The following is a 432,892-nucleotide window of genomic DNA, read 5'->3' on the forward strand; positions in this document are numbered from 1 at the left end:
TGATGGGGAGGCCTTTCAGTTCATCTAGCCCATTCGGTAGGCTTTCTTCCAGCTGTTTCTTGAAAGAAGCTAGGATTTTTAACTTCAACATCAAGGCTGGATGGCTTGTTGCATACTCCCACGTCTTTTTGTGACACCTCAGAGTTCTCAGATTTCAATGCACCAGCACTACGTTTCCACTTGGTCTGTCCTCTGGCACATGTTTCTTTGTTGATCCCAAAGAACATCACTGGGTAGTCTTTTTTTTAAGTCTGTCAAGGCCGTAGAGGATTTCGAATTCCTGGATCAGGTCCCCTCTCATTCATCTCCGTTCGACAGTAAAAGGCTCTAAATGCCATTTTTGTCTTTAGGTCCATTTTTCAACGTTGATCCTTAGGTTTTCCTCTGGGCTGACTTTGTCTGTGTCTTTCGAGATGCTTGTCCCCTCATGTGCATCTCTAAAGAGATTAGTTCCTCTAACCTGTCTTTGTATGGTATGCCTTTCACAATCAGCCATTAACCTCATTCTCTTCTTGGAACTGTTTCAAGAGAAGAGTTACAGGGGATGGTCAACAAGCTGGCAGCACAATGGACAAGAGTGTGATAGCATGGCTGCGCTCTGTTTTTTTAAAAAAAAACACAAAAAGCCCAAAAGAAATCCCTCGGATTTGGATCCTTCTTTTCCTGCCAGCCTCTTGGGCAGCTTCAGTACGTCTGATTTCCTTTGGCTGCTTTGTCCCTTCTGTTTTCCACTGTCAGCCCTGCAGGCTGCCTCCCTAAGCAGCTTTTCTCTGGCTCGTTCATCCGGTTTCTCTTTCTCTCTTTTAATGGGGAATGTGTAATCGTCCTGGTCCATTTCTGCCTCCCTAACCTATTGTATAGATGAGGACATTGACAAGTCTAAACAAACACCTGCATCATTTGCTTGATTAGCTTCCTGAAGTGCAGCCCACACTGTAATAGCTGCAGTCCATCAATGCTTGCTTAGCTTTATCTGTACAGTTTCTGTTCAATGTGTTCATCTTCTACCCTCCTTGAGCAGACCTGAAGAAACGTGTCACCTGTTTGACTTGAATAGGCCTGTCTTGCTTCAAATCCAAATTAAGATACTTTACGTTCCTATGCTTACATTGATGAAAAAGCCATTGCACAATTTTATATACTGTGTAAATGGTTATAAATGGTTAACTTACATTTTGAATGATTAACTACTGAGAACCATGTGCCAAGTCCCGTTGCCTAACATTTTAAATAAATACATAAATTTAGAATCAACAAGCATTTTTGTTACACCTGTCCAATTTTGGAATTGTGTTTTTATTTTTATTTTATAACATCTGGCTTACAGTTATGAATCCTGGATAGAGAAGAATGAGAAGGTGAAGGCAGAGATTGGAGGAGAGGCAACAACACCATCTGCAAGGACCAGGGAGGCTGCAGTGGTCACAGTATCGCTGAGAGCCAAAAAAAGCCTTGTATTCCTACCCCACACCTGGCAGCAACAAATCAATTGTGCTCCATCTATTGGGCAATCCTTGTGACAGTCAGCCAGTACCATCACCCAGACTCAAACCTCTGCCACCTGGATCCAGTACCATCACCCAGACTCAAACCTCTGACACCTGGATCAGACAGCTCAATGCTAATCCACTTGGGAGGTAATATACAATAACGTGCACACATTCAATTTCTGAATATGTGGCTTTTCAAAAATTTCAAATACTGTATATTGGCATTAATATTTAAACTGACTGAGAAAATCCACATTTATTACTTATTTCATTGTATTTTAAAAGTACTGGATATTGTTTTTTAACTTTCAACAGTAAATCAAAAGTATGTAACAGTATATTACAAGATAATGTAATATTTTCCCAGGAGTGTACGACAATGTATTGTTTCATTTAAAAAAAAATATACTGCGTTTACCTAAACATCTTTAAAATTATCTTCAGCTTACTTTTTTCTTGCCACATGGAAAGGACATTTACAGGTTAAAATCTTGACCAGTCAGCAGGAGACCGACACTACAGGTGTCTGCAAAGTGTTCTATTAGAACTCTCCGCTGGTGGTGCAATTAGAAATAACCCTGCATAAATCTGGCTGACAGGTCTCGTTAACCAGACTGTGCTGGAATGATGATTGGCTTTCACTTGCGGCTCCCCAAAAGCATTAATTGACCAGCACCATGTGGGGCACAGCAAGCATTTAAAAAATAGTCAGTAAATCTGACATATGACCTGTAAGATCAAGAATGGTTATAAACTGCCATTGTTCTATGGTACTCCATGTACGACTTCATGTTGGGTATCCTGCAAGGAACCCAGCCTAAAGTGAAATAAATGTCTGAAAAATCTAGGTTATGGAGCATTCCCGGTGGCATTTTCAACAGTGTTTTATTTACTCAGTTTTCAGCAACAAAGAAAAAGTAATGACAGAAGAATAAGAAAAGTAAGTAACAAAAGTGCTACTCAGTATCTTAAGTCTAATACTTTCTGAAAAACTTGCAGTTATCTACTATACCTTGCAAAAAGATTCAGACCCTTGTACAGTTCTCACATTGTGTTGCTTTGATGCTTGCAGTCATGACATTGCTTAACATTTTTTGTTAAGCAAATAACTCTACAATTTCAAAGGAAAAAGAAAGAAAATAAATTGATAATAAAAATCCAAATGTTATGATTGCTTAAATATTCAAACCCTTCACTGTGACAAATCTAAATTAATTTAGGTGCACACAATTACCTTTAATGAGTCAACAATTTGCTCAGTGGTGTGTGTATGTGTGCAGTAACAATGGCTCTCGTTATTTCAAAATAGAAACTACTGGACTATAAGATCCAACAGCCAGGTAATGCATTTTAAGAAGAGATTCAACCATGAGGACCAAGTAACTTTCAAAACAACTAAGAGAATGAAGTTGAATGAAGTTACAGATCAGGGAAAAAAGTTCATAAACATTTCAAAGAACCTAATACAGTAAATCTGAGCATTGCGAAGTTGATAATAACAAGTGGAAAGCACCCAGGCATTACCTGTTCAAGAGTTCAGTGTCTGAGATGGGAGAAACTGTCAATGGGCCAAAAATATCTGTCACTCCAAGACTTGGGTTTTCACTCCAAGACTTGGGGAACTTTTGACTTTTCACTCCATCCCCACTGACAAACAGAGGCGACATTCAATCAACAATTTTCAGTTAATTCTGAAAAATGTTGTACTGTATGTAGAAGTCTTTACATACAGTTTAGGTTTGGAATAAAAATATCCAATAAGTTAAAAAAATGAACATGTATTATTTTGTAATTTCACAATTTGGGACACTATAGGAAGGGTTTGAATTCTTTTGAATTCAATAAATTATTTTCTTTTTGACTAGAGGTATACACAAAGAAAGACAGAGAAAGCTGAGAGATTGTCAAAGTACTCCTTCATGACATTTACGATACATGGAACACTAGATTTGATTATAGCATGGACTTCATTGCCGCATAATTTGGTTTGACTGGAAATGGTAGTGGAGAGAAGGAAATGATCTCAGTCAACCAGACCATTGATCTCAGAAATGGTACTGTAGGCCACTGGTGCAAGAAAATGACAGGATTTGCAGGAAAATAAATGAATTGGAAATGTTTATACATGTTATAGAAAAGCGTTACTATCAGTATCATGTGTTTACTTGATCACCATTATTTCCATCCATCCATTTACTAAACACTTCTTCCAATTCAGGACTGAGTGGGAGCCAGAGCAATTGCAGGGCAGAGAGTCTCAAACACAGACAAGCATACACTCCCACTAGGACCAGTTTTCTAAGAAGTCTATTAACCTTCAGTACCAGTATATTTGTGGATTGCTTCTGGACAACTTTCCTCCTGTAGTGGAAAAGCCACACTGGTAACAGCTGAGAGGGTGGTAATGTGTCAAAACCCAAGCACAAGCGACCGGAGAGTGGCAGAACATCCCAGGAGGCCTGACTAATTTAGAGCTGGGATGCTCTGGGAGAAAGAAAGTGAAAACAGAAAGGTGATGATAGAATAATTAATTACTGGCCGGCAGGGCCTAAATCAGCCCAGGCCAGACAGTAATGGAAAGGGAAAGGAAAAAACAGGACACCAGCCGGTCAGCAAGAAAACATGCCAAGTGAAGCACAACGGTCTGGGGATGCCATCTGTCTGCATCCCTGACGACCAAGGAGAGATGCTGACACGGCAAAGTGCCAGCCTCAGATTAGACCTCCTGTACCATCCCAGCCAGAGTCCCTGGGACCCTTGACTCTGGGACGGACCCCGCAGCTGCGGCCCTTGAAAGAAAGGGGACCACACAGATCTGGGAGGCAGCCCTCCAGGCAGCCAGGGGTTGCAGGACAACAAACCCACAGGCCGATACACAGGACAGGAAAGGGATTGTCCTCCAGGTCCAGACCAACTTCAGAGTCCAGGGTGAGATGACCACCCAGAGAGGATGCTGAAACACCCCTGGGAACCGGAGACAAAAACAGGACGTGGAAAAAATAAAAACAGAACATAGAAAAAAAAAGTGCGGATATGAAAAGGGAATGTCAATGACAGAGCGCCCTTGAAGCAAGGCTCCGGCTTTAGAGAGAGAAATGAATTAATGAGTAGGGAATGTATTATTGGTAATTGAAGGCAGATCACATGAAGGGTGTCTGGTCAGAGCAGCAAGCCCTGGGAAACCTGTGAGCCTCGGGAGAATGTGATGGTCTCCCAGGGCAACCGCTAGCTGAGAGATGCTGTATGAGACAACCATAACAGGGAGACCATACAAACTCCACACAGATTACCGTTATTTCTGTGGTGCGGGAAAATGAGGAGAGCATGTTGCTCTTCCAGGTAGTATTTGGCACCTTTTCCAGTTAAATTGTGCCAATATAAATACGGAATTTGCAAATATGTGTCTTGGGCTTTCTGGAACTCTTAAGATCTGTAAAAATAAATGAATGATAAAGGAGGCATCTATTACAATTCAACATCTAGGCAGCTTTTGGATGCATTAAGGGTGTTTTATTTGTTGGATAGTTGATACAAGGGATAAAATTCATACAGTAAAGCAGCTGTGGAGCCCTAATGAGGTTTACTACTGTAGTTCACCATTGAACAGCAGTTTTGTACTTTGGTCTCTAAAAAAAACCTTGCACACACAATCAGATTTTTTTTTCCAGTTAAACTTAATTAGATTAATTCACATTGCCATGAGGAGGCACACTGCTACACACGATTGAAGACTGACTTGTATCCGGTTAACAAAAATTGATGAAGATTTAAAATTAATCCCTACCCAAAAAAAAATAGCCAGCTGTGATCAGCAGATCAAGCACAACAGACATGCGTTGCCAAGGGAAACTGCCAGGGAGCAAACAAGACTCTAAAGACTGTTTTCACTTGTTTATTCAACCTCGGCTTTTTGGCAAGTCAAGTGTGCTTATGGGATAAAAATCTAAAGCAAACAAAAAATTCACTTGAAAGAGAAGAAATATTAGTGATTTGACTTTGGATAATCAAAGTCAAAAGATAAAAGCTAAGACCATGTCCATGACTTTACTTTATTAATGACAAGGAGGTATCTTCTTCAATGGTTTGTGAATTATTTTCTCCTTCTTAGCACTTGATGCATTGACTGGAAATGCATCTGCATTCCACTTTATGATTTGTAAGTCAATAAGGCTACATTTTGATTAAATTTTATATGCAACCCAGAGAGATGTTTTTAGAGCAAGTGAAGTGTCTCTGTAGTTTTCATCAACACCACTTTGCACCACAAATTGCCAGGGTAGGGACCTGTATTAGCAGTCCACTTACAGCATCTGCAGTCACACCCCATGGATGAATCACCTCAGGACTACACACTCACTTAATACAATCTGACAGGAATGAGCCAGAGGGAGGAGATGCTGTGTTGCAGGAGAACTGATGCCCAAGGCCTAATGTAGTTGCTGATGAGTAACTCTGTGAAATTTCAGCTAGTTACATCTGAAACATTTTGACACTCTGAGAATTCATAAGAAAGAAATAGCAGAGATGGGTTTCTCCAGTTCTCAAGGATGACATCGTAATTTGTTTTTCAGTCCACCTCTGTTTTTAATCATTTAAATGAGCTAAGTAATTTGCTAAAAGTTAAATTAGTTTTTTTAGACGTTAATCATTAGCAAACTGAAAAGTATATCTGCGAAACCTACAGGTCTATGTCCATTGTTATTGCACAGTTTCAGCAATGTTCCTCTTTCTCCACTACTGAAAAGTTTTGTGAAATTCTAGCTAACATTTTCTCTTAGAATTAGAAATGACATTACGTAGCATGCTAATCAATAGAAAGGTAAAAATTATATTAACCCGCGAGTCATAGTAATTTAAGCAATCCAAGAAGTTTAACTCGTATTATTATAAACTGGCTGCTTCATTGGAGATACTACATGGTTTTAAAGCACTTTCATTTGTTCCAAGTACAAAACATTTGATGATGTCAGGTGACATTAAACCTGTAGGGGAGGTCCAAGTCCATGTTTGGGCAGGTCATACTGTACATCTACAATTAATACCTCTAAGCAGAGGATTGCACTACTGAAGTCCCTTAGTGTCCTGCTTCAATCTGAAAGACTCCAACTTTCAAGTTTTTTTTTTCTCTGCTCACTCGCCACCCAAATATTCATTAAAATCTAATCCTCAAAATGACTAGAAAATGTATTTATGTACAGTATATGCAGTTCCATAATCAGTTGTTCATTCTTTAGAGAGGAGAGAGACACCAAGACACTATTCTATTGGGAAGGTCATTGATACATGTCATGTTTGAGTAAGATGTGATATATTATGCTATATTCAGTCAGCTGTGGGCAGGGTCAAAGCCACTATTTCCCATAGGCAAGTAATGAATAAACTAGCATGGTTGTCATGGGAAGCAGATATTAAATGCCAGGGGTTCGGACAACTGACAGAAACCAAGCAAATCCAAAATATATTCTTTCAGAGGAGGGAGAAAACTGGTACCTGGAGAAAACCCATGATGATGTTCAGATTCCACACAGATTGTGACACCAGCACTGAAACCAGGACCCTGGGTCTGTATTAAACCGCCATGCACCCATTAGCAGGCAATGAAAAGAAGGGTGTAAAACTCCTTCAATGGGAGCTAACACTAGAGTCCATCTCCTACATGCTGCATAAAATGTTAAATACACTGCATATTAAATATTCCTCAATGACACCAGACTTTAATTTTCAATCAGGTTCATTTGAGAAGATTAATCACCCCATTGTTTGATGAATGGAGGATAGTTAGCGATCTATCTGCCATTCTATCTGTGTATCATCCATCTTTCCTTGTCATTTGGGGTAAATGAAATTTCCTGCCAGTTTTGAATGTCATTAGAAGTCTATTTAAGACAAATGTTAAAAAGACAAGTTAATTAATTGGTGCCTAGGATAAATGATGTAAAGATTGCTGCTGTTGTCCTAATCAAATTTCCAGGTCCACTGATACAGTACATCATCTCTAACTTTGTGGGAACAGACAAGCATCTGTGACAACTGATACACAATTCAGTCTGTGCAGCTGTTCACAAGAATATGATATGAAATACATTTTGAAATATGGATCTCAGGCAACCACCTTGGTTGACCTCACTGTTGTTTGTTACAAACATACTGCTTTTGCCCCCTTTTAGAAAAATCTTTTTAAAGCTGCAAACACAGTTTGAAGGCTAAAGGCTTCTAAGCTTCAATACCCGCTTAGTTTAGCAGTGTCAGTAAACAATGGGTGAACTAGAATGATACCTACCACATTTGGAGCTTATATGATAAGCAGTTTTTGATGAAGAGCAGTAAGAGATAGAGGGCGACACCTGAAGAAGGCTCCATAGCTGAAACATTGTGTTTCTTTTCTTCTTTTCAACATGGAATAAACCTTTATTTTTTCCTTATTAAACAAACGATCCAACAGCTAATGTCCTCGTTTGAATACTCATCATAATCATCATCTCTTGTGGAAATTAGGTGTTCACTTACACTAATTCTTAATTATTCCTTTCTTCTACTTCGTACAGCAATGAATTTAAAAAATGTATTGGTAAATATAAAGCCTTTTGTTATTTTAGCCAAAAACTAAGGTTTAAATTAAACTTGTAAATCACAGCAAGAATGTTCCATAGTTGGGTATTACCCATAGTTGGGGATTCACAAATTTTCTCAGCAATGTACAGTATAAGGTGTAGAGTCAAGTCAGTCACTTTTTCCCACTCTCAAACTTACAGACACAAGAAATTGGACCCTACAGTATGAGATTCCACTTTTCTGAAGATCCAAGGCACCAGCTACTGTGTTCTCTTACTTTTTCATCTTATGTTTGCAGGGGTATCACCCTTCAGGTCACAACTGAACCCACTCAAGCTAAGCAACCGTGAGCCTAGTCAGTACCTGGATGGGAGACATCCTGGAAAAAACTAACATTGCTGCTGGATTTAGAGAGGTCAGTAGGGGGCACTCACCCTGTGGTCTGTGTGGGTCCTTATGCCCCAGTATAGTGACAGGGACTTTATACTGTAAAAAAAAAAGGCACCATCCTTCGGATGAGACATAAAACCAAAGTCCTGCCTCTCTGTGTTCATTAAAAATCCCAGGCCATTTCTCAAAAAGAGTAGGTGTGTTACCCTGGTGACCTGCTCAAATTTCCCATTGGCCTTTATCAATCACGGCCTCCTTATAATCCCTTTCTACGAATTGACTTCATCACTCTATTATAGCTGATGTGTGATGAGCATGCTGGTGCATATAGCTGCTGTCGCATCATACAGGTGGATGCTGCGCATTGGTAGTGTTGGAGTTGAGAGTCCCCATTACCTGTAAAGCATTTTGAGTGGAGTGTCCAGAAATGCTAAGTGTAAGCAATTATAATTACCTTTTTGGGGGAATTAAACACTAAAGATATTCCCGATAGCTGAATGAAACATACTAAATTTAGGGGCAATAGGTCTATTTATTTTTATAGATGAGGACCGATTTATTTTAGGATCCATCCAGCTGCTTGTATTTCTGGAATGCACTGTTTGGATCTGATTAACTGTGGTCATCTATGAGCATCAATCTATGTAGTTCCCTGTCTCTTGTGGGTTGCTCTCCGTTTCTGTCTGGTCCATCTTTGAAGGACCAGGAAAGAGTAGCTTTAGCCTATAGAAAGCCAGAGAAGCTCAAGAATTCAACATCTTTATAAAATATGGAACAAGTAATACGTTTATTCCATGCTGAAAAGAGAAGAAAAAAGACAACGTCTTTGTAATTTACAAATAGTAGATTTTGTGTGTGCATTGCGAATATTTGCAAGAACAAAATGGAGGGGGCTTCAAAGTGTCCACAGACACCCCATTTCCCTGTTAGTTTTAGAATTATTCCCATAAAGACTAGATTTTTGATAGAGTATATAAAAAATCAATACAGTTCATGACCTTTTGCAGACATAAAAATACTCATAGCAAATATGCAAGAGCAAACTTTACAAAACCACAATTCTTGACAATTATAACTACTGTAGGCTGTGTGCAGTCATTTAACATGAGGAGTTTCAACACTCATAAAAAAGTCCTCATGGTCAGTATAGATGTCCATTTCTTTGAAACCTAAAAACAAACTTATACTATAACTAGGGAAATGAAAAATGAGATACTATACTTGTTCCCCGTCTTAAGGGAAAGATGGAGTGAAAGTACGATTGTTTTAACTGTTTGGTCTTCTGATGCCTGAAAAAGCAGATTGATAGCTTCTGAGGATGAATCTTCAGCTGCAACTAATATTTTAAAAAGGCACCAATGATATGATCTCGTAACCTCTATTTTATACATGTATACATTTTTTTCTCTTACTGCACATAATTCCCCAGCTCTATTGAAGCCGTAAAAATATTTAACTTCTCCCCTTTTATATTTCACAGAATCCATGAGGAACAGGAGGCTAGAGAGAGCACATTAAGCAAAAAAGAGATCCACCGCCAGTTTGAGAAAAAGCATTTAAAATAGGGTCATTTATATTCATTAAGCTTTCACAACATCATTAAATCACTGTTCCCAGTTGCATGATGACATCTGTCCAAGGGATTGCTTTAACTGCAGTTCTTACATCTGTCCTCTCCATGCATTGTATTTTCATAGGGATGAACTATTGTCTTAGTTGGAATGGGTCTGTTAAAGTGGTTAATTTATTATTAAAAATATTACAGTTTCTGTAAATAATGTAATACCTGGCTCACTGCTGGACTGTAACAGAGTTGCAATAGTATAAAATATTACATTTTGTGGAAGTTCAACTTAGTAGCTCATTTTCAGCAGGTCCCTGGCTGTGTCCCTGACACTTTCTATCCCTCGGGAAGTTACTGATACCCCTTGTGTTTTATGGCTCACCCACTTTGGTTGGATTTTTGAACTCACCTCCCAGAGTCTTTAAACCACGATTGGACAAGCCATAAATTTCGAAAGATTTTTCACCTTTTTCAGAAATATGAATTGCTCATTGGAACAGTTACCACAGATGTACTGGCATGACAGTTATCTTTTCCTAAGACTGAGATTGCTCCATTCATTTAAAAACTCAATTACTGTAACATTTAACATGTGTAGGACACCTAATTTTTGTTATCTATTCTCTTTATGCGAGAGCTATAATATTAATAAACCTTATTTAATGTAGTTACTTTAAAGTGTAAAAACAGTTCTAAGGACAGCAAATTACAAAGTGAGCATATAAGAAAAATACGTGGTTAGAGGTACAGCAGAAGATACATGGTCATAAGGAAATGGTGCAGACAGACAATAATTAAGTAAAAGCCTTTCAGAAAAGAAAGTTTTTCTAGATTTAAATGAATTCAGGGTAGGTAACTACCTTGTGTCACCCACACAATATAACCAAACTTGGGGGACATATACAGATGAAGCCAAGTGGAATGCACATCAAAACCTGTGTTAGAAAAAAGCAAACTGTGGTATACTACAGTTTGTTCCAGCACAGTGAATTTAGTCCTTCAATCCTCAAAGAAGATAAATACCGTAGGTGGCACTTGTTTTGCAGTAGATATTAGTGAAACTGTAGCATCATTTTGTCTTTTTTTTTCTTAGTTTAACAATCATATTTCTTGAAAATATAACTTATTGTTTATATTTTATAAACATATAAAATACATAGCCTAGCTACTGTTTTAAAATATAACCTGGATATGTTATTATGGATTTGACTTCTGTTCTTTATTGTGCCTGGTTTCATGGAAATGCTCAGAAAATTAATTTCATGGAGTGACTAATCTACTTAAACAACTGAAATTGATAATGCAGTTTGCAGTACAGAGAATTCTTAAAGTACCACATCTGCAATTTACAGTATGTGACAAATGTATTCAAATCAAGACTCAAATGTTTTACTTTCATCTGGTGTCTTTTTTGTTTTTACCTGTTCATTTGTTTTTAAATGTTTGTTGCAAAGCCACAATGTAAAATATATTGTTATTATAAAAATCTAAAACAAACTTATGGGTTTATATACAATTATTAATAAATCTGTATACTGTATGTAATTAAAAAACAATAACTATGAGTTTTATAAAGTATTGTAATGTCCAGTATCTTATTTGGAGTTGTGGTAGCAATGTGGTAACATCCTGTCTCAACAATGAAGTCATTGTATTTAATGCAATTGTTTGTTGCTAGTACAGTATGCACGCAGTATGATAAAGAAATGCACTAATGAATTAATAAACTGCACTGATTTGTCTGGCCACAAATTTGCGGCACATTAAGGAGTCGTTGTACCACGTGGTTGTTTTACATAGTACTGCATCAGACGATTCAAAAAATAAAAACACTAAAAAAAGCATACAAATGTGATGCCTACAGTGGTAAACTGAATGACACCTTGCACATTTTAGATGGCAACATCTGTAGAAGACCATAGTCTGAACAATGGAGGTTGTGAGATCAGGAGGAGAAAGAAAAGACAAGTCATAACAGAAACCTGATAGGACGCCAGTGCAAGGACTCCAAGACAGGATGCTCAAATTTCAGCTTTCTTCTACAGTCAAAGAAAACTTTGAACATAGTCTGGTGATATTTCTGAAATGGAAGAATGATGTTTTAATAACATGTTGCACATGATGGTCAAGAGTCAAACCAGGATTAAATATCACCCCTAAGGTCTTCAATTTTAGGTTATTGCATTTACTTTACATAAATGACGGGAGATCTTGGTCAGTTGCAGTTTAAATGAAAAAAAAGTCATCCTGGTTTAGTATAGACATACAGTGTATTTGAGTATCATCCACATAGAAATGACAATTTAGAGTATGTGATTTTAATATCTAACCAAGTGGTAAAATAAATATATTTTATTAATAAATAAATGCTGAAAGGACCCAGTATTGAGCCCTTGGGAACACCAGATTTAACAAATGTAAACTAAAACCCCCCAAGAGAAAGCAATCAATAAGATAAGAGTTGAACCCTTTAAGATAACAAAAATTCCAAACACAGACTCAAGGCAAGAAAGTCAGATATCATGATTAACAGCATTTTGATCTAGGAAAATGATAGAGAATTAGAATCAGCTGCCATTGGGAGATCATAAGTAACTAACAAAGGCAGTTTCTGTGCTGTGTAGTTATTTAAAATCAGATTGTAAAGGTTCAAAAAGGTTATTTGAAATGAGGTTAAAATGTATTGCAACAACACATTCTAAAATTTGCAGAAAAAGGTACAGTACGTTACACCGTATATAGAATAAAAATTGTAAAGTTTGTCCAGGGACACATTTGATTGATTCATTTATTATGTTGAGGACAGTAGGGAAACGGGATTGAAATACAACTGAAGGAATGGAATCTAGTAGATATGTAATGGGTTTCATATGCAAAACCAACTTACTAAGGCATGCACTGTCAACTTGAGAGAAAAACGAACAAGGAGAACTATCTAAAACAGACATGCAGGGAGGAGGTGGAGACAATGTGATGTCCAATAATGACAATATAGGTTGTAAAAAATTCTAAAAAGGTGTTGCAAAGCTGGGATGTACAGTACATGTAGTAGGGCAGTTAGGCTTTAGGAATTGATTGATGGTGGAGAGCTTGCATCTACAGTAGGTTATTTTGATTATTCTCAATGACATGGGAGAAGTAGCTGGATCTAGTAGACTCCATTGCATCTTTGTATTCATTCATACAGTATACTCCTTTCAAGATTACAGATGTAGTTTCAAGACAGAAAGAGGCCACCCTCTTCTAGTTTGTAGGAACGCATTGAATGCAACTCGCCAGTACTGTATATCATAGGCCACAACAAGTATAGAACATGGATTATTTTAAGTGGAGCTATTAAAGGTAAGTTATTAAGGGTAATTTAAAGAAAGCTATTAAATATACTGTAGCTCTCTTTAAATACATAGTTGCTTTTTCTAGTCCAAAAGCCATTCTGCCTGTTTCTGAATCATGGAAATTAGTGTCTGTCTCATTTACCTAAATACTCAAGCCAAAATAGTCCATCTCAAGCCAAAGATTTGTTTCTGCTTTTTGTTTTGTATCTTAGCAAATGAGGGGTAAAAGAACAACATACTGTACACTCTATAGCATGTTCATTTAAAAAAATCCCATAAAAATTAAACATTTCATTTTGTTTCTTGATACATGTTCGCTGTGCTTAACTCAGCCATCCACTGTAAAATAACATGGGCTTTCCTAACAAGCTGCATGTCCTTGAAAGTATTTTATCATAAATCTCCAGTCAGAGTAAAAAAAATAAAACAATGAGCCTCATTCTGCAAGTTAATTATTTTCCATGTTTACCCTTACATTTTATAAAAGTACATTGTTCAGTGGCTAGTGACTTAGAGTAGTGTGAAGTGTTTTAATAATCAACATAAAATTCACTTGGTGAAAACAATCCCATGGCCCTTCATACACAATTGCCTTGGGTATATTTCTAAAAGGCAAGTTTACTCAGTCTAAAGGAATAGCAAAGAGATTATATTTGTATCATCTTGTCTGTCTACTTGTAGGTCTGTCTAATCCAGTCTTTTATTAAGAGACAATTTACATTTTTACAGTACTTTAAAATATTAGAGGTAGTCTTCACAGTTAGTTTTATTGGAATGATAATTGTTTTTTCTGTTTCTCTAAAATTGCATTACTGGCTGGGCTTATTGACAGAAATTGTAATTAAACAAATTAATTAAACCTTAAAATATACTCTTGTAACAATATTGAGTTTTAAAAACAAATGTGGACTTAACTGAGGTGGCTGCCTGTTTTCCCCTGAGGAAGCCCTGACTTTTTTATTTGAAATGTTTGTGACATTTTTGGCTCTGGGATCTCATGTTGTAAACGTTGAACACATACCGCTTGTGAAGGCAGAAGGCCTGTCTGTCATAAAACCTGTAAAGCATAGAGTGCAGTGTAACACATCTTAATCCTCTGACAGAAGCTTAAACTGAGAGAAATATGACTTTACACTTTAGTTAAAAAGTCTTCTGTTGGGTTCATATTAAACATACCATCTACAAGTGACCCTGCTTTTTGTTGCTGTTTTCATATTCTTTTCCGCCAACAGCACATAATGCTATTGGAAATCCAATTAACAATGCTATTCGTACCAATACTTATTTCTTTTTTAAAAAATCTCTCAGTATATATGTAAATATTAGATACATATACTGTAAATTAGAGTAAAAATGTTTGATTCTGTGTTGTGATGCATAACTCATTTGCTGTATTGTCTGAACAGGTAATGACAATTCAGTGACACTACGGAGATGAGCACACAGAGGAGAAGCAATGTCAAAGCATTTGTCACAGATAATGTAGGAACGTTTCTGATTACAAGTCAGGACATTAATAAATGCATTCAAACCCAAAAGGTTTTGAGCTCTCACTGCTAATCAAATATGTTCGTAAGCTGGCTACTGCTACACTGGAATAAGTCACTAGAGATGAGGAAAAAAACTAATCTGTCATCCTGGGTCACAGAAACCTCTGGTTTTAATGCCAAATCAAACTGAGTTCTAAACAATGAACCAAAATTAAAGCCTTATGTGTTGCTACAGAAGTCATGTTCCAATACCCTTTCTTGAGCACATTTTCAAGATGACAGTGGCATGGAGTACCAGTTAGGTAGGTAAGATCTCAACTAACTTGAAAACTTTACATCACTCGCAACTGCAAGAGGAGTGTATTTTTCCAAACCTTAATGCTATTTTTATCATCATGATCACCATTGTCATAAAAATTATTAATTATGTGAGACTTGAAGCAAGCTGAAAATCTGTGACATCACTCACAGTGGCTAGAGAACATTCTTTCTCTGAACCTAGTAATACTATCATTTTGGGTTTCAGTTTGAGCCATTTGATTTATGGAATATTACCCATTTCCTCAGTAACAGTGACTACAATATATCATAAGTACCAGTTTCAAATGGCATGCGATTGAATGGCCTGTTTTTATTTGGCCCCTGGTTGTTGGAATAGGCATCTATGTCTGTTTCTCCAACAGAGCTGCCAGAGACATCAGGCAGGACATCTGCCTTGAGCACCTAGCCCTGCCCTGAGAGGCAGCTCCCAGCAATAGCAAAACATTTACTTCAACCAGATATACTTAATTTTAAAGGATCCTGAAAAGCAGAATATTAAAAGATGTGCTTAAAGTGCAGTATCTGTGACATTTTGAGCCTGCAAAAAGTAGACTGTGTGTTTGATCAAACAACTGGGACAGTTTAGAAGTGTGAGCTCAAGTGAAACGAAAATCAGATGACACTGGCTTCCTCTGGGATGTGAGTTTGACAACACTCTCAAAGTTGCACAAGGGAAGTATGGTATTTATTATTATGATTTAAAGCATCTTTGTTAACATTTTTTCCATTACAATAAAATGAGAAATTGTATCTTTTGCCAGTGTATACCGAGGAAAAAACCACACCATGAGAGACCTATGCAAAAAGCAACAGAACAACCAATCATTCTAGAGTTATTTCATCTTCCCTTAATCAGCAGAAAATGATATTAATAACTGCATAGCTACTGTTTCTTACCCCAAGGCTTATTTAGTAAATCATTTAAATTAAAGCATCTCAAGTAGTGTCTCTGGTTGATGCACCAACGAAAATGTGATTCAAGCTTCACTTACTGAAAGTTTCTGTGGTATCTGGGATGTTAATACTGTATGTAGTGAGTATGCCGTTGTTAATGTAATGCCTGTTGCTCGTGATGGAGTTAAGCAATGGTCCACAAGAGTATGGAAGAGGAGAGGCAAACAATGAAATGAAGTGGCGGAAACAAGGCAAGCTGACTTAAACAGGCAGCATAGTGCCCAAGCAAAGGAACTGGTGAGCAAATCACACATGCAGGCAAACAGTTCAAGGGCGAAAACATGAACAAACACAGGAGTAAGGCACAGAGGAAAATCCTAAACGAAAAGTCGAAAATATAGAGAAGCGATAGGCTAGGAAGACTTAAAGTAACCTGAACCACCTGAGGCCTCAGGTGATACAGGTCGCTGTTTGATTAGGAATTCCTGGCATAATTTCAGGGGATATCTGAGAGGTGTGGATGAGGACAAAAGGTAAGTAAATCTGTGGAATCAAGCAAGCAAGAAAGAAATGCAGAAACTTGAGAAATAAATCGATGACTGAGCAAGCGATGTTACTTCTGGTCTTAAATTCCCAACGGGTTGAGGTAATTACCAGCTAACCAACCTGCTTTCATTACCAGGGCGTCTGGTGAATTAGCAGACCAGCCAATCACCAACTTAAGATTGCTGCATGAAGGTAACCCTCCACAATGGGTGACCTCTGGGCTCAGGGTGTGAAGTTGCCTAGCAATAACCCAGGAACACTCTTTAGGGTAATGAGACCTCTAGTATATCAGTATAAACAGTACTCTGGATTTGAAAGTAATCCAGGATACACTGGGGCACTGATTCCTGAAATTTAATGGCCCAGTTGGGGCAGGTGCGACGGAGCTGATCCTGACTAGCTTCACGAGGGAGATATTGGAAGGAAGGCTGAGGAGATGCAAGATGATGGGGAAGCACCAGCCAGTATGTTGCTCTGTTAATTTGCTCCATGACATGGAAGGGACCAATAAACCAATAAACCAGGGAGTCACCTTCCTAAATGGAACCTACAGGAGGAGATTCCTGGTGGACAGTCACACTCTTTGGTCTTTATTGCTTCTCACGGGCCACCAGAGTGCCTTGGAATTAATTCAGAGGTTTGTTGAACAGCAGGATAGTCTGCAAGTCTGGAGTCATGCCTCTACTGTAACACCTTTGACCAGACCATTGAGAGAACAAATAGTCTGACAGGGTCCCGGAAGCTGAGGGAACTGACACCAGGGCCACCCTCACAACAACTGCTCCTCAACTTATAATGCAAGTGTAGGCTCCATAATGTGAGTTGAAGGGATGATGGGCCCTGGGTCTGAGGTTTACTCTTCCAGAAAGTATAATTTGGACAGTGCATCTACTTTCCAATTCTTAGATTGACATGAAATGGTGAAGTCCAAACAAGAAAAGAACAGGGTAAATCTTGCCTACCTGGGATGTAGCCTCTTGGCCTTCTAAATATAGACTTAGCTTTTTTGATAGGTACTACCTGCAAAGAAGGGTGAAAATGGGGAAATTAGGGACAGGGGAACTCAGTGGCCTAAGGTCTCCTATTATTCAGTACCAAAAACCTGAGCAGAGATGTAAGAAAAATGCTGGATGTTGAGTACGGGCAGGCAGTAACATGCAGCAGGAGATTTCAACAGTTTTTCTCAAAGATGGGAAGGGGGATTCAAGGGAGATGAGGACACATTTTCATTTGGCTTTATAACATCAATAATCTTAAATCTTTGCTGTTTATGGTCCTTATTATGTCACTTTTGAGATGTAATGGAAAATGAAAATAATTATAAAAAAATGACCACTAGGCCAACTAAAGAGAAACAATCGAAAAGCTCTTATAAAACACAGACATGTCCTGTCCCTATGTGACTACAGTATGTGAAGCTTATATATTCTGCCTGTTCTCCCTCCCACCTCCTTGCCCTCAGTATGAGTGTGTATGTGATGTACATTGAACTTTATTGTAGATATCTGATTAATTTTAATACAGTTTAAAATTTAATATCTGATATGTCCACAATACAAATGGTTATGCACAACAGTATGAAACACTTCCATGAGCTGGGCAGCCACTAATTGATAGCAATGCATCTTGTTTCATTTTTGGTAGCAGCTAGTGACAAGAACATTTGTTTCCTAAATTTCAGAAATTATGACAATGTTTCACACTGACATGCTAATCTACCTTCAATCATGCCATCCTGCAGACCTGTCAAGGTCTTATATATTTTGATTACTAGCTTTGACATGTGGGGATAAAGACAAGAGAATTTACAATAATGAATGGTACTTACTAAGTTTACATTTCTAAAATAATCTTTCTTTAATTTTTAAAGGGTCTCTTTAAAACAGAACAGGAAGTTTTTCCCTCACCAATCACAGTATGTAGCTCAATTTGGCAAGTGAGCCTAATACTTGGAAAAACTACATTTCCCATCGTCCCACACATGTACAATTTCACATAGTAGTACCATAGTAGGATAGTATCAGTTAGATCATGCAAATTAATGCCAAAATGAGTAAAAGAAAATTATACAATTACAAAATTCCATGACATACTGGAATATCCACAGATATCCATACTGCAAGTGCAATTATTTACAACACTGTTTTGCAAGCAATCATTAAAATTATATTATAAATTATATCATTAAACCAGTGTATGCCTCAACAATGTACTGTAATAGAAAATTGCTCCTTCTACACAGAAAATTTTCTCCTTCTATAGAGCCTTGTATTCTTTTGAGTTGTCACATTAATTGAGTCCTGTGGCATGTTTCCACTCACAGTATTCATTAACAGTGAAAAGAACATGATCAAAAAATTTTAACGTAGGGAGCAAAGCACAGCTTCTACTTTCGCAGATTATTCTAACCAATCTCTTCTGTTGTACCATAATTTTGCAAATGACTGTTTTGTCTCTGTACACAGACGGATTGGATACTGTCAACTATCTCCTGGTTGGGTCTGTCCACACTAGGTTGTTTTTGGTCCTGCTGGAAGGCTTGTCTGCAGTGCAAGCTAAGCCAGATTTTCATCGCTGTTAGCAGTGGGCACAGACGCAGGGCAAACTCCTGCTCCTGTATTGTCTTCAACTGTTGCACTTGTTGATAATGCCACTCATTTCCAATGTCTATGCATTTTCATGCCTAGCTGAGAAGGTAGCACCAGCTGCTTCTCAGTCATATTTTATCCTTATAATAATATATTATTGGTAATTTGAATTGTATTATCATCAACCATTTACATAAGAAATTCACACAATATTAGAAATGTCATGCAATTAATGAGACATGCATTTAAGGTCTCTTGGTAAAGCCAGGCCTGTGGTTAAGTTTGCAGCCTTAATTTTCAGCATTAGTGAGTCTGCTGTACAATGCATTAAAAAATGAAGAAAAAAAATAAGGGTAATGCTTTAAATATAGTTCCAGTGAATGACATTTAGATGAGTTTTGCATTATCGCACAATACTACATATTATTGTTTATTGCTATATCAGTATAGTCTTTATACTGAAATTGTGATTGATTTTGGGTTGGTTACAAGTCCTCCTTTGCTCAAAGGTCTGTATTGTGGGTTCACACAGTAATTCTGTAATACGGAAATTAACATTCATGGGAATCTTTATAATAACACTTGAATAGCAAGGGGACTTCTGTATTGTAATACAAAAGCTTAGGATTTATAATGAAGTGTGTAATGATGGAACCCTGCCAATGAACATATTCTAATAGATATGATAATGCTGATTTGAAACATACTGTATACTTAGAAACAAACAAGAACAGACATAAGTGTGCTGATTAGAGGGAGACATTAGGCCATCTAACTTGTTTGTTTTTGTGTTTTGGAGCTAATTGATCTGAGGGTCTAATTTAGTCACACAGTATTTTGAAAAGAGCAGAAAGATCTGCTATGACAGCTTGGATGGGTTGCTTGTTCCGTATTCCCACTACGCTTCATAAAGGGCCTTTTAGATTCACTTCCTTTTAGTTTTGATTCATGCCGTTTGGCTCGTGTCACTGTTGAATATGAAAAATCCATTGGGTTGATGTACTCAGTATCTTTAAGGATTTTGAATACTTCAATCAGGTCCCCTTGTAGTCTTCTCTGCCGAGGACTATGGATATTCAGTTCCTCTGTCACTGTAAGACGATTCTTTAAGTTTCTTAGTTGATATTATTCAGATCAATATTTTTGTGGTGACCACCATGATTTTACACAGCATTCTAAATGAGATCTTACATAAGACTATGTTTAATTATTAACATTTTACACTTTTAACTATACATCCTATTTATCTACACATTCAGATTAGGTTTAGAAACACTATGTTCCAGCAGCTGTTATTTAGTCCGAGAAATACAGTAAATACACAAAATACAGTAAATGCTGAGGAGTGCAGAGAACTCTATGTCATTTCAAGAGTTTAATTAGAATTTTATGATAAAGTGGAATATTATAAACAGCAACTCTTCTTTTCTGACATTTCCTGCAAGCAAAGCGCTTCCCAATCTGTTAAAAAAAACAATCTAAATAAGATGAGTATACAGTATGCAGGTAAGACAAAAGACTGTACCATATTTATTGTACATGGTTAAAGACGTCTGTCAGAGAAATGCATTTGTATTGCAGTGTTTTACAAGTAGCTTGAAAGATAAAAACAAATGGGTATCATACAGCAGGTTTAAAATGGTACTAGGTCCCCTACTGTGTAATTAATGTCTTACCCCACGAACATTGTTAAATTATTCAATTGTATTAAAATCATATGCCTGCAGGCTTTTCAGCTTTATGCTTTTTAAATTGACTTCAGTGAGGCTTGTCATTTCATGGGAGCTTACCAGTACTAAAAAAAGAAAGCAAATTTTAACCCCTGAAAGGTGTATTGACGTAGCTGTCACTGCAGTTTTTACAGCATCCTTAATGAAGCTGACTTAGAGTGTGCTGTGGGAGACACTTCCAAGATGAACACATTGGCTGTGCAGCAAAGGTGTCATTTTTGTCCTCTGATGCTGTCTTTGTATTTTGAGCACTGCTACTTAGCTCCCCTGAAGTTGCATATTTTTTTGTAATGCAATGCTACTTGATCAGGAAATCAGAATTTGTAGGGTAGAGGGCAAGAGAGCTGCTCATATGGTAGCCAGGCTATATTTTACTGTAAACCCGTCACATCATAGCTTCTTACAGAGATGAGGCTCTGACCTCGGACCTCTGTGGCCGATGTTTTGCATACTTCTGGTACTGTACTGATGACATCCATCTGGGACATGCATGTCTAGACTGGAGAGGACATAGCTCAGAGATGTAATGACCATCTCCTGTCCATTGTACAGTAATTCCATGATACACCTCATTTGCTATAATAGCTCTTTTGGCTAGTTGGACATTCGACTGTTTCCCTGCCTGCTTTTTCATTTCAGACCATGTCTAAAAAGTTGTTTAAATGTTTAAAATTAGCATCTAGTACTTCTACAGCAAACAATTACAGAAATATGCCTTTTCAATCTTATCTCACACTCTACCATAGTCTGGGTATTATCAAGGACATGTGAGATCTCTTGACAGGAGATAGTTAAAAGACTACTGGAAAAAGAATAAGTCAAAGATTTTTCAGGAAGTTTACTTGAGGGTTATGAGAGATTATGAAGGCATGTACAGAATTTAATGTGAAATGTAATTCTGCATTCACTGCTGAGAGGAATTGAAGGAGGTCTGTAGCAGGTGTGTGTTGACAGTTAAGATCACGGCACTGTCACTTGTAGTGAATTTATCTCAGTATGGGTGTTCCAGTCAGGCATTCAAAATATACTGTAGGATTGTTTACAAAGCGTTTTACAAACTTTTTACTTTGTAAAAGTGCCTTTGAAATTTAAAAGGGAGGCAGTAAATAAGGACTTTTCAAGTCCTAAACACAAATAAAAAACATCACAACAAGAAAAGGGTGGGTAGAGCACTGCATTGCAACAAAAGCCAAAAACACTCTGCAGCCCTCAAGAACTTTAGTGTGACCCTATTCCTGTAGTTTGAGATATAATTTTGGGTAATGCAGAGACTTTTCATATTAAAACAATCTACCAAACTCATTCAAAATGTCTATTTTTCAGCAAAACATTTTGCCAAGTTGTTGTTAAATTATTTCCATCTATGACGTAGGAGAGGCAACAATTTCTTGAAGACTGTACACTTTCCAACACAGGAAAGGCGAAATCTTTCTCTACATACTGTAAAAGACGCCACTGTGCATGTATACAAGTCTGTGCATAGTACCCACTACATTTATTAATACCCCCTGTGAAACATGAACAAGGAAGATTGAAGTTTTCACCTAAATATTCTCGTAATGTTATATTTATTACACTTATGTATTAAGACACTCCTTGTATGCAAGGATGTCTTAATTGACAAAATTGTATGCAAAAGTGGCATCTCTTCTAGAAATAGGATGCAAATGCATCTTGCCACTGTAGACTATGAAATGTGTGTCAAATTTGGAGGGCACTATGCTGTATATACTCTTCATTTTGCGTTTTGTCTTTTTTGAGATGGGCATATTTGAACTCTGTAGGGCTGTATAGAAATCATTAGAAAACCAAAGTAAAGCTTTTTTTCTTCATCTTGGAATTGGAGAAAACAATTCCTAGTTAACCGCCTGGAATGATTTAAACACAGGAAATGCTATCATATTCTTATGATGGTCTGTGAAGTCTAAAAATGTCTCATCAATTACAACTGCATATGTACCTTTGTCAATGCAAGTAACATTGGATTACTTTATTTAAATTCCATTTTTATGAAAAAGGATTGAGCCTATGCATTAATATACATATTTTATATATCTGGAGGGAGAAAATGGGAAGCAAATTGAGTTTAAAACCAACTTTAAGAATTTGAATTTATCTTGATGTTTTCTTATTTCACAAATATATCAGTAATATTTAAGGGAGAATACCATTTAATTGTGTTAAATTGAGCTTTAAACAATACAGTGTGTGCTTGCTAGAAGCAACATTCTGCAGGTGTTTTTTGGTTGCAAATATTTCACAATATTAAAGTCAGTATCTATTCCTCTTATTTGAAATGTTACCTGGGGTCTAAAACTGCAATTCGTTTTTGCATTGCATTTATAGATCTGTTATCTCCGCACAGAGGTTGATTGGCTCCGTCCTTAAAAGTAAATGCAAGCAATTTAAACTTGTGCCTGCAGGGGGAGTTGCAGCTACATACAGATAACTGCATAATCCGTCTTCCTGCAGTACAGTTACTTTAGAACATGGATTTCACTTCATTCTATTTAGAGGAGAAGTTACAAGATTAAGTCTGAAGTTAGACCTCACAGAATCATTCAGATCTCAATCCAGTCATGTACACTAGACCTGTCATCTCCTTTAAACCAATCTGGACATTATTCTGTTATAGAAAAAAGAACATCAATTTAAGTCAGAAATTTAATATACAGTACATTCTACACTAAATCACAGTGGATGTGTTGAATGTGGGTCCTAATGCATAACATGTTTCACCTATTAGCAGTCAAGAAGAGCTGTAAATCTGTAATCACCATGCCTACATGAACCCAAATGGAAACTTGTAATATTGTTCTGGAAATTAAAATTGTTATGTGACATGATGGACATTTTATATACTGTAGGCATGTAAATGTAATGTGTTCTAGTGCAGTTTAATTGCAAGCAATCTAGAGGAGTTCTAGATGTGTTATAAGTTAGGTTTCTCATTTCTGTATTTAATATTCTACATCATAAGATGTTGTGTATACTGTAGCTGTAACCTTGAGGACTACATCACAGTGTGTAAGTCATGTACCCAACAATGTTAAAAATTAACAGTAAATTGCAGTACAATAATATATAAAATAAAATGCCAATTCAATACAGGAACTGTAATTCCTTTTTTTAACACAACACATTAATGGAAATTTAAGCCTAAAATGCATTGAATGTTTCTCCATGGAAAACACAAACCTGTCAAAGTGTCAAAGCCTTTTTAAACTGGCATCTAATCACTACTCTTTAGACCACATCCGAGAGCCCTGTTTGCCAGCTTTCCTTTAGCAGCACTGAATAAAATAAAAAAAGCAGACCTAACAACAAGCTGATGGGTCTTTGTAGGGATGCCATATACTTGTGTCACACAGCACTGTTAGAGCATACAATCTGAAGGGTTGAGGACAAGGTGGATTAAAAGAGAGGTTGCAAAATTGTATGCAAATGTGAGGCATTCCAATTACAGATCTAAAGCTCAGTGTCACTTCTGATCGGATCACATAAGGATTCTGGATATCTAGCAGACAAATGTTTTAGCAAACAATCTCCCTTTGATGAATGGCAATGATGAGTTTCGAAGTGTTTTTTAATTGCTTTGTGTTTTTCTAATTATTACTAAAAGAATGGAATTATTTCTGCCCATCGGGATGTTATGGTTACATTATTTATGTGATCAAGAACAACTCATACTGCAATAGCTTTCTCACATTGTAGGATAGCAGGTGCCTCTCAGATTCGTATACAGTAGCTATCTGCCAGTTCCTACAGTTCTTGGCCATAGGCTACGGCTTTACGGCTGTTTGAAGACTCTGTGGGATTTTCAGTTAAGTTTGCAGCGTCTATATTGGCCAAAAATACAAAAACATCAATCAGCTCAGTCTGCTCGATCATGAGCTTCCGAACATATAAAGTACAATCAGAACATCTCACTTTGTCCTTTTAACCCTAAACACATTTGGAACTCTATCTGTAATTCCCAAGTTACACAGAGTTCAGCAGCTTTTATATGAACTGACAACCTTCCTTTGCTATCAGTTTACCTTAAGGCTGAGGAGGGGAGCTGGTAATGGCTAACAGAAAAGCTTCCTAAGTCCTCAGTGAGAATTTGTATGAATTCCAGCACAACACTGGTAGCCAAAACAATTTGGAAGCAACAAACTGTACCTTATATATTTTTAGGGTTATATCTAACATTTTGGGAGGTATGGAAGGAATTATTCTTACTATACTATTGGGGCAGGAGTCAATATTTAGAGCAGATTTAAAAAAAGAGCATAAACATTCTGAAACAAATTACACAGTGATGAAACAACTAGTTGCTGTATAGCTTTCTGCTGTTTGGTACTTTGTTTCAGGGTTAAAGACCACAGTCTACAAACCACTGGACAAGGCAGGCATTTATTCCAATGGGTTGAGTGCTACCATCTGAACATTGTTTTTTCGTTTAACACCAATACAGGTACTACAATTCCTTGTAGGTCAAGACCTATTCAGTAGATGTAAACATGTTCTTTGCTTGAAGCAATCTTTGTCCCATACAATCAAAATGTCCTGCATCTCTTATTCCTAACTGAAGAAGATATCACCTCTGTTATCAATGTTATGCTGTAGCCAGTTTTGAGCAGTACTGCAACATGTTGACAGGTCGGGACCCAAGCACAAGACTTTGGAGATCTTGAGGAGATCACAGAGGGACAAGATGGAGGGGATGCAGAGAGTAGAGAGCAAAGAGAGAGATGTGCAGGCAAACTAAGGTTAGAGCAAAGGCTGCTGTTTGCAGATTGTGAACTTTCTGTGGAGAGGAAGGCGGGGAGACCAGCGTTACAGGAGCTGTCTGGAAAGCAGGCAGCAGAGTTTCTGGGGAGAGTCCGAGAGGCATACACAGCTAGTGGAAAAGTAGATTTTGCAGCGGGGCGAACGGAGGTTTGATATCCCAGATTGCTGGCAAGAGAATTTCCAGGAAACAATGGATCTCCACTGAATCAGTGCTTGCTGAATGTTAAGGAAAAAGCCATCGTTTTCAAGAGGCATGTAAGCAGTAGCCTAATCACGGTTAGAGCTCCAATGTCAGAGCACTAGTCTAGCGGAGAGTCCTACTTCAAATAGCCCTCTTAATGGGATGACTGACTGGTGAATTGACTGCCCGATTGATAAGGAACTCTTCTAATTGAGAGGAGTCCCAATCTCATTTGCACAGGGTTGGTGGAAGGCTGTATCCCATGTGAATGTGCTGGTCACCCCTGGTAACAGCTGGATGAGAGCTGCTTCCAGTCCAGGCGTGACAATCAAGGCATGGAAATCAAATGCTTACTGCACCAGCCTTTAACAGATCTAAGACACCTTTGCATGAAAAACCCCTACTTTCGCTGCTGGCCTAGACACAATTTACTTATAAAAAATGTCAGCATGAATATTTAAATCATTTCTGCATTGTAACAACTCAGAGGTCTGGTGCTGATCAGATTGAGTGAAATCAGAGGTTCTGTCCTGGTGCTAGTTACATTCTCTATAGATTCTTTGTAACACTAACTGAGGCATGAGACATCTGAACACTGTCCAGTGATATACTGTACCTGCACATGTATAATTGCTTTAGTTACCATGACTGTCTAATACTGTAATGACCAATAATCTCACAAGTTTGATGATGCAGTCTCAGTTCTCCTCTCCCAGTTTACTGTTTTTTATTGAAAGCTCTTGTTTCTGGTTTGCCTTAAAGACTTGTTTTAAAGTGTTATTCCTCTGGACAGAAAAATACCGCAGATGTTTATAGGCTCAGCTCTTTGCTGACACAATAACTGAGATATTTTCTACAGATCACATGTTTACAGGCAACATAGTAGTACATATTAAATTACATTTCAGGGCTTCAACATTAGTTGCTGTTTTCAAGATGTTTATGGTGGTTTAGTTCTATGTGTAGTCAAAGTTACCCCCATAGGTAATGGGGGATGATTCCAATTATTCTTACTGCTGAACTATAAGAACATTAAAAGAAGCTACAGCTAGAAATGCTAAAGATTAGACACTATTCAGTCCAGCTTGGACAGTGTTATGTGCTCATTGCCAAGTTCATTGAATTACCTGAATAAAACACCAAGGATATGGTATATGGAGAGTAATATACATTTTTTTAACCTTACCTATAGTTGTACAGTATGTTTAAGTATCAGTGTGGAGTAGTTGTTATGGACCCTGGATTCCCTCAGCTGGACCTTTTAGCCGAGCCAAGGCAATCATACCAGAGGTGTTTAGCAGAAGCACTTCAAAGATATGCACAGAAGTAAGTATGAGGGCTCCTGGTAGATTATGGCCCTCGATGAAAATAGCTGGAGGGAAAGAAACGGGGAAGGAGCCAAGCACTTTGAGCCTCAAAGATGTCAGAATGATGAAATGTTGAAGAGAGCTCACCATGCACAGAAACTGATTAGATATCCAAGGACTACAACTGGAGCTCAACCTGCCAGAGAGTATGGAGATGCTGTATTGATCTTATCAGGTACCTTCTGGTTCGTAAAAGTCATCGTCAAAGGCAAGGGACAGCCAGCCACTGAAGGGCTGAGAAAAGACAATTGGAGGGGGGTTGTTCATTGTTCATGATGATTTTATTACTTCTAAAGACCAGTAATACGTGTGGGAAAAAATGCTTTGAAATGTTCATCTAAAATCATGCTAAAAAGGATTGATTAATAGCTTTGGAGCTATATGAATTAAAAAATGCTGACTGTAGTACAAAGTCTCAAAATGGCAGAAATGGCATTAATGATATCATCAACAGGAAGATATAGAGGCATAGCTAACACCTCCTATAGAAAGAAGGAAAACTGCAAGAAATTGATTCAAAAATTAAACATCTAAAATCACTTTCCTTCTCCATCTCTTTCTGAGCAAAACTGTTTTTCTTTCATTCATCTAAAAGAATGCAATTTTAAAATCTGAAAATAGCCCAGGTATGTCTGAAGTCATTAAATATATCATGAATACTGTGTTGCTATGCCTTCAATATTCAATATCGAAGTAATTTTGTCATTTTGCTTTTTGATTGAAGGGCCACAATAGCTTTTTTTTCTGGTGTCTGAGAATCAATTTGAAGTTCTGATATACTGTTTATGATTTATGAGTCCACCCCCATACCTCATTTTATTTTATTCCTGCTGGAATTCTGCACCCATTTCTTATCCTTGCAACAGATAGACATAGTAATCCAGATTTTTGAATTTGCCATTGAATCATTAAATGAACAATAATTATAAGTGGGTGAAACCAATCTCTTTATTTAATTGCCTGAGCTTAGAGACAATTACTACTTTTCCAACATGACTTGGTCCAGGGCTTCCCTACTACCCTTCCAATCCACTCCACTCTGATTCAGTATTTTGAAATAGATCTTTAATTGCTACATTGATTTGGCCGTTATCAATTAATTAATTATGGAGATGATTGTTGCACAATTGTATAATTGGAGTGTCTATAGTTTGAGTAGCTCTGCCTTAGACTTTTTCCACTCATTGGACCTTTGCAACTAGCTATTTTTTCTAACTCATTCTTTAACAGCATTACCACTTAGTAGCCTGACTTATCAGATTTCAGAAACTACGCTGGAACTTATCCGTACTAGTATGCAAGATTTCTCAAGTTCTTGCTATAAGTGGTGTTGGTGGACCAGTTAAAGCTACTATTCTCTCTGTACCAGACGTTCCAAACCTATATCCCAATTTGGTCCTCATGGACATACTGTACTGTATATAGGTAAAACACTTTGGGATCCTTTGCAATAAAAAGTTATACATACAGTTCAAGAAATAATGCTATTCAAATAATTGCTACAATAAAGTCTGAACTGTGATTTTCACTATAAATTCTAGGAATAATAATTTCTAAAGCTTTTCTACAGATTATCCAAAATATTTTGTTTTTACTGAAGTCACAGTCCTACCCTCTCAGGTCATCTAAACAAACTGATCATTTTTAAAAATGAAGGACCATAGGTTTTAGGAGAATTGGCTGAAACGTGTCTCATTCCGTTTTGTTAGGTACTGTAATTACGTTCATAAAAGTGCTGTGAAAATTCTTGCACTCTATCATGCATTTTTTAATCACAAGTCAAAATTAAAACCAAACCAATTTATTTTAAAGAATGAATGGGGGAGTTTTGAAGCTTAAAAAAGAAACAATTGATCAAAAGTATATTAAAGAAATTGGGCATAATCTATCAACAATATCCAGTACCAACAATATAATGTACCCAGCATACAGGAATATATCAAAGAAAAAATACACATACATAATTACAAATTATCCAGAACAATACATCCTGTACAACAAAAAAGCTGATGCCGGTATAAGGATCGGAGCTATCAAGACAAAAAAAAACACAATTACTGAAATCCCCAAAAACTTCCAGAGTGAAGGTTTCATAAACCACAATTCACAGAAGACTGAAACTGTTGAGTTACAAAGGCTATATCACAAGATGTAAACGTCTCATCTAGAAAAAATAAATAATCAACATTACAATTTAATCAGACTCACACCTGAAGGAGGCTCCATGGCTGAAACATTGTGTTTTCTCTCTTCTCTTTTCAGCATGGAATACACCTATTACTTGCTCCTTTGCAGCCTATGCATGCTGAAGCAGCTACCCACCAGAACATTACAATTTTTACAGAGCTTTGTAACTGTCTTATAGACAGATGACTCCAGGATAAAGCTTGATGATGATGAAATGTAATGGCAACAGCACAATATATTTTGATGTTTACAGAATTATCTTAGGTCCGCTTAGGTAGAAAAAATGCACTTATTGTGCAGCTCTTTGCTATGCTGCATGACAGTGACCCAAAGGATTGTACAAGTATTGCAACCAAGGAGGTTACGAGGAGAAAAAAAATGTGGAGAATCTTAATATGGCCAAGTCAATATCCAAATGAATATGCGTTTTACACATGAAGCCAGAAACCCCAAGAATAGGCACTAACTCCAAGTGTACAGTATGCAGCAAAGTATTGGCAAAGCATTCCAAATGATGGCACAAAGTGTTTGATGAGTTTAGTGGGTCACAGACTTCATGCAGTTATTGGCTTAAAATTATATTAAATGAAATATTGACTTTTACTCTCTGTATTGTACTTAAACTGAATTTGAATACTTAAAATCACTGGGTTTTTCTTCTAAAATGATGAAATTGCCCAAAAGCAAATAAACTAATAATAGTATGGACATAAATACAAAGTGTTTGATTGTAAACCACAGATAACAGTTTTGACTGCTGTCCATATAATTTTGGAGGGATTCTTTCTTTCATTTCTAAACAGTGCTCCTTTAATTCAAGCATGCTGGTTCATGGTTCATTCAGCATGTTACTTGGTAACAAGAGTGTATATCATTCATTTGAATAATTAAAGTAAAGAACTTCAGCAAAAAGGAGATTTTCTTTAATGTACCTTATTTTTTTGCTGCTGTTATACGTTTTGTTAGTTAACAAATGAAGGAGTTTGCAATAGCATATTAGCATTTTTAGTCCTAATTGACTTCCGAAGCCACATCAGCTCCAGGTTGAATTGAAAACAGCATGCAAAACTCTGGCAGCACTACATTTTAAACTGTAACTGGGTACAATACCATTGGATATGCTTTAAATCCCAATTTCTAGATGAACACTTTTGCTGAGAAAAAAAAGGAATAACTTTTTTGTGAGAGAAGATCACTACATCTTTACAGTTATACAATGCAATTTGATCCTTTTCAAGTCTTACTATACAGTTTTCTACAAAAGCCTCATATAACTTGTCTTTTTTATTACTTACTAATTTTTAAGTTTACTAAGTTTTATTGAAATTTATTCACCATGTCGGAAGCTTGTAAAACCAAAAATAGTTCAAATGGCAATGCAATGGGAATACTTTTGTTTCATTGCTTTAACAATTCAAGAAAATAAACGCCTTCAGAAGAACGTTTGATTCATTATGCAATTTTCCCCTCAACTCATTGTAACTTCTTCAATGAGCCTGATACAAACTGTATCCTCTATTACCGTGGGGCATGTTAAGAAATTTTACTAATGTATAATCCATTCGTGGCCCAGGTTTGAACTTCTCTTTACATACTTCCATTGCTTCCTACAGTACATAATTACTTTTTTTTAGGAAAAAATAAGCTTTTTCTGGTAACTACAAAAAAAATCTTTTGGTTGTCTTTGAGATGTACTAAAAAAAGGCCTACAACGACGACCTTATTGCTGGAGGTGCAATTGGTCCAGTGGTAGAATTCATGCCACACAGAATAGGAATGGAGATTCCTGAATGTTATTGTTATTCCTCACCAGGGATTAGACATGGGTACCACTAGGAGGCTGCAGAATGACTCCTAGATGTATTTAGTTAAATCATTTAATTTTCAGTTATGTAAATAATTTAATGAAATACATATAAAATAAAATGTTCACTGAGGAGTGATGCAACTTGTCTTTAGATCCCTGAGCCTGCGACACCGCTCAAATCATGGAATAGCTTAGGGAGGGTCTGATAAACCGTAAATGGAGATGAACCTAAGGTGATACTTTCCTTAAGGGTGGCTCAGCCAGAAGGAATGAGTTTAAGACTGCTCTCCTCAATATGTAGGTGGAACAAATTTGGTTATGAAGTCTTCCCTCATTGTTGATTGGTCACCTCGAGTCCCAGACTCAGCAGATCACTGAGAGTTTTCCCCAAGTAGGGTATCAAAAACAATACTGTAGAAGGGGAGTACATTGGGAAAACCCTTTACTCAAGTGTCACCAAGGACACTGTAGGGGAAGCCAGGAAAGGCACATGCTCTGGATTAGGGGGTTAGGGACTCTGGAATAAACTATCATCAGCGCTGTGCTGTGACATGACCATGAAAATGAAACTCAAATTCCTATTGGATGGTTCCAACACTGCTAACGGTATGAAAAACAGCATAGTTTCTGTGATCTTTCCTTGTCTTTTGGCATCCCCTCCCAGGGAAAATGTCGCCTTCCTTTCAGTCGCATGTCACTTGGTTCTATTCACATACAGTAAGTCACTATTTTCTCTTCAATCCATTATTCTTGAGTCAGGCAGAAGAGAAATTCACATCAACCATTTGCAATATTCACTAAATTCTCACTCATTCAAATAGATATTAGTACATTGATCTCAGCATAACCCTTAATGCCCAGTTTCCAATTTTCACTTTTATAAGAACCATAAATATCTCACCAAACACCAGAACTCAATTAGCAACCACTAAATCCCTTCATACCTGTTTCTAATCACAGATTCTTTTGGCCAGAGGAAGTACTCTAAGGAAAAGATGAATCTTTGGCTGCAGTACCTTATATGACATTTATTCCTTAATTTACACACAGTAGCACATTTCTGGAAACCAGTCAAAATGTTGTACAGGGACTCCCCTCCACCACCACCAATGTGTAGGCCCCATCTGAATGATGTAACAGCAGCCAAAATGCACACAGTACACACCCAGTACACCCCACATCAACTGTCACTGGGAAGGAAAGCAGAGCGATGAAACCAGCTCATAGATTAAGATTATTAGGAACCATGACTGGTAAAGGCCAGGAGGAAATTTGACCAGAACACTACGGTTAACACCCCTACCGTTTTCAAGAAGTGCCCTGGGATTTTTAAATGACCACAGAGAATCAGGACTTTAGTTTTACGTCACATCTTTTTTTCAGTATAGTATCCCCATTGCTATACTAAAGCATTAGGACCCACACAGACCACATGGTGAGCACTTCCTATGGGTCCCACTAACAATTTTCCCAGCAGAAACCTTAGCTTTCCCAGGAAGTCTCCTCCATCCAGGTACTGACCAGGCTCACACCTACTTAGCTTCAGTGGTCTGCCAGTTTTACATTACAGGGTAATCCCATTAATTGCACTCCAAGACCCAGTGCCTACTGATTTTATAGCAAACATGTACTTTGCACTCCACCTGTGCTGTCTAGATCTTGACCTTTTTCATTCAAAAGGGGAGATTTTGCTGTTGTACTGACCAGTATAACATTATCACCCCCAATCAGCCCTTGCTCAGCTGGCCCACTCTCATCCACTGCAGCACAATATAACTACATTTAGAATAGCAAACAGAACTACCCAACAGCTGCTTGTCCAACACCTTTGAAGTACCTCAGTATTAAAATACAGACCAAGGCTTTAGTTTTCATCTACCTTGTACTCATAGGTTTGTATTTCCACCCAAACAAAAACTACAAGCATTTCCATCCCGTCCTCACCTTTCAGGCTAGAGGCTAGACAGACTCCTCTGTCAGTCTAGATGAGTGACCAATTCTACACAGAGCCTGTCCCACCACCTCCTTTCCCTCTTGTGGAATTTCACTCCTTCTGAGTGCTAATTAGTCATTAAGAGCACTTGTGACTCATTCAACAAGTTCTTTTAATGAGTAGTCAGTCTTCCTGACAGTAATATAATACACTAGAAATGTCAAAATATATTTTTAATACAACTTGTGATTTGTTTAAATAACAGACCTACTGTATGCTATATGTCACTTGAATAAGTCATAGGTTTGTGATATTTCACAAGCTATGTACTGGTAACAGTCAAAGAGCTAGACAGATTATGACAAAAACATGTTAATTGGATTCTAAAGGTATTAGAATAATTACAAGTCAATCTTTTATTTGGTATATCAACTTCTCAACACTTTTCCACCAAGGTTTACAGAATTATATAGTAGTTTACAATATAGTAGAAACATGATACGTGAACAATGAGGAGAGAAAAACAAAATTAAATAAGAAAGCTATTAAAATGGTCAAGTTCATAATATGTAATCAAGAATGAAAATAAGACTAGTTTTCTGGTCTGTAGACGCTTATCTTGTAACACTATTTCTGTTTTCCAAACAGAAATAAAACACTCTACATATTTTAGAAGCTTTTGGTACTGTACCTTGTCTTATCCATACAACTACAAGCACTTAACAAGAGATAGCCATCCCTTCATTTGATCCTGGTTTTCTGTACATGCCAACCCAGAAAATGTCTTAATTGAACAAACTAAGGGATAAAAGATCAAATCAACTATGTTTTCCTAGTCTTAATTAAGAATTAATGAAAAGGTGTCTTTAAATTTTAAAACCCGTTGGAACCTAGAACCTGAGGACATGGGCTAGCAACACAGGTGCAGCCCTTCAGAATGTGCAGGGTGCCATGTGGCTTATTGCAAAGAACATAACGTGGTACGCAGAATTGTACCACCCAACACCTTTTTAGGCCATGGCATTTTTATTTTTTCAAATAATATGATGCAGGACAATACTATGTAAAACTACCAGGTGGTGTAATTAATCCTTACAGTACAGTACCATTTGTCTAACATAAATCTTATTTTAGTAATAAATAATAAATGGGTATTAACCCATTAGTGCTTTCCTGTGCTAGCCATACTGTATCTTAAACTTACAGATTTTTTTTAAATGCAGTATACAGAATTATTAGTATTTATGTACAAATAGTAATTAGAAAACTAGTTTATTTAGATTTTGATTGTGAAATGTACTGTACATAGTGGATTTGAAAGCATATTGTATTTAAAAGCAAATGAACACTTCAAAAATAAAAAAAAATCAGTAGTTTTGAATGACTCAAAGAATGACGGATGGTTGTGTATTGTAACCTCATCAGTGTTTACTCGTTAAACTATTTTTTATAGTACTGTACAGTATATCAACCAGATATATAAAAATAGTTTATTGTTATAGACTGTTATGTGTTTATCAAGTTTACATACACATTAAAATACACATATTGTCTTAATGTTAATTTAACTCTAACATTAGTCATTGAGTGAATGCTTTTAATCAAAGCAGATCGTTTCATAAATATATTGTATTACACTTGTTGTTTGATATGCATGTGTCAGTGTTATAAATTGTATATTTAGAATTTGTGCGAGACTGAATTATTGTGATTGATTGATTGATTCCTAACAGCTGTCAAAGCTGTTACTTTACTTGCAGTTTACTGTTCTCATTTCTATTATTTTCAGTAAATTAAAAGCCCTCACATCACTACACCACTTTGGATGATATTCTGGAATTTTGTATTAACCTGCTGCCAACTCCTCTTGGCTGCCATTGTGGTACAGCTAAATGCATAAATCACTTCAATTACTGCTGCATGAAAACAATATTGTACAAGTACACAGCGGCTTAAATAGAAGCTCTACGTCCATGCCATAACGATTAAGACAATATATGTGAGCTCACCCAATTTAGATAGTGTTGACATATCTGGAGGTATTTCATTTCATTGCATAATTAACATGTGTATTCACCTTATTGGTGATTCTCTGTCAGGTGTCTTCTCTGTCCATGATTCCTGAATTAAGTCGCACATCCATTTGTTGTGGTTTTGCATGTGTGGATGAAGGACTCATTATTCTACCCTCCTGCCTTTTGAAGTGCAGCATGTGGTGTTGATAGATTGTGTAAACTTGACAAATGAAGCCACATTTTGCCATTGTGACACCAAGCAACCCTGAAGCCAGTTACTGGGTTATTTCAATCAAGCTACATTCAGAAAAATTTAAAGCAGTTAAAACTGGTTTGTTGAAATACCCCCAAGATGAGGCTTTTGATGGCTTAGAAAATCCACATACACAGGGAAGTGTGACATTTTCTCGATCTCTGATGGTGTTATCAGATCTCCAAACAAAGACTGGGTGGAGCTGAAAATATTTGGGCTCTGAAAGGACAAGAATGAATTTCATTACTTCAGGCTGAGATGGAAATACCATTCAGGATGCAATCTGGGCTGCAGTTTCATCTTCTTCACCTTCTGCACTAACAACATTTCCAAGCTCTTATTCCACGTTCAAAGGTAACAAATGTTCATACTGTATATTAAATATACACCAGTTCATAATGAGTGTTCCATTTTATTTATTTAAAGTTTGATGTCTTTCATACTGTATGTGTTTTACAAATGTGTTTATGCAAATACAGGGAGCACATACAAACTCCACACATACTGTACATAAGATTCAAAGTCAGAAGCTATGTTGTCAAAGCCAATACCATTGTTTCTATCAAGGAATGGATGAAAAAGATTCTAAAATCAGAACAAAACAAGCTTGAAGCAATGAACTTGTTTTTTGTTCCCCTAATGATAACAGTGAAACATGTGTACACATTTTATACAGGCAGGCCTACCGATCATGTTAATGTTTTTGTAGTATTGTGGTGTGTTTTAAGTAAAACCAGAAATTGATGTCTCTGAAGGTACATTAATATTCCCTCATCTTAAAATTGAGACATTATCATTCCACATAATTGTACCATCCTGCCACAACTATAATTTAATGACTATACAGTATTTATAAAATTTCTGACATCAAAGGTGAGGAGCAAAACTATCTGAGAGATCTATCAGAGCTTTAAAATGTAACATTTGGGAAGGATCAAATCAGATAACCTTAATGCATTTGGAATTAAAGGTTATTAACAAATAGGTTCCTCCCCAGCCATATATTAATTTTTTCTTAAAGAATAATCCCATTTGTACTTTCATGACATGCCCTTTTACTTTAAATTCAATATTCTCAATTTAATCAGAAAATAAATTGCATTATCATACGCTCAATACCTGGCTGTATTTATCTGGCTTCAAGATGCTGGCTGTCTTAGCCAGGAAATAATGTTAATGGTTTTTGGCTCCAATGAGGAGATTACATTGTCTAATCCTTTTTTTATTTCAAAGTTTATGAGCAACGGCGCATAATCCATTTGTGTCAAAACAAGAGCTTATCCTTCGCCTTCTTGCAACAGCTAAATTTGGCTCTCATTACACTTATTCAGTTTGGAGTGTCAATTACCAGCCTTAATCTGGAGATGTGCTTGAACGGTATCTTAAAAGAGAAGCACGTGCTTCAGCAATATCCTCACTCTTGGGGATGGAAATGACCTTCTGATTTCTTTAATATGCAGATATTAAAAATGTCCATACAATTCTGCATAAAACACGTTGAGCGGTTCCTCAATCTACTTAACTACTGAAGGTTATTTTCCACAGCACAAAAGCAGCAAAAAAAGCTAAAAAAATTTATTGATGGGCTGACGTGAATTTGTCTGTCAACTGGGCAGTGTTTTGTTATTGTTTCAATATGTAATATGAATGAAGACAAAATGTACATACAGTACGTAGCCCCTTTCTTTAATTTTCTAATTATCAATGCTTTGAATAGAAATGTAAATGCAACTCAACATACAGTAAATTCATTGTTATTAAGTAGATACTGAACATTCAAAGTCAGGAACCTGGTGTTCAACAAAAATGTTCTTGAAGCTTTAAAATGTTTACAATTTGGATGTGAAAACATTTCAGATCTGTACAATATCTACTTGAAAACCTTATGGCAGGCTTGTTTCAATAAACATGTGTTATACATTATAACAATGTATACAATGTGTTGTGGATATTTCATTATAACGACTTCTGTTATCTGTGGGATGTTAAACAAAAAGTTGTTGTAAGGCAAATAGGTCATAAGAATGTGGCAAATTTAACCTGTACAATGACTCCCTCAAAACTCAGATGACAGCAGAATGAGAAAACTGGTGCCAAACAAACATTATTGAGAGGAGCACTGTGGATACAATCAAGTAAAAAATTATGTTTCTTAAAGATGTTTCGACAGTTAATTGCATTAATACTAAGTTTTAGTATTCTTAAAATACTAAAACTTAGAGTTGTCATTTTTGAGAGCTTAGTAATGCAGTTCTTTTCCTATAAGATAAGCTGGCAGTGTAAAGAAATCTCATTTGTCACATTTGTAAGCAGACCGGTCCATTATTACAGTGGGGATTGATTGATCTATAATCAACAAACATGGATGAGACGATTTAATTTTTACATTATATTCACCTGCTGATATCCGTATTTTTAAAATATTTAAATCCAGTCTCATTTTCAAGCATTAGCCCATTCTGTGGCTGTGATAAGGAAAATGGTGTGTGAGACTGAACTGACTCTCTCACTGGTTCAATGTGTCTCAGTAGGATTGGGATGTGGGCATTATTCTGTTCAGTGAAGGTTAAGGCAAACCGTCTCCTAATTTTCCAAAGCAAATACACTCTGCCTGACACTAAGACAGGTTATCCATCTGACTAGTGGCTCCAAATATTTTGTCCAGATATTTTGGCCAGTAATTGTGATATAAAATAAAAAAATCATATTGTTTCTAAGTGGTTTATACTGCACAGTATATGCCCTATTTCTTCATAATTAACTGCTTTCAAATGCAGTATTGTAATGGAATTGAACTTCATTCCAACTCCAAATTATAATTATATTATTCTAATAAACATTATTGCTTGGAATGACAGCAAGGTCTACTTGTATCATCTGGAAACCAGAAAAAAGTAACACAGGATAGGTGCTATATTGTTAAAGGAAAATAAAAATAAAATCCACCATAGATATCAATTTCAAATATATTACTTTTCCCATAATGCAAGAAAAGAAAAATATAACAAAGTTGATCATATGGTTTCTGATCAAGTGGTCTTGGAAACGGCATGAAGCTAAATGACAAATGAATATTTACAACATATACAGTACATACAAGCTAACAAATGCACAGTTATGTAGAAGTTATTTACAAAGAGACACCAAACCCAGCCTTTCTAAAGTTTGAAGCTACTGTCACTCAGCCCCTCACAGATGGACCAACTTTTGAGCAAGCTGGCATTAATATGACAGCTTATGGAGGTTATTTAATATTAAAATAACTGAACACCCAAAATCTATGCATAGCTCCAAAAAACATTTCGCTAAACCAGATAATGCATCCCAGAGATACTAGCTTTTTCTGGCAGGTACTGAAAGGAAATCCATTTGTCTTCAAGTATATTGTACATCCTTATAACCCCAACTTCAACATCTGGTTCCTCTCATAGTCAGAAATACCCTTGAAGTTCCCGTCCCCAAGAGAAGGCAGAGATGTTGGTGCTTTGAATCTGTAGGCAGGTGGAATTCCTTCTCAGGTTACTACAGCTTTTTCCTCTGGAGGGTGAGGAACTCAATTTACATGACTCTGATTCTTGAATACATAATCTGGTATTTCTACAACAAACAATGACCTAATAGACCAACACAAACCCAGGTCTGTCCTGGCACCAGACCTTTTATTTGTGAAGAAGCAGAGGAGACACTTTAAGACACCCATCAACTTGACTTGGGAGCAACTGCAAAGCCCTCTTGTTACATCAGAGCCACTGAACAGATGGCCTCGACATTTGAGCGCCTCATCATTGTTTTCTGTCCTATTCTTGCTAGGTTCTACAGAGTGTAAAATGACAGTTTCACAATCTGTATGACCACTATGCTCCCAACACGCAATGTTCACATCTGTGATTGTTATTGTTGTTGGTCTCATAAGCGTTTGGTCATTTTCTGGAAAGTTCCAGTTTGACTCGTGGTCCAACCGCTGTCTTCTCAGATTACGCTTAAACTGTGAGATTGTCACAAGATCACACAGCAGCTGTGCAAACACCTTCATGCTGTGTGAGCATATGTGAGGATGTTTAAGACTCCCCCCACTACTCAAACTTTATTTTCCTGAACATCACCAGGGTTATGTGCTGGTCACTGTCAACTTATCTTGGCATTCATAATAATAAACAGTCAAAGATTTATAGTTTTACATTTTATTTTATGGCGGTGAGAGGTTTTTTTGCACAACAGAAAAAAAATAATATATTGCTTTCAAACAGAGAGGAACATTTTCTGTCAAAAATAGGAAAAGTTTAGGTTTGGTTTTACAGCCTCATGAATATGCGTGAAAAGTGATGACACAGCTGTTTAACAGATAAGTTAGATCTCTTTCTCAAGCCTTCTGACAGACATACAGGCTTGTGGGTTTCATCTTAAGCATTGTTTACCCATTGGAAGCAGGATAAAAGTGTAGAAAGGAACTCTAGAAAGTCTGCCTCATCATATAGTGAACACTTCAAGTAATTCTCAGGTAGAATTGATAAAAATAATAAAAATGAATTCCTAAGTCTGCTTTGAAGGTCACTAGTGGCATCCAGAACACAGTTACCATTTTCTATTACTATTCTTTTATGGCAGGGATTGACCTTTAAATAAGAAGTAGTTCAAGGATTCCCATTAAAATTTAATTCTCTTCAACAGTATTAAAACCTCCATTGCTGGAGGCCTTGTGTTTCAGCACAAGCATGTATTTTAAATTGATTTCCACACAGAAGAGATGACATCCTTAAACTGTAAACTTAACTGGAAAGCTAGTTATAAGGATCTGTGTCTTGACCAGAACTCTGTGCCTGAGCCTGGCTCACTTTACTGTGTATATATTCATCTCACAGTATGTACAATTTTGTTTTGGCTTCTGTAAATATTGTGTTATCATTCCAAAATGTAAATACCATATCACATTCCATAAATATAAAATCTTCAAATGCTGTTCTGTTGTGTGGGTTTATCTTAAATCTTAAAAAAGATGTATGAAATTGTTTTGCTCCCTTTCTGAAATGACTTTCTGATTCAAATCTAAAATGAGCCAAAGAAGGGCAAAACACCTACAGTTATATACTGATCTTTTATAAGTTATGCTGGAAAGATATTTTTTTGCATTTTTACTGATCAGCAGCCCTCACAGAGGTAAGCAACACCAAGCACAAAAATGAACACATAGAACAATAGTGTCTAGAAGTATTGAGTGAACAAAACTATGTTTCCACAACATTTGGTGTGGTACCACTTTTTAAGTAACGGCAACGTCCTGTACTGACAGAAAATCATTGATTATCTCATCAGTTCTCTTACTCTGTTGGTGTTCATCTTTTTTAGCCCTATTACCTTGGAGTTCAGTGGTAATTACTCTGAATCATAGCTCTCTCCTTCTCAAGGACTAATGGTTACCATACGGTAGGTAAAACAGGCAATACCTCTTCTTCAAACATTGCTTAGGGGACCAGGCTGAAAGCTGATTATGAAACTGGTATAAGTAGGCCTCAACAGGAAGGTTTAATCTCCAAACTTAAAAGTTTGAAAATAAAAGCTGAACTTCTGATACTCTAAATCCTTTTTTCTAAAAGAATAAGGAAGACCAGAGAGAAGTAGAGCTTTGTAACGAGCTTAAGGGACTCTTCATCTCTATCATTTTCATGCCTGAATTGAGAGACAAACAAGTATCCCCTGGGTTTTTGCAAAACCTTTCTTCAAGTTGTGATGTTGGAATCTGTTCTTCACCGGATTTCAAGAACAGGTCTCCTGTTGAAAGCGAAACAAAAGCCCCACCAATCATATGTAGACACATGCTTTCTTTTCTTTGTGTCTTATCTTAGAATGGTTAAGCACCCTACAGAGAGTCGTCATTTCAAAAATAAAATTACATTTTCAGTGTAAGGCCTTTCTTAAGAAGACAATTCATAATTAAGACCCCTTGAACAATATCCTACAGTTTTTGCTTTTCAAAAATTATTAAAGCTATAGGAAATTGTATACGCTGATATGTATATATGTATATATTTTAATGCCTCTTGTTTTCCAGTGTCCAGTACTGTATGCTTTTCTTCCAAAGTATGTCCTTAATTAGGGAAGTGCTGAAATTAGTTATTTGAGATCTGCCTTTGAAGTTCTTGTGAAATGCATGCTTGGATTACCAAGAAAGGATTCGTTTGGTGTGTTGTTTTATCAGTTTATTGTCTCTAAGACTCAGAGAAAACATGCCGTAGATGGGGAATACTTAAAAGGGAGCACACAGTGTCATCTTTTGTCATGCTCATCAATTTCCAGTCACTACTTATTACCCAAGGAGCTGCTAAAATTTCACAGCAAGGCAGAGCTAACAGAGGGCCAGATTGCTCAGGCAAAGACAAAGTATAACCCACACCAGCATTTTCCAGTTAAAAGAAAGGCTTATTATTTTGTTTTTGGCTGAAAAAACAGCAGCCTTGCTTCCGCTGCTGCCCAGTATTATTTATGTCCATGGAGGTTGTATTCAAAATGGCTCCACTGTCCAAAAAAAATCAGGTTGTGTGTGGAGATGATAAGGGTGATCCCTTTTGTTTGACTTCCAAGGTGGCTGTCAATAGCACCCAGATAAAAGCCCTAGTCTCCTTCTTAATTATGAAATTAAATTGCCGAAGAGGCAAGAGCAGGCCTTTAAGGCATCCTCCAGTGAAAAAGAGATGAATATATCCAAGTCAATCAATAAGGAAAGAAAGGACACCTAAGGTGAAATCCAGCGAGGTTCTGCTGTAGTTTCTCCTTCGCCCTTAATTCTCATGGTCTTGTGTTTTTATTCTGAGATTATATTTCAACTTTACCTTTGGATCACTTGCTTAACTGCTCTAGTCAAACCAACCTAGTCCAATACCATCAAATGCTTCATTCAAGCCAAGACAATGGCTTGAAAATGTAATTTCTCAGAAGAAAAGTCACACTTAAAATCAACAAGGGGGATACAGACTCCTATTAATATGGAGAAGTCTTCATCTCTTTTGCTTCACTTGTCAGGATTTCAATTGAGAAATTATTTTTAAAGATGATCTGACTATGATTCTCTAATGCAAAACTGAAGTTTTACCCTTCACAATGGCATAGAGGAATTGTGCTTCTCTTGCTGTTGTTTGTCAAAATACAAACTTTGCTCATTCCAGTGCAGGAAACATGAGTTAGTAATGCACTAATGTTCGCTGGATACCATACATTTTGACATGTGTATTCTCTCAGATATGAAATGCAGTGATTTGTATGCCAATATACATGTAAGGACCAGAATATTCTTGCCACAAAAGGGCAATAATTCAGTCAGTTTTCTTTAGTTTCTTTCAAATTGCCAACAGCCGATGTCTTCTGAAAAGTGTTAAAGTTCTTCAGTTAAGTTAATGATTAACTCAATAATAATTTAAGAGTAAAAGCAGAATCAAAAACCTCCAGATAATGTGACCTCCTGTACTACAGTTCTGCACCGCTGCTTTACATACAGTATATGAGTAAAAACAATACTCTTATCACAAACTGTATACTATATTTGTAGTGCAGTTTACACTAATATGCAGTTATGTCAAACCATACGAATACAGAATATTTTGATGGTTGTTATGAAAACATTACAATACAGTATGGTGCTGTATACAAAATATTTTCTTAACTCTGCTTTTTAACTTTGGTTTTTGAAAAACATCGGTTATTTAAGCCATATATTTGTTTTAAATTATGAAATGAACAACATAACTTGCACTTTATTGGGTTTAAAGCAATGCATGATTAAATCTGTGATGTAAAAATAACTTTTTAATAAGTCATTTTATTGTAAATTACTTTACACTTTCTGAACTCTATTCAAAAGGGAAGCGAAATGCACTTTAAAGATTTTATTTTTCTTAATCTGGCCAGTGACTCTATACCCTTGATTTGAACACTAGGCACTAGGCTCTCCTGATCGATGAAAACCCATTCTCAAAGCAAGGTTGCAGATTATCAGATCATTGATCTAATTGCCCCATTCAAACTCCATAAGTGCTGATGGTTTCAGTTATAATCTCTAGAAAGTGTCTGGTTCAACTCTGATAAGGGCAAATAGGGGCTGTGATCTCAATTACTGTTTTCCATTCATTTTTATAACTTTGTAATCCTCTAATCATACTATACATGACTAATGCTTTAGAACAAAGGGGGGAGGTCTCCAACTTCTAAACCTGAACAGTTGCTTTAACGTTCCATGGTGATTATGCAAGTAAGGAGAATGAACATTGTCTTTGTGAAGTCTTTGTCTTTTGGATTTACTGTTAGTCATAATCACAGTGATGCTTTTTTTTAAAGTTTCTAAAATGCTAATACTTTCTTTAATTCCTTCCAGAATTTAACTTTAATTTGCCAGTGTAACATTTGTATAGGCCAGGAAATGAGAGGTCATAGAGAGGAAATAAAGAAAGGTCTTGGTCTACAGATAGTCCAATAGCTTCAAAACAAGGAGCATAAAGTTAAACTAGGGAAAAACACAGCATTGTCCACTGCATTCTTCCTTTTGCATATATTAATGCTGGAGGTCACACAGAAACTTCTGTGTGAACAACAAAACAGAGGGGGTGACAAGCATTATAAAAATAGCAATGGAAAACCACAGGGCAAAGGCACTGTCCAGGACAGGTCAGACACCTGGCAAATGAAATTTAATATTGTAGATTTAATTGTAATTTTACATGCAATATGTAAAATGGGATAAATGTAAAATAATACATCTAGACAGTAAAAATGTTCCCCATAAATATGAAGTGGGATGCTCTGAACTAGCAGGAATAACATATGGAAGGGACTTACTGTAGGAGTTTGTGGTGACAGTGGTAAAGGTCTTAGTAAAGCCTGTTGTGGGGGGTTTCTGTGTCTCATGGAACAGAAATGCAGAGTGTTAGAAAAGATGCACACAGAGTTGCGGGCAGCCAGTGAGTACAGCGTATTTATGTAGAGGAGAGTTCTGGCCTGCTATAGAACATCTTTACAAATAACCCCATTACTATGTTCAAAACTCTCCCTTTGAGACAATATATACGCTTTGTGAAACAGCAGCTCAACCACAGAGCTTGCTCAAGAGTTTTGAGTAAGAAAGGGTTCAGTATACTGTAGGTTGTTTGCACAAGACTTTTCTTGATCTGTTATACAGTGTAATCTAATAGGAGCACTGTGATTGAGACAGAGACAGGGAACCAAAAGGATCTTGCATTTTCAAACTTGGTTCAGTAACATTTTAATTTCTTGGAACTTATCACAAAAAAAACCTGGATAGAACTATAGCTTTCCTCAACTGCAAAACTTCCAAACGAGCAAGACGTGCTACATGACCACCTCACTTGTGCATCTATTGTCACTTTATGTTGTCCATGTGGTAAATTAAATTATAGTTCTGCGTTTGTCATCCCAGCGTAAGAATTTAAGTACTTTAACGAACTTATTTAAAGAACTGGCTTTAGACTATTAAACGTGCACTTTCTATAATTTTGAATACAAGATTTTCTCTGAAGATTTGATTTCTATCCACATCACTTTTCAAAAAATGTTTTATTCTAGGGGAAATCGTTAAAGCCAACAGTTGACAATGGCTACTCAATACATCTGAGTGATTTTTGTCTTATACACGTTGGCAGCTCTCTGCTTATTGATTCTACACTCATCACTAGCGAGCTTAATGTTTCACTGACATGACAGCCTAACATTTCAATAAACTGCCAAAGAGTGGTTTCATCTGGGATCAGATGAACTACTTTTGACAGAGCTGGGGAAAATACTTTTTTTCTAAAAAAGGTAGCTGGGTTTCTAACAGTTGTTTAGTTCACATGAGACCAAAGTTCAGGATTAAATGCCTTTGGATATGGAATATTTGTTTCCATTCTTTTAACCCCAGTTCCTGCTGTATCCAAGGAAACTACTGTTCTGTAGACATGTCAGTTTTGAGCCACAAGCATTCTAAAGCCATTATAGGATATTTTGTTGCATTCAACCTAAAAAAAAATCCAGATTGTTGTGTTTCCAAATTCAACCTGCATGTGTTAGTTTGGGGGAAAAAAATGGTTTTGAAATTATTTTCCCTATTATTCTTGAGTAAGTGAAGACTGACTTTCTTGTTATTTTGTTATGAGCGATGTGGAGAGCAGCTGAGTTACAACCAAGGATAAACATTTGCACTACAGAGCTTATCTTACTGGAAGGTTTGGGATAGTGGGTATTGTTTTGCAATAACGAATAATGAAATAAACAATAATGAACATGTAGTTTTCATTTTTACCCCTGTAGATCAGCAGTGTATTACCTCAGACATCAGAGAACTTAGCTGACAATAAATGTGTCCTTTGGCAGCATCACAGCAACCAACTGCCTTTTATAAAATAATGTGATCAATTGATGTAAAAAGCTGCCATCAGCTGCTTCTGTACAACTGTACAATAACCAACGGTTCCTTCCTAATTCTAAGCTTAACAGATGAAAATGCCCATATTGTGCACAGGACTAAGTACTTGTTGAGCAGTTGAATCAGTCATAGAACATTTCTTGTTCCCATCTGTTTAATTAACAAAGAAGGTGCAAATTATTTATTGCTTGGTAGCATCTGCAATGCTTAGAGATAAAACTAATTTAAATGTTATTTCTTAATAATACAGGCATTCAAAGAGAAGTGCTGCCCCACACACACTCGTTGTTTCCTGACAAGGCTATCCAGACACCTTCCAGCAGCTGCTGAAGACAGTGTTGCATGTAAATGAAAATAAACTGTAAGAAAACTTTGCAGTGAGATCATTTACAGTAACAGTGTCCCACTGAGAATACAAACTGGGAAAAATAAAGTACAATATGGTACTATCAAACACTTATCGAAATATCTGGTTTAACAAAAAAAAAAGATACATCTAATACATATCTTGTATGACTTCTAGCCATGGCTGGCTTCTTGCATGTGTAAATGAATGAAAGAAAACTACAAATAAATAAAAAAGGTAGAAAACTTTGCACCATACCCCAGAAGCATGAAACAGTTTCATTTTCCAAAGTACTGCCCACTGTCAAGAGACAATGCAACCATCAAGTTGGTAAACACCCCTGAATTCAGAAAAGTTACACTGAAATGAGCATTGCCAGGAAAGCACTTAACACCTTTGGTGAAGCCAAATTATTATAAAAACTATTGTATTATATATATATATAATCTGCATAATCTGCAGGTCCTGCCTAGCTTGAGTAGTTTATAAGTACTTACTGTATACAGGTTATGTTTTTTCAAGTACAGTATATGTTGTTTACTGTTTTTATTTTGAAAATAACAAGGTAACTACAAGGGAAGTTTATTAAAGCAGACCCATTAAATCTTTCCAAAATAATGACATCAAGTGTTCATGAGAAATGTAGTTAAAATGAGCAGTCAAAACTTTTCCAAAAAAAACATGGGACCAAGTGACCAGGATTTTGATACAGAAAATGTTTATAAATAAGGACAAATATTGTTTCACGCCATATTTATTTAATTTTCAGCTTCCACTACCAGCTATATAAATATATGCATATCTGTAAATTAATATTTTAATAGCACTCTACTGCACTCTATCACCTAACATTTCCCTTTAGTTACATGGTTCCATATTAATATTCCATATTAAGTGGATTTAAAGTACAGTAGTAAAACAGTTTAAATGGCATCACCATTTGACTAAAATCTAATCCACTGCGTGTTCTATACATCAATCTTCTTTGAGCAGTGACACCACAGTATATCGCAGTCAGCTTACTGCTAATGCTATTACATGTGCATTCTAGATGGCAGCATCTGTAAGTGAGGCACACCAAGTACTCAATACATATTTCATCCCTCTATAGCATTCATTAGGATCACACCAAAATACTGCATTAATAATAGAAAAAAATAAATATAACCAACAAATGTGTTCACTTTCGTTTACAAATTCAGGAATAAGCATTATTTTGTTAAAGAGTGTGACAAGACCGGGGGGGGGTTTGGGAGTGCTGTATCTTGCTCGCCTCCTGCTATGGGCTTTTTTTGTACTGTATGAAAACTGCAGCTCAACTCGAAACAAAAAAAACTTGGAAAGCTACCTGCATGAAGAGATTCTTTGATCACCTGGTGTGCAATGTGAGAAAACCCATAACGAGGGACGAGGGAAAATAGTGTTTGTCATCAAGAAAGCCATCTAAAAGGTTTTTTGGCAAAATGTAAAAGCATTTTGCACAAACTTCCCGAAAGTCTTGTTGCTTCAGAAGGACATTTGTAAAAAAAATAAAATCAAAGGACTAGATTTACAATATGCGCTTAAAATACATTTCATTATTGCCATCACCACATTAAATTCTGAACACTGTAAAGTAACTGCTTTGCTGAGATTGTCTGGGTTATATTTCTCCCTTCATAAGTGCATTTATCATAAATGTCCAATTCAGTTTTGTCATTATGTCGCACTGTACCTTAGTCCCCCAGTGTTAAGTCAGGATAACACGGAATGGGATCTAAAACTTCAAGCAATACGTACTTTCAAGACCAAACCCAATAATGGAAATGTTGAAACAATCAACACCTAATGTTTTTTTTGCATTAAAGGCAAAACTTAAGAAAACACTATCTTTTTGGTCTACAGAACAGGGCAACAAACACAAAATAAGTCCATGATTAAGAAAATATAAAAGTATGATCAATTACTCTACTGATTACAGCACTCTAGGCAGGCAGGCTGGTCAAAGACGTCAAAGGTATTAGTCTGTGTCCAAGAAGAGATACTTTTATACTAGAACTTACAGCATCTGACCCATCCACCTCCATTGCAATAACATACTGCAACTAGAGTCTTATTTGTTAATAATCAATCTTATTGATCTTGCTAATGAGTACTACAGTAATTAGCAATGAACAAAATAAGGATTTTCTTAACTGAAAAAAAACTCTTGGTCCTCCAGATTGGTCCACACACATTCCATCTCTTTTTCCAGTCAAACATTTTTCTACCAAGGCAAATAATTTGCTTAATTTATCAGCTCTGATAATGTTGTAAAATTCCATCTATGAAAACATACCCAGCAACTTATTCTAAGAAGTAATTGGAGACGTTACGTTTGAAAGCTCTATATTAATAAAGTTTATTAAAATCTACAGGTTTTAGATGCTGAAAACAAAACAAAAAAGGTCTAATTAGCCACTTAATAGTTTGATTAATGGTTCAATTAAGTAAATGAGAGGTCAGCTGAAACACCTACTGTTTAGATCCCATTTACATAGAATGAGCAGGGCTCATATCTTTTCTATAGGTATGGTACACAGCCCCTTTACACAAGTAGAGCATGACAGGGCAAACCCACAGAGAAATTAAAGGCAGCTGGACAAGCAGCAGATGTGCAACAGTGGCTCAAAACTCAGAGAACAGACTAGATGTGAACTCTGGCAGCTGAGCATTAGGGGTGCCAGACTACCAGTCTGCTCTTTTTACAGTCAGCTAGTATAGATATAATACTTTTGGAATCACATGGCACCCAAGAGGCATGTTACACAAGGACTTGGGTGGGATAGCAGAGAGTATGCCATCTTTCTATGGCGCTTATTACATGAAGAGGTCTTGCTTGGCCGTGTAAGATGCAGACATTAGCAGTTTGTATGCTGTATCAACACGGAGAAAACACAGCCTGGCTCTGTACAAGATAATTGCTTTGACACCATCAATACAGAGTAAAAGGAGTTCCTGGCACCTTGGAATGCCTGGAGTCTTCAAGGATCATTTCCCTGCAGATCACAAAGAATAAAACAGGAAAACAATCCCTGACAGTTCCTGGCTAGTTTCTCTTTTTGCGTATGGTGCCCTGCCATAAAAATTAAAAGAAGAAACTGCTGTCTGGTTATCATGAGCCAAAGGGGGGGAAAAAACAGCAGCTGTTCAGGGACTAATGTGGAGCTCTCTGTTTGCATGCGTGAAGGAGAGAGTCAGTTAGGTAGTGGGTGTTTCATGCAGGTATCACAATGTGCTGTCCATCGCGAACTGAGGGAAATTGTCCAGCAGTTTCGCTGATTGCTTTGATGGTTAGAAATCTATAGGAGGTTTATAAATCACTGCATATCCTTTTCTATAGCCAGTGCTGTACACAGGTGGGCTCTTGAGTGGGTTAAAAAATACAGGCCTTTGTTCATACAGTAACACAGGGTGAGCATTACAGTCCAGGCATTGAGGCTTTGTTCAGAACATATTGGTAGACAGCAGCCAGGATTTCCCAAGTGATACTTGGTCACTAGTGTCAATCATTAAGGAGAAATTATCGTATGTGTATGGTTCTGGCATTTTGAGGGGGAATACAGAATGGGCACCACAGAGGGAGGTCTTGATCTAGAAATCTTCACATTAGGTTCGTTAAAGAGGTCACAAAGTACTGACACATGGAGTGCTCTTAAAATTGAATGGATTTCCATAAAGAAGCTGACAAGATTCCTTACAAGCAGCATATTTTCAAATCTTTAGTAGTATGAGTTAATGGTGCATCACCTAGATGGATTCTAAACTGGCTTTGGACACAAATCAACAGTAAGCTTTCTTAACACTTAACACATGCAAAAATTGTATACTTTGTAAGTCACCCTGGACAATAAAAAGAATATGATGGGCATTGTACAAAGCTGAGTCACACGGGATAAGGCAAAGAACTCTCTCATACTATAGTATATATATATGTTGTATCACACAGTAGGGAAAAAAGACTATACAAGTAGATTAATTGCATAACCATCTAGGAAAGTCACTGAAGTAATCAAAAAGAAAACAAAGACAAAGAAAAGCAGAAATACAAGTCAAGAGACACTATACTGAAAATGTTTGAAATAGCAGACCTCTAGAGTACTGCAGTTGCACGCTGGTATGGCAAGTTTACACAAATTTACAAAAGACACAAGAAGCCAAGGAGAGAGTCCAGCGAAGAGATACATGACTCACTTTGGAGCTCATGGGAATGAGAACAGGCTGAAGGAGGCTTCTTTATTATTCTCTCATAAAACAGATCAATTACACCTAGACATGCTGAACATGTCATTGTCATCTGTTTGAAATTGATATTTCTACTCTGGGGAGTGGAAATGTTAAGAAAAGTAAGAATAAATAAATTATATTAATAAATAGGAAAAATAGGAAAATAAAAAAATAAATTGTAACTACAGTATAATTGAAATGACAATGGTCTATAAATGTATGAGGTATCTCAGCTAGTGTATGAGTATTCTGAATGTACTGTATGTGGAACTGACATGATAGAGTGTTAAGTATTTCTGAGGGGTATTGTGCGAGTGCACGTGTGTTTTTATGTCAGATACTGTAAGTGGCATTAGCTCATCAGCAATTTTAGGGATTTGTAATTGGAATGCTTGAGGAGGAGTAGGTATTTCATTAAACTTATTTTATTTTTTTAGAGAAGCTGTGTTTTTAGGGATACAGTATGTTGTGTGTTTAATAAAATTGTGAAATGGAAAGTTGAAAAGGATTGTTTTCTTGATCAAACAATACGTATGGGGGTGGCGCTATTATTTGACTGATCATATTTTGTAAAATCTTCAAGTAAGCATAGAGATGGGAATAGAGAGGTGCTGCACCCCAAAAGGTGATGTTCGGTGACAACTTCTTGCCAGAACTGTTGAGTTTGTGGGCAAAGCCAAACGGCATGAAAGTATACATTTGCAGTGCTGAGTGTACAGTGTGTTAATGTATCTGAGTCAATATACATCTGTGATAATTAAGATTTGTACTGTATACAGAAGTCAGTATCTTTATTTATACTGTAGACCTGTTTCACATTAATTGATTGGAAGGGAGATACAATTTTATATTGTTTGGAGACAAAACATTTTTGAATTTACCGTTTTATTAATATACATTATATAAGCATCTCATTGCACTTGTGCATATGATGTTTTATTAATATACATTATATAAGTATCTCATTGCACTTGTGCATATGATAAACTGAACTGATATATTCCATAAGCAGAAGCAGTTGAAGGGTATCATTCATTTTATTTTGGTGCTTTCATTGCATGTTAATGTTGAAAATATCATAGGTACTGCTTTTCAATGCCATATTTTTGACCAACTCTTATTTTATTTTAGACTTATTTTTTAATAGATGGTGTAGAAGTGAGATAGCTTTGTTTCCAAGTGGTGAAGATGAATAGCTTTTTGTTAATTACAAAGTCCCTAATAAACCATTATGTTGTATACATATGTAATAATTGTAAACTTTTTTTGCTTAAAATATTAATACATAATAATATTAATATACAGGTATACAGATTTAGTCCAGATGTACACAACATTACTATAACAAAGCAGCTTTAATTTATATACTGTTATGTATCAGAACTCAGCAGTATTTACTTCTCTCCTTATTGCATGATTCCCAAGCCTAATCCAACATTAATTCATTGATAACCAGTCATACACAAATACAATGCCAACATATACCAACAAAAGGACAATATACAGAAGTCACAGAACCTACGGTAGGACAGGTCTAATAGTACTGCACTTGTTTTGATCAATTGTACTGTACAGCACTTTCTCTTTTCCCCAATATTGTTTCATGATTGCAGCAGGCTTTTCCTTTATATCTTGTATTTCATGCTGCTTTCCTAACTACAGCAATTGCCTGTTTTCAATGTTCATATTTCTCAACAATGAGTCTGAGAACATTCCATTATGTGACAGAGGAGCCTGTCATGAGATACAAGGAGCACAGGAAACACTATTCATACACCTTCCCTTAAACAGTTGCTAGAAACATTCCTGAGGATGCACACTTGACTAGTAGCTGCTATTACTTCATTTCACATACTTAAAACATACAGGTATGAGTGAGCACTGTGGCATGAATTGAGAGTGCTCTCAAAATGAATGATACTCACTGTTTGGTGTCAGAACTTCCAAGATGGGTCAACCTATGGTGGCCTTAGAAGGCCAAACCTAACCCTACTTCTAAAGGTGTATTTATGGAGATGGTTAAAACCACATGCATGTGAGGAGGGGGAAATTTGATTGTTTTTGTTGATGTTTATTGAACCAGGATAAAGGGAAATGTAAACTGTGTTATTAAGATATATTTGATTCTGTTCTTTTGTAAGAAATCAAATGAATTTATTTATTAATTGTGAAATTATGATTTTGAAAGGATAAATGGTTTGTTCCAAATGGGGGAGGGGCTTACATACTACTGTATATAAGCTGGCTCCTCAGACTAATAGTGGAGTCAGTTGGTGAGTTAGGTAGTTGTGGCTGAAATCAGAGCATAAGTCATAAGTCATAAGTCATAAGTCATAAGTCATAAGTCATAAGTCATAAGTCATAAGTCATAAGTCATAAGTCATAAGTCATAAGTCATAAGTCATAAGTCATAAGTCATAAGTCATAAGTCATAAGAGTAATTGCAGAAGATTATTTTTGTTCTTGTGGGGGAAATGGGAAGCAGTGTAAATAAACTGCACTTACTTCACTTGAGTACTTTGTGGTAGATTATTTTATAAAATGGACCTGCAGTACTTTGGCCTACCTTAGTCCATTGTGTGACGCATTGTGTCTTGATTTTTGCACCAAGTGGAAATTATTTTGTTTAGAGTTTCTGATGAAAGTTTCAAAGCTGATTTAATTAATTTGTGTTGCATTTTCTGAGTTGTCAGGTATGTTCAGATTTTATGGTGAAATCAAGTTGTCGCTTGTGCTGTGGCACTGAAAGTCTAAAATTTTCTTTCATTGCTTTATTTTCATAGTCAATAGTTTTGACTTGGGCGGTGAGTGTTTTGACAGCCTCATGCAATTTATTGTTCTCTTTTTGGAGTGTTTCAATTGATCTTTTCTTCTGTCATGGCACTTCAAAGAAACATCAGTCAATAAAACTTTCCAGGTTGCTACAATTTAAAGTGAAAGTATCAAACAGTTAACAGCCAGAAATGTAACTTAATTTGTAGAATTTGACAGTAATAGCACTCAATAGTCTAACTGTGGGATGCCACCATCTTGTATCTTGAACACCCTGCATTCTCAAACCCTGCACACTAAAACAAAAGGCACAACAGGGTAAAGGAGCTTAATCTTTTCAATCTATGTAAGATATGTTATATAAAAAAAGTTTGAGTTTGATAGTTTGAGGTCTTCAAAATTTTTAAAACTTTGATCTAAACAGTTATTTCAGGTGTTGTTGGATCCTCAGAACATACAGTAAATGGAAACATTCTAAAACAATTTGTACCAACACCCCTGTTTACATAAGAGTTATTGACACATGGAACATTTTGGCAGTTTTCACACCTAGGAATTCTGTGGTAAAGGAATCAGGGTATATAAAATATATGAGCACTGATGGGCTAACACGCTTGTTCTCATTATCATATTTTCTTAATTTCACATTTCTGAGGACTGCTCAGACTGAGTGGGCAGAATATTCTATGCAACACACCATCCCTGTGCCTGGGCAATTTGTAATGATGGTGTGAGGGAAGAATCACTCCGCCAATCCATTCGAACTGCCATTAGCACTGGGGGATCCAGTTTGAGGCACTCTGACAGTGTACAGTATGTGCTGGAGAAGACCACACCTGGTCCTCACCACTTTCATAAAAGCATGAGGATCATACAGTAAGTGGTGGTCAACTGCAGATTCCATAAAATAAAAATAATTAGCTACAGTATTTCAAATATGAAAAAAAAAAGTTTTGTTCAGAGAAATTCTTACATATCTGAAAATCTAAACAGCAGAGTACAAAAATATACTGACTAGTCACAATATTAGGAACCCCAATGAATAACTTGAGAAAAAAAAAACAAAGGTAAAAAAGCAGGGTAGATTTAAAAGGACAGGGCAAGGTTCTGAAATACATGCATATTTCATCCCATTCTTCCAGCAGGATCATAATCAGCTGTGTTGTGATGAGAGTAATGGTGTGTGGGATTGGACTGCATGGTCCATCGGGTTCACTGGTTCCCAAAACGTTTGAGATCCAGAGTTTGTTCAGACCAGGGAACGTGATGGAGGTTTTGTCTCAGCTCCTTGAGCTATCCATGCAGTGCCTGCCACTGAGAGAGACAATTCATCAGAGGATCCTCTGATTCTGGTGAGTATAATTCATGCTTCCAAATTAAAAAAGAACACACAAGAAAACCTCTGCATATGATATAAGCGGATCTTTTTTAAACGACCCTTGAATTATTTGCTTAGTCACAACCTTCTTTATACCGGCCCTCCTTCCTGGTACCATAATAGTATGAGATTTTAAGTTATCTGTAAAATTTCACGAATTGAAATTAAATGACAAATTTCGTAGTTCAGGTGGGTAGCTGCGTCAGCATGGTTTAGGCTGCAAAGGAACAAGTAATTGGTTTCTTCCATGCTGAAAAAAGAAGAAAACACAACGTTTCGGCCGTGGAGCCTTCTTCAGGTGTGTGTTCTTCTTTTTTTATTTAGCATGGAATAAACCTATTACTTGTTCCTTAAATGAAAAATGATTTCTAAAAGGTTTGGTTAAGGTAATGGCTTCCCTTTCCTAACAGAGCAGAATGGGAGACAGGGAAAAGAAACAATGAATCAAGAATAAACAAGAAAACATTTGAGGTATTTATTTTTAGGCAAACAGAATTTTCTGAAAGTTTAGGGATGAAACGCTAATGTTTTAGAGTATTTAGCAGAGTACAGGAAATGTTATTCATTACTTGTATAGTGGCAAAGCATGCTATTGCATTAAGAGCTGTTAAAGGTTTCTAATAATTTTTCTGTTGCCTTGACAAAGCAGTTTGGACCTGCAGAGGAGCAGAGGAATGGAATTAGAAGGGGCCCAGTAATAAGACACAGCTTCCAAGATGCCTATAGACTAGAATGTCCTAAAGCTGTCTCCATTGTGAAACATCTTAATGGTACTGTACTGTACATGGCACAGATGGGCTCCTTTAAGTCTAGCAAGTCTCTTTCTGCTACGATCACTGGCCCAAGGTCACTGTACATTACCCAAAGGACATCCGCTAATGAGGGACCTGTAGGGTGTGTACCAGGATTATACCTGATAACATCCTAAACCAATCACCAGCTGTAATGTTGCACCTTAAAAGCTACAGTACCTCATAACTCATTTTTGCTGGTTAAGTCACTGCTTATCCTCTCTCTCCAAGTGAACTGGCAATCTGACATTTCCAACCGTGTGACTGCAAGCAGTCTGTCAGGACTTAACTTTTCTTCCAAGACTCCAGGCAGAGAGATTCCCTTCACTTTAATTAAAAGGTCCTGAATTTTTTTTTCAGTTTTCTGAAGCATAAGCAAATATTAAGTATAAGTCCTGAAAAGAATTAACGAAGACAACGCACAAGGCTGTTTCAGCATAGATGTACTTTTGACTCACTGTGTGTAAAGGACAGCGAGTAAAATTAATAAAATATATGTTCAGGTTTAGCTAGAAGGCATGTCTTCAGGGTAGCTGAGTAAAGTGGGAAGAATATTATCTTAAACTCCCTTACAGTATGTCCTTGTACTCTTTAAGCCTTCCCTGGAAGATATCTGTAAAAACAGTGTACCAGAGACAGCTAAACAAGAGATGAATTTTGCAGTGTTGTTTTCTGGTAGTTCATTCAGGTATTTAGAATTAACTATTAATACTGTATATGCTCTCAACCAGAAATGTTTAAAGAAGCAAATAAAACAAGAATGGTATTTTTGTATTTTTTTAATAACACTTCTTATATATTAACAGGAAACTGAGTTCTAATAAGTATAAATTATCAAAAAAATAACAAAACTTGCTTTTTTATTCTAAAACACTCAGAAACTCTCTCAACTACTGTATATTCCTAACCCAAACAATAAAATTGTTACACAGTGGGAAGATATTTGAATACACTTGTTCAAACAACTTATAAAAATAGATTGCATTTTCAAATACATATTTACATTATTTCACATTTTGACCATGGACATATATAAAAAAGCCAGATTAAGCAGCAAGTGAGTGAAGACGTTTTCTAAACTGAATAAAAATGCTTTAGTGGTATAAAGGGAAGGTCAACACATTACTGTCAGACTATTCCAGATACTACCAGACTCTTCTCTTGTTAAAGGATATGGCTTAGAAAATTTAACCAGCTTTGTCTGTAGAAAAATGCTCAAAAATGATTTTGTTACAACAGAAACTTTCATTTACAAAATATTTATCCTACATAATGGAGACCTAAAGCAGGGAACTCAGCTTATTTTTAATTATTGGCATTATTTTGGACTAACAATCTTAAATATAAACATGCTCTCATACAAATAGTATACAAGCTATGTTTGGCTGAGGGTTGTAGGATTACTGTACCTGTAGGTTTCAATTAATTTAGACTTGCTGACGTGGTGAAACATCATTGTAATACATGCATACAAAATTAACATTTTTCAAGTACAGGAGAAGAATCCCTAGTGTATACACAGTGTAAATAAGAAATTTTAACACGAGTAAATCAATTGCTGTATTATTTCTTATGCAATATTTGCAAACCATTAAAGATAAAATGTATAGTTGCTATGGGTAAATATGAAGGTGTTTCCATAAATAAGGTGACAGGAACTCCCATGCTACAAGTGTGCTTGTAAATAGTGTGATTGGAACTGGAGTGGTTGATAACGTTTCAGTGTAGCACACATTCTCATTCGTGGAGGAAGTGCTTGGATGCCCATGTAGCTGTTCATGTTGAACATCTGTCTTGCTTTTATCAATTTCATTGATCATTTCGCCCTCACACCTGTTTCTGTGGTACGATATGAGGTCTTTGCACATCCATAGGTTGGCAATAAATCCCAGTGGTGTTCTGCGCCCAGAAATCAAATCTCTCTCCAAACTACTGTGTTTGATGACGTCCTTAGCTGATTCTTGTCTTTATGATGAACAGGTGGCATGCTTGTGTGGGCTCATGGTGAAGCAGACGATGGTAATACTGTGTCGAACATATTGCTATACCTGCTGGGAATGTCATTTTTAACTATGAGAGATCTTGTTACCTTAATTATTGAAATGCCTCATATGTGCAAAATGTAAAAAGCTTCTCTGAGCCAAGCTGATTCTAATTTCAGTTGATCCAGTCACTGTTGGGTTGGGGATAATAAACTAAACACAATGGATCTTAGGATCAGGACCCTTTGTGACACTTACAGTACAATTTTTTCAGTGCAGGGCAGTGTAAAACATATTTATAGCTCACAATAAAAACAAAGACATTAATTACAAGGTGGTTTTCAAGGTATTGTTTCATGAATTTGTTCAGCTTCAAATGACAACAATCATTTTAACCTCTATCACAAAGCACCTTTATCGTAATGTCAAGTCATGTTTTTTTTAAATCAAAAGTGCCGCTCTTAAATTATATTAGAACAAAATTGGAAAAAGAAATTGTGGAATCTGTTGCCCTGAGTTCCACCAAAATGCTGCCGACATTGCCGTAATGATCTTGGGTTTATCTGCAGAACTTTCTCTGTAGAAAAACACCTGACCAAAATAAAATAAAATAAATAAATAAAGCAATAACAGTCTAACCATGCAAAGCTAATAAGCTAATGCAAATTGAGTTTACAATCTAATGGATGGCAGCCATGTTTACTGTCACTGTCTCAGCCGCCACAAACGTTAAGCATTCCTAACACCACTTTCTAAACAAACAAAACTAAAGATACTAAATGTAAGTATTTTCTTCTTTGCATTAATATTCCTCCACCCATCTCCAGCTGTGTAGCTGCCCCTTGGTTAACTCCTCACTCTAAATGGTGTTAACTCTAAACTTCCCTGCCTCCTTGTCCTGCAGCCAGGGAAATGGTCTACGATACCCAATAATTAAAAAACTCAATAAACATTTCCCATACATTTTCATTCTTGGGTGTTGTTATTTCTTATGAAGTAAAATTACACCCTCAAAGTTTTTTTCTCCACATGGACTGGCTCTTTAGCTAATAATTATAGCCAAATATAAAACTGTGTAGATCTAGAATCTTGTTTTTTCAGCCAATGGATTCTCTCGCAGCTTTGCAGAGGCTCTAAAAGACAGATTAATAGCTCTATTAAAACAAGCTGGAGCAGTTTTCTGCATTGACAATTACTGTAGAGGTTTACAGCAACGTTTTAGCACAGGTAAGCTTATCTAAATTGTATATTGAATTAAAAAAATTCTGTAGATTAAATGTGGAATTAAGGTGCACGTCTGGAGGGTATCAACTATTTATGCAGCTTCTTCGATATAAAGGAAGTCATTAAAAATGAATTCTATGAATACTATGATTTTTAACTTGGAGGTTGTTTTTAGCGTTATTGGGTTTTAAAGATAAATATTTTCAGTACAAAACAAAACAGTATCACATCCCAGCCTTTCCGTGATACATATTGCATTTCTGTGGGATTGTACCCAGAATTAATGCTTCATTACTTCTATCGCCAATTTCTTCCATCTAGACCCACATGAGTAATGGTTTGCAAATTTTACCCTTTTGTGCTCAAGCCTTCTCATTATCATGGGCATTTGTCAGGAAGTGAAATCCTTCATGATTAACACTTGCACTGCATGGTGGCAAGGGCTTGCATTTGCAAATAAAAAGCCAAATGGAGACAACTTCACTCCGGTTTCAGCTTTCAAGAGAATCTGAAATGCTAATGTAGAGACTGTTGGCTTAAATGAGTGCAAAAATAAAGCTTGCAGTCAATATAAAGTTTTTTTTTTCACTTTTTTTCTAAGAAATTAGATTTTAATAAAACTACACTCACACCATAAAAAACTTACCATCATGACCAAACATAAACATCTGGTTCAGTGCCTGTGCATATCTACTGTAACGGCTGCCAGAAGTTTTTATCTTTATTATCCATCTTGCTATGTTCGGCTTATAAATGCAAAATCAGGTTGTGTGGTTTACACAAACGGTTAACTGTCTCTTGGGACAGAACTGGTGATGGATTGGGAGGACATTTAAAAACACCAACTTGCAAATTCAGAAGCTACAGTGTGTTTATTATGTGTGCAGACACAGCAGTATCCCTTTTGATTTAGGTAATGCTTGTATGTAATCAGTTAGGAAAAGAAAAAAAATAGTGTAAGTGAGAACAAAATCCACTTACATATGTTGATGTTTGGTATTCCTTTATCCAAGATGCCACAAAAACAAATAGCATATGGATACTAAAGAAATACTGTGTTTTTCTGGTCTACATGTACCAAAAAAATATTTAAAAATGGCCCAGAGAATGGTACAATTAATAAACAATCATTAATCTTGCCATCAAATGTCTGTAGAGACATGTATGTGCAATTCTGTAACATAGAAACAAAAATATCAAATAATTAACTACTCTCTTTTCACTCCACTAGAAAGTTTTCCACCTTTTCTCATGCTTAAAATGTGTTGCATCTTTCCAGATATTCAGATCAGGTACAGGACAGTGATCATGATCTCTGCTCTCTGGGCCTCTCACAGTGAGTGCTTTTTTGACAAAAGTTTAGGACCCTGTTAAAATTTGACGTTCCTAGGTTAGTCCTGGAAGTCATCACAGACACAGTATGACAGACAGTATAGTAATCGAATCACATTAAAGCATTTTCAGAGGTGGAAACAGAACCTGTTATCTGTACCGATGCAGAACCGGCATGTGCCAAAGAAGAACAGCACCTCTTGTTACAAAGGGACTATTAGACTAGCACTGCAAGCTCAGCTGAATCCACTCCTCCCAGATTCTTTCCACAGGACCTCCCGCTGGACTCTTCCATTTGTAAAATGCATGTTGTCAGCGGCCCTTGGCAGTCTTTCTTCCTTTAACTTTAAAAGTACATCAAGCGTGTGTCCTTTAGGGCTACACCTGTACCCCGCGGCCATGCATCTGTATGACCTGTGCTCTCAGTGTCTGGATAGCAGTCAGGATCTGCTTCTGGTGATCGAGTGATGTAATCCCCAAACTCATCACATCCCTGCAGAGCAGAGCAAACAAAAAAGAGAGAGGCATCACCAAACTTCACTCCTGCATTTTTTCCATCAATAATGGCAACACATGCTGGACACTGAGTCTCTGTAATGCCAGCTTATCAGTAATGATGTGAGTCACCAGTGTTTTTGTGTCATGGGTTTATGTTCATCATTTTTCTTTTTTAACCTGCTTTTTCCTGTCAAGAAGCTTGTGTTACAGTAAATGTATAATCTTCATAATACGATAGCTGACTATGTGGTGTTTTAAGGGTACTCCAAAGCCGTATGTACAGTAAGCCTGTGAGAATAACAACCTCTTGTGTCAAAGGGAATAACACTACAACTTAACAAATGACAGATTTATAGCAGAATGCTTGAAAAATAAATTTTGAATTTTGGATTAGTCAAGTCAGGGTACTGAACTAACCACCACTGAAGTGTTATACCAGCACCTGAGGTGAGCTGTTCATGTGTCACCAATCTGAAGCAGCATGTTAGGAGGAATAAGCCAGAATTTATAAAAGCTGATGTGCTTTCAGAAGCAGGTATTAGAAATGTCTTACAAGTAACTGAATCTTCGGGTTCACATAGATATTAACACTGAGATATTTACTGTTGGATAATTTTATTAGTAATCCGAATATATTATTTAGTATAGTATGTTTCAGGTCTAAAAGATTCTGTACAAGAATACAGCCTACTTTTTCTTGACACTAATAGCAACAGAAGAGCAATGTTTGCTCCAGATTAAAAAGATTTAAAAAATGTGTGAAGTTTGAAGAGGAAGAAAGACTCTTTTCTCCACACACTATTTCAAAGTTTTCAACTTCTGTCAGAAAACCAAAACCAGATTTCTCTCACACAAAGTCATTTTGTCTTGTTAACTGATTGTTGGATTTCTTGTGATAATGTACAGTAAGTGCAGCACTATTCACACTGCTACTCTAGACACTTACTGGACTGTCATCCGTGCTACTGACTCCAGGTAGCAGTAGCCAGCTGCTGTGAAGTTATCCTTGTATCTGCCCATCTCAAAGGCCTCCAGCCACTCTCCCACAGAGCTGAAACTGGGAAAGGAGCTGAAGGTGCGCTCAGTCAAAGGAATGGAGGTACTGAGAGTTCTGCAACACAATGACATTACAGTGAGTGAGTGTTGTTTGGTACCCTTAAGGCGTTTAGCATGAAACTCTAATAATGTCATTAACCAGAAATATTGCTTGTAATAGTTATGTTATGCTGTATATTTTAATATAATACCATTGTTCAGAGTTGCTAATTCTTATTTGTTGTGTCTATATATTCAGATGACTATATATTCATATGACTATACAGTATATCCCTCCAACCATTTTTAAGATACTTCGTATTTTCTTTTATAGAACACCTTTCTTAATTCAGACATCTGTGTCTGATGGGCAGCAAAACTAATAGATACTGTATTTAATAATTCTTTAAGTTACTACTTGTTATTTTTTATTTCAACTGCCTTAATTTGATATTTAATCAATTATACAGTATGATTGTACAGCCACACAGGAACTTAATACTGTTCCCCACAAGAATTAAGGGTTCAATGAAGAAAATGAGTTGATTTGAAATAAACAAAATATCCCTCTAGGATCTGGGTAAAAAATTATACATTATATTGTTACCTCAACAAATAGTGTTATTTACAAAAGTTCGAAATGAAGTTACATTCTAACATTGCACTTCTGCTTCCCTATGTATAAATGCTTCCTGACTGTACACTTGTTTCTAGCACAGCTCCACCATCCCGTTTCACCATTGCAGCACCCTCCCTGGCTCATTCCTCATAAGTGAGGGGGGTTGTGACAGGTTAGTGCTGTTATTTCCTCATCCAGGTGAGTTAACGAGTTAACAGTTAACGGCTTAAGTACTCTATGCTTTGTTTTATTGCCTGGCTTTGTCATCATTAGAATTTGACCAAACCATGGAAACATTGTAACAAAATTAAACTCCCCCAGTAAAACATCTACAGTACATCAAAAATATCTAGATCAAAAATGCAAATGCAAAACACAAAACACTATTACATATCAATTCATTAGAACACATCAATTAATCAGAAATTAGTGATTTAATACTAATTTCTCTATGTTACAGCTATGAGGGACAAAATGGAAGAATGTTAGGCTACTGAAAAGCTAGTATTGGGTACAACTACTGTATAAACCACCCAATACAGTCATGTGCACCCATACTGTACTTTAGCTTACTGTTTGATGAGCTCATGAAAGTACTATATGTAGCAACAGTAATATGGTATGTACTGTACAGTATAAGGGGTTCAAATGCTCCAAAATAAATTTGGATTTATATAAAATTTGGGATAATCTGATGGAAAATGTTATGCTGAAATTGATATAGTGAAAATGGTAAGTAATTGTTTCTTAACCCAGTTTGTAAAGGCACCACTAGAGATGCCTTTATTGACCGGATCTTCCCAAGCAACCAGGATATAAAGAAATACACAGGGTAGAACCAATGGGAAATTGTGGACACAGTATGGTAACCCTAGAGGTAAACTTGAAATCTCTGAAATAATTCTGAAAATGTTTTAATACTGAAACAACATAATTGTAAAGGTTTTAGTTCTCAAGATAATATCAGATCGGTACTAACAAATAGTCATGGTGCTAAATAAATATTTTAAATCTGGTTTATCATTCTGAATTAAAAAAAAGATTTTGACTGTGTTCCCTGGTTATAAAAGGACCTACATAAGTACCGAGTAATTTGTAATCTGAGTAAAATATAACAGATACTAAGGCATTACGGGAGCCAGGGTGGTATTTTCCTAGTTGTACTAAAGGACAGGAGAAATACTATTTATAGAACTTTATCCAGGATGTTTCAAATGGAACTAAGGAAGGGAGCTGCATCGACAGACTGGAAAACTTAAAAAATAACCCCAGTTCATAAGAGAAAGAAAAATCAGAAGGTCATTACAATTTTTTTCAGTTCTGTTATGGGTAAGTTTCTGCAAATGAGAGTTAAACAAGAAAAATATTTTTAAAAAGATGTAGTTTTGAGTGACATTATACATGGACAAGGAGCAAGAAAATGTAAAGCAAATAACATAAAATGATCCTTCCAGGAAGGGAATACAAATATATTTTTCAGACACAGGCTGTGAGACAAGTGATATATAAGGCAAATACAAATCAAAAGTCAGCTATTGAAGATCTCTAATAAACGCTGGAATCTTCAGGATACAAGTTGTTAAAAACCCATTTGATGTTGCCTGCATGAATGTGGAATTAATGGCAGGGTTGAAAAGGTGAACAACAACAACAAAAACAAAAAATCAGACTATCCAAAGTATATCTCAATCACAATTGTGACCATGTTCATGGTCCAGGTGTAATTGAATGTACTCAATGTACCCTAAAGTACAGGAATGTACTTTAATGTGCCCATGTACTCAAATGAACCAGAATGTACCTGATGTATCCAAGTGTACCCAAAAGCACCCAATGTACCTGACTGTACCCAATGTACCAGAATATACCTGAATGTGCCCAATGTACCAGAATGTACCTGAATGCACTCAATGTACCAGAATATACCTGAATATACCTGAATATGCCCAATGTACCAGAATGTACCCTATGTGCCCAAATGTAACCGATTCACCTGAATGTACCCAAATGTACCTCAATGTACACGAAGATGCCCGAACGTACCCGAATGAACCCCCAAACGTACCCAAATGTACCAGAATGTGTCTGAATGTACCCAATGTACTCGATTGTACCCGAATGCACCAAATGTTACCGAATACCTGAATAGGCAAGCAATGGCTGTAAAGCAGGATACAATCTGGACAGGACACCAGTCCATCTCAGGGCAGATGCCCAGAGAGAAACATGCATACACTCACACCGGGGGTACAGTTAGAAAACTGCTCATTTGGAGCCCCGTTATCCACCAGAATGTCTTTGTACAGTGGGAGCAAGCTGCTGCCCCCATTCACTCATAATACCCTGCAATATCAGTAAATGTGCAGTGCTAGGGAAATAGACAAAAATAAATACCTTGTACGGGCAAGTGTGGATGTTTTTACACTATCAGGATTGCGCACAGTTTTGTTGAGGATACTGTGGATTTGTGTGAATTTGGGTCTCTCATTGCGATCCTTCTGCCAGCAGTCCAACATTAGCTGATGGAGAGGTGTAGGGCAGTTAATAGGAGCAGGCAAACGAAAACCATCCTCAATAGCTTTAATGACCTGCAAAAACAAGTTCAGGAGACACTTAGTGCTTTAGTAGTAGGTCCCCAAAGCTAATCATGGCAGATAACACAATTACACAAGTCGAATAAACAGTGACCTACAAAGTATTAATACTGCACAAATACTCCAAATACGTAATGCAAACTGGTATACATCAAAGAAATCCGTAAATATATTCATCACAGAGTAAAAGAGTCAAAGCAAAAACAATATCATGACCAAAAATTGTAGTGCACTGTAGCTGAACAAAAATCAAATATAGAGATGATGTCAGATATGGTAAGTTTATGATATCTCACATGAGTGTAGGTAAGCTCAAGAGTATTCAACTGAACCCAAACAGACACAGGTAGCCAGAAGAGGGGGTGTCAGGGAGAAGTGAGCTAGAGAATATCTGAAGTGAGCTGAGGCTGCTCTAAGAGAGAGCTGCAATATTCCAATGCAGAGAGACGAAGGTCTTAGACCAGGAGATTAGTGAAATGTTTCGATCAAACTGAAAGTCTGTAGATGTTCTTTATCAAAATAATTATTGTATTACAAGTCATCGGCCACACATGAGAAAAGGCAGCCTGACAGGAGTAATCCACATAAAAACAGACAGGTAAGGCTAGTTAAGATTTAGGGATCGTCTTCTCTATGGCACTTTTCACTGTAAAATCAGCTAGGGAGTTAGCTAGATATATGTCCTCTGACCACCATTTGGATGTATGTCCTCTGACCACCATTTGTTTCACTGTGTTTTACTTGCAGCAGAACTTTTTTAAAGTCCACACCTTGTCTATTACGGATAAAGGATTACCAAACACCAGTCTAGGACAGCCAGGTTCAGCTGGGTTTTGTTGCATTTGAGCTCTGAATGACCTAACAGGAGTGTCTGCATAATGTTATACCACTAGGATCTGTTGGATTGGCTACAGGAATTGAAAAGGATATACTATACGATTATGCATGAGAGAAGGTCTGCAGTTTGGTTGGTTAGCTACTGTAGCTGCTGGCAGCCAAAGTATCATTTAGTTTATTTAAACCTGTCCTAAAGGGGAGTACGGCTGTACTATTGGAGACAGTAATACTATTTTTAGGTGTTTAAATCAAATATTTGTTGGGGAAGAACCTAGAGGCTCTCGAGATGTGTTTATAATTTACTATAGACTCTGCCTAGTTATGTTAAGTTTTATATGGAACAATGGTGCATTTATTAGTGGACATTTTCTAAATGTTTAAATGGCAAAGAATATTATGCAGCTATAACAGAGTTTAATGTTATACTGTAGGTTTACAGGTACCTGAACTCTTTCAGCTTTTTCATCTTCACTAAAAATACAGTAAATGAAATTTTTGATTGGATTTTTGATCGAATGTCATCATAAAATGCCCAAAGTTGCCAAGAGTAATTCATTTTTTTAGACCATTAAAGGAAAAAACATAGGATAGCTTTTTTTTCATTTTCTGAACCTCAAATGATTACCACAGTTTCATCTTCCATCGTTCTTATTTATTTCTCTCTGTTTAGCATTAGAACGACTTCTTCATAAGTTCAAGTTTTAAAAACAAGGGAAGTTTCATCATTTATGATTTGATGGGATATACAGTATTATATTAAACAGATTAAGACTCCCAAGTCACTTCATCCCCCTTCATCATTTTTAAAAAGGTTTGGTCAACAAAATTAAATGATAAAGTGGATTAAATCTATTTTATATGTTGTGCAGGCTGTTTTGAAAAAAAAAAACATTTCATATTGAATAAGGAGCAAGTAATAGGTTTATTCCATGCTGAAAGGGAAGAGAGAAAACACAACGTTTCGGCTGTGAAGCCTTCTTCAGGTGTGAGCGAATCAGTGCACAGGTAGGTCTGGAATATTAAACCCTGTGAGAATCTTCTGTCACATCTGTCAGATCTTCAGATGCTCATACCTGAGCATTTTAAGACCTTTTCACACTGATGTTCATTATAACGTCATTTTATGACACTGGTGTTATGAAGGCTTCACGTTTAACGTTTGACATTAAGCTGAAACGTTGTTTTTCCCTCTTCTCTTTTCAGCATGGAATAAACCTATGACTTGTTCCTTTGCAGACTATGTATGCTGATGCAGCTACCCACCTGAACTACAGTACTTCATATTGAATAATATGTACATGTTTTTTTTACAGCGGTGTACATTTTAAGACTTTTTCACACCGATGTTCATTATAACTTCATTTTATGACACTGGTGTTCTTTTTAATGGTATATTTACTAATGGCCTTTTCTAAATGTCAAGCTTAAATGGAAAAAAAATCTGAAGATTCTAACAGGGTTTAATATTCCAGGATTAACTGTGCACTGATTAGGCTTTTTATTCATCACTAAAGATACAGGAAATATTTTAATTTTATCAACCACATACAATGAAAAAACACGGTAGTTTTCACAGCTGGAACTAAAGTTGATCCCTCCTAAAGAACTGTGTAATGCCCCCAGCAAAAGCAGCACGAAGAGCTCTTAAAATGACACTTGTATCATATATTGTAAGCAGCTACAATTTGTTTGATAATTTTTGGTTTACGTTAATACATTTATCTGAATGGTTAATATGCGTTATTAGAGGGAAAAAAATCCCATCACTGAACATATTTAAAGCCCATGGCAAGCCATTTGAAAATGACATTAAGCACTCAGAATGCCAACCTGAAAGACAATAATTTGTACATCACCTGCAGCGATCTGATATTATTCCAAAACAACCTGTTCCTATTAGAGGCAACAATAATGACAACTTGTAATCTCTGCAATTACAACATGATAAATGGTTGATCATTCTCGAGCTAAAACTAATTTTTATATTCTAGCCATTTACATATACAATACAGTACATAAACTGAACTCACATCTTGATTGGACATGTCCCAGTAAGGTCTCTCTCCGTAAGACATAACTTCCCACATGATGATGCCAAAGCTCCACACATCTGAGGCTGAGCTGTATCGGTGGTATTGGATGGCCTCTGGAGCCGTCCACAAAACCATATTCTTTCCTCCATGCTAGGGAACACACACCAGGTATTATACACATAAGAAATAGTTGTGAATAAAGAAATCCACACATCATCTAATCAGTAGGCAGCCAACTGGACTTCAGAAGTGCTCAATGACGGTGTTATATTTTCAAAGGGGCAGCAAAGGTAAAAAAGTTGACATCCCAGTGAATCAAACCCTATGATTTCATCTCTTACACCTATCTGGATTTATTCCTGAAAGTTGTGTTAGGATTTCAATTGAAGTTTTTTTGCATATACACTTTGAAAATTTGATACATTTACTGACTATATGAAATCCTAGATCACTAGATAGTTGATATCATGTTTCACCCATGTGGTACAAAGGTGCTCATTCATAATTTTTTCCTTGAAAACTGGTGAACCAACAGATTGGAAATCTGGCATATACTGGCAATAGCACTGAATATCACAGCACAAGTTACATGTAAGTTTGTTATCAAAATATAAACCTTAAAATGTATTTATACAGAAAAAAAATCAAACTTCATTCTAAAGAATGTTTACACAACTTCTAGGCATCATCCAGAAAACTACAGTATATGGAAAAAACAGGAAGAGGTGTTAGTGGGGCCAGCAGGGGGCGCTCACCCTGCGGTCCATGTGGGTCCTAATGCCCCAGTATAGTGATGGGGACTGTAAACTGTATTACTGTAAACAGGCAGTGCCTTCGGATGAGACGTTAAACCGAGGTCCTGACTCTCTGTGGTCATTAAAAATCCCAGGGTGTTTCTCGAAAAAATAGAGTAGGGGTGTAACCCTGGCGTCCTGGCCAAATTTCCCATTGGCCCTTACCAATCACGGCCTCCTAATAATCCCCATCCATGAATTGGCTACATTACTCTGCTCTCTTCCCCACTGATAGCTGATGTGTGGTGAGTGTTCTGGCGCACTATGGCTGCTGTCGCATCATCCAGGTGGGTGCTGCACATTGGTGGTCCCCATTACCTGTAAAGCGCTTTGAGTGGAGTGTCCAGAAAAGCGCTATATAAGTGTAAGCAATTATTATTATTATTATTATTATTTTCATGTGTAACATGGCTGGTCCCACACACTGTTCAATTTTCCAAACACTTTGAAAATTGATTAAAAATAATCAACTTGAAAGGCATTAGTCCTCAGGCAACACAAACCGAGCTCCGAAATGTTGCACCTATGTGAAACAAAATGCTTATCTGACATTTCTCCCAACATTTAAAGCCACCTGTGTTTTAAACCAGGATGGACACATGAAGTACAGTTTTCTCAAATTCAAGTTCCACTGATTCTTTTTCTGTGAAAAACAAAATGACAATCTGGCAGTCATTTCTCCTTTGCTTTAAGAGAACTAAATGGCAGTATTTCTGACACATTATTTTTTACAGAGATTAACAGCAATGGTACTAGTCTGGAAAGCAAAAAAAAATGCTTGTAGTTGTATTTCTGCAGAGAATAATTGCCCGTGATGTTAGAAGGAAGAATCTGAGCTGTAGCTAAAGTGATAGATAACAGACTACAGTAATAACTGCACATAAAGAAGCTCATATAAACTGGATGCAGTTACTGTATGAGTTTATATGCAGTTCAAGCATTGCTAGTGATATTAGGATCTCATACTAACACTTGCACAAAATGCAAGGGGACAGGTCACAGAGAAAGTATGCAAATAAAATAAATTATTAGAGTCTTCGTGAGTCCTAGTACACAGCACAAAAAAAGGACAGGGAAGGAACAGAAGGAAGACAGAGAGAAGCAGTACCATCACGTGTCTCTTGCATCCAAGTTTGTACTTCTAAAAAAAAATCTTATACTTGCATAGCGCTTTTTTGGAAACTCCAATCAAAGCACTTTATAAGTAATAGGGTCCACCACCAGCACCAATGTGCAGCATCCACCTGGTTGATGAAACAGCAGCCAAAGTGCACACACTACGCTCACCACACATTAGCTATCAGTGGGGAGGAGAACACAGAGATGAATCCAATTCATATATGGGGATATTAGGAGGCCAAGAATGGTAAAGGCCAATGGGAAACACTCTGGGTTTCTGGGTCTGTGGAACATACTGTAGGCCTCTGAGATGCCTTGTTTTGTGAATAATTTAACTAGTATCTATGTTTTTCCTTAATGTTGTATGTTGTCTAACGTTTTGTGTCATTTACTTTGAGATGTTGTCATTGTTAATAAATATTTGTTCTAGTCTGCCTGTGATTTATTCCTCTTTTACCAGAGAATTAGAAAATTAAGTGCCTTAAATTATACCTACAGTACTGTTCGGGTAAATCTGTGATATTCAGATTTATGTTAATTGTTTTTTTTTATTTCCCACTCTCTACTTACCTGTCCCCTTATGTGTGATATTATGTTGTTTGGATAACAAATATTCACTATTTAACACTGGCCTAAAGCGTTCAAATATATAGTATACAAGTGGAAATAATAAGCAGTTGGGAAACGCTTCCATAATAACATCTTCTTTCTAACATTATGTGCCTATTAAGACTCTAGTAGCAAATTAAAGGTTTTATAAAATTTAAATAATTAGTATGTGAATAACATCTTTAGTAAGAAATGTCTCCAGAACTCTGGAAAACTGATGTTTTCATGTGCAATTACTGTGATACTGTGATTCACACAAATGTTTAACTGGCAAAGAGTTGGTCAATTAAGAAACCTCTAAAGCTGTCAGGACAGACATGCTTTATTAAACACAGTAGTTTAACACTCATCTGTAAAAAACCTTCTAAAGAAATGTCAGTACGTACCAGCGTTGTATACACAGACTCTATTTTCTCCTCCTGTAATGGTCTGAATCCTGATACTTTGCACACCAGGTTGCTGTTGACTAGGACCTTGTGAGCTGCAAGACTTTTATGAACATATCCCATCTCAGTGAGATACTTCATTCCAGAAGCAATTCCACACAGCATCCCAATCAGCTGGATCACAGTGAACTGGCTCTCGTGTTTCTGCAACACAACAAACTGTGATTTGCTCTGCATCACATTTTGCAGTACACTATCATATAAGCTTTGTGTAGCTATCATATTAGCTGCACAGCCACAAAAGGAATTGAGCATCCCTAACACACAGGCTGCCTCTGCACAAAAAAAAGATTTAGATACTACGTGGAATTGGACTGTAATTTTTAAAGTCCACATTTACTACATCTTAGCAGAAATTTGAAGTACCTTTATGTGATAAAAACAGATGCAACAACTGGCAAGCTTAACAAAACAGGTAGATTATGATAGGTAGTTTCGTGTATTTTTCAAAGGTGTAGAACGCTGCTGAAGTGCTGAAGAGCATGTTAAATTTCATACAGATTTTTAACACTCACCCTCAGAAAAGAGTCCAATACTCCATTTGTCATACACTCCACCACAATCATCATGGTATTTCCTATAAAGAAAAAACATTAATCAAGATACAGATTAATCCAAAGGAATTGAAACCAGTAGTTAAGTATTTTGTGAGAAAAGATTACATTTCTAAATCTAGACAATGGAAAACATATATAAATATATAATATAATAAATAATATATAAAACGTATAATTAAAGGAGAAGCAACATACTGTATCTGAACTATATATTTTTAACTCAAAGTACTTCACAAAGATTCCTTAATGCGCTTATGCATTAAGGGATACATCTTAGTTGCCTTATTTAACTCGTTTCTTGTTTGAACTGACTAAAGTAAAACTCTTTTCCAGGTTTGAAATGGATGAAAATATAAAGATGTCCTTTAAAACCTGGTGGAGTTTGCTCTTAAGGACACAAATTAATTAACCCTGGCATTGTGATTGTTATGAACTCAAAAGATCAGTTTGATTTGAGAAAACTGGAACTGACAATTATTTTCTTCCTATGGTCTCTAAAAATACCTGAAATATTTTAACTTGCACTACTAACTGTGCTCTACAAAAGCACAGAACACAGCTAAAGTTACACTTCGCACAAAAATGCTCCAATCGTTAGCAAAATGTTGCTTATGTCTTTATAGAGAAGCTTATTTAAACTTCCTGTGTCACCTTCTATCAGTATTAATGACTTTAATGTCTCCTTCATAATCCATTGCATTACTTTAGAAAAAAAAATTGTGAGAATTATGTGTTTGCACTCAGCACGATGTAGAGACTCAACAATAGTGGAAAATAATGTAAGCAGATAATTTGTCTTTCTAATTATCACAGTAGGATCCGTTAATTTCCACAGTGTCATAAAACGGGGTGTAATTGTGGAAGATGCGTTTACGAAGAAAGATCTGGATTACTCAGACAGAAAATGGCACAATAAAAATTCTTCCTAATAGCTGCCGCTAATTATCCCTGCAATCTCTTTACTGACACAGATTGAAGAGGAATGTGTGCAAGTCATCTTTATTGATAGAACAGGTGCAACTAATCCCTTGAGATTGGAAAGGAAGTGGGTACTGAAAACTATTAATATCTCACCACAGCTCCTGCAGTATACTGATGCAAAGCACTTAAAGTCAATACATTTTCACACATAAACAGAAATTTTAGATGTTCAACCATAGATTTAAGTTATCAGTATAAAAATTAGATAGAGACTTGACTGGGATTCAAAATCCTGAAACTCATCTCAAGAGACAAGCTTGTTTGGTTGTTAGTAGTTGAAAGATCTTCTCTAACTATTTCTACAAAATTGACAGCAATACAAAGATGACCCAGTGACACAAGGAACATTTATGTTTAGGATCACTCAAGGTAGAAAACATGAGATAATTATTAAAACCCAGGATTATGGAAAATAATAACTGAACTCCTATGGCATGGTTGAAGCCAGTCTTTTAAAAAACTTAAATACAATTCTTAAATCATAAAGCTACTAGAAACGAAATAAACTAAATGGGTTAAATCATTTATTCTCAGTTGTAAGCTTTCTTAATTATGCTTAAACAAGAAAACAAAACATAAATATTTAAGAATGCATAGAACCACTTGTTAAATAGTTTTTTAAATCCATTGTTTCACTTTAATGTTAAAATTAAAAACAACTCAGAAACAAGATTCTGAGTAGAAAGTTGAGATATCAAAGGTGGTATTAGGAGTCGCATGGTTAATTCAGACACCTCTAAGTGATCAGTATGAGGTGTTTTTTGCTCAAACACAAGCATGCAAAGTGTATGCACAGACTTGTAAAGACATGCAAAGATGCTCCTATATTTACCCAGTGAATTCCAGAGTGAGTTCATTGACTGTGTTGAAATCTGGACAAAAAGCAGGCTGTCCCACACTGAAGCAAAAAAGTTTGGAGTGGGTTTTGCTGTGTGTATACAAGCTCTATCATGTTTAAAGGCAAGAAGATAAGACCAACGTTTGTGTGGCAGTCAATACAGATGGCGACAATTCTCAAAATACTATTACCATAATTGTGCAGTTATGATTACCACTGAGTATCCAAAATGGCGCACACCCTGCTGCTACGGGTTTGATTATGGAGGTGTGTTACAGCTTATGAAAACAGTAAGCCATTATAAAAACAGCAAGCCATCTCCTAAAGTTTGCTTTAAGGCCCCTCACACTATAATGCTATCTCAGTGAAAAGTCATTATTCTTGCTCATAGACATCAGCAAACCTCATATGACGTCCTCTTTATTCACCCATAAGGACCTAGTGACTTAATATTGCACTATTCTTGGCAACACTCCCAAAGAACTTTACTTTCGTCTTCTCCTCAGCGGTCGTGTTTGTTGCAGTACAGTACTTTTTAAACAGGCAAAATCTTCTATTTCTGTAAACATCAGCTCAGTACATGAACACTCATAAGTGTGTGTCTCAGTTTGTTTCGTCTCACATTTAGTAATTTCATGCTGAAAGGGTAATAAGAAAGAAGAAAGTGTGAACTGTGAGTGAGTGGATGTTACAATAGCAGGAGTAATGCAGGCTGCAGTCATAAATTTGTTATACTGTATGCGGTATACAGATGTGAGGCTCACCCCAATTTCCCATTTACTGTTGGTTCAACAACAACAACAATTTATCTTTAATGATTTGCTGTACATACTGGTACTGGAGACTTCACTCGAGTGCAGACACCAAACTGCATCAAGTGTTCCACTTTCACAGAGTGTCCAAAATGGCACACATCCTACTGCTAAGGGTTTGATCATGGAGGTGTATTACTGCTTCCTGCTGCAAAACCACTCTTTATACGGAATTGCTTCCCCTGTAATTGGCTTCTGTAGCAAAACTGGTGGGACCAGTTAGGGAGAAAACTGGACCTAGATGTTCCCATTCCTTATGAAGATAATGAACACACTTGCACAGTTAATGCAGTGAAATCTGCATTGCTGCCTATTAGTATTTGGACATGCTGAGCATGTATCCCGCTGTAGCCACAATTACCCAGTTCTACAGATTCTTGATGTGCCACTGCACAGCACTGTTAGTTTTCAGCCTTCACCTCCTGTCAGTTAAACAGATTCCACTCTTTCTCTGCTCTTCTAAACGTAATTAACCTAACACAGAGACAAAGCAGTTTAACTTGCTATGTTTACATAATGAATTAATAGTTCTAATCTCCTTCAGAGGTATGGGAAATGTGACCTACTGTGTTTTTCCTGTCTGCTCACATTTCACTCACTTACTATTATTCATCTGCATAATGAGGGCAAATAGTGGTGGAATGTTACACACAGGGAGCATGCATAGAAAAAACAGAACTTCTAAAATCTCCATTCAGCAGAACGGACCAGATGTAGTAACAGCTCCTCTAGGTCAGCTGACTGATAAGGGAGAATCCATTGTGAAAAAACATTCTTTGCATAGATTTTATTTATGGAAAAGGAGCCTCTTTCACCTCTTGTAATCACCCCTTCCAGGCGTATGATGTTGGGATGGTCAAACTGCCCCAGGATCCCGGCTTCTGTCAGAAAGACCCTCTTCTGTTTCTCTGAGCAGCCAGCTCGCAGGGTCTTTATGACCACTGGAAGGTCCCTCTTGCTAGGAAGCTTCAGGCATCCCCTGCACACCTCTCCAAATTCACCTACAGTAGATACCAAATGTCAGTCTACATGTTAATGTATTTTTATTTACAGCAGTTCTCCATGCAATTCCTAACATACACAAGAGACTATAGAAGAAATCTGTGCTTTGCATTGATGGTTTAGTTACCATACATTTTGTTTTCTCCATTTTACTTGAGCAATAGGAGATTGCACTCTGTGTTTCTACAGATTGCCCACTCCGTCAGGCTCCGTCAGGCCCAGGCTCACTTGAGCAATAGGAGATTGCACTCTGTGTTTCTACAGATTGCCCACTCCGTCAGACTCCGTCAGGCCCAGGCTCACATGAAGGAGAAGATGAGGTTTGGTATGGGAATTAGCCATGCTTAGGGAGAGCTAATATAGGAAATATTTACAGTACAAGATATTTAAGTCACATATAAAGGACAGCATTAAATATATTAATGCTGTGATCTACATGTCTGTTTAAGTATTTACACCAAACTGATTTTTAAAACACATACATTTCACAACTGCTCTATATACCTGCTGTGCCTGCCTAGACATCTAGAAGTGAATTCTAGGATTATTATTTGAAGGCTTTGATAACTAGTTTCAATGGAGAGCAAAAGAACACTTTGAGTTACAATTCCTATTCAATGACATCTTGGCAGATCGGTGCGTAAATAATAATTCACTTTCATTGTTGTCTATCGGTTTATCCATAAATCACTGTATTTGCTTAAATAAACATTTAAAAAAAGATGGAACATACAGGACTGCGTAGTGGCACAGTAGTTAGCATTGCTGCCTCAAAGCTGTGGAGCCCTGGGTTCAGTTCTCTCCTGGTGTGCTATCAGTGTAAGAGTGTGTTTGTGGCTGTGTGTGCACTGTGATGGATGGGCATCCTGTCCAGAGAAATTCAAGTAGGGAGCTGTGTCAGCATGCATAGGCTGCAAAGGAACAAGTAAAGGTGTATTCCATACTGAAAAGAGAAGAAAAACTTATTCAGGTGTGAAGAAGGCAACCTACTGTACACATGGTGACGCAGCCACCTACTTGAACTAATAAAAGCAATGTTACAGACACTTAAACATAAAATGTGGAAATGCATGATGCAATATTTCAAAACTTTAATTTACTTTCCCTTTACTGTTCATGGTTGATGTAGATTGTTTTCTCCATTGAACAACCTGTGTAAAACACAAACAACACTAACCTGTATTTATGATTCTCTCTATTTTAATGCTGGAGTTGTCCAGTTCTTTCGCAAAGACATGGACAGCCTGGATCAGGTCTTCACAGGTATCAGGGTCAATGTATGTTCGTCTGGTTGGAATCTTAACTGTGAACAAAAAAGCAGTTTGGGGAAACTGAGGGTTGGCATTGAATAGATTATAATTTGTGAATGTAAATTGGTATACTTACACACAAAAAATACAATTAGAATTCACAAAGGCATAGTAACAGTAAAAGAGATTATGCTGTTATGCTTTAAGATGCACCTCCAACTGAACATTGCCTTTATACTGTGGGATTTAGTTGAGTGTGTCTTTTTCAAATTTCTCACCATTATGCTCCAGTGCAAAATTAACTTTTTAATCTCAAAAACATTTTTGCTTAAACTGTGCTTTAAACATTTGTGTCTAGCTTTGTAATACCTTTTAACAACCACACCCCACTAGGTGACCTCATTGTGGGCCCATCTGTACATGATTTTTCACACTCTCAGTTTACCCTCACTTGCCAACAGTTTTTCCCCTTTTTAACCCATTGTCTCCAACAGTATTGCTGGGGAATTTTAGCTCCAGTGTCATGAGAGCAGTTTTTCTTCTCTGTTTCTCTGGGTCTCTTTGAAGTCTGAAACTGCCTGTGGTGTCTCTCAAGAGTCAGACAAACAGTAGCTTATAAAGATATCCCACAACTGTAGCTTATCGAGACATCAAGTTCTCTGATAGTCACATTTCTTAGTTGTAAATTGGTCCTTACTCTGTTTTGGACCCTGAGATAGGGAAGCAATCCATAATCAGAAGTCAACTGGGATACACATCTATCTTGGCTAATCCTGTTTGGCCAGGGACGTCATGAAAACAGCCACACTAATGCACCTGATACAGCAGCTGCTGTCTTGCATGTCCCCTCATTCCATCATTAATGACACAAACACTCTCTCTTCCTTAAAGCAACAGCACCAAATCGGTATGCCCAGGTTTCACAGGTTTTTATGGCCTAACTCCCAGGTTTAATACTCAAAGATCCCATGTGTGCTACAGTATATGACTACCAGACATGTGCAAACCTGGGTGCACACATGGCTGAGTCCCCATACTGTATGTAACAGAGTGGCCCCCACCCACATCCCTGGAGAACACAAGCACTTTAATATCTTAAATTATCTCACACACTTCAGATTTGGGAAGGTGCTCCATTGATATGCACTGCTATTTTTTTTTTAAATGAATGGTTTTCCTTTCTCTTTTTAGGACAGCTAGTGCTTTCTATTAGTGGTTCAAGAGAGCTAGTGCAGAATCTTGGACAACCAACAGCTGCAGCTTATCAAGACAAATTCCCTACAGCTGCAGCTTCTCAAATGTACACCAGTTGACAGCTTGTTAGACACCTTTATATTTAATGCTCTGTAGCAAATTAGCTTTGAAAATCCTCCTGTAAATGGAGGATTCATAGGAAAAGTGTGTCCATCACTGAGTATATACAGTACAGTATATATACTGTGAATACTGGATATAATCTCACATGGCCAGCCATGTACCTGATCTCCTATCCAGCCAGTAATATACTGTAAAAGAAAACATTAAGAAAACACATCAACAATAACAATATATCACCCTAATACAGAAATATTTTATAGCTGGAATTCAACATATTTGTTTTTTAAAGATGATTAGAAAAAATCAGGTGTATTCCCGGGTGGTTTCATAGGAGATCAAAATTTAAATATTTTTTTTTGTCTGGAAATGTTAAAAGCAATAAAATAATAAATCTCATATTGGTGCTTACCTACAGCAAATAGTAGCCACATTCCAGTTCATCAAATCTATGGATTCCTACTGTATCTGTTATTAAATTTCTCACAGCCTTTTCCAAGTTGTGATATTCTACCCAAAATAGCAGGACCCAATTCACTTGCTCTTAAAGTCTATCGATTAAAGGCTGACACACAAATAAAACTTGAAACTTCTAAAGCAAAAGTGCAATTTTAAATCTGAATTAAAACTGGAAAAACTATTGAAAATGTCACTAACAAATCAGTGGCTTAATCGAAAATCGTACTTTCTGGAATGAGTTCTAGCAAGAAAGCATTAATAAGGCTGTGCTGAAATGATTATTTACTGGTTCATTAAAACTGTTTTTCATTCTCGCACTAGCCAAAAAGGTACCTTGAACATGCAGTGCAAGTGAAATGATTTTTTTTTTAAACGAAGTAAACAAATTGTGTTTTTCCATAATGAATGAACATATAAGAAGCTTATCTCATCAGCCCTGTGGGTTACCTACAGTACACACTGTTTTTGTACAGGGGCATTAATATGTATATGTGAAAATATAATGTGTAATACTGTATGTGCAAGACATCCTATGTATGCAGAGAAAATGTAATAATGCAACTTTTAGATCAAAAGTATTACTTGTACACTTCTTCCACTGTACTTTGATATGAATCAGGTAATCCAGTCTGGATTAGCAAATGTTCACATTTAGTTACTGTTTAAAATTTCACTGACTGTTGAATGTTTTTTTCACTCTAAGATTTGTTACTAACATTCATGATGTGTCTACTTCATTGCTGTGGGAGATACAGGTATAATGCTTAATAAAGATACTGTATTCATAAAATTTGCTGATATAATTATACAGTATCTCTAAAAAAGACTAATGTATTAGCACTTGGACATGGAATTTGTAAGAAGATAACTTTAAAAGCTATTCTTTAATTAATACAATTAGCAAATGTCCCCTCTAATGTTACAAGAAATGAGGTTTGAGCAACCTTTGTGTTAAGAAGGATAACAAGATTTAGAATATTTCACTCTGTCAGATAAAACTGACAGATACACCAATCACACTGCCTTATAAACCAATCAATCCTTTACACAGACTTGTAATTTATTGTAAGTCCTCAGTCAGCAGAGAAACCATGACCTCAGAAATAATCATATTTCACTATCTGCGCTGTTCTACTGGGAATTCAGTGCAGATCTAACTGGCAGATGACAGACACCAAATGAAGATATTTACCCTGACATTTGAAGACATCTTGCCAAGAGTTGCCTGTGATGTCATTCATACTTCATGGTTTGCACTAGGTTTTCAGTATAGAAGCCTTTTATATCTGGGTATTAAACTCAAAGAAATTGCTTCTAGGACAGCAGGTCATTCAGACACTTGCACAGTTATATATATGGTATACACACAATGAAGAAATACCTCTTGGGACTAACTGTTCTATTGTTGAACACCCATTGGCATCTCAATTCTATCTCGTTCCCAAGAATTTCAAAGCCTCTCCAGGATGCCTGATTGTGTTGGCCTGCCTAACTACTCACCACTCTGCTTTTGCCACTTGTTGTCTTTTATACCTTAATGACACTAAAGTCACACTACAGCTATCTGACATTTTTCAGTTTCAGGATCAAGAATGCTTCACCTTTACTACAGACATACATTACATTTCTACACACCGTCATCTCCTACGACGACTGTCACGCTCGTTAACCTCTCCTTTTAAGGACGCTCCAGACCTTACTATCTCCTGCACCTGCCACCGGTTCCTGCCCCCGTCCTATAAAAGCCAGACGTTCCTGCCAGTCTGGGCTCAGCTTTGGAAGATGGACGCCCTGAAGCCCGCCTAACCGCGAGTCCAGGAGCGACTCGGCGGCATCGGCTTCAATGGCGTCCTGACCTTCTGAGTCCAGGACTAAGAAGCGTCTGGTCCTGTGACCCCCGTTTTATTTCCCTGACACTCCTCAGGATCCCACTCCGGCTTTTAACTCTGTTCGTCTTTGTCAGGATGGATCACCCGGTCTTGGACACTGCATTGTTCTCGGATTTGCCTCGGACTCCTTTGGATTGTTTGCCGTGGACACCCCCCCCTGAACACCAGCGCACCTTGGGCATGCCCCCTGTTTTTCTTCCAGCCCCTTTGTATGCTATTTTCCCTGTGTTTTCCTCACTCCCCCCTGGATTGTGCTGTCTGCATAGGGTCCTGAAAGAGCACTACGTGACAACGACAGTCTTATACAGTAACTCTCTCAACACTTTCTCAGCTTTTTGATTGCTGGGTATAAGTCTATATTAACAACACAAGTCTGAAAGCCTCCGGATAATACAACATATGCTAAAAAGACACTTTGAACATTGAAAATTGGAATGCAAATCAAATCACAAAATCACTTTCATTCCCAAACATACAATGAACTTTCTTCCTTTCGATTCATTTTCTCATTATCATTGTTTTCTCAATCTGCCCACCCCTTTGTCTTATATTACAAGCAGGACTGAGTTATGAGAGTCCATCATTATACTTCCAACCTTATACCAGCTATTTGTAACGCTGACCACTTTAATGCCTTCAGAAGTAGACATAAACCTTACAAGTAAACAGGGCTATTTCCCTTATCTAATCAATCCTCGAGAGGTGAGCCTGCCCTTTAATATAATGTTAAAAAGACTAATAGACAAGAGTGAAAAATTCAGAATGGAAGATTTAAAAATTAAGCTTCAATATTTCAAACTATATGAAAATATAGGTAAGTTCCCCAAATTTAAAATCCCTTCAGTTCTCAATACGTGATAGATTGATAGACCTTGTGGGTCAAGGAGTATTTGGGGCAAGACAGGCAGTAGACTGTGTCTTGCTCATTCTTTCTCTCTTGTCTTCTCCTGTTCTCCCTATGTAGTATGCATCAGTAAGCTGAATCATGACCCAGTCTTGTGTTTATAGTTAGATAAGAGTAAGAATTCAGTTATATCACAGAACGTTTCAAAACCATTCATACTCACTTTATCTAGCGACCTCAGACACAGAGGAACCCTTTTCTAGAATAGGAGGCATTGACTAGTATTGACATTTTAAATATCCCCCTCCTCACACATTAATATGCACCCACCAAGGAACATAGAAATACATCTTATGGAAACAGTGATCTCACATAAAATCTGTTCAAGCCCGGCTAATCAAAAACCAGACAAAATAATTCATGTCCTACTGTATATAGTGTGCCCATAGCCTCAAACACCCTTTGACAAGCTCAAACTATGCCTGTGATTGCCTGGTGTTCTGTGCTCAGTGAGCATGGCCACAGGGCTATGAAGTTGTCAAGTCTTGCTGTCTGTAGGGAGGTTTATTACACCAATACTGAACTTGGTGAGATCAAATGGTATGATAATGTGCTTCAGAAGATGCACTGTTAAGACACATAAATAATTTAGAAGTTTTGGCACCAGATGGAGGCTGAGATTTACTCTAGCAGGTGCTACCTAAGACACGAAAGAGCTGTTTTTCTTTTCTTGTTTATGGTTTGACCTGTCTCACTTGGTATATGCAGAAAAAATGCTATTTTTCACAGGTATTCAGCCCAATTTCATGTCCCAAATGCTACTGCTCTAAGGGAAAGCAAGAGACTAGACACTTGTCTTCAGTCTGCAGAGCATGTCTGTGTAAATGGGAGGATGGAGGATAAATGTGTAAACAATCTCCCACAGCATTGAGGCTGATTATTAGTGTCATACATCCTACAGGGGATGAAAGACCATTTTAACTGACCGTAAAAACCAGACTGAGATACAGTGAGTATTTATACAGTTTATTCAGTTTATTTATTACTAAATTGTGTTTATTATTACTAAAATAAATATTTAAGTGACAGCTTGTTCATTTTGTTTTATAAATGCTGAGAAATTCACCTTCAAATGAGTTCCTCATGACACAAAGGTAAAAATCTCATTGAAGTGTGGCCCTGAATGATGAGGAAATAAGTTCAAGTATAGCTGATGTCAGATATAAAGTGTTTTCGTAAACTGGAACTACTGTATAGTTAAGGTCACTATGGAATGTGTAGATAAAATATTTTAACATTTTATCTCTTATAATATGACAAATCAGGGAATCATCATGAATACTAAAAGCATAGTATTACTTAAAGGAAAACTGGAATTAATCAATTACTGTATTTTCTCTCATATAATATCTCGCACATTCTTCTCTATATTCCAGCTTAATATTTTGATCAACATGGCTTCACAGCAAATAGGTGAGCATAAGAGAAAACACACATGTTCCCTCGCTCGATGAAGCACAGTCAGGGACTCTTTGCTTCCTGCTACAAAGCAAGGTTATAGTGCCAACAGCAGGAATATACTGTAACAACATAACATCACTTTATTAGCCCTGTACAATTTCTTGCATTAGGATTTCATCTTTTCACATACCCCAGCTTGCTCTCCATGAGACACAGACAGGGAGAGAGAAGCTAGGGGTCAGAGCGCAGGGTCAGCCATTGTACAGCGCCCCTGGAGCAGTTGGGGTTAAGGGAGTGGAAGGGAGTCACACCTCTTACTGATTACACCCCCTACACATGTGTACACAAACAGCCATATGGGCTCTGCCATAAAGCCAAGCACAATATCCTGAAAATGTTTTCTAATCTTACCTTGTTGGTCAACTGTGACAGTCACAGCAGGCTAGCAGGAATGTTTTAACTTCAGGAACAGATCACTGTATTTCTTTAAGGACTCCCTTTCATGATGTTTTTCACAGTTTATCTGCCTAAAGAGCAACTGATGATTTTGAGTACTACTACTGTATACTGAAATTCTCCATACTTACATTGAAAATACAGTTCTTCATCTCCATCTTGACTGGCCTTACTGTAACCACATTGCCTGAAATAAACACAAGAACACATAAAATGAATAGAGCACAAGAAACCTTTCAGATTATACTGATATACCTGTATAGTGCCCTGCTGTGCCAGAGTCTGGGCAGAAAGAGAATTCAATAAAGATGTTCATTGAAACTATTTAAAGAAAAATCCTGTTAAAATAGTTCAACCTTGTAGACATGTATTTTGTAGCACGACAAGATACCTTTGCATAATGGATTTATAGAAATGAACAAATTATGCTAATGAATAATATATTTTAATGATTATCTGGCCATGAATAAATTCAAAAACAACCATGTTTCTAAATAACCTGATTGGTATGAATTGAAGATTGCTAAATGATAAGCTTGTTTTCTTCACACCTTAATGAATCATTATTAAGTGATATTATTATTAAGTCATATTAAGTGACTTTACATTGGTGTATCCATTTTGGTTCACTACCTGTATTCTCAGTAGGAAGTTAGTAATAATGGCTTTTTTGTCCAAGACAAACATCTTATTTCCTATTCATATTTATTAATATAAAAATATGTTTCCTAAAATGAACTTTTTAGACATCTACTGTATGGACTGAACACTAATGGTAAGAAACACGGATCTGTGCAATTTCCATTCTGAATGGTTTCTTTTTCTTTGAAAATTGAGAAAATTTAGAAATATCTTTGTTTGTCAAAATATCTTTCTCGCATTGCAGTTGATGGCAATGAACCCTGCGCATCTACACACAGGGGAGAAGGGGAACTACATTATTTCTGATTGCTTTGTCTAATTTTGATTTGGAAAAGTGTTCCTGTTATTCCACAGTGTTTAACATTTCTAATCAAATGTGTAAAGTCAATGTTCAAAATGGGATCTCAAGACATGACCAAACAATAAAAGAGAGGTTTCTGTGTGCAAGCATTGCATATGACTGTTCATGGAAGGCTGCAGTAGGGCTACAGTGGGGAGAACAAGCACACTCTAATTGTAAATGACTTCCATATCCGACTGTCATTGTTTCAAACACAAAACTGGCATTTTAATAATAATATTTAATATGCAGACAGGCCTGCGGAAGATAATTGGCCATATTAAATCAAATGCCAGTAAAGCTGATAAGGAATTACAGAGCACAGATAAACGAGGGAATTTCACTGGAGTCACTGCAGTGCAACTGACAGCACTGGAATAGGAGAAAATTCATTGAAATGCAATTCTGTAAAGAAGACGGAATTATAAAGGGCTTATCAGATTAGCACAATAATAAAAAAAAATACAAAGAGATTAGACAAAAATGCTGCATCTCCTTTGTGTTTTTAAGTATTCAGTCCATGCTACAAAAATAGTTCACAGCACAAGATACAATACAATGAGACTCTGCTCTTTCGTCTCCTGTGGGTTTTTTTTTTCATCAGCTGGAAGGATTTCTATCTTTCTCTGACTCTCTCTCTTATGGAAGAAAAAAAAACACTGCAATATTTTTCTCCAGCGATAGAAATAGTAGATTTTTTCATTTCCGTATCATGGGATGAAAGTCTAACAAAGTTTTAAAGAATGAATTGTATTGACGGTCATTGACGTGTAGCACTAACAATGGGATGTGCGACAAAGCCAGAGGAAAGGAGCTGGATCAGACTAAGAGATGATCGGGGTCAGCTTAAAAGCACCGTGTTTGTCGAATCCTGTGAAGCACTGTATACCAAGCAACATTTCCGTATCCCTCGGAATATCTGCCCTGTAAGCAGCTTTGTAGCTTTTGTTCCTTTGCTTTAAAGCCCTGAGTGTTGCTTTCAATTATTCTACTTGCACCCTTAATGAATAAAATGGATAGCCCACTAAAGCTAAAGGTCATCATTCAAAATGCGTTACAGAAAAATAAAGAGCACTCTATTTCCACATCAAGAATGGTACGGTGAGCCAGCAGAGCAGAGACATTCAGAAGAGGTGATCACATTTCATTACAAGGTTAAAATTGATTCTAAAGATGCAGAAGTACAAAGCCTCATCAAATCATAGATGCAAAAAATTACACATCTTTTCTCCTGCTTTGGAGCAGAGTGTGTTCCTACAAAATAGCCCGAAACTTCATAGAGAGAAACGACTTCCCGGATCCCGCAGGGAGATAAATGTCTCAGGAGGATTATGGCGGAAAAGAAAAAAAAATTGGGAGATGCAGTAGATGCCAGAAGAAATAAAAGTACTGAAGTGTGAAAAGGTTGGACTTCAGGAAGGGTAGCACACCATGCAGGAAATTAGTTAGAACACACAGGCAATCGCATACAAGGGATCTAGGTAAGTACCAGCTACCACTCAATAAATAAAAGATCCATTTCTTGGTTTGAAAAATAACCACTAAATAATAACTAGAAAACATAAATGTATTTGAGTTACAGGAATCCTGTGCTCATGACTTCTGCAAGGTCTGCAGTCTTTATAACTGTCACTGCTCGATATCATTGAGAGGAGAAATGATTCTTCACTAGCTAGAAAAATACATTACCACTTCGTGCAATGAATGCTTTCTCTTTCACTGCAAGCACAGGATAGCCTAAATGCTTCAAGGTTAGAAAACCTCTCCACTAAGGAATTAAGAATTTAAACTGTACTGGTCAAGGAGAGCTTTGGTGATACTAAATTTGATGGATAAATAAAATTAATCCTGCACTTCCAAATACGATTATTTTCTTATTTGAAAGTGAAAACACCAGGCACAAAAAAGAGCACATGCAAACCTTGATACAGTATGTGATAGCTTGACCTTGTGCATCATGCATCATACTGTACCTTGCGTACCATAGGGCTGATACAATACAGAACATGTGAGTGGGAAGGGGTATAACATACAAATAGTAGAGTTCTCCTGTCTTGGTGAGCTCTTTGTTAGATGTCTGTGATCATAACCTATGTGTAGGAATGGGCTATTATAAAGGAGTAAAAGACATTTTCCTTCCTCTTACAGCAAGCTTAATACAGTACCTGTGTAGATCTAGCCGTGTAGCATTATGAGATCTACAGTATTATCATTAAAAAGTGTCCTTTAACACTTAGAAATGGAAGTTCTTAACTGAAGTTCGGGAAGAATAATGACAGACAAGCCAGTCTCAGTCTCATCCAGCTGTTTTAAATCACAATCATTATCTAGTTAAGTCAAAGCTTATTGTATTAAATAGTCAATAAACATTAGTAAAGAATCTGATTCTTGGATGTCGTTATTCCTCATGAATTGTGAGTTGTAACTGTAATCATTTTAGGAGAACAAAGGCTGTGGTTCAAGCATATCAATTAAATAACAACTCTAGTTGGTACTACCCATAAAAACGCAACAGTGGATAAGAGCCCAGGCAAAGGATCTTGTGGATGACGATTCATATTCGAAGCACACAAATTATTCCAAACACTGGGAGAAACCACTGGTAAAATGCACAGGGCATGTTAGTCATTTGGTATTGACCAAAAGTCACGGAACATAATTTTAAACACTTCCATATTTTAGCCCAGCATGGGCTCTTTCTGGGTAGAATCCATCTAGGCAGAATTCATATTACACGGTGCTGTCCCAACAGTAAATGTTCTCCCAAAGTACAATAATGTATTTCTTCCTGAAAATATTTATTTAATTTGGACTCTTTTTGTATTAAAAAAAAACTATAGACCAGCAATCTCAAGGTTCTGACATACTGTAACTTGCAATCCTAGACATGCATTCAGCATTTGCTCTGTAAGAACTGCAAAGACACATAGGGCATGCAGAGGGCCGGGCACAGAGAGGGGAGCAGAATGGCAGAAAGGGTTAGAAAGGCGTCCAAGGCTTGAGCTGGCAGAGCAGGCAGGGGATGGAGATGAGGCAAGAGTGCAGAAATTCATGTACCTCTGAGGCTGAATGGAGGCAGAAGGAGGTGGTGAGAAGGAGGTGGAGAGCAGGACCACGCTAGTTGGAGCTATATTGGAAGGACTGCAGATACTGCTGAGGAAGAAAAGGCATGTCACCTACCACGTAGAAGGCAGGGTGAAACAAGGCATGCCGTCAGAGAAACCCATCCCTGCCAAACCCCTGATGAAATTGTGGGAAAAGTAGTGTTTTGAAAAGGGGTGTTTGAAAATCTGAATAATAAATGCTGATGACTCATTTACCACTCAGTGAAGACCATGTGGATTTTTTTTCCCACTGTGGTAAATTTGATATCTTCATCTTAACCTCATTGCTCTGACAATATGCCAGACAGCAGACTGGCAACGAATGTATTCGTTTCTATTAACAGGCACTGCAGGATTGTTGTTAAAATGTATATTATTCCCAACAAAGGCAATTAACGTTTGATGTTTGTAAATGTTTCCTGACAATCACCTGTAACCTACAGTGTGAAGATTCATCATCATCATCATAAGACACAATACTGATGAGAGCTTTTTAAGAAATAAAAAACACTGTACAACACAATATATTACAGTACAGTATTTATATGTACAAAGAATAGTGGTGGGAAACAGTATGCCGACTTACTGAAAACAAGCATAAAACTAAGTCAAACCTCAAAACATTAAGTCTTTAAACAAGTTTTGAAAATATCAATATTCAAAGAGTCTCTAATTGATTTGGGCAACATGTTTCAAAGATATGGTCCTGCACATAAGAAAGCTGGCTCTACTGAGCATTTTGTCAAGCTTGGTCTTTATCAGAGCTGGAAAACGTCTGTATCATCAGATCAAGACCAAAGGCACGCATATGATAAATCCTTAAAATAATCTGGACGTATGACCTACCTACACTATAAAGGACAAAGAACAAAGAAGCAAGTTTTGAGTAGGGGAGAAGGAATAGGGTCTAGGACACAGATAGTTGTCTTATTTTACATATCATCACAGTTATATTGGAAGCATCAACAGCAATAAAAAAAAGGAAAATTCAAACTTGTGAAATCAGAACCGAACATGGTTGCCATGGCTGCAGGAGTTCAGAAACCGTTTATTAATACTATGGATTTTGTTGTGAAATAATTGCACAAATGCACTACATTGCTCAGCTGAGGGAGGGAAAGCATACTGCCAGTGCAAGCAAATTATTTATATTGGAGAGGATGACAGAAGAATTCATGTAATTTCATGAGACTCGAAAATAAACGAGAGCCGACTTCCTAATCTGGATTGTCTTCCCCAACAGTTACTCACAATATTGTCCAACTACTTTCACAGACAGCAGCTCACTTGTGTCCCAGGGAAAGAGCAACCACAAGAAACACATTCTTTGCGGCAGTTACTTTATCATAATGTGTGTTTCATAAAGAGCAACAGAAACCTCCACCAAACTGACTGAATTACATTAAGTGGACCTTAGAAATTCATGGGACTATTTGATAAAGTGACTGATTTAATTTCTGCCGAGAGCATGGGAAAATGTGAACTTGCTGTGAATACGCCCATGTCCTTGCCCATCGACTGTAAATTTCAATTTAACAAATTACTCTACCAACTGTGCAAGCCTAAATATGCTGTCTAGCATTCTGCAAGGATTACCAAATGCAGCTTCGGTGGTCTGCTTAGTATTAAATGGGTTCTTGGTTTTATATTGCACATTGTCTGGTTTTACATTGCAAGTTGGAAAGTTTTTATGTTATCAAAGCGTTATTAAACCAACAAAAACCCTTTAAACCAAATCTAGTCTAGTGGAATGAAAAAAGAAAGGTAATTAACTGAGAGAGGACAGGGGGTTGTTGGAACCATGGGGCTACATTGATTTAGCTGTAAATATACAGTATGTCAACATACCGTATAGTACATCATTCCCTGATAGAAAGTTCAAATATTGTATTTATTCTTACATGTCATAGCCTGTGTCTTATGTGCTGTGTTGCTTTTTATAATATTTGACTTGAGAATGCAGTTTTGAAGGGTTTACCAAATATTTCTAATAAGCCTGTCTTAAGAGGTGAAATGAAGAAAGCAAGAAGGTAGCATCACCTCTGCTCCGCCCCCCAGTCATTTGTGTTAATACTGACCTTTAACAGGGACCTTTGGTCCCTGTTTTCACAATTGAGGTTTAAGGACTTTTGCATATTTTCAAATTCCTTCCAAATTTCAAACAAAATACCACTATTTTGTGAATGTGGCATGGAATATACACCAGAAAACTGATATTAAAAGTAGTACCATTGCACCGTACACTAACTGCATAACCAGTGGTTACAAAGTCAGCCCATTATTGTAACAACGCGCTCCTTCGGGACCCTATGCAGACGACACAATCCCGGAATGAGTGAGGAAAACACAGGGGAAAAAGCATGCAGGTGTCGGGAATTAAAACAGATAGTGCGCAGGTGTTCTGGGGGGTGGGGCAAACAATCCAAAACAGTTTCCAATGGGAAATACCAAGATGAAGGCAAAAAGTCCAAAGTCGGGCGGTCCATCTGAGATGAGGACAAACAGGATTAAAAACCAGAACAGGATCCGGTGGAGGGTCGGGGGGGAAAATGGGGGAACGGGACCAGACGCTCAGATCCCGGACTCGCTTGGTACGGGAACCAATGCAGAGCCCGGAACTGAATGGGCATCTGGCTTTTAAGGTGGGCTGGAAGGAAGCTGGAACAGGGGGCAGGTGCACAAAATCAAGTCCGAAGTGAAAGAGCCGGAGCGCCCTTAAGGGGGAGGGACTGCAACTGTGACAATTATTAGTACAGTAGTCAGCCTGAATATGTCTTACATTTCATGAATTTATTTTTGTAATATTGTATTTTGTGTTATTTTTTTTTACTTAGAGCACCGCACAGTGGCACAGTGGTTAGCCTTACTGCCTTGCAGCACTTGGGCCCTGTGTTCAACTGGGGTGTTATCTGCATGGAGGTGTGCTCTGGTTTCCAAAGACATGCTGGTAGGTTAAATGGGTTCTGGGAAAACTCCCTGAAGTGCGTGTGCCTGTGTCTGTGTGTGCCCTGTGATGGACTGGCATCCTGTCTAACGTTTATCCTGCCAGGACGGGCTCCAGCTCCCCCCGTGATCCCATATTGGTAAAGTGGTTTAGAAAATGGATGGATGGATTATTACTTAAATGTATTTGTGTTTCTTGCATCACATCTAATCTGCACAATACTCTTAGTGAAAAACAAAATACATTAAATAAAGCAGCACAAAAGGGGCATGCTGTGTGCTTATTTTGTTCAAATTCCTTCACAATGTAATCTGGATGTGCAGCAATGGCCATTTATGACAATAGCCAAACTTAAGCATTATATGTTATTTGCACATGCAAATACATATTCATATTTAAATAAACTGATGACTCCAGTTAACTGTCTTTCTCATTATGATACAGTGTTAGTTTGGGTCCTGCATGCAGAAACATTTTTTTTTCTGTATCATATCCTAGATGGAAAATTAGGTTCAGTCCCCAATTGCCTTTTGACCGATGGATGTGTAAATAATTTTGAGAATAATTATGCTGCAAGGCAGAATGTAGAAATACTGACAGAACAGCATGTGACACATTTTGTTGTAAACACAGCACGGCATTCTACTGGAAGAGAGAAATGACCATATTTATTAATGCTGCAAGAAAACAATGGTTGATCTACAGGAGACTGATAAAAATGGGTAAAAGATGTTTTAGAAGTTTTTATTTATAATTCTATAATGAAGTATAGTATAATTATGTGATTAAATATAATAATTTAAATAAGAAAGACAATAAAGCATTATAAGGCTTGCTGCTTTGTGTGAGTAAATTATGCACATACTGTATGCTGACAAGAAGTTTGGATGTGTGCAGACAATGGTTAATTAACTCATGGGAATTTGGTTCCTGAAGCAGAGCCTTTCCGGAGTTGACCTCTCTGCCTAATGTATTCTGCTGCCATTTTATTCCAGGGACCTGGGATACAGAGAATGAACAATATTGCAGAGATACAATAACTGGAATACAATGAAAAAGGAAAGTGACAATAATTAACTTCTCTCATTCCACATTGTGACACGTCATGTGGTATTCCATTCGGTTCTGCATACAATCACATAACAGATTCAGGGTTTTCCATACTGTATATTTTGTGATTTAAAATTTAAATAAACACTCTGTATGGAGAACCATGGAAGTAAGGGGGCATAGTTAAGTATTACTGTGACTATTTCAATATCTAACACTCTTTTACATCAATTAAATCACAAAATCTCAGATGAACTAATGACAAGTCTTTGACCCTGTCTCCATAGTGGCCTGTAGTAACTACTGTCATTATTCCTGCTACCATTCACAGGCAACCTGCGTCAATTCCTCTACTCCTCCATCTCAGACGAATGCAGTGAGTTTCAGCACCATCTCACCACTGCTTTGTCCTACTTTCAGAAGGCCTTAAGCTCTGAGCAAGGAATCCCTCTGGAATTTAAACAGTTTAAATCTGTAATAAAGTTCTCCATATGGGCTCAGAGCTCATGTAAATAGATAAGCAAATTAAAGTTCAGTTCTCTCCACAATGGTGTGTTTGAGTTTTTCAATTACCTCACAATACGATATCTTTGAGGCTTTACAATAACTACTAGCAATTCCATTGTCCCTGCATCCCTTCACAGGAAACCTGCCACTGGCACAAAATGAGCAAATTTATGAGCTGTACTGTACTGTAGGTCCCAACCCACACTCTGGGCACACTATTTATCAATTGAGTTAAACAGCAAGTATAAAGTTCTTGGGACAAGCAACAGCCATAGTGGATACATACACATTACATGATATTCTATGTCTAGATTTTCATTAAGCAGAATATTTGTATATAATCTCAAGATACTGTACATACAGTAGGAATATTTTAACTTTCAGAATGTTTGATAGAGTTACTCATGGTCAACCAAAACAAAAAGTGCTGATAAGAGATGAATCTTCAGATTAGGGTGATATAATAAGTGAAGTGGAAAAAAGATTAATGTTATTGCCTCTTCCTTATTTGTATTCTAAATTATGGTAGCTAACAGACAACTAACTTTATAAACTTGTCAAGTTTGCAGATAATACATGGACAACACAGATGGATTAGAAAAAACTGTAGAAGAGCTAATTAAATTAAAAAAGATTTAGATACACTTCAAAATTGGGCCAACACCTACTGTACACAGTATGAAGTTTAATGTACACAAATGCAGTACAGTATATTACTGTACATGCAGGTAGCAATAAAAACTAAACTATATACAAAAAGGAAAACAATATAACTAGTCATGAAAAAGAGTAAGATGTTTATGTTGATTCATCATTTACTGTACATCTGCTAAACTGCATACAGTTTTGGTCAACGTTATATGCAAAAGATATTGCTGCTAGAGAATCAGTTCACAGAAGAGCAGCAGATTCATTTTTTTCATATTTCATTGAGAAATATCCTGGAACAAGTATTCATCCAAGTTTCTCATCCCGCTGTTATGAAAGAAATCAGGATATCAGCTTCAGAACATGACTGGGAAGCAGGTTCCATAGTCTAGTTCCACTAGAAATCCTCTTTCACACAGTTGCCACTTGTGTCCTCTACTTTGTGTTTCACTGTTCATTCTGAAGAAGTTAACTGGACTGACACTGTTAATCCCTCGGAATACCTGTATCTGTTTCTCTTGCAGTCTTTGTTCCAGATTAAAAAGAGTTTCTGTTTCTTCAGTCTGTTAGTGTCAGACACTTGCTTACGTCAGAATGTAAGTGGTTGCTCTTCTCTGGACTGATTCAAGAGCACAATAAACATGGTAACCAAAATAGTACACAATATTCTATTGCTTCGAAAAATGCAATTTTAACCTAACACATTTAACTAAATAACCAAACATTTACCTTTTTATTGCTTTCCCCACACAGCAGGACCTTATTAAACAATCCACCGTCTTCACAGTCATTAACAAAATCATCTCAATGGATTTCTTTATTTTCATTTTTCAGATTTTCATTTTTTCCGACACAACCAAGTAACAATACAACAATTAAAATAAGTATTCCTCACTTCACACCCACCCTCTTCAGTGGTATTCACCTTCATGTTTCTTCCAAATGATCCCTAAAATACGATCCAATGGCTACAAGAAGAGACCTGTTTTGAGAAATCAACCACTTCTGGAAAGTGGAAAGTCCCAAAAATGTCATAAGATACCTGCAATTACATACAGTACAGTATGTAGTCATACACATAATATGGTTAAGATAACAAATATTAATAGAAGTCAAACTCCCTCTAATAAACCCTGTCTATGAATGTATGAACTTATTCGGATTTATGAACCTCTTGCTGGTGTATATTTATTTTTTCAATAATAGTGATATGATGGTGATATTAAAATCCATCCACAAAAAGCCTTCCTTCGATGGCTATACTTATCACGTCAAGCAAAATAATTGGGGCCAAAAAGTCAGATAATATCCAGGGGGTGCTCAAAGCCACTGCTTTTACCTGCCTCCTTGAGTTCAGACAAGGATATACAGTAGGTGCCTCATCACAGCTGCTTCTGCAGGAGAAAGCCTGAGTAAATGAAGAAACTAGAGTAACCTCATACACCTCATACCTCATACCCTCATCAAACTATACTTTCGAGTAAAAAATGTAAAATGCATAGTTTCTCTATATGAGGTCTGCCAATAATTCTGTGCCAATCTGACTGCAGGGATATCTGCAACTGCAGGAATATCTGCAAAAAGTTCAATAACCTAAAGGCTCAAGACTAGTAAGTGGCTGTGTCAACAGCCATTCATTTGTTTTTACTACAACTACATAGATGATCGCTAACAATCTTCCAATAGCTTCTGATGCTGGTTCTCTCTCTATCCTCTCTATCTCTCTCTATTTCTTGATCTCAGTACTGCTTTCAACACTGTTAAGCATGAGACTTTCTCCTCTTGAGACTGTTTTGAGTTTTTGACACTGCTCTTAAATGGTTCTTACCTCACTGATCGCTGTCACTTTGTCTCTCTTGGCAGATTTAGATCTAAAATTGGACTCTAATTGCATCTCTGACATAAAAACATGGATGACTCAAAATTTCCTTCATCTAAACTGTGAAAAGACTGAAGTCATGCTTATTGGCACCCTTTTAAAAGTGGCCCTTTTAGCCAATTTCAGTGTCTGACTCTTTCAGCTTTTTGCTTGGGGTGGAAGCAAACATAAAAGTAACATTATAAAAAAAATACAAATGAGTCCAGTGACTACAGCTCTAGGCTCAGACTTGCATTCCAGCATCTCGATCATGTGTTCTTTAGAATCAACAGTAAAGACAGGATACAAGTGAAAACTAAGAAAGAGTGCATTTAAAATGGAGCACAGGAGGCTGTAATGTACACAAAGTGTTGTGGGAATATGGATACCCAGCTATGCTGTTGAAGATGATACCCTGGTTTCTTTTAAGAAAGAACAAGACGAGATCCTTGCAGTGAAATGAGCTAGATGGTTACTGGCCTTTTAATAGTAACTGTTCTGACAGTTACCTCTCTAAACGCCTTCAAATCTAGACTCAAAACTTTCTGTTTTAGAAGGGCCTTTACTTAACTGGTTCTGTTCTTTACCCCCTCTGCTCCTAGTGTATTCAGTATTAGTATTCATCTACTGTCTCCTCTGTATCTTATGAATTTTCTATTGTTGTCGTTGTTGTTCTGTGAAGCACTTTGAGAAGCCACCTTTAAGGGCACCATATAAAATAAAGTTTATTATTACAGAAGATACACAACACAATGTCTAAGCAATGAATTTAATTCTTCACTATTTGTTCTCGTTTCCAACACAGTGGCCTGAGAAAAAGAAATATCGAGAAAAGCCAACTCTCTGAATTCAGCTTGAATTCAGTAAGTTTCCCAAGGCAAGATTGTTGCATTTGTGAGGCAAACACAGTATAATGGGGCCTTTGACTGTGTCTTTAGAATGCAGCGTTCATCTACAAAAGCCACAATTGAGGTTTTAAAATACCTCTATTTCAGCTTGAAAATACACCCAAAACATCTCATTTTGTAGCAACAGAGTGTTAAAATGTCTGCAGGGACTTACACTACAATGATTTATCAGTTGGTACAACAATACAAAAATGTTACCACTGCGTCCTCTGTTTTCACAATTTGCGTTTGCAGACAACAGACAGCTATAATGGAGTGGTCCTTTTAGCCAATTTCAGTGTCTGACTCTTTCAGCTTCTTGCTTGGGGTGGAAGCAAAAACATAAAAGTAACATTAAAAAACATAAAAATGAGTCCAGTGACTACAGCTCTAGGCTCAGACTTGCATTCCAGCATCTCGATCATGTGTTCTTTAGAATCAACAGTAAAGAGAGGATCCAAGTGAAAACTAAGAAAGAGTGCATTTAAAATGGAGCAGAGGAGGCTGTAATTTGCACAAAGTGTTGTGGGAATATGCATACCCAGCTATGCTGTTGAAGATGATACCCTGGTTTCTTTTAAGAAAAAGCAAGACGAGATCCTTACAGTGAAATGAGCTAGATGGTTACTGGCCTTTTAATAGTAACTGTTCTGATGTTCCTTCCTTCCACCCAGAAAATAAAACAATTAAACAATTAAACATGTTCTTGAATACATAAAATATCATTTTGTTTTAATATAGCAGCTAATTGAAGGTTTACCAACCAGGAATAAGGAATAATGGAAAATGTGTTTTTAAAAGAAAAACTCAATGTTTTGTAAAGCAGTAGGTATACATTTTTTTTTATTTCAGAGTGACTGCAGAGTTTTGTTAAATAATTAATTTCAAATGTTTATTTTTGGTGAGGATCGAGTATCATAGGGTGTTTTTAATTCCTGGACTTATTTTCCATTGTGCTAAAACCAGTTTTAGGTTAATACCCAGTCAAAGATTGCAAAAATGGAAAATGCAAAGATTTTTCCCTGACATAAATTGTTTTTACCATGTAAGTAATGGTTTCTAGTAGGATGAGGGTTTATACAGATTGTAAGAGAATCTTCCTGTGTTTACAATACCTAGGCATAACGACTTGCACACACGGCACCAGAAGTCTGATACTGTCTGCCAGTCACCTTGATTTTCCATGTTTAAGTGGTCCCTCAATGTCATCCTTCTGGGATCAAAGATGTTGGTTCCCTTCCATGGAAGATTGTGCATGCCTTCATTTCACTTTATTTGTCTCCAATAACACAACCCACAGCTAACACTAACACTTTTATATCCTCTCCACTACAGCCAGTTTATTATACTTTTTAATAGGCACTACATACTACAGAATTCATATTCACTCCATATACTTGTCACTGTCTTAAATAGCAGGCACTGGAAAATGCAACTCCACATCATCTATTTCTCAATATTCACTTCGTTAATCATCTTACGCGACAAAACACTGGAACACTGACTAAATCTTTAACACCCAGTCCTCTATCTGGATGTTATCTCTTCCTTGATGTTAGAACAGCTACCCTTATGCTTCACATACAACCACTAACTTTTTTGATCACTAACTTTCCTAGCTGATCCTATTTGGCCACAGACGCCACTGTACAGTCAAAACGTGCATCTCTGACAAAGTAACAGATGGTTTGCTGTATTCCCTCTCTTATCTCCCGCACTGAGAGTGCCTGTCTTTCTGCTGATGGTAAGTCACAGGGGATATTCAGGACTTAACCTGTGTCATCTTGACTCCCATCTCTCTTGCCTCTGAGAGCAACGTACGCTTCTACAAGTGGTGCACAAGTCCTTCAAATCTTAACACCTCCTATCAGCCCTGATTCGGTTGGCCTGCCCTGTTCCTCCAGAGCACATGATACCCCGATTTAGCCTGGATAACCGACTGTCGAACAGCCGCCTGTCCTGTGCCTGTGACATCCCTCAGTGCAGAGCTAAAAAAAAAATTCTTAAGTATCCCTAACTCGTAGCATCCCACAGGCCAGGAATCCAGCTCAATGTGCCCCTAAGAACTCCCCTCCTCCCAGGCTAAACCCCAGACACAGACTCTTCATTAGCCCAGAGGAGTGACCAATTTCACTCCCTCAATTTCCAATTTCACTCGCTCTGAGTGGAAATTATTTAGACAGCTTTGAGTAATTTTGCAGCCTTAAAAGCCAACCATCCTGACTCTACGTCAGGATTTTGTAACAACACTATGTTACTCGCTGTCCTGTAAAAGGCTGCACTCAATGTTCTAAATGTGCGATGGTGATGAGATATTAAAGTGCTACAGTGCAGCATACTCATTATAACACGTTGCTGTGGTAGTGTGGTCGTGTCACTGTGCCACTGCCACAGCAGTGATTCAAGTTTCACTGGGCTGGAAAAAAAAAAACTGTGCACAGGCCAAAGGTGCAAAAACAAACAGAAGTGGAAGCTCTTTCACATCTCTTCTAAAAATAGGCGTTTGATTTTCTTTATAACAAAAATAAACATTTGATTTTATTAATGAATCGCTTGACTGCTAAATGTTTACATCCATTAACTATTGAGTGAATTAGTGTAATGGAAAGCAAAATTAATAACCTTACTAGATTTTTATCACTGTATATGTACTGTATACATGCCTGTTTTAATTTGTTGGCATTTATACTGTATTTGTCACACTGTATTCATGAATGGAAATAGCAATGTAGTGCTATGAACTACAATATTAGTAGTTGCCTAGTCAATGTCTAATGTTTAAACTGCAAATTGCAATATTAACATTAATACAATCGTGAGAACACATGTGGCTATTATTAATTTTTTGCCCAGGTTCATTGAACCTGCTCATTTTGCACCCTGTCATAATTCCAGATTAGTAACAGCCATTTACCTTAATGAAAAGTACAGCTAGTGAAGCTGATGGAAGTTTTAACAAAGCAGCAACAAAGCAGCAAGATCTACAAAGACATTAAGAAATCTAAATAAATAAAATGCCACTTCTGACATTAACACCAAAACAGCACAAAGTATCTACTGTACAGTATGTGCTGTGCGCTGATGACTTCTCTTGTCCCTGTGTAAAATGAATAATGACATACAGTACAGTATGTAAAGAGAGAAAACGTAGTACCAACATTTACAATGTCCCTACATGCCACAATTGTCTTAATGTCATGCTGATTGTAAATGCTGTTTAATGTGCTGAAAATCTGCTACATGACCATTTTAAGCAAATGTAAATTGGGCACATTTAAATGGGTTTTCAGGAGGCTCTCACTCTTTCCCAAGAGAGAAAGAATATTTTTTAGATTAAAGAATAATTTCATGTTCTAAGAAAACATGAAGAAGGGGCTAAATCTGAGTGCATACTCTTTAATTTTATCCAACAGATGACTGATCTGATTGGATGTGCAGATTACAACCATCTCTCCTGGCCTTTCCAGATTCATTTGGCATATTTCACTTCATTATTAAAGTAAACAGGAATGTGCACTTCCCAATATCTCAGCAAGTACAGTATGAAGAAGCCACAAGCCACAAATTAAATACTGAGATTGTTTAATAGCAAATACTTCAGAAAAACATCAACCTTACAGTGAAATTATCCTCACTAAATTTTTTTTATGTTCGAGAGCTAAAAAGTATTCTTCCGCTACCTTCTTCACTATCGGATTTATCATTTAAAACAGTCTATACCATATATAACCAATCAGTTTAGCTTTAAATTATTAAATGTAGTGTTGAGAAAAAAAACTGTCTGTAATCACAAACATTTAAAACATGAAACCATTTTTGAACATGTGCTGAAACTATTGCTTTTTTGTAGTAATGTACATGTTGAGACACACCTTTCCCCCAAATTCACAAGACACATATTTAGGGGGTACAAAGGCCCCCATGATAACATTTTCAAGGTAATCAAGTCATAGAAGCACCCTGTGACTTTACTCATTTTTATTATTTACTGTTCATTTTATTTTGTGTTCAATTACTGAAAAGCAGTCACATGTGTAGAGCAATGAAATATACCGTGTTTACAAATTCATTAAAAGGCAATTCTCTCGAATTTTCTGTATTTCTGTTATTGGAATTGCTTTTTTAAACAATTTTTTTTTTCATTTATTGTCATATCATTTCTCTCCCCCTATTAGTCACTTCTCTTTGGCTCTCTACCCCCTCTGTGATCAGCACACACTCCTGTTAAGCACTGAAGGGTAATGAACCCTGGAGTTCTCTCCTCCAGTCCCTACATCCTTCTGCAGTATAATGAATGGAAATTCTCCACATGCTGTATATTCAGAGAACAGCTAAGACAGGTTGCTTCTGACTTACATAACCAAAACCCTTACATAACCAGGGGAGTGGATGTACTGTATATTATTATGTTGTACTGTATGTTTCAGATTTATTGTCAAGAATGAGTCCTAGCACAACGCCCTTATGGTACCTCCTCCTCTAACTTTCTTCTTGCTGCAGTTTAATGAAAACATGCTCACAAGCCTACTTGCAGCAGCGCAAAAGGAATCCTTTAACTTGTTGAAGGTTTAACCTTATAGAAAGTTTAATGACAGTAATATTACCAACTTGTAGCTTGATGTCTTTAGATCTTAGAGACTAACAAAGGATGGTTGAGTCTGTTCTGAGATGGAAGACTTTTAAGGAGAATCAGATTTGTGCCGCACGGGGTATTGGTGAAGAAGTAGGTGGTGCTCTTCTCTCAGGACCAGAATTTCTGAACCAATACTACAATGTGGTAACAGGGGAAACTGAGCTGTAGGGAGTGCTATTATTTAGATGAAACATCAAATCAAAATCCTGATTCCTTAGGCATGAAAGAGTTTTTTGAAAAAGCAGAGATGGAGTGTACTAGCAAAATTCCACATAAGCATTGTATGATCTGTGCTCTAAAAGTTTCACTTCTCTACCTGATCTGCTGTGTCGGGGGCCTACTGGCTGATGGGTGCTGTACTTTAGTAGTTCAATATGGATGAACAGTCTTAGGGATCTGTACCAGGACCAATGCACTACTTAATTTACTGTATACCAAATGATCTAGATTCCAGAAGAGTTAATAAACCTGTCAAGTTTGCAGATTATACTTACAGTAATATTATACTAAAGCAGGTGGACTAGTAAACTCTCTAGAAAAAGCAAATGAAATTTAAAAAGATTTAGCTAAAATTAATTACTGCAAACACAGGCAGATGACTTTTAATGTAGACGGGAGCTGGGTATTGCATGCAGGTAGTAAAAAACATAATCTATAAATACAAAATAGGAAACACTAAGCTAAAAGAGTGACTTATATAAAACGATTTAGGCCTAATTGCTGCTTTGGAATCAGTCCAGAATACAGCAACCAGACACATTCCGGGACTTAAGGGACTGTTTTACACTGACAGGCTCAAAAAACTGAACCTTTTTAGTCCTGAACAAAGACTATAAAGAGACCTACAGTACTACAAGTATTGAAAACCCCCAAAGACAACTCAGCAGATTTCTTCCAAACAAACAGTGAAACAAAAGACAAACCACAGCGTATTAAAAACAGGGGACACTTACAGTTCTTACATTACCCGACAGGCTGTGAGAGTGCAGCGGGACCTAGCCAGCCATGATGTTAAAGCTAATTACATTATTTTTTCCACAAAATGGCTGTATAAGATCCTGTCAATTAACTATCAAACAGGCTGGGTGGGCTGAACGGCTGCTTTCCATTTTTCAACATTTCTTATGTTCTTACATTCTAACAGTAAGTAGGGCCTTTCCTGTGTGTAACACTCATTTGGAATGAAAAGGGCAATATACTGTAACATAAGGGACTTAATTTAACCATTTTGCTAACTACATATGATTCCAAACTGAGAGGTATAAATGGCTGATATAAGTCTGAAAAATCAATGGGTTCCAAATGGGTCCCTGTGGCACACCCTGTTGCTTATGTTAACTTGTCTTGTTTGTTTAACCAATTCCATATACAGTATATAATTACTATATTCCTATATATAAAAAGATCTCCATGTATCCATTTTCTAGCTGCTTCTTTTAATTCAGGGTTGCAGAGGAGCCAGAGCCTATGTCAGCAAGCAACAGGTACATGGCAGGGTTCACCCTGGACAGGATGCCTGTTCGTCACACACAGACACAAACATACCAGGGTCAATTTTCTCAACAGCCAATCAACCTACCAATATGCACCAGCAGGAAACCCATGTGAACATGGGGAGAATATAAAAACTCCACATAGACAGCACCCCAGCAGTAGTGCTTACCACAGCACCACCATACCACCCCTCAAAAGACTTTACTCATTTACAGTATATACTGTATAGTGTATGATGGTTCTCAAAATTAACAAAATTGTGTAAATATTCTAGCCTTACTTTACTGTCATGTCTATACATTTAACAGTACCAAACGTACGATGAATTGGTCTAAGTTGTCCGGGTTAAGTTTTGACCCCCTGAATACTAAAAGCTCTCTTCCTTTCTGACAGTAGAAATATCCTGGCTAGGGGTCTATAAATAACCGATCATAACCTTAATCAGAACACCATCAGGACTCAGCAACATATTATTCTTAAGCAATGTATTAGTCTAAAATACTTAGTGGACTAGGATGTCTAAGCAACATATTAGTCTTAGACATCCTAGTACCCTGAGTATTTAAGTGCCAGTTTCAATAAAATTACACAACATTGATGGAGCTTTTTGTATTATCTAGAGCACGTTGTTGAATTCTTCATTGATAAAAATCTACGTAAACATTTTGGACAGTCACTATCTCTGCAATATTATTTTTTGTAGTGGGTACTGTAGCTGCGTCAGCATTTGTAGGCTGCAAAGGAACAAGTAAAGGTGTATTCCATGCTGAAAACAGAGAACCCTAAGAAGGCTCCACAGCTGAAACATTGTGTTTCTTTTCTTCTCTTTTCAGCGTGGAATATTATTTTTGTCTTTTTTTCTTAATTGACACAATTTTCCTTTAAGCAATTCACTTAAATTATTTGAAAAATCTGAGGGAATCTGAGAGCTTCAATATTACAATACACTATTATTAGTATTACACTAGTATAACACTAGTATTACAATACACTAGGCATAGAAAAACATCAATGTACACCGCTACTGACATACAACAAAATGTAAAAAAAAACAGCTGCAATAATTTATCAAAATGTTATATTCCAGCACAAAGACCTATTGAATATTTTATATTTCTTTCTGAGATGTGATTATGATTGCTTGGAAAAGTCATTTGTATCCAGTCTTTTTTCCAACCAAACTACAATATTTTAACTGCATGACAGACAGAAGGGCTGAGTTCCAAAGCTGTAGTGGACCTGGTCTGGAAGTGTCTTGTGTGAGCTGACCTGAATAGAAGGTAGTTAGTCTTTCCTCTGACGGTCAGATCCATCAGGCACTGTGACAATGTTTCCTCAATGATGGACGGTGTTCCCTGAAAAGTACTGTATATTCTTAGATCAGAATTAATGAAAACCATTTCACACTGGCCAGGATTAATCAATTTTTATCAGAAAGATTAATGTGAAGGTGGGATTGTATTTTCTCATTGGGAAGAGTTTGATAGACTTCTTTTCTGCTTGTCTTAGTCATCTGAGCCCCATGCGCTGTTGAGCTCTGATTGTGGTCCACTAAATATGAGGCTAGTTTCTTCAAGGTCATGTATAAACAAAAAATCAAACTTTCAATGCAGCAAAATATCAAATGCAGTAAAAAATATTATGAATCACATGGACCTCACTTATTCTACAGTCCTTGGAATGTGAGCAGCTCCACAGAGTGCAGGGTATAGATGCACAGATCTAGTGAAGAGATATTAGAATATTAGCTGACACTAAAATTCATTTATTAGGCAAAATGACATGTCTACTTAAGTAATTTCTAATAAAGTCTGCATTGGGAAAAGACGATTAATCCAAGGCCCGTAATGCATAAGACTGGACATTCCATCCTTATTTAACAACAGAATTGCAGTAATACTGTATGTACTGTGTTGGTATTTTTAATGCTAAAATCATATGGGTAAGACCTCAAATAGAATGCTGTACTGAATTCTGCTCACCTCATCACAAGAAAGATATCACTGTGTAGAAAAGGGTTTGCAGAAAAGTAACTGCAATAACACTTGGTTTCAAAGGAATGCCATACAAAGAGGACTTAAAGGAATTGTCCCTCTTTAGTCTTTCACAAAAGAGATTATGAGGGGATTAATTCAAGTATTAAAATCCTCAAAGGTGCCAACAAAGTCAAGCCATGGGATTTTGTGAGATTCAAAGTTAAAGCAAAGTGCAGAGGTCACAAGAGGAAATTCAGAGCAGGTACATTCTGGTTGTAGGGATGTGGAACAAACCTCTTAGACAATTTAGTACAGAGGGACATGAGAAAGGTTACAAGCAAAAGGAAGCTTATTGATCCAAGGTTCTCTTCTAACCACTTCTTGAAGGAATATAGAGATTTAACAAAATGACTGAGCAGTTTGTTCCAGACACTCACAACCCTTTGTGTAAAGAATTGCCTCCCACTTTCAGTAAAACTGTATGCCCTGTATGCCCTAGGGTAATTCTTTCACTGTTTATCCTCATTTAGTGCATTAGTGTGTTGAAGATCATATGTGGGATGGCATTAGCTCATCGAGACCAAACAAAGAATATGAAATTCCTGCTCTGATATGTATCTTTACTTGTGCTAAAGTATCCCTCTTGTAATTTATAGTGCACTGGCATTCTTTAAATGATCCCCACCCTTAAGATGACCCTGTCTAACCTAGTTCTACAACTTAGATTCTGAGTGCTGTTTAGAAGTTACATGATAACTTTTATTTCAATTTCCATACGCTACAAAACAGAAGCCTTATGAAATTAAACTAGCAATGAAGCAGGTGGTCCCAATGAAAAATGTAATGACAATGGGTCTTTCACTAGAGGTTATAAAATACAGCCTCAAAAATGTGTGTAAATATATTTTTTTCTGGTAAACACTGTCATCTGTATTCATTGATTGGTTTGTTTGAAAGGCGTGCATTTAAACCCATGTGTAGCAGGATCCCCAACTTGCACACTTGAATAGTTCAATACCTTACAACATTATACAGTAGTTACAGTACAAGTCACTTTGTTTGCGTGCAATGATTTAACAGATTTCACAATGCTCTTTTTTCATGTACTGTACATCTACCTCTTCCACTTTTCCAGTCTTTCCAGACCTATTGTATGTGTTTCCACTAATGTTTCTTCCCTGCCATTCTCTGATTCCAGTGTCAACTTACCTGTACACTATGCAGTAGCTTCTTTCTGTTGCATTTTGTTGCTTATATTCCTGGCATTTAGATTTAGGCACTTAATCACCTTTTGACCTTTTAGCTTTCCCTGAGGTATTTCTTTTTTTCTAATCCCTGTGTATCCCTGGCAGATTTTCCATGGATTTTGCAAGAGATACACCAGCAGTAGAGTAATTAATAAAATAATCAATACAACTGCATTTATTATAATTCGTTAAGTGAAATCACACAATGCATTCTTCTGCTCAGGTTCTGTTAAAGGGAAAGTTAGGGTTTGGAACCAGAAAATTATAAATATAGAACTTAAATAATTCATATACTTCACTGTGCACTGTCATCACATCATTGAAATTGCGTACAATCCTATACTTTGTTGTTGCTTCAGCTGTACTGTTCACTGCAATGTGGCACTATACATTAGCTTGCACACATCAATTTTCTAAGTTACAGTATTTTTAACACAAAGGGTAGCATACAGTTGCCTGGATGTTTTTTTAATTATTCATCTTAGCTTTACATTAGCAAAGTATTCAAATTTTACAAGACAAAAACAGCTTCTAACAACGGAGAACAAGCGACTCTATTAATTAATGAGTTGACGTACTGCTTATTAATCGCAGTCCCAATAAAAGTCATGGAAAACTAGACAAGATAGCAAGTGCAAATACTGTACTTGTTTTGCTTGCTATAATTGTGTGATCTGCTACTGAAGATATAGTATACTGGGTTTAGTTTTTACACTAGCATTCTTACTAGAATGCTTTCTAGTGTTTCCAGATACGTACTAGATCTGCTTTCAGTAAAAAATCTCCTTCTGTAGATAATCAAGCTAGAAACAGCTTTTCTTCAGTTTATTTGTGGTTAAAGTATCTGGGAAATCTATATACATCAGTTTTGAGTTTCAATCATATTTCCCCTCTCCCAGAGGATTACTATTCCAATATAGGAATGGAGAGGGCAAGAAAATATGATTTCAAACATTTCAAATGAGACAGATACAGAAACACACAACAGCATCAAAGCAACCCTGAAAGAAAAAGTGTAGTAACACACACTGACATGTAAATAATTTACAGTAGTTAAAAAAATATTCTTGCTCCTTTTGCTTTAGGCATTCATTTTTTTTTCTACAAAGAACCTTTTCATAATCATGGTATTCATAGTATGGGCTCCATACTCAAAAATGAAAAGGGGACAGATTGTTGTCTTTATATGGAATGAAGTTCCCAAAAAACACAGCACAAGTAAAACAAAATCTGTCATTGCAGCCCTATGCTTCAGATGTGGTGGGCATGCGATGGATTGTGGCTCACTAATAACAAAGTATTGATCAAATAAAATCAAGGAGGGAAGTGCAGTGTTTAAAGGCAGAGGTGCCGAGCCCCAGATTTCCAGCTCTGTTTCAAGTTATTTACATCTGTGCATCTGTGTTCTGAAGTGAGCTGTCAATGATCATTCTTATTTAAGTGTCCCCCTTGCTCTCAGATCTTGATGTTAGCACAACACTCTTACAAGAAATTGAAAGGGCAGAGAGCTTGAATGCCTTGAAAAAAAGCCTAGCTTCTTGAGGAAGGCTTTTTCCTATTAGTATTATTCTTATTGTGTGGGTTAATGTACAAACGTCTCTGGTTCCTAGTTGCATAATAATCAATATGTAGCTGGATTGTACTGCTGTACTGATTCATTTGGATGTATTTTAATTGCAATTCCTAGGCATCACAGAAAATTTTAAATCACCTATTTGTCACATTTTGTATAGTGGTAATTTAATGTGGTTGCAGTATGTAAAAAGAATAAGAGAGAAAGAAAGAAGACAAGAAAGAGAGAAAGAAAAACTTAAGGCAAAGTCCTCAGACTGCAACACCGCTTAATAGAACTGTGATAGCAAGATTGGCATTTTCTTACCTTCTCCAGATCATCAGACCAACGCCCATGGACAGCAGCATGATAAGCGCAGCTACAGACACCACCACAATGATGACTACAGGGTTCTGTTCACTGGAGGCCAGAGCCACTGCACACAGAAAGCAAAACACATTCACACTGCTGTCCATCTCAAGTGCGTACCACATATAACTCTGCAAGCTTTTGATGCTTATTAAAACCAGAACTGTGTGCTTTAAAATGTCTATTCTGCTGGCAAATCAGTTACCATCGACTGACTTCACAGAACTCAATGTACTGACAAAACACTGCTGTGCTCACTGATTTCAGTGCTGAAGCAGGTAACCTGTCTTGTCTCGTACAGTAAACAACGGAGTCAGTACAGACAGCATTTCTATCTAAATAAACCAAAAGTGTGTATTGATTATATGTTTCCTACAGCACACATATACAATATTAAAGGTGCTATACGATTATTTTGCGTCTTCAAAGATGTTTTGTTAGAAAATCATTTGATCTTGCTTGCTCTTAATTAGGTCCCTGTGATTCAATACTGTACGCAAACAGGTGCAGATTAATAATTACAGTTTTTAAAGTCAGGTACTCTACAGAGGTAGTGCATGTTGATGGCTGGTACAAAATTATATACAGTCTTTCAACCATGTAACACTGAACTTGAAGAAGAAATCAATAAGAATGACTTATGCTGATCATCACTTTACAAAATAGAAATGTGTTCTCTTGAAATATTTCAAAAGAAGTGATAATAAACGATCCTCTTTCTGAGTTACCATACACAGTCATTTCAACGTAGATCATGTTAGATACGAATGGAGTACAGTACATACAGTATACTGTATGTAGATTAAAGGAAATACATCTACAGTATAGTATTTAGTTACAATACAATTACATGGGAACTTTACTCAGTTATGCATAATACTGAAAAGCATTGATCATGTTAATTCAAGGAACCTCTAAAATGCCAGCAACAATGGAATAATCCACAGACACAAGATGAAATTAAGTTTTAGAGCATTCAGGACCTTAAATGGGACATCTTTCTTTACACAAAGAATTAAGAGTCAGAAACTCCCTAGGCACAATGTGAAAGCGACTAGTGTCAGGTCCTTCAGCCTGAAGTATCATTCGGGTAACAAAAAGATATATAATGGGCTAAATGCCTCCTGTTATTTGAATTGTTTTTCTTTTTAAAGGGCACGAGTCTCTTAATTTTCAACAGGGAAGACATGAAGGGGACCTGACTCAAGTTTTAAAAATTTTGAAAAAAAATCAACAACATGTAGCAGAACAATTAACTGAGGAAGGAACACAAGTGTACACATATTTAAGACTGGACTAACTGCCTAGCCAAGCTTTTTGAAGGTCATTCTCTGAGATTGATCAGAAAATGGCTGGATATTAATGCAGCAAGCATTGGTCAAATATAGATATAAACTGCAAACTCACCCCACCTAAGAAAGAGAAAAAAGAACTGTTTGACATGCAATTTTACGTGCAGTAAATCAAATGCATCAGGTGGTCACAGAAGGTTTCACTGATGAGGTGTTATTAGATCCGAAGCAGTTCTTTCTTTATGATTTCCTGGAATTTTTAAATAAAAAAATAAGTTGTCTTTGAGAAAAATAAGAATTTTAAGAATGTATTTCAGTTCATTTTTACTAATCATATCATCATTAATTCTTCAACAGCTGCATTCTGTCTGCCAAAAAGCTTCTACTAAAACGAATGAGTAGAAAAGACAGAAAAAAGAATTCTAGTTTTTTGAAAATAATAATTTATACAATGATGTTGTATTCATCCTATCTCCATGTTCTCTATGCCAAGAGAACTTATAAGCATCTTCAATCTTTAATGTGTAAAAATATATTATTTGGTGTATGTGTACCTGACCAAGTAAGAGAGACAATAAAGTCCAGAACCACTTTACCGAGACCAATTAACATGGAGCATACACTGGTTTAACCTAACTTGGGTAAGCTATTGAAATTTTTTGCGCACTCCAAATAAAAGATGATTGCTCTAGACCTCCATTGCTACAGTGCCTTGCGAAAGTATTCGGCCCCCTTGAACTTTTCAACCTTTTGCCACATTTCAGGCTTCAAACATAAAGATATAATTTTTTTATTTTATGTGAAGAATCACCAACAAGTGGGACACAATTGTGAAGTGGAACGAAATCTATTGGATTTTTGAAACTTTTTTAACTAATAAAAAAATGAAAAGTGGGGCGTGCAAAATTATTCGGCCCCTTTACTTTCAGTGCAGCAAACTCACTCCAGAAGTTCAGCGAGGATCTCTGAATGATCCAATGTTGTCCTAAATGACTGATGGTGATAAATAGAATCCACCTGTGTGTAATCAAGTCTCTGTATAAATGCACCTGCTCTGTGATAGTCTCAAGGTTCTGTTGAAAGCGCAGAGAGCATCATGAAGACCAAGGAACACACCAGGCAGGTCCGTAATACTGTTGTGGAGAAGTTTAAAGCCGGATTCGGATACAAAAAGATTTCCCAAGCTTCAAACATCCCAAGGAGCACTGTGCAAGCGATCATCTTGAAATGGAAGGAGTATCAGACCACTGCAAATCTACCAAGACCTGGCCGTCCCTCTAAACTTTCAGCTCAGACAAGGAGAAGACTGATCAGAGATGCAGCCAAGAGGCCCATGATCACTCTGGATGAACTGCAGAGAACTACAGCTGAGGTGGGAGAGTCTGTCCATAGGACAACAATCAGTCTTACACTGCACAAATCTGGCCTTTATGGAAGAGTGGCAAGAAGAAAGCCATTTCTCAAAGATATCCATAAAAAGTCTCGTCTAAAGTTTGCCACAAGCCACCTGGGAGACACCCCAAACATGTGGAAGAAGGTGCTCTGGTCAGATGAAACCAAAATCGAACTTTTTGGCCACAATGCAAAACGATATGTTTGGCGTAAAAGCAACACAGCTCATCACCCTCAACACACCATCCCCACTGTCAAACATGGTGGTGGCAGCATCATGGTTTGGGCCTGCTTTTCTTCAGCAGGGACAGGGAAGATGGTTAAAATTGAGGGGAAGATGGATGCAGCCAAATACAGGACCATTCTGGATGAAAACCTGTTGGAGTCTGCAAAAGACCTGAAACTGGGACGGAGATTTATCTTCCAACAAGACAATGATCCCAAACATACAGCAAAATCTACAAAGGAATGGTTCACAAATAAACGTATCCAGGTGTTTGAATGGCCAAGTCAAAGTCCAGACCTGAATCCAATCGAGAATCTGTGGAAAGAGCTGAAAACTGCTGTTCACAAACGCTCTCCATCCAACCTCACTGAGCTCGAGCTGTTTTGCAAGGAAGAATGGGCAAGAATTTCAGTCTCTCGATGTGCAAAACTGATAGAGACATACCCCAAGCGACTTGCAGCTGTAATCGCAGCAAAAGGTGGCTCTACAAAGTATTAACGCAAGGGGGCCGAATAATTTTGCACGCCCCACTTTTCATTTTTTTATTAGTTAAAAAAGTTTCAAAAATCCAATAGATTTCGTTCCACTTCACAATTGTGTCCCACTTGTTGGTGATTCTTCACATAAAATAAAAAATGTATATCTTTATGTTTGAAGCCTGAAATGTGGCAAAAGGTTGAAAAGTTCAAGGGGGCCGAATACTTTCGCAAGGCACTGTAACTATTTCAATATGTAGTACTTTAAATTTTAAATTGAATGAATATAGATGTATTCAGACCTAACAGATAACGTATTTATATATATATGCACTGAATTTTGTCATCACCTATAGCCGGAGATGACACCCTTCAGACAGTTTTACTGTAAGCCTGTATGACACTATTAAGCTGCATTGCAAATAAATGTCACTGGTTTTTATTATTAAAATACATTCCCTGCTCCTGAAACTTGGTGTATTTGAGTCTGCTACACTTTTTTATGGAATAATATTGGATTCATTTCATTTTTGAAAATGTCTCCAGTGTGGTAAACTGAGGCAATTTAAAGCCCTGTTAAACTCAATCTTTAAAAGTCATACTCTGGAAGATTTCCTTCAGACTTTTTTTTTGCACAATTTACAACGGCCTGTGAAATGTCACTTTCCTTGATTCTGATTCTAGGCAAAAAATTTGCCATACTGAAACGATTAATAGAAATATATAGGGAAGCTGAATTTAAAGCTGCACAAAGGCTTAAAAAAGATGACATTTAAACTTCCCAACTATTCCAGGGACAGCAAAGTGTCTCTGTATTATAAAAAGAGGTCTCCAGCAGCTGGTGTGAATTATATGCTTCCAGTAGTGGCTCAGCTTCTTATAATAACAAGTTAGACTCAGAAGATTGCAGGGTATAGGTGTATTATGAGGACAGCATGGATAAGTAATCCTATACTGGTGAAAAAAAAACATTTTGAAAAGAAAAATCTCACCAAAGTAAATTCAGGTTTGCATTTGAAGGTCTCCGTGTAATTTTAATATACAATATCTTCAATTAACCCTTAACCTCATAACCAAATGGACTAAGCAGAAGAAAACAAATCCATTTCTTATCATTCCCAACAAAAAAGAGGGTGTGGCAGTTAGATTTTGTCTCCTTTTTCAGTTTTGGAAATGGTAGAAAACACTATTTCGTAACCTTTTTAGAGTTTGAAGGTAAACTTCGGGTGAAGTTAAAATTCTTTAAATATGCATTATTCAATTATTCAATTATAGACTGGAGAGATTTGTGATGTGTTCTCCTATCACTTATTAATGTTAGGTTTGTTCAAATTGAAGGTCTGACAGTCGCACAAGTATCCAGAGCTGAATTCAATTAACAAAGTTCTTGTTCAATACTAAATTTTCACTTCTTGAGTGGTGTTAGAACAGTGCTTGAACACTGTTTCTTGAGCAGTGCTTGAGCAGTGATTTCCTAGAAATTAAGTTGTGGATCAAAAGATAGCAGCAGCAGTGTCTGACTTAAAATATTAATTTACACCAAGATAAATTGAAATGAGATTATGGGACAATTTAAGAGATAAAGAGCATATGAATAAGTAACTTTTGTAAAAGCAATATCCACATGAGAACAACAAGGCAGCTTCTCACACTATCTCCTAATATTTTGTAAAACCTCTCCACTAAAAAAGGCATCTACTGTAGTAAACAAAGGCTCCTCATCTTATGTCTTCTGAAACAAGAAACATGTTAGTTCATTTGGAACCTGAAGGGTTGTGTAGGTTTGGTACAAAATACCCAGCCATGTTTTTGAAGCTTATACTCTGGGTTCTTTCAAGAAATTGCTGGATGGGATCTTCATAAATTAGTATCTAACAACCAAGCAGGCTAAATGGGCTGAAGGACATCCTCTTGGTTGTATTCTTATGTAACTGAATCTTATGTAATGTGCAAACTATAATGCCTCAAATGTTCCCAATTAATTAAAAACAAACTTTTAAAAATGAGTGGAACTAGATTATTGTCTACTTGAAGCTGTAGCGGATCTGCGGAGACTATAAAAATAGAAATTATAAAACTATAACTATATATTATAAATCCAGCATGTTCAAAATTTCAAGAATCTCACCAACAGCATTGTAGTGCAAAGACAAATTTGAAAATGAGGTAGCACAGCTGGTAATGGCAAAGGAACGTCTACACTATATAAATCTCAATTGTAAAGTGATTGAAAAGAACACTCATCAAGTTTGGAGCGAATTGGTCAAACAGATTATGCAAAGTAGTTTGTGCAATAGGAAGTGTATCAACAAAAGAGCAAACTGGCAGTCAGCCCGACATGTTGGTTGAAGTGTCACAGAGTGAAAAAATGGGTGTGGGCCAGAAGAGGTCTTGGGCTGTATTGATCTTAAGTTACTATACATTGAATGGCCAGTCACCCTAAATGATGATAGACCTCACGCCTTGTTCCCAGTGCTTCCTTCCACTGATCAAAGGGCCTTTTAGCACCAATGCTGGGCTATTACCACACAGTTCCGAGGTGATGTGGGGTTTAAAGTTCAGAGTTCAGGATTGCAATGCAGGTTTAACTGTGAACGGAAAGGGGCCATTAGAACAGGGTGCAAATATACAATGCATCATTACACCTGGCCATCTGTATATACAGTAGCTAGTTCCTCAAGGAGCCCTGTGCAGTTAGCTCTGTCCACACCGAAGACACACTCAAGACATCAAAGGGACACTTCCACCTTGCTGAGACTGAGTTAAGAGGCCTTCAAAATGCCTCAGTTAAGAGAATTCAAGGAAATATGGAGAAGGATGACTGTGAGACAAAATACAGCATTGGACCCAGACTCTATGAAGAGCAGCTGAGGAAGGCTTTGACATCACGTTCTACCCTGATGTTGGACTCAAAATCAAGAAGAAATCAAGAGATTCAGAGAATCCCTTGCGAAATCAAGGGATTGGTGGAACATGAATGACCACATTGTTTGGCACAGCCCAGACCGAAGAGGTGTCTAAGAATCACCACAGGAAGTACATGGAGAAAATGGCTGCTGGACTGTTCCTCTGGGACATTCGGTTAGGTACAGTAACTCCATGGGTTGTTGTGCTGTTATGATATGTGTGTCCTTTGGAGATATTTGAGTGTTGGGCAGTGTTAATTGTGGTAATTACTAGAGAATAAAAATGGTACTTAAGCAATACCGACTGTCTTATCTGGTCTGTGGATGCACTGGTGGTTCTGGGAGAAAATAAGAACCAATAGAAAAGAAAAAGAACCCTTTATAATTGCTAGGTAGTGAAATCAGCTACAAAGCAAAAACAGTTCCTGCATTTACTGTATGGTTCATCTATCTGTGACATAAGCAAGAAACCCATTTTAACTTTTGACTTGTTTGAAGAGATCATTCTGAAAACCATGAAAATAACCAACAATGAAAGATAACCAAGAAATTTACTGCCTCCAGTTAGTGGCCTTCAATGATTCTAACAAGCAAGGTGACCTACACCAGAATCAGCACCATTAAGATTAGGGGCAAAGGAAGACAAAGAGCATTTGTTTTAGTGAAAGACAACATCATTACCAACACAAATCTCAACCAGACCACGTGATCCTGGATGGAGGTTACCTTCTGTGACCAAACAGGAACAATGAGTATCCATCATAGCCTGGAGTGACCTTTGACTATGCACTCAGATTCAAGGAATATCTAACACAGACATCAACTGGACAAATGCTAAGCCCTGAAATAACCTCATCAACATACTATTAGGGGTGACTGGGGATGTTGGAGACTCTCTGAACGGCTGCACTTTCCCTTCTTTAGTTCACCGCAGACTAATACTCCCTGGAAAGGTAGTACACAAAAACAAGAAAAGAACAGAGAACAGTGAACCGAAGAACAGTGTTGGGTTCCAGTTTAGTAGTGTAACAGACTTACGTTCTCCAAGAGTTTCCACTTCTATGGCAGGACTGTAGGCTCCATAATCCGTGGAGGAGAAGGTTCGGATGTGGAAAACATAAGCTGTCCCAGGCTTCAGGTTATTGATGGTTGTAGTTGTGGAAGCCGTTTTAACTGTAGAGTAACTCTGATCCTTCTGGTCCTTAAAAATAAAAACTCATCTGTATATATTCCTGAAAGAATGTGTGTCAATAACAAACTGCTGACTTGCTATTAGAGGACTCTTGAATCGAATACCACCTCTCAAAATAAAACTCTTCTATTGTGTCACGGCAGAGTTGCCATTTTGCAGAGTTTACAGCTTTCATTCTGTCTTAGCTCTTTGAGTTAATTAAATCAAATGTTCATTAATTTTAATTAATTATACTACATTTTCAATGATTTTAGTCAGCTCAAAATCCTCAATGGCTCAAAGCCAGCAAAGTCTATTTATGGCTGTGGGTCTGTAAGACCAGGACTGAGGTAGTGCTGCTATAACTGCATTAAGTACAAACCCACATTTTTGGTACTAAAACTCGCATCTTCCCCTACTCAACCTAAACCTTAAGACCGCAGAAACATGGAACACAAGGCATCTGGCGTCAGTGGTGACTTCAGGACTGACAGAAGTGGAGCACAAATGTATGGATTAAGAAGGCAAAAAAGCAGTTTTGTGTTTAGACAATTTAATATTTGATTATCCCCTAAGAGAGCATGCAAATGCAATGGCAATTATCCCAAGCGCTGCCTTAAATTATTAGTAGTATAACAATTATAATAATACAATTATATTTATGAATGCTTTATGAAACTCCACCTGCTGATTTTACCTTAGGTTTTGATTATGGCCCATATTAATCATAAATAAATATTATTTTAAATATAAATAATTAATGTCAAGTAGTGAAAGTGGGGTATTTGTTAGGGTGATGACCAACATTACCTACAGCTGTGTCCACAGTGTGTTATTCTTACACCACCCTGCCATTTTTGATCTAAGAAGACCACCGTCATGTCAGAATTAGCTTCCACTGTCTCAAATCAGTAAAACTGAAGCTGAAAGGTTTCACATTTATTTTTGCAAACCTAATGGATTCTCTCATCACGCTTGAGTGGTTCAACGTGATAGGTTCGGCTCAACTGACATTGTGGGTGAATTGTTGGCAGCTTGTCTGAACCTGAAGTATGCTTATAGTGGTTGGGTGATCTTGAAATTAAAGAGCTGTAGTGAGAAATGCCTTTTCTGCTGAAAAGAGAGTGTTCTAGGAATTATAGGTCATCAAAAGGAAGTGCCTTACATTTTGACACTTTGAAAACATGAGGCTTGAAAGTAGCTGAGGTTCCATCAAGCAGTAACCTCTATCCCTGGCTTTCTTCACTTTAGGAAAGTCTGGAGTCTGCTCCAAAGATTATGGGCACTCTTTTAGATCACTGGCATTGATCATGGATTTCTAAATTTGAGAAATGTTTTTTAAAGGTTTAGTTAGTAAGCTGTTCTTTAAGTGACCCAGTTTGCCGAGTTACAATGTTGTTTTCACACTTGGAAAGTGGATCTATTCCAAATACTGCTTACGCCTGTGCAGCTTTGTGACAAAACCATTATTATTATAAAAATAACACCTGCTGCACAAACAAAAGAACAGGTGGTTGTTACATCTGTTTGATTTAACTAACTGTTTGCATACTATTGTATTAAATTGCTGGATATTATCATTAAACAGGGCTAGTTTTTTTCTCTATATACAGGCTACATGTATTAGTGGTTGAGCTGTAGGTTTCCTTGATATTTGAAAACTGAGTGTCTTGAGCTAAACAAATCCAATTCAAAGCAAAATTCACTTTCTGCCATTTTTACAAATCAGTAACTAGATTTTCAGAGAAGGAATCTTTCACATGTCTGTAGAAAACCAAAGCACAATCTGCAGAATAAATTGGTTCTAATGTGTAAAATGCTATTCTGTGTTTAATATAAATGATGAAGTGGTAACTTATTTTAACCATGCTTCTTGGATATTACAGAAGAAAAAAATGCTATAAGAATACAGGTAGTTTTGACTTTAAAACGTCCTGAGACAAGTTTTGTTAGCATGGAAATCAATGTGATTTGATGGTCCGATTGAAAAATAACGTCACCTCATTTAACAGGTTGAAGTCCTGCAGTACATCATACAGTAGCATGAGCATTGGCTCATCATCACATGCACATTATTGCCAAAGAAATGCAGAAATACTTTATCGCCTGTACATACTGTTTACAAAATACTTCCAAATGAAGGGATTCAGAACTATATACTGTACTGTACTTTGATAACAGAATGGAAATAAAATATTTCTGGCTAATATCCTTCCATGAAGGATATGAAGATGTTTACATCTACAGTATATGTATTTTTATAGAGCAGCATGGTGGCACAGTGATTCATATTGCTGCTTCACAGCACTTTGACCCTGGGTTCAATTCCCAGACTGCCATCTGTGTGGTGTCTTCCCTTGTTTGTGTGGGGTTTCCTCCAGGTGCCTCAGTTTCCTTCCACAGTACAAAGACATGCTGGCAGGCTAATTGGCCCTGTTTATGAAAGTGTGCGTGTGTGCCTGTGTGCCCTGTGATGAACTGGTGTCTCGTCCAGGGTGTATCCTTGTGCCAGTTGCCTGCTGGGATAGGCTCTGGCTATCTCTTGCAAATCTTTTATTGTATAAAGCAGTTAGAAGATGGGCGGATGTTTGTGAGCTCGCAGAAAAAGACATTTCATTGCCAGCAACTACTGCTGCACGCCGTATTGTTGTGCATTTGATAAATAAACTTTGACTGGACTATGTATTTGTATAATGTCAATAAAATATCTGCCTTAATTAATTGAACACATACTGTATATATACCCACATTTATAAGTAAGATTTTCTGAATATTTTCATTAACTTTTGTAATAATGACAATTACAGTATTAAACCCTTAACAACACCTTTATTTAATGTCACTCAGTCTAAGTCCTGCAGAGCCACCGGGTCAATTTAAGTTTTATTTGACTTTGATACATATCAAATAGTCAAGTTTGATCTTCCACATAAACTTTTTTCATAAAAAATAGTCATTTAAATTCCTCCGGCTATAGCCTACATCTAGCATACATTTTAAAATTATAATACATTTTCCCTGCTTGGAGCAGAAGGATGAGAGCAATGATATCTCTAAAAGAAATGCACCATGTGTCTTCAGCAATACAGTAAATTGCTGTTTGCATTTGCATGAAAAAAATGTAGAATGTACTGAACTGCTAAGGAGAAGCAAAGAAAATTTCTGCAGGTTTCTTTTTCAGTTCACTGATTTCAGAATGATAGATAAGGAAATACCTTTTCATAATATTTAATTTCATATTCAGTTTTGTTGTTGCTGGAATAGCTGGGCTCTCTCCACACAAGCGTGATACTCTTTTGTTCGATTTTGTCGGCGCGGATGTCGCTGATGAGGGAAGGGGCTGGAAAATAAGAGAGAAAGCATGTGAGAAATCAAAACTTTAGCACTGAACCAGAAAAAAAACTCACTAGTTAGCTGAATAAATGATACCAAAATATAAATATATGATTACACAAAACGTTACAAGCCATGGTTGGACACCATGACCATGTACTGTAGCATAAATACACACAGGGAATTCTAATCTGTCAGTCACGAAAAAATGACAACATGAATAAAGCCATCCAGTTCAAATGGGCTTTGATAGAATTTCAACTATGTACTGTAGCTAGGCAGAAGTTTGTTCTTTCATAAATATTGAAGCAAATTCCTTTAACATTTTTTTACAAGTTTTCTCTTGGGTTTATGTTAAAAGAGTGCCTCGTTAGAGTTTAACTTTATTTTCCAAAATTTCATTCTGAAGTGTCTTTAAGATTCTCCATGCAATGGCTAGTGTCTGGCTTGTGTCAACATTTCCAGCTTCAAAGCAACGGGATGTTTGCTGAGATGTACAGTACAGTAAGTGTCCCAGTTTCAGTGATCAAAGCAATCGTAAAGTTTACCTTGTTTTACCTTAGTTAATTACACTCTGGATATACAGTATGATCCAGAATCAATCAACAGTCCCGGAACAGTACATAAAACAGGGAGTCAGAAGAGAAAGAAATATAAGAAAGGAGATAACTAGAGGAAAGGAGGAAAAGGAAGACAAGAGAAGAGGGAAAGTGAGAGCTCCTCATTTCAGATCACCTGGAAAAATCAGACTGGGGCTAAATATTTGAACTTTGTTAAGAGAGCTTGCTATTCTGCGATTTTTAAGGAACTCTGATTTCCCGTGTAAAGCATCCCTCGGTTAAAAACGGCCTCTCCTGGTTTGCATTCTAGAATAGAGAGATAGGTTCCTATTCATTTCGCAGCATCTGGGTTTGCAGAGATTTAACCCAGATTTTTGTTTAGCCTTTGTAGGCATAGAAATACTTGATATCAATCTAGGTTTTCCTCTGGGTGGATAGGATATTAGGCCTCTAAAATGCCTTACAAAAAAGTTTGTACATAGTGTGACTTGTGTGTTGTATGTTTATGTTGTGTGTAGTTTAATGTGTGTATTGTCACTGTTAATATCTGTTTAATGCAGTGTGCCTGAATCATTACTCTTTTTATCATGGCTAAAGTAAAGAACTCAGGCATCTCTAATTATACCAATCGCTCAGGTACGGTATATCATTGGCAAGAGCTTTAGAAAAAGGGACTTAAGATTATTTAATTTACATATTGATTAATAAGCTTGGTTGTTTCATGTTACTGTCTAGTTTCATAATTACCTATTTGTAACAGTACATTTAAAGCACTAAAGCTAAGCACTGTAAATTTAGGGAATTTATGGCAACTTTATGGTATAGTGCACTGGACAGGGATAAAATGACAGGCCCACTGCTCATTTTTTGTTGTCTCTAATAATTATACATTATGCACTATAGAGCCAGTCTATATAGTCATATTTGTTAACTCAATATCTTGTACCCTGCATTTAAATACACATTTACATTTAATAACCAGTTCATAAAACATAAACCACCCATGCTAAGATTACAACCTTTTTGAAACTTTGTATTAACACAACACATTTAAGCTGTAAGATTTTATATAAATCTGTGCAAGTCCTCATTTAAGAGGCCCTATAGGCAGTTTCAATATTTCTTTTTAATTTTGAACACTAGGTCATTTTTAAAAAGCGAAGCAGACTTTCTGTGACAGAGGAAACAATATAAGTATGCCCCTTAGTCACACTATATCAGAAACCACATGTAGTATTCTTGAATTAAGTGTGTGAAAGAACATTACATGTGAGGGTGCCATTTGGAATATGGTTAATTCAAAATGGCACATATGGTCTGTAGCAGATGGATGGTAAATACCAAATTCACATTCTATATGCACTGTGCTTTGGTTGTCATCTGTACAGAGCTATGATTGGCTTCCTGGGGTTTTAACATTTTATCATTTTTCATGTTGCAAACTTTAGAACACTATATTAAAAATTATGAATATACAAATGCCAATTTCTTCTATGGCTTTTACATGTTTTAGACACCTCTCTTCCTATACCCAGATCTCTTGCTATCCTCTAAGTTGTATGCACGTTGGGTATGATGATTGAGTCACAAGAATTAAAATCTGATGCAGCAAGTTTAAAAATAAAAGTCACTTTGTGCCTTTTATGCAATTAATTCTTTCTGGGGATTCAATGACTGGAGCATGGGTTAATGTACAAAATAATTAATTACATCTAGAATTAAAAAAAGTATTCTGTCATGTAGACAAATCAATAAAGGAAAATAGATTCAAATAAGAGTGACTTATTCTAATGTTTCTACACAAAAATGTAAATGTTAGCACATTTTTCGAATAAATAGTATAGAGAAAAAATCAGAAGGATTGCAATTACATTCCTTTATAATTGTATACATTTACTTTTATAGATATTTTTCTCTTGTACAATGGTGAAAGCACAGTAAAGTGTAGGTACTGTAAACACAGCAAGAATAACCCACAGCAAAAGACATTTGATTTTTGGGAGAATCTCTAGACACTTAACTAAAAACAGAAGAATAGTGTTCATATCACTTGGGAAAACCTTAAGAGAAATATCCCAGAGGCTTGTAAGGAGCCATTTGGACTGTATTAAAGGAAATACTAGAATCATTTTGTTTAAAATGACCATGCTCAGTGTTAACTAATTGATTAAATGTGTGAGGCTTTCTGTGCATGGAAACTCTAAAAACATACACAATATCTATTGCTGTTTTACTGTCAGAAGGACTGCTTACAGCTAGAAAAGAATAGGTAAGAATAGTCAATGATTAGCCCCTTTCAAATCTAAGGAAATGGAAGAGCTGTTCAAGCAAAGGCAGAATGTCAAAAGCTCCCATTATCAGGGTCATTTTAAAGATTTGTTCACAAATCACAAATACCTAAACAGTATATCCAATTCCATTCGACAGCATCAATTAAGATGACTTTGGGATACTAACAATACTTAAAGAGGCGATAAAAAAAACTTTATGCAAATAAAACACAACAAAACAGCTAGATTTTTTTTGCTGATTTTTCTTAATCATAGTGGGAAAAACAAAGCAAAAAAGTTGAAGAGATGACCATGACCAAACAGCATATCGAAACAGCCACCTTCTGATACAGTGAAAGTCATTCTCGCCCACAACAGACAGACATTGAACGACCAGATATCTCAGTATTAATCTTATTTTTATCCAAGTAATCCAAGTAATTGTGTTATAACACAAACATAAAATGTCACTGTTTTTCTACATTATGTGGCTCACCTGAGTTTGGAATGTGTAGGTGGCAAGTAATATCACTCTTTAAACAGTGAGTTCAAGAAAGTGTTTAAAGTCTTTAAGGTTCACTGTTTGAGTAGTTTCAACTACTCAAATGAAGTTTTCTTTATAAATAACTAAAATGTTTTTCACAGTGTTAGCCCCAAAAAGTTCCTCTTCAGAGTTCCCTGCACTTGACCACCCTAACAATGTTAAGACCAAACTCCCTCCCTGTCAAACAGACTATTAACTACAAATTAACTACTGTATAAAAGACCAGACTTTACATCAGGGGTAGTCACATTTCACACTTCCATTCCATGCCATCAGGACGTTGAACCTTCCAATATATTAATTATTGAACTAATCCTTAATTGCTTAATTAACCCCTGTACTGAAGATCCCTTTGGTAATTAAGGATTAAGAGGATCAAGTATTTGAAGTTTAATGGTAGTGCCAAGGCTGACCTCCCCTACTGAACTCAGTGAATGATAAAGCATGTAGAGATTTTGCAACTGTCCACATTCTTAAACTGCACTTTGAAACACTCCTTTTCATTGCATCTTTTAATACATAATGTCAGTAAAATGAAATCCAGGAATATCAGATGTAATTGAGAATATCATCTTTCTGGTGATAATGTGGTCATATTAATTCATATTAGCTCATTTTGTCTCCATAGTGATTTGAACACCTTTCAGTTTGAATTGCATTGTATAGTACTTTTACATAAAAAAATAATTCAATGTAAAATACACCGAACTATAGCCGTAGTATAATGAAAAGTTCAACAGAAGATGCATGCAATCTGATCTGCAAGAGAATAGAGATTGCTTTGGAGTGGCAAAATTATTCAGAAGTATTAAACTAAGCATGACAAAACCAATTTTGGACTCAGATCTGGGTATGCAGTAGTTAAGCACTGAAACTGTAAGTGAACAAACCTTTACCTACATTCCAGTGTAGTCAATAGCCTGTGTCTAATAGTCACAGTGAGACTAAGAGCTCTGCGGATGTTAAAATATCTTATGCAGTGCAGCTATGAAAATGATATTGTAGCTTCACTACAATTCACAGATGATATTACTACAATGTAATTACTTTTCCTTAATAAGTAAATGAAAAATAAAGCCCTGTTCAGGATGTTACATTTCCATTTGTAATTTGTTTCTACTGTATATCTGTGTAGAGAAAAAGGGTGAAGCACAAATTTTGCAAAACCTGAAAGGTTTGTGTCTTTATCTTCTCTGAAATAATGTAGCTAATTCCTACATAATAAAGGATAATTTGTACATACAAAGAATTTATATACAGCATATGAGTATCCTTCTATAAACAGACAAAATATTTTGCTAAACGAAGATCATTGCAACCCTGAGCTGATACTATATCCAAAGAGTTTTCACTTTGAATTGAAAAAGATTAACAGATACCTCATAAAAGTCAAATGTAACCAATCACTTCCAATCTCTTTTTTCAATTATACATTCTGTATATTAATACAAACTGAAAGGCCATACAGTATTAACATTGGGGAGTTACAAACAATAATAATAAATGTGTATTAACTCAGCACTGCTCAAGTAAAATGGGATTTGAAGTACTTCACACAAAGTTAAGAAAAAACTGAAAGTAACCCTGAAGTAAAATACACATAAAAGCTAAAACATTTCAAAAACTTTACTACCCTAATTAAAAAAGACAAAATCACACTACACAAACAGACAAGAAATGAAGCAATACTAACATTAGCATTAATAAAACATGAAATTAGATAGTAATGCTTTGTTGTAATCCTATTGTGATGGTACTGTATATCTAAAATAAGCATTGCTCCGGTTAATACCTCAAAGTACCATGGCCATTCCAGTAAGACACGTCTGGAAAATTGGAATATGAAACAAAAACACGCACAGTATGCCCACCCTCTCTATAGTATAGCTTTGGGGGTATTTCCTCCTACTGTATGTAGTCTGTGCCTCAACACACTTGTTGGCTTTTAATCTATGTTAGCACACCACTTGACAAACATACTGTAAATGAATGTAGTCTTGACCACTATCACCTACAATTTTTGTCCAAATTCAAGGGGTAATCTGACTAAAGTTTATATTACTAACATTTGGTGAAAACAAAAATCTTACACCTTTGAGAGAAACTGTCAATGTGAACTTCTGTGATAGTGTTAGATTTTGTAGGTTGGGTGTTTGGTCACTGTGTTGTTCTTACAGAGCTGTAAAGTGTGGGCTGGGTGGTTGGGTGACTGGTCACTGTCCTGAAGAAAAACAAACAAGTAGACAAGTCCATTAAAGAAATGTGTGTCATGAACAACGAATTATTATTTTACAAGAGATCATCAAAAAGTACCTTAAACAGGGTTGAAGATAAGGTTCTACACCTTAAGATTTAATACAGTATGTATCCCTTTTCCCTAACTGGGCTGGGACTCCATTGTGTTCAACTGCATTGTGAAACACCCTTAAACTCAAAGGAGATTTATGAGGAAAACTATGGAAACATTTCCCTAAAGATAATTTAGGCAAACTGCAAGTCAAAGTAGAAAATCTTAAAGAGAAACTGCAATGCTATTTTTATATTTTGGCATCAGAAAGAATCGGTATCGATGAGTGTACAGTATGTCAAACCAGAATGAAAGTAAAATGTACAAAGTAGCATGTAAAACCGCCAATTTACATACAATTTACAGATTACGCAGCACCATGTTGCAATCACTGTCTGCAATTCAGAACAACGCAACAAAACTGGTGACATGAACTGGCCCTATTACATTGTAAACAAGCAGGCTTGTGAATACATCTCTTTTAATTCAATAGAAATGTTACTCTCGACCTCAAGGCAGTTTTGCACAGGTGCATTTTAGCTCATAGCAGATAACAGTGCTTCTGCCAATTTTTTGCACTGAAAACTTGTAACAGGAATGTATTACTGTTACTGACATGAACACCTGCATTGCTTTTCATCTCCTTTGTACCATTACTGCCTCCTTATGTGTTCAGATAAGGACAGACTGTTCATCTGGATTAGTATTGGTGAGTGCAAATACAGTAAGACCCTTAAAACAATATTTAAGTGTTCAAGACAGAGTCTTCTGAATTGAGATGCAGCACTTGCTTGTAAAATTAAAACAAGATTCAGGATTAATGATGCTGATAATTACCTATATTGGGCTTTGAATTCATTTTTTATGAAAGGGTAAGAGGGTGAGACCAAATATAATGCAAATCTGGCAATTTTTAAACAAAAGAGAAAAAAAGTCTAGCTTTGTGTCTGCCTCAGGGCCTGTTCTGTCTCAGAATATTAATGAGAAAGCACTTAAATAGAAATCTGCAAGATAAAGAAATTTTATATTGCCTTTTTTATTAATCATACTGTACATACATACTCTCTTCAATGGAAGATGCCTCCATGTAACTAAAATTCTGAAATGCACTACCTCAATTCTTCAATATTATTCTATGCAGCAATGTAAGATCAAGAAGACCACCCTCAAACGTACTGAAACCTTTCCATCATCACATAATATTCCTGCAGCCACAGCCCAGAAATCATGACCATCGGCCTATGCATTTATACTATAAATGAAATCTTTCTCTGCTATTTAATTTGAACAAAGAAAAACATCAGTAGTTATGCTTGGAGTTCTGCGCGTTAAGAGAAAATCCCCAAATTGTACAATTCACCAAATGAATAATGTTCAAGTACCGTGAATTTATTGGACTTTTATAATGAAAGTTCAAGAGAAAGAAAGACATCCTCTACATCCATGGTGTTTGTTTAAACCACAGCTCCCATCAGACCACCACTGCTGCTCCCACCTGCTGCTTACCAAGAATCTTCACTCTGAGCAATTCTGTTCTCCTTTGCCTTGTGTGTTCGATGGCAGGATACACACCATTTCAGTTTCACTGCCATGAAATGAATGCAATTGCATTTCACCGCCACCTACTGTGTAGGACTAAAAAGTGTGAAGCCGTGACAACCCAAGTTCAGGAACCACACACTGGCATGTCAAGTTAAAGCAGATAGCGGTAGTCTGCCATTTTATTATTTTTTTGCTTGAGACAGCAGCTTATACGGAAAGAAGAAGAACAAAGGTATGACTTTAACAAAGCTTCAACACACTAAAATCAATAACCCAAACAACAAAGTAGCCTAAAACCCATCAATGGGGAAAACTCTCATTTGTAGTCTTCTCCAATCTTTGCCTTACTAGTATCTTCTGTTGCCTGGAGGTTATCTTCCATTGCTCTCACCCTTTCCTATCACTACGGCCCACCTCAGCAGCACCTCACCCAGGCTGACACCCACAAGCACAGTTCTGATTTCACTTCTAGCATTTACAGTAGGCCAGTGCGTTCACGTGGAAAACCAGGATTCGATTCTCCAGCAGCGAGCTGTGTTTTCTTCTCTTTTTGGAGCTTTCTTTTTACAGATTCTCAAGTACAGTTTTTTTTCTTCTTCAATGCTTTCTTTTAGGGTAGCAATATAACCAACTGCTCTTGTTACTGCATCACACACTACTTCATCAACTATATCCCCGTGAGTCTGATCTACAGTATCATTAAAAGTGACAGAACTCAGCCTGTTAAAAACTTCCCAGTTCGCTTTATTGAAGAAACTCTGAGGATTTCCATTATCTTTTCAGGAGCGTAATCAAACCTCACGTCTACCCAATCTAAGATAATGATGACTTTCAATGGCAGATACATCTAAACATTTCATACACTTTTACTTTCTGATGTAGCAGAAATCAACATCAGTTATCATTTCTGATACGATGTGTTAACATTTAAGCTAGTGCCTATTCTATAATTTAAACACATCAGGTTAGATTGCTCTTTTATTTGACCACACTCTAACTTTTATTCAAAAACCCAGTAGTAGCACTACCACATTATACACAAATCACCTTTTTTATTGCTTTTATCTGCATTTCTAATGTCTGAAGAATTTGTTCCTTAGATGTATTATAGAAAATTACCAAAATAATCAAAATAAAGCTACTATGATATAAGGTCCTCAATAACACCTCAATAACATAACTATCTACTCCAATAAAACACTGAAAATGATTGCATTTCTAGCGATACCACACCCATCTCCATCGCCCTTCCACCTGTTATTATAAACTAGCTCATACAGTAGCTATAAATGAATAAAAGTCTCTAAAAAGGTTCATCCAAGTCTCTTGCATGCATGTATAGTGTATATTTAGTTTAGAGAGATGAGATGTAGAACTCAAGATCACTCCACTCATTTTTTCAATTAACATATCACCTTCTTTCACCTACATTTTTAAATTAACATATCACAATTTCTCCTGCTTTAATAATATTCTATCTTCCTCAGTTTCACTATTAGTTTGTGAAGAACAATTTACTTCTTAAAGGTAAAAAAAAAAAAAATTCCTTTTTACTAACCAGCAGTGTTACAGATATAAATACAATTCCACTTTCAATCCCCTTTGAGGCTCCAGACACATCTCCCACACCACAAAGACTCACACTATTAGCCTTTTTACCCAGATTTCCTTCCCTTGGAGGCCACTGGGACTAAAATGAAGAAAATGCTTCATGAATGAATGAAGAAAGTCCTATTCAGCACTCGCATCCACCATTAACTTCACTATGTTTACCCCCAGAATTGCAACACTTCACCTCCACTCCTGCCTCACCTTTCCCATAGTCCTGTTCTCTTCCACTTCTCCCACGTTACCCACCTCTGCCGACTGCAGCTACTCTTCACACCCAGTCCTTTGATGATTGAAACTCCACAGAGGAGGAAGAATGGAGGCACCACCCCATAAACCCAAGTATCCTACAGAAAAACTTGGTACAGTAGCTTCTCCAACAATGTCCCCTCGAAGCTCAATAAACAGATATACAGTACTCTCATTTCTTCTCACTCTTCATCCTATGAATATATTTCTCCCCCCACCCTGCTGTTTTTCCACACTGAAAATTGCTCTTCTCTTTCATACTAAGACCAACACACGAGCCACTGATTGATTTCTCAAGCTTTCAAAATTCAGAGCTCTGTTGGTCTAAATTGTCACCGTGAGGCAAAAGCTGCTTTAAAGGAATTTCAAGTATTTCTGACTTTGGACACTTTTTAATTTGTACTGTACATTTTCAATTAGAATGGAAAAAAAACCCTAAGACCTGTTGATTACAAGGTTAGGTCTACCGACTTTACGTTGTTTGAAATCTTAATTTCTTAATGCAAGCAATCACTGATGGGTGAAAAGTGTCTTCAGACAATCAGAAACTGAACTCATCACAGAAGGCTATCACCACTCTTTTCTACCAATTCGTGAGGGTGTGCTAAGATATAAATGTAGACATAAATAAATGTACTGTATGCTACAATAGAAAAAAAATGCCAATTGGAAACAATTAGCAGTGAAATGAGCCTGTAAAAATATTCTCTTCATTTGTTTGAGTCAAGGAATATAATGTCAATTAACCCATTTGCATTGTTACTACATCATTTTAATAAACTGCCACATTTAAATTGGTTAAAATAAAATAACAATACTATCCTTAAATTAGTGTGCTGTGTGTGCCACAGTTTGGGAGACATTTACATTTCTTTTCCCAAGAAAGAAAGGACACAAAACACTATATTTGAATGCTCCCTTCCAGAAATCTCAAAGATCACTGGTTCTGGAATCTACATACTGAAATATTTTTCACTTTTTGCTTTTATTGAAGTTTAATATTTAGATTTTTCATATATTCCTCTGGTAATTTAAGTAAATTGCAACTGGGACTAAATCCTTATTAACTGGGAACTGCAGGGCACAGAGCTTAAAAACAGGACAATTCTGGTAGGATCAGAAAAGCTCTGGGCTACACAAAGAACTAACTCAAAACAAACAACTAATCCATTCTTAAGTGTTTATAGCTCAGTGCTGGAAGCACGAAGAATAAAATACAAGAACTTGAGGCTACTGTACTAATTTATAACTATGACATTATAAGAGTAACCAAACCATGTTTTGGTTGTTGAGGATATTGGGGATAAATATAAAATGGGTATAGACTTTTTTTCAGAAAGATGGGACAGAATAAGGTGGTGGTGTGAGGCTATACAGTCTATAAAAGATAAGGTGCAAGCTAGAGAACTGAAATAAGAATGTACAGGTGTTCTAGAATCTACTGCATAAGTGTTAATCGGTAAAATAGAAATTCAACATGACTATCAATAGGTGTATGCTACAAACCACCTAATACAGATATGGCACAAGTAGCCTTCTATATAATGGGGATATTGTGATGGTAAACAGAGAAGCTGAAAATTACTGATGGTTGAAATGGTTTATGATCGCTTCTTAACACAGTCTGCAAAAGCAACTAGGGAAGATGCTATTACTGACTTAATCTTTTCAAACAACCAGGATACAATTAAGGGAACAGCTGTGATAGATCCACTTGGAAATTGTGATCATAATATGGTATCTTTGAGTCTAAATTGAATGTTTTTAATTTTAGAAAAACAGACTTTAAGGAATGAGGTAGAGCTTACAGGCAGTGAACTGGGAACAGATGGAAGTAGAGTCAAGAGAACAGATGTTTATGCTTAAATAAACATAAAGATAAACTTTCAAAATGAAACAGTGAAGTCTAAGTCCACAAATTCAGAAGGAAGAGAACACTACATGGACTGCACAGAAGAGTCCATGACATAGAGAAAGAAAAATAATATTTAGAACTACAGGCATAGTTAAACAAAAATATAAGAATTGTCAAGAGGGAGGCAGAAAAGAAAATAGCAGTAAAAGCAAAATCCTGTTTAAGATGAAAGACTTATTCCAGTACTACAACAACAAAAGAACAGTACATATGGGAGTGAACATTTTGGAAGACAATATGAGTTCAATGATAGAAGACAATAAAGATGTAATTAACATACAAAATGAATATTTCACACGGGTGAGTAGGAGACATCAATAACATGCCACATTTTTTCAATCCAGTTCCTGCAGTACTGGAACAGATATTGAAGTTCTAGAGGAGCTAGGATAGTAAAAAAATATATTTTTAGATCTGGGGTCTGACAATATTTTGCCAGTCATCCTTAAGGAAATGAGGGGTGTTATTCACAGACTCCTAAGAAGAATATTTCACCACTTACTTAGAATGAGAGCATTACCAACAGACTGGAAAATCAGAAATGTAACACCAAGCCACTAAAACAGAACTTGTATAATCATAGGATCTATTGATCAACCAACAAGGACATTATATAACATTATAAGGGGGAACTGAAAAGGGGCTGGAACAGGGAGCAGGTGCTGGAGATGAGGCAAACAAGGAAGGGCTGGAACGCCCTTAAGAGGAGGGCTCCATCTTCCTATGATTACATGGTTGGGTTTACACACTACATTGTAGTAAATTTTATCCTTTCAATAAATATGTAATTTAAATGCTAAAAGTTGTGATCAGGTTTAGTCCATCAGTGTGTGAGGGGCTTGTCCGGTTGATTCAGCCTCTCAGCCTGGTCACTGTGCCTCTAAACCAAGCAGGTTAAAGCTATCTTACCAATAAATGTTGTTTTAATGATTCCTGCACCTAAATTGGAGTTTGACTGCCCTTAAAGATATTTGAAAACTTATTGCAAGGGTTCACAGAAAAGGGCGGGTATAGTTAATGGTTCTTTCAATATCTCTAAATCCCAAATAAAGTAACATTAGCACTCAAAGATTTTTAATAAAATCTTTGAGCACAAGGCAATACAAATGGCTACTCAGAATATGGCCAGTCAGTTCCAATTTATCATAAAGGCAAGTGAAAAAGTTGTAATGAATATTAACTTTGCAAGCTTCAGGACTTCTTATAATGTCTTCTAAACTATTTCCTGGGAAAGAAATTGGTAAATGACTGTGAATTTAAAACAATACATACAATAATTTGGGAATAAACAGAAGAAATAATAATAATTGGATTTTTCATGTCAACTTATCTTAAAAGGCTTTAAATGGACCCCCTTTATCTGCTATTAAAGACCAGATTATAGAAGCCTGGGGCAGAATATAGCCAGCTAACACTCCTACACTTCTGAAAAGGTATGGGATCTTAATGATGGAGTATTGGTTTAATGTGTCATCTGAAGTCTTCTATCACTATTTTGGGACAATGGTTTGCAGGCTTTGGACCCAAGGGAAGAGTAACCTTTACTGTACCAGCCCACCACCATCACTTGTAGCAGAAATCTGGTTTTCCTTGGAGGTTTCAGATCGTAGTCCTGATCTGGGGAGATTAAACTATGTGGAGATCAGGCAAATTTATATCTGCAAGACGCTTGACCAATTTTAAGAAATAAACAAAGTAAGGATATGAAAGATAAATAAAATTAAGAAATGACAAATAAAAATGATTAAGTAGTTAAAGGTTCATGTTTATCACAAAAATAATAATTTGTAGAAATATTGTTTAAAAGCATAAAATTGAAAATAAATAACATATAAAACTTCTACTAATCCTACTAATTGCTTACACGTATATAGCGCTTTTCTGGACACTCCACTCAAAGCACTTTACAGGTAATGGGGATCCCCTTCACCACCAACACACTGTAAATGCATGGTGGTGAAATGCTTGCACTTGGATGATGCAACGGCAGCCACAGTGAATCAGTACACTCACCACACACCATCTATCAGAGGGGAGGAGAACAGAGTGATGAAGCCAGTTCATAGATGGGGATTATTAGGAAGCCATGACTGGTAAATTCAAGTGGAAAATTTGGCCAGAACACCAGGATTAGCATACACACAAACCATTTAATCTATTTTTTTTATTCTATAATAACTAATATATAATACAGTATGTACAGTATACTGTATATATACTGAGCATCAAAAGAAGTCTACCACTTAAAACTGCAACAAATTCACAAAGTTATTCGGAAAAAAGTCAAATATTTTTGGGTGCACTCTTATTTTATTGAACAGACAGAACTTAGTTGCATTCCTTATGCCAATAAATCTTTGTCATTTGTTAGCATAATGGTAATTTTAGCACTAGTCAACAATGGCATACTGTGAAGACCACAGGCTGGTCATGTGTGTGGCCATTTTGTATTGGTAGCAATCCAAACTGTATCTGTGACACATGCTTTGTCCTACAGTAGGTTGTAAGAGCTCTGTGGGACTCACAATTCTATTAAGCACGAGCAAGCATTTCCTGATCAAGCATGACCGCTTACTGGGCTTTGAGTGCTAAATATCACACGTTGCCCCTGCTCAGCCCTTAGATTTTCAATGGAGCTCAAGTGAAATGAACAGGACAATCACAACATCCAGTAACTTTTACATTTTCTACTAGCAAGAAAACCACTGTTTTAGGATCAGCATGAGGACATGTGCTGTTCTGCTGCAAATGTAGTTACATCAGGAGGAAAGACAGCAAGTAAGGTCTTAGGGTCTGTAGTGCAGAGCAATCAGCATTGCCGTCAATCACTTGCTGTGTCCAGATAGGTTTTAATGTAGTGGAGGAGGCAGTGTAAGAACAATCACAGAGATGGAACATGATGATGTGTCAATCTTGGTGTGCTGACATGACTCTTGACCCCTCAAACCATGCCCTGCCATTAACAGAATGTGTTTTGTTGGAATGGTGTGGCAGGTTAGCATTTGCTAGCTGTGAACACCCCAGACAGTGAGTGACAGTGCCCTGACTTAATCCAGCCTCCATCATGCCAACTGCACAAAGGTGTTGTTCTGCTGATAAGGTGAGCATATTGGTTTCTCTTTCTTGATTTTCACCAAGCTTGACATTTAACAGGTAAAATCAGTTCATTGCTTTTTCCCAGTCAACTCTCCTACTAATAAGGTGACATAGTGCTCATGGCATAGTCAAGGTGACTTGTGTGTATCAGAGTAATAAATGATGAATTCATCAAAATGATTCCAAAATATGTAATATCTGTAAACATTATTTATTACATTTCTTTTGATGCTCAGTACATAAACAAATTGGTCATCAATGCTACAGTACCTCTTTGTCAAGATTACCAGTTTGTTTTCCTTCCAGAAAAGCATATTACCAAGACTGAGCTGAATTAAACCAAGCATGAATTAAAGATTACTGACACATTACAAAGAGAGAGGTATGCCACAATAAATTATAAACAGCAGCAATATGACCCAATGACCCATCATTGCAATTAAGATTCAATTAATAATGCAGAACATCTGTGTGCACTTGCAGATAATATTCATGAACTCTTCATTAATATAATGTCAGATGCAGACAGCTGTATTAGTAGATTGATCTTCAGGAACTGCAATGTGGTTTAACTGACTCTCCAAATGAATGAAAAAAAATCTTAAATGCAGGTACTCGTTATACACCAAAGGAATTTTAACCCTCATCAATAAGTAGTTCTTGCAAACAGGAAGATAAAATTGGTTTAAAATGGAATAGCTTACTCACAAATGCACTCATCATTGCCGTTAACATATTCCAATGAAATGTTCATTGTTTTTATTTCCACTAACATCTAAACATTTGTCACAACTCTTAATGGTTACTTCAGTAAATACCCAAATAGAGGGAACCAAAACTGGTCCACATCAAAGTAAAAACACCCCCAAAACATTTAGCATATAGATATACAGGAAATACAAGCCTTCTTTTATCTCCTTCCTAACAGTAAAAGCTAAATTTCTTACAGTCCTATACAATACTTGTGGTTTTTCCATCTTTGATGTGATTATTTATGTTAATAGGTCTACACTTGTTCTGAAATATTTGACAACTTAAATCCATCCATTAACGTTTTAACCACTTATTGGAATTCAGGGTCACGGGAGTGCTGGAGTATACAGTATCCCAGCAAACTCCATACTGTAGGTAGCACCCCAGATCCAGAAATGAACCCAAGGCCCGGCACTGTGAAGCAACAATGGTTATCATTGCACTACCATGCCGCCTAAGACATTTAATGTAAGCTGTAAACTATTTCTAATGTTTTCATTTTATAGCCCATCCCAGCTTTTTTGTGCTAAGGTCCTAAGGAGGGATTACTGTTGAACAAAAGCCTTGTGCCATTGAATTTTCTTTTCCAAAGACCATCATACAGTACTTGTTAAAACTGTGTCTTACAGTATATTAAGGCAGCGTGACAGCAGCAGTGAGGTTTTTTTAAACCCATACAGTACCCTGCACCTTTCCTTAAAGGGAGAAAGATTTTTTTTTTGTCAGGCCGGGCTATTGTTGTGTCTAAGTAATGTTCAGATTTGCCTCAGTTCTTCTAATGGGCTACTCTACAATGTCACGTGCAGCTGTGTCTACCAGGGGAGTCTGGGACAGAAAACATGGCAGATTGTGTGCTGTGAGATCCTGTCAGCTCACGCCTGTGCACCTACCGTTAGCACTTGGCTAAACAGTGTGGTATCTGGCTCCTGTACGTAGTGTTTACAGAAGGCAGCAACTAACCCCATACAGTACATGTTGAGATCAGTGACAATGCCAGAAAGCAGCAAGATCCAAAGTGTTGTTTATGCTCTTAGTAAACTGCTGATATACACTCTCACATGCCTTAGCGTTACAAGGTAATACAGTTTTTATCACCCCTGACAGATTGATAAGCTCAGTAAGATATGTACTAAACTTGGTCATTGTATTGACTTAATTCGCGGTTGCAAGTCTGACCACTTTATAATTTCAGATTGGGTACACAGCTCGCCACTGATCTCACAGCAAGCATAACCTCTGGGAGTTACACTTAAAGCTAATAATTTACTCAGTCCCGAAAATAATCAAATCATGTGTAACTGAAAGGCAAAAATATTAACAGAAATATTTCCTTAGCTAAGTGCAAAGCATATTCAATTATTTGCTCAGGGACACTGCAAAAAAAAAAAGAAATTGTGACTGGAAGTTTATACTTCTTGTATTAATAGCAGTGTAGTTGAGCTGACACAGGAAAACATAATGTTCGTGGTGAAGCAGCATTTTTAAAGACTTATTGGTGTCATATACACAGTTTTTACTTTGACAAATATGTTGAAATGATTCTCCGAGTTACTCTGCACCTGCCTAAATGGCTTGACTATTTCAGTGCAGCAAGCTTCCCGCTCAGAGAAAACACAAATGGAATTTCATGCCTTTTATTTTATTCTTTAAAAAAAAACAAGCCTCAGTTGGAGACTGGCAGATAATATTTAAAGATAGAGACATTTATTTCAGCACTGTACAGCAGAAAACGCAGACAGCTTTTGGAGAGACGCCAGAACACTTAAATTAAATGCAGGCATAGTGTACACAGAGACAGCCCAGGCAATTTCTGCAGTATTTATTTGTTTTTATCTGAACTGTATAATAATACAGTACTACTCTCACACCATACTGTATATTGAAAATGTAGAGGATGTTGCTTCCATTTGTTTCTCAGTTTCTAACGAGGAATCCCCAGGAAATCACAGAGTTTTAAGACTGACCCTCCACCCCGGGATGCAGAGTTTCCAAGTAGAACCTGGGCCGTCTGTCAAATTATTCCACTGCAGGGAAATAGACTAACAAGCCACTAATGTATTTCTGTTTGTGTGTTGTAGGAAATGCCATTTAAGTCACCTCAGATTGATACTCTGACAAGCAGATATTTCTGGAGCATTAACTATTACTCCCAGAGGTCTCATCTTTTTCAGGAACTGACAGGAATTTGAGAGAAATCCCTCTTATTGGACAATGGATATTTGGACAGATTATCTGTAATGTAATGCTCTCTAGCTGATGCGTCAGGGTATGGTATTTTGGAAAAGTCTCACCTGAGAAAAATAAATGAAATGTATATATTTCTTCAAGATATGGCCTTGCCTGTACCACTTTATGTTCACACAAATGAGTTTGGAATACCCAGTCTCGATACCTGCTTTGGATGCACTGTTTTTTATCAGAGTCTAGCAGCGGAGGCATGGCTGGTACTGTATGTCACTATCCAACTAAACAGATAAGGTGGAGCTCAGCCTGCAGTGGCTCTGCAGGAAGGTCAGGGAAATCTGCATGAAATACAGATCAGTTTAAGTTCATATAAAATGTGCAGCAAGATTCTCGGCCATAATCAAAACACTCTCTTCATCCATGACTTAAAATAAACTGAGAAAAAACAGGTAGTACTGTATAGTAAGCCTTTCAACTTTGATTTGGCTATTTATTCTATACGTCAGAGATGTTGAGTTAAAAGGGGTCAACATTTTAGGTTGGCGGAATGTAATGGATCAGAATAGATATTTTGATCGTTGAAATCTGTGTTCCTGTGTCTGTGTGTTTATGTAAAATGAGTTATTGTTATTTTTGTAAATGTGTTATTAACTCCCTAACTCCTGATTTACAGTAGATGACGATCATAAAATGGTGAACAGAAAATGAAATACAGTAGCTGTGTTACCTTGCACACATTGGTGCAAATGGATGCAGGGTTTTCAAAGAAGGAGATTTCAATTTTCTGGTGAAGCCAAGTCAAACAAAGTTTTACCAAACTTTTTAGTAATCATTTTGTTTCTTAGATTCTTAAATCGTTTACAGAACCAAACTACAAATGAAAAAAGCACTAAATAAATTCAGCCCATTGCCTTGAGAATTGGGATTTGGAAAAGGTAATCAAGCTCATTCTAAAACTTTCCAATGCATTTTAATGAACCTTTTAAGAAGTCAATCTCATAAAACCGGTTTCAGCAACTCATTCTGTTTCTGCAAATGTTTGTTTTTTGAAGTTTATTATGTGTTTATCTGCAAATTCTGGTTACACAAAAGACACTGCAGCCTGTTTGCAAATACCCATAACCCACCATAAAACACAATTATCTCTAAAGGTTATTATTAGCTGAGCAAAGGTCCAGAAATACAGTACATCATAAAACCAAAGGGAGCTAAAATTTATTTTTCTTTCTATGCATATTCACCGTGATGCATTCGTTTTGGATTTGTGCCTTTTTGCAGGCATGAGTTACAAGCAGTTTAAAAATCCTTATCTTCAGTATAAGAAGAACAATGTTTCACAGCATTTCTAATCTGTTTAAGTTTACATCAATATACAAAGAAGACAGGCAAAGGGGGATGATATCTGTAGTCTTGTACTTCTCATTAGGGGTTCTTTGGACTGTAAAATAATTGAGAGAGCACGATAGACAAAAGCCTTAGGCTATAGTTCACAAGGTAACTTTTATTAATTAGCTTTCATTGATATATTTCAGCATGACTTCAGGTACAGCATTTAAATATTGAGCCTTGAAAATTCATACACCTCTGAAATGTTTAACTTTCTTAGCAACACAGAAAATTGCTAAGATTTTAGTGAATTCTGTGGTGGCATACATATTAGATGAGGTCTGAGACCCCCCTTTTTAGCTTTCAAGAAACAGCTGAATGGGATCATTGGACCGGTCCTGTAACCTTTGTTTTTAATGTGATTTTATTAATACATTTGTCACTTCAGTTTATTTAACTTAGCTTCCTGTCATGTAACTGAATAAGTACTAAGTGTGTAAATTTTAAATATTGTCTACATTGTTGATAATAAAGTCTGGCCATTGGAGTGTGTAGTATAGACAAGGAAGACAGAGTAGAAACAAACAAAATTGTTTTTATTTTTTAGTTAATACAGGGTTGATGTACTATACTGTAAGACTTTACAGTTTTAGACAGGCATATAGTTCATTAGTAGAATCTGCAAATATAACTGTAACAAATTCATTAATTAAACTAATTATTAGAAGAATGACAATATCTTTATTCTAGAAGGTACACAGATATGGCATTGCGCAGAAACTCATATGTTAAATTCAATATGCTGACTAACATTTGTCACCAACAGGATTGATCCAGGGGGTTATTATTGTGAAAATGACAGACTGGTAGCATGTGTGGTTATCATTGTTGTAGTATACAATGTGCATTTGCATTGCATTGCATTTAGAATGTGGAATACTGCCTAGACAGACATGATCCTATTCATTTTTCTCCTCTCTAGATGGCATCCTTGCTAATTCCACTAATGAATGAAAAGGTTAAATGACCTTATTATGTGTGTCCAATAAACTATCTCACTCTCGCTTAAACACTCAAGTGTATCACGGTCAAGTCATACTTGATCAATTAGTCACAGTGATACCAAAACACTTAATCAATTCTACAAATTGATACCTGTAGAAGGCTCCACATTTGAAAAGTTATGTTTCTTTCCTTTATCTTTCAGGATGGGATTTACTTTCATCTGTTCCTTTGCAGCCTACACCCCTGCTTGAACTAATACCACAAACACTCAATGCGACTTGAGTGTGATCAGTCCAGCATCCTTAACACAACTGTGACATCTTTATCTTTATATCATAAGAAATCATGAGGCCATCTATTGTCTTGTTGGCATATACTGTAGTTAACTTAAGACGGGCCTGCATAAAAAGGACTTGATTAATGTACAGTAGTAGTCAGGTTGCCTTTAATCACAAGAAGTTGTGATCAGTTTCGAAAAAATACTCCTGCCCTGTTCATCCCAGTAGGATGCTAACAACTATCTCAAAGAGGTTTTGTGACTCACTGTCTGGCAGATCATGGACTATCAGTTTGTTTGGCTCAAATGTCTCGCCAGGTTAGAAATTGTTAACTGTGAACTTCACAGATGGTGAGTGACAGTGAGCTAATGTCACCCACCCTCAAAAATACCAGGGGCATGAAGGCATTGTTCTCTTGATAAGCATTTTGGTTTCTTTCTGTGGTTAAATTACCTCTATGTGTCCAATCAACTCTATCACTGAAGTAGTGATTCATGGTTATACAACAAAGTCACTTATGTGTATCACAGTCAAGTAATATTTGATCAAAATTAGACCAACACTTAATAAATATACAGTAGATTTCTAAAAATATAGTATTTCTTGTGATTATTAGTATACAGTAATAACTAGATATCAATTTTTTAATGAATGTCAATTATTATTTTCTGAGAAAAATTTAATCCTTATATAATACTGGGCTTCCTCCTTATTTCATAGAATCTTACAGATTGTAAAGTGAGGATTACCATGCTCACGTATACAGTACGTCAGTTGCACAAAAACCAATATTAACAGTGTTCCCGTTTTGAAATTACTCGATCACTACAATGAAAAGATAATACATGTGTAATTAACCTTTTTTAGAATGTTTTCAGAAGATTGGATTTAAAGAGTATCACTTTGTCAGAATTACAAAAGAATCTTTAGTACTGCTGCATCAGTGGCATCAGTCTCTTAAATGGGCAAATTAATAGGCACTGTATGAATGGGTTTGGATTAGATTAACCTTACGCAGACTGAATTAGCCACATTACATCAAAAAGGCATTAAAATATATACTGTAAGAACATGTGTACAATATTCTCCATTTATTCTTTATTCTTATGTCACTTTTGATACTATTATGGACAGGTGGTTGTCTTTTGTTGCAATATACCCCAATATAATCCTTTTAAAAAATACAGTTGTTCTTAAAAGCTTCAGAGGTATGTACTTATTTTATCTATTAAAAGGTTAACACTTTCTTCTGGAATTTGCAATTACTAAAATGCTTTATATATACTGTATATATCTTATTTCTTCCATATGCCAATTTAGGAAGCTTGTTAACAACTGTTATTAATCACAGATCTCCAGTGCAAACAGTAGAGCTGAGGGTGCGAGACAGTGGACTGCATGAAATTCTTCTGTTGTACTGTATGTGCTGAGTGAGGACAGTCATGACACAGATCTGCACCTTGCTCATTCCACACATTTCAGGCAAGTACTAAACCCACTGTGCTTAAAGACAGCTCATTTACTTTAAGGAGCCTAAATTCCCTTGATAATCTGAGGGTGAGACATCACTATAATAGCCCCACTGTCTGGAAGTGCTCCATCCTAATATTCAACTGGAGCTGACTTTCACTTTTTCAGTGTACTGTACTCTTATTGAATGCACAATATGCAAAGTGAAAGCATTCTAGAAATTAAAGGAATGATCTACTGTACACTGTCAGGCTAAAATAACTTAAAATTTGTTTAGTTTTGAACAGACAAAACACTTAAAATAAACTGGATAAGATCCTTGGATCAAATTACTATTAACTACTAAACAAGCTAGATGGACCAATTGGCCTACTTTTGTTTTTATCCTGTATTCCTTCTATCCTTACAAATGCCACATATATGTACATGTACAGTAGGTGAGCACATCATGCTAACTTTGAGAACACCCAACACCAGTAAAGCTTGGACAATGGAGAATCACATGCTGATCAACTTCTTCAAAGAAAAACGTAACTTTAAAAAAAGATTTTATCCAGACTCATTGGTATTGGTCTTCAATATGGAAATATACAGCTGGGTTAATATCTAACAGTTTCTTCTCAAGCTACCACAGGAATGTTTAGCATAATATAAAATCGTCTGGTTCTATTTAATCTCAGCAATCAGTCTGCTTCCTGTTGGACAGAGTCCAGATAAATCTGAGCTGGGATTGAAAATTAATGCAATTCTAGCTGCTATTATGCTGTAAATTATTGCAGGTCAAACATACAAAATGAATATTGCACTGGATATTTTCACAGCCAGAGGCGTTTGATACAGAATCAGGTATTATCATTTATATTATCGCTGAAATTGAAAAAGTGCCTTGCGTTTTGGAAATAAAAGGTCCCCCAGGATCAAATCTCCACCACACTGGGTGTTTGCATTTCTGAGAAAGACATATTGCAATCGAGATTCAATAAAATACAGAGCAGCAACAAATAAATTTACATCTAAAGTGCACAATTATGTTACTTGCAGCTGCACCTCGCCTGACAGACTGCACTCCATCTGTGTGCATGTTTTTTTTAATGACATGCTTCCCTTCCCTCTAAAAGAAGCCAATCCTGAAACATTTTCAATATATCAACCTCTACAGATTTTTTTTTACATTTCTCTTGTATCTTCTATATGTTCAAAATGAAATTTGATTACTGTACAACAGCTGTTTGACACCTGGACATCCTGAACATACTGTACAGTACTTGCTTTTAACATTCATGAAACCTTCACTTTTCAGGAACAATTCTGACAGTGCAACCATGGGCATTTTTGAGTAGACACTTAAGTTTAGTTAGTTTAGTTAAGAGGATAATTAATAATTCAGAGGTTTATATAGGATTTGGTGTGAGGACCCATCCATGGTCTAGAGTTGGGCTAATTTTAATTCAAAAAGGGCATTTGAACAAATTCTGAAACCAACTTGACCTTTGCATTGAACAGACTCAAGAAAACTCGGGAGAGCACAATTTGAACACAGGGTTCGGAATTCGAGACAAGCCAGATGGAATGAAGCTATAATGTAATAAGTAGTCATTTCTTAGAAGCTTTTATCCAAACAAATTGTAGAATGAGACCCCCACTTGCCCCTTGTGAGCTAGTCTATACGGTACAAAGACATTGTCTATAGTACAAACCCACTGATGTGAAACTTCCTGTGATTAATTTGTGTTGGAACTCGTATGCACTCTGGATCCTCTAAGCATGTTACAGGCACCTGTTCATGACAAAAAACATTTAACGTGTGTGTATTTATATTTTGAAAATACCTTAAGAACAGACAGGAAGTGTAAAAATCAGAACTGGCAGGACGTGTAGCCTCACACTATGCTGTGCTGTCAACAGACTGTGCATGCTGCCAGTACACACTGCAGAACTGGCTAATAGGTTTATTTTTCTTAACTTTTGTACAGGAATAAATGTAAATTAGACAAAAAACAGTTTTAATTTAATCAAACTTAGTACAGAGAAAAGATTAAAAAGACATGCAACTTTGCATTGCAATGTTCCATGCTCAAACATTCAACAACACATTTCCTCAGAAATGAAGAGAAACTTACAGTATTCGACACAACCATACTGTACATTGGGCTCCTAAAGTTTGCCCTGTGCTAGATGAACCCATAGTTTGAACAAAAATATGCCTTCATCATGTTAAAACATTCTTGTACCTTTGTTTCACCAAACATTAAGAAAATAAGGTTTTAAGAAAATAATGATAATGATAAGAATGTTCATTAAATAAAATAAACGGACATAATGTTGTCTTAAAGTAATTGATAAACAGTATTCTGCCCCCTGCCAGTATTGAATCATGGTCACTTGAGTGCTCAAAGTTAGTCTCTGCTGTACCAAAGACTGCACATGACTCTTACATTGCATGTGCCACTTAAAATTAATTTGTGTGCTTATAATGGCATGTGTACTGTACCATAGGTTGCCAATGTCTAGTCTACACTCCATGGGTGACAGAGGCATTTGTTGCTTTTTCATAAAGGCTTTTTGTGACTGTTCTATTATTTGTTCTTAGAAGATGCTATTAGGTTGACACACAGTACACACTTAAAAAAATCTGAATGAGAAGTGAGGCAGGCTCAGAGGAAGTCTAATGCATGTGCAGAACACAGAGCAGACTGAAAACAGTGTCCACTGATTGGTAAACAACACATACAGAAGACATTTATTTTCCAGCTTTTAACTTTTAGCACTTCACCAATTACAGTAGCTCTGGTACCCAAGTCAACTATTCCAGAACAATAGCTTGATGACTTTTATGCTGTCTAATCTTTTGTGTTAAATTATAAAGCTCAAACAGACTGTTGATAAAGTAGAACACTGGAATTTTAAGAAGGAACAACTCAAACATAATAAGAGAATGTTTTAAGTACATTTTGATGTTCCAAACAACTTATATACTGTTATACTGTACATATTACTAGATCACTTTCACTGAAACATTTTTTCAATAATCTTTTAGACAAATGTAATTGTAGATACCTAAGAACTGCTATGTAATTTTCATATGTTTTTAAATAGGCTGTAGCTGAAGCTTTTCACCCTCTGTATTCTACTGAATGAAACAACACACAGTACATACACTTAACATTTCAATTCAATTAGAGTAGAAGCAGGAAAACTGAGTGCTTTGCATCCACAAATGGGCCACTGTACACAATATCATAAATCTGTTTTTAACAGTTTGGGTGGTTCTGGTGTTTTTTTAAGATACATTTTCCAGTAATGTACAGGAATTAAGCAACACAAAAATAGCAGCACTTTCCCTTGCTACACCCAATAATAGAAAGTTTTATAGAATTATAGGAAGTTGAGCATAATTCTTGAGTCAAAATAATAATATTTGAGTTAAGCGCGACATTACTCACAGTCTCAGAGCAAGTTATACATTAGTTGAATGCTGTATCATTATTTAATACGTTCAGTATAAAATACTGCGTGATTTAACATGTAATATTCTGTAATCTAGTGCTAATCCTTAGAGGACCATCATCTGGGTTTAATTTACTCTCACAGAATACATTAATTCAGGCTTACAAATAAATTAATACATTAAGTAGCAGCTCTAAAACACTTCTAAAAAGCCATCTTTGGCTAATAAAAAAACAGTTAAATGATCTAAAGAAAGATGGAAATTCAGATGATACTGGGGACTTCCAGAGCTTGAGTCTGGCACCCCTTTAGGCAAAAACAGGTATTACTTATGGGTTTTCAAATTCTCAATCAATCATCATTACTTTATGATGTTTGCTCACACCTGAAGAAGGCTCCACGGCCGAAACGTTGTGTTCTCTTTCTTCTTTTTTTCAGCATGGAATAAACCTATTACTTGTTCCTTTGCAGCCTACGCATGCTGACGCAGCTACCCACCTGAACTATCATTACTTTATTACTACTTACCATTCAAACACGGAACACTGCACTTGTTTCTCAATCTGGCCTGTTCCTTCAGCCTTTAAATAACACAGTTTTCCACTCGGAGCAACAGATGTCACTCTGCTCCTGAAAGGCCATCTGAATAAACTATAGAGGCTAAATACCAAAACAATAAGAATTATATATACTGTATACTGTAGTTATCCATTTGCTTAGCAAACTGGATAAGCGGAAACAGATTGAATACACGAAAATCGAAAATACAGAAAAGTACTTCTAGTAAAAAAAAAGAAGAAATACAAATTATATTGCTGTATACACACATAAGAGGTGCAATTATGTTGTGTGAAAATGGTATCCATTGAGTAGTGAACACGTCTAGGTAAGGACTTATGATTACAGCAAGGAAGGAATGACATCTAGCAGAGTGCAGGATCATCTGGTGTTAAAGAGATCACAGGGGCTGTCTAAATAGAATTAGAGCTGTCTCTTGAGATGCCAAGAGGTGGTCGGGAATGAGCTTTTTGATTTCAATGGTACAGTAGTTTATACCATCACTGCAGAGCCATAGAGAAGAATAAATGGGTCTGGGTGGAACAAACAGTCTGATGGAGGAGAAATGAAGTGGTAGGGAGGGGAGACGGACACAGAATGTGAAGAGTATGTACTGGGACAGTGAAGTGAGTGTGTAATTTTTTCTGTATACTAATGAAATTTGAATTGCAGGTCAAAAGAATAATATGAGGCAAACATATAATACAGTATTTGTACTGTGGACAAATTAAAGTACATTAAGCTAGTGTAAAGGTAGCTGGTGTAATGTTAGCATTTGGTCATGTCTGCAACTTGTTATGTTCCTTTGATGAACTTTGCCATGCCTTAACTGAAGTCATGGGCACCAGGAGCTGAATGAGAAGCTGTATAGAGAAGTTAGGGAGGAAGGGGCAACTTTTCAGCATGGAATGAACCTTTACCAGTGCCTTTACGGCCCACACATGCTGACACAGCTACCTAGCAGAAAGAGATGTAGACGTAGACAGGTGAGGAAGAAAAGGAGATCAGATTTTAAAAAGGTCCCTTTTGAGATGATGGCAGTGTATCTAGGTGGACTTGACTTGGGGAGAGGAATTAATATGAGTTGAGAGGAGGTGTAGCAGATCCTCCTTACCAGGTAGTGAGGTGTGGAAGACTTACTGTATGTGCACCTGAGCTCCCTCTGTTAAAATGGGGAGGAATGGAAGTAGGCTGGAGCCCTGTTGTTTAATCTTTCCCAACATATTATGGTCCATCACCCATCGGCCTTTCCATTTTTCCTATTTACCGAAGGCCGGTTCGTACTGGCTGATCCTATTTGGTTAATGACATCTATTATATCTGTGATAGTAGTGTCCTTGGCACAATAGCAATTGGTCAGCTATTGTATTTTATCATTCCAAACCTTCTCTTATTTCAGTCCCAGACCCAAGACTGAACGTTTTAATAAATGCATTCATTGGCGTGCCATGGGACTTTACCAGTCTGTTCTGAATTCAGAGCAAATAACTTCTGTTGTACAGTATTCCTCAACCTCTTTTAGAGGGAGAAATCAGCCTGCGGACAGTTGCGGCTGATTTCTCTAATAGTCTTGTGAAGAATGCCAAACCTTATTTAATTATTTTTCCCTCCGGCATAACCCAGTATTTACACTTCAGATCCAGCTGCTGCATTACAGAGGTGTATCAGCGGGAGGAAAGGAGAAAAGAAAATATCTGAGTATCCCCTGCAGAGATCCAGGAAGTGGATGGAAAGAGAGTCTCCAGGAGAGTCTTGGGGGATACCAGTGGAGTGTGTGAGGTACAGAGAGCCAGCCGCACCATTAGACCTAATAAGTATATTTGGCAAGTTAGGAGGAGAAACCCAGGAGAAACCTGGCCAGAGATCCCCAGGTCAGCAAGTTTTGACATAAGGAAAGTGTGATTCACAGTATCAGAGGCAGCAAAGACATCAAGGAGGATTAAGACAGATGAGAGGGATCAGCACAAGACGATTATAGGGCATTGGTCATTGAAAGAGGAGCGTGTTGTGTGTGTGTGTGCTGAGTGCGTTGGTGAAAGCCAGAGGGGTGGGAGTTAAGTAGAGAGTACGAAAAGAGATAAGAGGAAAGTGGCACAGCCACATCTTAGAGAGAAAGGTACAGTTACAACGCAAACTCTGTGCAAGATAAAGCAGCCTGGAAGAGGTGATGGATAGAGAGTCCTGAATGAGGGTTTTAAGTTTCCAGCCCGGCATCAAGGAGGAGGTGTAAGTGTCAGAAAGAAATGTGATGGAGGAAAAAGATGGAGGGTTAATCAGAGGACCAAGAGGGGTTGGGGAGTGAGTAGGTCGAGTTGGGGGAGAAGTGAGAATGAGGTGAAGCAGTGAGGAACCTCCAGATGTCAGTGGTTTAGAGGAGAAGAAACAAAATCGGGGCTCAAAGAGAGGACAGGGAAAGAAAGCCAAAAAGGCATTAGAAGTGGATAAAAGCTTTTGCAGTTTGCCAGAAAAAGAGTGAATGATTTATTTGTAATAGTTTGTAGTAGAAGCATTGGCAGAGGTAATATCTGAGGAAAAGCGTGAGAGAAAGTAGCGACAGAGGTTTAAATTGGAGGTCAGTTTAGATCTCCTCTATGTATTCTCAGCTGAGCACAGCCTGGATCTAGAACGGACCCCATTACCTTTGTTCTAGTCCAAACCTTGTCCAGCCCCATCCTTCAGATGAGCTGTAAAAAACAAAGCCTAGTAAATGACACTGCAAGAGCAGCTGTTAATACACGGTTCACCACACAAACTGTATTAATCACTTAAGATGAAGGTGTACAGTAAATTAGGTGTAATAATTATTTACATCATTGAACAGTAAGAACATTAGCTCCTTTAAGCACAGATGAAGGCCAGTTTATTGGAAACACTCTCTAAAATAATGTTCTGTTTTCTTTAAGAATAGCACCCATGAACAAGTGGGATACTGCCACCCACAAGGCTGGAGGCATTGAACTTTTATAAAAGTGCATGTTAACAAGCCAGTAAAGAGTGTTAGGCCATATCTCTGTTTCTACTCTGTGGAGGTATAGAGGTCAATTCAACCGCTTCCTCTTTTGTTTCTCACAAGGTTAAGTGCTGAGCTATCTGTCTTGTCTACCTTGAGTGTGTGTGTGGCCTCTGCTCCTTCCCTAGATTGATCTACACTCCATGCTGTTTCTCTTTTGAGAACACTTTTACAAAGCTCTCTTTAGACTTACGTTTTGTAAGAACATGGTGGGGATTTGGTCTCATTTTGCTGCCCTCTTGCCTCAAATGAGGAGAAACAAATCTTTTTTCTTTTTCACTTCAACATTTTTTTTAAAAAAGAGTCTCACTCCACCCCCGCTACTTTTTTGACCTTCTCTTGCTGAGTGTTGGCACCAAGTTCATTTGCTTCTTCTCAGTTTCCCAGTGCTACAGACTATCTTCCTTAAGCGAAACAGAAAATATTTTCCTTTATTCTGTTCTCTTTCTCTGAGGGCAAGCCTCTGGGTTCCCCTCCTTTCAGTTTTGACTGTCTCTACCGTACCTGCTCAGCCACCAGCCTTTCTTTACTCCTATCTTCCTCAGGTTTTTTGAAGTTGAAAGAAGACAGAGAACGAGACAAATAAAGAGGAAACCACTCCACTTTCAGCCTGTTTGCAGTTCAGTCTACACAACTGTTTTAGGTTGACTGCTGCCTTGGACAAACAATTCTTATTTAATGAAGTTCAAGTAGGTAGCTGTGTCAGCATGTGAAGTCTGCAAAAGAACAGGTAAAAGTTTATTCCCTGCTGAGGAAAAGAAAAGAGACACAACATTTTGACTATAGGAAATAAACCTTTACCTATTCTTATTTGATGCCCTTGTGCACACCCATGTGCCAGTGTTTCTACTCCATGCCTCTATTCACCCAATGTGTTCTCTGATCCGCTGCTGCCATATTCCCATGCCCTCCAAAAGCCTACATATTCTCTGCTTTTCTGTAACCCCAGTATTTCCTCCTATTTGCTACTCTACATACACTTAATTGCATTAATTAATTTAAAAGCCCTATGGCACCTTCTTCCTTGCACACTCTGCACCCTACTGGTATGTGGTGCATTCATGAGACCTGGCCATGCCACCTACATCTTTGAGGACAACATTATGTGTGCTATTTGTGACACTGTCTTGCATCATATTCTTGTGTGCAGAGCTTGTCAAGTGAAATGATAGGGAACCTAAGGCACCCCTTACACCGATAGTTACCAGAGTATGATCACCCATTTCTCATGCCTGATGTGCTATCTGGAGCTCACTTCTAGCCTGACTTCACCTCTCATACAGCCCACGTCCCAACCTTAATACTTCTACCTGAGTGTTCAAGACCATCCAGTTAAGGTACTGTACTGTATGCCCTGCAATTTATATCCCCCTTTTAAGAAAGCTGTGGCTACAATAGTTCATACCCTGTATCACAGCTCCTCTCTTACCCTAGAAATAGATGTGCTAAACATCTATTTGATAAGACATTCAATCCTCTTATCTGTTGAAGTCACCCTCAAAATTGTTCCGGTGCCAGAAAAGGAATGGGGACTCTGAGACACCTCATCAAGTCAGTCAGGACTGTATGCTTCACGGTGCATAATCACATTGTGCACATTGTGTGGGGAAATTATTCTCTGAAATGGATTTAAAAAAGTACAAAACTTGTGCATTCCCCTACAGTCAGGTTCTCTCTTCACATGTATTTTACAAAGGCATGGATGTAGTCCTCCCCACAACTGTGGCTGCAGGACATGAAGGACAATTGTATGACTTGCACTGTAGCTGTGTCTCACAAAGTTCTTGTCACAGGCCATCTCCATGGTCACGGTCTCACAGTCAATTAGGAGACATGCAGTCTCGTGCAAAGGCACTTCAATTTATTTCTTCATACGTACTAGTTAAAGTGATGAGGGCCTCGGTGTCTCTTGACATGTGTCTCTCTCACTTCAGGATGAGGAGGCAGTTACTGTTGCAGTGTGTCAAAGGCTCCTGGGACTGATGACAGCTGCTATCTTGGCCTTGCTCATAGGCCTGCTCCATGCTTAGCCACTGCAGACATACTGTAGCTTCACTTTTTTACTTTTTATTCTTAAGTTGTCTTTTCCTTCCTTTGCTAGTGTTCAGGCATATACTTGAACATGTTAAGTTTCTAAGTTGGATGCAAACTACTCCACAGTCTAAAAAACACTGACTCAATGACTATGCAGAGTATAACACAAAAACATCACAGCTCTACCTAAAGCATGTTCAGCAGGAAAGGCAGTGTGCAGTAGCGCTGGACAATACACTGAACAAACTGTTCTCAGGTAATTGAAGGACTTTTGTGTGCTAATAATTTGGATTTGTTTGCCTCTTAGTTATATTTTGGTATGGCTTAGTTATATTATAAATATTACAAATTTTACATGTGTTTAAAAATGCATAAATAGCACTACTTAAAAAGCACAACAAAAGTATACAACCCAAAAATGTCTTTTTTTTTAATCTTTTGCCACTTTTGCCTCTTGGTGGTCAGTCATTACCTTTTATGCTTTTTTTCTTCGTATTGCAGTTTGTAAACAAACATACGAAAACTGAGCCAAGTATGCTCCAAACCTAGATGGGAGGCCAGGGTTATTATGCTGCTGTTGGTCATTGCCGTTAGTGACCCAGGACCTGGCACTCCTCCCTTTGGATCCAACTTCCTACACTAGCGTCTGGTATAAAGGCATACTGTACACAGTCGAGGAAGTGTTATCATTGGAAGATTTGAGATAAAATGGTAATGTTAATTGTTAATCCTGTGGTTCTCCGAACTTTCAAGTGATGAATCATTTTCACACTCTGGTCTAGTTTAATCCAGTGGCTAATTCTTCACTTCCCCCCATATGTCCAATACAGAGAACTGCCAGGGAGAGAAGTCTGTGAGTCAGCCAGTTCAGGGTGAGCTACACTATAGTGGCGGGAGAATGACTCCTCCTTATTACCTGTGCAGAGGTGAATTTAAGGCGGTATTATTTCTCAGGACCTTTCCTTGATCTTTTTCCAAGCCGTCACTGCATAGCAGGAAATCAAACAAGGCTTTCAGGCCAGCTCAGACCCGCATCTTCTTTGTTAGCAAGAGCTATGAAAAGGGGTATAAAGTGGAGAGAAGCACAGAGAAGAAGCTGCGCAGCTGGGGTATGAAGTGCAATTCCTTTCTTCTTCTTTCTGTGCATGTGTGAAAACAGGAAAATTACTTGCATTCTGCGCCCTGTTGAAGTGCTTCTCAAGAAGATTAAAGGCATCTTGAAGAAACAACAGGTTTTTTGTCCTTATTCTTTAAACATGAAAATATATTAAATTGACAGGTTGAAAAATGAGCAATTAATTCGTCATTGTAAAGGAAACAATGTACAATGGTGGCAAATGAAAATTTACAACCGAAGCCTAAAGACATCAGGAAGACACCTAAACATTTTTTGGAAGAACAACAGACAGGAAATTTCCTTCCAACCTATGATTCTGAAGAAGGAGCTGAGTCTTCACTAGTTTTCATGAACTACTTTGAATCCCTGGAGCCTACACATCATGCTGATTAGTACCAGGGGAGGATCATTAAACACTGGGCCTATTTCTCCCTCTGTAGCACAAAACCTGCGTTTTTCTGATCTACTCTAATCATTTGAAGGCAGACAATGAAGCAAAAGACGATTCCAAGATGTAACTGTAAAGGTCAAGCAAAACATTGTGGTTTAGGTCGCATTAATTTGAAATGTCTACAACAGCAGTTTATTCGTTATTATTAGAGCAATTAGTCCCACCAGCATTCTTATTCACTGCCGCACTTCCTCCAGAAAAGCAGTTATACAACAGAAGAAAACCTTTAACATGATTTAGTTTCAAAGGAGAAATATCAATTTATGTTTTTCTTGCTCAATCATCACTGAATATTTACACATTATTTTAGAGAAAAGGGAATCCATCAATGACTAAAATGTACATTTAGAGGTTACAGGAGTTATGTGATACATCTGGGAGTTATAGAGCTACAGTATGTGATATATTACATTGAGCTGCCACATCTACAGTTGTGAGAATGGCAACAAGATTGATTTCTTTCATTGTGTGATCTGTCGAAGTTGAGAATTTGGATTCCAATTGTGTAACACAGATTGTGTAGCACAGCACTGACCTGTGGTGTGAGGCAACACACATATTTTCCTTCTTTTTCCAAGTTGAACATGTTGAAAGAATAAAAAATAACACTACTTTTTGCTTAATCTCCTTAATCCCATGGCCTCTGGTTATTTTCAGGTGTAGAAAGTTTACTTTGTTCTCAAGGCACAAAAGATCATAGTTGATACAGTATGTGTGATGTTATGCTGATGATATCAATGATCATTATGGGTCTATACTGTATTTGTAATACTATTCATGCATGAACCTGTTTATTTGTTTAGTTCAAATTACTTACAATAAGAAGGAGAAAAAGAACACATCCCCATGGATTACAGAATTGATGTTCAGTTAAAAATCCCCAAAACTACACTAGCAGAATTAACTGAGCACACACTACTTCAATTCAATAATAATTTAAACCGAGTTTCTAACAGAAGTTCAGGAGGAAGGTTAGATCCTAATCTCATTCACTTCAACTCACCTACCTCTATGTATATAAAATACATGCCTAGGTATCTTGCATCCAGGGCTTTCCTTTCACTTATCTCTCACATCCACCCCCCTCACCCCATCTACACTCTTGCAGCAAGAGGGGATTGAGTAGCTTATCCTCATAGGTAGGCTGCATATTTCATACAGCATTCATAAGAATGAATGGCTGAATTAAAACTTATCAGGACAAATATCTTTGATCAGACAGGGATCGAACAAGAGACAATCATGGAACTCATGGCCAGATCCATCTGCCCATACAATTAATTATTTTAGCATTTTATATTGAAGGGTTCAGTAAATATAAATCCATAAACTTTCAAGAATATAACTCGATTAACATAAGAAAAGACCATTGTGTATTTTTTTTATTTTCAAACTATTTAACTACCATGTGTTTTATAGATGATGTTGCCATGACTATATACTGCATGTACAGTATATACTGTAGATTGTGCAGAGGTTTGGGATTCTTTTCCGGTGAAGGTTTTTGCCACTGTTACAGTTTGTACACATAAGACTGCAGTGCTAATAGAAGATGATCACAAGGGTCTGTAATCATAACTTAGCAGTGTCTTTGTGAACTGCTCCCTGCTCCCACTGCATGTCACATCTATTCTGTGGCATTCAGATTCCACCCAACTGGTGTTTAAGTAAATGATAATATCCCGCTGCCCACTCTCTCCTCAGGCCCCATGCTCGTAGCAATATGCTGTGCTGAGCACAACCCATAGCCAGATCTCCACTACTGCTCACAGGAACAACACCAGCTGCCTTGATGACAACTCCAGCACAACTCCATATGTCCAGGCAAGTGTGAACACTCTGCGCTTCACACAGATAAGACAGGTATTCACAGCCAGAACAGACAGATGTCAATGCATTATTGATTATAGCCGAGAAATTCCATATCTCACATTCCTGACGTACGGAGCTGTCTGTAACAAATACACCATTGACAGGGATGTTGCCAAACCAGAGTAGCTATACCACACTGTGTCTTGTAAAAACATAGTTAAACACTGAGCACTGAACAAAGTGAAAACATTTTTGGAATCTCAAAGGAACATGGGGTTTGTACAAGGTGATACTAAGATAGATATGAACTATGTTTAGAAAGCTAGAACAACTTTGATCTCTTTACTTCATTAATAATGGCACATGGACAACTGTGTCAAATCTTTATTATATACAGTACAGGAAAAACACTTTTCCTGCAAACAGTCAAATGTTCTAGATATATATCTTTCCTACCAAAGATCTTGCTTTCTGCTGTATACATGATTAAATGCACAAATTGGAGTACCTATTCTAGCCATACATTTTTATTTCAGATGGAGAAACAATAGGTTTCTAAGGCTGTAAGTTCTGTAAATACATTACTTGTGCAAATAGGTTTGATCACTAAATCCAAGGCTAATTTATAAATACATCAAATCACAAAGAAAAAACACCAGTATATACGTATTATACCTAAATTACAATCTGTGAATGTCACAAACTATGTCTGAAGGGTCATGTTCACCTTGAAACAACATATAGTAATATCCAGAGATGATATATGTATACACTGTAGACATCTGGCAGCAGAAAAGTGTTCAGTTAAAACTAAAACTGCACACCATTAACAATACACAATTAAAAACTAGCACCGAAACACTCTTTGAATTATGAAACAAATTATGAAACAAATTATTGTTAATAGACAAGAACGTTTTTAGTTGGCTTGTAACTGGGACATGAAATTCAACTTCATGAAAATACAAAAGCTGATAATAGCTGATAATGATACAGTATACAGTACACTGAGTAAAACCCTGGTTTAGAGGGATTGTCTGTTGCTTGCTGTGAATTTCAATGAAGCTCATCCATTATCAGCTCTACAAAATCAATGGGGGCAGCCTTTCCAAAATTTAAACTGTACTGTATGTCTAGTTTCAGCATCAATTTGCTTATTACATACATTGTAGGGCTAAATCCAACCTAGCTTTTGCTGCACACATTTCAAACTATACTGGGCAGTTTAAATGACACCTTCAAAAACTGATACTGTAGTGCCAGTTACAAAACAACCTCAGTTTAAAACATCATCCAATGACAGAGACCAGGTAGGTTTAACAATTCATCTAGAATTTTCATCTTTTTTTTGGTCTCTGTATCATGTGACATACCTGTACTGACTGCCTTCTACATTGTATTTTATCACTTTTTAATTAGTTAAATTAAAAGTCCATTGACTAGTCTGAAGTCAGTATGACAAAAATGATAAATAACAAAAAAGCTTTGCTTGGCCAATGGGCCACCCAGACACATTCTATTATTTTTTCATTGTGCACCTGTATCCAAGGTGACTCAAATCACTGGCTGTAAAGCATGAATGGTGCAGAAATACACATTACAAACTCAGAGCAAAAAAGAAATAAATTAACATTATACTTTAACAGTATAGTCCGACAATAAATAAAAAAAAAGTCAATACAGAGCAAAGAATTTAAAATGATAAATCACACAATCGAATGGCAGATTCAACAGATGTGGCCTGTGGGAGCACTGGAAGGTCGTCTGAGACAGTAACAGAATGCAGGACTGTGCACTCCACATGTACAGACCTTTGGAGCAATGGCACTGAACTGAAATAAGTTTGTTATGTATGGTGGGTGAGCCTTCAATAAACCATAGCTTGTGCAAAAACTGTTTTGTTCTACACCATTCAAAAGCCTTTGAATATAAATGTTTAATTGTATTACTTTTTGAAAACAACTCTAAACAATACAAATACATAAAGGTAATATTTTCCCTCACGTCCTCCTCAGCCTTCTCCCATCACCTGTGGTGGCCTGAGTGCCTCCCTGCAATGGATCCCGACAGGCCCAGTCCACAGGGCTTGAACACTGACACCTCAGGACTCTAAGAGTCCACCATTCCCTCAGCTGCATGATGGATCTGATTAGCAGCACGACAGGCAAGGTTAGGGAAATTTTAGGCTCCCACGGCACTGCCAGACCCTTTTAGGTGCTGTCTGACCAGAGAGACCCATTTCTGTGATGGGCACAGAAAAAAGTAACCATCTGGAGTGCTGAGTAGGTACTGTGATAATACTTCATGAAATTAACAAAGATTGAAAAGCAAATATGGATTTCACGACAGTGATAGTACAGACCTTTATTGTAGGCTCAGTATACTATGAGACTCTGAAAATTCCTTCCAAACGGATCCAATACAGTATTTTAAGTCCTTAAATTTCTCAAATCTACCAATGGTTCCTTTCCAAACATAATGAATGCTTTCAAAATTTAGTCAAATTTAATATCATTTGAGCCATTATTGAAAAGTGGGGTTTCTCTCTTTACACAATAGGAAACTGCTAAATCTCCATGTTAAAAGTTTTCGGATTGATTTTCAATATAGCAGTGCAGTTAACAGAGAGATTTATCTGAGTCAGTCAAGAGCAGTGACAATTAATAACAAATGCACTGTTGCACTGCTGTTAATCTTCGATCCAATGACCTCCTGCGCTGAAGACAATGACTTTACTTAGTCAGTCAAAAGAACCAGCTACAGCTGGCCAGAATTGTTGTGCTAATACATGGGACTGTGGGGGAACAAATCAATTTGTCTGTATAGATTGCTGTTACTTGTTCAGTTAAACATAATTATTAACAGTTGCCTAAAACTAAAACCAATTACTGAAATACATGTCATACAGTAAATAACTTATAAACTAAATTTGTGAAACAGGAAAAGAACCATATCTTGTACTTTTATTTTTTTTCTTCTACTAGTGTCTAAGAAAGGAAAAACTTGCACATAAATACAAACTGCATCTGCACAGTCAATGAAAGCAACAAAAAAGGAAAAATAATGAAGACCTTCAACTGATTGGGATTAACTTGTTAACTTAATTGTTATTTGACATAACTACTGTACTGTATTTTTAGTACACAGTACAGTAAGGAGAGGAATATCCAAATTTTACCACAGGGTTTTGCCTGAGGGTATGGGGGCCCTGGGTTCAATTCTGGACCTGCTACAGAATCTGTGTGGAGCTTGAAAGTTCTACCTGTGTTTCCCAGTGTTTCCTGTGTTCTACCTGTGTTTCCCAGTCCAAAGACATACTGGTAGGTTAATTAATGTTGGCTACCGGAAAAATTGGCCCTGGAGTGAGTTTGTGCATGTTTGTGTCTGTCTGTGTCCTGCGATGGACTGTCATTCAAACCAGGGTGTGTTCTGCCTTGTTCCTGCTCCAGCTCCCGAGACAATGAATAGGATGAAGCAGTTAATAATGGATGGATGGATTTTACGTAAGTTGATTACAAAATGTAATCGACAACTAAGTAGCCACACACATCTGTAACACTGGGATCTATAACTTCAGCAGTCTTTTCAGGTAGAACCTACAGTATGTGCACACTGTAGAGATAAGGGTCACATTGAGTGCCTACAGTATAATAATACAGCGATCCATGAGTATGGATAGTATGGATGTCACAATTTCCACTACAAGTGGACAGCCACACCACTTGTCTACACAAGGACTGCTGTACTTTCTAAAGTTTTGGTGAGATAATAAAGAAAGCTTTCCAGAAATACAGTATGTTTTCCAGCAAGAAATCTAGCAGAAACTGGGAACAGCAGGGTTTTTCTGCTTCCAAATCTCCAGACATAATCAGCAGCATTAATGTAGTACATTATTATCCCTGTGCAGAAATCAGACCTTAAAAGAATTGCAGTTTGCCTTAATTAGTCTTTATCACAGTAACATAAAATAATGAATCACCTTTCTACATTTGCTTTGTTTTTATTGCGCATCTGTGTCAAATCGAATAAAGCTCCGGCTTCACTTTGTATGCATGATTTCCTCTAACAAATGGCTTGCTTAACCCCTATGTAGTGCTCACCATCTGACTCACAGTTCAGGCAGTCTCTTCCAAATACAGTTCCTGTGTGCACCACCTAACTTTCACACGTGCAATTTAGTTTTAAACTGTATCTCATACCAAACTAGTCAGTGCTCAGAAATTTTCTAGGTAAGAAAAAAACAGCACAAATAATATATTTTTCTTCCCATTCAAAATAGAGGTGTGTCAATATGACCAACCCATGTTCTGTGGTAATTGTAACCCTAACCCTGATTTTAGTCTTAGCCTACTGTACCACTGGAGCTGCTCTTAGAAAAATGCTGAAAAACAAATGAAGCAGAACTTTCTTGAAGAATTGATCAGAAATCTCTTTGGATGCATGTTTCTAAGATAATGTTCATACATTAAATTAATTTTAGAAGACCTCGTTTGAATTTTCACAATTTCATGTCTATTTCAATCAATGTGAAAAATGCACAGAATCTTAAGTCACTAGAAATGCTTGGTTAGGGATAGGGTTGGAAAAACTATAAAGCTGTCAGCTGAATCACGATAGTATTTGTTATCCTCCTGGCTTTAATAAATTAGTGAGATAAAAGACTTCAACTTATCCCAACATTATAAAAGTACCTGAATATAGGGTGTTGCCTATGGGCAATCCTTAAGCGACATAGTACTCGAAGTAGCCATTTTTCAGAAATTTGAAGCTAAAAACAACACACTACTAATGATATATATTAAGTGTAACCATAACCTTAATTTTAGGTTTAGCCTACCACTGATGCTGCAATTAGTAATCACTGAAATTCTGAACTGAAATTCGAATCACACAAACAGTTCTTGATAAAATATCTCTTAGGATGCATGTTTCCTAGAAAATGTGCATACATTACATGGATTTTAAAAGAATTTCTTTGACTTTTGCTGAATTCTTGGGAGACTGTTTCAATCAGTGTAAAACGAGCACAAGATCTAGGGTTGTAAAACGTGCGTGGTTAGGGTTAGGGTTAGAAAAACTGTGCAACGTTGAGTTTAAGCAGGGTTGTGGTTGTATTCCTTTTGGATTAAAAAGGTTAGTGTGAAAGTAGTTCAATTTACCTCAACATTTTTAAACTATATAGGGAATATAGGGTTTCATCAATGGGAAACACATATGCTACATCATATCCAAACTAAGAACAACAAACCACTAATAATATACAATATGAGTGGGAAACAATCAAGACCAGTGATTAAAGCTCATGGAAATGAATTTGATTAAAAAATGCTCGTTGACAACTTTTGATCCCACCGACACAGTTTAGGGATACAATTACCGGGCAGTGGACAGCGCTACCCAGGCCGCAGAGAGATTCTGAAAAAAAAATTCAGATAGGACTACGAAACCATCTGTCCTAAACCTAACTTGTGCCCCAGACTCCAGTGCTGATCTTAAAAATGTACGAATGCTAACCCTAACCTTACCTGGGGAGTCAACTGAGCATTTCCACAATCTATATCTGAACCTCTCTGGGCATCAGATTTTGACATGTTCCCCAAACCTAAAGGTATGAGTTGGAAACAGTCAGACCAGTGATTAAAGCTATTTTAAATGAACAAGATTCAATAATGCTCGGTGAAAACTATTGATCCCACGACTCAGTTTAGGGATACAAGTACCGTGCCGTGCATCGTGCCACCCAGGCCCCAGAGAGTTTCTGAAAAAAAAAAGTCAGTTAAGACTACGAAACCATCTGTCCTAATCCTGATTTCGGCCCCAAAATCCAGAGCTGATCTTAAAATTTGTCCAAGTAGTCTGTGAATGCTAACCCTAACCCTACCTGGGGAGTCAACTGAGCATTTCCGTGATCTGTATCTGAGCCTCTCTGGGCAACAGATTTTGACATGTTCCCCAAATCTAAAGGTATGAGTGGGAAACCATCAAGACCGGTCATCAAAGCTCTTGCAATTAAATGAGATTCAATAACTTTTGGTGACTACATTTGATCCCATCGACTCAGATTAGGGAAACAACTACCATGCGGTGCATCGCGCCATCCAGGCCCAAGAGAGTTTATTAAAAAAATTAGATATGACTAGGAAACCACCTGTCCTAAACCTGAACTGGGACCCAAAATTCAGCGCTGAGCTTATAAACTGTCTAAGTAGTATGTAAATGCTAACCCTAACCCTACCTGGGGAGTCAACTGAGCATTTCCGTGATCTATATCTGAGCCTCTCTGGGCAACAGATTTTGACATGTTCCCCAAACCTAAAGGTACTGTATGAGTAGAAAACAATCAAGACCAGTGATCAATGCTATTGCAATTAAATGGGATTCAATAATGCTGCGTGAAAATTTTTCATCCCACCGACTCAGTTTAGGGATACAACTATCGTGTCACCGTGGCATCATGCCATCCAGGCCCCAGAGAGTTTCTGAAAAAAAAATGTAAATTAAGACTACGAAACCATCTGTCCTAATCCTGATTTCGGCCCCAAAACCCAGCGCTGATCTTAAAATTTCTCCAAGAAGTCTGTGAATGCACCCACTGTAACCCTACTGTAATTCACACCTACTGTATATGTTAGATCACAGTGTGCCCAGTGGGTGTTTTATATTGATTATATAAAGGCATAACATGAAAGGTGCACAACAGATACTTTTTGAGAAGTCATGTACTGCTTGCAAAGTACAATAGGTGTTTTTGACAGACTTAACAGCTAATTTTGCTCCAATACTTTAGAATCCATCTCCCTTTCATTGAGCAATACGCTCAATTGCTCAAGCAGCTGTGTTAGCAGATTAGTTTATTTTATCACACAAGAGTGTGTTACTACTTCTGGTAAAACCTCCTTTCAGACAAATTGTAAAAAACCCAACAGTTTTGACACCTACTGTGATATCCCATCTGAATTTAAGGTGTGCATCTGGTCTTGGTCTTGTTATGCAAAATGTTTTATACCCATGTGATCAGTTATTTAACTCCAAGATCCTGCCTGATTTGACTTTCTATTTGTCTGATTTAGTTGAAACAGAAAAATAAATTAGTTCTGTAGCTAGTCTTATTGGAATATAATTTATCATAAAACCTCTAAAACTGACACAGGAGCAGGACTAACTTTATGGCTGCTGCAGTTCATAGCCTCTCATTAACTTACAAATGCGCAGAATTCTGAATTCTGTGACACTGCACCCTTTGTAACATTCTGGTGTAATATCAAACTCTAAATACTGTATACTCTGAAACTGTGTCAAGTGAAATAGAATATATTCCTTTAAATTCTTAATAGTGTAGAAGTTATTCTGGAATATTTGATCTTTCAGCCATCCTTACTGGCAGAAATCTTGAGGCACACCAGATGGCTTTAGTGGCCAAGCCACTCCTTTGTTATGGATGTACAGTATATTTGAAAGAACTCTAGTGTCAAACATTTCAAGCTGAAAGTTGTCAGTGCATCACAAACCTCAAACCCTTAATGAAAGCTTCTTTGCACAGTCACAGCTGAATCTCTGCTCTAATATTTTTTTTCACAAAGGACATTTTTTCCCCAATTCACAGGATATTGAATAGCGCCTATTGTGTAGGGTTCCAGCAAACCAATATTTGAAAAAAATCTTCCCTTTTTGAACTTCATGAACAAAAAAAATGCTATAGATTTTCTAATCTTTTGCACAATTCTATACAGAATACTGTATGCATAATATTTATTTTAACCAAATGCTGATTGCCATAGTTTGTTTTAGTGTAGCATATATTGAAGTCCCTCATCTCACCGTATGTACCAATGTCTAACCACAGGAACCACAGGAATCTTTTATGAAAAGGTAAAAGTGTAACAATCATACAGTATGTGTTGTTGTGACATTATTTAGATGAGCCTTCTTTTCTGTATCTCCATGAAGCAAAGAGCAGGGCTATCTTTCCCTAAAGCAGCTTACAAACCAACCTTAAACTAGAGACTTGTAGGTTAAAGTAATGCAATAAAAATGTACTATACTAAGGTTAGGTTTAAAAAATCAACTGAATTTAAAATGGTCTTGTAATTCAAGCTGGGTTAACATTTCTACCTACTGTATGAACATTAGAGTTTCTGCAGATACTGCATAAGTGAACATGCTGTTACCTACTGTATATTACATGGGCAACTGAGGAACTGGAAGTGTGAAAAAGAAACCTCTTTTCTACTTAAATTATAATCAATATTTCTTAAACAAGCTAAAAACAAAAAATATATATACAGTGTATATTCCTGCCACTGCTAAGAAAGGCAAGGGGGTAGACTGGTAGACTTTAGCCAACACTATACTCAAGTACAGCATATACTGTAGCATGCCAAGCATATCCATGAAAACACCATCCATAAGAAGGGAGTGAGCAGTTTCCCGGCTCCTTTCCCATAAAAAGTGGGGAGGATATTCCCACAACCTTGCCTAATAGAAATCCAGGTGGGTTGAGCTAATAAAGTATACTAATTCAAATCTACCCTCTACTACTTTGCCTTATAATAGGGTTTGATTAAACTACTGAAAGCAGCCTCATGTCAAAATAAATTAATTTTTTTATAATAAGTATGCAACAGTCTGCTGTATAAGTGAAAAATGCTGCACATTGTGTTACAAATGTAACAACCCTGTCTAAAGCAAAACAAAGCCATGAAGAGAGCTGCTGAACACTGTGCTGAAGAATGGAAGAGGCAGAAAAACACTGCAAGTAACTGCAAGCACAATGAGACCTGCTGACATGATTTGCAAGGTAAATCTGTTTAAGATTTTGCAGTTACAGCTGGGTACTGGAAAAACAGCTGCATTCTTACCATTCATGCATTGAAAACTTGTGATGTATCTAATCGATTCAAACAACAAGTTTAGTATCCCGATTGACAAAAGAACATAAGCCTGCGAACGTCCAACATGTACAGTATGTACCCTGGGATTATTTTTAATAGTGCAGCCCTAAAGTAGGGGACATGCTTTGGCATTGGCAGTGAGTTGTTTTAACATCTTCTGTTGATGTGGCAACACTGCAGACATACTTCAAGACCCCTAAGGGGCCTAGCAACCAACGGAACTTCAGGTGGATCGGTATTGTGAGGAAAGACCGGGAGAAATGTAATAATGATTCACTAAATGAGTCACGAAACACACTGTTCATGACTCTGTTCAAGCAGTAATTGAAGGTAGCCGTTTCCAGCTTTTAATAGATTTGGTGCATTCATTTTACTCAAAGAGGTTTAAAAGTCGGAAGCAACTTCAAGCAGTGGATGCTGAGTTGGGTTTTTAGTTACATAGGGTTGGTCAAGGTTTTCAAATCCGCTGCATAGCATATCAGTGACTGCTTTTTGACAAAGTTATCCTTTCATTGTCAAAATTGTTTTAGAAATGGAGCAACAAATAGTTCATGTTCACCACAGAAAGAACTTCTGATTTACTGGGCAAGATGACAAACTGGTTATTTGTTATTAAACTAGCCATAATGAACAGTAAAGATAAATAGACAGTGTAAAAGGACTTTCTCTGTTTTGTCAGAACAGGAACAGTAGCTGAAGTCACTGCTAGATCTGAGACTAGTATTGAAAATCTTTTGTTTGCTGAAGGACAGAGAAATACCTGTGACATGATTACAGAGTCATCTAGAAATAGTGCCGTGAAAGGTGATTCAGTGCAGGACCATCTGAACTACAACAAAGGCAATAATCCAGTTCTTTAATTAACAACACAGAAGATTTGACGACAAAAAGTGTTCGTATCCAAGATGATACTCAAGCATGATCTTGGTCTGTTGAATAGGATGAAGGATGCTTTTGTTTGGAAGGATAAAATAATTAAGCTGTCAAAAACAGTGAAAACAAACATCTCAGTATTTCTAATTATAAAATATCTAGGGAGTACTAAGATGCTCAACAAAAAAGGAGAAAGGAGAAACTTTAAAGAAACTTATTACCGCAGTCGGTATTGTTCACATGTCCACTGTTGGATGGACTCAAGAAGTATTACACAGTTTCTTTCAGTTAACAAACTCAATATTAACTAACCAAATGTCAAGGCTTTCCAACTGCAGAAATATATGGAGTATTGTGGATTAAGAAACGCACCATGCTGGTGCAGTCAATAGGAACACTGTCTCCCACCACACCGAGCTCTATCTAGAATCTAGTAGAATTTATTAGCAATTAGAAATCGATAATAGGACCACTGTTCTTCTTAATTCATACTGTATCAATGACTTACTGTAGATTCCAAAATTATTAATAAACTCATCATGTTTAGAGATTATTCCAATTTTAAGGCACTAGAATTCACCATAGAAGGTGTAAAGTATATTTAAAAGGATTTACTGTAGATAAGACTGGGCAGACACATAACAGATGACATTGAATGCAGTCAAGTTCAGGTAGTAAAAACAGAAATTGTAGATACAAAATGGGACGCCTGAGCTAGAGGCAGCTACTTATGAAAGAAACTTGGGTGTTTATGTTGACAAATCTACATCTTCTAGACAATGTAGGGAAGAAATTAAAATGGCAACCAGAATGCTAGGATATATAATAAAAACATATATAATTAAAACAAATAGTGCAAATATTTTTTCTAGCCTTGGTCAGGGAAGACCACAAATAGACCTGATGCTACTATTCAAAAGCCTTAAAGGTATTGACAATATCAACCCAGTATACTTCTTCTGAATGAGCAGTGAAACACAAAATGATTTGCACGGCAGTGTATTTAAAACTGAAATTTCTTTATAGTGGTTAGGTTTTTTACATACTGTAGGCTGCAACAATACTGAGTTTGAAAATAAGTGGTTCTTTTAAATACTGTTATTACTACAACATGTTGTATTTTGTTTTATACAATAACATACAGAGCAGACCTTTTGGTGAATTTTAATGTCTGAACTAAATTGTTAATTTCTGTGGCTCATAAAAGATAAGTGTTAAAACGCTCTTGTGTGTTTTGACCACGGGTCTAGTACTACAGTATTTTACACTGCTCGGGAATCAAGGAACATATCACAACTTTAGTTTAATCAAGGGGTGTACTGTACCTTGTGTTGGGTCATTTCCGCCTAAGAGTCAGCACATTTGCCGAGAGAGCAAATATTTGTAAAAACAATTGTTTTTAACATTAATCTTAACTTGAGACAAATAAGACAGAAGTCATACAGTACACATGCACATACCAGGGTTGGTAATGGCAATAATATGGCATTTAGCAGGGTATCAAGTACCAATGGCATGATCTCCAAAGTTTTCACTGTTTTGCATTCCCCAGGGCTTGAACCAACCCCTCGTCGAATTACTTTGAATAACATGTATGACCTCTACAAAACATCACAATATCTATTATTTCAGTGAGGCGGTGTACTGTACACATTCCGCTCACGGCGCAACATTAAATCCTCTGCCTACCAAGCTCTTAGGTTTTAGAGGCAGTTATTGGAGACTTTACTGTATATATTGGATATGAACTTTAATATAGCATATGTAGGTTTTGTTCAGCTTATATCCTTCACTGCTTTATTTTTATTAATGTATTCCTTAGTGAAAGGGCATCTTTGAGCTTGCAGAGATTCAGAATCTTTATAAATAAGTTGTGCAAACATTACATTCATATCAATTTTTCAACACAACTGAGAAGTTAGACACGTACTGTTTCTATTCATTGATATCCAGGTGTTACTGTATATTGTTTTAAAGTTTAGTGTTAATTTTCACAAACCCTATTTACCATACATATACTGTATACATGACTGGTACAAGATCTTTAGAAATCAAAAAGAATTGTTAAAATACTTTCTGGGTTGATCATGTTATCATCTGATCATTTGCTCTGGGCAAATCTCAAACTAGGATATACAGTAAATTGTGTACATATCAATAAAATATAATATCCAATGTATCAAATCATAAAACATTACATGACAATACTAATATATATTTTGCACATATTTAATATACTGTACTGTGCCATTTGTTTGCGTTTTTTGCTTCAGAAGGAATACACTGCATCACATAGCTTTTTTCCAGTATATTCCTTAATTACAGTTTACAAAATCAGTTTCACATCATGATAGAGCAACACCACAGGAGTTTTAACACGTATAAAGACATGGAATGATTGGTGATAAGATTTAAAGATGTATGACATACTCATTAGGGATCTCTTATGAGGGTCTCATGAGAGACTGAATGCTCTGCAGCCCTGAAAGAGGGTCTTTTCTATCTCTAACTGCATGACTGTTTGCAGATTTTCAACAGGGCTACTTGTGTTAAATGATTCGCTTTAAGAGATCATGACCTGGCTGTTTTTCTTCCCCTGCTGTATCAGTCCTTGAATTATGTATGAGGACTAAAGCCTCCAGCTGGTCACTTACTCTTTTTCCAAGTAGCTAATATGCGTTGGCTTGAACTAACTCTCCTGTGGTCAGTTTTATCAATACAGGATTAAATACTTACAAGACCAGCCCTGTTTTAAAACTATCATCCCTATTAGCTGTAAAAAAAAAACATGAAGTGTGTTCTTTTTCCCATCTACAATATAAAATCCACTTTGTCAATGCAATATTGAGCATTACTGTAAGTCAGAATGTGTTCTGAAATAGATATGAATTCAGAATATCAGATTTGAACTGTAGAAACAGATCTTCCCTATTATATGATATTTGGTCTCAGACATTTCTCTAACTGATCAGTTCTTTTTCAGATTTTTTTAAAATTTTCCTAAATTTTCGAAGGTAAAATTAATATTTTGTGTTTCTCTAAATATTAATAAATTGTGCAGATAAACCCTGATCCGCAGCAAGAGATAAAACTATTAATCTTGATGAGTCCAGTATGTTAGCTTTCAACAAAATCACTTTTTTGTAATCATATTATACCCCATTAAACACAGAGTACACTTTGAGATGGTTCACGTCATGAAAGTTACTATATGAAATAAAATTAAATGGCACCGTTCTAGCATTATTGTTCCTATAGGTTCTATAATCATATATTGTTTGCAACAAGCCAAACGATTTTACAGTCCACTGGAGAAACTGGATAAGTTCTCTTGCTACCCAATTTCAGGCACCTCTTGTTTTTAGAGGAACCTCTTGTTCCTATAGTAACCGTGTGGGGTCATGGAAATGACATTCAAGTCAGCTGCCTCGTAATGTCCTGTATTTACTGCTATAGCTTATGCTGTTATTGTTACGGCGAGTATTACGAAACTTGTGCAGGTCTCTGATGGAGTCCGAGGTGAACGAGTCCAGGAAGGGCGAGGCAGGAGAGCAGTCGATATGTCCAGAGAGGAGAGCTCGACAAACGAATCAGAGAACGGCGAGGCGAAAGAGTGGTCAAAAGGTTCGAGCTGGAAAGGGGTCCGAGAGGCGAGGTCCTAGAGCGCAAGATGTCGACGGTCGCCAGTTACGAGAGCTCAGGAGGCGGGAAGATTCCTAATACTGAGCAGTGAACAGGGTGAGCAGAGGGCTGAAGTAGTGAGGTAAGGGGTGCGGTGTGGTAATTGGGTAATGGGAGTTAATTAGGGCCAGCTGCGCTCGTAACAGTACCCCCCTTCCACAGGCGGTTCCCGACGCTCTTGACAGTCGGCCTGAGAAAGCCTGATGGAAGTCGTGAATTCTGGAACCCAGGATCTATCTTCTGAACCATAGTCTTCCCAGTCCACCAGATACTGAAGAGCACCGCGACACCAACGAGAGTCCAAGATCCTATCTACTACTGTATGTAATAATAATAATTGCTTACACTTACATAGCGCTTTTCTGGACACTCCACTCAAAGCGCTTTACAGGTAATGGGGACTCCCCTCCACCACCACCAATGTGCAGCCCCACCTGGATGATGTGATGGCAGCCATAGTGCACCAGAACACTCACCACACATCAGCTATCAGTGGGGAGGAGAGCAGAGTAATGTAGCCAATTCAGAGAGGGGGATTATTAGGAGGCCATGATTGGTAAGGGCCAATGGGAAATTTGGCCAGGACGCTGGGGTTACACCCCTACTCTTTTCGAGAAGTGCCCTGGGATTTTTAATGACCACAGAGAGTCAGGACCTCGGTTTTATGTCTCATCTGAAGGATGGCGCTTGTTTACAGTATAGTGTCCCCGTCACTATACTGGGGCATTAGGACCCACATGGACTGCAGGGTGAGCGCCCCCTGCTGGCCCCACTAACACCACTACCAGCAGCAACCTTAGTTTTTCCCAGGAGGTCTCTTCAGTGGGTTGCCAGTTGTGAGTTGCAGGGTGATATTGCTGCTGGATATCAGTGAGTGAGTTAGTGAGTGATGGGTGTGCTGTGGTTCTTGGGTAATGGGAGTCAATGAGGGCCAGCTGCGCTCATAACAATTACCAGGATAGTCTGGCAGCTTTTTCATATTGCAACTCAAGGGAGAAACCAAATATCAGATGTTTACAACAAGAAAGTACAAGGGCAAATTATATTACCTAATTCACATTGGTCTCTAATTGGAATTTCAATTGTTAGATAAAACTTTAACTTTTTGCATTGAACTTTAAGTGTGAATCTAGATTCACTATGATCTCGAATTCTTGCTTTGTGTAAGAGAGGCAAATTTTTATATTGATATTTGGAGGAGGACACCAAATTAGTACTAAGAATTTGATTGTCTTTGTATACAGTTGGTAGTCTATACTTCTTAAAATATTCTGATTCTAATTTGACACATGAAATGTTACATTTTTGTGGTGAGTTGCATACTGTACTTGTACATTTAAGTGCATTTACAGACTAACAAGTGAGCAAATCATTCTGCTGCTGTCTGTAATGCTCTTCAATATCCAGATGTGCTGCTTACACAATTCTATTAATTAGTCACTTACAGTATGTTCAAAAACCAAGCTTCAACATGTGAACAAAAAGTCACTGATTCCATGCCCTAAACTACAGTATTTTCATGATACAGCTGTATAATGGAATGTATAAGATTATACAGCTGTATAATGGAACTGCTGTATAATGAAATGGTTTATAAGCTGTATTTTGCTTTACTTTCCACTGGAATTAAGAGTAATAAATAAAACTCCCACTTCACTCCCAGTTCACAAGACTGTCTACGCAAAGTAATTCAAATTATAGCGACACGTTTAATAAGGCTAGCTTCTATATCAGCACGTAACATTACACCACAACCCACAATTGGATCAAAGTGATATTTTCAGGACTTTTACTTAGACCCCTATGTTATTTGCCTAAAATACCCTTAAAAATACATTATATAGTAATATTTATTAATAAATACAGCATGTACTGTATCTGTCATCACTTTTTTAATTTTAATTTTGTAATTCATGAATGTACATACATACTTTACTTATGGAATAGCTAGAAAAGCTATAAAATGTATTTCACATTATCCTTCAACATCAGATGCTTTAAATTCCAATCAATAACAGAACAGCAGAAATCGTAATCCTCTGGGCAACAGGAAAGCAATTCAGTTACAGGAACTCTCCATGGTCAATACCATGGGTTCAAACTCATGTGATCATGTGTAGGTTTGGAGTTGACAGGCCACTGAAAAAATCCAATGTCTGATTACAAGACAGGATTACAAAGCCAGCACAACAGTATTTCTTTTAAAAAAATGCATTTTGACATCATGTCAGACTGTTTCTGATACTAATATGGCCTGACAGGTAACAGGGCTGTCTAGGAAAGCAGCAGGATGCCCAGATGTTGCAGGTTCTATAATGTAAAACATATTGTACAGTACATACTGTAGAGATGATGTGCTGTGCAAAACTTCTGTAAGGATCCTTTCATGTTAATTCAATGAAATGGTAAAAGTCAAAGAATTACAAAAACAAGTTTAAATATTTGCTTGTATTTTAAATCTTCAGATACCACTTTTTTCCATCTCCTGCACTGAATATCTATTTTCTATGCATCAACACACTTCAGGGCTATAGAGAGAAACCAAAACTCAACTGAGTGACCACAATTAACAGATTTCTTTTATAGAAAAGGCCAGAACTGAATAAAGAAAAAAAAGTCAGTGGTACTGTTTACACCGTGGCAAACTTCCTGAATCCTCTTCACACCTACTGTAAACGAGCACATAAATAATGACCACTGACAGGTGGTAGTTATTGAAAATGGAAGTAGCTCAAGAAAACATTTGTATAAAAACTGCAGCCAGACGTATTACGAAGAGAATAAAGAAAGACCCTGGAGGAACAGCAATGTATTCAGGAGTCACATTCAAGGTCTCTTTCATTCCTTCAAAGAGACTGTTCTCTATCTGAAGAAAGAAAAGAGCTCAGACACAATGGAAATAACAAAGACTTTTAGACTTAATCTTTGTGTGAAAGCTCTATTGCCCACAGAACCTTAAAATTACCAATTCAAAATGACATGACACACTAAAGAAATGCACTGTGAAAAATTTTAAACCACCAAGAAATGTATTGGTTCAAAGCTTTACGATGCCACCGGTTGTTCAACGTACTATGATAACACAATAACATTTATATTTATACCTCTATTCTAAAGAGTAGGAAACTGATATATAGTTCATACTGCATTGGCATTATAATACCTATCTCTTCAGAGTTCAGAAGATAAGCAGTGAGCCTAGTCAGTACTGGGATGGGAGACCTCTAAGGAAAAACAGGCTTCTGCTGTAAATTGCTTTAGCTGTACAATATGCAGAGATGTTCCCTCTGGATCAGAATTTCCAAATCAATTGCCTAGTTTGGAGACTTTGAAGGGTGCCGTACAGTAGGAGATGACATCCCACAGATGGGAGGTTAATGCAAGGTCCTCACTACTTGATTATTAGTGATCGAAAGTGATCATTTAAGTCGGACTGTCAACCCCTGTGTTGTGACTGTCCACTCTGGGCCAGCACAGTTTGACCTATCTAATGAACTGGTGGAGTAGCCTCTCAGTTCTCCATCTGATCTGCTCTGTCATGAGGCTACTGGTGCAGAATGGTTGCCACATGTCACCCAGGTGGGCACTGAAGTTGGTGATATTTGGAGCACATTCCCACCTGCATATACAGAACTGTGGAATCCCTCAGGTAGAAACACCATATACTGAAAAAGCAAGGAACTAAGACTATTAATAACTAGGAATTTTCTTTTTTTATTGCCTGAAGTGCTAATAATACTCAATGTATTTAAAAGCTTTTACTTTTGTGCCTTTCACGAATGTATAGCTGTGCTTCGATGATGATTTACATTTACGGTTTTTTAAACAGTTACTAAATCTGCTATATTTTTCGACATATCACGACCACAAACTACTTCAAAATATAGAGACATGTCCATTTACTATGTAGGCGTGTGAGTGATGCACCATCAGGTTTTGAGATTATCTTCATATGCCTATACAATAAATGGGTCGAGAGCAAATTCCCTGACCTAATTCAAACCTAATTTCAGCTGCCTACGGATATGGTACCAACAGAGAATCAGTGAGCTACTGTATCTGAAATGAAAGAATTGAGCTACTCAAGAGAGATGGATAGCATTCCTTATCATGCCTCCATTATGGTTTAGCTGCCAGTTACTCTTTCTCTATCCTTGCTTATCCAAACACAGTATACTTTATACAGTAGACATGACAGGATATAACATGATGTAAATGAGATTACAATGCTCTAAAGCTATTTGTTTTATCTAGCTTCTTTGGTGACTGGGTCAAGTTGATTACACAGTCTTGTCCAGACATTAACAGAGCAGATACTGTATTACCCCCCACACACACACAAGTAATATCAAAAAGAAAAAAAGATAACGTTGCTTACACATGAAGTAAAATTCATTATGCGACAACGCAGCAGACAAATTGTAAAAAAATGGTGACTTGGAATGGGGTGAGGTTCACACACGACAGAGTGCACTTGAGACGAAAGCATCGCTCAACACACTTCCTACCTGATATGCTTGTGGAGACGTTCACTTCAGAGTAGAGCCTCTTCGTGGGCACAAAGTCTGAAACTCCATTCAGGGCTTCCACGCAAAATGTGTAGTTTGTATGTGGTAAAAGATTAATGACTGTAACGGTCCTTTCAACCAATCCCATCTGCTGAGGCACAAATCCAACACTGCTGCCACAGGGCTCACACTGCCTCAGGGGGCTGGAGCACCTACTGCACATGATGTTGTAGGTGACATCCGTTCTCCCTCCAGAGTCTTCAGGAGGGCTCCACTCTATAATGAGTGTCGACTGCTTCATGCTGTACACCAGGCCGGTGGGAGCAGATGGAGGCCCTAGAAGGCAATAAATTGTGTTTCTATAGTATAGTAGGTCTTTTTCTGTAGGGCATCCTAATGTTAGCCTACATCAGACATTTCAAGTTTCATGAAACAGCATCAAAACAAGAATAAAACTATGCTAAAGTGATAGAAGCCACACATATTTCACCTGTTGGTCCATCAAGTAAGTGTCATAAAATATCTAATTTTCTGCTTGAAATATAATTTTGTAATGGAAGCCCATATTTTATGCAAATATGGTTTATATATCTATCTGCATATCAGCTTTTCAGCTTTTCTTATGTAATATCCTTATATACACTGTTTTATTATCAAGCTTACTGAGCTAACTACTGTATGTGCTGTTTGCTGATGGTTCAAAGTGACACTCATAGATGTGAAGTTCAAACACAACAGAACAAGAGCTCTTAGTTACCAAACAGAACCATCAATTAAAATAATTTGCTTAATTATTTTTTCTTATTCCTTTTGGAACCGATTAGGATTTTTTTTCCAGGCATCCTGATATCTTCCAGTTTTGGAGCAGGATACAATTAAAGTTTCATAATTAATAAGATTATGACTGTGGTTCAGTTAAACGTTCCATTAAACACACAAAAAGATGGCCAGATTTAAAAACCAGAAAAACTAAGTCCAATTGCCCAATCTGAAAAATTTGCAAAGAAGATAAACTTAAATGAACTAAATGGCCCATAACTCAACTACAAGCACAAAGCCCAATAAATAATTTATTATGTTTTCTGTTTTGTGGCTTCACTCAACCAGCAACCCTCACCATGGCAGTGGCGAGTTGGAAATGGACCGTCTGCACTCATATCATATCATTTGTGTTCTGAAAGATGTAATCAAAACACACATCAGGCAGGAGCATGGAAGGTATTTGGGGCTCTATAATTAGGAACATGTGTAGTTCAATGTAACTCTCAGCTGTGAATGCAGACCAGCTGGGCATAGAGCTGATTAGGCTCCATATAACCATGGAGGAACACACTTTCAAGGAAAAAAAAATCCATTGCCATTTTTTATCAGATTAATTGCATTTTTGCCCAAGGATTTCTGCTGGAGAAGATAAAGCTAAAATCTACGCAGATGAACACAGCACCCCAGTGCTTTTCCCAGCCGTCTTCGGGCTTTGGGACTGACAAGACTTGTTTTTTTGCTTTGGATTTCATCTGCTCACTTCCACTAATTATTTGGTTAAATGGTAAAAAAAAAATCACATTTCTCTCAGGCTTTTCACCTTTCATGGTTTAACAGTATTTCAAAAAGAGAAGGGTTATGGATCTCAAGAACAGGACCTGGCCAGGACCATAAAACCATCTACACTTTTCAATGTCCGTTCAGTATATGTTAGCACTGCTAAAATAAAAAACATTAATATATTAATAAAAATAAAACAGCTGGGAATTGTCCAGGGCTTCTAATACACTTATAGACATAAGCCTGCTTCTTTAGTGTCTGCTGCTGTGTATTTTGTACAGTATGCTCCTTTTTGTGCTTCAGGTGTCTAGTATACAGATTCTCTGCAGGTCACCCAGTGTAATTTAAACACATACAGTTTTGTGGTAGGTTTAGTGTATGTTCATCCATTGGGGCAAAAAATACACTTACTGGTACATGCTGATGATGGGGAGTCCAGTGAAGTTCTGTAGTAATCTTCCTCACAGACACAAAGAACAGACCCTTCCACCACAGAGAAGCTGTGTTTAGGGCAGGGGAAACATTCCTGTTGTCGAGAAGACATTTTATACGATCCAGCTGGACAAGCTGAGGGAGACACAAGCAGGCAACAGTCAGTAAGATATTCTGAGGAACTGCCTTCTCATCAAATATAACAGATTTTCCTAAACTTGATTGCAGGCAATGCAAATGAGAGTTACAAGATGGCCTCAGGTGCTTTCTGGCATAGACAAACAAAAAGAACAGCTTTGCTGAAAGCTGAACTGGAGGAAAGGTGAAAAGAGCTGTCTCTTGGGTGTATGTAGCCCATCTTCAAACACAGAGAACATCTGCCAGCAGGCAGACACGTTGGCACAAGCTACTGTAGTACTGCAGGACAGGTACAGACAAATCCCATCCCCTATAAGCAAATAAGCAAGTCACAGTTCGGCAATGATTGACAGTATGAGAAGTGGTCCTGGTCCAACTGTGTCAACATAAAACTTTTTTATAATTTGGGAGAAAATCCAACTATTCCATTTTTAAGTAGGGGCTCTTACTAATTTGACCAATCAGTGCATTAAATAGAGGTTTAAGAAAAGTCTTTTATCACAAACAGCTTGAGACTACTGGGAAAGTCAACAAACACTTTTCAATTTACCATTCAAAGGGAAGAGCCAAAAGAAGTTATTATCTTCATGACAGTAATAAGCTCAGGGTAACACACTGAAATACTGACTGACCTAGGGTTTGTTCCATAAACCCCCCAGTAATAAATCCCTTCCTTTATCCACTGAGTGACAGGGGGCTACATGATTACAACTTCAGACTGAAGTCCAGCTGCCAGAATTTCTATTAACACCACATACTGTATCTGAAAAATCTTTCACATAACCACAGTACATTTTTATATCTGTTATTTCTTGATCTTCACCATCTATTAGTGTTTATTATTGTTTTACAAATGAAGCTGTTTTAACTTTTTGACTTCTAATTTTAACTTCTTTCACAATATCTGAAAATTAGTTGAGAAGGGTTTCTGATTCTGTTTCAAATACTGTATAGTACCATTGCAGGTGGATCCCCCGTGGACACTGACTATACAGTGGGTGGATTACAGTCAGAATATACAGTACCAAAGTCTGAGATACAAGAGCAGTGTTTAGAGAATATTACCATGACTGCTCTATTAAATGAGAAAGGTCTACCAGATTTTCACAAAAGTCTGTGGAAATAAAGGATAACTCTTCTACCAGGTCTTTTAACAGGATGTGAAATCTTTATTGGAGCAGCTCATGTGGCCTCACCTGCTCTGCCAGTTAGTGTTTTTTATAGGTCAACCACTAAATGCAAACCTTTAGGCTATCTAAAGTGACACGTTAGATAATTCTGCTGTTGCCGTTATTGATACAACAAAATCGATGTCACCAACAATCATCCCTCTTATAAGGTCAGTAGCACCAAGGTCAGAGAGGATATGTTAAAGCATGATAAAACTGCAGTTCTTTTCTTTCAGAAACCAAGCATGTGAAGGTTTTTAAAACACACACCTCAGTGGGAGGACAGAGTGTCATCTTCTCATTCACGTCAAGACATTCTATAAGAGGTCTTACGAGAACAATCTTACATGCATAAATCTTTGTCATATACAGTATGCCAAAAGAACATCTTTTAACACATAACATACAGTATACAAACTACCTTCTGTGCACATATTCCTCAGCAAAACACCAGCAGTCAATGTGGTAGCCATTTTTAGCTCTGACAGGAGCCCAGAGGTCAGGAGTACTAGTCTTAACAGCTGCACGAAACACACTGGAAGAGATGATTGCAGCTTTTCAAATTAATTCTACATGGTCATTAATCAATGCTAATACATTAACAGCTTGTCACAGGAATTTGCCGGTCTGCAGCTGTGGTTGAATGTGAATGAATGTTGCTAAGCCAAGTTCTTAGCTTTCTCTCCTAAATGTCTACCATAGTCAATAAGCACAATTATTCCATTTTACTGTTTTCCTTATGTTTTTAACACACATTTGTCTTGTTCTCATTTGTTTTCTGATGCCCATCTGTTCTCAAAAAGCTACTTATACCTGGATGTGACACCAGTACTGTATATTGCATGGCACACACATTGGAAAAGCAAATCCAAAGTATCTGGATAAAACCAAATTAATACAGGTAGAACACCCAAACCCCATACAGAAGACACCCCAGTTTGTAATGAAGCTAAGGCCCAAGACCTGTGAGGCACAGGTGATACTATATCGCTTTGCCAAATTTTATTTAGATTTATTTTGAACAATGTGCTTTCACTGTACTTATGCACAGTATTTGTTGGTGATGACAAAAAAAATGTAATGTACTGTACAGTACTGGAATATAAGTAAATAAGTATACTGTAAAGTACACAAGAGAACCCCACTTTCTTTACTAGTTTCCTCTCTGGTTAATTTATAAAACATTTTGTTAAAACACTTTTGTGCGCTATGAGAGTGGGGTCACATTTCACACAGTTCATTTCTTTGTGAATGCTGTGCAGTTCTCTGCCCACATACCATAAGAGTTCAATGCTTCTTTAACTGATATTGCCTGAGTGGAAGCAGTGTGCCACCAATCAGTAGAATCACTCGTTTCAATTAAAACCATTTCGGAAGTAGAGGCATATCATACTGCATTATCAGGTCTGCTTGACAACGTACAATATTCTAATATGTAGCGGTAGATTTATGTTCCACTGACTGAAGCACTCATTTCATCTGATAATGAAATAAGGCTTGCAAATATTTAATACTTAGAAAACAAAAAAGTCTGAATGCTGCAGTATAGATAAAGGGACATGAAAGGGAATGTAATTAAATAATTTAGAAATCCAGTCATGTGAGCAATCTCGACAAGCTGCAGGCTACATCCATGCAGCACTGCAGACCACATAGGAAAACTTCGATTTCATTTGGCTCTACTGTATGTGTGCAGCCAAGTCTTTTCGTTATCCCTACTATGCAGTTTCTTTTTCTTCTGTCCCCAAACACAACACATCAGAACACTGATTCCCCTTGTTATATGGTATTTCATTATTCCAGTGTTTGATTTTTCCATTCCTCATGTTTCCTCATTCATTATTAAACAAAGTCGGTCAATAGGCTATATCGAACACATTCACCCTGTACTGGAAAACTATTAAAGCCACAACAGACACAACTGTGCAGTTTAACTTCTGCACTCAGCCAAACTGTCAAGTCAGAGCTCACATTCTCAGATTGAGGACACTTGCTGGTAGCCACACTACCAGTAATTCCTAAATAATTAAATTAATTAATCTAATAAAAACAACAGAAAACAAAAGTAAACAAAGACAGATCACAATATTAAAGCTGGGGTGCATTTAAAACTATATGAGAAAAAAGTTACCCTGTGTTTGACCAATTAAAATGTAAAAAATAATGCAATGTTATCATGCACAAAATAACATTTTCTACAATCTTAATTCTGGACTATACATAATAATATACTACCATACATAAAGTTCATGTTCATGATTAAGCAGGAGAAATCAAGTTCCAAATTACATCAATTTCTCTACAACAACTATGCAGCACAGCACATGATTGTACAGTTGTCACTATCACAATAAGGGGTTGATCAATTTTACACAGACTGACAGAATTTTAAATGTTTGTGAATTCAGATTTTTTTTTCACAGCGAGGTATCGTAAGGTATCCATCTATCCATCAGCGGGAAGCAATTGATTCTGCTAATGGGTGCAGAAACATAAAGCCTGTATCTGAAGCTCAGGGCACCAGGAGGGGCTACACTCTGGATGAAAGGTTAGTTGATCACAGGATACAGATACAGTACATAGGGAAAGTTTTGAGACTTAATACAATTTACAGTAGCATATCTTTGGAATTTGAAACGAAACAAACCTGAAAGAGAACAAACAAAATGCACACAGACGTCCCCAATCTGGAGCTGAACCCAGGACCCAGCACTAACTAGCACGCCACTGTGCAACCCAGAATTGTAAAATAATGTTTCAGTGTCTACCGGTTATCATTTAGGGTTGGCATCCCAGGTCCATTGTACAGTATTTCTGTTGTACACTAGCTGTTGTATTTCTACCACTTATAGTAAAAAAATAAAAGAACAATGCATCATGTACATTTCAATAAGACTTCTGTCTCTGAAAACAATATTACCACTTTGTTTGATATCAAAAGTTAAGTAAGGTTGGAACTAATCAATACTGGGATGGGGAATCAAGATTGTTACAGTACATAATGTTTATGGAACAGAAAGCAGCCTGGTTCCCTCTGGACCAAATGTTTTCAAAGAAATGACCCAGTCTAGTGCTATCCTGTGGAAGAGATGGTAAGAGGTCCTAAATACTTAAACGTGGCAATTGGCACAAATAGGGGCTTGTCCTAATGTCCCTGTTAAATGTCACTCAGGGCTTGTGCAATCTGTCCTGCCTTTGAATAGGTGAAGGAGTTTCACCTCTCAGTGTATGAAGTGAATTCCTTGTGGAACGCAATGCACTTTGGGTTCCTTCTAGCTGAAAAGCACTATATAAATCCACGGAATTATTCCTACTTGTATTGCAACTGTCTTAACAACAACAGTTCTTGTATTCTATATTCTGCTTTTCTCAGTAGACGATTCCACAGTTAGCATAATGGATTCCAGAATCTTTGCTGGCCCCGTGTTATATATATTTCTGGGGATTGTCATATACTGTACTATATGCACAGGTTACATAGAACAAAATAAAGAATCAATGAGACTGAAAGGAGATTTGATCAAAGTACTGTATATACCATCTAAGTGGGGTATAGACAGGGGACTGTCTCCCACTCAGTAATGAAACAAGGACATGTGCTCACAATTGTAAACTAAAAGCGAAGTACAGTAATTCAGTTGGAGAAATAGAATACTATGTCACACAAAATATTAGGTAAAGTACAAACCCTGAGCTTTGAGAAATGGCTAGCTGAGGCTTTTGATTCATTTACCCACTAAACCACCAAATGTGAAATATGGGCAGATCAGTTAGCAACTGTTCTTGTTCTTACAAAACTAATGAGCTTCCTTTTCAACTTTCCCTGTGAATATCTTTGAAGATGATTTAAAACAAATCTGTATTTGCTGTATGCTGGTAATAAAGTTTACCCTGACAAAGATGCCATCTCTCACATCTCTCATTTGTGATGCAAATGAACCCACAATGGATAGGGTTTTTAAATTAATTTTTGAGACATGCTTACCATATGAATAAATATTTAACGCACCCCATTGTTATTTCAGAAGTACCCTCCAGCTTTGTACAGATGTGAATTAAAAGCACAGAAAACACAAAAGAGTGGAGTTCTTTCTTTTTTTCTTACAGAGTCACACTTGATTACCATTGTGACATTGTGACACACTCAAGCTTAAATCAATTACCAGGCTGTAAAGAGGAATTTCCATTAAGCCTGGGCGACATTTAGTGACAACATTATTAATGACAGCCAGGCTGTGCAAACAACCGGCTGCAGCTGTCATTCTCCTCCATGAGGTAATGCTAGGCTTGTCTCAGAACTTCAAAAAGGGATTTATTGCTAATTCTTTGAAATTGTCCAGTCGAACCCCACATCTGCCCTTACCTATGTCATTTGTACTGACCGTCACAACTGGAATTTTCTGCTTCTCTCTCTGGGAAACTGTCCATTGACTCAATGAAGACTCCAACCTGAGCACCAAACAGGCAGCACACCATTCGACAGTCCTTTCTATTTATGCCCAACTACTGTACATGGTCTACAACTCAAATAATGGACCTCACTACCAATGTCTATTGGTCTAGAAAGATTGTGCTCCTCAGACCCCCTGAGGAGCTGTACGTGTCTGAAAACCATGTCCTAAAAAGGCTGGAATCACAAATTGATTGGTACATGTTGTACTGTACAAGCCATTCCCTCTGACCAACAACCACTATCTTCCAACCTTTGTGTCTCTCTGTCTAGTCTGAAGACTCAGTATCATGTGAACCTCATGTGGACCAAGGATGAAGGCCTTGTCAATAGTACATTAACTGCAAAAGTTTCACCACATTCCAATTTCACCACAATTTTCACAATAATTTTAATGTATACAGTAGATCTTGCTATTTAAGTGCATACAACTTCTCAAATTGCAGGCAGTGGGCATTCAAGACAATGAGCGTGTTTGTATTGAGAACTGGTTAACGAACAGAAAAACAGAGAGTATAGGTAAAGAATAACTGCTCTAATTGGAGTGCTATTATTAGTGGGGTACCACAGGGATCTTTAGTAGAACCACTTCTGTTCCCAGTACAAATGTTCAGATGATTCCTAAAAATATTAGAAAATACTGTAGAAGCAGAAAAGTACATTTTAAAAGAGTGACCAGGGATGCGTTCATTAACTGGCAGGCTAAAAGGAAAGAACTATTTGAGCCTTAAAGAATACTATGAGACATGAAGATCTGATTAAAGTGCTCAAACCCCTCAAAGGCACTGATAAAGGTAATTTTATGACCTTCACAATCAGCACTTCTTTACACATAGGGGAATTACAGAATAGAACAATCAACCCAACCATATTGTTGAAGATGATACCTACTGTACTGTAGGTATCATTCAAGAAATGGCTGGATGAAATGCTCAGCTCAGATCGTACCTTACAACCAAACATGCTAGATGGGCCTCTTATACACTTATAATCTGAGAAACACAGACAGGCAATCAACATGAAAATTAGCAAACAATGTGAAAACTGAGCGGGCACTGGAACAGAGAAACCACCACATAGACAGGCAATGAAGCAAAAAACAGATCAATCTCCTTAAGTAGTTAGCACATTACTGTCAAATAGTGCTTCCTTTGTGTAATATCTGTTGGTTTGTAAGCATTCAAAGATTGAAAGCATTCAAAAGCTGGCCCTTTTGAGCATGACTTACTAATGGTCACAACACCCTGCTGCTCTGAATCATTACCGGCAGTTCTCATAAACCTTTAAGGTATGAGGGCATCTTCCTTCAATCCAGCTAACTTTTGTAGCATGTGCCTGCAATTCCTCAAGTCCTCATACCATACCTCATACCTAGTTGTTAAATACAGTAGGTTTATACATTAGGTTAATACCAAGTCCTCTTTGTTAAATGTAGGGCTGGATGGAATTTAATGAGGAAAATGTTTTTAAGCATATTTTTAGGAAAAATATTATTTCAACGTAATTTACAGTTAATGAAAGCTAAAACCACTTGCTGTATTTACAGTTCCCTTAAATTGTATTAAAATATATTCCTATGGTGTCCAATTTTGTTGGAAATTACAGAATGGTGCACACACATTTTTTTAAATATTTCATTTAAAGCCTAAATGCTCAACCTGAAAATGTCTTAAGGTATGTGTCCATTTGGGTAAAAACTGAAATATTTTGGTTGCAAGTACCTGTGAACTCCATATTTGGTGGAAGCATCTTTTGCAGCAATTATAGCAACAGGACTTTTTGTTTAAGTCTTTATCAACTTTGCACACTAGATTGGTGCATTTTTTACCCATTCCTAATGGAAAATGTCCTCACAGTCAAAGTTGCTTGGATGAACTGCAGTGTAGATTTGGCCTTCTATTTTGGATCATCATCGTGCTGATAGGTAAATTTCTGTCCCAGTTTTAAGTCTAAAACACATTTTTCCTATAAGAATTGGAAGTTCTTTGCACCATAAATTTCTGTCCCAGTTTTAAGTCTAAAACACATTTTTCCTATAAGAATTGGAAGTTCTTTGCACCATCTACTGTATGATACCAGTCATGAAAAGCTTCATAGTTCCTGCTGATGAGAAGCAGAACTATAACATAATGCTGCCACCACCATATCTGAAAGTAGGGACAATGCTGACTGATATGACAATGGATTTGTGTCAGATATAACTCTGCATTTAGACCAAAAAGTTACACTTTTGTCTTGTCCAGCCACAAACTCTGTTGTTGCATTATTTAAATACAGTACTTGTGTGGATATAAATTGATTGTTGCACCTTAAAGCAACAAAATGTGAAAGCAAAATGTGAAAGATCCTGAATACAACTGCAAAGGACTGTATTTTCCCTCCTAGAAAATAAAACGGTTCTCTAGCAACCTTAACCTACATGATCTATAATCCTCAAGATCTGGTGACTGGTCTTGCTCATTTATAGACTAGCCACCAATTGACAGGATGTCACCTCCCAGAAGGCAGAGGACTGAGCTCAATGCCACTGATACGATAAGTAACATTTAACATAACAAACTAAACAAAAGAATATTAATTTGCATTCTAAAAATGTTCACTTCTTTCTTTCCTTGATTGACAACTGATACTGCCTTAGATTTTATTGGACATGGATTCGCTGGTAACATAATTGCGTCTCTCTTTTTTAAGCTTTGCCCTGCAGTGAAAGCCAGTGTGCAGACCATGTAATGGATCCTGATCACAACACAAAGAGTAACAACCACTCCAAGGCTAAGTAAAAGTGTGATGAAAGCCGGTATAAACATTCATAGTTCAGATTACTTGAAGAAAGCAATACAAGTAGGAGAAGAACATAAGAGGTCAACATAATATAATGGACCAACATACAGTATCTGTCCTTGCCTGGTCAGAGGCAGAGGTACTGTATGCAAGCATTTAATATATTAGCTTTAGGTTTTTTTATGTAGAAGGTATAACACAACAGCATAAGCAGAAAAATGTAACCTAGTTGAATCAAATAAGGTTAGTAAATAGCCATGTAAAGTGTATTAAGTGTTTCAAATTTCTTTTATTGCACCTTCAAAAACTCTTTTCAAAGTGTTTTTTTTAAGTCAAAAGCTTCAGAGCGTGTGGAAATTGCAATAAATTGCTGGTCTAATCTGGTAGCTCCTATTTCAAAACCTGGAACATCTTGTGAGCAGGTTACTGTTTAACAGTAACAATAATCTTGATAAAGAAGACCAAGAATTCAAAGGATTACTGCACATTTCCATTGGAGTGTATTTTCAGTGAAGATCTGATATTTGCTGGACCACTCAGAATTTGTATTTCATGGCAAGTAGGAAAAATCATCACACTTCACAGTGACAGATATCACTCTAAGCAAATTTGTCAAACTAAATTAAATCTCAACGGTCATATCTAACACTGAATGCAATATCAAAGCCCTTTCTTCTTTCTTCAAGGAATAAACCCAAGGCTAGAAAATATTTGTAATTTACTGTAACTCCTGCCTTTGTCAAATTACTTATTTTTCTTACAATAAATGTCTAACATAATGATTGCCTTCTTTATTACATGCTGCCTAGTCTTTAGTCTTTTTGGAGCTGTTACAGAAACATAACTTTGAAGTTTTCTTTCAATGTGTCATAACACATTTGTAGTGTCTCAGTATCTTGTGCTTTCAGGGTAATGGCTTGTACCTCTGATGTGCCCTTTGTCAAGAGTACAAAAGGTAGTTTGGCTTTTCTGTTCTTTGTGACCTCATGGGTAATTTCTGCTGGGATATGTAACCATGTAAGGGATATGGACAATCACAGTCAACAACACAGCGCTCCAGGAAACACACTGCTCTCCCCGCAACAGAAACCAATTGCATCTAAAATAAGTGGAACACAATATTGTGTTTAGCCATGTCTAGTCTACTATGGAAAGAAAAATAACACAAGTTACAGAAACAGTTCAGGTGGGTAGCTGTGTCAGCATGCGTAGGCTGCAAAGGAACAAGTAATAGGTTTATTCCATGCTGAAAAGAGAAGAAAACACAACGTTTCAGCCATGGAGCCTTCTTCAGGTGTGAGCACCTTTATGTGTGAGCACCTGAAGAAGGCTCCACGGCCGAAACGTTGTGTTTTCTTTCTTCTCTTTTCAGCAGAATAAACCTATTACTTGTTCCTATTGCAGAAACAGTACGTGGAGAAATATGACATTTCATTTTGCATTTCGCAGCTTGCAGTTTAATTAAAACAGAAACAGGCAAAAGGGAAGATTGCAGGGCTACAGAATCACACTTGGATGGAAGACCCTCATCCCCACCCTACCAATTTAACAACCCTACCAATTTAACAACCCTTCTAAGCACAGCTTACCAGACCAGTTGTAATTTCTGGGCATTGAGGCAATATGCTGTCACTCGCTTTGTACACAGCCAAAGAAACTGGAAAAGACTGTTGAGATAGAGATTAACCCACAGTTACAGCAAATGTAGCATTAGCTTTAAAAACCCCTTCCTTGATATTAATTAGACGTGTTTGTTATCTAGTTAGTTTTGATGTGATGGTGCTGTGATACAGGGTTAAGGAGAAATTAACTACTGTGATGAGTACAGGTCTGTCCTTGCCAGGAACTATTGTTCATGAATTGGCTTCATTACTCTGCTCTCCTCCCCACTGATATCTGATGTGTGGTGAGCGTTCTGGCGCACTATGGCTGCCATCGCATCATCCAGGTGGGTGCTGCACATTGGTGGTGGTGGAGGGGAGTCCCCATTACCTGTAAAGTGCTTTGAGTGGAGTGTCCAGAAAAGCGCTATATAAGTGTAAGCAATATTTATTATTATTATCTCTAGCTGTCCAGCTCCTGTCCACCTCCAGGACAGTGCGACTCCTTAGACAGTGGACTTCTAAGCCAAAAGGTTAGGCCTACTGTGAAGAATTCAATCCCATTCAGCTTTTCAAGCAGGTGAAGTCACCTTCTACAACAAATTCAGTGCCAAAAATGTATTTCTCCCTGAAACATCAAATTCACTCATAAATCACTCAAAACACCACAGGGGATTTGGTAAAAAAAAACTCTTAGCTAGTGTGAGATGTTAAAGGAAAACTTTGGGAAACAGCCTCTCTCGGGGCTAAGCAAAAGAGGAAACGTTTTTTTTTTTAAATGAAACTTTTTTTTTTACTGTTAAACCACAAAAAAGTGTTAAGGAAAATCAATTCCATGTCTCAGAGTGCATAGAAATGCATATTATTGAAATTATTGTAATTTATTCAGCCCTTCCCTGTTGAAAAGATAACCCTTAATTATCAGAATTAATTCAATTTTCAAAAAAAGATTTGCCAAGGGAAGTGGAGGAGGAATCGATATATTGTAATGTTTTGTGACACTGCCTTTAACGCCCAAAATACTGTTACTTATTTCTCACTTTCCTTCATCGCATCTATTGTGTTGTAGAGCTGATGACTTACAAAAATGCTCAAATAAAGTCTGGTTCAAGAATAAATGAGAGATCTGTACGATTATTAAATACAATCACTAATGTATAGGTTATACAGTATAAACAAAACTAATGCTTATTATATTGCTAATTATAACTGGTACAATCCAGTAATACAGTAATTTAAAAGGTGAAGTAATTTCTCAGGTCAAGATGGTGGCACAGTGGATAGTATTGCTGTCTCACAGGTCTGGGTGCTGTCTGCACGTTCTTCCTCATGCTCGTGTGGGTTTCCCCCAGGTGCTCTGGTTTTGTCTCACAATCCAAAAATATATTGGTAGGTAAACTGGCTTCTCGGAAAACAGGCCCTCATGTGAGCATCTGCGCGTCTGTGTATGTGTCTGTCTGCCCTGCAATCGACTGGTGTCCCTCCCAGGGTGTATCCTGCCTTCTGCCCGTTGCTTGCTGGGTTACAGTATGGCTTCCCCCTGACCCTGAATTGGAAGAAGCAGTTAGGAAATGGATTGATGGATGAAAGTAATTCTCACTCCTCCACCTGATCTGCTCCGCAGTGGGGCTGCTGGGTACAGTTTTGGGAATGAGGGGGTTATGAAACCTCAACACACAGCAACACCTGCAACAGTTATGAGTTCTGAATTTCCCAATCATAAAAGAATTAAGTAGCTACCACTATTGTGCTTATACTGTACATCTATCTTATTCATTATGATGTACATATTCACCTACACCCTAGACATAAGAAACTAAACAAAACTGTATGTAAAAATCAAGGTCAGAGGACCTGAAATTAGTTTTAGGTATGAAGAACTATTGCCTTCTTTTGATGTAAAGTATGAGACAATATTTTGTCTTAAACTGTTCCTGGGTGGATTTTTAGTCTGTTCGTGGATGCTGCGGTTGGTGTGATACTTTACAATGTGAAAATGGCTCAGGAGGCTCACTAGAGGACTGATTATTGAGAAGGACTGTGTAGCACTGGGTGATGGGTGGATTGAACACAACACATGACATTGTTCTAACATGACTAAACATTTATGTGAAATAATACCCAACCAAACCTGAAACTATTCTTTTTCCTCATAATAATCTTTTGATTTAGTACATTAGTACAAAGCAAAAATAACAAATTTCAGTTCACCATGCCAATACATAGCCTTCCTCTGTATATTTATTTTGCAGTGGTATTATACATTCTGAAATGCAGATTTCCGTTATGCAGTATTTGATGTTTGTTTGGCACTGGACTTCCCATGTAAGACCAGAAGGTGATTTTTAGAGTGAGATTTTCTTCAGGGGAACATTATGTCTGTGAAGAGTGACAACACATTCTGGGTTAAGACTTCAGTCAATGGTGATACTAAATTAAAAAATAATTAATTTACACATCAATATTCAACTTTGCTGAATGAGATTTTTATTTTGTCATTTTAGACAGTATTATAAGAAATGTTACAGAGAAGGTTATCCTCTTTATCTGTGTCTGTTTGGGGTTATATGGGTTAATACTCTTTAATTCTATGTGCTACATGCTGTAAAAGAAGACATTCTGAAACTGTCTCCTGCTACTTTTTTAGTCTTTCCAAGTGCAGATGTAGTTGTAATAAATTTGCTTAAATAATAGGTTATTCAGTTAGGACAATATAACTGACTTCAAGTAGATACAGTATGTGGGGTCCTCTGTAAAATCAGGGGAAAATGAATACTGTTAACAACAGCTATTTTCAATTCAAGAAATAACTTACCATCTTTCTAATAACTGCTTGCATAAGTGAATCACTCAGTACAAAGCACCTAGAATTAATCACTTATTCCTATCTCCGTGTCAAAATGTGTGCTACTAGCAGGTTTTTTTTTTTCAAAGCAAGACATTACACAGAAAAGAAAGCTTTTAAATATCTTTGACTGGTTGTCAATACAAACAACAATATTCAACATCAGGACCTCAGACAGTTAATACAGCAGTGCTGCAGTGGAGTGAACTATAGACGGACTGCATGTTGAGCGAGTCTGCAGTGCTGTACGCTTTCAATCTGTTTTTAATAATACTGCAATTTGAAATTAACTTTCAGTACATATGATTCTTTTTGTTTAGCACTCATTTCGCTGCTTCAGAAGAAAGTGCCTTTCTACAACAAAAAATAAAACAGTTCTACAGAAATACATTATTTGTAGTAGTTAAACACTGATGCTGTTCATCCTTTTGAAGTGAGAAGGTACAGTACTTATGAAGCTTTGATCTCTGATACAGCACTTAAAATACAAAACTCTCTACACAAGCTCTGATTTGGGCAGAAATTCCCTTATCCACTGAATATGCACTCATGCATTAGCTTCAATGTGAAATCTCATTTCATAAGCGAGAAACCCCGAATCTCAAATCTCATTTTGAAAGCACATGAATTCTGCATCCACCACACAGGCATCAGTCCCTTCTCTCTACCTCTCCTATTTCAACCAAATGTTTAAGCAGGATTCATTAGCTCTGGCAAGCCATGGACGCTGAATGACTACAGTGTGTCGGGGTAAAGAGAGAAACAGGAAAGAATAAACATAAGCAATGAAACACAAATAAATCATCCTAGATACAGTATGGAAAAAGGAATATCTCAATCTGAAAGCAAGGCTTCTGCTTTATCTGGAACCCTGCTGTTTGCTCCTTAGCTAGCTCCCTGATCAGCTATGATTGTGCAAATGCAAATGCAATCTGTTTTTGCCCCCAGAGTGACTACGCAATGACCCAGTAGTTATTGGTCATTCGTCTTACATGCATAAAGGTCATAGCAAAGCGTTTAGCATCACCAAGGGAGAAGTTCATTCATTTTATATCAAAAAGGTTTATGCTACTTCATCACATTATCAGGCTTCATATAATTTCACCTTTATTTTTTTTTTCTCACAATCCCTGAACATCTGAACAAATATCTGTGGATTAATCTTCTGAGTGGGGTGTTAAATTGCCAACTGAGGAAAGGCTAGATGTTTCAATATTTCATTTTAAATTGAATCTTTTGTACTGTCCTCTAAATGACAGCAATATTTAATAAGTACTATAGTCCGCTGATCTGTCTATTGAGAGCACTTCCAACATATAAAATCAGACACCTTTCTGAACACATTAGTTTAATACTATATTAAAATGGTTATACTGTAAAATGTTAGGAATAATAATAACATTTGTAATTTATCTGCTAATAAACCGTTTCTTTTACTAACTTCCAGTTTAAAGTAGTTTTAGTTATATTTAATTATTTATTCTTATCAATATTTACTTGTACAGTAAGTTATGATCTTCATTCGGTTAAACATTTTAGTGACAAAGGTTTGTAAAGCAGTCATTAGAAGTTACCACTCCGTTGCATGGCTTGACTTGCTTTAGAATTTGAACTTTTGAATTTGAAGTTTGCAGATGATGTTTAATGTGTCACGGACGTCCAAAGGGACTAACCGTGGGGAGCAGGAGAGCGGAAAAAAGACCCATATGCGTAGCGGCGAGACGGGAAAAAAGGCCCGGGCTCATTAGTGCAAAGAGTTCAGAAATGCCGTATAGAAACCTATGCCCTCAGGGGCGGGCGCCCTGGTGCTAGGCGGGTCTCAGGACATCCGAACATCAATGCTGAGCCAGGACAGAGTGCAAGACCCGGAAATATATAGCCCAAGGGAAAGAGAGGGACAGGAAGGACAGCAGACCGGAAACTAGAGACAGGACAGAGAAGGAGCGCCCTCTGGCTGCAGAGGGCGTGACATAATGTAGACACGTGCAGGGTTGTAAAAACATCAACTATAAATGCAAAATAGGAAACAATGAGCCAGAAGAGGCTGCTTATGGAAAAGACTGTTGTGTTTATACTGTCACTTCATTTACATGTACATCTTCCAAACAATGTAGCAAAGCAAAAAAAAGGCAAACAAAATGCCAAGCTATATACTCAAAAGTGGCAGAATTCAGATCAAGGGATGTTAAAATTGAACAATGCTCTAGTAAGGCCTCATTCAGAATAATCTGAAGAACCTTTGTTATGTTACAGAAAAGATACTACTGCTCATCCAGTGACTGTAACGGAACAGTTCTTTCCAGACCCTATGCAGACGACACAATCCGGGGTTGAGTGAGAAACAGAGGGGAAAAAGCCATGCAGGAAACGGGGACCAAAACAGGGGGCGTGTACTTGGTGCGCTGGTGTTCAGGGAAGGTGTGGCCAAAGCAAACAATCCAAGGGGAAAAATCCAAGGGGGAATCCAAACAAAAGCAAAAGTCCAAAACCAGGCGGTCCATCCAAAACACACTAGATAAAAACTGGAACCGGGTCGGAACCGGCGGGGGGGCGGGGGGGGGTGGAACGGGAACAGAGAATAAAACCTTAACGGGACCAGGCGCTTCCAGGTCCCGGGACTCGCATGATACGGAGATCAGATGCAGAGCCCAGATTAACGACAGCTCCTGTCTTTTAAGGTGGACTGGGAACAGGCTGAAACGGGACAGGTGCACAAAATCAAGTCCGAAATGAAAGGACCGGAGCGCCCTTAAGGGGGGGAGGGACTACAGTCGTGACAGTGACGAGCTATACAGTACATTCAGGGTCTAAAGGAATGTGCTACACTGACAAACTAAAGAATTGAACCCTTTCTAGTCGGAGGAGACTAGGAGAGAACCTGATACAAACATTCAAAATCCTCAAAGGATTTTGATCAAACCAAATGCAGTCGACTTCCTTGAATGAAACATGAACCAGAATGCTGAAGTGAAACCATATAGAAGTGCATTTAAAAATGAGAACAAGAGTCACATCTTTATCTACAGTATGATGGTAAAGGATGGTGACAATGTCCAACAAGCTCCCCAGCTATGTGTTTGAAGCTTGAATGGCTTCCTTCAAGATATAGCTGGATGACATTCTCGATCCAAAATACTGTTAACAAAGCCCAGATGGGCTAGATGGTCAGGTGGCCTTCTCTGGTTTGTAACCTTTCTTATGTTCTTCTGTTCTCATTAAACATGCAAATACAGGGCATTTCTCTCAAGAACAACAGTGAGCACAAATGCCACTGCTGTCGACTGCAGTGCCTGAAAAGCTCTGAAGGTGCACTCTCTGAGGCGATGCAAAGCAGAGCAGTGACAGGAAGCTTGCAGCTGATGTCTCTGGGTACCTCTGCAGCTCTCAGATGCATTTTCAAACATCTTTTGAAAAAAGAAAAAATAATCAAATCAATACAGGAGCACAAACCCCTGGAGACGTACATGTTGCATAGTCTCGGAGAGTAAAGAAACAGTGTGATCCGTTTAAAATGTTTTGCACTGCTGAAAACTTGTAATAAAGGTGAAACTGTGGCTGCCTACTTCTGCATAAAAATGAATTAGGTGGTTCTGCTTTTCAGTGTTCTGAAACAATGACAGCTAATTAATATTTATACTGTACTTCAGGTGCTGGATACCCATATAAGAACAAATTAATGCATTAAATCATGTATCAATTAAGAGGCATCTGGAGTAACATTGTGCTTTGTTCTCTTTTCTCCAAAGATCAAGACAAAACTTGTGCTGTTAGGAAAATGTCCTATACACACAACCTGTAGTTAAAATGTAAGAATGTAAGAAATGCTGCCAATGAGAGGTGTCCGTTCAGATATCTTACTTGTTTGGTAGTTTAGTAACCACTTAAACTAAAAGATCAACCATCCCTTTTCTCAAAAGGGAGCCTTTTCGATATACCCACAACTCTGTGTGTAAAGGTTTCTTATTCTCTGGCCTAATGAAGTCCCTTTTAATTTTTACTCACTCTGTATGTCCTTTTTCTCTCTAATAAAAACTCCCTGTGTTGACCACAACTTCCTTGGATTTCAATTCAGCCTTTTTTTCCCAAATACTCCCAATCATTTTGTTTGTTTTTCTATTGCTTCCTACATTGTCTGCATGAGGACATAGAGCAAATGTACATAAACACCCAGAAGCTCTGTCAGGCTTCTGTGCTCACAGATCCTCTTGTAACACAAGGGCATATGATACATCATGTGTGCAAACTATACAGACGCTCACTCACTTGCAATTACAGTTCCAAGCTGGCAGAGAGTGTTTCATGTCTGCAAGCTGCTGGCCATTAGACCTCCCCCAAGTCATTTGTTAATAAATCTCAGAGTTTTGGTTATGAATGATTGTTTTCATTTGCCTCACTTATCGGACAAATATGTTTTGCAGCTGCACCACAATGTGGCCACTCCTCCCTCACTTAACCTGTTTCTTCACATGTCTAACCCCCATTTGTCTCATTTTATGTAAAGAGTCATTGTTCTAATATACATTTCTACTCTCCAGCTCCTTAACCACAGGATTCATTTTACAATTTACTTTCTTTCATTGTTATTTCATGATGCCATCTGTTTGTGCAGTAAAGGACAATTCACTTCTCTCGTACAGTATGTTTCAGATGTTAATATGTCTAATTGTTCACTAGCTAATGTGCAAGACTTTTGTTAAAGAAAGTAACTGTGAGTTACATATCAGCCTACTGTACTGTACATGCTTGATACAATGAACAATCTGCAATTTTTCACTGAAGTCATGTTAGGCTCTCTACTAGCACCAGTAAATAACCTACTTTATGTCTGTGTAGTCCTAGCAGTGGCGGATTGTCCCCTTCCTACAAAAAGGCCCCCTGTTTCACAGTAAAGGATAATAATTTTACAATGATTCAGTCTTTAGAACAGAGACAAGTCATTTTCACAGCAGGCGTGAGCCAGATAATTGATTACCCCACCTATGCTAGGCAGAAGACAGAGCGCGGGCCTTGTTTTCTGTCCTTTTGGCCTCCAAGCAAAATCTCTCTTGCTGTCAAATTGATCTAAAGTGTTTGCAAGAGAATCAGACGTCCTCTGCTAAAGCCACATGAAAACAAAGAGAAATAAAAAAAAACATTTGTTGGGCACTTGAATGTTAATGTCTCATACAAGAGCACAAAACCTTTCATTTGCTGGCCTTTTAGTATCATGTCCTGAAGGAAGAATGGCTCAGTGATCAGCTATCTGAACATCTTGTAAAGATTTATTTGTCGTGCACTCTTCTTTTTAACAAGAAATCCGACTACAGTGCTCTTTGCCTGTTCACCTTTTTGTGAGCTAGTTTATTACTTTAAATTTCAGTTTATTTTTTAGGGGTTTAAATAAAACATAAAACCCGGTCTTCTGATATACCCTCTCCAAGAAATTAGGATTAAACTGCATCAGTTGTAGCTCACTAAGCCTCCACCCCCATCTCGCCAAACATTTTTTAGACGTAGAAAGACCAGCCAACCAAACCTGTTTTTGATATCATCTTCAAGGGCAAAAAAATTCAGGTATATTGCTGAATGGCTAGGATTTTTGGTAGCCAAATTTATATTGAATCAAATTGAATTGAAATTAATTGACCTTTTTGCCTCTAAGGGAATTTGTCTTGCATATCAAGAGCTCATAAACATACTGTATAACATACAGTATACAACAATAACACAATACAGTAACAATACCAATCAACATTCCACAACATCCACAAGAATTCAATCAGAATTCTTCCAGTATCGAGAGATTAATAACAGATTGTAAAGAGTTAACAATATTTTAATTGGATGCTTTTCAGTATAAAGGAACTAAAAAATGCTCTTTTAGTCTTTACACAGGGGAACTGGTACCTCCTCCTAAAAGGTAGGAGAGTGCTACATATTCTAAAAAAAGGGATGAGAGGGGTCATCTAAGATTTTATGTGTAAAATTAATAATATGTCGCTCCATTAGACATGTAATTGAGTCCAAGGATACACCACTTATCTTACCACCTGTCCTGATCACTTTGTTCAACTTGTTTGGCAAGGACAAGGTACCTTCTCAGCTCTGAATACAAGAAAATAGAATACACTGAATAAAACTCTTATTAAAAGATGTCATCACTGTGCTTTATACTGTACATCAAATCTCCTTAACTTCCTTAAAAAATACAACCCTTGTTGCACATGTTAATACCTTGCCTCCATGTTGGCAGTCCAAGTCAATTTACAACCAATTAGTTCCAAGGTATTTATATTAATTTACTGTTTCAATATCAGTTCCATTAACAGTTACAGGGGTCATAGGAATAGAACATTCCTTTCTAAAATCAATTATCATCAAATAGTGGAATATCCTGACACCATTTATATAAAAATGATTCATCTCCTGTCTGTAATTGTTTTAGTCATAATTGGAAAGTTCAATCAAGACAACATCATGGCCAAACTTAATAATACACATCACTGGAAGAAACTCTGTGGTTCTTTGAGACTTCTAGAAGCATCATACAATCAGACCTTAGAGAGAATTTTCTAGGGCAGCCACTCCTGAGAAGAATTTCTTTAATTCTTAAATCTTGATTTTTTTTCCATTAGTAGATTATCTTTCTCACTGCGGAATGACGGACTTCATATTGTTTGGAAATGTCTTAACCCTTCCCAGACTGATGAGCAGCAATAAACTCTTTCGCAAAGGCTGTCACAGATTTGATTTAATCTGGGCATGATGTTTTACCACAAACCTGAGTGCTTAAGATCAAACTGCCAAAGCTTCTGATTATATATACAGGTGGAATCACTTCCTGATGATCACTTCATCATTAGAACATGGTTGCTGAACCTGAATCTACAGAATATAACCTCTTAATTGAGATGGCAGAACTAAGGGTGAACGTATTGTACTTTTTCCACACAAAGATATTGAATGCTGGCTAATGTTTAAAAAAATATATTAATGACTAAGTAGACCTTATTTTTTAAATGAGGTTAGTTTTTTCTATTACTGGGACTTTGTGATTACTAGGTGAATGTCAAATATATCTAAATATGTTAAAATAAGGTATAAGGTAATAGGTCCTGCTGCAGTTCAGCTGCCTCTGTAGGAGAAAGACTGAAATGAAGAGATTGGAGAAAACTCCCACACGTTTCCAGATCATATTGAACATCTGAACTGTGCAATTTAGAATAGAAAAGGCAGGAGGAAATATTTATCTGTGTGGGATCTAACAGCAGTGTCCTCTGAGTTGCTTTAACTGCAAGAATGTCTGCAAATGTTCATTACTCTGGACTCCTAAGGGCAGGAAATGGATCAGCTATTGTTAAAACAATAATTCTGCAGAGATCATGAGATGTTCTCTAGAGGAGGTTCACCTCTCACTAGTTCCTCTTCCATTTATACACAGTATTTATAGAGACTCTTGCAGGGTATCTGATAAACCGCATGATCTTCAAGCTCCTGTGTTACAAAGATAGTCAGGCCATTTATGGGTTACCCAGCAATCTGAGCTGATAGAAGTAAATGGTCGTTGTTCTATATTTTTCATGCATTATCCTCAACCAACAACAGCCTAGGTCTGAACTTTTGCTGATGACAGGCCCAGACTCCCATGAGAAAGACTCAAGAATTTCCTGATTTACAGGCTTCATATTACAGTGAACAATTCTCATTTAGGTCCTCCATAGCAAACTTTCTGTCTTGGCTACCCAACCCGGACTCAAGAGGAATAAAACACTAAGGAATAGAGCACCCTTTTAGCTGTAACACAAAAGTATTGCTTTTCACTTTTCCTAATCTATTGTGGCTTTCTCTTCCAATGTTGTGGTACACTGCAGTTGTGGAGATCATGTTGTTTCGTGTTGTCTTTGTCCCCACTGAAGACGACTCTCCTGTGATGTGTTTTTGTCTTGCACTTTCAGGGGAGGACCTGCAGTTTGACATCACTGCATCTTTATGATTAGGTTGTTGGGGAGAGTTCTGTGGGCTTTAGCCCTGAAATAGGTGTCTCCCCAATTTCACTCCATTGACTTTTGGTGAGTCTGGAGCATTTCAAATGGCAAATTTATAGCAAAATCAATGCAAAATTGCTTTGTATTCATAAAAAAATATTTTATTAATGAATTATTTTACAACTTTTACAACTACAGTATACAGTATGTTTGAGATGTTTATATAAGTTTTAACATACTGTATTTGCCAAGCCCCAATTATTTACTCTCTATGCTGTAGTATAATTCCTTAATTATCACATGTACCGTATTTAATTTCAATTTAAGTAGTATTATATTGTACATAAAAGTTTAATTAAAAAGCAATTTGCTGTGCATTGTGTTCACATTTGTGTGCACTGTAAGAACCCTGCATCTCCCACTGCTTTGTCTCTCAGTGTCACACATGCAGACAATATCTCTCTCACAAGATCTATCTCTCATTCATTGTTTATTTTCATATTCTGCATGTTTCTAACAAAGTTAAATTACATTTACAGTAAGTGCTCAATGGGTCATTACAGTAATCAGCTTGTTTACACTCCAAAAAGTGACTGTTTACACACAGAAAACTTGAATGTACTGTACATACACTACTCTAAACTCACGTTGCCATGTCCTGGTCCCTATTACTATTGAAATACATCCATTCTTATAAAAAATGTTACACTTAACATCCTCTTGGGAAGATTTATGTCCTCTGGGGAATATTTGTGTCCTTCCAGTTCCCATTAAACCCTATTTCCATTACTTCTTATGGGAAATAATTCCCAACCAATTTACAGTAACATTGTTTCGCTTAATGTCTCCATTTTACAGGTACCCGATATTTTAGAGCACAGGTTCCCCTGTACTAGAAAATATTACAAAATAAAGATATACAGTAACAAGAGCTTCCGGTCACAACTTCAATCTGGATTAATTTGAGTGACCTATTTAATTTTATGGAATTTAATTAAATTTAATTTTATGGAAAGCAACTAAAGACCTCATTAGAAGTGCTACAAGACTATTTGCTTCTAATCATAATATATACTGTAAGTCCTATTTGCACAAAATGAAAGAAGTGGAGTCTAAATTAGCAAGCCTTGGGTACACTCTAAAAAACCTCATTCTCTGAAACACTTGTGCTTGAATTGGGTATCTTTTAGAAAAAAAAACTGAATTGTGTGCTCAAAATGATGAGTACAGTTCTTTGCACTGGGCAGGACCACTGTTCTCACAGCAGTAGACTGAGCCATTTTCTACAACATAGCATACAGTACAGCACATGCCCTTTGCCATGACCTTGAGTGGTGGCATACTTTTTGACCCAACTATAATCAGTTCTAAAATCCACACCATTTGAAATTATATAGGTCCGACATTCATTCAATAAGCAGGGTTTCAAAGGACTTAATCTACTCTCACTGCCATGATTTCTCAGAGTTAAAAGAGACACTGCAGATAATGAACAACCTATAGTAGGTCCCTGGGTTTGATGAAGCACCCCGAAGCTATATCTCACCACTGAGGATCATCGGGGACCCTTACTACCTGAGGTGGTGCAGATGGCCACAAAGCATGTGTGCTTTATTCATTATTCTTGATAAGGGCTCCTATCTATGTGCTAGCTATTGACTTATTAATTTGTATGCTACATGCCATACTGTCAGCACATAGACCCAGGACTTAAATGTCCGAAACTGATCGGTAATGACCAAATACGATTTATTATAACTGAGCTGTCAATGTTTGCTCTTTCCTTCTCAGCTTTCATGCCTCAAATTTCAGGGTTGGGAACCCAATTCACCGTCCCTTTTATAGATAACGAAAAGTCCTTTTTTCATGGACAGTGCGATCCCTGGTTGGTGTTTGAGAATGCTATGATCCTAGGGACTGAGGTTATTAAAATAATAGATGATTTCTATGCAAACACAACAGTGGTGCTGTTCTGAGGCACTAAGCAGTACAGTTGGTTGTACTGTAGTTGCAGTACACTAAGCTCTACAGTTCTCTGTCTCCTGAACACATGTTGGGCATGTCCTCTCCCCATTCTGCTGTTTTCCATTTCACTAGAACCCTCCACACAAGCACTCTACTAAACTGACACTTTTATCACCGTCATAAAAAAATAACCTCTCCAGGTCTGGGGCCGTTGAACACATCACAAACAAACATGACCTCATGCGTAAACACACAGCTGTTAAAGCACTTAAAAATATTTCGTGTTGAAATGTACTCATTGTTACATGCAACAATATTTAATCAATTTAATGCCACATTTAGAAACACTGAAATAGATACACAGTAAGTGGTTGTATGCAAATCCTGAATTTATCCCAGACTTACATTTCTTTCAGTAATGACCACAAATGTACTCCATCTGAGTTTGACTCTTCCACTCCCTCCTCACTCTTTGTGCTGGTTACACTCAGTAAGCTATAAATTTGAGCGGAAAGCAAAGCTATTGTTTGACAATTCCCTGATATTGAATCATGAGAAATCCTTAGCTTGATTATCATTACCAAACTTTTTATGGTCAGCTATACTTTAATTTAAAGATTTATAGAATTTACCTTTGAAAAATGTAAACAATTTGGTTGTATTATTTATTAAATGATCACAGTAAGGTGATTGATGGAATAACACAGTAATGAAAGTTAATATCATCTATATTACATGTATCGGCCATCACTTTTCCCCAGTGTTCTGACCTGGCAATTCACACTGTGGCAGATGACATCTTTATACATTCCAGAAGTTCCAATCACATTACAACATTCGGTTATTATGTGTAACTTCGTTGAGCAATGCAATGGTGCACAATTTCCTTGTCGCACATCAATCCATCCATCCATTTTCTAACTGCTTTATCCAATTCAGGGCCCTGGGGGAGCCAGAGCCTATCCTGCCAAGTGAACTGGGATGATGGATTATGGGAAGAACTTGGGCAACAATGATAAACAGGTGAGTGAACGTTGAAGATGAAAGACCCCCATGAGAGATCCTGAGCCCTTTGTCGCGGGTCCTCTGTGGCTGGGGGCTTGGGTTGTTATTTGGACAGAGATGATGGTTTGCCACCTGGGTAGTGTTTCAGGTATGGGTGGAGAGGAGTTATGGGAGAAAAGGGAAGTGTTTCTTTGAGTTGTGTAGTTGTTTTTATATATAGGCAGCAGTTCTATATTATGCAAAAAATATATTCTTTGTAAAGTATCCTCAAACAGGATTTATGAAGAGAAGAAAAGGGTACAGTTTATCTGAAGGATTGAACACCTGCCAAATAACTACTGTATTTAAGTTAGCAGCCCACTTCTGTAATAGAGAAGAGGCCAAGCACAGTGATCGCACCTCCTGAAAACCCAATCTGTCAAGGGAGTGATTTATTGCTTCATTCATGTCTGCACTGATGACCAGAAAGAAGTCAGAAAGACCATGTAAAGAGCTTGTCAAAGAGGAGAAAACGCTGCCTCTAAAACTGTTTGAGCACAAACTGAAATGAGCACCACTTTTTAGAGATACTAGTTTTTAAATAAGATGCTCTCCCAGAATCACCCCGACCCCCATACACAATACAGTATTTCAAAGTGTACGCTGTAGTAGTATTACTATGCCATTTGATTTTTTTGGGTCCAGAGGAGAAACAATCGTTAGATAACCTGAGGATGTCTTACAAGTTTCAATGGAACTCCAGAGCCCTGGGAAGGTATGTTTGGTTACTGGAAAGAGATGAAGGTAGACTTTTGTCTTTTTAAGGCTAATTTCAGACTCAAGTATTCCAGTCATGGGAGTTAAAAACAACATCAAGAAGCAAGATGGGAATTGTACAAGTACAAGTTAATTAAATGCTGAAATAGAAAAGGAAAACAGGGAAACAATATTTCATCTGTGGAGCCTTCTTCAGGTGAATATCCAGCACTGTTGTGTGACTTTTTTGTTCCCTCCATGGTATAGTTTTGGAGTAAAAGAACAGGCAGCAACTTAGTACTGTAGACACAAACATCTATTTATTTACAAACACAATAAAGGCATCCCAGACCAGACATTCACCTCTTGGGTGATTTTGGAATCTTTTGCACCGAGATGAGAGAGCAGAAGGTTTAGATAAAGTGAAGACTCTTGTCTGAACCTACCAGCCTCCCACACAGACACAACGTAAAAAATGACTGTTATTAATTATGATTTACAGTAAGGGTGTACCTTGTGAATACCAGTCTTTTACTGTTTTATTGTCAGACACTTCCCAATTACATCTTTAAGAGACAAAATTTCAGTATAAAGTTGATAAAGCTATTCGTATCCAGAACAAAACTGTTCCTGAGCTGATTCAAAATTGGAGGGAATCTTTCTCACTACCAAATTAACACACCAAAAAAAACAAACTGTTTAAAACCTTGAAAAAGGAATCAATATGTTCAAAAATATACAAATATACTGTAAATTTTTAAATTCAAATTCGGTCTCTTCATAACTCAATTACCCAGTTAGTGTTTGTCTTTCTGAAGGAGACAGCCTATAAAATATGGCACCCTCTTCCTCTGATATTGTTTTCGTCAACGGGAGGTTGAGAGAGAATTGCCCTCAGATATACGAGTTTGGTATTCACCTCTTAGCTTGGGATCTCATTAGTTGATTTGGGAATCTTTTGCACAATTTGCATAGATAAGATTTGTCTCCACATCCTTCAATTCACAGAAAAGTTTAGTTTCAGTTAATGAGGTCTGCTGTACTACCGCGTCACATCTCTCCTTTTATCTGTGTAGAACAGAATGGTGATCAGAAAGCTCAGAGGCCATACAGTAACCCATAAGATTCCCTGATATGTCTAACCCTATAACCATATTACAATATGAACAAACAGACAACATCTCGTAAGCTTTTTTTTTTTAAAGATCCTCCCCTCAGCATGGCAGGCAGAAGTGCATTTCAAACCAAACAAATGCACTTCTCCATTTAGAGGGCTGTGGTATTACAGAACAAGCTATCCAGCCATGTTGTTGAAGCTGATAATCTAGCATCTTTCAAGAAATGGCTGGATGGGATTGTCAACTCAATTAACTACTAACTACTGCAACAAACATGATAAGTAGAGTGAACTGCCTTCTCTCTTTCATAACCTTTCTTATGTTCACGTAACATTTAGTTAGCAGAGCATAAAAACAACAGCAAAGAGCATGCACACTGGGATAGCTGATGTGAAAGAAACTAATAAAGAGGAAAAGCTGATGACTCAATCTGCTCATAATTGCTGTGTTTAATCATTTCTAGTTACATATGTTGTGGATAACAAGACACTTGTCATCATATACAATATGCAAGAAGAAAAATTTGATTTTTTTTTTAAAAAACACCACACTACCGGGTACTTCGTTTGCTTTGTAAGAAATAACTCCATGTGAAAAAAATCACCTTTGTCATACCATGTATTTAGAAATCATTCCTCAAAATGATGAGAAAATTGAGCTTCCTAGATTCTCAACTGACATTTGCTCTCATCAGAAAATGACAAAACCGAGCATGAAAAAACAACTTGCTGGTGATTACCAGAGCAAGTCTTCGTAATTTCTATGCAAGCTTCTCATAAACAAGAGTTTATGCTCTGAATATAATACAGTTGTATGTGTAATATGGCAATAATATATTTTGATTATTTATTTTTCATTTTGGAATTAGAGGCATCTGCATTGAACAAAGATACAGTACACTTTTATCCATCGACTAGATGGTAAGACTTATTCTGATAGCACACTCTTATTTTTTATGTACCTGTATGGTGCAAAATGATTTTGTTTCTATGTACTTCAGTATATGACAGCATCTTCCCTTTTAATTAATTTCTACCTATTGTTAAATTTGACATTTCATCAGACACTATGTTGTATAATAAGGACAGATAGCTTTAACAGTAATATTAGACAACTGCAGATCCTTCAAAGCCATTAATGTCACTACAAACCTACAGTATATGAGGTTCTTCTTCCTCTATGTGTAGCATGGACAAATTACAGCATTCTTTCTGTGAGTAAAAGAAGGAGTTGATGGAAGTTCTTATACTGTAGGGGCGTTTTCACATCTAACTGATGCTGAAAGACACATCTTGTCAGATATATAGTAGAAGGTGATTGTAAGATAACTACAGTATATGTTCATATGCTATTGTCTTTGGTAAAGAAGATGAGAGTCGTGAGAGGTGAAAGAAACAGACTCTCCAACAGTAAAAATCTAAATTAAAGATTTCAAAGGTTAGATAATGGCTTGTAGATATATTATTTATATATATTTATTTATCTTATTTTCATCACTATAGCTTTTTCATAACCTTTGTCAAGTAATAGTTTGTGTAAGTAATCACTGTGATATAAAATATTTCTGGAGATTAAACAATTTAAGATTGAAGATCTTAATCGATGGATTTGAGATTAACACAGATACACAGAACACAATGGGAATGACGCTTCTTTGTAAAGAAAGGATTGAGGCCTACTAATGAACATCATATGAAAGCAGTCATCTCTATCAAGCACCTAAAAAAGAAATAATAATAATGATAATAATTGTGGCAATTCGCTTTGGTCAGAAAGTTGCACAACAGAAGTGTTGTCTGGAGCCTGGTCTTTAGTAAATAATTAATCAGGAGCTAGACCACTCTGCTCCTTGTACATGAGTTGTACAGCTTTAAAGTCCATAGGGAGCCAGTGCAGTTAACGGAGGACAGGAGATAAAGAAGCCTATTTTGAACCTTGGCAGAAAGCCTAATATACAAGGCGTCACAGTACTCTAATCCTGATTAAATAAAATTAGTATATCAATACTTCAGCATCAGACATAGTAGGTACTGTAGAGTAAGGACCTTAATTGAGTAAAACTGAATACTTTTATTCAGTTCTAATATTTAATTTGATAGTTTATTCTGAATGTAAGAAACAACAGTTAAATGGACATACTGTATTAAAACTGAAGCATGAAAAATGCTATGCAAAATACTGTTTGCTACTACCTGCTAAAACAGTCATTACTGTGATACTGTAAAATCTTGATGAAAACAAATCAAATACAGCAGTTAAGGCTGTAAACAGGATATTGGAGTAGGATGAAAAAGCCACAGTACCACTGCAACAAGTTATTGTACTAGAAATACAGTATGGCAAAAATGTGTAAGATAAAAATCATTTAAGAACTTTGTTAATTTTCATTCCTCCATTTTTTCCATTAAGTTGGAGCTAGACCACATTGCGCCTTATACATATACGCCTTATATGAATAGGACAGCTTTAAAGTCCATTGCAAATAATAGAGAATGGGTGTAACTGAAGCCTACTGTATTTTGTACCTTGGCAGAGAAGATTACTTTTATCTAAAAGGAGGTAATACTCCAAACTAAATGTTAAAAATATTATCCATTAATGCATTCATACTGTAGGTCTCAATGATACTGAACACTCAGTATATTTTGATTATTCTGAACAGTCTCAGATGGAATATTTCAGATATTCAAGAAATATGTGGTATTAAGAGTGCTCTACAAAACTGCCATACTACCCTGATTTTCATCTCAGGTAGCATTAGTATGTAAGTGCTCCTCTTCAGTTATTTAGTATTGTAAATTTGTAAATAAACAAATAAACTCTACTTACAGTACTATAGTACAAGCTTAGAGTGCCCAGTCAAATTAATTCTGGAAATGCTGGGCAGCATTTGCTACATTATTATGTATAATTAAACAACAAATGAACAAAAAACACAGACCTGCAGACCTCAAAACCACATTTAAAGTTAAGACACACCTTCCTAATTCTGTGCTATGCATGGATCTGTCATCTTTGAACACAATACTATCTAAAAAACACTGAATTTGGACTGCCACTTTTTAAAATCTGCTCTATTTTTTTTGTGAAAACACTTTTAGAGAGAGATTAGCATGAATTAGAATTCCAATGTGCAGTACCTGTACATGAACAGAATAGCACATACATGATAATAAACTCCTCTACTCTACTCTCTACTTTTAGAAGCAAAAACCTATAGAATAGGCCAGTTCTGTAAATGTAATCTCATATCTAGATGATAGTGTAGATGTAGCCACAGGTTTTTGCCTTTATTTTAATCATTATAAAGCTCGTGGTGTTATTCTAAAGGGGACTAAGACTTTTATTATCTTAGACAAGGAACTGGAGATCTACTGACAGAGGTTAAGAGTCTATCCACAGCATTTCCATTATTTGAAGTGCATCATACAGGCTGCAGCCAAAAGCAGCCTGACATTAAATCTTGATTTTCTATTTATTGTTTTTCTCTCTGATATGTTTATTTAAGAAGCAATGTCCACAATGCCCTAAAAGTAGTACACTGCACAAGTAAAAACACGATGCACAGCACAAATCTAGTTTATAGGACTTTTTAAGTTTGTGTGCAAGTTTGCTTGACCTTGGTTTTTTTTGGCAATGGTATAAACCAAGTAATAAATAGTGCAAAAGAAAAAAGAAATGGGGAAAAAGAAAGCCTTGAGATTAAATGGGCCATGGGAAGTCTATCCATAGTAAGAAACATCTTACTCCTGGTAATGATCAGTGTTACTCAAAACCTGTTCTGGAAGTAGGCACGCTGGGGCTATACTACAATGGGATGGATGGCACTGAGTCTTTATGCCAATATGAATCAGGAAGACAGTGCTGCCTTGACATGCATCATGAATGCCTCATGTACCCAAACAGGGACAGAAGAGTGGCCATTTAATCTGCAGCCTGCAAGCTTTTAAAGGGGAACTGCAGCACTACTGTGTTTTCATTGTTCATGGTTAGAAAGAATTGACATTGATGAGTACACTGCAAACCGAAATAAAAGTAAAATGTACAGAGTAACTTGTAAAACCTCCACTTTACATTACAAAATAGAAGACATTTACAGCTATGAGCAGTGCCATATTCTGCGAATGAGGCTTCTGGAGATGAGTCGCCACCTTATCACATTGTAAATAAGCAGGCTTATGAATACATCTCTATTAATCCAATAGAAATATTGTTTTTCATTTGGAGATGGTTTTGCCAACAAATAATACTTATAAACTTTGCATGCAGATCACTTTGGAACATTCCTGCGGTGAAATGTCTGCTGCACAACCTGTACTTATTCACTCGTACATCAGATTACATTTGTGATTAAAGTGACTAGTGAGCAGGAAGGGCCGCATCACATCGCAGTTCGTGGGAACTCAAATGTGAGTTTGTGACAACATGGCAGCTAATAATACTTTCACAAACTTCATGATTTTGTGCTTAATGTGAAATTTGTAACTTCAACGTCAATTAATTTATTTTGTTACTGAAATGTAATAACTTGTCTGAGAAACTGGGACAGCAGTTCTCCTTGAACTTTACAGTGGTACTATCCATGGTAGCACTGATGGACTTTTCTGTGCCCAATGCTCCTCGCCCAAGAATATTTGTTGTTCTGGGCATGAGGCCAGCAGTGAGTAACTGTATCAGGGTCAGGGTACTCAAGGGCAGATAAACACATCACATCATCACATTACTTTCAAAAGTTGCATATCCAGTGGGGTCACAGGGGCATTAAGCCCTGGGCACAAGGCAGAATAAAAGAACAGGCCATCACAGGGCTGACACAGGCAAAAACACACACATACTCACACCAGGGCCATTTCTCCCTGAAGCGAATTAACCTACCAGCATGTGTTGGACTGCGGGAGAGGAAGAAACTGGAGTACCCGGAGGAAACCAGCATAAACTCGGGGAGAACATGCAAGACAGCACCCCAGAAATTGAACCCAGGCCCCCAGTTATGTGAGGCAGCAATGCTAATCACTGCATCACCATGCTGCAAGAAAATAGCCCTTTGCCATCCATCTTTTACATTAGAAGGCACAAGACATTTAAACAAAGGACAAGGTGTATTGTTCCAGAATTTTGCCACAACAGAACTAGAAAATACTGACATTTTAATTAAATTAAATCAACATACCAAGCATTCTAAGTCACATTTTCAAAATATAATCATATTTTGTCATTGTGACGACCACTTCCTTAGAAACGTAAATGAAAAGTAATTTGTGTCCTTAATCTTGGTCTGCTTTGATAAAAGAAACAAAAATCTCTGTCATAAAATTTACATTTCTAGTTTAAATAAGGAAGGATTATGGCTTCTAATACCAAATCAGCAAATGTTTCAAGCACTGCTCTGAGTAACACAAATGCACAGCTGACTGAAATTTATAGAACCGATTATTATAACTATAGATTTTTCATGGGATGCACAAATACCTTCCTTCAAACCTATTCGTAACATCTACGTCCACAATTACACAAAGGTCATCCAATATCACAGTTTACAGCCAAGACAAGATTTGTGTCAATTAATTACTTTGTGTCAATTAATTAATTATTTTAAAATACCATGAATTTGCATAAGTACCCCAGGGCACACCAACCTACACACTATACTAATGGAATTTATCACAACTAATAAAGCAGATTAGCTATGGTGTGAGGCTGTGCACTGCCAGGCCTCTGTCTCTGACTAACACAGAAAATGCTCTGATGTACAAGCTCTTGTCCTACAGGCTGTAAGGTTGTGTCTTGTGCAAAGACAGCATTCAGTGTGTTGTTAATGATATCATTATCTTTTATATCTATTACACCTAAATATCTGAGTGAAAAGAAAAACACACACTGGGCAGATTTTAATTCTCTAGTCAAGAGTCTTCAATGTATTGATTGAGTAAGGAAAAAAAATCAATGATCATTTACCAAGGTCTTATTAGTCTCCTGATTGATGGAGTAATTGTTTTCACTACACTACATGAAGTATAAAAGTCAATTGTTAATATTACTTTAAGAGAGATGTATCTCTAACAGTTAAACATTATATAAAATGGAACATAACTCAGAATTAAAAGTACACTACATTGTTACAAAAACAGTTGTATAAATTGTAAATTAGATTACTACCAACATTTTGCACAACATAAAAAGTCCTATGGTACAGTATAACACCAGGGGATAAAGTTGAAGGTGCAGCTCAAGTTCCTTTAAGTACAGTAAAATCAATCATGGTTGATGGAAAGTGTATCATATCACCCAGACACTGTCAATTCAGATTGTCCCTTCAAAGTAAACAGCTTGGTGACGAGCAAACTGGTTAGAGATGCCAACATGAGACCAAGGACAACTATTAAACCACTGAGAAAGAAGAAAAGAGTTCCAAAAACATCTCAAACACCAAGCGCAGTTCTGCAATAAAACATTTAAGTGGTTAAGAAGACATTTGGCAAAATGTTTTGTTGTCAAATGAGAGAAACTGGAACTTGTTGGTCTAAATGCAAAATGTTAGGTTTGGTGTCAAAGTGTTACAAACCCAACACAGCACATCACCTAGCTGGGTCACCATCCAAACTGTCAAGAATGGTGTTGGCAACGTTATGATATAGGCCGCTTTTCATCAGTGGGGAATGAAGGCTTTGCCATCATTGCTTTTTCTGTGATGTTTTTAGGATTGAGGGGAAAATGAATGGAGCAAAGTACAAGCAAATCTTACAAAGTAAAACACGCTTCAGTCTGCTGAAGATGTAAAACTGGGACCAAAAGCACAAGAGGAAACTGAAATAAGAGGCAGAGTCAAAGTTCTGGTTTGGAACCCATAGACAATCTGTGACAAGACCTGAAAACTGCTGTCTATCTTCTATCCCCAGCCAACCTGACATGTTCATCAAGTTTGAGAAATACTGTAATGTGTGAAGATTTCACCATCCCAGTTTGTTAAGTTGTTAGACTCACAGTAAGATCCAAAAACTGCCATAGGCACTTCTAACATGTTTCGACTCAGAGTGGTGAATACCTGTGCAAATATTTATTTATTATTATTGTATTTTCTTTGCATCGTTTGCTGGCTTTTAACCTCATTCACCCCCAAAGTGGTTAGTTTTACCACTTTAGTTTTGATTAAAAACCTACACTTTAAAGGTAGACATTACTGCAAGACACTGTACGGTACTGTACATACTCCAATCCAATCCCTCATTCAAGCCCTTAGGTTTTTTTATCATTGATACATTGGCATTAAGCATAATAGCATCTTCAGTTACTTACTCTTCTTCAGCTTCTTTACAGAGTGTCAGTAGAGAAAATTAGTAAAATTTTACTTGTATCTGAAGTATGATTTACATTTCTGACTAATTTATGTCCAAATAAGAACAGGATTCCTGAGTATTTAATTAAATACGACATAATTTATACATTACAGTATGTGATCTAATTCACTTATGAACCAACTCAACTGGCTTTATATTTTGCACAGAAAATGAAAACTACAGAGTCCCAATGAATGAATTAAAGTAATACAAATCATACTTGTACCAATGCCACAAAATCAATACCTCTGATCAACTTTTCTTGATGGCCAAGAAGTTGCAGTGTAAAGCAGTGCGGCTTGCATATGGTCATAAAGATGTGCGGGTATGCTTTCCGATGTCACTGCTTAATTGCAGTTAATAATGGAACAGCTATAGGATCAGTACTTCAGACCGGCCCAAGGGTCTGAAATTATGCTCTAAAAATCAATATTTCATTCTACAAAACACTGAGCACATTGCCGTCTTCTGCTATTAAAACTGCTTTGTCACTTCAAGCCATGGTGTGGTACACTTTTAAAGAAGCATTCAGTGACAATTCAGTCAGCGTTTGCTTCATTTCAGTCACACTCTTAGTAGAATCAATAAAAATCCTGTCACGTTTTTCCTGCTATGGAACTAAAACACTCCGATTGGGATTTAACACCAAATCAACGCTGACAACAAAATGATACTAGGCCAAATTGCTGTGAAGTAATATTCAGAACAATTTCAAATCAGCCAAATTAAATCAATGATGCAGACGACACCCATGGACTAAGTCTGGAGTAAAACCACCAACCGTTTCATTGGATTTTGTCAGCTTGGCTGGAACCACCATTAAAATGAAGGGATTGCAGAATAAAAATCCTCAAATACTAGTTCTTGCGAAGGATGAGGTCCATAAATGGTTGAATACAATTATATTAGAGGTCAACCACTTTTCAAGCAAATACAGAACATCTGAGCTCTAACAGAAAAAAGTAGTTGGGTGACTACATACAGTACATTGGAATCCCTGTCTTTTCCAAAATACTGTACAACTTTATTTATGCAAAACACACCATATATAAAATGCTACTATTACCATTCTGATGATGTTCTGTCACTTCACATGTAAGTAAACACCATAACACAAGCACAGCTTTGAAAGCCCGTGATTTTCATTCTATTCTAAAATCATTCTGTTCTGAAATTATAGGAGATATCATCATGATTTTGCTGTACTGTATGTTATATACTTGATCTCTTAAGTAATTGTTAACTAGAGGATGTTAAGACTTAGTTTAAGGCTTAATAAACTTAATAGACTTAAGACTTAGCATAGTTTATTGAATTTTTGTCACAGCAATCCAGTACCCCCTACAGTATATAATCAGAATGCAGACCTTAACATCTTTCATAAGGTTGGTGCTTCATTTGTAATTAAATCCTGCCTGTTGTTGCAGACATAAGCACATCCAAAACCTATTTTAACAAAACTACAGTATATGCCACACACTTGTAGAAATATATACAGTAGACGTTATCTGGTTTGTTCTCAACTTAAAAACCATCTCTTAATTGTTCATTTATAGTCTATATATTTACAGTACTAAAGCTTTCTGCAGTGTAGTGGTTCATATGTAGTATAACATTTAGCTGCATTATATAATAACAGGATAATAAATGACATAAAACTCTAACATCACTTTCATGCAACATAAAAATGTCTGCCCTACATTAATTAAGATAGAAAACAGCTTACAGTGCAGAAGAAAAATCTGTGAACCCCAGATATACTGTAGTTATGGGAATGACAATTTCTTAATGTGATAACTTCAATTCACAGAGGCCTTCTCCTAAAAAACAAAGGGGTTTATACAGTGTATACCAATTCATTGGAACATTATTGAATATTAATTATTTCCAGATATTCCATGCTAAAAAGAGAAGAAAAGAAACACAACGTTTCGGCAAAACTGAGGTTAACCCAGGCTCAGGAGGTAAGACGATGTCAGGTCAAACCTATGCCCTCAGGCCGCAGAGGAGATGACCTGGTGCTATCGGGTCTCAAGACATCCAATCCCTCAATGCTGAGCGAGGAGGAAAGGGTGACCCAGAAATATATAGCCCCAGACAAAGACACACCCGAAGGCCAAGAAAAGCACGGGGAAACTAGGGAGAGGACAGAGTAGGACTAGCTGTAGAGGGCATGACAGAGCCTCCTTCGGGTGTCAGGAGACATACAGTACCTATACTGCCTCAAGAGAAACCCACAAAATCAGCCAGGAAGTCACAAGGAATCTCAAAGTAACATCTAAGGATCTATGGGCCTCTCTTACAACAGCTAAAGTCAATAGTGATGACTCACTCATTAGGAGAAGACATGAACAGGAACGAATGTTTTTTATGAGAGGATAGCCTGGAAGATACCACCGCTCTTTAAAAAGAACAGTGCAATGTGACTGCAAAACACCATTTGGATGATCCACAAGACTTCTGGCTCACTAGAGAGGTGAGTCAAAATTTGAACTTTTTGGTCAATCAGAAATGTCTTGTAAGGCAAAAAACAAACGTTGCATGATGGGAGTGTCAAGGTTTGGGGCTGTCTGTGCCCGCTGCTTGCAGGGTTAGGCTCTGTGTGTCCCACTGACTCCGTACTGGATAAAAGGATTAGAAAATGGATGGATTGGTGAGAGAAAAGAAAACACTTTAAAAACAATTACAAAACACCAGACATCCACTTAATAAAAAGGTACAGGGAATTGCAAACACAGGCAAAAAGGAGAGAAGAAAGGCCAAAGGAATTCCTGACAGCTTGCCATCATTGTCAGAGCCACAAATTGAATGCCGTATCAGCAAATTCTGCAGGAGAATACCTGGCTGTCCATTAGTCAGCTGAAATCATAGTGGCCCAAGTAGAAAGACAATGAATCTAAACATTCTGTACAAGCACATTTCCAACAGAATGGATCAAGGACAAGAAATTTAGCATTTTGCTTTGGTCAGGTCAGTGTCCATACCTCAAAGCCATTGAAATATTATAGCAGGACTTTTAGCAAGCTGTTCATGCAAGAGAACCCTCAAATACCACCAACTTCAATCAGGTCTGTGAGGAAGAATGGGCCATTATTCATACTGTAAATTCAAAAAAGCTAATTAAAGAAACTGATATAAATTTACAGGAAACATCTAAATGAAGTCTTTTGATCATTTGGGCACTAAAAAATAACATCTTCGCCACTGCCAACAACCCACTGTGAATACAGCAAACTTGCTTTATGGTGGGTGAATTGCAAATGGTTAGCAGCACAGATCCTCCAAAAAGAGAACAAAACAAAACAAAAAGATATTCACAGAGAACTGGATTTAATACCTGTAATTGAGGATAAAATGAATCCCAATGCACTTCTTATTAAATAATTCTTCACAGGACTTCAGTATATTTCTGACTTTGTAATAATACATTGTATGTTTTATCATTAAAATCCTTTCAAATTTTAACCAAAATAAGCAAATGACAGAAGATGGTGTGGACATAAACCCACTGCACTGATTGTAAGGTCTGTTATTCAGGTCTATTTTTGCATAAGAAAAATAGCAGATACTAGATGCCAAAACAAAAAACCCCTAGATGACCTAAACCAAAACCCTAAATGACCTGCCAATAGGCGAAAAACAAAACTCTTCAAGCAATGCCTTGCAAGGATTGATCCGATCAAAATTGGACTGTGGTAATTTAATATGGTGTGACTTTCGCATTCAACTAATAGATGCCAATTTGCCACAAGCTCAGCACTTACACTCAAATTCATACACCAATATATTAAAAGCTTATATCCAACACTAAAATGATAATTAAATGGATTTTTTTAATAATTCTGCAACATGCTATTTTCACTTTTTGAGCCCAGGCCATGCTAGTTCAGCACAGAGCCATCTTCCAAGGAAAAGCATTATGCTTTAATCAGCGCTCATTTTAGCAGTGCAGGGGCCATCTTTCTGATCTGCTTCTGTTACTGGTCCTTATCTCTCCTGTAATGATCATCTCAGAAGGGAATTATTTTCAATGATTAAACAGTCGTGTACAGTACATTAGGACAGCAGGTGCAGATTGCTTTCGAAGTACAAGCATTATGTTTTTTTTTTTATCTGCTGTTAAAGACAAATAACTAAATTATGCATACACATCTTTTCATCGGTACCAGAATTTAAGAAATAAGATAACAGAAGTAACTGTTTTCCTATGCCACCACCCTAGATAATAAACTTGTAAAAATGATAAAAATAATAGTCCCTTAACAGGTGAAAGTTCACCCCTGAAAAGTGACAACTGTTGATGCAATGGAGCTCTTGTAAGAGACGAAGATCACAGTATTAACATAGTGTCTGTGACATACTCATCAGGCTTGACAGCGTCAGGCAGGCTGATGCTGTCGTGAGGGCTGTTGATCCAGAAAACCCTTTACAAACAGGTTACTAGACAGCAGTTTCTTTAGACAGTAGACAGTCTAAAGTCTAAAATTCTTCTTCAGTAAACAGTTTCTTTAGCAGCGCATGGGTGAAATTCAGCTGTATGTGAATAAAGAATCTGTTAAGAACTGTTCAAAACTACTTCCACTTCTTTACCATTTGTCAGAACTGAAAGTTTCTCATCGGGTTCTTACTACTTGGTTCTTATACTATTTATATATTGTAAAAGAATATATACATTTCTGCATCCACGTTTTATCATCAAAACATAGATGCAGAAATTCCAGTTTTGCAGATTCTCTGGCTAACTGGATATACTGTATTTGACATGGTTTGTAAAGCTTAATGGTCTTATGGTCAAGCATTAAACTGTATAATTTAGATAATTATATAAATTAATATAAATACCTTTTCCTTATGAATACTATGTATGTATTAAGATGACGTACTGTAAACAGATCAGTATATATGATTTATATGATATGTATACAGTATACGATTTTCTCCAATGTTATAATGAAAATATAGAATCAAAAACATTATTCTTATATATTCAGGAGTGGCACTGTGGTGCAGTGATCAACATGGCTGCCTTGCTGTCTAGAGGGAGTTTGTATGTTCTCTTGTTCAGTACAGTATGTGAGTTTTGACCTACTGTAGTGCTCCAGTAGGTTATAGGGACTCATTTCGTACTGTATTTAACATAGTTGAATTTTTAGAGGCTTTAACTGGGAAATTAAGTCAGCAAAAGGCAAGATAAATTTAGACAAAAATCAACATAAGATGATGAACACTATTTGCTAGATATCAGCAAAATAGAAAAATATTCATCTATAACTATTGGTATTGCTCTTTTTGAAAGCTGCATACGAATCAAGACTGTTGACTTCCCATTCACTTCTAGACAGAAATATGCGTTTCTCCATTTCTCTTGAACTCTAAAATAAAATACAATTCTCTAAAATAACATTATTACAAAGCACATATTACTACATTCAACAATTCCCTTGTTGAAGGGAGCTACAGTTTCAGTAGCTACAGTTTCAGTGAGACTATTGGCAATTCAGCTGCTGAAAATGCTCCATAGTTGTGAGGAGTTTGAAGACAATGTGTACAGTATATAGGGCTTGTGCTTTTCATGCACAGACACACCTGTGTCAAACCTAGATCTGTGACATCATCAAAGAAAAACACAGTGATTGGATAGAGGTAGAGAACCACAGGCAGTGTGTGTTTGGGACACTGATATAGTAACATCACCAAGGGCACTTACTTTGTTTGTGCACTGTTCAGGCTCAGGCATGGCACAAACTAAATCTCGGCCAGTGGCTCTGACTGCAACTGCCATCCTGGCTGGACAAAGGGGCTTGGCCAGCCAGTCCACTGGCCGTGTGTTTGACAGAGACCCCTGGTGTAGAAATCGCCGATTCAAGGTTGGATCATAAACCTTTGAGACTCATGCTTTACAGGGACACAGTGGACACTGAAAGAATGCATTTGGTTACCACTGTGAAATATGTTTACAACAAGATGACCGTTGAGGGTTTGAGGATATCCACAGCACAGAAGTGCTTTCATTACGCAAAAACTGCTTTTTTAAAGACTTAAACATGTTTTCCAGGTTTGAACCTTGGGGAGTATAGAAAAATAAAAAATACAAAACTACGAAGATTAATTTAATGGTTTGCTTTTGTTTTCAGACTCTTGAATTGATATATTTGGGAGAATCAATTGATATACAGTAGTCACATTATAAAACACTCAAAAAATGTGCACACAGTAGTATATTTCAATTTTAGCCCTTACCACGAAAACCTCACCAGAAGTCAAGTGTGATGGGTGACAGAGATGTGTGTCACAGTTATATGACAGCTGATTGGCAGGTCTTTTTAAATACAAATAATAGGAAAAAGCTTCATAACAGACTGACTCTTAAAGTAATTGAAAAATTCAATACAGATGAGATTACAGGGTTTAAAAATGCTGATACCTAGTGTATCTAAGCAATGCCAAAATACATCTAACAGCGCAAAAAGCAGAGTTTAGCTTTGCTATCCTGAAGCCATCTGGCTATAAGCCAGTAATACTTGTCCAAATAGAACAATACCCCACATTTTATTCATGAGATAACACTGTTGGAACTTCCATGCCAAATGCAAAGCCAAGAGTCAAACTAGACAATAGCACATTTGAACCAGAACACTAATATGCCTCTGTCAATAAGATAAAAAAAAACAGTTTTCTTGAGGAAATTCCAAAATGGTCCTTAAACCCTAAATATAGCAGATTTGATTAAACGGAAATCCCTATCACAGGAGATTGATGAGAAAGCCAATTAGATTTATCTCCCTACACGATTGGCTACTCATTGCAAGGGTTGCTGGGCAACAGTTCTTTAAGCAGGATGAGTTTCATTGCAGAATCTACCTGGGTGTTCCTTTGCAAAGATCAAATCTAAATTGTAAACTTGACTTTTAGCACTCCTTTGCCAGAAAACAATTGGTTTGCATTGTCTATTTTTTATAAACATCCAACACCACATGACTCTGTAAACTCTGTAAAATTCAAGACAAAAATTACTAATGTGGTTTTGACAATGCATTGTCTAAACATCCTATTTCTTCCAGAAGTCATTTATGATAATTTTATTACCCAGACTCTACCAAAGCTTTATATCCCTATTACCTGAATTAAATCTAATATTTAAAATTACAACTACTGAGTATGAATGGAACATTCACTTGTAGTTTTATACTGGAATTGATACACTTTATTTTCTTCTAAGGCAAGATACAGCACATTCTAACCTTGAACACGATTACTAATACATAAAACTTAAGAATTGTTTTGTTATCCTTGCAGTTTCCTCTTCTGTCCATGATCCACAGACAGCTCTGAAGTGCATTTGACAAAACAGAGCTAAGCTTCTGTCCAGCATTAGTTTAATTTTTTATTTACAGTAGCCACAGGACCTTTGATTATACTGTATTAGCTGTTGATATTACCCGTCTAACACAACATGTGCTGATAGTGAATTCAGTTTATGTATTTTTGCAGCTTCACTAAAAACAAGATGTTGCACTTAGTGTAGAAACCTGTTTGTGTACACTGTTTTCTGTTAAAATAACAGAAATCAATTAATTTGAACAGCTTTTTTACATTTCAGAAAAACATCAAATCCTTAGTAGGTAAACCAAAAATATATACTATACTTAAAATATTTATTGTGAAACAAAGATAAAAAAAACAAGCTTGCAATTAGAAATATGAACACATAATATGAGCACAGTTTTCCAAAATATAAATGACTTCTCTGAATAAGGAGATTCAGTAAGGGCAGGAAATAATGTGTGATGCTTCCATGAAAATACACTGAGTTTTATTTGCAGGATGACATTAATAGATGAGAGGAATAGAATGGGCTACAAATGCTGGTTGGATAGTTCCTTATATGTGATTTATGATATCAGAACACTTAACTAACGCAGCCATTTATAAAGTTTTCCTTACAACGCCTTAAAACACAACATGGCTATAGAGTTGCCTTTAGACCAAAGGGCATTAACACATAAATTAGGTTTTCCACCTGTGCTATATTGCTGTTTAATTACTTCGTATAGCAGATAAGAGACTGGGATTAGCTGGTTGCTATTCTTGTCTCTGATCAGACATTGCACAACCTACCATTCTCACTAGAGACTTACAGTAGATGCACATTCAGCATGGTGGTGCAGTGGTTAGCATTGTTGCCTCGCAGTGCTGGGGCTCTGGGGGTGTGTGTGTGAGAGTATTGTCTGAGTGTCTTCCCTGCGACAAACTGGCTTCCCATCTAGGGAATGTCCCACCTTGCGCCTGATGCCTGCAGACTCCCCCATGATCCTGTGTCGGAAAAAGCCATTCAAAAATGGATGGATGTACTTGAACTGTTAGTTTCAACATAAGAAGGAAAAAAGGAAATTCTGAAGATAAAGTAAACTTAATTTGATATATAATTTCTTTTTGTATTTTATATAAAAATGGTTTTGTCATGCGGCACATAGTAATGAAGCATCTAATTGCAGTTTAAAAAAGGTCAGTTACTTCATTGACAGTTATTATTTCAGTTATTTCTAAAGGGTGGCTTTAGTATGGAGCTGCAAATGAAAAATGTGAATTACTGTTCATTCCGAGGGACACATCTTTAGGTATCAGGAGTGGCATTAAATACCTTCTAGAAACACAGAGAGGAACAGTTTTGGATGTTAATCTCAGTTCATAGCATGTCAAATTCAATTTGTATCTCCCTTAACAGATAAAAACCAATATAAATCTCTGAAATTTCTCAATGCTTCATACAGTGCATATCTCTTCAGAATTAGTTTGCACTGCAGGCTATTCCAGCATGAAGCCTTTTCTTTTAATTTTCCACAGCAGCCTGAAAAGCTTCAGGCCTCTTTTGTTTTAGACACTGCTGTGGCTGACACAATTGCACAGTAACCTTCAAATGCAAACACCATTTCTACATCAATGTCTGATACCATCAGGCATCTTCTTCATCAGCAGTTGCATTAGCCTGGCGCACTGTTGTCAGCCTCTTAAAGTATCCACTTCCCCTTTTAATTCTGAAAGGTAAGATCTATGGTTAGCCTACATTCTTTCTCATCATCTTAACACCAAGAAAGAAAGACTACAGTTCTAAGAAATCCGCTCTGTATTTCATGCTACCTTCATTACCACATGCATCCTGCATCATAACCTGCAGTGGCATCTTTGCGTTTCAATTGTGATAATTTATTGTACTTCATCTGCTATATTATCCTGCACTGTGTGAACCCCTTGTATTGCACTATGCAGACTGCCAGTTTTCATTGCACTATATAATTTACTGAATTCTGTCATTTCATTGCAATGTATCTAGATAGTGCTTGGAAATACAGTGTCAATCAAATTAAAATAATAAATACAACATTGAAAACAATCTGCAAAGCACTGCAACAATGACTTTGAAGATAAGGGCTAATGTGGAAGACTAAATTAAGAAGAGCAAAAACTTATTTCCATTCTTATTTAATGGCCAAAACATTTGAATAATCATAGTTTAGTATTGCAAACGGCAACAATAATGATAATAAAGCCACTGAAAAAACATTTCAGTCTTACTGAGTAACCCTGCTGTTTTTGTTAGTAGTTGTATTATATCTGAACCAGAATGGTTTCTGGTACCATATTTAATACAGCAAATAACAATCTGAATTCAGTCATACAGAGCTGACTCCCAAACACAACTTTAGACCTATTATAGCTTGCATACTACCTTCTGGTGGGCTAAAATAACACTTTTAAACATTCATTGTAGCTTATAATTAATAATTAATAATTGCTTACACTTATATAGCACCTCTCTGGACACTCCACTCAAAGCGCTTTACAGGTAATGGGGACTCCCCTCCACCACCACCAATATGCAGCATCCACCTGGATGATGCAACGGCAGCCATAGTGCGCCAGAAAGCTCACCACACACCAGCTGTCAGTGGGGAGGAGAGCAGAGTAATGAAGCCAATTCATAGGGAGGGATTATTAGGAGGCCATGATTGGTAAGGGTCAAATGGAAATTTGGCCAGGACGCTGGGGTTACACCCCTACTCTTTACAAGAAACGCCCTGAGATTTTTAATGACCATAGAGTCAGGACCTCGGTTTTATGTCTCATCCGAAGGACGGCGCCTGTTTACAGTATAGTGTCCCCATCACTATACTGGGGCATTAGGACCCATATGGACCGCAGAGTGAGTGCCCCCTGCTGGCCCCACTAACACCTCTTCCAGCAGCAACCTTAGTTTTTCCCAGGAGGTCTCCGATCCAGGTACTGACCAGGCTCACACCTGCTTAGCTTCAGTGGGCTGCCAGTTGTGAGTTGCAGAGTGATATGGCTGCTTATTTTGTCCAATATCTAAATTCTTCACATAGAAACCTTTTATCTAAAGGGGTGACACTACCACTGAAGAGAACAGAGAAAAAAGAATTGAACACAGCGTAATTTACCTTCTAGACAGCAAATAACTCCATATTATCATCAATGGCAAATAACTGCATCTTTATAGCAGCTATCATTATTTCCTCATTTTAGAAGCATCACCTTAAATGACATCTTATATGCAAGTGAGGCATTTGCTGAGATGTACCATTCACAAAAAAAAAGTAGAAACATCAGCAAGGAATGTGTCCCGCTAAAAAAATGTCATTTAACTATGAAAATGCCTCAGCAAGGTCGCCTGCGCTAATGGGTGTGTTTTGTCATCTTCGGCAAAACAAATGCGATTCCTCTAGTCATCAATCAAAAGAAAGAAAATGCTGTTCGGACAGAATCACCAGTGCTGCTGATAGGAGTCATTACTATTGATTCACGCTCCATATTAGGCTGGAATGAAATGAACTCAAAAACTAAGCCACAGATATTCCAGCTGAAAGCCAGCTCAATCACAATCATCTTAGCTGAACACAAAGAAGGGAGGATGCTATATTACTATGTCTAATCAAAGATACGGTTTAACACAGGTGTTGAGCAGGATGTATTTTAACTCTTTATTTGAAACCATTAAGTAGCGACAGCCATTATAAGGCTGTACTGTACTTACTAAAAGGGCAGAAGCATGTCTGACACCTGATTGATTAGGTCATACAGAGGCCCTACAGGCAGGGATGGTTACGCCACTGCATGAGCTAAAGCTATAAACAGAACAGACTTTCCTTCTACTACACAGTATATACAAGCAAATTATAAAGCTGGCTGACTATTCAATTAAATGTTCCATTCAACAATGACAGCAGATGGCAGAGAGTGCTATATCAGCATCATGTGCCTACAATTTCAGTCATTGCATTCTTCCTTGGGAGTGTACTGTCGTCATCTACAATTCCCAGTGTTGCACTTCAGTGATGGATGAAGTGGGTCCCTTCTTTTGTGTAAAGTCTACAAGTGCAAGAAATTAGACTTCCAAATTGGGGAAGCCTAGTGATTGTAGGGATTGTTTGTTTTTTCCCTTTCTGTTTTGAAATTGTTCAATGTTGGAATATCTGGTGGCCTAGTAACCTGATACATGGCTGGTTCATAGGGAATGGATGAACCATTACATTTTGTAGCCACTATTGGATCATATGGGAATGAGAACAAAGGTGTTAGTCCATCACACTGACACCCTCCTGCTCAAAAACTGATTGCCAAATCTCTCCAAAATCTTTTTCTTAAGATCTCATATTACCCTGATTCACATCAGTTCTAAGATGGATACTAGACGCTGTGTGGATTACCAATTGCTCACAAATTTTGCAGGAATGAGGTGGGAGAATGCAGTGTCTGAGAAGACAAGGTGCCATGGTTTGGCGCCTCATCCAGCTGTACACCAGGGCTTCGCACTGCAAAGCGAGTGACCCAGCCCATACAGCTAATCCAAATCCCATCCCCAATTTACCCTCTTCCCTCACATTCTGTAAAATATATTGTTTTAACAACAGGTTGGAATCAAAGTTATAGGCCCAGTTCAACTACCAACAGGATGTGTATATGTAACACCTGAGTACAGTATATGTACAGTACCTTGTAACATGGCCAGATGACTGCTATTTCTTTTATTGTCATCAGTACCCAGGCAGTGTACTGATAGCTCCTGCTGTTTAAAATCTATTTTGCCAGTTATCACAAACTTTATATTATTGAAGTGAGCATACCATTAATGTACTCTATTATGCATTGGCATTCCCAAGTGAACCAAGCTTGCTGTATGACCAGAACTTTGTTCTCAAATCATATTGCCTCTTAAGAACAGCTACATACAGTATATTCATTTTAGAAACTGACATATTTGAGAAATAAGCAAAGCTGTTTCTCTCTTTGAGATTGTGGATAATGTGACTTACTGTATGTCTGCATCTATCAAAGAGTCATTTACAAAAAGGCATCCACTGGTACTCCTGGTGTCAAACTGGAGGTGGCAGCACACATCTGAAATGCAAGCTTTTTGTTTAAATGGCAAAATAGGAAAGGGAAAGGTCAAAAGACACTGAAGTCCTCTTAACATCTCGCATACATCCTTCTTTAGGAAAAAGTAACGGTTTAAGTAAAAGGTTTAAACAAATACAATGCTTCAGCTGTGGAGCCTTCTTCGGGTGTGGAAGAAGGCTCCACAGCTAAAACGTTGCATTTCTTTTCTTCTCTTTTCAGCATGGAATAAACCTTTACTTGTTCCTTTGCAGCCTACACATGGTGACTCAGCTACCCACCTGAACGACTACACCCCTCTTTATCACATCATCTATAATAAAAACACTTTGGAACACCTGGGAGCAGTGCCAGTAACATCTTTTCTTTACCTGTTTTGTATTAGAAACTATTTTTTTTTTAGAAACCCAGCTAGGGCATTTAGAGTGCAAGAGGAAGGGACTACAAAGTGCAGACAACAGCGCCTTGCTAATTGTAATTGCTGCTGCCAATAAGGAGTGACAAGGTGCCGGCAGCTCCAACATTAATGAGTCAGTTTCACCTCTGGGCCAGCCACCTTCTGTTCCTGTTTAAGACTTAGCAACATCAATTTCACTTCCCAGCGTTTGTGCAGCTTGCTTGATCACATACCTACTGTATGTCTCTGTCATTCACAATTAGTTTTTTTTTCCCAAGAGCTGTTACCCGGATGAGACATTAAAACAAGGTCCTGTCCACATTTTCAGATGGCATGTCATTGCAAAGTCTAGACAGATAATAATGAAGTTTTTCAGTTCCTGCAGCAGTGGTGCAGGGGCATTGATAATACATTTTTATGGATTTAGACTATATTGTGTTAAACAGAAAAATGTATGGAGAATCAACTAGAGTAAAAAAGGTGTTTTAATCAATACCTCACTGCAGAGAAGGTCTAAGAAAGAGATCAGTCTAGCCTACTGGCAGTCTCTTTTTGGTCCCATAGGCAACTTGGTATCCCTGGGGCAAGTTGCAAGGAAGAAAACAAAATCAGTTTAAAACAGTTGAATCTATTATTTATGATATTGACTTTAGTGGAATAAAAGTTGTAAAACAATGATTAAATAACCAAAGCCATGCATGCTTAGCACCTGGATATTAGGACAGAATTATATTTGCAATAAATGTTAAAATTTAATTATTAACCTTGAGTACCTTAAGATGAAGACTGATTACAATGTTGCCAAGAAATCCAGGGAAGCTACTGATGATTACTGTTTGCATCTTCTGACCTTTGATATCTGGTTTCAGTGGAATAACTGAAGTCTATGACCAAAGAAAAGAGAAATAGCCTGCTGCACCCTTTTTGTGATTTAGAAAAGCTGACAGAAACTGCTTGCAATATCTTACATTCCACATCTAGGTAATTTATTGTTAGTTAAAACCAATGAAAAGAAAGGCTACCAACATCTGCCAAGCCTAAAATATCCCTTTACTACTATTTTTTATCAAGATTTTGTTCTTTTACTTAAGGCCCATTTCATAAATATTTACAGTGAGTATTGGGCATTGTGCTCCAATGAATCTTGTAAAGCTGTCAGGGGGTATTACTCATGAAATAAACATTAAGTATTTATATCCGGCATTTTCATCGGAGACAATAATGCAAAGAAAAGCAACATCCAACAAAGCAGGTAAAGAAATAAGAACATAAGGAAAGAATCAGAAGCAACATATAACAAAGCAGGTAAAGAAATAAGAACATAAGGAAAGAATCAGAATCAACATCCAACAAAGCAGGTAAAGGAATAAGAACATAAGGAAAGAATCAGAAGCAACATTCAACAAAGCAGGTAAATAAATAAGAACATAAGCAAAAGAATGAGAATAAAAAGTGGCCTTCCAGCACATTTAAAAAATTTGGTAGTTATGAGGTACTTGATCAGTAATTTCACACCTGCTGGAATCCATAGAGCTAAACGGACAGAAATGTACAGATCTCCTAACTAAGGAAGGATAGATGGATAAAGGAGATAGACTGGGAACAATACAAGATAACATGAGGACATGGACTTGGCCCTGGAGACCCGGAGCCATGAGCCCAAGAGGATTTATTATTTTTGTTGTCTTTTCAAATCAAATATTATGGCGCCAAATAATTTTCTTTTAAAATATCAGGTGTAGAGTAGCTTTCCCTTATATTTAGATAGAAGGTCTTGTAAATTAGAGCTAGGTTTATTTTAGTTTGTTGTTTTATTTTTGTTATCTTAAATTAATCCTGTATTCATTGTACTGTCTCGGGCATCTTTTCTGTCTCATGTCACACCTACTTTGTGAACTGTCTGATGGTCACACCCTCAGTGGCATCACAATACATTGCTTTTTTCCTTGAGTACTAGGGACTCCGTTGTCAAGACAGAAGAAATAACTTCCAATCATATATATATACATATAAATACAGTATGCTAAAAACTAGAATGTGACAAAATGAAATCCTGATTTGATGGTCTCTGGTCAACACAACAGTTTTATAAGGATGTTACTTTGTTACAATTTTTTTCATGACACTTACATCAATCTGCCAGATATTGTATAGCTCTCTGCACCTGATGGGTTTGACAGTTAACAATAAAAAAGCAGCAGTTTTCACTTAGCAGCAGAACATTTGAGAGGATAAAATAAAATGCAAACCTGAGGGGAAAAAAAAATTGTTTGAAAAAGAGTTAGAACAAAGAATAAAATATATGAAACAAAGGCTTGTCAAAATCCAACACAAAGATCAAAATGGTTGTTCATCCCTCAAACCCATGCATGGCCTCAGATTCTTGCTCAGAGCTCACACAGAGAAACAAAGGCGAGTGTTTTGATAAAGGAGCAGACACTAACTCTCAGTGTTATTCACAGTACAATACAAAGTCTAATCAGCATTCTGAGCCAGCAGCTCACGGCATTAGTGCAAGACATTTTCAGGACACTGAGCTGTCTCATTCTGGCTTTTCTCCTTTTTGATAGCAGGTTTCAGGGTCAACACTGCAAACTGCTTTTTGTCTTCTGCATGTATGACAATCCTAGAGCTTCCATTGACTTAACAGACGCTCCCACTCCCCTGCAGCCTCAGCTCAGCTCAGCGCAGTAAATACTGGCAGCCACCGCAGAGAGAGGGAGAGTGTTTTAACACCTAGGACCTGTCCATCAACAAACCTGATAAAGAGGAGGCAGTGAGAAGCAGGAGTCCTGATTTTAGAGGGAGCAGGACTTTTACAAACATCAATGACAACCTTACCAATCTGATGGATTGCGAATGTTTTCAGTGTTGCTTATCGCACAGAACTTTAATTGCTGTACTATAAATTGCCACACAGGTGGAACCTTAAACTGAAACCCTTCATGTTTTCACATCATCCATTTAATGTAATTGCAGTGCCCTGCAAAAGTATTCATTTCCTTCCTATGATGTCCCATGTTATTAAATCACAAAATTAAGAATACATATTTTTTATAACTTAATACCTTATTCAAAATCTGAATGCTCAAAATGAAAACTTCTAAAAGTAAGATATGACACCACAAAAGCCAAAAAACAAAAATATGTGTAATGCTTAAGTATGCAGACCAATAAACTCTATTTAAAGGAACCACCCTTGACAGCTATTACAACGGATTTTTTTGGTTTCTACCAAAGATGCACATAGAATTACTGCACATTTTTGCACTCTTCTTAGCAGATTTGCTCAGTTTGTCTCTTTGGTTGTTTTCAAGGTTTCCAGTTTGAGTCACTGTCCTGCTGAAAGCTGAATCTGAATCACATGCAGACCGAAAACATTCCTCCACTAAGATATTAATTTACTTTGTTCCATTTTTCCCTAAACTCAGAAAGGCTTCCAGGTTCCTGCTAATGAGTAGCAGCCCCATTCCTGCCACCACTACGCTTGACAATAGGGCTGGTGTTGACTGGCTGATGCATAATGTTGGAATTGCATCAGATATATCGTACGTTCATCAGACCAAAAATGTAACTTTATGTCTTGTCCAAACACAAACGCTTTAAGCACATGTTTGCCATATCCAATAAAAGTTTTGTTGCAAATTCCATGAAGGATTTGAAAAGGTTTTTTCTCAGTTTGGTACAAATATTCTTTGACAGGCATATTGCAATGTATGGATATTTTTTCCCATCTCTGCCACTGAACTCGTGAACTCTTTTAAGGCTGCTTTGTTTGGAGGGAAAACCTCATCTACAGTACGTTCACTTCTTAATGATTTACTACACCACACTCAAAGTTATGTTAAAGGAATCTGTCATGTTTTTAAACCCTTCTCATGATCTGTGCCTTTATACAACTATATCCCTGAGTTGTTTTGAAAGCTCTTTGTTCTCCATAGTTGAATCTTTGCTTGAAATTCACTACCTGACAGAGGAACCTTGCAGAGATGAGTGTACTTATTCAAAATCTTGAGAAAGACTATAATTGCACACAGACAAAGGCCACTCAGCTAACTGTTTGGTATTTTGCTCACCTCAATTAATTTAGGTTTGCCAAAGCCAAGGATTTGAATGCAATCAAGTCTTTTGCAGTGTTCATTTTAATTCTCTATTTACTTCTTTTGTTTTGTGTTTTGTTCTGTCTGTGTGGATTAGGTTGTGTATTTAACAAGTATTAATTACAGAAAAATTAATTTCTGCAAGCTTTAAAGCAACAATAAGTGAAAGCTGTGCCAGGCTCTTAATGTGCTGATGGTTCTAAGTGACTGAAGGTGGTCAAGTGACTGAAGGCAGGTCATTGCACACGGCCTGTGTGAGGAATGTGGTTCTGACAAGAACGGCTATCTTGTCTCCACAAAGTGCCCTCTTACAACATACTTACAGGAGCACACGAGACAACTGCCAGAGCTATTAATTGATGTGAACAACAGTTAGCAACATTTGTTACATACTGTACTTACAAACATGTGGGTAATTTTCACTATCAAATCTGGAATTGGAAAAAAGATGTGCCAGCACGTCCTTCCCTCTTATTACATGTATTCTTACTGTACTGTATATATAATTTATCACTTAGTGTATATACAGTAAGTTTAAGTGGGATATACTGTACTAACACATTTAGCAGGCCTTCTTAATTCTAGGTAAAAATGCAAATGAAGTGTCCTTCTTTTGGTGATGGACTGTAAAGATAGAAACTGGCTTTATTTTCTTATGGAGTTAGCCTTATCAATTTAGGAAAACTGATTCCAGTATTCAGTTAGAAAAGCCCGGAAGAGCACTAGGGTCCTAAATATCAAAAAGGTTACATTAAGATTTGACAGGTGTGTTATTAAGGTTGTGTGTAAGCTATATGTAAGCAGTGAGTCACCATGACTTATCAAGACATTTAAATCATTGTGATGGAATGGATTGTAATTGTTAGTTTGACCAATAATATTTCTGCACTAGAATTGTAATCTTTAGGATACTGTTGGCATTTGAGCCATACTGTAGGTCAGACACAGGTCACACAGAGTTTTGATATGTCACTCTCTTTGGCTTGGCTCAGTACCATCTTGGTTCAGAACCAGATGGTTTACTAAGACATTATCAGAATCTTACAATTAGAAAAAGTAACTATGTTTTCAAATGACTGTATTTGCAAAGGCCCTATACTACATTAAAAACTGTTCTTTACATGATAAATTGTGATGACAGAACAGTAACACAGAAGATGCATTAGTTTCATAATACGGATATAACGTGACCTATTGCCAATATTTCCCCCTATTTATGGCACATTGTCAGCATATTCATCTAAGCATGAAATTAATTAATTACTTAGGTTTATTAAATTCCTTCTACTGCTCTCTATCCTGTTTTCCATCACCACGCGATCGTCTGTTGCTGCCAGAGATTCTCAGGTGGAAGACTCTGCATGAGAAACTGCATGAATGCTTCTCATTCGATGTGGTTTCTTATTATTCTTTTACTAAGTAGGGTGATCTTAAAATCATATTAAAGGTGATGTTTCCCCAGGAAACCTCTCTACCACACCAAGTTTTTGCGAACAATCACTTTTAGCATTGAGGCTATGTCTGCATTGTTTTATGATTAAAAGCATATATACAGTATATATACTTTACTAGCAGTTTGCATCAATACAGTATGTAACCTTAAAAATGTACAAAAATGTGATTGTACAAATTGTAGCCTGATCTTTGCAGCATTCACTGTGACATCATACGAGCTGGCCCATTTTAATCTAGGAACGGCGGTGTGCTGAGGAACATAAGCATGCCAGATGTGATTAAATATGGATAGTGTTGAGTATTATGGATTGTATTCAGATGTATTTTGAATTTAATATGATTAAAATTGTAAATTGGAGAGTAATCAGGGGATTCGCTTAGTTTCGTGAACCATTAAAAAGTCACGGGGCGGCAACATACTGTACTTGTTTTCCTCAGGCCTGCTAATGGGTTAATCCATCCCTGCCCAGACGTGACCTTTTCCAAAACGAGCAGGTGTATCATCACTTCACGTCCCAATAACCTCACGCAGAAATTCCTCTGTAGGCTACATCGGCCCAGTTTTCTTGTCAGGCATTGTTTCTGATCAGCTCATGCTTAAAAACATTTTTAGCAAAGAAAATCCGTTCATAAATGTGTCAGTTTATAAACGTGATAACTTACTGTAGGTAAACAACAGTAAAGTTATTCTACAAACGATGCCTGTGTGCCCATAGCACAACATATATTACAACATACCATTTTGTAATGTATGTTGCTATTTTCAGAGCTTTCACATCTGATTTCTGTTTCTTCTGTTCATCTGCAATCCAGAGGTCTGGGCATTTAATAGCAGAGTACGGCTGAGGAGGAGTTTGTGTGTTTCCTAGGATGGTTACAACAGACATTTTTACATAAACATCATTCAAATTTCAAAATTGCTCTCCCCTCAAGATTTAGATTGAAAAGGGTATGCAGCTAGAAATTCAAATAATAATTTTGCTTGCACAGAGAGGAGTCATTTGTCTAGGAGTGGATTCCCAAGCTGCCATACTGTATGTTAAAGATGTTTTATTACAGAGACAGCTGTGATGAAGTGTGGAGTCCATCAAAGAGGTCAGTGGAGGCCAAATGCATTCAAAGCAAGTAGTATTCTGTGTTTATTAAAAGGCATATGAAATATAAAACTTTAAAATGGTCCTCAAGCCAGTGATTTATAACTTGTGCAACATGTGAATTGTTCGGTAACATACCATGGTTTCTATTATTAAAGACGTATGCTTGTCCATAAAGAAATCTGTCTTTCATTTGTGCTCTCTAAATAGGATCGATGCAATTACTGAAAAGCCGTTTACAATAGGGGGAACAAATGAAGACCAAATTCAGTTCCTTCTTGAAAACGGGAATGTATTGCTGTCTGGACTGCAGGAACTAAGACAGCAATATGTAATAGGAACTCTGGCAAACCTCACTTTCATGTAAATGTGCACCTCAGATCAACACAGCTCCGGCACAAACAAGCTGACATACCGTAGATGATCTGGTCGCTAAAGAAAGAAAGATATAAAAGACAATCTTAAAAATGTCAAGAAAATCCACAGTGCCAATCAGGTCTGCTCTAATCCAAGAGATGGAAACTAACAGCAAAGACTTGTAAACATACAGCCGCAGGTCCCAGGTCACCACCATAACAGATTATGGTTATTCATGAATTTACTACATAAATACAAAGTGCGGATATTGTTTACCACACTGTATTTAACACAGAACAGTGTCTCTTCTACATTTATCACTACAGCATTTCAATAAGTAGAGGGTGAGGGTTTTAATTAATTTTAGTGAATTCTAATGGCATAAAAAAATTTAAAAAGCAGTTGCCTGTATGAATGTTGGAAAACAATTAAAGAATGCCTCTTTTTCTTTAATCACTCAAGTCGAGTAGTGAAAATCAAAAATACATTTCAACTTGGGGAAACGGTAATAGAAGATTATAGAAGGTAGTACAAAAAGTAACCCTAATCTCTTTTAATAGTTATTCCTGCACAAGTATAATACAAATATTCTAACACTTTCATTTTTCAGATAGCTCTTCTTTGGTTTTCTCTATAACACCAGAAGTGCAGTGTGGTACTGCATTGTCTCCATTGACACTGTTATGAAGCCTGACACTGATATACAAAACCCTTTGAGGTTAAATTTGGGTTCATTTGTTTTAGAAACATTCCCCCTAAAGAATTTTATGGAGTTTTACTCCACATGAAAGAAATCCCTTATAAAATTAAGTTAAGGTTTATCAATGTTCTTGAATTTTAAAAATCTTTTCTGAATCACATTCATGCTTAATTAATGTTCCCAGTGAAATGCCAGCCTTCAGAGTACTATCTTCTTTTTCCAGAACAGCTGTAACTTCCCGTACAATACAATTCAGTTATATCATAATTCCAAAGCAGTTCTAATCAAATACAAATTTCTGGTAATATGAAAGATCATTTGGATTAATGCTGCAAAATGCGACTAATGATCTGAAGCACTTTGTCCAGGGCCATGGATGACAATCTTTAATCCGGTCTATGCTGTTAGCCTTACTGGATTATTCAGTTTCAAGGTGTCTCTCATCTCTTCTTAAGACAAATCAAAATCTGCTACAGCACCTGGGTACGTGTCCTGTAGTCCTGCATGTCTACAGTAATAGCCTTGTAGATTGATTATTTCTTGCTGTTGAAATGACTTTTTACAGTAAATATGCTAAATACTATACTGTTAGAGACAAACGTGTCTGTATTCTGGAACAACACTGCTAATACTGACACCTCATCACAAGTGCCGCTGTTTTTAAACTACATGAGAGACAGAATGTTTTTGTCAATGTAGGCACTTGTACAATGCAGCTTTTTTTCTGAAACATTGTCTTAGATGTGCTTTTTTGCTGTTTTATTGCTTATTTTGTTTTGCACAAGTGAAAGTAATATACATAACATCTACTGTAGTTTATGACTTTTATCATTCTGCATATGTATTTTGTTATGCAGGAAGCACATACTATCTTTTAACATATATTCAATCACATGAAATCAGGCCTTCCAATCAGACACACCGAACACACATAATAGCAAGACAACAGAAAATACCAACAAGACTCAACGTTAACAAGAAATACAAACCCTCATAAGACACACACTGAAGCACTTTGCTTTTCTGGTAACCTGGAGTCCAATCGCACCAGTCAGACCTCAGCAATTAAACAACACATACTGTAACCACTAACTGCAGCAAAAGAATTAAAAATGCCAACAAAAACATTCTATTGGGCTTTCCCATTACTTCCAGCCATTGTACACAGCTATCTCTGAGCAAGTGAAGGCAACACTGTATTCTGGATGCTACTAGGACATACCATCAGGGCACAGGAAAGATCATTCTAAAGCACCACACCTCCCCCCTTTATATTTGCAGCCATGGCTGTTCCATCATCTTCCATTTTCAAGTTACTGGCACTAGAGCACATGTTCCAATTTGCCCTCATCACAGGACTTGAGCTCAGACAGAGGGGGTGAAACAAACCACATACAGTATAAGGACATTCCTGACATCAATGGAAAACGCAGGGCCTTCAAAAATGGAACACTGCATGTTGAGGCAATTAAAAAAATGGAAGTTGTGCTGTCTACTGTGAAAGTGCACGGATTTGGTTCAGTTTGGTGAATCAAGCACTTTCATTTTTTGAGATACTGTATTCTGCAGCAGGCTATCAAAAGGGAAGAAGTAGAAACACTTGTTTTTACTAGAAGAATGTTTCATTAGCAAACCCAAAGGCCTGCAGTAATTAGTTATAAAAAAAGCATAACATGGTAAGAACCCATGTTTGAAATGGTTAACCAATTTAAAGTTAGGACATTAAAGACCACATATTCAAAGTCCTTTGTATTATTATAGTATTTTATGTGTTGGAAAACACGTAGGCAAATAAGTGGGTAGGTGCCACCTACCAAAGAAAAAAATCTAACTTAAGAGTTGACTCGTCACATGATTCAAGCTTTTGTTTCGGTCTGCTGTAGTTATGTGTACTGTAGGTACACCCGATAGCGACATATGGCATGGAAAGCTGTACGTTTAATCAATACCAGAAAGACAGCTATGGCAGTGCCTGAAATATTCACACAAGAAGATCAGCAGCTCCCGTTTCAGAGACAGTGAATGGAGCTAAGACTGCTATCCTGGTGTATATAGTACAGCAACAGATTCACCAAATACAGTATGACTATGATGTCACTAGAGTGGTACATGTGGACATCTTGAGATATGAAGAAATCCCATTCTGTTGCGTTGCTATTGTACTGACACTCAAATGCTGCCTACACACTCTGAACAAGTCAAATTGTCCTGTATTGTATATGGCCAGCTTGTGTTGTGGGCTGTGTTTTACCAAACATAACCGCACATGAGTATAAAAACCTCAGCTGCAACTTATGAAGCAAAAGCCTGAAGTCGGTTAGACGGTCAGGCTGCCATTTCATTTCAATATTGTCTGACCCTTAAATTGTACTGCCACTATAATCATACTGGACGAAAGAAGACATAGTGGACAAAACGAAACAAAACAAAGTGCTCGAAGCGGACAGTTTGTGAACAGGAGCAGTTGTGCGAGCCATCGACCCAGTGAGGGTGGGAAACATACTGCGGCACCTTCAGAGGTGCAAAATTGAAAAAGGTCTGACATCTGAAGAAGTCTGCCAAGTTTCAGTTCAGGTGGTGCAGCAGTTCACAGGAATAAGCTTTTGACAGGGTTTTCAAGGATATGACTGAGACCGCTTACTTGGAAGACCGCAGGACAGGATTTGTTTTGGTCACAAATGTAATAGCTTACCTGACCCAGTACTCCCATGAAATGGCTTATACTGTATAAAAAACAGATATCATAATTTCTGGATTTGCTCAATTTAGACACAGTGTTTACTCTAATGTAACAAAAGCAGATTATTACTGCAAATGCAATAAACTACCACCAGTAACCAATCTCTCTCGTTCATGTTCAAGAACTATCTCATTCTGTCTTGCTTTGGAATATAACAAGTCATTTTAATCAATATTAATGCTGTGAAATTCTGAATCCACTTTAATTTTTCATTTAGATGCAATCAGCTATGAGTAAAAACCTTACAACTCATATTTAAAACAAAAGTCTTCAAAGCATAATCCAGTTTTTACAAGGGCAATTATGGAGGAAAAGAAAACATATCAGAGCTTTAATTTTTTACAATGTCTTGTAAGAAAGTTCAGTTGTTTAATTCATTGCAAACTAACTGACTACATTAATTTTGTCATTTATTCTAGTTTTATGAGCATACAAGTATAACAGAAACAATCCTAAATGAAAACATAATTTTGCATCTGTTAATGTATTCTTATTTGTAAAAGAAGCAGGGGAAAAAAAAGTTAATTTTTCAATCATTTCTCCTAGGGGTCTATAGTCTTCTGCTGATACAAATGATTTTTTTTTTCTCTTAGATTATCAAGTTGATTAACTAGATGCAGAAGATCTCAGTGACAAGCCTCTTTACACTACAGGAAAAAAAGTGTGAAATGGATTTTTATTATGTCCACGTTCTGCTCAGCTGCTTCAAAGACAAATTAAAATGAAAAGATAGTTTCCAACTGAGCACCTGCTCCTTTCCATCTACACTGGCGTCAGGTCTCATTTAAATGACTTTAAATTAGCAATCATCAGAAAAGCACATTTTTCAGTGCATGACCTGATGAGGAGGAGAACTTGGATCTGTGCACTTCGATGCATGCAGAGCCAGTGTCAGATTAATTGAAACAATTCCAGTAATGTCAGAAAAAGCCAAAGGTCTTATAGAGATGTTCACTGAGAAGAATGCAGCTATCGCCTGGAGTATTTACAGGTCCCTGCTGGGTTATTGTTTTTAAATGTCTCCCTAACTAAGACAATCACTTCTGTCTGATATTTTTTAGGGCAACTGTAATGGACATTAGAGTAATACATACACTGTCTGCCCAGGAAGTTCAGCTTTTGCCATGGGTTTAATTAATGAAAAAGCATTCTCGTTCCCTGCCTAATTACAGTATGTCATGAAACAAATGAAAATCCATGAAAAAAGAAATTGTGAACTAAACATCTGCAAAAAAAAGTGAACAACAGTAGACTTTGCACCAGTAGTTTTCACTTTTTAATGCAGCTTAGATATTTTATTATTATATGATATCACAAATAAACTGGCTTTTGTAATAAATTATCAGTTAAATAAAAAAGCATTCACAATTATTACCTCAATTACAGAAAAAGAAATGGGTTCTGTGTGATTGGCTACATCCCAATACATTAATTGACTTGGAATTTGTCACAGATTCATGAATATTACTCTTTCATACAGTAGATTAAAAACATGACAATGGATTTTTCCAAGACTATTGTGGTGTGGAAATGTACCCTGGTTCTCCATTCCATTATCTAGGCCAATTATCCAGTTTTCAATGAATGTTATGAAAAGACACACCTGGTAGAAAAATGTGAGTAGACAAGAAACATTCGAAAAACACAGAGGTGTAACTACAGTAGTTCTAGAGTTTTAAAGGTTTGGCAGTAATCGAAAAAGACTTTTACGGGCTTAAGCAGAAATGCTGTTGCTTTGACCCCTTCAAAATACATTCCAATAAAGTTAACACATGCAGCTTTGGTTCTCAAAATCCCATCAGCATCTCTAATAGTTACAGTTACATTGATTGTTTGAGAAACCTGATGTAAAATACAAGGGTGTTACAATGGTATTTCTGGCCTGCGTATTTCTGAGGTAGTTAAGAGCTGCAGCCTAAGGTGCCCCAGCTGTCAGTTAACCAGCCCAAACACTGGACTTGAACCATCTACTGTACTTATAACTACCAAAAACTCCTTGTGATTTCAGACTGTGGCACCGTCTACTTGGATCTCTACTTCACCTCCAACAAAACCTTTGTTAAAGTATGTCCTTTTCCGAGTAACATACTGATAATAATAATTATATTTGTTTATATGCTAAAATAATACTTTTAAACATTCATTGTAGCTTATAATTAATAATTAATAATTGCTTATACTTATATAGCGCCTCTCTGGACACTCCACTCAAAGAGCTTTACAGGTAATGGGGTCTCCCCTCCACCACCACCAATGTGCAGCATCCACCTGGATGATGCGACAGCAGCCATAGTGCGCCAGAACGCTCACCACACATCAGCTATCAGTGGGGAGGAGAGCAGAGTGATGAAGCCAATTCATAGAGGGGGATTATTAGGAGGCCATGATTGGTAAGGCCCAATGGGAAATTTGGCCAGGACTCCAGGGTTACACTCCTACTCTTTTTGAGAAATGCCCTGGGATTTTTAATGGAGTCAGGGCCTCGGTTTTACATCTCATCCCAAGGATGGTGCTATAGTGTCCCTGTCACTATACTGGGGCATTAGGACCCACATGGACTGCAGGGTGAGCGCCCCCTGCTGGCCCCACTAACACCTCTTCTAGCAGAAACCTTAGTTTTTCCCAGGTCTTCCATCCAGGTACTGACCAAGCGCACACCCACTTAGCTTCAGTGGGTTGCCAGTTGTGAGTTGCAGGGTGATATGGCTGGTGGCATATGGCATCATATACTGATGAAAGCAGTATAGAGGGTGGGGGCTGGTTCTCAACGCAAAAGGCGTGAGAGTACGTGACAAGCTACCCCGTCACACCGTTGAAGCTGATATCTTGTGGTTTTGTTTTTTTCCAAAATTAGCTGGATGAGATCCTTGGATTGATAAACTATTAAAAAGCAAACGGGCTATATGGCCTCCTCTCATTTGTATCCTTTCTTATGAAGGAGGTGACACCTATCCTGCAGACCAGCTTCCCGCAGATCTCAGTCTGTCTCCTCTAAACTGGTGGACATATGGAATGATTCATGTACACCCACAAACATATGTGAAAGTGGGCTGCTGAGAGGTAAGGTTAAGAGAGAGATATGTTGCTTTATTTACTAATACATTATATGCCAACATGTAGGTATTCTAGACAACTAAAGGCTCCACTTTTGAGCATTACTGTATATGGGAGATGCTGTGGAGGACTTGAGAAATATAATAGACCCCTGAGTGCTTATTGATTCTACAGACCCAGCCATCTAAACACTTGGCAGTGCACTAGAGTCACCTGTTTAAGAGACAACATATTTTATTAATTTAATCACTTACTTTAACTTATACATTATCTTTATGACAAGCCTTTGCTCTGGAGTCTGTTTCACGTTGGAAGCCAGAGTTGTTACCTTCTGTAGACTCACAGCATGCTCATTAAAGACAATGTAACAAGCCACAGCTGTAACAGAGTTTACAGAATAGGGAACATGGGAAGGTGTGTGAAGGGGGTTTAAATACTGAAAGGAAAGGGGTGTGATTGGATGATTGGTTAGGGAGTGAGAATTTGAGGAATCTGATGCATGTGAGAATGTGCTGGGTTCAATCAGGGATGAGAATAGGAAGCAGAGGTTCTGGGAATGTAACGTCGTTTGCGAGGGAGAGTGTGGGGCGTGACACAGGGCCCAACTTGTCACAACATTAGAGATTAAATTAAATAATTAGTTCCAACAAAATAAACTGGTCAGGGAATCCAAGTTACAGTATCTTATAGAACTATGATTTAAATGTGTTCTTTGCTTCAGCTTTAATTCTCCTTTTATAAATTATAGACATTAAAGTACAATAAATGCCATCCCTTGCTATACACAAAATTTAACTATTTTTATTTTTTATTTTGATCTGCTCTTCCTTTGATTGTGATTTGTAACAAATTATTTTATCTCTTGATAGTGTATTAACATTACAACTTCTGTAATTGGCATGGAATTTCCTCTGGGTGTTGACTGGTCATGTGTTCAACACAAGCATATCTCATTGTTAATGGATGACAACAGACGAGCATGCCACAAGATTTTTATTCTGATAACAGTGCTTTTGTGTGCTGAAACGTGATACAATAAAGTCTTAAGATACAGTATGGATGCAAAGACATCATGTGTATATCATGAGCACCATGTCCTCTTTTAAGCTATTTGCAAGAAATCGCAATTGACACTAACTTAGCTTAAAGTGTGCTTCCTATTTATTAGGTGTAAAGCCTCTTGAATATTGTGCAATCAGACAACAATAAACAAAACTGGCTCTTGCTGATCCCAAAAGGGCATCTACAGGACAAGGAGACAGTCTGGTTTCAGGAAAACTGACTATGAGCGCTAAGGTCTTTCAGAAAGTCTGAGTAAGTCCTTAAATGCCTAGAAACAGCTACAACTACCTCGAAACAATTAAGTGACTGAGTCTCTACGAAATCTCTAAAACGGTTTGAGATTTCAAGGGGAAATTATGTTTCATATCTTTCCTCCACATACTCTGCATTCAGACAAATGTACTGTATGCTCTGAATTTCAGGAAATTTTGAGATGGTCATGCCTTAATCTGGCTGTTTTCACATGGAACAATCATGTAATACTGTCTGTACAGTACATTGCATAAGAAACAGAGTATTTGAAAGAAATGTTTTGAACAGCTACAGAGTACAAGAAATCGTTTCTCTCACAGGAGATTTAGCTGCCTCTGCCTGGAGCAAAGCATTGCACTTTGTGCTGTTGCTACATTCAGAGGTGATGCACCATAAAAAAGGAGCTCCTTTGTAGTAGACTGCTGTTCCTCACTGTACCTTTCTTTTCACTTTTTGTTAGGATGTGTAGTTCCATTTACTGACCGAAAAGATAGGCAGTCATAAACGTGGCTCTTGGCTCATTACATCTCAATATAAAGCCAATGAATTTAGAATAATCACATTATCATCGGCAGCATTTTATTTCATTTATTTTTCATGTGCCTGGCCAGATGGTGCCGTGGCTGGGGAACAAAGCTTCTGTTACCGGAAGATTCCTGAATCAAGCCCCAGCACTGCAAGAGACCAACCTCCCTAACTTGTTGGGTGAGAGTCCAACCGTAAGTGACTGAGGCCGGACCTACTGTACCAGTGTACTCTTCATCATTCTAGTCTCTTGATGTCTCCGTGTGTACATGTGTTTATTAAATGACTGACTGTAAACAAAATAACAAGGAAAAGATGTTCTGAACTGTTACAAGGTGCACTGGCACAATAACTGGTGCAGCCTGAATATCTTAATGGGCTGGAATATCTTTACTTGGCAACAAAAACAGAGCAGAAACAGGTAATTATAAAGACTGGATGGTCAGAAAGAAGCCAGAAACATGCAATTATAAAGACTGGACAGTCAAAAAGAAGCACACCAGGATTCAAGGTTCTAACAATTAATCCAATTAAAAACACAAGCCAACAAAACAGGAATGGCATTGCTTTTAATGAAAGCGTACATTCCAAAATTAACTTAGGGAGACACATCTCCAGGTATCGCCGTTCCAGACTTGGCCCAAATCACTGAAAAGTTGGTTTACACAGTAAAAATAACTAAGCTGTCAATTAATTTAAAAGTACTCCTCGGGCCAATTCATTTGCCACAGTATTAATCAAGTTCTGTCAAAAAAAGCTCATTACGACAAGGTATCCCGGGTGTACCTTAACAGAACACTTGCTTTTAATTAAATCACATTTCCAAACTAATTAGACGGCTGTTGTTCAGATGGGTGTACCATGGTGTATTAGACACTGTAAACAGTCTATTGTTTTTTCTAAGCTAAGACTGCAGAATTCATTTGCTGTTTCTCGCGGACCGAGAGCAACAAAAGAGTCTCGCTCACAGTTTTAAATGTTTTAAAATCCAGGCAAAAAGCTGAAAGCTTATGCTAGACCACGTAATAGCACCGATTATACTAATCGCATCCCGGTTTACGTGATGTCACATCTGTGAAGTCGTGATATACTGTACTGTATTATCCACCTTATCAATTGTTAAATATTGTATCAAAGTATCAATGATCATTCTGAGTCTTCAAAACAAATATGATTTCTGTTGTCCAAAAATTGACCACATTACCACATGGCCTTCTCATGAAACAAGATATACTGGAAAAACATCAGAAAGGTAAACTTAGATTTAGGACCAACATGAGATAGGAGAAAATGTGGGGGTATTCTGTAAGGCTTTCCTTAAAAAGTAATCATTTTCCCTATATGGATAAGAGGATCACAGCAATGAGCAAAGCTCATTAGCAATAGGCAATTGTACAAAGAAAAATAATCAGGTGTTCCTAATTGAAAAATGAATAGAATACTATCATAACTGCAACAATAATACACTCCAGGATGTGTTGTAAAAGATATCACTGTCTCACACACCCAACTGAGTATTACAGCCTAACTGAACCACAGTTATCTGCTGTATGAGAGGATACCTGTCAATTTAATCTTCCTCTATGTAATTTCATAACAGATGGTGCCATTTAAAATTGCTTATCACATTTTCCTGTAGGTTTTGGAACAAACCTTTCAAATGAATTGGGTTTCTGGGAGGAATTTTCAATTTACAATGTTAACAGGAGACACTATTATTCTTTCTTTAAAAAAGCTGCTTAGAGGTAAACAAAATAACTTGTGTTATCCTGCAATATAAAAATCACTCATTTTAGGGGAGGAATCTTGATACAACCATGATACAGCCATGAATCACAGTTACTTCTTTAGAGTGGAGCCCAGGGACTCAATGACTGGCAGTCACATCTCTCATAAAACACTGCCTAAACCGAGACAGGCTTATTTCACAATGGATTCGTTTTCAGCCTAACCCTGTAGCTGTTGAACTTTTCCATCTCAATAAATACTGGTCTTTCTCTCCCAGCCAACACAATATGTTAACAAGTTATACCTCTTCTTTCTTCATCTTGTTGCAGCAATGTAAAAAGATGTCCTTATTAATGAAACTAGATTTGCAGAGATAACCGAGTTTTTGTTGTGTTTTCTAATCTTACCTCAATGCAATCTTTTAATGAATTCCTTTCTCTTTATTATCTATCCCACTGTGCTAAATTACCATTTTATTATTTATGCAATATTATCGTTATTTTTATATCCTAAAACTTTCATGTTTGAATAGTATTTCTTTATTATTTCATCAATCGTAAAACTACTATTAACAGTTATTAACAGTTGTATAAAACTACTATTAACTACTAATGAACAGTATTAAACATCTGTCTCATGGGAGACCAGGTGCCTCATTCTTCTTCAGACCACTTTCAAATACCATTGTTTGAATCAGCAGGCCTCCAGTCCTTTCACCATGTTATTTACTCTGCCTGTGACTGAAACCAGTTTCTTTAAAGCTCACTTCAAGATATACTCATTTGGGGAAATTTGAATCAAATAATGGAGAGATACTGGTGGTTCACTGGAATTCTTCACATTTTCCATGGCAATATCCCATGCTATAAGAGCGACTGTAGCAAATGCTAAATCTGTGTAGTACCTCCTTTTTCCTTAGTCTTATTAAGATGTTGAACCTGGTCCTGTGTAATTCTTCAATTCTTTAACAAGAAGCAGATCCCACAGCGTAATGATTAATACTTTTTGGTCGTTAACAAAATAATATATAACTTTGCTGGCATACTGTACATGACTACAAAACAGCTTTTGTGTTAATATATCAAAAACACATCTCAAAAAAATCTTCGTTTTGCATTAACTTACTAACCAGGAGTCATAACTGTAAAAGACGTACAGTATAGCTACTGTACCTACCCACCCAAACCTTAAACACCATGACTTATTAACAATGCATACACAAAATCTCATCTATTCTTTTTCTTTTTTTCCCCCATACACAAACGAAACCCGTCACCCAAACTTAAAACACCTTGAAAAGAAGAGAAAGCCTGAGGTATTTCCTCTATACAACCTCTCACCATTCCGAGTCGCCTGCTCTGAATGGACTCACAACCACCAGGCTATTGTGCCAGAAGATGAGGGGTAGGGCCGTGTCTGCTTTGATCCCAACAGGGCACTGTTGGAGCCCGACTCTTCCTCCCGCTGCAGGTCTCACAGCGTCCGTGACAGAGACAGCCGCAGCTGCAGAGATGCTTCTCTGGCTAACAGTACTACTGCTCACAGGCCTCTGGTAAGGTCTGCAGCTGCAGAATATGGCTGAGAGACCCTGACCGACACAAACTCCTGCACGCCAGGCAGCTCTCAACCCATTCAGTATTGCCAATAGGGGAATCCTGAACTGAGTTTCTGTAAGGCCAGACTCTGTGTGAATCATAGTTGAGCATCTTCACTGGCTGACTGAGCCACCCAATAACCCACTGTAGATTTCTCTAGAGGAAACTGATCTGTAATCCACCTACTCCTGGTGATAAACAACTGCTTGCCATATGATTGTGTTTAATTATAATTAGAAATGATGTCAAAATGTAATCTGACTGGATACTGGTATCATCAAATGTCACGTGTTTCATACACGTACTGTAGAAGGCTTGCCTTACTGAAAGAGGGATGTCTTATGCAATACCTGATGAAGGCTCCACAGCCGGAAAATTGTGTTTCCTTTCTTCTCTTTTCAGCATGGAATAAACCTTTACGTGTTCCTTTGCAGCCCACACATGCTGACGCAGCTCCCTACTTGAACTGTCTCATGCAAGGCCATGCAATTCAGAGCTAGACATTCTTATAGACTGAGATGCCAGTATTCCAAAAGTGCTGAGTTACATCTTTACAAAATATTAGCAACAGGGAAGTAAAATGATGTTTAATTAAAAGGAAAGCAATTTTTCTTCTTTTGTAGCATAACTAAACTCCACTGCCCCCCCCCCACCCCACCTCGACAAATTCAACCTGCTGTTTCAATTGCCAGCCAGCATCATACAGCTCAATCGATCCACAGCACACTGTGAGTGATATTGTAACAAAATCATACTGTGACAGAAGAAGGTAAAGTCTTGTTAGAAGGACACACATCAGCACTAAGGACAAAGCCAGGGAGAGGAGGAATCAATGAGAAAATAACCGCTCCATGTCAGATCATTACACCCCGTGACAAGTCTTTTCTGTGTGGTGAATTGCTTGATTCAACATTTTAGGTGCTGTGATTTCTAGATGAAACTCTCTTTTTGCATTTGCTCTGCCAAACTTCAAGGCATGCAGCGTGCCGTTCCAAAACATTTTAAAATAGCGTATCAAAGCAGATGAATGACTTAAAGGGCTTTGCAAACGTATCCACCGCCTTCTGACGATGCCCCGTTCTGATGAATTCCGAATGATGTTTAGTACTGTACTGTATATGCATTTTCAAGTAAACATTTCTAAACTAAACATTTCTAGTGAAGTAAGTTAATCTCGGCCAAAACAAAAATGCAAAGAAGAATCCAAAACTAATAAATGTTGCAAAGAAAAATTGTCAAAATGGGATGAATGCTTTTGCACAGCCCTTATATTTCTAATGCATACAAAAGACTGCTCTTGAAACTTTCAAAATACAGGAGAACTTGTTGCAGCTTCACGGCAACAAATAGTTGTTTTTGTAAATGTCTTTGTAGACTGTTTTTTGTCACAGTCTGCTGGGCCATTGCTTATCCCCTGTAAGTCAGCCTTTAAATCCTGCATTACAATTCATCTGTGCACAATATATCTTCTGTTCCAGTTAAAGTAAACTGCATTGCTGAAACACTGTGCTCAGTGAAATGGGGTCAGAAAATCACTTCACCTGCTTTTCACAGCACCTGTCTTACACCTAAGTCTTTAATGGTAATCACTACACACATCTGAAAAGCTTGCATTAATACTGCAGAGGTTTTACAAACCACTTGTGATGCCTGTAATTTTCTGAGTAGTTTGCACAAAATTAACTGTCACACAGTAATTTATGTGGGAATAAGATGATTTTGAAGCCATAATTATTCCACACACGATATTACACACTGTCAAAACTAATGTCCCATGACGGTAAATACACATAAATGTGATGAAAGTCTACGGTTGAAAGCCAGATTAAGTGCACAGTCTTCTTCATATACATCCATAATGATGAAATGATACACATTGTTTGAATGAGAAACTCCTGAGAAAATGTTAATTATAAGAAGTAAAAACAAAATACAGCATATGCTGCTACCTTTCAGGAAATAAAACAGGGCTGAAGAAATTCAAAATGGGAGCAAATATTACAATCCTGTAAAATACAGTATTTAATGCAAGAATTAACACAATGATTAACACAATCATATGGCAAATGAATAATATCATTCATGTTCCTCTGTCTGTCATCGTGTGCCTCACTGAATCTGTTTGTATATTGGTGCAAAACTGCAAAAATCACATTTATTCAATGATCAATATCATCTTTTCAATGACTGAATTGAAATACACCCTTTTAAAAATAAACGAGTCTTGAACTGTGTTCTGTTTCTGTGTCCAGAACTCTCAGGTGAGACACAGCCATGTGCTGGGAGATATGCTCTGTCTGGACATGAAACCACAAAAGGCTGTAATCACCACTAAGAGGCCTACCTAAAATATTGAATTTAATTATCAGATTAGACAATTTTGTTTATAACGGTATTTGTGTTCTAATGTTATTCTAATTTGTATTTTACACAGTGAACTAATGAATTGAAAAAAATCAGCGTGGATTTACCACTTACCAAGCCTGAATATACACAACCCAAGATGTGCTTAAGCTGTGCTTTTGGTGCAGAACTGAATTCTGAATTATGGCTCAATGGAATGACTTGGTGAAAATGTGATGATTTACTTCTGCTCTTCCCTGCACCACGAGTGTGCAACTTAATCACATACACACTTGATAACACAACACAAATTACAGCAAAAGTAATGCTAGATTTTCTGAAAATGTGTTATTATCATAGTCTCACCCGTCCCATAAAGAAGGCCCCATTATGACGCAGTGAAAAAATAAATCTTCCTAAGAGAAATTTAAAAATCTGTTGTAAGCTCCACAATGATGTACTTTGTTAAGTAACAAATGTTTGAGACTGATATGAAAAATCCCTAATATAGTATTGAAATGTTATTCATTTTCCAAGGAAATGTATTTGTGTTTTCTATTTCCACTCTGTACTTGGGGATAGAGCTATCCTTATACTTACAGTACATTACATTCCCTTTTTTCATATACTGTAATGTAAATGAGCCAGCTAACCCTTTACTGAGGGAAAGATTCGCAGGCAAGGTGTATCAAACAAGCTCCAACAGCCAAATGAAATCAGATAAGCCTGAAAAAGAAGTTAGGAATTACCGATATAAGGAAATCAGACGTTACGCTAAGTGGAGTCGCGAGCCTCTCAACACATTTGATTAATCTACTTAAGAAGGAAACTGCCCTGTGTTTTTGTATAAACCAAAACAAACATGTTATGTGAGTCTTACTACTTCTCATTCCCAGCTTGTCACTTAACCTCAGACCCATTATCCCACCTCATACGCCATCAGTTACCAATCTTTGATGTAATTTTCCAGAGTCTGCAAATCAACCCCCAGTTGTGATCTGCGCTGTATAAGCTTGCTAGGCCCTGAAGATTGTTCCTAATTGACAACCCTATGCTGTTAAACAATGAGCACAGCTGTTCCTTTTTCTTCACATTTGTAGCCGCTGTTTCTGAGTGAAAAGAGAGGGAAAACATCACTGAAGATGTCAGCCCAAAGCAATCTAAAATCTTCTGGAATGAACACAATCTTGTCTTTATTCTATGTGAAGATGCAGTTAGTCAAGCACATAACAGACACTGCAGTGCAAGAAGTGACTGGAGGGGAGACCAGAAAAAAACAGAAAGAAAATCAGTCATTTTCATGAAAAAAAAACCCAAATGACTCTGAAACAGAAATCTCTTTAATGGATTCACACTGATTTTATAGTGCTTTTGCATGCAAGTGCTTTTAGAATTACCATGGTCAGGTAATTATACAATATAGTTTGTTGTCTCTAAACAATTCAATCTATTTTTACCTTTGATGTACAGTATATATAAATTACATATTTTTAAGGCCAATGAATTTTGAAAACTTCTGTTTAATCGCCTTGTTTTTTTATAAGTTGGAGAAAATTGACATTACCAAAATTTGTATTCACTATTTGTAAATGAGCAGTTACAACATGTCAATACAGCAACGAAAATCAGTAATATGTAGCAAAGGTTGTTTACTGTATATCTTGAGTTGCAATATTAAATATATGCAATTAAATTAAATACCTGTATATTTAATATATGCAATTTAATTATCATATAATCAAATAAAAACAAGCTGATTGTGGAAAGGTTGGAACTTAATTACTTCAAGTAATTATTAATACATACAGTACTCTCTGTTTCCATATCTTGTATCTTATCATACTTCTTGTCATTTCATTGAATTCTAGAGGACAACTGTCCTTCTACACCGAGTGAGTGCAGATGTCTAACTTGTCTCTACCCAGGACAGTGCTAACCAGAGCAGAAGTCACGCAAGGTTGTACTGATGTCTCGGAATAGGAGCAATCTTGATTATAGTTTTTGACAAAGAAGCATTTGTAAACAGGACATACGGAAACTAACGTGTATAATAAATATTATATATGTAATATTTAAATCCATCCATTTTCTAATGGATTTTATCCAATACAAGGTCAAGGGAGAGCCTGAGCATATCCAGGCAAGCAAAGGGCACAAGGCTGGAGAAACCCTGGACAGGACACCAGTCCCTCACAGGTATTAAATATACAGTTTAGGACAGGTAAAAAGAAGAGAAGGTTATTGGGCCCAGGTAGCTTTTTTGTCTACTAGTATCTAGGTGATCCATACATCTCAAACAGCAAATGGCGGGGCAGTGCAGTGGCTCTGTGGCTTTTTAATTTGAAGTGTGAATCCCGCGGCCGGCAGAGGAATCCTACTCCGTTGGGCCCCTGCGCAAGGCCCTTAACCCCAACTCCCCAGGGGCGCCATATACTGTAAATGGCTGACCCTGCGTTCTGACCCCAAGCTTATGTCCCTGTCTGTGTGTCTCATAGAGAGCAAGCTGGGGTCTGCGAAAAGACCAATTCCTAATACAAGGAATTGTATATGGCCAATAAAGTGATCTTATCTTAAATGTCGGTCTTGACAGCATGGTTGGGTAGCTTGTTCCAGACTCCCACACCCCTCCGTGTAAAGCAGCGCCTCCTATTCTGAGTTTTCAATGCACTTTCCTGTAGCTAGTATGCAGAAGAATTCCTTAGGCATCGCATGAAGATTTTTTAACACTTTAATCAGGTCCTCTCACAGTCTTCTGTGCTCAGGACTAAAAAGATTCAGTATTTGTATCCTGTCAAGGTAGATTATGCAGTTACTTAAAGGTCAGGAATGAACTTGGTCACCATTCTGGTCTCTTCATTGATATTTAAAATATATTCTAGAGGGTAATCGATAGGCCTTCAATGAATGAAAAACTCTACTGGTTCTATTTAATTCTACTTAATGCTGACCTACAGTACAGGCACTCGTGGCTCCTCCAGAAATATGTCTTTATATTCAGATTGCCTCAGTTCCTCTACTCCTGTGCAAGTTCTTCACTCAGTAATTATCTTGCCCGGCATCCAATTTACAGCCTTTTCACTGAACTGCTGCGCCCCCTTACCACTTTATCCCATCCTATCACTCATCTTCTCAGGTTCCTTAGTCATCCCTTCTTCCCACTCTCCTACCTCATGTGCTGTCCCTTTACCAAAGGAGTGGTAACACATGTGGTACCTAAGGCCAGAAGGTCTGCCCCAGCTCTGACCAGCCTCTTCAAGAGGTCTTACAATTCCCCTTGAACTAGTTTATATATTGGAGTGTTTCTGTTATTTCTTACGCTGAACCCCTTTATTCATGGATTTCTTTAAGTTAATACTGCTCTACATTAGGAAACATGGTGAGACACTGGTTAGCATTGCTGCCTCACAGCTCTGGGGCTCCAGTGGCTATCTGCATGAGTTTGCGAGTTCTCTCCACGTTTGTGTGGGTTTCCTTTGGGTGCTCTAGGTTCCACCCACAGTCAAAAGACATGCTGGTAGGTTAATTGGCTTATGTAAAAAAAAAATCTGCCCTGGCATTAGTCTGTGTGTTCCTTGCGATGGACTGGCCTGCTGTCGCAGGTGTATCCCATCTTGCGCCCATATGCTTCCTGGGACAGGCTCCAGGCCACCATGACCCTGAACTGGGTAAGTGCTTAGTAAAAGTGATGTGTTGATGATGTGCTCTCCATTACATGCTTGTACTTCATTACAACGGTAATTGTTTTACAGTTCACTCATTGCTGTGCTGTATGCCCTCTTGGGTAAAAGCATCAGCTCCACAAGCCCATAATAATAGCTCCTAGGATAAAATATGCATCTTAAAATCAACATTTCACAGAGTTAGGAAACTACTGGGAATACAGTATATGATATTGATTAAAGAGACGATGCAAAGGTAATTTTTCTATGCTTTTCAACTGCTACTGAATATGATGCAATACAGTATGCCCATACTATGCATGTTAAAGACAAAAATACAACCATTCTTCCATTGTTAGAGAATTTCTTACTCCTGGTAAGGGACAGCAACCCAGAGCAAATCCCAGAAGCACAGAGAGGAACTAAAACCTGGGCAGGACTCCAGTCCATCACAGGGCCAAGCTCCTGACACAACTCTTCTTTCATAACGTTAGACTCAGAGCATCTCAAACTCCTCTTGCACTCTTCTTACAAAGTTATTTGCCATGGCATTGTCTTGGTTTAGAAATCTTTCTTCTTTCTAAATCCAAAAGTAGAAAACCATTTCTTGTTTGTAAAAGAAAATATTTATCCATTACTATGGTTCACCGTTCCTGCCAGCATCCCAAGGACACAACTAAAATAATCTACAGTATGTTGTAAAAATCACTTGGTTTTATAAAATGTATGGAAAAATACATTTAAAATAAAAAATAATTTTAACGTCACCCTGCTTTAATTCGAAGGAGCACAATGCTCTGGATGAGAACCTGGTAGTCTTAAGGTAATTCGTGCCTGTTGACGGTGAATCCTTCCTTGTGCCCACTGCCTGCTGGGATAGGCTCTAGCTCACAAGCGACCTTGAATTGGACGAATCCGTTAGAAAATGGTTAGAAATAGTCTCTGCAACTGAAGCTGGCTCAGAGGATAAGATATTAAACATCACAGATACAGTACATATAGCTAATGTGTCTGCATTTATGATTTGTAAATTTCCACACTTCAAGCACAATTAACGTTCAAGCAAACACCCATCCATTTTTCCTCGATTAAAAGCAGACAAGTTGTTGTGCCGGACCACTTTTTCTTTTGAAACTTATTTATGTGACAGAATCAAACAACATTTGTCTTTTCTACGTGTTTATTAAAACAATTTAAATGTACCAGTTAACTTCAAGGAGGTATGATTCACTGCAAATGAAATGTCATCTTTGGCCTTTAATGTCATCAGTTATATCCATTCCTTAATTTAATTTTACAGTCACATAAACAACAATCGGGACATTGCGACTTTTGTCAAAACAACCTATTGCTGACTCCTTATCTGTACAAATGCAGCCCTTGGAAGAGCAATGTATTTTGACATGAAAAACTAGGTCTTTATCCCCTACAGTATCATTATTCTTTAATCCTCACTGTTACACAAGGTGAAAGAGAGGTAAAGCTCTTTATTCCATTGTAGAAAACACTGACACTCCTTTAAAAGATTTAGCCCTACATACTGTAGAGGATCTGAAATACAGTAGTGTCACACACATTTTCCTCAAGAGGTATTAAAGTGGTAAACCAAATTTTGTAGACACCAGGTAGTACCGTAACAAGATTCCCGAGCATAATTGCATATTGTTTTTTAAGGAAAATATCATACCTGTAAGTACCTTAGGAAGATTGAAATAAAAATGACATTCAGCTCATATACAGTAGCTCATTGTCTTTTGCTTATTGATGCAAAGATCTCAGCCTGCCCTTTCATTTGTTTCAGCATGACTAGGTACTGTAGCTTCTTCCAGACCCCTACAATCCTTTCTTTAAAAGTACTCAGGTTTAATGGACTTCTGCGTAGTTTTCAGTTCTGTCACCTGGTTCATGTTTCGCTGCTGGTTACAAAGAAGCCTGCTCAGTTGACTTTGTCAATTTGTTGATTTTAAATACATGAATTGGGTTCCTTTGCAGGCTTCTGTGTTCAAGATTACAAGGGTTTCAGTTCTTTAAGCCGTTCAGATTAGGGCATTCCTTTGAGCCTTGAAATGTACTGTACCTGTTTTCTCTCTTCTGGACTTATTCCAAACCAACAATAATTTTTGTAACCTGGTCCACTGCATTATAAATAAATTCTCAATAACCCAATGAACAATTTTAATATAGCATCTCTTGATTTGTTTTCTGTTCTTTTAACAATATATCCTAACATGGTGTTTTCCTTTTTATTCTTATCCACAGTTACAGGATAAAAATAATGCCTATTGAACATAAACTCACAAGTCTTTTTTTAAAGCACTTCCCATCCATACAGTATTCATTAATTGGTTTATGTTTTTGTCACCTGCATGGAATATTCTGAGCTTGTGTACATTAAATATCTTTCAGGTCTATGCCATTCTTTGGTCTAAGCTAGTTTTCTTAGGCCCAGAATCTACAGTATATCGTTGAGATCTACAGTGTCTTTATAGTATATGTATGTACTGTAAAATATGATATACAGTATACTGTAAGTAAAATCAGAAGGGTGGTCAGTCCTCTATGGTACTTAAAATCTGACATTTTCCCCAACATACCAGAGGGTCCAAAAATATGTGTTATGTTTCACCAAGTGCCACAGCATCTTCTTTGCTCTGGATTGTTACTATACATTCTTAAAAGCTTAATGCACTCATCAAGACATCAGGTACTATAAATTCACCAGTTGTAGCATTATGTGATGTCATGTAATACTGTACTGTTTTTGGTTGAACACTTTATGATCTAATGCTGATAATGAGCCAATTAAAATCCCCATTTTTAACTCTACCGATGGGAACCAGAATAGCTGTTTCAATCACTGGATGTAATTTTAATGAGAGCAAAATCACTACTTTCATCAGGTGTCAGAGGGATCCATTATAAAAGAACAATGAATATCCATCTTCTATCCGCTTCAGGGTTGTGGGGAAGCCTTTCCCAGAAAGAAGCAGCAGGCACAAGGCAGGATGCATCCTGAATGCCAGTCCATCGCAGGGCACCACAAGCACAAACACGGACACGCACACACTGACACCAGGGCCAATTGCCCCAGAAGTCAATTAGCCTACCAGCATGTCTGTGGACTGTGGGAGGAATGCTGAGCATCTGGCAAAAACCTAGGCAAACACGAGGGGAACATGCAAACTCCACACAGACAGCACCCCAGGTGTGGAACTGAACCCAGGGCCCCAGCACTGTGGTGCAGCAAAAAACAAAACATCACAAAGCACAAACATAATCCATAAATAAAAATTTGTAATGATTAAAAAAGTTCATTTTTATTACAGTATATTGCTGTTTCCCAAAAGAATGGTTCTTCAGTTCTGTCAGCTACAGAATTCCTCTTAAATGTCCCTGCCGTAGAGCTTGTGTCTTAGAGCAATTTTCAGAGATATGAAAAATACTCCACTGGAGTGGATAATTTATTTCCACTACCAGTTTACCAATAACCACACTTGACACTCAAGAACACACTGTCTATTATTGTTTGTCTAATGCCTGGGCAAGTAACAGTACAGTAAGTGTGTGTGGGAGTGTGTCTTTTCTATTAAAGTCCATACAACGTAACCAGTCAGCAATTACTGTCAAAGTAACATGACACTGTGAAGAATGGCCACATTCCCTCTGTGGCTGGAGGATTTCTTTTTTTCTCACTTGCCTGTAGAACTAATTGCCCTTGATTGCTACAGAAATTAAATCCCCCAGAGTACATGAATGGTTTGTAGGCTCATTACATGAAAATACATTTAGTAGATGCTTTGAACAAACCAATGTCACATAAGCAAAGGGCATGATGGGCATTAAAGAAGGGTGCTTTTTTTTGCATTCAGAATGAATAAAATCTTTATTAACCCTCTGAAGGCACTAAGCCATTATTCTCATCATATTGTGATTAAGATTCATTTTTGGAACAAATTCTATAATCATTCATAGCCTGGTCCTTCTGTAGAATCAGAACCCTTCTGTCATCTTCCCATCCAATCTACTAGCATGTTACTGAGATGCTGTCAAGATTCTGACACATATTACATCCCAGCTGTCTGCTGACAAGGTTCAGAAACACTTCGAGCCTCTTGAAGATGAATTTGTCTGGGGTAGGCTCCCAGCTGGCTACATCTCAACAGCCCCCTTGTGAAAATGAAAGATCTAGCTTTCTTCAATGCTGGCTTGGGCGCTGCTGTTGGTAATTTATTACAGTATCTGAGCGTCTGAGGTGTCTTGGGCAAAAGCTATTAGTCTTTGGCACATATAAAAAAAAAAAAGATAAGTTTGTTGGGATGCTTGTTAAAGACGCTACTGTCAAGCCAAAAAAGAAAAAGTCATTTTGACTGGTTTGCTTAAAAGGTGATTTCAGTAAAGTGAGAACAGTGTAGGAAAGAAAAAACACTGCTATCTCCTCTATCAAGCGAACAAATGCAGCCAGAATGAAAAAGCAGCAAAGCCTGGCTCATGCCAATGCTGTCAAAACAGGGGAAATAAATTGAAATGGAAAGTTGGAGAGAGGAGCAGCTTACAATCTATATGTTGCTGTCAAATGGAACCAGCTGCCGCCTTCGTACAGATACAGGTCTCCATCACATTAATTCAATGTCTGCTTGGAGTCATCTCATTTGCAACGCATCAGGTCGGCAAATATTAACCTTGGGCTTCGTTGAAATTCTCCTTGCACGGAGCAGGAAGTACGAAATGGGGAGGATGGAGGCGCAGTGAAGATGTAGCCAGTGTAAATGTCAGCAGCAGTATTAACACTGGAGTGTCAATCATTTCAGAGGCTTTTGCAGCTATATCAAAACCTATAAACAAACTGTGACCCAGGCGGCAGCGAGCAGTTTTAAGGCTTTGGTATTTTATAAAAAAAGAAGCTGCGCTAAACACTCCTGTGATAAAAAAAAACGAATTACATTCTAGCTAGCTGAAACCAAAAGAAAAACACAAGGCATTACTTCTTTAACTAGGGGAAGCATTCTCTCTCAAGAAATCTTTTTCCGAATAAACCAGTTTTAGAAAATAGATTCATTCTGCTGTTGATTTTGCAAAATGCTTGTCAACAGAACTATACTGCATATGCTACAAAATATAAAGAAGTCATTTACGTATACTGCAAATTTCTTTTCTTTGAAAAACCTTAAGGTCCATATGACAAATACTGAAATAACTGAACCGTAAGAACCCTTTGTACATTTGTCTTATACTGTATGTGGGGGGGGGGGATTGCAATAAAAATATAACTTTAATTCCCCAAACTACTGCTGACTCTAGCTTCAACTTTCAATGAAACGTATATTTCATTGTACAAATCATATAAATATAGATTAGCAGAAGTGTTCCACTTTTTCTCATCCCCCCCGCCCAAAAAAAAAGAAATTCACATCCAAACACAAAAACACATCCAAAATAATTCACAGCATCAAGACAACATCCCCCCAACTTAACGTAAAAGACTTTAAATGTACTCTAAAAAATTTCTACCCCCCTCACGATTTCAGACAAATACAAGCTGACAGTCACAGCAAGGAGAGTCCTGCAGTACAGTGGGGTTTTGACTGACCAGGCAGGAATTTGGGGCACTATTGAGCAAATCTGCACAAAGCACTCGAGAAAGAAAAAACTGCATTCAAAGTGACACTTCAGCAGCTCATCTGAAATATTAGTAGCTGTCTGAGTGAAAACAATAACAAATTCAATATGTACAGTACCAACAATATTTCAGTAAGGTATTTCAATAAGGACAGTAGGTGTCACGGATGTCGCAAGGCATGCCGTGGAATGACAAGGAGAGCAGTAGAGACCCTATGTGTAGCAGTAAAAGGGGCAACATGAGGGTTAGCCCAGGCTCAGGGGGTCAGACGATGTCGGTAAAGAAACCTACAGTACGCCCTCAGGCCACGGACAGGAGCGACCTGGTGCTAGTCGGGTCTCATGACATCAGTACCCTCAATGCTGATCGAGGAGGAGAGCAGACACAGAAAGTAAACAGGCTACACAACAAGACACACCGGAAAGACATGAACAATCACAGGGAACTAGGAACAGGACAGAAGTAGAGCGCCCTCTAGGTGTACAGGGCATGACAGTAGGTCTCTCAAAACCCACTTCTGTATACAGTATACTGTACCACTGTTGTAACATGAAACTATGACACTGGGCGTTTATGTGCTTCAGCCAATACTTTTGTCAAATAATTCAGAAACAGGCTTCTGTCTCACCATTTATACTTTATACAGTACAGTAAGGCTCAGAACTCTTCTGAAGTCTATGTATTCTGTAAGAACCAAATGCCGCAATTCTGATTTTCCATTTTCTTAATATTATTTTTCAGTTTTACATTGCCAACTTTAAAAATGGGGGGAAATGATTCTTGCTAAATACCTGTGTGAGAAATTCACACTGTTGAAGCTGTCTCCACAATATCCTTTAAATATCAGCTTGATGGGATCCCTGGATCATTAAGCTACTAGAAACCAAATGAACAAGTTAGGCTCAGTGGCCTCCTCTCATTTTTAACTTTTCTTATTCCACTTCCAGGCTATTAAAACCACAGCAACTAAAAGTGACAGATTAGGTGCGGTTAATACACTCTTGAATACCAACTCACATCAAACTGCTCTACATTGCATACCTCAGTGAACTTAAATCAATTTTATCCATAATCTGTGTCTGAGCAGTAAAGAAAAATTATTCCAGTGTCTGATCATTCAGATACAGATCAGAATGTTCAAAATTAATATGGGTCATTTGCTACTGTTAATCCAAGCATACGAAGTAGTTTGGGAGCCAGTGAATTTATTTTATGAAATCATATTGCTCTTTGTGATTAAAGACATTCTAAGAATAAGAACAAATATAACATGGAATGTCGACAATAATGTCCCCAGTGTTTGCAATACTGAAGTGATGCTAGCAAAACTGAACAATTATGAATTATCTGTACCTGCTAGTGTTTCAGTCCTGCATTATTTTCCTTAGTCTGAGATAAAACAATGTATCAGAAGACTCATCTAAGGTGGATTTTTACATCAAGGACCACTTGAGGTGGGTACTATACAGTCAACAATACAAACAGGACAGTCAAACGAATATAACTGTAATCATGCAGCCATTCCAGACTTCTAGTGTCTGAGAAAGCTTATTACATTCTATATTCTTTGCAAATCTTACTTTTTTTTTTACAAAAAAGCCACTTCAAGAAGTCAGATCATATTACAACACATGTACAGTATGTTGTCCTAACTACACCAAAATAACATTTTGTTTGGATCACAAAACACCATTATCCTCTGCAGTGGTTTGGTGGCATTTAAGAGTTCTCCACAGAAATGTTAAACAGGAAAACACTGTCAGCAAAGTTCGTCTGGGGGTCTCAAAGTGATTCTTCTCAATAGTGCTAGTACTGCAGTCATTATAGGTACACTGTATGAACCCCATCAGATTATAATGTTATTCAATTTACAGTAGTTTGGGCAAGATTTTGCATTATGACATGTTTCACAAATTCAGTTTCACAAGGCACTCCCAAGGAAATAGCAAAAACCATTCAACTAATTTATGATATACTATTTTAAATTTGTGGACTAGAGACACGAATTCCAAACAAATTTCAACAGATTCTTTGAAGAGGTTTTGATCAGCTTCTCAACATGGGGGACAAAACATCATGTGAGCGCCTCATTGGGTTTCAGAGGGAATGGACGACATGCAGTACCTTAACTGCAGTTATGCAGCTGGAATATCTGCTTCTCAACTCACAGATTTCCACACAAAGTTAAGAAGTGCAATCCGAGTAGCTCCTCTCATTCTCAGGAGCTTATGTTGCACAGGAATGTACTGATCAACGACTTCTGATCCCTCAGGCACAGCATTCAAAACGCCAAGAACTCAGCCCATTCCTCCAAAGAGTGGGTGATTTCAGGCGCTGGGTAATTCTGGGATTCGAGTGAACAGAGGCAAAAAACCCTTACACTCCCATCAATCATTTCTTGATTAATTAGTTTTTTAAGTTCAGATTTGAACCGAGTTCCGAGTGAATAATGTGAGAACGCTAGAAGTTGTCTACATAACAAGATGAAGTAGCTAACAACTCATTAATGAAACTCTGGGGGAAAATTCTGAAAATATGCTGTACACCCGATAATGAGCATATAAACTGTTTTCTTATTTATTCTTACTAAATAGGGTATATACTCTAAATAAATGTGAGAGCTATGGGGAATACGCTATAACTACACTGAATTAAACAGCCCTGTTCTGTTTTAGAATCATGTTCACCAATCAGCACTTTCTTGTTATAACAGTTGTCTGGAAAACCACAAATTGAGTAGAGTAATTGAAGCTCATTATAATGAGGACCAATGTAACACTTCATTTGTAAATTGCACTATCATAAGAGAAGAAGCAAAAACATCAAATTATCAGTCTATGATGAGCATTTACTCAGTAGAAAAAAGTATTTGGTGAGTGTTGTTAAACTCTAAAATCAAGGCCTAAAACACAAATAATGAGACACTTTTTGTTTTCACATGTAATGCTACCTGTAGGTTTGCAGCAGTATGCTTTGCTAAAAGCACAGGAATATACAGTAATACAGCCTATAACATGATAACCTGAGACAAACTAGGAAAACCAGGGAAAATAAGCAAGACAGATGTGCAGTTTTATATAATAGCAATCAAAACATAAAATGGCCCCCTCTCCTCACAGACAAAAGATCAAAATAATCAAAACTTAGACTTTATTTAAATGTGGTATAGCTACGACAATTAAAAAAGAAAGTTCAACTGCTTTCCACTTTTACAACCTCAAGCTTTTGGAGGTTGTGCCAGGTACTCTGGTTTCCTCCCACAGTCCAAAGACATACTGGTAGGTTAATTCTATGAACTCTATGAATTGGCTACGTCACTCTGCTCTCCTCCCCACTGATATCTGGTGTGTGGTGAGCGTTCTGGCGCACTGTGGCTGCCGTCGCATCATCCAGGTGGATGCTGCACATTGGTGGTGGTGGAGGGGAGTCCCCATTACCTGTAAAGCGCTTTGAGTGGAGTGTCCAGAAAAGCACTATATAAGTGTACGCAATTATTATTATTATTATTATTATTATTAATAATAATTGGCTTCTGGGAAACCTCGCCCTGGGGTGAGTGTTGTTTGTGACTGTGACTGTAAGTGTGTGCTCTGTGATGGACTGGTGTCCCACCCAGGATGTGTCCTGCCTTGTGCCCGTTGCTTGCAGGGATAGACTCTGTCTCCCCTGCAACCCTATATTGGACACAGCGGTTAGAAAATTAATTAATGGATGATTCTGTAGTGTAACAGAATAAATGGGAAAAAGTCGTAAGTGTGTGAAAACTATTAATAGTCATTGTATATAGATGTTTCATGATAACTTCATGCTATCGCTAAAATGATCAAAGTTGCACCGCTCACATGTCCAAAATCTCTTCCATTGGTACACAAGGCACACTTCAAGATCTCTAACACACAGGCCTGGCTGTGCACAGCCTTCATGGAAATGGATAAATTCAAGTGTTTCTGTGCTCAAACTACAAATGCTATAAAGAAGAACACTATGATCAGTGAATATACAGTAGAATGATTTAATAATATCCCTAAATTCTTGCGAAATGAACAACACATTTAAGATAATATAGACATATTTGTTGTTGTTGTTGTTGTTGTTGTTGTTGTTGTTGTTGTTTGTCTAGAACAAGTGTATGATAATCAGGGACAGCGTTTTCCAAAAGTATATTAAAGGTCAATTCCCCGGGTGAGAAACTAAGAGCTTGGACCTTAAGATAAAGTCACAGAAAATGTAATGATCCTAAAAAGGACAAAGCTGGAAAATATAATAGATAGTATCACTTTTAGAAGTAAAATTTTTCATGTCTTTATTTTTTAAACTGATGCATGTACAGTAAAGCATAGGTTAGGTGTAACAATTTCTTTAAATAATCCAGCACATTTACAGTACAAAGAATGTGGGGCTAAACCATGTTTTATTTAGGTTTGTTATGTACAGGCTTCAAACTGAACTGAAAATAATAGCAAACAGGTAGATATTTACATCAACAATCTAAATATCCACCTGGTTACTTTTTTTTTTAATTCTGTAGGTGGTTCCAATGCAAAGTTGAAGAAGCGAAACAATGAATAGATTTGGCTGTTAAGACACCTCCTGTATTTCAGCACAAGGATAAAAATCCTTCTACTGCATCAGTGTCATTTTTCTCCTTATAAAAAATATATCTAGATATAGATAAATATAGATCTTTTCAAATATACTATTGCAATCTTTAATGTTGAAAAAGAAAAGAAAAAGAAATCTGGACTTACAGTAGTTCAGTCATACATGTGCTTGGATGTGTGTGTGTGTCTGCAAATATAAAAGATACCAATTAATAAAAGATTCATTTGGGTTGTGGTGCACAAATAATATGACGTACTGTCCCATGAAAGTTTAGGTGTTCTCTAAGGGTAACAACCCCCTCCACACTGCCACTAATTTACTTCAAATATGCATCCTAAGAGAATATTTATTATTTAAATTCAACACAAAGAAATCTGAAACATTAGCAAATGTCTGCTGGGACTACCTATGTAAATTCCTAACTTCAAACAGATGGCTAAATGTGGCATATTGCCAGGCAAGGCACTGAAAGCTGTGAACAATAACAAGATCTCACCAAGGCAGTTAGATAGCAAATGCTTTTACAGTTAATTCTCTGATAGCAAATTAAGTAAAGTGATTTTATAAACAAGTCCGGTTAACCTCTTCACCTGCACAGGGCTCCTAATTCAACTTGGATAAGCACAATTTGAAAAGGTGTTAATATGGAGTTGGCTGTTTTCGGACTGTTGTACGTAAAATTAATAAAATCTTGTTCTGGACAGTATTTGTCAGGCTGGTCAAAGCACAGCTGAATTCTTCAGAAAAATTCTAGGTAAAGCTCAAAATTCCAGTTTGCTCATGTTGCCTGCCTACATGGGCACAAGTTATGTAAACGTGATTGTTTTAACCCAGAGGCAAAAACAGATCACTGTCCAGATTGTATGGGGCTGATAACTATACTGTACAGGATGATAAATGTCTGAACCATCACAGATCCAAAGCCATTGATAAAAATATAACTTGTTTCAACAGTAGAAGGCAAATTAAATTTTAAATAGAAGGTTATTTCAATAATGGCTCAGAAAAGAGACATTCAATCTTTTTAAAATACTTTAAAATACAATTTGGACTTGCACTGATAAAACATTGCTCTCTTTTACACTTGATTCAGAAGAGGAGTTCATCTTGTAACAGTTTGTAAGGAAAAACTGAAGTGCTTTATCAGGCAAGGCAAACCCTACTCAGAATGTCAGAGAGAGTACTCACCCATTAGACCAGCACTTGCTCAACCTGGCCCAGGTGTAACACTGCTTCTGCAGCTTCACAACTCTGGCTTCTCTGGCTGTTTTTGTCTGCCTGTACAGATTTATAAGGTGCTGACATTTCGGAATTAGATTTTCTGAGCTCAAGCACTTTTCCGCACTTTGCCAAATAAAGTCAATCCTGTCCTCATCAAAAGATTGATAAAATTCTTAGCACCGTTGTCCTGTACTGTTATTAAACTTAGAGGCACCATCCAATAGGAAGACCCATCTCATTACAGCTTGTATTTTCATTTAACATTGGAACATTAAATCTCTGTGAATGAGCCCCCAATTGTCTAGACCTTAAACTGTTTTTAAACCATCCTGAGACTATCTGATAACTACCAACAAACACTGGATCTACTAGGAAATTAAGCCTTTAGCGAGAAAGATAAATTAAATAAAGACATCACAACTTGAAACATGGTATCCACAAACCAATCAACATTGACAAAATGGAGCTGTTTCTGGGAGGTCCTGAAAGTATTTCCCAAAATAATCCTTTCTAATTGTTTTATTTTAATGCATGGTAGCCTTTTGTTTAGAATTCCCAAGGAGGCAGAGTCTTGCAGATTCAGCCAGGCAGAAGGTGCTCTGTGATTATGGCTCTAGGTGTGCACACTGATTTATGCTTGTCTTATATAACCAGAGAGTAGGACCAAATACTAGAAAAACATATTGTCTCCTTGCAGTCATGCAGATGAGCTTTAATGAACACTGTACAATGCATTTAACAACAAAATGTGCCTAAGGATTTCCTCGTCTTTCCCAACATAACATGTTTCAACCCCATAAAAAAAGAACATTCAAAGTTACAGTATACAGGAAATGAATCATCTCTTCAATAGGAATTATTCAGCAGAGACAAGGGTAGGCTCTAATCAGAAAGTCTTTGGCACTAGGACCCCTTGACTTTCATCACTGTGATCATTTCACGTTCAAATATTTCATAATAGGAAAACCAGCATTCTTCAAGCTGCCACTTGAGCTGGACCTGTGTGGGTTTTTCAGGTTTTCTGCAAGCCATATACTGTACCAAGACGGTCTGACTTTGGTCTGACTTGGCTCAGGACTAGTTTTGAACTTAGCAGTTAGTGAAAGAGTTTCTTACAACCACTCTTATGAAAGCTGGCTTGAATAACACAGGAATACCCCTCACACCTACAGTATATGACCCTCCCTTTCCTTTCTGCTTCATGGCTCAAGTTATGTTTTTCAAATGAGAATTAATTTCCCGGCAGCGGTAGTCTTATGGGGGATATACTATGTAATCAGTTCTCAGGACAGTATAAAAAAGGTTGCTCTGATCTGATCTGCAGATGGGTGAGTGTGACTTTTTTATTGCAGAGACTCCTGGAACATCAACAGCTTACATTTAGGGTACATTTGTCCTCACCTGGGATCAGATGGTCATGACGTTTCACTGGACTGTAACAGACTAAAAGCACCATTTCTTGCACTGGTGCCAGTCTTGAGCAGCCATGATGCAGAAATATTAAATATATCCCAACGTTCAGGGATGATCACTGTGACACTTCCTTGGAAACTGACGGCCTCTGGCATCCTCCCATCTTTCTAAATGTGCTGACCCTCTACATCAAAGCCTTGACCCAGGCAATTATTAAGGGACTCATGCCTACACTGGAACTCAGCTTACTGCTTTGTTACTGTCAAGTTCAAGTTTTTTTATACTTTAATTTTTAGTTTTTCACCTTCCTTAACCAAGTACATGATGACAGCCCTGTACTCTCTTTGAGTGAGATCATTATTTTTAGGCTATAGCCTAATTCAAGCAGTCGTCCTCCTGTCCAGAAGAGAAATGGGGAAATGAATTGCTTTGTGTATAAAATTGTGAAGAAAGAACCTTTTATGGCCCATGAAAATGACAAAGTTAAATACTTTTTTCTATGAACCTAATGACCCACTCACATTTTCAGTCAGCTAATGCAAAAATCCATTTACCATATGACAAATTGTTATTCATCTAGTTCCTATTTTGTTCAAAAGTTTTCAAAATCATTATTCACAAAATGCTTCCAATAACATACAAGAGAAAAAAAAATCACAATTTTTCTGCAAGGTTAGAAGAAACCCTAAACACTAAAATGGAGTACAGTGGAGTTTCATGGGTCTTTCTATAACTGTACTTGATACTGTATATTTAATTATTGATCTGTAGGTTCAGAATTTTCCATGCAATGATAATTTACATATAGTGAATACTGTTAATAAGCACCATTCAATCCACAAACATAATACAATATTCCTCTATAGCTATGGAAAGTCAGTGACAAATGTAAAAGTTCCATATTACAGAGAGCACTTTCCTAAGACATGAGTTATATATGTTTTCCTTTTTATCATTTATTGTTCATAACATAAAATAATAATAATAATAATAATAATAATAATAATAATTTGGCTGATCTTAAATTTAATATGGGTTGATTCTTTTGTTACATGCATTATACAATTGTAAGATGTAAAGTACTTGTAGGACATATAAAGGTAAATTCTTTTTAATTGATCTATATTCATACAATGCAAATATTTGTAATCAATATCAATATTTGTCATCAAAAATCATAATATTGTAACAGGGCTCATCTGAACCTACAGTATTACAGTGATAGTCTCTGTGTGATTGTTGTTACAGTTAAAGTGGAGACTATTGATTCAACATACAGTAAAAAATGAAAATTAATGTTTGCATCCTATTGTTTAACAATGTAATGAAACTGTGATAAATAGATTTTTTTATTTCAAACATAATAGTGATTATTTTTGATTTTCTTAAAAGCCCTAGTACTCATGCTTTCTTAACTTGAAACGTATGTTTAGAAAAAATAATGTAATGTCACTGCTATCCCAACAAACAATAAAACAAATGTTGGTTTTTATTCAGTCTGATATGCAAACATTTATGAATACAAGATTTATTAATACAAGTTTACAATAATAAAAAAAAAGTATTTCCTTTGGCACTTGGGATAGTTCTTATTCATAAAAATATGAATGTATGAAGCTTGACATTTTCTAAGAAATAATTAAAAATGACAAAAAGAAATGGAAGAGTAAAAGAAATGAGAGACAATAAATGACCTTTTATTTCTTCTCAGGCGTGATTTTTCTCTTTGAGGTACAACCGTAAATAAGTTCTTGTTTTCCAAGTTTGTACTCATTACCACTAAATGCCTTCTGTATTCTACACCCAAATCACTGGCCTCTGATGGTTAATTACATTTCAGGTTTGTGTATTTATTAACATACTGACATCCCTCCCCTTAGTTACTGAATGAATAACAAGGCCTTCATTATGCCTCATCATTTATTTATCAAGCTACAGTATCACTTTTTCTATCCTTTTAGCCCCCTATAATACACTAACGCAAACACTACACTGGATCACTTTAACTCCCCCCTGGGATAACTGTAAACATATTCAGTTTTTCCATTACTGCTATCTGCCAGTTTCCTTTGTAAATATTTCTTTTATCTTTATTGAAAATATTTAGGAATAAATTGTAATTTCTCTTGGCCCCAGTAGCCATTTCACCCTGCAACATACAACTGGCAACCCACCAAAACTAAGCAGGTGTGAGCCTGGTCAGTACCTGGATGAGAGACCACCTGGGAAAAACTAAGGTTGGTGCTGGAAGAGGTGCTGGTGTGGCCAGCAGGGGGCGCTCACCCTGTGCTCTCTGTGGGTCCTAAAAAGCTGCCGTCCTTTGGATGGGGCGTAAAAGAGAGGTCCTGACTCTCTGTGGTAATTAAATTTCTCATTGGCCCTTAAAAATCATGGCCTCCTAATAATCCCCAACTATGAACTGGCCTCTTTACTCTGTTCTCCTCCCCACTGACAGCTGGTGTGTGTGGAGCGTAATGGCAAACTCTGGCTGCTGTCGCAACATCCAGGTGTTCCTACACATTGGTTTACCTGTCCTCACCTGTTCTTAGATACAGTTTTTATTTAATTTTAATTCCCTGGTCAAGAGGAAGAGGCTACTTGCAATCAAGCACTGTCCAGCATTTACAATTAACAACTGTTACAATTTGCAGTACATAATGTAGATGGGCCAGCAATTTGTTAGGTCTACGTCAAACTCAATTAATATAATTCTATCCAGTCATCTATCACTATATCAAGACTAAAGCATTAATTATGTACCTAATATGTTTATGGACAGTTGATCTATGGTGCAATTATTCAGGATTATATCATTAACATCAGAAAAAATGGCACAAAAACTAATGAGGGAATTGACTGTGAAAAACAAGCTCCATGGCCACAACCTTCTTATAAAATCAAAAGATCATCATTATCTTTTCAATACATTATTGAACCTGTAAAGAAAGATGTCTGAGTCTTGTGAAAAACCACCTACAGGACTAGCTCACTTCTAATTCAAAAGCTTAGTCAAGCATCACTGAAGATCAATGCCATCTAAAATCCTGGAGCTTCACATGATTGTATATTCATGCTATTAGAACATCTTTATAAAACTTTAAATTATTTTAAATAATGGATGTTTAACAGCAGTAGCCCACACGGGCCTCAGCCTAATGCTCACTGACAAATAACATGCACTTCATTTAAATGGGAGTCAATGCCATTTCCATCCTTTGAAAAATTCTGTTTGAAATGCAATTTTCCTCTTTATATGTTCTTTTATAGGGATAATGAAGTGCAGAAATATTAGATACAAAACTCTGAACTTGAATTTGCATTTAATTCTTCTGTTATGATAGGGGATTCTTGGCTATTAGAGTTATTAATAGATACTAATCCAGGGTTTTGATTGCCTGATTGTTAAAATATCCCATACAGTGTTTGTACAGTAGGAGCTGGGGTGTTAACCCTGGTGTCCTGGCTAAATTTCAGCTTTCACTTCTTAAATCTGAACTGCATAAATTTCCTATCTGATCTGCGTACGGTGCCCTTCGAATGTATTCACACTCTTGATGAAATAGGTACATCAAATAAAGTACATCAAATAAAAAAGGAGAAAAACGTCTCTATCTTAAAAAGTTCTAAACATGCTTTACACTAGTCTTAAGGCATTGCACAGAGGTAAGCCACACCTGTCAAAAACAATTAAGGTCCAGAAAACATAAGGGTAACTTTTAGTTACACCAATGTAGGTAGTATTTTGTAAATTCTACTCTAGCAAGAAAGACACTCACTAGACACCATACTCCCTTAGCATGGCTATAAGGTTCAGGCACTTCACAGGGAGAATTTATGAATATTGCTATACAGTATGTGGAATTGCTCTTCAGACCTTTTGGTTTCTCTTAGTGAACTGCCTCCTTTAGAGACAGTTTAAAGACAGTGTTAAGTTGGATTGAGGTACTGTATGGAGATCGAGATGGTCAGTCAACAACATTTTGTGAGCTGTTAACCACTACTTTGTCGATTTGGAGGCACTGTTTGGATAATTGTCAGGGTACATTTCCAGCCAAGCTTGAGCTTCTTTACAGAATGAATGAAGTGGCAAAATACCTGGTACATTCTGGAAGTTTGAAGTTTGATATTTTTTAACCTGGAACCTTTTGGAGTTTGAAAGAGGTTCCAGGACTGGTAATGCACAACACCCCTAAAACATAACAGACCAATCATACTTTGTCTCTGTGGGAATGAATGCGTTCTCAGCCTGATCTTTAGCTCCTTCATGCTATAATTCTGTTTTAATTGTGTCAAGTGTCATGTACATTATGGCAGATTTGATTCACCACATACAGTATTGTGGCTCATCTTCAGAAGTAATGCATGCCATATTCACTCAGGTGACTAGAAGCGATATTGACACTTTGTAATCCGATGATGCCAGTGTGTATTAGAGATCTCCATCTGCGGTTTTGGAATTCATGGTTGCCACTGGTATGCTGGATGACCACTATACAAGTAGTCTTAGTATGTCATAATAATGGACACTACATCAGATAATGGCCGATCAGTTTCTTGGCAGATTCTTTTATAGCCATCCCCCAACTTGAGGGAGACCAGGACCAATTGCCTGTAGGCTTTGAAGAGCTATCTGACCTTAACCATATGATGCATGCTACTACTCAATGTTCTCTATTATCTCCTTGTCTACCTCATGGAAAACAAAAAGCTCTCAGAGGCTTCTACTGCACTCCCAAGGAGCGGAATGTTGCTGTACATTTGTTTTGCTGAATTGTATTTAAAGGAAAATTTAGAAGTGTGACACCTCCAGGTGTGCGACACACCTGAAGAAGGCTCCACGGCCAAAACGTGTTCTCAGCTTTTTTTTCAGCATGGAATAAACCTACTGCTTGTTCCTTTGCAGCCTATGCATGCTGACGCAGCTACCCACCTGAATTATTCAAACTAAGTGAGAACATTATACCATCCACACTTCATTCACCTGTATGAGGCTTTTTGATCCTCCTGCATCAGGGGTATGGATCAATAAGGAGGGGACTGTGTGCATTGGAGCTGTTTTTGTTTGTGCAGAATGGTTGCCATGCCAATGTACAAGTACGTGCATTTGAGCGGTGGATGAAGTGGGACCACTTCCATATACAGTATATAGAGATTTAGGAGCTTTTGAGATGAAAGCAATATATACAGTAGTACTATGGAAAAAGTTATTATTATTTAAAACCGTTAAAATGAAAAGAATCACTAGTGGAGACATAGATTAAATTATTTAAATTTATAACTTATATCTGTTATAACTCCTGTTGTGTCCAAGATGTCAGATTTTTGCACAGTATTTCATTAGATCTGGGTGCTGTGTCAGCATGCACAATGCAAAGGGATAAGCATTCCAGAGTAAGTGAAAAGTAAAAAGATAAAAAAATGTGAAATAAAAATGTGTATTCTAATATATTATATAGCACAGAAAATCCTATAAATTGTACCCCGTTTGTTTGTTTCATCTGTACAGACATCATGTATTTTATCTTATAAGGAAATTATTTTCATCTCTCATTTTAAGCCATCCGCAAGTTCTTCTACAAATGATACAGTACAAAAAAGGTTTTAAACAGGGTTTCTCACCAGTGCCACAGTAAAAAACACTGGCCTCATTCCAGGTGCTTTTCACAGAAGGATATATCAGAATTTTAGACTTAATATCCCCACTTCATATAGCAAGTCCATTTGCAGGAAATGTACAACTTAGTGTGATATTTACACCTATTGCATTGCATAATCACACAAGATGGCCTGTTCAGATGGACCAAGATGTGTACAGGACTTCTAAAGTAGAACAACTGGCATTGTGTATTGTGAAGTCAAGAGAAACTTACCACAGAGTTCTACAATGGTGTCAATTTCGCAACAATCAAGTGACATCAGTTCTGAGAGCTGACTTGGATCTTGGCTTCTACTTGTGCCACCCCACACTGCATGAGGAGGGACTCACAAGAGTTTGAGTCACACACTGATGAGTCACCATAGGTCACAGCAATCACAGTTACAGTCTGATCAAAGCTATTGTTTTTGACAGTTCACCTTGTCAAAGAAAAAAGCAAATTAAAAGGTCTAACATTAAGACTGATTCATCACACTAACTATTCATCATCAACACTAACTATACCCATTATGAGAGCTGAAGTTCTAATTTTCTTACAAAGTTATAATTCAGTACAGATCCTAACCTTGAATGCAAGAGAAAAACGAAATATATGTAAGCTACTTGGTGTGACTCACCTAGCTCAGGGAATGGCAGACTGTCTGTAGGACCACAACCTCACTAGTGCAAGAACTGAGCTAGGGAACAGCTTCAAAGGTGTGGACGGGGAGGCAGGGGGGATGCGAAAGAGATACGCAAAAGGAAGCCCTGGCTGCGAGACATGCAGGGATATGCAGGTGAGCAGAAGTGTGCAAGATCGGGATCTAACCTTCTTCCCCAACCTTCATTATACACACCATTGAGAAAGCACCCTGTAGTCAGCAAAGGGGGTTTTACCTTCACAGCTGCTGTGTCCTTCCTCGTAGCCGGCGCTGCAGCTACACTTCCCAATGGGAACAAGCCACTCCCCCTCTGCACTGCAATGCATTCTAGGTGGGTTATCCATGTCCACCTCCGAGTTATTGACACAGGTCCCCCTGACTTCCACCAGGGTAGAGAAGGCTGCCTCTGCAATGGTATCAGGAAATATGGCCAGGTTCTGCACTGTGGAAAGACATTTCTTGTAATAGACCCTCACGGACACAAGAGCCACGCAGGCCCCCACGTCTTGGAACCCCAGATGAAATCCCCTCCTGTTGAGGTGTCCGATTTCTCGGACTTCGGTGTTGAGCTTCATCTTCCGCTCCCCCAGATCGCCTTGAGTGAAGCTCTCGTCAGCGGCGATGGTATCGATTTTGATGTACTTGCTTTCTCTGATGCTCCGACCCAAGTCCGTGTCTGACTCAACGTAGTGCAGGTTAAACGTCTCTTTGCATGTCCCCACCACTCCTGGAATGCTGTTACAATCCCTCAGTGTGAACTTGAGCTCAATAAAGATGCGCTGGCCATTCAGCCGAGCAATCCAGCCCGTCTGCAGCCAGTTATTCTGGTTGGGCTCCATGACGTTGCAGACTTGGTATGTCCGAATGGGCTTGTAATTTTCATCCACTCCACTGATCTCTTCCCACTGCAGGGAGAGAGCATGCAAACCTTTCAGTCCACACTACAAACGTTCCCCACTGTACACCCCGCATGCCCTAAATACATTTCCTTAATCGTCAACACAAGCTCAGATCGTGTTCAGTCGCTGCCGCTTGACAAATTAACAAGATAAACAACAATCAGCAATGTCTCACACTCCACAAACCGCCAAAAATGGTAAAACTTTGGACAAGGACATACGGTATACACAATTCATTTAAATTAAAAAATGTGTTTTGCTATATACAGTAGGAAAACAAACTTGGGTTATTCTGTAGATAGATTATGACTCTTCTAATTCAATCAAAGAAACAAACATTTAATTCCATTTTTAATTCGCTTAAGTTCACACCACAGCAAAATAAGCAAATGGCAAAAAAGAATACACCAGCACAAGACAGTAAGCAAATGATGAAAACAATACAAATAGAAAATGGAAGCACGAGACAGGAAGATTTGGTGGGTTTAGAAAATTCTGGAATTCTTGCTAGTTCAACCTTGGCTTTGCCATCCTGAGCAACACAGTGAACCTCCTTCATTGGAATGAGACATAAAACTGAGGCCACAATGAAAAGTGACACGACCATAGAAGCTTCCAGTGCCAAGATTATCCTCTAGATGCTTTACGTCACAACACATTTCAAAGTTTCAGCAGTGCAAAAGCTATACGTCTGAGAACAAACATCACCACACTGTGGCTTAAGAGTTAGAAAATAAACACTTACTCCATTTGATGGGTGAGAGGTCCAGCCCAGCTCTGCCTGTGACTCTTTTGAATTCAGCAAAAGAACTACAATGTAAACAGAGGATACATCAGGATATTTTTCACAACAATCACAGAAGATTTAAAGGGTGACTTAAGTGAAGCCATCAGTTTCAAATTTACCGCCTTACACATGCTCCAATTTAAAGAAGAGCCAATTAAGTTAAATAAAGTATGTACTTTTCAAAGATAAATAAAACCCACAAAAAATCAATATAATTGATGTATACTTTCAAGTCACAGTGTTACTTTCTTGTGAAAAATATTTTCTAGAAGTTTAGAGATTTAATCTTATTCACTGCTTCTATTCATTTAAGAGTAACAAGCCATCCTATTAAATTCTTAAGACCTCACTTTTAATTTCTACCTCATTTTAGAGATTTTTTTTAACTTCAAGAGCGTAAGTGTGTGCTTGTGTCAAGCTACTGCATAATCACATTTCATAAAATCAAAGGGGTGTAACAAGTAAAAAGAATACTTATTTCACCTAAAATGTGTTTTATCATTGTTATATACATTTTACCAAGTCGTTTGAAAGTTCTATACAGTATATTAAAAATGAATAAAAAGGACCCAGGAATAAGAGTGTGCAATTTTGAAATATAAATAGCTTTCATCATTTTGAATGGATTTTGTTGTTTTTTTTCTCATCACATACAATGGATGTCCTGAACAGATATGATAAGATACTGAATGGGGAAGACACACTGAGCACTGCAGGTGAGTGAATGGCGTGCCTGCAGGGACAAACTCTGCATTAACAGCCGTTAAGTAAAAAGCTTTTTCCAGTTGCTTGAAATGGCTCACAGAGCAATGGGGAAAAAAGTACTGCGAAAGCTATTCTCAGCAGTATAATACCACAGTGTGAAACCCAAACCAAAGCTTCATTATTTTCCTGACATTTCAACCTCGCACACACTTGTCTCTCTGCTCCCTGGAAGCCCATACCAGCTGGAGAGCAGTGGTGACAGTACCTCTGCTGCCCAAAACCTCCCTTTGTGCACAAAATGTACAAAAATAAAATAAAACCTATCATACTGTATATAGACCTACAGTACAGGTATATACAGTATATCAATTAATATCAGCTCATTGTATCAACACTTGGTACTCCAAAAATGCCTCCATCTTCCTATACTGACATCACTGACACACGTATCATACTGTATGTGGACACACTGATTGGTCCCTGTGGAAACATCAGTGAGTTATGATCAAGAAATCACAAGGTGTTCTCATTTCACTGGGCAGAAAACTCCCACATTTATTAAATTCATCTTGTGTCTTTCATCCTTGGGTGCCAAATAAATACCATAGTTTTAACTTGGTGAGTAGGTGTATAAAATGTGTGTTACTTTGGGAAAATATGCTGAATAAATATAACAATGGTAGCTAATTTAGACGATTTAATAATTTAGATGCATTGTACAGTATGATTCAAGATCCACTAAGTCAATACAATAAATTTGAACATCACAATCCTAGTTTCATTTCTTTATTGAAGCAAAACTGCAAGGTTTTTAAGTGTCTTTCTTTTGCAACATTTCCATAAAATACTTGTGACTCTGCAGAACCAATGAACAGATAAGATATCGGGGAAGATAAGCTCCCTTTTCTAAACCCCCTTTTGTCATTTCTCTCATACTGTCACAATACAATGGGTTTCCACGTTAAGCATTCTCCTCTGCTGATGGGTATCTATGTGAAACAGATTAAATGCACGGTCCACGAACCCACTCCTGCAAGGTCAGATTAAGTTATTTGCATTCCCAAATCTTTAAGCCTTACATGATTTCTTGATTTCTTTATAAATAAATAGAATCATTTTTTCTACTGCAATTCAGTACAATAAAATAATAACAGTCACTTGGATATTTGGATTCAGTCAAAGATATACCTAGAGAAGAAAAATGTATTTATTTTCAATTTATCTCAAATGAATCCCATTTCTAGTTTGAGACACTACTGAGAGGGTAATGAATAAACTAAAAACGTCTTATAATGTGCTTTACACCCACCATGAAAAAGACTATAAGCACATAGGGTCAGACTGGCAGAGGGAGAAATATAGTGCATACAGTGGATGACTGCCAGAAATGTCACATACCCCTAACGTGCAAAAGGCAAAAAACTAAATACTGCACATTTATCATGTAGACCCAATTAGCCCAAACACAGTAATTATTCAAAGATCACAGCATTTACCCTTAAACAGAGACGAGCTCTGTAATCTTGGTCTGTAGTCTATAAGGTCCTCAGTAGTACAGCCTGTCATCTTCAGCAAAAACATGGTTCAGCACCTTGGACAGAAACCAGCTCAAACAGATGCAGTTTCAGAATTTCAGTATTTCCAGGGCATTTTCAAAATTGTGTGCTCCAAAGCTCAATTTTCTCAAGGTGTCTGGGTACTTATTAAAAAAGTTATACATCTACAAAGTGTTAATTCAGGGTGTAAGCAGTAAAAATAATATTTATTTCACTTCACAAACACAGACATTTAGATTTTTTTTATTAAGAATGAGAGCTGTACAATAAGTATCACTTAACTTTTTCCCCTTTTAGCAGTTGCTGTTCTGGTATTTAAAGAATGTTCTTCTGAGGAATGAGTTAATCATCTACGTCCTCAGTGTGTGGGAAAAAAGGTTACTGGTCCTGATGAAAATAAATCTGAAGACTTGTTGCAAATCCTCCACTTTGCATATTTACATGATATACCATTACACTTGAGGAAGAGCAATAGAAATCAGTAAGAGGGATTTTAGAATATTTTATTCACCGATGACAGACATTAGTCTCAAGAGATAGAAAGGCAAAAAAAGTAAATATTTGCTTCTTGAGAGGGTACTGGAATAACGAAAGACATTAAGAAGTGGTATGTATGCAACCGACTGATAGGTCTTATCAAGAAGTGCAGTGCTCTTCCAGCCTTGGATAATTTATTGAATTGTGCCTTTTTGTACATTTTCTAAGTAGATCCGTGAATGCAATTAGATCCCCTAGGATCATGGTGGCATTTTTAGACACTGCACTGTCTAAAAACCCAAGGAAAACATTTTAGGATCTGCATTTCTGAAGAAACACTCACACAACTGTTGTCAAAAGTATATCTGCACCGTGCTAAACAGAAACTAGAGAGAAGATTGTGTATCAAGGAAAAAAATGTTTTTTTCAGAAAACAATACAAACATGTAATAAAACTACAGAAGACAAAAACCTTTTGATCCAGGTTCAAAATGTACTCCTGTTTATTAGAAAAATAAAACACTTCATGCAAGGATTTGAAATTACTCTCACCTCTAGCTTTGAGCATTTACATTCCAAATCCTTCATGTATCCATCAGCCTGTGTTTATTCTGGTATAATTCTATTAGCTATGGTAGGACTATAATTTCTATTGAATTTTCTCCTTAATTGTAATCCTACTATTGCACCTCTCCTCTGGAATTTCATCTTTCAGTAAATGGTTATAAACCTTTATAAGCCACTTTGAAATAACTACAGAATTCAAATAACCATGTTCTCACTGTAAAAAGTCAGTGCTTCATATAGAGACATATTCTACTTCAAACACAAGATTATTTATGAAAGCAACAGAGTTCATTTAAACTTATATATGAAAGGCTGAAGGCACGACAGCAGTTTGTCAGACTGAAAGTCCAATGGAGACAGTAGAGATTATTAACCAGAATGCTACCCTCTCTTTTTCAAAACCTAATCAAATTATGTCTATGTTTTCTTTAAAAACTGTGCCATGTCATGGAGCCTGCAAAAGAGAAAAGCCTGCTTATGATTATAAATTATGGTTGATGTTTATACAATATGATATTTATATAGTACGTCTTAGTTATAATAAGTTAACAATTTAATTTGGGCACCATCTTGCTATATTTGTGTACTGTACTGTACTATGTGGAGCCACTATATCAGCCAAATTTGTGTGAAGTAATGCTGTCCGCAGAGGAGAAAGCTGAACTTTAGTTAGGCTTAGAAACAAGAGTGACACTAGCTGGGAAATGAATACCCTGCCACCTGTACCAGTTTAAAAAGACAGAGGCAGTCAGCTCCTAGGTCTGTATTTGAAACTTTAGCAGTTATTAACTTGTCAAGGTTAAAGCAGGTGTGAGGAATCAGGCTGCTATTAAATGGGATTTGAACTATTTAAATAAATCTTTAGGCCTCAAAGCTGTCCAGAAAAGCCCTGCAAGTATGAAGTTAATGACCTACAGTCTATAATGTGTCCTATCACTTCACTAGTCATTGATATTGGAACGCTCCTGGCCCCCAGTCATATAATTAACACAGCCAAAACTAGGATAGCTCAGAACATCACGACTTAGTGCCTCTGTGCCTCATTGCCTGACTACTACCAATATCATACACTTAAAGGTTTTTAGCTTTCAGAGGTGTCCACAAAAACTCAGGTCATACAGTATGCATTTAAATTCATAATTGTAAATTCCAGACATGACCAAGTATCTCCCTGTGATATTCCACTTTGTGATCCTGCCTGTCACAATATCTGTCGAACTTCACTCATTGAGACAATTTTTGTGGAGCGGAAAATGGATTATTTTCACACTTCAATTTTGGAAGGTCAGCCTCATGTTTGTATGCAATAGCTCTTCTTAAACTTCTGTTTCCCTGTTCTTCATTAAAAAGGAAGAGCTCCCAGCACAGACTGTGCTCTTTTTTGATAGCTCTTGCCAACCACAATTAAACCAAAACAGAAACAAATTCTACATCTGAGACTGCATTATGGTGTGCTCCATTCATTTTAAACCTGATAAACTACTATTAAATCACAATCTGTGTTAAATCAATGGAAAATACAGACATCCTATACAGTATAAATACACATAACCTTCTGTGTATCTTTTCACAGCAAAGTTTAATTTAAACCCCCCTAATTTGTTACTTACATTATCTGCAGAAAATCATACAAAAGTAGATTTCTGGATCCCATGGGATGAAACGCACAACATGAATGTGAGGAATTATCATTATTGATATTACAGAATGTGTAAGTTTATTTTTAAAGGATGTACAGATCTATTTACAGATATATTTACAGTATATATTATTTTTTGAGTTAAAGTTTCTACCATTTCTACCTATCCTCCAAACTGTTCAATGCCAGGACAGAATTGCTGCACCAGACAGAAGAAAGACACAGGTCTTGCCAATAACAATGGAAGCTCACTTAACACTTTGCCCCAGTGGTGCTGGACTTAAGTGTGCACCATCACCATGGGGCTCCCAGGCACAGCTTGCATCACCCACCTCTTCATTCCTGGATCCACAGCACTACTATATTTCACAATATGAATCATTTACTTTGTTTGCGGAACCTTTATAACAGTGATAGCATCGTGATATTCACTTTCAGGTGCAAAATATTAGATGCAAAATATCGGCTGTGAATTCCCCTAAGAAATTTCCAATTCTAATTTATAGAAATGAATATAGCTTTGCAGGGTTTCTGTAGTCTCATTTTTATTCTTTAATCTTTGTTCTGCAATTCCTTCCTTGTTCATCAGTTAGTGTGGTTGACATTCTGATAATTACGGAATTCCATCCATCCAGTTCCTAACTGGTTTATCCAATACAGATCCACAGGGGAACATCCTGTCAGGCAACGGGCGTAAGACAGGACACCAGTCCATCACGGGGCACATGCAGATACAAAACACAGAACACACATTCTCACACCAGGGACACTTTTCCCAGATCACCCAGAGGAAACTCACTTAGACACGAAAGAACGTACAGCATAAACTCCTCATAGATAGCACCTCAGGTCTGGTATTGAACCCAGAGCTCAAATTCTAAGCACTGCACCTCAGTGTCACCCAACTAGGAACATCCAGTTATATTTCAGAAATGACACACACAACCTGCAATTACTCTAAACGTATTACGACGAATTTAACCAGATTTCAGTTTGATTTTACTTGGCAGAGCATTAAATTTGAATGTGCTACTGTACTGTATGTTAACTTAGGGGGAGGAGTTTTTAAAACCTTCACAAAGGTTAATAACATTATACAACCAGTAAAGCTGTGCAGCTGTGACATTCGTCTGTTGCCTTGCAGTAAGCTCATTCAGACGTCCTCTGACAGTGTGACCCTCGAAGTACCGTCCCCTGCGCTCAGTCAATTCCCATAGGAGGCATGTCTCATGTATAGCATTTCTCAGCTCGATATAATGACAATTGATCTGCTTCCAGACCGGTTAAGAATTCTGGGGTTAAATAAAAATGTCTGGAAAATGTACTGTGGCAACAACAAACGTGGACCCATTTTAGTCTCTTTCATTTTAATATAACAGACAGAGAAACATATTTCATTCTTTAAAAGGGACAGAAATGTGGGAATGCATTACCTGTCTGCCAGTTACCCTACATTTTAAAATGAATTAAAATCCGAGTAATCCTTGTAATCCATCTCAAGTAATGTACTGTATACTTGAACTTTTTAAAAAAGTCCATTTTTAATACTGAATTTTTTCAAATGATATACCTAGTACCACTAACATGCACTGAACAGAATAGTTACATTATAGTACATGCACATCGGCTAAACTAAAAAACACTATATCATATAAATCATATTTATGTACTAAGTATATCCTTAAGTATATCCTTACATAAATTCTGTTTTACAGCTTCTAAGTGTGACCTATAAATTCACTTTAAGGAGTGTGCTTTAGGAAGAGCAGGCCACATATGCTGATAAATTTATTTCTATTCCATCTTGGATGAAGCCCAAGGTTAATCCAGAAAGAGCCCTGGAAAGCACTCAGATACAGTATCTAATCCTGCTTTTTTTATATAAAAAAAGACTTAAAATCCAAACAAAATAATCACTGTCACCTGATATTTAAAAGGTGCTTTAACTTCAATTCAGTTGATGGATACAGAGATGTAGAAGATTAAATTATATTAATTGCAGTGATACTTAAGGCTGACCATACTGCACAATAAAAAAAAATTTACTTCAGCATACTGTAGGTTTGGTTACATAAAACTTTGAACACTCCAGTTGCCTATGAAAAATTGATGCAATTCAACTACAGTACCTATACATATTAAATTATTGAATGATTCCTCTGAAAACCTTGTTAAGAATAGCCTTGTACACTGAAAGCCCTTATGCCTCTTGAATATCTCAATTTATGCATTTATTTTTGGGAATACAAAAACATCTCTAGAAGACTAGAAGACTTCACAGTTTGATGAATTAGCATTGGCGCAGTTTTATTTCTATAGCATGGCTCTCTTTAAAGAGCAAAACGCCTTTGTACAGCAGGGCATCTCTATGCTCAGATGGCTTTGGAATAATGCTATAGTCCCAGTATTAAATTGGGGTCACTCTAAAGCTCAAGTGCCAAGGTGATCTTCACACTCTGCAAGCAACCATGATCACAGAAGTTGAGACCTTTTCATTTTCTATTAACAAGGCAAATTTGACTCCCCCCTTTCTAATGAGAAATATGAAAATTTCATTACAGTTTCAAAATTCTGACACCAAAAAGGGGAGTGTGTTAAGTGTAAAACTGCTGACTTCATTTTTTTCCTATTTAATGTGTGTTAATGCTGAAGGAAAACCTGGAGGATGGTGGTACAAGCCAAGCTTTTTACACCTAGCCTCTGAAATCTGATCTTATCCCACTCAGTGAGCAGGTATGTTTCCATTATGACTTAAGGAGGCATCCACAGTTTCTTTTATCAACCAGCTTTTCTTTTTTGGAAAAAACAGGGAAGCTTGGTGAAACGTTACTGTTACAGAAAGAAGGACAATCTGTCCATTTCCCGATTGTGGAAATGTATTGGGAACCATTTCTTGATGGTGCCAGAAAAAATTAGATCCCCAAAAATGCACTTCTTTGTCCCTGCCACCATGAGCTAGTTATTGCAAGAAGGAGGCACTGCCACCTACGTCAAGAACAATTTGAAGGTTGGAAAAGGGGAAAAAGGATATTTCATTGCCAAGTTCCTCTAAAGATAAAGAGAGGCAGAGAGGAAGAGAGATACATGGGTTTAGACAGACTGCTTTGTATAGCCACACACATCACAATTTTAGTAGTCATCTGGTCAACTGAAAACTCTATGACTTTGGAGTTCATAGTCATTTCAAGACTTGATACTAAAATGCTGCTGGGTATGTAACCTTAATTTAATTTTAATATAAATAATAGTGACTCTAAAAGTTTGTTTAAATCCATAAACCTATCTGCCCTTACTCTTGACATGCAAAGAAAAGTATACTTATTTCAAGCAAACTTTTAGAAGGCTCAACAGACAAAATGCTGTCGAATATGTTTTTCAACATTTCAGCACAGAATTAGCCTTTACTTGTTCGTGTGTAATTCCTAACGAATGTTTGCATATTTAAAGCCTGTGCTCATATTGCACCTTCCAAAAGTATTCAGACCCTGGCACAGTTTTCACATTCTATTGAAAATCGTGACACATCAAAGCAGAAATTAATATTAGTTATATACACAGACAAATCCACAAATTTACAGCAAAGAAAAAGAAGTATATAATATGAGAGAAAAGGGAAAATGCAAAAATGGAAAATGGAAATTTAAACCCTTTACTCTGACAAACCAAAATGAAGTTTTGCACACAAAACCACCCTGACAAACCACCTAATTAATTGAGTAGTCTCTGTCTACGTGCAATAATAGTGGTACACATAACTCCATTAAGTCCCTCAGTCAGGTAGTGAATTTCAAGTACAGATCATGAACACAAAGGAGCTTTCGAATCCTTGGGAATAAAGTTGTAGAAAGACAGAGATCAGAGACAGAGAAGGTTATAAAAACATTCTGATGTTTTCTTTGAGCACAGTGAAATTTCATAATATGAAGATAAGATCTGCAACAACTTTGACAGAGCCACAAATTTCACTAAGATGGAAGAAACTTTTTAATTGGTGAACAATATTCTATCTACTCTATTCAACAATTGCTGCTGGAAGAGGTGTTAGTGGGGCCAGCAGGGGGCGCTCACCCTGCGGTCTCTGTAGGTCCTAATGCCCCAGTATAGTGACGGGGACACTATACTGTAAACAGGCGCCGTCCTTCGGATGAGACGTAAAACCGAGGTCCTGACTCTCTGTGCTCATTAAAAATCCCAGGGTTTCTCGAAAAGAGTAGGGGTGTAACCCCGGCGTCCTGGCCGAATTTCCCATTGGCCCTTACCAATCATGGCCTCCTAATAATCCCCCTCTATGAATTGGCTTCATTACTGCTCTCCTCCTCACTAATAGCTGATGTGTGGTGAGCGTTCTGGCGCACTATGGCTGCCGTCGCATCATCCAGGTGGGGCTGCACATTGGTGGTGGTGGAGGGGAGTCCCCATTACCTGTAAAGCGCTTTGAGTGGAGTGTCCAGAAAAGCGCTACGTACAGTAAGTGTAAGCAATTATAATTATAAATTACTCACTTCCCATACCTGTAGCTGTCCTGTATGACAACAGGACAACCCCATCTCACATTTTACATGTGGTTTGCATGTTTTGTGGTGCAGTGAGACCAAATTGAAACATTTTGGTATCAAAGCAAAAGTAATACATTTGGCGCAAAACCTAAACAGCGCATTACTCATTCACCACCATCCCTACAGTCAATCATGGTGGTGGTACAATCATGCTATTGGGATGCTTCTCCTCAGCAGGGACAGGAAAACTTGTTAGAACTGTAGGGAAAAGGAATGAGCAAAGTACAAGGCAATTACTAGAGGAAAAATGTTTTTGGCCTGTTTAAGACTTCAAACCAGGAAGAAAAGTAACCTTTCAGCAGGACAATGAGACAAAGCACAAGGCCAAAACTACTGTATACTTTATTGGAGTAAGAATAAAAAAAGTGTCTTTGAGTGGCCTAGTCAAAGTCCAAACCTGAGTTCTACTGAGAGGCTGTGGAAAGGCTTGAAAACTGTTGTCTGTAAGTGAACTAAAAAAAAAACCAGGCAGCTTTAACAAATCTGTTATAGTATATGTAACAGCAACATAGTATTAAAATATTGCAATACTGTGATGTAATAAACTGAAAAAGTGGTTAGCTTAAATGGTTTCTAAACTCACAAATCCCATTTTCTGATAACTCAGAACTAAAGCTTGCCATTAATTAGAATAATCAGATTATAGTCGCATTTCTTAAAAAACGATGACTTGTGCTCTATTCAAAACACCGTAAATATGTACATAAAACAAATGCAATTAGTCAAGGAATAGAATTTTATGCAGCAGAATCTGATCCGTCTGTTAACTTAAGCTCCATTCATAATATCTCAGTATTCTCCCCATCAATAAGGAGCAGAAACCATCAGCATCTTATATCAAATCTACATACTTAGATGTTGCTGGCAATATCTGACTTTCATCGCTCTTTACCTCACAGCAAAAATATCAAATCCAAATACTGTATCTGTTCACCAGGGCAGTGTTGCCCAGTTATCCCTAAATATATCCGTAAGGGCTTGGTTGGGGTGTTATTTCAACACAGACGAGAGGTCTTTTTTGAGGTGGCTAAAGCACATCAGTCTCACATCAGGTGTATGCGTTAGACTTCAGCATGTTGAAGCCAGGACGGGTGGCATTACATTTTTTGGAACAGAACACAGAATGCAGTTACACTGTAACTTCCTTCCATGTTTTATAATAATCTCTCGCACTTTCACGAGCTCTCTAGTGGTAGATGTGATTTTGCCTTACAGATTTCAAAGGAATTTCAAAAGAAAGCAGAATCACTATCTAGGCTGTCTCTCTTGAAGTAGCAATAAGAACAGCCACCAGCTGTATTGTGGGAAGTGTTTTCACACAGACTAGCCGCTATGTCTCAGCCATGCCTGGGGGAGGCTCTGTCTCTCAGCAGGAGAACATTTCACTCCTGGGCCCATTTGTCCTCCTGAGAGACCAAAAACAAAGCTATCAATTATTAAAGTCCATTTAGAGGATGGTATTCAAAGCAGATGGCTGTAACTTTTGATTGCCACTGGAGTCAAATCTGTGCAAAGCCAGAAGTGAAATGTGCTGCATACATATGCGACCAAATTCTGCTTCATGTGAAGTCAATGGTTCCAAGAATGTCATTCTGTCTATTTTATCACTTTCATTGGATTTCTGTTTGAAGGTGAGTCTCCATAGTTTTAGGGAGGAGAGTGAAATGTGTTTATCATGTCTGTCTTGTAATAAATACCACTACTTTTGTTTTTAGTGGAACCATCTGCTGATATTAATGACACGCTAAAAAAAAAAACATTAACCAAGTGAGTCACAGTTGCAAATCAGGATGCGAGGGTTTTTTTTATATTATTTAAAATGCAATGAATGCATTAATTTCAGTTTTTTTTAATGATTTTGCACCGGTGTTTAAATATAAACTGTCATAGCAGCTGTAGCCATAAATTAAAAGCATTTTAGCAGATAAGAGAATGTAGAATCTGTAATTTCTGTTATTAAACCATTACATCACATACAGTAAGTATATATTGCACACAAGCCTACATTCCACATTAAGCCTAACATAGACAGAAACATAGAAATATGAACAAACATATAATCTGGACCTATCTGTCTGTAGCATAGAGCATTTCCAAATCTGATGTACTACCTGTACAAATGAATTCCTACAGGGAAGTGGTTTTTAGGAATTGTTGATAATATCAATAGGATATTAGCCCAAGGTCCTAACAACACGTCCTGAAAAAGTGTTTTGAAAATATTAATAGATCTTTCAGTGATAAATGATTACATCTCAAGTACAAAAAAGGTAATAACACACCGAGGTTACTGAGCACACAAAAGTATAAAAATCAATCAATAAAAAAGCTAACTGAAGAAAAACTTTAATTCATAGCTACTTTATGACAGATTGCATCCTAAATAATCTTAGAAATAGGTTTATTTAACCTATAAATGTTCTCATCCACTCCAAAAACTCTAGGAACAATTTTTGTTTTTTTTATTCTAGAGCTCCCTGCAAGTATCGCTACATTTAATGCATTACACATATTCTTCAGCCTAGATGTAAAACAAACATTTGGACAACCGAACATCATGAAATCTGTAAATCGAATTATACAGTAGTTAACTTTGAACCTGTGGCCATGCACAAGAACTGTATCTGAAGGCAATCTTGACAGAAATTTGTATAGAAGGAAATGTCATCTGAAATGAAAAGTAGCATCACAGTTCTCAAAAATATCATTATGTCCCAGACAGAAGAAGATGCATTTCCACATAGTGTATATCAAATTATGCTGAAGGACACCACTGTCAGGAATTATTAACATTTGTTTTTGCATTCTTTCACAATACTGCATTTCAAGAGCCAAAATAACATGTTTACACTTTGATATAACAGTACTGGTTTAAGGTTCTTGGATGTTAAATTTTATTGTAGCCTAGATTCAATCTAAACATCAATCCACTCATTAGATACGAATTAAAAATGCAGGTCATAGCTGCTGTCTGTTAGCAATGAAAAATTACATCTCCTCCAAGGAAGGCCAAATCACACATACTGTACTGTAGGAAGTGAAATTTGCAGTTGGTCACTGGGTTTCTATTTTCTTCTGGCCCTACATAATATATATATATCCATTTACAACTTCATCACGAGAAGACAGTTAAAATGACACATGGTCCATGCCAAGCTAATTCTAAGAATTTTGCTTATCTGGGCATATTCAAACATTATACTGTAGCATCACTGAATTAAAAGATAAAGAGAAACACAAACTGTAAACTTAAGACAAAAATATAATACCATTTCAGTTCCAGTGATGTTTTAAAATAAAACACTCCAACAATCACCACATGGAAAGAAGATCATTATATTCGGAGCAAGCAGAAATCTCCTGACAGTTACATCCTCTTTATTGGTATGGTGGTCTGTTTAGTATCTGCTTCTGCAGAATTCAAGCAGAACAATCCTAAGGATTTTTCAGCATTAATTCTCTTATCAATACACAGCAAACATCAGAACTGATGCATGAAATCTGAAATTTCAGTCTCATCCTTTAAAACACACAATTGCAAATTGGTAATTATCAAAGAAACCAGGATAGTAATATAAAAAGATAACAGGTGTACTTTATTGATTACTTTGAACCGGCCCGCATTCAAAGCACACCGCTTTGAAATGTTGATTTTGCTGCGGTTTGTTCTAATTTATGTAGCTGTCACATTGATGACTTGTCTTACATTATCTCTATCCCCGTGTTTAACTGTTTAAATGACAAAAATGCATTCAGTTAATTATTTGTTCAGATACGGCTTTCAAATACATTGTTAAATTGAAATATTTCAGTCAATGTTCTATAATTTAATTATGCGCTTTAAATACGCCCTCTTACTACTAATGTTTCTGGCATTTCTGTGCCCTAGGCTTACAGTTAAAATAATTACATTATTTTGTTTGGATAAAATTCTCACCCTGAAACTAATCAACAGTTGCAAAATACGACCTAAGGAGAACACCAGATTTTTTTCGGATAACTAATAAGCAGACAACTCAGTCAAAGTGTTTGTACTCTGAACCACGGCATTTTGTTTTGATCAAATAAAATAATGTAAAAACTGACTAACATCCATTTGGATTTTACAGACAAAAAGTACGAAAAATGGATGTATCACTGCAATCAGCTTTTACATGTACTGTATGTTATTGTAAAAAAATAAAGTGTATTGATTTTGGATACTGATTAGTAGGGTGTATTCATTAACTGATCACAACTAACCTGATGAACTCAACTACAGTAAATATTGCATACGCACTAGGTCACTATTGAAAAAGCTGATTTTGCCCAGGTGATGATAATAATAATAATTCCCTACACTTATATAGTACTTTTCTGGACACTTCACACAAAGCACTTTACAGGTAATGGGGATCCCCTCCACCACCACCAGTGTGTAGCCCCAACTGGATGACACTTTGGTACCAAGAGTGCGCCAGTACACTCACAACAAACCAGCTCTCAGTGGGGAGTAGAACAGAGTGATGAAGCCAGTTCAGAGATGGTGATTATTAGGAGGCCACAATTGGTAAAGGCCAATTGGACGTTTGGCCAGGATACCAGGGGTAACACCCCTACACTTTTCAAGAAACACTTTGGGATTTTTAATGAGCACAGAGAGTCAGGACCTCGGTTTTACGTCTCATCCAAAGAACGGTGCCTTTTTACAGTATAATGTCCCCGTCACTATACTGGGGCATTAGGGCCCACATAGACCGCAGGGTGAGCGTCCCCTGCTGGCCCCACTAACACCTCTTCCAGCAGCAACTTCTTCCCAGGAGGTCTCCTATCCAGGTACTGACCTGACTCGCACCTGCTGAGCTTCAGTGGGCTGCCAGTTGTGAGTGCAGGGTGAGATGGCTGCTGGGTAATGCTGGCTCGTGCTGGCCGAGTTGAATGTGAAGCAGGATAAAAAACACAAGAAGAAACCAATATGCCCAGCTTATAAAGAGAAGCACCTTCAGACTATTGGTCTACTGGAGAAACAAAACAGGGAGCCTCACCAGCAGGGAGCAACAAATCAAGGTTTTATCTAGATACTCTCATGGAGATCAGGGAATGCAGAACACAAAGCATATGCAGAGCTCCACTAGTAGTGATTGATGGCTGCCTGGCAGCATGGTGCTGAATTGCTCAAGTCCTGCAATCTCACTTGCTGCGGGCCCATCCTGATGTCACAATTTCCTAGTAGGAAAACACACATCCTCATGCTGCTCATGAAGTTTGTGCAAGGTAAAAATGTGATGATCCATGCTACCTGGATGCCTTCACCAGACGAGCCCGTTGTTCATTTCTGGGGTGATCCAGGATGATATTGGGGATCAAGAGCTGATAAAAAAGTACTGTATATCGGCATACTAACAACTGGCTTTCATAAAAAATTATTGCTTTAACATGTTCAACAGCTGCCTCAGCAGCAGATCTAAGCATCTAGATCTACCTCAAATCACTATGTAGCTTGTATCTACATTGGGTAAAAAAACTGAGTGACTGTAGTCGCATGATTCTTAAGAATGGTGATTTTTCACTGGACCACAAATAACATTCCACTTTCTTGTAATAAATATGAACTCCTAAAAAAGTTTCTATACGTAAAAAAATATTCCTTATGAACATAAATCTGGCTACTAAAAATCAGAAGCTGGCCAGTAACATTTCTTCTCTGGCTACTACATTTGTTGCTTAGCAGCCAATGGATACTACTCCAAAACAACGCTTTGAGAGCTACCATGACAACATAATTGATGTGTGAAGCCAAAACACGTTGGAATTTTTTAAAAGCAGGGTGACAACTGCGTTTCTGAAAGGACATGTAATGACCTGTAATGGTAATGATTACTGTACATGGAATGGTAATCCCATTACCACTCTAAACGAGAAAAGGCAGACTCATACTATTTTTATTACAGAACGTCAGACGATTTTGTAAGAAGGAATATTCTTAACATCGTATTTGGGTGTGAATTTACCAAATGCTTATGGCAATTTATTTCCACTTTCCGTCACTGTCTGCTTTTCTGTACGCGCCAGAGACTGTCAGAAATGCATCACGGTGCAGGAGCAAGACTCTCAGAACACTGGCACACCTCATTTCCACTCCCAATCCCTGGGGAAGCACAGGCTTCTCCTTTGCTTTTCCACTCGTTTCTCCTGGCAAAAGCACAAGAAACACTCCATGGTAACGCAAAACGAAATACGACTGACTTGGAATAAACATACAAAGGAAAAGTTCCATATTTTATTTGGCTTCAGGAAAAAGGGGGTGCTGCTCCCAGATGCAAATTCAGAACACTTTCAACATTCGAGAGGGGTAACAGTAATAAGAGAAACTATGCATTTTATTATCCTCACTAACTTTAGATTCCAGAAATACTTAAATTTAATTAAATGTGCAGGAAAACAGGGACAGAGTTTGTTCTGAATTTTTTTCCAGATTCAAATTGCACATACCTGTAAACTTACATCACTTAAAAGTATAACTTCAGGAAATCACAAAACCATTAAAATTCCATTTCACTGGATTTACATTGTATTAACAGCTATGATATATATTACTACAGTACGTACAGTAACAATGGAATAATGGTGTCAGTCATCTAAGACCATGCTCATAGCAGGTCAGGATTCCCTGCTTTATTTTACCATCTTGTCAATATCCGTAATTTGAAGTGATGCTGAAAACAGAACAAAGTAGACCCCCAAAGGACAGCCTTCCACAATGTTTAGTGTTGAAAAGGCCAATCTCTGCAGGAGCTCAGTGGGACTCTTCATTACTCTCTCCATCACCCTCCAGTGCACAATTAACCCCGCTACCAATCAGGGCTAAGGTCAGCAGTCAAGACAGAGCACTGCACAAATATAAATCAGAGTCAAAATAAGCAAAAACTGGCCAGACAGAGCAGGAAGTCTTGCACTGACAATGGTGCTGAAAGAACAGCGAGCACTTTTAAATGTAAAAAAGGAAATGATCGTATTATGAGCAGCTTGTGGTACAGCTGGAGTGATCCATTTTTCTTTTTGACATATACTTTTCCCAATATGTGAATGTTTATCACAACTATGGAAAAAGAAAAAAAAACAACAGTACAGAACAACACAGCTAGTAAGAGACAAATAATGAAATTGATAATGATACAGCAGCTATAAAATACACGTAATCTACAAAGAGGACAGAGGCATTGGGTTAAGCTTGGAGATGGAGAGGAAGCTCTGTTCTGAAGACAAGGTGCTCCTTTATTGAAACCTTTACTCAGAGAAAATGATGCATAGACTTGACTATTGATAGTGATCAAACAATGCATTTATTGTACTGATAGAACTATGCTTCCTCTCATTCCTGTCATAGTTCTCATTCCTGTATACTCACATAAACAAACAGAGAGAACACCTGCTTTATAGTAAAATGATGAGTGTGTAGTGTTGCCAATCTTTATCAAAACACACTCCTATAAATAAGTCAGGTTCATTTTGGAGTCTTTTATAAAAGCATCTCTCCACCTCCAGCAGTGCAAGCAGGAAAAAGCAATTTCCTCCTACTGATAAAGCCATATATCCGCACCATTCCCAACATGAGAAGTATATACGGTATTGATAGATAGTATTGAAAAAGACAGAACAAGTAGCACCAAACTAGCAGCATAATACACATTTATTACTCAAAAACGTGCCTGCTGATCTGGATGAATTTTAAACGTTATGGGCTGAAAAAAGGTGTAACTGTCCAGAACACTGAACTATAATTTACCTTACCGCTTTTGGTTTTCTTTAGTTTATTGGAAAAAAAAAAGTCATTGGGTTGAATATTATTTATGTGACAATACGCTGGTCGTATATACTGTTCAGAGAAGAAAGCCCTCTCGCCCTTCTCAGCAGTGACAGCTGCTATCAGTGACATTGAAGCCAACTCCACCCTGCAGGACTCTGCCACAGACAGCTCTGCAGACACCACGTCCATTCTGCAGGCAGATTTATGATATTTGGACAGTGCGCTACCTGGCTGAGAGAACTGCAGACACCTTTTAAAGCCAATACTTACAAATCCCATTGCTGGTATTCAGTCTTCCTTCACTCAGAAGTGTGGGGAAAGATCAGTGGAAGAGATCGGGTTTGTTCTGCGCAGCAGAGAGATCCATTTCAAATTTTGAGGGCTGCAGGCTTCAACACAAGTGACAAGAAGTGCTGGATATTTCAGGCTTGTCATGTTTTAATATAACTCTACATAAGTAAATGTGTAAAGTCAAAATGGGAAAGGTATGTGGTTTCCTGCTTCAGTTTGCAGGAAAAAGCTACACCTCATAAATACCTGAATGAAACGCTGCTATCCAATTATGTAACAATTATAATAACTCCAAATTTTAGAGTGCAATCTGGGGCCAATTGTGGAGTAATTTTGCCTTTGTAAAACTAATCAATTGTTTTCTTACCTACAGTACATTTGTTTCCGTCAAAGAGAAATTTCCAGATGGAAAATACATTTCCCCTCGTACAATGTAATAACTTTTAGAATTTTGTTTAGGCTCAGTAAAAGTAGATATCACAGCTAATAGTCTCACAGAAAAAAACAGTAAGCACTCCCTCAGTCTCAGTTAAAAAAAAAACGGTATATTACTGCAGCACAGAAAAGACAGACAAAAACCTTTATAACAATGAGCACGAAAGTGATTTTTTGTTAGTGTCGCGTAAGGTGAAGGCTGGAATTGTTGTGTTTGACTTTTTATCCTCACCTGACTGGATTTCCTGGGAACTTGTGTATGATTTTTAAGGCAGTTTTAATCCTTGTGTACACAAGCTGTTAGGGCCTGAAGCCTTGAAGTACTTCTGACTTGAGTTGTACAGGTATTTGGTGTGGGTGGCCTATAGAGGTACTTTACTGGGGTGACCCCTTAGAAGTGGGGTGAGTAGGTTGTTGCACCACACCTTATTTACAGTGGTATCATGTGTGAGTTGCAGTATGGAAAGTTACTGCATGGGCAATATGTTGGCAGCAGCTGGTTTTACAGTAGGTGCTCTTGCTCTATGTGAAGGTAACGTATCACTAACGTTGGTTCCTTGCCTGTAAATTTGAGTGCCCCAGCAGAATAAAACAACCTGGGTATTACAACAAGAAGGTTCCTCACCTTTACTGAGAATGGATTATAATTAAGTAAAAAGAATGATTAAATATGTAATTGGAAAGGGGGTAGGTTGGATGAAAGAGAATTGTTTGATTGTCTTATTGTTTACCGGAGTGACAATTTGGAAAATGATTGTTGCCTACGTTACGCTCTGCGTAGTGCCTGCGTCACGCGCTACTGAACGTATCTCCCTCTTCTCGAAACCCCACACTACTTAACAACCATCATGTCTGCCGCTGAATAGCTCCTTTAACTGTTTGGGGATTGAGATATTTTTGGGTCACTTAAGAAGGTTCATGTCTCTGCCAACAGGAGAAACATTATGTAAATACTACCTATTGGGAATTTATCTCCTCAAATTTTCTGAAACAGCCTTTGAGACATATGGGATAGCTAATAAAATCTGTTTTTAAAATAAAATGTGTCAAAATTCTCTCCAATAGGGGTAATAAATAACATTTAATTATTATTCTATTTCTTGCTGTTATTTCAATGGACACCTCAGACACTGTTCTTGCCCAAGACCTAGTTTCATACTAAAGGTACCTACTGAGACTTTGGTCTCAAAACTAATTTACACCTGTACTGAAACATTTACACTTTCCATTGAATATTTCATTTTAATTTAAGAATTTGATCCTTCTTCTGCTGTCAACAGACAAAACATTGTATTTCTCCTTTCTTTCAGCATGGAATTAGCCATTACTTCTTCTTTTGCATCCAATGCACCCACACAAAAATCTTCTATATTTTATTATTAATTGATTACAACTTGAATGCATCTGCAGTTCTGAAACCCATGGCCGTATCAAATTACAGTTCAAGATCTGTTTAACTGACACACTGTACACTGTGTTCGTCATCATTAATTAGGAAACCTCTCGACCAGTTGTGCTATGAAATCTTTATTTGAAGATAATCAAGAAAATAGAAAAGAAAAACGGAATTAAAATTCAATCCAATTCAATAATATTTTTTAAAGTTCTGCAGCAGCTAGAATTTACTAAGAAATATGAATAACTTCACTGGAAAATACTGTCAAAGACACTACAGCAATTTTCTGGGTGTAAAATGTTACGTCAATCTTCAAAAAAAAGGAACTGAAAGAATTGTACCAAGTCAAAACACTCTGGGGCGTGATCTGTGAAGAGTAACAATTGCACAGATTCAATTAAAATTGTTTTTAAAGGTTAAATCTAAGGTCAGACTTGTGAGTTAAAACGTGTAAAAGAGCATTCAAAATAATCTAGTTCAAATAGACTGAGAAAAGAACATTGGAAAGGATTTAAAAACTTAAACTGCTTATTTTTGTACAGATTTTATCAATTCTTAAAACAATTTTGGAAAAGATGAACTTGGATGTGGCAAATAGGTTATGACTGAGGCAAAGTTTCCCATCTTTGGCAAAAGTTTCCCAACTATGAATGCAGGGTCAGCTACCTTTTTCTCCATGTAATTAATATGCAGCCACCCAGAACGGCTGAGTGAGCAAATTGAAACCCCTTTCATTTAAAGTTAATATAATGTCACTAGTTCCAGGCACAGCACACAGAGATGTGGGCTGATATACTTTAAAGTACTGCCTATTCCGCAGATATCCTCTACCCCGCTGATAAAAATCCACCACCCTGTGATTCGTGATGCAGTCTTAGAACAAATCACTATTTGGGTAGCAAATAGTCAATTTGCTCACTTGAGCTTCATGTTTTACAAAAAAAAAGTTCAGTCTTCAGATCTCCCCCCTCCCATGTACTGTATGTGTATTCTGATAAATAAAGAAGAATTTAAAAAACATCACAAACAGAAGTTTCACACTCAGCCTGACAGTTTAGTTTTAAAAGACAGTTTAGGATCTAAATCCAACCAAGAAACACATTTCAGACATGGAAAAGCGAGCATGCATAGAATACAACTAAGGAAATAATGGGTATGCAGAGCTGCAGAGGGCTATAAATAAGCAAGCTGAATGGGGCACGTCTGGAGAATTCGGCTGCTGGGGAATAAACCGTTAGATATGTGTGAGGTAAATCATCCTGGCCAGAAGAAGAGGGAACTCTATGCCTCGCTGTGTCATCTTGTTATTGTATTCTCTTCAACCGGAAATCAGATCTTTTTTCTTATGCTTTCGTTCCACACATGACATTGTTTCCCTTTTTGAACCTCAGAAATTTGCAATTATTCATTACCTGTTATATGCTGTATACCCCTTGTCCAAAATATTGGAACTTTTAGTCAGCTCAACAGGAAGCTACTTTTCTGCCTACATAGGAGTCCTCTGAATCGCTTACTGTCCTCACCCAGAAGGACTGCTGCAGCTCTCTCTGGTCAGACTGCTACCTTGCAGCACACTACGATCCACAGGGCCTCGCTGCTGCCTGACAGGCCTCCTAGTCCCAGCAAGCCTTTCCCTGCTGGTGGAAGAGCACGGGTCAGCGCTGGCTAACGCTCACGGCCTGCTGGTTTCTCGTCCGCTGGTGCCGAACCCTGCTTCAAGTGGAGAAAGACCAGACAAGAATCCATCACTTGACATTGCCCATCTTCATCAGCAGATTTCAGGGCCATAGAAGCCAAAGCCATAACCTGAGTAGGCCTTATCAAGAAACCCGCAGACAAGAGTCTTGTGATAACGGTTACAAATGCTTTTTGATTTATCTCCAGCTCGCTGTCCTCCAATCTAATTCCCCCATGTTTGAAAGAACCCAGAGTAACGGCTAGATCGACATGGAAGGGTAGCGTGTACCACCCTGCCACAAGCATACTGTAGCCAGTCAGCCCAATAATACACATACTGCAGACACGTTAGAAAACTGAAACAAGCATCTCAGTCCTGGTGTCGTCACTCCAGGAAAAACTGTCTATATCTGGAAATTGCGCCATCAGATTTTTTATTATAATAAATAATAATGTATTGTATTATTATTATTATTATTATTATTATTATTATTATTATATTGAACTCCTTTTAATAACAGCTGATGCTGTGCATGACATGACAATCCTGTAGGCCTAGATATTATTCAGACATTCCTGCATACTGTAGGAGGAAAATGGCAGGCAGCTTAGACACATTTTACATATTTTAATGTAAATATTGAATTTTCACCATATTTTCTTGAACCTTTTGATGTTTTGATAGTTTAAGTAAAAAATACACAGTTGTGCAAATGATAGAAAATATCGGATCATACGTTCAGTGGTCTCAGAGCTACTAATGTGAAATCTCCCCTTCTTCAGAATATAAGAGCGCTGTCTGCAGTCAGACTCGTAAACAAAGTCTGATGGTAACTGGGAACTTTACTTGAAGAGAAGCAGTTAATGGATCAGCCACAGACACACCACTTACAACACATTCAGTACAGTAGGGCTAAAACAGCATATATCCAAAAGTGCTCTATGGCAGGAAACTCCCAAAATATCTAGGAAGATAGCAGGTACACCCTGCTCCCCTGTGGCCCTGCGATACATTGGGTCAGAAACATTCGTCATCTAAACTGTCAGTATGGTATTGTGTATATTCTTTTTGCAAGTTAAAGAATTAATAGCCAGTGTGCTAGGTTTTCAGAGGGATAGAAATCTTAGTCCCAGACTCTCTCTCAATCAGGACTGCCACTGAACTTCCCCAGCTCTCTGTGTACAGGTAACTGGGGGTAGACCGATTTTAGACAAGTTAAGAGTAATGCATGGACTGTTGAAACAACTGGATCATGCACACTCTCGCCCAGGTGGGCAGGTAAAGTAGTGTGTCATGTCACTCTGTGGGCATGAAGGGCTTAGCAGGGTCTCAGGCACATATAACAGGTAACCCCAGGGAGCCAGTACATCTCCACATCCTGCACTGCACATACAGTAGGTCATTTGTCATTGCTGATGCCATTAATGGATGAAATCTTATGAAATTTTCAGGTCTGATTAACTTTATATTATGCAAAAAGTAACTACTTGCTTCATCTGTACTGTACACTGTTTTCACAATGTGTAGTGAGTAATCAGTATGTAATTGCCACTGTATAACTTATGTTACACACAAATTAATTAGTACTGTTACTGTCAGTGTAATTGAATGTTAGTTCCTTATCTTTGGCTGGTTTTAAGTGGTTTTAATGTGATTTAGAGCACACAGGTACTGTAGATCAATTATCTAGTTGCTTGCACAAATACTAACAGAACAAGATTTGCTCCTGAGTTTTCGAAACACAGTTGCAAAACTTGAAAGTCTTTTATTCAAATCTACAGGTTTTTTTTCCATTTTAAGATGATTCATTTCATATCTTGTAAACACTGTACACTTAATTCATTCTTTGTCCCTTACAATGTCCAATCTGCACTGCCCAACTTGCTGTAGCTCTGTTTCCTTTAAAGTGCAATTATAAATACACTTTAAAACAGATGCAGTTATCACATTACCCAGAAGATGTCTCAATTACAGTTTGTGAAACAAGTTTGTTACTAGTATTGCATAAAAAATTAATAATAAACCTATTACACTCTTAGGACAGTCATGTCGGGGTGGAGCGGTGGCTCTGTGGCTAAGGAACTCTGCCTGTGGCTGGAAGGTTGGCAGTTCAAGTCCCATAACTAGCAGAGGAATCCTACTCCGTTGGGCCTGAGCAAGGCCCTTAACCCCAACTGCTCTAGGGGTGCTGTACAATGGCAGACCCTGCGCTCTGACCCCAGGCTCTCTCCCTATCTGTGTCTCATGGAGAGCAAGCTGGGGTAGGCAAAAAGACAAATTCCTAATGCAAGAAATTGTATAGGGTTAATAAAGTGATGTTACTTACTTATTTGTTTATACCTTACAAATGAACTCACAAGTTTGTTTTATGGTAGACTTATGAAGTGAGCTCTTCAGAGTCGTAACAGCCCACAAAAGAAAATCTAAGTCTGAATTTTAGAATGGCACACAGGTAAAAACAACAAAAAGGCAATGCATGATGTGTTTTCAATTTGACTAAAGCCCTGCTCGTGCTACAGACCTGCAATTTATTTTTTCTTAAAATCTGGAATATCAGGGAGTAGAAATGCATGTGCGCAGCAGGTGTCTCAGTACTCAAAAATCCCAAGAGGAAATGTGACTTATAAACTGTACAGTGCCAACAGAAAGTCTATACACCCTTTCCAAAATAACACATCTTGTGGCCTTACAGCCCGAAATCAAGGCATGTTACACACTGTGACACAAATGCTAAAACAGGGCACTACAGAGGTTATAGCAGTACTTACTGCACTAATGTTTAATGCATTTAATGTAAAAATAAATGTAAAATGCACTACATTTTTACAGCTGTTAAGAGTCTTGGGCCTGTTGATTGTATACTGTACTGTACACTTTTTAGTGGACATAAATATCTATTTAGACAACAAATATCAGGAATCATGCACACAAACAATTGGATTATTGTACCAAATACTCATTCTGATAAATACATGGCAAAAACAAGACTATAAAGAAGCTAATTGATACAGTAGTGCTATTCCAAGTCATCAAATGCATCTCTGTGTCTAAAGAACGTGCTGCAGTAGAAGCAAGGAGGGACCTGTCCAAAATATGTCCCAATACTTTGCTTCTGTGTTGTGCCTATTGGAATACAATGAGATCTTCACAAATGTGTATTCATGATGTATGATGGTTCTTCTTAGAAAGAGCCTGTATAAGCAGTTTTGTATATGACATTAACAATGATAAACTTTATCTAGAGTATTCCAATGCATCTTTTCGTTTTTAAAGAAGAGAAATCAGAAGTCATTTTTGTGTGTCAATTTGCAACAAAAGACTTTAACATTTAATGGGAAAAAAAGCCGATATGATCCCATACTGCTATCAAAACCTCAGGTACTGTATAAGATCACACCATGCCATAGTGGCACAGTGGTTAACACAGCTGGAGCCCTGGAGTGTTATCTGTGTGGAGTTTACATGTTCTCCCTGTGTATGTGTGCGTTTCCTCTTGTTGCTCCAGTTTCCTCCCACAGTCCAGAGACATACTGGTAGGTTAATTGCCTTATGTAAAAATTGTCCCTGTTGTGAGTTTGTGTCTGAGTCTGCAATGTGATAGCTTGGCGTCCCATCCAGTATGTACCTGGCCCCAACATGACCCTGTACTGGATAAAGTACAGTAGTTAGAGATCAGAAAATGGATAACGCCACATCATTTAAGTCTTGAGCCTTTTGTTTCTGCCTAGATTGAGCAACTCACATTTAATCCTGTAAAGTTAGGAGAAACCAGAAGCTCAGCATTAATTTTAGAACTATTGTTAACCTCTTTAAAATCAGTTTAGCCCTTAGAGAGATGCTTTAAGATGGCCTAATTCTGATGCCAGCGTATAGTGCAAACCGATAGATGCGAGAGTATATTTGATATAAAACGCGTTACACAGACCCTTTAATTCCCAATTGCCAATTCCCATAATAATTAAACCCAAGGTCTGGAAGTATTTAGAGACAGAGGGAAAGGACAGGAACGTTCTTGATGAGGTGTCTAGCACTTCATTAACAATCAAATTAAAGTCTCTGCCTATAAAACGTACAATCCTGCAAGTCCAAGCCTTACACAGTTCTGAAGTCCTGCATAAACACATTACCATCGCTCGACAGGAAAGACCTCCAGTATCACTGCTAAAGTTAGTAATATTTATCTTTCTATCAGCCTCTAGAAGAACCCACTTTGTTTGTCTCAGTTTGCAAGGATGAACACGGATGTTGAAGTGTGTTTTTCAAAATGTGATCCTCTGCTATTTGAGATGAGTGTCATGAAGAAATGTGATCTGAACATTTTTGTAGTGCAAACGATTTAGGCATTTAGGACTTCTGATGATCAAATTTAGCTGCACACATTTCAGGGTATAAAAGCAAACAGTAAAGGACAGACCACACCCTGGGTGTGGAATTGAAGGCCATCAACAACAAGCAAGAGAAAAATAGTCAAAAGTACGCAGGTACTGGAGACAGACAGGCAAGCACAGGCAAGAGTGGTCCAGGCAAACAAAGTCAAAAGTCTTAAACAGGGACAAGTTCAAAACCAAGACACACAGTATCAAGCACCAGAGCATAGTCCTGATCCCATCCTGCTCCAAGCAAACACAGCAAGAACTCAATAACTCAGGGAGAAGATTGAGATGTAGCAAATTCTATGATGGAGATCCTGAGTACTGATTACAGCTTATGTAGTCCTGAACCACCTGAGGCAGGAGTGGTGAATAGCTGCCTCCAGATGATACAAGACTTCTGTAAATTATTACCTCAGTAACCAGTGCAGAATGACGTGGCTGCCTACCATGCAAATACCAGCTTGTCATGCTGCTAGTTGGACTAAAATGGAAAAGAAAGCTTTCCTCTGGAATGCCAGTTATCATCGTAAGGGCAGAGTTTATCTAACAAAGCTGGGGGAAAAGGCAGCTTACAACGTGATAATAATCGAAAACAAGCCATCCAGTAATTGGTTTAAAATTATACTATGCTTTAAAGTTCGATTGACAAGAAAATGCTATGGAGTTGGCTCTTTCCTTTGCTAACATAAGACTTTTTAAGTTGTTCTTTGAGTGGCAGTTAGATGTAACAACAGTACAGTAAGTGCAAAATGACACCAGTTAAGTTCTCCTAAAGAAGAAATAAGGGGGATGGCGTGACTGCATTTCATATGCTAGATCTTTCCAAAATCCAGGTATTGTAGTGTGCTATGGACCCAATGATAGTAACTGAGAATGATGGGATATGGTCTAGATCATGGAAGATGGAGGTAAAATTAAATGTGGATCCAGGGAATGGAGAATAGTGGCATTTCTCTTGTGAAATAGTACTGGGTGAACATTGAGAACAATGTTTTAATTGATTTTAAGATCATTGGTAGATAAAAAAATGGATCTGAAAAATTGGAGATCAATTCGGTCATTGAATATGGATATTAAGCTATTAAGCAAAATCTTAGCGTAAATAATAAGAGATTTTGGTGGGAAAATGACACCCACCTACTGTATTGTAGATCAAACTTGGGCAGTACCTGGAAGAAGATTAATGGACAGCTTGACACCGATGAGGGACAACCCTGTAAATTCAGATTGAGATGGGGGACAGCTGGCAAGGGGTAGGTGGATGAAGAACCTACTGAAATGTTTGTCCTTGATACATTTACTCAAGTGAGTCAAAGAATCAAGTGAAGCTGAGAAGGTACTGTATTTTGTCTAAACCTTATTTTTGATGGGAATATTTGTATATATTTATATTTAGATGAATTTCTAGATCGTTTTGTCTAGGTATTGATGTATTTACTGTATGTAGAGATGTACAGCATTTTGGTTTGATGGATGTGCCATTTGGTTGGATGGAGATTTTTTACGTTAGTAAAGGCTCTTGGTTTGTGAAGTTTTTTTGTGGTTTTGTGTTTGTGTGTGGGTCTGGGTGCTGGGAGTGGGTGTGTGGAGGCATCATTGTGTATGCCTTACCTTACTGAGAAGTGAGGGGGTGGTGTAGCTAAGTTGAACAGGCTAATTATTTTTTCAAAAAAATATTGCAGAAGGAGTTGGGGATAAAAGTGGAGGAAAATTACTTGTCTGATTGCTTTACCATAGTCAAAGGATGGCGAGCTGACAGAAGTGATACACTGTAGTGTCCACCAAGGTTGTCCTTTGTCTCACATACTTTTGTATGTTGCATAGAGCTCTTGCTGTGCTGAGAAGGGACAAAAGCATAAGAGGTAAAAAACACTACAGCAAGAGGAAGCAGGGAATGAATAGCATATCTGGATGATGTAACGATGGTCTGTTGAGACTCATTCAGTCAAAAGGGGTCTACAGTGTATACAGTACATTCTTTGTAAAGTTTCAGAGCTAACATGAAATAAGGCTAAGAGTGAAATAATGCGCTACGGTAAATGGAAACTACTGGATTAATTTAATGTAAAAATACAAATAGATGTTATAAGAATTACTGTAGGTTTGCAATTGGGCAGGATGAACTGGATGGATACATATGCAAAAGTCTGCCTTTTGAACTTAGAGTTGTTGTTTTTTTTAATTTTTGGAGCTGCAAAGAGGAAGAGAATAGGAAGAGAGTTTAAATGCAGACAGAAATAGAATGGAGCGAAAAATGTCCCAATGTTTTAATCCATATGATTATAAATATGATGTCTGTGCTTTTTCAAATGGTGAAGTACAGTCGTTGGGAGGTATTATGATTAAGTACAGTATATTACAGGTGCTTTTGCAGAGCTATGCATTTTATCAAAACAATTCTCTATCGATGCTGTAGCGTTTGAACCTCTTTTACATTCCTGCATGTACCCTTGAAGAATTTCATCATGAAGAAAGTTGAGAAAAATGTTTAATTGATTTTAAATGAGTCTTTTCCAGTAAAGGAAGTAAGCCCTGCTAAATGGGTTGCATTAGCAGACCCAGGTTGGTGAGGAAGAGTATGAAGCAGTATGCTTTGCTGAGTCAACGCAGGACTGTGGCATGACTGGTGACTCATGGTCAGGTCTTCCTTGTTTGAACGGTGATGTGGTGAAGTTCCTTAGATGCCATATGCAGATCTGCGGGGCAGAGGAAATCAATCTACATCTTTTCATGGAATGCTGTTCCTCAAGCAGAGGATTCTGTCTGCAAGGCTCCTATTGTATGCCAAGTGGTATTGGCATGTTCTTGGCAAAAGAACGCGTTTGGGAAATTTTGAATTGGATGAAAGCATGCAAGATGGTGCAAGTCAATATGGGTGCAAAAAAAACTCACTCCTCCAAAGAACTAATATTCTATGGACAGCAACAGACTGTTAAGCCCGGAGGACTCATCATTCCACCTCGCATTCCAGCACGGTTCCCAATTAGCCAATTTTCACCACCCTACTGAATGTGCTTCACACACTCCTCTGTGTATTAGGGTTTTCCTGGCTTGAGCTACTATCTCTTTCGCTGTGACTTACTACTAAGTTATTGGCTTCCTGACCCTGGTTTGTTCTCCGACAAGGTCTCCTGGTTTTGGTTTTGACACTTTATTGAAGGTTCTGGTTTCGACTCTGGGCTTCCTCACAGCTTACGGCTCCGGCTTTGTACTTTTGCACCGGCTTTCGGACCCCGGATTGTAATCGCGACTACGCCTCTGGAGACTGCCCTGGTTTTCTGCATAGGGTCCTCACTGTTATTTCCCCAACACAGACATAATGCAAGATCACCTGTAAATAAACTTTCCATAGGTATGTCAGGAAGAAGCATAAAGTAGCTGGGAAAAAAATGAATAAGTGGGGGGTGGCAGCAATTGGAGCATTTGCCTTGCCCATCACTCAGTAAAGCTGAATGGGTTGATCTATAAGGACATACAGTACTTGTGTCAATTAGGACAGAGCTTCTGTGTGTACATGTATGAACTGCATGTTGAAACAACATGGATTTTGTTTAGTGTGGTAATGTTGAGTTTTGTTTTGGTTTAGTTTGGAGATGTTGAGAAAGAAAAGATTGTTGAGGCATGTCTGGCAGGAGCTTCGATGGCCAAGACCATTCAACTAGCTGATGCTCAGCAAGTCACAGGGCCTAAAGTGACGTGTGCGTTCAATTCCAAGGAAAACATCGTTAGCAAAGGGCAGCAACAGAACGAAGCACCTACTCCAAGACTGTGAAATCATGCATTCAGTCAAAGAGCAAGGCAAAAAGGATGAGTAACTGCAAAGCCACTGACTGCAGATTTCAACCTGCGGCTCGAAAGCAGCTAGTTTAATTAAAAACTGACTGCCAAGAATTCCACAGAGAGCAATACCACAGTCAAGATACAGTGCACAAACTGCTAACCACACCTGGCAGTGCACATTTGCTAGTCCACTGATGCAAAGAGTACTGGCGATGGGCTACTGAGCAGTAGAGAAATGTGATAAGGTCAGATGAATAAATCTTCACCATGTTCTCATCAAACAGATGAGTGCACAAGTGCTGTCAACCTGAAGAACAATACAGCCATTAGTGCTTGGTTCCAACAATGAACGGCTCTGTAATGTTGTGGGGGTGCATTTTCCATGTCATGACCTTCTCAGTCACCAGAGTTGAGCAAAGGCAAGCATTAATGGGATTTTCTGCAAAGTCACCTGAAACTGCATTTTCCACCTCCATCAACCTGGCGTGAGTAATTCAATTTCTCATGGGTGAATGGTGCCACATCCCTCCTGCAGGACTCCAGATGCGGGTGGTGGGTGCCACTGCACATACGGGGCATACTGGACACATGTGGCCCTCATTTGTTTCATTTGTTTCACCGCAGAATGGGTTTAAGGGTGCACTGGAAAGTTTAGAATGCCAACCTATACCACTAACACACAAAAATGCTCATCGATACTAGAGACAAATCTTTTAAGGACACTTTCCTGATTTGTAGGTCCCATAATACTATAACTGGCTGCAGTTAAATCATACTGCAACCCACTGAAGCCTTACAAATCATGGCCTCCTAATAATCCCCATCTATCAATTAGCTTCATTACTCTGTTCTCCCCACTGATAGCTGATGTGTGCTGAGCATACTGGCGCACTCTGGCTGCCAAAGTATTATTATGTAGTATAATTATTACACATTGGTGTTGGTAGAGAGGAATCCCCATTACCTGTACGCGTTTTGAGTGCAGTGTCCAGAAAAAGTGCTATATTAATCTAATGATTATTTACTTCAGAATGAGGGGTTATTTCTGTGGATTCTGCGGGTTACCACTCTTTCTAGAACACAAATCCACTGCAGTTGAAACGCCTTTACTCATTCAGGTCAACACTCGACACACAAAACCGTCACATGTTCTATGACAAGGATGTGGTGGTCATAAGCGCAAGGTTGCTCATTTAAAATGATTAAATTGATATTTCCTATAGTTTTATACATCATAAACATTAAGTTGTTTTATAGGACTTAAATGTTAATATTTATAAATCTGCCATTGAATCTTTTAAATTATAAGTAAGCATATGTAAATTCTAAAGAGGTCAGACAAAATAGTTTAAAAAATAGTGAATAAACCTTCAGCTTACCTTTTAAAACAGCTCAAGCAATGGAACATTTGAAAAACTTCAGACTACTGGCTGAAGGCAAACATACGTTTTTCAGGGTTTTTTTTGCAAGAGATATACGTCAAGGAAATTGCTACTTTTATAGGTGGGGAATAACGCCAGTCCTGCTGGGCTGTCAGACCAGCGAAGCCGTCACTTCCAGAAGTCTCATGCTCTTGAAACTTGCCTCTACATGATAGCCTTTGTGAAAGCATGCAATGCAGCCTCTAGACTGGACAGACTTAAAGGCAGCGTCCATCACTTACTCATGCTCAAAGGGCTTAAAAACATTCATTGATTAACTAGCTATAGTCCTGAGATTTTCCACAAGAGGTCACTAATCATTTTTGTACATTTTATACTACAGTACATATTATTTTTTGTACTGTTTAACACTACACATTACATGAGTAAAAAGACAAGCTCAGTAACTTAAGATGGTAAAACCAAGAGTAGCACTAAATGATGTATTATAAATCAAAAAACGTCTTCATGTTTTGAAGTTTATAATTTGAGCAGTGAAGCCCACATGCGTGGCAATACACACGGGAAGGCTCTGTTGCTCATCGAACTACAAAAACATTGGATTATACAGTAGATTAGTAATAAAAGGCATGTGTTAAAAAAAATCACATTGGCCACAAACAATGTGGCCAAAAATCTGAAATAAAACAATCCCATTTGTTGACAGCAGCCGTGATGAAGATTTCTATAGTGACACAGACAAATAAAAAATAAACAGAAGGGTATATAGGCACTTTACTGCCATCAACGAAAAAAAAATCCTGAGTTATCTTGTAATTATGAGAAAATTCTTGTAAATACGAGATAACAGATTATCTCATAATTTATGCACTTTGTGATCATCAAGCGATAGCACAATTGTCACACAATGCCTACATTATCATGAGCTGAATTTCGAATTAGCTGAATCGATTCCTAGAGGAACGATTCCCACTCGGTCTTGTTTAAAAATACGTGTGGGTGTCCTCACCGTTCAAACGGTGTTCACTTTAGGTACAAATTGTAACATTTCATTACGAATAAACCCCAGCGGAAAGTACGTCCATATACATTCTGCAGTGCTGTACAGCGTTCCGAACACTAAACCCACAGCAGGGCTATTATAGACTCAAATTATCGTTGCCATCTCGTAATTACGAGATAATGTGCTGTCTCATAATAATATCTCAGTATTATCTCAGTATTTTTTTCCTTGATGGCAGCAATGAAGCATAGAAGGGAGTCAGAAACAATAAAAAAATGGCAACAAAAGACTGAATTATGTATGCATCTGAGTTTAAGCCGGAAATGCAAATTGTATAGGATATATCTGTACTGAAGAGAAGGATTTAATTCTTTACAAAACTATACTTCCTTGCTTTACAGTGGAGACAGGATGCAAAGACAAGGCAGGAAGCAAAAAAAAAAACAGAAAGGAGCTTGATCAGCCAAGTATAAAGGCAAAGCACAGTGCATATATTTGATAAAGCACTGCAAATGCTATGGAGGAGAACATGAAACAAGAAATACCAGTCAATGGTAAAAGATGCCGTAAATGTAATAAAGATTAGAAATAGATGTATGTCGAGATGAAAGCATATATTTGAAAGCTGTCAGGTATGTGATGTACACAGAGTTAAAGAGAAATCAGACTCACATATAGAGAGACACAGGGAATAAACAAGATGGTAAAGACAGGAAAACAGACATTCTAGTTGTCACAGCATATATTACTGTAGCCAGGTGCAACTACAAAAAATTTAACGTGTGGGAAAATTAAAAGGCAAACAGAATGGTAAACTTTTAAAATTACTATTTAAAATTACTATTTAATGTCCACTGCAGAATCTATAGCAAAACATGAACCGCAGGACTCAAGTGCAAACAATAGAAAATGCACTTAAAACAAAGGAGGCACATTTTTAATCTACGGGTTATGGGAGCTTAGAACATCTTACTCTGGCATCTTGTCAAAGCTAATACACTGGCTCCATCAAGAAATGGCTGGATGATCTTAGGATATGAATTAGCTACTAGCAATCACACAAGCTTTATGGGCCAAATGCTCTCCTCTCACTTCTAACCACCTCTTAAGCAGACAACTATTAAATCATTATAGCACAACACAAGAGACTCTTCACACTATAAACAGCTGTTCATTATGAGATACTGTAACAGTCCTTTCCTTTTGTCTTCTTAGCTCTGGGAGGACCTCACAAATGAGGCATGCCGTTAAGGTTAAAATAAAAACAGTCTTTTCAGATTTAATTAGCTCTCATTTTCTGCCTTTATCAGTAGACGAGAACTCCTGCCCAATGGTGTTTCCTTTATAGACAAAACCCTCCACTGCACACATCATCAAAACAGAAAAAGAGATCCTATCCATGGACACTGTAACAGAGGAACAGTCTCATCTTGATTTTTTTTTCCAGCCACGTTTTTAATCTTTAGTTAATTGATTTCAATTTTCTATTTGGGGCATTATTGTATATTTGCATTCAGCTCTTTGACTCAAGGTCAAATATGATTTGTAATTGGTATCAACTGTGTACCGATTTCTGAGTTTCAGAATGGCCCTCATTTAATTGTGTTGCCTGGATGTCCCATTGTGGGAGTACACAGAATGAAAAATCATGTAATGTGGCAGTGTTTGATACAGTATCATTCAAAACGGTGTCTGTCTATCATAAGCTGCTGACTGAATAAGTGCTGTTTGGTCAGAAATTACTGCAAGCAAGCGTCACGATCGGCAACCCTCCTCTTAAAGGGCACTCCGGCCCTTTCATGTTTTAGTTGATTATGTTCACCTGCCTCTTTTTTTGTCCCACTATTTAAGCTTGGTGCTCTCGCTATTCCAGGCTCAGCACTGGGAGATGGACACCCGGAAGTCCGCCTACCAGCGGGTTCAGGAGAGACCCCGATGGCATAGGCTTTATCCTGGCATCCTGACCATCTGAGAACGGGGCTTGGAGTGCCTGGCCTCCTTATCCTGTTTTTATCTTCCTGGTTCCCTGTCCCTGTCCCGGATCCCGTTCCGGATTTTAACTGTGTTTGTTTCGTCTTGGTTGGACCCCTCGGTTTTGGACTTCGGACTGCGCCCCGGATTCCCCCTTTTGGACTGCCTGAACTAATTTGCCATCGCCATGCCCCCCAAGCACTGGACCACCGTAGCCACACACCCCCGTCTGTCAACCCATCCCGATCCTCTTCGTCTCCTCCCCTGATGTCCGTCTCCACTCACTTCCAGATTATACCATCTGCATAGTGTCCTGAACTATACTTCGCGGGACCCTGGACTGGCTCCCGTTACAGCAAGTTGAAGAGACTGTATTAAGGTCAGTATGCTGAAGTCATTTAAACCTGTATCCTGGAACCAAGTTATTTCTGGCACATGGGACTGACTGAATAAAAGTTAAATTAGAGTCTAAACAAGGAAGCAGGTCAATTAAAGTAATCACTTAGTCACATAACCACTGGGGAAGTAGAGCTCAGCTGGAAAGAAAACTAGAAGACTCATTGTTCCTCCAGGACCAGGGTTGGGAACCACTGCTACAGATAACAGCAAAAGAAAAGAAACTGTTCCATCTTTTCTGGTTGAGGTCCTGAAGCCTTCCTTTCTGCCTCATTCACAGATCAGCTTCAGAAGTCCTGGACTGAGGTGCTGTTAACATGTCTTCAGCCACCCTGTGCTTGCTCTTGGTTGGCCACCTGTCACAGCCTTGAGAATAAAACAAAATCTCAAGCCATACTGTATATTGCTATTGACCAGTGATTCAAAATCTTTCTCTTTCTAAAATGTATCATTCCCTAAATGGAAGTGTGAAACACTGAAAGAAAATAAGATACAACTTGTACCATATAACCTATATAAATCTCACCACTTAAACATGCCAAACAAAGGAAAGGTTATTCATTTTCTTCTCCCATTCCTGATGTATAACAGCACAACATTCTAAATTTATAACTTCAGTTTCCTTCCCTTGGCTCTTACTAATATGTCGGGTGTTTTGATTTGCTTCCTAATGACCTTCAGGGCTACACCTGTGACACAGCAGATGTTATTTAGGCTTAAGAAGAATCTATCATCTCTGATTCACACCAGAGAGCAATTTAGAGTGAAAATGTATTTCATGTGATGACATTTTTAAAACATTGATAAGGAGAATAACTTGGTTGAGGCCATTAATTTGCCAAACAACTACAGATAGTGACACTAATAAATATCTCCAACAGTAGGTTGTAACAGCTGGGTTTTTTTAATCTGGTAACTAACTTATTTAATCTCTAAATGCTTTGTATCTTTTTGATCTGAATCTTTTTTTTTCTTTCAGGCACTTCAGAAGGGCTTATGTAAATTCTCATCTGAGGCTGCAACGTCTTATGATTAAGTAACATATTCAACGGACTCTGCCTTAATATTGTGATTGCAATCAGAGATACAACAGGAAAAAGTATTCTTAAGGATGATTTGATTGTGCTGTACTTATAGCCTCAATATGAATTCTGAATCTTTGACATTTTTGCAAAGACTATTCTGAACTTCATAAAAAAAGTTACAGATCAAGGATTACCGTCATCTATGTTTGGAATGAAATGGCAAACTTTTCAGTTTTAAGACATGTTAAAGGGGAAAATACACCTTAAATGGAGAAATGTCACACATTTTGGTAAACAGGTGCTAAGGTTCTACAACCTAGATTTAGTCAGCTCTTCTGTAGAAGGGGCAGCAGTTTGGAACAGTAGTGTGGATTCTGGATTTTTAACTGGAAGGTCCTGGATTCAAATGCAGGTTGAGACCACTAGTGTTGTACCCTTGTACAAGGTACTTCTCCCAGAGTACCATCAAACAACAGATTACTAAAACAGTATTCCTGAAAATATACAGTCCCTGCAAAAATTGTATACATTTTCAACTCGTGTATCATATTAATATGCTGGACAGATTCTCCAGTTGGATGTACAGGAAGAGGGGCTCAGCGTTTCACAGAAGTCTGTCCAGAGCCTGATCAAGACTATGCAATATTGTTTCCACATTATGTTAATGCCCAGGGAGGTCACAGTCAATGTCAGAAATGATAGACTTTCATTATGATGTGATGTCCTGACGAGCTCCAGTGCTCCTGCATCAGCACCCTCAGTCACCATGGCGCTTTCCACACGTGCAAGGAACTCATCAGGGCCATCTTTAACGAGATCAGGCTGGGCTTATCAACCTCGTTATGAACCTCGCACACTATTTAAACCCTAAGGAACCATTCCTCAGGGCTCTGAGATTGAGTTGACTAACAAGAGTCTACTGTATGTTTGTTCTTTGTTTCAGGTTTTCCCCATTCACAGCCTTCCAGTTCCTGTTTGCACCACTACCACTTGCTAACTATCTATCATCCCCTCCTGTCTCCAGCCCAGATCTGACTGCTTCCCCTGCGCATCTCAGGTCCCTGCCGTTCCCCTTCTGCTTCCCCTGCGCATCACAGGTCCCTGCCATTCTCCTTCTGCTTCCTCTGCGCATCACAGGTCCCTGCCATTCTCCTTCTGCTTCCCCTGCGCATATCAGGTGCCTGCCATTCTCCTTCTGCTTCCCCTGCGCATCTCAGCTACCTGCCGTTCTCCTTCTGCTTCCCACTACTGCTTGAGAAGCCACCTTTTAAAAGGTGCTTTATAAAATAGTTTATTATTATAGTTTATTATTAATTCTGTCATCGTCACAGCTAATTGGACTTCACCATGCCCTTTTTTCTTTCCACCTATAGGTCCAGTGTAACAGAAAGCTGGTATTTCCACTATGACAGTGTCCTGTTTTATATTGAAAACTTACCACAATCATAGTAAACTTTAGTTCAAATATTTTTATTAATTATGTTAAATTTAAGCATTGTATTTCTTTCATGCACTGCTATATTCTGGCCTGTCATATGGAAATTCCAGAAGAACGCTCAAATTAGAACCTTAGCATTTCGAGAATAATGCCACCATAAGATACTGTTTAGAACAATATTTGGCCAAACTTTCACACCAATAAATGGGTGGGGAAAAAAAGAGGATTTTTTTAACGGTGAGAAAAGCCAAAGTTCAGTGTTGTTCACAAGTTTAACCCTTTAAATGCAGACCATAATTAGGACAGTTAAACTATTCTGCCTACAGTGATAAACACATTTTGATCTTTATCATAAAAAATGTATAATTGAGAAATGCCAGCAGCCTCATATTTTGTAACCTAATCTCAGCCTATGTATACTGTATTGGCATCACTGGCACTGAGTCAAGGCTTGTGCACCTTTTACCTCTCTGAAGTGTCCTACCAAGTGCTTATGGAGAAATGTGGTTTCTGCAGCAAACCCACAGGGCTTTAAGCTAGACCTTCTTTCTCTATATATACCAGCTAGCTTGGTATACATCATCTCTTCACATGACACATCATATCATTGCTACATTGAGGTTAACTGAATCTTTTGTTTCCAGCCTCTGACATACAGAGGTCTCCTGCTGCATCTCTGAGCTGGAGATGGTTGTATGGCATCTAGAAAGAGATGTCTGCTAGTCTCTCAAAGAAATCCACATCCTGGCCCAGCCTTTAGTTAACTGAGAACTATTTAACACTGAACACAGATAAACTGAACTCCAGTACTGCCAGGAACCTCTTGAATGACAACTTCATATTCACACACTTCTCAGCTATAAACAGAAGCAGCAAATCCTTCTCGTGCAACATCTGGAAAATCTTCCCATTCCTGACCACCTACTAACCTCAACACATTGGATATCGCAGATCTCATGACAGGACTACTCCGGCTCTGTGCCAAATGAATAAATGTAAATGCAAGATGAGTCCCGTAGTACATTTGAGCATTAGCGGTTGTAGCTAAAAAGCTATTGGTTTTGTGTGGGAAATATGGGAAGTGCTGAACATTCTTCACACACTCGTCTTGAATCTGTATCAACAGCATTAAGGCCTTGTGCATTTAGAACTTTTCATCTTCTGAATGTTATATCTAAGTGCCATGTATTTATTTACCACAGTAAATAAGGTGACCAATGTCTGAAAATCCAATTCTGTCAAAGTACATACTTCAGAATCATCAACTTACTGGAATCTGATAGCTGAAGTAAGAGTGGGTTCAGTTTTGAACTGGAGTGTTTGGAGGTTAAATAATTACAGTTCATCCGCTAAATCAGCTGCACTCTAGCACGGAGATTGTCTGTTGCCAAAAAGGAGCATGGCACTCAACAATAATGAAAATAGAGCGAGAGTGATGACTTCTTTGGCTCCTATTCAGTTTTCATGGGTTACACAACATATCCATTATGCAGCACTACAGCATTCATATCATCATGAGGCATGTGATGGATGCTGACATACTGTAAATACTTCAGGAGGGTATACCCAGGTGCCCACACAATGTTAAACATCTTTACCAAGTAGAGAGGATGCTGTTACTCCTGACATTTTTCCTGTAATTGACAGCCTATACACATGTCAGCTATGCCTCCTGATATCTGAACCCACAATGGGATTCTGGGAGAAATTCATCAGCAAAAGGAATGAAATGATTCTTGAGAATTCTCTTCACTAATCTGAACAATGGTAGTGTGGAGATGTAGACTTGTCCACCATGCTTAAAACATTATTCAGGGATTCCTGCTACTTTGATGTTCTTCATTTGTGTGATTTATTGTAATGAAAGTGTGATGGATTTCATCATATCCTTCCAGTAGCTGTTGATATTTCCACACCATCTTTAGAAAGGTTCTGTGGAATAACACTGAATCTACTGTTGTTGACAGGGGGTTTTGAATAAAAAGATGTTCAAAATGCTTGTTCCCACACTGTTCACTCCCTTTTCTTTTCTTGATCAGGTCTCCCCATTCCATAAGTCTCTAAAGGGCTGGTTCTTGGGTACTCAGGCCATAAGCAGAAATGATACCAACACATCAAGGATTAACTGCATGCTGTTGAATTTCCATGAACTGGTCTATCCAATATCTGTACATTTAGCTGTGATCCTCTGCTTTTGTCTTTTGGTGGGTCACCATCTGTTGCTTGGAGTATGGGTCTCTCTGGCAAGTATAGAATGTCTCGTACACATCAATAAGTTCATTGGTGCTTCAGTCATTTTTAATGAAACCAGTTCTACTGTTTCCTTTTCTAAAATCCATGCACCTACTTTCAGATGTTGGTGATATCTGTCTTGATATTTGGGTCTTCAACACTTTTCTTGTGTTCTTGGCTGATACTTGATATCTTCTGAATAATGCATTTTTGAAAAATACTCAAAAATATCAAATACTTTTGTTTGGATTTTTCAGTACTTCATTGCCGATTATTTATGGATATAACTTTTTTCTGCAAGCAATGTGGGAAAGTCAGTTCAAATCAACATCATAAAACTGATCAAGTGTGATGAGTCCAGAAGACAAGAACTCTTCTCATTGTTTCAATGATATTTTATCATTCTGGGCAAAGATAAAGTAAAACCTGTTTGGAATAAAGATGTTGTTGATTTGTGCCTATTTCTCATAATACTATAATACAATTAATATAATAAGCTATATAAATCTAAACCTATGCTCTGGGGATTTGGTATGTAGAAAAATGCCACCAGAGTTGAGATTTCCAAATCCGTTAACTGCCATTAGTTTCAAGCAGATTATGTCTGTCCTGTGTTACTGAAAAAAAATTTGAAGCTCAACATAGAAAACTTCCACAGTTCTGTTATTTGAATCTAGCGTAGGATTATACATGAATAACATATACAGTAATGGTTCACTGCTACTTTGCGACAACAGGTAACTCATTGATTCTAATGGTGAGTTTGTGAATGAATTTGATTGGTTATTTCATTCTTGATGGCAAATCAAACCTTACACCCAAAAGAGGCGAGATGAAATTGACCTCTGCTTCAAACTCAGTGCTCAACAACCCTCTTGTTATAACAGCTTCCATGCCAGATCATAACTACTGGAATGACATCACTATTCTGTCCCCATCATCATTAGCCAATGTCTTGTTTGATGTGGTGGGCATTGAAAATGCCACTGCATGATGCCTTTTATTGGGAAGAACCTGTTAGGACCCAGCTTTCAAACATATGAGGATAGAACATACATGACCTTGATCTGATGGCATGGGGACCAATACACCTGGAGACCTCAATCTGCTGCAGCAATTGATATTCCAGACATTCCAGTTACTGCACTTTCTGTATTTCGCCATTGTGATGCTGAGCCTACAAATCTCATTGGCCAGCTCCCACAGCAGGACAGCAGGATTTCTCTCTCTCTCTCCCTAATACTTCGAGCTGCACCAGGAGTGGATGCAGAGCATGGACCGGACAAGGCTGACCCCATCAGCTGTTTCCTTATCCTCCTGCACAGGAGTTGCAAATGCACAATTGTGGATAAGTATAGTTCAATATTCCACATTACCGATCTCACTTACTGTATATTTTTTTAACTTATTTCCTTTGAATGCTTTTATGTACACCTTTTATGTATCAATAGATTCCTCCTGTGTGCTATTAATCTGTGTGCAGACTCCTTGTTATTCTACTGATTTCAAACAGCCAAACTAAACTCACGCAATTTACCGTTACAACAGAACTTGCGCCACACCAACCCCTACACTGCACTGGATGAGAGAAATGGAGACCTAAGAATCTGAATTCAATAGCTCCTGCATAGAATAATTTAAATGTTATAGAAATATTTAAACAAAAGTGACATTAGTTATTCATCATTAATACACAGATACCTTATCAAACTTCACTTTCATCATAACATACAACACTATACAACACTGGGAATGTTGGAGATTGCAGGACATCAAGAAGTATTTTTTTATGAAAGGAAAAGAATCCTTTCTTATCTTTTAATGATTGCCTAAACATCATTCAAGTATGCAGACAGAGAAGCCATGCAAGTGTGTAAAAACTGCAGACATTAGTATCACAAAAATTTATTGCTATGTACTAAATGAGCCATTTCCTTAATGAATTACCTTCTTTACAAAAAAGAAAAAAAACAGTCATCAAATAAAAACTTTCGCTTTAGCCTAATGATTTCTTTTTATTGGTCTTAAATCATTTCCCGTGCTTTATGAATCCTGAATTGCACACAGATACTGTAAGTGCTGTAATTGCAGTGTTGGATAAAATGATTAAGAGCACAGATATGGAGACTGCTCCCTTGTGCTTGAACCAAAAAACATCATTTAGGTTAAAAAAATCACCTGTGGGACATAATTCATTCTACTTTAGATCAAAACAGATGGCACCACAATAAAATGTTCATTTCAAGTTTAATTAGCGTTTTATATTTTAATTATTCTTTATTCTAGGTTCTTGGTAAACAATTAGCATGGCATCAATTCACAGTTCTTTAGTTCTCAATTCAGTTTTTTGGCTATGCTTCCAGCTTTTGAAAATCACCTTTGCTTTTACTTTATTAACCTGTGGTTAATATTCAAAATTTGCTTGGTAAAATGTCCAGAACAAAATAAAGTACTGTAGGCCATTTTGGCTATCGCGTTCATTTTGTAGTTTTGATAGCTAAGTAAATCTAGAATGTTGTATATGTATTTTTCCCATTTTTTGAATAAATTCCCTATGAATCTCTTATGCTAGTCAAAGAGATTTAACTCCCTTATCTTGTGTGCAAATGCCCGTGCCCTGAAACCAGGAATCATCCTGATTCCTCTTCTTGCACTCTCTTTAAGGCCATAATATTATTTGTGTTATGACCAATTTTAACACAGTCCTTTAAATTAGGACTTAGTATTGCATAGTAAAGCTCGAGAATAGCTTCCATGGAATTTTGCACTTTGTTGCACCATACCCACAGATCGTTTGCTTTTTTCTTGCTTCTCCACATTGTCTTAAAATCAAAACCAAAGAATCTCCATACAGTATAAAATCAACAAAGCTCTCTCCTGTAGCCTGGAGAGGAGACTCAGCATCAACCTTGCATGCCCAGAGATTTACAGTATTATCTTCAAAAATCCAATGTGTCTCTCTTTCTTGTCTAATCTTATCTTAAATGCCATTATTATTGTTATTTCTATTCCACTTTTATTTTAATAAACTCATGATGATCATGAGCTCTCACCCGCCCTAATATACATGTCCAACATCTCATGGGCAGCATCATTGTACTTGTTTCGTGCTCATGACTTGTAAAATGTCGTGGTGAATGTGTTGTAGAAGAGCACTGTAACAAATGGAAACTCACTGATAAACACCTACAGTAAATCCCTCTCATGCATTAGTCAGTAACGCAGTCATGTAGACACCGATCATTGGACTGTGGCAGACTGAATGGCGTAACTCCTCCTTCCTTCAACTTCATGTGTCAAAAACCAAAGTGATGGTTATTGATTATAAAAAGCTCATCTTTAGAGGACAATAAGGATGCCTACAGTATTTAAGAAGGGCCAACTGCCATTGTTCTTACTGAAAAAGCTACACTCCTTTATTGTGTGTAGTACAATGATGACTTTATTCCACAGAACTTTTATTGAATCTGTTCTAACATTCACTGCAGTAGCCTGGTTTAGTAACCTGAATACATGTGATAAAGACAGACTGAGCAAGACTGTGAAGGAAGCCAGCAAAGTTACTGATGCACAACAGCTACAGCTGCTAGACATCTACATCAAACAAATAGTGAAGAAGGCCAATATAATCACCGACAGTCATGACCACCCCTTCTAGAGCTAATTTGAGCTCCTTCCATCCGGGCATGGATTTACAAAACCTAAATTTAAGTGCAGTCGAAATACATTATCCTTTATTCCCATGACTATTCATTTTATTTTTTCCATCAGGCAGGTATATCCTTTATATCTGTCTCACACACTGATGACCCAACTTCTTTGTCTTTCAAACTTGCAAGGATTACTTTAAGCTGCTAACTTGTTTTTCTCATCTTATGTGTATGTTTCTTAATTGTTAATAGGTTTGTATTGTGTTAAATGTATCGTGTACTGTGTTCATGTATTTTTCCTGTAACTCATAATGTATATGAGTTACACTCATAACTTGGTATAGTCATCTTAAATCTTTGAATCTTGGAAACGGTCAAACTTTCACACAGACCGTAGAATGCTCTCTTCCTTCTGATGCTTCTTTATATCTGCATCCAACTATTTAGTGTCGCGGATGTCGGAAGGGACAAACTGTGGAGAGCCAGGAGAGCGAAAAAGACCCTATGGGAGGCGGCGGTCTTAATTAATGGTCTTTGAAAAGTTTTTATACCCTTCTCTTGATCTAAGCCCTTTTTCAGCTTTATCCCCAAGTTATTTTGATAGCTAGTTGTTTTGGCTGGTTAAATCTTTCTTTCAAGTTCACTACCTGACTGAAGGACCTTACACAGACAGATGCATTTATTTTAAAATCATGTGAACCATTTTTATTGTACACAGAGGCCACTCAACTAATTGTGTGGCTCTTTAAGGTAAATTTGTGCAGCCAAATTAATGTACCTTTGCTACAGTAAAAGGCTTGACTTTACATTAACGGAAGAAAAAAGATTGCTAATTGATTATTTTTTGCTTTGAATGTGTGCAGCAGGTTGCTTGAACAACACATATCAATTGCTACTTCAAAGTGTCATGACTGCAAGCTTTTTAAAGCAACAAAATGTGAAAACTGTGCAAGGGTTTACATACTTCTTCAAGGCCGTAGAGATTCTAAAGTATCGATACCGTTCTGCTTCAGTTCTCTAGCTTGCAGGTTAATTTTGATATACTGTATAATCCCACACCACCACCCCTTCTGAACTATCTTTCTAGTGAAAATGCATAACAATTAGTTTACTGTTTGTCCCCATCATCGCCCTGTAGCCTTGTTCAAGAGACTCCTATAATGCTATAGCTCCCTGTTAATGCAATTGCCCGGGGTTCTTGCATTTTTTTCCTTATAAAATAGAATAGAAGAAAATAAGAATGGACAGTTTAAATTTTAAGTTTTTTTTTTTATTTTATGCCCCTGGCATCTTCTGATCCCACCAGAACTGCCGTGTAGTCAACACTCTTCCTTACATTTCCCCTCTGGTACAAGTACAACCCATCGCTTCTTCAAAACCATACAGGTCCTTTTTGTGTCCAAAAGACCCTAAATGCCCCATAAACCAATCCTCTACTTCTTGTGCGCTTGCTCTTGGAAAGGTCTGCAACACACCCTAAGAGACTCCTTACTGCTCGTGCACACTACACTAAAACCTGAGGCCCTCACTCCCACCCCCTCCCATTCACTGGGAGCACGAGACTCATCCTAGCATCAGTGCTCCCAGTTTCTCCAGGCCCATCAATACCTGGATGTGGTTCCAGCCAAGCCTGAATACGGTTGGAAAGTTAAGGAAATGCTGGGACAGCAATGTGCAGCTGCATCTTACAGTCATCCAGTAGCCACTGCTGGTACTGAGGGCACACAATCGCTCTGTAGCATGTGTTGACTGGTTCCTGCGACTCTGCTGAAAGGCAGAGGAGTTGAAGAAAGTTCAGGATCTTGAACTCTAGGTGCTTAACAATCTTAGAGTGTTCAGAGATAAAATGTCCACTGGAAAAGAAATAATTCTGCAAAATATACACTGATACAAACACATCTCGCACTGTTATTGCTTTTTAACTGTTAATCAAGCACCTTTAACTTATTAAAAATCCTTACAAGGCAAAAAAGAAGACTCTGTATTTTCCTAAGGTGTGACAAGTTTAATATTATACTCCGATTTCTAAATACAGGGCTCACGAAAAATACAGCAATGTTTTAAAATTAAAATCTAAATGTTCATCACATGGCAGACTTTTTTGTTTTTCAAAACCAAAAACGTTAAACCCAGCTATGGGAATTAAGAATATTTGTCTTTTTATTATTTCTGACCCGCTAATGTTTATACATTTTACAAGTGAGAAGATAAAAACAAAGTCAGGAAAACAAACGATGGGACAAACAAAAAAGAAATCCCTATGGGTGAAACACAAATAAATTCCAGGACCAAAGACTAGTTTATTGATCTAACGTCAAAACTTAAAATCATCTAGGTGGATGCTGCACATTGGTGGTGGTGGAGGGGAGTCCCCATTACCTGTAAAGCGCTTTGAGTGGAGTGTCCAGAAAAGCGCTATATAAGTGTAAGCAATTATTATTATTAAAACTAGACTATGATAAGCAATAATAGAACAGCCCACTATTTCACTTCTGTGCTACAATTAGCAGTGTCCTAATAAAAATCACAACAACCACACCAAAGGGAAAGGACACAGAGCAAGTCATACAAAACAAAGACATTTGATTCTTAACACACACATTTTTTATTTTAGGCACTCCTCTAAAACATGCCTACTGTATATCAGTCCAACAAAGAGAAATATATTTGCTGAAAGGAAGATAGTGGTGCTGAAGGTCAGCATTTAACTGTCAATTTGTGATCAGCGCAGTAGCATATTAAAAGGTTGAGTAATTTGCTGGGTCACTGGACGAGCCACTCATTGAAGGCCAATGAATAAACTTCATTTACATTATTCCGCAAAGGCTAGATTGGTGGTGGGCAAAGGAGTTCAATAACTATAGCACGATCCTTGCAGAGTTTTAATGGGTTTGAAAGGTCAAACGCTATTCGCAGGGATTTATTGGAATTTCTTGCATAAAGTCGTATACAATTGTTTATGGGACGTATCTGCTTTTTTGTAATTAGACTTTTTCAGACTGGCTGAGCAGCTAAGTTGTTGTGTTTCTCCTGTCAGTGTTGAACAGAAAGAAAGAGATTCTGGAGAGTACTTCCCCAGATATTGCCATGATTTTTACAACTGAAGTCTAATCATCTCTGTTTAAAAAAATGTCTTTTCTAATGTAGAGGAACACATGAACTCTCTAGAAACAATATATTTCTCTTTCCTGGGATATCAGCTGGGTGGGTATCAATGTGCTACATTTTGAGCAGCAGTTCTCAACCCAAGCGACTAGTGTGCCAGTGGGCGTTTTTTAATTGTTCTTCAAGAAGTGATTAAATTTAAATACCGAGTGGGAAAAACTCCGCACTCCACAGAGAAAGCTCACTTCAAGATAATAATCCTTTATTTATCCATGTAAATCTAAGGAAGAATTATCAGTTAAAACGACCATCAAAGGAGCCCTCTAATTGAAATAACTGTGCTCGATGGGGATAAAAGCAGTGTCCCACTTGGAATATGAACCAAAAGACTTATCGTTACGGTCAAGAGTCCCAGCCAAACTCTTGACAATGGAGCTTTTTTTATTATAAAAAAAGCTAAAAATGTGGTGAATTAAGAAAATAATGGTATTGTGGTTAAATGACCGGAGCAATGCAAGCAAACATATAGCACTCTAATTTAAAATGCTCATATCTTCTTACCTGAGCCCTATACAGTATACAGTACATGATACATATAGAGGAAAAGAGATTTCCTAACATTTTTACTATGTTACTGTGCTCTGCTTTTCTTTACATATGTATGAACTTGACTAGACTTGTCAGAATTTGACACTGATGCTCCAGGAGACCCTACATGCAGCTCATGAGGAGGTTCACAAAATGGTGTTTTGCACCTTTATCTATATTCAGTTCAATGTTCAAAATATGTATTTATAGGAGAGGAATAGTTTAATAGTACCCTGCAATTCCTATATACATCTAAGAACACATGGATAATGAACATTAATAGAGGCAGCACTCTAATTGAGTATGCACTATTTGTTTTGAGAAAAATAAAGTGTAAAGATTTTGGATACTCTTGAGTTGTTTTTTGCATCATTTGTGTTAATTGATCGTTTATGACTAACCATGATACACTTGAGTTACTTTGTTACATTAGCACGAAATCACCTCATTATTGAGCAAGTTGAATGAGCACAGGTGTTAAAGTGATTTCTACCAGTCTTGACATTCAACAGGTTAAATCAAGAAAATAAATACAGAAAGGAAGCAATACTCTCTTTTTACCCACAGAACAATGCCCCTGATCTAAACAGTTGTGCACTATCTGAAGCAGTCACACCTACAATTTTCATATCATTGTTTATGAAGGGGGAACCAGGGCTTTCAGGAAGGTTAGCAATGTTTTTGCAGTTCCACTGATGATCAACATACTGTATATTCGTATTAATTTACTCAATTTAATAACTTCATTGAAAATCACAAAGATCACTATTAAGGAATAAGCATTTCACAGCAACCAGGCCATTCCCAGTGCGGTCATTCATCTGGCCTCTGTATTCTCTGTAGAATGGATCAAGGCGTACTGCAAGCACAGGAACAGAAAGGGGGAGAGTTCAGAAGAGAGAACACTCCATCACACATCATCAGCCCTCATCTTCCTCTTCCTCAGCTGTGTGTTGAGCCAGAGCTGTTCTTGCCAATCAGACTCTGAACGATCCAGGTCATCTGAACACTGAAAAGGGTGCTGGACTCCGAGGCATTATTACGAGACAGCTTGTGGTCTTATTGTAATTAGGATAGATTTCCTATATTGTGTAACCCCAGGCTAAGTACAATATATTTATATATGATTTACTGATTGTTGGAACTGGGTGAGTGGTTCCCATTCACTTGTGGGCATCCTTTCCTTAAAGAGGGAGATTTAGTCCTTGGCAAAATTATTTGTTTTAGGACACAGGGCTACTCTATGGCCTCTTGATATGTTTTTGTCCCCATAATGTGTAATTGTTTTTATTTTCTTGTATACATTTTGGACAGATTGTTACTACATTATCAACAATGTGCCAGAGAATAAAAGAAAAAGTGTGCAAGCAGGGATCAGCACCTGATTTTTATTAAAATTATGCTCTATTTAGATTTTTATCACAACCCCCTCTTGCAACAACATTGTGACAAACAGACACAGTCCACAATCCAGGACGGGCACAAGCCACTGTGTCTCAACGTTACCGACAGCCTCATGCCTGGTCCTCCTGACCTGTTTTCACAAAGCCAGCTGCTGCATCAGAAATGCCAGGTCATAACAACCCATGTATCAGCAGGTATACTGTAGGAAGCGGCTGAACAGACTTCTGCAGGACAAATGACCACACAGGGTCCCAGTGTCCATTAATGAAACACAAAGATGTGGTGTGGTGCAAGCATCACCTGAGGTGGATCTGCCAGCACTGCAACTAAGCCCTCTTTAGCAATGCAGCAAGATTTTGTTGGGATCGTGCTCACGGGTGTCAGAAAATGTAGCACAGACATGCAGAGTGCTATGCTAACTGTACTGTGCAACTAATCAATAAAGACGTCCTAGTTCATCTGAGGTCTGGGCAGGAGTGTAACTACAGAACTCCATTCATAGCGATTGATAACCAGCCTGACTGTATGATATGACACTGATCAAGTCCTGGGACCTCAGTGACCGTCTTTCCTGCAGGCTCACTCTAATGTGACAAGACTGAAGCAAGACAATGCATGTCCTCAGGCTGCATCGGTTACAACAGTCTTGTAAGATGAAAATGTGACAGTTATGCTGTGAATGCCCTTCTCACTAAATTGAAGGCCCAATGAACATTGTGTGTATGACCTTGGACACACTTACTTGCTTCAGGTGCTCAGAGACAATTGAACATGGGGAATGGGACAGAAACCCACAAGACACAATCTGCAAACTAGTGCATATAGTAGCACAAACTACAGTTCTCACACAGACTGTGACTTTCACCACAGACAATCTGTTGATCAGCCCTCTTGATGACAAATTTTACGCAGCATAATGAATTCATCTGCGTCATATCCGTTCAATAAAATGTCACAACATTTGATATAACAAAGATTCTGGACTTCATGATAATATAAATTAGCCAAATCGAGAGGAAGGGCAGTAAATGAGGTAGCAATTCTTTACAACAAATGGAGTTCTGTAGTGACTGGACACTTTTATACCATCTCACTTACCTGTAACTCTTCCCATCCATCGTAGAAAAGTGACGTGACTCATAGCCCCTTGATAAGTAGGGCATATGGGTTCCACTCTGTTTTTTTCTTTCTTGATTTTGCCCAGGCTTGACATTCAAGGTTGTATCAGCTCATTATCTGTGCCCAATCAACTTTCTCTCACTAATTAGTGACTTAGTGCTTATATAAAATCTACTTCCCTCGAGTGCATCAGACATGAATGATCAATTAATCAAAATAATGGTGAGACTATTTGATCTATATGCAGAATCCATAGCACATGCATGAATAGAGCAAAATGATTCTTTTTCCACTTTATTACAAACGGGAAATTTCCTAGCAATGCCATCTGTTGTTTAAATTGGGAACTATAAACAAGGTAAACTGAAAAAGAAAATAACCATTCATCCTTCAGTTTATTTTCACATTGTGTTCTGTACAATAAATACAAATTCTAAATGAAGCATGACTTTTATTTTTGGTCCCTTAATATAGCTGTGAATACTACAGTACATACATATTTTTCAGCTATGAAAGCAACTTGCTAGTAAATACAAAGATGTTCTGAGACAAAGCCTTTCTCAAATACCTCCGAAACACTTAAATCGTCTATATCCCTATCATGACTATTTCTGTTTCTCTGTGCCTGTAAATAATTTCAGGAGATGTCCTTTTTATCAACAATGACAAAGCCAGATCTCTGCCTTACCTTTAACAACTAAGTACAAGAAACAGCTCTGTTCCTTTTTATGTATAGGAAGCAATATCTAAAGACTGAATTCTGCTCTCCTGTGCACTCCAGCACAAGGTTATCTGTGCATCAGTAACCCTGTCTTCAAACTGAGTGATTCTGGATGGAGGGCAATGATTGATATCAGCTATTTAATGCTGGTCTCAGGAGAGCAAAATAATGTGCAACACACCGTACAGGAAGAACAACAGCAGACCACCACTGACTGGATTGGCTCTTAGCTCCACTCCCATTGAGAATAAAAATGATGGTAGATTCAGCAAAAGAGATTTTGGATCTCCCAAAACAGGCACTGGTGAATGCAAAAAGAAAGAAAATTGAGCCTCTTACCATCTGCCAGTATTAGCCAGTTTCTCCTAAGTACAGAAATCTAATTAAATGCTCAATACCTTTTGATAGGATCTTAATTGTACTAGTCTACGTCAGTTAACGTAAATTAATTTAATCATTGTTATACAAATAGGACAGCTAACACTTTCTGACTCTCAGATACTGCGATAGCCAAATAAGAAATAAAGGGCATGAATGTCATTATTATCCCTGATATAATCTTTCAATGATTAATGAATTGAATGGCAGTACTGTTTCTCAAAATGAATTAACATGCTTCATATGGCATAGTTTAATATTTTCACATCACAAGTAAATTTTGCAGACTTTAATATGGAGATGAATAAATGCATGTTTTCCTGTCAAAATACACTTAATCTTGATGGTAAAATAGATACGTAAGATGGCATTTGATATATAATTTATTAACATTAATACATAATTTGTTTTTAATCAAATTTTATTATAAACTCTAGAAATTACACCTGCAGTCACCCTTTTTACATTGTATCATCCTGCTAGCTCAACTGTACAGCATTTAAAGAAGTTCAATTTTAAAGTAATGTATCTACTACAGCTTTAACTACTTTTTAGAGTCGTGTGAGATATTTCAATGACATAAGAAGTGAAGGGACACATTCAAGATTGCACATTGACACAAAAATCAAGTGGCAGGCTTTAAAAATGTTGTAAAATTGTAACTAAATTACCAATCTATATTTATCAAAGATGTCTACATTTAAACACAATATACTCATCCCTGAGTAAATCAGCATTGTTCAGGTAGGCAGTACCACAAAAAGGGTATTTTCTCTAAATCGTATGAGGAATGACAAGGTTGATATTTTTTTTCTTAACATGCAACTATTATTTGACACAGCAATTTGTTCCGAGCCAGTCACCACCACAATGCAGTCGTCGGATAAGGCGCCTACTGTATGTCAGATTTTACAGACAAGCAGGAACTATCATCTGTCGTTTCCTGCGCCAACCACAGGTTGTCTCGTACATTTACATGTATGTGCGCAAGCCACGTAGTTGAAAAACAAAAGTGTCACAACAGCGCATAATTAACACGGATCTAGACACGATTATCAGGCCACTGCGCGTAAGACTACAGTGTTTTTAAACCAATGATTCAGTACTGGATATGAATATTGTTCGGATTAGAAGCGACTTTAGGAACATACCGATAGCGACGAAGAGTGGAAAGAACGAATTTAGTGGTTTGGCAAAGACTTTTTTTCAAATATACAAGGAAAAAGAATGAACAAACTGCACATTTTCAGAATTCCGTGAACATGTACAGTAAAAGTGTTTCTGTTAAAGTTTCTATTAGAAAAGGAAAGTGGTCTTGTCCTTTTTCTGATACAAAGTACTCTTTTGAGCTGTATACTGTAGGTGCAATGCGTTAGCTCCACAGTCATGCTTTAAAGTGACATTTTGTTCTTTAAAAGTCCAAATGTATTGAAGTCAGCGAAAAGAGGACTAGGCTGCGGTGGTGTCCCCGATCCCCGCGAGTCCACGCCATGTTCAGCGAGAAAACATTCTATACCCAGAAGAAAAGAGTTACGGGTTTATTTATTAAAGTACTCTGTCGTCTGTTCATCGTCAACGTTTCTTTCACAACAAGGTTAACAGTTAAATGATTACTGTTGCAGCGTTGAATATAAGCGTTCTTATTTACCAAAACAGCTCTATTCCTCCCCTCTCATCCGGGAAAACCCAATATGAACACTATACACACTTGTGCTTCCCGGGGTGTTTTAAATATGTCGACGTACAAAATCACCCTCCGGGGAAAACAGGAATTAAAGCCATAGTGAATATTGAGCAGTGGGGTGTACACTATACGGTGCCCACGGCGTTTAAATTAATTCGGTATTGCGACACTTTCTCTTGGGAATGGGGCACAAGGAAAAGTTACAAAGATGCAAGACTATTTAAGTTTCGGTTTACTTTGTAGATGCTGATCACTGTTCACTACTGATCAATCGGACAGACTATATAGGCTTAGAGCCTCCAGAAACACAACGCTATTATCGAATTAGCAGAAAACGGGTTAAAATAAAGAGTCCATTCATCCTTTATTTGCGTATTTTGCTGGATTCTCACCTGGAGTCACCAGTCTTCTTAGAAGCCAGACCTCGACGCAAGAACTACTGAACTTTCATAGCAGCTTCAGTGTACATTTAAATCGATATAATTATGCACCCTTAGACCTTCAACAGTTCATGGACTCTGTATTTATGAGGCTTATGTCTGAATAACGAATACAGGCAGTCAACAGTAAGTGAAAATGGAAATTGGGTGCTGTATCCTTAGAAGTTTTCGTCAGACTGGCGTTTCTGACTTCACGGTGAACTACAAACTTCTGTTCACTCGTCCTCAGCGCTTGCACCAGAATATCGATTACGTACTGGAATATAATTCTATGATATATTGTAATGATATTAGTACATACTCATAGTGCATGTTGAAGGTCTAGGCTGCAATTTAAATTCCGGTCATTGCTACATTTATGGCCATCACATTCAGTACTGTAAGTATAGTCTCTAACCACTCCTACAACATTAGGCAATTTAAAAATTCGATTATCCAGCCAGTACACACACGAGTTCATTATACGAATCTGTAAATTACCAATACAATTGTATGTGCATTCGTGATCGTTTATAGATTACGTTTATTAAATCCCATGTTAACATCAAATATCCGATAACAAATCTGTTACAATAAGGATGCGTAAAGTGCTTTAACCTCTGTGAAATCGCTCGAAAAAGATTTTTCACAAATTATGCCTCACGAGTGCAGAAGATACTATACATCCCAGAAGGTATAAATCAACCGCTCGTAGTATAACATTTACTAAATCCTGAAATTATCTAATACTTTCACTATTACTACTAGTGCACTTCTACGCGTTACTTTTGCCTTAAACCACTTTTTGCCATTGTAAACCACGCGTATTATAAGCTAACAGCAACCGTAATCACTAACTTTAAACATCAAGGCGTTCGATTCACATGGCCGGTTTATCCCACTTGGTATGAAGGCAGTTCTTTGGAAGGGACTTGGAAACGCCGAGCGCTCACAGGGATTTCACGTGTTAACGTTTCTAACTTTTTTTATTTCCATAAAAGCCAACCATTTTAACTCTTGTCTCAGTGCACCTGCAGCTGGACAGAATCCCACAGTTCCCGTGGACAACCGGTCAACTCTAGACATAAACAACAACAAAAAACACCAACCTTCTTCAGCGCTGCCGTATCGCCTCCTTTCCAGCATTAAAATCCAAAGAACCAGCGCAAGCGGTTTAAAAGGCTCCATCGTCAACTTGAAATGTTTGCAAAGCTATACACATCGCTGTCCTTCTGCGTGCTCAGCGCTCACCGACGAAAACACTGGCAGGCTTGTGCCAGAAGACAGCTGTACGCGCCATATTTGGAAAGACGGGGAGGGCGCAAGGCTCGGATTGACAGCGAAACATTACAATAAAATCTTCCATTGAAATAAGGGTAAAAGAAGGTCGCCAATCACAGGGCAGCAAATTATGGCACTGCCAGGTGTTACACAGCAAGAGATACCTTTTAAAGAATCCTCTATAAATTGTAACTCTTGCTTGCAATCTTTAACAATCTGTGCATCAAGGGCAAGCGGACCCGTCATCTTTTACGCAAAGAAAGCGCCGCTCGTGAGTAGTTTTGAATTCAAGTCGTGTATGTAATCCATTTTAAACGATTTTAAAATTCCCCAAAAGCTGCTACAGCTATTGCTGTTACACAGTCAGTGGAAGTTAGGTAAATTCCAAGAACATTCAACAGGACGAAAAACTCTTTATCCTCAGCCGAAAAAAAAAAACATCATTTCTTTTATATCTCGATTTCCATTTTTTTCGGTTCTTAAAGACTTTACAACAAAATAAAGCTTGGATGTCGGTGAAGAACTTCAGCATGATTACACCTTATCTTATTACACTGTGCGGCAGCATGGTGCAGGGGTTTGCATTGCTGCCTCGCAGCGCTGGGGACCTGGGTACAATTCTGTACCTGGGGTGCTGTCTGCGTGGAGTCTGTGTGTTTCCCCCTTGTTCGTTGTGGGGGGCGTTCCCCTTACACTAGTTCAAAGACATGGCGGTGAGTGTTTGTATCTGTGATGGACCTTCCAGTACACTGGTCCCCTCCAAGGTGTACCTCCCGCTTTGACCCCGTTGCTTGCCCAGATCCCCCAAGACCAGGCATCGGGTTAAGCGATTACAACGCGGAGGGATGGATGCACGATATCGTCAGGGCACCCTATTGTAATGTTCAACATATATTGTACAGTATATACGAGCCTACGAATTATATTCAATTTAGTCTCGGATATTCCATAATACAAGATAGGTAAATATAAAAAAAAACTCTATAGCTGTCAAGATAAAAGCCATATTGTATCCATGGCTTAGGCTTTTGGTTGCGATGAAGTTAAAACCAAAATCAATAGGTTGTCTCTAAGCATATGGCACAGTTTTACAAACCGCTCAGCGATTCGGGTTGCGATCCAATCATGTACACGGTACTTATCAAGAAACCACATACAAATGTGGTCAGATACAGTTTTAAAATGTCTCTTTAGTATAACTCGGCATCGCACGAAATACGTGAACCGTGAAGGATGCTTATTTAGAAGAGTGTTTTAGCTGCATAAACCATTCGGAATTACCTTTGGAGTTAATTTATGATTTATACCGTCTCTAACAAGGCTATGCATGGTGTTATTGTGTTATTACAAATTTAAATGAACATTTAAGTGTGAAGTGAAACCCTAGCCAGTTGAGAATTGGTACTAAGTGTATATTAATATTGTATTATTTTGTTGCAGAGTGTTTGCAGAAGATGTCGTCTTATGTAACCTACTGGGTATATACTGTACTTGGTGTCTTAACGTCAGGTGTGCAATATGTTATGTTCCCGTGCACTTAGTCAAAAACATGGAAAAGCTTTTTAAATATTTTTAACCTTCATCATTATCATATTGGAGGTAAACAGAGGGGACTCAGGCTGTCCAATTACAAATGATGTAGACAACTGTAAGATTTTTAGAACTGCTATAAAAGCTGTTTTTAAGGTTAAAAACATATTTACGTTTTCGTCGGGAGGTGGGTAAAGCTGGATAAATTATTGAAAAAGTATATTTATTTTTGTATTTAAATAAAAAATGAGTTTGTCAACGCCGTTTTTTTTCCCCCTAAGAGCCCCAGGAATAACATTAATTTCCCGTGGTTACAGTATTCTGTAAACTAGAGCTGTCAGGAGGCAGCCCTGTGTGTGTTTGTGGTCAGTCATTAACGCTACTGAACCGGACCCGCTGCGAGGTCAAACTGCAGGGCTGGTGACCAGGGGGTCTGGTGTCTGACCCGGTTTAGACACACAGGTCCCCCACTGATACGCGATTCGGTCACTGCTGTGAGTGTATTCATCTTCTTACAACACGGAGAACGGCAAACAAGCCGGCGGAGAAAGTCCGATAGTGGGTTTTAAATGTTTTTGTTGTTGTTTTGTATTCTGACACGTGTTTTAAAAAACGTTTTAAACCGTGGAAATGAAAAAGAATGCTTATCCCTATTACTGTATGGTAAAATGACCCCAGGTCAGGTTTTTACCTTAGTTATGCGTAATTAAGTTCCACGCCTATTACAAGTCATTACGCACACTATTGTGTACATTTTTCGTAATATTGCGATTTTCTGTTTTTGTTTGAAGCTTTAACCAAACCGTCGTTCTCTAAATAATACGAGCTCAAACATGAGTATTAATTAAAACATTTGATTAAGTAGTAATTGAAATCAATTACTGATACCTGTAATGTAAGGTGATATAGAACCTTAATAGTGCTTTGTAATGAATAGTGCGTCGGAAATACAATTTACATGTGAAATAACTCTTAGAAGGTAGATTTTCAACAACATCGACACCGACAAAAGGCTTTGAATCGCGAATAACTACAGTACAGTACATTGTAATGGCAAAACTGTTAATGAAAGTGTTTACCATCAAAAGGCAGCTGATGTTATAAAGATTGGTTCAAACAAAATTTGTCCCTCGTAACAATGGTGACATCTTGCCTTTTCTCAACTAAATTTATAATCCCTTATAAACGAATTTTCTGTGTGTATAAATTGCTACCGCGAACTTAAAATAAGTCCGCACTTCATGAGAAACACAGTGATCACACAGTCTCCTGTGTTTGAACAGGGTGTAGTCATCCTTTCCTGTTGTGGTGTTTCGGGTTTTTATAAACCGGCTATTGTCGTCTTCTCGGGGTAGTTCCTTTTTTGCAGGAAGAAAAAGTTATATAAATGGCAGTTCTGGCAGTTTTATTAGGGAGATCACTGAGGCTTCACCTTCAAGAGAGCTGCAGAGAGGGCTCGGAACAAGCAGCAATAGAATGTAATCCGTGGAAAAACGGATTACTTTTTTTTATTTTCCTTTAAGAAGGGAATCAAATTTGCCATGTGTTCTATGGTATGCCTTTTGTTATTTCAACCTCTCTTAAAGTGGAAAACAATATGGGGAAATTAGATTATCTGATTTATTAAATCATTCCGATATTAAATCATTCTATTCACTTTGTCATTTCAATTATAAATGTCTGTCTGTCTGTCTAACTGTTTAATACCATATGGTGTCGCTAGAAGCCAGAACCTACCCGGCAATGAGCACAAGGCAGGGTACAGGGCACACCCTGGACGGGGGACCAGTCCATCGCATGGCAAGTGCAAGCCAATCATACATGGGGACAATTTGGAAACCACAGTAAGGGCTGAGGGGAGGAAATTTGGCCCGGATACTGGGATAACTCCCTACTCTTTATCGAGAAATCTTTAGTGACCACAGACAGTCAGGACCGCAGTTTAACATCTCATCCAAAAGACAGTGTCCACTACAGTATAGTGTCCCCGCCAGTATACTGGAGCATTAGGACCCCCACAGACCGCAGGGTGGGCACCACCCACTGGTCCCACTAACATCCACATACAGCAGCAACCATAGCTTTCCCAGGAGGTCTTCCAACCTGTTACTGACCAGACTCAGCCCTGCTTAGTTTTAGTGGTTTGCCAGTTGTGAGTTACAGGGTGATATGGCTGCTGGCAATTATAAATGTAGGTATTAATATAAATTATGGTGCATTAGAACCCAAGGCATTGAATTGTATTTCAAAAGATGTGTCTGTATGTCCATCCATCCCGTTTGTAACTGCCCACTAATTTTCATCCAATTTTGGGTCACGGGGTGCCTGTCCCAGCTAGCAATGTGCACGTGGCGGGGTACATCCCGGACAGGATGCCTGCCCATCCCAGAGCACACACAGACACGGACACACTCACAGCCAGGCCAATTTTCCCACAGACCAATTCACCTCCCACTATGTCTTGGGGCTGTGGGAGGTTGTGTAGCAGAAACCCCCACAACCACAGGGAACTCATACAAGCGCCATACAGATAGAAGCCCAGGTGCTGAACTCAGAATAGTTTGAACATATCCTCCAGATTCTGTTTTCTCCTCCCATAACCTGTGGTATAATTACAGAGATGGCCTTGGTTGGTTAGTGGGAGGTGTTTCAGAATAATTCAGCTGTCAGCCTAAAGACCAAAGCTGGCGAGGGAGCGCTGGAAGGGATTGTGGGCCCTGTACAGGGACGAAAACAGGAATCCCTGTTCCCTGAGCTCCTGCGGAGGACTGGACGGCCACAGTTTCAGGGCCAGGACAGGGAAAAGGCCTGGACAACAGCAAGTGGTAGGGCTTAGAGGGACTCTTTCATTGTGCAGATCTGGCCCCAGCATCCACTTGCACTGGCTGATAATGGACAATATCCTGATTTAGAAGGTTTTCCTTTGATGTGAGATGGATATCTTGTTAGAGGGTGAGGTTATTGTGAAATGTTTTTGTGAGATAAAGTTTATTTTGTTAGAAAGATCAAAGCTGAAAGTGCTCGGCATATCATTTTGGGCAAAATTGTGCTAGGGGAGGCTAACAGAAACGGACTGATGGCTGTCATCTTAGGAATCAAATTAAAATGTAGCTGTCCTTAAAGACTCATAAATGCATAACAATTTCATGCTAGGTTAACTCCCATTCATGAAAAACACATCTTCTTTTGCAAGTACATTTCTTTTTAAAAGATAAAATAGAAAAACCCACTCACTTGACCTTTATTCCTAGTTATTTTTGCAACCAGTCAAGTATGAAAAAGGCTAGTTTGTGGTTGAAAGATGCTATTTAAAATTGCACAGCTCTAATATGACACCAACCCCCATGTCTTGTAATGTATGGGTTTTCACTTAGCAGCCTCAGGGGGCACCACAATGGTCTGGCATTTAATATTCATACAATGGATTGTGTTACCGCGGTTCACTGAAAGGTATTAATGTGGCAAATCAAGGCAGTCCGCAGGGACCGCTTCATTCAGAAAAAAATGTGTTTAAAAGGACTCAGGGGGGCATCTTAGTTTCATTCTTCAATGAAATGGAAGAGCTTAAAGCCCCTAGCAGAGCTGTAATGTCAGATTATATACAAAGTACACAGACTTATTCCTCCCTATTCTTCTGCTTTCTAATCTGCTCTTGTTTATCTTAAGAAAAGAAAATACATTTCAGACATTGACCTAAAGTGGTACTGTAATTTCTCATGACTAAAGCTAGGGTTCTTCTTCCTGCTGGGTATTGGTTGTAATTTTGAAGGCAAGTGATATACAAATTAAACGCGATGGCTATTTTATCCAGTGGTCTGGGCAATGAGACTTGTTGCCACAAAACTGCTGGTTCAAGGTGTGCAATGTTGCCTTTGTGCTAAGCAAGTTGCTCATCTTCAGTGTGCTTTTGTCCTTTGGATTCTGTTGTCAGTGACTCAGCAGCAGAACTGAGCTCTTAGCCTTTGTAAATGGTTTTAGATCAAATCCATCCATCCACTTTCTAATGGCTTAACTCAATATAGGATAAATGATATAGATATTATGAGAAATGATGGCTCATTAGACCCTGAGACATGAATTGTATTATTAAAGTTGGGTCTGAATTTCCATCCATCCATTTATTAACCACGGTGCAATGTAGTGTAGGGAGGTCTCTGCAAGCAACAGGCAGAAGGCAGGACACATCCTGGCTGGGACATCAGTTCATCGCAGGAGAGACACAGACACGCACATACTGACACCAGGGCTAGTTCCCCCAGAAGCCAGTTAACCTACCAGAAGACCTTTGCAACAGAACAAGCAGAGAGAGAGAGAACACAAAAACTCCACGCAGAAGGAAATCCAAGAACTGAACCCAGGGCCCCAACACTGCTAACTATCGCACCACCATGCCACCCAGCACTGGCATTGAATACAAGTATCTGTTACATTTCTAATTGTTCATTTTCAGTGTTTGGTGGTCTAATTCTTGAAATCCATTCTTTTTATCCATTAAGTCTCGCAATGTAATGCAATAAGAGGGATTAATATCAAAAGTCAAATTACTGTGAAAGTTCCATTGTTGAATTCAATTGGTTATACATAGCCTTAATAATAAATGCTAGCAGTCGGAAGCATGAAACGGACACAAAGGAAAGCCTGGAAGCATTATTAGAGAACAAGCACAGAGAAATCATTACCATATGGTGTTGTAGCTTGTTATTTAGTTATTTTCAAGTTATTTAAGCCACATACTGAAACAGGCTTTTGGAAAATTACTGTAGTAATTAAGGACCCATATGGATAAAAAAAAATAAAGTGGTTGTCATTAATTTCATATTGAGAAGGAAACATAAAGATATTTTTAGGGAATACTGTTATTATACAGTATGTACCGTATAATAACAATGGAATCAAAGATACCTGGGGTGTGTGCTCTTTTCCTGCACATGTGTGTCTCATTTCATCTGTGGATAACACAGTATATCCACCAATAAGAGTCAAGTCTGTTACACTCCTGGTGTGACACCAGGGCTCTTTGGATGTCTGGTAACTGAGGTCACTGCTACAGTTTCATTTTACTACACAACATGTCTTTGAAGGTGATTCTCAGTGATGCTTAAGTAACATCTTACCAATGTGCACCTGCAGTCTTATATACAGTATATATCTTTTCCAATGACTCTGTAGAGGAAAGACAATTTTAAAAGCTATATTAGACCAACCAATACTGTCAGATGTTTCTGCTGAAATGAAACTAATAACATAAAAGAACAAAAAACCTCCTTCTCACAAATGGCTGAAAATGAAGTTTGAAAGGGGACAAATGGCAAATTCTTTTAGATAGAGGCAATTAAGTTGGCTTTAAAATTAAGAGCGTGACAGCGTACTTAACATTTCTCTGAAAAAAGAAGATGCTTCAAAAATACAATAGACTTTTTCTTATTAAGACTGAATTTCATATTGAAAATATCATGTCACAGCTGTGTGTGTTACTTTGAGATGGTTTTCATTTTAAAGCTAGACCCTGGGTGCATTGTGTTAATAATAATGTTAATAATGCCATACCATATTGGATTTGTTTCTTATAACAGCTCTGGGAATATGAGTCACTCTGCCTTAGTTGTTCCTTTTCTTCAGTGACGTTGAGGATCGCAACAATCTGACTCACTTCTATTGTTCGGCGCTAAACCCAACAGGAAGATGAGAGGTCGCTCCAAAGACAAAGGCAGGCGGTAAAAAATGAACCTGAGTGGGTTTTATCTCGTCTGTGGAATCCTAAGTTGCTTTCCTCCTTTCATACTGTTTGCTCCAGCTCCAAATACAATTGCTTTTCATGTTGAAATCCCAGTAGATGACATGATGAGAAACGCATTAACATTAACATACTTTCATTAAACTAGAAGTATATTTAAAGGCACACACAGGCTACTGCCGATTCGAATCTACAACTGGAAATGTATTACAGTTATAGATATTGATATAAATGAATTACTATAGATATGTGAGGTAGGGGATACTTTATTTAAAAATCTACAGATTGTCACAGGGTGACTTTGTGTTTGATTTCAGTGTTCCATAGCAAACCAAATAGTGAAGAATACACTGGTCAAACACAGTCAAGTTGTGCTATCGCTGTGTGAAATTGTCCATTGTCTAAGTCTGTGTGAAGGGGGATACATTTTTTTTGAGTGGGTGTATATTTCCTGTTATACTGTATAACTGTTTATTATGTACTGTATATGGTAATTATGGAAGGTTATAAAAAAAAAGTTTGTGTCTTGTCCCCTGTATTTAAAATTTAAGATGCGTGGCCCCTACCTGTGCTCAGAATAGTGCCTTCCCTGCGTGGGCCACCGAGGGGGCCATAAGGCTCTGTAAATCTGATCCTTTCCTCCCTTCCTCTTTTCACTTCTCTGTAGAGCTCTCTCTATCATTCACCCCACCACCCTGTTCCTTTTTTGTCATTTTGAATCTAATAATGGCATAATTTGGTAATACTCTAATTTGGTACTATTAATCACATGTTGTGATGGAGTACATAATTATCGTGAATTAATAATTGATTATAGTCAATACCATAAACACAAAGATGGAAGCTCTTTTTTCTGTCGTCGTTCTTGTTTGATCTTCTTGAGTACGGCATTTTGGTATATAAATTGTTGAAACCATTTTACACAAAGAAAAAACATCTTGAATTGTGAAATTGTGACTTTTTGTGCAGCAGGAATTGGAAATGTGGACACAGAAAGAGCATATAATCTGGTATATAAGGAGATTTGATAATGTTGTACATCAATATATTTTACTGTAGGTGGAAAAAGTCTCATATACTCATATACAATAAATAAGGGTTGAGCAATGTATGTTTAGCAGAATAGAGGTATACTCACAGTAATTCAGACACATTTTCATTTAGTATACTGCAGACACAATGGCCACTCAATCAATCTGTATTTGCTATAGCACCCTTTGCAATGCACTTTGCTACAGCACTTTACAGGATTATATAGCAGCTGACAATATTGTACTGTAAGTAGTACAATAGTAACACTGACACCACTCCAGTAGCTCCGGTGTTAACATACAACAGTTGTGCAAGCACAGTGCTTTAAGATCTAACAAATCCTCCTCATCCGGAATAAAATCACAGATTGCATTAAATTTGTGTTTATTTTTCAATAAACTTACAGCAGTTAATTGCATTAGCAACATTAACGTTTGCATGCAGTTTCTATATTCGCCTTGAGAATGAGAGAGTAAGGCTTGGCTGATTTTAAACTAGTGCTTAGTTATGCAGCAGGAGTCATCTGTAATTTGAGCTAATTTCACTGCCAACAGGATTCTGGAAGACATGCACTTAGTCTTAACATGTCTTACACAGTTACCAAATGAATTTTTATAGAAATGTAGAAAATGGGAAGAAATCCAGAAACCCTTTGTCTTTTTGTATACACACCTCAAGTAAATTTTTTGCTTAATCTTTGTCCCCCATTTTGTTTTAACTTCTGCAATAAGGTACTTCTCACAGTGGAATTCAACTGTGAATTTCAGCCTTCCACTGAAAAACCAAACAACCCCTTTCATAATTTGTGTTTGCCAAACGTTTTACAGCTCTCCAAATTATTGTTTACATGTAGTCTCTTTTCGCAGAAACAAAAATAAAGTTAAAAAGTAAAATGTTCTTCCAGCATAGTAACATAGTAATCAAAGCACTGTAGTTCAGGTGGGTAGCTGCGTCAGCATGCGTAGGCTGCAAAGGAACAAGTAATAGGTTTATTCCATGCTGAAAAAAAGAAGAAAGAAAACACAACGTTTTGGCCGTGGAGCCTTCTTCAGGTGTGAGCTCAGTTCCTTAGTAATTGAAATGATTGCTCTGACAGGTAGCATGTCTTTGATTGTTCTACTAGTGGAAAGATACCTGTTTAGTGGACTTTTGTCATTCCAGAGTGTACAGTATGTCTTCATTAATGCGTGGAAAAAAAGGATTAATCAGAGATTAACACTGAGTGAAACTTTCTGCAGATCGTTTGATGGGTGTCTGGGGCTACAGAGGGTCCAAAATCACTTGGGAGCCTTTTAAAATTCTATGTCTTTTACAGCAACATGAAAGCAAAAGTGCAAGAAAGGTACTGAGTGAAATGCAAAAATTGTATAAGCCTGCGATGTAGATTGAAACAGTATTAGGCTTTCAAAGACAATGCTCAAAGCCGCTGTGGAAAACTCGATAAACAGGAAAAAGAGAGCCATCCTCAAGGGTACAACTTCCAAACGGGCAGGTGGATGCAGTAGTGCACTCCCCATGCTCTTTTTAAGGCCTGTTGCTCTTGGTCACATTTATAAATTATTTAGATTCTGACAGAGTCAGCAAAGAGTTAAATTTGCAGATGATATATATTGGAGGGGAAGTGGTCAGGGAATTGTTAAGAGACATATACAGAAATCAGTGAAGACATCTAGTGAATTAAATGTAATCATCAATAAGGGCAAAGTGGATGCATCACTCAGACGATTCTAAGTTACACATAAAAAGAGCCTGGGTATTAACGGGGATTATTACATGTCCACATCAAGACAGAGTGTGTAGGGAAGCAATTAAAAAAACAAACAGAATGCCCGGGAACATAACAAGCAGTATGGGATTTGAAATGCTCAAGTATTGCAATTTACTCCTAAACCTTTCTGTAGAATATTATTCAATTTCAGTCAATACCATACCATAAAATTATAGCCTAAGAGAGTTCAAAGAAAAGCATCAAGTGTGTACTACATTACCAGAGCCTGAAAGCAGAGATTTGGAATCGACCTGTACAGTTTCAAAATATACCTCAAATCCACCGAATTATGACCACAGCTCTCTAAACGGTCTATCACCTCTATTTGCCTCACTCACTCATGAGCAGCAAAGGTTTATTCCAAGCTGAAAGGTGAAGAAAAGAAACAGAAGGTTTCGTCTCTGGAACCTTCTTCAGGTGTGAAGGAGAGAACAACAGAAACAGAGGAGAACAAGACTTAATGGTTAAGAAGGGGCAGGGATCAGGGTGGAAATGGGAAAAGGGCATGAAGCAGGAGGGAATGAATGTCCAAACTCAGGAAGAACATTTATGAACCATGTCTCCCATTTCAGTTCCTGCTCACATGTCTATAGGTCATTCCCAGTCCACAGTGGGAAAGTGGATGACTCCCATAAAGTTGCACATAAATTTCATTACACAGTGAGGCATCATGTGATGGAACTTCAAAGATGGCGTACTGTATACGGAGGTGAGGATTATATATAGATATTATATAGATAATACCCTTGGTCCAAAAACAATTTAGTCTGTATCCCATATACTGTAGATACAGGGATTCTTGAATCTTCCTGAGCCTGAACCCTCCTTTTTAAATTTCCTGTGCTGCACCTCCCCCTCTTCAGCACTATGGTGTGTTTCCCGACACACACCACAAGACCCACTTGCAGTTTCAACACACTTACTTCAACCATTCAGCCACTTAAACTTGGACAAGTTTACTTGGGTTTTGCAATGCACTTATGATTATGAAGGAGAGACATCTCACTTTTTTTCTGAATTTCCAACACTAATATAAACAATAAGGGATAAATAAGAGGCTTTGGCATCAGTCTGGATTTTCATTTAATGTTGAGTACAGTACATTGTTATATTACTGAAAACAGTTTAGAAACTGTAGAATTTGCTTGTAATAGTAGGATGTTAGTGACAAGGAAGGATTGGCCATGGGCGTGTTGATTTTGCAACGGTAAGGCAGGCAAGTCTCTGGAATCAGTATGGATCAAAATCCATGTGCCTAACCTTTCACAATGGATGCAGGAATGTAAGACATACTGTACTGTAAGCAAGACAAGTCAGAGTCTGATTATGAACAATTAACTGCAGCTGAACCTCCAAATTTGATAGCGGGAAACAAAATGGTATTATAATAAGTTTACTTATGATTGCTGTACGTTTTATTAATGTTTCAAGAACAATCAACAACGTCAAACTAAGTGCATAAGTATTTTTACCATCATCTCGGAGAATTCAAATCTACCCACTACAAATGCTGGCTGGTCCATCTGCTGCGTGCGAACTCTCCATCGTGAGAGCTTTCCCTGCAGGAGAGAGGGGGTTGTTTATTTGCTGGCCCTGCTTATTAATCGGGCCAGGGGACAGCAAGATGAAGTGCCTAGCCTTGAGGGTTTCTTGTCTAGTCGGGCGCCTGGATGGGATTGGAGCGAGGAATCCTCTCGCATTCACTGCTGAACTCAGCCCTGCTCCTCTGCTTTTTTGGGGAATAAGGGAAAAGAAAAAGGATTGCTCAGACTCGGAAAGCTTCTGGAGGGCTAGGGGGCTCGCGAGCGGTCTCTGAACCAATCACGGAACAGTTGTGACCTTGAATGACAGCACCGGTTGTACCCAGCTTTCCCTGAGACAGTCTTGATGTCTGCATTTCTGCGCTGCCATGGACTAGTGAAACTGTTTCCATTTTAATTAAGCTTTATATCTGATTATTTAAGTCCTTGATCCAATTAGTATGGAACATTACCCCCCCTAGTGTATTTCAGGAATATATATTCTCTTGAATTCCTCTTTGCTAAGACAGGTAGAGGTGGATATGTCATGCTGTGTCTGAGTGTCTGGGATGTTCTTTGTTCTCTGTTCTTTTCGCTAAGAGATGATTAGATTAATATACTCATTCTAAAAAGGCCTTGAAGGCTTTCATTAGAGAGTAACAGGACAGCGAGAATTAAGCGTTAAAGGAAAGCAATTCATCAACTTCCATCTGCGAAACCTGCCCAGCAGTGGCACAGGACTCTCCTGCTTTTTGTTCAATGTGTTCACTGCATGTCTCCCAGCTTCAGCCGCACTTGTTTCACAGTTGCTTTCTCCAGAAACATATACAAACATATACAAAGTAAAAATATTTATTGGATACACATGAAAAAATAATCATATTACTATTACATATTACCTATTTTTACTACTCTGCATTGTTCAGCCCATAGAAGCCCATAAATATGAGAAATATATAAAACACCCTAAGTCATACATCTTATAAACATAAATCTGAAAGTACTGTAATTGTAGGTACTGTTTTGACATACTGTACAATCACACTTTTTCACCTTGGATGGTACAGTTAGGGGTGACACGGTAGTACAGTGGTTATCATTGCTGCCTTGCAGTGCTGGGGACCTGTCTTCAATTCCAGACCTGGGGCACCATCTGTGTGGAGTTTGTATGTTCTCCCCTTGCTCCAATTTTGGGTTTGCTGCTTGTGTGGGTTTCCTGCCACAGTCCAGAGACATACTGGTTGGTGAATTGGCTCCAGGGAAAATTGGCCCTGGTGGGAGTGTGAGCATCTGCTTGTGCCTTGCAATGAACTGGCGGCCCATCCAGGGTGTACCCCACCTTGCACCCATTGCATGATGGGATAGGCTTCCCGAGACCTTGAATTGGACAAAGTGGTTAGAAACTGGAGGGATGGTACAGTCGGGTGGCAAAGTGTTTAGTATTCCTAACTTGCAGCATTCGGTTCTATTTGTGTGGAGTTTGTACTGTGTGCTCTCCCTGTGTTGGTGTGTGTTTTCTTAGGGTGCTCCAGTTTCCTCCCACAGTTCAAAGACAGCTCACTGGTAGGTTAACTGGATTCTGGGGAAATTGGTCCTGCAATGGACTGGCATCCTGTCCAGGATGTATTCCCACAGCCTTGCTGGAATGGAAAGAAGAAGTTAGAAAATGAATGCATGGAGGTGCAATACTTACAATAATAATAATTAATCATAATAATTGCTTACACTTATATAGCACTTTTCTGGACACTCCAAAGCGCTTCACAGGTAATGGGGACTCCCTTCCCACCACCAATGTGCAGCCCCACCTGGATGATGCGACGGCAGCCATAGTGCGCCAGAACGCTCACCACACATCAACTATCAGTGGGGAGGAGAGCAGAGTAATAAAGCCAATTCATAGATGGGGATTATAAGGAGGCCCTGATTGGTAAGGACCAATGGGAAATTTGGCCAGGACGCTGGGGTTACTCCCCTACTCTTTTTGAGAAACACCCTGGGATTTTTAATGACCACAGAGGGTCAGGACCTCGGTTTTATGTCTCATCCGGACGGCGCCTGTTTAAATATAGTGTCCCCAACACTATACTGGGGCAATAGGACTCACTGGGACCACAGGGTGAGTGCCCCCTGCTGGCCCCACTAACACCTCTTCCAGTAGCAACCTTAGTTTTTCCCAGGAGGTCTCCCATCCAGGTACTGACCAGACTCACACCTACTGAGCTACAGTGGGTTGCCAGTTGTGAGTTGCAGGGTGATATGGCTTCTGGCTTAATAAGGCTGAGAATAACTAATCAGACTTATTTCTGTTGATTTCCACTCACTTTGCATCATATAGAACACCCTGGGCAATGCCACAATAAAGCTATTGTGTCTTTTCTAAAGCCATGCTATATTCATCTCCTGCAAAAGTTGAATTTATTTGTAATAAGCTATTTTTGATGCCAGACATTTACTGTAGATCACATTTTAAATTGATTAATTCTCTTAAGCACTTCCTACAGTATGTCTACGCTAACATATTAAACCTGTCATATATTCATTAAGTCTATTTGGATTCAGCATTTAAAAAATAGTACTTGATGACAGGGTAGTGAAAGCAGGATAAAATTGATTTTCTTTCTCAATGAGCTACTGATTGGTTCTGACTATCAATCACCATTTGGTTTAATATCTTCCTCTTAATCACAGTACTCAGTATTTGGGAATGTGATGCGAGCTGCTATACACATCTTCTGTAGACCATGCTCATTTCAGATCCTAAGATTCCAAACAACATATTGGAACAGGAAGAAATTCAGAAGACAATCTCTTGTAAACATCTAATTTTTCCCTGCAATATACTGTAAAAACAATGCTGCAGCCAGCTCCTGCATTAGACTGATTCCTGTCTTGTAAACATAGTGAATCATTCCAAGGTTGTGCTGTACACACTGTTCTTTAAGCTTGAGGGGTGTTATTAGGAAACTGGTGTCAGCTTGTACACCTTGAGTAACGGAGAAATATTCTGTTCATCTAACACGGACATTTTAGTAAGAACACATATGTGTAAAATGTATATTGCATATTCAATATTGGGAACTGATTCTTGTATATAAATAAATGTACTTTAGTTTCACTGGGACACTCTTAGACAATATTTGTTAAAGGACAAGAGGCAATCTCAAAGGATTAAAATATCCAAAAATTATACCAAGCAACAAAGTACAAAAGTATGACTAAATCATACTTAGGACTATTTAGTCAATTCAAAACTTTTATTTGTTTCTATGTTAAGCACCTTTAGCTTGCTGCTGTGAGGAATCGTGTACAGCCGAGGATAAGGGCAGGGATTAGCGTCTCGGGGAAGGCAGTGAACAAGAATGGTGTTTCAAACGCATTTGTGAGCATGCAAATTTATAACTTCTTTGTGTATTTCTTACAAGACCTGAAGATAATAACTGCATAGACGCTGCAATGGAATGGTAATCCAAGTCATTTGTAAGAAAAATTAGGTTTTACCATAAATGCTATTAAATTGGCAAGTTGTAGAAAATGCACACATTACATATTTCATTTGATTTGTGATTCGAACTGAAATATGCTGATAGCAACACTTTACTGTGCCTCGTGCCGTGCTTAATAGTTAATTAGACTGTGCAAAGTGATTAATACATTTTAAAATACCCATTGTTTTATTCATTCTTTTAATACACCATCTGCAGGATATGTATCATTTTCTTATTGCGCCTGGAGCTTTTTAGGGATTATCAGATGCGGGTGCATTTATATCCGAGTAATTAGACAAGTAGGGCTTCTTTTTTCACACAAAGTACTGCATCTCCGCCAAAACAGCAGAATACACTTTTGTGACTTTGTAGTTCCGAAGGCTGCTGCGTGGAGTCCGGTATCCGTAGTGTGCAAACGCCGGCCTCTCCGCCTTCTCAAAGAAGACTTTACAGGGCTGTTTGGAAAGCAGGCAGCGCAGTACAGGACGCATCAAAACCTTGCCTGTTTAATACAAACAGTCAGAGAGACTGTAAAATAATTGTCCAGAGGTAAGGCAACTATCACGATTTCATTTGTATTGCAACGTCCCAGGGGCTTCTGGTGGGATAAGGTTATGTGACAGCAAGATTAACTAGACTTTGTTGTAGGGCAACCTTTTGTTAAAGCTCACACAAGCGCGGCATACATGCAATTTCTCATGTCAACACACACTTCGAGTGTCCCAGGCAATGTCTTTGAGGCAGATAGGAGGAGAAAGAGAATATCAAAAGCTTGACAGAACTGAGAATCTCTGCGGAGACCGGGGAGCAGCGATCACCAGGGTTATTGGCAGAGAACAGGGGATACGCGGCAAGATTTTTACTTCAGGCTCTGAGCAGTCGGGAGATGAAAAACAGGTTTTTAAAAAGATTTTGCTATCCTCTTATTAGGTATTCCAGATGAAATGGAGAGATCATAAATAATGCGTTATGTTATGTGAAATAAGTGCATGGCATTTTGCAGATAAGTACTGAGACAAAATACTCAGGAATAATAAGAAGATCCGTGGGTGCCTTAAAACGTATTTCCAAAGAAAACTTATTCTTAAACCTGAAACTGGTGCGACTCGACTCAGCGGGGTTTTAATCCAGAATCCCCAAAACCCAGATTCTTATGCTAATCACAATGATATCAGGGACTGTTCTAAATACAGCTATTCTTCCCTAAACATTAAAGGATTATATTGTGAGGGCTGCTACTTCTGAACACATTATGTTAACTATGCCTATATGTTTTTATTTTATTGAGATATACCAGAAGAGTAGCAATCTGATGCATTTTAGCATAGATTGAGTGTGACGCAAATTAAACAGTATGGTTTTCATGTTTATTCTACTGTATTTTTTATGAGTTCATTTTTTCTTTGCTCTGGATTGAGCATAGCACAAAGCTGGGTGCAAAATTAAGGAAGGAAGCTGTGAAAACATGCGTCTATTTTTTTGTTTTAGTTGAGATAAGATTTACATTATTTCAGTGAGGTAGCAGTTACAATGGTACAGTTTGGACTAAGATTCTACTGGGAATTATTTTATTAATCGATTTATTTTCCATGCCGACATCGACTCAGCCACTGTTCTTTGTAAACCATCAACAAGTGGAGCAGTCTTTATCACTGCAACGTCTTCAACATATGGCAAACACAATCAGCCCTTTCTCAGACTCACTGAGATCTCTTTTCTACACATAGTAGCCAAAATAATGGGCAACTGGACCTGCCCAGCATTTTAATACATGACCTAAGCAAAAGAGATTGTTAATTGCTTAATTAGCTCCCGATCCACACCTGTGTGGAAGCGCCTGCTTACAATGTACTTTGTATCCCTGCCGTTTATTCAACTGTTTCCTTTATTTAGGCAGTACCTGTGTGTTCTTAAATAATCATGAAAAAACAAAGCAAAGTTGTGGTAAAAACTATGGTTTTACTTTTTGTGTTCTTTCTTTGCTTTTACTTTTTATTTGCGGACACATCCCTGACTTTTGCCCATTGCTTGCAAGGATAGGCTCCAGCTCCTTCGCAACCATGAATTGGAAGAAGCAGTTAGAAAAGGGATGGATGGATTTGTGCTGCTACGTTTGGGAAGCCTTCTGTTCAAGTTAGCAAGCTGTCCCTGTGTTTGTATGGGTTTTCTCCAGGTGCTCTAATTTCCCCTTACCTTTCAAAGATATAATGGTTAGGTTAAGTGGTGTCTCTGTCTCTATGTTGTCCCTGTGTTTAGAGTATGTTTCCTTTGAAAGACAGATGTCCTTATCCAGAGTGTTGTCCTGACTATTGCCCTGTGCTTCAGATTAGCTACTGTACAACACTCACCAGGAAAGCAAGGCTTTCTGAAGATGGATGGACACATGCATTGTACTTGGTATTTCTCCAATAGCTGGAGAGATAACTGACAGCCGGCTCAAGTGCACACCCTGCTGCAGAATATAATACATTGGGATTTGAACAGTGAAAACAACAAAAAAATCCCATGTTACTGTACATCAATGCAAGGGGATTAAAGCACTATATATAGTATAATATAATAAAGCAATTTATAAATGCAAAATGTTAGTATTAGATATGACAGAATGACACTAATGTTTAATTGTTCCTACAGTATTTGCACAGTAATTACATCAATCAGAAGCACTTTGCATGAAGTGCAATCTTTTTTTTGCTTTATTTTTTTGTCTTATTTAAATTTGTACATCAACTAGACTTGCCTTAGTTCCCTGCCTTGCTGTTCCAGATTAATGGTGATATTTCTCATTTCCACTTTTTTTGCGTTCAGTGTAAAACTTTCAAAATGCTTATTGATTGCTGGAGGAGAGTGTACACATGCACTCTTTTTAATGATGGGCCAATTTGATGAGTTTACATAACAGGTTCAGGGATTTTTACGAAGAGTTGTCATTTTCAAGATGGTTCCTATTATTTCAGGTACTATGCACTGTGTCATGTTATTCTTGATAGAGCTGAGAAATGGGAGATGGCTCTATTAAGTCATCCGTGGGATCTGTCAGAATGCATTATCGGAATAAACTTGAAAGGTTTCCCTCTTATGGTCTGGAACATTATACATAGTATCCCTTTGAAATATATGAATGCTTTCACAAGGTCTAAAACAGTCTGTTCTAAACCTGCTGGTTAAAATGACAGATGGCAGCATGTTAAACTCTTTCATAATGCAGTAAAGGTGATTGAATGGTCACTAAGGATGAATAGTTTGGTGTCTCGTTTAAAAAAAATCACTTCCTAGGCAAAAAAGGCATGGTCCCCTGGCAGTTTTTCTCACCTTTAAAATTCTGTTCAAGAATGGCGCTTCCAACAAAAGGCCAAAATAAAGAGTCATTTGTAAATCTTTGATTGGCTTGTGGAAAAAATTAGGATCCTTATAGGCTGAGTTGGATGTGTCTCTGTGCCCAACAGGAGAGAGCGACGAATCCACAGGCACAGGGGCTGAAAAATAGGTTAGTAACGTAGAGGACTGCAAAGGGGTGAAAAATGTGTTGATTTGCCAGAATGGTCTGGATGTCTCTGGAGACCTTGCTTAGAATTTATCATTAAAGACAAATTGCCATGTAGCTAGGGCTCTCTTTTCCCCATAAAATGTGCTGTTGTTGCAAATGTGATCGTACTGTATAAGCCATCACAGTGCACCCTTCTCCGTCTACCCCAGCTCTCCTGCAGCGTGAAGGGAGAGCGGATGGAAGACACGGGTACAGAAGAAAATGCAGTCGTCTCCTAAAGGCAACCCTGACTGAAAAGAATACTGAAAACAGTAGAGGGGTATTTTAAAATATCCGTCCCATTAAAAGCTGGCTATTAAATTTCTGATTGCATATTGTCCATTCCTAATCACAAACTGTGAGCTGCTTTCCTCCTCTGCTGTGGATGGAGAATGGCAGAAGGGTTCTTATCAGAATTTGGTCAAATATGGTAGGTATAGCATTGGCTTTGCTTTGATATCACTTGCTTCCCTATGGGCTAAAGCAAGTTAATTAAATTCCTCATCCTCAATCATAACTGATAACAGATTTCCATTTCATTCAATTGGACAGACAAACAGTATGTACAGTACATATGGAAGCTTTCTTTTCTGGTGTTTCTAAAAATGTGTACAGTACCTAGATATATCAATTAATTCTGCCTACATCAGAAACTGTACCATTTTCATTAGGCCATGGATAAAAGTCTGTTTAATATTAACTGTTGCCAAAGCCAAAATAATTTAATCAAATATTTTTATAATCCTACCTAATGATTTAATTATCCATGTTAAATTAAAATATGAAAGTGTTTTTAGTAACTCAGGTGCCCTAATGCAAATGTACATTAGTCTCCTTGTGAGCAGCTTAAAGTTCATCTTAAAGATAGTGTTCAAACTTCAACCTTGCTGCATAGCCTTGGAGTAAAGAAAAAACTGCTTCTCCTGGGTCTGTAATTTATTTTCACATTAAGCAATTTCATGCCATGCCCTCGTTTGTCCCTAGTGATGATAGTCACTGGACACTCCTAAATTGGGATCCATTAGCGTTAATTAATTAAGCTGGGGTTATCCAGTCATGATATGTTCACCCTGCTAAGAGGCAGAATTTCCCATGTGTGAGCCAGGGGATACATTAGGAAGAGAGAGAAGCTGAGCAAGAGAGAGAGAGAGACTGGTGACTGCAGCAGAATGCTGAAGAATTATGAAGCTATTCCCATCATTTTTCTAGCTGCATACATTTAAATAGTGCAATGAAGTTATGAATTAGTAGTAGTCTTATTAGTAGCAGTAGTAGTGTTAGTCATAGTAGTGGTAGCAGTATTAACAACTGCCTGCATTTATATAGTACCTTTCATTCAGAAGGATCCCAGAGTGCTTTTCATACTGTATGGGGTGGAATAATGCTCTGATAGAAACAGGTTGTACAGGTTGTATGTACAATTATGAACTTGTAATTGTATATTTGGAAACTGCAATTGTGTCTCTGACATGTCAGGTTCAAAATGTCAACCCTTTACCTACACAGGGTGGACATGGTAGCACAGACAAGCCCTTCCGACATTGATTCACTCACCTTTTTTGATGAAAAAAAGGCGGCTTTGTGAAAGGCGGAGTGGTGAAAAGGAGTGTCCTCTTTTCCCAGGTGGCACAAGGTAATTATGGAATCTTAGACACTGGCAACATGAGACAAATTTTTCTTAAACTGCTACTTGATCTCTTTATTGGACAAGCATATAAAGTACCTACCCTTCCTTCCATTTTGACCAGTTAATGTTCCATTTAACTTCATGTGGTCTAATACAGAGGAAAACCAATTAATGTATTATTTTCACTGCCGTTGTTTTTTAAACATTGTACTGACAAACATGGAAAAAAAAGAAGTACAGTTTTAACTTCAGATGTCCCTCCGTTCAAACTCACATTAAAACCAGGGGTGTAAAAAGTATTCACATATGTTATATCAGTACAAATAGTTACTGTACTTCCAAAAACACGTCATTTAGTAAAAGCGGAAGTTCCCTTCCAGACGAAAGACTTAAGTAAAAGTACAAAACTATCATCTAGTGGCGATACTCATTTATTAAAGTAAAAAGTTGTCGTCCTTTCTGCTGTTACCAAGACTTGATTATTTTGTTACTTATTTTCATTGCTTTTCCAAACCTATTACAATCATCAGTACTGATGTAGCAAATACTACTGTACAAGTGAGACAGTATTTTAAGACACTTTCAATAAATGACTTACTGTATAGAAAATGTGAAAATAGTTCTATCTACATTTAAATAGCGGACATTCTTGAAAAAAGGGTCTCTGTTGTCCTTTTTTATACTGTACATGGTGTCACAACATTTGTCGCATATAAGGATCTTGTCTATGAGTCCAGTTCTAATTACAGTGGGTGTTTTCCTTGACATGTTCTACAATTTGATCGTTAATTACAGTAGGTTGGATGGGGTACTGCATTTTTTCCTAAAATCAGTGACTAGTTCTTTTGGTTTCAAGACATCTAACTTCATTGCTCTATTTTAAGGTATTATATGTAAAATCATAATAGAATGATGATTTTTTAATAAAATAACCGGGGCTGTGCCCTGCACACTTTCTAGGATGTTTTATTGTTTGCTCTTACAATCGTTAGTGTGCAAAATGTACAGTAGGGGGGGCAATACAATCCTCTGGTGATCCAGTGGAAGGGTAGCAAATATTAAATAACCATTTCCCAGTATGCCCTCTTGAGACCTGTTTGTTGAGTCTAGGACCCATTACTGTTTAAACTGAAGTTCTTTAAGAGTTTCTGTGCAATGTTGTCATTGGCCTTGTAGTTTTTTGGAACAGGGATTGACGATTTCTTCCACAGAGTGGAGATGATTGGTAAATTTAAGGAAATCTGAAAGAACAAGCTAAAAATATAACATGAGCGATCTACACAGGATTGCAGAACTGTTCCACATACATTACCTGGACTTGCATTCTTCCTTACATTAATTATCCTTAACTGCCTACACACCTCTGCTATCTCACTTTTAATAAACACTCTGGGAGTCAGCACTATTAGCTGAGGTGGATGTGGGTTTTAATTCAAAATCGGTATTAAATTTAAATGCATCGCATCTTGAAATATAGCTATTTAAATTAAACCAAAGAGTTAGCTAACAGTTTCTTTAAATCTGATAGTGAATTGATATGGGCAGAGACATTCACCACCCACACAGTAATACACAGACGGGTCCAGGTATATTATGGGCTTTAAAACATCCCTAGCTTTTACATAAATCCCACCCTATAAGTCCAGAACACATAAAATGGCACATTCATAGTGAAATCATTGTGAAATTGCTTTGTAGTACATACAAATTATTATGCAACACCCCTGCAACCTACTGTAACTCATGGACAATTAATGTAGAGGTTGTCAACAACGACAAGTCATAGACTAAAATCTAAGATGTGACACCAAATGTCGTGACACCAATTGTTTAAAACTGGTCACAGACTTTTTTTTCTTTGCTGTGTTGGGCTCTGCTGTAAAGTAAATTCCCCTCGGGAGACAGTAAATTGGTATTGAATTGAAATTGAACTTTAGCTGAAGAGCAGAACACCTAGGGTGTGTCACATGCGTGCCCAGTGAAAAAGGGGGATACATGTATAAGAATAGTAGTAATAATATCATCCAGCGCTTGATGAAGAGACTACACTGATTGGGCGTACGGGAGTGCCACATGACTCATCCATGTTCTTACTGGTTTAGCCAACACAGGGTGACAGGGAAGGCAGAGCTCATCCTGGCAAGCAACGGGAGCAAGGGTACACCCGAGATGGGACACCAGTCACACAGACACAAAAAATCACACTAGAACCAATTTTGCTAGAAGCCGGTTAACCTACCTTGTCTGGGGTGTGTGAGAACCCAGCCAAAACCCACACGAATGTGGGGGAACATACAAACTCCACACAGACAGCCCCTCAGGTCCACAATTGAACCCCCGGGCCCCGGCTATGAGGTAGCAACGCTAAGAACTGTGCCACGTTATTTAGTACCTTCATTTCAGTTCTCTCCTATACGAGAAAATGAATGGATGCTGAAATATGATTTCTCAAAGAGACTGCATTATAATTCTATCACCTGTTTGACACAGACACATCCATCCACGCAATCCCTACTCAATTATTAGCAAACAGCAGACAGCCTCTTTAGGGAGAGTAATGAGGACCAGGAATTGCAGTTTTGGATGGACAGTTTAAAGTAGGTATAATAGATCTATTACTGCATGTATGTCATTAGGATTAAACTAGAGTACGTGGAGAAAACTCACACAGAGCTGGGGAGAACATACATACTCCACACAGACAGAGCACCTATACAGACACATACAATATTTACATAGATGTCACAGGTGAGATTTGGAATATAGAGGAGTCAATGATATTTCTACTTATAGTATCTTTCCAGAATACTGTACATAAGCCATGTTTGGATTCTAATGCAACATTTTGTATTGTTGCACATTCAATCTTCATGAGTAATGATCCAGACATTTTAAATATTTGCTGCTTCTTTCCTTGAGTGAGTCTTGAAAGAAGATATCTAATTCATCATCACAATAAACTATTAATCATGCTGACAACAATGAACTGTGGTTTAATATGAATAGATATCATTTTTGGGGGGGACACAATAATTCTCTCATTTTCCTTTAGCTTTGAGCAGAAAATATTCAGCACAAAAAGCTAGAAAATGGTTAAAATCTTTTTCTTATTTTGTTTTCAATATCACGATATAATGAAGAGAAAATACTAAAAGATATAATACACTTACATTGAACATTATATCCAGGTGAATTACTAATACTACCATGGATTTTCATGGTATTTTGTATGTATTTTTTATTTTAATTTTAATGAGATTTAATTTTCATGAAGACAGTAACATACATGAACTAATAACATAAATGCCTCATGTTGTTCACTGATGTAATGTTGTAACACTAATAAAGCACAAATGGTGAGCCAAAAGCAGAAGAAAACAGTAATGTATGCAAATCAAACTGAATATTCAAATATTTTTTCACAAGAATTCCTGAGGCATGTGTACAAAAATAACAAAAAATTTCAAACTTCAGATGAACGTTTTATGCAATGCAATTATGAAGCTTACTGTATAAAATGAAGTCACCCAGCTATTTCATAGAAGTGTTTTTAGAAGTATAATCCTAAAAATGTTTGAAAAGGTCACAGAAATATACATTTAGAAATCAAGTCCACAGAATGTAGGCTGTCCATTGTTGAATACGTTGAAATGGTTTACTGTATATATAAAGTAAGGGAATTGATGAAAAAATCAATTGTTAAAATGCATTTTGCATGAGTACTTTTGAATATATTCTTAGCATGAAATCATGTTCTCTGCAACATTTAAACACCTTTTTTACAGTTTGCAACTCATTTTTTAGGAAAATAAACTTCATTGGACCGGTGCTTTTAAAGTTTCACTATGCCTGCGATTGGATACACCTGGCCATCTGCACTGAGCTCAGCCCACATCCATGACATCACTGGGGAACTCCCACCCACCAGGGAAGAGTCGAGAGCCCTGTTTAGGGGAGGGGGGGCTTCAGTTGTCCCAGTTAGAGAAGTCGGGACTTTTGGAGTAGAAAGGATTGAGAGAGAGACTGCAGTGCTTAGACCCAGGTGAGGGTCAATTCAGAAATCAGGGACGTAGAGTATTGTAGGAAAACCCAAGCATTGTCTTCCTCCCCCCTCTTCACAAAACCGGACTCTGAGATAAACAGGTTATGAGGGGGGCACCAGGGACACATCATTCAGGATGCCCGGGACTGAGGAGGATGCTTGGAGCTTCACTGTTTCTTCACTGTGGTGTAAGAAGGCACTAAGGGTTAGTGACCAGAGCTGGTTCCAGAGAACAGCAATACTAGCAGTACCGTTTGGGACATCGGGGTGTGGCGACAGTGGTTCTTGGACTGCACTAAGAGCGAGTGCTGGAGGTGTTGTGTGCATTGGTGGGGCAATCATAGCCATGGTTGTGTCATGGGGTTGCGTGTAGGTGATTGACAAAGAAAGAAACACTGTATTAAATGGGATATTAGATACGATCAGTGTCTTGGCTGGTCTGTGCAAGCACTGATGGTTGAGGTAGATTGACAGAGCCTCCGGCAAGGGGAAGAAGGGTCCCAGTACTCATGATTGCTACTGTAGGTGGCATAGTCAGTGACACAGCAGAAGCCATTCCTGATTTTGGGTTTGCCCTATCAGTGCCAACTGCTTTGGTTAAGCTGGACAGGCAGAAGAAGCTTGAAGAAGAAAGCAAGGCCTGCAGGAGGGAAACATTACCACGTACTAAGACTGGCAGGCAGTGAGAAACTGTGTGCGGATGGGGGAAGCAATCTCTAAGCACTCCAGCTGAGCGTCCCTTAAAAGTTCATCAGACAAGCACCAAAGTCACATGCCTCATTCTTGCTTTGTGATTCATGAAAAAAAACGAAATGTTAATGATAACAGTGTACGTGTTTGTTTTATTGCAGCATTGTTTTTTTTATAATTCCCCAGTATAGAACGGATTCTTCATTCAGTAGGACATGTCGGTGCATATTGACTTACGATAACAGCGCAAACACTGGTCGAATATCAGATAAACTTCATTAATTGCTTATCAGGCACCACTCCAGCCCTGCTGCTCCAGTTCACACAACACCTAAGCTTACTGGTGCCTTAAACATAATGCCAAGTGTGGCAACAGGACATTTTCTTTGCCAGAACTGGACTACATACTGTATGGCTAAAAGCAGCAAACAAAACCTCACATTTGTTCAGAGAGCAGGTTGAAAGCTGCTGAGCTCTGATGTCTTTGGCCTGTTCCTAAGATGCACAACAGGCTGAGTATCGCTGCAGCTGGGCAGGCCTGTGCTGTGCTGGGAATCCAGGGTTCGTCACACAACACTGACCCATGTGGACTGCAAGCTCACAGTCTAACCAGTAAGGCCTGTGCCACTCCTTCTTGAAATGTTGTTGCTCCTGTGTGAGAACATACATGTGCCTCAAAGGAAACATACAGTGCAGCTCATCTCCATCCCATGCTGGTGGAAAGCAGTGAGCTACTTTGAAGGGCAATTCCAATGTGGGATGCAGATAGACTATTTTTTGTTTTTTAAAAAAACAAAACCCATCCTTTCAAATCTAGGGCAGCTATAATTCATGTCTAATCTGTTTGGATGCAAAGTTTCAAATGTATTACTTTAAAACAAGAATCATATTTAGAGGTAAAATTAGGAATCATACTGCCTAGCTAGCAGAAAACCAAAAAGTTTAATCAAAATCTTCTGATCTGCACCTGGGAGACGATCCTATCCTGGGGCTTGAAAGAGAATAATTAACATTTCTCTTTTTTGCATTTGAAACAGATGTCAGAATAGTTAAGGGATGGGGAGGTTTATCAATAGAACTGGAACTCCTCTTGCAGCTCCATGAGGTCGGGGAGAGGTTTGACTAAAAGACAAATCTGTACCCAGAGATTTCCACTGCAGGGAACTACTGTACAGAAGCAGCCTCATTCACAGATTTAAAGAAAGCTCTGTTCAGGCATATTAGAAATGCCGAAAAACTTTTAAAAGCCGAGTGCGCACTTTTCAGAATATGTCCATTAGCTTTACTTTATAGAACACTGATGGGAAATTTGCCTTTAACTTGAATGAAACCTCTACCTTTGAAAACTTTGAAACTTTGTCTTTCATGGTCATCTGCAAGACACCCCCGGAGACTGATGTGAAATGGCTGATTTGTTATAAGCTAATTCAAAGGATAGGAAAAGTACACTGTTTTTGCACGTCATGTGGGGTGGATGTCTGTTCTCCTGTAAGAGAAATTTTCAAGATTTTCTGAGTCTAATACAATGACACAAATCAATACATACTCATATTTCACAAAATCAATCAAACCCCTCCCCCCTCTGTGTTAAGGACATTTTTTCCTTAGCAGCCAGATTCATGTATCGTATAATGCCTGCTGGGATGATGTATAGTTCCCAAGGGTATGGGCTCTACATGTTTTTTTGAGAACAGAACTTTAAAATCAGGTCAGAACACACGGTTTTCTCGCTGAACTTGAAAGCAGATGTATTTCTAACCAGGTAGTTACTCTGTCTTTACGTGAACCTTAGAAACATAACTTCAATGGTCTGGGTATTACACACTGCATTGCAGGGAATATCGGTGACATGCAACTGCATAGTTGAGATACAGTAACATTGTCAATTGTAGTATTGATAGAGCACAGGGCAATGTTTTATCCTGGGTGTATTTTTTTGTTAATTTCATTTCATGGTGATGTAGTCTTTGACACATACAGTAAGTTTATAGGTCATGACAATATTGTATTTTTGGAATGAGTGGAGTATGGTCACTGGGAGTTGGTGAGTTTTTGCACCAAATGATAGTCACAATTAATTTCATGATAATGGGCCAACATGAAGTTCAAACTGAGGGAAAAATGATAAAAAATAAAACCTGAAGTCTATATGGACCTTCTATATGAAGTCAGATCTCTCACAGATGTCTCTCAGCTCAGTACAGTGAACTTAATACAGTACTTCAGATCGGAGTAAACATTTTATCCCATTACTCCAAAGTGTGAGAAAGAGGAATTGTAGAATAAAAAAAACCCAGTAAGGAAACACAGTAGTTTATAATATGGTGACATGAGAGTGTAGAGAACTGGGATAAGGTGTTCTACTAACCAGTACCTACATGTTAGCGATATTAAACTGTGGTTAATGTGGTGACATGTGAAGAAGAGTAAACTTCATCACCATAGTGTCTGAAGTGTTTGGGCAGTAGCAGAACTGAAGGTGGGTGAGAATTCTCCATTGAAAACTTTACAGGCCACAATGTTAACTTTGTTAGACTCCACAAAGAAAAACACACACATTTCAGATGAATCAAATTGTGATTGCAATAAAGAAAGGAAGACAGAAAAAGTGAACAAGTTAAGTGCTCTAACTCATAACAAGGCATAGGTTCCTTCAACCTGGACCCAATAATTTTATAGTACTGTAGATAAGGCAGGGATTGGGAAACATAATTTATAATATATAAACTATATATAGTTTTTATATATATACTTTTATATACATAGTTTATATATATTAACAAAAAGTAATATGTAATGAGTTTTGTAAACAGAAACAGTGTTAGCAATGGTTGATAGACAAGTTAATTAAGCCAGTAATTCTAAAAACAAAGCTACAGAGGTTGAAGTGGGTACCTCTGACAAACACCCTTTAGAAACAAAACTAGGAAGAACACTGGCATCCTGTTATCACCATTGCTGAAGAAAATATAAAGCTATATAAAAGCTATATAAAGCTATATAAAATTCTTACCATATTGTTGAAGACTCTACATCGAAATGATCTGGAACAAACCACAGATATCCCCGTGTGAGCCAGACAATGGTATCCTCAGATTAAAATGTCTGCCGCTGCTTGTATAATGTGAAGGAGGGTTCAAATGTTTTTAAAGATTGTATGTAATTAATCTGGGCATACTTTATGTACTCCTTTAAAGCCTGCAGCCATGACACTTTGAAGTAGCAATTAATATTCGTTACATCTGTAACGTGCTGCACACATTCAAAACAAAAATGTAAATAGATAATTAACATGAAAGAAAAATGTAAAAGTCGTACTTTAATAAATATTCAGATGCTTTATTGTAACAAACTCAAATTAATTTCGGTGCTCAGAATGACCTTAATGAGCCACACAATTGAGTGGCTTCTGTGTGCAATAACAGTGGTTCACACAAGTTCAGAATAAATACAGTACACCAACACCTGTAAGGTTCCTCAGTCAGGCAGTAAATTTCAATCAAAGATTCAGCTACTAAGACCAAGGAGCTTTCAGAACCCCTCAGGGATAAAGCTGTATAAAAGCTTAGAACAGAAGAATATGAAAGCAAAGGCCCTTAATGTCTATGAGCATGGTGAGGTCGATCATTACAAAGCAGGAGGAACCCAGACATGAGGAGGAACTCTAGATGAGGACTGGAGGAAGCTGGTTATGAATGCCACCGTAAGGTCAACAGTGTGACACATACTGTAGTTAGAGAGTTCAAGGGCAGAGATTAAAGAAAATGTCCATGGGTCAGCAATACTCCAGTCACTCAACATGGGGGCTTGTAAGCTACTGATGAAAAAAAACATCTTAAACTCTGCATGGGGTTTGCAACAGAGCACCTAAATGGTACTGCAAACTCCTGGCAAAAAAATTGTTTTCGGACAATAGTCACATTTGTCTATAAATCTATATACTTTTGGTCTAAATGCAAAAACTTTACATGTGATGTAAACACCATATACTGTAGTGCTTTATTTGGTCAACACTATCCCTACTATATACAGTATCATGGTCACAGCAGCATTGTGATATACTTCTGATTTTCATCAGCAGGATGAAAGAATTAGCAAAACGTACAGGGAAACCTACTTCATACGCAAAATAGGATGAAATTTCACGTTGCGGCAGGGCAGTAACCAAAAGCCGAAGGCCAAATACTTAATTCCCGATCAGCTTGATAAAAAAGACAAGTGTTCTTTACTGGTCAAGTCAAAATCCTGACTAGATTTCAATTGAGAACCTGTGAAAGAGCTTGAAAACTGTAAACGTTCAGGCACACAACTTAATTTGTCCTGCCTGCAGATCGACAGGAGTCTCCCATGAGCTAAAGTGGCTGACATCATCCACACAGTCAGAAGAATCCTAGCACAAACTAGCTGAAAACCCACTGTTGTTGGCCATGTTGAGACAAGTATGGTAGCCTCAGTGTGTACAAGAGTGGAAAGTGCAGGGGAGGGTATTGAAAAGTGAGACAAAGGGACGCGTTGATTGCGATGTGAAAGCCTAGAACAAGCCAAGTCAAGAACAAAGCTGAACCTCCATCTTCTTTCATGTGGATTGAGAGCCTTGAGACATGAAGCACTAAAAACCATATCCAAACTTTTTTTTTTACACAGTTTTGATTACACAAACCAAATTAAAGAGCAGTATGCTTTAAACCTTATCCACCTAATTTATTATTACTCAACAAATCATTAATTTGCAAAATCACAAATGCTAAATGCCTTCCAATGCTACAGTAAGAGGAACAGCTTTATCATAAAATCAGACCTGACTGGTATAAACACTTATTAAATATTTGTTAAAATGGATTATCTCTATCAACAATGAGATTTGGAGAGCAATTAGCAGGTCACCTTGTATTAAACTGGATCAAACAAGCAGGCACTGCAGCAGCTTCCTCAGAAATTAAACGTACCTTCGTTTATGAAGGCAGTCAAAAATCAGGCGTGATGCAGCCTTTTCCTGCATGCTTTAAAAGTGGGACTTTAAAGTTAAAACAGAGATTTAGAATGAAGACTTTCTTTGGGATTGTAAAACATTACAATGCTATTATACACATAATAAGGCTTCAGTTCAAAGGTTAAAAGGTTTTATTATTGTCGGCAGCAAACCAAAGAAAAGGGGCAGTATTTTCGATATATTAACAGCAAAGACATTGAACGCGTGTATGGCATTGTGGAGGTGCGAAAGGAGAAGATGGAAAAAAAGAGGAGACAAAAGAATCGGGAGCTGCTGAAGTTTTATAGCTGCATTGGTATGAGAGGCACTACTGAAGATAAATCAACAGGGTCTGCTTGTATTCTAACAGCTGGATTTACAGAAACGAGCTGTTATTCATAGATCATTAACAGAAGTCTTCCAGCAATTATTCAGGAAAGGGGCAATAACCACTGACTGGAAAATGGCCGATCCATAAAACCAGCAACATAATCGAAAAAAGAAATTGCCGACCAACAATAAGCCTTTCTTTGATCGCATGCAAGGTTGAGGAAATGATCAGAAGAATTACCGTGAAGGTCATCTGTGTGGCAGTAGGATTATAGGGCATAATTAGCACGGATTAAGAAAAAATAGGTCTTAACTAACATGTTCAAGCCGTTTGAACAAGCAACAGCAGGGATGGATAGAAACAGAATCTATGATATGGTATATTTAGGTTCTCAGAAAGCTTTTGGTGAAGATCTTCATAAAAGATTCATTCTTAAATTGCAGGTAGCAGGCATGCAAGGTAATGGATTGATCTGGACTGGGAACTGGTTAATGGACAACAAAAAACAGCAGAGATTAGAGGAGAATGCTTAAACTGGGGAATACAGAGCATCCTACCCAGCAAAACCTTTCACTTACATAAACTTGTACTTACACATACTTAGGAACAAGTAATAGGTTTATTCCGTGCTGAAAAGAGAAGAAACAAAACAACGTTTCGGCCGTTGAGCCTTCTTCAGGTGTCAATCAGGTGTTAATCAGTATTAATCTATTGATATTGATTAACAGTATTAATGTTAACCGTTTGCTTCAATATGCATAGGTCTTTTACAGGAAGTAAACAAACATTTTATTAGTACGATTTTATATATTATTTGACCGTTTTTCTTAAGATAGCATTGTGTGCTTTGTACTGTATGTCTCCTTGAAAAAAAAAACATCTGCTAATCAAAGAATAAGAAATAATATTTCTTTAACAATAATAAAATCCCATACTATCATTTATCTGCCTTTCCCCACAGTTGACTGTGAGGTATGGCACCACCACATGTGTTCTGTTTTCTTTTTAATTGTTTTCTTCTCCAGAAGAAAATACACACTGTTTTCTTTCTGTCTTAGTGAAAGCCCTCTCTTGTCCTGAAAATGTTCTGTTGAATCTGCAACAAACATTGAGCCTCATCTGAAACCTTCGCTGAAGTGCACTGAAACTTTGCATCTCTATACATAATAGTTTAAAGACAATCATTTGAAACCAATTAAAAACTTAAAATGAAACCTATTATCGGGTCCTTTAAGGTCTCATACATTTAATTTTATGTTCAGGTGGAAGAAAAAACACCAGGTGTATAGGTTCTAAGGACCAGAATTTAAAAGTCCTGTCTTAGCTTTAATTACCAACATTTTTCAGTAATCTGAACGATTTGCACATCTATAACTACACCACGTTTCTAAAAACACAAAATCAGTGAATCCCACCATTCAGCTTTACTTCGCTTTGCACAACGCTCACAATGATTCTTATGCCGATTGAAACGGATCTGTAATAACCCAGTATAAGAGGACATTTCTAGACAATGAATCAGCTGCATACCTCAGGCTCGTATGTAACCTTTCTTGTGTCTGTTGTTATGAGAGGAGTCCATACTGGACCTGTTCCGCCGTGTGAACCTGCAGTGCAGTACCGCAGGGGGATTGGAAAGTGCAAATCCAGGCGCCGGGCTTCACGTATCTCAGAGGTGATTTAGGAAGAGTTGAGTTAGCAAGTGCAGGAGTGGAAAGGGCTGTCCGGGCTGTTTCAGACAGATTGGCTGTCAGATTAAAGGCTGCTCAGGGAATGAAGCAGAGGAGACTGATGATGGCTTAAGCAGTGCTTGACAGAGAACCTCTCTTGGTTTGGATGGAAACAGAGCTGATCACCGATGGCTGCCTGTAGAACCCCGAATAAGCCACGAATGAAACCTCTTTTGTCCTCATTTCAAGATTCACTGCCAGAGCCAGGAGGGTAAATACCAGCCCTCCCACCCTTACTACATCAGGACTGGGGGAATCCAGCTGCATCTCCCTTCTCTGGTTCTCCAGTTACACACTCATGTTTCATGCTGTCCACCGGCAGTGCCAGGTGCATCATAATTATCTCTCTCACTGTTATTGTATCTAGGCCTGGAGAATACAGCTGAGTCTCCTGCTCTGCAGCCTCACAACTACACATACACTAATATCCCACTGGGCAGTCCTTGTGTAACTCAGCAACCAATGGCTCAGCCATTCAGATAACAAATTTCAAAGCAAGTTCTCTCAGACATGTTTCATACACTTATTTTCACATTCCTTCACTCATTCTCATGTATGACCAGACAGGTGAGAACACCTGCTGCAGCTTGAAAGCCCTTTTCTGTTTGAACCCCTCTGGGCTCCAAGATGTTGTTCCCCTTCCGGTGAAGACTGCTCGTTTTTCCTGCTGTCTTCCCACACGCTGTGCTCTCACACAAACGCAATGTCATCACCTCCTCTGCAAAGGTGGTCAGCAGACCTCAGCTATTTACCTCTGTGCTTCTCTGGTGTCTCCAAGCACACATCCATCACCCATGGGCTTCTGCAGCCCCACGTTGAGTCCACTGTCTAACCCTGCTGCATCTCTGGCCACTGTAGCAGTCAGCCTGTGCTGCCCATAACTTTGCTTTTCACTGGTCTCTCTACCAGAACTCCAGCAGATGGTGTGGACTTCAATCACTTTTCCCACCAATCTATTGCCTCTCCAGCTGGCAGCATGGCTGACCTACCCAGCTGCTTTCCCTGAAACTCTAGAGTGTCTGGGATGGCAGCACCAGCTACCCAGACTCTACCACTTCCTGGGCAAGCCCACCAACATCCCTGAACATTACTTAATAGCTGGTTCAGGAGAGGTCTGCTGTTGAACTACTAGACTATTAGCCTTAGAGTTCTTTGACTGCAGTTCTTCTATCACATTTTGTCTCACTGACATGTCTTAGCATGTTAAATCAGACATTACAGCGATTGAAGTCTGCCTCTCTTCAACACTTGCTGTACTGTATATCGATATTTTCCCCATTATCTAAATGCTCATTATTCATTAATTGAGGATAGTAACAGTCCTGTCTGTAGTATAGTATGCTATATGTCTGTACTGCTTTGATTACTCTACTCCTGTTTGGTCAGTGATAGCTCATCAATTTTTTTTTAAATTCACTGCTATCGTTAATAAAATCCGTACTTATCCACTCTTTATTGGTCACATCATTCTGTGGCTCAGCAGCATCCTAAGGCGCTTGATAATTTCTGTATGCAACTGGCTCTCCAGCTCTACCAACAAATTCAAAACAGCATAGCTGTAGCCTTCTCCCAAGGCACTTCTTTTTCACATTATCTCTGTGTGACAGGTCTCCCAACTTCATTAGAACCCATTCAGTTTCAAAAGCTGCACAGGACAAAAGTCTTGTTTGATTCACGGCTTCAGGGCGGCAGGTAGTGTGGTGGTAAGTACTGCCTGTCAGCTCTGTGGTGCTGGGTTTTATTCCAGGCTCGGAGCCTGTCTTTGTGCATTCTAATAGTTTGCCATATTTTCACAGTAGGTTTCTAACAGTACCCCTTTCCTTGCTAGTCTATAGGGTAACTACCGAACTTAATTTTTATTTCCCTAGGGGCTGTAGTAATAGAATTCCTCCCTCTTTCTTTTCCACCACTTCCATGTTCCTTTTTTATGCTCTTTTTGGTCGTGGTCTTGCATTTCTCTTCCAACCCTTCAATCCAATTCAATCTGTTCTTTTTTTCCGTTTTCCGTTTCTTTTCCTCATATCTGTCACATCTTGCCTCTGCCACATCTACCTTGCAAGATGGGAAATATAAACCAGACTCGCAGCTATGATTGAAGGGCCCATTTGCATTTTGTACAGATTAAACGCCTTAGAAGAAAAAATAAAATTAATACTGCACAAGGTTTTGTTTATTGTTTTCTACATTAAACCGCTGAATTCTCACAAATGATGTAATATTAACTGATTTTTCAGCAGTAACTGTAACAATAATTACAGTAGGTCTGTGATCCATAAGTCTATAATATGGGCGGTGTGGTGGCTCTGTGGCTGGAAGGTTGCTGGTTTGTATCCTGCGGCCGGCAGAGGAATCCTACTCCGCTGGGCCCTTGACAAGGCCCCAAGTGCTCCTGGGGTGCCGTAGAGACCCTGCTCTCTGACCCCAATCTTCTCTCCCTGTCTGTGTGTCTCATGGAGAGCAAGCTGGGGTATACGAAAAGACAAATTCCTAATACAAGAAATTGTATATGGCCAATAAAGTGATCTTATCTGATATACAGTACAGTGTACTGTTTCATTTAATATTGGTGCATTGTTCAGACAGAGGAAACTGTGCCATTATATTACTGTAAGGTCTATTTATGATTTGGTCCATCACAATACGTCTGTTTTTGTGTCACAGCACACTGAGCAAACCTTCAGACTCGATCTATCATGACCTGCTTGTACTGCACTATACAATAGTTGTTCTAGGTACAGGGGCTTTTTGTCTGTTTTTTCAAGTTATCAGAATTGCTGCACTCAACCAATACATTAAGGAGATGCAAGCATAAAGAAAATTGCTTCAAAAGAGACAGTACGCTAATAATAGCCTGCAATAAATATTGAACTCAAAAAGATGATATTTCAACCATGAGGTCGTGACCATATCCAAATCTCTATTTACTAACACACTATTATGAGTGTGCAGTTTTTCATATCCCTCCTTGTTTGCTTTTCAAGCTACCATTGTAGTAACAAGTGAAATTCTGCTCTGTCAAATTATTTTGATATCACAGCAAAAACATTATGAATGGTACATTTTAAGATTCTAGAAGGATCTCTCCACCGCCCTTTTGGCTGTAATTGTGTCATAGAAATCACTTAAATCATGCGGTATTAACTGATTTCTGGTGTCCCAGCTTGTTAGTAGATTACCTATGCTCAGGGAGGCACTGCTGCTCCTGTTGATAGGTTAGGCTTTCCATTCTTATAAGGACTGGGAACCCATTGCCCAATCATCTTTCTGAACTAAAGGTCTATCTCTCTGGAATATCTCAAAAGTTACTGCATTTTAATTAATTAAAATGGCTCCTAAGCCTATGAAAAAGAGTAACAAATCTGGTATTGCTAAGAATGCAAGATCAGTGATGTCTCTAAGGGATAAAGTAAACGTTCTTGATCTTGGGAAGATCAAAGCAATAGTGCTGTTGGCATATTAGTTGGTGTTAATGAATCCACAAATCACACAACAAGGAAAAATGAGTCTTCTATCTAAACAAGTGTTGCCAATGGAATGACCTCTTCGCATAGTTTCGTAAAATGCCACATGACTCAAACAGTGAAAAAGGCTTTGATCTGGATGGAAGACCAGACAGAAAAAAATGCATGGGAGTATTTTAAAAACATGTAATAAAGCTAAGACAATTTACAAGCATCTTGTTGAAAGTTCAGGGGAGGAAAATATGAAATGTTTCTTGCCAGCAATAGGTGGTTCAATTACTGTCAAAAGCATTACAGTCTACATACTGTACAGTGAAGTTAGCAGTGGGAGCAGCGTCAGCAGGTGAGGAGGTATCCTCCTGGTTTAATAACAAACTGAAGAATCTGATGGAAGAAAAGGTTGTTTACCTGATCAGATCTTCAACACTGACAAAACTGGGCTAGTTTGGAAGCACATTCCTGATCACAATCAGGAAATTGAAACAAAGCCTCAGATTAAGGCAAGGCCAAAAGGATTTCTTATGACTTGATAAAGAGGTCAAAAAGAACCTCTGAAAAAAAACTTTGCAGCCAACCCTTTGTGCGTTCTTTAAAAAGTCCAGCACAGAGCTGACACCATCAGCAAGTGGCTACAGAAAGCTATGTAAACCAGCAGCCGAACTTGCTGAAGAGCTGGCACACGACTCTGCTGCTGAGGAAGAGGAAGAGAGTCCCGATGACCCCTCTTCCCAACGGGAATTCACCACCATTCAACCCAACACCTTCACCCTCCTCATCTCTTCTTCATCATCATGGGCATCATCACAGGTGTGAAGGTAAGAATATCGACTCGTGTTTTTACAATGCTTTTTTGGGATATGGCATAGATCATGTGTTGTTTTTCTGTGCTGAGATCTATTGCATTGCACTGGTATTCTTGCATTCACTGGAGGTGAAGAAAAAAATGTGTAAGGTTCTTTCACTACTTTGGGTCCGTGGTTCTTTCATGACTTTGATTCCCATAACCCTTTTTTTCCCATGAATTGCTTAGTTTAGCTACCAGAAAAGCAGCTTTTGCAAGGGAATGTAACATAACTTTTGCAGCTGACAAGGGATCATTGTGTTATTTAACTACCGAGGAGAGATTCAGTGTATGGTTGTGGAATAATGCTGCCCAGAGTGATTATGAGGACACTTACAGCATGTGACTTTTTGTTTACAGCCCAAGGATGTTTCAGTGCCATTGGTATAGGCATGGCTGCACACAGTAGAAACTCCACATGGCTCAGGGGCTGCACTGGGAAGACTGAGCTTGGAGATTGGTGGTGTGAAATTATGGAGACGTGTTGGAGAATACAGCACTTTGATTATACAATTATCTAACTTATTCCGAAGTGCTCTTCAATTTATTTCTTTACTTATCCATCACATACACAAAAACAACCATGAAAACCTCTCCAAGCTGCAGTTTGGTAAGGTTTATGGTTGATTTTTGTTTTGCACAGCAAATAAATCTCACCATAATATGAGCATATCATCACTGTCTTAAAAAATGCTAAATCAAACACCTGTTTTAGTTGTCTTTCAATAAAAACATATTGGTAGCATTTCAATAAACAGTACTTTGTAAGACCACTGCTGTTTCAACAGGGCATAATACGTTCAATAAAATAAATGTCTTCTAATGTTCTGATCCCATCGTTGCTCGTTGTTTCAGTTTGTCTTGGCAGCTGAACAGCAGCAAATCGGTTGTGTTCTTGGTGCTCCATACAGCATGCCAGCTTGGCACAGTTCTGCCTCTGCAAGTGACATCTGTCATGGCTGCGAAATCTAAAATACAGGAAGTCCTAATCACTATTTGAAAACATCATAAAAACAAAAGTAATAAAGAAAACTGCACTGACCTTCTGTGCTATGGCTCGACATTATTCCTCACAATAAAGCTTAAGATGGTACTTTTAGAGACATTTTGGTAAAAGGTGAAGGTTTCTGATTTTAAATTGTTCGCTGTTTTTTACTTTTTGTGAGGCTGGGTTCACCATTCCTATTCCTATTTGTTTATTTGAAAACTGTTTATACAGATTGGTGTAATTAATCATCCCTGGGCAAAAGAATACCTGCCCAGAAATATAAAATGCTCTCACTCTCACAGAACTGTTCATCAGCTTTCCTCATTTTATAGCACTTCAGCTACAGAGCACATCTAAATGATGAATTTGAATTTAAACTCTGTAAACTACGTAAAAGTAATGTTGTACTTTCTTAAGTATATGCAAATATAAGATGTTTTTAAAAATGAGTTCTTTGGTCTTCTTACATTAAATTAAAAAAAACACTTTAAGCTTAACGCCCAATTTGCTCTAAGTGGTTACAATAATTGCTATTTTGACCTGTTCATATTTGGGCAAGCTACACTCAAAGTTTAGACCATGCACCATTCTGAGACGAGCCCTGTCAACTAAGAGTTAAACCCGGCCATCTGAAAATCCTGGCAGGGTCATGTGAAGACACAAACACGAGTGTTCAATACACTTCAGCTGCATGTGACTCATAAACAGATGAGCATGTGGGGACATCCCCTTATGGACCAGCTGCATTTAATGGAGTAGCTCTTGGCATGGCTCTCAGATTATAAAAAAACAATCTCATGCAAAGGGCTGCCACAATCTGGCCTCCATTGCTCCGGCTCCCTTCAAACAAAGCCGCTTGACCCTCATGCCAGAAAAATGCCTGCACTGCAAATGCAAATTCTAATATAAGTGCCTTCATAGGGTTGGGGGGGGAGGGATTGATTTCCCAGATGGCCTTCTTATATGGCACCATAGTACCAGGACTGTGCATTGTAATCCAAGGTTGGAGCGTATTTGTCCTCCAATGCTGTCCTTTGTCATTGCACCACTGCTTTAAAATTGGCCTTCATTGCGCGATACTTTTTTTCTTACCGTATGATATTCATGCAACCCTTCCCCCTTCGTTAAGAGCTGCCGTACGGGAAGATTTTTTTTTTAGTCCGTATTTCACCTGAGAAATGGAGCCTCGCTGGAGCTTGACGGGTTTCCTCCTCTCAGGAACTCGTGCACGGTTGGACCCCACAGATACCCACATGGGGCAACGGAAGAAATGGAGCAGCACTTTACCTGACGGCGCGGATAATGACGAGCCCAGGGGGCGCGATCCGCTGATCATCTCAGCATTCCGGAGGAGGAGGAGGAGCGCGTGCGCACTGAACAAATCCAGGAGGAACTAAACACATAAACAGCTCAGAGCAATCCTAGAGAATCCTGCCCAACCTCACTGAGTACTTTGTTTCTTGTGTAAAGGAGTGCCTCCTAAACACACGTGCCTTAAATACACACTTGAGTTCGCAGGTTCCAGGTTTATTTCTGCCATCATTCGTGACACTTTGTCGTTTCTGACGGCTCGGATCCTCTGAGAACCTTCTCCCTGAACTTTCTCCTTCTTGCTCAAGACTGAAGAGATTCGTCTCAGGTCCCGTCTCCCTGTACGACATTGCCCTGATTTTATTGCTTTTCAAATCATATGAGTCTATGTATCTATGTACCTACTGTATGTATCTATGTTGGATACATTTTTGAAAGCACTGTCCCTGTGCTTTCCTTTGCAGGTGATTTTTAGTATCCATGCACAGGGGTTACTGCCATGACTAAAAACCTAAAGAACACACCATCACAATTCAATTTAAAACGGTTCTGACAAAACCTGCTCCCCTAGTACTCATAGTAAGATGAAAACAGGATAAATCTGTCTTTAAAATATTATGGTCTGATATTCATTTTTAACAAGATTGATCATCTATATGATTTACAACATTATAGACTATGTTTGCTTATAAGCTCCAAGGACAAGTTATCACTCACCATTGAGAGCCCTGATTTCAATCGTTCAGACAGCATTCAGTAGATCTCTAATGTGGTGGTATCCATTATATGAGCTGTATTGGACTGTACATCATTACAATGAGACATGAGAGTTTATTATTTATTCAATTAAAAACGTGTCCCTCCAGAAGTTTGCATTCTGTCCCCTTTGTACACAGCAAACTCCTGATAACAGTGAAGCTATTTGCTCGACACCGGTATTATAGTAGCATAGTAATGAGGTAGCCTGAGTGCATTGCAATCAATTTACTGCTATTTTCAAGACTTTCATGGTTAATAGGGAGCAAACAGAAGGGACAGCTGACAAAACAGCATTAAAGAATTTGTGCAATGTCTAAGAATTTTTTAGAATGTTTGTGGGGTACATATTAAGCCTAAAGTGTCATGGTGCTGAATGGAACTCCAACAGGAATGCCGTTTGGTAATTTCACCAAATTTGGATAAACACTATAGTGTACAGTATACAGTATAGACAGACAGAAACGCAGAACTGAGTCCAGGACTCCTACAGCAAAGTAGGATTAGGATTAGGTAGGATTTTCTTACAGTAGTCTGTTAGCTGGTTTTTATAGAACAGGCTCTGGGTGTTGTGTAGATGAATGTGGATATCCCTAGAAAATTAAAAGAGCTCTTAAAAATACTAGTGCGTGTTGCTGGTCTGTGCATGCACTGGTGATTCGGGGAGATTAATAGAACCTGTGGCCAGTGCCGAAGGGTTCTAGCAGTCTTTACAACTGTTAGGTAATATACAGTAGTTGTCTATAAAGCAAAATGTGTTTGCTGAATTTAGGGGTCACACTTTTCACATACATGCTCACTACCATTGGTAGATCGCTTTCATGGCCTGGAATATTAGAGGATCTTGGAATTTTATTCCGAATATGTACCCATGAAATATTTTCCTCAACTTTTTTTATTTTTATTCCTGGAAGAGAAAAAGAGAACTTCAGAGTAGATTTGGTCAGATGCTACAGGGGCGTAGATCAAATCTTTAATTTGGAATTATTACGCTGTGATATTTTTCCCTCAGTATCTTTACTGTAAACTGCAAAATTCTGTCAGTGCTCTACCTGAAATAATTTAAAGGTTTAAGGAGCCCTTCTAGCAAATTGATTTCTCACTTAACGTTTTAGTCATCTTATGAAAATGCGGTATTTTGTGCCTTCCTGAATGATTTATTTTATCCAATACATTGGCACTTGAAATCTATTTTCCCATGAGAGAATCTACTCATCTTTCAAGAAACATACTGCTTCGATAATGTTTCAAGATGCAGGTTTAATTAAATAAAATACACTCCGGACATCATGTTTTCTGTGTTTCTTTATGTGTATGAAGACACATTAAAGGCACAACCAATTAGTATTAGAAACAACAGCAAACTGTTTTATACAGTATATTACTAAAAATTAGTAGAAATAGTGTGGATTTTCGATGCCCTGTACAAAGCATTAAAAAAGTTACATATCAGTGGTGTGTTAAATTGTAAAATTGTAAAGAAGGTTATTTAAATCAATATAAAAGGAGGTTCTGACATAAGTGTGCTATGCAAGCAAATTCTAAAGATTAATGTGTTTGCCCCCAAAGTCAGGGATTACAGAGAGGAGGGGAGGGGTGTAAACTCAGTGATTGTTTTTATGTGTTTAGCAGTAATCTAACTTTATGTAAATTATTGGTTTATTATACACATAGCTTTTTTTCTAATATTTTCATATTGAATTAAAATGTACAAAAATAATTGAAGAATTCCTTGATCTAAGTTCATGCCTGTGAGAGGGGGTTTTTCGAAGGCCCTAAACAAAATGAGACTGTGGTACAGTAAATAGGACGAAATGGAATCTAAGATTTTTTTGGGCTACGTTTCATGACCAAAACAGTTTGTTGGTTGCTAAAAGCATGTTCCTGTTTCTCCCTTGCTGTTACCAGAAGAGTTTTATACTGTAGAAGCTGCACTGTAATTTTTGCTTCCTGTTTTTGAAGTCAACCATCCAAGGCACATACTGTATAATGTGTGCATAGGAATGTTCTGTACATCTGATTCTAACGCTGTTCTTTGCACTTTCTTGCTTTGCTGTATTGGAAGTTCCCTCACTGTTTTTGCTTAATAAATGAAGCCGTGACTCATACATTCCTGTGTTTGGACTGGGCTGCACTTTTTCTCATCTACCCCAACCACTGGTTTACATAACTAGGTCTTCACCCCCTTGTGGCACAGACTTTGGGATGAAGAAACGTTTTGATGCTCCTTCTTCACTGCTTCGCAGGAACAGGGTGATGAACATGGAGGGATGACGAGGCAGGATGAAGAGGAGAGTTTCAGCGCGGCAGTGCTTCGGGGGTTCAGTGTGGCAATCCTCATCGGGTAATAATGGGGTAGAGCTTCTGCCACACAGGAGACAGAAAGACAGGGTGCAGTCCCAGGAACAGTAAATACCTGCACATCCGTCCGAAGAGCCCTGTAGCACACCATTAGTAAGACCTCATTGCACCATATAAGAATATGCCTTATACTGTATGGTCACCACACTAACATGGTCACCACATTACAAAGAAGACATTGGAATTAGGTCAGAGAACATCTACCAGATCCATTCCTGAATTTGAAGGAATGTCCCACACTGACAGGATAAAAGAGTTGAACATCTGTAGTCTCAAATATAGAGCATTATGAAGGGAGCTGAGCATTTTGAAATCGTCAAAGGCATGGAAGGGCATAGTATGCAAAACAGGTCCAGTTCGTATCCCCGTGGCACCTGTAAATTAGCAAACAGCTTAATTTAGTCCCTGCTTAATTAAGTCTATTGTAAATAATCACATTCGTACCACTCAATATGTTTTAAATAAAAATGAGTCTTTTAAGAGCCGTGTGTACACAGATGTGGCTTCTTTTAAGGCTGAACCACATCATGAGGTAAGGGGTGGTGAGAAAGAACGTGAGCTATTACTTTAAAGAATAAGGGAGCCCTTGGTTTATGTTCATTTTTATATGCTCATTTTATTTATAATTTCTGTGTATCTTGACTGACTTGTTTTTATTTGTTGTAAATTATGTCTATATAAAAGAATGCTGTGGATCCATAGCCCCGCCATGTGGGATACTTTGGTATTGCCCACACGGGGGATGAGGACTTTTAAACCCTCCTGATTAGTCCATTGGGGAGGATGCATAGAGCATACAGTGCATTGATTGTCTACGTATTCCCTAAGGCAGTTAATACCAAAAGGTTAGTAGTTACGATTTACTGTTTGTTTAAAACTACAGTTATTTTCTTATTGTACTATTATTTTCAAGCCATGCAAATGATTAAATATATTTTCACATCTTTACAACTTTGTCTAGTTTTGTATTTTTATTTATATTCATAAACTTGTAGTGTAAACACCAGAAGAAAGTCCCCCCCCTGGCTGTGTGGAATAAAACAGTAGTTATTTTATTTTTAGCCCCTCCTGTGCTGTTTTTATTGTGGTAAATGTCACCTCTTGTGGAGTACTGGGACACCCTGGTGGGTAACAGTCTCTCTGGAGTAGAATCACCACAGATAGGGTTGGATGTGAAATACCAATAGTGCTGGAAAGCCTTTGCAAACAATTCTTCAACTATTATTCCAAAATAATTACTGCATTTGAACCAATAACCATACAGTATCTTCATTAAACAATACACAAAAACAAAATCAAGCCACACACCTTCATTTGTTAAATCTTTCACATATTCACAGTGGCCAAGTATCCTATTATAACCCAATCTAAAAATGATTTCAGCTGCTGATCACATTCTGTCATAGACGGCTTTAAATCCCCATGAAAAGACACAGATAGATTAGTGTGTGCTGTTTTTGTGTCGGTGTTCTATTGAAACCTAATGAAAAGGCTGTCATCACAAAGCTCTAATGATAAATCTTTTTTATGAGATGGAATACCTCCTTCATTCAAAAATTCAGACCCTCCTCCTTGAGCTGGCAGTCAAATAACTCAATATTGCATTGCATCACATGACCTGTTTTGTACTGTAGCTTGCCTCAGTGTGTAGATTGATCTAAAATCTGTACAGAGGACACGTGGTATAGATCTTGCATTCAAAAGTGCTAACAACAGGGACTAGTGTTCATAGTCACATTGACATCTACTAGAATACAAATGGCTGGAATGACTGGAGGTTCATCCTTAACATGTCAGATCTGCAAGCCTTAAAAATATTTGATAGGTGAATGCAGGCTCGAGTATTCCCCCTTTTCCAGGGTGGCAGTAATGTTGGCTTTGAATGTATTTAATCTCTGATGTCATCTCATTAATGTCAATGCCGTGGTTGTATGCATATCTACCGGTAGGGTTCTCCATTCTGCCTTTACCTCAAAGACATGCATAACACGGAGCTCTCGTAGTTACCTCCGTTATTCCTAAACTCAGTGTTGCCACATGCTAGTGTCAATCCGAGAAGATCTCCAAGCTCCATGACTCCATCGGGAACACAAGAAGGTAGACAACCATCACCATATTGCTCGCATTCATACTCCTTGTCTACGTGCCATCCTTTGTTAGTCACACAACATCTCTCTTTATCTCACACCTTTCAATCTTGAGCTTTCCAAATTCATTCATTTTCTGACAGCACTGTTGTTTTTCATTTCATCATTCCTGTTCCTTAAAAAGCTTAATTTCTTTCTCAGCAAACATGCTATCACCTTTACTGTTTTAGCTTTACTTTCTTTATTTCACCAATGGTGGAATCAATTCTTTGGCTTCCACATTCCCTTTATCCTCTTGTCTTCAATCTTTGAGTATTTTTCCTTGAGCATGTCTGATATCACCCCTGTCTTTTCCAAGCTAAATGTTCTGATTTATCAGTCACTGCCATTGGAGCAGCTGGCAGACTTACAGATATCTCTGGTGGGACATTAACTTGGCACACTAAGTTAGGACACTAACTCTGGCATAAGCATTTATATACTGTACGTCATAATTCAAAGCCTATGATTCACAATAGGCACTTCTTTGGGGTGTGCTGGTGAAATAAATGTGTTCATACTGAGGTGCTGAAACAGCCAAAAGCTTTTTGATATTGTGTCAGAGGCCTGTTGCTGGCTTCTCTTGAACAACTGTGAACTCCTCTTGTTTTTTCATCTGGTGGTTCTCAAATTTTATTCTTTCTGCATGTTTTTACCACAAGCTAAACAAAAGCATACTGATGAATTTCTATCCACCTTCCTTTGTCCCCTCACTTAAATGTGCCTCATTCCTGTAGGTGTGCTCTTTTATTTCTCATCCCCTAAGTTTAGCCTCTTCTGTCGTTTCTCTCCATTTATCTTTTTAAATTCCTACTACATGGCACAACTGATGTTCTGGCTCACGGTTTTGAAGGAGTAGAAGAGCATCACATTCTCCTTCTATAGCAATAGCCTTCTGTCTCCACTTCAGCTTTAGACTTCAGAAAATTACTTTTTTATAAGGTATACCCAACAGTTTTACCTAAAATTCCTTGGGGTTCCTTGTGGAGCAAATACAGTATCTATATTAATTCACTCAGATAACACATCTATAGTTTGCATTATTAGTAATTGGCTTTCTAAATGTTCATGTATCATGAACCTAGTAAGATGCCTCACCTGGATGTCTTTATGTAATCAATTCATAATTGGCAATGCTCATATCCCCTTTTGCTTAAACCAGGTCACTGATTCACTCTCTCATTTTCAATTTTCAAAATTCAAAATTACCTCCAGATTAGGACCATGCAGCTACACTCATTCCTCCCTATTCAGAAATTCCCATTAATCATTCTCTGAACCCCTTCATCATTTGTTTTCTGACGTTATTCTCCAGAGTATCACAACCCACAATCCGCATTAATATTGGTCCACATGGACAAGTTTTCCATGGTTCCACTAGATCTTTTAAAATTTTTTATATCCTAACCATTTCACTCTAGTAAAGAGAACCTCCATTTAAATACTCCTCATTCCAGTTCATTCCACAAAATTCTAACATGCAATTACTGCTCTATTTTAATCCATCCACAAAATTGGCTTTCTTCTTTAAGGACAGAATTGTCTACCTAAATCTTAACAGACTTCTATTTTAATAATAATTAAATAATTACATTTTATTTTCATGATTTGTATTATTTGTGTTGTTTTTCTGGCACATCTCCATCTTGCAGCTCTTCATCCCTTAATCTGCATCAGTCTCTGTAGTGCAACTATAGCTTGGTCAACAAATATTAGATATTTTTATGTAGAGTTTATGTAGAGTTATCCCAGTCTCAGTTCTCTTGTGTCTCACAGAAAAGGATAACAAAATAGATTTGAATAAAGTGCAAGGAGCAGGTGATTTGGTGAGTGGAAAGGAAGTGTGTACACTGAATTTACTTTCTTGTGTATTATTAATGTTCTGCAAATAAACTTTATTACAATGGTGATTAATTTACAATAGTAATTAAAACAGGATGCAAAAAAAATAAAGAAAATGTGCTCTACTAAAAATAAAAAACAAACTCTAATACAGCGTAATATGATGCAGGATAATATCATAACAGTGATCTAATGTATTTATTTGCACGTGCAATAATATGAATTATGCTTTAAATTTTCAACCTTCAATTTCATAAAAAATATACCAATACATAAAGACACAATTTCTGGAACAATTAATAGTTCTAACCGAATATTACAAAAGAAATGCTATATGAGTTGCAGATCCAAGTTATTTTCCCCGTAAGGTATTTTGCATTCATAAAAAATGTAATTCCAGGAGAAATCAGGGTATAGTACCTGACTTTTATGAATGCAGAGGTTGTACTGTAAAACTTGTGATCTAAATCAACAACTTATGACCCAGCATTAAATATCTCTTTCTATAGGGGCGGAGCAATGACACTGTGGCTAAGGATCTGCGCCTGTGGCTGGAAGGTTGCCGGTCTGTATCCTGCGGCCAGCAGAGGAATCCTACTCAGTTGAGCCCCTTAACCCCAACTGCTCCAGGGGTGCTGTATAAATGGCTGACCCTGCGCTCTGATCCCCAGCTTGTCTCTCCCCATCTGTGTGTCTCATGGAGAGCAAGCTGGGGTATGCAAAAAGACAAATTCCTATTGCAGGAAATTGTATATGGCCAATAAAGTAATCTTATCTTATAGCCCACAAGTCAATTGGAATCTCTCTAGTTATTTTACAAATGTGTCAACATCTTAGGAGAGAATGTTTTTAGCCCAAGGATTCCATAGTCAAGAAAATTAAAATTTCCTAAAACTAAGAACAGCAAGAAGAACAGCAAGCTTTTGCCTGGTTCTTATTCCTTCCTTCCTTCTTTTTTCCCCTCTCTTTTCTCTGTCTCCAGTCTTTGTAACGAACAGTTCTTTCCAGACCCTATGCGGACGACACAATCCGACGAAGTGGGGGAACACTGGGGAAACGTCATGCAGGAAAACGGGGCTGAAGACAAGGGGGTGTGTCCAAGGTGCGCTGGTGCACGGGGAGGTGTGGCCGAGGCGAACAATCCAAGAGTAATCCTTAGGGAAAATCCAAAACGCACGAGTAAGTCCAAAACCAGGAGATCCATCAGAACAAGAATTAAAAAACCACGAAGGCCGGGTCGGAACCGGCGGACGGGGAACAGGAACAGGGGTTAAAACCTTAACGGGACCAGGCGCTTCCTGGTCCCGGACTCGCATGATACGGAAATCAGATGCAGAGCCCGGAAGAGCGTCAGCGCCTGGCTTTTAAGGTGGGCAGGGAATGGGAAACAGGTGCAGGGAATGAAGTCTTTAGTGAAAGGGCTGGAGCACCCTTAAGGAGGGGGGACTATAGTCGTGACAGTCTTCTTATGCTGTGTCTTCTTAAGCTGAAATAGGTAAACATTTCAGCTTAAGTCGTAACAATAATCATTACTTCAATAAAGAACTGTGATTTCTTAAATTCAATTTTATTGAAAAAAAATCCAATAAAAATAAGGTTAATAAAACAAACCAAACTGAGAACAAACAACCTGTAAGATGCAATTAAGATTGAACAATTTGGTTCCATGATCGCTGGGACTCTATTAGACAGGACGTTAAAGATGAATAATTATTGTTACATACTGTATACATCATGTTAAAGTCAGCCTTTACAGTTTGTTGATTAACAATAAATTGTACATCATTGTCATTTTAATTCACTCTTTCAAATCTGTAACATTATCATAGAAATTGCAGTAACATAGTAACATCTGTAAATAGAAATTGTAAACAGTTCATGAGTAGTAAACTTGATTACAGTTATTTAAGCATCCAAACTAATGCTTAATTCATAAGATAGCTTCTTTCCCATAAAGAGCAATCTTAAAATAAAAAAAATGAAGTATTGTGGTTACAAAACAGCTCATACTGTTAACCACGTAACAAAAATGTAAAATAGCCATAATCTTTTTCCTTCCAAATTCAGCATTTGTGGCTTAGAGCATAGCATTTTTGTATGTGCTATAGTGCTATACAACAATCCAAGTCTATGGTCATCTTCAAAAGGCAGTTTGTCTCCCACTGATTGCACACTCAATGACACACTTTTGATAAATGGCCGTAGACCCTCTTTTCTTCCAATCATATCTACATTTTAACCTTATCAGCAGAAATGTAGTGTCGGGTGACCTTTTTTAATACCACACTGCATGTTCGAGTCACTTAGCTATTAATTCTAAAGCATGAGATAGGTGATTTAGGAGGATAAAATATTGAAACCATACAGGGATAGAAATATATTAAATAAGAATTTTTTTAACGAGATACCATAAATCCACTTAATAGCATAAAAATAATTAAAGGGAAATCTGTTTTGAAACAAAATCAAACATAAAAGGCCCTTTTAAAATGGGATTCTTAAATTCCATATGGTTAAATTTTTCATCCCGTTGAGGATTTTGAATACTCACACCAGTCTACACCTTTGTGTTCAAGATTAGAAGATGAAGTTCTTTTAGTCTGTCATTAGTCTTTAGACAATCCTTTAAACATGGAATATTCATGATTGACCTTCTTTAGAGTGAAGCAAGAGTAGTGATGCTGTTACCAAAGAGTGTTCAGTACACAAAAGTCTAAATGAGGTTTTATTAGTGTGTTGTACAAATTGGATATAGAGTTTTGACTAATTATACAAACATTACATTTGGTTTTGTATTGCTTTCTCACATGTTTAGAAGATATCAATGATGTGTTAACTTCAACAAACCTTTTTAGGCACAATGATGCCATATGGCATCATTATTTTTAGTACAACTCTTCCACATTTCCTGCTCTAAGAGGTCATGTGACAACACTACTAGTATTGAAAGCTACTACTGGTTGACGATTTAGCCGGACAAACATCTTCCATTTTAGAATTCCTCTCTAAGCAAAGCATATACAGTACTTTAGTTTTTAATTTGGCACTTGAGCCAAACACATGATCAAAACACTTACATTTCCACACATATTAAAGAATTCTGTGAATATCCACAGATATTCACCACTGTTTTGCAAGCAATCATTAAAATGTTTAAAGTGATGCATACCTTAACAATATAATGGCAAATTGCAATATTAAGATCAGCTATAATGTTACTTACAGTATGCAACAGTAATTCAAATCACTATTCATAACTTCTATTTTAAACTTTTTTGGTTTTTACACGTTTATTTGCTTTTAGATACAATATGTTTTTAAAGTCACTGTGTATAATATATGTTTAAAGTTCAAATCATAAATAAAATAATTACTACTGTTTATGCACAATTACTAATAATTCTGTAAACTGTATGTAATTAAACAATAATTCTATTGCTGTTAAAGAATATTGGGACATATCTCATTTGGAGTATAGATTTGTCTGCAATCCACACACAGCTGCAATACTTTAAAAATTCATTGCACTAACTCATAGTTTTACAGAGTAGTGCAATGCTTTTATTCAAATTACGTGATGCACTCTGTTACACCATGATGCCTACCACAGTATATTTTCTAACACCAAGTGTATTATAGATGAATAGCAATCTATCCAGCCATGTTGTTGAACCTGATACCCTAGCTTTTTTAAGAAATGGCTGAATAAATCATTTGCTACCAGTAATTTGAACCAATTAGCTACTAGGCACCCAATGAGAAATGTTTATTTTGTTACTAGCTTCCTGAAGATGTCTTTCTGCTCAGATCCAACAGGCAGGTACTTTTTTGCCTGGTGAAACCAATTTGTGAACTTTGAAAGAAGAGGCGCAAGTAAGCACTACTTTGTCAATAGTGAGAAGAAGGAAAGAAAAGTAAATGCTGCCACTGCAGTAGGTTGTGTATTTCTACAGGATAGACAGCAGGGCACCATACTATTGACTTGTGTAGACTGCAAAGATACCCCCTGCAAGAGACATTTAGCCAAAGTCATTGAATTTCTTTGAAATTGAGCAGCAATGTGAAAACATATCTGATATGACAGTCACTTCATAGGGTGCCCTGGCACAGCATGCTGCCTAAGTGTTATTGAGCTCAGATCCCTATTTCTAGGCACAGAGTCCATAACTTTCTAATCATGTAGGAAAGAATCATGCACAGTTTCTTGGTCTGCAGCAAATTACACTAGCCCTGTACGTTCTTTAGTAAGGAAATCAGTAATACGTATTTTACAGCAGTTAATTCATGTTTCAATACATTTGAAATATGACTGGGTGTACCGTCCTTAAAAAAATGTGATTTTGAAAGAATGTGAAGTTGGAAGTAGGAGTATAATGCATAAATATAAACAAAACATTTGTAATGAAAACATGGTGTACTACTATATATTTCACTGTGTTCCTCAAAAAATAAAAAAGTGAGTTAGAAAAAATCAAATGTTTGCTTTTAATATACAGTGTCCTCTGGAGTAAATGGTATATATTACAGTAGATGTTTTAATGCAAACACCAAAAGGTAGAACTGTCCAAAAGCTAGAAACATTTATTATTGAGACTGTGACAAAGTGCGCCTATAATTTAATACATACCACATTTCAGAATGGCTCTGGTGTGAGTGTGTCTTTGTTTACCCTAGCATGTGCCAATGACATGCTGGAATAGGCTCCAGTTCCTCAGTAAGACTCAATTGGAAGTAGTGGTTGGAAATCAATTGATAAAATGTATTAACTTAATTTAAATAGATTTTACACAAAAAGTGACTTACATAATATTCTTCACATGCCTAGATATTTCTGTATTTTGAGCTTTTGAAAAGCATTCACAAGTATAATTCATTTTTGCCAGATAGTTGAATACTTGAAAACACATCTCATATAATAAAAGATTGCTTTTAAGCATGTTCTAAAAGAAGGCGGCTCAACAGCTGAAATGTTGTGCCTCTCTTTTCTATTTTTCAGAATGGAAGTAACCTCAACTTAACCTTTGCTTTTAAATATAATGTGTTTCTTTCTTTATTGATACATTTCACCAAATATTTTAAGTCATTTTTCATGCTAAAATTTCCAGGTTCATTTACTTTTCATTTCTTTTCCATTAGGGTGTATTCTGTACCTCTCTATTCTAGGTTGCCTACTTAAAACTTTGACTAAACAATTCTATAAATCTATACCTAACATATCCCTTAGGGTTGAAAGGAAAAAGGTTGTTATTTTCCATTGATTAAGAATAAAGCATGATCCACCAAGTTGAATCCTAAGTCAGGTTTTCATCTCTGTTTTGTCTTCTTTAGCCTGCTGTATGATGGCACCTGAGTAAGTTGCAACACCTGCAGCTGGTGGAGACAGACTGGTTAGTTTAATTGTAATCAGCTGACATGATTAGTCAGCACAATGATTGCCTTGCAGAGCTATTTACATATCATTCTGAATGCTTGGCTAAGGTCATTTAAATTGAGTGATATTTTCTTCTTACAGTATTTAGTGCTAAACATTTTAAACAGGCAAAAAAAAGTTATTCATATTTTGGAAACAATTTGTTTCTCGGAATTGCTTAAATATCTTTATAGCCATTGGGCAGATATTTTTCCTAATATATATTTTTACAATATATATTTTTTTAAATGTAAATGCCCAAGACTTATTCTATCCACATAGATAATTACATCTGTAGAAACATTTTAATGAATAACAAGTGAACACTATGGGAAAGTGCATTTAAAACCTGTAACAGGAGGAACTTTACACAAAACATTGTGGAAATCTGAAGCAATCTAACCCACCATGTTGTTGATACCCTAGCTTTTTCAAGAAATGGCTGAATAAATCATTTGCTATCAGTAATTTGAACCAATTAGCCACTAGGCACCAAATGAGAAAGATGGGTCAATAGGCCTCCTCTCATCTGTAAAAATTCTTATCTTCTTCTGAAAAAATACCAAACTAAGAAAAGAAAAATGATCCAAACCTGAAAGATCACACTAAACTCTTTAACGGTTTAAAAGAAGTTAAATGCTAGAAAACAAAACTGCAATAATTTAGACAAAATGTATACAGTTATTTCTTAAAGCTGGTCTACACCAGGAAAATGAACACCTATGTATAGTAGCTTGTAGCAGTGCAAATGTACTCAATATTCCTTTGTCTATGTATACAGTACAATGCTGCTGTGTTTATGTGGGAAACTTGCTTTTATTTAGTATAACATCTATATTAATATAGTTGTAAATCTACATAACTGTCTGTAAGACAGAGTGAAGGCAATCAGAAGTAATTTATTGTACAATTGTACAATATAAATTATATTGTACAATATAATTTATTGTATTGTAATAATACCAAATTCGATAAAAATCTATTAAGCATTTGCATACAGGCTCCAGTAGTAGGTGATGCATCTAAGCAATTCGCCGAGATGCTTCTCTCTGTACTTCTTATAGATTGTTCTGGCCAAGGACTTTGTATATATAACATTATACCAGAATCAGGCTGTGCAATCTGTTCAGCATTAATAAGTATAAAGATGCAGACCAACATGGCAAAATGCTCAATGTGTCCTTTACATTCCAGTAAATAAATTAATTGCAACCTTTATGAAGTTGACAAAAATCCACAAGCTACACAACCATTCTCTGAAATATATAATGCAAGTGATATATATAATGTTAATGTCAGTACTTTTAATGTATGAATACAATATTTGACTCCTATTTTAGAATGTATAGCTATAAATGCCTTAATTTAAAAATGTAAAATTAAGAATCATTTCAGGAATATAAAGCATCCATATATATATAATATATTGGTGGCATCATATTCTAACATGATCAGTGATTAGATTTTTTATGGGGGGTCTTCTCACTTTCACATAACAGTATTGCTTAGAAACATGTTTGACTGGCATACAGACTGACATTCGGGAGATATTTTTGTATCGTTAATTCATTATATAAATTAGCTGAATGCATTCTTACCTTCAAGTGTGTGAATGCTGTTTTATAGGGACATTCATTATGCATGAGGAACACAAAACTATTAAGAAAATCTTGTCACACTAAAAACCTGCTGAAATCCTTTAATACAATGTGCTATTACTGACATAACATTCATTCATTCTCAACACCCATTTAAATTATACTTCATCATTCCTTTAATACTGTGATTTTAATTTCTGTATATATGTATTCTATACAGTATATCCATACCATAGTACCAGCATGTTTAATTCTATTTATTTATATAAACCTATCTACAATTCAGCAATGTTCTTATACTGCTAATATTTTACATTTCACAAAGTATTTTCAATTTCACCTTGAATGAAGTGTTTAGTTAAATATACATATATATATTCATCTTATTTATTATTACCATATTTTGTCCTTCTGCTGTCCTAGAAACCCCAGTCAGATAAAGACATCCACAAGACTGTAACAAGGTATCAAGCAATGCTCATCTAAATAGTCCAAAGTGTTAAGGTTAATCAAATAGTAACTAAACAAATGCACTTATGCCCCCATTAGGACAAAACTGATCTGTTAATGTGTTCTGAAGGACAGTGGAAAACACCTGTGATTTTTATTTTGTTTGGTTCGCTCTTAACAGTCATTATAATGCCCTCCCAAAGTCTTGGGACAACAATTTGAAAAGTTATTTTTGCTTTACAGTCAAACAATTTGTATTCGTGATCATGAGATTAATAGGACTGATAAATACAATATCATAAATGTATGGTGAAGCATGTGAATAAGATCAAATATGATCAGATCTAACATTATTTTCCACCCAAAGGGGTGGAAATTTGCCTTTAGCATCATCATACAAAACTACCAAACACAAATAACGCTGAACATAAAATAAACATTAAAAACAAACAATATACAACAATACATATACTATGTATATACTACATATACACATTTCACACTGTCCATATTACACTACCGTTACACATAATCCAATAGCTCTATTCAGGGAACAGTCCGTTTGCTACTTTTACTACACTGTTTGCACAGGAAATGAAAGATTTCCTGTATACAGTTTCCTTGGCCACAGGCATTCTAAACCACCTCCCTGAAGACAGCAGTTGTCAATGGGAATGAAGAGGGTGGGAGGGGTCATTAACGATAATCTGAAATTTCCTTTGAACTTCAATATAATACACCGATTACAGCTAAATTGGTCGACCAATTATTTAACTAGCCGTATTAACAGTTGTGGCCAATTTCTCTTTACTCTTAATACTCAGGCTGCTATACCGTGACTGCAACAGTAAGGATGCTTTAAACCCTCTCTAAACATTTTGACTCACTCCAAACCCTTTCAGCTTCCTGATCAAAAATACGAACGGACTAGCTTTCGGACTAGCTTTATTCTCTGCAAAGTTTAAAAGTTAATCTATTACTGTTCTATTACTATACTGTAAGTATTTGAAACAGTGATCAGCCTCCACAGGCTGATTAATAAGGGAGAGAGGTTGAAAATCTAACATATTTCTATCACAAGTAGCCAGTTATTTGGTTTTATCAACAATAATATGAAGCATGCTTGACTGACACCACCTTTCAGGTTTTCTTATCTGTTCAAAGAAATCCCCCACCCCTTCTCTGCTATACTCAGTGAACAGGTCTACTAGGGCCATATCATCTGTGTACTTTAATACATTGAAAATGTATTCTTCAGAAACGCCCATCATGGTTGGTGGAAATAAAAGATGGCAACATAAAGACTTTTGGTGAGCTTAACAGGTCAACATCTTAATTCATTCAGACACTCTGAAACTAACTTAAAGTAAATGTTTCCCAATAACTTAAAATTACCAGGTTGGACAACACAAACATTTGTTCTAAAATAACAAATTGATAAAACAGATATTGTGAATCATTTAAAGGTAGAAATATAAAACAGAAGTATCAAATCGGGTCCTGGTGTCAGCTTGTCTTGTAAGGAAATCATAAATGTTCCAGAATTCCTAATGCAGAGAAAAACCAGAGCAATTGCACATAACATTTTCTTTTTTTTCCAGAAAAGTGGGATGACAAAGAAGACAAATATGTTTTTAAAATTGCAAACAAATATCTATGACTAATTTGTACAGATAATTGCAAAATTTGTGAATTACCAGAGAACTGTTTTACAAACAATGGAGAAGAGAGCTCTACCCAGCCAGTGAGGCACAAATCCCATATAAGGAAAAGAGGGAACCTGTTACCCTCTAAAACACACAGTGATATCACAAAACAAATGACAGTTATCTTTTAGCTTGGTGGATTCCATGAATAAGAAACCAATATGTACACTAATATGAGTCAGCAGGACCCTTGTAAAAATCCTAGAACTGGTCTCTCCGGTGTACAAATTATGTGGAAGTTCTGTATTCCGGTTCTGTCAAAAGGTTCCATTTCACAGTATGGGCTCTTGCCCATGTTTCAGTCTAATATTTTTATTTCCATCTTCTCCCTCAAAAGGATGACGCAGTTAGGGTTTAGTATATATGAATATGAATATAATTGTTTGGCCATGTTTTACTGGTTTACAGGCATAAGACCACTGAAATCAGTTCAAACATGACCAAAAATGTATTGTGAAGAATCCAGAACACCATCTTCCACACATTTCGAGAGGAAGCAAACCTTGATCCAGTGGGTATGCAGACCAAGACAATTGGAGGTCTCAAACAAAGAACAGTAATTACAGTAGGCATCCAACTAATCCAATATGAAGATTAGAAAATTACAACTGCGTCACAGTGCCATGACGTGGCCTCATAGTTACAGAACTATAAATATATGAATAGTGCTCACTACACTATAATTTAAAAAAAATGTTTCTCACTTTACTGTTCATATGAATATATATTATTTTTTCAGTGTTGCAGTGTTACTGTATATGTTAAAAGACACATAAATTTGTTCCAGATACAATCTGATTTCACATTACCATATTATTGATTCATTCAGTCAATCTCTATTTTTTCCATATCAGGCATATGATTTTAACCTACAACAGGAAAAAAATAAGGACATATATTGACGTGTTCTGGGATACAATATTACCATAATTAGGCCAATGAAGGCAGGTATTCAATTCAATAGACAAGGGTCTAAAAATACATGGCACAGCTAAATTGCCCCAGAGGATGTCAAATCCCATGTGCTTGGTTATTAATAAATTGGTCTTTTCATCTCTCTAACTAGGTTGTTCATTATCATTTTTGGTTTTGTGAGCAGAAGCATTTTTTTGCTTTTACACAAATACGAGTGAAGGGAAAAAGAAGGATGGTTAAATTTCAGAGGAAGCAAAATCTATAGAGTATCAGCACATAATCTCCAGATGAGCTGTGTTTAAACAGCGTGAGCAGTAACAGCTTGACAAGTTTAATCATTTGATATTTTTGCTTTTTTTAACAGTTTAACAAATGTAGAGAACAAAACATACAGCATCTCCAGAAAGTATCCTCCCCTCCCCCTTGGATGATTTTCACAATTCTTTCTGTTACAGACTCAAAAACGCTTGTATTGGGGATTTTCTCATCACTTATCTGCTATTATAGCTGGAAAAGCATCACGAAAGCTAACGTTTTCCATTCTCAGAATGTAAAAAAACAATGAGTTGTTGACCCAGCTGAAGGACTGAGGTAAAAACAGAGGATAAAATTGGGAATCTTCTAGTCATCATTAGTTCAGAAACACAATAAAGGAAAAGCAGAGAGGGAGAAGCGAGGAAACAAGGGAGGAAGACACAGAGGAAGAGAGAAGAAGTGTGTGAGCAAGAAAATCGTATTCTGATCTAGTCCTGGAGATCGCATTCTGGCAAGTAATTTGAACCTTGGTTTAGAGAGCTTGCCATCTTTTACTTTAGGAAATTCTGATTTCATTATTTGTGGAATCCTCAGGCTAAAGACATTCTCTCCTAACATTTGGTCACAATGTTATGGTATGTGTTGGAGTTCATGATCTTCCTTATTTCGACAGGGTTAGTAGATGGGAAAACAACCCCAAAACATTTCACAGTGGGCATGAATGTTTTATCAACATTAGCTTCACCTTTTTTACATCAAACATAATGCTGATAAGTACGTTAAAAAGCTGAATTCACTTTTTTTACTGATCATAAGATATGGTATTAATTGTCATTTAGATGGTGTTTGGTGAATACGAGTCACCTCTTTTTCCGATAAGCCCTCAAAGGAGACTTCTTTGATTGCTGGACATGAATGTCACATTCAGTCAGGTGATCTCAAATAATGAAAGATGCCAGTTTCTGTCGTCACCTCTGAATATCTGGTTGCCCCTTGAAGAAATCGTACTATATGTTTTACAGCCCATGGTAAGATCCACTTGCATCCTCTTCCTAGAAAGATTGGTATTATACCAGTAACATTACATTTCTTAATAATGGACACTTAGAAATAAAATACATTTCTTAATAACAGCCCTGGAGGGTTCCATTGCACTTTCAAAAGGCAGAACTGTGAGTTTTTTTGTTTTATCTAAAGGATTTTTTACAGGTGTGGATACTGCACATGTAATCCTTATGGTTTTTGTAACACAATTATTTATGCTGGCTATGATGATGCAATGTTGTTATAATTAAAACAGTTTTAGTTTTTTTTTAAAAACAGGACACATTATCCATTCCACTTTCTTTTATACGACTTTACATGTTCCTATTTCATTGGTGGTATGAATAAATCTGGAGGGCACTGCATTTTTAATTTGAAATCCCATATATACTTCTGTAAGTATTGCAGATGAAATTCCCAACCAAAACAAAAAGGAATTTGTTATCCTTGTTAAAGGGTTAAAAATTGGGTATTCCTGGGAACTGCAAGTCTCTGAGCTGAAGCTTTTTTAATATCAATATCTCCTCCCTGGTGTACACTATGGGTGCTGTGGATTGACAAGTGCAGTAACCTTATCTTTCTGCACTAAAGAATTGCTACTCTTGTCATGCATAGCCAGCTGGGACCAAGAACTGTACTACATTTATATCTCAAAGGAATAGTTAGGTAGGAAAAGCAATTGAGGGTTGAGAAAGTGTTCCTCTAGAAAATGGAATATGGTACACACAGAAAACCACAAGGCTTTCAGTGTTATTCTGAAGTGTCTGTTTGTAAGCCCCTACCATACAAGTCCTGCTGCTTTTAAGTAACACAGTAAAAAATGGCCAGTGGATTATAAACAAATGAGCAACATCTATAGAATGCTCATCCTTCATTTGTAATGTTTCTTATGAAGCTTTATTCTTATTATTTTATATTTTGTAGAAATTACAAAGATAAAGATAACATGCCTATGGCAAAATGTGTTGCAAGTTATACAGTATGAGAAACTGCAAAAAAAAATATTCACAGGTGCAAAGTGTTCCGCACATGAAGTAGGAGCACACACTGTACATAACGATAATATATTCTGAGCTGATGAAAGCTTCATACAGTATAAATGTGTATTTATGTTGCTTCTTGTTATATTTTCAAGAATTACGATTATTAGACTAAAAAACAGTTAAAATGAAGCTGTTACATCTAATGCAACACAAGTGCCAAGTAGTGATCTATCTTGAGCTGTGAAGGGCTGAAAGTGGTACAGTCATGCCTGTAGTATACCACAGTGAGCTTTCTGCTGATTCGAGCTCTGATGTGCATCCTAAATGTGCAGCATCTGTACAGGTACAAATTATACAAAAAACAATACAAACAATCAATCATTTCCATCAAGAAAGGTTTTTTATGCCTATGATGGCATGTTATGCCTAGACCCTAGACATAACATATTGTTTCCATCATCATCAACGTTTCTTATGTTATCAAATGAGTTATGCCAACACGTGTACTTGTGCAAATTTTACATTTTTGTCTTGAGATATTTCATAACTAATTTCCACATTCAATGGCTTTTGCAGTGGCTGCAAAATAGCACCACGCTATCACAACAGATTTTGATCTCCTCATCATAGGTTTCCATAAGGAGTAATTCATGATCACTGGATTAAGATGCACACCTTTTCATTGTGGTTGTGCTGGTGCAGATGAAGGATTTGATACTCAACCCTCCTGCTTCCTGAAGTGCAGTGTGAACATGCAGTTAGTGCCAACAATTTAATATATAACTATTGGATATATGACTATAACTACTGGATATATTGCATCAAACAGAAATAATTATGTGGATCATGTATTCAAATTCCTGAAAGGTATTGAACAACCCAACTCAGGGATATTCCAGATATATGACAACACTAGGTTACAGGACACAAGTGGATGTTACATTTAGGAGCATTCAACATGGGAAAAAAGGAGACACGCCGAGGATTGTGGGAGTTTGGTGCGAACACTCATGCCATCCTATTGATGTTAGCAACATAGGACTTTTCAAGAAATGTCTGTGTAAAATTATATAGAAAAGACAGTACTTTGTCAACAGTCCATAGTCCATAATGGATATGGATGTTGTCTTATAAAAGGAAGTCTCGTTTACTCATTTACTGTAGCTTGATTTTTGGTAACGCATAAAGGACTGAAGCAGCAAATTTCTAAAATGTTTTTAAAAATGCGTATGAAAAATTTCGAAAATTAATTAAATGGGACACCACAGGAAAGGTTTGAATAATTTTGTAAGGCAGTTTGTATATGAGAATTAGGAAGCCAAGAGGTGAGGCAAATTTCAAAGATATTCACACTCCCCTGTCACAGATGTGTGGTACAATGCAGGGAGTGTCTGGTGTGGGGGGCGGAGCCCCGGATTAAGGAAGACGCGTTGCCGTGGAAACCACACCTGACGTGAATAAGTGAATGAACGCCAGGTGTAGAAGTGGTTTAAGGGGGGATGCAGCAGGATTTTCGCCTTGCTGTGGCTGCAGCGCTAAAAGAACAAATGTGAAGGCTCTGCTGTGAGAGAGCCGGGCTGAAGCACGACAGTAGCGGGTGTGAGGCGCTACTAGCCGGGACAATGTTAGAAGAGCGTGCCGGCGTGTTCAGTATGAGTGAACAAAGACTTGATTAGCCGCTGTAGTAACCCCGTGAGGGGGTGGAGAAGAACGACAATTCCGCAGGGGATTGTGGACAGGAACAACCTGCGAGGAAAACAGTGAAAACGTTAGTCTGGGAGGCGGCTGATGGAAGAAACGGAGTTTTATGAGATCATCGAAAGAGTTAAAGAGACAGCATCCTGGTAGAGTGAGAGCAGGGCTGTCGTGTCCGCTGTATGAGTTGTGAGTTAGTGTGTGTTGACCAGAGTGGGTTGTGTGGTAGAGGGACCCTCCCCCTGGCGATACATTGTTTTGGGGAAGTGAGTGGGGTCTATCTAGCTACACCCTCTGGGAGATAGTGCAGTGGTGGCTGGGCACAGTGAGGTGCACTGGCAGCTGCATGGTGTAACAGTGATGACAGGGTATGATGTGAGATTCGCTGGCACCTGTGAGTTCACAACCTAGGTTCATGAGAGTGAGACGTTAGAGAGGGACAGTGTGTTGGGTCTTGGCACGGTGTGTAGTGCCGGAGAGACTCGGTGATGTAGGTAGTGTGTGTTTATGTAACCCAACCTGGTGGCGTTGGGAAGAGGACATCAGGGCTGGAGGCGGACCTGGGAGTCTGAGGCACTGGTTGTGTGGGAAACAGTGACCTAATGGAGTAGGAGCAGGGGCCAGGAATGAGGGGGTCAGTGTGATCGCCACTCTCGGAGGAGAGTGTGTGTAAGATAAAGAAAAGGAACACAAAAGAGCTTATAAAGTGGCGTGACAGGGGAGAATGAGAACCTGTTCACCCCCAATGTGGTGTCAACTACCCCCATGGCACCACCGATGTTTAAGGTGAATAAGACTTTTCAGTCAAAGTATTTACATAGCTGTGATTAGGAATAGAAAAATACTGTAAGCAGTAAAATGCCTTTGCATTGCATTGCACTATTGTAGTTCTTGTTGACTCCATACAACAGAGCAGTTTCATTAGAAATTAGCGAGCTGTAATACCATTTAAGCTTTTAAGCTTGCAGTTCTAGTTCCTTTGTTACCTTGTTTCTCACAAACAGAACAAAACCTTGCCAGAGGCATCAAGATGCTAAAACAACAGCACACGACACCGCTCTCTCACTTTGATATCACCACTTGGGAACAAATTGAAGTGTTCATAAATCTCTCATTAAAAAAAGTCTCATATCCTTCTGACTCAATAGGATGAGAGACACAATGTGAGATACTAATGCTTATAATTGGAGATTTACTTGTTCTTTGCTGGCAGATGGTTAGAGACCCTGCCTTACACTTTAGGCTTTAATTTAATAATCAAGGGTGTCAAAAATAAAAGTGCCATTTTTTCCTGTAAAAATTCTTAAGTGCCACTCTGGCAGGGACATCTCTTTTTACAAAGAATCTGCAGCTTCAAAGCTGCAAATATTTTGTAGAAGAGTACATTTTTGTATGAGTTTTGTTAAAGGATAGATGGGTTGGGGTGTATAGATGGAAATGCAAATTACTCTCATATCAATGTAAGAAAAGAGATGACCTCACCCAGGAGCATGAAACAACCACATATACTGTATGTGGGGGAAAAAAAATCCTTTCACTTTTTTTCCATAACAGCGAGGAAATGAAAAACGCGAAGATGAGAAAATCTTTATTTTAAATTCTCCACAAAAGCACACTAACTAGTTTTTACAGTAAGGCCTGCCATCCTTGTAAATGTTATGGGCCAGAAGTGCTTTAGCTGAGGTCATTGGGCCCAGTCTTTCCTGTTGTTATTTCCAGATGTTTCTAAATCTGTCTAGCCATCAAGTCTCTTGCTATTGGTACCTGTATAGCTGCATCTACTGTATTGATTAAAACGCGAGGACAGATTAGGGGGTGAAATCAGACCAACGCTCCAGAGAGTGCACATGAACGTATTTAAAAATTATGCATATTTATAAATGTGGCTGTTTTCTTGATGACCTCTCACACACAACAAAAACAGGTCATTATTGCTAACGTCAATGGCTTGCGGATCAGATGCTATGAATGGATGTTTTGAAGTTGGGCAGCTAACACAGTTTTATTTTATTTTAGGGGGTCCTATGGTTAGACCCTAAGTTCCCTTATCCTGGTTGCTCATTTAGACAATCCAAAATACAGTGAAAATAAAACAATGTTTGATTATCTTAAATTAATTACAATATACTGTATGTAGTTTTAAATATTAAACTTACACATAATTAATCAATATTTTAAATTTAAATTAATAATGAAAATGTATGAATGCATTATCTTGATAATTTTCTCTCGGTGATATTTTTGTCTAAAATGTCAAAGTCACCCTCCTGCTTTGTTAGTAATAAGGTCTAACAGTATACTGTATAGCATGAGAGATTAGGTGTGTTTGGCATCAGCAGAGCAATTAAACTTGTCAAAAGTGATTTACTGAGAGTATCTTCACTTACCTGACCCGAATACAAGGCTAGAATGAAACTGGTAGAGGCACAGTACCATTTCCATTTGTTAAAATAACATATGCATGTGAAATTACATGTTAAGGCCAAATGAGAAATTATTTTTTCTAAAAATGAACACAAATAATTTAATTTAGGGGGGGGGGGTCAATTTCAGTCTGGAAGACAGCCTTTTAGGAAATCCCATTTATTAAGAACCACAAATTAAAACACCAATCTATGCCCTATAATTATTATAAATGAGCCTACTATTAATTATGAAGCATTAAACCACAGGTCAATGTATCCAGTGTAAATGGCATCAGAGCAGGAGGATTTTTTCGCACTGCTACAATAATAATTTTCTGGTATTTCTGGGCACAGCCGAAGCAGTCGCTGAGGACTTCCTGATATGTCAGGACCCTCTGGTTGCTATCTCACTTTTTATACAATCCAATGCCTGTAGATGAAGTGCTGAATGGCATTTCTATCAATGGTTTGCATTATAGTAAAACACAAAATGCTCTGTATGCAAGGACTTCCTGAACCGCCCAACTGTTTAGGGCCTACAATAATGACCTGAAGACTATGAAACAGATTTTTTCCAACTCGAATGGAGTACTATTAACAGAGCACACAAAATCAAACCCACACGGCATACATCTGCAACAAAACCTACTGTTTACTACCAACAAAAGCAGCCGAAACGCTGTGTTTCTTCTCTTCTCTTTTCAGCACCTACTATAGGCATTAAAAAGCCCTAATGCCAAACGTCTCTTTCCACATAAGAGCAGTTTTGGCATAATAAACAATTTAGAGATAGTAAATTATTGTGAATCAATATGCTTCTTCAATAAGTGTAGTATTTCATTCCAAAACCCAGAAATCTATTTGATATTCACATTTTCTCATTATCGTTAATTAACATTGCTCAATACTTTTCTGCTCAGGAGGGATTATTATTATTATTATTATTATTATTATTATTATTTGTTTCCTAGATATAAACTTCCTTTGGAAATAAAAGCTTGGAGACCAGCAAGAGTAATTAGGTATTGACTGGTAACATCCTGAGTGATTTCTGTGCAAGTTATAATGTGCTCAGCTGCTCAGCTCGCTAATTAATGTATAATTCTTATTCCTGTCTGAATCACCACAAGGCCAAGGATTTCTAATCAGATCTCTAAAATATTGCGGGTAACAAAGATGACAGATGCAGTATGTCTTTTAATTTTACTTAAGATGAAGTTAACGCTTTGCTGTACACAATTCAAACATTGCTTCATTTTGTTATGTAGTATGTAGGGGAATACATCGACTTGGGTTTGCAGAAGACATCTCCACACAATTGTGCTCCTACATTGAAATAAGTGGTATATAAGAGCTAAACATTAGCTTTATTAATATTATGACTTAATTACTAGAAGCCATAAGAAACATACCATGTTGTTTCTCAGAAAACACAACACCACTCTTTGTGTGAAAAGGTGGACTTGCTTTCAGGCCGGAATGTCTTTTGTATTGATTTCCATTTCTGTCTACACGTCCTTGTTTCACCCTAACAAAATTTAACTTATTGCTCTCAGTTACTGTTTTTACCTTCCGATAAAAAATAAGCTGTCGGGGTTGTCAGTGCCATACTTGTTCTTTTGAAGCTGACTATGCCACCTAGGAGTCATAAGGATGCTAGAACAACACTCCTTTCCCCTGCACCAGTACCAGTGTATCCACGGGACTGGCAAAACAGTATCTACATCACGCACAAGGTGTCTCCAAAGGACACACTTTCCACACCAGCTCAATGGACCCCATGGATGCCGTTACTACAGCCAATGTTCCAAAGGAAAAGTCCAACAGCTTTATTGTCCACAAACTAGCCCTGGTTGGTGTCTTGGTGTATCTCCTTTTACCACAGGGAAGAAACTCCATCTTCCTCAGTCCCAGCCATCCCCAACAATGTGGTGCTTCTTGCGCAGACCCTAGACCCACCATGTTTGAGGAGGGAGGAGGGAGATGTTGCTGGAGCTTCTTCTACTACTGCTTTTCCTCTGCTACACAACTCTCTGCAAAGTCCCAGGTGTCCATGTCCTCTCCTGCATACTGTGGTGCAAGCTTCTGTCTTCCGTCTCTGCGTGTTCCTCGTCCCCGTGACACGGGTTTTTTGAAGCCCAATCAGATACTAATGACTAACATTAACAGCAATCAAAATGCTGAACTCTAGTCAGAATTCAAAAGCACAGGCAAACAAAACCAGCAAGTGGGGTTTAAGCCAACTTGATCTAGAGCAGTTTTACTTTGCTCTGACAATGCCGTCACTTATAAAGAATTAAAGTATCACAAAAGCTTTCAAGGTTCAAAAAAGGAGTTTAGACGGGAGTTTAAATAAAGTGGCAGAGACAGGTGTGTTTTTACTGTATGTTGATCATTGTTCATTAACTCTTTTTAGTTTTGTATTATTCTTTATTTCAGTTACAAAACTTAAATTGGCTTTTGTTCCTGGATTATATTTCTGCTTCATACTAAGGATTGAAGGTGATTTTTTTCCTAGGCCTTTTTTCCACCATGATTTTTCCTGGATTTTTTCAGCTTGATGCTGAGCAGATAGGCAGGCATTAAGCAGTTCTTCTTTTAGAGAACAGCAGAGCAGAGATACCAGACTAGCTGATTTCAACTGTAACAAAACTTTGCAAGACTAGTTAGCACAACCCTGTACGAAGTTAGTGTATGACCTGGCTTCTGACAAGTTACGTTAGGGCAGCCATGACGAAATATCTCGGGATCCTAAGAGGAGAAAAGAGAGTGTTCGAGAGAGGGTCGAGACAATAGGCACAAGCAAGGCTGGAGTGTTCAAAGCCGAATGTAAGCCAGGCTCGAGGTCCAGGAACAAGAAACGGGGGTCAGTATCCAAAGGAATCTTCAAAGAAATCCACTCCAATTCGTAAGGCAAAGTCATGGTCAAAGAACAAGCAGAGAGGTCTAAATCCAAAAGAGACGACCAGAGAAGGCAGTAGAAGGCAGCTCTAGACGAGAAACTAATACCGAGCACAGAGCAGTACGTACAGAAGGCTTACAGTAAGTACGGCATGTACTGGATACGAGCTGATGAGGTACCGCCGTGGGTGATAGTCAACGCGTGCGGCAGCGCTAGTAGTGAATAGGTATGTGCTGAAGCCGATTAGCTCGTTTGCGAGAAACACTCCGAGGATCGGTGGTTGTAACATGTTAGTGGGAGATAGCTGCACACACATAGACAGCCAACTACAGGGGATGCCATGTACCCCGAATCCTTGCTATTCCCTTTTCCAGGTTTTACAGGACATGATCTGGGCACTGGCAGACTGGAAACAAATGGGCCGGTCTCAGGGCACCCTGCAACTCAGTCCCTTACTAATGGTAGTCAACTACAGTATACTGTATACTGTAGATAAAAAATGGTATGTTGTGGGCAGTGTGGGTTTGCTCAGTTTGCAGGCTCTGAGTGAGTGGAAAACCTCCTATAGAGAGCCAGCATAGAACCAGTTTTTATACAGTTCCATTTTGCACTAAATGTAATGAGAAATATTAGGCTGACATCTCAGCAAGAGATATTTATGGAATCAGTGTATAAACATATGATTAGAATGCCTAGTGGGCTTTTCAAGAATTCTAGCAGTGTCCCGTGTCAGGAAAGCAGAAGGAAATATGAGGATTTAAAAAATTTTCAAAAGCGTAGTGCAGAAAGGGATTTAAATTTATTCAGAATCAGGTATCCTTCTGGAAGAAGCAATGTGTACAAGACGTAAGGTTTGCATTTGCAAAAGTAGTAGACAAGTAGAGAAGTGAAAGTATATTTAAAGTTGGGAATGGGGTCAGAAAGCTCACAGCAGAATAATTCTTGTATGATCAAGGAAACCCCAGGGCAACAGCAGTGACAAATGTAAAATAAATAAATTCTTATATCACTGCTAGAAGTGGTGTTTATAAATGCTTATATCTCAATGCTAGAAACATAAAGAATCAAAAGGAAAAATGCAATCGTGTTTTATCAGTGGTATGATAATGGCTTAACAAAAAATAGCTAGGAGAAAAGACACAGATACTGTAAATATTAAATTCATGAGTAGAAATTGTATTTTTAGAAATAAATAACAGAATAGAAGGGGTGGTGAGTTAGAGAATATATTGTATAAAAAATGTGAACTGAAGACCTAAAGAAAGATGGTGCAAGTAGTTTAAATTTATCTGGTTAATAAAAGTCCAGACTTGACAACAGGTACTGTATTAAACTGTACTATTATCAAAGCAGACATGGTTGCATGTAAGCTATTGGATAATAAGATCATGAAAGTATGCAGGAAATGTGACATATTACTGAAATTATTGGAAGATTTCATTTTTCCACAAAAATTGGGATATTGTGATGATGAATTCAGAATTCAGACTGTGCTTGAAATGGTTAAAAATTGCTTCTTACCACAATCTGTAAAGGTATATAATAGGGAAGATGCTCTCATTGACCCCTTTTTTTTCAGAAAACCAGAATATAATTAAGGGAGTAAATGTGATAGAACCATCGCGAAATTGAAAGTATAACATGTTATCTTATGATATATTGTTTATATTTAAAGTGTAAACACTGAGTCTGAAAAAAGGTTTTATAAGCATTTTATACGTGGGGATATGAGAAAAGATTCTGTCAATAGCAGAATGTGGCTAAACTTAGAACACATAATGCTAAAGGGTCAAAACAAATACATCCATCAAGAAAATAAATTAAAGTCAAAGAAAATATGGCCTAAATGGTTTAATTGAGCAAGAAAGACCATTCCAAGCTACAAGCTCAGCATAAAAAACGCATTAGAATTGCTAACAGAGAGTAGAGTACTGCAACAGGGAAACATATCATAAAGCTTTGTTTTAGCTCTACAATCCCAAATCGATACCAACAGAACTGTAAAAGTGGAATTGAATAATTAATAATGCAAAAGCATTAATAAAACTACTTAGAATAATAAGGTATTTTGTGAATACTTATTTTTTATTTTCCACATAAGTAACTTAAAACTATTCCAGACTCCCATAAATCCCCCTCACCTAACCCTCTCAGTGGTGTTCCCTTCCAGATGTCTACTGAAGGACCCCTTCAAATTCAGTCCAACAGCTGCAGTGGAGTCCCCCTGCAGCAACACTTTGATTGCATCTGCAGCTGTAGGACCTCCACCCCCCTCTGGGGCCCCAGATCACCAGCAGGGGAGAGTTCTACATGCACAACATCAAGACAGGCCAGGACCCAGCAATGCTACATTCAAACTAACCAGGAGATCCATTTCTGCTGTCTGAGGCAGACCCAGATTAGGGTCGTCATCCAGTAACAGCTCTAAATGTGAACGTGGAATATCCTTATTAATTCTCAATCAGGAAGATGTGTCAGCACTGCCCCCACAACTGGAAACTGTCTTTGCAAGACAGCATCTATAAGGAGCGGAATATACTCTGCAAAGAAAAATCAAGTGGGTGTTTCCAGACATCCAGGAGACCTTTCATGCTGCAGAGGAGAAAATGAAAATGTCTTTGTTGCTTTATTATAAATTTGAAACTCTAGAATGTAATCCGTATGGCCTTAAGGGGAAGAAAGGGGAATCAGAACTAAAAACATAAGCAAGGAAGTAATTTCTTGATGATTCATTTGTTATGGAGACATGAGCTTGAAGAGAATTGGGGAAAATGGCTATTCTTGTTCATGTATTCAAGTCAGCAACTATGTATTTAAAAAGTTACTTAAATGTTTGCCATGATGGTATGTATCTACACTCTTACTGGGAGTAATCATACTCATGCCCATTAGATTTATGATATGATATCCTGCTGAAGTTATCATCAGAAATGTTATCAGATGCGGAAAAGGATACAGGTAGTTCTTAATTTACTGTATGTGCTCTTAATTTCTGAATTTTTTGTTTTACTTGCCTCACAAATATACAGTATATTACTTTTTTAACTTATGACAAATTATTGTTGTAGATTACACTAGCCCTTTAATGCTCTCCCGTGCTGTCAGCAATAGGTAACTTGACAGAGTGTTTGACATTGTAGAGTTCATTGTGTAGCAGTTGCACCCAAGCATGAACAGAGTTGCTTGAGTGACACGCAGACAGCTGATTGATCTTTGTCTTTGTCTCTTTGTCTTCTTCCAGTCACCAGTCATCTCCCATCATCTCGTGTTTGCTAAAAAAGTGTCATGGAGATTACATTGATTGCTCGAGAGTGATGACAGCAGCCAAGATCACATTTGAACAAGCCACTCACAGCTCAACACTGCCCTACACATGAGGGGCATCTATCAAACAGTAGCAGGATGTAACCCTGGATGTAACCCACCATCCCCAGCAACACAATAGCTTTCACATACGCTTCATTTTCTCTATTACTGTATCTGCCTATTGCAGGGGGCTTGAGGAGGTGTAGCTCTCTTGGCATAGAAACAACAGCTTCGCTGGGGTTTGGCGTGGCAATAAGATTCAGGAAGCCATCTGGTTTTAAACTTTTTTCACTCATAAATGTGTTCAATCTGAGCATTGAAGTTTTGATTAAAAATATTTATTTGCATACACCATTTGTAATTCAACATTGGAAGAGGGATACATACTTTTGAAAGGCATATTGCCAATAATTATGACTATAGTATATAATAATAAGTATATACTATTGTCTTATATGATGTAGTACATGCATAATTTTCTCAGCTATAGTTTAAATCTACAGATTATGCAAATGTAGGGTGAATGGAAAACACAAGCAGCAGGGGAATTTCAAAATTTCTAAGCATGCGCCGGGCAAATTAAATTCATCATTGGTTAGTGCAAAATGATCCACACAGAAAGTGTGTTCAAACACTAGAAACATCACACAGGTGATTGTTAGTTCCAAGATGCTCGGTTCTTCTATGTGATCATCGATGAATGTAAATGAAAGGAAGTAATACAACAGCAAACAGAATACTTGGGTATATAATATACTGTACACACACAAGTGTGGAATGTGGAAATTAAACCATGTGATGATTAATTTTGCAACTCACTGACAATTATTCATTTATTTACCTTCTCATGGGGTTGTTATTTGTGGATACAATTGGCCACTTCAGAACAAGGGAAAGTGAGAGGAAATCTGAATCATGTATAGAAAATCCTAACGGGCTTAGAAGTATTGCAAGGACTGAAGGTCATATTTGCATTTGGTGGACTTGACCAAACTCTAGGTTCCTTCAATAAACAACAGGACAAAAATCACTAAACCGCTGCCAAGCATAATTGGTCAAATGGAAATTATCATATGCCTGTCACTATAAATTCACTTTAATATTATTTTCATGTCATAACATTTATCCATCTCTAAAACAATATAAACCCTTCCTCCTGCAGTGTGGTGGCTCTGTGGCTAAGGATCTGTGCCTGTGGCTGGAAGGTTGCTGGTTCCTATGGCTGGCAGAGGAATCCTACTCCTGAGCAAGGCCCTTAACCCCAACTGCTCCAGGGGTGCTGTACAATGGCTGTCCCTGCGCTCTGACCCCAAGCTTCTCTCCCTGTCTGTGTGTCTCATGGAGAGCAAGTTGGGGTCTGCCAAAAGACAAATTCATAATACAAGAAATTGTATATGGCCAACAAAGTGATCTTATCTTTAACATTATTAAGATTTATAGCAGTTTGAAAACTCCACAATCTTCTCCATACAGCTCAATGTTCTTGTGGGCAGATCTGCCCAACAGCATTAATAAACTGGTTCTGAAATGTGTTAGGCTTTTCTGTGTGATGCTGATCTCTGTGGCTTAGGGGTGCAAGCTGCTGCGTTTTGTTATAGGTAGCAGTGCATTACTCATTTACATTACTTCCATCTCATTACTGCATTACTGTCATCCATCATTTAGTTTTGCTATGTGCTATGCAGGCGCGTCTGTAGATGTGTGCTTGCGGTCCAGATCCTTTCCAAGCCATTGACAGGGCTGCGATTAACAATTGGCATTTCAAAAGCTAAACATAAAAAAGAACTACAAATTCCATATGAAAAATAAAGAACAATGAGGCATTCAAGTAATGCAAATTTAATTTACATTTCAGATTTTTTCCAAGACTGGTTTGTAATGTATTATTTTGTATTTTAATCTCATTTGATTTTATCTGGCAGAAAAAAAACTATAATTTTATTTAAAGAAATATCTATCTTTATTGTCATGTGCATTTACAGTCTATCAGTACTGTAAGACAAATAATTGGTTTTATGTAAGCAGGATTATATAATGTCATTTCATATTAGTATGACACAAGTTATCATTATTTCTATCAATTTTTTCTATTTTTCTGTACCTCTAGTGTTTTTACAGACTTATTGTCCACAGCCTTTCACTCATTTCATTGGAGATAAGTTGGCCGTCTCTGTGTGTCAAGCCCTGATAGTTTATGCTTGTAACTATGAATTATTCATGGGACATGGAGAGGTGCTCACATTTAAGGGGAGACAGAGTAAAGAAAAATTCTTGTTCTCTTGAAAGGCTGTTTCAAAGGTGACCTTTGAAAGTGGAAAGAAGAAGAAACCTTTGGCAAATATAAAACCTGGATCCCACTGTGTTATTTTAATGATTCATTACATGCTGAGTTGTAAAGACCATCAGCAATCACAGATGGTTTTTTTTCTGTTGTATAAAGACACTAAATAAACACTTTATTATACTGGAGCTGTCAGAGGTAGTAACAATAGCAGTTTTCATGTTTTTTTTCCTAACAACTCATAGAGCTATCAAAATGCACCTGTCATACAGAGCATACAGATTTTATATTTTCTGACATGAATAATGGAATCATTCGGGTTACTTGCACATTCTAGATCTTAAGATTCATAGACACAGCACGGGACTGCGATTAATATCACACATAATGGGATAATAAGCTGAAATTGAGTTAGAATGGACCTTTCATACAGTACCATAGGTACTGTAAATGTGATTGAAAAAAAGATAAATATAATACCAAGCCAGGGACTTATTTTGTCTGTGTTCCTCAATCAAAATGTGTATTTTATTATTACTGTGTTTTTTTTTTAGATGAAACCAAACTGAAATTGAATGTAGCTGAAAGTGTAAAGAGGCTGCAGCTGGCACAGTGGTTAGCACTGCTGCCTCACGGCATTCTGATCTCTCTTCAGTTCTGAGGTGCTATCTGTGTCAAGTTGGCCTTAACAAGGGTCGCAGGTTCAGAGAAACAAGGGTTCCTCTTACAAGAAACAAGGTTTTCTTAACAAGGGTCGGAGGTTCAGAGAGAGCAGAACAGCCCAATAGGATCCAAGATCCACCACCATACTTCACAGAAGGCCAACCCACAGCTGCTCTGCATGGCCAGAGAGCTCTGCTTTGATCTCATCTGACCACACCAATCCAAGTGCCATGGTCATTTTAGCCTACTCCAGATGCTTACATGTGTTGGTTGCTCTCAATTAAGGTTTTTAGTTTTTCTGGCAGCCCTTCAAAATAGGGAAATATTTGTAATGGGAGCCAGTCCAGGCTCCTGAGAAGCGTAGTTCTGGACCTTACGCAGACGGTATAATCTGGAAGTAATTGGAACAGGACGACGGGGAGGAGACGACGAGGATCAGACAGGGGGGTGTGACTATGGTGATTAGGTGCTTGGGGGGCGTGGCGCAGGGGAACGAGTCCAAAACAGTCCAATATCCAAAAACCGGGAGGTCCATCCAAGACGAAGACAAGAATAAAAACAAGGAACAGGGACAATGAACCAGGAACAAGGAAGTTAAAAATAGACTGACGAGGCCAGACGCTCCGAGCCCCGGACTCAGCTGGGTCAGGACGCCGATAGGTGGTCTATGCCCTCAAGCCACGGATGTACGGGGACTTGATGCTAGACGGGCCTCCAGACATCTGTCTTTCAATGCAGAGCCAGGAGTAGCGAGAGCACCAGGCTTAAATAAGGAGGGGAAAACAGAGAGCAGGTGCACAAAATCAACGAAAATACAAAAGGGCCGGAGCACCCTTAAGAGGTGGGATTCCGATCGTGACAATATTACCATGGAGGTGGCATCTAATTGTACATTTTGAGACTTGGTGACCCCCGATATTCAACCAACCAACTGGCTTTTTCTTCTTCTCCCGAACCATCCTTCTCCCTGTGCGTGGCGCCAAGATACATTAGCTTCCTCTACCAGGCGTGTTTGTCACTGTTCTAGTGGTTTTAAAGTTCTTACTTATTGCCCAAGTGATAAGAAATACATTTAGTTTTTTGGTTCCCATTACCTGTTCTGTTTATTTCATACGGCCTTTCTTGCTCTTCATAGTTTGAGTAATTTTGGAGCTGACTGAAGCTATCCTGTCCCAGTAATTGTGGAAAAGGAATCTTCACCTTGCTGAATAAAGAACTCTCGGTTTGCGTATGCACCTTGAATTGCTTGTTTCTTGCCATGGTGTTGTAGTAAAGTACCCAAGAGTTCTTGGTTTTCCTTTGCCTGTATCAAGTCTAAACAGTTCAAGTAGGTAGGTGATTCAGCTGCAAGGGAACAAGTAAAGGTTTACTTTAGAAGGCTTTAGAAGACTCCACAGCCCGAAACATTGTGTTTCTTTTCTTTTCGTTTCTTTTCAGCATGGAATAAACCTTAACCCGTTACCTTAAAGTGTAAATAAAATTATTGTGTTGACCTGTATGTCCATGTGCTTATAGAGACCCAGGAATTGAAAAGAATGCTCCTTAGGTTATAGGGATATAATTTCAAAATGACTCTCCCCTACAAACAAGCAAGTTAATCTTATTTTTGCAAAAATAAATGTACATACAGGCTCAACCCGTCATGTAGCCTTTGACTTTAATGCAGTATACCTCTTTGGATCTGAATACAGTTTCTCTTGAGTAAAAGTCATGTCCCTTGGTATCTGTGACTGGGGTAGTTGACCCATCTCAAGAGTTTTAGACTTTTAAGTTTACTAATGACCTTCAGGCGCTGCCTTGAATTAGTTTCCAAGATCACAAGCATCCCTTACGGGCGTTGTGATCGTTTTCACTGCTGACAGCATACTGTAGGTATGCCTTCCAGGTTCTGTTCACAATTCAGAGTTTTCAGGGTAAAATTGATGAAAGTCCTCTTTAAGTTTTCACTCCAGGTTAGTGTACATGAAAGTTTTTATCCCACATTTTTTCTTTCTATAAAATAACTATCTTTAATATATCAATGCAAACCAATGATTGATCACCTGTTTTATACCTTTTATAGCAGATTAAATACTCTTTGACTGAATATTAATATTCAATATTTAGTCTGGTGAATATTCAAAAGTCATATTTTGTCTTTAAAGGAACGTTCACCCAAAGAAGGCTCCACAGCCGAAACATTGTTTTTCTTTTCTTTTTTCAGCATGGAATAAACCTTTACGTGTTCCTTTGCAGCCTACTCATGCTGACGCAGCTCCCTACTTGAAACATCTTTTGTCTTTATTTTCTGAAGTGCTTTCTAACAAGTCTTAAGGATCATTCACGCATTAGCTTCGTAGCATTACTCTTTTACATTTACACATCCATCTATAAATGCCCAGCAGTTTCGTATTCACACATTGAGTAAGAAAACAAAACCTTTTGAATATTACATAATATTTTCAGAAAGTTCTAATGTTAAATATTAAGTGTATTTTTAAATTATTTTATATTTCCTAGACACTTCAGACAAGGATGAGGTCTTGCTTTGTGGTCAGTTTCGCTGTCTTTCTAACGTAGTGTTTCAGGGACTGCCAAATCATCTCTATTGGATTGGAATCAGGGGATTCTGCTGGCTTTTTCAACCAGTTTAAGTTAAACAATTGTGTCTATACCCATAATCCTCCCTGATGTTATTGTTTTTTAAGTTAACAATACAGAAATGCAGAATTTGATTTTATAATATGCTGTTTTTTAGTGTGTTTCACAGTGATTTTGCATAAGTTTTCATTCAACATTTTTTATTCATATCTTTGCCGCAATCAGATGCTTCATTTTGTTTTTATTTCCTATGCAAGCAATTCTAGCACCAGTAAATTTAAGTATATGTTTATTTATAATATTGTAGAAAATATTTATTTGCGAGGTGATAGAAAATAAAACCTCTTATCAAATAAACACATCACTAAGCAATGCCTGTAGTTTTCAATTTAGCTTGTGTCACTAAATACTGTACATGTAGTAAAAAAAACACACTTCCCAGCATGCCACAAATGTATTCATCCAGTCATAGTGATGCATTGGTGGTTTAGTGGTAGAGTTCTCGAGTGCCACGTGGGAGGCCCAAGTCCGATTTCTGGCCAATGCACAAGCTGTAGTTAATAGACTGCCCTTTGGGGATAATAAAGGCTCGTTCTCTAAAGATAAAATCTAATACATAATATGTATACTATATTGACAGTTTAATTTTTAGATATTATAGTATGTTAAATATTAAATTAATATCAATAATAAATATAGTCATAACTAAATTATTAATACATGGAATAATTTCAATCAGAATGGTAATTGGTTTCATTCATTGAATTCAATATGATAGCTGATTTGTAGTCATTTGTAATAAATAAATCATACAAGTTGTGAGGATAAAAACACTTTTTTCTTGATATAGTGAACAACTGGGCTCACAAACCTTTTTTGCAAAGACAAACGTCTGTAGTGTAGATCTAGAAAATGTAAATCTTGCTATGGAGGAGAAAAGAAAACCAGTTTTAGCAGTGTCTTGACCACCAGACCACTTGTAAGTGTTCGTGGGAAATGTAGTTAAATCGAGCATGTCAAATCTTCATAAAAATAACAACAGCCAGTGTTCATGGGAAGTGTAGTTAAAAAAATCACTTCGAAACCTTTCCAGAATAACCACAGCAAGTGACTGAGTTCAAGAATGTATGCAGAAAATATTTAGGAATAAGGTGTGTTCAAAGCTTTGAATGAGTTTGCCAGGTAGACCCTCTCACCTGGTTTACTAGATCCCTGCCAGTATTAATATTTAACCAATACTTGTCCAATATATATTCTCCATGCACACCCTACAAGAACCAGTGCAGCAGATGCCCCATAAGTCTGCAAATGGCTGGCGTGCCACACTCTGTGCTCTCCCTGTGAAAAAAAACATCACAGCCCTAAGAAATACACCATGTGCCATCCTTTTATAGACTAACTCTATCCAAGCAGGAGGTAGATACCGCGTGTGACTGTGGACCCTGGACGATGAGCAATACCTGTATAAGACTGGCATCAACAGGATGATATCAACAACACCATCACTTTATTAACCCTTTACAATTTCTTGCATTAGGATTTATCTTTTCACATACCTCAGCTTGCTCTCCATGAGACACACAGATAGAGAGAGCGCAGGGTCAGCCATTGCACAGCACCCCTGGAGCAGTTGGGGTTAAGGGCCTTGCTCAGGGGCCCAACAGAGTAGGATTCCTCTGCCAGCTGCGGGATTTGAACCGGCAACCTTCCAGCCACAGGTGCAGATCCTGAGCCACAGAGCCACCACTCCACCCCTCCTTAAATCCTGGACTTCTGTAAACATGAAGGCCTGTTAGGTTTTCTGCACCCTCGATACTCTGTTACCTTAACAGGAGAACCGACAAAAGAAATACCACATGGAATACCCCAAAGGTTGTTTTGGGAGATAAAGGTTGCCGCCGTATTAAAATACAGTCAAAGAGATAGCTTTGTGTAATGCAATTGTTTTAAATTATTTTTACAAAGATAAAAAATACTGTTGCTGGAATCTATCCAGAGGTGACAGGCTCAATGTAATGTTGTACTCTAACAGATTAAAATAAGTAATCCTTTTTAGCCTTGATCAAGAGAAAACTCAGAGGGGAGATGATTTACATATTCAATTTCCTCAAGATCTCCGATAAACATTCTTATGGATTTCAGAATCGGCAAAGGCTGTACAAACTGATGCACACACATGAAAATGGAGGGAAAGAACATTTGAAATTGAGAACAGGAGGCATAAAGCATTGTGGGAGTCTGCACCAACAGATGCATGCAGGGATAGAGAGCCAACAGAGGGAATGGAGTAATGCATGGCACAGGAATCAAAAGTGGCAGAAAAAAAAACAGACTTGAAGAGAGTGAATGGCGCTTACTGGAACACCATCCCATGGAGATTGAGCACCTCTGAGGGGTCTGCTAAGTGTGATCAGCATGATCAGCAAAGAAGATCATAGAAGCGGGACCAGGTATAAGGGGTGTCAGAAATTCCCCGGTGCACTTGACTCCAGTGACCCACAAGAGCAAAGGCAGCAAACCTACTCTTATTATTTCCAGGAACTACTGATTTATTTTTCAAAATGATTAACAATATTTATTTTCTTTTGGTGCTGTGTGTTTGATCCCTCTTTTTGAAAGTCTGCTTTGATATGCACAATCCTGAGCAGGTGATACTGCCTTGACAAAGTGCACAAAACACATAGACAAATCATGTCTTCAGTGGACTTAATCTATTGTTCCAATATGCAGTAAGTGGCCTGCAGAAAAATATACTCTGTGACATATTTTTATACAGTATTTAAAATACAATTTCCAGGCAAGATCTGTACTGGAGAAATCAGGCAAGAACTTCCCTTATTAAATAAATGAGTGGCCTAGCTGTATAGTTAAAATGCAGAAATACAATTTCTGGAGAGAAAAGAGAAAGAAAATTAAAATTGGATATGTTATGATATGTAAATTCTGTGAGATTCCTTATGATTTTGGAAGGATTCCAGTGATACCACAGCATGATAAAGTAGGTTGTTTAACACATAAGCTTTTTCTAGAAAATGCTTTCTTTTCTTTTGAGAACGCTGAGCACACTGAATCAAATCTCTACAATGTTATTTTCATTTTAAAGAGCCCATGTTTTGTTAATCCTCTCAGTATAAAACAAATCTTCCAATCCAGATATTATTGTGGGAAATCTTTTTGAATAATTTCCAACAAATGCATTTTCTTAAGAAGCTTAGCAGAAGTTAAATATTTTTTAATGTTGTGTGACTATATTTTCATTTTTGAAAAGTCTGCATAAATCTTTACCTAGTTATACTTTACATCTTCAGGTCCCAATTTTTTTTTTCGTACTTCACATCAGATCATAAATATCATCCTTTTTTGCTTGTTCCAACATAACACTCCATGCCATTAAGAAGATATCATAAACAAACAAACAACATGAAATTTATTGTATACTTTCAAATTAAAACTGTTGAAATACACGTTCTACTGTACATATTTCAGGATGTTTTGATTTCTGTTATGTACTGTTACAACAGTGACTCAGAATGTATGAGACCAACCCTGTTTTGTGTTTCTAAGCAGAAAAGGAGTGGTGACTGTACAGACACAGAGGTGGTCTGTGTTATTTTGTGTTCTCTAGAGGCCTGCTGACCTAGATTCTTAAATCCGCAGTCACCCACAATATGTCTCATGGTGACCGATGGTTAATGGCTCGCAGTGTGGCAGAACATCTGCTGATCCAACACAGCTCTGTGACAAATCTGGTTATACGTGCCACAGGCCACAATTACATTGCTGGTGTCCAGCTTGGTTTTCAAAGTCAAAGGGTGGAAGAAAAAGAGAGGATCAAGCAAGGTCATCAGGAGGTATTCCAGGACTTATTAATTACAGATGTTCGTTGAAAATTTTTCCTTTTTGTTCTCCCCACAAAACGACAACTAGCCACTAGCCAGGTGTATGGGTAATACTTTTCACTCATCCTTTTCTGCAGCTTTAGATATACAGTATACGTGTTGGAATAGAATACAGAAAATAGTAGATCAGACCGATGGCTGAATAATGGTCACCACAAGATAATGTTTTCTGCATGCTTTACATATCTAAAGGCTTTGGTCTAAAATTCACACTATAATTTAGACTCTAAGAATAAAATGTATAATTTTAGAAAAGCAGAGTGTAAGGAAATGAGGCATTGTTCTGCAGTTTGATAACTGAGGACCGATGGATAGAAAGTCAAGCACTGTTGAAATACCAAACAAAACTGTACGTGCGTGCAGTTACTGCCTTTTTTAATATCATCACTGGAGCTTTCTAGGCACAGCAGTCACGCGTACAGGAGTTCGACAGTCTGGATTTTCCCCCTTTTGTTATTATTCATGGATTCCAATGTAATTTGGAAGGAGTGTGTTGGTGTTGAGTGGAGTGGAGGTCTTGTTGCTCCTTTGAACATCATCACCAGTTGATACCCTGGAGCTGTGGCCATGGAGAAGTGGACTAGAGGGGGGAAGGAGACTGAAGCTGGGCTCGGCTCACTGTAGGGTGGAAAAGCCATCTGGGCTCATACTACAGCTTGAGGAGGAGCTCTTGCTTCATGACCCCACACAGCCGAAGTCAGTGATAGTGAAGTCCATGTCTTTCTCGTTGTCTCTGGTTGTTTCCTGGTCCCCAGGAGGTGGTCTCTGGACTCCTGAAACCTGTTTTATCTTCCTTTCCTTCACCTATGGTGTTGCTCTTTCCTTGTGCTGGCCTTCGTGAAGCAGTGATTAGAAGTGGAATGTAGGGTGTGTATAATGCACTTAAAAGACCAAAACAGTGCGTCTTTTCTTCTGGAGAAGAAAACAATAAAAAAGAAAACGGAACACCTACCTCTACAGTCAACTGAGGGGAAAGGCTGAGAAATTATTTTATGGAATTGTATTATTGTTAAAGAAATACTATTTCTTATTCGATTTGATTAGCAGGTGTTTTTTTTTCAGGGAGACATACAGTACAAAGCATACAATTCTATCTTAAAACAATCAAATACAGTAAAAAATCCTACTAAAATGTTTTGTTTTACTTTTTTCCTTCTTCCTGTTAAAGACCGATGCATATTGAAGCAAACAGTTAACAAGATTAATACTGAAAAATGAAAAACAAAAAGTAAACGTGCTTTAGGAATGTCACACAGAAATTTACAAAAGTAATGTCAATTTCATGTTCCAGGTTTTCATCATTAAGAAATTATGATCACTTACAGTGTGGTATTAAAAGGACTAAGATACTGTAGGTCAATGTAAAATAACATTGCTGTTTTTCCAGCTGCACTTGAGATGTTAATCACAGCTCTTACTGATGTTGAAATGGGTGAGTGTCACAGATATAATTGAACACAATATGCATTATCTGTAGCAGATTGTACTACTTAACAATTTTAAGGGTATAGAATTCTTCTTCCTACAACAGGTTCTTAGTATCCTCCATAACCATCAGTGCACCCACAGTACCTGCCTAAGAGAGACCACATAATTGTAATTTAATTCATCTGCAAATCACAATATATCATTGTCAACTCAAAAAACATTAAAGTGAAACAAAGAACCCCCAAGGGACACACACAAACATAGCCTTGTAACCAAAACAAAAAGGTCCCGCACAAAAATAAAAATCCAATCAGATTATTTTCCTAAAATCAGATCTGTCCTGCATCCTGGCATGCGTCTTTCCCATTTCAAGGGAATAACAAAATTCCAGTTTTCAAATGTCCTTCAGTCTAATTCAATTGCTGTCCAAGTCCTTCAGTTGCCTAAAGACTCCTCTTCAATTCAGTCCTAATTGATGTGCGATGTGGTCCTTTATGCTCAACCCTAGCCTGACTTTCTACAACAAATACAGGATGGGGAGGAAGAGATAAGATGATCCCTGAGCCTTTTTCTGTTGCTCTATGTGGAATCCTCCCTCCTCACCAGGTCATTTCCTGTGTTCAGTGGTGCAAAATCTCCCCTGTTGTGTCCAGACCCTCCCTGTCTTGAGTCCCCTGGTCAAGACTCATACAGTATGTCCCCTACCTGACCAGCACTGGCTTTACGGGTTGGCGTGTTCTGGTGATCACATGGGGCAGGCAGCTCTAATGAGTGGGAGCTGTTCAAACACACTACAATGTGTAACACTACAATGTAACGTTCTCCTTTATTCTTGAGCTTCCTAATACTCCAGAAGCCCTGGTCTGGTCAAGTCTCCCCATATACCTCACGCAATTTAATGCAGCACCATTGACCATGTGGTAATTAATGGATGTCTAGGGTCTCATTCAATCTTGTTGATTTTCAACACTGGTGCTCGACGGTTTGCACTCACAAGGCTTGAAGATCTTCTTTGAAATAGGAAAAGAGACAGGATAAAAAAGGACAATTCCAAATTCAAAAAAGGACATTCCACATCCTTACAGTAAACCTGGGCATTGTATGTATACTTAAAGTAAATATTGTCCCCTGCAACAACTGCCCTATGACTGCTTGTGTACTCTATGACACTAGATAGATCTTAAATTCTGTTGATGGGAACTTCTAAATGTAACGCCAATTCATTAAAACAATGACAAAACTGAGCTAGGAAACTATGGGGTCAGTCTTACTTCTGTTCCTGATAGCTGACAGAGAACACAAGGTAATACATGAACAGGAACTGAGAATTACTCACAGAAACAGGACCACGACAATTGCAAGAATACTTTATCGAAACGATGAGCTGGGCAGACCCTTATCAAATTAAATTTAGCTATGATAAGAACAATGTGATCCGCACAATTATACAGGAGATGAATGTGTTATGCACACCATATGAATGTCTTCGGAGCTGAAAGAAACTACAGTATACATGAAAAGGATGGGCCAATATAAATTATTCTATATCCTTAACTATGTGAGAGCAATAAAAAGGCAAAGAGGATAATTGGTATTTAGCACACATTGTTTAATTTAAGCCCTGGAAAGCAACTCAGTAGTTTCATCATCATACCACAGAAAAGGATATATAGTTTTAGAAAGAACTATAGAGAACTTCAAAGAGGAGCAACAAGAATAATTTCTAGTCTCATGGGACTTTATGGACTGGATAAAGAGATTGTGAGGGGATTTGATCCAAGTGCGTAACATCTTAAGGGTCACAGATAGGGCCAGCCCTGTGGATGATTTCTAACTCATTATTGCACTAAGGATGCAGATCACAATTGGAAGCTAAGAAGAATTTATTTAGCACAGAGAATGAGAAATGCTTCATTTAACAGAGATGCAATTATTTCTCCATCTTCAGTGGTGGAGGCCTCTTCTCAATAATAATAGTAAATTATGGTCTTTTACTTAGTGAGCAAAATGGGTTGAAAGGCCTCTTCTCACTTACAACTTTTTTTTTACCCAGATGCATGAGACAAGTGCTGAGTTAAAAAACACAGTTGCCAGCGACGAGCCACACGTTTTCAACAGTAACAGCTAACTCTTTCCAACAGAGGTGGTGGTCAAGTCCGACCTCACTGATCAGGTATTTAAGCTAAACTAAAACCGATGAGACAGCTGGCACAAAGTTTGAAATGTGCCAAAACTTGAAAGCTATCACTGGAATTAAATAGGAGATTTTCAAGAGAGAGGAAATTATATATTGCGATACCCCAGGTTAGGGATGTCATGAAAGGATCTTTTAAGAAAAAAGGCGGGCCCAGGAAAACAGAATCACATACAGATATATACTTAGTAATATACATCATCCACAACTGTGGAGATTTCTCTCTGGCTTCTGCCATAAGAAGTATATAAAAAATTAGACACAGGCAGAGCAAAAGGTAAAAGTCACATAAAGCCAAATAAAATCACATACAGATGCATAAAAACTTAACAGCAGCTTACATTTAGAACTAAATAATGGGGATACTTTAATTACATTTATTAAGCAGTATGACTACATGGGGGGGCAAAGGATTTCTTATGTGTACTTTTACTTGATTTAGGAAACCTACCAGTAAATCGCTAGGATGAGTGGGATCAGTCGTGATATTTCTCACCATTCTGAAACTGCATTGCGGTATAAATTTGCCATGCTGGGTCTGCTATTTCCCAGTTATTTTTCCTGCTACTCTCACAATCCTACACATTTTGACGTTACCTTTAACCCCCAGATGTCCACACTACACTGTCAGATTAAATACCAAGATGCCAAAATACCATTAGAAGCCCTCTCTAGGACATTTTGACTTACATTAAAGGTCTTAAGTTTTTGAATTAAAAACTGCCTCTGATCTGCTTTCTGAAAAATATTATGTGCATTCTCCGTGTACTCTCAGAGCTGCTGCTACTGTGGGAAGTCCAGCTGTCTCCACTGCGATCAGGGCAGGATGGGAACTGTGACACGCCAGCAGAACATCATTTTCACATCATTTTAATCCTGTCCTTACCCTACCAGCCATACTTATGTAACACAACCCTGAACAAATTCCCAGAGCCAATAAATTATTCTGTGACTATGATGTATAAAAAGATTAGATGAGGATGGAATAAAAAAGCAGATGACTATATCGTAACCGGTTTCATAAGCAGACTTTGCTCAAACATGCAGGTCAAACCAGGCTCTGCCTTTAAGGGCTTCATCTGATTACGGTGTATTAAAAGCACTGAAACAAATATGTAAATACTCCAAATGGAAAGGTTATTCTTTGATCTCAGACTTCTTTAGAGGAACCCAGTGGGTGATAGTCCCACTGACACTCTTTTTGGCTTTGCTTAAGCCTGCCTCCTTGCATTTTACCACCTACTGCTGTTTCCATTAAAGACAGGAAACGGAGAAAAGGAAATTTTAAAAGCAGTTATATGGAAAAGTGAGACAATTTCTTTGCTGAATTAAAAGCACAGATCCATGCTCTGATTTGAGAAAAGGTGTCAAGCCTTTGCACAGTTGCTCCAACATTTTCACCTTATTTTAAACTCTGCTCTCGAAGAAAGCTGATGCTTCTCTCAGCACATATCCACTGATGTGGATGCCTGAAGTATTTTGAAGCTGTGTCAAGCACTTTATTCTTTTATCTTTTTAGAATATCAGCCATGAGTGTCCAAAAAGCAGTGTGTGAACAATTAAGATTTCTTATCATGGAAGCAAAGTGCTTACAGCTGAATGTCTTCCTCAATTTTACAAATGCAGGCATGAGCTTTGGAAAAGTTTCATTTTTGATTTAACCTGTGAAGGATTGTTGTTAACCGATTGTTGTGATTCTCTTTTTCTTATGAGGAGGAAATACATAGATCTTGTTAAATCACAGTGGATTTCAATAATTGTGAACGTCTTCCCGCCAGCTTTACAGCCCGAATGCCGTTGAGGTGTTTTTTGTGTTCCTAAGAAGGTATTAGAACACAACCCTATGAGAAGTTTGCTGTACATCCAATGCAAATTATAATTGCAACAAGTCACAATATTGACTGAATGACATGTTCACATCTTTGTAGATATGGTATATGTTTCCACTAATTTGGTCAGGATCCATCATCGTTGTGAAATAGAGACATACTTGTATGTTATATATGTATCTATATGTAGGGCACTTTATAGATAGATCCATCCCCTTTCTAAACCGCGTTTAGAACATGGCAGCGCAGGGTTGCCTGGGAAGCCGAAGCCTTGCCCAGCAAGCAGCAAGCACGAGGCAGGACGCCCCCTGGACTGGGTGCTGAGTCCATCACAAGCCAAACAACAAATGTGCGATCATATCCTCTCCCCACAAGCTCACACGTTCACTCCAGGTCCGGCTTTACAGAAGCCAGTATGTCTGGGACTGTGGGAGGAAACCCACATGAACATACAAACTCCACACAGACAGCACCCCAGGAAATGAACCCGGGGCCCCAGAGCTGCGAGGCAGCAATAGTAACCACTGCGTTACCAGGCCGCCTTATATAGATATACAATATAATATATATATAATAATATATACAATACAAAGGTGCTTAAAGGTATGTGCAAAATTTCATTAAAATCATGTTAGTAGGAACCCTGTTAGTAGAAAATCTTTTTTTAATGTTTTGTGAACTTAAAAATATACCCACACCTATACTGTGGTTCTGCTCTGCTGCGTTTTTCTAACCGAACCTCAGAGGCATGAAAGACAATGTTTGCCTTCAATCAATAACCACAGGGAGATAAGAACAGAGGATCAATTTCTCAGGCATATCTTATTCTTGCTTTTTCATTTCTGTCCATTAGCCAGTTAATCTGTTTTCCATGAGCATTGTTTTCCACGATAGCCACTTATATAGGCTTTCGAGATCCAGCTCACTGTTGTACTGTTAAGAGTCTTGTACAAATGGCTTCACACACCACCTGCATCTTAAGTCTGCTTTGATTCTTTTTTTTTACCGTCATGCATACATCTGATTGTTTCACATCTTGCATTACACAGCTGAGTGGTGACAGCCTGCCACTCCTAACCATAAGTTCACCTTCTGAGATCCTCTTTTCAATATTGTATAGCACTTTTATCCACCCTTATATGGATCTAGCATTCTTGTGTTTCTCCCTGTGTCCTATAGGGACCAAAAACAATAAACCATGTTTTGGATTTAATCTTCTTTATGCTCTGTTGTACTACCGACATTGATTAATCATACCTGGGTACAATCTGTTTATATAAATGTCTTAGATGGCAGTCAGTTCATACTAAGTAGCAAAAAAAAAACATTTCACAAATTAAAGAAATTAATTTGGAGGATATGAATCTGTGTTTGATTTACTAATTCTTTAAATTTCAGGATCTTGAATTTGTCTTTTTTTTCAGTATGATGTGTTGTAATTGGTTCATATAGCAGATGTACTTCTATTTCCATTCCCTACCGTATGGATTTCACTTATCAGCAAAATTGAGGAGAGTCAAGATCAGATTTGCTATCATTTGAAAATAATAAAGGCAAGAATTAACTCATTTATTTTATAGCAGTTATATGAATGTGTAGATTCTGCAAATTCCATTAAAACCCTAGTTTCTCTAATCCTTCATGATTAAAGCAAAAACAAAATGTTTTAGACTGGTCATTTTTAAAGTGCACATTTCTTTTGAGTGAAACAATTAAATACTACCTTAAGAAAATTGTTATTTGTATATTGATGTACAATAAGTACATTTTAAGATATTTTATCATTTTATTGCCTGAAGTGCTTTTAATATTTATTTGAGGAGGAAATGGATGCCTTTGGTAGTTGGTTAAATTAAAAGACAGTGTCAACTTTTAAACTGTGGCCTAGTTTTCTAGTATAAAGTACGGAACGGTTGTTTAATTGAGCTTTAGATCTCCATGAATTCAAAGTGGACACCACACTTTTTCCACTCTAATCTCTTTTTCAAAGATGAAAGTGACAACTCGAACTATTCCCAAGTTATGAATATTTAAACCCAGCACTTGTTTACTAAGAAGCCTTTGAAGATATGCATTTTTTCACCCCTCAACCTTAACCTTTGCCATTTACAATGTTTTTTGAAGACAAAAGCTTTAGTTTTAAATATTTGTAAATTGCTTTTGCATTTCCTTCATTTACTAGCAAAGCTTTCCATTTATTCAGTCATTTTTTGCCTCATAATTTTGTTTTGTGTGGGGGCTGCTGTTATTAACTAAAACACAAACTCTAACAAGACAGAGCAAATATTATTCACGTAACCTTAAGAGTTCAATGTGCAGAGGATTTTCCAATAAATAAGCAGCTTGCTGTGTCTCTGTGGTTTAAGACATTCTTCAAAATGAATTCAGAAAAAAAAAACATCACTGACAAAGAAGCCATAAATAAAATAGAGCTTTGGTTATTTAATGTATTGAAATGCATATTCATAGACTATTTTTTTTTTCAATGTTGAAATGTTTAAATAGATGCCATACAGATTCTTTAGGTTTCACAGTCTTTTAATTTTGTATCGATTAAAATAAAGATGTTTCGTTGTTTTCTATTCTTATAAATTTTGTTTTCAAAGTAGAACTGATATGCCAGTTCTGGCTACAAGTGTGTTTTATGAAATAAATAACAGCACACACGTTTTTGCATTTGTCATAATCATAATCATCTGTATGAAATGTGCAGTTGAATACGTCAAGGAATATGTTGCATAATAAACCTGTTTAGAACTATATTCCAAACCTTAGTAGTATTCCACTCCTGCAGTATTTGGCATTTTAAGAACAGTTATTCAGGCTGAGATATTGAATTATAAATACACAATTGAATTATAAATAGCAAAATGAAATGCCTGCGATGTACTCCCATCCCATACAGGATGTATCCTACCTAGCACTCATGCTTCATGGGATAAGCTCTGGCCATCATGACTCCGAAGTGGATAAGGAGTTATTGACAAAGATGTGATGAAGTGATAATGGTTTCTAATAGTTACTGCACTACGGTGATAGATGCTCATCATATACCTTGAGGAATAAGAGACAAATTCTATAAAGTCTGAGACCAAACTTGAGTCAGATCTTTCCACATGTACTTTAAATTTGTTGGAGTATTGAAATGTTGAATAGGCTGACAGCTCTAGAATAGCTACTTCCAAAACTGTGTTAATTTCCACTGTCTCTGTCAATTGCGGGTTTTTTTACTAATGATTCATGCAATCGCCCACTGGATAAATTCAAACGGCAATTAAAAAACTTGAGAAAAAAAAATTTGAAAAGCAAATTTCAAGTACAGTTAAAATGGAAATTGGTACCAAATACATAAAAAATGTCTTAGGAATGTATTTGCCAACATATCATACTGTATTTGAAGTATTTAAAGTAATTGATTCAAGTCTGTGGGCGACTATAAAGTTCTGGCCAGATTGAGTCCTGCATCATGAGAGAAGCATCTGTCATAGTAAACCTTATCATCTCTCTGTACAATAAAGTCTTATTAATTATAAGAGATTGCTATATCATAGGTATTATTAATAACCAAAAACAACAAATCTGCAATAGTAATAACAAAATGCATAAACAAGAGTAAAATTTACAGCAGCAAACATTCTGAAAAGATTAATCAATCCTTTACAGCAGAAAAGACAGGTTCTAATCACCCTTCCACTGACTTGCGGTAAGTCAACAGACTGCTTCTCTCGGAATATTGGGTATTTCACAAGATGACTGATTTTACAATTTGCCTGTAACAAATGTGCTGTAACTAGAAGACGCTAGCTACAAGTTGTGGTTTTCAAACCTGGTAGCTTTCTGACAATACCCACACTTCCTTGCAGTCATTTAAGGCAGCAGTTGTCAGTTCCAGTGCTGGAGTATCCTGTCTTTTCAGGTTTGCGTTCCTACTGTACAAGCCTCTTAATTACTTAGCAGGTAGTTTAAATTATTAATACCCCTGAATCAGTGGGGCATGGCAAATTGAACTAAAAGAGCAGTGATCTCTGGAGACATATGAAGGTACAAGGAAAAAGTCTATATTTCAAAGGAAAAAGAGCTGAAAGATGAATTAAGGACATGGATTAGGTCCCACAGTGCAGATCCTCCAACTACTGTAAAAGTAATGCGAGTACCAGCCCAAAAGAGCATAGCGGGCAAAACACAAACAAAGTGCTATTTCTAACACATGTAATTTTATTTTAGTTTCAAAACACTGAAATGGATTGATTTCAGCTGGAACATTTTCTTTTCCTCTTAAGTGCTGTTCCTCTTTTCCGTATTATTTGAATGTATCCCGGCAAATGCAAGCCACATCAAGGGGAGCCAACCAACCTTTGGAATTAATTAAGCAATGTACTGTTTCACTACAAATTAAACGATCTGTCAAAAATATTTAGGTAAGCAATTTCTTGGCAACCCTGCAGTTCTGCAGGTCTTAATCACGGCCCTGCTGTCTTACACAGGAATATACAGGTGGACTGAATTAAACTATTTAATCTCTCTGGACCCATCTAACAGACTTTAATACACACATTGGTGACATCCAAGTCAGTGAGTGGCTATTAAACAGTCGACAAATTGTTGAATCCACAGCTCTTCTCCGTCGTGTTCATTGTTATGAAATTTCAGGCTACTGACAGTAGCAACCTGTCCAGGAAGATGACACAAGTGTCTTCGCACAGACTGTAAGATATGTGGTTAGAAAGGCAATGATTAATCCAAAGTCCACTTCTAACACAAATTAACATCTTCAGAAAACAAAGTGCAGAAAAATACCATTCCATGTTGCCTTCATGAAAATGCCAGTGTTTTTAGGAAAGAAGTCCTTTCTGAAGGAGACCCATGAACCACACAGGAAACCTTGAATTACTGTACATCTGAATGACATCTGGAACCATGTCTTCTGGACAAAGAAAATCAGGGTCTTTAAACAAACAGACATCAACAATATGTTTATTATAAAAATGTTAACCTGATGCTGAAAAAACATGTATTCCCTCAGTGAAATCTAAAGTATACATAATAATCCAAAAAGAAATGGTAAAAAAACAAATATTCTTTACTGGCCATTGAGATCTCCAGATCACAAACCAGTTGAAAAATTGTGATTTGAACTCAAGAAGGCAGTTTACAAACAGAAATCAAAAGGTCTGAGGAACATAACAAGGCAAAGCAATTCTGCCTGGAAGAATAGTAAAAAATGTACACTCAGAATTGCCTGAGCCTCATAGCACACTAAAGGACGTATTTTGTTGGGTGTAAACCATGCAAGATGATTGTTTACAGTGCCTTCAGAAAGCACTAATCCCCTTGAACAACTGTAAATACTGTTGTGTTATGAACAAAATGAGATTTGCATTGATGTTCTGTAGCCACTGTAGTGTTGCTTGTGGTTGTGGTCATGTTTAAACATGAACATTTGCCACATTTTGTTGACTGTAGTAGGTTCTTTTCAAGGATTTGACTGGATTAGGCTCCATTCATTGCTCCTTCTGTCCTGACAAGTGCCCCAGTTCCTGCCACTGAAAAGTAGTAGGAGATGTTGTCACAACTGTGCTTCATGATTATTCTGAAATTCTAATTGCACATCTTCATTGAGCTGGACTTTGTCATTCATTTTTGTTTTAACTTTTTAATTCTGCCTAAACTCTCAGTGCAGTATTAATGTCTCTTTGATGCACATATGCGATCTATAACGCAGAAAAGACATTTAAAATTGTAATGCATCATATCTAAATAGTCTGTTCATGAAGTAATTATTCAGAAGATGTATACACGTTTAAAATGAATATTTTTCATCATGATCACAATTGAACACTTTTATGGATAAAAGATGTGAAATATCAGCAAAAATGGGATGGAAAAATGGATGTATATCTGCACTTAAATATAAATCAGCTGTAAATACACGTAGCATTGTATAACTATTTTGTGAAACTGCTTTGTGCTTAATGAAGTTGCAACTGTAAAACTAATTTCATCCCATTTTCAATATACTGTCCCTTCAAAGTCAAAGGCATGTCCAATACTACTACCAGATTTAGGATAATGACATTCTTGCATGGTCTTTTAATATTAATTACTTTGCGACAGGCAAAAATACCTGTTATATTCCTTGTTATTTTATCTGAATTTCTATTTTTCCTCCCCATCCTCCTGGTTATAGATCTAAAAAGGAATTGAAAATAATAGCTTGCGCTGTAGTTTGCGTGATTGGCACATGCAGTTTTCTCAGACTTGTAAACATGTAACTGTCAGCAGCTCTTTGCGGTCCGCATGTCATCGGACTGTGTAGAACGCCAAAGGTGATATGCATGTTAACAACACAAATGGGTTCTGTCAAAAGGCCAGATACAATGTTTCATTGCTAAAAAGCACAAGAAAGTTGGTGTCATGGTTCATCATTGTGATTTCACCATATTTATCATCCTTAATAGGAAGTTATTACATTTATGCACTTGATAAAAATAATTTCCTAACTTAAGAGAATGCTTTTATATTGTATACAGTATAAAGGAAAATATATATAATATATATTTATATATAAAGGACCTCAATATACGGTATAATAAAATTCCGAATTTTAAGGAACTTCTCTTCAGCTAGCTCACCCTCTGTCTGTCTAAACAACTCTTAATAACCGATAAGTGTGTGGTAAACAGTCACAAGTATTGATAACAATGTATCAAAAACCCACAATGAGTTTTTTTCCCCTCAGAAGCTCCTATTTCCTGAAGCTCCGTCTGCTTGCGTTTTGGGCAGCATGCTTGAAAAAGGGCAGGGCCAAAACCCGGAACTTTATACAGGGCAATTACAAAAGTGCCATTTGAACCTTGAGGCTGAAAGCAAATTTAAAAATGATCCCCAGACAGAAAACTGAAATCATGCAATGGTGCATTCAGCAGGAGCAAATCCAAATAACAAAGTGGTGCCCCAGTACCAGGTTTGGGGGCACCTGTGTTAGAGTACTGATAAGGCCTTTATCAGTGATGCCGTCTCAACTGTCAATCTTTTTAGTAACCAACAATACTCACATCTGCATTCAGCAAATAAGGTCACACAGCTGGTGGAGTAATGTTTTGTAGCAGATCCTCCTCTTCAGGTAGTGTGGTTTGGAGGGACTGCATCCTGTACATACTGTATGAATGGTACACAGTATTTCCTCATATTTGGAAAAGTGTCTAAATAGCTGAGATCGGACATATATCATATGTCAAATCCGTGATACACTAACGTCTCTGTAATATTCTCACTGAAGTGCAGCTCTTTTTGACTTTACGGTCCTCTTTTGCACTAAAACATTGTCCATCTGTCTCACTGGTACTTTACCAGTCTGTCCGCAGGGGAGATTAGACAATCTGCTGCACCCCTTTATAGTGAAGCATCAGCTCCCCGCAGGTGCAGCCAGTTTCTCTATCACTGCTGCACATAATGTCAAATATTTCTTTCAGGTGTTTATACCCCTCCTCCAGCAGTCTAAACCAAGGCTAAAGTGCCAGATTCCCCTGCTCCATTATAGCATTTCTCACGTTGGACAGGCTTTCATAAGGATAACTAGAGATCCCCAAAGTGCAGGTGTGGACACAAAACTCAACCGTCTTTGTTATTCTCTAAGTGGGATTTTGTTTCTCCAAGTGGTTTTATGGAATTGGCTGTGCTTCGCTTTATTTAGGGATCTCCTGCATTGGCCAGGACATCTGTGAGTTTGCGGCTTCAGAACGTGGAGAATGAACCCACATTTTTTTCCATGCGCCATCTATGGAATCTGCATCTTCTCACCTGTGCTGATAACAGGCATTTTGCCACTGAATAGAACAGGTTAAAGATTTCAAAGTGAGGAGAAGGCATAACAAGAACTGTAGATTCTGGATTGAAAAAAGCAATCCCAGGTGTGGCCATGAATAACTGCAATTTCAGACAAACTTCCATTAGAGGTCTTTATTATCTGTATATATTTTAACTGGGTGGTGATTGTTTATTGATTAGAGGGGTGTTTGTGTACATTCTCACATGGGACTAATTAAGGATTTGTATAGGATTGTATATTTTTTGTATAGAATTGTAAGTATTTGTATATTATATAAAGGGCACACATGGTGGTATCAGTGGCTGGGTTTATAGGTGAAGATTGGGGACACTGGCCTTTCCTGTACTTCTTATTGTTGTCATCAATGGTCATCATCAATATTGTTTTTAATGTGCTAACATGTATCTTGAGCCACCCAGTTAAGGTTGGGGCCTGTCACTCAAGGTCATTAACCCTTCTTTTGGCTGACATTCATCCATGCTTTTCCTGCTACCTGTAAGGACAGTGTGAGGTTTTTATTTGCAACAATATGACCAATCCTTGAATGGTAGCTCACAAACCTATTTTCTCTTAAGGACAATGGGACAGGGAATTCAGTGACAAATGTTCACCCACCCTGTCCTTCGTATTTTCTCATCTGTTTTTTATGTTTATTTTATTCTTTTGTTTATACCTCCATTAAAACACCCTGCTTTCTTCAAAGCTTGCATTCGGGTAAGAAAAACTGAGAAAAATGAATAAAAAAGATACAAAGTCACAAAGACAAACAGAACACTGTACACCATGACATATACTGTAGTAACTATCCCTACGTATCCTTTTCCCCCAAAGAGTTTTCAGAATATTTCAAGACCATTTTCTCTGATACTTCTTCTGTAATGATCTGTGCCTTGTTTCTTTATTTCCTTCATTTTTTTAAATTGAAGTGGTTTGCAGTCACCAGGCATCATCCTCCTCCTTGTGGGAGGCAGAAAGAAGTCAAACCCGTGTAAACAAGATCCTATTCTCTTGCAACAACTGATCTCTTTTTAAAATAGCCAGCAAATCATCAGACCAAGGGTCAACATCTAACCTATACATTATATTTTGGCTTTGGCCTGTGTTTCCAAGATCAACAATCACATACTGATTTTCTTCAGATCAATACAGGAATGCTGTGCTCTTTTGCTACTGAGTGCTCAAATGAAACAAAGTTGAAGTTCTCTCACGCTCTTTCAACTTTCAATAATGTACATACAGTAAAAAAGAGGGGAAGAGGTTATTAGTTCAGGCTCTTGGTCCTTTTCAAAGTAAACAAGAAAGCAAATCTTGCAAATCTTTTTTTAGATTCTTATAAGTGATGGGGCAACATTCAAATGTTGTCTTTGCTCAATACGCAGAAGATGATCCAGCGCGCTTTTATTATTCCTACTGTTACCTTTTCATTTTGAAAACTTATAATCACAGGTCTTTTTCTATAGCCGCTTACTTTGGATTTGCTACATAATAAATCTGTTTTTTGGACGAGTGTATGTGGATTGTATACATGATGTTTTGACTTGCCACACAGCTCTTTTTATTGAGTGAGCTCAGTGTTGTGGTACAATCTGAATTAGGTTAATTTCCCATAAAGTGCCTTCATAACATTAAGGTTTGGAATTAGAACTTTTAAAGTGGTATACAGTAAATGGTTAACAATTGCTGGAATTATGAACACGTTAATAATTAATCTAATGTTGAATTAAACTAAAGTTGCTCACACCCGAAGAAGGCTCCACAGCCAAAACATTGTGTTTTCTCTCTTCTCTTTTCAGCATGGAATTAACCTATTACTTGCTCCTTTTTAATACATAGCCTAGATACAGTTTTAAAATGTAACATGGCTGTACAAGTTGTTTTTTTTCCCACATAAGGTACACATAGTAGCTCTTGTAAGTAAGATATGTACAAATAATTGTACATATGTACAAATAATTTCCTGAACGTTGACAAGCTTGTTGCTTGACATATGGTTTTGAAACTGTCCAAGCAGGCAAATATATTTTTAAGAACATCTGAGAGATGCAATGGAATAGAAAGACAGCACTATATCTATCTATACAGCAGTACAACAAAACCAGAGACCTGGTGCTCTGCTGTATATTTAACAAGTTAAACATCAAAAAAGAGCAGAGAAAAATCGAAAACTCAAATGTCGATTACATACGTATTCACTCCCTTCGCTATGGTTAGGTAAATTAGTTTACACAAATTACTTTTTCAATTCACACAATTAGCTGAATGGCCTCGGTGTGCAATAATATCACTTCAGATGACTGTGATATCAGAATAAATAAATCTATAACTGTGAGGTCCCTTTGCCAGGTCGTGAAATCCAAGAAAATATTCAATATTGAAGATCAACAAGCTTTCAAAACAACTCAGGGATAAAATTGTGGAAAAGCACAGATCAGCGGAAGGGTAAAAAACAATTTCATAGACACTGTATATCCCTTTGAGCAGAGTGCAGTCAATCATTAGGAAGCCGAAGGTGTATCGTACAGTACCTCCCAGACACTGACTAAATCACTCTGTCACTCCAAGCTGGGCAAGGAGGAAATTGGTTAGGGATGCAACTGTGTGGCCATTGGCAACAATGAAAGCTTCAAAGGTTGTGATGGGAGAAAATATCCACGAATGGAAAAAATGCCAGTCCCTTCACAAAGCTAGCTTATACCACAGTGGCAAACCCATGTTTAAATTGAAGCCGATTTGATTAATCATATTCTCTTTAAAATGTGTATGCATGATAATGTAATGGAAAATGGCATCACTGGAAGAAGATGAATATACAGTATTTGAAAGGCACAGCGTACATGACAAACATAAGCTGTACTGGGAAGATCAGCTTTTAGAAACAGAATGAAAGCAAAATAAAATTGTCTAACGAACACGCTGCACACTGTTTTTACTTCTGAGACCTCTGTTCCCATGAGCATTGTGGCTCCTATTAAAAACCCCTCCACAGCTTCTACAGCCAACTTGAAACAAGTTGCAAGAGCAAACATTTTATTTTTCTGAAAAATTGGTAAACATGAAGACAGCCACGATATGAAAAACGGTTAGACAATGATTCATAAACACTGGTTCAACCACCTGCTGTCACGGACGTCCAAAGGGACTAACCGTGGGGAGCAGGAGAGCAGAAATAGACCCATATGCGTAGCGGCGAGACGGGAAAAAGGCCCGGGCTCATTAGTGCAAAGAGTTCAGGAATGCCGTATAGAAACCTATGCCCTCAGGGAGCGGACGTGGGGCGCCCTGGTGCTAGGCAGGTCTCAGGACATCCGAACATCAATGCTGAGCGAGGACAGAGTGCAAGACCCGGAAATATATAGCCCAAGGGAAAGAGAGGGACAGGAAGGACAGCAGACCGGAAACTAGGGACAGGACAGAGAAGGAGCGCCCTCTGGCTGCAGAGGGCGTGACACCTGCTTTCTTGTTGACGACACACTGGGATAAACGCAGCAAGGCTTTCTGATGCAGAGGTTTGAACACTTAGCTACATGTATTGTTACTTCCTTCATGGTTTCTCTGAAATCCTGTTTTTTCCTGTGTTAAAGCTCTCTGTGCCACTCTGGGGAATATCCATTCTTTTCATCAGCACATAGGTGCACAGTACTGGAATTGCAAGAGCTTTCGAGAGTCAAAGAAATTGTTCTTGGTCACGTCCTGTCAGTGCTCCTCAAATGCATTACAGATATTTGTATGAAAATGTAGACTCTTACTGGCCATTAGCAGATCAACTGAGATGGAGAGAGCTCGCAGGATTTAGGATGGCTCTGGAGCTCAGAGGAAGAGATCTTGTATTTTTATTTTTAAATTCTCATAATGTACTGTTTATCAGAATATCATCCAAGCCACCTGAAAATTCAGTGTAAGATTGCAGCAGGATGTTGGTTCACTCCTCCTGCTCTTAAGATATTCTGCAGTTAAGCAGAACATGTTTCATTCCAGTCCAGTAATCTTTTCGCCAGTTTGTAGTATCGAGCTTCCTGCTTTACCCTGTCAAGATGAAAGTCATCCAGGGAGACTGTCTGAGTCTACCCAACACAAGACAAAGCTCAAAACTGGACAAACACAGAAGCCCCTGGTCTTCTGTTTCTGGCTTTTTTGGTGAGTAATCCTATTGTGATAGTGAATTAAGAATAAGCCTGATAAGCCTGGAGGGAGGAGAAGGTGAAAGGGGCAATTTGAAGCTATGAATTCTGAGCATCACAATCAGAGGAAATGGAAGACTGCTAAGAAATAGGACTTATAGAGCTGTGTCAATAAAAAGAGAGTGATAGCTGTTTCAGAGAGCAGATATGCAACGGGTCAAAATCTGTACAATAATGGGCATGTGTTTTCAATCACTTTGGAGGCCTTTGAGCTTAAAACTGTGATAGGACAAAGCAGGAATTTCCTTTTATCAGTGTCTGCAAGGAACAGAAGCACTAATAGATACACATTGATGGATGACGTTTGTGTTTTGTTACAGTGAACGAGGATATAGTAGATCAAACAAAGGAAAGGGGGATTTAAAAGATCCCGTGAAACATACTGTTAAGATTTCCAGGCTGAGGAGAGACTGTGGAGAGTTTGGTGTATGATGATTTGAAGAATATTAAGAATACTGTTTCACAGTGCAATAAAGACACAGTGTATGAATTAGATTTTAACTTCTGAAAAGGGGGGAATCTGGGTATGGAAAAACCTGGGCTATGAATTGGTTACTGATAGATCCTCAGGTGAGATAGATCAGTAGGCGGATGTGTGGAGATTTGGAGCGCTCTTCATGAGTAGTGTGCGCTATGGAAGTATTGTCTGTATTGATGAGGACCGATGTTTGGCTCCAAGTGCAAACTCAAAGAAGAATGGCGATAATGACAAGGTACAGTTGGAGAATTATCTGAAAAAATCAGAAAAATCAAAACAATTCAGAATTAATTTGGAAGGGGGAGTTAAGATGTGAGGTTTTTCCTGTGTAATAAGCACTGAAGCTTACACTGTAGATGGCATGAGTAAATAGCGGAGAGATTTCTGGGAGACAGAAAGCAACTATCGACTATCGTCAAAAACGTAGATGCTGTTCCATTGATCCAGGATCTGATGCCAGGTTTTGCTTTGCAGTTGATGTTCAGAATGACAAAGTTGCAATGTTGATGACCCACCCTTGAGGGCTGATGTTCAGAATGACAAGGTTGCAATGTTGATGACACTCCCTTGAGGACTGATGAAAAATGACAAGGTGGTGCGGAGATGCTACAGAAGAAGCGATGTTGAGGCCACACCCTTGAGGCTGAAGTACAAAGTGTAGCTTAGGAGACTGGCGAAGGATAGAAGATAATGTTGGGAGCAAAATCAAGTGAGGAATAAAATAGTAAGAAATATTTTAAGAAGGACACTCAATGGAAGTGCTAGGGTTTGTAGTGTTTTGATGTTTGAATTTACACAGGCAATTAGAAAATGCGTAAATGATGTATTTTAATCACACAGCCGTGCTTGGACATTTAAACATGCATTCTAAAATTTCTATTATTGCTGCCTAGTAGTGATAGCAAGATTGTGTATCTGTCTCTTAATCAGAAAGATCAAGTTGCCAGTTTGTATCAGACTATGTTCCTCTCTGATGGCAATAAGAAAAGAGCTGGGATCTGGACGTGTGTACTGTCTTCTGAAGGAGCCTGCAACCCACAACTTTGCTCTGAGCCGTCCATTGTTACTCTCTCCCAGTTGTACTGCTATTTTAACGAAAAAGAAAGTTAGTCACCTGCTCGAAGCCGACTGGGAGAACCGGAGGGGTGCTGCCGCTGTGGTACCTGAGCGTCAGTCAGTTTTTATCAAAACTGCGGGCAACATTGGGGAACACAGGTCCAGGGAGAGACCTCAGGGGGGCTCAGTCAGCTTTTCCTAAGAAACACCAGTGCAGAAACAGAGCTATATTTTCACTCCGTAATCCTTTCATGATGCTTTAATCTTGGGTGTTGTCATTCCTAGTGAAATTCCTTTTTAGAAACTATGGAGCTGATGATAGCCTGGAGCTGATGATAGGTGTCCCCTGTTTCCACTGTTTCTTGTACAGGGCTGGAGGAACTGTTTGGTTACCTTTTTAGAAGGCCAGCCTGGGCGTAGAGTCCTCAGAGGTGCTGCTCGTTCAGGGGTAAAATACTCCAAAAAGGAGAGAAACATAAGTGTGAGCTTGCAGCCGTTTCACTGGGTTCAGAGGAGCTGGCTGTGACCAAGACCCAGAGGAGCTTCGGATGTGGTCACTGAGTTCAGGGTGCTGGCGATGTCCAGGCTGAAGCTGCAGTTTGCTGCTACAGACATACTCATCAGATTGACATGCTTCAGGAGCTCCTGTGGAATATGAATGTTCGGGGCATTATCTTTTTCTTGGGTTTGTGTTTTTGATCTTTGCTGTTATGTGTTGTGTTGTGTGGCGTGGGGTGTGTTTGTAGTGGGGGGATCACCGTTTACTGTTGTGATATATTTTGTAATTTAATGCAATAAAGGTTGTTTGTAAAATCTGTCTATTGCAGGATTTGACATTGTAAAATAGAAATGTTCCTGATAATTTTCAAGTTTGGTGCAGTTATAAATTAAACATTTTGGTACTAAAAATAGTATATGTAAACCTTATTTTTGATCATTGTCAGTTTATGACAATTTCTTGTAAGATAAATTAGTGCTTCATAGAAATAAAACTCAAAAGACTTTCACAAAAATGTTTTGTATACTTAATATACCAACCAGGGGATTACTGTAACAAGAAATTATTGTTTAAATGTATAACATTTGCATATATTAGGCCTGCATTAAAATTACTTTGAGTACTACTGGTTTAATTTGTTGCTATTGGTACCCTCAACATGCTCATAATAGCTAAGAAACAAAGATGGATTTGTAACTTTCTGCTGACATTATTTCTCTAATACTCCTTTGAATGATTTTTATCTCCTAACAAATCTAAGCCATCATCAAGCATGTTAAAGCATTAATTGTGGCAGTTATGAATATAATATCAAATCAAAGAAATTGGTTCCTTTCCATGATTAGATTATTTTGTTGTTGTCGTTATAAGACAAAAACATAAAAGCAACTATGAATTGAACTTGAACTTGAACTTGAACTTTATTGCCATATGTAACCGGTACTGGTACAATGGAATTCTTACTTACAGAAAGTCTCTCGATTATAAAACAAGTGTAAAAAACAAGACAAAGTGCAAACAGTGCATCAAGACAATGTACAAACAAACAATAGACAATGTGCAAGTAAACATGTAGACAGATTGAATGTAAACAATACAGATGTGTAAACAATGACTTTAGATGTGCAATAGATAAGAAATCATAAAGAGGTAGATGGTGATGGTGTAGGTGTGGTCCAAGGGGGATGGCTAAAAGTGTTCGCCAATCCCACTGCTTGTGGATAGAAGCTGTTGGAGAATCTAGTGGTCAGTGTCCGTATGCTCTTATATCTCTTGCCTGAGGGCAGTGGGGTGAAGAGCTCATGCCCGGGGTGGTGACTGTCCTCTGTGATGACCAGAATTCTACCACGGCAGCGATCCTCATAGAGCTGTTTAATCTCGGTGAGACCGCAGCCGATGATCTTCTAGGCCATATTGACCATTCTCTGCAGTGCCTTTCTTTCTCGCGAGGAGGTGTTTTTTTTAACTGAATTATACACCACTATACATACACTTTCAATTTATGTTTAACTTCACTATACAACATGTGCCTCTCAATAATTTAAACTTTAGCATCTTCATAACTGGAATTTTACACTGGATAAACTATGAAAGGAGTCCACTGTGTAGCTTTGCAAAACTTACTGATTGCCAGAACTTCTGTATTACAGATATTTAACAGTAAAGTCAAGTGCCCTGTTAATTACCAAGTAGACCAAGAGATAGAAAAATATGGCTTAAGATTCAGTCTATAAGATAACCCCCCCCCCCCCCCCAAACACTTATGGAAATTTGTTGGATTTAAAATAGATTTTTGAATTTTACAATAACAGAAACGAAGCGTGACAAATACACAGAGACAGAATGGAACAACAGCCATGCTTAAGTGTTTGACGGAAAAAGAATCTTCTTTTCCAAATACATTTCACCAACAGCATAGTAATTTGCTCAAACATGGAGGCATTCTTTTTAGTGTTTGAGTATCACCAGCTCTTTTTTTCCTGTTGCATTAGGTGTAGCAGCTCTCACACAGCCAGGGATAACAGCTTACACTCAGTAACTAGTCTCTTGTCTGCCTTTGCTTAAACCCGGGTCTGTTTCTAAGCAGGTACAGCTCCATCAGGTAATTTAGCCAGACAGTGGAAGCTGACAGAAGAACTGGACAAGTTCATGAAATAATTCAGGATGTGTAGAAATACAGTCCTAACAGGCATGTTACACTGTAAACAGAAATTTTCCAGACTGCTGCTAAGGATATTTTACACATATAATGAAATCAGTAGTTACAGGCCAGCATCCAGTTAGTGAAACTGACTGCAATATTGGGACAGAAGCCTGGGACCTTCATAGGGAACGCTCCGCCGTCTGTTATCATCTGAAATATCCTTATAGAGAGATTCACCAAGGGTTGAATCCACAGGAGCAGTCGGGCTCAGTAATTGTGGAGAGCCTCATCATGGAGCAGCTCCTGGGAATCTGCAGCCCTGAGGAGTGTGCCTGGGTTAAAGGCAATCTGGTGGCTTTCCGCTGGATGGAAATATTTCTGACAGCACAGGAGAAGAGGACGAGCTGGAATTTTGGAGGTACAGTATTGCCGAGCTGGGCAGCAGCTACCAGGGCAGAGGGTTGCAAACTCAATAACCTACAGCTAAAGGGCACCCAGTAAGTCTGTGAGGGGCAGTTAAACAAATACCTGGTTCGAACCACAATACTGGAGATAAAGGTACTGGTAGGAAATGAAATATGAATCCTCTGACCTCCAGAAGACTATTAGGTTGCTACAGTTGTGGACAGTAAGGACAAGCAGAACAAAAGTGAGTGACAGTTGAGATGAAAGGGCAAGCAGCTAGTCCTCTGTGTTGGGGAGTCCTTATCTCTGCTAGGACTGGGGAGTCCTTATCTCTGCTGCAGATCAGTGGTGACCTATGTTTTGGGGGATACAGGGGGTGCATGTAGAAGCACTGATGGCCAGCAGAGCAGCAGGAAAGAAGAACTCTGAATGTAAAAAGAGAGAGTGGCTCCCGAGCAGACAGTTGCTCACCTACAGGAACAAAGAGAAGTCTTGGTCTATTCACCTTCGTTTTGAGAGAGTAGCAGATCCTAGCAATTGGCCACCTGTTTGAGGATTATGATCAGGAATACCCAGCCAGCTTCATCATGTGTGACATTCCCATTAACCGAAGGCTCAGATTCTAATCATCTGAAACTGGCTATCCTCACCAAATATGAGACCAGTATGGGGGTTTTCCAGCACATGTTTCAGGAGGCAATGTTTTCCTGTTGGTGCAACTATTAGAAGTTTTAGGCATTGGTGTGAAGTGGTAACGAGGCCTCTGGGATTGTAATTGAAAAGTTGGGGCCTCAGATTCTGGTTGGGGCATTGCAATTGTATCCTTATAAAGAAAAGGTGAACACAGTAATAAAGCCAATTCATAGATGGGGTTATTAGGAGGCCATGATTGGTAAAGACCAGGGGAAAGTTTGGCCAGGACAGCGGGGTAACACCCCTACTCTTTTCAGGAAACATCCTAGGATTTTTTATGACCACAGAGAGTCAGGACCTCGGATTTACATCTCATCCAAAGGACAGCGCCTTTTTACAGTATACAGTATACAGTATACTGGGCATTAGGACCACACAGAACGCAGGGTGAGCGCCCCCTGCTGGGCCCACTATTACCACTTCCAGCAGCAACCTTGCTTTCCCAGGAGTTCTCCCGTCCAGGTACTGACCAGCCTCACACTTGCTGAGCTCCAGTGGGTTGCCAGTTGTGAGTTGAAGGGTGATATGACTATAATTAAGCAAACGTCATACACAATGTGTCAACAAAACACCCTGCTGTATAAATTAGTACTCTCTAGGTCTTCAGCTTGATGTCATTGTCATGGTTTAATCTCAATTTTCATATCCAGTTAAAGGTTTATTTATGTTCAATGCATAATAAAATCACTTTTTTGAAGGATGGATAAAATGTATATTTGTTTACTGTGGCAAATCACCGCTTGTTAAAAATATAATTAGGTTGATGCTTGGTGTTTAATGAATTCATAAACCAAAAAGGACTAAACATTTATAAAGCAATCATTAGTTTTAATCATATAATAACATCAGTGGCCATTAGTAACAGTTTTCTAGAATGATTTAAAACAAATTACTCGTGCATTATTAATGTTTTAATTAATTGATTATGCCTGTAATTGCAAACAGTCTGCTTGTGAGGGATGGGGTTGTGAACTTCGGAAATCTAGCACTGAACTCATTAATAAAATGTCTTTGAATATCTTGTACTTAAAATATGTGATAAAAGTTTAACAGAACTTTCAATGTCTACAGTGATTTAGTACTGCTATTGTTTTTGGAATGATATATTTTATGACATTTTATTTCCATGAACTTTTATTTCTAAGCCCCAGTTCAATCAAATACATTTTAAACTCACTTTCGGTTGATCCAATTTCCGATGCATGTTGCCAAGACTGACCCTGATTTCAAGCATGCAATATAATTGTACTTCCTGAGGCCAGAACACATACTAGTAAATGCATTTCTTCCACCTCTTAAAATGTGTGCTTTATAAATGTGTTCGCGATTTCATGTAATTTCTTTACCTTGAACAAGAAGGAAAGAGGATGAATATGTCGAGATTCAGTTCCCTCATCTGCATGACAGATATAAAGAAAGCAGATTGCATGGAGCCAGACTGCTTGTGTATTCACAATATTAACAATGTTTGTCACTAATGTCTTTAAAATATCAGACTTCTGTTTGCATTGTGCAATGAATGCAATTATAATAGTACTCTCTGATATCCATCCTTATCAATGCATTTATGATGATATGAAATTGAATTCTGTTCATTAATGTTATTAACAATAACAGTAGCACTGTGGATGCATTAAGTAAAAATGTGAATAAAGCTTATAGTCCACTGCAGATAAAATATCTCTTCCTGCTGTATGCATTTGCCTACCATCAATTTCCAGAACAAATATTGATATTGTTATATCAGTACTTTTTTGATTGCTTGGAAAAGCAAAAGTAAAACTTGTGTACCCTAGTACAGTCAAATGAATTCCTAGAAAAACAAAAGGTTATTGACTCAAGTCATGGAACAAATGAACAATAAATATTTAATATTTGATCTTGATTAAATGGTGTACAACATTAGAGCTTTTAACTACCTCCGTTGTTAATTAATATACACATGGATGTGGGGAAAAAAAGCCAGATTGAAGCATTCATGAATATATAATGTGTCCTTGAACAACTTATGTCTTCATCACATTAAGACGAAGAAATCTCCAGGACCTGATGGTATTATACCAGTTGTACTTATTGTACGAAGAGATGTTATTCATGGACTCTTTGGAAGAAGAGTAAAAGAGCCCTTCAGGTTGTTGTGGTCTCTCTTGGCCCACATAGTCCTCACGGTCTGCATAATTCAACTCCAATTGTCCTTTTATACTATATGCTTTATATTAGCAATTGCCCCCAGATTAAATTGAAAGGGTTTACATCGATTTGATTAAAGCAGTTTTAAAAGCTGTTCTGCATCCGAACCTCATACTCAAGTTAAAAGGTTCCCACGTGATATTAATTTTCTCGCTTAACTGCTATTTCTAGATTCAAAGCATTAAGCACTAGTATGCGCACTTCTCTTAGAGACAACGTTTAGCCTGTCTTTAATTTATCTGCTACAGATTGAGGATAATGGTTACCCAGGTTATACCCAAGACGGCTGTGATCATGGGGCTCTGTCTACACTGCGTCTATCACCAGGTTAGACCTCAATTCCTCAGGAGGAGATAGAGTTCCAGTCAGGGACAGCTCCTAAAGTATTTGAAGGGCGAGCTTGAAGGCTCCGTTATCGAAGTCTTCTCTCTGAAGCGAGTGTCCCGCCTCAGCTGGAGCTGCAGGTTCTGACTCGAAACCCAGAACGTCCTTGCCAGTCGCGAGCAGCTCCTGTACCCCCTTGTTGATAGAATCGGGCTGTCAGCGAACTAGAATTCTCTCCTCTGGCGCCCTCTCCTGGTAACCAGAGGAGTGTCGCCTCACTTAATCCCCTCTTCCTAAAATTGCGAAAGCCCTGTCTGCCTGTCACATGCCGCTCAGGATCATATGCGAACTCGAATGCGGTGTCCCTTCATTTTCTCGTATTTCCTAGCTGCCCAGCCATGCAACATACAAAGTATGTTGTTACTTTGCTCTGGACGTGTTCGAGCATGGACGCTGTGCCAACCTACTGAATATAAATACCTTTCCTAATGGTGTGATGAAGTTTGTCTATTGGTCAGACTCTATTGTCAATTGAATCTTGCCAAACCTAATTTTTGCATCCAGTTCGCTGAAATGTTTTTTTTTCTTTCTTTTTCTCCTGCCAGTATCCAAAGGGATTGTTCGACTGAAAGAAGAAAGTAACATTCCCGGCACACTGAGGGATTCAGCTTGGTGAGATCCACTATCTCTAACATGGTGAAACAAAAATTGAAGCATTCACCTGACTTCCTGGGCACTACCAGAGCACCACTCACCTGGTTCCATTACCCTTCTGACACTGCTGTGGACAGTGTTCTTGAAGAGTCAGTGCTAGACAGTCATGAGACCAGTTGCAGCCTTGTCATAGCTGTGACGATCTTGCCATATTTCTTTACTTTCTCACCGTCTGCTGGCACACAGCCTGGTCCCAGCAAAGCTTTCTTGGCTGGTTTTAACTGTGCAGATGATCATTTGCATATATTTCACAGTAAGTATCATCTGGAAATACCGGTAATTGATGCTTATCTTGATCAAGCATCATTGTTTTTGTTTTTTTTTACTGCACACTTTTATCAGAAATGTTAGTGTCATCTAAAAACAATTAGTCTGAGTTGATTATGCAGCTGCAGCTGAGCTTAAGGGCCAGTCAATACAAGAAGGGGTGTCCTTTATTTAAGGAAATTATTATTTCCTTATTTGTGGAATCTTCAGGCTAAAAATGTTCTCTCCTAGCCGGCGATACATGTTTAGATGAGGGAGATTCTCTTTTTGCTTTTGGGCATCCAGATTTTAGGATAGTAGATTTTGCGCCGCTTTTGTCACATTCCGTTAATTAAGGATGCAGGGTGCAATTAATTAATTAAGTGCAAAGGGATCCACATCTCTATTGGTCTGTGTTCTGTGTGTTAAATCAAAGATCAACTATTATTCCACTACCTCGGGCCTTGCAAATTATTTATTTTGTCGTATTCCGTACTGCCCTTAGTGGAGATCACAGGTTTCAAATGGTATGAGGCTTTAGAATTAGTCAAAATGAAGCAACTTACTCCTATTAGGAAATATCAATGTGTCATTAGTATGCACTCACTTGCGAAAAACATCATCACCATTTCTGCAGTCCTCTTTTTATTGACGTTATTTAAATATGGTAAAGGTCAAGGGCTTGTGTATGCCATTATTTAAGAAACTAATCACAGATGTCCCCCAGTCTTAAAAATGAAATGTATCTAGCTTTTGCAAGAGGAGTGATTTATCAGCTATACCACAGAACTCCTGTGAGTTATCACCATGTGAAATGTGATCGAGGCAGTCTTTTATATGCTGTTCAACACCTACGTTTTGGTCTTAGAAAGGATGTAGGAAAATTCATTGTCAGTTTAGTTAAAAGTTTATTGCAGTTTAAAAGTATTATAACAATCCAGTTATTGCGTCGCTACAGTATGTCAAAGTACACAGTCATAAGAGAAAAATGCTGATGAAAAATACAAACACAGGGCACGGATTGTCTGACTGTTCCTGGCTTGACAAGTTTATTACAGTAAGTGTGAAAAAAATGGTCATATTTGCTGTAAATTGTACCACTGTTCTGTCTATATAATGTACGTAAATGTATTCTGACATTTTTAGTATGATATGAAAAAAAAACACACAGATTCCACGAAAAGGTGCCTTGTGTTTTTGTTATGGTATTGAAAACGCGTTGATGAAAAGATGTCAACAGCAGCAAAACCCTGCTTTAAAAGGGACATAGCAATCAATAACATGACAGAAAAAAAGGCTTCTTTTCATTTATTTTCTTCCCTGCTTTACATCAATATCTTATAAAAATCTTTGATTCACAGGGTACATGCACAGGTTCTAATTTGTTAAAGAAAGTAGGATTACTTAGTACAATCCGCTGCAGTGTGAAGCAGTGCCTACTTTTACAGTACATAAACAAGTTACAAAACATTGGACTAAATAGGTTGAAGAAACAATGAGGGAAACAAATTAATACTATAGTGGGGTTCCTTTTGGTTTTCCACCCAGCCATCGTCTTTCACAGAGTAAAAAAGGATAAGAAACGCCACAGCCCTTATCTGCTCACCTATCAGAATGGCGATGGCTCTATCGGTTATTGACTGTTGAAAAACAATGGATATTTTAGTGGGATGTAGAAAGAAAGACTGGCCTACCGAATGACTAATACTCCTGTGGCCGTGTGTATTGCTCAAAGGAGAACACTTGTTTTACTAACCTCTTTTGGGATGAGAGGGATGATAAATGGAAAACAGAGCAGACCTTTCTTTTAAGCTTCTTCAATGCAAGACAGCTCCCCACAGCTGTAGTCACACATCACAAAGTGGCCAAAGGGCTCTGTCTTTCACTTGTTTACAGAGTTCCTCCTCCATCTTTCCCAGACAGAGGTCAGTCTTGCAAAACACATTAATAATAACACAATGCATTGTGCCTTTGAATTTTGGTCTCTGAAGAACCGGATAAGCTCCTTTTCTGAAAGGAAAAAATGCCTCTGCTCACGATCAGGTGAATTATTGGACCTTTGTTGTTTGTTAACAATCATTTGTCATCACTTTTATTTTATTGAGAAAATAACATTACAGAATATACAGTATAGGAAATTAAACATAATAAAAGAAAATCTCGGAAGAACAGGATGTGCTTGTGATAAAAGAAGCAACACTGACCGAAATTGTGAACTAAACAAATGTGAGTCATATTGCTCTTGAATTACCGCTGATAAAGAGATTGGTTTTCCTTACACTGGGGAATATAAGATACACCCCATCTATCTTATGTTCAGTATGCACAGTTAGAGAACAGACAACCTCCTGCTTTCAGGATGCTATACATAAGGGAATACTTCAATTTTAGAACTTTCAAGAGCATTTTCATGAATCTTATATCTCAATTGACACAATGTCAAAAACATACATCAGCAATATGACTAAATTAAGCAGCGTATTGGTGTAATGGTTTTGGTGTGTGACTTGCATGCTTGAGGTCAGGGATCAAACCCAGCTCCCAACCTGAGCTTTCTTTCTGCAATTTCCCCACAGCGTCTATGAAGTTTCTATCTATCTTGTCTCAACAATGTAATGGTTGTATTTGATCATTTGCCGCTAGTATGAATAATTAGCACAGGAAAGCACTAACAGGTTAATAAACAGTTAGTACTGTACTGATTTGTCTGACAACTACATTCAGCTGGAGTGCTCTAAGGATTCATTAACATAACATCACTTTATTGGCCCTATACAATTTCTTGCATAAGGACTTCATCTTTTCACAGACCCCAGCTTGCTCTCCATGAGACACAGACAGGGAGAGAAGCTTGGGGTCAGAGTGCAGGATCAGCCATTGTACAGCTCCCCTGGAGCAGTTGGGGTTAAGGGCCTTGCTCAGGGGTCTATGAAGTAGGATCCCCCTGCCAGCTGTAGGATTTGAACCAGCAACCTTCCAGCCACAGGCACAGATCCTTAGCCACAGGGCCACCACTCCACCCTGTTAGAGCACTCCTCCACTCTGGCACCTTGTGCATCAGTCTTGTTTGTTGTTATCAATTCTAAAAAGCATATAAATGTTAGATTCAGAAAGCTATTGGTGCTACAGAGAAAAACAATATTGCCTTTAACATGTCGCAGGAGGGGCACCTCCTATATCCTGGTGGCCTTGGTGGCCATGGCCTATTTCCTCAAATGGCCTGAGACACACAGACACTGAGCATTCTGGTCTTCGTATTTCAATATACAGAAATGTAATGCTTAAGTTTAATAACTCAGAAAATGTACCAAAATAATGTTGGTAATAAAATTATTTTTAAATTACCATAAAAATAAAAATGCATTACAAGAGTTACCTGCATATATTTGATACACTGCAGTATATTTTAGGTAAAGATTTATAATTATACTTGTTTAGTTTTCACTAAAAATAACCTGTGAGTATTATGATAAAAAATAACAGTTTCTTATACTATAGTAGACAGGGGCCTATTGCAAAAAATTAGATTATCTCAAAATAGATGGATAAAGATACAGTCAGTAAATATACACTAAGTGGTCATTATGTTTAGGAAGCAACAAATCAGTAAATATAACCATTTACAGAAACTGAGTCAAAGAGATATTCTTGGAAAACAGACATTTGTTGGAAAATGTGAAACTGTAGGCCTTTTTCCACAAGCACAGCTACAGTGTTTTGAGTACATTCATTACGATTGTAGCATTACTGGAAGTCAACCGTTAATCCATACTCACGCCAAGGATGTGTGAAAGACAAATTCTTACAAGGCTGACCTAATAACATTAATGAATGAGCCAGAATTGAGAATTAGGGCTTTTGCAGGTTCAGGCGACATTTACATCAAAAGAAAATGGGCCATACCTTATTAGATTCAGTTTTTATTTTCCTGCTTTTTTCTTAATCCTGCACACAGCATGTGTATGTCTTTGTTTTGTATTTAGTGGCTTCATTAATCTTCTAATAACAGAAATGAGCATTATTATTTTATTCCTATTATTGCAGTCCTTTCATTATTCCTTTAATGAATCCATAAATAAAGCAAAACTCCAGGTGGTCAAATTAAATCTATAACCTTTATTATTGATGCGTTTGATGCATAAAATAATCCCACAAAAAAATGTAAAAATAATAATTTATACTGCCATCTAATTAACTCTGTAAATTAATTTGCAACAAAAACAGGTTGAAATCAATTTTATATATTCAAAAAGATTGTTAACCAGATTGTTAACGTGTTGAGAACTACATTTGATGGATGGCAGGACAGAAATAATAATCTGACAAAGTCATTGCAATAGACTGATTAAAAATTAATGATAAATGTGTGAAACCAACTTCTCCTTGAGAGCACAGAAGACAATTAGTACCATTATTTTTGTTGTTGTTCATGTTATTAAAATCTGAAATCTGAAAAATGAGCCTTGAGTCAACAGAACATGTATGGTTTCAAATTAGGTCAAAATGATGAATATTGCTCTAGTATGGAGGTATAGAGGTAACACTGATTGCATTTTCATATTTCAAATCAAAACTTAATGGCTGCATTATGCAGTCATTAAAAATAGTGTATAAATATAAACATATAAATTATACATAAAAATGTGTATCTTTGGTTTTACTCACTCAGCTCTTACAGTAGTATTTACTATTAAAATAGGTCTGCATACCAGGAAGAAAATTAATTTAGCGATTGAAAAGTGCCTGAGCCAAGTGATAGTTGTGTTGTGTGTATGGCTGTTGAGGGTGTGTATTCCTCCACTGAGTCTGTGGACTGGGCAGAATATGTTCAATAAAAATAAATAATTCCTTACACTTATGTACAGTAGCAATTTTCTGGACACTCCACTCAGTGCTTCACAGGTAATGGGGCTCCCCTCCACCCCCACCAGTGTGTAGCCCCACCTGGATGATATTTCGCCACCCAGAGTGTGCCAGTACAATCACCACACACCAGCTTTCAGTGGGGAGGAGAACAGAGTGATGAAGCCAGTTCAGAGATGGGGAATTATTTGGAGGCCACGACTGGTAAAGGCCAGGGGGAAATTTTGGCCAGAACATCAGGGTAACAAACACCCCTACTCTTTTCAAGAAACGCCCTGGGATTTTTAATGACCACAGAGAATCAGGACCCCAGTAAGGGTTAGATCTCATAGAGAATCAGGACCTCGATTAGTTACTTCTCTCCCAAAGGACACTGCCTTTTTACAGTATAGCTCCCCTAGACTATACTGAGACAATAGGACCCACACAGACCTCAGGTTGAGCGCCCCCTACTGGTCCCACTAACACCTCTTCCAGCAGTAATCCACAGGAGCAAAGAGGGCCTGGACTGATTCCCCAACTATAGAGATAAAACGTGGACCATGACCTGAAGCTGTTAAGATTGAGCAGTGGGAGGTGACAGCAGGGGGGCGTGTTGGGAAGGGCATGTGATGCTTGTTCGTTAGCGCCAGTGATGCCCTTTCTTGAGCCCAGTTAGAGTCTGTATTGTCGCCTTGTTGGGGAGGGGTTTTCAGGAGTGGCTATCTTTGGTGGATTAAATATATCCCCATGTAGTGGCAGGTGAAGAGAAGTTTAGACCTCTTTGAGCATTTTGTGGGTTATTGTCATCAAATGTGGGGAGGGGTGATGTTTGCTGTGACAGGGAGCCAGGGCATTGGGGTGGAGCGCAGGGTCCCAGTCATGATGTGCAGGGTGGCTGGTGTGCTGGATGTTTACTCTCATCTTGACCAGACAGGCTATTCTGCTCCTGAGAAAGTGCCAGGGCTGAGGTCCAGAGAGTGGAAGGGACAGTGCCCTATGTTAGACAAGTACTGTACGTACGTTTGGAGATCAAACTGTTCTTTGTTTTGACCTTGGCCGCCCTTTAACTACTCCTGGAACGTAAGTGTCCTATCCAGGGTCACTCTAAGGTGGGTTGAAGTAGGATGGTGCTGCAGTTTCGGATTGTTGAGCAGAATGTTGAGCTTTTTTGTAGCTTTTGCTACAGAAACGTTTGACACGAGTTTTGACACGCATTCTGATTGGCTGCATCTGTATATTACAGAAGTTAATTCTATTGAGCTGCAGACATCAATTTTAGTTCCATACAGTATGTTTTTGCTTGGGATTTTAAATATAACTTCTTATAAATTCATGAGCTCGAGTTTCCTCCCACAGTCCAAAGATAAACTGGTAGTTTCATTGGCTTCGGGGAAACTGGCCCTGGTGAGAGTGTGTGTATGGTTGTGGCTGTGTGTACTCTGCAGTGGACTGGCGCCCCATTCAGGGGGTATCCTGACATGCACCCATTGCTAGCTGGGTTTGGCTCAGGTTCCCCCAAAACCCTATGCTGGATGAAAAGGTTAGTAAATGGATGGATGACTTTAGGTCATTCATACACAAAACTGCAACAGAAATCTTGGGCCCAATGCATCAGCTTCTGGCCTTGTGCATCGGGTAGGTTCTTATGCAGTAGGCTGATCATGTCACTCTTCCTCTTCACTCGTCCTCTTCTGCTGTGAAATATACTGTATCAGACTGTTACAGTTATGGATTGGGAAGTGGTTATTGAGGTGTTGTAATCTAAGGGACAATGGTCAGCACCTGGCACTTGCTCTTTTCCCCAAAGCTGTGCCAGATTTAAAAAAAAACATCTGCCTCTAATTATACCAACGGCTCAGGTATATTCTTGACCAAATCGTTTACATATGTGGGGTTATGATTATTTTAATTATTGATTAATCTGGTTGGGCTATTTCTGAAATTCTCTTTTTTCATAATCCCCTATTTGTAACAATGCTGTATATACAAGAAGTAGATTTCACCAAACATCGGTTGGGGTGGCACCAGGAGTACTATGGATGATGATTCAATTTTATTAAAAATTGAGAGGAGATTTACGGACAGATTTGACTCTCCTCTCACAATTCTTTAATGTCATACTTTCAATTCCAATGTCAATGAAATATAATTGTTAAAAACAATTAGTACAATTAGTAAAGTTTTTGGTACAAGAAATTTTTACTATTTCAGAATCCACAAACTTTTATGCCCAAATTCTACATCAAAATAAATCTTTAAGTACAAGATTTCAATAAGAAAAGAAAGCAATAGATGATAGGTCTTTTAATTTCTTTGGAATCCAGGTTTAATTTGTAGTGGTTGTTTAATTTACAGCATTTAAGGTGAATTTACAAGACTGATTAAACATATTGCCTTTGTCAAGCATTGAAAAAAATATTCGAAATTCTACTGCCTATTTATAGCAAGAGAGTGCCACCTAGTGTTTGTTGTTAAGATAGCAGAACAGCTGCGGAGCTGTATAACTCGATCAGCTCAAGGGTTCTTTAACAAAACATTACAATATTAATATTAATTGAACAAACATTGAACATTAAACATTTAATTATACATAACTTATACCTTATAAAACTAATTCAGTATCTAAATAGATGGGTTAGTCATTCAAAACAAAAACAAATATCACAGGCATATAGGTACAAATTGCTAAGTTGGCCTCTCAAAATCTATGTTCATGATATACTTAGGTAATCAATATATGAACAGTTTACCTAATTTAGTCTCACATTTGTCTTTGTAGAGGTCACAATCTAAATGATGTATTGTTTCATTTCTCCCCTGCTGCAGTGATGACACTGCTACAATTTAGTGTCATCACAAACGGAAACTGTAGAGATCTGTTCATTCTCTCACCTGGCGTGAGTGCATTTTAAACAGACATCTGTTGTATGTGACGTTTCAGAAATAACTGAAAGGAGGAGATATCGTTGTCAAAAACAGCCACTGTCCCACGTCCGGAAGCTTTTTCTCTAGTTCTAATATGTATCCAGTGGTTACTCAAACACCCATTATTGGTAATAACATGCTGTACTCAAACTATAAAAACTCTCTGTAACACTGCTTGAAGGGAGGGCACTCTGGGCGTTACACCTTGTGTGTGTCTTCTTCCAGTGGTCTCCATCTTCTTCATCACAAATTAAAACTCATCTCAAACCTCCACTGAATTGCACTATGATGTGTTGCATCTCCACAAAATTAATTGTAATACTGCTCAGAATATTAAGCATACTACCTACATACCTACCTACTAGTATATTAATCATATTACCTCTTTTTCTTCAGTTCACTTATTAAATATGTTGTTTATGTAATAATAATTCCTTATATTAACATACTATAGGACTTTTCCGGACACTCCCCACCACCACCAGTGTGTAGCTCCACCTGGATGATACTTTGGCAGCCAGAGTGCACCAGTACACTCTCACACACCAGCTCTCAGTGGGGAGGAGAACAGAGTGATGAAGCCAGTTCAGAGATGGGGATTATTAGGAGGCCATAATGGCCAAGACCAGAGGTAAAACTGGCCAGGACATCAAGGTAACATCTCTACTCTTTTCAGGAAACACCCTGGGATCTTATATGACCACAGAGATTCAGGACTTTGGTTTTATGTCTGATCCAAAGGACGGCGTCTTTTTATAGCGTCCCCATCACTATACAGGGGCATTAGGACCCACACAGGCTGCAGGGAGAGCGATCCCTACATGCCCCACTAACACCTCTTCCTGCAGCAGCCTTAGTTAGAGACTTCCAGTTTAAAGAACACCTACAAAATGACAGCGAAGGTGAGCAGCAAGGCAAGTGCTGCTCAGAGTTTCACAAAAATACCAATTTTGTGTTTGTCCCCACTGAGTAAATTTATAGGATTTGCATTCAATCTCGCATCAATATTTGCTATTGACGTAGGATACAGAAAATCTGCTTGTGAGCTATAAAATGGCACAGCTGCTTATCCCTGTATACTGCTGGTAGATTACTTTATGCAACACTGCAAGTATGTCAGTCTCAAACAAACACACTACTGTCAGTTTGATAAGCATGTACAGCATGTCATATATTCTGTTATTTTGAGGGTTTTTCACAATTTGGAGCATCAATGAAGATCACAGAAAGGCCAGCCTCCTCATGTCACTGTCTTCTTGGTTATCTGATGTCTGTACTTGCCTGAGAGGTAAACCTGAATCCTGGGCCGGGTCCTGCTGAACATGATCAGCAGTTCACTCCTGTCTCCGTCTGTGAATGAGGTAACCATCTCCTAGAAGAGAAATCCATCACACAGTTGCAAAGTCCATTACATTGAACTCATTTAACATTACAAGTGATCATTGTAGCCACTTATGAAATCCAGGTTTGGTCAAGCTTTGCAATTGTAACTTTTTTCAAACCGTGAATCATGTGAAAGTCCTTTGGGACTCACAATAGAAACCAGAAGGTGTGTACTGAGGGTCACTTAGGTGGAAGAGGGTTGCTCTTGTAGGTGAGAGATAACAACCAACGCATACCACTTCAGTTTTCATCTGCAGTGGGAATTGACTGGATTCCTATAACTATGATCTTATCTACAGATACAGTCATTCAGAATGCTCGTTAAAATTCTTGTCCACGGCAAGCTTGCCAGAGCATACCACACTATGACTATGAGGTAGCACTTGTCATGCATTAGATGTTTTTGAAACAGTAGCTGAACTTAATCTGTTGAACTACTTCTTTAAATCCACTTAATAGTCAATATTAATATAGTATTATGTAAATGAAGGGACATTTTGGTACAGTAGCTGAAAATAAAAATAACCAGTTTAATAATGTCTCTTAACAACTTAAATTAACAACACTAATTTATTTATATATTCTGGTGGTAGTAGCTAAAATAAAAAAAATAGGTACACAATGTAGCAGAGCTAGTTCAGACACGATGACATAATCGCCCTCCCTGCACATAGCAGGGACCTCAGCTGCCTGGGCTGAAGGAGGTCTCCGGCTGGCTCCCTGTTGCATTATGCTGGAGACCCGGGTTCGTGCCCCAGGTGTTGCAGGGCAAAACGAGCGCTGTGGAGCGGCGGAAAGGACGAGCCCACGTGGAACCGCAACAGTCACAACAACAGTATTCCACCTTCTTCCTTATTCTTAAACATTTTCTGCATTTAATTGTTTAACTTGATTACTTGCTGTAGTTATTTTGAGAAAGTTTTGGAGTGCTATTTTTAACAACATTTTCCATGAACACTTGCTGTCATTATGGTTGTGATGGAAAATGAAACGCTAATCAGAGTTATTCAGTTATACTGGTCATTCAGTGGTAGAATTCTTGCCTTTCATGCAGGAGGTCTGGATTTAAGTCCCAGCCAATGTGCAAGTTGTACTTTTAACAAATTGTCCCTTGGGTATAAGAAATACTTTTTCTAATAATAAAATATAACAAATAATATGCATACTACGTATATTGTCATTTTATTAATTTTATATATCACAGTATGTTAAATATTAAAATATTCTTAACAATAAATGAAGTAATAACATGAATGAACCCAGAGAACAACAAACTCCAGGATGCTGGGATAGAGTAAGGGAACATAAAGATGCAATTAAACAGGAATTGTAATGGAGGTTTATGTGTATAATTGCTTTTAAATACTAATTTTTAAAGCCACTATGTATATCTTTATAATTATAAAATTATAGCTACTGGGCTGGTAGCAAAAACAGATACCAATCTACACACACAGATATTAAACTGAGGAGTCACATGATTTGCATACACCTCCACATGGAGTGGGATGGTATTTAGCCAATAGCAAGGATTATATTAACAGGAAATCCCTATAACACTTATGGTGGGGTGTGCATCTCTCCTTTCACTAGAAGCTCACTGATTGGGTGGAAATCAAGAGAAAGGAAGTATATAGCCTAATAGCCTAATCTCAACCCAAATGCTCCCAGTGGTTGTTCTCAAAATGTTCCCAGATGTTTTCAAACTGTTTCATGTGTTAGCAAATGTTTCTAATGTTCCTAATTGTTCCCAGCATTTACAACTCTTCTCACATGTTCCCAAATATTTTCTAATCTTCCCAACTTCCCCAGATATTCAATATTCTCCCAAATGTTCCTGGATGTTCCGCAGGAATAGCGTGCGAGGAAAAGAGTGAAAACGTCTAAAGGTCATGTGACCTCTGCTAGTATACATACATAAGGTCACATGACTTCTGCTATGTTTCTGTGATGCGTGTGGAAGGTCACATGACCTCTGCTGCAATGGGTATAAAAGGTCACATCACCTCTGCTGAAACACATGCAAAAGGTCTCACGACCTCTTGGGGACTCGGCAGAGATATTATACTAAGAATTCCATAACCTCTGCTGCACCCCAGAGGTAGGATGACCTTTGCTGCAATGTGTACTAAAAGTCATGAAATGCACTAAAGATCACGGGACCTGGACTGCTTACCAGATGTCATGTGTCCTCTAGGGCAGTGGTCGGCCATCTTCTTAGAGCAAAGGCCACAAAAAAATGTTTACTAACCTTGCTGGGCCACCTGAGTGAATTCCTCTATCTAGCCGATAAACTCGCCGACTGGGAATAGGTCGCGTTTCTCCGGGCACATCTCCTCCATGACCTCCGGCATACACTGCTTAAACTCACCGTCCGTGAAGGGATTGGCAACTTCTGCTAGAAGCTGTGATACTCGATAACTAGCTCAGGTAGCCGCAACATTTTCTACGACTTTTCTTTGGAACAGTTTTTGCTGCTTTTTGTGACTTTTTCAACTGTTCTAATTTTTCCCTCCATCCATCTCCTGTGTATTCCGAATGTAGCCTGATGTTTTGTCTCGTGACGCCTTTTTGTGTTGTATTATTTATTCACGACGATTGTTTCCTGACAGATAAGATGCATTACCCTTTCTTTCCAAGGGACACACAAGTAAGTACTCTTCTGACCATTTGTCGTTACATTTTCGACCCTCTGCATCGATCTTTCTTTTTGTCAGCATGGTAGGAATAACTTACAGTTAGAATCAGTTATAACTTTTAGAACCGTTTGAAATCATTACCTGCTTTCAAACAAAATAGCAAATAGACGTCAATTGGGTGACTGAGCCAATCACAGTAGGCAACAAAAGTCCAAATGTATTCACAGTAAGAATCAGTTGTAGCACAGAGGAGTATGTAACCTAGGCTAAAGCTGACATCTGATAGGCTAAAAGTAAAATGCATTGTGCAATACAGTACAGTAAGTGTTGTTCTGCAATTGACCGTTAGTGCTGAGAGAGCAGCAGAGCTAACTGTCACAATTGTAGTCCCTCCCCCTTAAGGGCGCTCCGGCTCCTTCACTTTTTAGTTGATTTTGTGCACCTGCTCCCTGTTCCAGCCCACCTTTAAAAGCCAGACGCTCACTCTGTCCTAGGCTCTGCACTGGAACTCGGACGCCCGGAGGCTCGCCTACCACCGAGTCGCCCTACGTCTGCGGCTCGGGTGGCATTCGCCTCCTAGGTGTCCTGAACCAGCCGAGCCCAGGACCTAGAGCGCCTGGTTCCATTCCTCCTTTCTTCCCCCCGACCCTTGGCCGGATTCCGCTCCGGTTTTTAACTTTGTTTTGTTCATCTTGGATTTATCAACCGACTCTGGACCTTCGCCTGCACTGGACCTCCCTTTGGACTCCCTTTTGGACTGTTCGCCTGGACCACACTCCCAGGAGCATCTTTGTCACACCCCCCCAGTTCGTCTACCAGCCCAGTTCCTCGTCTCCCCCCTGTGTGTGTTCACTCCCTTCCGGGTTGTTTCGTCTGCATAGGGTCCTGAAAGATGCTTCGTAACACTAACAAGAAGAGGCCACTAGTGGAAGATTTTCAATATCTGATGCAAAAAGTAACCCCCAAAATTCAAACAGTAGGGAGCTGCAGCCACTCAGAGAAGTTCAGCGGGCGGGATTTGGCCCACGGACCGTAGTTTGTCGACCCCTGCCCTAGGGCGTCCCAGTGATCACATGATCTCTACTGCAATGCTAACTTTATAGATTTATAACTTTATAGATTTTATAACCTGCTCCTAGATTCTATTAATAAGGTAGCTACTATCTTATCCGATTATCTGCAAACACATTTAAGACAAGACTTGTCAGAATAGAGTGATGCAGAAAATGTGTTTTTACTGCTTTTATTGCTAGAAGTTGTAGAGGAGCCTGATTATGCTGTTGCTTTCTTAACAACAAATACTTTATGTAGTATATATAAATTATAAGAATATTGAGATCTTTTACTAAAACTTCTCCTGTGCAGGAAGAAAGAGTATAACTTTCCCTCTCCAGATGAAAGTATGACATCAAGGTCTCCCGCAGTCCTGGTTTCAACCAGGACAAAGCTTACTTTTTTTTCCATAATTAGTTTGAAAATCCAGTGTGCATTCTGTTTTCCAGACACAAATCGAAAGCTTTTAAATAAGGCAAGCTTACATGCTAATTTGCTTAATAAAATGGTGATTTGACTTGTAAAACAGCAACTCAATGTGTTGACTCAGTGAAAAGAGAATAAAAATACAGTATTTACCCCAATACCACACACATAAGCTCACTTCAAACACAGATCATCTTCTGAAAATATACATTCACATCCTGACAACAAAAAAATGTGATTGCCTGGTTATCAAGAAACTGCTGAGTCACCATCCCTGTAGTCTTCTTAACCTGATGAGTCATTATGAGCTACATTCTCGTTTCCATGGAATTAACATTCTCTGAGCCTTTGAAGGCTTAAATGTCACATGGCCACTTCAACGCACTTGCAGAATCATTTCTAACGTAGCAGATATGTTTGAAACTCCCAGGGGGCTTCGCCCCTCCGCCCCTGGCCCAGAAAGAGAAGCCAGGCAGAGGCCAGTGAGAGCAACATGACCTTTCAGGTGGGAGCTGACTCCTGACCACCATCAAAGGCACAGGAGGGGCATGAGGGGGAGTGCGAGACACGGGGAAGGGGCACGACTGCGAGGCGGAGAGCACGAGCCGACCTTCATTCAGACCAGCCTCCAGCCGGGCAGGAGCACAGAGACAGACTGGTGTGAGAGGAAGGCGACCGCGCCGGAGAGACCACCGGCATCGTGAGTACCCTTCCTGCACCTCGACTTTGACCACCCATTTCGCGTCGACGCCTCAGACCTCGGTCAGATGCAGCACAGGCGCCGAGCCCGAACGGATGGCTTCAGCTCGTCTGCTGGCGTGCATACAGTCCGTGCAGGAGCAAGCGGCCAGGGCAGACCGTGTGCTCTAGAAGAACCCTCACCTGTGCTTGGCGCTGTTGAGCGACACTTGCATGACACTTGCAGAGAACAAAACGATTAAAACTGTCTGAGTGCCCATCTCTCCCTGGTTACACGGCTTCCTTGTGTCTGAAACAGAAGTGAGCCACGGGATAAGACGCCTGCCTGTGAAAATCCAAGCGGTTTCCCTGGCTCCTGTTGCAAGACGGCCAGGGTGGGCATCCAACCTGATCTGCGGAGGATTGTTGGGGGGGGGGAACGACCTGCAAGCCCTCCCCCCACCTCCACTGAAAGGCGGGGAATATCACACAGAGGAACGACAAAATCACGTCCAGACACACCAGCTGGTCCCCTGATGTCGGTTCTGCATTTCTGCTCTCAGCAGCTCAGCCCGGCAGGGCTCCTCTGCCGTCCAGCAATCAACAAGGAAGCCGGAGCTTGCCAGGAAGCGTGTGCAGAAGTGAATTGTATGTATGTAGCTTTTCCTACCAAAGAACCTCAAAACACTTTATATAT

At 37.8% G+C, this 432,892-nt stretch overlaps 1 protein-coding gene across 1 annotated transcript; it reads right to left on the minus strand.

Moving 5' to 3' along the window:
* Nucleotides 1–56,162: 56,162 nt before the first annotated feature.
* On the minus strand, nucleotides 56,163–314,258 carry LOC102689868 (ephrin type-A receptor 7). The gene is made up of 17 exons (XM_015348878.2): nucleotides 314,105–314,258; nucleotides 261,200–261,264; nucleotides 259,791–260,460; nucleotides 169,808–169,963; nucleotides 167,855–168,190; nucleotides 116,268–116,392; nucleotides 112,920–113,082; nucleotides 105,548–105,656; nucleotides 82,470–82,525; nucleotides 75,843–75,968; nucleotides 74,479–74,664; nucleotides 70,991–71,052; nucleotides 70,416–70,619; nucleotides 67,505–67,657; nucleotides 64,438–64,631; nucleotides 61,336–61,500; nucleotides 56,163–60,384 (listed from the first exon to the last, which is right to left on the minus strand). The coding sequence occupies exons 1-17, from the start codon at nucleotides 314,181–314,183 to the stop codon at nucleotides 60,270–60,272; spliced, it is 2,964 nt and encodes a 987-aa protein (XP_015204364.2). The 5' UTR covers nucleotides 314,184–314,258; the 3' UTR covers nucleotides 56,163–60,269.
* Nucleotides 314,259–432,892: the final 118,634 nt, after the last annotated feature.

This window comes from Lepisosteus oculatus, chromosome 11 (genome assembly GCF_040954835.1).
Source record: "Lepisosteus oculatus isolate fLepOcu1 chromosome 11, fLepOcu1.hap2, whole genome shotgun sequence".
Taxonomy (NCBI): domain Eukaryota; kingdom Metazoa; phylum Chordata; class Actinopteri; order Semionotiformes; family Lepisosteidae; genus Lepisosteus; species Lepisosteus oculatus.

Bases quoted from the DNA above. Each gene is read 5' to 3' on its own strand.
- LOC102689868 (XM_015348878.2), bottom strand. From the start codon at position 314,183: ATGGAGCCTTTTAAACCGCTTGCGCTGGTTCTTTGGATTTTAATGCTG. The intron at 260,461-261,199 runs GTAAGTGTTTAT...CTCTCCCTGCAG, and splicing joins CCTCTCACCCATCAAATGGA to TGGGAAGAGATCAGTGGAGT. The intron at 71,053-74,478 runs GTGAAAGAGGCT...TTTTCTTTATAG, and splicing joins GGAAGGGGTGATTACAAGAG to GAAATACCATGATGATTGTG.